This window comes from Lepidochelys kempii, chromosome 2 (assembly GCF_965140285.1).
Source record: "Lepidochelys kempii isolate rLepKem1 chromosome 2, rLepKem1.hap1, whole genome shotgun sequence".
Taxonomy (NCBI): Eukaryota; Metazoa; Chordata; order Testudines; family Cheloniidae; genus Lepidochelys; species Lepidochelys kempii.
The window spans coordinates 248,905,154-249,461,161 of record NC_136381.1 but is presented as its reverse complement, the minus strand read 5'-3'; the positions used below and the strand labels follow the sequence as shown (position 1 = coordinate 249,461,161).

Genomic DNA, 556,008 nt, shown 5'->3' with positions numbered 1-556,008 from the left:
CAGCTGTCCCACACCACCTGACACTGACTGCTTTGTTCACAATTGTTAACTCCAATGCCCACGGGTCATGTAGACTGGAAGCCCCCTCCTTTAACACCCCTTCAAATTTTTAAATGCCTTTTCTTGGTTGTCCAGCTTGGTGAGCACACCTATCTGCTCTCAGTTGTAGTGCACAACTGACCAGCTGCCTGTGGGGACTACACACTCCAGATGTGCTCCTGCCTGAAAGTAGACAGGAGATATTGGATCACCTGGGACTTGGGGGAGAAAAGGCTATACAGCCACAGCTCGGAACCAGCCATAGAAACCTTGACATCTATGGGAAGATTGCTCAGTGGATGCAGGAGAAGGGGTGCAAAGAGGTGTTACCCGGGATTCTTTCAACCCAAAGCTTTTGGTAACTTTGACTCTGTGCGAGGTGGTGTCAGGAAATAAATCAGGGGAGACACGGCTGTCCGACCGATAGATGGCTGGCACAAACAGGACAACGCAAGAGTGCTTTCACTTAAAGATAAACTTTACTTAGTCTCAAGCACTTATACACACGTCCGCAAGAAGTTAGTAAAACACCCCCAACCCTTGATAACTACCAAAGATGAGTGTGGCTCTCAAGTGGCACAGCGGCAGCCCATTGCCGCTGGGAAACACAAGATGCATCCAGAGAGAGAGAGAGTCCAGTCCTGAAGAGTCCCCCTACCTCAAACTTTTCTCCCTTATTTATACATGAGTAATAGAATGACATGTCCCTTAAAGCAAACTTGTTAAGTAAGCAGTTTCAGTTGTCAAGTGAGAGGTTCCTTCTGATTATCGATTAACCAGTTGTGGGTTTTTCCAGAGTTTGTAGCCTTGAGGCCCCAATAGACATTCCTGGGGCACATCCTGCTCTTCTAAGATGCATGTATCAGCAACTTCAACACAATTCTTATCAGGAAGGACGTGGGGTCAAGCTGCCTTTCTCTGGCACCCAACCCCCCTGCCCCTCCCCTCCTGCCTTGGTTAAGCAAAGCCTGCTGACTTGGCTAATTTACAGCCTGCTGACTTGGCTGCTTTTAGCAATAAGCCATAGTGGTTTCAGGCACTTTACTGGTTTGCCAAAGTCTCCCCGTACAGAGGGACCAAGAGCAGTGCCACATGTCAGTCAAGGAACTATGGCATGCATACAAGAAGGCTGTCAAGGTTCCTCCCTCACTCTGAACTGTAGGGTACAGATGTGGGGACCTGCATGAAAACCTCCTAAGCTTACTTTTACCAGCTTAGGTTAAAACTTCCCCAAGGTACAAATTAATTTTATCCTTTGTCCTTGGAATAACCACTGCCACCACCAAACTCTAACTGGGTTTACTGGGAAACGTAGTTTGGACATGTCTTTCCCCCCAGAATCCTCCCAACCCTTGCACCCCACTTCCTGGGAAAGGTTTGGTAAAAATCCTCACCAATTTGCATAGGTGACCACAGACCCAAACCCTTGGATCTGAGAACAATGAAAAAGCATTCAGTTTTCTTACAAGAAGACTTTTAATAGAAATAGAAGTAGATAGAAGTAAAGAAATTCCCTCTGTAAAATCAGGATGGTAGATACCTTACAGGGTAATTAGATTCAAAACATAGAGAATCCCTCTAGGCAAAACCTTAAGTTACAAAAAAGACACACAGACAGAAATAGTCATTCTATTCAGCATAATTCTTTTCTCAGCCATTTAAAGAAATCATAATCTAACGCATACCTAGCTAGATTACTTACTAAAAGTTCTAAGACTCCATTCCTGTTCTATCCCCCCGGCAAAGCAGCATACCAACAGACACAGACCCTTTGTTTCTCTCCCTCCTCCCAGCTTTTGAAAGTATCTTGTCTCCTCATTGGTCATTTTGGTCAGGTGCCAGTGAGGTTACCTTTAGCTTCTTAACCCTTTACAGGTGAGAGGATTTTACCTCTGGCCAGGAGGGATTTTAAAGGGGTTTACCCTTCCCTTTACATTTATGACAAAGGCCAACAACTGATCTGGTGTCAAGCTGAAGACCTGCTGCTTTTGCGAAGAGCTGCATGCCATATTTGGCAGAGATCTGACCACGATCCCACACACCACTGTGGATACCTCTGAGGAACCCCAGTTATGCCCCTGCTGTGAACAGTGAGGAGGAGGAAGTGGAGGACGATTATGGAGGATGGGTAACAGGGGGTCCAGCTGTGCAGCAAATTAAGACCTGTTTTTAACTCCATCACAGTCCAGTCCATCCCTGCAGTCAAGCACGGGGGGAAGGAAGTCAGGTAAGTGTGTAAATAAATTTCCCATTACAGCGATGGCACTCTCAATTTAGAAGGACACAGCTATTGACTTTTCACTAATTTACTCTTAGTGGAAATGGTACAACAAAGATCTGTGCTTTTCATTCCCCTTTAGAGTTAGATTTGGGGGGCAATAGCATGTGGAGTAGTTTATTTATGTGCATAGGGATCCCTTGAATCCTCCTGAGAGATCTTAATGAAACTTCCATGAAGGTACACTGCAATCCTCTCCTGAAGATTTCTAGGAATGGCAGCCTTATTTCTTCATGGTATTTCAGTCATGGTAGGACACTTTCCCACACCCATCAGCGATAACTTTGGCAGGTACCAATGCCAAAAAGAGGCTAAGCGCACACAGGCCTGAGAGACTTTGGGACACCAGCAGCAGTTGTGCTCTCTCTGTCTTTATTACCCTCACGAATGAGATATCAGCTAAAACCACCACCACTTGTGGAAAATGGTTCCAGTCTTCAGTGCCAGTGCCCTATATTCAGTTTTATGCAACTCCCTTCTCGTTTCCCCCACCACAGAGGGTCATACTCATCCTGGCTTGAGCTGATAGCTGAACCGGGCACAAGCACTCCAAAGCAGAAGTGTCAATAAGCGTTTCTTGTTTAACACTTTAGGGGAGCAAGGAAAGGGGGGCGGAGTTCTGAATCTTAAGTTTCACTTTCTGTTCCTACTATATTGACAATGGTGTTTTATTGCAGCCTTGAGGTATTCCCACTCTACACCAGCAGAATGACTGATCCAGATAAGGAGGAGGAAAAAGTAGAAGTAGAAGGACATGTTTTGCGAAATCCTGCAAGTCAGTGCTGTATCAAATCTTGAACATAGGGCCTGGAGGTTGAATATTACAGATTGTATGGAGAATGAAAGAGGAGGCAGGAAAAAGGTGCAGGAAAAGCAGAGGGAGTGGCTCCAGGATATAATGGAGCTTCTCCGTCAGCAAATTCAAAGGCTGCAGACTCTTGTGGATCTCCAGGCTCAACAATCCTGGGCTCAAGTCCCATTGTAGTCTGTGGAGAACTGCAGCATAGCATTTCCATACACCCATCCCGCCTCAGCATGCCACGTGACCTCAGGGTCCACACGCTTACCCCTACCACTCCACACTGTGGGAAAGCGTGGACAACCACAGTTTCACATACACTGACCTGTAAGAGCCACGGTTGGTATATATGTAGCTACAATGGACATCAGTGTTCCTTCCTCTTACTTATTTATTAAGGTTCATACAAAAAATTAAGTAAAAATGTATTTACGTTTAAATTCTTCAGATGGGGGAGGGGCTGTTTTCATAAGTGAATAAAACTCTTGGGTTTTAAAAGTTATTCATCTTTGTTAATTTACAGCACATGGTGTATAATGCCTGCTGGCAGTGAAAATAGTGGTCTTGTACAGTCACAACCCATAGGATCAGTGCCAAACAATGTAGTTATCAAAAATGTACAGCAAGCACTCTAAGATTAATAAATGCACTCTCAGTAATATATGCACAGCAAGTACCATGCACATCCTAGCAGGCCCCCAAACTGCAGTGTCAGGTTGAACACAGTACCCTACCACACATTACTGGAGCTCGTGAAGTGCTCTTTCAAAGCGTCCCTAAGCCATATAACTGTTCATTGAACTCACCTGATAGCCCTTGTGTCTGGCTGATCAAACTCAACTGACAGCCCCTCTACCACCACAGCAAGTTTTCCCTCTTTGCTTCACAAATATTATGCAGGACACAACAGGCAGCTATAACCATTGGTATATTTTTCACACTGAATGTGATGTCCCAGTTCTTGAACCCAGGCCTGGGAATCCCCAGGCAACTGCTGCATCCTGGCCTCCATTCAATGTCTGCTAAAATCTGGTGGGCTGAGAAACTAGGACTCAGCCAAGGCAGCACCCATGGGAGTCCTGATTGGAGGATTGCCCGGGGGTCCCTGATTGGTCCAACCTTGCTATTTAAGCCAGAAGGAGGCTGTCAAGGTTCCTTCCCCACTCTGAACTCTAGGGTACAGATGTGGGGACCTGCATGAAAACCTCCTAAGCTTACTTTTACCAGCTTAGGTTAAAACTTCCCCAAGGTACAAACTATTTTACCTTTTGCCCTTGGACTTTCGCTGCCACCACCAAACGTCTAACCAGTATTATATTAGGAAAGAGTCCGTTTGGAAACGTCTTCTCTCCCCCCCACCCCGCCAAATCTTCTCAAATGTTATCCCCTTTCCTGGGGAAGTTTTGATAAAAATCCTCACCAAGTTGCAGAGGTGACCACAGACACAAACCGTTGGATCTTAAGAACAATGAAAAAGCATTCAGTTTCTTAAAAGAAGAATTTTAATAGAAGAAAAAAGAATCACCTCTGTAAAATCAGGATGGTAAATACCTTACAGGGTAATTAGATTCAAAACACAGAGAATCCCTCTAGGCAAAACCTTAAGTTACAAAAAGACACAAAAACAGGAATATCCATTCCATTCAGCACAGCTTATTTTCTCAGCCATTTAAAGAAATCAGAATCTAATGCATATCTAGCTAGATTACTTACTAAATTCTAAGACTCCATTCCTGTTCTATCCCCGGCAAAGGCATCACACAGACAGAGAGAGAGAGAGCTTTGTTTTTCGCTCCCTCAAGCTTTTGAAAGTATCTTTTCTCCTCATTGGTCATTTTGGTCAGGTGCCAGCGAGGTTATCCTACCTTCTTAACCCTTTACAGGTGAAAGGGTTTTTCCTCTGGCCAGGAGGGATTTAAAGGTGTTTATCCTTCCCTTTATATTTATGACAGAGGCACAGAAAGTTGTCTGAGCAACAAGGTGATTTCCTGTTGTCCCTGCTTCCTGCACCCAACCCTGTTCCTGGCTCCTGCCTTGGTGCCTGTTTCCTCCGTGCTCGCTCCTTGCCTCTCCTCCAGTTCCTGCCCTTATCTTGCTTCTACCATTATTTGCCAGTCCTGGCTCCAACCCTGGCCTACAATTTCTGACTCTGACTTGACCCTTGACTCTGGCATTTGGTATCTGACCTGAGCTCCAACCCTCATAATCAATTCCAGACTTTGGTTTGACCCCTGGCTTCAGTAATTGGCAGTTTACTCTGGTGCTAACCCGAGGCTTTGTTCCCAAACCTAGATGCCTGGTCTGCCCACTAGACCTAACTTCTGCTCTGACTACTAGGCCAGATTGCCTGTATCCTGGGCCATGACACTAAGATCCAGTCTGATGAGTAAACTAAGCCAATGCCCTTTCATTCTACCAAAACCACATTCAACTGTCATTCTGCACCTGAGGAGCCTGTAGTTGAATCTTTCCTTGTTGCTGTTGAGGTGGTTAGTGTACAGATTCATGAGCTGGGGATTGAGGGGAATGCTGGATCCCCCAGAATCACTGTTGGCATTTCAACATCAACAGTGGTAATCCATGGGTCAGGAAAGAAAGTCCCTGCTTATAACTTTCTGAACAGTCCTGCCTTCTTAAGGATGTAAGCATCAGGCATCTTCCTTGACCAGACAACACTGATGTCAGTGAAGCATCCCCAGCAATCAGAAAACCGTGGAAAGGTAGTTTAGGGCCAAAGTAGGGTTGCGAGTGTTGTCTATTGCTGCACTACTGTTTGGGAACCCCATAGTTGCAGTGCCATCCACTATGTCCTGCACATTGGCAAGAGTCAAAGTCATGTGTATCTGCAGATGATTAATGGCCCTGCACACTTCCATGGTGGGGGCTGTTGTCATGGATTTTTCCACTCCAAAATGGCTTTCCACTGACTGGTAGCAATCCAGCATTAGAAGTTTTCACCTTGTGATCATCACTCACTTCACCACTGTCAGTGCAGCTCTCAGTTTGGTGTCCCTGCATTGGATGGCTGGGACAAGCTTTACACACAGATCTAGGAGTGTGGCTGTGTGAATACAAAAGTTCTGCAGCCACTGCTTGTCGTCCCAAACCTGCATTACGAGGTAATCCCACCACTCAATGCTCATTTCTTGGACCCAGAAACAGTACTGCTCCACTATCTGCAGCTGCTCCATGAACGCCACCAATAAGGTTGATTTGGTTCTCACTATGTCCCACAGCAAACTGACCACCAGGAAATCATTATGTTCCCTGTGGTTTTTCTTGTTGTTCTGCAGATACTGCACCCTGTGCTTGCAACACTCATGACAATAATGCAGAGCTGTGCAGGCTCCATGCTTCTGTCAGAGATGGAGGAGAGTGACAAGTCCCACATGGATTTGTGGGGAAATTGAAAATAGGCACAAAAATTGTGGACTAGAGATGGTGTTATGGGATGGAGAACATTGGATTATGGGAAGTTGACTCCTTGCTCCTAGTCACCCATGTATGATTTGTTTTTGCCCCACCATGCATTGCCAAAACTATCCAAAAAACAATGAGCTGAACATTGGCGGGTTTCACCTGGGGATACTTACTCATGGTCCATTGAACTGTGTATTGACACAAGCACTCCTGGTGAATATGTGCAGTACCAACTCAAGGAGACAAGTGTGCACATGCACAAGCAATACACTAACTGTGGTGGCTTTATGCCAATTAAATTGCGATGACACCGTGGCAAGCCTTGTAGCATAGACATGGCCTCAGTCTCCTCACTTGCAAAATGGTCACAGGTGCTTAGTGAGACTTAATTCATTTATGTTCATAATGTAGCTTGAGATTCATGGACAGAAGGCACTATAAAAGTCCCACTGTTATTAAGCTGATACTATTCATACATGCACCTTGTCTGTAGTTAGGATGAATGTTCCCTATGTGGTAGCAAAAACAATTACTATTTACTCACAAAGCTCTCCTCAGTCCAATGTATTACAGTGGCAAACTTTTCCCTCCCCAAGGGGCCTTGTTTTTAGGCTTCTAGTGTTGGCAGCTATGGAATTAATTGTAACCAAGGTGAACAGCAGGTACACTGCACACTCTTCATCCAAAAGTGGAAGAATGGACCAGACCTTGCAAGAAGGGAGCACCTTAGAATTTATAGGAAACTGTGTGGGCCAAATACAATTTGTTTGAAAAAAAAAATACTTTAAGACTTTCAGACTACAGTAGGTGGGAATATCTACTTTTTATTTATTATTTTTATATGCAATCCAGTATCAGTGAGCAAGAGATTCTGGACCCTAGTTCTTTAAAGTAAGTTTTCAATTTATATAGTATCCTCTTTATCATTTCTTTGAGCTCCTCCCAAAACTAATAGTAATTAATATGTCTTTCCAAGGCTTGCTCTATAATTTTGTTCTTGTATCACCAGCAGTGCTATATTTGTTCAATTTTTCTTTTACCTATGTTGATAGCATACTTAAGAGTGACTTGCTTGATTTAAATTATTTCCAATTTATTGTAGGAGGGCCACATGTGTCTGCTTGATCATACCAACAACAATTTTAAACTAACAGCTGTAGGAAAGTTACTAAATATGATTGAGATTTTCTGGACTTCAGCTTTTTCACTAAGGCCTGACTCAGAATAAATTTAATGAGGAATAGTGTGTAAAAATGCTTTCTTTTTAAAGCCAGGGCATTGTCTTATTCTGTAACATTGTTTTGACTGTAGTATCTTTTTATATCTCTCTGTTCTATAGTATCAAAGGGGTAGCAGTGTTAGTCTGTATCCACAAAAACAACAAGGAGTCTGGTGGCACCTTAAAGACTAACAGATTTATGCATCTAAAGAAGTGGGGTTTTTTACTCATGAAAGCTTATGCTCAAATAAATCTGTTAGTCTTTAAAGTGCCATCGGACTCCTCATTGTTTGTTTTATAGACTTTTTTTTGTTTATGTTAAAAACTCAACTGGAAACATTTTCTCCCATACCTGTATGCCAATTTATAGTTGCATAGAGTTTAAACCAGAAGGAACCATTCAGTCATCTGATCTGAATTCTTGTATGCTAAAGGCCATTACATTTAACTCAGATATCCCTATACTGAGCTCAGTAACTTTTAGTTGGAATAGACCAGGGGTCTCAAACACGTGGCCTGCGGGGTTCTTTTGTGCGGCCCGCCAAGCTCCCCGTGCCCCCCTACCCACCTCAGGCCAGGGGTGGGCAAACTACAGCCTGTGTATCGGATCCAGCCTGTGGGATTGCCCCCCTTGGCACCGCGAGTCCCACGCCGCTCCCTGAAGCAGCCGGAACCATGTCCCTGTGAACCCTGGGGGTGGGGGGAGGGCAGAGGGCTCTGTGCATTGCTCTCACTTCCAGGGTCCACCCCCCGCAGCTCCCATTGGCCAGGAATGGGGAAACGTGGCCAATGGGAGCTTTGGGGGAGGTACCTAGAGGAGCGGCAAGAGCAGCACATGGAGTCCTCCCCCCCCCCCCCATCCCAGGGACATGTTTCCAGCTGCTTCCTGGAGCGGAGCGGGGCCAGGGCAGGCAGAGAACCTGCCCTGGCCCCGATGCATGCCACTGCCACCCTGGAGCCGCTCTAGGTAGTTGGCACCAGGCCGGAGCCCACACCCTGAACCCCTCCTGCACCCTGCACTTCCCTCCTTCCCCTTTGTTTTGTAGATATTTCCAGCAGTCATTTTGGGTGGGGATTCAGTGAAGAATGAACTTAGATTAAATCACTCCCCAGTCTTAAATAGGATTTGCATATGGCAGGAATCTTTTGTTTCCCAGTTTGACCCCAACCCCGTCCTAGTGGAAAAATACCAGCAGGCCAAGATGGTGTCCAGTACCAGGTGACATGACCATATGACCCTGTAGTGTCAAAGCAGCATCCCAGGAAGCTTCTCAGGAAGGTGGGAAATTAGCATCTTCAAAGTCCAATTGTCCTTCCTAATGGCCCATCCAGGCCGTTTGCCTACTGTCTGGTGGGTGTTCCCCTTGTGAAAACACAGTTATAATTGTTACATAGTCAATATTCCTAACTTCAGATACAGAAGTTATATATGTATATAAATTGGATAATCACATTCAGTAAATCATAACCTTTCCAATGATACCTCACATGACCCATCTTGCATAAAATACATCTTAATTATGCCATATTCATCTAATAAGCATATCTCTATGAAGAATTTCAGAGTAACAGCCATGTTAGTCTGCATTTGCAAAAAGAAAAGGAGTACTTGTGGCACCTTAGAGACTAACCAATTTATTTGAGCATAAGCTTTTGTGAGCTACAGCTTATGCTCAAATAAATTGGTTAGTCTCTAAGGTGCCACAAGTACTCCTGTTCTTTCTATGAAGAATATGGGGCATAGTGTCACACCCTGCAATATCAGGGAATTGATTAGATGAGATATATCCAGATGGTCCTCGCAGGTGATTCATACCCCATGGTGCAGAGGAAGATGAAAATTCTTCCAGGTTCCTGCCAATCTGACATGGGGAAAAATCCACTCCCAATGCCAAATGTGATCAGTTAACCATGAGCATGTGAACAGGACACACCAATCAGGTATCTAAAAAAAGAGGATTCTCTGTAGCACCTCAGATGATGCTTTCCATCTATTGCCCCATCTCCAGCTGTGGCTAGTCCCTGATGCTTCAGAAGAAGGTAAAAAGAAAACCCCGAATACATCTAGGCAATTGTGCATTATGGAAAATAATTCCTTCCTGACCCCTACAGGTGACCGATTTGAAGTCCTGAAGCATGAGATGTGATTATAGTTATTGTCTTACTGCAGACCTGAAAGTATTGTGAACATGCTGAGGGCCATTCAGGCAGTGTTGTTCTTCCCATGGTCCATGAAAGAAAGGGATGAACAGGGTGACTCACAAAGTCAAAGATTCCAAGGTCAAAAGACACCACCAGGAAATATCCAGCCCAGCTGCATTCTCCTCCCCACACACACTGTAGAATTTCTCCCAGAAGTTGAATTAGAGCATATCTTTCAGAAAGGTATCTAAGCTCATCTTAAAGACTCCAAGTCTATTCAAGTCATTGGCCCAGAAAAAGAGACTCCGAATGATTTGACAGTCCAGTGGTTAGAGTACTTATCTAGGCAGAGAGACCCAAGTTCAAGTCCCTGCTCCAATGACTATTTATTTATATAAAGTGGAACAGCTTCAATAGGAGAGACTGAGAATAACCTACACCAGAATAGTCTATGGCCATGGGGTAGGGCACTAACATAAGAATGGCCATACTGGGTCAAACCCATGGTCCATCTAGCCCAGTATCCTGTCTTCCAACAGTGGCCAATGCCAGATGCTTCAGAGGGAATGAACAGAACAGGCAGTCGAGTGACCCATCCCATCATCCACTCCCAGCTTCTCACAGAGGCAAGGGACACTCAGCGAGCATGGGCTTGCACTAATAGCTATTGGTGAACCTATCCTCCATGAACTTATCTAGTTCTTTTTTGAACCCTATTATAGTTTTGTCACAACATCCCCTGGCAATGAGTTCCACAGGTTGACTATGTGTTGTGTGAAGAAGTACTTCCTTATGTTTGTTTTAAACCTTTTGTCTGTTTGCATTCTCCTGCAATGTGAGAGATGTAAATTCAAATCCCTTCTTCACTTGAGGCAAAGTGGGAAATTGAACCCAGGTCTTCTACCCACATCCCAAGTGGTGCCTTAATCATTGGATTAGAGTTTATAAGAGGATGGCACAATCTCCTCTGCCTGTTTTGTGACTCCAGCCCAAAAAATCAACATCTTTCAATAATGTCAAAATGAGCCATTTCATTTTGACATTGCCAAAAACATTTTGATTTTCTAGTTAGGTTGAAACTACTCAGGAAACTGCACAAATTCACTAATATTTTTGGGTCGACCCAAAACTGCATTTTTTTGGCAAATAAACTGTTAACTAAAAAAATTCAGCCTGCTCTAACTTTGAGATCTGTCAATCAGCCAGTTTAATTCATTTTATAAATTCCCTGCTCATTCCATATGATGCAAGTTTTTCAACAAAAATGTCATGTTGTATTAAGTCAAATGCCCTGGAGAAATCCAAGTATACTATGCCAACTAGTTGCATTTATTAACCAGACTTGTAATCTTGTCAAAAAAAAAAAAAGTCAGCTGGTTTGTCTGACAAGATCTACCTTCCATGAAATCATGCTACTTGGCATTATTTTATTTGTTAATAAAGTCCCAAATTAACCATTACATTATCTTACCTGAGACTGGTGTCAGGCTAACTTGTTTATTTTTCCCTTTTACCCATTTAAAATATTGGAACTATGTTGGGAGTCCTCTGATCCTTTGGAATTTCCCCAGTTTTCCAAGATTTGTTAAAATCTAACATTAGTGGTTCAGAGAGCTCCTCAGCTAGTTCGTTTAAGACTCTTGGGTGTAAGTTATCTAGATCTATTGATATTTATGTAACCCTTCTGCCCATCAGAGTTGGCAGCAACCAGGGCTAGGTTCAGTATCTAGGGGTTCCGTTCCAATAACGCAATGCAAAACCAGCTCGAGCCCCCACCCAGTGACCTGGGACAAATATATACCACCCTCCCCGGGTGCCTCTAGGAGGCAATACTTCTCCTCTCACAAGCACAGAGTCTGAGTGTAGCAAAAGCCTTTTAATAACAGAGAGAAACAATGTGGCATTATGTTGGGGAAACACCACCAACAGGATTCATAACACAAACCATGAGCAAAAACCCACCGCAAGCAAATTGGGCCATGTCCTTTCCCTTTGGTTCTTGAGTCCAGCAACCCAAAAGTCACCCAAAGTCCCCAAAGTCCAACAACCCAAAAGTCTCTGTCCCTGGTGAGTGCAGCCCCAGAGTTCAAAAGTTTATCTGCAGAGTTTCACCTCCTAGCCTGGGTGGAAATGGGGGGGGGCGGTTAAGGGGCACCTTACGTGGTCCAAAGCCGACTGCCCCACCACTCTGTGGGGCTCCGCTCCACTCTGCTCTGCCAGCCACTCAGCTCCGCTCCACCAGCTGTCCATGAGCTACTCCAGCAGTCCCATGACCTGCTCCGCTCCACCAGCCACTCCACTCTGCTCTGCTCCACCAGCCATCCCGTGAGCAGCTCCAACCATCCCACAATATATCTTCAGCTCCCCCCGCCCACTACTTAACACAGTGACTTCAGCTCTTCATAATTTTAGCTCTTTAGTGATTTCAGCTTGTAGAAGGGGAGCCTCAGTACTGGTGCACCACTGGCCCAAAGTGAATTCAGCTCAGCAACCTGTAACTAGACTCCTAATGGAATCAAAATTAGCTCTGATATTCCACAGTAAAAAGATGAAGAAGTGCAATTAGCACATAAGGCCCTTACCAGGGGGCCCATACCACCACATATTAATTCCTATCCCCAGCCTCTCTCAATTCACTGGGTTTTGGAACCCATGACCCTTGCCTAGCAAGTGCTGTGAAGTTGATGGCGAGTCCCTCCATCATAACAAAAGGCCAAGTAATGTTCCCTTGTCCTTGATTCACATAATCAGGATAACAACAGTTTATTCTTCCTGCCCCAATAACAGAGAAACTGGGGCTCCTACAGCAGCCAAAGTGACCATCTAGGCGGGGTGGGTGTGCCTATGCAAATGAGATCAGCCCCTGAAGTTCTTTTCCAGAACCTGCCACAACTCACCACCAGATGTCAGGGTAGAGCTCATCCTGACTTTGCTTACATTTAATTTTAGCAGATGTTGCTTCATATCTTCCTTTGTTACAGATGGTAAACTATCTATTCCATCCACATCATATGGTATGGATATATCATCCTGCTTCATTTCAAATGTCTGTTGAACATTTCTGCCTTTTCTGCATCACTATTTATAATTTTACTATTGCATGTAGCAATGGACCTATACCTGACCAATGGCGTTTTTGTTCCTAATGATTAAAATGCCTTCTTATTGTGCTTAGCCCTATTAACCATTGATATTTCACTTACTTATTCTCCTTCTTTCATTTTTTTAAATGTTGTAACTATATTCTTAAATTCTATAAAGGATTTAGTTTAAATGGAGAACAGAATGGAAAATAAAATTTATTGTATGTTTATGATGTATAATTAATGCTATTCTGTTCCAAAAGTTTCTGAGATCATTTGAAATTAGATACGATGAGTAAAATGCTTTAAAACAAAGATAAAATGTTTAAATTCTTAAATCATTAACAGAATATATGTGTAGACTTGGAAATAATTAATTTGAAAAGAAGATAAGGATATTGCATAGCACCGAATTCACTTGGGCATCAACAGGAGAATAAATTACAAATTACTTGTAATTTAAAAATTAAGATGGTAATGAGATACAAGAATTGATAGGACAGCAAAGGGGATTAGCAGCCTAGAGGCCACTCTTCTTTTCCCACACCACCCAACAGCACCAGTCTTCTCTGTCTGTCAGTATGTACTAGCAACCCTACTTTCAAGCACCATTAGAGTCCAGTGATCTGTCACCAACACTAGCATCTCTCTTTCAGCCAAGCACACATCCACACAGAAAATATCACCAGCTTTTCTCTTCCCAGGACAACTGTCTATCTCACCTTGAACATGCCAGCTGCAAGAGCAACACAGCCCTGTCTCAACCATCTCTCCATCATCCACCTAAAGGCAACCAGTAAGAATAGTTTGACAGTCACCCTGAAAAAGCCTGCTTGCACCACTGCCACCCATTCCCACCCTTCAGCAGCCAGCCAGAGTTGCCCCCACCCCCGCAAAATAGCCAGGTCAACCAAAAAAACAGGGGTGGGGGTGGAATGTCTGCTGCTATAGAGGGAAGAATGTTCAGGTCAGGGAAGTCTCAGGAACCGTGGATCAGATTTTTAAAGAAGTTAGGTACTCAGTTGAGTGCACAAAAACATTCAATAGTTTGACTAATTTGTGTGAACACTTATCATGGCTGTGAAAGTAAGAGTAAATAAATCAGCCTGCAAATTTGACTTTTAAATTATTTTGTATATGCTAATGTATATTCCTTTTTCATATATTAAATATTTTTGACATCTTAGACTGAACTCATGGATTTGCTTAACATGTCTCTTTTTGGATTGTACTAGAACTGAATGCGTCATTAATACCTTGATTAGTCTTGTAATTAGTTGTTATATTAGTCCTCTGGCCACTGTTCATTTAACCTGGCAGATATCCATTTAACAAGTTCATTAAAACATAGTTTTGCTTGGAATTTGTATTAGTGTTGCATAGAAACCACAAAGGGACTTTAAAAATATTATTGTAATTAAGAGTTGACACAGAAATAATAACAGACTGAATAATATCAAAAGATTGTTTTGAAGAGACACTCAGAAAAACCAGAGATATGGCATAGGATTTTGTCATTCTTAGAAGAATCACTTTTTGTACAGTACATTAATACCTAGCCAACCACCGCATTCTCACTTTCTCCAACATTCCCTCTTTCAAGAGCTACCAAATTGTATGCTTCTTTTCTCACGTCTTTTCAAAATAATCAATACCCTCTGATATTAATCTCACATCTATTTTCCTGTCACATCTAGTTAAGGCAATAGCAAAAAATGGCCCCTCCACACATGGTTGCTAAACAACAGCAAATACAGATTTCCTTTTGTGCTGTCACTTCATAGAGCACGCCTTTTTTTTCCTGGTTGGTGCCCTGCGTAAAAGATCCCTGTTACAAACATCTGAACCACCAAGCAGTTCAGAATGCCTGATGCAGTTCATTTTAATTATCACAGAATCATAGGACTGGAAGGGACCTCAAGAGGTCATCTAGTCCAGTCCCCAGTACCCATGGCAGGACTAAATATTATCTAGACCATCCCTGGCAGGTATTTGTCTAATCTGCTCTTAAAAATTTCCAATGATGGAGATTCCACAACATCCCTGGACAGTTTATTCCAGTGCTGAACCACCCTGACAGTTAGGAAGTTTTTCCTAATGTCCAACTTAAAACTCTCTTGCTGCAACTTAAGCCCATTGCTTCTTGTCCTATCCTCAGCAGTTAAGAAGAACATTTTTTCCCCCATCTCCTTGTAACAACCTTTTATGTACGATTCAACATCATTATAGTTATAAAAATAAGCAAAATATTCCTTGAATGTCAAGATGCTTATTTTACAGTGTGACAGATTATACCTGCGTTCACACTCTACACACTACTGTAATAATGTTGGTACAAGGTATGCCTCGTGAGATATCATTTAAAAACTCATAACTTTCTGATCAATAATGTCATGGCAAAATGCACATAGCAACATTACATGTAAAGTTATGAACATAAACAGAAATCATGACTGAAGTGTGTTTTCCAGATAAGTCTGGGGAGTGGCTAAACCAGTTCCTCAGAGACAAAGGGCAAGCTGACAGCTCAGCCAGATCAAAGCTGATGGACCATTACCTGCTAAGTGGCCATTCTCTGGCAAGGAAGGGGCAGTGACAAAAATCTACATCTAAGCAAAGAAATAGTGTGGAGTTTCCTTTCTTCACCACACTGTCTGTTGCCTTGCTCCCAGCTGGAAATGCTTCTCACAGGCCGGGCTATAAAAAGAAGGGGCAGATAGCCCTCTCTCCCTGCCCTCCTCTCTCTCCCTGCCTGTCTCTAACATTGCACCTAAAAAGACAAAGGAAAACAGCTGTTGGACTCTGATGGGGGTGTGGAGTAGGGTCCTGACCTGAGAGTTTGGTCAGTAATCTGCTGGAGCATGTGGTCAGAAAGTTTGCTTTGCAACTAAGATAGTTTCTTAAGTAGTAAATGCTTTATTTTTTCTTGTAACCATTTCTGACTTATGTGTCATTACTTATACTCACTTAAAATCTCTCTCGTTGTAGTGAATAAACTTGTTTTACTGTTTTATTTAGTTGTGTGTTTAAATTGGAGTGTCTGGGTACTCTATGTAAAATTATGAGCTGGCATATTATTCACTGAAAGGAATAACAGACTTAATACTGTATGTTTGTACTGTTCAGGAGAGGGCTGGGCAGCACACGACACACATTTCTGGGGAAAGAGCCGGGACTGGAAGTGTGTCAGGGTAACCCTACATCATAACTCAGGCTGGCAAGAGCCAAGATCTGACTGCACATACAGATGTGGTTAGGCGTGACTTACGTGATGGAGGCTGTGAGCAGTCCAGGTTGGAGGCTACAGCAGCAAGGCATTGCAAAGGGCACCCCAGGTTACAGGGCAGGGGTGACACATTTACTCATTATTCTGGATTATGCCCTACGATGTGACAAACAGCTAGAATCTTTGCTTCTGTCATATTTACAATGTTACATTACAACTTTATTTTCAATAAGTGATTTCTATTGGGATTATGCTACACATATCACTTCACTATCCATAGTTACCCCTATTTCTTTCTATTTGAAATATGAAATACATTGCTACAATTAGAGCATTAGGCACAAACTCTCCTAGTTCTCAGAGGTAGCATTTTAGTATTTTCACTTGTAATATATGTGTATTACATTTTTAATATTTCCAGCATCACACACTGATAAACAAGCTGGGGCATGTTGGGTGAGGTGGAGCCTTGCACCACTCCAGCTTCCCAAAGCTCTCCAATGTGCAGTGGGGAAGTGTGCCAACTGTGCCACCTTATATGAGGGTGCAGCTTGAGCTACCCTCTGCAGCTGGCCAGCTCCATGGACTGGTGTGGTGGTGCCATGGCATCACTTCCTTGTTTCACTTGCCAAACTTTCTGAGGTGGGTTACAACCCAGTGAATACTAACGAGTGACAACCCTTGAGCTTGAGAAATTCTAAATCCATATACAAGGAAAACTCCCATTTAATACAAAAGGCAGAATTGCACCCTTTATATCCTCAGTGTGCACAAGGGATGCAGAAATTGTTCAGACTGGCCTCTCCCCTGAGCAGCCCTCCTTATGGAACTTCACTGGTGCCAAAGTATATCTCACAGCCAGGGCCAGTCACACTAGGGTACATTTCAGTCATAAAGAACTAATTTAACTTGTTGCTGTTGTTGTTACTGATGGCAACTCTCCTTCCTCACAGGCAGAGTTACAAATCACAGTAATTTTACTCCAGTGACTATAAATGCTTCAAAAACCAAAAAGGGGCTTTGCAAGTTAATGTGAAATTATTACAAATAGCATTTATCATAAAATGAAACAATATTTACCTGGTTAAATTATTAATTTCATTCTGTTGTAAATATAATCTGTGCAAACTTGTCTCATATTTAAAAAATCTTAATGAGATTTTCTAAGCACTGGGTAGCTTTTAGTGTCACTATAGCTAGAGCAGGCATTTTACAAGCAACATGTAAAGTACTGAATATCTTCCAGGGGCATCATGTAGTGGTGAGGAAACTTGTAACTCTAGCCTGCAAACAATGTTCTTTTTGAACTTGTAAAAGACAACATAAATGCACACCCATATTTAGATTCACTTAAGTTCATATTAAAGATTAACATAATGTGAAATATCTTTTAATGCATTTCTAGTGAAATATTGTAAATAGTGTAGAGTATGCCTTAAATGGTAAAATTAAGATGTACTAGTTGACAAGTCCAGTTGTACAAAGCCATTGTTTGTTTCATTTTGAGTATAGCTTGTTGTACATAACATAAAATTAACTTTAGCCTTTAAAAATCAAGAATCAGCTCAGGTTACAGTGAATCTTCTCTGGAATCAATAAGTAGGGAGAGACCTGACTGGGATGTGAGTCCTACCCACCCTCCCAATTTTTTTATGCTCTAAATGGTGGAGGAAGGAGTAATGTTTATGTAAAAGAAAGTAGATCGTATTGTTATTAGTTTGTTTTGCAAAAGCACCTAGAGGCCTTATTATATTAGATACTGAACAACTATATATGACACAAAGTTCTTTGGAACAGGGACACAATGCACAAATGAGAGAGGAAACAGATGTAGAAAGATGGTTGATACACGTTTCATTATTTTATTTTGTGTTTGGGGAGGGTGGGTTATTTATATGGAAGGAGATGGAACTGTGATAGCTAAGATTTAATTATGCTGAATGAATAGAATTTAAAGCGGGCAACAGAGACAAACTAGCTAGAGAGGTCTGTCTGAATGGACCAATGGTAACACTTGTACATTTAACTATTTTAGTTTAATTGTAGCCTTCCATAATATACCAAATATGTATTTGTCCTCTTCTCTGGTTAATGTTAATTTTCCTGGTCTACAGACTGAACAGTCTTTGGGTCCAAGCGATACCCAGTGAAAACAGGATTAAACAAATGTTTACAGCTAATGCTTCTAGAAAAAAACTAATGTGCTGTTGGGTAAAATAATATATCCACTCTCATTATTTTCACTTTTAAAAAATTATTCTCCTAATTTGGTTATTGTGTTACACCATGACCATATTTCGGTACTAAAAAGCAATGTGAACTAGGGCCTCATTCTGTAAGTGCTTATTATTAACGATTATTATTAGTAGTATTAGTAAATATTTATATTATGGTGTAGCCCAAAGGCCCCCATTGGAATTGGGGCTCTATTGTACTGGGTACTATACAACCATAGAAAAGAGGCAACATTTGCCTCAGAGTCACTCAGGTGAGTAACTTTCCTCAGGTGAGTATATACTTCTACTGACTGGTCTTAACTTTTTGCACTTTACAACCTTATTTAGCGCACTCAGAGCCTTATGCCTCCATCCCTAAGAGATGTATATTATCAATTCCTTCATAGATGAGGTAACTGAGGTACAAAGGGGCTGACTTGTCCAAAGTCACATAGGAAGTTTCCTTGGAATAGAATCTTCATTTCTGCTGTGGAAGTCTGATGTCTTATCAATCAAATCATAGTACTTCTGAGGCAAGTGGCTTTAAATCCCCTGCCTCAGGTAACCCTATCTGGAAAATGATACACATTTTTGTAAAGCACTTTGAGATCTAGAAAGGCAACGCACTAAGGCGGTATAAAGGATTACTATTAACCTAATTATAAATTCTTTCAAGAAACTTGTGTTAGTTGAGCTTCAGAGCAAAGGGGTCAGGGCATGGTGGGTTGGAGAACTTACCACTGTGTTGATTTTCCCTGTCTTGTGCCACATTTAGTTATATCTAGTTATACCCAGTGAATGGTCTAGTTATTACGTAGTTCTTCCTTGAGTGCAGGGGACTGGACTAGAGGATGTCTCAAGGTCTCTTCCAGTCCTGCACTTCTATGAGGGAGAGGGAGGGGACGAGGGAGAAAAGACTGCAGGAGGCTCCAAGTTACTCCATGGCCACTCACTACATCAGCCCAGTGCCTGGCCTGGCTACTCAGACTGGCTGCTATACTGAAGATTTTAACCTTAGTAATTACTAGGTAAACTGTAGAGCAGCGTCTTCTCATTTTCACATAGTACAGCAACACCCAATCAATACTGCTTTCCAGATGTTTCAGTGTCTATTGGTTACATTAGCCATTCAATAAGTCTAACGCAAACAGCTATTTATGACCTCGGATATTTCTCAACAGGTCTACAGCACCATCTAGTGGGATTTAAGTGTCATCATTAGAGAAGGGAAAACAATCCACTGGAGAACATTAATCTAACCATTTACCAGAGAATAAAATATTTGAGTCTGCATGGAAGACAAGAAAGTCAAAACAAAAATTATAATACATAATAAATGTATGTAAAGCAAAATATTAAGAAATCATTATTTTGAAAGTCTAGATCCTAGGAGATTTGTGTTTCCACAACCTTTTCTATAATCTTAACAAGGAAAGGGAAATGAAATTCAATGTGACAACTGTTTTCTTAGAACAAAAGTATCTTAAACTGCCATACAATTATATTCACAAAATTCCTTTAAGCATGTTACAATCCTCATACCTATAAACAAGGTATTTACATGCTATTTAATTAACAGATTGATCTGTGTAATTTTGCCTATGCTTTGTATGAAAAGCATTAATATAATTGCAGTCCCATCAGATATCCAGGACCATTTTTTCAGAAATGACATGTATGAATGATAAATTCTTGGGACAAACGTGACATTTCCATTTTGATTGATGCAGTTGGCATAGTTGACATTTATTAAACTGGGTTTTGTGCTGAACTTTATCATGTGGATTATGCTCAGTGATTATCACAGTTACTGTAGCTCACATAGCATTGCATGTATCAATAAGAACCAGAAATAGGGTCTTATTAATTTTAAGTCAGATGACATCCTAATATCTTAACATTAACTAAAAGTCCAGATAGTAGCAGAAAATGTGCATGACTCTCCAGGTGTTTAAGCATATCTCTGGTAGCACTTTGCAAGTATGAAATCCACTGCAGAGCTGTAGGAAGGTCCTGCCAAAGGTTAATATGTTAATGAAATAACTAATATTTGTGAAATACTAGGCCAGGTCAAATGGTCAGTCTTTCAAAGTTTTCAGACTGAATAAATGAGTTTGAAATTCTTAATAAAAAATAAAACTGAGATCTAAAATTCATAGTATTCAATTTTTGTTTGTTTACACCAACTTATGTTCCCTTTAATTTTTTTCCCTTTAAATGTTCCCTTTAAATTTGTGAGTAGAACAAATGGTGACTCAAGCTTAAGTTTATTTCAAACCTGTGAATGCAGTCTATCCAACTCCCATTCCTTCCTCTCCTCCCTCAGTCTAACCTGTCATTCACTGCTTCCTTTTCCTTCCTCATTCCATTCTCAACATTCATTATTACTTCCTCTCCACTACTCTCACTCTCCTGCACTCTCCCTTTCACTTTCCCTCCTCTCTTCTCACTTCCTCCCCCAGTGCCACACGATCTGTCCTTCCAGTGTGTGCTGTGTGTGTGTAGATGGACAAAAGTCAGAAGGGAAAAAAGAAGGAAGGGAGGGAGAGCTCTGGGGGATCTTTTCTCCCCCCCCATCCTAGATTAGTAGAAGCGTTCAAAGGAAGGGAGATCCCTTGACCTTCTTTATCTCCCACCCAGTGCTAGGGCCCTTGCCTCTCTTCTTCTTTCTTGCCCAGCTGATGCCATCAGAAGCAGCAGAGGGAAGGGGGGAAATGAAAAGCCCAAGTAGGAAAGAGAGAATGAAAGACATAGAAGAGGGTGGTGGGAGAGAAAGGAGAGCTGTAGGACAGGACAGTGGAAGGATCTTGACAAATTTATTTACCAGTGAGTACATTTCTCCTGCTGATTACATCCCTCTTCTCCCATTCTACTGGAAGAATCAGAATTCAATAAAAGTAGCAAGTAGTATCCCCAGCAAGGAGGCAAGCATATTTAAGAGGTGTCTTGGAGTACCTTGCACTAGAAATCTGTCTCTGTGGAGGCCTTGAGCTGTACTAGATAATAGTTGATGAATGTGTGAGGTTAAGACCATCTGGTGACCTGCAGACTGTGAGGGTTATGGCCTCTGTCCTGTAGTAGGAAATCTTCTGGTGCAGTGTCCTGTTACCAATACTGGTGTTAAGTCATATTCATACTGGTCAATATTCAACATATTCAACTAGCCAGTTGCTTAAGGTGGTCTTAGAGACCACAACTATCTTTGAACCATAGAAGTAAAAAGTCTCAGTTGTGAGGGAAATAGCCTAAATGAGAGCTGGCTTGGTATAAACTAACTTTATCTTACATGGAATTTATTTTAACAAGATCTAAAACAACTCCCTTCAAGCTTAAAAGTTGCTATCAATAAGACATAGGCACAGACACTTAAAAAGTATTTAGGTGTTGATCCACTTCGCATTGCCAAGTGTAACCCCTAGAAGCCCTGATACCCAGAGGAATTTTCAGCCCCCAAGCTAGGTGCCCAGACTCCCCATATGAGACATGGGGAGAGACAGGTGCCTCAGGAAGGTATTTTCAGAAGCTGGTCCTCTGAGTGGAGAGCTGCCTAAGCTAGCCAGGAGTCAATGCTGAGGAGATGAAGGGCTTAAGGTGCTCAAGCAGTTTGACCTGGTGAACTTGACTGATGGCCAGCCATCACCCTTGGCTTGGGATCCTCAGGTGTGAACCTTTGCCTGGAATTAGGCACCTAAGCCAGGTCAGCTGCTTAGGTAGCCCACACCCTAGCAGCTGAAACCATCTCTCTCTCTCTGTAACCCCAGAACTAAACTAAACTAAACCACAGCCATTTTGGGTGCATTTAGCCACCATTGATTAAAAGCAGAACACCAGATAGCTAGGAATAATTGTCAGGGTTCTCATAGGCCAGGCCAAATTGCTGTGGTTGCAGCTTTGCTAATCAGAATGAGAGGAGGGGGAAAGAGTTAACAGACCATAAGAATAGAAGAGAGTAAGTGGATAGCGATGTTGGATTTGGGGATCCTTACATATAAATTTATTATGACTAGAAATACTTGGAATGTTTTGTTGAGAAGAGATAATGAGTAATTTGTTGAAGCTAGGAGAATTGGTGACCCAGTAGGGGTTAATATGGTAACTCCCTGGGGGTTACTATGAGTTATATGTTTTGTGAGAGCTGGTTATAAAAGATGAAGTAAGAGTAAACACCTTAGAGCAGTCCAAGGGAGCTTTTCTTTGGGCAAGGAGCTGACACCTAAACTCCCCATCAGGGGGAGAGGAGGGCCCTTGGAAGCTTGGCTGGTGATCACTGTTCAAAGGGGAACGGGCCATCTCTGCAGCACTGATTGGACTAGGAGGTCAAAGAAATAAGGTGTCTAAAGCACATCCACCTTATTTGATGTGAACCTACAAAGAATCTTGGGTAACAGAGGAATAATGAAGATGGAAAACAGATATCTAAACTCCTTCCCTCAATCCAGGAAATGCTCAGAGTCAAGGAAGTGCAGGCAAAGTGTGAGGGCCTGAGTGTCCCTGAAGGTGAACCAGGCCATTCTACAAACATGAGATGAAGGGGAACAATTACTAGTGAAAACTTCTCTCTCCCCTCGGGTTATGGGGTACCAAATAAAGCAATCCTTCTCATGTTTACTTCTTGAGACAAATGACCATAAAGGGGCTCAAGAACATAGGCATCACCATGAATTCTAAGTTGCCCCTGTTGGTTGATGTATGCCATTGCAATTACTGTAGGTTGTTGTGGTGGACCATCATAGGTCACAAGGCTTGTCTGATAGTCGTGACTGTCAGTAAAACAAAGACTGTCCCATGCTCTGCAGAGCTCCCAAAGACCTTGATTGGGATATTGTCTAAAACATGTTTACCATATATTCATATATGGTATATTACCAAGCAAAAGTGAGACTCTGAGCAAACACTTGTCTGGGATCTAATAGACTTCTTACCATTAAGCTATCCCCACATCCTCTAAACAGTGGATGGACTTATCTCTTTCCAGGTGGATCTCTACAATTTTTTCTCAGGCTACCAGAATTACTGTAGATAACATGTTCAACATTGAAAGAAAATGTAAGATATAATATATATGCCTTTTAGACAGTGTTTCCTTTTACCAATAAGCCCATCACTGGACCTAAGTATGAGCTCACTTACTTCATTTCCAAAGACACGCCTTTTTAAAACAAATATCTCTGCTTTATTATTGAGATGACAGCTTCCATTGATAGAGAGAGCAGAGAATGAAGATGAAAAATATTTCTAAAAATGTTTGTATGTCTTATTTTTAGAAAAGGATTATTTAGCTATCTACAATATTAAAACTAATCATTGACATCTTCATTTAAGAACAGTCCTAAATGAAACTAGAGAACTATTTTCTAATGTGCTGGCTTTGTTTGTGGCTTCTAGTTACCAAGAGTTACATGAACATATTTAAAACACCATATAAAACTTCAAGTACTTGTTTAAAGTTTACTATAGTGCTGCAAACTTCTACATGATATAAGAAAAATTACATTTAAAATTATATGACTGCAAAACTGTAAACCTCAACAATAGCTCAGTCTCATCTATTTTTATTGTTAGAAAATGTTGCATATCTCCCATTTATCTGAGTGTTTTTATTATTGCTTAATCTACAAAAGACTAATTTTAACAGTTAATCAAGAAACACTGACCTAGGAGAAAATAATTTCTTCAACTTGTGATATTACCACAGTCTTCCCAGCTTGGATCAATAAAAGATAGTTAACCAGTTATAGAAAAAAGAACTGGCACAATAAACTGTAAGGTTATCACTTATCATCACTGTAAAATAGAATGCTAGTGGTTGCTAGGCATTTAGTTTAGGTCTTCAACCCATCATAGACTACAGCTGACAGCTTTGATATCCATGATTGATTGATCTACTTGATCGATGTAATTGAATGTGACAGAGTGCTGCATTTTACAATGTCTTAAGTTTTTAAATGGAGCACTGAATTATATACCTTACATTTAGGAACAGTATTTCAACCAACTTAATAACCAGTGTTCACAATAGCATTTGAAAATACAGCCCAACTCTACTGCTCTATTATCTGCAACTCAGTGGTAAAATCCTTTGGAAACCATTTATCTATTATTCCCTTCTTCTCTGGAAGACAATTTTCTGCAGAGTAAATGCTAGCTAAGCGCTGAGACTTTGGTAAAAGAAACCTTTTTACTTGTGACAGCCACAAGCAAGTCTCCAGTTGAACTTCGGTGCACCCCCCACTTTCTCTCTCCCTGAGCAACACCACAGCAAAACCTGACATCACATTAGCAATATAATAGAGAAATAATATACATGGCACCAATTCATACAACTGCATTCTCTGCAGAGATTAGGCCAGCTGGATGGGATAGTGCGAATGGTCAGATATCTCTGTCACCTACAGATCACCAAGGATTGCTAATCACCATTTATTTCTACATCTGCATGTCTGACATGGACTGGCATCATCACAGCACAACCATAGGGGAGTATAGATGGATTAGGGCTGAAACAAAGTGATTTTTTTCCATCAGTCTTTACCACAGTGGATGTTGGGTAGATATCGCACCCAGACCTGCTCTTTTCTGGTAATAAAGAGGAGCTACTATCAGAGATCGAGGTGTCAGAAGAAGAGGTACTGGACCAAAAACGATAACTTAAAAAGCAATAAACTATCAGATGCAGATAGTACATCCAAGAATTATGAAGGAGCTGAGGTGTAAAGTGGAGAGCACCTAATCAAAATTGGCAATCTCATTAAATATTGTTTCCAGAGGATTGGAGGAGAGCAAGTGATGTACCTATTCTTGAGAGAGGACCTAGGGGTGATCCAAGTAATTGTAGACCAGTGACTCTTATATCTGTACCCAGCAAATTGTAGAAACAGTAACAAAACACCTGGAAGATCATGATATGATAGGGCCTTACCAGCACAATTTCTGCAAAGGAACATTGTGTCTCATCTCAGAAACCTCAATGAAGTAGTGGATAAGGAGAACCATTTGACAATTTTTTCTTAAGACTTTCAAAATGTCTTTGACAAGGTCCCTCATAAGAGACTACTACAGAAGTTTAATAGTCATGGTGGGAGAAGCAAAGGAGTGTCATGAATCAGAAAACAAAGAGTAGGATTACATGGTCAATGTTCATCATGGCAAAAGTTTAACAGTGAGGTGCCTCAACATTCTGTACCAGTGTTATTTAATATTAATAATCTGAAAAGGGGAACGAGTAGTGAAATAGTGAAATTTGCCAATCGCACAATTATTTAGGTTAGTCAAGACCAAAAACGTCTGTGAGGAACTTCAGAGAAACTTATGTAAGTTAACATTAACACAACATGATGACAAATTATTTTTAATGCTGATAAAAACAAAGTGATGCACACTGGAAAGAAAAGTTTAAACTACCCCTACACCTTACAGGTTCCTAAATTAACTGTCAGTTCAAGAAAGGAACCAGGCAGCATCATAGGCTGCTCAATGAAAACCTCTTTTCAATGTTCAGGTGCAGTCAAAAAAGCAAATAAGATGGCAGGATGCATAAAGAATGAGAGAATAATATGGAAAATACTATAATACCGTTACATAAATCAATGGCGTGTCCTCATCTGGAATACTTTGTGCAGTACTGGTCACCCTTCTCAAAAGAGCTATTGCAGAACTAGATGAGATTCAGAGAAGGGTGACAGAAATGATCAAAGGCTTGGGAAAAATCTTATATTATGAAAGATTGGGATTGTCTGTCTTAGAAAGGAGGCAACTGTACAACAGTGAATGGCAGCTTCCATTTTCCTAATTTCATAATATAAGAACTTGGTGACATTCAGTGAAATTAACTGGGAAATTCAAAAGTGATAAAAGGAAATACTTTTTCACACAACACATAATTAGACCACAGAACTCACTTCCACAGTAAGTTGTTCAAGCCAAGAACTTAGCAAGATTAATAAAAGGGACTGGAGATTTATATGGATGACACTATCATCCTGGGTTATCATAATTAATGATAAAATGTTGTAAGGAATATTAAATCTCATGATTCAGGGCTTAAGCCGTTCTCTAACCATTAGAGATCAAGATAAAACAATGTGTGGGCATGTTATCCTATATTTGCCTACTTTGAGGTTCTTACACCTTCCTCTGAAGCAGCTGGTACTGACCATTATCAGACAGGATACTGGACTAGATGGACCTTGGGTCTATTGCAATATGTCAGCACCAGTGTTCCTAACTATTGGTATTTAAACCTAGCCTAACTGTCCCATGCTAACCTGGTGAGAAATATTGTTATGTTATTGCTGTGATGTCATTCTCAGAGATACTGCTTTTGGAGTTGTACTTCCAGGCAGTAATGTAGCTAGACATTTGTAGACACATTTGTTGATGTGTTGTTGCCTCTCTTCAGTATACTCACAACCTCCCATAGATGACATGTCATCACAAACCATATGGTCTGTAGCACACAATGAGTCAGGGACATCCAACATTGTGTAGAGGGGTGGGGAAGAGGTGGACGCCTTCAAAACAGGATTTAAGGGGGGCTTACGTATTGCATGCACCTGCTATGTGCCCTGTGAACAGTGTATGGCATTTCATTCATAGAGAGGAAATTATACCTCTAAAGTAGGAGTGGCATTAATACATTCATCAAGATGAGAACAGATTCTGGCAGGTTTGCAAAAAAGCCAGGAGAATATTTTTGGTATGTGGTTAAAAAGACATCTTCATCTTGTCCAATCCTTTTTTAAAACCTCTTCTCAGCAGTGTGCGTCTCCACTCACAGCATCTTTCCAGAAAGTGAAGACTAACTGAAACATAAAATGTGTTTGAATTTTGACAACTTCTCTCCTTCAGCAAATAGTTTTGCGAGTCAGCATGAATTGAGGGGACTGAAAATGCAGGATCTAGAACCTACAAATTCCTGCTTGCTAATCCCAGTTCTGCACTAACAAACTGCGTGGCTTTGGGCATATCATGTAACCTCTCTCCTTCAATTTTCCAAGTAAAACTGGATACTTCTTACCTCTCTCCATCCCTCCTGGGAGTGCTGTGTTGATTACAGTAGCCAATGTATATACATCACACAACTCTGAAAATGGAAAGCATAGTATTTTCAGGTCTGCAAGATGCTATAGTTAGTCTCCTTGCAAGGGCCTGCAGGAAAGGGAACCGCAACACACTGACTTCCATATGAATTGTTTATTGAATAAATACATGCATCATAATGTAGAATTACATGAGCAAAAAAGGCAATCTGTACAAAATAGATCACACTTTGTTCTCATTTCAATTCTCATCAATTGCCCCATCTCTGCTAAAGAAGGATTCCAAACAAAAGATTCATCTCTTTTAATCCAAGTGACACACTGTGATTTGTGTTTGGATTATGCCAGCTCTGAATTTAAGAGTGCTGGTCTTCTTCCCAATGAAGCACAGCATTTCTAAAAAACGTTTCCATACCATAGAACATAAATGTTGGTAAATACAGCTAACAAAGCTCATTTTTGTTTTAAAACATATTTTAAACACCTTTATATGTTCATATGCTAAGGCACGGGATAAACAAACAAACCACATGGAAAGCTAATGAGCTGACATTCAAACCTTGACTTACTAACGAGACAGGTTTTTTTGGACCAAAAGGAAAAATAAACATCCTCACTTTTTTCTTTTCCCAAACAAAAGAACAAGCCAGGACTAACAGTTACTATGACACACAGATTTTTTTACGCACTACCTAGGGCAGAAAAAGACTCTCTTACTTGGACCAAATTGTTCGGATCCATTTTTTACGCAACACCAGATTTTCGTAAAGCACCCAGCAGTGAGTACTGAGAACAAACAGGAGCTGTTGGGTGCTCAATTATTTTGAAAATGTGGCCTCTTCATTTTAGGTATCTAAGTGGAGCTGGGCTATCTTGAAAATCTAGGCCCGACGGTGAGTGCTGAGCTATTTTGCAAATTGGTACTATAAATTCTACATTTACTTTCTCCTCCATTTTGTGTTACTACCACTTGTCTTGACCACAAACACCGCATTTTCCCCCTACGGACTAAAGAAGGAAAAACATGCAGTTATTTGTGATCCAGCACAAAGTCTAACTTCTTCCTCAAGTTAGCATTTAGAGCTGAACCATAGTGGGGCTGAAAATTTAGCCTTTAGATAGGGATTGAACTCCTTGATGTCACTGGTCATGGTGTTAACCACAGCTGTCAACTACATTTACACCAAAAATCCTTCCTCCTAGAAGCTGAACTGAGGCAAAAGGCAATGCCACTGAGCTACACCTCCCTTACTTACATCAGCTCGTACTTTCTGCACCTTCATTTGCATCTACATCAATTCTCTCTCTGTTCCTCCTCCCTACAGTGTAAAGGGATAAATGATTATTCCACAAGAAAAGTTATATTTCGTAATATATTCCATTGTGTGTGTAGATAATGAATGTGTGTACATATTTATACATACCCATTAATATAGAGTGGAACCTTTAGTGAACTTGAACAAGAGGCAGACTTGTTATATGAAGTGGGAAATTCTCCAGTTTTCTTATGGTTATAGGGTACAGCTCAGTCCTGTAGTCTAAATGCTTTCAAAACTCCCAGTGAGAGTTTTGTCTGCTGACGTTGTTTTGTGAAATAAAATGACCTCACTATAAAAGAGTTCCACTGTATATATAAGTATGTGTGTAATAGATAAATTGTGTGAAAACACAGACTGATATCAAACTAAAATGGGCTGATGCTTAATTTTGATGGAAACTACAGGCTATGTCTACGATAGGCACTTTGGTATATTTAGTAACGTAGGTATATTCTACATCTAGAATTAAGGTTCTGTCAGTAATTATATTATAAAGCTATTTTTTCAGGAGTTTATTCTGCCTTAAAAATTCTTTCTTGGCTAAGACTCAATTCCAGACTTAACTAAATACTACACTTCTATTGTCTAATTGCATATTTACCCAAGATCATGAGGCTAATGGCTCTGAAAGAGCTGCACTGGTCTCTTGCGTTCATAATGCACATTTTATAACAGTCTGAGAAAGCTTTCAAAAAGGAAAACAAATTGGATACAAAAACAGTGATTCATAGCAGGAAGGTTGTAGTGGCTTGTCCTCAACTCTCAATTGTCTACTTTCTTGCTGGTGTGTGTTATCTACATTGTTGTGGGTCCTGGTAGAAGAATACAGCAATGTTTCAAAAGAACCTACCTGGCACATGGTAGCAGTGGGGGTGCATTTTGCCTCATGTACTAGGTACATTAGGCAGCAATGAAGCAATTACGGAAAGAGTGTCAATTCTGGATTTCATGGGTTTTTTTTCCAGTTTGTGCTCCACTTTAATATTATACATATTCTGTATAATAAAAAGACTACTGTGTCTATTTGATGAGCCTGAATTATAAGATGCTTCATATACCTTATTTGTCAGTGTAATGACAATGCAATTGTTAGGACAGTCCACGAGTGGTTATTTATGAGACCTGGTTTCTAATATGGAAGTTGACTGTCCTCACCATTCTTTCAGAAGATCATAGGTACAGTGCTATAAATTATGGGGAATAAATTACACCAATAAGAAATAATAAGTCAATCTTCATAATAAAATATTGTAATGTTTATATGTCTTCATTGCTGCATCAAATGAAACCCCAGATTTATATGCGTAGATTCATGGACCATGACAATCCTTTCTTCATACGTTTCTAGAACTCTCAACTCTAAAACACATTTATTATATTCTCTAGAATGACTTTCCAATAATACATTTCTATATAAATATTAAAATATTAATGTTGTGTATGTTTTCTTTTACTAGCCTTACAGGGCCAGAATCACACTGTTAAATCTTAATAATGTCTTTCAATTAAAAAAAAAATCCACAAAATTAATCATTTTAAGACCATTTTGCTGCAAGGGCAAAACTAGATTTGTCCAAAGAATTTAACATGCATTTAGAAGAAAATATCTATATCCTTGATCTGTTTTCTTCTGACTTCAAACCAGGATGGAAAAATTATATAAAAAAAATAGTATATATTTACATGGTACAGTGTACCTCGTGATATATAAAACAAGGCAGGAAAACAGCAGAACAGCATCTTTTCACTTTCTAATAGGTACAACTGCCATAAAGTTCAATTTAAACACAAGAGGTTACTCTACCATACCATTGCACATTACAGTAACATCATGAAAAGTAGTTCAGCAAATTAAAATACAAAGTTTAAGAATAAGATTGGCTAAATCTACATATCATGTCCAAGTATTATAAAACTATTGGGGTGTGTCTAATAAGTAAATAAATGAAGCTATAAAAATAATATTGATACATCTGTGAGAACAATGCTTTTAAAATATATAAAGGCTAGCAGAAGTATGCTAGGGGGAACTCCTGGTGTCTAATGGTGCCTAGGTTACAACATGTGGCTTTGTACCATCTTCTGTTAAGTCATACCTAAAAAGGGACAGAGCAAAGAGGAATTATTATTTAAAGTAGAGTTATGTTATTGAAAACCCACCAAAACGTTACCATACTCACCACTGGGTCCAGCCTTTGGTGAGTTCTTCAGATGCCAGAGGTATCAATAACTGTGAGAGGGATGTTAAATAGACAATCAATGCACTGGGTGCATATTTAAGTCTAAACTTCTCTTTAAATGGTCAGAATTTGACACTGGGCTACACTGAAAGCAATATTGCCAGCAGAGGGCATTTTACACACATGCTGGCATATGTATTTGATACCGGTTGATTTCTAGAGGAGGTTTAAGTTGTTGATTTTGATCTATAAGTAGTTTGGGTCCAGGCCACTTGAAAGATCAACATTCGCTCCTGTGATATCATGGCAGCTCTGAGTGGCTGATATGCTCATGCTAAAAGCCCCCTAGTTTAAATGGGAGGAAGCTGGCAGCAGACAATTCATTGTGAAAGGTATGAAAGGTCCTCAGGTCTGGAATCCCTTACTCAGTCCATCAGAGCCCAGATCTGGTGACTTCCAGGACTGCAAGTCTTGCCTGTTTTTCCCCAAAACCTTTCCTGGGCATTGTGGAGATTAAATAGGTCTTGCAGGATGGTGAACTGGGTTGACAGATTAACTTGTTCAGGGGCATAGAAGGTCTTTGACAGAGGTTCTCTTCATGTCTTTGTACATTTTGTTATTTTAATTACTGTGTGTGAATTTCTTGTGTGTACTTTGAAAAGTTCAGTTCCACACCAAGTAAACATGCCCTTACAATGGCCCTACAATTACTTGCAGGAATAATAATTTAAAGTAAATCAAGTGGCTCAGATCCCATTTTCAGGATCTGCAATTCTGGGAGACCATTTTCTGGAATTTCATCCATGTTCTATTACCCCTTATCTGTCTGTACCATCACTAAGTTAGGCATTTAGAACACTTGTGTACATTTCTGCAGGAGCGTATTATCCTCCCACTTTCTGCCATCTCCTGGTCTGCCATTCTTCCCACCTCTTGTCATTTGTTCCTGTCCTCACTGAGGCTTGAGGTATAGAATGCCACTGATTTTGAAAAACAATAGATCTGAACCAGGCACTCACTCAATCAGGCTTAGGCCCAAGGGTTTTAGTCTTTATAGCTGTGACTTGCTACATGACATTTTTCAGCATGTTTTCAACTTACCTTGCCAAGCAGCCCTTTGTCTTTGGACAAGAAACCACCACTGTTCTTCACTGCTACATCTAGTGTCCTCTTCTGCACGTCAGGTAGAGAAACACTGAAATCAAAGCTAACATGGAAAAAATACCGTTTTAGTGAGGATTTCATGCCTGAAACATGTAATATGCTTTGAACTGTGCTAGTTTTGTTGCTGCTGCTAAACACCACAATTCTCATTGACCCATTTCTAGAGCATTTCTTTTACACCACAAAATAAAAGCATACAACAAATAAGGTATGGACTATAGAGGGAGAAAAAGAAGGAAGAGAGGAGGATAATCCCACTGTCCTGTCCAACATTTCCCTTCAATAAAGTGTTCAAGGCTTAAATCAAATGTTCAGAGCTATAGGGTTTGATCCTGTTCCTAGCACCTAGTGCTAATCAATGGGCTGATGATTGGTTATCTGGGGGAAATAGGAGGAGGAATCCTACTCTCCAGGCTGTAGTGCTGCTTCTCATTTTATAATCAAGATTCAAGGCTGCATCAGACTCCATGGCTCAATGTCCCCATTCTCCAGGGGGAAACAGCTGGTGGGTCTGTACAGCAGCAGAGCCACTGGCCCTCATGCCCTTCTGTCAGAGTCCCTTCCCAATTCTTCCCCACAACAACACACAAGGAACCAAGCAGATTCTGAAATCCTCCCCACTCACAGAGTGGAATGCATTTTGTTCCTTTACATCTGGGACCTCTGCACTTCTGGAGAGTGAGGGAAGCCTCTCTACCATAGTGACTCCAGCTGAGCATTCACATCTATTGTCACCTGACCCATTGCTCTGTAAAGCACTTTGTTTTGTCAAACAAAGAAACTCAAATCTGTCACCTGGATGGGGGAGGATGGAGATGTAGTCTTCGGGAAGCCTCCGTGGATTTTAACAACCGTCTTGTTTTTCTTGTCTATTTTTAAAGATCTAAAAACCAGGGCTCTGGTAGCAAAATGGACTGATGCTACTCCAACATTTGACTGACTGAAGATAGTCCCCTCCTTCCATTATACAAAAGACCAAATGTGCTGGTCTACTGACCTGGCTACAGGTAAACGCCAAGCACCCTAGCATTCCCTGCTACAGTCCCAAATCTTTGTAAGGACTGAGCAAGGGTTACTGTCAGAAGCTCATCTGTGTGGAGGGTGCACTTGGGACTGAGACACTTTGGCCATTCTACAAAGGGAAGATCTTGTTTCCAGACTGGCTTTGTAAGGGAGAAGTCTTGCAAGGCAGGCTAGGAAATAATCCTCACAGGAAACATGCCACTTTGAAAGGCCCTCTTCTGCCTCAGTATTGGCATGCTGGCAAATAGGCCTAGTTCCAGGCAGAATGATCACATAGAGGCAGGAAAAAGAGCCACTATTTAAAATCCTCAGCCTATGACTGCCCCATGTTGCTCAGGAGACTGGGAGTAACCTCAGCTTTCTTTTGTGTTTTTAGGCTTTGATTTATTATTTTTGTGCCTTGATTTTCTGTTTACAGGTTTAATGTATACATATGTTCCATCATTTATAATGTTGCTCTTTCTGTGGTGCCAAACGCCACCTGTGGATTACTATTTTTTGCCAGTAAACCTTGGTTTCTACAATACCAGAGGTCAAGCTAGTGCAGTGCACATACCCAATATCACACCTTGAATATGAAACGCGTTCTAGAAAACCAAATTCTGATCTTATTCCATAGCTTATTTTCAAAGCTCTGAAATACTGATTTAAACAGCAGAATTCTCTCTGATGTAGCCTAAATCTCTTATCTACATTGCAGTTCCGTGCTATGTATTCTTCACGTACAATGTCCATCAATGTCAGTGTGGACTGAAGAGGAAAATTTTGCCCCAAGTCCTCCCTACTCCCTGAAGCAGAAGCAAATCCATGTATTTTTTTAATTCATGAAACCAATCAACATGGAAAGCAGACTATTTATAATGCAATATATGGAAACAGAGACAACTCTGGCTTTTTAAACCTATCTTATGTTCACAAGAGATATATGTAAGTTTTAAACTTTTAATCATTTTAACACAAAAACCAATAAAAGTTAACTTGGTTATTTGTTGGTTCTCAAGAGTTAGAACACAGAGTGAAACTGTTGGTTACAATGAAGCTGTATACGAAATTTAATGTTTGAAAGCCTTACAAATTCATATAAAAATCTAATTTCACTCATACCAACATCATATTTACAAAGGGCATGGATGTTGCCCTGATACCTTTGTAAATTGGTCTTGATCTGAATCAGCCTCAAAATACAAACAATGCTTTTAGGTCCTACCTACATTAGGCAAATTTTTTCAGAAGTTTCCCACTGCTACTAACACCTGTTTGTCTCTAAAGGTATTACGAATGGTGAGAGCCATAATGTAGACACCTCACTAGCTGCTAACACGACTTGAATAAATGTGTTAATTAGAACTTCTCTGAGCAAGATTAGATGACATAGAGCTTAAAATGCCAGTCAGCTACCCATCTAGGGCTCTCAATGTTCCTAATATCAGTGGAGTCAAATCAGTTAGCAGCAGTGAGACATGTCTGAAAACTTTCAGCTCTGAAGAAATGTCTTTAGGCTGTGTTTGCACTAGCAAAAGTGGGACTTCTAATTCATCACCAGTGCTAACAACAGTGGAAGTTCTATAACAGATCAAGCTCAAGGATTAAATTATATGGCGATAAAGACAAGTGCCCTGTCTACACTACTGTTTCCACCAATTCCCATTGGTAGAAGAGACTGGTGTCAAATTTTTGTCAGACTAGACAAGGCCTTAATGAACTCAGTGGGAACAGAGAGTAAAACACAAAAACCTGACTAAGAATCTAAGGATGACTCTTTGTTTGAAAATTTCCAGCCTACCTCTAGTTCATGCAATAGAAGTTTAACAGCTTTGCCTATTACATAATGTAAAACTAGTAAACTGAAAATGCAACATACGTTTGATCGAACACTGGGTTTAATGTCTTCTTTGATACATGTGTTTTTCTTCTTCCTGATCTTCTCTTGTCAGGTAATAAATACATTCGGACATACGGGTCAGATCCCTCCTCTGAAAAGGCGATTAAATTTCTGTGATTAAAGAACCCAAAGAGAATCCCCACCCAAAGAGAAAAACAGGTTAGAAAATAGTTAGAGCTTGTTAAATACAACAAGGAGAAATGTGCTTGCTTCCTATTTGGCTGCACTTTTTTAGTCGACTTACACTTTCATCCTTTGTTAAATTAAGAACTGCTGATGATTGTTTGGCCAAACAGTGACTAAGTGGGGACATGAAGTGAACTACAAGTATTTGAGTCATGTAGACATTGCAGAGGGAGAAGAATTGCTTAGGGAGAACTAAAGGTGATAGACACCTGGGAAGGATGTGATGAATTGAACAGAACAATACCTGGAAAAAATTCCTAACAATTGAATACTTAACACTGTGGGAAAGTCTTCTAAAATAAGTGGAGAAAGCCCAAGTGCCTGCAAGATTTCAAACTAGGTTGGACAAAAAACTAACAAAACATACTCTAGGGAAAAATCCTGCCTTGCAAGCAAGATTGACTACATGGCTTAACAGTAAGGCTAAGATTTTGTCATGCATATTTTTAGTAAGAGTCATGGACAGGTCACAAAAAGAAAAGGAGTACTTGTGGCACCTTGGAGACTAACAGGTCACAGGCAATAAAGAAAAATTCACAGAAGCCCATGACCTGTCCATGACTTTTACTAAAAATATGCGTGACAAAATGGGGAGCTGCAAGGTCACCATACTGCCCACACAGGCCCCGGCTTGGAGCTGCAGGATCCCCCCCCACACACACACCTACTGTGGCCAGAAGCTGTGGGGCACCCATGCTCCCAGCCATTGCAGGTGGTGGGGGGACCCGCAGCTCCCAGCTTCCGTGGGCTGTAGTCACACGGGTCTCCGGAAGTCACGGATTCCGTGACAAAGTCATAGCCTTACTTAACAGCAATTTTCCACCTCTCTAACTTCTATAAAATTGTCACTGTAATTTAGAAGGTTCAGAGCATTCATTTAATCTCCTATATGTGTATCTATTATGTTTAATATATGAAAACCTGTTGTGCTTTGAGCACCAAGCCAAGTGGAAATAAGCCTTTTGAAATACATTAAGTTCTTTGACAGGTGAGTGTGAAGACAATAGTCAACTTTTTTGAGCTGTTTACTACCAGCATTGCATTTCTGCAGTGTTGGATGTTGTTAAACTAGCAATAATTGCTTGTTCGTGGGTACTATTAATTGTAATGCAGTAGTTCCCAGCAGCACCAATTGAGATCAGAGCCCTGTTGTGATAGGTGCTATATTAATACCTAGTAAGAGATAGTCCTGTTGTATTAATTTGGATAGATTATGTGGTCTAAAAGTATTACACATGACCCAGTCCAACATTACACAGTATTAAACAAGGTTTGGCATTTGGTATACAGAGACCTCAGCCTGCTTAGTACCATGGCAAACACAGCAGTAAAATCCTTTTAGCATTTTATTAGAGAAACAGAAAAAGGAAAAACAGTTAAAGCATTTGAGATACAAAGTATTAAATAAGGTTTTCATTTTAACAACATCCCTTTTTCCCTTTCCCTTTAGCTGAAGAAAACCTCCCTTTGTTTAACAGTCTCTTAGATGGTATCGAAGATGGTAATAACTGTTCTTTTGAGGAAAAGAGAAGAAGTTAGTTGAGCAGGGATAGTGCTGTTGTTGTGGCTGTTATTAAAGTCCGATTGTGTTGTCTAAGAAGACAAGACAAACGGAGAAAAAAGAACAGCAAAGATAGAAAATGCAGCTTCTGTCTCTGATGCTGACTTGCACTTGCAATCTCACTGCTGGAAAAACACAGGCACAACAGATGGTCTTGTCAGCTACTCTGAGACCTGCCAAACTTGTACAAGCATCAGGCTGTTTAGGGCATTGCTTTTAGCTGATTCTCTAGTCACAGGCTTTGAGCAGTGTTGCAAAATATGTATTCTTGGGCAGCTAAGCTAGACTCTCATTAGACAAAAGGAAACAAGAGAAAGATAGTAAAGAGACAAAATAAGATAGGAAAGGAAAAGGACACATGGAGGAGGAGAAGAAACAACAAAGTTTCATATCCCAGGTGGTGATTGGGATTTAGCTGAAGGTGGTGGAAGTGGCAATTTCATCTGGGTCCCTCTCTCTGGCCTGGCTTGGTCAGGACATTTCTCAGGATTAAGAAGGTGACTTGTGGCCACAAGAGATGGTGGGGAGCTGTTGAGGCTCACTTCAGTAGCCATTTTTTCTCCTACTTTCTTTAAGAACCCCAAAAGGGAATGCTGGATGGAATAGCCCATCCCCACATTATTTTGTCCACCAATTAGGCCTAGTTTTCAACACATCCATTTTGGTTCACTGATTTCTGGTTCCACAATTCTCTTGTTTAACATGCATGATCTTAACAAATTTGTAGGCCCAATTATCACAACAGTCCCTGCTACATATAGTTTACATTGCAGTATGAACAGATAAGACAGACAGGATGGGAAGGGAAAGGGGGCACAGAGAGGTGAAGTAACTTGCCCAAGGTCACAGACCAGATGAGTGCTGGGTACACAGCCCATGCCTTGACTTTCAGTCCATACCCCTATCCGCTAGACAATGCTGCCTCTCCAAATTGCACTGGGGTTTTGAATATCTTCTCACAGAGTGACAGCAGCTCCTACATGTGGCTTTCAGTTCCTGCTGATATAATCTGGATGTCACTGTTGAGAACTATCATCTAATGGCAGTAGTGGCGATTTTATGACTTAGTCTGTCTACCACTGATGAGTACAACAGTATATGATTTTGGCATTTGCATATTATCATACTCTAACATGTGGCCTTAAAAGAGCTCCAGCCAACCAGACCAGTCTAAGGATGGAAGAAGAGACTGGACATTGGTAGATATGCCAAGCGTCATGCAAAAATATACAGTTTGATATGCTGGCTTTACCTGCAGGAATGCACCACCACAATAAGTTTGTTTCTTTGTGAGCTGTGACGAATTGTCAACTGAATTTGCCCTAATGGAGACTGTCCCAGCGTTGTTCCACTGTGAAAAGAAATAGAACATTACACGCTATATAAATGGCATATAAAAGAACAGATCAGTTGAATTATATATGCAGAATAGAATGGTGGTTGTGCTTTTCCACACTATCTTTAGTGAGAAGCATGAAGATCCTTTGAGAACTCCAAATACAGAAGAAAAATAAAAGGAAATTTAAACAGCACTGAGGACTATTTGCTGCAATCCTCATTAGTCTAATAGAAACAGTGTGGTTATTAAACATACTAGATTTCACGTTAAGTCCTTTAGCAGTCAACCCTGCTTTCACCTACTCAAAGACCAGACTCAACATAACTAACTGACTTTGTTACATTAATATTAGTAGGATCCCATGGAAAAGTGGGCTGCAATTCACTAGTCCATAATGAACTAATATTATATGGGCATTCTTTAAAGTGTGGTTATGGTGTGAAAGATAAATGTAAAAATGGTACCTTCTTATTTGACCTATCTGCTTATTGTAGGTCTTCTCATTTGCATTCTTGCTTACTTTATTGACAAAAATAATGATTTCATTCCTCTTTGCACTGCACAGCCAATATCGCTATGGAGCATAAGCTGGAATTTATTCTACCTTGTACATTAACAAATTTAACAACTAAATTCTAATTGCAGAATCTTTCTTTCTGGGGAGTTAGGAAGCAGAAAGACCAGAGACTGATTTTCAAACACCAAGCTGACTGCAGTCCTGGCAGTTAGAAAAATCAAAATGAGTAGGCTCTTCCCTTTTGGTAGTGGTACTGACAGTGCTTTACAAGAGCAACTTAAGTGTATTGTAATGAACAAGTATTTAACACTCTACTTTTCAAGTTGTCGCAGTCTCTGACGTAGCTCCTGTGTGGCGATGGGCAGCGATATGTCTGAGGCTATACTTGGAGTTGGTTCTTTGACTGAGAGGTGGCTGGGAGAATAGGTGACGTTGGAGGCAAGGAGACTGGAGGAGCTTCGGTTGAGATCTGTTGGCCACTGAGGACTGGCATTAGGAGGATGACTTTTTTCAGCTAGATCAGTCTTTTTATCACTCTCGGTCACTGGGGAAGCTGGAACAGGTTTGTGTGAATCAGCTGGTGGTGAAACAGGGACCTGAGGCTTAAAAGAAGCTTTTCTTGAGTCTTTGGAAACAGACGGCCTCTTTACTTGAGCTGAGTGCTGATGATCTGGAGACCGCTCTGGCTTTTCAAGAGACAGTACCTAGAGGCAGTAAAAACATTAGTGGTCTGCATGATCATACATATTTATTTCTACCAGATTTTTGGTAAGGTAACACATTTTTGGCATGCTTTTGTGCCTTCATTTAGCATTAGTCTAACTTTTATTCATGCTTGCTGTCATGGGAATACTTCCGCACTGCAAAGCCCAACACCTGGTTCTCTGTACGGAAATTGCATATTAAAATTAATGAACTATTAAAACTACTCACTATTTTCCCCACTCATCTGGCATTTTCATCCTCATTATTCCTTCCCACAATATGGCGACTGCTGGTGCAAGAATCGTCTATTGTGCAGCTCTTGCCATCTGGAAAGCCTTCAAGTAGCTTTCTGCCTCATCTCTTTTCAAATTTCATCTTACATCAGATTTTTTTTTCCTTCTTGTCCATATCCCTTAATTTCACTCTCTTTAGATGTGCATTTCATGTATTCATCAATGTACAGTATATTTGCTCCAGAATAGTCTAATTTATCCCCAATTTTTTATATTTAACTCTGCAAAGTATTTTGGGGATACAATCTGTGTAAGAGATACTACCCAAAATAAAGTTGGATTTGAATGTATTGCAGCCTACTGTTAGTTATGCAATGTGCGGGGACAGAGCTTCCAATTCATCAGGACTCAAAACAGGGAGATCACCAATGTCCAACACAATGCACATCTACCTAGCTGTCTGCAACTTTATTTTGAAGTCACTTTTCTATGCCATTGACAAGCTGAGGACAACTCAGCACTGGACTAATGTTACAGAATACGCTTTTTGTAATTCTCAGTCTACATCGTCATCAACGTTAATCTCCACCCTTCCACAACTAAGAACAGCACACAGTACAATATGTTGTCCTTCCCTTAAAGCCAGAAAATACAGGCTACATGCTATCTCAACTCAAACATATCCTCGGTAAAAACTAGTGCTGCCATATATAAAGTGTAAAAAAGCTGAAAATGGCTGAGAACTTTAAATACTGGGCTATTACAGACTGCAAATCCCAGTGATGATTCAACCCAGAGATATGTAAAACAAAAGCAGCTCTCGACATGGTTGTAGTTGTTTCCATCACTTCACACTGACTCAGACATTCTAGGTTTCAGACGGACACACAGAAAGTCCTGGAATCTTATTATATACATGAATTAAAAAAGACCCTTATAATACCCTGAGTGCCATCTTCATGTTTATGGTGCTGTTTGGACCAGAATTGTTAAGCTGGAACCGCTGATGCATAGTTAGATCTTCACTTGCCAGCAGTTGGCTCAAAGGAAGCTTGAAATTTCCCAAAGAACACTGATGTTGTTCATCCTTGACCTAGAGCAATACAGAAGATAACATGCTCAGCTTTATGAAAACACTCAGAAAAAGAAAATAAAGTTATAATTTTAATGACAAGTTTTCATCATCAGATATAGTTTGCCCTTAACCCAGATTTGGTGGATCCTATATTTATAGGTGTGTCACTGCGGCAGGAAATATCAAAGAACCTTATGTGTTCAATATCCATTCACTCTCATCTTTACCTTCATTAGAAAGAAAACAGTCTAGCCTGAGCACTGATGCAAATAAGACAGAAGACCAATGATAATAGTTGTGTCCAGTTGGGCTGAAGACTAAATTTATAAAGCTAGAGTTTTCTGACAGTCAACTATATCAGACAAAAGTGAACTCAACAGTTAAGGAACAGCATTAACTCAACATTCCCCATCTTCTCTAGATCCCTGCAGCTGTCCACATGAGGCCTCAAAAGCATGAAGGGGTTTAATAGTTGGCCAAAGTAGGGAAGATCTCATGGAGAGAGCAACATGAAGGACCTGGGCATGATAAATAGAATAATATTGCTTCTGTAAATTAGTGTGTTATTGAAAGAGCTGCTTGTCACAGGATGATTAATTTAGTACATAAAAATGTGAGACATCACATTTGGTATATAGTTGGCAAGGGGAGGTTAGGTATAATTATTTTTTCTCCCTTTAACAAGCAAGCTCTCACAAAAGGTCATCTTTATGCTAGTTCTTAAATATTGTTAAAGTTTAAATTGTAGCGTTTGTTACAATATCTCCATGATGTCTGGCTCGTTAAGAGCTTGTGAACTATGGCTGCTAATCTGCAATGCTTTAGCAAAAAAGAATACATGAGGACAAAGAGATACCACACCTCAACTTCAAGGTCCTGCCGTTTGGGATTGTGAATGAAGAAAGTGAAGTGTTCCTCCCATACAGGTTCATTGGTCTTATAGCGAATCTGAAGGGGAAAAAAACCACGTTACATGTGGAGCATTTCTCTCAAACAAAGCTGGTGTTGATGATGTCCTCTGTTTATACAACAATCATGTTATGAACTTGATCTACCCATAGGGGTGGCAAATGGGGTTAGCTCAAAGCACATATAGTTCAGTATATGTGCATATAGTCTATTTAATAAAACTTATTCTTAGGGCTTCTCTTTTTTGGGGTTTGTTAAATTTTTTAAAATATTTTTGGTTTTTAGGTAGATGTCCAAAAATCGGGGAGGAGGGTGTTGAGGCTTGTATATACTTTGTATATGCTGTATTGAGTTATGTATAAAGTTATGTATAATTATGCATATTATGTAAATGTAGAAACGTTACTCATTAGAGTAGTACATACTGTAATGACTAATCTCTTTATAATGTTCCTAGTGCACGTTAATGTAGTGCTGTTTCAAACAGCATTAAAGTGCACTAGGGAACCTTTAGTGCGCATCAGCAGGGTCTACAAAGACCAATTAATGAGCAACACATTACTGCATTTTAAAAATCACACCCCTGAAGTTTGCATTACTGCTCAGTGTAGACAAGCCCTTATATACAATTAACATTTCTGGTGTTTTTCGACTCAACATTGGATTTTTATTTATTTACTTATTATTGGGGATGTTTTATCCGTGTATATCACTTAAGACCTAAAATCAGAAGCCCTACTTATTTTGTAAGTTACATGGACTGAGAGTTCCACATTATTTCAATGTACTATATTGTGCAAAGTGTAATTCCAGTTGATGAACCTCCACCCTAGGTGGTGTTGGTCTGTGAACAAAGTAACTTCACCATAAGGTTCCAACTTATCTTCAGACTGGTGATTGTTCTTTCCCAGTCTTCCTCAGTGTCAGTGGGTGCACCAAGACTGGATGACACAACAAAACCGAATATCACTACTTCCAGTGACTGGTGAAAACTGCCATGTCATTTCCAGAAAGCAGCATTTTTTTGGAAAGACATTAAAAAGGGCTGTTATGTGGAGTTCAGGTTAACAATGTACCCATGATCTGTTTGTTAATATTCTCCTCCAGTTCTGAAATCAGTATCTATATGAATGTTGCATGTACAACATGCTGTCGGTCTTCTGATAAAATTTTCAATAAGATATGTGAACATCGATATAAAAAGGCAACCACCACTGGTAATGTGATCTCCAGTTTGGCCCATTGCATCTTTTGCTTAAAAATAGTCAGTTCGTTGTATTTATCTCACTGCTGTGTTGCTAATATTTGTCATTAATTTATTTGTTTTTATTTAAAGAAATTTTAGCGCTTGGTCAATATTTGCGGAGACTGAAGTCCTATTTATCTATAGAACTAGTTTAGCACATCTTTACAATGCAAGCTTCTATACTTAGTTTTACCAATGTGCTCTAACCCCAACCTGGAGAGAACACTGTTAGTGACAAGAGAAGGTTACTCACCCTGTGCAGTAACTGAAGTTCTTCAAGATGTGTGATCCTGTGCGTGCTCCAGTTCAGGTGTTGGTGCGTCCCTGCGTCATTGATAGGAGAATTTCAGCAGCAGTGCCCTTCCGGGTATTGTGCTGTCCCCGTCTTTCGGCATCATTGACACCTTATCCAGCACGCATGACCTGACCCCTCACAGTTTCTTCTCTACCATAGAGTCCATAAATTGAACTCCGAAGTAGAAGGGCGGAAGGTGGGCAGTGGAGCACCCACAGGGACACACATCTCCAAGAACCTCAGTTACTGCACAGGGTGAGTAACCTTCTATTCTTTTCTGAGTGCTGTCCCTATGGGTGTTCCACTTCAGAGGACTGTAGAACAGTGCCTCACATTGAATAGAAGGGGCTTCGGAGTTGTCTGCATAATTGAAGAAAGCACTGTTAGACCTAGAAGTGTCACTGAGCCTGTGCTCTGGGCGATTGTGTAGTGTTTTATGAACCTATGTTCAGAGGCCCAGATGGCAGATCTACATATGTCTATGAGTGGTATATTGTTCAAAAAGGCTACTGAGGTTGCTATAGATCCGGTAGAATGAGGTCTGATCCCCGATAGGAGTTGTAAGTTGTTTTGCTGGTAACAGAGGTGAATGCACCCTGAGATCCATTTTGATAGCCTTTCTGGCAGATCCTTTAGAACATTCCATGATGGAAAGGAAAAGCCTTGGAGATTTTCTGAAAGGCTTAGTTCTGTCAAAGTAGAACGCTAGTGCGCGTCTGATGTCTAGAGTATGTAGTAGAGCGTTTTCTGCACTCTCATGAGATTTGGGAAAGAAAGCAGGGAAATGGATTGGATGGTTTATGTGGAAAGAGGATAATATTTTGGATGTGTCCAGCAGAACAGTGGGGTGGGCGGAGGTATTGTTTCATATTCTCTGTGTGTATATAAAGTCTGCTGCAGTTTCCACGGTATGCATCCGATGAAGTGAGCTGTAGCTCACGAAAGCTCATGCTCAAATAAACTGGTTAGTCTCTAAGGTGCCAAAAGTACTCCTTTTCTTCATGTCCTTATTGAATATGGTATACAGCGGACAAGCCACAAGAACCCCATATCTCACAGACATGACAGGCCGATGTAATAGCGACTAAGAATGCTATGTTCATTGATAGGTGTGTCAGTGAACATGTTGGTAAGGGTTCAAATGGAGACCCGCTGAGGCATCATAATATCAGATTCAAGTCCCAAGGTGGTGTGGGAGCGCATACTTTAGGGTAAACATTCTGAATGCCCATAAGGAAGCATTTGGTGATTGGATGTGCAAATAGTGATGCCTTGTCAATCTTATGATGCTGCAAGATGTACTTTGATCGAGCTAATAGATAACCCCGAGGGTTTTAGCTCCACGATATAGACCAGTATCAAGGGGAGAGATGTGGTAATTGTTGTAACATATTTGCCCTGACCCCACCATATGGAAAATCTCTTCCACTTCTGAAGGTAAGTCTTGCAGGTAAGTTACTGTTTAGTAACACATGCTTAACCTGTTCTGAGCAGGCTAATTCATCATGATCGAACCATGTAGGAGCCTTGTCTTCAGCTGAAGTCTCTCCAGGTTTTGGTGGTGAACCTGTCCAGTGTCTTGTGAGACAACTGCATCTGAAGTGGTAGAGTGCATGATGCACATACTGCCATCTGCAGCAGGTAAGAGTACCAAGTCTGTCTTGGTCATGTTGGGGCTAAAAGTATGACCTTTTAGTACATATTTAGTACATGGTACATATTTTGAGTATCACCCTTGATAGACCTATCAGTGGAAATGTGTAAAGAAGTGGTGCTTCCCATTTGAGGAGGAAGACCATCACCTAGCAATCAGGGTCCCAGACAGGCTCTTGAGCAGAATTGTGGGCATTTGAAATTTTGTGATGTCACAAAGAGGTTGATGGATGGGTGGCCCCAAAGTTGAAATATATTTTGGAGGACTACTTTGTTCAGTTCCCATTCATCATCGTGGGAGAATTCTCTGCTCAATATGGCTGCTATAGTGTTCTGACAGCCTGGAAGGTAGGAGGCTGGGATGCTGATATTGTGTTGAATGCACCTATTCCACAGTTTCATGGCCTCGATTCATAGGTACTGGGGAGCCTGCTGCAATGCCTTCTGTAGGTAGCCCAGGGGTCCCAGTGAGGCCATTACATGAGGAATGGCATGGTTGGGCCATCCATGTGTGCCCATACCATGGCTGCATGTCCTGCCTATATTGAGGCCTCAATCTTAGGGTATGTCTATACTACCCGCTGGATCGGCAGGCAGCGATCGATCCAGCGGGGGTTGATTTATCGCATCTAGTCTAGATGAGATAAATCAACCCCAAAGCGCTCTCCCGTCAACTCTGCTATTCCACCAGGGCGAGAGGCACAGGCGGAGTCGACAGGGCTACGGAGTTGACTGCAGTGAGTAGATCTAAGTACGTCAACTTCAGCTATGTTATTCATGTAGCTGAAGTTGCATAACTTAGATTGTTCCAGTCCCCAATGTAGACCAGGCCTTAGAGGTCCAGAGGTTGGCGTTTGTCGTTTGTGAGGAATGTTGCCAAGAAAAACACACCCTCTTCCTCATTATCTTCCTCCTCACTGGAGAATGGAGGTGCTATTGGTGATATAGGCTATTCTGGTACTGTGCGCACCAGCGAGCTGTCAGTGCCAAAAAGTGGTGATTCTGGCATGGAGGATACTAACATGTCCTTCTGATGGAGAAGGTGACGCAGTACTGGTGGTTTTGGCGCCGAAGTGGTTGATGCTGGTGGATTCAGCAGTGCAGTCGACAGTGCTGATGGATTTGGCGGCAATTTGGTCAGTGCCGATGGCATCACTATTGTCGCGGTGCTTGAAGCTGATGGGGCAGATGATGGTGGCATAGCCCGTGTTGGCAGTTTCGTCTCCTTAAGTGGTGTTGCTGCTGCTGCTACGGAGGATATAGGCTTACTCCTGCCTCTTGTCTCCATGCCTGGGTACTGGCGATTAGCAGAGACCACAGTGCAGGTGGTGCTGGAGGATCCCGGTGCCTGATAGGTGTTTACCTGCGGTGTGTTCAGTACTGAGGAGAGGGATCTGGCTGGATACTGCTTATTTTTGATAGGCTCTCTCGGAGGAGAAGTTGTTGCTCGTTTCCACATTGATTTTTTAGAGGAGTGAGTCTTCCTCTGAGCAAAAGGTGAGGTCTCCAGGGATCTTTGTCCGGAGAGGGTCTGCTGCCCAGGGTCGGGGGCCAGGCGCAAAGATGACCCCATAAAGATGAGTTTGAGGCGCATATCCCTGTCCCTCCTAGCTTGAGCCTTCAGTGAGTGCATTTCTGAGGGATATGTGACTCACCCACGTAGCGGAAGCTGCATAAGTGTTCGTCTGATATGGGCATGGCATCCCGGCATGACAGACAGCGCTTAAATCCTGGTAAACGAGGCATAACTGAAAAAGTGACGGTTTGTTCCAGGTATAGACACTAAAACAGTCTATGAAAAAGAAAACATTTTTTTTAAACTGAAGCAGAAGAGAAGAAAGGAGGAAAGTAACTGACTATTAACTATTTTAACACTAAAACAAGCTAATGTTGTGACACTGCTGGGAGCTCCGTCTCTGCCTGAAGACAGTTGAGAAGGAACTGAGGGATTCAGGTCGTGTGTGCTTGATGAGGTGCCAATGGTGCCATGAGACGGGAACAGTGCATATGTGACCCAGATGGCACTGCTGTTGGAATTCTCTAATCAACAGCGCAGGGACGCACCAACACCTAAAGTGGAGCACCCAGAGGGACATCACTTGAAAAAGAACAGGTAGTTCTGATGATTATTATTTATTTATATTACCACAGCGCTGAGGAGCCCTAGTCATGGACTAGGACTCCACTGTATTAGGTGCTGTACAAACACAGACCAAAAAGGCAATCTCTGCGACAAAGAGATTATAACCTATGTTCATGCTCATTCAGTCTTTGGCCTCTCTCTGAGATGCCAGTAAGGATGCTAATTAGTGCCAATTGTGGGGGTGGTTTTTGGTTAGTTGGATAACTGGACATTAGACTGAGTCCACCAGCTCATTTCAGATAGATAAGACTTGAAATTGATTTTTGGTTACAACTTGCACTAGGGGCTAAAGGCTTGGTAGTCCACTGCCAAGCACATATAGTTAAGGACCCAAATGTCTCTGAAAGAGCTAAGTGTTGAGGACAGTAGCTTACCTTACTTTCCTGTGCCTTGTGTCCAACTGACAATAAGACAAGAGGGTTGGGGTTGCTGTTTATCTTCTTTCCTGACTGATAAAGAGAAGAAAGTGTAAACTTCATCTTAAGAAAATGCTATTACATTTCCCTCTACTTCAATTTCACTCCAGTATTTAATACCCCTCAGTCTTTGAACCCAATCTGTTTTTTTAAATATAAAAATTGTATGCACTCTGCCATAAGCATTTTTACTATCCTCAGTATTTAACAGAAAGCATGATCTGCACACATTTACATGGTTGGTGGCTTCTTAGCTGCTTAACATACAGCAACAATACAGACTCACCCATCCATAGTAGACTAGTTTAAGAACAGTGCTACAAGCAAGTTGGGGTTTCAGAGTCCTTCCAACTGTTGTTCTCTCGCTACCCTTTGAATGAAACTGTTTGGAAAAGGGCAACCTCCCAACCTTGTAATGAGCATTACAACTGACAGAGTGTCATCAGAACAACAAAATGAACGTTGCGGTTTGCATGCTGATGGAAGATATGGAGAAAGTGCCAACTCAGGAAGCTTACTTTATGTACAATGCTATTGTATAATTAAACTGGATTTAACACCAGGTCATCAACATTTCTCCTTTTTGGGTGGGAAGAATGAAGGTGCACTGTAATGTACCCGATAGGTATTTCTATAGTTTACCAAATACTCTTTATTAGAGAATCATTCAACTCCCATCTCTGAGCCTAGCTCACAGCTGCATAGTATTAGCTCAAACTGTAAAAATAAACATTAATTTAGAATCAAACTATATAAAATAGAAATATTTCTAACCATGTATTTCCATAACACATTTTAGATTGGCCTATCAAATAAAAATTTAAGCCAGAGAGAAAAGTTAGACATAAAAGATAATCATCTCAAGAGGTTGTTAATGCAATTTAAGAAAACAGTATACAAGGTTAATTTATTTTAGATTTTACCCAAAAGAGATTAATGAGATTAGACATAAATTAAACAGAAAAGTTAGTTGAACCCTACTTAAAACATGCAAGGTCACAAAAATGTACTTTATGATTGAATCACTACTCTTGTTTTGAACTTAAGTATTAAGAATCAGTTCATGTCTCATATTAATCTTCTACGTCTCATACTTCCTATGATATGACATGATTCTTATCAGATACATTTTGCTTATTGTCAGAATTTCCTTTAAAGCACAATGTTAAAGGAGTATTCCTTTCATGGACAATGCTCAATTTCTGTTTTTAAACTTTAAATATTTAGTCCCACCCAAAATAGTTGGAATGTAAGTGTTCATGGAATACAATGAAAACAAGATTAAAATCCATCAACATAGTTAAAGAATGCTATCTGCAGACTTAAATAAGGAAGATTTATTTTGATTTTTTTTTTTGTTTCACAAAATGTTGCCTACAAATGTATTTTCTTTGTAGAAAGATGTAAACAACAATAGCGGCATTAGCAAAAATTCTTATAACTAATACTGACTATACAGTGGCTTTACGTAATCATTTTAGTCCTAATGAAATAAATGATATTGTGGGCATGCGTGCGCACCACCCTCCCACTTGCCTCCATAATAGATATCTTTGGCAGGTTGAATTTACTGTTCACAGGAATGTCAGCATCTAAACTTGCAAACTGCTATTTCAACAAGTTTTTCCAATTTCCACCTTATATTCATGCTGTTCTCAAATTATTCTCTAAATCTAATCTCTGGACTTTACATGCAATATGTCTGGACATAATATAATCTATGTGTGTTTATGTATTTATGACCCAAAGAATTTTTATAAAAATCAAATCAAGGAAAAGAACATTTTAAATGCATTATTTTTTAAACTTTCTTTCATGTAAGAAACAAATAAAATATAATGCAAGACAAGGATACATTCAGAATGTATTTAAAGTGTATTGACACGACATTAATTCAAAATTGACATGCAACTCCTCAATAGAGAAAATTAGTATTTAAAGTTCTCTATTTTTTAGAGCAGTCACTAAAGCAGAGATTCTTAAAGATTTCAGAAATTAACAATAGAGAGACTGTACTTTTCATATCATAGTGTCAATGAACACAGTTTTTAAGAACTTGTATATATAAGTCTTATAATGAGGTGGAGCTCAGTTTCTGATACATCTCCTTAAGGCTTTGATTCTCCAATCAGAATACTCATATGCTTACAGTTAAGCAAGTACTTTGTTGGGTTGGGACAAGAGTGCTCAACATCTTGCAGGACTGAGCCCTGAATGGAAACTGATAGCTTCTAGGGAAAACATCCAACTGAAAACGTACCTTAGAAATCCAACAGGACTAAAATATTGTGTTTATTACCTATTTCTGAATGAGTAACCAAGTCTTATTCGGCGTGTGGGAGGTGTCAGCTTTGTTGATGAAGTATTACTTTAAATCAGAATTCTAAAGCCAACTATGCATCATTTAGTTGATTTAGAGCCAAATTCTCACAGACCAAAATACTCTGTTTATGTCTTGACCATGTCATTTACTTCTTGGTGCTAGGAATTAAATATTCTGGCATTAAATGCATTGCTGACAATAGAACTTCCATCCACTTTTGGCAGAGACATGTTGCAGACATTTGTGCGTTTTCAATTAACTTTGTGACCTTAAATGGAAAACTGTATTAGTTTTACCTTTAGGGCTTTCTGAACAGCAGCCTTCTTCAAGCCATCAGGGTTAAAGTTTAATGGATTATTCTTTTAAGTCAGAAGAGAATATATGAAGGGTTAATAAGTTGTGCAATGAAGCGATTACACTAGGTTAATTAATTAATGACATGACACAAATAAAAAAAATTCCCCCCAAAACAATGAAGCAAGAATAACCAAGTAGAAGTTACTTCAAAATAGCTCAATAAAGTCTTTTGTTCTTCTCTCCTCTTCTACTACAAGTAGTCTGCTTTTAAAATACACTCATTTTCTTTCTATCCTTTTATATTCTCCTGTATCATTTCTGTTAATATGCAAAAAGGCACCCAGGTTTACTAAAAGGATTATATGAGGTGCTGCTTTTCCCAAAAGCTCTTTTATACATTGCTCTTTCCTATTATGGGAAAATATGTTTTTTGAAATACCACAACACAGAAGCTGACACAAAGAAAGATAAATCAAATGGGGATGCGAGAGAGAGTGCTTTTATGGGAAAATAAATATATAATTATTCCAAATATTAATAAGGCTTAGTTCATTGTAAATGTAAGCATTTTCATCTTCTTTTCTTGTTCTTCTTTTTCTTTGCCAATAGACCAATGCAAATATCTTACATGCTACTGGGAATGCAACATATTTTACTAGTTTGAACTGAGGATGTGCAAATCTATCAGCAATAGAAATCTGAGCAGATTTAAGGAATGACAATTCAGCCCTCTGACCATTTTCCACGAACTAAACAAGGTTTCTCATTTTACTTCATTAATAGTCATATTATCCTTGAAGTAATGCAAGCAAACTGTAAAACATAAAGGGAAATTTGCATTGCCACCAACTCAGGAGGGGGTAATTTTAGGAATTAAGTAAAGGGTTTTTAAATAAAGGAAACAAAAGCCTTCCAAGGTTTTGTACCATCCTATTCCTATTTTGTACCTATCCTATTCAAGCACAATATCCCACTGATTGCAATGGGGAGTTCTGCTTAAAAAGCTGGGGCATGTGGCAGCCCAGGAATTAGCACTAGCAGCTTTTCAAACATGCCACACTTAAGACAGGACGCAATGCTACCAGTAATTTGCCAAGGGAAAATCCGTCTAAAATTCAAATGCACTGCTGACTAAAATTAAGTGTCAGTTCTTTCTGAAAAGAAGAAAAAACAAATTCTTTAATATTCTTGTTGTGAAGTCATTGGCCATATCCTGGCTTAGGAGAGCATGTACTATAGTATTCCTGGCATTGAGTTTAGATGTTTGTGTTTCAGTATGAATAGAAATGATCAAGGAAATGACCAGAGATCAATAAATCATGATAAAAAGAAAAAAAGAATTGTGGTACTCTATAAAGACAAGATACTATATTCTTACTTAGTGGGATGATATTAAAGAATATCCAACTGTTTATGTGTAGATGTACTTCTCTGAAAATATTATACTTCATAGATCCTCAATTCTGACTTTTGGACACATCTGTTGTTTTTAGCAGCTCATGTAACTTGGCTTTCAGTGAAACAGTGAATATTTTCCTCTCCAACACTGTTCTGGGCAACAATGTAACAACTTTCTCATACATAGCTACACTGTAAATTATAAAGAGTGTGTGAGACAGAGAGGACTACTAATTGAGATGCCAACCTTGATCTGAGACTTGTAGGGATGTTTATGAAAAAAATTAGGGAGGCATTTGGGTGCTTGGACATCTCTCTCCCGCTCCCCTCCCTGCAGAAACTGGGACATCTCTCTCCTCCCTTCCTCTCTCCTCAGAGAAACCAGGACCTCTCTCCCTCCTCTTCCCTCTGGCAAAGGAGAGTGGACAAAGGACCCAGGCTTACCCCTGTTACGCCCTGACCTCCATCCCAAAACAGGGAGAAGGGAGGATTGGCCCTAGGAAAGCTGCAGTCCTGTGCCACCAAGGGCCCTTAACTACCTTGGCCAGTCCTGGGCCTGGACCTCCTTCCCAGGTTGGTCCTTCCTCCTCTTCCACCTTCTCTATTACATTCCCTCTCTTTTTAATCACTTCCTCCTCCACTAAAGACTATGCAGTGAGGGTTCATGGCAATCATCAGTGGTGCTTGGGGCACTGGATTCACTGCCCAAGCCACAGGCTGTGTGCTGAGCTCTAATTGACCCTCATGGACCCTGCTGGCATACTCTAGGTACCTAGAACATGTTAACGTACTCCAGCAGGGTCCACACAGGGCAGTGAAGAGTGCAATATGCAGCCTGTGGCTTGGGTGGTGAATCCACCCATTCCAAATCACTATGACTTGCCTACTATCAGACCCTCACTGTGTAGTCTCCCTCACCCTAGCTGGAGGTCAACTAATGCCTTGAAGCATAACGACTAATTACTTCTGTATCTCATAAATCCTTCCTGTGGTCTCAAGTGTGGTTCCAGAAACTTCTGAAGCTCTGAGAGCATCCTTTGGTGATCTATGGAAAATACTGACCTTGGCAACAGTTGTATTGAACTCGGGGTGTGACCTGTACAAGACCTGTACAAAATCAAAATCCAAAGGCAGACACATTTGCAACCCAGTACTCTGAGCGAAAAAGGACACTGCATGTCAATACTAATGAAAATTTTACCCACTAAGTGACTTATAAGCTGAGTCCCATTTTTGTAAGTGTCTTGGGCACCTAAGGCACTTTTGAAAAGGGATTTAGGCTCGTTAGTCACCTAGCTGCTTTTGTAGATTTTATCCAGTGACTAAAAGGGAGATATACCTGGAAGAGATGTCCTATGTGAAGTCACACACTAAAATCTAAAAAGAAGCAACAAAAATAGAAGCTTTCGACCAAAATTTAACATTAATATTTCCTTTACATCTTGTTTTCAGGTAGTAGAATAATTTTTATTGAAGAAAACACCAATTACCTTGAAATTTTAGTACCAAGAAAATATACTATAGTATATGTTTTTATGCTTAGGCCTTTTTATTTGTAAATTTAGATATTTAATTGTATTATAGATTTTATTAGATGAAGTGTAAATATTTATGTACAGTTCATATGATTTGGTATTTGAACCTTAAACAGAAGGATATTAATTGAAAGGACCAGGCAAACAGCTGTCTTTTGGTCCATCACCATTGTGTTTGGCTTAGATCAAATAAGAGACGACCAGCAATACTTTAATCTGCACATCCTCCTAGGCTTATTCAGCTCTCTCTGGCTCAGGAACTCTGAACCTGAATACACACATGGCTTCCAATCTCTAGTTGTTTATAGCAGTGTGTGTATTTAAAGAGTGTGTGTAGTGTAGCTATAGCCGTGTCCATCCCAGAATATTAGAGAGACAAAGTGGGTGAGTAATATCTTTTATTGGACCAACTTCTTTTGATCTTCTTCAAAAGAAGTTGATCCAATAAAAGATATTACCTCACCCACCTTGTCCGTTTAAAGATTCTGTTAAAATACAAGACTATTCAAATGCAAAGGCAGCCATCAGTTTTCCGTGAACCCTACAGCGTTCAATGCAATCACAAAGTACTTCTGTCTATACTGTCACCTATGTCAGTATAAGTTATCTCACTCAGGGGTGTGACTAAGCCACCCCTCTGAAGGACATAAGTTACACTAACCTAAGCGCCGGTGTGGACAGCTCTATGTCAATGGGAGAGCTTCTCCTGCCGACATAGCTGCCGTCGCTTGTTGAGGGTGGATTAATTAAGTCAATGGGAGAGCCCTCTCCTGTTGATTTAGAGTGGCTCCACTAAAGAGCTTACAATGGCACAGCTGCATCGGTGCAGTTGTGCTGCTATAAGCGCTCTAATGTAGCCATAGCCTTAGGTAGTGACGGTCCCCACTAAATGGGGCCATTGCTGGCTAACAAAGACTATTTGAAATAGAGAAAAGGAATTGGAATTGGCATAACAAAAAACATAATGGTGTGAAATAGAATTTACAATCGTCTTTGGAGTTTGGGGAGCACAAAGAGCTACAAAGAACTTTTTATCAAAACCTGAACCAGGTGAGGGGAGATTGCAAGTTCTCATAAATACTGCTATATCTCATTTTAAGACTGTGACAAAGGAGGTTGGCTGTGGATGGTTTATCATCGTTTCATTTCTCTGGTACTAAAAGTCAACATTTCGTTCACAGTATGCTGATACAGTATGTATTTTATTACTCCATGAATCTAACAATCTAAGTAAAAGCTCTTACTAGTTAATAACCTACACATCTTGGATTTCTTATCATAGAACATAATTTACTTACCAGATATGTTATAATAATAAATGAAATTTTAAATGTCTAAAATGCAATAAAAAGGTCGCACAAAAACAAACGCACACTGGTTGAAACCATGCAGCAAAACAAATTGCATGCTCTGTCATTCCACTATAGAGTCAGTGGCTTTAGTAGAACTAATCCACACTCTGGCAAGTAAACAAAATAAACATATATATAACACCAGAGAACTCACAAATAGTGCTCTATAGAGTGAGGTAGTGTTTTCACAAAAGACTAGTCCCGATGCTCTCCTTTCTTTTAAGTATCCACACCCAAAGTTTCCCTCGTAGATACTCTTAGGAAGATGGAAATGGAAGGAGAAAGAGAGTGATGGGATTGTGGCAGAATGAATGCACAAGCAGCTTTACTATATAGGAAAGTTAAGGAAAACAGTCAAAAGATTCCAGAATAACTGCAAGATGTAACATATAAGTAAATGTTTCCCATCATATATTTTTTCATCAAGTAATTCCACTTCTTTAGCACTGCAAGGCAGGTGTTTTCAAAGTTATTTGTGTATTTAAACTATATCAATACATTGTACTCGTACAGTACAGTAACCATGAGAGGATCCCTCAGTGATCTTCAAACATTCTCCTGGCTTACCCTGGATATTCCACATTTATGTTTTAACATGACAAGTCCTACTAAGTACGTGAAGAATGACAAGCCCTCTTCTATGCCATTTCCAGTGTAAGATAGAACACATCTAACATCAGTCTTTGTGGAGTCTGAAAAGTTTAAGATCTTTTTCCTCAAATGCAATGCTTTGTAATTCACAACGGGAAGGCAATACCATTAACAAGCCATCTTTGAACGCAAAAGCGACATTTCTTTATAGAGATAGCTATGGCTAGGGATTGAAAAAAATATTGTTAATGGAAAGCCTTCTGACTAAAACTAAATGCCTCTGACTGGGATTACCTACAAAAACATGTGGGTCTAACACCAATGCCTTAGATCTGAAATGTACTACTGATCAAGGATGGTATAAGTAAACTTTCCTTGTTCTGCATCACTAATAGCTGTCAATGCTGAAGAGATTCAGTTTCCAACTAACAATTACACAAAATTATTCCATTGAAAAATATTTGCACATTGAGAAGAGTCGGACGCCTTTCATGTTTTGTCTTGTAAATATTATTTCATACCAGAATTAGGGTGGACACATAGAAGACAATTTGCCACCTTTGGACAATTCCAGAGCAGAAAGACACTCTTGTTCTTTGCCTCTTCCTCATATAAGAAATATTCCTGCTAGAACTTTCAAGATTGTTATTATAGCAGAATAATTTGGCATCTATAACAATCTTTTCAGTCTCTCTTTAATGGAGGTCTTTCCATATCACTAATAATATTTTTCACCCATCTGTGAATTTTTTCAATTTTTGTTGTATCATTTTTGCGATAGGGTATCCAGGACTGAACATAGCACTGTAAAGGAGAGCGTACCATTGATTTATATAATGGCATTTTTAATATTTTCAATTCTATTTTCTATTCCACTCCTTATGATCCTAAAATTTTGTTTGCTTTTTTGGCAACACTGCAGAACAAGCTGAGGTTATCGCTGAACTGTTGGCAGCAACACTCAGGTCTTTTTCCTGAGTGGATAGCACTCCTCAAACTGCAATGCAGAAAGGGCAGTCATATGCTCTGGACAGGCAGTATATAGACAGTATCAGCCAGGGCCTATTTTCCTCATTAATGGAGTTAACTAAAGAGAAGGCAATCATGTTTGTACTTGGGACAAAAATTCACATTATTCTAGTACTGAGGAATCAGTGTTCCCTATCAGATTATGCCTTGAGGTTTTACTACCATATAAAGATGAATGCTACAAACTCCTACACTCTGAGCTAAAAATATTGTCTCAAAAAGCAGGCAAATCTCAAATTTATTCTGAGACATAATTTTTTTTAAAGACTCAAATTCTAATATGACCTTTTTGAGGGAAATAAGACTAAATTAGATGAAGCTATTGGATGTTTACAGGAAGCAGGAATATGAAGAAGTCAGAGTCAGAGTTGAGGCAGATTCCCCAACAAGTGCCTGGCTACCTGCTGGGGAAGCTGCACTAGTATGGAGAAGCAGAGCTTTAAGGAAAGGGGAAATAGAGAAGTAACAGATTTTGTTGTGTTTTACAATATTTTCTATACATACACACACTCAAAACTTGGCTCTAATTTGAGTAAAACCCAGTAGTTGAATAATTATTCACAATAGACAGTAGGGTACTATTTCTCAAAGACAAAAGTAGATGGTAGACAAATACTTTCCTAAGTGCTGGAGTACTATACAATAAAATTAAACTATATAGACAGATTCCAGAGACTTCCTGTTGAGTAACGGGTAAATTCTATGTGGATTTATGCCCCATTCATTTCTAATGAAGTAACAAGGTAGCCTCAGGGTGCAAATCCACACATGAAGTTTCCCTTTATAGTTTATACAAACTATCAACACAATTTCCAACCAATTGTTACTTTATAAAAAAATACAACCTATGCCAGAGTATATATGAACTGACTTGTGAAATGATGTTTGAGGAAGATAGGAATGGGGACGACTTGTTCAGCATGTTTAGAGTTATATTTTCCATCTTTCCATTTAAGCCATCTTTTAAGTGACACTAATTAAAAAAAGTATTACTTGTATAAATTTTCACACTTTTATCATACTTCCTTTTCTTGGTTTGAAAACCTTATGGGGTTAATGTTTTAGCCAACATCATAGCTACCAGTTCAACTGGAGGGAAAACCCAATGGTATCCTTCACACTCCAACTTAAGATATCGTTCATTCTGTTCCTGTTATCATTTATAAGTACGAAAACCACTTCAGTAATCTGTGGCCAACTACAAGATAACCAGCCCTTCCTACCCTTGGGCACCTTTATATATACAAGTATAATTGAAACTAGTGCTCACAAATTTATTCTTCACTATGGAACAGCTCCTAAGCCCAAACACATATAAGTCGGCTTGAACTCAAGGTAATGGGAGCTGCCCACTTCTCTTTTATAGGCTGGTCCATACTATTTTCTTTAGAAAAATATTACATAATAAAATATTATGCCAAATCCATCAAAGGAGCATTCTTTTAAAAATTACCTTGATTAAACAGCAGACTTTATGAAATACAGTTTACTACATTGTACTAATTTCTGAGAGACATGGACCATTACATTGTACACGGGAAAACATGAACAAGAGTGGAAAACATGGCATGTGTGTTAGTGAAGCAGTGCGGCATACTATTAAGCAAGAAGTGCTAGAAGGAAGTAACAGCCATCTAAGGCGTGGACTACTATCAGAATATGACTTACTGGTAGATTTCTTGCTGAATCCAAATAGAGAATAAGCAATGCAGAAGAAAGCCCATCATTGGCTTGGTCTTTATCAGCTTTAATGCTCGACAGCACCTAAAATTAAAGAATATATACTAAGCATGTTTCTATACATGCAAATAGTAATACATCCCTGATTAATTTTTTTCTTATGCACAAATACATCAAAACACTTGCTTATAAATAATAGTATTCATAATTAGCAAATCAAATAAAAATGTATATAGTGATAAAAGTTGTAATAAACAATATAGCTGATTTATAAGACAAATTACATCAGGTGTAAGATTAAATAGGAGTTCCATCTTCTTGAAGGTCTTCAGATGATTTTATAGTATTGCACACATTACTTATGAACTTCAAGCACTGCTTTTCCCATACGTTTTCTCTGATGTCTAATATAGCTCCTAATTAAATGCAATTAAATAAAACAAATAGCCAGCAATTTTTGCTAAATGTATCCTATTTCTTAATACTCTATATAAGCAATACACTGATAGTGAAACTGTCTCCACTGACAGGAGTTAGGAACTCATTTGTTTCTTACTTCCACATCAGAAGATGCACAAGTTCCTGCTGTTACCTTGGGAGGTAATTTTACATTTTGGCAGGTAGTTCTTTTAGTATGTTGTTAAACACTCAAAAGCTAAATTGAATGGATTTCATGCAGTTATACCAAACTAATTTGCTAGCATAGGCCTGAGTGCAATGTATTGGCAGTATTCCCATGATCATGCCTCTTTTACAGCAAACATAAGACACTTCGTATTAAGGATCCTGAAAAACAGAATTTTTGTGGATTCCCAACTCATGGGGCATGTCACAATGGAGATAAATTTATAGCTTCATTAGTAAAGACTTTAGCCTTGAGTCTAAACCACCTATTGTTCATTGTTAGTAATCATTCGGTACAAACGCCACATTAACTACTTGTTTGCAATGTTGTTGTAGCCATGTTGGTTCCAGGATATTAGAGAAAAAAGGTGGCTGAGATAATATCTTTTTAGACCAACTTCTATTGGTGAAACAGACAAGCTTCTGAGCCTCACAAAAGAGGAGCTCTGTGTAGTTCAAAAGCTTGACTCTTTCACCAACAGAACTTGGTCCAGTAAAAGATATTATCTCACCCACCTTGTCACATTAACTACTTAACTGTCTGTTATCAACCTAGTCCATTAACCTCCTAAATAGAAGAGCAATTCCTCCCTTAACAGAGGAAAGTTGATATGTGTTGATCCAGACAAAATACTATCTTCAGAGAATGCTATTTTTAGATAAATAAACCTGTCTTCTCTAAAGATTTTCTATAGATCCCGAAGTCTTTTCTTAATTTTGGGGGGATAAATTCTAAGCCTAAAATGATCTTGATTTTAAACCTGATTTGAGATCAGCTAATCAGCTCTCACTGTCAGTTTCAAGCATAAACACTAAGGAAAGTAGCCGAGAATTCTCAGTGGCGAGCACTACCTTTTATTTTTTCCTCCTTTTGGAGGTCCAGCAGAATTTGGTAAGTAGAAAGGTATAGTTTATTAAGATTAATTTTGTTTAGCATTTGGTTGACAATTTAGTATTGTTTTAGCTTTTGTTCCTTATGTAGTTTTATAATTATCATGGTTTTCTGGGGATTAACATTTGGCACAAGGTGAGACTGAACATAGTGGCTGTATGAAGGTTGGTCAATTGTATTTTAAAGCTTTTTGTATTCAATGTGCCTTGCTGCCATGGCAATAGACTCTACAGATAACATTTTCAAAAACACATTTAGACACCCATTTCCCATTGAAAGTCAGTGAAACTGAGGCACCTTTGAATATTTTACTCTGGATTAAATTAATAAACAAACATGAAAGTAAAAAGATGGCAGGAATGGTGAAAGCCAATCATAAGAAAGCTTGTCTACAGACCAAAAGGTAGATAACAGCTAACAGCTCTGCCAACAGGCTGGTCTTCCATAAACAAAAAAGATTTGAACATGATGTTGAAGATTCAAGTTAATGGGCATGATGCTCATCTTTACTTTACAGTCAGTAAGGACCAAGACAAGTTGTTTACTAGCTAATCATGATTAAACCACAAAGTTGTGGTGAGAATCAATTAACTCAATTCTTTGCAACCATGCTAATAAATGATAACATACTGTAGTAATATGATCCCAACAAAACTCAGCTTAATCTACAGCAGTCTTGTGTCTCCGCAACTCCAGTCCAGGCTGCCTCCTGATAAGAGACTGTCAGTTTTAAGATTTTTTTACGCTGTTTGGAGCCAGAAATAATGTATTTCCCCAGTGATTTTCTTCTTCTCTAGATGAAGATGTACCATTTCCCCCCTTTCTTTCTCATGTAGTAATAACAGACATTTTTATTTTTCTCTGTGCACCAGCATCAATGCCATATTTGGCAGGAGTCTGTGAATAGCTTTCAATAATATTGGTTGTAGTAATTCATTCCAGAAAGTAGTCATTGCTCAAACTTTTTTTAAAATTTAATTTAATCTAATTTAATTTTAGTGTGTCACAAAGTTCTGGCTCTTTTCTGGTGACGAATGGTAGATTAAAAAAAGTTACATACAGGACAGTCTTCATCATTTTTTAAGTATTTTAGTAATATCAGTTTATTCGCCTGAATAGAGTGTTAGTGTTTCTTTAATAATTACATACGTAAAAATAGAAAAACAAATAAAAAGTGACTTGTTAACTCTAAGTGTATATGATAATTTATTAAAGTATGCCAATGCAACCACAGATGGTTACATGAAACAGTGCAGGATATACAACACATCTGGAGACTTTGCCTTCAAGCTAGGCTCATTATTAACCAAGCTATGCCCATATGCTATGTAATTTAGGAACCAAGCACCATTAAGCATATTTATTGCATCTGTTAAGAATATTCACTGTGTCTAATAAATCAGGATACTGAGCACTCAAAATCCATAAATGTCTTTACATACTATATGCAGGGATACTGGTGCAATCTTTTTATCTGTTTTTAAAGATATGCTCTTTAAAAAAGCTGAACGTTCAGCCTTTAAGGATTATTAGGATCTTTGAAGCTGTTACTATGGGTAGCTCTTTTAAAACTGAATTCCATCAGTGAGAAGTTTCTAACTAGCAATGTGTATTTAAAGATGATCTCATATTTCCACAAAGCTTCAAAATATTTTTAATTCACAAAAAATAGTATAATTGCTACGTAAAAATAAATCCATAAAGAACTAAATTAGTTGCCTGGTGCTACAAGACAACTAAATCTCACAAAGCCATAGTTTTCCTTTAACCATTGTCCCATGATCTTTAGTAATTCTGCTACAACGTCACAGAAGCAGCTTGGGTCACAGACAAATCGGACTTGTCTGAAAGGTTCTAAAGCTGTATCTACAGGAGTAACACTACACGTCTCCCCAATCTTATTATATTTAGAGGACTGGCTCATTTAAAATTTTAACACAGAAAGAAAAGGCAGTGAAATTAGGATAAAGGACCTTGCTTCCGACTTTAATACCTTGTCAAGATTCTCAGCCGTTGGCATCAATGTAAGCCATTCCAGTTTTAAGTGCAATTTTCCTTTGGAGACTTCATCCAGAGTGAACCACTGCAAACAAAGCAAATTAAGCAAAATGATAATAAATAGCTAAGAGTTCACCATTTCATGAACAGCTATCATTACAATTGGCTAATTGACTTCTTTTTAATTGTAAACTAGAATAAATCAAGAAGAGCTCTAATCTGCAGAGTCTGAAAGGTGAAAGGATTCAGAGATGTTATGTGCTCCATTACATAAATGACTAAGATATAATAACACAACTGGTCAGCTCCATAACATAAATTAGCCAGTCATGCAGTCCCAATTTCTTGCAGCACCAAATGCTGTAAATCATTGGGATAATTCTTAAAAAAAAATTTAAAAGGTGTCTGGGAATTACAAACACAATACAATGTTACAGTAAATCCATAAGACTGCTGCTGTATGGCACAAAATTCCACTCCATGATCAAAACTGTGTAACAGGTGTTACTTTAATTAGTTTGACAGGTCTAATAGCACTTCATCTAGGCAAAAGAAACTATTCTACTGAGCTTTTGCTTTTTACAAAGACCAAATCACAAAAAACACATCAATCCTTCTGATGCTTAATCCCTGCTTGCATACGCTGGCATCCCTAGGCATGGTGTGACAAAAGTTGAAGGCCCTCGTCCTGCAACCTTCACTGATCCAAATCTCTCACTCCTTTGACTAATCCCAATGAAGTCTTTAACAACTATAATCCATGGGACAAGACCATGGGACATGCCACTAGAGTTCACTCATGTGTAAGGACTGCAAGACTGATTGCCATGGGGGAAAAAAAAGGGCAAACAAGTGAGTACACAGCAAGAGTTTTCTTATCAAACAGTGATAGACTTACCTCATCTAGGAGGCGTTCCTTCTCAACTTCAGTTAGATCTATCATTAGACTAGAAGAACAAAAACACTTTAGAGGGGAATCACAAAGCCTAGCATAGGACTTGAAAAACCCATTTATCCTGGCAAGCTTAATTTTGCAGCAGCATAGGCGCCGATTCTGTGGGTGTTCTAGAACTGGAGCACCCATGGAAAAAAATAGTGGGTGCTCAGCACCCACCAGCCACCTGCCGATCAGCTGTTTGGCGGTGTGTGGGAGGCACTTGGGGGAAGGGGAGGAGTGGGGGCAGGAAGAGGCAGAGTGAGGGTGGGGCTTTGGGGGAAGGGGCGTAATGGAGGTGGGGATGGGTCTTGGTGCAGAGCAGGTGTGGAGCACCCACCAAGAAAAATGAAAGTCAGCACCCGTGTGCAGCAAGTTCCTTCTCAAGAGAGGAGCTGGGAGAAAAGCAGCAGAATGGTCAAGCACTACTACTCCTTTAACATGGCAAAGGGAAGTCAGGGAGCCAAGTGGCTAGAACAAGATCAGAGGGGATGACAAGGGAACAGCATGACTGAGCTGCTGCTCTTTTTACAATATGGCGTGGGGAAAGTGAGCCGAGAAGCCTTTGAGCTGCTGCTTCTTTAAAAGTGCCAGGGCAAAGCAAGGAGTGTTGGCCCAGTTGTAGAGAAGGAACTAGAGGGAGGGAGGGTAGGGCAAGGAATTCATGTACATTGAAGAGACCAGCAGAGGCAGCACAGAAGCCTTGTAAGAGGTAAGATGGCAGAATTATTTGAAGGAGGAGGGATGGAATCTATTGTGGGACAAAAATGTTTTTTTCATGGGGAGGTGCAGTGGATGAGCATTTTGTTGGGGAAGATGTGGCAGTTCAGGTATTTTTCACACAGTCTATCAGGGTTAGTTCTTGGACAAGTAAAGTGTCAAGGTTTCTTTTCAAACTCTGCTTACAATGAAAAAAAGTGCAGTTATTTGGTTATTTGAAGCTATCTTTACTTTGTCTGCAAGGAAATACTTATATATTTATACACACACACACACACACCCATAGGTTTGACTTTGCAATGATATCTATTTCCATCAAGCATTTAATTTTTTCAGTCCAGAGTTAGACATTTTTAGAAAGAATATTCTGAAAACATGATTTTGGCAATCAATTGATCTTTAAATATTTATGGTAAATAGGCCCAATGGCCTGCGATGGGATGTTAGATGGCGTGGGATCTGAGTTACTACAGAAAATTCTTTCCTGGGTATCTGGCTGGTGAATCTTGCCCACGTGCTCAGGGTTTAGCTGATCGCCATATTTGGGGTCGGGAAGGAATTTTCCTCCAGGGCAGATTGGAAGAGGCCCTGGAGGTTTTTCGCCTTCTTCTGTAGCATGGGGCACGGGTCAGTTACTGGAGGATTCTCTGCTCCTTGAAGTCTTTAAACCACGATTTGAGGACTTGAATAGCTCAGACATAGGTGAGAGGTTTTTCGCAGGAGTGGGTGGGTGAGATTCTGTGGCCTACACTGTGCAGGAGGTCAGACTAGATGATCATAATGGTCCCTTCTGACCTTAATATCTATGAATCTATGAATAAACTTGTACAAAATGTTAGATTGCTTAAGAATTAATTCACTTCTTTTAAAGTGTTTTCATATGCAAATAGAGGTCAATTTTATCTATAGAATGGTACTCAATAGTCACATATATGTTTAGGATTCCAGAATACATATCCAGGGGATTAGGGAATTCTTATATTTACTTATTTACAATTTTTTAAAAAGATAAACGTTATTTTTAAATTTTATTTTACAACAAACCTCAATATATGCAAGAATTCCAACTGAGTATTTCAGAACATTTCATTTCTTTGGCCGTATTTAACAATAGATATTCCTGTTGTATTATTTACCTTCCCAGAAAGTCATCTTTGTCTGGATCTTCATCAAAGAGCTCAATCTCCAGCTCCTGTCCGGGATTTTCATACACTAAGGCCTAGGAGTATAGTAGTTATTAGCAGATAGACGGATGAGATTACCTAGTCATTATTACTATAGCAAAACATTTGTGAAACATTATGAATCATAGAATCATAGAATATCAGGGTTGGAAGGGACCTCAGAAGGTCATCTAGTCCAACCCCCTGCTCAAAGCAGGACCAATCCCCAATTAAATAAATGAACCACTGTGCATTTGTCACCACACAAAGCAATGATAATACATAAATAATAAATATTTAATCTGAATTTGGGGACCAAGTCAACTATTTTAAAGTGATTTTTAGCATCCAAATGCTGAAAACTAGATGCATTATAATGTATCAGTAGCATTATCTAGAGTTAACAGACTAGGATGAAGTTTTAGACTTAACACAGCACTTCCTGGCTTTAGAAAGACTCACTTATTTTAATTAACTGTATATCCATGTTCCTGTAGGTGGAAATATGTATGCTACTGCACTGTGATTTGATTTAATATTCTATTTTTCTGTTAAATGTGATAAAAATCTCTTGATTTGTGTGTGATGATGGCAAAATTTAATGACAGATCTTCCCTGAAAAGAATGGGATGGATCTAGCCCACTCTGACATTCATACTACACATGTTAATGTTTTGATAGCATGTCTAGAATTTATCTTCAGAAATACTGGGATTAATCCCAGACTAAAGAAAGCTACACCTTAAATCAATAGACCTTTATGTATCAGTAACTGGGATTTTAGCAGGAGACACATTCAGAAGTTTATCTGCGAAATCTCCCTAATATTTTCCACTGACCAGAACAAAGTGACTCATATTGGAAAACTATTTTAAACTGTGCAACGCAAACTCTGGCAGATTGTACCTCATACACTTCATTCCACTTTGGATTGAGATTTTCTTTGATGACCTTGCTTTGGAAGATTTGGTTGCCAACACGAATGATTCCATAAGGGTCTGACTTTCCCTTGACCATTCCCTTTAGGTAAGTATCTTTCCCTTCCAGATCCTGAGCTTCAATAAAGTGTATCCTTAGAACACCCTGAGAAAATGAAGAAGTGTTTACTTCATGATCTAGAAATATACATCATCAACAGTCTCAAAACCAGTTTCTGTAAATCCTTTAAAAACATTCCATCACTATTTTGAGACTATATTTGTATTTAATGTTGAGTACTACTAGTTTGTATTTCCAAACATTTTTATAGTAATAACTTTAATCTACAGTATCTGACTTTCTTCAGTTGAGGTCTTCAGAGACAAGGTAATTAAAATGCTAATGGCACTTTTTGTAAACACAGGTGTCACAGAGTTGCTGGCTCCTTTAAGGGGAAGAGGTGACCAAATCTATCTGTGATGGGCCTTTTTAAGGAGAACCCTCAGAAAGGAGGGAGGGGGCTGGAGGCGGAGTGGCTGTTTAATTAATTAAAACTGTGCTAAACTTAGTGACAACCTGTTGGGGGAAATTAAGGCAGAGCGTCCCTGCAGCACCACACCTGTCCACAAATGCTAACATCTAAAATTAAATAGTTAATTTTAATTTTTTAAATAAAAATACCCATCTGGGGCTTTGGTCTAAACCACTAACCATACTCTTTGGTTAGTGGAGGAAAAGGTTCTGCCAACGCAGACGGTAATGGATTTGGGGTCACACTTAACAGCTATCATTTATAAACACTTTATAAACTACTAATTAATGGAACGTCAATATAAACAATATGGCTGCATTCAGAGTAAGTTGTAATGTTGTATACACACACACACATATGTATATTTTGAAAAACATCAATACTATACTCAATTGATATATTAATACCAATTTACTTTATACTACAAAAAGTGCTTACCTTTGGTACAGGGAACCGCAATTGGGCAATCTGTACTTCACTCACAAGAGGAACTGTGATTCGATTTGGAAGCACCAAGTAGTTGGATATTATATCCAATATTATGGTATCTGATAAACCACTGTTGGATAAAAATATCAATTAATTAACAAGATAAAAGATCTTAAGGACATGTTCATGAGACATTAACGTACTGTAGTTGCTTGAGCATGACACCTTGCAATCTTCTTCATAATAGAAGTTCTTAGCAGATCTAGAATTATCCTTAAAGTACTAACATACTACAGGACAATAAGCAAAAATGCTGTAGTAAGACTACTTTAAGCCAGTAGGTTTTGAGTCATTACTGAAGTTTTCACATATATGGGCAAAATCCTCAGTGAGGAGGGAGTGGGCTTTACATCTTACAGCATAGAAATAACATGTCTGCGTATTCTGTGCAGAGGAGATAAGGACAGAGAGGTGTGGTTTTTCCTCTTTCTTGCATGGCACTGTACAGAAACTTTGTACCAATCAACATTTTGTTTACATTGTTCACCAATTAAGCTGCATGTGTATGTGCCAATTTTTTTTGGCTACAAGGCACATTTTCTTCTGTGGAAATTGTATAGATTTTTTTCCCTCTAATTTATTTGGATTTTAAGTAGGGCTTCATGTCTGTCACGGAGGTTGTAGAAGTCATGGATTCCATGACTTTCCACAACCTCTGTGACTTCTGCAGGGGTCAGTGTGGCTGATCCCAGGGCTACCCAAGCAGCTGACTCTGGGACGAGCTACTCAGGTGAACCCTGGGGACAGCCACACCAGCCGCAGCTCCAGTGGCCCCCGGCAGTGGTCCTGGGACAGCCGGCACAGCCGTGGTCCGTAGCTCCCGGCTGCAGACCCTGGGGGGCAGCCGGCGGAAGCAGCTGCGATCAGCAGCCCTGGCAGCTGTGGTCCATTGGCCCCGGCAGCGGTCCCCAGGCAACTGGTCAGACCAGCCGTGGACCAGTTACTGGTACTGCTGGCCCTGGGCACCTCCCCCTCCCTAGAAGTGCCCCCCCTCCGATTTAATCACAGGTATTTTTAATATAAGTCATGGACAGGTCTTAGCCATGAATTTTTGTTTATTGCCTGTGACCTGTCCATGACTTTTACTAAAAATACCCGTTACTAAATTGTAGCCTTAATTTTAAGCCACCCAGCATTTTCACCCCAAAAGGCCACCAGGTGGAAGCAGCAGATGTAAAATAATGGAAAGGCCTAGAATTCTCTTGCTGTACATTCTGCTTTTCCCTCAACAAGTGTAATTAATCCAGGGGTATGGAATGGCTTCCGTATGAGGAGAGATTAATAAGACTGGGACTTTTCAGCTTGGAAAAGAGATGGCTAAGGGGAGATATGATTGAGGTCCATAAAATCATGACTGCTATAGAGAAAGTAGATAAGGAAGTGTTGTTTACTACTTCTCATAACACAAGAACTAGGGGTCACCAAATGAAATTAATAAGCAGCAGGTTTAAAACAAATAAAAGGAAGTATTTCTTCACACAATGCACCTGTGGAACTCCTTAGAGGATGTTGTAAAGGCCAAGACCATAACAGGGTCCAAAAAAGAACCAGATAAATTCATGGAGGATAAGTCCATCAGTGGTGTCCCTGGCCTCTGTTTGCTAGAAGCTGGGAATGAGCGACTGGGGATGGATCACTTGATGATTACCTGTTCTGTTCATTCCCTCTGGAGCACCTGGCACTGGCCACTATCGGAAGACAGGATACTGAGCTAGATGGACCTTTGGTCTGACCCAGTAGGGCCTCTCACCGTCATCATTCAGAAAAAAAAGGCTACTGAATGAAGTATAAGGTCTGTTACCTCCATTATATATTGATGAAGCAGATGTTCACTGTTATGCATTTTAGTTTTTAAATGTAATTATTTTAATCATTCAACTCTGCTTTGGAAAGCTAGGCTGTGTTGTACTGTTACAAAACAAGCTATCTTTTTGCATGCATTCAAAGAAATTAGGAGGGTTTAAATTAAAAACAAAATGCACAAAGAAAAAACGTGTGCGGTGAGAGTGAAGTATAGCCTGCAGCGAACAGAGAATTAGTGTCACACTATGGAGAGGAGGACACTAAAATCATACTCGTTAGGAATCATTAACAAAATCTTATTTCTCCTGAGCAATGCCAATGAGAAAAATATTAAGATAGGGTCTAAACTGAGCTCTGAAACATTAGCACTTTTCTAGAGAAACAACACTGTTTGGTTGTACTGTCTACACTTGTAAAAATTGGACAGGTATTTCACTACTGGTACAGTGTGAGCGGTAGCAGCACCGTAGGGAGGTTTAGGAGTTAGTAACCACAGTTAGATAACATAGTGAAACATACCTAAGCCCTCTCTAAATAACAGCTTCAATTATTGCTAAAGCTGGTTCAGCTGTGCCAGTGATGAACTGCGGATTTGATTTTGCCAGTGAAGCCATACATTTTAAAGGTGCTATTTTGAAATTTCAGTGTAGACAGGACTTAGGATAATAAATAACAGCAAATGTTCTGGACTACTCACAACAGGACATACAGCATGGACAATTTGTTTAAGCTCTTTTCTGCACTCAGGTGTAACCCTGATTCAGCAATTGGTATAGCGGAACAAGTGCTGACTGCTAAGTGTCGACAAGGGCAAGCCAGCGTTTGCACTGATTGAACTAACTAATAGGTGAATTCTTGGTTCCCCCCTTGTCAGCACAAGAAGAGTACAGCCCAGACTCCACCAACTGCTGAACTGGGGCTACTCTCAAGTGTTGACAAGGCCCTAATCACAAGATATATTTTGTGCCCCAATTTGGGTCTCTACTAAAATATGCACCTTGCTGTAATAAAACAGCACTCACCTACTGCTCTCTGGATGCACACATACTACAGTGGTCAGCTTGGTCACCACTATCTTACATTGTTCTTGCCATCCTTCACTAGCACAAAACACACCTACTCCTACACATATATCCCTCAGAACTGCACAGAGTTTTGACGACACATTCAAATCCAAATGCAAGTTGCACTGTCAGAAAGTTTTATTTTATCAGAAGAGAGAAAACAGTACCTAGGTGTAACACCGATGACACTTGTTGGCGGGTGGGATAGAACCTGGGACCTCTGGAGCTAAATGCATGAGCTTCTACTGCATGAGCTAAAACCCACGTGCCTCTTAGCTACGGCTGTTTAATCTTTAAGCAGTCTCAGTGCCACTAGATGGGACACAGCAACACACCCGAGAGGTGTGTGGGTTACAAAGGCACTACAGTTCCTGGATATTTAAACTCCTTTTCATATTATCGTCTTTTCTTTGATTTTTGTTTGTTTGTTTGTTTTTTGTTTAAAACTGACTAAACCAGTTTTGAGTTAGCTGAAAGTTTAAAATGTTTTTAGGCAGTAAACCAACATTTTTAACACATGAATAAACACTTATGTAAAGAAACACGTAGGATGGAAATGTTGCATCGAAGCATATTAAAGTTTCATTTTGGGGAGAGTATTTGCTGGTATGTGATAAATCTCTGAAAACAGAGGCTGATAACAGAATCAACAAGTTACCTGTAGTTTGACCACTGGGTAACTAAAATAGGCATTGAACATGAATGCTACAAATTTGCTTTGAAGGCCTCCTCCTCCTGACTCCCATGCATCTCTGAACAAGCATGTTAGCTGAGGGAAACGTGCAACTGTCAGAAGGCACCACTCCCAAACCTTCCCTGAAACTCCACTTCCAAGCCCTAGAAGTTGGTCACTTAATGAAACTGGTAGTGTCAAATTTTTCTCACCAAAATACTCAGCTGATATTTTTGGGTCTTCAAAATATTTTAAAGTCCCAGGAAAATGTTTTTATCTTTAGTGGGTGCATGGAGTCAAATAGAGGAATCAAAATATGGCAAGTAAAAAGCCTAAAACTAGATATTTGTGACACATTAGCCAATAATGATAGGTTTTACAGCTCAAGTGAAAACCAGCAAAATAAACATATAATGAGACAGCAGCAGGAGCCTGTGGTTACAAAGCTTATTGGAATGGGTGGAGCTTTACCAGTTAACCTCAAATATTTACCATCCTGAGTTTGGGACTGCTGGACTGTGACAAAACTGGAATTGCTACATTTTTTCACTCCAAGACGAGCTGTGTCTAGTAAAGTGAAAATGCTACCAAGTCTTCTCTCAAGAAAGAACTATTTTCTTCTAAATGTTACATTGCTGCAGACTATAGAGAAAATACCACTGGTTTACTAAAACATTTTCAACTTTGTACAGAAGGCTGATGTACAGTAGTTGCTACTAAGTCAGTTATTTGTTAGCAGTCGGACACCACACACCATTTATATCTGTAATTCCTCAGTTTCCTCCTACACCTCAAATAAGAAATAACTCTGGTAACTATGGCACCCGTTAGAAAACAACTGACTTCTTAATGGCAAGCACTGCTATAGGAACATAAGAATTGAAAAATTGCATCAGACCAGTGATCCATCCAGCTCCCTACCAGATGCTTCAGGGTGGTGCAAGAAAACACATACTGGACAATTATGGAATATTTTGCCCAAAAGTGAAGTGTTCTCCTAATCCCTGCCAGTTAAATGGTTCACTAGTGCCCTGAAGTATAAATGTTTATGTCACATTACAAAGTTCTTACGATCCTATCTAACATAACTGTGGGTATTCTGTACCCATGTAAACATTGAATTCTACTAAGCTCATGGCTTCTGTGAGGTCTTGTGACCATTTTTATCATAAGTTAATTATATTCTGTAAAATCCGATATTTTTTTTATCCGTTTCAAATAAGTTTCCTTCCAGTTTCAAATAATACAAGTTTCCCCTTAAATTCAAGAAACTCTCAAGTAATGCACCCCTTACGTATTGCAGGAGAGGAGCATCAAAGTTAGTCCTAATCCCTGCTAGCATGTGACAAAAAATGTTGGGGCAATTTAGGGATAAAAAGCTAAAGTTATTACTTAAGACAAACACTTCAAATATTGTCTCAAAATAAAATTATTTTCTCTTCATTTAAACAAGAACGCTAAACAGCTGCTATAACTGCCAGAGCCACAAGCACGAATTAGATGATCAATGGGAGATTTTATGTCCTTCCTTGCAAGCAGCAACATCTTATTTACCACTGGTTACAATAGCTAAAATAGATCTGTTTTGAACGTCCATCTTCCCAAATCAAAGAAAATAAATGCCAATACAGCACTAAAGTGTTACCGGTGAAAGTAAACACAAGTCAAATCAGTTTTAGTTTCCACAGCAACTACACCTCGCCCACGTTGCACACATTATGTAGATGAGTGGCCAAATTGAGGGTGCTATGGTAACTGTTACTGAGTTTTTGACTTTGGCAAACTTACACAGCTTTATTTACATTTACATCCAAGCAAACAATATATATCTAGAGAGAGATAAGAATCTCTAAAGTCTAGTGGGCCTAAATGTTGCTGATATCTTAATCAGTTTTATTAGCTGACAACAGCAAAAGATTACTCAAAGGCTATATTCTAGAAGTACATAATTTTCTCTTTCACCAAGAGGACTTCTTTCCTCAAAGAGAGGTTTCAGAGTAGCAGCCGTGTTAGTCTGTATTCGCAAAAAGAAAAGGAGTACTTGTGGCACCTTAGAGACTAACAAATTTATTTGAGCATAAGCTTTTGTGAGCTATAGCTCACTTCATCGTAGCTCACGAAAGCTTACGCTCAAATAAATTTGTTAGTCTCTAAGGTGCCACAAGTACTCCTTTTCTTTTTCCTCAAAGAGTCAGTCTTAAGTGGGCCATACACAAAAGCAGTTAGGCAACCATTATCCTAATTTATTAATGCAATTCTAATTTCAATTTATTCAGTTGGGATTTCACACAACAACTTCAAATATCTTTAAGTGACGTTTTAGTCATACATTTTGAGTAATAAAGGATTTTCATCTCATTCCTTCATCCAAGGTTACCAAAACGATTCTGGAATCAAGTAACACTTGAGAGTTTAAGCATCTTATTTTCCGGTATCAGACTGAAGTTTGATAATTTTGGCTTTTGTGATTGGCCTGCCAGTCTTCTAATTTGATCCCAAATGTCTGAGTCAAACTCATTCTTCTCATTAGTCTTTGCTCCAATATTACAACAGTTTAAAGCGCTGACTAAACATGGATAACTTTAATGTGAAGGAATTCAAGGTATTATCCTAGTTAGTATCAAAGCCTTTATATCACAACATTTCCCCCCCTCTACCAATTCTTTATTTCATGAAGAATTTTTATCCATTAATATCACAAAGAGTCATGAAACCCAGGTCAACGTGTTTCTTCTGTTTTCAAATATAAAGCAATATTCCATCATCACTTCATTTCGTCACCACTTAATACAGTGCAGGGTCCCAAGAAAGTTTTGAAAGGAAGGAAATTGAACACTTCAAATTGAGGAAAAAATAATCATGAACACCGTTGAAACTAACTGCTATGAGAATACCCTTTCCCCCCATATTACTGAATTTTAAACAGGCAGACCATAATCATGGATTATTTTAAACCTCAGTAACTGAAATTCATATAAATACTTTTCTTTATTTTTTTTTAAAATTCTTTCTCCCACTGAAGTGAATGGGAGGTTTCAAGCCTTTGAAGGCATATTGCTGTTTCACACATATACACACAATAGTAGTAGCTTACTAGACACGAGAGCTTATAAGGAACAGAATTTTCCATTCTGCAAAAATTTTCAATCACAATTTTTCATAGGAAGGAAAGGCAAGAAAAATTCAATTTCAGGAATACCAAAATGGATTTTTTCAGTTTGCCAGCTGCCCTGGTTCCTGCCTCCTGGATCAGCTGCCCAGCTTCCCAGCAGCATTCCATGTGGGCAGTTCAGGATCCCAGTCCTGTGAATAAAGTGACTGAAAACTGTTTTGCTGGAAAATTTTCAACCAGCTATTCTAGACACGATCCTTTCTTATACTAATATATTTTTTATCATTAAATCCTCATTGTTATATAATTTCTACATACTCTAAATGGAATATTAAGTGGCAATGGGCCATAAGACATTTAACCTACATATTTAGTTGGTTTCAGATCTAACCAGGATATTTAGATTTTCTAACTTTCTGCCCCTTCCACACACACTCTTTTTTTTGAAGAGATGGACAAGGAGGCAAAACAGACATGATGACTTTTATTATGCTTACTTCAGTCCTGGAACATCCAGAAGATTGGTCAGTCCTGTCCAATTAATTTCCAGAAGCTGTAAACAGGAGAAAAAAAATAAAAAGTTGTTCCCAGTGCTGAAGAAACAAAGCTGACAATCCAGCATTTTGATGGGTGGAAAGCTGATGGCTAGCTTCCAGGAAGCTATTGTTTTTAAACTAAAAAACACACTGATCCTATCATTAATCTCTAAATATCAACTGTACACATACAGTATCAGGAGGGTTCTAGACATGCCAAACCAACAACATATTACTATAACCCAGGGTGCCCAACCTGCAGCCCACCAGAGCATTCCATAAGGCCCATGGCCCGCTTCAACACACTATAACAGCCAATTCATTAGCATTTTGTCGTCATGTTTACATCATTTTAGTGTACGCTTGTGTAAATAGACAACATTATACATAGGTTGCTTCTATCTAAATACATACAAAACAAGCTGAACTTAAAATATAAATCAATGCAGGTGACTTTAAATCTTATTAAAGTATGTAGAATCTGTTTGGCCCACATAAGGTTGTGCTTAGATTTCTGTGGCCCTCCTGTGAAATAAGGTTGGTCCTATAATCAGTGGTTTTCTCCTTTGGTCAAATATTCATACGTTCACTCTGCACATACTTCTTAACAAAGTGACTAATGAAAGACAACAGCATTGTGTCTACAAATAAAACAAGTTTCCTCAGTGGACTCAATATCAACTATAACCTATTACTGGAGTCAGGCGTCATTTTTTTATTTACCTCTAGATAATAAAAACCTACCCTTTATATTTTTACTTTACAGTAGAACCTCAGAGTTATGAATAACTAAACAACTCGGAAAGGGAGTTGTTCGTAACTCTGAACAAAACGTTATGGGTCATTCAAAAGTTTACAACCGAACACTGACTTAATACAGCTTTGAAACTTTACTATGCAGAAGAAAAATGCTGCTTTCCCTTTTTTTTAGTAGTTTAAGTTTAACACAATACTGTACTGTCTTTGCTTCCCCCCACCTCCTCTCTGCTGCTGCCTGATTGTGTATTTCTGGTTCCAAATGAGGTGTGTGGTCAACTGGTCAGTTCTTAACTCTGGTCTTCGTAACTCTGAGATTCTACTGTAATCCACTGGACATTATGAAAAAATCTCTCATAAACCTGAGGTTCTTGAAAACTATGTTCAGAAAGTGAATTCCACATCTCTTCAGGCTTTCTGCTCTATTTGTTAGTATCTCTCCTTCTCAGTTGGCTAGTGACATACTTGAACAATGTTTGTAAATGCACCACCTCAATTTACAAGGTGAACCTCTGTGATGGAGTTTGCAGATTGCATACTAAACCCGAGCACAGCATAGAACAGTACTGGGCTAGGGAGGAGGGAGGGATAATTAAAAGGACCCTGGTGCTCTAAATTGAGTGGGTAACAGCACCAGGAAGTGAGACTGTGAAGCTGTGAAAGGACTGGCTGCAGCATTCCCAAAGCTACTCTGGACGTGATGATCCAGATTCAGCTCTCTCTTCTTTGGGAGTTGTAAACTGAGTAGACTGTCTTGTCCCACTGACAGACTAACCTGATATTCCTGAGCCCATGACAATGCCCCAGAGGAGCCACAGCCTGGTAGGAAGTGACCGGGCGGGGAAGGCGGAGAGTATAACTTGGGGTGGACCAGCAAGTGGTCCAAACACTGTAATGCCCCTATAGGGCCCTAGGTTGGGAGGGACCCAGTAGAGCTTACTTCCTTACTCTGCAAAAAGAAAAGGAGGACTTGTGGCAACTTAGAGACTAACAAATTTTTTTGAGCATAAGCTTTTGTGAGCTACAGCTCACTTCATCGGATGCATTCAGTGGAAAATACAGTGGGGAGATTTATATACACAGAGAACATGAAACAATGGGTGTTACCATACACACTGTAATGAGAGTGATTAGGTAAGGTGAGTTATTACCAGCAGGAGAGTGGGGGGAAAAAACCTTTTGTAGTGATAATCAAGGTGGGCCATTTCCAGCGGTTGACAAGAACCTGTGAGGAACAGCGGAGGTGGGGGTGGAGGAATAAACATGGGGAAATAATCAGTTGGAGAACACTTCAATCTCTTTGGTTACTCGATTACAGACCTAAAAGTGGCAATATTACAACAAAAAAACTTCAAAAACAGACTTCAACAAGAGACTGCTGAACTGGAATTAATTTGCAAACTGGATACAATTGACTTAGGCTTGAATAAAGACTGGGAGTGGATGGGTCATTACACAAAGTAAAACTATTTCCCCATGTTTATTCCCCCCCCCCACCCCCGCTGTTCCTCAGACGTTCTTGTCAACTACTGGAAACGGCCCACCTTGATTAACACTACAAAAGGCTTCCCCCACCCCTCCCTCTCCTGCTGGTACTAGCTCACCTTTCCTGATCACTCTCATTACAGTGTGTATGGTAACACCCATTGTTTCATGTTCTCTGTGTATATAAATCTCCCTACTGTATTTTCCACTGAACGCATCCAATGAAATGAGCTGTAGCTCACGAAAGCTTATGCTCAAAAAAATTTGTTCGTCTCTAAGGTGCCACAAGTCCTCCTTTTCTTTTTGCAGATACAGACTAACACGGCTGCTACTCTGAAACCTACCTTACTCTGCTGTACCTCTATTGTGACAGAACCCTAAGGGGAATAGAAGAACTACTCAGAAGGAATTGAGGCCTGCCACACACGAATCAGCCAGAGCCCTGTCTAGAATGACCAGACCAGAAAGAACTGTGGAGCCACTGCCTGACCACTAGGCCAGGGACTCTCAAACTGGGGGTCGTGACCCCTTAAGAGGTCACAAGGTTATTACATGGGGGTCGCAGCTGTCAGGCTCCACCCCAAACCCCCCTTTACCTCCAGCATTTATAACAGTGTTAAATATTAAAAAAGTGTTTTTAATTTCTAAGTGGGGGGGTCACACTCAGAGGTTTGTTGTGTGAAAGGGGTCACCAATACAAAAGTTTGAGAACCACTGCACTAGGACAACTGGCTATCAGACTGACCTGCTACCCCCCCATGCATGGACCTCTTTGTGACATGCATTACCCCCATGGGAGAAGTTCTTCCCTAGATCTAGCTTGAGATTTACATGCCTTTTTATTTTTTACTATATAAATGTAGATGTTCTTATTGTTTATTTAAATACTTAACTCCTTTTGTGAATCTTACTAGGATCCTGACCTCAATGACGTTATGTGGCAGTGAGTTTAGGATTAATTGTGCCTTGTGTCAAAATATAATAATGGAAAGTAGTTATCTTTTCTTCTGTAGGTTCATGGGATACTGCATAAGTACATAGTCTTGTAAAACTCTTGCTTATATGAACCTAAAAATGCAAAGAGCTAAGCAGATGAGTAAAGGAATTCTTGTATGACAAGACGAAAAGAAAAATTTATAATGAATAATTGTAATTTTATATGTGGGAAAAACTAGGCAGAGAGAGTACATGACTTGTGCTGTGTTACACATTAAGTCTATGACAAGACAAATAACTAGAGCATATCCTGATTCCCACTCCTGTACTTTAACCACTAGAGTGTGCTTGCTATTGAAAGATATGGTAACTAAAATGAATAGTAGCCACAAGACTACAGTACAGTTATTCATCAATTACTACAGTGAGACTTTTTTCTCCAGTGCCTTATTATGACCATTACATGCACTTAGGCCACAATCCTGCAAACATGCACACAGGTGAGTAAATTTATGCACAAGTGGCCCCATAAAGTTCAGTGGGATTACTGGTCTGGGTAAAGCTACTCTGTTGTAAATGTCTGCAGGACTGGGGCCTAATTCTAAACATATTTTTCATTCAAATATCGTTCACTATCACATGAGCTCTGAATGTAATAAATATAGAATCAAAATCATGCTTAGGAGACTACTAGTATAACCCTAAGGGTTACTAAATGTGTATAGGTCATACTCTGAATCTATTAAATACGGCGCGACTAAGACTAATACAGCGTACAACTGCTGCATCTTAATGTTTAATATTAAAAGTCCACTTTATTACATGACTGGCATTCCTTAATTTTTAAAAGAATTAACCAATGGGTGGATTGCACTGGGACTAAACCCCAGAAAAATCTGAAAAAGGCAAGAGTCACTTACCCTAAGAAAAAATGTTCATAATGGCATCACACATTTAATAGAGGTTATAGGTCAAATGTTTATGCTAAATGATTTTAGAAGATTTTATTTTTATGCCATTTGGTGCTTTCTGTAGTGCTTATTTTCTATCCATATGAACTATGCCTTTTCTCCTACATATAATACTCCTCCTGGGGGAATTCTGCACCATTGCAGGCTGCAGAATTCAATGTTCCCTGCAGATTTCTTTGCTTCCCCGCAGAATAACAACTTTTTGACAGGGAAGCAAAGGGAAGCTGCAAGATCAGTCACGTGCCCCTCCCCCGCAGTGCAGGCACACCTTTTTGGGTGCCCGAAGCAGCTGTTGGAGAGGTAAATCACTGCAGCTTAGGGGGTCGGGGCTGGGGATGCCCCAGCCAGTGCTGGGTCAGACCCACCGCCCTGCATCCGGACCTGCCCCTGCACCCCCACCTCACCAAGCCCCCCAGCCTCTCCCTGCTGCATCTGAACCCCCATCCCTGCACCAAGACCAAACCCTACCCCCTGCACTTGAACCCCCAACCTGATGAGCCCCAACCCCTATACACCTGGACCATCCTGACAAGCCACCTGCATCTGGATCCCCACCCCACCAAGCCCTACTCACCCAGCACCTGGACCCCGCCCCTGAGTCCCCCACACCCAGACGCCCCCTCTCCTGCTGAGTTACAGACCCCCCACACCCAGACTCCCCCTGCTGAGACCCAACCACCTTCACCTGGACCCCCCTGCACAGTCCCATTGCCCCTGCACACAGAACCCAGCTGGGATGATTTAGTTGGGGATTGGTCCTGCTTTGAGCAGGGGGTTGGACTAGATGACCTCCTGAGGTCCCTTCCAACCCTGATATGCTATGATTCTATGAACCCTGCAAAATGAGCCACTGTGCATCCAGATCCCCAACCCAACACCTGAACCCCCACTAAGCTGCCTGCACCCAGATTGCCCCACACAGTACCTTCTCACCCACACTTGGATCCCCCCATACTAAGCCCCTCCACACTTGGGTCCTGCCAGGCTGAACCTGCCTGCCCACACCTGGTGCGCCTGGCATAGAGGGGCAAGGCCCCAGGGTGTTTCTGGGGCAGGCCCAGCCCTTGCACTGTGTCAGGGTAGGGTGCAGCCTCACCACTGAGTCCGTGTCCCGGGGTGGGGTGGGGAGGGGGGAGCTGCAGGGTGATCTCCCACCTCTGCGCAGCCAGTGGCCTGTGCTCCCCACTGCCACGCTGGAGCCTCCACATATATTTATTGACAAATTTTGCAGAATTTTAAAATATTGTGCACAGAATTTTAAACTTTTTAGCACAGAATTCCCTCAGGAATACCCATTCATGATTTTATAGACCTCTATCATATCTCCCTTTAGCCATCTCTTTTCTAAGATGAACAATCCCAGTCTTCTTAATTTCTCCTCATATGGAAGCTGCTCCATACTCCTAATAATTTTTGTTGCCCTTCTCTGCACTTTTCCCAATTCTAATATATCTTTTTGAGGTGTGGGCATAGCATGGATTTATATAGTGGCAATATGATCTTTTCTGTCTTATTATCTATCCCTTTCCTAATGGATGCTAACATTCTGTTAGTTTTTTTGACTGCTGCTGCACTTTAAGCAGATGTTTTCAGAGAACTATCCATGATGATTCCACAACCTCTTTCTTACATGGTAGCAGCTAATTTAAACCCCATCATTTTGTGTGTATCGTCAGTATTATCTTTTCCAACCTGCATTACTTTGCACTTATAAATACAGAATTTCATTTGCCATTTTGTTGCCCAGTCACCCAGTTATGTGAGATCCCTTTCTAGCTCTTCGTAGCCAGCTTTGGATTTAATTATCTTGAGTAATTTTGTATTGTCTGCAAACTTTTCCACCTCATTGTCTACCATTTTCCAGGTAATTTATGAATATATTTAACAGCACTGGTCCCACTACAGATCCTTTGGGAACCTCACTGTTTACCACTCTCTACTGTAAAAACTGACCATTTATTCCTACCAGTTACTGATCCATGAGAGGACCCTCCTTCTTATCCCATGGCTGCCTACTTTGCTTAAGAGCCTTTGGTGAGGGACCTTGTCAAAAGGTTTCTGGAAGTCCATGTACATTATATCCACTGGATCACACTCGTCCACATGTTTGTTGACCCTCTCATAGAAATCTAATATTTTGGTGAAGCAGGATTTCCCTTTACAAAGGCCATGTTGACTCATCCACAACATAACCTGTTCATCTACGTGTCTGATAATTCTGTTGTTTACTATAGTCAACCAATTTGCCAGATATTGAAGTTAGGTTTACTGGCCTGTGATTGCCAGGAGCGCCTCTGGATCCTTTTAAAACAATCAACATTACTTTAGCTATCCAACAGTCACCTAGTACAGAGGCTGATTTAAGCAATAGGTTACATATCACAGTTAATAGTTCTGCAGTTTCATATTTGAGTTCCTTCAGAACTCTTGCGTGAATACCATCTGGTCCTGGTGACTTATTACTGTTTAATTTATCAATTAGTTCCAAAACCTTCTCTTTTGACATCTCAGTCTGGGACTGTTCCTCAGATTTTTCACCTAAAAAGAATGGTTCAGTGAAGATCGATGCAAAGAACTCATTTAGCTTCTCCACACCAGCCATGTCTTTCTTGAATGCTCCTTTAGCACCTTGATTGTCCACTGGCCCCACTGATTGTTTGGCAGGCTTCCTGCTTCTGTTGTATTTTAAAAAAAAAAATTGCTGTCAGTTTCAGTATCTTTTGCTAGCTGCTCTTCAAATCCTTTTTTGGGCTGCCTAATTATATTTTTACACTTGACTTGCCAGATTCTATTTTCCTCTGTAGGGTGTGACTTTGAATTTTTAAAAGATGTCTTTTTGTCTCTAACCACCTCTTTTATTCTGTTGTTTAGCCATGGTGGCATGATTTTTGGTCCTCTTACTGGTTTGTTTGTTTTTAATTTGGGATATTTATATAGTTTGAGCCCCTATTATGGTGTTTTTTAAAAGTTTCCATGCATCTTGCAGGCTTTTCATTCTTGTGACTGTTCCTTTTAGTTTCCATTTAACTATCCTCTTTATTTTTACTCCTTTTTTAAGTGACATGCTACTGTGGTGGGTTTCTTTTGGTATTTTCCTCTATAAATTTCTCAAACTCAGGCACTCTTTAATGGAAAATGTAAGTATCAAAAGGACTCATTCTTTTAGTAGTCATGCCAAAAAATAATAAAGTACTGAATTTAGGAGATACCATTTTTAACCAACCAGCGTGGTGGGTCTAAAATTAGAAAGTATACAGTATCTTCAAAATTGCTCAGCAATGTAATTTCCTTCTCTGTCATCAGTTTATAAGACACACACAATTCCCTCTTTGTTTAGCTGAACTTAAGAGTACAAGCTGTTTCTCTGCAGCTAACATGACACTGAAAGGATCTTGTTCAGAATTTGTCACTCAGTGAAATGTTGCCAACAGCTGGAAGAAGGATGTAGCCTATCCACAACCCATTGCAACTGAGACAGGTGATACACTTTACAAACAAAAATTGGTACTCAGTCAATTTGCTGGCCTGCACAAGAATATTTCAGACATTGTAATAATTAGCTAGTGCACACTGCCACATCACATGTATTCCTATTTCAAACTCCCCGACCCTGCTGAAAAACCGATTTAACAATTTTTCCTTGAAAATAAATCAGATGTGAAATTTTACCTATATTCTGTAATGAAGGATAGCAAATAAAACATTAACTTACTCTAAAATGTAGTGAAAAAGCTTCATATAGCAAGATTTTTGAATGACCACTGACCTGCCCCTTGGTTAACATTTTAATACAAGTATAGGAAAAATAGTTATCTGGAAACTTAAGAAGCCAGGGACTGTTCTAGAGGATGTGTTGCGATGGACAAACTGTAAAGTATCTGAATCACATACTCTACAAACTTTTTGCTACAATAGATAACTAGTACACACAATAGAACAGGTTTAGTTATAAAATAAATTTAAAATGGATATACACTGATGGGATCTAGCAACAGAGGCAATTCCACAGTATTTGGAGGATCATGTTACAAGACAACAGCGCCTGGAACACATTACTCAGTTTGATCTTGTGCTCATAGACATGAGCATATAGTGTTATATTACAGAAGAGGTCTAGGGTGAAATCCTGCTCCCAAAGTCAATAGGCATTTTGCCATTTACTTTAATGGGGAAAGGATTTCACTCCTGGGCTGTAATGTGATTCTATAACATGTTTCTAATACCATTTAGTCTGCCTACAAAAGGAATACCAAACCATCTTACAACACATTTAGGACACTACGATGTCATAACAATTCCCCACCATGGTAGGTTTGTCTTGGGAGACATGAGACAATACATATTATGGGTAAAAAAAAATTAAAAAGTGCTTAAAGGATTCAGGAGCCTAAGTCCCTTTGACTTTCAATGGAAGCAAAATTAAAACATACTTTTAGAAATCTTTCTATTAGTTAAGCAATGGAGATAGTGTTTGGGCCCCAGTTGTGACTGACAAGCTTGTTCCAGCTAGCTAGCCTTCAACTAGCAAAACCTTTACATATGAAGCTTTCAATCCAACCTAGTAGTATAGTTTTTCTCCAAAGTCACCATATTCAGTTGTAGACCTATAACATTATGTGTCTCTGTTCTGATGCAAGACCTTCAGATATCCTTGGGTCAACACCAACTGTGAACTTTACCACGTGATTAGCAGCTAAGAGATTAATCTTCATGTTTTAAATATTATTTCTAAATGAGTACAGAAGTCTAACAGTAAACAGAAGACCACCGCTGTGCCCCTTGGCTTATTGTGTAAAAGTAAAAGATAAGGCAAAGTACACTGTGCTAACTGTTAAAACTTTAGAGTTCATTTTGTTTCTATTATTCACTCTAAATGAGAAAATCCATAGTTTTCCTCCCAGGTTCTACTTCATTTGTCACCTTAAATATTTGATATTTCTTATACTTATAGTATTCAGGTGTTGAAAAAACATACTTTTAAAAACCTGTATTTTGAACTTCAACTACTTAACATAGTGTGCCCTTTAAAGTCAGCCTAGCAAAATCATCATGGAAGTTGGCAAAGTTCCCAAGTTTTCTTCAGCCAAAGAGGTAGCCTTCAGAAAATGGAAATTACGTAGAGAAAGCTCCCAGTTTCCACATATACCTGGCATGATAGTATTAAACATATTTATCTATTATCTGAAAAAAGAGGTGCACAGATGAAGCAGAAAATTTGCAAATGATCAACCCAAATTTTCTCTTAAGAGAATGATTTTGATGAAAGTATGATGCATGTAGAAAAGTGAGGTGAATGGGTAGGGTGTTGACAGATGAAATTCACATATCTATTCAGGGGACACCATCATAGGGCCTAATCACATTAGCCACACTATCAGAGGCTCATTCACCTGCACATCTACCAATGTGATATATGCCATCATGTGCCAGCAATGCCCCTCTGCCATGTACATTGGTCAAACTGGACAGTCTCTACGTAAAAGAATAAATGGACACAAATCAGACGTCAAGAATTATAACATTCAAAAACCAGTTGAAGAACACTTCAATCTCTCTGGTCACTCGATTACAGACCTAAAAGTTGCAATTCTTCAACAAAAAAACTTCAAATCCAGACTCCAGCGAGAGATTGTTGAATTGGAATTCATTTGCAAATTGGATACAATTAACTTAGGCTTGAATAGAGACTGGGAGTGGATGGGTCATTATACAAAGTAAACTATTTCCCCATATTTATTCCATACCCCACACCATTCCTCAAACGTTCTTGTCAACTGCTGGAAATGGCCCACCTTGATTATCACTACAAAAGGTCTCTCTCCCCCCCTCCCCCTGCTGGTAATAGCTCACCTTTCCTGATCCCTCTCGTTACAGTGTGTATGGTAACACCCATTGTTTCATGTTCTCTATGTATATAAATCTCCCCATTGTATTTTCCACTGAATGCATCTGATGAAGTGAGCTGTAGCTCATGAAAGCTTATGCTCAAATAAATTTGTTAGTCTCTAAGGTGCCACAAGTACTCCTTTTCTTTTTATGAAATTCAGTGTAACAAATTAAAGATATTGTACATTGGAAGTAATTTAAGTAGTCACACACACTGCTGGATTCTAAATTAACTGTAACCATGCGGGGAGGGGGTCGGGGGAATAAAAAAAGACATAGGTGCCACTGCAGATAGCTCCAGGAACACTTCTGCTCTATCAAGTGCCACAGGTATGAATGGAGTATAAGACCTTGAATCGATCAGCATGTGCAACAGCAAAGAAAAAAAGCACACAGAAGGTTACAATATATACTGAGCACGACAGTAAGTAATTTTGAAGAGAAGTATAATGTTGTTATATCCGGGAGGAGTTGAAGGACCTATCTAGTGGGGACCCACATGGGTCAGCCTTGGTGTGACAGATACGGCAATTTCCTGTAGTAACTTTGTAAAACCTTACTGAATTAAGTTTAAATATCTTGAGGCTGTTATGAACTTATATCCACAGAAAAACTCTTGGATGGTGTCTGAAGGACTGTCTCCTATCATAGTCCTTTCTGCAGCTGGGGGAGGGGTGACTTCCGATAGGCTTATTAGCATGCCTGTAGGTTCATCTACTGTTCTAGAACGCTTCCACATTAAGAATAAATGTTCTTGCTTATGAAGAGCTGTGTGGGAACTTATAACTGCTGGCAACTACATTTGTTCATCGCCTCCAAAGAGAAAGCAAAGCACAGATGTTTGCTTATTTAGGCTTTCTGGCTTGCTGGGAATAGGCAGGGAACTGCAGCCTGGAAAACTCCCCATCAGTAGGGAGAGAGACAAGGGTCTCCACCAAAGAGAGATGATGACTGAGGAGCTGGATCCTAGAGCGGGTACCCTTGAGGGACCGGAGAAGGGGGAATACAGGTGCAGTTGCTGTAAACATCTGAGTCTGGTATTATTCAATATTTTAATGACTTGATGGAGTTGAAATAGGATTATAAAACCTGAGGATGACACCAACCTGGCAGGGGTTGCAACCACTTTGGAGGACTGGATTAGAATTTAGAAGGACCTTGATAAATTGAAGAACTGGTCTGAAACTAACAAGATGAAATTCAGCAAAGACAAGTGCAAGGTACAACATTTAGGAAGGAAAAATCAAAAGCACAAATACAAAATGGGAAATAATTGGCTAAGCAATAGTACTGCAGAACATGATCTGCGGATTACAGCAGACCACAAACTGAATATGAAGCACAATCTGATGCAGCTGCGAAAAAGGCAAGTATAATACTGGAGTATATTAATGGGAGTGTTGTATGTAAGACACAGGAGGTAAATTGTTCCACTCCACTTGGCATAGGTGAAGCCTCAGCTGGAGTAGCATATCCAGTTTCAGCACGACACTTTAAGAAAAAAGTGGACAAACTGGAAAGAGTCCAGAGGAAAGCAATAAAAACTATAAAAAATGTTAAGAAAATGAAGGTTACTTACCTGTAACCGAGCTTCATTAACACCGACTCTGCATATTCACACTCATGGGATGCTCCAGCCGGTGCACCCTGAACCATAAAATTCCAGTTAGCAGCAGCCATTGGAGTGCTCATGCGCCTCCTTTACCCCTCCCTTCAATGAACATTGAGTGTTCCAGAGCAAGGGTTTAAAAGGGGTGTGGGGCTCCAGCCATCTCAGTTCCTTCACCCACAACCCCAAGCCCTTTGGCACGTAGGACTCCAAGGTAGTGGGAAAGGCAGGCGGGGAGTGTGAATATGCAGAGTCCATCTCAAAGAACCTCCGTTACAGGTAAGTAACATTCATTTCTTCTTCAACAGTCCTCTACGTATTCCAACTCATGGGATAAATTAATAAGCAGTACTCTGACTCAGGATAGTGGGACCATGGAGTCCCAATTAAATAAGGACGGCAGGACTGTCTTGTCAAATTTTGAATCAGATCTAGATTCTAAATTGAAAGAACAGTGTTTAGTAAAGGTGTGAACAGAACTCTGTGTTGCTGCTCCATATATCTCTGTTAGAGAAAAGTGTCCAGAAGAAGAAGCCACAGAGGCTGCCTTTGATCTAGTAGAATTGTTCTAAATTCTTGAGGAAGGGGTAACCTTTTCAATTTATAAGCTTCAATAATACATAATATAGCCCATCCTGAAAACATTTGCACAGAAATAGCTTTTCCCTTGTTCTTCCTTTCATAAGCCATAAATATTTTTGGGACTGTCTAAATTGTTTTGTCTGGTCTAAATGAAAGGCTAAAGTGCTTCTAAAATCCAGAGTATGTAATTTAGCTCCACCATCCCGAGTATGATGTTTGGGGGGGAAAACACGGTAAAATTATAGACTGGTTTATGTGAAAATTGGAGGCCATTCTTGGTAATAACCTAGGGTGCATACAAAGAACTAAAAACTGGGAATGGTGGATCTGCCATAATGTATGTAATTCACTCATATGTCTTGCAGAAGTGACTGCTCTAAAAAATACTGTCTTTATAGACCACTGAAATAAAGAACAACTCTCCAAAGGTTCAAAAGGGCTAAGGAAGTTTCATCAATTGTAATAGCATTAAATTAAGACCCCAAGATGGCATATGACATCTTATTGAAGGGTTCAAGTTATTATGGTCTTTTAAGAACCTCTTAATGACATCATTTGTAAAAACTGATTAGCCCTCCGCAGGTACATGGTAGGCTGATATGGTTGAGAGATGAACCTTCACTGAAGACAATGAAAGAACTGCTTTCTTAAGATACAACAAATATTCTAATATATAATCAACTGGTGCTGTATACGGATATCATACACCGAAATCCATAATAAAAACCTTTTGCATTTACAACTATAACATTTCTACATAGACTTTTTCCTGGAATGTAAAACAACTTTTTTTCTAGCTGTCACAGAATCCTATTCCCCATGTTGTTAAATGAATAGACTGAAGATATGGATGATCCCAGGTTGTTGCAACAAGTCTGGTACCAGTGGCAGAGGCTCCATTAGTCCTCTAGACAGGCAAATTAATTCCAGATACCAGTGTTTTCTGGGCTTGCTGGTGCTGTTAAAACTACCTTGTCTGGTCTTAACTTGTTTATCACTCTCTGAATGAGGGAAAAGGGGGGAATTGCATACAGTAAGCGCTGACTAGTGTATTAAAAAGTCATCCGATATTAAGTCCCTTTCTCTGTCTGCTTTTGTGCAAAATTTCTGACACTTCCTGTTGCTACTGGATGTAAAAAGATAAATTATTGGATTCCCCATAATCTGATGAAATGTGTAACTATTTTGTCCTTCACAAACCACGCATGCATCTGTTATTTCAACCCACTCAGATAAATTGCAGGGGTGTTTTATTCCCCGGCTACATGGATTGCTATTGCACGAACATCGAGTTCTATACACTATTTCCAAAGATTATTTGCATCCATTTATAATTGTAGGGAATGAGCCTACCCTTGCTTGCTCAGATAACATAGTTCCATCTTATTGTCTGTTACCCCCCCTCCCCCGTCTGACCTGAGGTAGAAGTGACTTAAGAGACAGTCTGATTGCTCTCAGCTGTAATATCCCGATATGTAGGTTCTTTTCTTTTGGTGACCAATAAGATCAGGCTAACAAATTATTCCTCAAATGTGCTCTCCAGTGTAGATGCATCAGAGGTATTACTGACAGCACAGGCGAACTGAAAAATGTACTCTTAATTACTTTTTGAGTACACGTTAATGATGCCAACACCTGCTGTGGGATTACTATTTTGCAATGCATGCTGTCATAAATATAAAGGGAAGGGTAACCATCTTTCTGTATACAGAACTATAAAATCCCTCCTGGCCAGAGGCAAAACCCTTTTACCTGTAAAGGGTTAAGTAGCTAAGATAACCTCGCTGGCACCTGACCAAAATGACCAATGAGGAGACAAGTGGGGGGGGGGGAAGACGACACAAAGGGTCTGTCTGTCTGTGTGATGCTTTTTCCGGGAACAGATCAGAAATGCTCTTCAGAACTTCTGTTAAGTAATCTAGCTAGAAATGTGTTAGATTTCCTTTTGTTAAATGGCTGGTAAAATAGGTTGTGCTGAATGGAATGTATATTCCTGTTTTTGTGTCTTTTTTTTGCAAAGGTATAATGATGCCTCAACCTCTCCGGCAAAGCTCATGCAAGGCCACAGAATCGGAAATTACATTGGATTCACCAACAGGATGTTAAACTCAATGTAGTTCTCAATGTAGGCAGGGACTGTTGTACTTAACACAGCTTTAGATGGTCAGGGTTAACCCATGGTAATGCCTGTACTTTGGAAGTATTCACTTAGGCCATCCCAACTTTAACCTATCAAATGCATGAATTAAAAGATGTAAGTTATACTGCTAAAACATTACAAAGACCTCTTTTACTTTTCTAAATGATATAAATTAATGTAATTCTAAAGAATACTATTTATTGCAATGATTCTCAGACCGTGGAGCTCTTCCAGATATTCCATGGAGCACCTCTGTAACAAAAGGTGACATACTGTGTCCGTAAGTAATGTTGTAGCCCAGTACAATTTAAAAAAATGTTTCCAGAAGGTTTTTGTTGACCAATTCAAACATATCAAACAACCTACTAACCCCATCCCCCTGCATCCTGCATGAGAGTTTTATAGTCTTCTTTGTCAGACATCTCTTTGGTATGAATGTGACCCTGGATAAAATTTTCAAAAGTGACTAAATCACTTATGTCCAGATTTCAAAGGTATTTAGGTATTGCTACATTCAGCGTTCCAACGCTTAAGTCTCTTTTTCAAAAGGATTTTAGGCACTTAAGAGCCTAAATCCCACTGGCTGTCAAAAGAGATTTAGCCTCCTAAGTGTCTAAACCCCTTTTGAAAATGAGACTTAGGCATTGCAACACTGAGTACAGCAATGCCTAAATACCTTAAAAGTGTGAGCCTTAGGAACCTGAGTCCCATTCACATAGCCAATTTTGTAAATTCCACGCAAATTCAAATTTGCCACCACTACCAAAATTGAAGTGGTAGCAGACAGGAGGACAGGACCAAACTGCAAAGTGGACTATCTCTCCTGATAGTACTTGATTTAGTAAAAATACATGTAAAGCCCTATACCCAGAGGGAGGAAATAAACAGATAAAAATGGAAGGATGTTATCTATCAACTGCATCTTCTCTATTAAAAGCAAATGTATTTGTATTCGGTCTTCTTTCATTTTTTAAAAATATATATAACCTACTATTCTAGTTGCTGCAGAAAGGTGAGCGACTGGGAAAGGAATTTGAACTTAAGAAGCATGTCACTCTGTCATGAATTTACAGAATGACTATAAACAGACCTAATTAAAAAAAAATCAGGATAACTAACTGATTACACCATATTTTATTCTTCTACATTTGGTGTAGATGAGCTAAATTTAGCTTTTCAGGGAAAGGTGAAATATATAGTGTGACAGGGTCGGGCCAGATGGCTACAGAAGAGTAACAGAAGGCAGATATATTAGCCCCAGGTTAAGTAAGTCCCTTTTCCCTGGGTAAGGTAACAGGGAAGGTTCCAGAACAATCAGGAACTTTCTGGAGACAATTAAGACAGACAGGCTGATTGGCTGCAGGTGTTCTAATCAAGAAGCTGCTAGAATCAATTAAGGCAGGCCCTGAGGCACCCGGGTTTAAAAAAAAGAAAAGGAGTACTTGTGGCACCTTAGAGACTAACCAATTTATTTGAGCATAAGCTTTCGTGAGCTACAGCTCACTTCATCGGATGCATACTGTGGAAAGTATAGAAGATCTTTCTAAAGTGCCACAAGTACTCCTTTTCTTTTTGTGAATACAGACTAACACGGCTGTTACTCTGAAACCTGGGTTTAAAAAAGGAGCTCACTTCAGTTTGTTGTACGCGTATAAGGAACTAGGAGAAAGAGGCGCTAGGAGCTGAGAGTGAGAATGCATACTGTTGGAGGACTGAGGAGTACAGCATGATCAGACACCAGGAGGAAGGTTCTATAGTGAGGATAAAGAAGGTGTTGGGAGGAGGCCATGGGGAAGTAGCCCAGGGAGTTGTAGCTGTCACACAGCTGTTCTAGGAGGCATTCCACAGGGCCCTGGGCTGGAACCCGGAGTAAAGGGCGGGCTCGGGTTCCCCCCAAACCTCCCAACTCCTGGTCAGACACAGGAGGAGTTGACCTAGACTGTGGGTTCACGAAAATGGCCAAACTGAGGGCTGCCTTGAAGCTCCAAGGTGAGCAAATCTGCCAATAAGTGCAAGACCCACCAAGGTAGAGGAGGAACTTTGTCACAATAGTTAAATAAGCTCATTCATGAAGTGTACATTCAGTAACTCCTCACCTAATGTCCTCCCGCTTAACGTTGTTTTGAAGTTACGTCGCTGCTCCATTAGGGAACATGCTCGTTTAAAGTTGTGCAATGCTCCCTTATAACGTTGTTTGGCTGCCTGCTCTGTCCACTGCTTGTAAGATTCTGTGGAAGAGCAGCGACTTTACAAAGGAGCACTGAACAAGTTCCTCTTCTCCGTCTCCTCCCCCACCTTAGGACTTTCTGGGAGTGAGGGGGACCTGGAATGCTCTGGAGAGGAGGTGGTGGGGGTGGGAAGAGGTGGGCCTGGAGTGGAGCGGAGACAGGAAGAGGCAGGCCTGGAGCATCCCCCGGCAAAGTTGGTGCCTGTTCTTCTGGGGGGAAGCTGCTGCTGCGCAAGGTGCTTCCTAGTGTCCTTGCCTGCAGCAAGCTGTGCCTGTGTGGGGTAAGCCAGGGGTACCTCCCAACCACAGTACAGTACAGTATATAATGCTTTTGGTCTGCCCCCCCACCCCCCAAATTTCCTTGGAACCTAACTCCACGCATTTATATTAAATCTTATGGGAAATTTTGATTTGTTTAACATTGTTTCACTTAAAGTTGCATTTTTCAGGAACATAACTACAACATTAAGTGAGGAGTTACTGTAGTCATACAAAAAAACCCATTATGATTCCTGACTCACCTTTCTGCTCTATTACACAAGATTCCATTTTAATTTTTTTGGCATTAAGGCACATCAGATTTAAAAGAAAAAGCTAGGTTCAGAATATAAGAACATTTTAAAAGATTATTTTCTTTTTAAAAAGATGCATATGCAAACATATTTGAAATGCATATTAGCCTCACCAACAAATCTAGTTTTTAAAATATGTTTTATTAGAAAGTATGAAGTGGGAACTCCTTCAGCTGAAAAAACAAAAAACCCCCAAAAACTATGCATTGTTCAGGAAAGTGGTAGAAGACTCTGGCAAACTCATTAGATAAGTATGTTCAGAATTATTAATTTAGGCTGTGTGGCCTTATATAGTCATCAAGGCAGCAAAGAGATGATACAGAGTGAGTGGAACTATTGCCAGTTACTTTAGATTGGAAAATATGAGAACAAATCCATCGCTAGTTGCCAACTAATTCCTCCTCTGCTCCCCTAACAAATAAAGTGAAGGAAAACTTTTCTTGGCTACAGCCACTCCATTTCTAAATGGTGGAAAGGATTTTGTTATAGAACTTCACTACTATACTAAAAGTTATTTTAGATCCTGCTGCAGAAGATTAACACACAAATATTGAAGAAGATACAGTGGGAAAGAAATCTTGTAATAAAACAAAAAACATTACTACTTAGCAGTAATAAACCTGCTGTGTAAAAGTTATTTTATGAGTCGATTGCTTTTTGGACAAGTGCTATTCAGTAGGGGTAGGACTGACTCACTGGCAGAGTCTCAAGGTATTAGTAGGATCTGACATTTTCAGGAATGTTATGGTTATTCACAGTATTTCTGATTTTCATACTCTACTCCACCTGCAGTCCTAAGTCAATTAAATCTAGACTTTAAAATAAATTTCAAAATGTAGGGGACCAGTCTAGATTTGATTTTGACAAATAGGTAGGAATTGGCTGAGAATCTGAAAGTGGAAGGCAGCTTAGGTGAAAGAGATCATGAAATGGTAGAGTTAATGATTCTAAGGCATGGTAGGAGGGAAAACAGCACAATAAAGATAATGGATTTCAAGAAGGCAGACTTTAGCAAACTCAGGGAGTTGGTAGGTAAGATCTCATTGGAAGCAAGTCTAAGGGGGAAAACAGTTCAAAAGAGTTGGCAGTTTTTCAAAGAGACATTATTAAAGGGTCCAAGAACAAACTATCCCACTGTATAGGAAAGTTAGGGAAGTATGGCAAGAGACCATCCTGGCTTAACCAGGAGATCTTCAATGATCTGAAACTCAAAAAAGAGTCCTACAAAAAGTGGAAACTAAGTCAAATTACAAGGGATGAATATAAACAAATAACACAAGTATGAAGGGACAAAATCAGAAAGGCCAAGGCATAAAATGAGATTAAACTAGCTAGAGACATAAATGGTAACAAGAAAACATTCTACAAATACATTAGAAGCAAGAGAAAGACCAAGGACAGGATAGGTATATTACTCAACGTGGGAGGGAAATCAATAACGGAAATAGCACAAGTGTTAAATGACGTTTTTGTTTCAGTTTTTACCAAAAAGGGTCATAGAGATTGAACTTCTAACATAGTGAATGCCAGTGAAAATGACGTAGGATCAGAGGCTAAAAATTGAGGAAGAACAAGTTAAAAATTACTTAGACAAGTTAGATGTCTTCAAGTCATGAAGGCCTTATGAAATACATCCTAGAATACTCAAGGAGATGACTGAGGAGATATCTGAGCCATCAGCAATTATCTCTGAAAACTCATGGAAGATGGGAGAGATTCCAGAAGACTGGGAAAGGGCAAATATAGTGCCAATCTATAAAAAGGGAAATAAGGACAACCCATGGAATTACAAACAAGTCTGCTTAACTTCAGTATCTGGAAAGATAATGGAGCAAATAATTAAGCAATCAATCTGCAAACACCTAGAAGATAATAAGGTAATAAGTAACAGTTAGCATGGTTTTGTCAAGAACAAATCATGTCAAACCAACCTAACAGCTTTCTTTGACAGGGTAACAAGCCTTGTGGATAGGGGAAAAGCAGCAGATGTGGTAAATCTTGACTTTAGTAAGGTTTATGATACTGTCTCCCATGACCTTCTCGTAAACAAACTAGGGAAATACAACCTACATGGAACTACGATAAGGTGGGTGCATAACTGGTAGGAAAACCATTCCCAGAGAGTAGTTATCAATGGTTCACAGTCGAGCTGGAAGGGCATATCAAGTGGGATCCTGCAGGGATCAGTTCTGGGTCTGATTCTGTTCAATATTTTCATCAATGATTTAGATAATGGTATAGAATACATTTATAAAATTTGCAAATAATACCAAGCTGTGAGGGGTTGCAAGTGCTGGGAGGATAGGATTAAAATTCAAAATCATCTGGACAAAGTGGAGAAATGGTCTGAAGTATATAGGATGAAATTCAGTAAGGACAAATGCAAAAGTACTTCACTTAGGAAGAAACAATCAACTGAAAACATACATGGGAAATGACTGCCTAGGAAGGAGTACTACAGAAAGGGATCTGGGGGGTTATTGTGGATCTCAAGCTAAATATGAGTCAACAGTGTAACACTGTTGCAAAAAAAGCAAACATCATTCTGGGACGTATTAGCGGGAGTGTTGTAAACAAGATATGAGAAGTAATTCTGCTGTACTCCATGCTGATTAGGCCTCAACTGGCATTTTGTATCTAATTTTGGGCACCACACTTCAGGAAAGATGTGGACAAATTGGAGAAAGTGCAGGGAAGAGCAACAAAAATGATTAAACGTCTACAAAACATGACCTATGAGGGAAGATTGAAAACACTGGGTTTGTTTAGTCTGGAAAAGAGAAGACTGAGGGGGGACATGATAACAGTTTTCAGGTACATAAAAGGTTGCTATAAGGAGGAGGGAGAAAAACTGTTCTCCTTACCCTCTGAGGATAGAGCAAGAAGCAATGATCTTAAACCGAAGCAGGGGCAGTCTGGGTTGGACATTAGGAAAAATGTCCTAACTGTAAGAGGGGTTAAGCACTGGAATAAATTGCCTAGGGAAATTGTGGAATCTTCATCACTGGAGATTTTTAAGAGCAGGTTAGACAAACACCTGGCAGGGATGGTCTAGATAACACTCTTAATCCTGCCATGAGGGCAGCAGACTGGACTAGATGACCTCCTGAGGTCCCTTCCAGTCCTACAATTCTATGCCAGTTCTGTTTCCTATAATCAAGAGCACCGTTATTCTCATTCTAGCGCATAGGTGTCCACTATCTCTAAAACACTATAGTTCATCCCAAGTGGCAACTTTTTTTTTTTTTCAAATGAGACTTCAGCTAAGGCCCAGGGGAATGCAGAACGAACTACAATCTGAAGGAGATTTGTACCAGACTGTGCCTGTTCTGAGAATAGAGTGCTTCACTGTCTATCTGGCACCTTTTACAAGAACTAAATGGGCATGTACAGACACAGAATTTGGTGGGGGGATTTGGCCATGTGAATCTCAACTGCTAGATCTTGAGACTCTAAAAGATATGTACTACTCTGGCATCATGTCACTCATAAAGTGACCTACACCTTTTAGGAAGGGATTTTAATTGGGATTTGCATCTAATTTAAAATCTTAACTCAAAGGATTTGCATTTACATCACCTGTTAGACAAGTAGCCCTGAGCTAACATGAACAAAGGCTCCCATGTGACATCCCTTGTGATAAATTGGTATATAGTCATATAGAGCCAGAAGCAGGATATAGGCCATTCATGTCTGAACAACTCAATAACTCTTCCATTTCTATCCTCTACACTCTTACATTTTTCATGCCAAAGGATAAAAATGCTCCCAAAACCAACAGAACCCCCCTAAATCCCTACACTTTTACTCATTTTGGAGAGGGAGTTCATTGTGGGGAGAAATAGAAATAAATTTCCTGACCTCCCACAAAAAGGCAGTCAATTTCTTCCAAATACAAAACTAAAATTCTTTTAAATTCCAGTCATCCAATGTTGCCTACATGTAGCAATACTACGTGACTCCACCCCCTTATCTTATCAATTTATCCTTGAAATATTTCCTTAACATTTTTTACATATACCTCTGCAATTTTCACCCATATTCCCTTTTACTAGGCATTAATTGTTTGTCCCAGACGGATGAAACGATCTGTAAAGGATGACTTCGTAGCTATATGAGCTGTAAGTCTCCTCAAACAGAACATCTCTAACCAATCTAGGTGTAGTAGCATCAGTTGCTCTAAGGCTTTTCCTAGAATGAAAATGTACAAATGCTATCTGATTTGCAAACTTGCCCTGGAGGATATTTTAGCGTCCTGTGAACAAAGAATTCTAGAAAATGTTTATTGAGACAACGACAAACATTCAGATTCAGAATAGGATAGAAAAAACTATATTCTATTTATGTCAAAGGAAGAAATGGTGAAAAGGATAAATGGAGAGGCAGTTCTAAGCACAATTCCCAAACCTGAGCCATTCTTTTTAGGTGACAGATCTGAGGAACTGTCCCAGATTGAGGTACCATTAGAGAGTGTTCTGACAGGTTGGATCAGAGAAACCCCCTGGGAGCTGCCACCTGATGTGCCAAAACTACTTCTGCCCCTGCTTTCCCTGCCAGCTTAGGACTCCAGCACCCTGTCTTGCTGAGCAAGACACACCATTTTGCTCCAACACAGACCCAGGGTCTGAACCACTTACCCCAAAGCTGCAGACTTAACTGAAAGCAAGTTAAGAAGTGTTCCTGCCTTTAACACTCAGATGCCCAACTTCCAGTGGGGTCCAAACCCTAAATAAATCCGTTTTACCCTGTATAAAGTTTACCTTATACAGGGTAAACTCATAAATTGTTCACCCTCTATAACACTGATAGAGAGATATGCACAGCTGTTTGCACTCCCAAGTATTATTAATTAACCCGGAGTATGTATTAAGTAAAAAAGTGATTTGATTAAATACAGAAAGTAGGATTTAAGTGGTTCCAGTAGTAACAGACAAAACAAAGTGAATTACCAAGTGAAATAAAATAAAACATGCAAGTCTAAGTCTAGTACAGTAATAAAACTGAATACAGATAAAATTCTCACCCAGTAAGTTTCCTTTTACAGACTAATCTCCTTCTAGTCTGGGTACAGCAATCACTCACACCACCTGTAGCTACTATGCTTTGTTCCAGTTTCTTTCAGGTATCCTTGGGGGTGGAGAGGCTCTCTCTTTAGCCAGCTGAAGACAAAATGGAGGGGTCTCCGGGGGTTTAAATAGACTTTCTCTTGTCGGTGGAGACCCCCTCCTCTCTCCTATGCAAAGCCCAGCTACAAAATGGAGCTTTGGAGTCACCTGGGCAAGTCACATGTCCATGCATGACTGAGTTCCTTACCAGTCAGCCACATTCCTGGGAAAGCCCAGATGTGGACTGGCGTCTCCAAGTTCATTGTTGGCTTAAGGGCTTCTTGACTGGGCACTTACTGAGAATAGTCTTTTCTCAGGAAGCTGACCAACTGCTTCACTAAAACCTACTCAGAATCAAACAAGTATGCAGCCAATATTCATAACTTTGACTACAAAAATGATACATGCATACAAATAGGATTAATAGATTCAGTAGATCATAATCTTTACAGAGATATGTTACATGGCATATGTAGCATAAAACACATTCTAGTTATGTCAGATATATATTCATAAGTATATTTCCATAAAGCCTTATGGGGGGCACCATCACAGATGTTTTGGAACAAATTGATAAATTAAACAGCAATAAGTCACCAGGATCAGATGGTATTCACCCAAGAGTTCTGAAGGAACTCAAAAATGAAATTGCAAAACTACTAACTGTAGTTAAAGTCATCCCTGAATGTTAACAGATTTGAAACAACAACTTTACTCAATTTAAGGAAACATACCTGCTTTTGCAAAGATAGACTCCTGCTAGCTGTACATCTTTTTGATGTGTGAATACACAATATGAATTGGTTTTGGCTCAATAAAATCAAAAGAAGTGTCTATTTTCATTGTTGTTTGTATGGCACAGAGACATCTTGAATAGACAAGTGCCTGGAGAAATGGTAGATTTCTAAAATGTGATTGCACCAACAGTCTGATTTCGAATACAGAAATCAGATTTAAAAATATGTAAAAAAAAATCTGACTAACAGGAAAGGTGTTATGTAAATGTTATCGTTCTAAGACCTGTGAATCTAATTTCACTATGAATATAATTCCAAGGTTAAAAAAAAAAGTCTTGCCACTAAAGGCACTGCAACTTTTGCTAGGTTGATAGTCAAACCTTCTAGATAATGTCCTGTGATAAGGTAAGTCCAGGGAATTCTTGTGATGCATAAAGAGTCCTCATGCTTCAGTCTCTTTCCATCATAAAATCAGAAGACCTCATTCATTCTTACTATTCTTATTATACACTAGGCAAAAAGCAGAGCAATGATTCATAGCTAGATTTTTTTACTTACGGGTTTCCTAAGGAAAAAAATAGATAGCGCTCCAATTAAGGGCATGTCTCCAATCAGTGGTTCCAGGATAACCCTCATAGTACCATGAATCTGAAAAAGGGGAAAAAAAATAAAAGGATAATGTAATTCACTCCAACCAATATAGGTACTTTATGTAGATTAAGTGCACCCAGTAGAAAATACACACACAACTATGTTTTTGAAAGTCTTTCATTACGGGTGAGTTTATGCAAGTGCAGATGGCCCTATATGCCACTGAAGTCTAACTAAAGCCCTTAACAAGGGGGAGTTAAGTGGTACATAGGTCTTTGTGCAAGTCCTCTGTAAATGGACGCATTCACACTAAATTGTGTTAAGTCACACTAGCATACTTTTGATTTATATACAATTGATGCTAAACATTCATGGATGCTACTTTACTACAAATAAATAATAAATGTGGAAATATGTATTTACTCATATGCCACAAAGTGCTGCAACAGACATACATGTATAGCTGTGCAGCGGGGTGACTACCTCGCTCCTGTCCTGAAGGGATTAAAGCAGCCCGGGAGAGGACTGTGAATAGGAAAAGCAGGCTGATTGGGAAAGCAGCCACAGCTGTGGCCAGCTTAATCTAAGTCCACCTGGCCCTTATAAGAGGGCTGTGGGCCAGAAATGAAGACAGATACTCTTTCTAGCTTCCTAGAGAGAGAAGGACCTGGCTGCCTGGGAAGCTAAGAAGGGTACCTAGGGTGGAGCAGTGCTGGGGAAGGGCAGAGGGAGCTGGGGAGCTCCAGCCTATCAAAGCCCCAGGCTGCAGACATAGTGAAAGGCCTATGAAAGGGCACTGGGGCTGCAGAGGGGCAGCCCAGAGATAGGCAGAGGCAGCTGGTTCAAACCCTCTTGCCAATGATGAGTGGTTCATAGACTGCAGTCTGCCCCAGGCAGCGGGGGCTAGATGGTGACTGGCAGTGGCCACTAAGGCAAGGTGGGGGAAGAGGGTTGGGGGATCCCCTAGGTGGGAGACTTGGATTGTGGGTTACTGCTGGGAAGGAACCCTAACAAGGAGGCTACCAGGGTCCGGGAGGGACACCGGGGCCAGCGGCAGGCGAGATGCCAGCCTGCAGAGGGCACTCCTGGCTGGAAGAGCTAATTTCCAGGATGACCGACAGGAGGCACCGCACCGGTCAGTCGTCGCCCCACAACAGACACAAGTAAACGTGAATTCTTATAAATATACCTTATGAACTAATTCATTCTTAAAAACTTTTATTTCTGCCCCATGCTGTTCTCAGCAGAACATACCATATGTTTAACATTTATTTCCATATTTGAAAGAATAAATTAATTAGTATGTCAAGAGTATACTAATGCAATTTAAATTACTATATTGTAACAAAGACCAATGGTATGTAATTCAAAGGTAATAACAAAAGCAACAGAATTAGTAAATTATATTTTGTGTGTCAACTGGTAAATTGTGTCATGACAAATGTGAGAATTTTGTAAAACTGTGGTTATGGTGAAACAAGAGAAACTGAACTTCACCTGTATACTTTTTACACCAGCTCTGCAGAAGTATCTCTTGATCTCCAAATCAATTTCACAATTGCCAACAAAACTGAGGAAAAACAGAAAACCACAGTACTGTATAAATGTTTTACATTTCTAGACTCTAAAATTGTGACACATTTAATTGCTAACCCCAACATTCTTTTCCCAATCAAACGAAACATTTCATATGAAACAGTTCTGCTTTTCAGAAACTACTATATTCTATATAAAAATAACTATAATTTTAAAGCACTAAGACAATTCTATTCTGAAGACAGATTGTAAAATCAGATGGAAGAGGTGTACTCATCTTTAAAACTGAATGTAAAAGAGGAAAAAAGCAGAAAGTTATAGTCCTGGGAAATAATGGAAGTATTTATTATGAACACACCCTTCCTTTTAGGGGCACGTTATATGATTTTCTCATTCGTTGTATGGTGCCATGAGAAAACACTCAGACCTTGAGAAGTACCCTTGATTATTATAGGCAGAGCTAGTAGGGCCATCTCTTATTATAGTTGTCTGACACTTACAATTATAGGACCCTGTTTTCAGTTGCTTATAACTTTGCCAAATAAACTATTCGGGCTGAAGTTTTCTATGCTGTCTGAATTGTTTTGGAAAATTGTTCCGCCATTTTCATGAACAAGGTGGGAGGAGGGGGGCACAGTAATCTTGTTTTGCACATGTTAAATTTTTTGTTACCTTTAATTTAAAAAGCTCTAGCAGGATGCTGATAAATTAGAGAGGGTTCAGAGAAGAGCCACAATAATGATTAATGGATTAAAAACCATGCTTTTCATAGTGATAGACTCAAGGAGCTTAATCTATGTAGCTTAACAAAAGAAGATTAATAATGGGCTCTTCAATCTAGAGGAGAAATGTGTAACATGGTTCAATGGCTGGAAGATGAAGCTAGACAAATTCAGACTGGGAATAAGGTGCAAATTTTTAATGGTGAGAGTAATTAAGCATGGGAGCAACATACCAAGGATGTCCATCACAGACAATTTTTAAATCCAGCTTGGATGTTTTTCTAAAAGATATGCTCTATGAATTATTTTTGGGAAGTTCTAAAGCTTGTGCTATACAGGAAGTCAGATTAGATGATCACAATGATCTCTGTGGCCTTAACATTTGACTCCCTCATAATTTGCAACAAGGTATTGGATGTTGGGAGGAGGTATCTTTAGATTTCCCCCACCCACATGAAAATCCACCCATGTATGCTTTTGATTAAAAAAAAAAAAAAAAAAAAAAACATTCCACACATGCGCAGTAGAGACTTCAGGGATTTTAGCTGCTAAAATCGGTGAAGATTCTATCCCCACTGAAAGAAAAGGAGTACTTGTGGCACCTTAGAGACTAACCAATTTATTTGAGCATGAGCTTTCGTGAGCTACAGCTCACTTCATCGGATGCATGCCGTGGAAACTGCAGCAGGCTTTATTTAAACACAGAGAATATGAAAAAATACCTCCTCCCACCCCACTGTCCTGCTGGTAATAGCTTATCTAAAGTGATCATCAGGTGGGCCATTTCCAGCACAAATCCAGGTTTTCTCACCCTCCACCCCCCCACACAAATTCACTCTCCTGCTGGTGATAGCCCATCCAAAGTGACAACTCTTTACACAATGTGCATGATAATAAAGTTGGGCCATTTCCTGCACAAATCCGAACCTGGATTTGTGCAGGAAATGGCCCAACTTTATTATCATGCACATTGTGTAAAGAGTTGTCACTTTGGATGGGCTATCACCAGCAGGAGAGTGAATTTGTGTGTGGGGGGTGGAGGGTGAGAAAACCTGGATTTGTGCTGGAAATGGCCCACCTGATGATCACTTTAGATAAGCTATTACCAGCAGGACAGTGGGGTGGGAGGAGGTATTTTTTCATATTCTCTGTGTATAAATAAAGCCTGCTGCAGTTTCCACGGCATGCATCCGATGAAGTGAGCTGTAGCTCACAAAAGCTCATGCTCAAATAAATTGGTTAGTCTCTAAGGTGCCACAAGTACTCCTTTTCTTTTTGCGAATACAGACTAACACGGCTGTTACTCTGAAACCTATCCCCACTGAGTTTACTCCAGCCCGGGCCTGAGGACTTTCCCTGAAATTGCAGATGTTGTGGGCCATGACGAATCCTGAACTGACAGCAGGAAGCCTGTCTCTCCTGTCTTAATGACTTCTAGTAGGCACAGGCAGCATGGAGGACAAAGCTAACTGTTTCAAAAGCAGAGGGGTCAAGAACTGGATCTTGAGGGCAGGATGGATTGGGACAAGGAGCAGGTGTGAGGCAGGGGGAGAACTGAGTCTACAGCTGCAAGCCAAGGAAGAAGGCTACACCTGGGTGACAAAGAGACTAGACAGGGAGCCAGGAAAGGGGAAAAAAGCATAGGTTGGGGGACTGGGATTCAGTGTGAAGCTGCAATTGGGTGAGCAAAGAGAATGGAACAATGATGCAGGGCGGATGCTGAGACTGGACAAGGAGCTCAGGAAGAGAGGGATGTGGGTGGACGAGAAAAGCAGACTAGATGAAGACTTAGGGGAAGGAGTATGGACTGGCTGGGGAAGGAGACTGAGATGAGAAGCCTGAGGAATGGAGACAGGGACTGGGGCAAGGAGCTGGGGGTAAGGAAGTGACGTGACTGGAACAGGGACAGGTTGGAGGGTGTCAAGGCAGAAGGGGGTTACACTTAGGGGGAATGGGAAGAGGAGATTGTACCCACTAGATTACATTCCCCTCCAGAGCCAGGAATCTTGGATTCCGTTCTTGAGTCTCACCTTTCATCTTCTGTCAGCATATATCTGTGAAACCAACTGGCAAAGTATCCCATTCCTTTCTAGTGGTGGTCCACATAGAGGATGACAACTTACTTTTATTATCAATGACTCTGTTAAGTCAAGTGGAAAAGGTGGTGTGGTGGATCTAAAAGTTCCAGTATTGCCAAAGAACCATTTGAGCGCGCGCACACCCACCCCCGCCCCCCACAGTAAAAGAATGTTAAGCTTGAAAGTCAAGCAATCGAAAGTTAGGAAATGCCAGAATTAAGGTTGTATGTGCAACCTGAATTTGGCCACCTCATGCATATGCATTATAATACATTCTTTAATTACATAATCACTTATTATTTTTCCATAGAACCACTGCCTCATTCAGTGCAAAGAATGGATAGTGCTCATTTAGCTAGCTGTTCAATATTTTCTCTTCTTTGTTCAATGAAGGCCTTATTTATACTACACATTATTAAAACCTTGTTCTGAATACAGAATTATTAATTTCCTCATGGGCTTTTTGATGGCACTCCTCACTATAGTACTGGAGTGCTTCACATATTAATGAATTTATTTTCACTATACCCCTTTGAATATTACTATCCTCATTATGCAGATCAGAAGCTGAGAGACAGTAAGGTCAAAAATATCCACTAATTTTGGGTGCTCAATTTGACACACCTAGGACTTGATTTTTCACAGTACTTAGAATTATACAGCAATTTATAGTTTCAAAGCAGAGCTCCCACTGACTTCAGTTTTAGTTATGTGTTCTCAGCACTCTGAAATTAGATCTCAGAATCTGAAATCATGCATCCAGAAATGACAGAACACACAACTAGTGATCACCTGTGAAATATTTGGTTTAAGTGACTTGTCTAGCATCACATAGGAACTCTGTGGCACATCCAGGGATACCATTTCCCAGGGCTGCATTCAACTGTCTTAACCATCTCTTCCAGCAATCCCCTGGCTCATTCACTACACACCTCTCAGCTAGAGCAACAGATAAAGCAGGGGTCCTACAGATTACAGCTTCCTTTACTACACAACCCTGATTTATCCCTAGAGCAGGTCCAGTTTGTGCGCTGAGTGAAACAAGGGTCCTGTGGAAAAAATAGTACTGAATCACATAATTCATACAAAACATTGTATCATAATGCATATGCTAAAAAGAGATCAAATTAAGGTTGTATGGGCAACTTTAATTCAGCCTTTCCTAATTTTTCAGTGCATGACTTTGCCTTCTTAAATATGTTTTTAAATATTGTGTGTGTGTGTGTGTGTAATATATTAGTTTTTGTCTTTGTGTGTGTTAAGAGTTTATCAAAACAAACTGGCCACTAGAAGTAAACAGCACCAAACTGGAAAAAATCAGTAACAACCTTTAATCTTAGAATATATTAGAGAAAACTTTGCCCTTTAACACATTTTGCTGGGCCCATGTACATGCGACACTGTTAGGCTGTACCATCACCTACTATTTGGAGTCTCATTTAACAAGCACAGTTTATCTAATTGAGATCATAATGGTCCTGAAATATTTAAGACTACTTTAATTTGCAGATCACTAAAGTGACAGAGACATATCATAGTCTAGTGGGGAACACTTTAATCCACAGCCTTTTGATTTCTTAGATATTCATCCTCTCGGTGTGTTCCATAAAAGTGCCTTGGGGGTTACTCATAGTATGAAAGAGGAGAATTAATAGACCATGAAGTGTACAGTTGCTTTAGCTGGCAAGCCATAACAGTCGTCAGTGAGTCAGTATCAGACAAACAGAAGGATTACTGACCTAATGGATTAACATCTCATTTAGATTTTTTTTTTTTGTTGCTAACTTTTTCGTTACTTAAATGGCTCTCAAAGTTTGTGAGCCTTTCAAATAAATTTTAAAAAAACAATAATATTCTCCCTTCCACTTCCTTCTTTGCCACCAAGAAGCAGATTAAGAAAATGTAGCTGGGCTTACCTGAAAATTTCACTTTTTCAAATAATAAGGGCTTGTCTACTTGGGGAAGTTAGCATGCAGCAAGAGTGTCAATTTACAGCACACTATCTACTCTGCATTACATTTTCATATAAGAATATAAGAACTGTCATACTGGATCAGACCAAAGGTCCATCTAGCTCAGTATCCTGTCTTCCGACAGTGGCCAATGCCAGGTGCCCCAGAGGGAATGAACAGAACAGGTAACCATCAAGTGATCCATCCCGTTGCCCATTCCAAGATTCTAGCAAACAAAGGCTAGGGACATCATCCGTGTCCATCCTGGCTAATAGCCATTGATGGCCTATCCTCCATGAATGTATCTAGTTCTTTTTTGAACCCTGTTATAGTCTTGGCCTTCACAACATCCTCTGGCAAAATGCTCCACAGGTTGACTGTGCGTTATGTGAAGAAATACTTCCTTTTATTTGTTTTAAACCTGCTGCCCATTAATTTCATTTGGTGACCGCTAGTTCTTGTGTTATGAGGTGTAAATAACACTTCCTTATTCACTTTCTCCACATCCATCATGATTTTTTTAGACCTCTATCATATTCCCCCTTCTTCGGCTCTTTTCCAAGCTGAAAAGTACCAACCTTATTAATCTCTCCTCATACAGAAGCTGTTCCATATCCCCAATCCTTTTTGTTGCCCTTTCTGAACCATTTCCAATTCCAATATATATTTTTTGAGATGGGGTGACCACATCTACACTAATTATTCAAGATGTGGGCATACCAGGGATTTACATAGAGGCAATATGATATTTTCTGTCTTATTATGGACTCTTACAGGCACTAAAAGTGCCATTGGCCAATTTAGCTTAGTACATTTTTAGGGCTTGTTTCAAGAGCAAGTTACTGCACAGCAAGCCGGGTAAATAAAAATCAACGATAAAAAAAAATTGGATCTTTTTAAATTTAAATTGCTTTTTTCCTCAAAGCATTTTATCAAAAAAATCTGATCTAAGAGTTTTAATTAAGATACATTACAGCTCAAAGATATCTCATCATGGAATAGGGATTACAAATTCTAATTCTATAGTATGAGACAATATATTCATGTAATGTTTAAGAGAAGTTTTGTAAATGAGTTCCAATAGTTCATGGATTATGGACCCAATTTTATGGGGTTTCAGGGGCTTCTGTATAGATTTAGGTTAATCTTTCTATCTGCCCAATGGGACTCAGTGCTCAGTCTAGAAGATACCATCAGAGATGCTTAGTTTTCCAGTTCTCAAACTGTGGATTTGTGTCTCCAGAGATGACATGCTTGTTAAGAGTAAAAATGGTTTTATATAAATATATAGAAGTAAGAAATAACAGACCTCAACCCTATTATCCCTCTGCAAATTTGTGTACACAGAGTCAATCTCTTACCTCTCTAAAGGTACAAAGCTTCAAGAAATTAAATTAATAGAGGATGGTTTGGGGTGGAATAGATCTGGACAAGGGGAAGAAGTCTGGAGATAAATGTGAGAAGGGAGGGACAGGAAGTAGAAACAAAAGTGAAACTGTTTGAGCAGCATATTCCAGAAGTCTCGAGGTCTTCCTGAGTTTAGCCTCCATTGATTTGAGATTTACCATACCATTTGCTCACTAGAAGGGAAAACCTGTAACGGCAGCAGGCTGTAAGAGAGACCCAGTTTGGGAATAAGAACCATTCAAGAAATATGTTTGCTAATGATGTTTTAAAGAAAGTCACACCAGTAAACTAGTGGAAGTGACTTAAGCACTTGGATTCAGAGACTGTTGAAGTGATAATCGCACTTAACAGCAATAGTTTCTTCTGCCAGTGTAGAAAGAATATTTTCTTCCTTTGGACTAATTCATTCCAAATTGAGAAATTGTTTGGGACCTGGAAAAGCAGGAAAGCTTGTTTTTCTTTTCCAGATTATGAACAAACAGGAAAATGAAGGTGAAGACAACTGAGTTAGATGCAGAAGCCAATATTTTTTAAGTTTCTCATATTAACCTGGCTGACATAGTCGATTTGATTTTTAATATTAATATTTCATTTAACTATTTTAAACAATTTTAACAAAAACAAACCTGATTTTAAAAAACTTGAATGTTTAACTAAATTCAAAAAATCATATGCTTTTTTTGTTAAAATATTATGTTTGCTGTTAAAGAAATAAATCCAGAATACAAAATGTTGTTGTTTTAGTTAAATAAAACAATTTAAATGTCTGTCTGTCTGATGTTCTCCGAATACAGTATGGCAAGAAAATCCTCCAAATGTTAATGATTAACCTGTTGAACGGGAGATAGTGACTTCATAAATATCAGCTTCAGTTACCTTTGGTAAATAAAATAACCAAACAATCATTTTCTGATATACCTGTAAAACTAATCTGAAAAGTTTTCAAAATAAATCACTTTAAACAGGGCTGGCTCCAGGCACCAGCGTTCCAAGCAGGTGCTTGGGGCGACAGTTAGAAAGGGGTGGCAGTGTTTCCGCGGCGGTAGCAATTTGGCGGCAGCCCCTCTGTCCTGCCAGCCGCAGCAGCAATTCAGTGGCAGCTTCTCCGTCTTGCCGTCCGTGGCAGCAGTTTTTTTCACTGCTTGGGGCGGCAAAAACTGTAGAGCTGGTCCTGACTTTAAAAATGCATAGTGTGTACCTTCTAAAATGTGTACCTATGCTTCTATAATGTGTACCTACACCTATCTCTGAGTTGTGAAGAATACGTATTAAGGTTATAACAAGCAACAAGAATGTATTTTTATGTAGAAATCCAAGATTAGAGTCTTCCTGACTAGTGATTTAAATCAATTTGATTTAAATCAACCCACCCTGACAGCAAGCCAAGGTGTGACTCTACAGTCCCATGCAGACACTGCTACAGCACAGTGAAATCTGCAGAGCAGGGCTTAGCATGCTGCTACATCAAAATGTAATACTCCAAGCTGCACTCCAGGACTTTCATTGCATTGTACCACTGTTCATATGGAACTTCACTGTGCAGCAAGCTGGTGTGCAAAGATTTACTTCCTGGCTTGCAATACAGTAGTTTGCTGCACAGATAAGCCCGAGAGTGAATTAAGGTAAAGGTCACAAAGGCACTTTTAGTGTGCAGTAAGAATGTCTACACAGGGAGTTAGTGGAGAGTAGCCAGCGTACTGTAAATACACCCTCACTGGTTGAGCTCTAACTTTCCAGGTAGACAAGCCCCAAAGTCCACAGATCCATTACACTGGGTACTTCAGCCTGCTTGCACCTTGGGCAGAACCAGATTTGTCAATCACTGGCAACAGAGACGTGCCCCATCTCCTGATGCACCCTCCAGCTGAGGAAACTTCCACAGCCAGGATAATTCAAAGCTACTTTCCTAAATTCGACTCTGTTAAGTACATCTTATGGAAAACATTTCTCCTATTCCAGAGCACAGTGAATTCTACATAACAACAAACTCAAATCCTTGTATGTTAATTTTCATCTTTATACGGGATCATTTGTTTGTCCCAAGGTGAGCCAGATCCTACACAAAGAAAGAAAAATTTCAGATAAGCACAGATAAATTTTCCTATTCTTCATGCTAAGGTATACAGATATGTTTCCAGGATGGGAAACAGGATTATTCTTTAAATTTGGACAAACAAAATGAGGCAGATTACATATAAATCACTGCTCGCTTTGCCTGGGCACAAAGGCCTTAAGAAGACTTCTGCCAAAACAAAGGAAATTACATTGGCTAAGATTGTATGAGGAATATGCAGTATGTGTTTAACTAAAGGCCATCTATCAAATCTCAGTACAGGACACATGAATATCCTGCTCTGAGATTATTAGTGCTTGTAAAAGCCCTGGACTCTGATGCTAAACTAAAGGAGGAATATTTCTTTAAGTGAATGAATATTATGACAGTTCTGAGGACTATCAGACAGAATTATATTGGGGAAGTTCTATGGCCTGTGTTATACAGATGATCACAATGGTCCCTTTTGGCCTTGTAATCTATGGAAGGGTTCAATCTGTGCTGTAAAGAATGAGGTTCCAACGTCATGCTGTATGACCTTGGGGTTTTGGAATAAAGTTGCTGCCCTGAAGAAGTTTTTAAACTCGTAATTCATAAAAAACTTCCTTTACTGAACATGCTGAGAACATCAGACTACAGAGACCTGAACTTTTTGTCTGGACACTCTTACACTGCCATAATAAGGCCTCCTGGAGGAAATGAAGGCTATGTTCACTGATTTAATGTGGTAGCTAAACTATGGACTTTGCAACATCCAGTAGAATAAATTCTACTTGTTTTCTCTTTTAGGGTTCATGAGAGTAATAAACCCACTACATCTAAGTATTCATCTTAAGCCTGTTTGTTCCTGGATGAAGGAATAGTCTTGCAATAGCAGACATCCTCCGTGAGATACAGACATCTGAAAATTCATTGCTAGGTTAATCAAGATTGAAAGCCAGAAAGACAAATAGTATCACTATGGCTCTCTCACTTCTACAAAAACACAAGAATGGCCATACTGGGTCAGACTAATGGTCCATCTAGCCCAGTATCCTGTCTTCGGAATTGGCCGATGCCAGATGCTTCAGAGGGAATTAACAGAACAGGCTATCACTTAGTGATCCATCCCCTATCATCCACTCCCAACTTCTAGCAATCAGAGACTAAGGCAATGATCCCCAAAATTTTTACCTCTCATCTACCCTTACCTTGTCTATGGCCCCAGAATCAGGACCAGGAGTGGGGCTGTGTCTCCAGGAGTGGGGGATGCGGACGGGGTAAGAGGGCTAAGGCTGGGGGCGGGGCTGGGAGTGGAGCCCCAGGCACGGTGCCGGCAGCCAGGGAATTGGGATGACTTGTCATTTTAGAAAAATTCAAGTTATTTTTGAATTGTGTATTCATAAAGCAAAAACTTACAGACTGCTTTAGGTAATGACTATATGCACAATTATATTAAGATATTACATTTGCTTAAAGAACTGAGAATGACCTAACAAATTCAGTTCTAAAAACCCCAATAACAATAATGCAGAACCAAATAAACAAATCATAAATTCTAAAATATTTTTATAATGGACGTGCATGCTCTTATATGATAATAAATAAAAAGGATTACCTGATCTGAAGATCCAAAATGATCTGTCTTTTATCTACGTTTTCAGTGTACACTTTTACACCATTGATCCGAAGTGGCTGAAACAATAACAACAAGGTGTCCATTTAAAGACGTTAAACTTTCTTCAAAAATTTGTCATGTTTTGAACCTTATCTTTCACAGAAGGATTAGTATTGATTAACATAAGTAAAGTTGCAGCAGGAATTGCTTACATATTTATTATCTACATTATTTCACCAAAGCATTATTAAAAAATGCAATTTAAAACATTTGTCAATTTAACACAGTGAAGTAGGAGGGGAAATTTACTGGCCACCTATGCAGCTTAATCAAAGTGCTGCCATGCTGTATCTCGACAAACCTTGTAAGACCATTCCTGGAAACAGCATCCAGGGCGTAGGTTTCAGGCTTTACCCACATATTTTATGCTAAGCCTTTGTTCCGCTTAAAAATCTCTTTCCTGCTTGACAGGGGACATCACTAATTCTCTCCCCACGCCCCCAAAAAAGAAACGTCCCATCACTTCCTTTATCAGGCTTGTTAAAACAGCAGCACTGAATGGAAGCTGACAGGAATCATATGCAATTTAGAATACTACAACTCATTCATATCAACCAGTGTGGGGAAACTGTCACATAGGAGCCTCAAGAATATTTTTTTTTGCCCACAGAGTCTGCAAAGTTTTCAGCTCTTGCTGACCTCAGAAGTGAAAGAGAGATTCAAACTTTAATACCCTTGTATAGCAGAGTACTGCAATTGGGCCGGTCTACACCAGGTCTGAGAACAATTAAGAAATTAGACACACACTCTGATGAGGTTAAGCATATTGTTCTGTTTAATGTTCTTTAATGACTGTTTTTATAGATTTTTATCTTGGCTGTTTGTAAGTGAGGAAGAATCCTTCCTTACAACTCACAGCAAACTATATCATTAGAACTAGTTCACTAACCAATGTTTCCATTTTAGATTTTTCTAAAATAACTAAAGTACATCATGAAAAGACTCATTTATGGAAGTTTAAACTTCAACTTTTTTAGTAAAAAGAAAAGGAGTACTTGTGGCACCTTAGAAACTAACCAATTTATTTGAGCATAAGCTTTCATGAGCTCAAATAAATTGGTTAGCCTCTAAGGTGCCACAAGTACTCCTTTTCTTTTTGCGAATACAGACTAACAGCTGCTACTCTGAAACTTTTTTAGTGGAAAGGTAGGATTCCAAGACATTGAAGCTTGGGCTAATTTGAATTGATTTTATAGTTCTATATTGTATTAAAAGGATATGCAAGAATTAATTATGTAAAAATACATGTTCTGTATCTTTCTTTCTGAAGGTCTCTTACAATTCTTGAATGATACGTATTCTTATTAGAGAAGACAAAGAGCCATCTTGCTATAGCCTCTCTCGGTACAAGTAAGAATGTCAATTTTGCCCATGTGCAACTCCTGTGAGTGTGCACACTGAGGGTATGTCTACACTACGAAATTAGGTCGAATTTATAGAAGTCGGTTTTGTAGAAAGCGTTTTCATACAGTCAATTGTGTCTCCTCACACAAAAGCTCTAAGTGCATATAGTCAGCAGAGTGTGTCCACAGTACCGAGGCAACTGTCTACTTCCGGAGTGTTGCACTGTGGGTAGCTATCCCACAGTTCCCGCAGTCTCCGCCGCCCATTTGAATTCTGGGTAGAAATCCCAGTGCCTGATGGGGCTAAAACATTGTCACGGGTGGTTCTGGGTACATACAGTCAGGCCCCCCCTTCTCTCCCTCCTTCCGTGAAAGCAAGGGCAGACAATCGTTTTGCACCTTTTTTCTTGAGTTACCTGTGTAGACGCCATACCATGGCAAGCATGGAGCCCGCGCAGCTAACCATCACCGTATGTCTCCTGGATGCTGGCAGACGCGGTACTGCATTGCTACACAGCAGCAGTTTATTGCCTTTTGGCAGCAGACAGTGCAGTATGACTGGTAGCCATCGTTGACGTAGTCCTGTGTACTCTTTTAACTAACTCGATGAGGTCAGGGGCGCCTGGGCAAACATGGGAGTGACTCAGCCAGGTCATTTCCCTTTTAAGTTTTGTCTCATGGCGATTGAGTCCTACCGGCAGTGCACTGTCTTTTAATCAGCAGCCAGCAGAAGATGATGACCAGCAGTCATACTGCACCATCTTCTGCCAAGCACCCAGGAGATGACGATGGCTAGCGGTCGTACTGCACAGTCTGCTGCCAGCAAGATGTATAAAGATAGATGAAGTGGCTCAAAACAAGAAATAGACTAGATTTGTTTTGTATTCATTTTCTCCTCCCTCCCTCCGTGAAACCAATGGCCGGCTAAACCCAGTTTTGAGTTCTATCCTTGAGGGGCCATTCAGTTTCTTGAAAAGCCACCCCCTTTATTGATTTTAATTCCCTGTAAGCCAACCCTGTAAGCCATGTTGTCAGTCGCCCCTCCCTCCGTCAGGGCAATGGCAGACAATTGTTCCAAGCCTTTTTTCTGTGCAGACACCATACCACAGCAAGCATGGGAGCCGCTCAGATCACTTTGACAATTAGGAGCACATTAAACACCACGTGCATTATCCAGCAGTATATGCAGCACCAGAACCCGCCAAAGCGAAACCGGGCGAGTAGGCGACGTCAGCGCGGTGACGAGAGTGATGAGGACATGGACACAGACTTCTCTCAAAGCACGGGCCCTGGCAATGTGGGCATCATGGTGCTAATGGGGCAGGTTCATGCGGTGGAACGCCAATTCTGGGCTCGGGAAACAAGCACAGACTGGTGGGACCGCATAGCATTGCAGGTCTGGGACGATTCCCAGTGGCTCCGAAACTTTTGCACGCGTAAGGGCACTTCCATGGAACTTTGACTTGCTTTCCCCTGCCCTGAGGCGCAATACCACCAAGATGAGAGCAGCCCTCACAGTTGAGAAGTGAGTGGCAATAGCCCTGTGGAAGCTTGCAATGCCAGACAGCTACTCGTCAGTCAGGAATCAATTTGGAGTGGGCAAATCTACTGTGGGGGTTGCTGTGATGCAAGTAGCCAACGCAATCAAAGATCTGCTGATATCAAGGGTAGTGACCCTGGGAAATGTGCAGGTCATAGTGGATGGCTTTGCTGCAATGGGATTCCCTAACTGTAGTGGGGCCACAGACAGAACCCATATCCCTATCTTGGCACCGGAGCATCAAGCCGGCAAGTACATAAACCGCAAGGGGTCCTTTTCAATAGTGCTGCAAGCACTGGTGGATCACAAGGCACGTTTCACCAACATCAACATGGGATGGCCGGGAAAGGTACATGACGCTCGCATCTTCAGGAACTCTGGTCTGTTTCAAAAGCTGCAGGAAGGGACTTTATTCCCAGACCAGAAAATAACTGTTGGGGATGTTGAAATGCCTATAGTTATCCTTGGGGACCCAGCCTACCCCTTAATGCCATGGCTCATGAAGCCGTACACAGGTAGCCTGGACAGTAGTCAGGAGCCGTTCAACTACAGTTGAACTACAGCTGTTCAACTACAAGTGCAGAATGGCGGTAGAATGTGCATCTGGACGTTTAAAAGTGCGCTGGTGCAGTTTACCGACTCGCTTAGACCTCAGCGAAACCAATATTCCCATTGTTATTATTGCTTGCTGTGCACTCCACAATATCTGTGAGAGTAAGGGGGAGATGTTTATGGTGGGGTGGGAGGTTGAGGCAAATCGCCTGGCTGCTGGTTACGCGCAGCCAGACACCAGGGCGGTTAGAAGAGCACAGGAGGGCATGGTGCGCATCAGAGAAGCTTTGAAAAACAGTTTCATGACTGGCCAGGCTACGGTGTGAAAGTTCTGTTTGTTTCTCCTTGATGAAACCCCACCCCCTTGGTTCACTCTACTTCCCTGTAAGCTAACCACCCTCACCTCCCCCCTTCGATCACCGCTTGCAGAGGCAATAAAGTCATTGTTGCTTCACATTCATACATTCTTTATTAATTCATCACACAAATAGGGGGATAACTACCAAGGTAGCCCAGGAGAAGTGGTGGTGGAGAGAAGCACCAGGAGGGGTGGTGGAGGAGGGAAGGACAAGGCCACACAGCACTTTAAAACTTATTGAAGGCCAGCCTTCTGTTGCTTGGGCAATCCTCTGGGGTGGAGTGGCTGGGTGGCCGGAGGCCCCCCACCGCGTTCTTGGGCATCTGGGTGAGGAGGCTATGGAACTTGGGGAGGAGGGTGGTTGGTTACACAGGGGCTGTAGTGGCGGTCTGTGCTCCTGCTGCCTTTCCTGCAGCTCAACCCATACACTGGAGCATATTAGTTTGATCCTCCAGCAGCCTCAGCATCGAGTCCTGCCTCCTCTCATCATGCTGCCGCCACCTTTCAGCTTCAGCCCTCTCTTCAGCCCGCCACCTCTCCTCCTGGTCTTTTTGTGCTTTCCTGCACTCTGACATTGTCTGCCTCCAGGCATTTGTCTGTGCTCTGCAGTGTGTGAGGACAGCATGAGGTCAGAAAACATTTCATCGCGAGTGCGTTTTTTTCACCTTCTGATCTTCACTAGCCTCTGGGAAGGAGAAGATCCTGTGATCCTTGAAACACATGCAGCTGGTGGAGAAATAAAAGGGACAGTGGTATTTAAAAAGACACATTTTATGGAACAATGGGTACACTCTTTCAGGGTAAACCTTGCTGTTAGCATTACATACATAGCACATGTGCTTTCGTTCCAAGGTCGCATTTTGCCTCCCCCCAGCATGTGGCTAGCACCTCCCCACTCCCCGTGGCTAACAGCGAGGAACATTCCTGCTCAGCCACAGGCAAACAACCCAGCAGGAACGGGCACCTCTGAATGTCCCCTTAAGAAAAGCACCCTATTTAACCAGGTGACCATGAATGATATCACTCTCCTGAGGATAACACAGAGATAAAGAACGGATGTTGTTTGAACGCCAGCAAACATACACTGCCATGCTTTGTTCTACAATGATTCCCGAGTACGTGCTACTGGCCTGGAGTGGTAAAGTGTCCTACCATGGTGGATGGAATCATAGAATATCAGGGTTGGAAGGGACCCCAGAAGGTCATCTAGTCCAACCCCCTGCTCGAAGCTGGACCAATTCCCAGTTAAATCATCCCAGGCAGGGCTTTGTCAAGCCTGACCTTAAAAACCTCCAAGGAAGGCGATTCTACCACCTCCCTAGGTAACGCATTCCAGTGTTTCACCACCCTCTTAGTGAAAAAGTTTTTCCTAATATCCAATCTAAACCTCCCCCACTGCAACTTGAGACCATTACTCCTCGTTCTGTCATCTGCTACCATTGAGAACAGTCTAGAGCCATCTTCTTTGGAACCCCCTTTCAGGTAGTTGAAAGCAGCTATCAAATCCCCCCTCATTCTTCTCTTCTGCAGGCTAAACAATCCCAGTTCCCTCAGCCTCTCCTCATAAGTCATGTGTTCTAGACCCCTAATCATATTTGTTGCCCTTCGCTGGACTCTCTCCAATTTATCCACATCCTTCTTGTAGTGTGGGGCCCAAAACTGGACACAGTACTCCAGATGAGGCCTCACCAATGTCGAATAGAGGGGAACGATCACGTCCCTCGATCTGCTCGCTATGCCCCTACTTATACATCCCAAAATGCCATTGGCCTTCTTGGCAACAAGGGCACACTGCTGCCTCATATCCAGCTTCTCGTCCACTGTCACCCCTAGGTCCTTTTCCGCAGAACTGCTGCCTAGCCATTCGGTCCCTAGTCTGTAGCGGTGCATTGGATTCTTCCATCCTAAGTGCAGGACCCTGCACTTGTCCTTATTGAACCTCATCAGATTTCTTTTGGCCCAATCCTCCAATTTGTCTAGGTCCTTCTGTATCCTATCCCTCCCCTCCAGCGTATCTACCACTCCTCCCAGTTTAGTATCATCCGCAAATTTGCTGAGAGTGCAATCCACACCATCCTCCAGATCATTTATGAAGATATTGAACAAAACCGGCCCCAGGACCGACCCTTGGGGCACTCCACTTGATACCGGCTGCCAACTAGACATGGAGCCATTGATCACTACCCGTTGAGCCCGACAATCTAGCCAGCTTTCTACCCACCTTATAGTGCATTCATCCAGCCCATACTTCCTTAACTTGCTGACAAGAATACTGTGGGAGACCGTGTCAAAAGCTTTGCTAAAGTCAAGAAACAATACATCCATTGCTTTCCCTTCATCCACAGAACCAGTAATCTCATCATAAAAGGCGATTAGATAGGCATGACCTTCCCTTGGTGAATCCATGCTGGCTGTTCCTGATCACTTTCCTCTCATGCAAGTGCATCAGGAATAAGGCTGCCCTCCCCAGAAACCTTTAGCAAAGGCTTTGGGAGTACATCCAGGAGAGCCGCGAATGCCAGGGCAAATTAATCATTAAACATGCTTGCTTTTAAACCACGTATAGTATTTTAAGAAGGTACACTCACCTGAGGTCCCTTCTCCACCTGGCAGGTCCGGGAGGCAGGCTTGGGTGGGTTTGGGGGGTACTGGCTCCAGGTCCAGGGCGAGAAACAATTCCTGCCTGTTGGGAAAACCAGTTTCTCCACTTGCTTGCTGTGAGCTATCTACAACCTCATCATCATCTTCCTCATCCCCAAAACTTGCTTCCGTGTTGCCTCCACCTCCATTGAAGGAGTCAAACAGCACGGCTGGGGTAGTGGTGGCTGAACCCCCTAAAATGGCATGCAGCTCATCATAGAAGCGGCTTGTTTTGGGCTCTGACCCAGAGCGGCCGTTCGCCTCTCTGGTTTTCTGGTAGGCTTGCCTCAGCTTCTTAAGTTTCACGCGGCACTGCTTCAGGTCCTTGTTATGGCCTCTGTCCTTCATGCCCTGGGAGATTTTGACAAATGTTTTGGCATTTCGAAAACTGGAACGGAATTCTGATAGCACAGATTCCTCTCCCCATACAGCGATCAGATCCCGTACCTCCTGTTCGGTCCATGCTGGAGCTCTTTTGCAATTCTGGGACTCCACCATGGTCACCTCTGCTGATGAGCTCTGCATGGTCACCTCTGTTGATGAGCTCTGCATGGTCACCTGCAGCTTGCCTTGCTGGCCAAACAGGAAATTGAAATTCAAAAGTTCGCGGGCCTTTTCCTGTCTCCCTGGCCAGTGCATCTGAGTTGAGAGTGCTGTCCAGAGCGGTCAAAATGGAGCACTCTGGGATAGCTCACGGAGGCCAATGCCATCTAATTGTGTCCACAGTACCCCAAATTTGACCCAGCAAGGCCGATTTCAGCGCTAATCCCCTTGTCGGGAGTGGAGTAAGGAAATCGATTTTAAGAGCCCTTTAAGTCAAAAAAAAAGGGCTTCGTCGTGTGGATGGGTGCAGGGTTAAATCGATTTAACGCTGCTAAATTCGACCTCAACTCCTAGTTTAGACCAAGGCTGAGGGCACATATGCACAACTTAGTTGTCTGAATTGGAATTTAGCCAGAATGTAAGGGTTAACCTCCAGGATTCTTAGATATTACAATATCAGTCTTATCTTTATTCCATTCCTTATCAGAGCCTCAGTTTTGTGTCCCAAATGAAAGACAGCATATTCAACATCACAGGGTTCTGCTCCTGACCTTGCACCACTCACAACACCATGCTCAGACACTGATTCAGTACTGACACAGATGGAAGAGTCCCACCTATTAATTAACATCACTTCCTGGGGTTTTCCTTTCCTGGATCTCTTCAATCGAAGAGCTGACCTTGTTCAGCTTATACTTTATTATTTACTATTTATATTAGAAATGCACCTTAAGATACCAAGTGAGATCAGGGTTCACTGTGTTGTACAAGCACACAGTAAGATTCTCTGCCTCAAACTTTACAATCTAAAAAGACAAGACAGATAAAAGTTGGAGGAAAGAAAGCATTATCATCCCCATTTTACAGATGGGGAATGAAGTCAGAGAGTCTGATCGACATCACCAGGGAGACTGTAGCAGCACTGGAAGTTGAACTCAGATCTCCTGAGTCCCAGTGGGCAGGCTGGGAGAAAAGGAGAAGCAAGCACTTTGAAATCCCCATTGGAAACCATTCTTCACATTCATGATAGCTTGGAAGAACAATGTAGGACGTTTTCACACACAAAAAGTATATTCAAGTTAATGTTTAAAGTCAAATTTACACAAGTTAAGAAGGAAGGTACTGTACATCTGGGGTCAGGCTTGGGTTATGAGGGATTACAAGTGTTGGTTACAAGGTTAATAAGATATATACATAGTACATAACAGGCATAGACTCAGATTGGGGAGCAGGAGTTTTTTAAAAACGACAGTGGATAAGTGATCTCGGGTACGCCACCCATAGAATGTATTTAGACTCCAAGTCAATATTGGTGTAGTGAATAAGTACATGGGTGGGGTGCGTCCCTTGGTTTGTCAGGGAAAGAAGGAAGTGGGTTATTTCTCTGACCGGTGTTCTCAATTACTTGACCTGGTACTGACGGTGTCCAGTGATGTGCTCCGTGATACTACATCCTCAACTGCTCTACACCTCCACTTGACACAGATGAGCATAAGCATATTGGTTGCTCTAAGCCATCTTTGTATTTCCCTAAAGGCTACTGGAGGTCATTCTAGCCTTTGTTGTAATTCAAAGCAGTCTCAGAGCAGCTCAATTTCATTTGGCTGGAACAATCCCTAAGGGCTCCACAGCTGGGGACTGCTAGAAGGCAGCATGCTCTGGCCATGCCATGCCTTCTCTGCAAGCCAGAGATTCACCCTTACCAGAGGAATACCCAGCTGACTGTTAAGGAAGCTGTACAGACCATTTGTGTCACTGACATAGTGCAAAGTGGCCAGAGCAGTGGCCAGGATCTGATCCTTTTAATTATCAGCATTGAAGTTCTAAGAAATAGAAATACAAACAAACCAAAACTATCAAAGAAGCAACAGAAGTCTTCTGAAAAGCTCCTGACAGACCAGCAGAGAGAGGAATTTTGGTGTGTTCCGCAACTTTGAGTTAAAGTGGCAATATGAATCAGGATCATATCCTTAAAGTTCAATGAATACATAAGCAAGACTTCATTCTCTCTAAATTAGACTGGAAGTATGCTGTCAAATATTTTCCCTACATTGTTACCTCTATATCTGAGCTTCTCCTATGACTTACACTGGAGGCTGAGACCAAATTCATTCACTCATTTAAACTCATTGAAGTCAATAGAGGAATTCGAGGCATGAATTTGACTTTCAAACACTGTCAGATTCATGAAAAGGGGAAGGGTAATATTTGTTCAAGATAAGGGGGAAGAAAATGGTAAGCATCAATTTTTGAATGCTCAAAAAGCTTGCTACACAAGTTCTCATATATGCTTTACAATCTTTTTATTTTTTGTTTTTGCTTCACCATAGCTTCATTATACTAGCAATCAGCCACCTAACCAACCACAAGGAGACATTAATAGCCACACCATACAAGACTGGAATGAAGATTCTGCTGTGTAAGGAAACAAGGGTGAGGGTAATTCCTTCTTCAAGAACGTAACTCACAGTAGTGTAGTACTGTAACACAACAGTAGCATTATACATACTCAACCAACGTACTAGTGCTCCCCACTGAAATCATAGGCCTCACACTAGTCTTTTTTTCCCAAAATTTGTTACCAGTGGGATCAGCAGTGATTTTTTTTAATTAACAAAGCAAAAAAGATTCCTCCACCTAAAGTATCATTTAAGCCTACTGAGTTAATTTAAAAAGGTATTAGTGAGAGGCTTACATTTAATTATGTTAATATCGGAATCCTTTAAGATTAAGGATTACTGTCTTTGCCATTCTCCCACAAGTGGGATAATCTTTCCACAACGGTGATCCTAGATCAAAAGGCAGCATTAAATTTGCCTCCCAAGTCTCACACATTTGCATTTTATTATTTAATATTTATATTATATTATAGTAGCACCTAGAGGCCCTTAACAGGACCTCATTGTGCTGGGTGTTGCACAAACACATTCAAAGACATTCCCTGCCCCCAAGAATTTACAATCAAATGTCACCAAAAGGCCTTACTTGTGTAACTTTAATGTATCATGTTAAAAAAGCAAGAGAGAGACACATTTAAAAACTCATAAGTTAAAAGAAACTGACCTGGTGACCTATATCAATCTTTGTGAAACTGAAGGTACTAAGGTGGTTGTTTGCTCCTCTCACAGCTGGTTCTATTGTTTCTCTGAAAAGTTTCTCAATAAACTGGCAAATAAAAGGCCACAAGTGTTTTACAGTCTGAGGAGAAAGAAATAAAGATTATACTGAACAGTTAAAAACATACACATTTGTATTGTTTCAACACGCATCAGTGGAGAAAGTCTTCAAGGCAAAAGATTTTTTAAAATACAGTACAACTCTTCTCTCTGCCGTTTGCCAAGAGAGCCCTCCCTTCTGCATTTCCTACCACATGGAAGAGCCTTCTTGGACTAGCGTCTTAATTCTCCATCTATTTTCATATCTTGTTTGAGAACTTTTTTGCCCATTACTATACATATTAATTTCTCTATTCTAATATTTACTATTACTAAAATATTGCTCTGGGATACAGTTTGAATGAAAGACCCTACACCTACTGAAGGTGCATTGTTCTGTGTTTTATTTTATTTTATACACATGGAACTTCAAAGTTCTGTTCATTTATAAAACAAATACAAAACCGGTTTATTTGTATATGGTACATTAGGACACGAGCCAAGACCAAGGTAAATTTATGCTTAGAATCTGCAGTTGACTGTCAATAAGTGTGACTGAAATTATTTTAATGCAGATTGAAATGGATCACTCTGTTCAAGAATGGCTGATCATGATTTAGTACCATTACAATGGCGTCACAATTATCAACTGAAGAAAGATTGGCCCTTTGTTTACCCAAACTGTATTTAGTGTGAGGGGTAAAGATCTGTACTCTGATCAACTGCCAAGACATCAAATATAAAAAGATAATAGATATTTTATCCTCGAATCCCACAGCTATCTGGAAGAACATCCTACCTTATTTAGCCATTCTGCCCTTTCTGTATCTGGAAAATGAACCTAAGGAGAAAGGTGGGGGGGAGAAAGCAATTATTACAACCACACTTAATTAATGAAAATACAATGTATATAAGAATCAATTAATTTAATATCGGGAACTGGTACAAAGAACCAATAATTATCAAGGACCTGAGATTCATAATAAGAATGTATAAACGTGGTTAAATAGTTGAAGTAAATGCCAATTAAAAAATTGTAAACCAGGTAAATATACACTCATGTATACTCCATAGTACAGGTGTGTAGAAGTATTGTTTTAGCACAGTGTAAATGATAGTGTGAGACCAATAAATACAACAGTCAAGTCCACAGCGAGATTAGTCAATACAACGTACCTCTAAGTTTTAAGGACACTGTACAAGGGTAACTTCTCTTTTGGGTATTTTGTGAGAGACACCAGAATACTATCTGATGATTTTGAAAAATGACTTGTCTGGTGGTTATTAAGACTTCAAAAAACTGAAGAGAAAAAGAATGAGGTATGCTCATCAGGAGCAAAAACAATCGTACACAAATCTCAGTTTCTACTTTTGAAAAAGAATTAAGCAACTATGGGTGTTAAATACATGCCAGTCATGCTCTGCATTGCTTCCATGAAACAAGGATGGACTGATTTTTTTTAATTTAAGTGATTTTACAGCTATTTCAAGACATTTAAATAAGATTTTTATTTATACATTGCTAGTTCTTTACTTTGTTCTCACTTTACAGTCTAAAATTGCCTCCACTCCCTGTTCTTCCCCCCAGGCCTCAGCGGTAGGGAGGCTTTGTCTGGCCAGTAGGGGAAAGAAAAGCCTTGGCCCCTTTAAGAATTCACGCACACACACACACACCCCACCATCCTCGTGATGGGCGCTCAGCCTACTTGTGACGTGGAAGAGTTTTGTGACTGATTGTTTGGCTTGAAGGGTGAAGCTGTCATGCACCAAAGGGGAGGATTTATAAACCCTTTCCCCTGCCCCCACTTCCAGGTTACAGATTCCCAGGAACATCAGGGTGACCAGTAAGAATCCCCAATGGGGAGTGACTGGAAGTCACCCCAAGAAGTAGCAGAGGCAGCCAGTGCAGCAGAGCACATGGGTAAGCAGTGGCTCTGAGGTTGGGACACTTACGCACACTCAGGCCCAAAGTTTTCCCCTCTTTGTTGGGATGACATGAGCCCTGACGGGTTCTCCCTCCTTATGAGGTCCTATGGAAGGGTGTCCTGGTAGGTACCAATGCAGGATTAAGTACTGTTTATTCTGCTATAAAGTGAAGTTCAGCACTGTGGGTTCAAATTCCATGAGGAAGTTTTTCAAAGCACCTCCTGAATTTTTAAAAAGTTTGTAAGAAGCTACTGGGAGCCAGAAGAGTGAAGAAACACATGATGTTGAGTGGGGATGCCAAACACACCACACATACTGCAATTAAGTGGTGGCAGAAGAGATTGCTCTGATTGCCTCTCTTTTAACTATTGTTATGTGAATGTACATGCGTGGTTTTGATACAAAAAATTATGTAGTTCTGACATTTTAAAAGTTACAAATATTGACCCCCGCATCAAAGTTTTGGGAATTCCTGTTCTCCAGAAAAAGCAATTCTTTTTTTAATGCCTCACTGAAATTTGTCCAGTATAATCATTACAGTTAGCAGATATGTACCCTGGAATTACAAGTATAGGTAGATTTTTCTGCCTTTTTGTATAAAGAGGTTTGTTCTTTAAGTAAATCTCTGAACCCCCACAAGGCTTGCACTAAAAGGCTATGTGTTCAAAATAGATTTCCTACTTAAAGAGTTTAAGTGCATGAAAATATTAATAATGAATATTTGTGTTCCTCTGTACTAGACTATAATATTTTATTAATGTAGGATTTAATAGATGGGCTAACTTAGAGGCAGACAGCTGGGAAATCAAAACTTAAATGTCTCTACAAAGTATCTAGTAGGAATATTCATTTTTGAATTTGCAACAAAACAAAATAGTACATGTGTATGTTTCATGTTTACACTGAATCAGAACTTATAATTAAACATAGAACTTTCATTCAATATTGGTCTTGTGAGGGTTCTCAAAACCTATGCTCCTTCAGAAGGGTTGAAAGGTATAAGAAAAAGAAAAAAGAAAGGAGGAAGATTTAGGAAGTGGGGGTTAAGTAACTGGTTTTTGCCTTCCTTCAAAGCACCTGCTACTGATCACTGCTGATGAAAGATATCAGATTACTATCGATGGATAAGATAATGTACTGTATGTTGCTATCATTTATACAGTTTGTAAAAAGCTGAACAATTCTCCTTTCGACATATCTGCACTCATATTCCAGGTGCTGGAACCTTGAACTAGCAGTGCTGTGGGTGCTGCCACACGCTCTTGCTTGAAGTGGTTTCCATCATATACAGGGTTTACAGTTCGGTTCAACTGCACCCCCACTATAAAAATTGTTCCAGAACCCCGCTTCCTTCCTTCATGCTTCTATTTGTTTGAGATATTATGTGCTGTAATCTCCTATTAAAAATGCTTCCTCAAAACAAAGTTATTCTGATGTCTATCAGTAATAAACCACTGTACCAACTGTTTTATTTAATATCTAGGATTGGGGCAGGGTGTGTGTGAATAACCACACTACTATGTAGTAAATCAATTTTCTGTGATTTGTGTTAATTGTACAGTTTGTCCATTGAGACAAGATGTGTAAAATATCCTGGACAAAATTCTGTATTTTTTTGGCTCACACATTACCTATTCAGATTCTGTAGCATCTAAGCTATATATAAAGTTTTAAAAGTTTCTAGATCTCAAGGTTGCAGCCCTCACCTCTCAAATTGATGCAATGCTATCTTCCTGAGTCTGCAGACCCACTGACACAATGGCTCCAAGAATTCTCCCATTCCCTATTAGTTTCACTGATGTGGTACCTCTAAAACCGGATGTTGACATTTTAAATGGCAGTATTAGCTACTTAAGTACTGGTCATTTGAGCGGATGGAATAAGGATGAGGGTTTTCATAGAACAGGGATTTGGAGCTTCTGCAAGTAAGGGAGAACAAAAACAATGGGGAGTGGAAGGTAGAAGACTAGAAGTAGAAAAAAGAAAGATAGGGAAGGAAGAGGAACAATTGGCAAATAAAAGTGTTCCTAAAGATGAGCATAATTTTCCCAGTGAGTGCTGCTTGATATGACAGTAAGGCAGTAACCAAATAAATAGGCTAATCTAGATATTACATACATTTCATATTCCACCGTTGATCTTTGTGGAAGCATCCCATTGACATCCATTATGGATTGAGAGGTGTATGCAATCCTAAATATATACCTTGTCCACAAACCATAATGCAAAATGGAATTTGGCCTGCTCCACATATATGTTTGACATCCAGAATTTGGAGCATAAGCTCCTTAATGCATGGACCACGCCACCTCTGTGTTTTGAACAATGCTAAGCACACAGCTGACATTCAACTAAATTTGAATTTGATATTGCATGTAGCATTTCCATCTCCTTTCCTTCCAGGCTCTCTTCACATGCCTCTCCCACACCCACTTCCCTCCTGTGCATATTGCTTCTGAATTATGCAGGATAGCTTTAGATAGGTGGGAAAGATAAATAGGAGGGGGGAAAAGCCAAACAGACAAAAGATTAAACTAGTTTATAAATTCTCTTAAATTAAACTAAAATGTGTCTATTAAGCCTTGCTTAACAGAGTACAAATGTGTGTTCTGGCTCAGATTAATACTTACTTGCCTTATATTCACATTCCATACACCTTTGTATATGCCTTATAAAAAAGGGTCTCATTGTTTTTAATACTTGTACTAACCGTATACAATGTATGGAACTATATAATCCTTTAGATGTCCCTTTACTAATCATAAGAAGACACTAAAAGTTAAGCATAAAAAAGTATGTAATTTAATTCCATACCTGCACCCTTCAAGATCCTGATCTCTCTTTATTATTCTACCCTTAAGTCCTCAGAACATAAAAAATATACTTTTGTTCAAGCAGAGTGACATATGGCATACATATGGCGCACCTTCTGAATCAACGTTTTTTGCATTTTCCCCTATCCCCAGAGTATGAAGTCTATTAACTCTGAAGGGGTCCCAGCCCAAGCTGGCCAAGAGTTGACGTTTTGGTTGCATTTTAGATGTTCTGCAACTCTGTGTTGGAAGGTCTACAAACTAGACCCCATCACACTTTGACCACATCTACACTACAAACTTTGGTCAATGCAAGTTACATTGGCATAAAGCTACCATAGTTACTATATCACTTCTGCAGGTACATACCTGGCTCCTTGCACAAGCATTGCAAGTACTCACCAGGAGTGCTTACGCTGATGCACAGTGCAATGCACCATGGATACATAACCCAGTGTGCAACTCACCATCATCAGGAACACTGTCTTTGGGGAAATTTTAGCAAAGCATGGTAGGGCAAAATGAGTCAGGCAAGGGAGACTGGGAGCAAGGGGTCAAGTTTCCATCATGCAACTTCCTCCATCCCATAATGCCACCCATAATGTCCCATAATTTTTGCACCTTTTAAAAAAATCCCACACAGCACTTCTTGCTGTCTGCCATCTCTGACAGAAGATCTCAATAGTTACAGCTGCCTGTTGTGTCTTGCATAATACTTGTGAGGAAAAGAGGGAAAGTTTCCTCAAGTGTCAATGCGGAGTGGCTATTGGCTGACTTCCAACAATCAGACACAAGGGCTATTAGAAGAGCTCAATGTGGAGCTATGCCGCTGAGGGAGGCCTTGAAAGAGTGTAGATACATGCACAGCCAGGTCAACGCAAGGCAACTTACTTTGACCTAACGTTGTAGTGTAACCCAGGCTTTTATTTTTAGTTACTTTGGGGCTAAATGGCCCTGAAGCACCACTGTTCATAAATTGGTAAATAAAGACTTTGTTTGCTTGAGGCCCCCTTAAACATGAATCAGGTGGGCAGAGCTAATTTTTCCTTGATAAAAACTGCAGTGCTGTGCCCAATAAGAAGGCTTGCCCATTTTCAGTGATTATTTTCACACAGTGCCCCTTATACTGGCTATACAGAAATCCCTGTTCCATTCCACAGCCTGCATCTTTACAATACACACTAGCTCAACTTAAAACTAAGACTTTCTTTCTGCAACAGAAGAGGCACTAACACCAGCTTCTTGGACCTAGATTCTGGGTCTGGCAGCTTTGACAACACAGCATCCACAAAGCAACTCCACCGATGTTCTGTGTTGAGAGAGGGCAGCAGGTATCTGAGCCCTGCAGTTAACTCCTATTCAAAGCCTGCCTAGTCAGGCTTTGTGGATGAAGAAAGGGGATATTAAGGACTTTTAAATACAGAAACAGGAAATGTTTTCCACAATACCATATTTTTTATTGAACTGTTCATGCAAGTTTGATAAGTACAGTCACATTTGCCACTTGGAGACATTTTTAATTATTAAAAAGAGAGCAAGGAATAATATATGTAGAAATACTGTGGCAAATATTACCAACACCCTAAAGACAGTGTTGAACACTAAATCAAATTCAATGTTAAAAGTTTCAAGAATGTTTTATTCAAGCATTTTGAAAAGACACATCTTAATATGGAGTTACACAGTTCTGCACTTTTCAAAATATACGTAAGTCCACATTATCATACAGATACTTGTGCTTAGCCCTGAATAACTGTTGACTGTATTTTTCATTCTCAGTGTGCCCTGCACCCGAAACTGCCAGTTCCTGCCAAGTCCTGAATTTAGGATGAACTATTTTTTCTGCCATGACCAATTCAAAACTTGAAATCCCAGAGAAAGGAATGCAGCTCCCTGCTGCATATTTGCTGTTAACGTTGTCAAAGCTCACTTCACTATCACCCACAATTAGTAACCACTAGCATGTGGCAAATAACTAAGAATAATAGTCCCTCAAAAAGAGAGAGGAACATATATCCTCTCCTTTAACAATGGAGGTTTCACAAATCTGCACACGTGTCACTAAAAGAAAGCACAAGGCAAAGAAGCTTTGCAAGCAGTGAGGTGTAGCATTCCCCTGGAAACAGTTTTGCACAACTCAGCATAAGGGAGACATCTCAGATAAACTGCTTGATTTAAAACATAAGCTGCAGTGCGGTGACTGGTTGCCTGCTGATGCTCTATGTCATAAAAAACACCTGGTGCCTTATCTTTCTACCTTTGTCATCAGCCTTATTTAAAACTGTATATTAGCCAAAACATGTAGCATTACATAATTCTCCTACTTTATAAAACCCAATTATATTTTTCAAGTAGTTTAGACACAAGTATGGTTCTCAGCTATCAGGTCTATTCCATAAAATCAAAACTACTGTAAACCAAATATTTTTCAGTGATCTACATAACACTGCTGCTTATCACATCAAAGTAATGAAAGCATTACAAAAAAGCTACTAACATCATGGTACCATTTAACAATATTATTACAGTTAAATGAAGGAATTCTTTAAAGTCAGGATAATAAAAGGTTATAATTATGAAGCATATTCTCTTCTAGAACTTGAAAGATTTGAGAAACTATTCTACAAATTAACATAATTAAAGGCTGGACTGGTACACAAGCAGAATCTGAAAACACTTTTCTCTCTAGAAAAGCAAGGAAGTGTTTTCTACACAGGGTACTCACAGCTCAGTAAAACTAGGTGTTAGAAAATATTTATTATCATTAGTAGGGAGATCTCATCATCACATGAGATCAACTAAGTGGACCAAAACTTGAAAGGTTAGTATAGATTTCTTCAGGAAATAATGAACAGAATCAATATACATTGATGCTGATTTGTGTTAACACCCCTATTACAAAAATGCAAAAATTGAAGTTAGTTTCTCCCATTTATGCTGTTCATTTACTTTATGCTCAAAATGAAAGAAAAGAAATGAAACTAGATGGATATATTTAGTCTTTTGGTTCTCATGCACCAACACAATGCAATTGAACTTAGAATCACAATATTGCAAGGAACCGTTCTTAAACAGATTTTCAGTTCAGTTCACAAAAGTCTTTTCCTTCATATTAGATTTTGCATCTCTCCCATCCTAACCCATCCTGCTTTCTCTGAAAAACCTAAATTCTGAGATGAAACTAAGTGCTCCTTTAAACTATAACTGCCAAGCTAATTTGTTACAGTTTGCTTTAGCTCATGCAGCTTTCACTGTAAACTAATTAGGGGAACTTGAAAGGAAAATAATCCTGGTATGAATAAAGAGCTGGAAGCACAGTAAGTGGAGTTTAAATAGCAATATACCAACTGGTTACTGTAGAGCTAGCCAAAGTGGGAAGGAACGCTTTAGATTACAAGGGAAAATTCACAAGATATTTCCTGTTGCCAGGGGTGAAAGTAAGGTGGTACAGGCCGGAACGGCATACTGGTAAAAAGTGGCTGCTAGTACCGGACTGGACCCAACTGACTTTAAAGTGCTGACCCTACTTAAAGCGCTGCCGTGACAGCGCTTTAACGTCATTGCCCCTTTTGCCCCCTCCTCCACCCCGGGCCTCCAACCGGGGGAGGGGGGGGGCGGGCAAAAGGAGCAACTGCCCCGGGGCTGCGCTACCACAGCAGTGGCCGGTGCCTCAGTTCCTTTAAATCACCGCCGGAGCCCCAGGCAGCATGGGCCAGGCAATGCGGATGGGCTGGCTGGAGGATGCTGACCCCCAGCCCCGCCCTTTCCGCTTGAGCCCTGCCCTTTCCTGGGTGGCGGGGAAGCAGGGGAAGAGCTGGCACCTGTACCGGTAGGAGTTCAACTTTACTTTCACCCCTGCCTGTTGCCAACACTAAAACAGTATACTAGAGTGATAGGGTGAAATTGTTTTACATAATAATTAGGGCTCAAAAAAAAAATACTGCAAGGAAAATTATCCATACTGGCACCTGTTGGTAAAGTTAACATTCAACTAATTTTTCCATTACCACTTGGTTAATCTCACTATGCTTCTGTCTAGCCTCTTTTCTTCTGCATGGATTTGTCTGTACAGTAGTCCTAAACATGTCAAGTTATTAGCCTCTGCACAGCCATATCCAAACTGGGTATAAAACCCCGTGTGTGTTGTTAGGAAGGGAAGTAGACTAGCTAAGAACCCTTGAGATAGCTTTACTGGGTGCAACCATAATTGTCTTGTCCTGGCATTCATCAAAGGCATTCAAAAACAAAACAAAAAAAACCGGTACTGGCCACTTACATTGACTTTAGCAGCCCCCAAATCAGATTTAAGTCCAATACAGTTTAGAATAAGACAGCGATAGAATTAAGATACTGGAAAATGTCTAGTCTACCTATTACACTAAACTAGCTCACAGGAAGCAATGTAAATTGCTCATCAAAGGGACTAGTCCATTGTTATTCCTTCAGCATAGAAGCCACTCTACTAAGCAATCCATGTTTTTAGTGGCCTCTATGGAATAGTACCAAGGTATCAACAAATGATGTTCCATTTTTTAAAAGTTTGCAGCCTCTAGTCACATCAAAAGCAGCTTTCAGACACTGTCCAGGGAATTAATCATTGCACTCTCAGCAACAGGCCCACTTCATGCACCACTTCTCCCGGTTTTCCCACAATGAATGAAAATCTCTAAGTTCTCATATTGAACTTCAGGTCTGCAATATTATAAGTATGAGGTTTGTTTTGGCTTGCATGTCTCTGTGGGTATGTCATACCAAGTTGAGGTCATCTTCAAACTTCTACATGAAAGTCCACTGTATGACCCTTCTATGAAAGCCTTTGATACAACAGATAGAACAATTTTATTGAAGTTGCTACACCACTGTGGAATTGCTCAGAAATTTGTGATCATCATTCTGAGCTTCTATAAAAAAAATGTGAAATGCTTAGGAACACATAACAGTGAATTGACTAAGCCATTTAAAGTTAATACTGGCCTCAGACCAAATGTGTTATGTCTCCCATCATCTTTTTATTGGTGGTGGACTGCATAATGAGAAACACTACAGAACAACCAAGGGACATAAAATGGACTGTTACCCAATTGTCCTTAATATTTAGAGACAGAAGATACATGATATAAAATAATTATGCCTAAATAGAATTTCCCATATGAAGCATTAGAGACATTAAATAAAACTGTACACAAGCTTTTTATTAGAGCTGGATGGAAATCAGAACCTGCAATTTAATTCCCCCCCCCCCCCCACTTGAAAAAAAGGAACCAAAACAAAAATGCTGAAGTTTCCAGTGAAAAAGAATTCCAGAAAAACTTAGTTTGGGGATTATCAAAATGTTATGTCCTGATTTTGACTTTTCTATATTGTGTTGTATCACATAAAATTGAAACAAAAAGTCATTTCAAAATGGAAAATCAAAGGTTGAAATATTCTTATTAGAAGGCTCAGTTCCTTTTTAAAAATGAAATTTAATCAAAAACCCATTTCCATAAAATGTTTCTTTTTCAACAAATCTGCATTTTCTGATGTAAAAACATTCCATCAGATTTTCATCAACTCTGATTTTTATGAGGAAGTCTACAGAAAAACATCGTCCGATAAGAAAGAAAATAGAACTGCCCTGGAAAACAGTAAGATTGAAAATAAAAAAGTAAAATGACTTAGAGGTTGTCTATATAAGGCTGGTATCCAATTCAAGCAATTTTAGACTACTGCTTTCCAAGTCACAAAAAGTAGTCTCATATCTGAAACAGCCTCATGTGAGGCTACAGTCCAAGAGAATGTATCTATCTCAGAAGGAATTCTGGAGAAGAATTCATACAATAAATCATAGCAATAAGCATAATATAGAGTTTAACTACATTTGGCATGTTAATCCAAAACACAGTACTTTCAAAACTTAAGCCATTTAAAGTATGTCTAAAGCTGTTTTTATTTTACCCATTTTCAACTCTTCTGCACAGCATTTAATTGCTGCTAACGATACAGCATCTTAAAAACACAAAAGCTGAAAGAATATCTGGTCCTGTTTCCAAATGAAAGCATTGAAAAGCCGATCAATAGTTGTGACTCTCTGATCAACTATAAGCCCTATTAGTATAAAGTTCTAGTTTTATTAGGCAGTGCAAAAGTAACATGTTTCAAATTGGTTTTTTTTCAAGCCCAAATCAGAAATTAGAGATGAGACCAACTAGCGTAAGTAATTCAACCAGTGAATAACAGAGTCCCTCTAGTCTAGTGCTTTGTCCAGTCTAACTTTAAATTATTCTACGTTCACACACGTCTCAAGTGTATCACTTTGCAGGACAAGCATACATTTAAGAAATATTGCAAAAGTATGGCCTTGTCTACACTACACAGTGTACAGTGTCGACGTACAGACTACAATGTTACTTTTGGCGGCAAAACTCTCATGTTTATCAACAAAATAAAACCACCTTGACGAGATCCATAGGATGTGTGTGCGTGTGCGAGACTGCTGTGCTGTGCAGAGCTGGGGAGGAAGGCGGGGCTGATGTCAGGGAGTGTCCCCTGCCTCGGGACTGGTTACTTCCGACTGCTGTCTGAATTTAAAGAGACAACATTCCGACACGCTCATTCTCCCCCAGCACACACACTGTCTCTTTCACATACACACTCCCTCCCACACACTCCCCAACACAGTCTGTCTCTCCCCCGCCCCACACACACTCCCTATCACACACTCTCTCCCCCTCCCTACACTTCAGTTGAAAAGCGGCTGGCAATCTAGTAGGATACCCAGGGAACGATGGGATTGAGAAACCTGCATGATTTGGTGCTGTACCTGCCCCATGAGGCATTGCAAACCCTTCCCAAAGCTCCCTGCGGCCAGTTGCACAGTGGAATTGCTACCCACAGTGCACTGCTCTCTGTGTGGATGCGCTCTGCCAACACAAGGAGCATAGCGTGGGCATGCAACAGCGGTTTAATTGAAGCAGTGGCTGTAGGTCAGCATAACTTTTGTTGACAAAACTCCGTAGTGTAGACAAGGCCTATGTCCTACCTCACCCACATGCTGTCTTACATTCTCTCCTCCTGCACTAGCTCATAACCATCAAGACTCAAAGGGTCATAGCCCCTTGCAAATCGAGTACCAATGCAATCAATCTCTAGGTAGGTCATTAAGACAGTCTGGCTGAATGTTCAGTCTGCATGTGCAATTGGTGATCTTAGCTTTTGGCAGCCATCTGATCACCAACTGTGTAGCAGCATTCCTTGGTAACTTCCTAATTCACTGGTCTTCCATCCTAACAACAACAAGCCCATACTAAGAAGGCCAACAAAACCATACCAGTGCTGATACAGACAGTTGCTGGGTTCAGGTTGGAATATAGTCATTGCTGATCTTGTCTTGCCACTCACTATGATGCAGCTCACAACGACCATGAGAATCAAAAACGTCAATCTACTGCTTTTCAGACTTCCTCAGCATCCATGTTTCACTACTATACAACAGAGTAAGTAAAAAGAAAAGGAGTACTTGTGGCACCACAAGTACTCCTTTTCTTTTTGCGGATACAGACTAACACGGCTGCTACTCTGAAACAGAGTTAGTATAACTCAGGTACTTCAGACCCACAGCTCCATGATAAGCCTGATGTCACAATGTCTCCACCCGCTGAAGGGCCTGGGATATGGCAACAGTTGCTGCCTCGATATGAATGTACACATCTTTCGAGCATCCTCCAGCACTATCTATGAATCTTCCCAAACGTTTGACAGTTGCCATCTGCTCTATATTGGATCTGGATAGGTTCATACTGAGCTGTTTGTAATGTGAAGTTGGAGGCTACTTAATGGTAAGAGCCAGCAACTTAATTTCATCTGGATTAACAAACTGACTAATGCACTCAGACGATCTAGTTGGGCAAGAAGCAATCAGCTGCAGTGATTCACCAAACTGAGCCAGCAAGACAGTACCTTTGATGTACTTGAGATCTCAAAAGCAAAATCACTAACAGCTGCTTCTTCAAGCTTATCCATCCACCAGTCCATGCCGACATTGCACAACGGTGATGGGACGCACTCTTGACAAATTCCCAAGAAAACAGGAAACCATTCCATGTATTTATCATTAACTCAAACACAGTTTTCCATTCCATTATAGAGCTCTTCTATTGATGACACTATCATGGCAGGGGCACTGAGTTATTTCATCAGATCCCACAAACTTACTCAATGCAAGGCCTCATGTAAGTCTATAAAAAGTGCTGCACATTTATTAAATTCAGACATCTCCTTAAAAAACGGTTTCGAAGTAAAGATCCAGTTGATAGCAGAACAACTAGCTCTAAAGCCATACTGGGTATCCTGGCTTTTGCCACACTGGTTACTAGCAGCCAAATCCATACAATGGAAAGAAAGCATGCACACAGCCAGCTACACAGGTGCTGGTCTCAGACTGCATCCTCTCCCATCTTTCCTTGCTGCCTGGGTTGACCCTGCTTCCCCTTCCAATCAGTCTGAAAAGCTGGTTAAACTCAGGCAGTAGGTAATGTGTTTCTGCTTCTCCTATGCTCAGCCCAGAATATATGCATTTATAATCAGCATCATTAAAAGTCAACTAAAATTTGCTTGCTTTGGCAGTCTCAGGAGACACTAAAAATTGAATGAACATGGGGAATAAATTATCTTCCCATTTAGCGGTAGATCACTACATAGCAAGGTTGAGGTACACTGCTTGGGGAAGGTGAGGACGCTACTACTGCCACTAACCTGCTTCATCTGTTTTGTGGAGTCAGAGAGCACTGCTCTCTGCAGGGCTGACATTCTGGTACCTTTTGCCAATACAAAATTTGTGCCACTAATACACCTGGAATTTCAGTTTAGTTACCCAGAAAGGTTGGAATTATTTCCATCAATTTTATTGCATCCTTGGTCAAAAAGGTAATAATAGTCTGTCTATTTGTAAAAGTATTTGCAAAATGGTACAATCTAGAGCAAATTTCTTCTGCTTAATGAAGAATTTGATCAGGCTACATGACACCTTCCAGAGATCTTCTGATCAGAAATAGCACTTATTTCAAACTTTATCAGATCCCTTCCATAGACTGATGTTACTCAGACAATCTTAACTCAGGAAACAGTAACAGCAATTTCCTGTTCAGTCTATTACACGGAGGAAATGAGAGGATGAACTTATTTCCCCTCCTTCCCCCACTTCACAGCATGCCAACATTTCTGTGGAGTAGCCTAGAACTTAAGTCTTTGGTAATATTTTAATACTATGCCACTTTGTACACACACCCACAAACATATACACCATGTTAAAAGAACATTAAGGCGCCAAATCAACCACTCAAAAGTTAGTAAATTCCAGAATTAAGGTTGTCTGTGCAACCTTAATTAAGCCCCCTTTTCCATATACATTATGATAGTCTTTAATCACATACTATACTTCATTCAGTACACAGTATGGACAGTACTTAAAGATCAGCTATTCAATATTTTGTTTTCTCCTCACTGTTCAATGTGTGCCTGTAGGTCTTATTTACAGCACATTATTCAAATCCTGCTCTGAAGACAGAATTATTATTTCCTTATAGGCCTTTCTGTGATGCTTATCACTGTTGCATCTGAGTACTTCACAAACATTAATCTCACAACACCCCTCCAGAACAAGTGACTATCAGTATCCCCATTTTATGGATGAGGAACTGAGGCACAAAGAGATTAAAGTCAATTAATTATCCACTAATTTTAGGTGCCCAGTTTGAGACACCTAGGACTTGATTTTTCAGAGGACTAAGCACTTTATTAGTTCAAAGCATTAGCTGCCATTGACTTCAACTGCAGTTGTGAAAGCTTAGTACTTCTACAAATCAGAGTTCAAGGTCTTAAGTCAGGCACCCAGAAAATAAGGAACACACAACTAGTGACCACCTGTGAAAATTTTGGTTTAAGTGACTTGTCCAGCATCAGAGAGGAACTCTGTGGCACAGGCAGAGACAGAATCCAATTATTCAAGGCATCATTCAATAGTTTTAGCCATCAGATCCTCCTCACTCTTCCTGCAATTCCCTGCCTCATTTGCTATACATTTGTTGCAGAAGTTGGAAGGTGAAGCAACAACCTCCTTCACTACACAACCCTGATTCATCCCCAGAGCCCATCTTGTGCACTGAATGAACCAGCAATTCCTGTGAGGGCAGGGGGGAGTATGTGATCATGTAACTAAAGATTATAATAATGCATATGCACAAGGGGAATGAGTTATGGTACCCTCCTCTCAATCTACTTTTACCGCTTTAGGTCCAGCTCTTCTCCCCTCTACACTTGAATCAAGCAAATTCCTCTCTCCCAAACTTGGGACCCAGCAAGGGTGTATTGACAGCATAGGAGAGAGACTCCCTGCTCTTGGTTCAGGCACCCAGATACTGTACAGCACAAACCTCAACAGCCCAGGAAAAGTCCTGCTCAACTCTGGGCTTCAGCATGCCCAGTGCAAATGGAATCTTCAGGGAATTTAGCTGCTCAAATCTACATCTCTACTGAGTATGTGTGAATTATATTTTTTCAAAGGCTTATAACAGGCCAAAACTGGGCAGATTTTTACAGGGATAGCAAAAGGCACATCCTTGACACACAGGCCACCGCCACCCCCACCCACCCACCCACCTTCCAAATTTCAAGTACTTGCTCTAAAGCCCTAGAACTTTTCAAATAAAAAGTCAATACTTTTTAAAAACCATGAACAAAACAATGTGTTTTTCCCTAGCGTCATTCTAGGAAATTGCTGAACAATTTTGGCTGAGAGTTTCCAAAAAAAAGTAGGAAAGTATAAGCAAACTGAAAACAAGGTCACAGAATGGGAAGTGTCAGGCAAACTTAATAACAGGTAGTTATTATTAATCAAGCATTTTATTATAGTAGTGGCTAAGGACCAACCAAGAGCAGGGCCCCATTATGCCAGGCACTGTACAAATACAGACTAACAGACCAATCCTGCCCAAAAGAGCTTACAGTCTAAATAGACAAGAGTTGGGAAGGGGTATAATGCACAAGAAGAGTGCATGTGATGGCAGCAAACATCACATTACAGTTTTGTTTATTTGTCTGTTTTTGAATGGCAGAGGGAACTTAGAAGGGAAGGGAGGTATGGGGACAGAGCAAGGAAGAAGACGATAAGAGGGGAAGGTGTGGAGCGAAGCCCAGGGGAAACGATGGAGGGAGAAGGAAGGAGAAGAGGGCTGGAGCATAGGAGCTAACAAATTCAGGGCAAAGAAAATCCAGTCAAATTTGTAGAAATTCTCACACACACACACACGATTTGTAAAGAATGAAAATGGTGTTAGTTGCCAAACAGGATATGGTCTTCACTTTGAGATCTGAAGTGATTCATTTAGTGCTAACCAGCATGAGCTCAACCTTGCCACTCAAGTCTTCTCTCTATTTTGCCAGTGCAAGTGGAAGGAGGCAAACCTGTATATACATGTATGCTATTTTTGACAGACTTGTTTATTTGGCCCTTGGATTTATAATAAAAATACCTGGTACCCATTGGGCCTTATACACTGAGTTCATGGTCCGTTAACTGCTCTTTAAAAGATTCCCATGTTCACTGCCTGGTATAGTACTGATTATCCTCAAAGTGTTAATATATGGAAATGCACTTAAGCACCCAAACTCTATCCTGTAGTGGCACACTTAGGGGAAAAAAAAAAGATATGAAAAAGTCTAATGTATCTTTGAAAAATCAATGTAATCTAATCTGACTACAAACAGCTAGGTTAATTATAATGATATTGTTACTGCACAGAGCAGAGTTTGGGTGCCTTCCATTTCCATACCTTAATATATTTGGATTTCCTTGAGATTTGCCTTAACTCTGTGTTACCTGGATTTGTAATGTTTGGTTTTGAGATAACTGCAACATGCTTGTAATGTTTTATCTGTAATTTACAGATGTGTACTCAACCTTAATTCCAGTTTAATGTAGCTTTTAATGTAGGAATTAAAACAAATTTAACTGAATGAATTTAATTTCTACTCTAATGGAATTAATATAAAATGAGAAAACAGCAGTAGTAGGAAACAAGTTTAAAAATGAAGAGTCCTGCATTGATTTGTAAATTGCAACACAACCCAAGCATGATGGATGTTTGGATAACATTTTCCTTCAAAAATAATGCCTTTTAAAAAAGCGTCCTCTAAATCAGGTTTGTGCCTAAGAGACAAGGGACTTGTCTACATTTATAGTGTGGCAGAAGTGCAGCTTCACCACTGTAATGCTTAGCGAAGATGCTACCTAAGTTGGCAGGAGATCTTCTCCTATCAGCGTAGGTACTCCACCTCCCTGAGAGGCAGTAGCTATGTCAATGGGATAAGCCTTCCAGTCAATATAGCGCTGTCTACACTGGGAGTTCGGTCCATATAACCGAGTTGCTCAAGGGTGTGGATTTTGAATGACATAGTTATACCAACATAAGTTTGTAGTGTAGACCAGGGCAAGATGTGTGCGGGTGGAGACACATACTTAGTATTAAACCACACAAAAAGCCAAATACGTTCTACTAGCATTAATTTTAGTCATTATTCTATGTTATCTTCACTCTGTCAATCCAGCAAATCATAAGAGCAGCCACAAAACATCTCGCACAGATCTATACAAGGTAAATGCACATTTTTGATCCAGACAAACGAATGTGCTATTGTTTCATGCCTACACGAGCAACCTGCGTCAAAGTCAGTGCAAGCACTGGTGAAAGATCATGCTCTGAAATGTGTTCAGTAATTGGTCAACTCCATTTGACATTTTCTTAAGCTTGATATTTGGCTGCAACAGCTTTTGAAATTAGATCTATCCCTCTTTCCCCCTATCAGAAATGGACAACAGGTCTGAAGGCCTTGAAGTGGGTTTTAGCCCACGAAAGCTTACGCCCAAATAAATTTGTTAGTCTCTAAGGTGCCACAAGTACTCGTTGTTGTTTTTACTAAATTACTTAGGCACTTCTGAAATCCCACCTTCTATTTTTGTCTACTGTGCTAAGGTGAGGAAAAAAACCTCATGCTTTTAACACCATAAAAGGATAAGTTAATGGTGGCACTGGAACTAGTCTCCAAGTTTAGACAATAAGAAAGAGCCCAAGGATATGTATAAAAGAACAAGACAAACAAAACTTAAATGAATTCCAATTTCACTGCTATTCTTTTCCCTAAAATATGTGGTTTCACTCTATTCCCTAGTGATCTTGCAGATCGTATAACTCCAAGTCAGTCAGTTTTAAAAAAGGTTGACTTGTTTGCTAGAGTAATCAAACCAAAGAAGTCTGAACCACAAAAAATGTTTAGAAGAGTCGTTTTAAAATGCTTATAATTCAAATTTACAGATTTACTTCAAAGTCTATTCTGCATTCTTGAAGAGTGAGCACTGTAAAATTGTGGAAGGATACACTACACTCTTTATACTTAAGATATTTAGGCCCTGCTTTAAGAAGATCTCAACTCAACCTTCACTAATAATAGCAAAGGCGTCTCCAGCATACGTTGTTCTCACTGAAGAGTCACATCTTAAAACTTTCAGAAAGATACAAGAGAGTTTTCACCAATCATATAGTGACCCTTAATTTTTTAATTTAGAGATTTGCGGTTTTTTCACACTGATGGTACAATTCCAAGCAATTTGTTGAGAGGTACATTTTTTGCAATATAAAATTCTCATTTAAATAAAATTGGGGTAGAGGGCTTTTTGCCCACTCCCAAAAGGAAGACACATTTGTTTTAGATTTTTGTTACAGTATTGAGACAAGGTGCCCTTAAGACAAGACAACAACTACTGGAAAAAACAGTTTGGCCATTAACAGTCCCTACTTTTCCTGGGCTTGCAGCCAAGCAAGGACTGAGCCAGGCAGGCCAGGAAATGGTTTAGGTTTGTGGTGTCTTTGGAGTCACAGCCAATCACTCTTTTGCATAAAGTGGTACCATTACTAGCCTTATGCCAAGCATACGCTGCTTACTCAAGATAACACACCTAGATCTATGGAGAACAAGAAGAGCTCTGCTGAGTCTTGGTCCACAGGGAGATAAGGAGACTTTGGTTGGCAAGAACAGTCCTGCCATAGGCTAGCACTCTATGATATGGCCCAGGGGTCAGCACAGAAGTTGCATTTCCTAGGAGCTAGCCATGAAAGTCAGAACTAATGACAGTCCTAGAAATCAGGCATGAAGAAAAGCAGAAAGCCATCATTTTCTCTACCAATGTAAAACAGTTTCAAAACTATTTAACATTAATCCCATGATGGCACTCATGTACATCCTAAGAGTTGTATTAAACCTTCATATTTTTATTGGTCAAATAGGTGAGAACTGGATTAGAATTCTCTTTTCTTATACCCCGTAAATCAACACTTTCCCCCTTTCAAGTAAAAAGCAAAGCATGCAATAGTATAAAGTTAATCAGAAAATTCCATGTGGTTGCAATGTTCCCAAAGCATTATCTCCAGGGAAGGGAATGATTAGCAGCTGCACAGAGATGGAGTGTAGTCTCCAACTCAATGACCCTAAGAACTGAAGGAAGTTCTAGTCCCAACCATACAATTTCAATATATCCATGCTAATCTATAACCTTGACAATCCTACGTAATGAGCTGGGTTGCCTTTGAGACCTAGCAAGTCACTACTCTAACTATCATAACTTCCAGCAGAGATTCTGCCAGAAAAAAACTCTACCGGTTAGCAGATGCCCCTCACTTCACTACCACAGACTAGCCTCAGTGATTTCTTCCAAAGTCTGAAATCCAACTGCAATAGTAATAGGGTACTATAAAGAGTAGCCTGTGCCATATCTGGATTAATCCCCTACCAAACAGAAACAAACTATGATTGATTCTTGTTGAAATTAGACAAAGTCACAGGCCTTCTATTTCTCTAGGGAATTTCATAGGAATAGATTTTAGAAGTACTCATGAGTTCATTGGATGTAGTAATTCTAGAATGAAATAAAACATCAATATACACAGTACATTGGAGTTTTATGGCATTACAAGCCACTGGAATCTCACACTCATCTTCCTGCTATTGGCAGACCTGCCAAAATCCAAAACTATGATTACTCCATCTGGAGCCTGTCAAGAGAGTAAAAATGCACTAAGCTTAATCAGTCCTGTGGGTTTACAGGGAGTGGAAGATTCTGAATTTAAAAGTATTTTAAGTCAGCATTGTTCATCCAGATCTGGAAGTAAAGGCAAAAGATTCATTATTCTTTTAAGTGGTCAGTTACATCAGAAATTGTGTCAGGCATTTTTGAACTGAGCAACCTCGGAATTCAAATCTGTCATTTAAAATCTTTACCACCACCATGCACAGCTGATGAAAAGTGAGTAGACTAGGTTAAAAAACTCAACAACAATAATGGATATATTCCATGTCACCTCAAGGATCACCTGCAAAGCTCTACTCAGTATGGCATGCTAATCGCAGTTTTTTGGCTACGAGTTTTGTATCCAACCTCTGACATACAGGTAAAGCAAGAATTTTTGTTACTCATTTCTAATACCTGTATCAGATTATGAGCACATTCAGCAGAGGGCAAGGGGAGTGTGGGAAGAGAAACGTGTAGCATGGCATAAAGGTAACAAAAATTGGAATTAATACCTATAGAACTACAGGCTACGTGTCACAGTAGATTAATGAGCATGTGTTAGTCATCTTTGGCTCATCATCTTATCTAGTGCATCCAAAGTAAAATAGTGAATTGTGTGGTGCCTCTGTAGTTTATGCTGATCTACCTCTAGATCCTCCACAACTTGGCAACTAAAAGGAAAGCTACAGAACTTGAATACCAAGACTGTTGTTAATCAACAACACAGCACACTCTAGCTTTGATATTTGTCAAATACCTATTACTGTGGTATCTCAACACTGAAAATACACTGGCAGAGCTGGCTACATGAGGGAACTGGCAAAGCACTTAAAAGCAGCACGATAACCACTTGGTCTTTACTGTCATAGTCAATTGTCATTTCATTTTTCAAATAAAATCTTAAAACCTCTAAGTAGTCTGTCAGTTCCTGGCTCTTAGATGAGATTTATACAGGAATTAATTCAAAACAAACCACAAAAAACACCTTACAGAAATTCAAAGTAAGTTTTGTAAATTTGATGTTGTTATATTTGTAGAAGCCTTCCTGGATCTGTAGAACACAGATAAAAATTTTACTATTCATATTGCCCAAGAAAACATGCTTGACTTGTGAGAAGACAAGTTCATGCTTTGAGAATAGACAGAAGATAGAGGAGGATGCAGTGGCAAAAAAGGAGTGATTGTTTAGCATGCATATTTTAGTTCCACATTTTTTTTCTTTTCTAGAAGGAGTCAGAGTTGCGTGTGGCGTTTTTTCCCCCCCTGTTCCTGAATGTGTACAAATATAGGAATCTGCCATGTAAAAAACAACACACAGAACAATCTGGCTGTTTCAGTTCTTGTATTCAGATTGAATACAATTATGCAAGTCTGCACAACCATGTTTTTTGCCTGAACCAGATTAACAGTGCAGTTCTACAGTTTCACATGTTTACTCTGAGTGCTGTGCACTTCATCTGATATAAATCCAGATGTATTGTAACCATCTTAAAAGGATGTAGTCAGTGAATTTAGAGCTAATATTTGTGTTACAATATTTTACAAGACATACCAAAAACATTTTAATGAACTTTGGTTTAGTTCCTCTGAAACTTTTATGGAAACACTCTATGGTGTTGACAGCCCAGCAACATGGGTCTAACATAGGAGATCCAGAAAGTAATACTGAGTAGTCTATCATCATTCCTCGGGATGAAACAATGCACAAATAGTAAACCAACCAAAATAAACAATCAAAAGTGATATTTGGAACTCAGGTATGGATTATTTTCAATTTAATATTTTAATCTGCAAGGGTCACCATAAGTGAGACACCAAAAGAAAAAAGAAAAAAAAATGCTATAGCATATCATAAAGGCACTGTCCGTATGTATTACATCAAGAAAAACAATTCCAAGAATTTTATTGCACAAAAGCAAGTAAAGCACTGGTGCAGCCTACAGACAATTTACACCAATGCAGTGTGAAATTGTGTTTACATAATGGATAGGCATTGGTACAGCTACAGAGGTAGCTAAAAACAGTGTCAATGAGGTCTTAGTATTTAAACTGAGCCAAAGGTATGTTATACCCTTCACAGACATTCAAGAAGACTGGTTATTGTGCCAAAAAATAATAGGAAAACAGGCCTGGGGGAAAAGATATAAAAGAAGTCAATTTCTCTTACCTACCATCTCTATTTTGTGTTCTTAAAACATCTTACCTATATGGCTTACTTTGCGGTTTTAACTTTTTTACCCTTAGTACCTTACAAAAGTAAACAGGAATCATTGGAACACAATTTCCTTTTAAGTTAAACCTTCTTATTACATCTTCTGTGGACCAGAACACTGACAAAACTAAAGACACAAAATTTAATTATGATGGAATATACGGTGCAGTAGCCAAGCGCTAGGGAAACCTTGAGATGTTACAACAGAATAATCCATTGGAAACTGAGGTCAGTTCCAAACACCCCTATGCCCACTTCCCCAAAATTGGATAACCTAGAAGATACTGCTGCCAGTTTGGTTATCAAATCAAGCAGGTATATTGCAACTCATCATTGCTTGAAGAATAATTGGAGGAAGAGAACATCAAGGATCAAAAACTCAGTCCACGCAAATTCCAGTGCAATATTACTGGAGAAAAGGAAGGGTGATCATTGGGCCATTCAAGATATCTATGGCCAAACAATGGAGTTGAACAGCAAGACAGTAACTCTTGTGACCAGCCTTAAGAGTGGCCTACCAAGCAGTTTATATGTTGGTTTAATGTCGTATTTTGCGTATAAGATTTTTTTAAACACCTCATTGCTATTTCTAACATTAAAGCCCGTTTTTTATGCTCTTCATAAGCATATAAGAATGGCTATACTGGGTCAGACCAAAGGTCCATCTAGCCCACCATCCTGTCTTCTGACAGTGGCCAATGCCAGGTGCTCCAGAGGGAATGAACAGAACAGGTAATCATCAAGTGATCCGTCCCGTCGTCCATTCCCAGCTTCTGGCAAACAGAGGCTAGGGACACCATCCTTGCCCATCCTGGCTAATAGCCATTGATGGACCTATTCTCCATGAACTTATCTAGTTCTTTTTTGAACCCTGTTATAGACTTGGCCTTCACAACATCCTCTGGCAAGGAGTTCCACAGGTTGACTGTGCGTTGTGTGAAAAAATACTTCCTTTTGTTGGTTTTAAATCTGCTGCCTATTAATTTCATTTGGTGACCCCTAATTCTTGTAATAAGAAGGAGTAAATAACACTTCCTTATTTACTTTCTCCACACCAATCATGATTTTATAGATCTCTATCATATTCCCCCCAATCATCTCTTTTCCAAGCTGAAAAGTTGCAGTCTTATTAATCTCTCCTCATATGGCAGCCGTGCCATACATATAATCATTTTTGTTGCCCTTTTCCGAAACTTTTCCAATTCCAAGGTATCTTTTTAGAGATGGGGTGACCACATCTGCATGCAGTATTCAAGATGTGGGCATACTATAGATTTATATAGAGGCAATATGATATTTTCTGTCTTATTATCTATCCCTATTTTTGACTGCTGCCGCACATTGAGTGGATGTTTTCAGAGAACTATTCACGATGACTCCAAGATCTCTTTCTTGAGCGATAACGGCCAATTTTAGACCCCATCATTTTGTATGTATAGTTAGGATTATGTTTTCCAATGTGCATTACTTTGAATAGGTCAACATTCAACTTTGATTCCTGTTTTCTGAGTCAATAATTAGTAGGTCTGAAATTGACATTCATCTCCACTCAGTAAGGGACTGCTTATTTTCTAACCATAACAAGCCCTTGGTTTGTTGCAACAAACAAGTGTTTGTTTTGTGACCAAGCCCCTGTTACATTGAATAGACGGATCAGGAAGACCATTCTTTTCCCTAAGTAACTAATAAAACAGAAGCTTGGTCACAGAACAAACACTTGCTCCTTGTAACAAACCAAGGACTTGCTATGTTTAGAAAATAAGAAGTCATTTTACATTCTATAACACAATATGCTGAAGATTGTGGTCATGTCTGTACACCTCACACATTTACGGTGCTGAACTCACTACCTATATTTGGCATGTCAGAAAATAAGTTTTTAACATACGAACGCCTCTCTTGCGTCTTATTCTTAATATTTTAGAAACATAATACATAAAACACATTCAAGTTCCACAGACATACTGAGAAACATTGCTTCAGCCCAGACACATTACCTCATTACTATCTCTTCTCCTGGCTATTGGCTGAGAAGTTTTAAAAGTGTCTTCTGATGATCTTGCAAATAATCAACTCTGTTATGACTTCCAGAAAGCATTTGCTGATAGATGGCTGTTGATATTATAAGCTACAGCAATTTAAGAGTTCAGAGAGAATCTCTCAGTGACATAAAATCTTCATTTGGGACACCATGAAGTAAAAACACCTCAAGACCCTTATTAGGGGAAAAGGAAAGCCTACCATGATGGTTTCAAAAGCAGATGTTCCATTTCTTGCAAGACACCTCTTTCAGGTCTTTAAGGTCAGTACAGTACACCTCAAAATATGCCTAATGATGGAAGTTTTGCCTATTTAGACTAAAAATACCTCTACAGAGAAGCCTCGTGACATCCCTCCCATATATTTAGTGCCATAAATGGACACTAGGAATGCTAAATACTGAAAACAAGATTACAGAATTGTGTTTGTTAGAGAAACTAATCCAGTTTTCATCAAAACAAAGATCATTTGCATTTTCAGGCCTCAGCAAGTAACAGAAATCTTGACACACCTCCCTGCAATGTTTAATCTGATGATCATTTAACAAACTAAACACCCCTACTAATCATAGTGGCTTTATTCATTTAGAAGCAAGCCCAGCCATATATCTTCCAAAACAAGAATGGGACCATTCATTTAGAAGCTATCTTTCTATGGAGGAAAACCAACTAACTCAGGTTCAGTCACTATTAACCTATTATATATACACATTTGAATAAATATTATTTAAAACCACTGAACCAGTGTCAGACATAGGCCAGTCAACAACAGCTCATGATATAATCCAAAGAATAATTTGATACCATCTTCTGGCAGACATTCATTTATGTGAAGTGGACATTTTGATGTTGCTGAACTTTAATGTTTTACAATTAAATTAATTCTAGAGAAAATATTGTTGCTTTCTTTTTCTTCTGTCCAACAAACGGACATTTCCCAATGCCATACCAAGGTAGGCATTATATCTACACAATGCATGTCAGACCTCTAATTCTGTACTAGCGCTGTTGGCTGGTCCAATTAAAAGAAGCACATAGAACATCTTTCCCCAATTCACATGCAAAAGAAAGTTTATAGGACGCCAAGGCAGATTTCCATAAAGTATTAAGGAGATACACGAGGAAAGAATTTATCCCACTGAATTTATTACCTTTTATGGAGTTACATTTGGCTTGTTTTGAAGTCTGACTGATATATAATGAGAAAACGTCCTTCAACTCAAGCAAGTTGCCTACAACTTATTTGCCCCATTTCACTTCTTCCAGCGAAAATGATAGAGGCAAAGAATTCAGAATTTAAAGCACTGCTCCATCTACAGTTCCTTCCCATGTCTGTTTCACTACACAGCACCACTGTACCTTGAAGCTGTTTTTCTCAACTTGGAAATTTAAATGCTAGCAAAATAACAACAGGGGTGGGGGTGGGGGGTGTCAGTGTTCACTATTGGACTTGCAAGTTCAGTTTTATCTGAAGTATTGTCACAGTGCTACTGGTAACAAAGGCTTACACCTGTTGGAGATTTAAAATAAAATATATAGTACTTTCTAGCTGCAGCAGATAGCTTCATAATAAACTGCTATTATCCAATGGAGAGACTGGAACGGAACTGAACTCTGGATTGCCAATTTATAGGAATGCTTTTGCAGTCCCTCATCTTTCACTCAGCAAAATTCTATTTCTTATTCTTCTAAAAATAGCTGCTAACTAACTGAATTGGGGAACAAATTCCCAAACCTCCGTATTGATTTTCTCAAGCTCCATTACTAAAAAAACGTTAGCAATCAATTGCTTAAATGAAACAGGAGAAAAGAGTGCCTCATGTATGAAGTGAAGAATATATAATAATGTTATTATTCTTTAATATGCTTCAGAGAGGTCATGTGAGATCAGGGTAGATTAATTTAAATCACCAATTTCAATCATGATTTAAATCAACAAGCAGGAAACCTTGATTTAAATAATTAACTTTCATCATATTTGGCCTTTGTACTTTTTAGTTAATTTCCTTAAGAAAGGTTGATTCTCATTAGTTGGTAACTTAAAACACGTTGATTTGCAACTAGAGATAGATTTTACACTAAATTGGGTGCTTCTTTTTGCTATCCAGGAAGGATACACAACATTTATACACATTTATTTAAGCAATTTATATAGCTTAACTTATGTTTATTCAAATTCTTATAATTTAAATGTTTTATTGTGTTAGAAAATGGTGAATGATTAATTTCTTATTTAGTAGATTAATTTTTACTTGTCATTTGTTAAGCTCAATTTGGATGGAAAGTCAAATTCACTTAAAAATGTAAAAAAACCTTTTGGATTGCTTTTATTAAGTAAAACTCTAATATACTGGATATAGATAAGGTTTATCAAAAAGTTTATCAAAACATATCTTGCATTAAAACTTAAAAAGAAAAGGGGTACATGTGGCACCTGAGCGACTAACAAATTTATTAGAGCATAAGCTTTCGTGAGCTGCAGCTCACTTCATTGGATGCATACAGTGGAATGGAACCGATGAAGTGAGCTGTAGCTCACAAAAGCTTATGCACCAATAAAGTAGTTAGTCTCTAAGGTGCCACAAGTACTCCTTTTCTTTTTATGGATGCAGACTAACACAGCTGCTACTCTGAAACCTGTCATTAAAACTTAAGTAACATTTATTAAACACGAGGTATTTTCTTTACTTAGTTAATTGAACTGTTTCTGGTCACCATGTGTTCAAAATTTTAGAACTAGTAGACCTCATGCTCTCACACCTAGCTTTTATTAACAGATTGGAAGCAGAAAAAACAGGCTTTCCTGCTTTTTCAACTCCCAATTCGTTTCTTAATGTCCAATGAACTAGTCAATAATCTGAACTAGTTGAATAAACTGTAATGAAGAAAATATTCTCTCTGTCCCTGCAGAAGAGGCTACTGCTATCAAAAGTAATTTAACAAACTTTGGTTCCAGGTGTTTGGTCCATGACTTCCACCAGTTCAGTGGCCTTTGTTTAAAACTTGGCAGCAAATATGTACTACTTGTTTTTTGTATTTTAATAGGTAAGTTTAGGCCTTAACTTAATTTTAAAATAAACCTGTATTTAAACACAATATCCAAATTAAATTTTAAAAATCCATTTTTAAATTTTTTTTAAATAGTCAATTTTTATCCACCCTTTGAAAGACAGGATACAAATTTGAAAGGACACAGAAACTTCACAACAGACTACATTTTCAATGATGCTTAGATACAAAAGAGTACCAGTTGAAGGGCTTTATTTCCTCAAGTTTTCCTGTGTTATTTTATATCTAGAATGTTAGACATACAGATGTACTACAGCTACTGAATCAGCATCTGCAATTAAACAGTAATGAACTAAAAATTTACTCAGCTCCTTCAATTTTGTCAAAGAACTAAAGTAAACTCCTAACAGTTAAGGGCCCAGCTGATTAAGGCAGTAATAGAAAAGAAGCCCCTTGACTTTAATGAACAGTAGCAGTTTTGATAGGATTATATTAGTATATAACTATATTATATATACAGTTTTATATTAACATGGTATCAACTTTGCACAAATTACGTAGTCTCTAGAAAAAGGGCAAAACAGAAACCAAAGAAGATGAATTATTTTTAGAGTTTATTGAAATGTTTATTTTAAAGGAGAGATTGTCAAGGGTAGTCAGAGGCTTGGATGGATGCTGCTCTCTGTTTTAGTTATAACTCAAAGTAAAAAAATCACCAACTAGTGTCCCTTATAGCACATATGGTTCAATGATACACAGATCCACATGTATACAATACTACGTTATAGCTCCTGGTTGTCTGTGACATTTAAATGGGGGTGTTGTCTTTCAAGTTAAAGTATATAAAAGGGAAAAACACTGGGTGAGGATTATTATATGAGAGGTGAGTAACATATTGTAAATATCTCAACATACATCATTCAATAATTAATTAAACAAGGCTTATTAAACAAAGAATTCCTTTAGCACCATGTAAAAGAAAATCTGGTGCTTTAAATATATTTGTTAGTACAATACAGAACAAAACAGATCTTTAGACATCAGAACAAAAAGGGGTTTAGCATACATTTGTTCAAAAAGCAGATACATATATTGTGAACTAAAGAGGAAATGTTCATGTTCAGAGAGGGAAAAAATTCCCTTCTTCACATAATAGGTTCCTACAGCCGTTATAAATAATGTCAGTCTGCTTGAAGTTTGGGGGCAGAATTAGACCTGTTCGCCACCAGCAGGCGTGGAGAGTATCTCTTGCCACTCCCTATGAGCCTGCCAGTTGAGACAGCTTCTACAACCACAGTAAATTCATTTGACTACAAGGATACAATAGTAAAATATTTTATATTTCACATTTTGTCCACAGCAGGATGTGGCAAGAATTCTTGAAAAGTTTTTGCATACCAATTTGTATCCCTGTTTGACCACAGACCCAAACCATCTTGGGCAAAGGATCTGTAGATCTTAACACTTAAAGAAAGGAAATTCCGATAAGTATGGATACATTATTAGTCTTAGTACTGAGATATGCAGATATGATGAGATTTTAACAAGTGAAAGAATTTGTGTGTGATAAAGTAAAACGTGGATGTGATGAGAACCTTCCTTCAAATCCAAGTATGAGAAGTACCACCTATGCTGAAGTCTGCTAACTTGGATGTAAGCATTTCCATCTTGAACGGCTGTTTCTTCAGGAAACTTATTCTGTTTCAGATTGAGTACTGCTCCACTTCTTTAGATCTTTGACACTAAAAACAAGATGGATTATAACCCTTAACATGCTCCCTGGGCAGTGTGTGACTCCTATATTTGGGGAGGCTGGGCATGAGCACCAGAAGCTCCCTAGAAGGGGTGCGGGTGCCCAGACTGTGGCCCCATCCCCTGCTTCACCCTCAGCCTGCTCTTGCTTGGCTTTCTACACCCGAGGCCCTGCTCCTGCTCCACCCCCACTCCATCCCAAGCCCCCTCACTCACTGCTCGCACCTCTTCGCCAAGGCCCCTCCCACCCTTCATGGAACTTTGAGCAAGTACAAAAACTTGGGGGGCATTTGCTGCTCTCAGACACCCCTAATTGCCACCTGCTGCTTACCAGAACACTCCGAAGGGCTCTGGGCCAGGTGGAGGTGGCAGGGGATACTCCCGTCCTGGCCATTGCAGTTGGTATTGCTCAACCATCTGGCTTAACTGGCACCTGCCTCCAAGAGGAAGGCGGGGTGGGGGGGACCTTGTTGGAAGAGGTGGAGTGGGGTCGGGATGAAGTGGAGCAAAGGCAGGACATTGGGGGAAGAGTAGGATGCAGGAGCAGGGCCTTGGGGCGGAGCATGGGCAGGGCTATGGCTCAGGTGCCCTTTCGGAGGCGACACTCCAAAGGCAGCAGGCCAGCGGCGCACCTCCAAAGGGAGGTGTACCATAGCCTGTTTGGGGAGGCTGAGCCTCCCCTGGCCTCTTATACCCACCACCCATAACGTGCTCTCTTGGCACAGGACTGGTTCAATCACTCCCATCGGAAACATGTTTTACAGTTTCCTTCATGCACCACAGAAAGGAGTACCTGTGGCACCTTAGAGACTAACAAATTTATCAGAGCATAAGCTTTCGTGAGCTACAGCTCACTTCATCGGATGCATACAGTGAAAAATATAGTGGGGAGATTTTATATACACAGAGAACATGAAACAATGGGTGTTACCATACAGACTGTAACAAGAGTGATCAGGAAAGGTGAGCTATTATCAGCAGGAGAGCGGGGGTGTAGGGGACGGGGACCTTTTGTAGTGATAATCAAGGTGGGCCATTTCCAGCAGTTTACAAGAACAGCAGGAGGGGAAATAAACAAGGGGCCACAAGTACTCTTTTTCTTTTTACGGATACAGACTAACACAGCTGCTACTCTGAAACCTGTCTTCATGCACCAGTGTTTCTTTGGGTTGTTTTAAATTGGAAGTGGGATGAATCTGCATCTTGACAGAAATGTATCTGCTTTTTCTTTTAAAGACAGACACTTCGTGGACAGAGGGAAAGCAGCAGATACATTCAGAATTAAATGAAGCATTTGGTGCTATGTCTTACAAAATCTTAATTCAAATAGACTTCAGTAGGAACATTCATATAGACTGACAACTGGCTGAAGAAATGTAAACAAAGGTTATGAAAACAATAGTGTAATGAGATATTGCAGAGATGTGCATTCGGTCCTACCTTAGTTAATATCTTCATTAAGAAATATTAAATGTATGATGTAAACTGTATCAATAATCTGATTAAGATTTATGTTCTATTAGAAAGATATTTGATAAAATTATTTCTATTAATATAAAAAGAGGCTGTCTTTGAACTAACGGAAACATAAGCCATGCTGCTTCATGATAAGGACAGCCAAATGACAACATAATACTCATCACGTGATAGTTATTTTCAGCCAGAGTAAAACTACACTCACATTTCTAGTAACAACTTCGTGGCACATCATTCGAGACTGCTTCAGCTAATCGTGACCCTCTAACCCATTTTTCAAATCTTTGTTTAACTGTGGATGAGAATTTCAGTCATAGCAGCATACAGTGGAAAAACTTAATGCACTGACTCATTGCCGGGGAACGCTATTCTTCCAAATTCTTCTAAAGGTTATTTACGTGAGAAGGGTTCTATTAGATAAACTATGTTTTAACAGTTTGCTGCACAGAATTTTAATACTATATTTTTTGGCTGATAGGCACATATACAATTTTTTTTTTAAATTAGCCCCAGTACCTCCCACAAGTGATCTCTCCAAAATAAGCAGCCATTATTTATTCAATGTCTTCACTAGTGCATTTAAAGAACTAAGTAAATATTAAAAAATGTTATGCAAATTAAGTTTGTTATCTTTTATAGGCCAGTTTTTAATAACAGAAAGCTAAATTTAAAGATGGCTTGTGAACAGCCTAATTTTCAATGTTTTCTGAATTTTTTTTTGCAATGAAGTAGGTTAACAGGTCATCTGAAATGATGGAACACAAGAGACTGGATGGGCAGATTTGATAGCATAAAATTACAAGTTTAATTGTAAAGTTAACAGATCCCCTTCATACTCACAAACTGACATCTCAATGGGGCATCTGCTCACTCCATTCCAATAGTTTCTCTTCTTCACCAAGAAACTGTCATGCATGAAATATCTTTTCCAACACTAAATGGCCGAGCTAGTAGCACCTAATAACAATGCCTGCCACTTCCCATTATAGGGTCCTCTTTTCACTTGCTTATAACTTTGCCAAACAAATTATTTGGGCTGAAGACATGCCAGGTGTCTGCCTTAGGCTAAATATTTTGGAAAACTTCTTCAGTCAGACCAGTTCAGCCATTCTGGAGAACAAAAGTAGGCAAAAAATCTTACTTTACCCTCTGTTAAAACATCTGGGCAACCTCTTCTTTGACAGGCTCTAACATCCTCATCCTTTAGAACACACCTACCACATCGGGGCCCCTCAGGTGAGTTCACACAAAACAGATGTGGGGAGAGAGAAGGAAGGAGAACCTTCCTCACAACTTTTAGCCTAGTGGTTAGGGTACTCACCTGGGATGTGGGAGACCCTGATTCATGTCCCCCTTCTCCCTTGTGAGAAGAGATTATTTTAAAAACAGGAATCTGCCACCTCTCAAATGAGTGCCCTAGCCATTGGGCTATGGCATATTCTGATGTGGGACTCCCTCAGTCTCTCCCATTGAAGCAGTTCCACTATGGATAAATAATTAAAGAATCATTGGACCCGAGAAAGAGCGTGCACACAAGCATGAGAATGACTCTATAGCAGCGGTTCTCAACCAGCAGTCAGTGGACTGCACGCAGCCCAATTACCACAAAGCTGCAGCCCAGCATGGCGGGGGTCTGGGGTTGGCACGGCCGGCTGGCCCCCCGGCATCAGGGGCCCGGGGCTTCCAGCTGGCCCCGCAGTGTCCGGGGCTGCCACCTGACCCAGCAAGCTCCGGGGCTTCCAGCCAGCCCCGGGGGGTCCAGGGCTGCCACCTGGCCCAGCAAGCTCCAGGGCTTCCAGCCGGCCAGTCCAACAACTTTGGGCTCCTGGTTGACCCCACAAGCTCTGGGGGCCGAGGCAGCTGCGTGTCAAAGGTCCAGGGCGGGCAGCTGGCCGGCCCCACACAGCGGGAGTCTGGCCTGCCACTGCTCTGCCACCCATTCTCTGCGGCCCAGGTAACACAGTATGAGCCAAATAAGTTGAAAACCACTGCTCTATAACCTGGTGGTTAGAGATTTTGAGAGACCCAGTTTGCCTGCTCCAATGGCTTAAAAAAAAAAAAAAAAAAGTATTTATCCACAGTGCAACAGTTTCAACAGGAGAAACTGAGGGAGCCCCACATCAGAATATCCCATAGCCCAACAGTTACAGCACTCTCACCTGAAAGGCAGCAAAACACCATGTTCAAATCTCTTCTCCTCATCAGGTTGAGGGCAGGGACTTGAACTGGGGTCTCCCACCTCCTAGGTGAGTACCCTAACCACTGGAATAAAAGTTATGAGGGATATCTCCTCCTCCTCCTCCCCAGGCTTCTTGCAAAAATATCTTTGACTTCTAACTCCAAAGTGAGTTTACAGCTGAGATTCCCCAGCAGAGATAGGTGCTTAAATCCAGACTGCAGCCTATCTCCCTGAGGCTTTGGCTAGACTAGCCTTTTTGTTGGCAATTTTTTGTGTCAGTCAGGGGGAGAAAAAAATACCCCCTGACCAATATAAGTTTCACTGACAAAAGCGCCAGTGTGGACAGCACAACGTCAGCGGGCGTGGTTTAATTATGCCGGCAGGAGAGCTCTCTTCCACTGGCACAGAGCAGCTACACAGGAGACCTTACAGCGGTGCAGCTGCAGCGGTACAGTTGTAATGCTATAAAGCCCGTAGTGTAGACATAGCCTTAAAAGTGCAGGTCTAGCATGTACCCCTCTTGTTCGCATCTCCCAATGACTAGCTTAAGAAGCTCCTCGCCTAGCATGCTGCCTTTATGAATTGTAGTCTAAGGCTCCCATCTCTCCCCATTCATTGTATAGGAGCCCAGGCAGTTAACTCAGACTTCGTGGATTGCAGTGTGTTTCTGTGATTTTCTATGCACCTAAAAGTTAGGTGTTGTGATGCAGATGTCACGATGCCTAAGTATCTTCATGAATTGAGGCCTAAAATAAGAAAGGAAGCAAACAATGGGTGAGATATTATTTAGCACTGGCTTCAATTTACCTTTGTTACATTGCCTCTTTAAACAACTACACTCAAGCTGAACTAGAGCTTTATTAAAGCTAGTGCAGGTAAAATTTATTGTGTGGCTTCTCTCCTGTTTAAAAATGTAATACAAGCTGGAATTTAGCTCAAAAGTCAGCTCTGAAGGGGGTGGGGGGGACCAAAATATGTTGGCTAGAAGAAAACAAGTTAACTCTTAATTCTCTATTAATTCCCTTAACTTGCTACTCTGTTCTTGCTACTCTTTCATACTTCCCAGATGTAAACTTGATGTCTAGATAATTGTCTGCAATACTAGTCATACAAAATGATTAGCTGTAGCTAATTATTAGGCCAACCATAACTTCGTAGGCAAGTTCAATTTAATATGGTCACATTTTATACTTAGGTCTGACCAAAGAAACATACCATGACATTTATGACTCAGCCTCCAACTTTGAGTATTAGCATTTTAGAATAAGAAGTCTCCTGGACCTGCTATACCTTAGATAACAGCAACATCAAGCAGCCCTCTGTTTTCTGTCTTTTTATGTTGCTGGGTATAGGAAAATTTAACTGAAGTCTCTTTATACTCTGAAAAGTGACAAAAGTGGCACTGTGGGGTTCCATTTTTGTGTTTAACTTGTGTACGAGATTCATTGCATTCATAAGTAGAAAAGTGGTTTGTTCTGAGCTGCCAGCCTTAAAAGTGAACCTAAGATTCAGCTGGTAAGTTTGGTTCTTTTTAGTTCACATTTCATCACCAGTCAAAGATTCTGCAAGACAAATTCACGCAGGTTGCATCTCTGTCACCTCAGTCTTCAAATTCTATACTCTATAGACATAAACCAGGGCAGAATTTGACCCAGTAACTCAAAATTGAGCTATTTTTCCTTTTTGATATACTGGGTCTGTAGTGTTAATAGGAGTAAAGTAAAATTGTCTAATTTGTCAGAAATCCATCATCTTCTCTGTAGAATCATACTGAAGTGTTTGACAAAAACCCCAAGATATTATGTACATTTTATTCAAAAAAAAATAAAAATAAAAATGAAGGCTAAACACCTGTACACACCAAGAAAGTTTATGAAAATATGTGCTTTATATTTTCAGGTAGACATGCTCAGTTTATTCTTCAGCAGCATGATCCCTCACCTCCTCTTGCAAGGAACTAATGTTTATTGTTCATATATCAATATTTAAGATCAAACAGATATTTAAATATACATTCTGTGAAGTCAAGCCACACACTTTGCATCACTTCACCAATGCTTTACTGAATATAAACTAAATAAACTTTCTAAAAACATTATAGCTACACTCATTAGTTTAGGAACATCCTCGTAAAACTAATACATGTTGATAATTATATATTAGTGTCCTTTCCCTTTAACTGTTGTGGTGGCATAGTCTGATAGTAAGGCAACACTAAGTGCAGTCTCACTGAATCCTAAAAGCATCACTTTTGGCTTATTTATGCAAGAAAGCTGCATCAGTTTATTTTAACCTAATTTACTTAAACAGATGCAATCCAAACCCACTGTGTAGATACTTATTTTGGTTTAAACCAGGTCTTTAATTTTAATTAGATGAGGACACTGTTTACGGTAAACAACAATAAGCCATTCTTAAACAGAAATAAACACACAACTCCAGTTAAACTGTAAACTCTCATGCAGACAAAGACAGATTGCAAAACAGTTTCAGAAATTTGCAGTTAAGCTTTGCACATGTCATTAGCTTTCTTACATAGATCCAAAACATTTAAGCTTCAAAATCATTTCAAGTTGATCAGTTGAAAACACTGATAAAGTATTTGTGACTTAAATGTTTTCATGCTGAAATGGTTAATAATGCTAAAATTTCTTCATGTGCTTTTCTGTTGACTGCTACCAGAGACTGCATGGCTGCAATGCCTCTCTTCCCAGGCCACAAATGCTATTAATTTGGGAAAAATTTCTTAAGACAAAGTCATCCTGTTTCACTACTACGTCCTGAAGAAAGCAGCAAAGTTTCACTCATACAAATGCCTACATACGTGTCCCTAATGAAATCAGGGAGATAGTCACCTTAAAAAAAAAGATGAAACTTGGAATCACGTAAGGGTTTTTTTGTTTGCTTGTTTGGTTTTTGTAGGATGGTAGAAGGTAAAGGTTTTAACTTCTAAGAGTCTGAAATCCTGTCAACCTGATTGACAGTACAAAGCCCAGTGGGACATTGATCTTTTAAAACAAACTGGAGGAAAGTCCCACTTTCCATCTCTAAAGTGAAATTCTTCAACTGCTGCTTTTCTTTGTATTGAAGTTTGTAAACCCTTTCACAATGCTGGGTGAGAAGTGTTGTCCTTGCTTTTAAGAGCACTTTGAGGCCCAATCCTACTCCTATTTAAAACCAACAGCAGAACTAGTGACTTGGAAACAGTCACTTTATATGTGAATCACTGCCAACTTCCCAATAAAAACACATACCAAAGCTTTACCTTGATTTTAGTGTGTTTATTACTGTAGTGGAGCCTACTCTTTTTAAAGAAGTTATTCTATACTCCATTTCAGATTGTGTTCACAATGAGAATGCTGATGCACAAAAAAGTCATGCAAAACAATGAAAAAACGTGGTGCCCAAATATCGAAGGACAATAAAAAAATAGTATCAAAGAGTTTCTTTTAACAGTGTACATTTTTATTTAAAAATGGATCAGGGCTGCTTTGTCAAGTTATGCAACTCCTGATAATCTTCAATGAACTTATTTTTGTGTATTTAAAAAAAATGTATTCTCTCTGCCTGACCACCTGGTTACAGAAACAAAGTGAATTTTTACAATCACAAGATAGTATTAGTTGACCTTATCTAGAAAAGGTTTATTTCAGCAGAAGAGTAGCATTACTTTCAAATCACAGTTGACATAGCAGTTAATATCCTTGGCATACAACTGGAACTGCTTGCTTAAATTAACACAAAAAACTGTTACATTCCCTCAACACATAGTGCTAAAGCAGTATTCTTACTCAAGATTTAAATTTTAATTTTGCAGTGGTGTATACTAAAAATAGAACAAATGGAACTAAAGAAATGATTCAGATGTAGGATTATAAGTTATTTTTAATAGAAAGCGTATTCTATGCTCTCCCCGACTCTCATTTTCTGTCCCATAATAGTAGTAACCCTCAAATATTAAGAAAACATCCTCTCTCATTATTCCAGTGACCTGCAGACAGTGCAATGCCCTGCAGTACCTGATTCTGATTGAGTAGCAACTCCTTTGGATAGTTATACTGCAATGGATTCAGTGTCTTGTCCAAGTGTCCTCGTTTTGGAATAGCAGCTGCAATCAATGACCCTCAAAAGGTAAGTCTGTAAAGTGCAGAGAGAGATGAGGGAAAGAAAATCTTCTGGGATACATTACTTGAGGGAGGAAAAGACAGAATAAGAACTTCCATAAAGCTCATTTTTATTCACTGTGGTAGCAAGTGCTTTTGTCCATTTAAGGAACAGCTCTGACTTTAAAAATGTGGTCGCTGAACTCTCAGCAGGCCTTCTGTCTTCATAGATCAAATGTATCGTAATTACATCTATCTGGAATACAGAACACTAAAAGGTGAAAGAGGACCAAGATTTTTTACATTCAGGCCAGCCATCTGATTAGACAGGAAGAACAAATGCAGGTTTACTATTAAATATACTTCCCAAGGAAAAGGTCATGTTGGAGATATCTGTCAGATAGGAAAGCTGCTTTCTCATTGCACTGTAACATACTATGGAGAAGCTAACCAACAGGAGGATGCTATGCAGTAACTACTTGTATTAGCACTAGGAAAATTTGAGCACCATATAGGTATTCTTTCAGCTGGTCTTGCTGACAAAGCTCCCTGAAGTAGATATTCATGTACTGCATTAATACAGGCTGAAAGTCTTGGGTAACCAATCACTACAAAAGATAAGGGCTAAAAACAAGCCACTGATTTGCAATTAGGATGAAGAGTTCTATTTGATAATGAAAATTTTTATTTGAGAAAAAAATACTGCATTAAATCTAACAGTGTTCCTAATTCTATTTTTTCCAACATTAGCTGAGCTTCTGATGTCCACTAGAATTTCATCTCTCCAACAGCCTACAAAGTATAGTTTCAAACCTCTAAAGAACAGACATTATGTAGGCACACTTCCAAAGCTTTAGGTCTTTGGTCTACACACACGGGGAAATAAATGCCATTTTCTCTAATGTCTATACAAACCACATCATAATGCAAAAACTGAAATACAAAACATTAATCTTGGCTACAGAGGACTTACTGTCTGTATGTAATGCATCTTCCTATGCAGAATCTAGATATCAAATTAGGTTATGGAGATGAACCAGCCATGCTATGAAGTTAAAATTGAAACTTGCTTCTTGTAATTAACCAAGCTTCCAAATGCACACATCCCAAATTCAAAATCAGTCTACTGCTACCATTTAATCCTAAACTAGACTGTATAAAAAGTTTGGTGCAAGTCACACGGTTACAGTTATGGAGATTTAAAAATGTCCAACACTTGCCACCCTCCCCTCTCACTAGTCTTTTCTGAAACACCTACAAAATTCACTTCTACTGGAGTGTTTAACAAGTAGAAAGGTCTTTTACTAATTCTGAACAGATCAGATAGCAATTAGATTATTTAAAGATTTGATCAAGTGAAAGCAAAAAACACTACACATGTATATTTTAAGCTTATCCTCACACAACACTTGATTCACTCATTGCAATGTATGCATGGCTCAAATGTGGATGTCTGAGAGAGGGATGGAGAGAAGAGTAGTTATCAGAGGAATCACACAGAAGTAGATTTAATCTTTCCAGCCCAGAGGTGTGATGTGGAGACCGTGAAGACAGAAGTTAGGTGTAGAGAAGGCGTCCAGGAAGGAATGGGGATCTATCTTTGAGGGACCTGGAAGGTTCCTTGACATTGTTATGTGGCTTGCAGGTAGTCTAAGCAATTCTTAAAATAATTAAGATTTAAAGGAATTACTAGACACAAACCTTAGTCAACCTAAGGTTTGAAAGAATGTTACCTTCTGATGACAGCTATAGTTCTCAAAGTGCTCAAAAGGCTGCAAATTCCAAATTAAAGCTTCACTTACAAAAACACTAAAAGATCTTTTTAAAATAAATCAGTAAATACACTAAGGTCACCCAAACAGCCTTAGGTCAGTCCTCATGGCAGGACTCTCAGAACAGAGCCAGAAACAGAACCTCATCCAGTATTCAAGGTTCATTAAGAATCACTGGTAAGATTAAGCTGTGGGGGTGGTGTTGAAGTTTCATACTCCGGTTTTTAGAAAACGTACACTTGCAGGATTTGTCTGAAACATGAGATTTATACTTTAAAGATGGTTTATTTCCTCTGAGCTAATGTAAGAGGCTAAGATGCCTACACCAGTGTAGCCAGCTAAAACGCTGAGCTAAATTTTTTCTTTGCGAGAAACCCCAACCAGGAAAGGTTCAAACCCTACTCGTAAATGTAAATTACGAGTCAGCAGAAGGCAGTGACTGCTTCATGCTCAGCGCAGGTATTAACTGGATGGGGCATAAGTGTCCGAGAACTGACGCTAATAAAAAAGGTAGGCAGAGCAGGGGCTGCTCACACGGCACGCTGGGTGGGTGAGTGGGGGCCAGACAGTGAGTAGGCGGCGAAGGGGAAGAGCCAAGAGGTGCTATCGCCCGGCCTGGGGATGTGAGAGAAGCAGCACCCCTCCACCCGAAATGGGTGGAGTCGCGGATATTGGAGGAAGCGCTAGGGCAGGCACCCCAGGGGCGCTGGCAGGTGATGCGTGGCTCTGGCTCCTCACGCAAAAAAGCCCCAAGGAGGTCGGACTCCCCAGCGAAGGTCCTAACCTGGCCTGTCTCTCTTCCCCTGGGGAAGGTGCCAGATCCCAGCCCAGGGTGCATGTCACAGCCCCAGGCGGTCAGGTCCTGAGGCTGGCGACAGGCCCCGGCCCGGGGCGTCACTCACCCATGCAGGCAGCTCGGCCGAAGAGACGCTGAGCCGCACCACCCGCTCCTCGTCCTGCAGGAAGGCGAGGGCCCGACCCAGGCGGGAGCTCTTGCCGCCGCGGTGCCTGCGCAGCCAGAAGAGCCCGAGCAGGGCTATGAGGATCCAGCTGAAGCTCAGCCCCAGGTAGCCCAACACGTACACGGGGAAGATCAGCGCGAAGCTCCGCGCGAACTGCGACACCAGCCCCGACACGTCGACGCTCAGCATCGGGGGAGGCTCCGGCACCGGCTCCCCGGCCGCAGCCTTCCCCGCCGCGGCGGGGTCCGACCCCGCGCCGGGGGGCTGCTGGGCCCCGGACCCGCTCATGCTCTGCTGGCGGCGGCGGCTCCTCGGGCGCTGGCTCCGGGCGGGCAGTGGGCGGCGGCGCCTCGCATCCTGCGCTCAGCCCCGCTCGCAGTGCCACACACCAACGGCCGCCCGCCCGCTTCCGGGTGCCGAGCCGCGGCCCAGCCCGCCGAGGGAGGGGCGCAGCGCGCGGAGCTGCCCAACCGCGAACCCCGCCCCTGCCCCGCAGCAGCCGCCCTGTGTCGCCGTGCGCTCAGCCTCCTGCGTCAGTGGGCGCCGCGCTCCGGCTCAGGGAACCCGAGCGGCCCCCCCCGAGGCGGGCCCCGCGCGCCCGCCGCCGCCGCGCCAGGCTCGTCCCCAGGGACCCCCGTGAACAGCAATACAAGCCCCCTCCCCACCCCCGCCGGACACGCCGCACGCGGGACCCTTCGCGCCCTGCAGGGCCCCAGGACCAGGGCTGCCTCCCCTGGGTCTTCTGCACAGGGGCCCCACCCTGGGCAACTAGGCGGGTGCAGCAGCACCATTCCTGAAGCTGGCTCTGGGCCAGCCCGGCGGGCAGAGAAAGCCAAACAGTGCGCCTCTCTCTGCCCCCTCCTCCCCCCCGCTTCCTAGGTGGGAGCCAGGGGGCTGTCCAACTCCGGCCCCGCCCGCAATAACAGCATCCCAGCTTCCCTCCGTTGGTCCCAGTGTACTAATCACAGGATCAAAGCCTAACTGTGCATGGAAAAGGGGACTGGGACATGAGACGGAGAGAGGGGGAAATATAGGATGGCTGGTCAAAATCAGGGAGTAGGACCATGGATGGGAGACGTGAGACAAACCCACTTTTTAGGGCCATAGAATTAAGGTCTCCCCAAGTACAGATGTACATTGTATTCTCCACACACACCATCTCCTTACCCTACCCTACCCTCTTTTACCCTAATCCCATGTGACTGCTTTCCCCCTTCCCACTTTGTACTCGTCATGCTAGTAGTTGGCAAGAGGCTGCTACCTGTTACAGCCCAGGTAGGAAGCTGCTTTCCACATACTTTGCACCCATAACTAGCAGCAACAAGGGATAACCCAGAACAAACTGTTAAGAAGTGACAGGTTTCAGAGTAACAGCCGTGTTAGTCTGTATTCGCAAAAAGAAAAGGAGTACTTGTGGCACCTTAGAGACTAACCAATTTATTAGAGCATAAGCTTTAGTGAGCTACAGCTCACTTCCTCAGATGCATATCGTGGAAACTGCAGCAGGCTTTGCTGCAGTTTATATATATATATATAAACTATATATTTATATATATATAAAGCCTGCTGCAGTTTCCACGATATGCATCTGAGGAAGTGAGCTGTAGCTCACGAAAGCTTATGCTCTAATAAATTGGTTAGTCTCTAAGGTGCCACAAGTACTCCTTTTCTTTTTGTTAAGAAGTGAGTAGCTTCAAAAGGAGCCACCAGCTGCTTCCCCCACTTCTCAGCTACAGCAGGTTTACCTGTAGTTTTTCCCACCTCGACTCTACTATTGCTGTCTTTGACAGCCTAATGTTATAGTACAGTAATGCCTAACGGCTCCATTCAAGATCAGGGCTCCTTTGTGTTAAGTGCTATACAGATACATATTTAGCCCTGGTCTACACTTGAAACTAAGTGTACACTTGAAACTACACTTGGGGGAGGTTTAGATTGGATATTAGGAAAAACTTTTTCACTAAGAGGGTGGTGAAACACTGGAATGCGTTACCTAGGGAGGTGGTAGAATCTCCTTCCTTAGAGGTTTTTAAGGTCAGGCTTGACAAAGCCCTGGCTGGGATGATTTAACTGGGAATTGGTCCTGCTTCGAGCAGGGGGTTGGACTAGATGACCTTCAGGGGTCCCTTCCAACCCTGATATTCTATGATTCTAACATCGGTATAGCTAGGGCCCTACCAAATTCAGGGTCCATTTTGGTCAATTTCACAGTCATAGGATTTTTAAAATAATAAATTTCATGATTTCAGCTATTTAAATCTGAAATTTCACGGTGTTGTAAATTGTAGGGGTCCTGACCCAAAAAGGAGTTGTGAAGGGGTTGTGCTACTGCTACCCTGACTTCTGTGCTGGTGCTGCTGGCAGCAGCGCTGCCTTCAGAGCTGGGCAGCTGGAGAACAGCTGCTGCTGGCCAGGAGCCTAGCTCTGAAGGCAGAGCCATTGCCAGCAGCAGCACAGAAGTAAGGATGGCATGGTATGGTATTGACAGCCTTACTTCTGCACTGATACCTGCAGAGCTAGGCCCTCAGTCAGCAGCTGCCACTCTCCAGCCGCTCAGCTCTGAAGGCAGCAGCACAGAAGTAAGGGTGGCATGGTATGGTATTGCCACTCTTTACTTCTGCGCTGCTGCTGGTGGTGCACTGCCTTCAGAGCTGGGCGCCTGGCCAACAGCTGCTGCTCTCCGGCCGCCCAGCTCTGAAGGCAGCACAGAAGTGAGGGGGGCAATACTGCGACCCCTCTCAAATAACATTGTGACCTCCCCTGCAACTCCCATTTGGGCCAGGACCCCCAATTTGAGAAACACTGTTCTCCCTCATGAAATCTTTATAGTATAGGGTAAAAGCACACAAAAGACCAGATTTCACGGTGGAGACCAGATATCACAGTCTATGATGTGCTTTTTGTGATCGTGAATTTGGTAGGGCCCTAAGTATAGCTATGTCTCTCAGGCCAGGTCTACACTACAGACTAGCTTTGATATTACCACATCGCTCAGGGGTGTGAAAAATCCATATCCTGAGTGACGTAGTTATACTGACCTAGGGTCCCATGTAGAAAACACTATGTCAGCAGGAGAGCTTCTCCTGCTGACATAGCTACCACCTCTCACAGAAGTGGAGTTATTAAGCTGACAGGATGGTTCTGTCCTGCTGGCTTAGGCCTGATCGACATGACAGAGTTAGGTCAACACAAGGTGACTTAATTATGTCCGTGTGATGTGTCTATACTAGAATGCTGCTTCTGCCAAAGTAAGTCCTGTACTATGCTGACATAACTCCACCTCCATGAGAAGCATAGCACTTATGTCAATGTAGTTAGGGCGACACAGTGTCCACGTAGACACTGCATTACTTACATTGCCTGTTGGCTATCAGCCCCACGCTGACAGGGCCCTCCCCCAGCCCTCTGACTGCCGCTCCAGGGCTCCAGCTGTCAGTGTCCCACAATGCTCCACCTCAGTCAACGGAAGCAGGCCTGGTGAGGATGCACACCACCAACAGAAGGAGCAAGTATGGATGTGAACCACTGCTTTAATTACTGCGGTGGCTGAGCATCAACTTAAGTTGACTTAATTTTGTAGTGTAGACAAGCCCTTAGTGTTTTCACCAGAAGCACGATAGCTACACTACAGTTTGTAGTTTAGACCTGCCCTCATGTGTGTGGAAAATCCACACCCCTGAGAGATGAGCTAATTCCCAGTGTGGACAGTGCTAGGTGGATGGAAGAATTCTCCTCTGATGGGAGCTGCAGGGGTGGTGTCTGCGGATGCAGCAGTGTGCAGAACGCCTGGCTGCACCTCCATGGAGGAGCCAAACGAGGGACTTGCTTCCGGGAGCCGCTTGAGGTAAGCGCCGCTCGGAGCCTGCACCCCTCAGCCTCTTCCCACGCCCTAACCCCCTGCCCCAGCCCTGATCCCCCTTCCGCTCTCAAAACCCTTCGATCCCAGCCCAGATCACCCTCCTGTACCCCAAATCTCTCATCCCCAGGCCCACCTCAGAGCTCACACTCCCAACCGGAACCTGGACCCCTTCCCACACGTCTGCCCCAGCCCTCCAAACCCCTCAATCCCTGCCCAGAGCACCCTCCTACACCTCAAACTCCTCATCCCCAGCCCCACCCAAGAGCCCACACCCCATCCCACACCCCAACCCCAATTTTGTGAGCTTTCATGGCCTGCCATACAATTTCTATTCCCAGATGTGGCCCTCGGGCCAAAAAGTTTGCCCACCCCTGATCTAAGTAGTCAAGACCACTGGTACAGAGAAAGGAAAACTGCAGCAGGGAAACTGTACTCCAGGTTAGAATGTGCTCAGGTGGTCTGCTAAATTTCACTCCCCCCCTCCCCCCTCGTAATGTCTGTTAAGTTTCACCATTTCTGACCAATGGAAGATGCCAATGGCTGCAAGTTATTTCCAGACCATCTCAGAGCATGGTTTTATTCCAAGAAATGGCTGTGTAAAAATGGCAACTTGTTGGTGAACAGATCTGTCTGTCCTTCGGGTGTAATCAGAGACCTGATTACTAATGTTGGTAACAAACAAGTTTTTACTGTTACTGAATAAAAACAAACAAGTTTTTATTCTTGTTAGTCCTGAATAGCCAAAACTGCTATGAGAGGCAGCTGGATTCCACTCCTTAAGCAATGGCATTGTTCATTAACTTCCCCTCAGTTATACCTGTTTCAACCTTTGAAGACAATAAGGTTTACTCAGATGTCATTGATGTCCAGATTATGCCCTTGGCATCTTTATACATACGCTGGTGCAAAAGGAGGAAAGGATCTACTTTGACAGTCATAGACAGGTTTGAGCTTGTAGACTGACAGATAGAAAAACACATAACAAAATATCTGTATACTTGTTAACTGATCACATTTGTTTTAGAATTTGTCACAATAAATAAGGAACTCCAGAACGCTACTTTTGCAGAGTATTTGGGCACAGTACTACACTTTAATATCCTTAAAGTTCCAAATAATTTGTTTATACTCTTACCTATATCGGGGTCTCTAGCTGACAAACAGAAAACCCCTGTTACTGTTACAGCAGTATAGCTGGGGTGATAAAGGGCTGAATGCACAAAAGGCTTTAAGCATTGTGACACTGAGAATCACAAAGGCTACATTTTAGGCTCCTGGAAAAATCACTGAGATTAGCAAAGCTTGAGATAAGCACCTAGACTCCTATACAGTGACTGTGATTTATAAAATGTGACTTACAAAATCACAGAATGTTATTTACAAAAGTCAGCAGGTTAGGCAGGGAGCCACCTAAGCTAACCAATGGGAGGTGCCAACCAGAGGGATTGTGTGCTAAATTCCAGTCCCCTCTCAGAAGTAGGCACCCACATCCAGGCTGCAGGGAGGCACCTATCTTGGCTAGCAATTTTCAGCTGTAAATCTGCTGTGGAGTTAGGTGCATAAGATATTTTTGCTAGAAGGCTGTGTGGGTGGAGGATCTCCCTTATAACTTTTATCCCAGTGAATAAGGTGCTCACATGGGAGATGAATGGGTGGCCTGTGAACTCCTTGTTCTGGGAGGCTAGCCCTTTGCTCTGCTCTTCTGCCTGAGGCCCCACCATTACCCTGCCCCTTCCACCCAAGACCTTTCCCTGCCCCCCACTCTTACCCCGGGGCCAGAGGAGCCTCAAGCCCCCCACTGTGGCCAGAGGAGCCTCTGTCGGCCTGCCTGAGCAGCCCCGAGCCCCAGTCCACCTGCCTGAGCCACCTTGGCCCACCCGCCCAAGATGCCCCTGAGCCCTGCTGCAGCCTGGTCCTGGGGCAGGGAGCATTAGCAGAGGTTTGAGCCCCCAGCTTCCATTATGTGCTGCCCATGGGGAGATGGGTTACCCCTGGTTCAAGTCCCCCACCACCACCACCTATGAGAGAGAACAGATTTTAACAGGGATCTGCTACCTCTCATGTAAATGCTGTAACCACTGGGCTATGGAATATTCTGATGTAGGGTGTCCCTCAGTCTCTCCCGATGAAGCTGTTGCACTGCAACTATATAATAAAGACTCAGTGGAGCAGGCAGGGGGACTGGGTCCTGGGTCACCCACATCCTGGGTCTCCCACATCCTGGGTGAGTGTTCCAGCCACCAAGCTATAGTCATTCTCATGTTTGTTTGTTTTTCCTCTCTCTCTCTCTCTAGCACAAGCATGAGAATGACGCAATAGCCTGGCAGTTACATCATTCAGCTGAGTGATAGCAGATTCCTGTTCAAATCCACTTAGGTGGCGGTGGGATTTGAACTCGGGGATCTACATACCCACTAGGCTGAAAGGCTCCGCAGCTGTTTTGTGTAAGCTTGCCAATGGGATCCCAATCCAGTAGGCAGCCTCTGAGCATACCTACTGGATATGGCTCCTCAGGTGAGTAAGGCAGCTTAAACACTCTGGGACTTAGAGGTAGATAGGCATCTGGATGCCCACAAGGAGGCAACAATTGCATGCTCAGTGGAAGAAACACAGGGGACTTTTACTGCAAAAACATAGGCACCTACAGGGTTTCAGTGGGAGTTTTGTGCATTGCTGTGGTCCCAAAACTGGGCCTCAGGTGCCTAAAATGGAGACTTAAGCACTAAATGCTTTTTGAGAATTCAGACCCAAGTCCCCAACATCCTAGCCACTATGGATGTAGAAGCCCTCTACACCAACATTCCACACAAAGATGGACTACAAGCCGTCAGGAACAGTATCCCCAATTATGTCATGGCAAACCTGGTGGCTGAACTTTGTCCTCACCCATAACTATTTCACATTTGGGGACAATGTATACCTTCAAATCAGCGGCACTGCTATGGGTACCCGCATTTCCATCCCACCCTCACCTTCAGCCTGGACCAGTCCACACAAGAGATCCACTTCCTGGACACTACGGTGCTAATAAGCGATGGTCACATAAACACCACCCTATACCAGAAACCTGCTGACCGCTATACTTCCCTACATGCCTCTAGCTTTCATCCAGACCACACCACACGATCCACTATCTACAGCCAAGCTCTACGATATAACTGCATTTGCTCCAAACCCTCAGAGACAAACACCTACAAGATCTCTATCAAGCGTTCTTACAACTACAATACCCACCTGCTGAAGTGAAGAAACAGATTGACAGAGCCAGAAGAGTACCCAGAAGTCACCTACTACAGGACAGGCCCAACAAAGAAAATAACAGAACACCACTAGCCATCACCTTCAGCCCCCAACTAAAACCTCTCCAACGCATCATCAAGGATCTACAACCTATCCTGAAGGATAACCCATCACTCTCACAGATCTTGGGAGACAGGCCAGTCCTTGCTTACAGACAGCCCCCCAACCTGAAGCAAATACTCACCAGCAACCACACACCACACACCAAAAACAGTAACTCAGGAACTATCCTTGCAACAAAGCCCGTTGCCAACTGTGTTCACATATCTATTCAGGGGACACCATCATAGGGCCTAATCACATCAGCCACACTATCAGAGGCTCATTCACCTGTGCATCTACCAATGTGATATATGCCATTATTTGCCAGCAATGCCCCTCTGCCATGTACATTGGCCAAACTGGACAGTCTCTACGTAAAAGAATAAATGGACATAAATCAGACATCAAGAATTATAACATTCAAAAACCAGTCTGAGAACACTTCAATCTCTTTGGTCACTCGATTGCAGACCTAAAAGTGGCAATATTACAACAAAAAAACTTCAATAACAGACTCCAATGAGAGAATGCTGAATTGGAATTAATTTGCAAACTGGAATCAATTAATTTAGGCTTGAATAAAGACTGGGAGTGGATGTGTCATTACACAAAGTAAAACTATTTCCCCATGTTTAGTTCCCCCCTCCCCCCCAACCTTACTGTTCCTCACAGGTTCTTGTCAACTGCTGGAAATGGCCCACCTTGATTATCACTACAAAAGGTTCCCCTCTGCCCCCCTGGCTCTCCTGCTGATAATAGCTCACCTTTCCTGATCACTCTTGTTATAGTCTGTATGGTAACACCCATTGTTTCATGTTCTCTGTGTATATAAAATCTCCACACTATATTTTCCACTGTATGCATCCGATGAAGTGAGCTGTAGCTCACGAAAGCTTATGTTCTAATATATTTGTTAGTCTCTAAGGAGCCACAAGTACTCCTTTTCTTTTTGTGGATACAGACTAACATGGTTGCTACTCTGAAACAAGTCCCTGAAGATCTACTTCAGACAGCCTGAACCATACCCTTTTATTAGGGCTGACAAGATGAGGACCCTATATTTGACTCAGGGTACATGCAAATTGAGATGGGTTTATTAAAAAAGTGGAAGGCGATAGAGGATGTTGGGTAAAAATTCATTTTATGTGGATAAAGAAGAAACAGCTAAGGTGCTTTTAACCCCTTTGGGCTTCACACAAGTAAATCGTGTTTTGTGAGCATTTTTGAATTTCGTTTAATTCCTGCCTGCAGCCCTTGTGAATTTTTACTATTAAGTTACTTCTCTAAAGAATAAGATTTGATTTATGTTTTCTCCTTCCCCATATCACCCTTCCATACTGCATCTTGCTCACTTACCTGTTCACGGTGTCAAATCCTTTTAAAGCTACTGCCAGCCTGGAACAGAAACCTTCAGTCATCTAGCTGGGTAGGGCCGTCCTTACCTATAAGCAAAGTATGCAGCTGCTTAGGGCACAAGGAAATTTGGGGCACCAAATTTCCTGGTGCCCTGTGCAGCTGCATGCTGCTCCAGCTCTTCCCTGTCCTGCTCTGGTTCCTCCCCCACTCCCCTGAGGACTGAAGCAGGGCCGGGCCTGCGCTCACTGCTGCTGGTGAGTGCTGGGGGGGTGGTTCCTCCCTACCCCCCAAGCCAGCCCCTCCCTCCTTCGCGGAGGCCTGGGGCCTGCCCCCTCCTGTAGAGGCCTGGGCCCCCACCCACCCCCTCCCTGCCGGGGGGCTGCATAGGGCCCCAGAATAGCTAGGGGCGGCCCTGTAGCTGGGGCTGCTCACTACACATGAACATTTTTACTAATACCTAGAACTATTACTAGAAGCATCTAGAAAATGTATTTCATGTGCAGCCAACTCATTTTAAAATCATTTTTAGTTATGTCTACACTACAAGCGCTACAGCAGCGCAGCTGCAGCTATGCCACCGTAGTGTAGACGCTTACTACATGGAAGACAATAAAATCCACCCCCAGTTTTGGGGATTAGATCAATTTAACTATGTCATACAGGGTGCTAAGTGCTGAGCAATATAGTTAGCTGGACTAAGTCTTACTACAAGTACTGAGGCCAGGTATAGTTTACACCTGGCCTCAGTACTTGTAGTAAGACTTAGTACTTGTGCTGCTTTTCTCAAAGGACTAAAAAAATTTTAAGACAGGAATCTTCTCTGACATGTTTAATATAATCTGATAGATATGGCATAAACAAGGGTATTTCCTCTTAATTTGGAAAGGACAAAGCCTGCCATGAAACACACTGTACAACCCATATTGGCTTAGATATGAATGTACAGCATGAAAATTGGTTCAGGATTTGGGTGCTCATGTGTTTGTTCTTAGATGATTTAGTTGGGGATTGGTCCTGCTTTGAGAAGGGGGTTGGACTAGATGACCTCCTGAGGTCCCTTCCAACCCTGATATTCTATGATTCTATGATATACAGAAACATCACAATACTTTTCATTATATGTTATTTTATATATAGCACGTTCATGCAGGGAATCAAATGACTATTCAGTTCAGGTTCGTGTTGAGTTGCAGTCAGCATTTTTGGGTTCAGTTCCAGTTCAAGCCACCACCAAAAAAAAAAAGGACGGTTCAAATAAAATCACAGTCTTAGTGGAAGTAAATTTAAAAAAGAGGGTTGAAACTTAAGATTGAAACTATTTTGATTTTTGACCATTTATTCTTTAACTTTAATTTTGCATGATTTATCCTAGTGATTTTGTGTTGTCAAATAAACACATGTTTTTAAGAACAATTTGTTTGACCAAACTAAAACTAGATATTTTAATATTTGCTCTGTCATATTGGACTACTGTGGTGAAAGGATAAACCTCAGGCATGAAAATGTTCTTTCAACACTCACTTGTGTTGCTAGAACTGCCAGTACAATTTTTGCAAGTTGATACAGCTTGGTCACGACATTTTTATAACATTCCCAGTAGTTTAATATGTTTTCTTTCTTATTGAGATGTGGCTTATCTGCAAATAAATCAAGAATAGGTCCAGTCATTTTTTGGGGCTCTTCTTCAGCCGGATCTCTTTTCCTTTTTAGAGATCTCACAAGCTTTAAGATGTTCTACTTCATCATCTGATCTTTCAGGTACAGACATATCTGACATTGATTCTAGGACACCACTATTTTCAACTTCTGACTGAAGCATTTCCATTTTTGTCCACATTTTGCTCAAATGAAAATTTGTCTTGACTTTGTCCTCTTCTGACAGTAGGAGTTGATATCTAGCATCAAGGTTTATACATGAGAGAAAGATATCATTTTCAAACAGATTTTATTCTCATTTTTTCATTGAAGCCAGTAAGGATTCAGTAAAAGAAGAAGAGACTTTTTGTGTTTCCAGCACCATAAAAATCATCCATACTCAGTTCATATTGAAGAATCTTTGTTGTCACTTTAACAGGTTTCAGTGCAATTGTGATGCCTTCAATGGCACTCTATTCTGCTTTTATCAGGTGAAGCTTATGATCTGAGGTGGTCATGCCCTGGCAAAGTCCATGAGCTTCAAGAGGCACTCAAGCATGTCATAAATTGAGTGCCATCTGGTAAGACAATCTAAGATTGTACTTTCCGTCAATGAGTCTTCAACGGCAAGCTGCCGTGGATGGGCAGAACAGTGAACTCCCTTCAATATTACACCCTTGGCCTCAGCACATAAACTAAGCCCAGCTTCTTCAACCAAATCATTCTGATCTTGGTCTACATCTTCTTGAGCATCTTCCCTGAAGAGTAAATTCTTTGTTTCCCCTTCATTCTGAATTTGTTGTTCTGCTTCTTCAGTTTCCTGATCCTCAATCATTAACTTTACTGCTTTCACCATTTTTGTGGCATTATCTGTTATACTACTAAATATATGCCTTGGCGTGGTACCATACATATCAGTAACTAAGAATAATATATTTTAAATATTCAGAGGTGTATCTTTCCTTGACCTCTTTCAGTGCTAGAATCTGAAGAGCAATTTTCCCTGCAACAATATACTGAATGTTAATTCCTAAAAGGGATCGGTCGAATCATGTGACGCAATCTACTTTCAAATAAATTAGTCTTTCCCTGATTTTTTATTATCTTCTCCTGACTGGTAGCTGCTACAGTGGCAACTTTGTCTAGTATATTTTAGTGTAAGTTTCATTTGCAGGCCTCCCAGAATGGATTTTTTATGAAATCCTGAATCCTCCATTGTCTTAAATGGTCTTCCATTTACAGTGAGTAATCCTAGGCAAATGTCCAGTAACATAGCTTCATCAATTGTCCATGTAATTGCCTTAGTTGTGAACATGGAGTCCAAAGTAGCTTGTGTTGTGCTAGACGTCTTGGATGTGGGTTCATCAGGATTGTGTGCATGTTGTGGTAATTTATTATTTATAGCATTATTCTGCAATTCTTTTTTTTTCCCCCCTAAAGAAAGGGTATCTTACTCCTCATGCTGGTGCCTTTCCAGGTTGCTGGCATGGTTCCCTGACATGACTGAATGGCACTCTGCTTCCCCAATTTGACAAACAGATTTTTTTTTTTACATTGATATTTGAAAAACTTTCTTATGGGATTTTGTTGGTTTATCCCCATAATTAATTCTCAATTGCTGTAATAAATAAGAGAAATATAATTTTTATAAATAAACAATGCTAAATGGCATTTTATGTGTTTAGATTGCATATTTCCATAATCTAAACACATATGGCTGTGTTTTAGCAAAGTAGTGGCATGAAGTCTGAGAAGCAGTTCAGAGAAGGGTGATCTTTAGTCAAGAATCCTATTACTCTCAACTCATTAATTAGTATCAATTGGTAATACAATTATTATTAAAGCTTAAAAAGGATCAGGCAACAGTCCCAGAAGTTAACAACACTTCCAGCCCAAGGAAATGGTTCCCCAACACTTCTCCCCCTTAGCCGGGCCTCCTCCCACCCACCCCCAACTCCCAAGGCAGCTCCTCTCTCCAACTGCCCAGCTTGAGGCAGGGCCGCAAACTCACTTCTCTGCTGCAGCAAGCCTCAGGACCCATTACCAATCCCCCACCTTCTGGGGGCATAGGCATCCACTCAGGACCCACTCCCTACCCACCACCACACCACACCCAGAGCAGTTCTTTTTCTTCACCCATCTGGCTAGGGTTGCGAACTGTCTAATCGCACAAACCCAAACACCCTTGCCCTGCCCCACCCCTTCCCAAGGCCACACTTCTGCCCTGTCCCTTCTCGTAAGCCTCGCCCCTGCTCACTCCATCCCCCCTCCCTCCATCGCTTACTCTCCCCCTCCTCACTCACTTTCACCGGGCTGGGCTAGGGAGTTAGGGTGCGGGAAGGAGTGCAGGCTCTGGGTTGGGGCCAAGGGGTTCGGAGTGTGGGAGGGGCTCCAGCCAATGGAGCTGTGGAGTCGGTGTTCGAGGTGGGGCAGCACACAGAGACCCCCCCCAGCCACCCTTGAGCCTTGGAGCTGCAGGGACATCCTGGCTGCTTCCCGGGAGCCCTGCGAAGACAGGGTAGGTAGGGAGCCAGCCAGCCTGCCTGCCCCATTGTGCTGCCCACCAGACTTTTAGGGGCCTAAAATCTCCCTGATTGGCTTCAGTAGCCACCGGGAGATCGAGGCCCATTCCAGGAGACTCCTGGCCTATCTGGGAGGGTTGGCAATCCTACATTTGGCTACGGCAGGCTCCAATTAGAACCAAGTTCCAGGCAGGCTGGCCTGCAGCAGAGTATTTCCTTCCCAGACTGGTGGTGCTGCTGGCCCAGCCCTGCTGCCTCAGTAAGCACTGAGTGGCAGTAGCCTGGACCATAGCCTAGTGAGAGAGACAGCATGGGAGAGGGAGAGAGACCAGAGATGGTCTGTGCTAGTCCACAACACAGCTCAGACTCCTGACCCCATGTACTGTATATTATTCCAGTTTTTGTACAAAAGGAGAATTATCACTTTTTAAGTAAGATGTTTAGGGACATCATGTTCCCCATGTGGGCTTGTCTATGCAGGGAAATTTACTGTCATAATTATACCAATATAACTTCCCATGTGGACACTCATTTCAGTCAGGTCTACACTATAAACTTACATCAGTATAACGTTGCTCGGGGTACGAAAAATCCGCACCCCTGAGCAATGCAGTTGTACCAACCTAATCCCTGGTGAAGACAGCACTGTCGACAGGAGGGCTTCTCCTGTTGACATAGCTACCGCCTCTTGTGGAGGTGTATTAACTACGCCTATGGGAGAAGCTCTTTCACTGGCGTAGTAGAGTCTTCACTAAAACGCTGCAGCTGCATTGCTGCAGCGATTTAAGTGTAGACCTGTCCTGAGTATAACAGATCCTTTATCTGGTTTAATTTATGCTGCTTCCAAAGCATCTACGTGTCTCCAATACAGTCTTTGGTGTTGGTAGCACTATTTCTCTGACACCATCACAAAACTCCACTCCTGCAGCATTAATTTTGACCTTTGCTCTGTTCTCTTACATGCTCCATATTGGCAGATTGTGTTTCAAGTATGGATCAAAGGCAGTACTGTTTGTCTAAGCTTGTGGCATTAGCGGAAGATCAGGAGACAGCAAAGAGCACATTGCTACTGAATGCAAAAAGCTTAGCTATTTTATATTCTTGTTCATGTGGAGAAGAGCAGAGAGGGCCAAAGAAAGCCATGAAGACATAGGGACTCAAATCTTGTTAACAGTCCCAAGGCTACTGATGGCCCTGCTGCTACCTTTTCTTCCTAGGAGAATCTGGGCTATTCTTCTATACCCCCAAATTCTGAATGATAGTTCTTTGTATTCCATTGCCTATATGGAAAATGTTCTCAAATATGTTCTAGTGTTTAACATATTAAATTCTTTGCCCCCATTAGGCAGGTTAAAAATAAACTGTGCTAGTTTTTTATTGTGGCTAAAATGTAAAGGTTACAAAGAATTTTCAGTTCCACTAGATTTTAGTTCTACTATAAGTGGAAGCTTCAGACATGTATTCTGATTTATCAGTGACTTATCCTGATTAATTATCATGAGCCCTAGCTTTAGGTTTGGAACGGTCCTATGCTAAACTCCAAGAAGATGTCTCCTCACACCCCCAATTTCTCTCACATGCTGCTTTTTGCCTGCTTGAGGCTGCCATTGATTGGTACAGTGTACTGCTGTTACCTGTGGCTTTTTTCAAAGCTGAAGTATACTTGAGAGCTGTAATAGGTTAAGTATACATGCTTATTCTAAGTACAAAACTCTGTCTGATCACGAAACTGAGATACTTAAAAGTTAATATATTCTGTTTAAATTTTGGGTACTGGTGCTACCTACACACTTGCTATTTTAAAGTTGCATGTATTTGATACATTGGTGAATTGTTTAAAATAGATATTTAAAATAGGCTATGATGGAAGAAGGACAGAAGGCACTGAATGTGGTTTTAATTAGGCCACAACTTTATTCTTAAATATCTGAGTGTTCCCATCATATAAAATTGTACAGTGCAGGTAATTCCATACTCCTTTCCATATACTTGGGAAGCTGCCATCAGCCCTCCCCCACATCCCGATCCCAGACAACCCACTGCTGGGACTCTGCCACCCTTCCCTGCTCAGATGAGAGTTAAGGGGAGTGATAAAGGAGAGGGGTTGTCTTCCCATCATACCAGTCATAGCCTCAAGCCCTTTCTCTGCTTCTTTAGAGAATGCCTCCTTTAAATCCTTTACCAGTCCATTTTATCTGAACCATATGTCATGCTGTCTGGAGTGCCTCCCACCTCTGAGTGCCTACCTCAGGGCAGACTGTCGGAAAACAGGGCAAAGGCCCTAAAACTAGTGTCTATATTCTATAATTAGATTTCACCAAACCAGTAACAGATGTGAACTCCTGGGATCACTATACCAGTCTTACCATTGAGTCACAGACAGTCCCCTCAGACTCTCCAGTCTGTCCTACCACCCAGACAAATTGGACTTTGTGATAAAAGGTCACTTATACCCAACATCACATCACATCAGGTTGCACCCACTCCCAAGAGGCTAGCCACTTACCCCAGATTAACTGGTACTATAGATCTTACACCAAAGACAACGCTAGCAGCCAATTCTATAGTAAACTAATGGTTTGTTAGCTAAGAAAAGGAGAGTTATTGAAAGGTTAAAACAGGTAATATATATATATATATACACACACACACACGAGTCACAGTCTATAATTCTCAATGGTTGCAGAGACGTAGTAATCTGCCAGTTTCCCAAAAGTCTCTCAGGGATACCCAGAGTAACTGTGGGGATCTCCATCTTCTCATTCAGTTGTTCTGCACTATTAGAATCCAAACAGTCCAAAGATGAAGGCTCTTTTCTTGAATCAATTCTTATAGCTTCTTCTCACTGAAAACAAGCTGACAGTGTCACTACCCATGTGGGCTTTTCCTCTGATGGACAGCGAGGAATGCATTTAGTCTTTGACCTCCGATCATCAAACACAATGACCACTTGCTTTGAAATTAGCAGTTTTCTGTTAAAGTTCTTTATTTTCATTTCACAAAGCTTCTTTCTTCCACATTGGAGTGTTGCTCTTTTAAGACTTCTGAAAGCATGCTCTACCCCTCATCCCTCTCAGATTTTGGAAGGCACTTAGAATCTTAACACTTGGGCTGAGTGCTGCAGCTATCTTTAGAAATCTCACATTGGTACTTTCTTTGCATTTTGTCTACTCTGCAGTGAAAGTGTTCTTTAAACGAACAACATGTGCTGGGTCATCATCCGAGACTGCTAGAACATAAAATATATGGCAGAATGCGGGAAAACAGAGCAGGAGACATACAATTCTCCCCCAAAGAGTTCAGTCACAAATTTAATTAACGCTTTTTTTTTTTAAATCAGCATGGAAACATGTCCTCTGGAATGGTGGCCAAAGCATGAAGGGGCATATGAATGTTTAGCATATCTGGCACATAAATACTTTGCAATGCCAGCTACAAAAGTGCCATGTGAAAAGCCGGCTACAAAAGCGCCTGTTCTCACTTTCAGGTGACATTGTAAATAAGCAATGAGCAGCATTCTCTCCCCATAAATGTAAACAAACTTGTTTCTCTTAGTGATTGGCTGAACAAGGAGTAGGACTGAGTGGACTTGTAGGCTCTGAAGTTTTACATTATTTTGTTTTTGAGTGCAGTTATGTAACAAAAACAATCTACATTTGTAAGTTGCACTTTCACAGTAAAGAGATTGCACTACAGAACTTGTGTGAGGTGAATTGAAAAATACTATCTTTTGTTTATCATTTTTACGGTGCAAATATTTGTAATAAAAAATAATATTTTGTACCACTGTACACTTTGTATTCTGGGTTGTAATTGAAATCAACATATTTTATAATGTAGAAAAATATCCACAAATATTTACTACATTTCAATTGATATTCTATTGTTTAACAGCGCAATTAAAACTGCTTTGAAGTTAGCACTCTTCTTCATTTGTATTTCCCCAAGGCTTCATCTGCATTTAATGTGTTATTTAATTACAAGGATATACATAATAGATAAGTGAAAACAATACAAGTCACATTCCATTAGTTTTCATGAAGTTTTAACACCTGACAACAATCTTATATTAACACTCCTTTGATCTAGGTCTATTTAATTACCGGGTATACATAACATAGAAGTAATGTAATAGCAAACTACAGGATAGACAGATGAAATCACAATCAACATCTCCTTTGATCTTTATTAGCATAAAAGCGAATTAGTTTGAATGCATGCTAACACTTAACCCTTACCCGCATGGCCGCACAACATGCCAACATTTTTATTGTTGACTTAGAACAACGCTTCCTCAGCTCTCGTCCCCTAATGCCCCTACTCTACTTGTGCTACACTGATGACATCTTCATCATCTGGACCCATGGAAAAGAAGCCCTTGAGGAATTCCACCATGATTTCAACAATTCCCATTTCACCATCAACCTCAGCCTGGACCAGTCCACACAAGAGACCCATTTCCTGGACACTACAGTGCTAATAAGCGATGGTCACATAAACACCACCCTATACCAGAAACCTACTGACCACTATACTTCTCTACATGCCTCCAGCTTTCATCCAGACCACACCACATGATCCATTGTCTACAGCCAAGCTCTACGATACAACCGCATTTGCTCCAACCCCTCAGACAGAGACAAACACCTACAAGATCTCTATCAAGCGTTCTTACAACTACAGATGCGTGATTAATAACTAAGCGTGATTAGTCCAGCAGGCTGACAGGTAAAGCTCAGCGGGGGCTTTAAAGTGGCAACAAATGACCCTTTTCCTATCAGCCTGCTGGACTAATCAGGCTTGTGGCAACTCACTTTCTCCATTAAGCCAGACAAAGGCCGCACTGCTTAATATGCAGTGAGGGCATCTCCAGCTCTTGGAACACTCCAAAATATTTTTCCTCTCTCTGGCATCTGTGCAGAGAATACCATATTTGATAAATATACTCTACAGCAGAACAGAAATACAAACATCAAAATCTACTGTTTAGGATAGTCAACAAAGTGTCACTGGTCTTGACTCAGAAGTTCAGCAAGTTAATACAGGATTGCTTGTAAACAGCTTTTTATTTGCCTGGGTAGATTGCACAAAATATCTGTGGATTCTAAATTTTAAAATCTCTTGCAAAAAAGAGCAAGACTGAATTATTCATAAACTTGTTTATTTATAAAGAGATCATTTAGCACCAAAAGCAAATACTTCTCAGAGGACAGAATTTAGCTTTATAGATGTATGAATGTTCCTTATAAAACTCAGTTTTACTGCATTACTTATTCAGTTTTCCATTTGGGTTACTGCTGAATGATAAAAAGACACTCCATATTCCAGACACTGAGTCCAGTTTCTGTAGTACTTTTAATTTATGCTAAAACGAGGGAATGAGACACAGGTTGGGGATGGGAAAATCAGCCATTAATTATCACAGTGCATTGGCATTCATTTTTTGTATCAAGTTAGAGACTGGTCATCTGACTTCCGCAGATTAAACCATGAGGGCTAGATCCTACTTCACTGAGGACAACTGCAGAACACCCAATGGCTTTACAGAAAGCAGAACTGAATGTGACAACTCCCTACACCATCATTCCTTTATTGGTCAGTTCTCTAATAATGAGAAATAATGTGTTCACTGTTATTGAGCATTAGCACAAACATTTAATTCTCATCATGACCCAGTGAAGTATTCTCAGTTTTTACTCATAGTGGGGGTGGAGGGGAAAAGAAAGATAGTAATATGCCCTGAAGTTCCACACCCAATCCAACAGGCTGTTCAGCATGCTAGTATCCTGGAAGTAGAACAGGAGTACTCGTGGCACCTTAGAGACTAAAATTTATTTGAGCATAAGCTTTTGTGGACTACAGCCCACTTCATTGGATGTTCCATTCTATGCATCCGATGAAGTGGGCTGTAGCCCACGAAAATTTATGCTCAAATAAATTTGTTAGTCTCTAAGGTGCCACAAGTACTCCTATTCTTTTTGCAGATACAGACTAACACGGCTGATACTCTGAAACCTATCCTGGAAGTGTTGAACATGAGTAAGGCACACTCCTTTCCTTTAGGATAGGATCACTCACTTCTGCAATTAAGAGTGTTTCACCGATGTATCTGGTTAGCTGCTACATTTTCTGATGCTAACTCTGATAGTTGATATGATAAAATCACTAGCATTTTTATTTTTTCTCCATTTTTATAACATCTGGGCACATGCTAGATGAGCTGCAGCTAGAGATTAAATCAATCTGTCCACAATAAACTGTATAAACTATCCTTCTCTGCCTTAGTATTTTTTACTTACTACCTCATGATATAGATTTTCCTTTTATTAAAGAAAAGGATCAGTTACTAGAATGTGAAAATATCACTGTAAAAACAGAGTACAGCTGTTGTGGGTTTGAATAGGTTTTAAACTCTCTGCTTAAAACTGGGGGCCTAATTCTTCACTATTTTGCAGAGACTGCATTGCATTATGATGTGTAGCCTTTTACACCTGTGCAAAACAATTCTGAGATGCTACCAAATCAGAATTTGTTCCTACCCACTTTGCACAGGTGTAAATGACTATGCTGGCCAGTGTTGTACCAATAAAATAAAAACCAGCAGGATCTTATTAAAGGGAAAAAGGCAAAATACCACATTTATTGTGAATACAGAAAGGATCATAGTAAGCAGTTAGTTATAGTTATAACATTCCATTCAATCTCAAATTTATTCTCACATTCATTCATTCATACAAACATACACACACACACACACACAAGTTCTGCAAGGTTGTTATCATAGTTACCAGCCTTAGAGTTGCTCATGCCAAGTCACTGGCCAGGTGGCCTGGACATGAGGAGGGAGCAGGGCCTTGTCAGATGCTCATCTGATGCTCCTGGAAGTTGGTTTGCAGAATCAGACCCCAAAGTTCTCACTTTTTAGAGTCTATTTTTATAGGAATTTCTTCCTATGCCAGTCTATGGGAATTGCTTCATCATGCTGTTGCTGAATCAATCAGCAGATAGCACATTCCTGACGGCTCCAAGATGTTATCTTGTTCTTTGGTTCTCCCATTCTTGAGGCTGTTGGGTGGATTCCAGTCTGCCCTCCGGGTGGGGTCCTCTGGTTATTTCCACTTGACACCTTCTTCAGCCGATGAACACTGGATTCTTAGGCTGGCACCTCCCTGATCATTCAGTTATTATCCACACCAAGCATCCATCCACATACATCCTCTATCTCTATTTTAATCACAATGGTTAATACAACAAAAGGGTGGGGAGTCTCTGGGTGCTGTTTCTGTTGTTAGAGTATTGCTTTGAGTCTCTCTCTCTTGTGAATTGCTTTGAGAACAGACTCTGTCTTAGAATGTACTAACACAGTTAGCAGCTTGCAAGTTTCACACATAGAGGGAGAGAAACAGTACCAAAAACCAAGAGACCTCTTAATTAGTAATACCCTGGAATTTAAACTCTGGGGAATCAAACTCATTTGTGATTTTAATACAGAACTTCTTTAATATGATCCAACACCAGCAGGTAGCGGAGGTTAAGCAAACAATGGTTATGACCAACTATTTAAGCAGAATTTGAAGCATCAGAGAAAGGATGCAAACAGCAGAACATCCAAGCCAATGTCTTTTTACAAATGTCTTCTACGAAGCAAGTGTTGGGGTGGTTACACACACTCTTTTTGAAGTGCCACTGCTATGTTGTCTCCTGTTTCCCCAGACATAGTTTCCAAGTTTTGGATGGTTTGATGGATGTGTGCTTCCTGGGGCTCAGCAAGAGGTGATGTGGGGTGCCATGGTGAAGTTCACCATAGTGGCACTGAATGACACTGAATCTTAAGTTTCAGAGTAACAGCCCTGTTAGTCTGTCTTCACAAAAAGAAAAGGAGTACTTGTGGCACCTTAGAGACTAACAAATTTATCTGGGCATAAGCTTTCGTGAGCTATAGATCACTTCATCGGATGCACCTTAAAGCAGCCATGGCAAGTCTCTCCAGGCATTCAGTGAACTTTCCCAGGGCTGAGTGCCAGGCAGTGGGATGCAGTATTACCCACCTCAAGAGATCAAAAATCATGAGTTGGATCCCCCCAAAAACATGATTAGCCCCATACACTGGGAGATTTTGAAAACATCAAACCATGTTATTTTTGTGTGTCTTTTGACTTTTTAACTGCCTTTTACTGTTCTTCCAATGTGCCTGATAATTTCAGGTTGAAAAGTCAACCTTTAATGCACACAAAAATGCATGCCTCTTTCTAGCTGCTCAGATGGGAACGCCACTTACCTTCTTGCCACCCCTAAGATAAGCGAACTGCCATCTACTTCCCATCATTGTCTTGATTCTCTCTCCTCCCAGCCTCGCTGCATCCGATGAAGTGAGCTGTAGCTCACAAAAGCTTATGCTCAAATAAATTTGTTAGCCTCTAAAGTTCCACAAGTACTCCTTTTCTTTTTGCTCCCTAAAGCGTCTCTCCTCATCTGGACCTGGCAGCACAGTCTCCCTGACTCGTCCCAGAGGCAGAAAAGCATCAGGCTCCTTGGATCCAGCAGCAGTTCTTCCCCGCCTCCTCACTCCACTGCCTGTCCCAGGACCCTCTCTCTGCTATAAGGCTTCCCTTCCCCACAAGGCTGGGGGAGCTGCCATTCTATCCCCTCCAGCTCCCACCCCACATCACCAGGTGCAGCCCTACCCATTTTGCCAACCAGGGTGGAAAGCATTTTCAGCACCCACCCAGCAGCCAAACGCCCCCCACCCCCAAGAGGAGCACATGGGGTTTGGCACCTCCTGAAAGTTGGTGTCCAGCCCCTAGAACCTGCCCTGCCCACATCGCTCCCGTCAGTCGCCCCCTTCCCCACCCCGGCAACCTCTCAATTGGCCTCCTGCTCCCCGAGTCCCTCCCGCCCCCATTCTCCTTTCACGGCGTCTCTGCGGCTCACCACAGTCCCTGACTACCCAGGTCACCGCTTCAGTCTCACTGAAGCCAGCGCGAGCTGGCAGCCCATTTTAGTAAGGGCAGCCTCACCGCTCGCTGCCGCTAGACTATAGGAAAATGGCGGCCCCCACGCCAGCTTCAGCCCCTCCACAGTTACAGGGGACGGCGGCCATTTTGAGTAAGGGACAATCCCAGCGCCCTCAGCATTCAGCGGCTCTCCCGAGACAGGGACCAACCCCCCGTTCGAGTCGCCGTGAAAGCGCCCGCGGGCAGTAACGGGCACAATGCTGGACACGCGCGGGGGCACGGAACCCGCCACGGTCTCCCCGGCCCGCTGCCCCTCGGCCGCCGGGGAGAAGCTTGGGTCCCCACGCCCCACAGGCGCCCGTGGTCTCCCGTCTGCCACACCTCGCCCGCCGCCACCTCCCTCTGGCTGGGGCTGGGATCGGCCGATCGGCCGCCTGCCTGTTGCTAGGCAGAACCCCACGCAGTTGCCTTGGTTTCTTCGGCCCCGCCTTCCGCCCGGGGTCGGGAAACAGCGGCAGGGACCTGGAGAGCCCTCGGTGCAGCCCGTTGCCGCTCCGCCATGGAGCCCGAGAAGGTGAGGCGGGGGCGGGTCGGAGGTGGGGGGAGGCTGGCTGCACCCCGCGGCGTATCCATAGCGCCGACTGGGCGTTAGCGTGTGCGCCGGAGGCGCGCCGCCGCCTACCTACGTGGCCTACGGAGGGTTCCTCTGCTGCCGTGACCGTTGGCCCGTCCCCCCGCTTACTGTCATGCTTTGCTTTATCCCCCGAGTACTCCCCACTGCTGTGCCTCATCACCCCTACGGCCCACCCCCCGCAGTACCCCCCACGGATGCGTTCCCCCCCCCCGCACCCGTCCCCTCTGAATGCGCCGTACTGCTGTGACTCATGTCCCCCGAGTACCCTCACTGCTGTGACCCATCCTCCCACGGCCCATCCCCTCTTAGTGCCCCCCCGTTGTGACCCTGCCCCCCCCACAACCCATCCCCCCCCGCTGTGACCTGTCTCCCCACGGCCCATCCCCCACTGCTGTGACCTGTCCCCCCCCCGTACTCCATGCTGCTGTGCCCCCTACACTGAAGTGCCACAGCCTTGCTGCTGTGCCGCTGCAGCATTTTAAGTGTAGATAAGCCCTCAGAGTGGCACAGCTAAATACACGGTGGACCATATTGGTTAGCATAAGTAGTTAACACATATTTCAAGTTTCAGAGTAACAGCCCTGTTAGTCTGTCTTCGCAAAAAGAAAAGGAGTACTTGTGGCACCTTAGAGACTAACCAATTTATTTGAGCATAAGCTTTCATGAGCTACAGCTCACTTCATCGGATGCATACTGTGGAAATTGCAGAAGACATTATATACACACAGAGACCATGAAACAATACCTCCTCCCACCCCACTGTCCTGCTGGTAATAGCTTATCTAAAGTGATCATCAAGTTGGGCCATTTCCAGCACAAATCCAGGTTTTCTCACCCTCTGCCCCCCCCCCCCCCCACACACACACAAACTCACTCTCCTGCTGGTAATAGCCCATCCAAAGTGACCACTCTCTTCACAATGTGTGTGATAATCAAGTTGGGCCATTTCCTGCACAAATCCAGGTTCTCTCACTCACCCCCCTCCAAAAACCACACACACAAACTCTCTCCTGCTGGTAATAGCTTATCCAAACTGACCACTCTCCCTACAATGTGCATGATAATCAAGGTGGGCCATTTCCAGCACAGATCCAGGTTTTCTCAACCCCCCACCCGCATACACACACAAACTCACTCTCCTGCTGGTAATAGCCCATCCAAAGTGACCACTCTCTTCACAATGTGTATGATAATCAAGGTGGGCCATTCATGGTGAAGTAGCCCGTTAGTACTATTTCACACATCATGTGAGCAGTTGCTGCACACCAGTGGTCACCTATCCCAACTTAATTATGGGGAAAAACATGATTCTTAAGTTGGTGCCCCTTTAGTAGAAGACTGAGACCACATACAGTATAAAATTTATTGGGGAAAAATATTGTGATTCATTAAAATGTTGTAACCTTTTTCTGTCTTTGTAGATGTAGTATATTATAGTTAATATTTTCTATTTCACAACTACTGTTTACTGTTTATATTTCCGTAGGAGACTTTTCATTAGGTCTATGCTATTGTAAAATTTGGAATTGTGTTATTCAATAAAGAACCAGAGTGGAAATGCTTATTGGCATCTGCTATAACAAGCTCCCACTGCTACATATTATATGGTGCCAAAAGTGTCAAGTCATTTTGCCTTAATCTGTACTATCATACTTTGTGAATCTAGGTCTTTCAGTTAGTTTAACTATAGACAGGTTGCTTTAAATAGCATATGTAATGGCTAGGCTTGACAATCCTGTTACTCCTGGGGAAAGTCTGTACCACTGTGCACATGTAGAAGTCATATCCCCTAAGGATTTCTTTGCTTCCTTGCAGAAGAATGATTTTCTGATGGGGAAGCAAAGGGAAGCTGCAAGAGCAGTCATGCACTCCCTCCCCAGCAGCATGGGCATGTCGTTTCAGGCGTCCAGCACAGTTGGTGGAGAAGCATTGGTGCAAGTAGAAATTATTTCTTGCAGGTACTGCATGCATGGGAGGGACACAAGTGGGGGCATGTGACCACTGCACGTGACCCTCCATGTGACTCCTCCCCACCCAGCCCGGGGCCCCTGCCTTCTGCCAAGTGAAGGGAAATCTGTTCTCACTGTGAACACCCCCACCCATATTCTAGTTAGAATATTCATAGGAAAAGTCCATTAAGTGTAGACAGGTGTTTTCCAGGGTCCATTGTGAGATAAGGGTTCCTTAATGGGCCATTCAACTTGACTTGTCCCTTCATGTGCTGGCTAAATACCTTGTGGGTGTTACCACAGGAACAAACATGTAAACATAGCTAATATTTGTAACTTCAGATAGAAATAGCATAATCATATGAACCAGCTATTTCACATACATGACTATTCCCAAAAGAGATTCTGAAAAATCACAGCACGTACCTGAGACCCTATGTGCCAGCACCGTGCCCCACTGGGGTTTTGTAACCTGTTATGTAACAGCAGAGATAGAGTGACATGACTCTGTTCAGCCTAAAAGGGCAAGGTTAATTTTTAGCTGTTCAGGTGTGACTGCACCTTTGAGCCTAGTCAGTGAGGGTATACTGGCACACATTCAGTTTAATGCTTAAACACACTGAGGCCAGCTGTAAAATGCAACTGATTTTTCATCTGTTGGATCTTTTTCAAATCTCATTCTATTTCCACTATAAAAGGGGATATAATGCTTCCATATACAAAGAATAAAGCATACATTGTTTTCAACCTCAAATGGGTTTTATTTTTGACAAAGGAAAACAACAAAAAGAAAATCTTCATGAGAGAACAAAGTCTGTGTATGTCTCTTGGATTATGAGCACTGAGCAACTCTGGGAACAAAACAGGCAACAAGCTTTGCAGATGTGAAAAATTCCTAGAAATTGAAAGATACAGTACACACAAAATATAAAACCATAAAATCTACCACACACAAGGATACAGAAAAGGGAAGGAGCAGAGAGGGAAGGAAGATATGAATGGGGAGAAGGAGAGGAAATGTAAAGAGGAAAGAATCTTCCTTGATCTTTGAGTTCTCTCTTTCAGCCAGATATAGTGCACTGTTCCTAGACAAAAAGAAAAGGAGTACTTGTGGCACCTTAGAGACTAACCAATTTATTTGAGCATGGGCTTTCGTGAGCTACAGCTCACTTCATCGGATGCATACTGTGGAAACTGCAGAAGACATTATATACACAGAGACCATGAAACAATACCTCCTCCCACCCCACTCTCCTGCTGGTAATAGCTTATCTAAAGTGATCATCAAGTTGGGCCATTTCCAGCACAAATCCAGGTTTTCTCACCCTCCCACCCCCTCCAAAAAACCCCCCCACAATCTATTTACCAGCAGGAGAGTGAGTTTGTGTGTGGGGGGGTGGAGGGTGAGAAAACCTGGATTTGTGCTGGAAATGGCCCAACTTGATGATCACTTTAGATAAGCTATTACCAGTAGGAGAGTGGGGTGGGAGGAGGTATTGTTTCATGGTCTCTGTGTGTATATAATGTCTTCTGCAGTTTCCACAGTATGCATCCGATGAAGTGAGCTGTAGCTCACGAAAGCTCATGCTCAAATAAATTGGTTAGTCTCTAAGGTGCCAGAAGTACTCCTTTTCTTTTTGCGAATACAGACTAACACGGCTGTTACTCTGAAACCTGTTCCTAGACAGTGGCTTATATACAATAATAATTCCGCCAGTGTTTCAGTCCTATATTCACTACTGATTAGCTGAGTTTTCTTGTTGCATAATTAGATTGAACTCCCTTGTATATTATTCTAGACAAAGACCTACATCTTTTTCCTGTTTTATTGTTTGGTATTAGAGTTGTCTTGTAATGCCAGGTTCGTCATCAGACATTTTTCCAGAACATGAAGGTCATTTCTGGAAACAATAGCAGCAGAGGTGACAGATGCAGAATAGAAAACAATAAAACCCAATGGCATGTAGCCAGATATGGAGGGACAGAGGCTGCTCAGCCTGCAAAACCGCAAGAGCTGCTGCCCAAAAGTGCATCTTTCATTTATCCAGTCAACCAGGTCGCTTAGGTCCCTTAGTTCTGTGCCCATACTGATTTCAATCAGCTTCTTCATAGCATCGTTTGTGGGTGGAGGACACTAACCACCAACTCCTGTGCCTTTGATTTGATCCTGACCAACATAAAACAAAGCCTTTGTTTAAGTTTGTTAGCATAGGTATTGTGCTGTTAAGAATCACAGAATCATAGAATATCAGGGTTGGAAGGGACCTCAGGAGGTCATCTAGTCCAACCCCCTGCTCAAAGCAGGACCAATCCCCAATTAAATCATCCCAGCCAGGGCTTTGTCAAGCCTGACCTTAAAAACTTCTAAGGAAGGAGATTCTACCATCTCCTTAGGTAACGCATTCCAGTGTTTCACCACCCTCCTAGTGTTAGCTGATGGCCAAGGATGTTTGGTGAGGTGCCAGCTATGCCCGTTTATACCATCCGTGACTTTGACTGCTAGGACGCACTGTCCCTTCGCGGCGGGCAGCCCGGGCTAGGCTGACGGATGCCCCAAGGTCCTAAACACCCGTGACTTTAACTGCTAGAGCTCAGAGCTCCTTCGCAGTGGGCAGTCAACACTGACTGACAGGTGCCCCAATGGCAGCACTAAGAGCCTCTCCGCACCCGTGACTTTAACTGCTAGAGCTCAGAGCTCCTTCGCAGTGGGCAGTCAGGATTGACTGACAGGCGCCCCAAGAGTTTGCCCCGTGGAGGCGGCACAACTCAACGCTAGGCTCTTAGTACTCTCACCTAATGGCCAGGCTTTATAGCCAAAATGGCTGAGGTTCTTTAATTGTGTTGGCTGCTTTACAGTAAACCAGAGAAACAAGTCAGGCTTATGCACAAATGGTTACCAAAATTTATTAAACTAGATTCTAATCATGTGGTTACAAAATTGCTAGTGCCTACTTATTTAAATGTAGAGATGTTACACACACAAACAAGTTACAAAACTGAAGCCACAATCCCAAAGAAAGAAAACAAAGTATAGAGCTCTATTTCAAAATATGTGTACACTAAAGATAGGAGATCAGATGTGGGTGCTTCTTACCCTCCTTGCATCTCTCGATTCCAGCGGTGCCAAGCCAGGATCGGTCACTCAATTCCGCGGAAAGACGAATAAGGGACAAGGCTTAGGGACCCTCTTAGCTGCAGAAGCCTTGGGAGGCTGTCACTTATCTGACCAGCAGATAGATAGTGAAAAGCACTCAAAAATCATGATGCTGTAGGTCCCATACTTATACCTCTGTATTCCTTTATTCTCTTTCTCCTTTCTTATGCCAAATTGGGGCTGGTCTGTCTGGGTGACGCCAGCTCTCGCAAGAGTAGTTTACACTTGCAAGGGAGAGAAACAATAAGTTTCGACTACTGGACATTCCTTTTATTAGGGTAAATATTTTCCCACCTAGGATGTTGGGGTGTGTGCATCACGCTATTTAGTAGGGGCTAAGAGCCATGTCTGTCACAGCTTCTCTGTCTGCTGTGAGCCTAATCGTTGTATATGTTCCCAGAGGCACATTGTAGCAGCACACCTGTGCTTCTCACAGCTTCAAAGGCTGTGCTGGAATTGATGTTAAGTGCCCTGTTGTTTTGGCTCCCTTGTGTTCCCAGCAATGCTGGTCTGAGAGGGAGGGCTGGCTGTCTGGCTACACCTAGTGAAAAAGTTTTTCCCAATATCCAACCTAAACCTCCCCCACTGCAACTTGAGACTATTACTTTTTGTCCTGTCCTCTTCTACCACTGAGAATAGTCTAGAACCATCCTCTCTGGAACCACCTCTCAGGTAGTTGAAAGCAGCTATCAAATCCTCCCTCATTCTTCTCTTCTGCAGACTAAACAATCCCAGTTCCCTCAGCCTCTCCTCATAAGTCATGTGTTCCAGACCCCTAATCATTTTTGTTGCCCTTCGCTGGACTCTCTCCAATTTATCCATATCCTTCTTGTAGTGTGGGGCCCAAAACTGGACACAGTACTCCAGATGAGGTCTCACCAACGTCGAATAGAGGGGAATGATCACGTCCCTCGATCTGCTCGCTATGCCCCTAATTATACATCCCAAAATGCCATTGGCCTTCTTGGCAACATATCTGACTCATATCCAGCTTCTCATCCACTGTCACCCCTAGGTCCTTTTCCGCAGAACTGCTGCCTAGCCATTCGGTCCCTAGTCTGTAGCGGTGCATTGGATTCTTCCATCCTAAGTGCAGGACCCTGCTCTTATCCTTATTGAACCTCATCAAATTTCTTTTGGCCCAATCCTCCAATTTGTCTAGGTCCCTCTGTATCCTATCCCTGCCCTCCAGTGTATCTACCACTCCTCCCAGTTTAGTATCATCCGCAAATTTGCTGAGAGTGCAATCCACACCATCCTCCAGATCATTTATGAAGATATTGAACAAAACCGGCCCCAGGACCGACCCCTGGGGCACTCCACTTGACACCGGCTGCCAACTAGACATGGAGCCATTGATCACTACCCGTTGAGCCCGACAATCTAGTCAACTTTCTACCCACCTTATAGTGCATTCATCCAGCCCATACTTCCTTAACTTGCTGACAAGAATACCGTCGGAGAGGATGTCAAAAGCTTTGCTAAAGTCAAGAAACAATACATCCACTGCTTTCCCTTCATCCACAGAACCAGTAACCTCTTCATAGAAGGCGATTAGATTAGTCAGGCATGACCTTCCCTTGGTGAATCCATGCTGACTGTTCCTGATCAGTTTCCTCTCATGTAAGTGCTTCAGGATTGATTCCTTGAGGACCTGCTCCATGATTTTTCCGGGGACTGAGGTGAGGCTGACTGGCCTGTAGTTCCCAGGATCCTCCTTCTTTCCTTTTTTAAAGATTGGCACTACATTAGCCTTTTTCCAGTCATCCGGGACTTCCCCCGTTCGCCACGAGTTTTCAAAGATAATGGCCAATGGCTCTGCAATCACAGCCGCCAATTCCTTTAGCACTCTCAGATGCAACTCGTCCGGCCCCATGGACTTGTGCATGTCCAGCTTTCCTAATAGTCCCTAACCACCTCTTTCTCCACAGAGGGCTGGCCATCTACTCCCCATGTTGTGATGCCCAGCGCAGCAGTCTGGGAGCTGTCCTTGTTCGTGAAGACAGAGGCAAAAAAAGCATTGAGCACATTAGCTTTTTCCACATCTTCTGTCACTAGGTTGCCTCCCTCATTCAGTAAGGGGCCCACACTTTCCTTGGCTTTCTTCTTGTTGCCAACATAGCTGAAGAAACTCTTCTTGTTACTCTTGACATCTCTTGCTAGCTGCAGCTCCAGGTGCGATTTGGCCCTCCTGATTTCATTCCTACATGCCCGAGCAATATTTTTATTCTCTTCCCTGGTCATATGTCCAACCTGCCACTTCTTGTGAACTTCTTTTTTATGTTTAAGATCCCCTAGGATTTCACCATTAAGCCAAGCTGGTCGCCTGCCATATTTACTATTCTTTCGACTCATCGGGATGGTTTGTCCCTGTAACCTCAACAGGGATTCCTTGAAATACAGCCAGCTCTCCTGGACTCCTTTCCCCTTCATGTTAGTCCCCCAGGGGATTCTAGCCATCCGTTCCCTGAGGGAGTCGAAGTCTGCTTTCCTGAAGTCCAGGGTCCATATCCTGCTGTTTACCTTTCTTCCCTGTGTCAGGATCCTGAACTCAACCAACTCATGGTCACTGCCTCCCAGATTCCCGTCCACTTTTGCTTCCCCCACTAATTCTTCCCTGTTTGTGAGCAGCAGGTCAAGAAAAGCTCCCCCCCCAGTTGGCTCGTCTAGCACTTGCACCAGGAAATTGTCCCCTACGCTTTCCAAAAACTTCCTGGATTGTCTATGCACCGCTGTATTGCTCTCCCAGCAGATATCAGGAAAATTAAAGTCACCCATGAGAACCAGGGCATGCAATCTAGTAGCTTCTGCGAGTTGCCGGAAGAAAGCCTCATCCACCTCATCCCCCTGGTCCGGTGGTCTATAGCAGACTCCCACCACTACATCACTCTTGTTGCTCAAACTTCTAAACTTAATCCAGAGACACTCAGGTTTTTCTGCAGTTTCGTACCGGAGCTCTGAGCAGTCATACTGCTCCCTTACATACAGTGCTACTCCCCCACCTTTTCTGCCCTGCCTGTCCTTCCTGAACAGTTTATAACCATCCATGACAGTACTCCAGTCATGTGAGTTATCCCACCAAGTCTCTGTTATTCCAATCACGTCATAATTCCTTGACATCACCAGGACCTCCAGTTCTCCCTACTCGTTTCCAAGGCTTTGTGCATTCGTATATAAACACTTGAGATAACCTGCTGATCGCCCCTCATTCTCAGTATGAGGCAGGAGCCCTCCCCTCACAGACGTTCCTGCCTGTGCTTCCTCCCGGTATCCCGCTTTCCCACTTACCTCAGGGCTTTGGTCTCCTTCCCCCGGTGAACCTAGTTTAAAGCCCTCCTCACTAGGTTAGCCAGCCTGCTCGCAAAGATGCTCTTCCCTCTCTTCGCAAGATGGAGCCCGTCTCTGCCCAGCACTCCTCCTTCATGGAACACCATCCCATGGTCAAAGAATCCAAAGCCTTCTCTCCGACACCACCTGCGTAGCCATTCGTTGACTTTCACGAGTCGACGGTCCCTACCCAGGCCTTTTTCTTCCACGGGGAGGATGGACGAGAACACCACTTGCGCCTCAAACTCCTTTATCCTTCTTCCCAGAGCCACATAGTCCGCAGTGATCTGCTCAAGGTCATTCTTGGCAGTATCATTGGCGCCCACGTGGAGAAGCAGGAAGGGGTAGTGATCTGAGGGCTTGATGAGTCTCGGCAGTCTCTCCGTCACCTCGCGAATCTTAGCCCCTGGCAAGCAGCAGACTTCTCAGTTTTCCCGGTCAGGGCGGCAGATAGATGACTCAGTCCCGCAGGAGAGAGTCCCCGACCACCACCACCCGCCTCCTTCTCTTGGGAGTGGTGGTCGTGGAACCCCCCATCTCAGGACAGTGCATCTCATGCCTTCCAACCAGCGGAGTCTCCTTCTGCTTTCTCCCCCCAGACATATCATCTGGTCCACTCTCCGCAAAGGTACCTGCGGAGAGAACATGAAAGCGGTTAGTTACTTGTGTCCGCGTTGCTGGAACCCAGACATTCCCCCTTCTTCTTCTGGAGGTCACATGTTGCCAAGCTTCTTCACTGGCCTCTTGGCTCCGCTGTGCAAGAATGAATGCCCTAGCCAGGTTCTGCTCCTTTCCCCACTGTGGCAGAGGAAAAGGACCAGAGTGCAGCCCCACCCTCTCAGCCGTGTCCTCCAGCAGGGCTACGCAGCTCCGTGTGGGTGGGGAGAGGGAGCGGAGCTGCTGGAGTGGGGCTGTCCGGCGGCCCCACGTCTTTCCGGTACCCTGTACCAGCTAGAAATCTCTATGGGTACCGCCATACTTGCACTCCTGCAGAGAGGTAAATCACTGGGGGGGGGGCTGGGGATGCCCCAGCCAGTGGCTTCTACCCTGCGCCAGGCTCACCTGCTAGTCCTGGCTGGGCTGAGGGCAGGGGAGGACGAGACTTGCTCGTCCCGTGCAAGGAGCAGCCAGGGCGGGTCAGGCCCACCCCCAGAAACCTCCCCTGTCTGCAGGAGGTTCCGCACGCCCCCCACCGCTTCCTGCCCCCATTGCTCCTCAGCCGTTGGGGGTGGGGTCACTGTACAAGTAGCTGCTCCCCCATCCACCCAACCTCTGTGCGTCTGGACCTCCCCATACCCAGTCACCCCCCGCTGACCCTCACCCCCCTAAACCCAGAAACCACACCAAGCCCCCCACACCCGATCCCCACCCTGCTAAGCCTCACCCCTTGCATTCAGAGGCCCCGCACACCCAGACCCCCCCGCTGAGCTTGCCCCACCCAGATCCCCCCCGATGAGCCCCACCTTCACCCAGGCCAAAACCCCAATGAGCCCCAACCAGCTGCACCCAGACCCCCATCCCACTAAACCCCAGTCCCCCCCCAGCACCCAGACCCCCCTGCTGAGTCTCCCACACCCAGACCCTGCAATCTGCAAATGGGGAAAAAAAATTGTCTTGTTTCTTTTTGGGCATTGTTACGTTCTGCTCAGGAAACTCAAAACTGTCAGTGTGTCAGGCCTGATATGAGTTACAGTATAGTGAGCCCTCTGCCAGGTGGCATTAAGGGACTCCTAGGGTCACAGGTATATCTATGCTGAAAGTGTAATTTCCAGTTCAAATAGACATACCTGTACTAGCTCTAATTGAGCTAGTGTACTAATAATAGTATAGCTGTGGTGCATGAGCAGCAAGACAGACCTCCTTGCCAGAGGGTGTTGTGAAGGCCAATACTATAATGGGGTTCAAAAGGGAGCTAGATAGATTCATGGAAGATAGGTCCATCAATGGCTATTAGCCAGGATGGGCAGGAATGGTGTCCCTAGCCTCTGTTTGCCAGAACCTGGGATTGGGTGACAGGGCATGGATCATTTGTCTGTTCATTCCCTTTGGGGCACCTGCCATTGACCACTGTCAGAGGACAGGATACTGGGCTTGATGGACCTTTGGTCTGACCCAGTGTGGCCATTCTTATGTTCTTATGTTCTTAGCCAGCAAAGTGCAGTCCCATCTGATACCCTGGGTAGGTACTCGGGCAGCTAGACTGTCCTGCTGCTTACACCGCCATGGCTTCACTTCTGTTTTTAACATATTTGATCACAGCTAACATGGGTATGTTTACTTGAGCTGGAAATTATACTGTCCCGCTCCAGTGTAGACATTTGATCGATCTCTCTCTTGCCTGAAAGTTATAGGTTTCAGAATAACAGCCGTGTTTGTCTGTATTCGCAAAAAGAAAAGGAGTACTTGTGGCACCTTAGAGACTAACCAATTTATTTGAGCATAAGCTTTTGTGAGCTACAGCTCACTTCATCGGATGCATACTGTGGAAACTGCAGAAGACATTATATACACAGAGACCATGAAACAGTACCTCCTCCCACCCCACTCTCCTGCTGGTAATAGCTTATCTAAAGTGATCACTCTCCTTACAATGTGTACGATAATCAAGTTGGGCCATTTCCAGCACAAATCCAGGTTTTCTCACCAGCAGGAGAGTGAGTTTGTGGGGGCGGAGGGTGAGAAAACCTGGATTTGTGCTGGAAATGGCCCAACTTGATTATCGTACACATTGTAAGGAGAGTGATCACTTTAGATAAGCTATTACCAGCTGGAGAGTGGGGTGGGAGGAGGTATTGTTTCATGGTCTCTGTGTATATAATGTCTTCTGCAGTTTCCACAGTATGCATCCGATGAAGTGAGCTGTAGCTCATGAAAGCTTATGCTCAAATAAATTGGTTAGTTTCTAAGGTGCCACAAGTACTCCTTTTCTTTCTGAAAGTTATAGTTATTTTCTTTGAATTTTTTCTGCCTTTTTTAACTTTAGAAATGTTAGGAATTTCAATTCATGTTGTCCCTGTTTTTCCTAGCAGCCTCCTTGGAGGATCCAAAGTAGATTGGGATCTTTCTAGGCATATTGTTTAAGGGCTCGGTGTGTTGAATTATAACAAAATCATCTTTTTGTTAAAATTAGTTGATAGAACTAAAGAAAACAAAAACCTAAGTCTTAAAAATCACTTCCCCTCTCAGTTAACCAGGTTTAACTTCCTTGGTACATGTGATATCATCCTGCAGGTCACCAGTTCATAAAGTACTCTAGGAAAAATATTGGCTAGGCAAGACCTGAATTTCTACTGTAAAAAAAAAGGAAGAAAAAAAGAAGCAGAAAAACACTTTTAAAAATAATAACTCTTTCAAGGCTTGTTTGTACATAATATTTTTTTCTGTGCAGGTGACTATGAAAATATATAAATGGAAACATTTCTGTTGGACTTAGTGTTTATAACTTTTACAAAACCTAAATTTGAAACCAGACTTGTCCTGACATATCCATTTAAATGAAAATGGCACCCATTTTAAGTTGAGAAAATGCTTAATAAGATAGGTTTCAGAGGAACAGCCGTGTTAGTCTGTATTCGCAAAAAGAAAAGGAGTACTTGTGGCACCTTAGAGACTAACCAATTTATTTGAGCATGAGCTTTCGTGAGCTACAGCTCACTTCATCAGATGTTTACCGTGGAAACTGCAGCAGACTTTATATACACATAGAAATCATGAAACAATACCTCCTCCCACCCTAACATTCTAACATTCTAAATTCCTAACATTTCTAAAGTTAAAAAAGGCAGAAAAAATTCAAAGAAAATAACTATAACTTTCAGAAAGAAAAGGAGTACTTGTGGCACCTTAGAAACTAACCAATTTATTTGAGCATAAATAAGATAAACTTTCTTATATTCTGCAGTGCTATGTAGTAAGTGATGCCACAGACTGAGATTTAGTTTGTATGCAGCTTTCCAGTTAAGGAAAATAACTTTGAGAGCTATGACAAAAGGAATGTTGCTATCCTACTAAGAAAGGAGACCAGTGGAAGCCTGAATTTATACTGTGATTGTCTTTATACTCCTTTTTCACTTCAGTGCCAAATGCCAGTATTTCATATAACAGTCAATTGACATATATAACGTCAATTCCCATTATACCTTATGCAGTAGTAGGGATAGGATAATATTGTCAGCACCTTATGGAACATAATCACTTAACAAGAAGATTTCTTAGTCAGTTTAATTGGAGTATGCAGTAACTTATCTTTAATTTTGTTGTACTCCAGTGCTCAGAAATAAAACAAAAAGGACCCACTGTTGTGTGGAAAATCAACTTTCCCTTCTGGTGGTGGAAATAGTGGACTTGAGCTACTTTGAAATACCTAGGCACACTTAAGCAAGTTAATGGTGATGTAATTAAAATTTAATGGTACATACATATTTATAAATGGCTTAATTCCTCAGTTTAAAAATGTCCATTGATAATATGCAAAGTGGCTATTCTGCACCTGAACTCAATTATTCCATCTTTAGCATGTCTTTGTCATTCCTTTTCTAGAGAAGAACCAAAGAAGATACTTGGAAATCAGATGAACTTAAGAAACATCTTAGGGTAAACATCTTCTGTAAATTTATAGAATCAATTTAGCCATTTTCTGGACTGCTTTCTTTAGTAAAATTAATGTGACTAATGTTATATTTTAGGATGCAAAGACACTCCAGTCCTCCCAGCTCAGATTTAATTGGATTTGTAGGAGAATTTCAACAATCTTCTGATACTCAGGAAACAGTTAATGCATATTTTATTTAGTTATACAGAAACTACGCTGCAGGTCACATGTACAATACATGGGCCAGATCATTGATAATAACTGCTTTTTTGTTCAGAGCCTGAATCTTCATTTTTCATGAATGTGCAGAGTGTTAAAACTGATTAGTTCTGTTACACCAATGGAAGTGAATGATAGCCCTGCAGTGGGGATGGCTTAGTGGTCTGTGTACTAGACTTGAAAGGTTTTGATGTTAGCAGGAGTGACTGAGCCCTTTATCCCTATTAGGTAGATATATTAAGTTTTATTCAGTTTACTGTATGAATGCAACTTAAAAAGAAGTTCTTGTCTGCTCTGCGTAAATATGAAAGGTCTAGGCTGAAATCCTGACCCCACTGAAATCAATGGGAGTTTTGCTATGGGCATCAGTGGGACCAGGATTTCATCCCTCGTGACTTTTTAAAAATAGGACTTTAGGTTTTCCCTAAGTTCTTGGCCAAATTGTTTCTTTCCCAGCTCTCGTTATACGGTATGTTCTATGCCTGTTGTCAACTAACTGCCAATCTTCTGCCATAGAGGTGGCTGCATGATGCCCACATATATGTTGTTATAATTTATTATTTAATAATATTATTATTTATTAGTGGTGGTGTGTGATACATTTTCTAAACGAAGAAGGCATGATCACAACGTAAAGATATAGGGCTAAATTTTCAGACTAGCACAAAAAAGTATGCATATTTACATGTGTAATTTGTACACATGAACACCAAGTTGTGCAAGCAGTTCTGTTAAAGTATATGGAAATGATGAGTCATGCATCTGAGTTGCCCTTTGTATATCAATTTATTATGACAATTGCAAGCTTAATTGTAGTAACTGTATGCACAATCCAGGCATGTATACACGTGGGCATTTTCACAAATTTCTGGAAACTGGGTTCCATAAATCACTTATGGATTTTTGGGATAAAATACTATATGAAAATAAATTAGTGAATTTTAATTGTGCATCAGTTTATTTTTACTCTTTTTAGGTATCACAGTCAGATAGTCAATCTGAAGATAAGAAACAGAAGGAAAAGAAACTGCAAAGAGCTATAGAGACTCATGACATGGTTGATTACAAAGGATACATACACAAGGATCAAGACAAGGACAGAGGAAAGGCAAAAGAAAGGACAGGTGAACGAGAGAGATTTAAATCTAGTGAAAGAGACAGGGATAAGCTAAAAGAAAGAGAAAGGGGAAAAGATCATCACAGAGAACAAGAGAGAGAGAAATTTAAGGACAAGGACCAAGGAAAAGATGCAGAGAAGGAAAAACACATTAAAAGAAAAGATAAAGAGAAGGAGAGTGATAAAGAAAGAGACAGAAAATATAGGAGGGATGAGCTGAAGCAAATGCTTATACAGAATAACCTGAAAGCATATGGAGGAAGTGATAAAGAACAACGCAGAAGAAGAGAAAGCAAGGATCAATTGGGTAGGCTGGTTTGCTTTGCTGTGCATATTTTGAAGTATTTCACTTTATAGGTAGAAATGGACTGAAACCAAACTCCTGTCCTTGCAGGGAGCGTAATGTCAGTGGGCACTGGGTGCCTAGCTGCCATGTGTGCATTTGAAAATCGTACTCAATAACCCAGTTTCATTTTCAAGCTCCCAGGTTCTCAGCTGCCTCTTTTCCTTCCCAGTGAGTTACTGAGTATAGTAGTTTTTGGTGATTAATTAATTCTAACATAGTGGGTGACTTATAAGTCCCTGTATGAATACAGAGCTTCTCCTTTGGGTAATTCTGCTATCAGATGCCTGAACTCTGCATGAAATTGTAATGTAATTATAGATGAGCGATAGCAGGCGGTATCGTAGTTCCTACCATCATGCAAGAGGGAATGGAGTCTCTCTCAAGGGCTTCTCTTTAGGCAAAACCCCAGATACAGCCAATCTTGGGGGGGAAATTTAGGCTCAAGTTTATACTGTTTTATTATTTGTTACCAATAAATCTCTCCCACTCCTCCCCCCCAAAGAAGGTGGTAGGTTTGAATTTTATACAATGTGTGTATATATTCCATTGAGAGAAGGGTGGCTACTCTGTCTATTTGCATTAACATTGCTGGATTCAGGGTCCCTGTCACTGAAATGTGGAGTACGTGCCACATACTATCGGTGTAATGTGTCATGTACTACACTGAGGGTTTTTAGTGTAATAAAAAAAAATGTCTTCAGTAATTTTATATATATAATTTTTTTAGAGCAAGCAAACATAAGGGATGAAGTGAAAGAGAGAAGACATACAGAAAGAAAAGTAAAGGAAGGAAAAGTAAGGAAATGTTTCATAATAGCATAAGATAAGGTGAAATGTAATGAATAAATTTGATAAAACTCCAATGCCTGAGTAATCCCAAGAAGTGTATTTATAGCAAGCTTGCATGTAAATTGTTACAAAAAACCAAACAGTATTTGAACATAGTTCTTTAATTGTAATTTAATCTTATTAAAAGGGAAATGTCATCTAACTTTCAACATGAAAACATTTAAATGTTGTTTGTTTTTAACATTTCCATTAATAATCTTTAAGGAGATATGTTGTTCTTGTTTAAACATGTAGCTATCATTTATTTTTGTACAGCATCATCAAACAAATGTATTGCAAAATGTTTAACCTATTATTTATTAATGTACTTATTACTAATTTATTTATTTGGCATTGTAAGTGTAGATGGTGCTTTACCACAGATTATGTGTTAAAAAACAAAGAGCTACATCTCTGCTTGAAGAGTTCATACTCTAAAGGGGAGTATACCATTACAATGAGGTGTATAGTCCCCCAGAGGAAGTATTGGAAGCCCCACTGCCCCATTAGAAACTTCAGTAGACACAACACGTGACAATATATTGTATGGAGAAATCCTATACTGGCAAGGAGATGGACTAGATGACCTAATATGAGTATCCATTCCTGATTTCTAGAATCATAGAATTCTGTTACTTCTAACATTTTAATTAAAAATCTTTGGAGAAGTCTCTAACTTTTTTTGTATTATTTTTCCTTGTTCCAGAAAAGTGAGAGCAAAAATAGTCTTGGCGAGTTTTTAACAAAAAAAGATGAAGAAGGTGGACATAGACACAAGTCACACAGAGATCAAGAACTGAATAAAGACAGAGGGAGGAGTCATAGGGATAAAAGAGAACATGAACATTCAGTTAGGGGAGGAAAAGAGAGACCTTCAAAAGAAAGAAGCCATGAATTGTTTGTAAAGGATGGGGAAGAAAAATATGTGTTAAGGAGACCTAAAGAAGGATCTTCCATTGAAGACGGAGAAAGACAACTGAGCGAGAATAATGAAAAAAGACAGAGGGAAGAAAATGAAAGAAAGAAAAGAGACCTTAAGGTTAGATTTTGTAAAACTTAAAAGTTGTAGTTAACATTTTTCGGATACCTTCTTATTTCATCTAACACCCAGTCTGTCTTGAAAATGCTTTGTTAAAACATAATAAACAAATACTGATTTCTGGTGAAGTGAACATCCAGAGATATGGACTTGGAAGGCAAATATTGAATGAAGCTTTTCCTGAGGGGACAATAAATTTTGATATTTCCTGAAATGTACATACACACAAATGCATTCTGATTGTCTTCTTCATAAATGCAGTCTGGCAGTTTCTTCATTGGGACCCTGAATTTCTTGTTAAAATGCTGAAGAGGAGATTGTTAGATGCCCAGAAAAACAAATTGGCTGGGATTTCCAAAAGAGCCCAAGGGAGTTAGGTACCCAACTCCCATTTAATTTCACTGGTTTTTGGGCACATAAACTCCCTTAGGCTTCTTTGTAAATCCCACCTATTATTAACATGTTATGAGACTTTTGTTGCCTCCAGAGCTGTGATTGTCTTGTGGTGCCATGGGCAGTGGTTGGGGGAGCCCAGGCCCTCTTTCTTTCTGTGTCTGCTCAGGATTTGGGGGAGCTTCTGTCCCAAATGGTGCCTCTGGAATTGGGAATGGGGTAACTGGGCTACTGGTGCCAAGTGCTGGATTCCAAGGGTTATGGGGAGAGTACAGCCCAGTTCCCCAACCTCAGCCCTTCACTACTACTGCTCTAACATCTCCCTGGTGTTTCCAGTGTAGTATGTGATGCTGCTGCTGTTTTGACAGAAATGCAAGCCTAATGTTGGAGTGTTCTGTGATTTTTGGCATGCTGCCAACATTTTTCTGCATGAGTGAAAGAAAATGGCAATTTTTAATCTGATTGGAATGTCATGGGTCAAAAAATCACTTCTGTAGTACAAGGGGATTCCTCCTGCCGAATATCAAAGGCCTGCTGCAAACAGAAGGTGTGAAAGCTTCTCAAAATAAGTTGGAAAACTCCTTGGTAAAGGAGAATGTAAGCAACCTTAATATAGGAATTGCTACCAGCTCCCCGTGTAATTCCGTGTCTTTATTAGTGACATAAGTCAGATGACTGACTATCAGCAAATTTTTCAGGGTTTGTCTAGACTTGGAGATTTGCTGAAATACCTATTCCAGAATATATACACTCTTATGTGGACACTCTTGAGCTATTTCGGTAAATTTGCAAGTGTAGACAAGCCCTTTGTGTACAGAAATTAAGTGATAAATTCCACCCTGGCAGGTGCAGCATGGGAAGCAGAGAGAGTGGCAGAGCCTCTGCTCCAGGGATCCTAAAGTGGTTAGGACAGGATTCCTCAAGAAGAGCCAGAGGCACATGCAGTGTGTACTTTGCTGCTGCTCTGAACAAGAGGACTGTAAGCTTCCATCAAGTATGTACTGATGAAAGCAACATAGGTGCTAACCCATAGCCCGAGTAAGTCAGCCAGATTCCCCTCAGGTTCTTGAGCATTATGAGGTAATTCAGTCCTGCTGGTTGCACAAATGAAAGTTGTTCACAATCCCCTCTCCTCCCTTTGTGCACAAACACAGCATAGTGCAGGATGTTGCCCTTAAGGATCACTTGCAAATGTTCAGCATTTTCAAGAGAAGTTCTCTGTACATGTTTGGCATTTCTTTAATTGATGTTTCAGCTATCTATTTTCTTAGCTTAACATAATTACTTTCTCTTTGAGAGGCCTCATGCAGAGCTTCCTACAAGTAATGGAGCACAGAAATGGATAGCACATGATGACCCATGATTTGTTAATGGAATATAACTGTTTCTCAGCAACCTCTTATATTGCTGCTAATACTTTATTACAAGGTCATATACATTATTTCTCAGAAGATTTCTGACAATGTGAATACTATGAATTAATATGCAAACTCATTAACTTGAGTTTGAATAGAGACTGGGAGTGGCTGGGTCATTACACATATTGAATCTATTTCCCTAAGTTAAGTATCCTCACACCTTCTTGTCAACTGTCAAAATGGGCCATCTTGATTATCAGTACAAAAGTTTTTTTTCTCCTGATGATAATAGCTCATCTTAACTAATTAGCCTCTCACAGTTTGTATGGCAACTTCCAACTTCTCTGTATGTGTGTATATATATATATATCTTCTTACTATATGTTCCATTCTATGCATCCGATGAAGTGGGCTGTAGCCCACAAAAGCTTATGCTCTAATAAATTTGTTAGTCTCTAAGGTGCCACAAGTACTCATGTTCTTTTTGCCGATACAGACTAACACGGCTGCTACTCTGAAACCTGTCACTATGAATTATGCTAGTCTTTCAATTTTTTACAGAAGACTGAACACAAAAAACAAGGAAAGAGCTTAAGAGAAGAAGAAACCAGCCATCATCATGAAAGGTACACTCATATATTTAACGTTATTATATACTGTACGATATATGTTGTTTGTATGAAAGTCACAAAGGAAAGGTACAGTTCACTACCCAAATATTGTTAAGCGCATTGTTGTCACTCAATAATAAATATGTTTTTACTACAGATAATTTACAGTGTGCATCACAATCTTTTGGGAGGCAGTTTGTACATTAAAATTATTACAAAACCTACATATTCTGCCCTAAAAAAGATGATTTGTTAAAAAGCATATTCAGGCTTTCCTTCCTGTTGAATTCTTTTGATTTTTGGTTCAGAGCGGTGAGATGCAAAATATAGGTTAATTTGTTCCTTGTACTTAAATTGTGAGACAGTCCAGGAACCTTCAGAGCCAGACATCTGTTTGTCTGTCATCTGACAGTTTATCACATAGTCATATGGATACTCGGTAAACTGTGAAGCGCACCTTTTATTTTTTCTTTGAATTGTAGATGTCCTTCTTAGCTGCAAGTCTGGCATGGCATTTAAATGATTAATTAGATAGCAATTTCAGGGCTACACATACAGATTTCCAAGGAAAAGGTTCTTGACAAGGAGGGATAAAAGATCTGGGTGATATGCATAAATTATTTCCTTCAGTGATCATGGAGTTTACACTTACATACTAAAGATAGAATATAGTTCTTGTATTCTTTAGTGAATCAGCCATGTCAAATCTCTATACAGCCTTCTGGAATATAACTCTAGACATACTGGCAGGCAGAATTCTCATTGCTGAGTTTTAGCTTACCTCTTTAGTGAAAGACTGGTAGGATTTCCTGACTTCTGAGGGTAGTGAGGTAGTGCATGAGCCTTCACCTGACATCCCTGCAAGGTATAAATGTGGTGCCTAAACATTCTAGTCAGTTTCTCTTGATCTTGGCCAGTTTATCATCCTGGGAGTTTTGCCACCTGTACATCAAAGTTAATGACTGTAACATTGCCAGAGCAGTATTTATATCTATCGGGGTGGCACAAGATGGCCAGCAAACAGCCTGGCTTGCTCTCTACTCTGCCACCCCTATTCTCATAGACAAAATTACTTTAAGAATTGAGGGCGTTCAACACTATAGAGTTATGATCCAGGAATGAAGAAACTTGTTAGAATGTTATTTTCAGAGAAGTAGAATTATAGGCAAGTAATTTTTCTTTCTGACTTTAAATTCTCAAGCCTATGTAACTAAAGGGATTTTTTTCCCCAGGAATGTGGGAATCCATCCCACTTATATTTTATCTCCTCTCTTTCTTCATACCCGTAAGTCTGTTCCATAATATGTCTCAAGAACTGTCCTGTTACTTTGGCTGAAGGGGAGTGGACTTTCTTCATTTGAAATCCATAAACTGTGCATCCAGAATAATTGGAGGGACAGTTAAAGAGCAGCACAAATTATTGCTTTTCTTTCCTTCTTCAGGGGCTGACTGTGGTGCCTCCTCACTTCTATCCCCAAAATGAAGGACCAAGTTTGAATGTAAATCTCTTACCTCCAGCATAAAAGAACATTGCCAGGCTTGGCCCATTTTTGATTTACTGACAATGATGTCAGTAATACTCGGTAAATGTACAGGACTAACTCTTTCTTCTTAACTTTGTCTATAATTACCACTCAAGGATAGCAATAGGACATGTCAGGCAGTATATCTGGGCAGTGTGTGTGCAATTGTTTGCTGATTAATCACTTGGCTCTTGGCTCACATCATCATGGAGGCCTGCAGAAAGAAACTCAGAATACAATGGCTGTTAGGTTTTGTTTGCTGAAGTATTGAAGTTTATTGTAAGGCTTCAGTACTTTTTAATATAAAATAACTGTTTTCCCCCAACACAATATTTTCCTCTGACTTAATGCAGATTCATAGTGATATTCCGTTTATTTCTAGGAGTGCAACAGATAAAGGAAAGAGCATTGAAAGGGAAAAAAAAGAGGACACGAGCCAAAGGGTAAAACTATTTGTTTTGGAGTATTAGAATACAGGGATTTTGTTAGAATTAGTGATATAGTATAGTAGTTACTATATGTAATGCAACTAAAAATTATCACAACACAATGACATGATTAAAGTAGATATGGTAATTTGTATATATATTAAAGATTTCTTAAATAACTTTGATGTTTCAGGATGAAGTATAGGAAAATTGATTTATTCTTTATCAGTGTGCCCCTCTTACAGAGATAGGTGCCTAAGTGCAGGCCGCAGGGAGGTGCTTATTTCTGCTAGTGATACACAACCAGGAATTTGTTTCCTGGAGTTTGTTGGCTTAGGCACCTAAGGTGTTTCTTGTAAGAATGTCAGACAGGTTCCTAACTGAACACAAAACAGCTGGAGGAGGAGAAGGTGAAATTTATCTTATAACATTTAGGTCAGAGGTTAGAGCACTCACCTGGGACCTGGGAGGACCCAGGCTCAATTCCCCCCTCTTCCTGAGGGGGAGAAAGGATTTGAACAGGGATCTCCCACCTTTTAGGAGAGTGCGCTAACCATTGAGCTGTTGGGTAGTCTGATATGGTGCACCCTCAATTTCTCCTGTTGAAGCTACTCCACTGTGGATAAATAATTAAAGAATAAGTGGAGCAGGGGGCTGGACCCTTGGTCTGTCACAGCTCAGATGGGTGTCCTAACCATCAGGCTACAGAGTAATTCTTCCCCTCCCACCCCCTGCCACCTAATGATATGCCCAGAGGCAGAAATTTCGGTGTCAAGGGAACTTTTACCCTCAAAATTTAGGCACCTGCAGAGTTTGGTAGGCACTTTATGGATTGCAGTGGAGCCTAAAATGGGGACTTAAGTACCTATTCCCCAGGCCTAGCTGCTTAACTCTGGGGTGTAGGTTCCTAAGTGTCTTTGTGAATCCCACCTTTACTCAAAATTTTTTCAAAATCTTACACATTTGGGGAAAAAATCCCCCCAAAGGTGGGAGAAGTTTCTAACCATACATTACAAGAAAAACCCATTTACTTATATACAATATAAAAATTCCACTCTTCCTCTAAGCGGTTGTTATAAGCAGAGAAAATGTGATTTTAGCTAAATAGAAAGAAATTAACATCTTATTCTATCTGTCATGAGACCCTCAATGTAATTCATAACTATCCAGTAAAATAGTTGCCACAGGGATGATAAAAAAAAATGAAAGTATGCAAAGAATAGGATCAGGGCTCATGTGGATCAAAATAAATTAGAGGAATTTTCCAGAACGGATACCATAACAGTTATTTACTTATTTTGTTCAAGTTTGTGTACCAGTAACTCACCAAGACAGAACTTTTAACTATTGAGACATTTTTAGCATATTTCAAACAGCAAGATTACAGAGGATAGAATTCTGCAATGTTGAGATTATATCTCGGAAGCATCCAATAAATCTAAAATTCTGTTTTGGAATACTGTGCTGGCATCTACATATGTAGAATTATGGTCCCTACTTTTTGGCAAGTAGATCCTGTTCCAACACCTACTGAAGTCAATGGATAGACTTCCATTGATCAAAGTGTATCTGGTTCAGGCCAGAAGTAAAGAATGATGGTCAAGGATGTATTGTAAACTGATTAAAAAAGAAACATTTATGAACCAGAGCCATTTGTAAGTAATCTACATAATTTTAGTAAGTGGATTTTAATAGAATATTGAATGCAAACCTTTTTTTAATGCAACATTAAGATTACACTGTTTATTTTTTTAAAAGTCAGGTCATAAAACATTGAGGAAAGTATAAAGCTAAAGGTTCCTTCAGGAGTGTAAATGTTCTCACCTGGCACTTATGTAGTATTTTGTGAGATACACTTGACAAACAATAGAAATAGAACATATGTACAGTGTGGACAAGCCAATGTTGCTGTAGGTACTGTGGCCTTGAAGCTTGGATCTGATCAAACTGTGCTTGGTGCAGGATCTCTGGTCTCCTCCAATACTGGCTCCATGATGCCTGACTTGGTTCCAGATGTAACTTAGTGTGGCCTCATGGTTGCATTAAACTATACCAGTTGGTAATAAAGCCCAAGAGGCCAGGCAGGAATAGGAACTTTTTTGAGTATGTATCAGTGTAGAACTCACTCTAGGTGCATATGTGCTTCATGTATACCAGATCAGAGTCTTTTGAATAGCAGTGTCAGTCAGGGCTCTGGATGTGCCCTGTGTCTCCTCATGCTCCTATGCAAAGGCATAGAGGGTGGAGTGAACGCAGCCCTCCCACAGTTCCCTCTTGCCATCTGTGGCAGTGAGGTGGAGCCTGGCAAGTACCTGACCCACTGGTCTGTACCTCTGGCTGGAATTCTGAGTCCTCAGAAACTTGGGCTTCGAATTGTGAGGGAACTGAGGGAAGGTTGTGGCCACCCGCCCTTTATCCCACCATATGAAAGCATGACAAGGCACAGGGCATGAGCATGGCCCCAACAGGCACTGCTATTCACAAGACTCCAATCTCACATACAGTAGGCACACGTGCCCCTAAAGTGGAATCCATGCCGACTGCAACATTTAGAAGAACCACATATACTGTAGGGTAAGTAATTTATTTTTCTGGTCTTTTCCTTTGCCTCATGGAAAAGCAAGACATTACATACACAAAAATTGTGTTACTGTGCAGTCTTAACTTTACAGTAAGTACTCAGCAGTGAAAGATTAAGGCTGTAGTGTTAAGCTTAACACTGCCCCCTTGTGTGAGTGCATTATTACAGTTTTAAAATTTGTGATCACATACCTTTTGTCATTTTCTTTCAAGCTTTGTTTTCATAAACATTTTTATTTTTAGTTACTCCAAGCTAGGTTGTACCCTTAGACACAGCTTTGTGGGAGGAGAGGTGCATAATATACACTGCCCTAGGAACAGTCTTGGGAGGAATTTTGACTTAGCATCATGATTCCCCCCAAATTCTTCTTAGGCTTGGTCTAGAGCTTACTTCAGTATAATGTAAGTCACTCTGGGGTATGAATAATCCACACCCCTGAGTGACGTAAATTATACCGACCTAAGCACCAGTATAGACAGCACTATGTTGGCAGGAAAGTTTCTCTTGCTGACATAGCTACCACCTCTTGCAGAGGTGGATTTTTTATGAGAACGGCAGAGCTCTCTCCTGTTGGCATAGAGAGTCTTCACCAGACACGCTACTGCGGCTCAGCTGCATCAGGGCAGCTGTGCCACTGTAGCACTTCTAGTGTAGACTAGCTGTTACTCTGTGTGTGTGTGTGTGTGTGTGTAAGGTAATTATTAGCAGCTCTTAAATGAGTGTAGCTTTCTTTCCTTCATTTTCCGAGCCACTACCTTTGGGCAGTGTGAGTGTGTTCCCACACCTGTTTGCTCTCTGGAGAAGCAGCTGGTGTGCAGCCCCCTACTGCACAGATGTATCGGACCCAAAATCCAGACATCTTTAACAAAGCTGTAAAGGGGGCGGGGTTGGAATCTTACTACCGCTTATTACTCTGGATGGCTGTATTAGGTTTGACTCAGCCAGCCTTTCATGTCTATAAAATACATTGAAGATTGCAAGCATGATATAATGCTTAGTGTTAAGAATTATTAATACTAATATATTTACAATCGGTTCTTTCAGTTACTTAGTTCAGGGCCACATTTCATTTCTTTTCTCTTATTGTTTTTATATTTTGATTCATTAGCAACACCAAGGTGAACATGTGTCAGCATGGAAACCTATGCAGAGGCAAAAAAGTGAGGAAGAACTTGTAAGCACAATTGATATTTTTTATTTTCTCTTGATTTCTTGAGAGCATGGAAATATCAAATAGCCTTCCTTGTGAGTTAAATTCCATTTTTTGTTGTTTTTTTCAATACAATTCTGCATAGTATTTTTATGCAGTTTAATTAGTATGAGATTTTCAAAAACTGGCACAGCTATAGAGAGACCTAGGTTTTTGTTGCACTAAAAATACCTGATCCTACCCACTAACTTGTAGGCCACTGATGTGAATTATCAAAAGTGCTGGTGTTGTACATTTTTTCACAAATGCACAATTTTATTGTTTTGAAATCTTTTAAAATCCCTTTCATTCTGATAGTAAAAGTTATGAATAAATAAAACAGAATAGCAAGGGGGGGAGCATAGCTATAAAAAATTAATAAATTGGTCGCTCATTGCTTTTTTTAAAAGCAGACACGGGTATTTAGAGAAATGGTGGCTTTTGGAGGGCAATGGGTTAAGGACAGCAGGCACAGCTACTTCTTGTCAGTCATTTTAGTAAGAATAAACTATTCTCTCAGTAAATTCAGTATTGCTTTTAGCTGATATTGTAATGTTGTTAGATTAAGTTATTATCAAATGAAGATTTGTTGTTTGCCCACTAATCTGTGGCTCTCTTTTTCCTAGTTCAAATTTACAATTGGATTACTTTATTACTAATCAGCTTTGAACCCCATTATAATTAACATAGTGTATAAGGAATGTTCCGGTCTAGTTCTCTGAGAAATAAGGCAGTTTTATTCTGTTGTTATACCAATATAAAAGCTACAGTAACTTTGTGTGGGGCTTTGTTGAAACCAGCACATTTAATCTCCCCCCAAACAATCATAAGAAAAGAAGCTGTTATTCATAGAATGTGATTCAGTTGTGGTTTGTTTGTGTTGTTGTTATTGTAAATCAATCATCACCGCCTGTTACTACATATTTCTGTAATTCCATTTATGATCTGACTTCATAGTAATTAGTTTTATAAATATATTTTTCAATTTCATTAGAGAACATAACAATTAAGCCATTCACTATTTATGTTCTGGCAAATAAAAGATCAGTGTATTGTAAAGTTTTATATAATGGCTTAATTTATTATACTGTTATATTTCCCCTTCTAGGAAACCAGTGATAACTATTTGACAAATTATGAAGATGATTTTGAAGTATGTATAAGTTTATTCCTTTTGTAATCATTCATAAGTGTATCTTGTTGTTTGCTGTAATAACAAATATAACATGGTTTGTGTTTTATGCTTTTACTTTTTTGGTAACATTGTGGCCCTTTCAGACTTCTTGCCAGGCTTTTATCTTAATCAAGTCAAATTTCTGTGTCTGGGGGTAGGGAGAAAACAGGAGGGGCAACTTTGACTTTCCATTCAGAGTCTTCAAAGGATCATCATTCTGTCTTACTAGATTTCAGGTATTCAAACCTTTTTGAGTAAAAGTCTTGAATTTTGGCCTACTCACTTGTTACGGACTGCTGATTATAAGAAAAACTTAAATTCGACATGTATGTCTGACATGTCAGTAGGTCACCAAAATGTGTTCAGTGTAGCAATTTACAAAAATTATATTAATTTTTTTTATTGGACTTGCAGTTTGGTTTGAAGAATAAAATAAGGTTACCAGCTCTATTTACCAGAATTTAGCCAAGAAAGTTGTGTAAAGTAAAAAAGTGTACCTCAAGGACCTTTATTACTAGCTATGTCCAACCAAATTGTGGACTGTGGTCATCTAGGGTCTGTGTGTGAAATCTTGGCCCCATTGATTTCTGTCAAAACCATAATTTCAAGTTGTGTGTATATATGGTATATCTCCTTTGATTTCAGTGGGACAACTCTTGTGCTTGAAGTTAAATATGGGCCTAAGTCTTTGCAGGTTTGGGAATCTAGATTATTTTTTTTAAATGATGGCTGTTAGGAAGTGTTTAAAAAGTTTGGATTATCACAGTCCTAGCATATATAGATTAGTGGGAAAAGAGAAGATGAGGTGAAAGATGCAAAATAAGTACATTTTATTCATTGGTTGCAGAAATAGATATATTTATTCCATCATTAATATGACCATTTTATGCCATATTGTTATAGACTACATAATGGTGTGTGCTGGTATAAAGGTTTTATTGGCACGAGTTGGGGATGACTACTCATAGGTGCAAAGCCACAAAGAGTTATGCATCTCAGCTTAAACAAATGTCCATAAAACAGTTACAGCACCACACACCAGCACATACATTGTTATGATACGCACTTTAAAAGATTTAAAAAAAAAAAGGTACTGTTTTTCTGTTCCAAGACACTGGGTATGGCTAATCCAGATAAGCTTATCACAGCATTTAAGAGAACGTAATTTATTTAAATCAAAGAATTATTTTTTAAAATTACTCCTGATCAGAGGATTTATGGCCATTTTCATGCATCATTGCTCTTGAACTCTTTTTGCTCTTCATTGTATTGAGCTGTAGGATTTTTTTTTTAAATGCATCTTTAAAAAAAGACAAAAAGTATTTTGACACAGGCACCAGTAGTATGATTTAAATTTTTTGATTTCATTTCTGTTTAACATTTATTAAAAGTAGTGTTATTTTTAAAGGATTATGTAGATGATTTTGATGACGATGATGATGAAGACAATGATAGTGAGGCTAGAGACTCAGAAGAAAGACTAAGAGAGATCTCTGTTTCCAAAAAATCAGAAATAGAAGAAATTCAAAGAGCAATTAATGCAGAAAATGAGAGGATTGGTACCTTACTACCAAAGCAAATTCAAAAAGAACATGAAAAGGAACCAAACATAGGTATGTGATTGAGCTCATCTTCTAAGTGTTGTTTTTAAATGCATTGCAGCTTTTGTGCAAACAAGATACTTCTGCTTGCTCTAAAGATCTCCATTAAAGGCAAAAAACTAGTATTCTGAGTAAATCACTTAGCTTTGTGGCTAAGCAGCATAACTTTAAAATAGCTAACCAAAACTTCAGAGATATTACTAATGAATTCAAATGTGAAGTATAAAGGCCGAGACTTAATAACCCTGTTCCCTCATTTGGAGGGCTGGGAGAGCTGCAGATCATGTTTCAGCTTCCTATGATGTCGCCCTCCCAGTCTTTCAAAGGTCTTAACAAGTCCTCCAACAGAAGAAGAGAAGTCAGGACCTGATATTTTTTATGTTAAAAACAAGAGGAAAAAAAAATATTTTACTGGTGGAAAAAATAACCAAAATATAAAAGAACACAAACACGATTTTTTATTTTTGGTTTATAATTCATCTTTAAAGTATAGTTTTGCTGTGAAAAGTGACTATGTAAAATGACAACCTCTTCCTCGACAGATCTGCTTAGTTTATTGACTATGTCCGCCATAAGGCCCCGATTCACCTTCACACAGTCTAACCATGCAGATCACAATGCTGGATTGGGTCTATAAGAAGCGCTTTTATTATTTTTTACTCCTCTTGGTACTTCAGGGCAAATACAGCTATGGAAGAGTGACTGAGTTTCTCTCTAGATAATGCAACATCAACTGCATTTTTAACTAAAATCTGATTACAGAATCAGATTACAGGTTGAGTAAGTAGTAATTTGGCAGTTAGAAAAATCATCTTCTTATGTGTAAACTGAGCAGATTTGATCTAATTATTAAAAGGCAATAAATGTGGAAATATGGGTCCTAATTTTTAGTGCAGACACAGCTTAAAAGAGGGCAGGTTTTGTGAGAGCCTTCTGTATAAGAGTCAGTATATTGCAGTGCAGATTTCCTATATTTCTTGCAGAAGCTCACCATTCCTGCGTCAGCTTTTAATGTATGCTCTTGTATAGATCAGATTTGTAAGTTCCCTTATAATACTTGCTGCACAAATTTTGATTTATTGTAAATTGTACAGTATTCTGTGTATTTTGACAAATCATTCTGATTTAATGTAAACTACAGATCACTATAGCAGTGATACTTAGCACTCCTATAGCATCTTACATTTTAAAAGCACTATACAAACATTATCTAACAAATCTTAGCAATCTTCTTCTAAGATAGCTAAATATTGTCGACTCTGACATTGATTCAGACACGGAAGTCAATTGACTTTTCAAAGCCCACATAGTGAGTCATTGGCAGAGCTGGAACTAAAATTTAAGAGTTCATGGATTCTAGCTCTTTAGTTGGTTCATTGACTAGACTGGCTTTAGAGCAGCAGGTTTCAGCTTGTGCCTTATGTCCCCAAAGGGCTACAATGTCTCCTCTCAACCAGTGATTCCGCCTCAGCTGTAGAGGCCAACCTCCTATTGGGAAGTGGTTTATACCACCTTCTGCCAGCTTGGGTGAATCTGACCTAATAATCACTATTTGAACAGGGCCATCTTAAAGGCAGAGTATTGTCGCTGATCCTTGAACTCTTAATGTACATTGGGGAATTCTTCATGGTGAAAAGAAGGGACAGTTTTAAGAGAAATGAAAATCTGAATAGTAAAGGACCAGCAGTAAAGGAAAAAAGATTAGTTGCTTTATATTTGATAAAGTTTTGATACCCAGTGCACCACTCCTTTTCCTGCAAATATATCCTTACCTGCATAATTAATCTTTAGCATCTGCACATCATAACACATTTTGTTGATTGCTATAACTCCAGTTATCTGACATTTTAATGTTTTATTAGTTTCACTCACAAAATTTTGTAATATCATACAGAAAGGCAAGATTCTCCTGCCAGAGGATCTCTTTGTGGAATGTTCATGGATTTTGAAACAGCAAACCAGCGGCAAAGTAACCGAAATATGGCCAGTAAACAGAAGTAAGCAGCATTAAAAATTCACTGCATGTAGCTGTTTAGGCAGCTCACCATCTAAAATGTAAATTCTTTTCATAATGTTTGAAATACTCTTAGTAATATTTTATATGCAACAGGGTTGATTTGATTTAAATCATGATTTAAATCACTAGTCCGGAAGACTCGATTTAATTATGGCTTTCTACATAAAAGTGCATTCTTGTTGGTTGTTATAAACATATTCTTCACAACTCAGAGATAGATGTAGGTTTCATTTTTAGTAGGTATACACTATACATTTGTAAACAATTCTTTATTTTGAAAACTTTTCAGATTAGTTTTACAGCTATATCAGAAAATGAATGATTGGTTATTTCATTTACCAAAGGTAATTGAAGCAGATATTTATGAAGTCATTGGGAGGTGAACTATCTCCAATTCAACAGGTTAATCATTAATATTTGGAGGATTTTCTTGCCATGCTGTATTAGGAGGAGAACATCACCAGAGAGACATTTAAATTGTTTTATTTAACTAAAACAACGACATTAAGTATTCTGGATTTTTTTCTTCAACAGCAAACATATAATATTTTAACAAAACAAGCATATGTCCCTCTCTTCTCACATTTATCTCCAGCCTTCTTCTCCTTGTCCAGATCTATTCCACCCCCAACAATCTTCTATTCATTGTACTTCTTGAAACTTTGCACTTTTAGAGAGAGGTAAGGGATTGACTCTGTGTACACAAATTTGCAGAGGTACTATAGAGTTGAGGTCTCTTATTTCTCACCTCTCTATATATTATTTATTTATTTATTTATTTTAAAACATTTTTGCTGTTAATAATCATGTTACCTCTGGAGATGCAAATCCACAGTTTGAGAACTGCAAAACTAAGCATCTCTGATGGTGTCGTCTAGTCTGAGAACTGATTCCCATTGTGTATATAGAAAGATTAACCTAAATAATCCATACCGAAGCCTGTGGAACCCCATGAGATTGGGTGCCTAATCCATAAACTATTGGAACTCATTTACAAAACTTTTCTTAAACATTCCATGAATATATTGTCTCATGCTATAGAATTAGAATTTATAATCCCTATTCCTTGATGAGATATCTTTGAGCTATAATGTATCTTAATTAAAACTATCTTTAGATAGGCTTTTCCTCAAAAATCTTTAGATAGGCTTTTCCTGATTTTATCATAAAAATCCGATTTAAATTAAAAAAATCCGATTTTTAATTGAAAAAAAACATTGATTTTTATCCATCCTGATATATAATTACTTTATATATAAATAATATTTTATATAATATTTTATTTTACATGTGATGGATTGCTTTATCAACTTCAGTTATTTGGTTTAAATTAAATCCCTTTTGTATGCTTTGTTTTATATTAAAGAAATATTAAAATAATTTCTTTGAGTAAGTGTAACAAAGAACAATCAATTCTGTTCTATAGAATCTAAATAGTGTGGGTTTGTCTATACAGTCCGCAGCAGAGAGCTTCTCAGACAGGGTCAACAAATTCGGAATTGCACTGCTGCACTAAATATACCTGTGTGGACGTTGCGGGTCAGGATGGAACTCAGGCTCTGAAGCATAGGGAGGGGCATGGGCTTCAGAGCCTAAGCGCTAGCCAGGCTGGGAGTCTTGCTGTCACAGCTTGTGTAGATTACCCTGTGTGTACACAGAAAAAATTGTGAATATCATTAACATATTTGGCATGGCTTTAGGAGTACTTCCCACCATCCTAACTATTTGAAGAACGTAAAGTGCATCTGTTATATCACAGGAAGCGTAGTTTTTCATAGCTTTTCAGTAAGGTCTGTAACTTAACTTGTCACTTTGAATAGTTGGACACAAACACTCCCTAGGCTATAAAAAGCTTGGGTTTATGTATACCTGTAATTAGTAGTATAAGTTTCCCTAGATTTGCAGTCAGGTCTTGGAAGTCATATATGATCTTTACCTTAATGTCACAATAAACTAGATTCCTAATGTTGCCATTCCTTGTATGAGTATCTACACGGATAAACATTTTAATATCAATGGGCATTGATCTGGGACTCCATGCATTTGTTTGGAGGGGTGAATAGATTGCTAGATCTGTAGTACATTATTGTGTAATGCCATTTTCCTCTAAATTGCCATGGGTTCATATAGATTTTGCATCTTAACTCTTTTTCTGTTTTGTAATTCATTGTAAAGGAAGCGCAGTTCAGAACTGCTCCGACTAATTGACCTGGATTTCTCAGTCAGTTTTTCTTTACTGGATTTGCCTCCAGTGAATGAATATGACATGTACATCAGGAACTTTGGGAAAACAAACACTAAACAGGCAAGTACCTGACTTTTAAGACAATATAAATCCTGAAAACTGAGATTCTTATCCTGAAAAATTATTTTCCTTCCATTGGTTACATTAGCTAGGAGGGTGGTAAATGTCAACACTTTAATTACTTTTGACAAGAGAAAAACCATGTCAGGAATGAGCCTAAACAGTCAGTAGCGCTGTAGTTTTTAGAGGAATTTGTATATGAAGTGGGAGGATAGTGGGAAAAAAAGTACAATGGCAACAGGAAGCAAGGCAATACATAATACATTCATAAACATTTTTAGATGACTAGTGCTTATTAACATAAAGGACAGCTGCAAAACCACAGGAGTCCTCAGAATATTTGCAAGAGATTCAATATTTATCCTGAACTAAGTGTGTCAAAGCATTAAAATAGTTTGTCTGTTCTGTGTCTTCTGGAATGTTGTTGGTAGATGTGTTCAAAGATTTGATTTTAAACATGAATAATTAAAAATACATTAAAAGAAAAGGAGTACTAGTGGCACCTTAGAGACTAACCAATTTATTTGAGCATAAGCTTTCGTGAGCTACAGCTCACTTCATCGGATGCATTCCATGTATCTCACGAAAGCTTATGCTCAAATAAATTGGTTAGTCTCTAAGGTGCCACAAGTACTCCTTTTCTTTTTGCGAATACAGACTAACATGGCTGCTACTCTGAAACCTAAAAATACATTTACTCTCAATTTAATATGTAGCACATTATGTGTATGTATTTAGAAACTAACTGACAAACAGAAGACAGTAATACTGAATTTAATAGTTTTTAAAAATTACTGTTCAAGTTAAGTTTTAGCTATTTGGTGGCAGCAAGAAAGTGCTCAGAGTTGGCATCGTCATGTTCATAATTTTAACTTCGTATTTAGGCATATGTTCAGAGCAATGAGGATAATCTTGAGAGAGACGTTCAAACAGATGAAATAGAGACTCTAGAAAAATGGACACAACATCCAGGAGACAGTATCCTTGTATCTGGAGGTGAGTAACCCTTTGCTTTTGTTTATTTAGGGCCTTAAATGCTTAAACTTCCTCTCCTTCTTTTTCATTGCTGCTGTTAGATCATGAAATGAGACAGACTGCTTTATTTATTTATGTATTGATTGATTGATTGATCCCTGCTTCTGCTGGAAAGAGAAGTATTCCCCCAGCAGCGTCTCCAAACTCAGCATTGTTGCTGCTGAAGAGAAGTTGGCTGCTATCATCCCTTCTCTTTCTCAAATGTTTCATAGAACATGGAACTTCCTTGGTAGCTGATTTTGTATGTTGGTGCCTGTTTGTAACCTCATGTCTTTTTACAGGTCCCAGAAGCAGCAATGATGTGTCTATAGATATTGCTGTAACACCTAAGATTGATTCACAGAGATTAACAAACTTCCTCCGGTCTGCTTGTCAGGTACGTTTCTACCTCAGTGAATGTGCATATATAAAATGTGGGAGAGATGGATCACTTAAAACGCCTGTCCTTTCTAGGTACCCTTGAATAATATTAATTACGGGTGAGATTCAACCCTGTGCAGAGGGTTAGAAAAAAGTTGATCAACAGCTATTAAACTCATCAAAATAGTTTTGAAAGTTGCCGATAGCAAAGTTGAAATAGAAGAATGGTCTTTTTTATTTCTATAAATGTAATTAATTATGTTTGAAAGGTGATTGCTGTTTTGCTTGAGGAAGATCGAGTTGCAACACAACCCAGGTGGAACCTAAGATCTCGACAAACCAGTCTGTCTATTAGTGATAGCTGCTTCCAGTTAAATACTAATCTACCTTTTCTCCATGGTAAGAGAACTTTATTGCACACCTTTTAGTGAACAAATAGAACTCCTCTTCTTTACATGAAGTGCCAGCATTTGTGCTTGATTGATCTGTGGAGAGCACATGTCAGGATGTAAAGGTGCGGTAAAGCTCACTTTTGCATTCCTCTGATCCTGCTGTAATTCTATGTAGAGCAGTTCCCTATATGCTTGTTTAGAGGACTGCGGCTACAAATGACCACAAGAGGCCAAAAATGCAGCCAAGAGTCACACCTTCTTTTCTTTAATATACTGGCTTTCTGTCTCTGAAAGATCACCCTTGCATGGAGTGATCCTCCTCAGGTTAGTTATGTTGGGGTTAGAGCTCAATTAACTTTGACTACGTGGGGCAAAATAACCATGTTGCACTGCTAAAATATGGCTTGATATGTTTAGAACACAACACACTTGGAAGACAGTGTATTACCCTAAAGCTGTGTCTTTCTCCATGCAAACTACAAAAATTTAAATGAAAAAACTAAAACTGTCATAACTGGGTGAAGGAAAGACCTACTGCAACATGAAATGTTGCATTTTCTAACAGATATGCCAGAAAAATGAATCTTGTTCTGACAAATGCCTATGTTTCTACATCCTGCACCCTCCCCTCTATTGCCCATTCTCTGGTTGAGATGTTAGTGTCTCTTCCACCATGTACCATAGTCATTTAATGAGAATGCCAGGGCTTGGTTGTGCTCAAAATAATAGTTCTGCAGATTCTTTGCCTCCAGGCAGCTGAGCAGAGCAGTGGCTCAGTTTTCTCTCCATTCCTGTTCACTTTCCTCGTTTAAAGCCAGTTTTGGGACAGGAGAGAACAGTTTTCTTTCCCTCTCCCTATGCCCTCTTCTTTCATGCTCTGGCAGAAAATGCACTCTGCCAGCAATATTAAAATTTTCTTTGAAATTACTTGTTAATTTCTTAGGTTGTGGCTGTGGCAACTAATTATTCTCTCTCATGTTCAACAAGTTTTCCTTTTTTATTTTGACTTAGGCCGAAAGGTATCCTGTTTGCACGTCTCTCAGGTTCAGAGGCAGGCATTGCTTTCTGTTCACGGGTTACCTGAAAAGCCAGGTGCTATTCAATTGGACAGGAAGTACATCGTATGTGTATGGAATGTCTGGCAGCCTTCCAGTCCTCAGAAAGTTTTAGTTTGTGAAGCAGAGGTACAGTTCTTAGTCATTACACAATTGCCTATTGAATGAATGATTTTTGGATGCATATTGTGCTGTTCTGTCCTGGTACAGTGTATAAAATTTCTTTATAAATCATGTACAGTTGAATCCAGTGAGTGAGACAATAACCACACTCCACTCCACACTCTGATATTGGAGAGCTGAGAGAGGGTCTACGTTCACCCTGACTGCATTTTACAGATTTCTTCTTTTTTAATCTGGGCCAGAGGTTTCAAGGAGCCATCTGTCTCCCCAGCCATTACTATGCAATGGAATTATACCTATCAGCTTTGCAACTGTGGGTAGGGACAATACAGCAATGCTCTGGAGAGGAGATAGGCTGCAGAAAACCTCCTATGTTGGCATGCCATGGAGGCAGCATCTCTAGCTTTTATGTGGGTTGGAAGAACACAGATATATTGAGCTGGATCAAGCCTTTAGCTCCCTTTCAATTATAAACCTAGTATATTTGTTCCTACCTTATAGGTGTCATGCTGCTGCTTTAGTCCCAGTAAGGCAACTTTAGTATTTGCCGGAACAATGGATGGTTCATTGGTAGTGTGGGATCTCCGAGAAGACTCAAGGATGCATCACTGTATAAAGTTAAATGAAACTGACTGGATTTTTAGAGCTCCAACATTTTCTACTGGTTAGTATGATATGTGTCTTGAACAACTTTTCATATTCAATGAAGGTATCATAAATTAAGAAATGTTAAGTTCTTGCTAACCTAGTTCAGCCAGATCAGAGGTGATATATAAGATGGTAAAAGTTCCACGTCAGTAATGGGTGTAAAGGAATGTCAGTTTCTGTAATTTACACACTAGAGGATTGGAATAGAGAGGTGTATCAGGAGAGCAACTGAGCATATATCTACACTGTAGCTGGGTGCATGCATATCAGCATGGGTAGACAAACATGCACTAGCTGTGCTCTAGCTAGCACACTAGAAATAGCAGTGTGGCCACAGGCAGTGGTTTGGGCTAGCCACCCGAATATAATCATACTCAACCACCTGGGCACATACTTGGGTGGTTAGCCCAAGCCTCCACAGCCAAAGTGCTATTTTTAGTGTGTTAGAGCGTCTGTCTACCTGCTCTGGGAAGCACACTCCAGCTACAGCGTAGACATGCCTAATGGGGGAGTGTCAGTTAAAATAGGGTACTTCCCTGTTACTTTAAGTTGCATAACGAAGGACCAGCTGAGGTCATTAGCTAAATCAATTTAGCCTCCCTTACACTCACTTTGACTCCCTCATAATACCTTAGCATACACTTAGATTTCTCTTATACCTATTTATAACCCCACTTTATTGACATGAGCAGGATTTTCAGGAGCACCTAAGTGACATAAGAGCATAAGTCCCACTGACTCTCTGTGAGACTTGTGCTTCTAATACTTCTGAAAATCCCACCTATGTAACTTATATCACCTCAGAATTTTATCTGATTACTGTAATATTTGTAGTGGGATTATCTCCTCCATGATCATTTATTGCCCATGTATCTATCAGGCATTGTAGCAACACAAAGTCTTAGGGAATCGTAGTAAACTTCCACATAAGCCTGCATTGCTCATATCTGTGAGTTTAGCACTGTTCAAAATTTGAGTGTGACTTTTGACATGGGTTGATTGTCAGGTCGGGCTTTTTATGATAGCATCGATTCAAGGTAAATGCACAGCAAGGATCACATCACTGAAAAAAATATGTGTTTCTTAGGATCATCACTCCCACACCAGTGTCTTGGAGACACAGGCCCAAAGTCAGAGGTGCTGTGTAAGATGGAGTAAGGGGGACTCAGTTATATTCCTTTAGACTTACTTGCAGTCATTTGCTGATGTGTGATAGAGTCAAAGTTGGTGTTACTTACACATTGAGAAGCTAGAGGAAGGTGTAAGTTCAAGAGTGTGTGGGTGTGACCTACTTTGCTTAGATCTCCTTACCACCTTCTGTAGTGGGTTTTCTTCCTGTGTCCCCTCTTCCAACCCCTTGGCATGTGATTAAAAAAACTTAGATTTTCTTAGGCTTCCTTAAATGCAGTGGGCCAAATTCAGAGATTATAAAAGTTTTATATAAGGCATGTAAGTTACATATTTGTAAGCAGGTGTGGGGTCTAAGGATCAGCAATTGGATCAGCAGGGCCAGATCCTTACACTCGTATAAAGCCCAACTGAAGTCAGTGGGATTCCACACAAATGAAGAGTTTACTTGTGCAGATTTAATTTCAGGATCAGGTAGGTAAGTAACCATAGAGTGATTTTAAACTAGTATAGTTTATATGTTGAAAGTATATATTCTATCAATATTACCTGAGCCTCACATGAAAATTGGCCTACTTAGAATCATAGAATCATAGAATATCAGGGTTGGAAGGGACCTCAGGAGGTCATCTAGTCCAACCCCCTGCTCAAAAGCAGGACCAATCCCCAATTAAATCATCCCAGCCAGGGCTTTGTCAAGCCTGACCTTAAAAACTTCTAAGGAAGGAGATTCCACCACCTCCCTAGGCAACGCATTCCAGTGTTTCACCACCCTCCTAGTGAAAAAGTTTTTCCTAATATCCAACCTAAACCTCCCCCACTGCAACTTGAGACCATTACTCCTTGTGCTGTCCTCTTCTACCACTGAGAATAGTCTAGAACCATCCTCTCTGGAACCACCTCTCAGGTAGTTGAAAGTAGCTATCAAATCCCCCCTCATTCTTCTCTTCTGCAGACTAAACAATCCCAGTTCCCTCAGCCTCTCCTCATAAGTCATGTGTTCCAGACCCCTAATCACTTTTGTTGCCCTTCGCTGGACTCTTGTAGTGTGGAGCCCAAAACTGGACACAGTACTCCAGATGAGGCCTCACCAATGTCGAATAGAGGGGGACGATCACGTCCCTCGATCTGCTCGCTATGCCCCTACTTATACATCCCAAAATGCCATTGGCCTTCTTGGCAACAAGGGCACACTGCTGGCAACACTGCTTGGCAACAAGGGCACACTGCTGACTCATATCCAGCTTCTCGTCCACTGTCACCCCTAGGTCCTTTTCTGCAGAAAAGGAATCTTTATCTAGAGGTACAGTGCACCACAAAATGGGAGTCAGTCCAAAGTAACAGCCCACCTTTAATCTACTTAGGGCCTCTAATCATATTGCAAAGGGAGTCCCGCTACTATTTTTTTTAATGTAGGATTCATTTTTAAAAATTAGATGATTGTTAATGTTTCATACCCAACAGTAATAATCATGCTAGGATATACATTATTTGGCTGTTGATGGGATTGTTAAGTGATTAAAGATCTTTGGTGTTGTGCTGCACAATGCCCCAGTAGCCAAGTGTGTACATCCTGTTGTGGCTTATTGCTTTCATCAACACAGGGATTTTAGTACTGCATACTTATTGGAGCCAGATCCCTTTAATGTTAAAGGAAGACAATTTCGTTTTCAGCAGCAAATCTTTGGAAATCATAATCTCTGACAATGGGGTACATAATGAAATGACTCCTCTAAATATGTATTTGCTTCTAAAAGCTTATGAAATGGTAAATATTTTCTAATTAAAAATTATTCTTTTTGGTGTACTGCTTTCTTTTTCATAAACAAATTTGACCTATCTAGAAGAATTATTTTTCTACCAGTTTTGTCTTTCCCAATTAAAAAATTTCCTCCTCTGTTGATGCTGATGGGGCTTGCAATTATTATAGCTGTTTACTTTTTTTTTTTTTTTTTTTTTTTGAGTATCAGCAGCTTTAATAATGTCACCATTGTACAAAAAATAAGTGGAAGCTTGTGTGCCTGATACCGTTCTGGGAACAATGTGTATTACCTGCTGCTGTAGAGTTAACAAGGAAGTAATGTAAGTGCCAGGTTTTTGTTTTACTATGTTTTTGTAAAGTTTAAATTTTATTTTAAAGGGTTTTAAATCCAAATGGTTATAACATTTTAGAAACTTTACAAAATCAATAGTGTAATAAAAATGGCACTTCTACATGACCCTTCTGGAGGCCTGTATGGTCTGTATCAAGGACACCCACAGCTCTGGAGTCATTTTGTTTTAGATCTGATTCAAAACAAATAAATAAATGTTCCAACATGGTTGATGTATCACTATCAGCACAGCACAATCTAGAGCAAAACCTGGAATGAGGTTCAGTAAGCCTGGGCATCAAAAAGACAAAAGGCAAAGGTAAGTTTTAGTTAACCATATGCTGACTGCCCCTCTGTCTCTAGTTACTATTTGGCTCATTTACCATTAAACTTTAAGGCTGGTGGATTTTTTAAAAAAATAATTTTATTATTCAAACTTACATAAAATAAGATGAAAATAAATTTAAACATTCTTACATTATTTCCATTTTACGTTAATCAGTGTGATATTTTCTATTACAAAATGTTATATGGTCAGTCATAGCTAATTTACTCTTCCTTCACGTTGCTAGATGTTGTTTTGGTTATAGTCCTGGGATACAGTCTTAGTCCATTGTCTTGTTGCTTTTTCAAAAGAGAGTTCTCATGTATATCTCAACACTGTTGATGGTCCTTTTCACTGGAGATTTTCATAGTCAACATTATGTTTAATTCTGAAAAAAAAACATGAACTGTTTTGGGTTTACAGCTGGTGGAATATATCATATCTGAAGATTTAATAAAAGGAAGGCGTCTAAAGGCATTTTTATTTCAGAAGGCAGAGAAAGCTACTAGGGGGAGGCTGTTCTAGATTAGATTTTGACAAATAGGGAGGAACTGGTTGAGAATTTGAAAGTGGAAGGTAGCTTGGGTGAAAGTGATCATGAAATGATAGAGTTCATGATTCTAAGGAATGTTAGGAGGGAGAACAGCAAAATAAAGACAATGGATTTCAAGAAGGCAGACTTTAGCAAACTCAGGGAGTTGGTAAGTAAGATCCCATGGCAAGCAAGTCTAAGGGGAAAAACAATTGAAGACAGTTGGCAGTTTTTCAAAGAGACATTATTAAGGGCACAAGAGCAAACTATCCTTCTCATAAACACACTAGGGAAATGCAACTTAGATAGGGTTACTATAAGGTGGGTGCATAACCGGTTGGAAAACTGTTCCCAGAGAGGAGTTATAAGTGGTTCACAGTCATTCTGGAAGGGCATAACGAGTAGGGTCCTGCAGGGATCAGTTCTGGGTCCAGCTCTGTTCAATACCTTCATCAGTGATTTAGATAATGGCATAGAGAGTACATTTATAAAGTTTGTGGATGAAACCAAGCTGGGAGGGGTTGCAAGTGCTTTGGAGAATAGGATTATAATTCAAAATGATCTGGACAATCTGAAGAAATGGTTGGAAGTAAATAGGATGAAATTCAATAAGGACAAATGCAAAGTACTCCGTTAGGAAGAAACAATCAGTTGCACACATACAAAATGGGAAATGACTGCGGAAAGGGGTCTGGGAGCCATAGTGGACCACAAGCTAAATATGAGTCAACAGTGTAACCCTATTGCAAAAAAAGCAAACAGCATTCTGGGACGTATTAGTAAGAGTGTACAAGCAAGACATGAGAAGTAATTCTTCCGCTCTACTCCATTTATGGTTAAGCACTGGAATAAATTGCCTAGGGAAGTTGTGGAATCTCCATCATTGGAGATTTTTAAAAGCGAGTTAGACAAACACCTGTCAGGGATGGTCTAGATCAGTGCTACTCAAAGTGGTGGTCAGCGGACCTGTGCCGGACCACGAGCCATCGGCTGCCGGTCTGCGCGCACATTGGAAAAAAAAATGCCGGTCCCCCACATCAGATAGCTTGAAAAGCACGGGTCTAGATGAGTGCAAGGGACTGGACTAGATGAACTCTCGAGGTCCCTTCCAGTCCTGTGATTCTAAAGCCACAAAAACCATAAAATGTTCTAGATATTTATTCAGTTTTTGCTTTCCTCGTTGAGACTGTAACTTGTATGGATCCTTCTAGCTGTATGTATTCATTCCACGGGGACCTGTGTGCTCCCTTCAACCTTTTCTGCCACTGCTCAGATTAGATTAAGAACCATGTTGTAAGGTTTTTCAGCTTCTGCTTTATGTTGGGGTTGTCTGCAGCCCCCTGTTCTGCAGGATGCATGATCAAGGTCTAGCTACTAAACAACCAGCACTAAAAACACCTTAAAATGAAGCTCATCTTCTTTTTTGTCATGTAACTGCATAAATACGCAAACAGATTTTCTTCATATTTTTTCCATAAACTTTCATTCTCGACTGAGATCTACGTAAACTTTAACAGCAGAGTTACAAATCTGTGGAAAAGCAGGTTTTTATTAATGAAATGGCTGAAGGTGTGGTGCAAATGATGCTGCAACATTTTGTATTGTGAAAAATAAAAACAAGTAATAGAAGACAATTTACCACTACTATTTTGTTGACTTAAGAACTACATTTTGCAGAGTTGTGTTTTGAATTTTTGATGAAGTTCATTATTTGTCATTCCTGCTTAGTAATCACTAAATCCTAAAACAATAATCTGAAAATGTGTAGGGTTTATTGTTGTTGTTGAAAATAGTACAGTGATTGTTAATTTCTTAACTACAGATGGTGTTCTCTCCTCGTTAAACCACACATATCCTGTACTGGCAATAGAACCTGTCTCAACATCTGTCTATAAGGAACAGAATTATGGGCTCTCACACCTATCTTCTCAAGGAGGTATGTGAACTGCTCTCCAAAGGATCAATAAATCTGATATTTTCTTTAAGTAAATATCTGTTATACAAGGCATTTTACAAGGGTATTAATCCCTAATCCTAGCCAAATTCCAATTCATAGCTGTCTTCTGCCTTCTTAAAGTCCTCTGTATTCCATTTGGATACAGCATTATTCTTCATGTTCTGCCCTAAACTATTATGGATTGCTAGTGTATGCACTTTAGCCACAAATGTGAGTGCATTTCTATCATGCTCCCTATATGCAGGGCAGTATTGTATCTTCCCATGGTAAAATGCACAAGATGGGGAAAGATGGCCCAAGAAACTCCATAAGGTAAATCTTATGGCGTTTCTACCAAATATTCTCCCTTAGGTAAGAGGTGAGACAATCTGAATCTGTGGAAAGGTTTGTTTCTGATACCACATGCAATGTGCCACTGATCCCGGCATCTCTTTCTGTACCTGTCCCCTAAATTGCCTAATGACCCACCTCCCCTAGAAACACTGCTACCTCAGGAAACATGCTACTTTTGGTGCTGCCCCAAGCTCCACCAGGGTGTGTAGTAGAAGACATAGGTGGACTAAATGCAAATTATTATTCTAAAATAATAACAGGAGTCCAGAGAAGAGCATCTGCACAGTCCAGCTGTTATCTAATTTGGCCTAGTCCCAATTCTCGTTCTGCCCCCAAATCCCTGCAGAACCCAAACGTGTAGAGAGGTGCAGAAGGGCAGCTTGGACCTGGTGGTGAAAGAGAGAGTATCCAGATTGGCTCCGCTTCTTTCCTTTAATAGGATTAGGGCACTTTCCTCTCTGTTATGCAGCACAGAGAAGAGCCGCATAGGCTCATAGTTAATATAGCAGTTTGGTAAATATTTAAACACTTTGGTATCATTCAGGATGAAGGTACTATATAAATGTAAGTTGTTATTGATACTGTATTATTATACTTTTCCCCCCATAGAAATGTCAGGCCTGTCATTCCAGATAGCTTCAATGGATGAAAATGGGACTCTCAATCTGTGGGTGAGTAAATAAATATGTATGAAAAGCAGGAATATTGCACTTTTGAAATGAGAAATTTTTTCTTTAAAAATGCAGCATCCTTCGCATTTCCAAGATTTCAGGTAAGAGTTTCTTTTGAAAATTGTGGCAACATTAGCCATTTTATTGTCATACTTCCAGAAGTGCTATGACTTGGCTCCCTAAACACCACAAAGTTCCAATTAGGCAGAACTATGTGGTCAAATCAATCAGCAGTGCTGCCTTATGGGAACGTTGCTCACATTTATCTGTTTCTTGGGAAATCTCTGTTGAAGCACATTTGTCTACCCGCTTCATTCACTTTAGATCACTATGGGTGTGACAGTCAGTCACTGAAACTGAGGTGGGAAGCCACACTCATAACATGTTGGAGGCATCTTCAATCTTTTCGAAAATATTTTTCACACAAAGAATAGCCAAGGTGTGGTAAAGAATTGATTACCTAGTCAGAAAATATTATAGGCAGGTTAGTAACCCCACTTTGTGGATGATACGTATATTTGTCTTTCTGTTATCTTCTAATTAATGTGCTCTCTTTCTTGTCAATTTTTAAGCCTAATTCTGATAAACTAGAAATATTTCTACTTTATCCTAAGTATCAGCCTAATCCTATTGTTTGCTAGTTCCTGTTGTTGCAATCAGATTAATTTTGGGAAACAGGTGGATTAATAAGGGGACATACAGCGTTTCATCTCCGTATAACCAATTCAAACCCAGCAAAGCTCCTACTAATTTCATGGGGAACAGGATTGGGCCCAACAAGAGGAAAAAATATATAGGGCTAAATTATCTGCTACATCCAGTTTACCTTGGGCACAGCATGGGATTGAGGGGTAGGGTAGGGGCCATCCCTGATTCTCTGCCCACACATACCAGCTATAGGCCAGAGCAGCCCAAGGACTGCTCTGACTTGTCCAGCTGACAACTGTCTCCATCTATCAGCTGAGAATTATTGGAACATATCACGCTCCAGCGTCTCTTCCTCCTTGTCCTGACATGCTCCCTGTGCCAAGGTCTCTGGGGTGCATAGTATAGGAACTGGCTCTGCTAGCTACCTTCCCAGTGGTGACTGCATCACACCAGGGAATCCCCAGAAGAGGACTTGAAGCCTCTCTTCTACCCTCCATTTTTCTGTATGAGCAGTGCAGGGCAGAAAATCTGCATAGTGTCATTGTAATGTTAGGCTCAGTTCTGATATAGCTACTGTAACGCAGCCTGCAGTGACTCAAGTGCATGAATACCAACCTCAGTACAGACTATTAAAATCCAGGGCACAAACCCCAAATTGGTTGTGAGATCTATACTTAGAACCAATTATCAAATGTAAACTCTTGAGGCACTATAACAGCCTTAACATAGAGTCATAGACAGTCCCCTTGGTACTCGGGTCTGTCTTACTAATAAGGTGAGCTTACCTTTCTGACAGATGATCCCTTCTACAAAGAATCACAGCAATATTCAGATTTTTCTCCCAGTCCCAAAGGACCAGTCACTTTCCCCAGGTCACTTGCACCTTACATCTCAGACCAAAGACCATACTATATAAAGATGTATTAAATAGCAAAAGGAAACAAGGGAGTTATTTACAAGGTTAAAACAGGTAAACATATATACACGAGTTACAATCTTAAGTTTCAAAAGGTAATAGAAGCGTCTACAATCAGCAAGCTCCTTATGTCCTTTAGAGCTAACCCAGACTAAGCAGCTGAGGGTCTCTTGCTTATCCCAAGAAACACTTCCCCTCCCGTCCCCTCTCCCCAAGTCCAAACAGCATAGAAGTATCTTGTTCCTTTTGTTCGGGGTTTTTTAATCCCCCTCCTGCCAAGTGCTCTGAGCTGCAAATTGAGTTGATGCAAGGAATCAGCTTGCATAATTCATCTTCATGGGCAGGGTGGGAGAGAGCAGAACAACAAATGTTTTTTGTCCTCTTTAACATCCCACAATAGTCTGTCTGATACTGATGGACCTTTCCTGTTGGAAAGGATTTAACACCTTCTGTTGAAGAGCAGCCCTTCGCACTAATTAATGTCTCTCCCACGTCTGGTGATTTACACAGTCACAGATGCTCACAATACAACCTCTCAACTATTGGCTTACAGTATGGAATACAGATGTTATAAGTGAGATGAATGCATGCAGCAATTCACAAGTATTCAATAAAGTCTAAACATGTTCTTATAGTTCTATTACCTATACTAAGCCAGACTGATTCCAGTTACATATTTGACAGTGTTCAATTGAGACATAGGGACTTTCGCACGAGTTAGTACTAGGTCGACCAGCCTCAAGGATGCTCACATAGAGCAGTGACAGGGAACCTAGAATGTCAGTGTAGGTTTTGTTAATATTCAATATTTGCTTATTTTGAATCATTGTCCTTTTTTAGGTAGCAGTTGAATTACAAAAAGTGGATTTGGCTGGTTCACAAAGTGATTTAGGTAAGTACAGTACATGAGAGGAACAATTAATAAAGCAATCCATTTTTGAGTGGAAGGGAGAAAGAGGTCATTGGGAGGGCAGTGCAGTCAGTGTGGGAACACTCCGGGAATTTGTAGGAAGATGACAGTGCAACTGCCATTTTGCATTTATGGAGAATCTGGTCTGAATTTGGGTCTATATATTGTGTTTTGGGAGCTTTCTCATCACTGCTATCGGAATATCCCCTTACTGCTCTGCCAGCTCTTCCCTTCAGGGGCACCTCATTTTTTACACCTTTCACAAGCTCTCTGGCAGTTCTTCCTTCATCATCACTGGAATAGATACCCTTATCAATACACCCATGCTGTCTTTAGCTTTAGTCAAAGTTGTAACTTCCCTTCCAAAGCAGCCCCCATTTGCATCCTTATAACTGTCTCAAAAACTCTCCTTTTGGGCTGTAACTTACCATATTTGGTTTCAGAACAAAGATCACATTTTCCTCCCAGAATTGAATGAGATACATGCAGCCATTTTCAGGTTATCTGAAAATACACTTTCTTCACTTCGAACAAATTAGGACTTATGTTTGTCGATAGCTTTAAAAAGGCTGAATTTTTAAAACTGCATCATTCAAATGTCTCTTGTACTCAGTAAGGACTAATCATCAAACTAATCAACCTGTTTCAAAACACCACATTTAAAAATAAATTTATAACCTTTATAATAATAAAACTGTGCATCTGCACATCTGCAGTAAAAACGTGGATGAAATTTTTAGTTTCTTAAGCTCCTGTAGCACTGCGGATCCGCGTAATTTGCTAAATCTGAATATTTTGTGTATCTGTAGATATGTGCAGTTTAAAAGCTATGGAGTTTTGTCAGACACACTTGTGCTAGTTCAGCACGCTGGCCCCAGCATTTATTTTCCCTCTTCAGAATGTTCCTTTACAATAAGAAAAATTCAGTTGCCGGTACAGTTCTCTTTTTGAATTAATATAGTATGGTAGCAGTGTTCTTGGTAATATTATTACACGTTATCTTTTTACTGTGTACGGTGTATTTTATTACCGGGGGTCCCAATGATATCAATGTGTCATTTCTATTATTAGTCTTTGTATAGTAATATTATGCGATAGTGCATATTATCAAAGAGAGAAAACCTGTAGAACTAATACAGATGGTAATTCAGTTGAAGTTCTAGAGGTTATAATTTTAGAATTAAAATGTCCATTTCTCCCTTTTCCCTTCTTCCTCCCACTTCCAACAATAATTACAACTTTTTAGGATTTGAATTCTATAGCCAATAATTTTTCTAAACAACACATTTTAGCTTGTCTCATCTTTAAGGACAGTGTTTTAACTGTGAATTTCCCTGTATTTATTAATTGGGATCTTAATTCTATTTTAACATAGTTATTTTTATACGTTCTATTTAATTAAACAATGATATGTGATTCTTGATATTTTATTGACATTTGAGTCCCTGGTTTAAAGAATAATTATTTATCATTTCAGGTTTAATTCCTGGGGGGAAAGTAAAGTTAGTACATAGCTCTACTGTTCAGTTGAATAGTAGGTAAGAAAACACTATTTATCCATTAAATTGTGTATTTATAATTCATTGAGATAATTCTCCCCTAGAACTGGGCATATTATTGTTATCTAATATATATTGATCAGGATTTTCAATAGTTCATTACTGTTGAAAATATACACTTTTGCCAGACATGTCCATTAACATGTTAAATTTGGGAGACCTTCCAGTTTAAAATTTTTACATTCTGCCTCTTCCTGTGCATAGACAGATGAATGTGGCCCAGTGTTTCAAACAAATATTTAACACTCAGAACCAACAACATCTTCTAGTTATTGTTGTAGTCACAGGATGCAGTATATACTTGCATTGATTTGGGAGAACAGGTCCTGGTTATTTATATTATCTTTTTCATTTGCATTTCCCCAGCCTTTTCCCAAAAGATAACCTATGCCTGAGGACACCTCAAACACTGAATATTAAGTTTCTCCCTTCTAATCCTAATCATTTCATTGTTGGAACAGACATTGTGAGTAACGTTCTAAATTTCATTGCATTGTTCTCATCTCTCCTATTACTGTAATTATAAAAGCTATCTATTTTCTTTGGAATTATATGGGCACTATATATGTAAATATTTACTGTTGGATATTATTAAAAATAGTTTTATTCTAATTAGTACTGATCTTTAAGTGCAGCAGCTCGCTGTAAATTGCTATACATAGGTTTTTATTTAATATAAATGCTGATGATACAGATGATTTGTTTTTGTTTTGTTTATTTTATTAACAGGGTGTGGTAAGTCATGGTGCAAGACATGATTTAAGAGTACCTCCAAAGCTGTTCAAACCCCAGCAGGGTGGACCAAGACCAATAAGAGCTAATGCAGTTGATTTCTCCCCTTTTGGAAAGCCAATATTTTTGGTATGGAAGGCTTTTTCCTAACGTTAGTTTAATTTCAAATCATTTGGGGTGGGGGATTTCTAAGAGTTCTAACTCAACACATGTAATAACACTCAATTTACATTCCCAATTCAGAACCCTCTTGAGAGGTGGCAAACAAGTATTGTATATTAGTGATTGAACTCATCATATGCTGAGAGATGAAGCAGCTGGCTTGCAGAAACAGACTGACAATCCCAGTACAGCTGATTATCCTTAGAATGTATTGCCCACTCTCATTACAACGAGGACCATTTTTAGCTTGTAGTTGTATCATGAACTAGGTAACCCGTAACTCTTATCTTACTCTTATCTTATCCCATACCTCAGTCTGGGTTGTTTTCCTTTTGTAGATAGCATGGACACACGCACAAAAATTATCTGTCTCTCTTGTACAAGCTTACTGAACACTAGTTGAAAATGATTACAATAGGATTTAATTTCTATTTATCCAGATACTTAGTTATGTTTGAACTATTCTATGATAATGTCATATCTGCCCCAATTTACATCACTTCAGTGGGATTGCACAGATTGTAAATCAGGCTGATGTTTGGCCAGCAAACATACACATTCTGTACTGCCTCTACCCAGAACCAGAACTGACGTTCTTACTCTGTGGTATCTTCCACCTTTTTCTGGGATAAATTTGGTCAGATTCAGACTGTATTATCCAAATCTATAAATATAGAGTAATTTTGGATGAAAGCAAATGCAAAATGAAGCCTGCTTTAATTTTAGCCCATTTAGCTCATTGTGGTACTGGAAGTACTATGTGATCTTTAGCCTGTAACTTGTTGGATGGACCTGTGGCTAGTAAAAGCACATATAGGAGTGGGGAGAAAAAGGGGTTGGATCTTTATTGGGAGATATTAATATTACTTCCATAAAAATGCAGTTAATCCTTTTTTTTTTAGAAACCATTTCATGGACAATTACCATTCATACCTAACCTTCCTTGTTTGGCAAAGATTATTGTGGCCGTTGTGGCAAAGCAGCTGGAGTCGTTTGACTTCCTTCACACCGTTCAGACCAACATTAGGCTTGTATGTGGTCTGAGGACTATGCTGGACGCACTGGTCCATCTCATAAGAGTGGACAAGGATGGACACGCTGATTCTTTTTGATTTGTCAGTAACTTTAAATATACTGACCTGAGGTTCTCATGGACACTAGCAAGAACAGAGTTATATTTTATGATACCTGTTTCTCCCTGTTGGAGAAAACCCACAGTGAGAATCATCTGCTCTAAGGGCTTTATCCTCCAGAATACTGCACATTTCTATTCTTTCTCCCCTCTTCTACAATGTGTATGTGAGGAAATGAGGAAGATAGTAGATGGCTTGGGAGCATCAGACCTTATGAACCCAATTCATGCACACCTTCAGTAATGAGACAGATATCCCTCTCATCACTTCCTTCAGATACTTTGATCTATCCATCAGCATTACCATTGTCTTGTCTAGAATAAGCTTTAGCCAATTTGCTATAATCCAGACAACTAAGAAAGTGAAGGCATCAAATTACTCATGTTTAATGAAAGCAACAGAGCTGAATGTCACCCACGTATTTATGTTAAGACAGTCAGAGAAATCAATGGCCAAGCTCCTGTTGACTTCAGTGGTGCAGGATCAAGGCCTTAGTGAGATCTACAATCTGGGGGTCCATTTGAATCCTTGGCTACTCCTGTGGCTTAGTAGAAGTAGCCAGGAGAGTTATTTTGTCTGTATCTCTCTAGTAGGTTGCAGATTTTCCTATTGATGTAGATTTCATCCCAGTTAGTCTTTGTGACCTCCAGATTTGAGTTATTGCAGTATGCTTTGTATGGGGTTACCACTGAAACTTGAAACCATACCAAAAATTAAAAATTGGGAAATTCCTGATATCCACACACTGAAGTATAATAGTGACGCATAAATCAGATAACTGTGCTTTTATTAAAAAAGGAGTACTTGTGGCACCTTACAGACTAACAAATTTATTTGAAAATAAGCTTTCGTGAGCTACAGCTCACTTCATCGGATGCATGCAGTGGAAAATACAGTGGGGAGATTTTATATACACAGAGAACATGAAACAATGGGTGTTCGCCGACTGGTTTTTGAATGTTATAATTCTTGACGTCTGATTTGTGTCCATTTATTCTTTTACGTAGAGACTGTCCGGTTTGGCCAATGTATCTGGCAGAGGGGCATTGGTGGCGCATGATGGCATATATCACATTGGTAGATATATATATTGTGACATATGCCATCATGCGCCAGCAATGCCCCTCTGCCAGGTACATTGGCCAAACCGGACAGTCTCTACGTAAAAGAATAAATGGACACAAATCAGACGTCAAGAATTATAACATTCAAAAACCAGTCGGAGAACACTTCAGCCACTCTAGTCACTCGATTACAGACCTAAAAGTTGCAATTCTTGAACCAAAAAAACTTCAAGAACAGACTCCAACGAGAGACTGCTGAATTGGAATTAATTTGCAAACTGGACACCGTTACATTAGGCTTGAATAAAGACTGGGAGTGGATGTGTCATTACACAAAGTGAAACCATTTCCCCATGTTTATTTTCCCCCCGCCACTGTTCCTCACATGTTCTTGTCAACTGCTGGAAATGGCCCACCTTGATTATCACTACAAAAGGTTTTTTTTCTCTTCTGCTGGTAATAGCTCACCTTACCTGATCACTCTCATTACAGTGTGTATGGTAACACCCATTGTTTCATGTTCTCTGTGTATATAAAATCTCCCCACTGTATTTTCCACTGCATGCATCCGATGAAGTGAGCTGTAGCTCACGTAAACTTATGCTCAAATAACTTTGTTGTCTCTAAGGCGCCACAAGTACTCCTTTTCTTTTTGCAGATACAGACTAACACGGCTGCTACTCTGAAACCTGTGCTTTTATTGTAAAGACCAAAGCCAAATACAGTATAGCTGAATAACATAACTGATCTTTTCATCAATAGGTTTGTAACTTTAATTTTAATTAGTTTGTTTCTTTCCCAGATAAGATTTTTCTTTGTGTTGCTGTACAGGTTGGCTGTTCAGATGGAAGTATTAGATTGCACCAAATGACTTCAGAGCATCCCCTCATACAGTGGAATGACAGCACAAATGGCCAGCCAGTTATTGCCCTCCAGTGGGCTCTTACAAGACCTGCTGTGTTTTTTGTCCTGGATGCATCATCTTGTGTTTACATTTGGGATCTACTGGAAAACGACTTGTGTCCTGTAGCCAAACAAATTATCCAATCAGATAAGTAAGTAAATTAAATGACTTTTGCTTTTTCTTGCTGTTAGAAGATGGCAACATTGCACTGAATCTGCCTTTTTGTTAGTTTTTTTTTTTTTTGCTTAACTTTACACCTCCATTAGAGCATGAATTTGTGATTGCTGTCAGCAAGAAACTTGCATTATGCCTGATTTTTATTTACACAAACATTTTTTTTACCTGTTCTGGCAGTGTAAAGAGGCCTTACAGTGAGCGACTCCTTACAGTGGAGTGACCACTCCAAGGTCCTTTAACACTGTCAGAGAAGAGTAAAATGTTCTTAGTGTAAATCACAACAAAGCACAGTGTCATCTGTGGGAGTTCTGTGCATGGAGCCGCTGCAGCATCAAGCTGTTATAGATGGTCAAATTCTGTTCCCATTTAAGTCAACTGGATTACTCATATGCTTAAAATTAAGCTTATGCTTAAATGTTTTGCTGACTCAGGTCCAGAACAGTCAGCAGGATCAATCCCCAAGATGACAGGGAAAATATGAAGAGTTGAAGAGAGGGATACTATTAAAATGCATACATATATATATGCTTAAAATATATATAGAAATAAATTATGATTATTTTTCCTGAGTGGGAACAGGAAACTTTTATTTCTCTGTCCTTACTTTTAAATATTTACTTTGTACAGAGTAACCCAGCCTGATAAGAATCTGGCTAGGATCGCTGGCTCATGTAAGATTTTGGGGAAAATCAGTATAAAATAAACATAATTTTTAAAAGCTGCTACAATTATTTTTTAAGTTTTGTACAATAATAGCTATTTTACTTGAACTAATGTTTAAAGCATGATTAGACATTTGATCACATGGAGGCTGTGTACCAAGATAAAAATTTCCCCCTCAAATATATGTATGTGAATTATTGCAGCTGATTGGTCATTTTCTTGTTGCTTGTCATAGCATAATATGTTTCTCTATATTTCCATTTCTGGCATTTTACCTGTTTTTTGGCAGATAATTCAGTTAATTATAATTTCCTATTAGCAAGCTTTTGAAGTGCTCAGTACACATTGGGGGTTGATAAACAGGTACACATTGGGGGTTTCCATTTTCATTCATTTTGTCTCCATTTAAAAAACACCTCCTCTTTTGCTTTCAGGGTTATGACTATGGTTGTATTGGGTGAACCGGAAAAAACAAATGGTCTGTTGGGGATCGCATTGGCCAAACAATCTGGAATAATTGACATTCAGTATGTAAAGAAGAGGTGGGCATTACCTCAGTCAGAAGAGTCAGAAAAACTACTGTTGCTCTTGCAACAATCCTTATAAAGCAGAGAAATGGTCTTTTTCTGCGTGTACAAATATGGCTGGCTATATTTAGAATTTTTCATTTGATTACTGTAGTTAAAATTTATTATTTAAGAGCTTTTGCATTTGTATATATATTGTATATATTTTACAAGAATGTCAATACAGTATTTCAACAGAAGATACAATATTTTTGTTAATTATAAAAATGACAGAACAAAGCTTGGTAATATTGTACCTGAAGGAAGATAAATTGTGGATTTAAATGTAAATATATTTTACTGAAAAGTATCTATAAATGTTCACAATTCCAGATTGTGAATATTTATAGATACTTTTCAGTAAAAAAGTGAAATCATATTCCTATAAAATGTGATATGCTGCTTCTCAATGTTGCGCTTTGAAGCAAACTATATCCTATGTGTAAAGCTAAGTGTATGCTTTTCTATAACATAAAAGGCTGTAACCATGTTCAGGTTACCTTTGGAACTTTCTCAGCGTCTCCACAGCTGTCATTTGTGCATAGGCTAGATCATATCCCAATTATAAATACTTGTGTAAAGACCAGAAAACCACACAGGGTTACCTTTGTTGAGTGTCCTCTGCATTCTCTCATTCTGGATGGGGTTTGTCCTTAGCAGAAGAAATGAGGCATCCTTCCCTCAAACCCTGTGGAACCCCAATATCTGCTGGGTTTGCAAGATTATCCACAAGGAGGCCCTGTGCCTCTGCACTGATTCTGGGCATCCTTCATCTCTGTTCATACTCCCTGCCAGTGTGACTTTGTCAGGGACTCCTCAAGTGGCATGGGACCTTTGGATCCCTTGTTATAGATGTCCCAGCATGCATGGGGCTCTGCAGAAGAACTAATTCAGCCGCAGGTTGTATTAACTTGCCTATGGAATGTCTTCTGGGAGATATGGCCCTCCCCCAATCCGTCCCCTCTCATTCCCACCTCCTCCTTATTGGTGGATCCTTACGTCTGCATTGAGCCCTCCAAGAGATCCAGAATGGGGAGACTGCAACCATGGAGACATGGGGATTAAACGAGATGACCCTTGTGGTCCCTTCTAGTCCTTTCATTCTATGTCCATTTACACCAACTTAGAATCCTTTATACATCACTAAGTAGGTCTGAGGGAGTCAGAGAGTAAAATAATCTGATTTAAACTATCTCATCCATCTCTTCTGACTTTGACCCTAAGAATTTCCAAAAATAATTGCTAGTCATTAAATAGGTCCCTTAGCTAAGAGCCTCACATGCATATGCTTAGGACGTGCTGACTTTGTTTTCTGGTTTTTCCAAACTTTGCAAATAATCTGCTTATTCCATTTACAAAAAATCCAAATGTTCTTTGGACTAATGGAATATTCAAGGTTTTCCATCGTAAACTAAATGATATTTACCTGTTTATTACTGCATTTAAATAATTATAAAATAATTACCAAATTCTCTATGTAGAGAGGAGGATAGATTTGTCTTTAATAGCTGTTTTTATTGTCCTATTCTAATTTTGGGCTGGAGTTGCTGAACCTTTGGGGTGAGACTCGCTGTGGAAACCTTGAACGCAAAAGTAATATGTTTGGAAAAGTTATAAGCTACTGAAAAAATGAGGTTCGGATGGAAATTGTACCTCACTGTTGCTCAGAACTAATTGTCCCTACTTTTAAAATAATAGTAACACCTAGTCCTTATATAATGCTTTTCATCAGTAGATCTCAAAGCACTTAACAATATTTAATGTATTATCCTCATAACACCACTGTGAAGTAGGGAAGTGCTTTTATCTCCATTTTTACAGATGGAAAACTGAGGCACAAAGAGGCAAAGTGACTTGCCCAAGGTCATGCAGGATAGCTGTGGCAGAGCAGAGAATTGAACGCTGGTCTCTCAAGTCCTAGGCGAGTGCCCTAACCACTTATCTAATAGTAAGAATCCAGTACAGATTTTTAGTGTCTCCTTCTAACAGAGGCTGAAAAAGTTTTTAGATTCTAACTCATTTTTTATGGTTCGCAAGAGTGAAAAAAAAAGTGTTTACAATATCTTGTCACTTTAAATGAGTAACTCAGACTGGCCACGGGGTGGTGCCAAACCCTCATCAGTAAAAATGGGTATAAATGATACACAGTGGTATGAGAACAGATTTGTTTCTAGGCATCTAGATTTAATTAAATGTTTCACTTTCCTTGAAAATAGCAGCTGAAACCCAGAAAGACTGAAGAAATGCTGGAGTGCCATACTCATTAGAAAAATCATTGACACTTTGGTTCCCTGGTCAGTCACCTGTTCTCATCTGTTCTCATTTCCCACAATGGGGAAATTGGAAACCACAAGGTTTTCTTCTCTCCTGATCCACCCCTGGATTTCTCTCTACCATTTGAAAACAAAAATTGCATTAACAATATACGTGTTTCTGAGAAAAATGACATTAAAATGACATTCCTGATACCTGTGAGTACAAACAGTGGTGAGGATCAAGAAATAGTTTATTTGCACTCTTGTTTGGATAGGGCCTTCTTGTAAACCTAACTGTCATGGTTGAAGCATGCAGCTCCACCTGTGGCACTTTGAAAGTTCTGACATTTTTGGAAGCAATCTTGAGAGTCTGAGAAATCCTGCAAAATCCCAAGTTTCGGCCAAAAATCTGATGTTGGACAGGTACGTCTGTCCTGCTAGATACAGTAGCTCTGAAGATCAGTGACTGAAATCTTTTAACATCACCTTTCTCTAGTTTCAGGAATCAGGACAAAGAACAAATGATAGATGCTCCTTGTCTTGAGGTAGGAAACCATGACTTTCGAGTTGCAAGGCAAAAGAAATCACCTAAAGCCAAATTTTTCTACTGTAGGTGCCTAAATTCATATTTAAGCGCCTAAATAGAAACACCCTGATTTTTAGAGGAGCTGAACACTTTAATCCCTCAGTAACTTCTCCTACACCTGAGATCCCCCCTGGCCACTGCAAAACTACCACGTTTAAGCTTATTTGTGAAAAAATTGCCGTGGCTCGACAGTATTACGTGATTATTTTTCCCCCATGTATGAACAGAATAATACATGTTAGGAAATCTGGGTATTAAGGTGTGTAGATACCAACACTGCCAACCATTGTTGTTAACATCAAGCAAGAAGAAAAATGCATCACCACCATATTTCACAAATGTCCTTACTCTGTGGTGTTTAAAACTCTATTACGGTCATATTGCTCCTTATTTCTATTGTGGTAGTGCCCAACCACGACAGCAAGGGTCAGGGGCACAAAGTGCTGTACAAACGTGTTGCAGAACGTGATCCCTGCCACAAAGAGTTTACATTCTAAGGCCTTGATCCTGCACCAGTGCAATCACTGGAAGTTTGGCCATTGGCTTCACTGGCAGCAGGGGCAGCCCTTATTGTAAGATAATAAGTGAATTTGGGAAGCTGAGGGTAATAGTGACAAAATCACATTGTGATGTATGCCAGTTATGTCACAACTGGATTATTCTGAAAAATAAAACTATCACAATCTCCACTGGCCCTCTCTTTAGTCATTATCAGTTGATGACTCCCAGTAAACATAACAGTAGAACAAGGTCTTGAGAAGGGATATGAACAGAAGAGCATGAAGTATCTTAATGGTCTAATTCAGGGAGGGGTGTTCCATGCATAAGAACCTGCCATGCTATAGCAAACCAAAGGTCAATCTAATCCACCATCATGCTTCCAATGATTGTCAAAGGAGTTTTGTCATGGGCATCAGTGGAGCCAGGAGCTCACCCAGGATGTTCTAGAGGAAAGCAACAGTGCACCTGGCCATCTGTGAAATGCTGTATCTTGAGGGAAAGACTCCTTACCCCTTTCATTCTTTAATCAGATATTTCATGTCTCTTCTTATTTTTACTTGCTCCTTTAACAGATCTTGTGTACATATGGTCTTTACTCAAAAGCTAAAAATTGCTATTGTGCAACCTTTAAAACAGCCCAAGATGTATATTATTATATGTATGTTATTAATTTCACACTTGGGGAATTTTGTATCTTATTTTATATACGATTAATATCCTCTGTGATTAAAATAAATAAATTGCTTCATCTTTACTTAGTAGAAAACTATCATTTAAAAATGGTATCAAAGTCTGAACGCTATTCATCCATGTAAAACTTGCATAAAATGTTACATTCTACTTTCAAACCAGCAACTCCCAGCCAGCATATATGAAAATAAAAATATGCTAAATTGCCACAGATAGAGACAGAATTTACATTTTTGGACAGGGCCTCTGCTTTTATTTTTCTCGCTGAGAACACACTTAAAAGGCTCTCTGTATAACATAAACATTGATATTATTTCCACTGTATTATCTCATCCTAGAGATGGGAAACTGAAAGGGAGTTTTCAGAAGCTGGGAAAATAAGCTGATAAGAGGAAGAATAACTCTAAAATCATTCCAGATCTCTGGATGGTTCATGGCAGGTTTCTGAAAAATAGTTTGGAAACAGTTTTGTCAATTTATCATACTGTTTTTGGAGAAAGGATTGGGAGAACAAGAAAAGAATGGTACTCTCATTTTTATGTTGGAATAGAATACTGGGGTAAAGGTGACCCTCCTACCCTACTGTAAACTGCGTTTTCAGTGTAATTTATACATAGTTACTTCCAATATATATGTTTTAAATGGATTTTAAGTCTTTATGTAAAGTGCTAATTAGTAATGATAACTATCATAAAGATAAAACATGTTTAAAATTGTAGTGTTTTGTCTCTTCTGTAGCAATGAAGTAATTGTCTACTAATTAGCTAGTATCTGTTTATCAGAATAACTGTATTTAACATTTCTTTCTGAAGACTAATGATCTCTTTTTTGAGATGGGTCAAAAAGCAGAGTTTGTATCCAAGTTAGGTTTAGGGACTGGCTGAAATGTGGTCCTTTGACGTTGATTGAGGAAAAATTGTTCAAATCTGGAGCGGGACTAGGCTAGGGTTTATGTTAGAATATGGCCCTTAGTGATTATATTGCGTGCAATGGCATACTTTTTGGGGGAGATTATGAAAATACTGCAGTTGGGAGCAGTGAAGTAGCTTGTGTGCATACACATTTCTGATTGCTCGATCCACTCCTGCATTAGGCACATTGAAACATTATGCATAAACCAATTTGTTTTTTATTGGCCTTTGTGGGCATACCCAACTCAAGACATGGACCAGAACAACCCCATTTATAGCCCATTTTGAAAAAACAAGTATTTCCCCTTGTACCACTGGTTTCTGAAGTGTACAGAGATGACACAGACACAGCAATGAGCATTCTGTCCCCAACTTCCGAATGTAGGCATTTTAGTAGGCTCTTAATTTAGGATGCAGGTGCACAGGTGCTGATTTTATACATTAAGCGGTGGTTTAGGGGACCTCAGTGTAACATTTGTGTGCCCTGTTCAGGCACCTCTGTGTGAAAACTGAGCTGCATGTGAAGTTCAAATTGTTTCTTTCCCTTCATCGTGTTATGATGGGTGAAATAGCTCACGGGGGCCATTTAAATCTGGATACTTTTCCCATTTATGGTGGTTTATCAGTTTTTGGAGATCCCTGTGCCTCTCAACAGAGCGGCAGGTTTTTCTTTCTACCACTCATTCTCTTGTTGAATGTAATCCCAGAAGTTAGAGACGGAAGAGTGGAGAACTGCTCAAGGAAGGTAAGATGAATTTGCCCACCCTGTTCTGAGACAAGAAATATGAGCTCTACTTGTCACTGTAAATTGGCTCTGAGATCACCTTTACAATGTCACCAACCCCCTCTTGGGAAAGGAAAAAGAAAATGGTTATTAGGTAGTTTGTGTCTCTTAGTGTGGCATTGTTCCCTTTGCTACATTCTTCCATGTTTTGTATTATTTGGCATTCTTTACATAGTTACAACCAAAGTTGTGCTGTTCACACAGAATAATAATGATACTAATATCCCACAGGACGTTACTTATAGTAATGATAGTGACAATAAACACAAGCAAAAACCCCAAGTGTATAAATTATGGAAATTGTACTTCTGATTACCTTTTCAGAGAGCTGTGCCTGTGGGCAAGTGTCTACAAAAGCGCCGCAGTAATGAGAATAATCAAATAGTCCTTAAATAGATGCACAATATTAACTATTTGCTAAATAAATCAGGACAGAGTATTCATACACAAATACAGATGGGCTATGGCTGTGGGAGGGATGCTAGCTTGCCCAAGTTTTCCGTAAGCTTTCCCAGGCTGGGAATGGCAACCAATAGTGGGACACATACGATGCCTACCTTTTCTTCGTACTGCTAGCCTTCTTACCCACCCTGTAGTAGTAAGTAGGTGACATCTTTAGCTAATCAAATCACCTAGAATCTTGAACTATTTTAAGTGTTTTGATTGCTGGTACTGGAACGTGACGTTCTCTGTTTATCTTCAGAACAGGTACTGCATGGGCAGGGGCAATGCAAGATGCCAAACACCATCTTACCCATATATGATTGTAAATATACAAAGACATCTCAGTCCACAATGAAAACATCAGTACCTATCTCAGGGCCTGATGCAAACCTCACTGAAGTCAATGGAAGATTTTTCCATTATCTTCCATAGACTTAGGCATAGAACACAAATAGAAAATCATCTCTGCCTCAGCCCTTTGTTCCGATTCCCGCACTGTCTTTCACTTCCATAAACTATATTGTTTTTTTCTGGGCTAGCCAAGATGCATGCCTGGCTGATGCCAGCAATTTTAACTCACGTGGGATATAAAAGCACTCATTCCATTTTCAATCATTTAAGGCATTTTTGAACAGGAAAAAATTCCCATATTCGTGCTGAAGCAAATAATTTATAACCTAGTGAAAATACTCTAGATTCATTGAATTATACAAAATGAAATGTTAATCAGAGCACTCTTTTACACTCTGTGTAAAAGCAACTTCTAGCTGATGACAACAATGAACATCTGCCTTTTTGGCTCAGTCATCCAGGGTTCTGTGTATGGGTCATTAACGGCCCTCATTCTGAGGCTGCAGGCAGCGGTGTTCTTTTCTGGAGCTAGGAACCCAGCACGTGCCCATGAAGAAAAGTTGGTCTTATGGTTAGGTTAAGGCACTGGACTGTGGCCCAGATGATCTAGATTAAATTTCCAGATCTGCCACAGACTTCATGTGTGATCTTGGGCAAGTATTTCCTCTTAATGTCTCTGTACTTCAGTCCCGCATCTGTACATTGGGGATATTTCCTTTCACTCTTTTTGGCTGACTGATCTATTTAGATGGCAAACTCTTTGGACTAGGGGTCATCCTTTACTATGTCTATGTAGAGTGCCTAGCCTAGATCAGCTCCAGGGTCAACATTATATTTATGAAAGATCAAAGGGCCATGATCAGTGCTTTGAGGTGGATTCTAAGCCTTGTTCCATTTCCTGTGCACTTCTCAGTGAGCACAAAGGGCATGAAAACCATCTGCAATTCCGCTGCTGAGGATTCTCCAGCAGACGTGGCTGTGACATCACTGGCTCCTATACCTCCCTCCCTACAGCCCCTGGTACAAGAAGCATGTTGGCAGGTTATGGCAGGAGCAGATTGTGCTCTGGCTATCCCCAGCTGACATATGGCTTCCAGGGAATGGTTGCCAGATAGGACAGATTAGAGCAGGTCAGGGCAAACCTGGAGGAGAGAACTGTAACAGGTTATTGGTTTTTCCTTTTCACCTCTGCTGGGCTGCCCTTGGAGGCTGTATGAGGGATGGGAGCCATCCTTTGCTAGGAACTTCCCTTGGCTCAGGAGCCAGTCAAGCTCCTATCCTGCCCTCCCTGGGGTTTCCTTAGACCAGCAGGGAAACAGGGAACGGAGCAGCCAGAGATACTCTCTCCTGCTTTCCACACAATGTGGCTAAGCAGCTGTGGCAGGGAGGGGCAGGTGAAGAGGACTCCCAGGTCCCATCAGAGCTGCTTCAGGACTGCAGGGGAACTGTGGGACACAGTTGGGAAGGCATCTTCCTGCTCCTGCAGGGGACACATTTTCAATTCATAATGAGATACACATTTTCCTTTTAACACAAGGGCATTTTAGCGGTATCCGCAGGTTGGATACCAGTGAATCAGCACAATGGGGCCCAGATCTTGATTGGGGCCTTTAGATGTTAATACAATGCAAATAAATAACATTATATATCTGTTTGAGATTTTGGCTTCTCTAGGAGGGTGGGAAATTTTTTTAAGTGTGAGATAGAATTACCTGTCTCAGATCAAGCACATGTTTGTTTGATCTAGGGAAGGATTATGCAGAGGTAAAACGTACAATATATGACTTTTATAACACTGAGTGGCTTTTCTCTAGAGATGAAACCAGATATACACCTACATCTCCAATTTGACAGTGCATGCAGTGTCCATTAGAGAGTGTGAAAAAAGAGAAGCCTTATGGCATATGAGCCCCTGACACTTCAATACATTTAAAGACATCTGTTATTTTTGCACAGATGTGATTTGGTCTTTGTCCTACTTTTTCTTAGGAATATATGTACTGCCTCTATTTGCAAGCTTTGTTTTCTGGCCATGCAGTGACAATTTCCTGTCCAAGGGAATCATTGCAAAAAAGTTGCGCCTGTTTCACTGCTATGTGCAGAGATGAAGGAAGGAGGAGACACACATCAGGGCCCTAATTAAGCCCTAGGTGATTGCCACTTCCCACCACCCAATACAGATGTAATGAGGTTGAGTGGTGCCCATACAAGAGAAATTAAAACGACTAATTATTCCTCAAAAATGGTTTTTATTGATTTTTCAGCTATGAAGGCAACACAGACAAAATAAGAAAAGAAAGATTAAAGACCAGCACTGAATAAGGATTAATATAAATGGCAAATTACACTGAAGACAAGCACAAGTACATGTAAAGCTATCACACACCAGTCACTTACCACTGGTTCTACACTACGGTATCGATACAACTAAAATCAAATCAGCTCGAGCAACCAGACTTCTTTACTCCATAATCTTACCCTACATTTGCCTGAAAATACGTTACCCTTCAGTCGGTCGTTTTTCCACACTGGCCAGGTACATACAGTCGAGAAGTGCACATCCCTTTGGTTCAGGGGGTGTGGATCAGATATCTCTTATGACCAACAGCACACTCTGGTTCTGTGTCTTCATAATTTTTTTCTGGTCTGTCGGCCGTGTTTTAAAACAGATTGACCAATCAGGGTGGACCACATTATTAATGCGGTTAGTGTGGTCACCTTAATCATATAATTGATGCATACTTATCTCCTTGTAGCCAATTGTCAGTTAATCATATAATTTAGGCCTATTTATCTCCTGTAGCCAATTGGGTCTTAAATGTGGTTAATGCGGGTTTGATAAGTACATAGGAGTCAGCACAAAATGTTATCTGGTTGCAGCGCATCCTGACCACAAGTTTAAACTTAATTTTGCAAGGCTTGCTTTTTGAAGCATCCAGAAGTTTGAGGCCTAACATTGCTAATACCTTTGTTCATTGCAAGCTTGACATTACTTTAATCACATCCCTTCCGAGGCCTAAACTTCTGGCTTAGCAAAAACAACATTTATTTGTGTATATCCCATTATAACAGGGGGCAAATAGCGAATGCAGGCAAACATTAAGGCTCCAGCAATAACTATGGTAAAACAGATTAACAATCCCAGAAGAAAGTGTGGGCCTGGGAATGTTAGGTCCGGGACCTTGACTGAGGATAACAGCACTTTATATCCAAGCATAACAATTCTTTTCCAGTCTGTTGTTGTAGTTTGGCCCTTGTGGTACTGCAGATAGCAACCTACTTTTATTAGGGCAATTCAGTAACCATTTATATTATGATTAGTAACTGCTAGCTTCTCTGTTCCATGGATTGCATTGCCCTGAGATACACCAGTAGTTGACGTAGATCCAGTTGTTTTTATGGATGTTGTTTTTCAGAAAACCTACTGAATGGACAGTAACCAATTTCTCAAATATTGCTGTGTCAGGATTAGTATTGGTACCCAGACACTGAACAAAATTGATAGGGAAGACACTGAACATGTTGTTTTGAATAACATGTGCCTTAGTTAGGATGCAGTGTTAGTAACCCAAATTATGACTGGTCCTAACAGGGAATTTGTTTACCCAATTTGTAGTTGCTGTGTAACTTAACTTCTTTACTAATTTGTTTTTTCCCTGCCTTCATGTTGTTTGCTGCCATTCATTTGTTGTAAACAGTTTAGCAAGGTTATGCACATTGTAAATGTTGTACAGCAATGATACAGTTGTTTTTACAGAGTAACCAAGTTGCCTGGTTCAGCTAGTGGTTTTTAGCTGATTGTTATTTGACCAGTCTCTTATTTATAAAGCACTACAGGGGTTTTTTTTCACTGTATACCGATATCATTTGGTATTTTTGTGGTGTGATATCTTTTGGTGTCTTTAGTCTGTGGGATGCAACTTAAACAGCTAGTTAGTTAACATAATAAAGGTGGGATTTTGTTTGTTGTTTTTTACATTTCTTTTGGTTTTAGTAACCCAAATTTAATACACAGATTAATTTAGTGTGTTTACAATATAATAGGGAGCAAGTTTTTTATAACAGAAGCTATACTTTTTGCAATTGTTGTATAGGCATTCATTTTCATTTGAGATGCATACTAATATTTTATACTAAATGTAATGCTTAACAGCTAAAATAAATGCTCATAATCTTCCATGAGAAGGTGTATTGCTTTCCTTTGCTGAACACTTTGTTTCAGCAAAAGAGTTAGTAACATAATATTAACAAGCTTTTTAGAGTTAATTTGCTTGTGATACCAAATTCACTCTTGTTAACTGTTTCGAAGCACAAACTTTAACAACCATTGCTTCCCATTAACATAACATAACATAAAAGAGAAGCGTATAAAATTAAACCAACTATAAATTAAACCAAAATAAATTTTAAAGACAGGTCCATGCAAATACTTTGAGGGTATTAAACTTTCATGATGCTTTGCTATGTTTAGGAGCCCAAGGTGGAAACCTGTTGAAAATGTGAAAACCTGTTGAAATTATTTGGTTAGCTTTATGCATAAATTGGTATTTTTAAACATTTTTGCTATCACATTCTTATAGCTATATTCAAAAGTGAAAATAAGTTTATAAAAAGCCCACACAATAAATTGACATTTTGTTAATACTATCTTTACCTTAATGTTGAGATTGCTTACATTTTTTCTTTGAATAACAAATAAAAAAAATTAAAAAACAAAACAAAACTGTGATAGATAAAAGAGAATTCTTTTGTTTGCAGTTGCGTTATTTGTTGAGGCAGATATATATGGACATATATTTGTAACTGAAACCTTTTTGATCTTTGCACAAAAATTGGTGCTAATAATACTATGATTATACCCCAACCATGATCTTAAAATAGTGTGGTACCATATATACATATATTTTAAAAGGGTATAAAATTGACTTTTGTTGCAACAAAATAAAAATAATAAAAAATAGTCATGTGACACACACAATATACAACACACATGACGTACAGGACAACTTACAATTAAAAACAAATGGCACCAGAATTCTATTTATAACTATACAAAATAAGGCAAACAAAAATACAAAATAAACAAAAGGGTTAAACATTTAAATAAGCAAGTTATTACCTTGGTATTTAAAACTTTTAATAAAAATTGATAGAATTTATATAATTACTTGCAAAATTTGTTGTATTAATTTAGTAACTTAAGGCATTTTCCATTACTTCATATTTAACATTATTTTAAAGCTTTGCTAAATGGAAATAAGAAAAGAGTGTGCATTTTTGCTGCTTGGCAAGCATATCTTTAAGTAAGTTATGAATAATTCCAGCTGTTGCATTCCTGAAGGGTTAAAATAATTAATTTATTGGATTTATATAAAGTTTTTACCTTGTTTTCTCTTTGTTTGTTGTTTTGTTCTGTTTTCAATTGCTTTATCCTTTGGAGGTTTCTGTAAAAACTATAACTTTTCACTTTCAAAACAAAGAGAGAGAGCTAAAGTGAGGAGAGGCGGGGAAAATGTGGGGTGAAGAGCAACCTAGGAAGGTAGCGAGACCTGAGCCAAGAGAGATTAACTCTATCAAGGTGTATGAAAGTACAGGCAGCAGCAGCGAGTTTAGTAAACTGAGAAAGCATATAAAGGACAAAACTTAACCAGTATGTAAAAAGGTTATATTTTTAGATATGAGCACGGAGTGTGTTTCCATGGGTCAAAGCAGTTGGGAACTGCGCCCCCTGGTTTTTATCCTGTCTTTGAGAGGAAAGTGGGGGTAGTTACCTGCTCTTGTAAAACCTGAATTTGTTCCCCCAGTGTTTGTTGCTTTTGTGTGCATGCCAAATGGATGGCGAGAGTGCTCCTTTTTGCTGTAGTTAACTGTTTTTGGGCAACTCCATGTCTTAATGCATCAATTTTAGGTATTAACCTGCTTAATTTTGGTTTTTTACTTTGAAATTCTTTTTTATTCATTCCCCTGCGATCGAATCGCAGCTCCTGTATCCTAGTGTGCTCTGTGAACTATTCCATTTTTTCCTTCATTTGATTTACCAATTCAGGGAAAGTATTGTGTGCTACTTTTTTCATTTGTGCACTTACTTGTCCCGTTCTGACAGGCACCAGTCTAGGTCTCAGTTTAAGTTTAACCAGAACCTGGCTTTTATTATAAGGTGGTGATTGCAATGCAGTGGACCCAGTTTCATCTTTTAATTTTGTTAGGGCCACCTTTTTCCATTTCTGTCCCCATTCTTCAGGCACAGGGTAGCTACCTGAAGCCTGCTGTTCACCAAAAATATTTATAACAGGGGACAGCACATGTATTTTTTGTAGGTTCCTTGCAGCTGTTTCCAATGTTTTATTCTGTTCCTGTGCTGGCTGTCTTTGGGCTGCTTGCCACCCTGCAAGAGGGGTGGGAGCATTCCAGGGCTGTGTAGCTTCTTTTGATTTTTTTAACTCCTTCCTTGTTACTGTAACTCGCCCTACCAATTTTGTGGCATATTGTCTTAACCATTTAGCAGCTGTGGTTATAGTTTGCAATATTTTACATTTTAAGGCTACAGGCTCTGCCCCGCCTTACAAATTTCATTCCATGTCTCTTCCCCATTACATTTTTTTAAACTCTGTGGGGATTTGCAGGGAGGAGTTAAGGGGGTTCCCTAGCTCATGGTTTTCTGTCACGTTAGATCGCGATTCCTACAGTGGACAGCTTGCTTACTCAACCGATCAGCGATTGGGGTGACCAGTGTTGTCAGATGCCACCGGTGTGGTGCTCTGCTCTATCCAATGTTGATAACAGTTGGCTGCGTGTAGGTGCTCCCTCTGTGTGCTTCCGAGAGTGCTGAAGGAATTGGTGGCTGTGATTGCAGAGCCATTGGCCATTATCTTTGAAAACTCGTGGCGAACGGGGAAAGTCCCGGATGACTGGAAAAAGGCTAATGTAGTGCCAATCTTTAAAAAAGGGAAGAAGGAGGATCCAGGGAACTACAGGCCAGTCAGCCTCACCTCAGTCCCTGGAAAAATCATGGAGCAGGTTCTCAAAGAATCAATCCTGAAGCACTTGCATGAGAGGAAAGTGATCAGGAACAGCCAGCATGGATTCACCAAGGGAAGGTCATGCCTGACTAATCTAATTGCCTTTTATGATGAGATTACTGGTTCTGTGGATGAAGGGAAAGCAGTGGATGTATTGTATCTTGACTTTAGCAAAGCTTTTGACACGGTCTCCCACAGTATTCTTGTCAGCAAGTTAAGGAAGTATGGGCTGGATGAATGCACTATAAGGTGGGTAGAAAGCTGGCTAGATTGTCGGGCTCAACGGGTAGTGATCAATGGCTCCATGTCTAGTTGGCAGCCGGTATCAAGTGGAGTGCCCCAAGGGTCGGTCCTGGGGCCGGTTTTGTTCAATATCTTCATAAATGATCTGGAGGATGGTGTGGATTGCACTCTCAGCAAATTTGCGGATGATACTAAACTGGAAGGAGTGGTAGATACGCTGGAGGGGAGGGATAGGATACAGAAGGACCTAGACAAATTGGAGGATTGGGCCAAAAGAAATCTGATGAGGTTCAATAAGGATAAGTGCAGGGTCCTGCACTTAGGATGGAAGAATCCAATGCACCGCTACAGACTAGGGAGCGAATGGCTAGGCAGCAGTTCTGCGGAAAAGGACCTAGGGGTGACAGTGGACGAGAAGCTGGATATGAGTCAGCAGTGTGCCCTTGTTGCCAAGAAAGCCAATGGCATTTTGGGATGTATAAGTAGGGGCATAGCGAGCAGATCGAGGGACGTGATCGTTCCCCTCTATTCGACATTGGTGAGGCCTCATCTGGAGTACTGTGTCCAGTTTTGGGCCCCACACTACAAGAAGGATGTGGATAAATTGGAGAGAGTCCAGCGAAGGGCAACAAAAATGATGAGGGGTCTAGAACACATGACTTATGAGGAGAGGCTGAGGGAGCTGGGATTATATAGCCTGCAGAAGAGAAGAATGAGGGGGGATTTGATAGCTGCTTTCAACTACCTGAAAGGGGGTTCCAAAGAGGATGGCTCTAGACTGTTCTCAATGGTAGCAGATGACAGAACGAGGAGTAATGGTCTCAAGTTGCAGTGGGGGAGGTTTAGATTGGATATTAGGAAAAACTTTTTCACTAAGAGGGTGGTGAAACACTGGAATGTGTTACCTAGGGAGGTGGTAGAATCTCCTTCCTTAGAGGTTTTTAAGGTCAGGCTTGACAAAGCCCTGGCTGGGATGATTTAACTGGGAATTGGTCCTGCTTCGAGCAGGGGGTTGGACTAGATGACCTTCAGGGGTCCCTTCCAACCCTGATATTCTATGATTCTATGATTCCCCGGCTCTGCGCAGATAGCTGACACAGCAGACACTGAGAGAACCCCCAAAGACCACAGACTCTGATAAGGTATGAAGGCACCTGGCCAGGTTTATTGTCAAACGAAATACAGTCTCTAGCTCCCCAGATCAGAGGTCTACAGTTCTGCTATTACCTATGTGATTACACTGGCAGATGTAACCATGCGTCTGGAAACATTAACCGCAGAGTCTATGCGTGCCTTCAGTTTGCCATCTATTTTAGCTGTAGATATGCCTCTGTGTCTTGCACAGCTCTTTGGCTGTCAGGCTGAGTTTTAAGACTCAGACAGAGTCCCTGATCGAAACAGAAAAATTACGCCGGAGAGTCTTTTGGAACTAAGTTCCAAGGCTGATTTTTAAGAATCAGACTCCGTCCCTTAAACCACAAATATACCATGCCGCAGAGTCTTTAGAGGCTTATGGGTTTCAGGGCAGACAGCTTAAAGTGTCTGACTGCATCCCCTCATCCCAGTTTTTATCCGGAAACCCTGCCAACTACGCCATGCAGAGATGAAGGAAGAAGAAGACACACATCAGGGCCCTAATTAAGCCTTGGGTGATCACTACTTCCCACCACCCTACACAGATGTAATGAGGTTGAGTGGTGCCCGTACAAGAGATATTAAAACTACTAATTATTCCACAAAAAAAGGTTTTTATTGATTTTCAGCTATAAAGGCAACACAGACAAAATAAGAAAAGAAAGATTAAAGACCAGCACTGAATAAGGATTAATATAAATGGCAAGTTATACTGAAGACAAGCACAAGTACATGTAAAACTATCACACACCAGTCACTTACCACTGGTTTTACACTACAGTATCGATACAACTAAAATCAAATCAGCTCGAGCAACCAGACTTCTTTACTCCATAATCTTACCCTACATTTGCCCAAAAATACGTTATCCTTCGGTTGGTCGTTTTTCCACACTGGCCAGGTACAGACAGTCGAGAAGTGCACATCTCTTTGGTTCAGGGGGTGTGGATCAGATATCTCTTATGACCAACAACACACACTGGTTCTGTGTCTTCGTAATTTTTTTCTGGTTTGTCAGCCGTGTTTTAAAACAGATTGACCAATCAGGGTGGACCACATTGTTAATGCAGTTAGTGTGGTCGCCCTAATCATATAATTGATACATACTTATCTCCTTGTAGCCAATTGTCAGTTAATCGTATAATTTAGGCCTATTTATCTCCTGTAACCAATTGGGTCTTAAATGTGGTTAATGCAGGTTTGATAAGTACATAGGAGTCAGCACAAAATGTTATCTGCTTGCAGCGCATCCTGACCACAAGTTTAAACTTAATTTTGCAAGGCTTGCTTTTTGAAGCATCCAGAAATCTGAGGCCTAACGTTGGTAATACCTTTGTTCATTGCAGGCTTGACCTGACTTTAATCACACTATATTACTCCAGTTTTATGTTGCGTAACTGCATGGAAGTCAATGGATTTACACTGGTGTAAAACTGGAGTATCTTTGAGGTGAATCAGAACCATAGTGAGGAAATGCACAGAATTGTTCCTGCAGAGTCATAATGAGAACAAGTGTTGTAATACTAGCAAACTAAGAGTGCCGTACACTCTTTTTGGAAGACTGCACGCTTTATAGGTAGGTCAATCAATGCCATACTGCTCTTGCCCATATAAACTTTATTTCTCAAAGAATGGAATTATTTTTGGTACTTGTGAAACAGCTTAACTGCATTTCAGCTCTAAGTAAATCATTTCAGAGAGCTGATTCATGACTGAATTATTCCAATTTTACTCTGCTGTAACTCCACTGAAATCAGTGATGCTACACCAGTCTAAAATGGGAATAATGCAGTGCTGAATTTGGCCCAAGATGTCAAGTGGTCTTTGCTACCTTTCTGATTAATCAATTTTCACCTCTGGCTGAACTTCTGTTGGATTCACTAAATCTTTTAACAGATTTTGTGCATCTTTTCCCAACTGTCCTGAGATTGCTGTTTCCAGGAGTCTAACATACAATAGCTTCACTGGAACCTGAACCCACACTTGGATCTGACATCTGTGCCTTCTTTCCTCCAAAAGTATTCTACTACTGCTACAGGAATAAATCTAGTACTGTACATTATGTATCAGTAGAGTGTGTTCTTCATGGCAGGCATGGATATGGCCACAGAGGACTTTAAAGAGGTCTTTCCTCTTGGCCAGTAGTTTATGCTTCATTGGCTAACAACTGCACTGTTTTTTTTGTTTTGTTTTGTTGTATGTCATCTTCACTGTAGTTAGGCAAAATCATTCAACTCCATCTAAACCACATGTATTTCCATCATATATTTCGTAATGTGCCTGCAACCTCAATTTGCTATGTTTTTCCTCTCAGCTATAGCAAAAAAATCACAGCAATGCCACTTAGTTAGAAGCATATTTTAAAAACAGTGTGTGAACACTAAAAAATAAAAGCAATATATTTTATGACCCTCACAAAGGAATGTACACTTGTTAGAAAGGAGCCAGAGCATGGGTAGTTTGTAACCAGATGAATTTTCTCTGTGGTGTTTAAATAGGAGAGCCAAACAGTGAACATGTACTCTGAGTTATTTGAAGGTTTGGATTAGCTCTGATGGTAACTCCACAGAAGTTCAACTACCCGTATATTTAAATGGATTTAAAAATGGCTAAAAATGGCCCTTAAAAGGAAAGCTCGAGTGTACTATTATTGTTATTTTAAGTCAGTGGTGCAAGTAGGGCGGTATGCTGGACCAGTAAGATATTTATAGCTGGTACGGTGTACCAGAAAGACACAGGAGGAGCCTGCCCCAGCCCCGCCCCCAGCTCTTTCATGCCGCAGCTGTGTCTCCTGCATCCTCCTGCCTGGGATCTGTACAACAGCCCCACCAAAGGACAGGGCTGGGGGCAGTAAAGCTGCAAGAGCTCTCCCGGGAACTGCAGAGGTGAAAGGAGCAGAACGTGGGGCCGCCAGGCAGCCCCACACGCTGGCAGCTCCTCTGGTAGGGCTGCTATACAGACCCCAGCCCCAGCCCCTGTCCTCCGGCGGGGCTGCTGTACAGTCCCCAGCCCCTGTCCTCCGACGGGGCTGCTGTACAGACCCCAGGCAGAAGGACTCAGGAGACACAGCTGTGTGGAAGGGCTGGGGGTGGTAGAGCAGCCGCCCCGGAGGAGCTGCACATTCTGCTCCTTTCACTGGTGCAGTTCCTGGGATAGCCCTGTGGGTCAGGGCACTCCCAGGAACCACAGTGACGAAAGAAGCAGAACGTGGGGACACTGGGCAGCCCCATGCTAGCAGCTCCTCTGGCATGGCTTTACTGCCCCCAGCCCTTCCATGCAGCTGCATCTTCTGAGTCCTCCTGCCTGGGGTCTGTGCAGCGGGAGGAGGACGGAGCCCTCCCCCAGGTAATGCCAGATGGATGTGGATCATGGGGAGGGGACGGGGAGAGTGCGGGGGCCCTGGGCTGGGAATGGGGTGGGGAGGAGTCACGTGGGGAGGTCACATGCCGCCCCCCCCCCCTTTGTGCCTCTTCCATGAGTACAGCCTACTGGCAAGAAATGGTTTCTGCTTGCAACACTGTTTAAAGTATGATACCTCCCAGGAAGCCCAAGGATCAGGGTCCCATTGTTCTGGACAGACAAGTAACAGGATACAGTTATTGCCCTAGAGAGCTCACAGTCTAAGTGGAAGATATATTTGTCTAATCACTGTGTTTAATTACAAAGGCAAGTGTGGGAATTTTCATTAAATCCTGTAGGGCTGAGCCCAGTGTCACCAAAATGCAAACTGACTGACATCAGCAAAGTATACTGAAGTTAGAGATATAATGAAACTGAAATATTTGCAAAACGCATTTCTGATATTCACCCGCCTTTGAAATAAGAAGCTAATGATTAGTTAGGATACTCCAGATAACTAAGTAGATATTTATTATATTAGAAGGAAGTCAAGACTGGTTTCATAGCCAGGCTAAGTGGGCCAGAAGATGGTGTATGTTGCATTTAATGTAATGTGACATTCCTGCATGGGTTGTTGTTGGCGACTGAATCCAGAACCTAGCTACTTGAGGGTGACAAAGAGCCACTCTGTGAGTGCGGCTTACTTTAGGTTAACTTTGACTCACCTCCGAATTTGACCTGTTGTTTTCAGTATGCTTGGTAAATCTCTCTCTCTCTACACACACACAGTAGGCCAACATCAGCCATGGTACAATGCCATTGACTTCAGTAGATTTGTTAGCATCTACATCAGGATTGAATTTGGCCTACCTTGTATGTGGTAAACATACTGTGATGTAGATATTTTGTAAAGAGAATTAAGTATTGCTTTCCTGGTGTTACGGGGATTTAATTGAAAAACACCTTTTGTGTATTTTTTTTTAATGAGCACCAAATGTTTAAATTGGGTTTAAGGTAAGGTCTGTCGCTGCTCCATATTAAAAAATAACGGAGCTTCCTTAAATGATGGTTATACTACTCCATGTTTAGACTCTTTACAACTTGAAAAATGTATGGACCAGTTTATGTAAATCAGCTTAGCTCTACTGAAGTCAATGGAGCTGAGGATTTGATCTTTCATATTTGGTCTCCATTTTGTAAGGTGATTTTCTACTCTATTTAGCCTTCTGTTTAGTGGCATTTACCTTAACCATTAATCAGTCGTGTGGAACTTTGTCAAACACTTTTTGAAAAAAAAAATCTAAGCAAAGTATATGACATCCACTGTATTTCACATAGCTATTGCTCAGAAAAACTTCAAAAGACTCCAGCAAATCACTTAAGCATAGTCTCCACTGCCTGAATCCAGACTTGCTATCATTAATCAAACTTTGTTTTTCCTGGTCTTCTCCCACCTCACCCTCTGAGGCGGTTTCCAGGATTTTCCCTGTAATCCATATCCATATCCATATCTAAGGCTACAGTTTCTTGGTTTCTCCAGTTAAAGATGCCACTTTGCTATCCTCAGGAATCTCTTCTGAACCTAGCAAACTATTTTAAAAACTAATGTTCAAAAGTCATTTATTGGTTCAGATGAAGTGAGATGCTGGTGGATGGTAAAAGGGATGAAGCAGAGTAGAGGATGTGGTGGCTGAGGAGGATGCAGATGAAAGTGGGCACAGTTGGAAGCTACTCAGGATGAGTTGGAATCTGCAGTGAAAGCAGGGGTGAAAGTAACCTAAAGGACTTACCGGTACACCGGAGCCCTGAGCGGGGGTGTGGCCTCAACCAGAAGAGCGTGGCCTCAACCGGAAGGAGTGGACCTTTAAAGATTTAAAGGCCACAGGGCTCCCGACTGCGGCTGGGAGCCCCGGGGCCTTTAAATCACCCCTGGAGCTCCCAGCTGTGGAGGCAGCTAGGAGCCCCACGGCTCAGGGGTGATTTAAAGGGCTCGGGCTCCAGCCACCGCTACCGCAGCGGAGCTCCAGGCCCTTTAAATCTCTGCCAGAGCCTGGCTGCTAGAGCCCAGGGGTAGCAGCAGCAGGGAGGCATTTTAAAGGGCCCGGGGCTCCTGCCACTGAGGGGAGCCCTGGCCCTTTAAAACACTGAGCCCCGGGGTAGTGGCAGCAGGGCTCTGGTGGCGCTTTAAAGGGCCCGGGGCTCCTGCTGCTGCAGGGAGCCTGAGCCCTTTAAATCGCCAGCCTGGGGAAGCCGGTCCGGTCCAGTCCGGCATGGTGTGCCGGCTCTTGCCGGTATGCCATACCAGACCATACTGACTTACTTTCCCCTCTGAGTGGAAGATGTGCAAGCTTCACAGCTATGTGAAATGGGCAAGATTCATGTCTTGAATTTTTGTCCAACCCTGATTTTTTACTCTGACTCAATGCATATTTTGCCTGGGTAAGGAATGCAGGATTTGGTCATTGTGGGTATGCTACTTTTTCACATTGCTACAGTCTCATCCTCTCTGTTTCAAAATGTAGCTAATTGGTTGCATGCTGTTTCATGCAGTGCTTGACAGGTCCATGAACTTGCAAAGGTCTTGCATTAAAAATCTAGCCCTCAAGGTTTCTCCCTGCTATTCTTAGAAACATTAGTCCTGATCCTTCAGCTACTGATCGCTTGAGTGATCTCACTGATTCTAAAGACGGCACTAATGCGAATAACAGCTGCAGGAATGAGCCATGTGTTTTTTATTGGTAACACATCTTTGAGCATAGACAGTTCCCAACTATGTGTTTTCAATTAAAAACAAAGTTTAAAATGTTTCTAATGGCCTCAGAAATGCACTCCCTTTCAGAGGTGGAACCAAAGTGGTATCTCAAGATTTAGCTTGTTATAAGAGACGCAGTACAGCATTGCTGCTGAAATACTCTATGCAGTGCAGTGGAAACACTATAATTGTTTGGAAAGAAACAGATTATCTTTCTGTTTATATGAGTTGATAGTTCATGTTCTTTTAAACATACTGTAATAATGAATAACCTTTTATATATAAATGACATTTATTTTATCTGCAACATCAGCATTTTGAATCTTGCCAGGTGGAAATTAGATTCTCAGAGCGACTGAAAGTTTAATGCCTTCACATCTAACAGTTATTAGCTTGCACTGGGTTTTAACCTGAGAAAGCAACCATAGCAAAGCCGCACACAGAACAAATGTAATTTATTAAACAGCACTATAATATTTAAAGTTCAAGAACTACAGGTCAAAGAAAACAATGACACCATTCAACTCCTGAGAGAATATCAGAAATAAAACAAATGTATTGTATCTTAAAATCATACTTTCAAACATACTATTAAACAAAATTAAAAGTAAAAGAAAAGTGAGGATTTACAAGGTTCCCTGCACAGATTTATATACATACACTTACAGATTAAATACATACACACATCATGTATGTACAATGTGGTATATATATTTATCATCCACCTATAACTGTCTCACCTACTTTCTCTCCACTAGTCTATCTCCCTGTGACTTATTTTAACAGACGTACCCTCTAACCAACTTCAAATAGCTGCAATAATAATAAAAAAAAGAACTTGCCATAGAAATATTACAACTTTCTCCCCAAAATGTGAGATTTTCTTCCTAACTTATCCCTACCAAAGAAGAGTCAGGCCTGGACCAGTCACAGCTTTAGCACACATAAATATGTCATAAATGAACTTTTAGACCCTGCAGGTCAAGAAATAGGAGCTATATACCATGGGAATAGAAGCCAGTACTGGGATCCAGCACTCACTTCTAGCCCTAGAACGTCAGAGGAGAATGGACTTTAAAATGGCGATACATTTTTATGTAGAGAGAAATGCACTTTTATGGCATTTTTTACAGATTTTTTTAATGGCTTTCCCTGAGCTCTGTACAGCTGGACTGATGGTAAATAAGGCATCCAGCTTCACAACTAATGTAATAAGAAAAATGCCAATAAAATTCTGTTAAAGTTTCTAAAACATTCCTAATATAATTTTCTGCAACATATTTGTTATATGGAGAATCCATGCTGGTATGGTGTGGATTTACCCTCATTTAGAAAGAGCTACATAACATAGTCATGGTTTTACCATTCAGTAATTCAACCAATCCCAAACTCAGGCTTTGATACATATGTATTCTGTATGTGTGTGTGTATTGCTGTACAGTGTTCCATAGTTTTCAGAGTAACAGCCGTGTTAGTCTGTATTTGCAAAAAGGAAAGGAGTACTTGTGGCACCTTAGAGACTAACCAACTTATGTGAGCATGAGCTTTCGTGAGCTACAGCTCACTTCATCGGATGCATAGCGTGGAAACTGCAGCAGACTTTATATACACACAGAGATCATAAAACAATACCTCCTCCCACCCCACTGTCCTGCTGGTAATAGCTTATCTAAAGTGATCATCAAGTTGGGCCATTTCCAGCACAAATCCAGGTTTTCTCACCCTCCACCCCCCCGCCCCCACACACAAACTCACTCTCCTGCTGGTAATAGCCCATCCAAAGTGACAACTCTCTACACAATGTGCATGATAATCAAGGTGGGCCATTTCCAGCACAAATCCAGGTTTTCTCACCCTCCACCCCCCCCACCCCCACACACACAAACTCACTCTCCTGCTGGTAATAGCCCATCCAAAGTGACAACTCTCTTCACAATGTGTATGATAATCAAGGTGGGCCATTTCCTGCACAAATCCAGGTTCTCTCACCCCCTCACCCCCCTCCAAAAACCACACACACAAACTCACTATCCTGCTGGTAATAGCTCATCCAAAGTGACCACTCTCCCTACAATGTGCATGATAATCAAGGTGGGCCATTTCCAGCACAAATCCAGGCTTTCTTACCCCCCCACCCCCATACATACACAAACTCACTCTCCTGCTGGTAATAGCTCATCCAAAGTGACCACTCTCCCTACAATGTGCATGGTAATCAAGATGGGCCATGTCCAGCACAAATCCAGGCTTTCTCACCCACCCCCCTCCTTTTTTCCCGGGGACACACACACACACACAAACTCACTCTCCTGCTGGCAATAGCTCATCCAAACTGACCACTCTCCAAGTTTAAATCCAAGTTTAACCAGAACGTCTGGGGGGGGGGGGTAGGAAAAAACAAGGGGAAATAGGCTACCTTGCATAATGACTTAGCCACTCCCAGTCTCTATTTAAGCCTAAATTAATAGTATCCAATTTGCAAATGAATTCCAATTCAGCAGTTTCTCGCTGGAGTCTGGATTTGAAGTTTTTTTGTTTTAAGATAGCGACCTTCATGTCTGTGATTGCGTGACCAGAGAGATTGAAGTGTTCTCCGACTGGTTTATGAATGTTATAATTCTTGACATCTGATTTGTGTCCATTTATTCTTTTGCGTAGAGACTGTCCAGTTTGACCAATGTACATGGCAGAGGGGCATTGCTGGCACATGATGGCATATATCACATTGGTGGATGTGCAGGTGAACGAGCCTCTGATAGTGTGGCTGATGTTATTAGGCCCTGTGATGGTGTCCCCTGAATAGATATGTGGGCACAGTTGGCAACGGGCTTTGTTGCAAGGATAAGTTCCTGGGTTAGTGGCTCTGTTGTGTGGTATGTGGTTGTTGGTGAGTATTTGCTTCAGGTTGCGGGGCTGTCTGTAGGCAAGGACTGGCCTGTCTCCCAAGATTTGTGAGAGTGTTGGGTCATCCTTTAGGATAGGTTGTAGATCCTTAATAATGCATTGGAGGGGTTTTAGTTGGGGGCTGAAGGTGACGGCTAGTGGTGTTCTGTTATTTTCTTTGTTAGGCCTGTCCTGTAGTAGGTGACTTCTGGGAACTCTTATGGCTCTATCAATCTGTTTCTTCACTTCCGCAGGTGGGTATTGTAGTTGTAAGAAAGCTTGACAGAGATCTTGTAGGTGTTTGTCTCTGTCTGAGGGGTTGGAGCAAATGCGGTTGTATCGCAGAGCTTGGCTGTAGACGATGGATCGTGTGGTGTGGTCAGGGTGAAAGCTGGAGGCATGTAGGTAGGAATAGCGGTCAGTAGGTTTCCGGTATTGGGTGGTGTTTATGTGACCATTGTTTATTAGCACTGTCGTGTCCAGGAAGTGGATCTCTTGTGTGGACTGGACCAGGCTGAGGTTGATGGTGGGATGGAAGTTGTTGAAATCATGGTGGAATTCCTCAAGGGCTTCTTTTCCATGGGTCCAGATGATGAAGATGTCATCAATATAGCGCAAGTAGAGTAGGGGCTTTAGGGGATGAGAGCTGAGGAAGCGTTGTTCTAAATCAGCCATAAAAATGTTGGCATACTGTGGGGCCATGCGGGTACCCATAGCAGTGCCGCTGATCTGAAGGTATACATTGTCCCCAAATGTAAAATAGTTATGGGTAAGGACAAAGTCACAAAGTTCAGCCACCAGATTAGCCGTGACATTATCGGCGATAGTGTTCTTGACAGCTTGTAGTCCATCTTTGTGTGGAATGTTGGTGTAGAGGGCTTCTACATCCATAGTGGCCAGGATGGTGTTATCAGGAAGATCACCGATGGATTGAAGTTTCCTCAGGAAGTCGGTGGTGTCTCGAAGGTAGCTGGGAGTGCTGGTAGCGTAGGGCCTAAGGAGGGGGTCTGAAAGATCATATGTAACATTAAAAAGTAAATCTGTAAGTAGCTGCAATGGTTCAGCAGAACAAAATAGAAATGCAGTCAGCAGGGGCTTTTCCTCAATGAATGTTGATATTATTGTCAAGCTTGCACTACTTTAAAATATCCCTGTAACTCATATCACACACAAACTGAATGTGACTTACTGTGCGTTCCCCTGGGAAGTAATTAATGTTTGATGGCTTCCTCTGTGCTAACATGGACCTGAAGTCTATTCTGCCCTATCCCATCATTAGCCTGACAGATTAAGGGCTAGATTGCAAAAATGCAATATTTTTACCTTGGATAAGGGGCAGGGTATAGCTGCCCAGACACAGATTAGTGATTTTAAGTCACACTTTTCTCCCTGGTTTCTCTTTCTTGTTCCAGGGGCAAGCACCTGTGCCAGCCATTTACCAGGTGCAGATTACTTTTCTCTCCAGGCTGACTTTCCCACGCTGGTTTCAGAATAGCAGCCATGTTAGTCTGTATCGGCAAAAAGAAAAGGAGTACTTGTGGCACCTTAAGAGACTAACAAATTTATTTGAGCATATGCTTCGTGAGCTACAGCTCACTTCATCGGATGCATTTTCCACTGAATGCATCCGATGAAGTGAGCTGTAGCTCATGAAAGCTTATGCTCAAATAAATTGGTTAGTCTCTAAGGTGCCAAAAGTACTCCTTCTCTTCTCCCAGGCAGGTGCATTGCACAGTGTAGGCAAGGCTTTGCCCACTCCCTGCCCTTCCTCCTTGCTCACCTTTGTGGGAGGAGGAGTGGTCCCTTGGAGGCTGACCTCCCCCTATGCTGTGATTTGGATGCAGACAGCCTGCACTGTGGTGTAATGGGGTGCCTAACATTCCTGTATCCCACTGTTAGGAACAAGTGGCAACCTTACCCTGAGACACTAATCCTCTTAAATTTTCTTCGAGGAAGGGGCTCATCTGCATTCTTTGCAAACACCATGATTCACTCAATTTTCCACCTTCATTTTACACTCTCCCCTCTCACAGGCCCTGCATTGTGAAAGATACATAAATCTCCCCAAAACTTCAGCTTCATTCCTCAATAGGCGAATGTTCTCCAGCCCTTTCTGAGAAAGGAGAAATAAGGACACAAAGACAACATCAATCACACAGTTTAATGACTTGTTTTTTTACAACACCACTATGAGAGATGAAATAAAGAAAAGAATCATGTTAACTTGAAGTAAGGCCTCAGCATATTCTGACACAGGATCGCACCATCCTCCAGCAGTTGTATTTATTATAGTAGAGAAAAAAGTAAAACATAAAAGAAGATAGTAAATGTCTTTATTACATATCCTATGTGGGATGCTTTCTTGTATTAAGACACTAACATGGCTATTATTATAGGCAGTGCTGGTAACCAGGTATAATTAAGTATATTCTGTTATAATACCTTATATCCAGTTACTTATAACTTTGTAAAACTTAAACTGTTTGAGCTGAGTTTTTCCATGCTGTGTGTCTGCCTCATTCTGAATATACCAGGAAAATTAAAGCCAGAAGAGTTGATCTGTTTCTGAGAATGAAGCTCGGGAAAAATATATTATTTGTAAATGTTTTAGCTCTTTTACTTGAAATGTTCTAGTGCTTTACAGAAGGGATTCAGAATTGGGAAGGGGTGGGCTAAAGTGGTCTGAGTGGCAGGGATATGCTTCTTGTCATATCTGTGAAAATCCACCCAAATTTGGTCAAATTATGAGCCCATGTAAAATCATAGTTTATACATGCTCAGTAGATGCGTGTTAGAGTTTAACTGTGAAGAGTCCACCTGCACTGAGTATGCTTGACCCTCACATAGTAACTAGTGCTGACCAGACTGTACGTGTGCCATCCCCACAGAACAACGGAGTATGCTCCAGGCCAGGGTATAAGGCCTCAGAAATATTTCCCCTGTAATTTAGGGTTGTCAGGTATCCGGTTTTCGACCGGAACATCTGGTCAAAAAGGGACCCTGGTGGCTCCGGTCAGCACACTGGGCCATTTGAGAAATGATGTCAGACTTTTGCCAATGGCAAACAAACAAGATATTGTCCACAAAAAATATTTTTGGGCATGAAAGCAAATGGTGAGAAATACACTCGAGAATGGCTACTGTATTCACCATCAACAGGGTCTGTGTACTGTTCTGTTTGCAAACTTTTTGCATATAAACCTTCAACATCCCGGTTTGCTGAAGATGGATTTAGTGACTGGTGGAATACTGCTTTAATTGAACAACATGAAAATAGCACTACTCCCAGAGATTCAATGTTGACATATTTAAATCGAAGACAGGGCTTTGGATTGACACAAAATTGGAAGAACAAATTAAGGGGGAGCATGAATACTGGCAACATGTCTTGCAATGTGATATAGCTGTTATTCAAACATTAGCTGAATGTGGTCTGCCTTTCTGGGAATCAAATGACACATTTGGATTATTGCAGAATGGAAATTTCTTGGGATTGTTGGAGCTTGTGGCTCAGTTTGACCCATTTTTAGCAGGCCATATCTCAAAATATGGGTATGCTGGCAAAGATAACCCATCATACTTATCCAAGACAATATGCGATGAACTCATTGGTCTAATGAGTGACAAAGTTCGTTCAGCTATTGTGGATGAAGTAAGTACTGCTGGGTACTTCAGTTTATCTGTCGACTCTACACCTGATCTTTCACATAGTGATCAATTGAGTATTGCACTAAGATACGTGTCTCCCACAGATGGAAAACCAGTTGAACTATTTATAACATTCCTCAATTTGAAAAGCCACACTGGTGAAGAAATGGCAAACCAAGTACTGCATTATCTGTGCCAAGTATGCAACATAGATTTCTCAAAGTGCAGAGGTCAATCTTATGACAACACTGCCAACATGTCAGGACATTATCAAGGAATGCAGAAGAAGCTTTTAGAACAGAACAATATGTCATATTTATACCATATGCTGCACACTCTCTCAATTTTGTTGGCCGCAGAGCTGTTGAATGTTGTCCGGCGGCAGTACGTTTTTTCTCAACAGTTCAGTTACTTTATACATTTTTCTCTGCCTCAACACACCGATGGACAGTTCTTAAAACATATTTGGGCAATGATTGCATGTTGAAATCTCTTTCTAATACTCGCTGGGGGGGCACATGCAGTGGCAACAAGTGCAATTCTGGAGTCCTATTCAAAGATTGTGGATGCATTAGAAAGTATAGCTGAAGACTAATCATAAAAGGGAGAAACTATACAAGAGGCAGAAAACATTGCAAACAAGATGCAAGAACTAGAGTTTGTATTCATGTTGACCATGTGGAATGAAATTTTACAACACTTTTACCACACAAGTCAAGCTCTCCAAGAAAAAGAACTGGATTTGAAAACATGTGCAGACCTCTGTTAATCATTAGCAGACCACGTACACACTTTGAGGAATGATTTTGAAAGATTTGAAGACATATCAAAAGATATCTTGCCTGATACTAACTACAAAGAAGCTCAGTCCCACAAGTGAATCAGGAAAAAACAAGCAAATGATAGCAGTGCAACAGAAACAGCATTGAATCCTAGAGACAAATTTCACGTATCTACTTACTACGCTATAATTGATACACTTGAAGCTCATATGAAGAGGATAGTGAAGTGTACAAAGAAGTATCAAAAAGATTTTCTTTTCTAAATGATATGGACTTATCTGATGAACAATATTCACAAGGTTCCCAAAAGCTAGTTGACTCATACCCTGTTGACTTGAACATGAATCTCTGTGGAGAAGTACGGCAGTTCCACTGTTATATGTGCGCAAAGTTTAATGAAATTCAGTCACATTGATCTTCATGACACAATATTGAAAGACAGAATACAATGTGTATTTCCAAATGTAGAGATCGCACTACGTATTTTTCGAACATTGATGATTACTAATTGCTCTGCAGAATGCTCTTTTTCTCAGCTGAAAAGGATAAAAAACCCTCAGAGAACAACAACATGTCAGGACAGACTTGATTCACTTTCCCTGTTGTGTATGGAAGCGGACATGCTTTGTTGAGTCAGTTTTGATGAACTTATTCAGAATTCTGCAATCAGAAATCTAGAAAGAAGCTATTTTAATTTCAGCATACATGTAAGTTTTGTGTCATTTTGAAAAATAAAATTTTATTTTATGGTATAGTATTGTTTTTATTTTGAATTACATATGGGGGGGGCACCATAATCTTTTCAGTGCTTAGAGCCTCTAAAGGTCTTAATCCAACCCTGGCAAGAACACAGCCTTGTTTGACTTCATTTGAAATGGGAAAGGAGTCAGTGAGATCTCCATTAAAAAGTACCTGACCTTGCATCCCCTCAGGAGATAAATGAATGATCTTTACCAGTTTTGGTGGGCAGCCAAGTTTGCTGAGGATCATCCATAATCCTCCTCTATTGACTGTATTAAATGCTTTTGTCAGATCGATGATAACACTGAATAGATTCATGTTTTGTTCGATACATTTTTCTTGTATTTGCCTGATACTGAAAATCATATCTATGGTGCTACAACCAGGTCTGAATCCACACTGAGTGTCAGGTAGATTGGCTTCTGAGACAGATGAAATCAGTCAATTCAGGAGGACACGAGCAAAGATTTTTCCAGCAACAGAGCAGAGAGATATCCCATGGTAGTTATCACAGACCATTTTGCTGCCTTTATTTTTAAATAACGGAAAAAATTGTGGCATCTTTGAAATCTTGCGGCATTTCTTCATTGTCCCAGATGTCAGTAAGGATCTTCCTGAGTGTTGTTACCATTTTTGGACCCGCAGATTTATATATTTCTGCCGGTATTCCATCTTTGCCCGAGGACTTTCCTGAGCTCATCAAACTGATTGCCTTTTCTATTTCTTCAAGTGAGGGTGGAGAGTCAAGCTGGTGCTGAATGGGCTTTTGAGGTATGAGATTAATAGGACTTTTTTCAATTGAGGACGGTCTGTTCAGTAGTTGGCTGAAATGTTCAACCCATCTCTGTTCCATGCCATGTTTGTCTTTGATGACTGTCCTGCCATCAGCCATCATGAATGAACCTGTGCCCACCTTTGAACGTCCATAGACTAGCTTCAAGGAATCAAAGAACTTCTTTGTTTCATTTGTTTCTGCATACATTTGAGTGTCTTCTGCTACCTTCTCTCACCGTTTATCTTGTATCATGCGTGGTTGTCTTTGTGCCTTGTTTTGCAGGTATTTAAATCTGTCTCTCTTTGAGAAGGACTGAATATAATTTTGCCGGATTTGAAAAGCCTCATTTTTTTCTTTCAAGAGTACTCTGATTTCCTCATCATTTTTATCAAATCAGTAACAGTGAGCCCTTTTCTTCCATCAGTTGCAGTTTTTTGTACTGTCTCTCTAAATTCCTCCCATGAGACAGGGTTATCACCAAGGTTGGTTTCTAGTGCACTTTGTAGCTTGTCTTGATAGGATGCATAAATTAGTTTAACAGTATCAGGGGACATCTTGATTGTTTGGGGGCGTTTCAGGCATGTGGGCACAGTGTGTAGATTCAGTATTGACCTAATCATTCTATGATCCATCCAACATTCTGCTCCATGCATGGCTCTGGTGATCCTAACATCCCTTATTTGTAATTGTCAGGTTATGTTCTGCACACTTGCTTAGGAGTAGGAGACCATTTTTGTTCATTTTGCCAATGCCATTTTTCCCAATTACACCTTGCCAGTTGTTGTTATCTTTACCTACTCTTGCATTAAAATCTCCTAGGATGATTGGTTTTCACTTTGTGGTGTTGACTTGATGAAAGAGATCATCTCATCTGATGAGATCAGAGTAGAAACATTCCTTAGCATCGTCAGGGTTTGTTAAGGTGGACACATATGCATTAGTGATGGTAGCAAATCGTGACTTATTTAGTGGTAACCGGAGTTTCATGAGTCTTTCGTTAATGCCTATTGGAAAGTCTTCAAGATATTGCAAGAGTTTGGTTTTAATGGCAATTCCCACTCCATGGATTCTATCTTTGTGTGGTTCTTTTCCCTTCCAAAAGATGCTTTGTAACCCCCGAGCTGGTTCTGTAATAATGCCCTGGTCTGCCAATCTAGTTTCACTGAGCACTGCAATGTCAATGTCATACCAGGTAGCTCTTTTGAAAGGAGAGCTGCTGTTCTTTCAAATTGAGAGGTATTGTCTTTGTCTATCATAGTCCTGATGTTCCAAGCAGCAATCTTTAATGCTGTTTTAGTTATCTTTGTTTTTCGACTGTGTTGAGGATAATCAACCAGCCACTGTAAACTGGCCGGATATAATTTGGGCAGGCAATGTTTGAGACACCTTTTCTCCTAGCCCCTTCCCTTACAGAGAGGGAGCAGTGCAATCCTAAAAAGGCCTGCTCTGTCACCTGAGTGTTGCCGAGCTTCCCCGCTGCCCTTGGGTCAGTGATGGGTGACCAATATCCCAGGCCGCCAGTGTGCAGGCTTGTGGCTACGACTACCAGGAATCATCTTCACCTCTCGCTTTGCCATTCCCCCATCACCACAGGACTTTTGAAGAGAGATGTTCATGGCTGATGTGGGCATGAAGTTTATTAAAATGGGAGAGTTGTTGCACGGGGACAATCCCATTCTCTTGGCTTCTGAAGCTTGGCCCAGTGGCACAAAGGCTGTTACAACTGGTGGCTCTTTTAGCTGCAGTGGATAGCCAGGAGTTTTGTAGTACCTCATCATGCCTTTTGCCTTCCACAATGCATTGCTGCACTGCTTTTCAAGCCATTGGACCAAGATATGACCTCTTTCGCCTTGGCTACCAGAACAGTTCTCATATGCTTGGGAGGGTAATCCCTAAATCACCATCAGTTTCCGCACTTCCGGTTACCCTCACCTGGTTTAGCCCACCTGCTGAGGCAGTTTACCGGGATGTGGCCACTGCTGCATACTTACAGATACTTGGACCCACAGGTGAGAGCTGGGTGTACAGTGAGGACCAGAGAGGAAAAGAACCACTCAAGGAGTGCGGCAGTTCGGATCACTCAAAGGTACTACCTCTCTCATACACCCCAGACACCCCTTTGTGTGAGTAGAAAGTTGGCAACCCGACTGTAATTGCTGCACCAGGTGGAACAGGCAGAAGGGCTGAGAACAGGGAGCCTGTCCCTGTGCTTTTGATTCTCTCCCTGCTGCCACCCAGGCAGAATGGAGGAGGAAGAGGTCTGATTTGAATGTAGAGGATACAAGAGCCAGTCCGGGGGGCGGGGGAGAGAAAGGAGTCTGGAGAGACTGGAATGGAGGGAGGTGGAGAGAAACTGTGAGAGAGACTTGGAGGCGGGGAGACTGGGCCTGAGAGCAGAGTGGGGACTGGGACTGGCTGGGCAAGAGACCTGGGTACTGTGAGGGAGGGCAGGCTATGATTTTTTGGATACAAGGAGGCTGAGACTGGTTGGGCAAGGAGCCTGGGAGTGGGAGCCCTGGTGTGGGGAGTCTGGAACTAGGACTGGGAGCCAGGAAGGGCAACAGGGGGGCCTGGGAGCCAGTTAGCTGGGGAGAGGTTGGATATGGGTCTGGGTAGTGGTGGGAGGACTGGGACTAGCTGCACAAGGAGACTGAGATGAGGAACCAGTAGCGGGGAGGAGAGACACATTTGACAAGGAGTGGGACTGTGAGGGGAGAACTGGGACTGGCTGGGTAAAGAGCCCGTAACAAAGAACCATGGAGGGGTTTGGGAGAGAGTGAGATTGGATGAGTAGCCTGGGGAGGGAGTCTAGGACTGGGAGCCGGGGGTAGGGAGGAGACAGGTTGGAAAAGAAGCCAGGAGTGGGGAACTGGGAATGGCTGGGTAAAGGAACTGGGGACAGGGAGTTGGGGCAAGAAGGGAGGAACAGGGACTGGCTGTGCCAAGAGATTGGGACTGGTTGTGGGGAGGGGGAAAGACTTGGAATCAAAGGGGAAGATTTTGGCTTGTAAGGAAGCCTGGAGGGTGAGGCTAAGACTGGCTGGGCCAGGAGATTGGTACTGGGTAGGCAAGGAGAATGGAGCTGGGACAAGGAGCCAGGGGTAGGGAAGAGACAGGGCTAGAACAAGGACAGATTGGAGAGCAAGCAGCAGAATGGGTTGAGCTGGAGTGTAATGGGCAGGAGAGTCTGTGCCTACTAGAGCATGCTTGCCTCCAGGGCCTGGAATGGAACCCAAGATTCCTGAGTCTCACCATTCCTCTGCTATCAACAAATATCTCTGAAATCCACTGGCAAGGTGTGTGTCTGATCCCTCTCTAGTCTGGTCCGCATAGAAGCCAACAACTTACTATTGCTATTAGTCACTCTGTTAGCTCCTCTGCATGGTGGATCACAACATATATGGAGAAGGGGGCTACAGATAACCTTAATTCTGGCATGTCCTTACTTTTGAGTGCTTGCTTTGCAACCTTAATGTTGTTTTACAAAGTTTTCAGTGTAATTATTATTATCATTATTCCTATTATTGATAACTTGTCCTATGGTAGCACTTAGGAGCCCCAGTCATGGACAAAGACCCATTATGCTATGTGCTGTTCAGATGCACACCTCTCCCCCCCACAAAAAAAAACAACTTCTTTGTTTTCCTTCCTGCTACTTCTGTCAAATTTTTGTAATGGCTTCACTTATATCTTTTATTTTTAAGCATTACTGCTAACAGAGCTCCAGGCTGCCACTAGTATATTAAGCTTGGTGTTTTTAAACCCTGCTCAGAACAGGAGTAAAGGACATGGTGGAAAGAACACCTGAACACGGTCTACACTATAGCTAGCACTTTCTCCGCTGAAATGTTGGTAACAACACTGAAACGTTTTAGCAAAAGCTGTCTCGTGTAGGTAACACCTAAGTATTATTATCGCCAATTGACAGATAGGAAAGAGAAAGAACAGTTAAGGGCATGATTCCAAAGTTAGCAAAGACAATGAGAGTCTTTTTATTAACTTCAGTGGGCTTTGAATCAGGTCCTAAGTGATTTTTCATGTAGTCACAGAACCGATTTCTGATGTATGATTACAATTTAGGCTTTTCTAGTGCCCAGCCCTGTGCCTGATCACACATCTCTTTTATGAGAGGCAGTGTGAGCTACAGAAGATCATTAATAGCTACTTAAAGAGTTAAATAGATTTATACCAATTATTTTTGCCCCGGGGAAAGGTATCTATTTAATAGTTTTAAATTACTTCCTTAGGTTTATTATTTTTAACTAACGTTTTGTCAGTCTGGCACATTAGCTGAGCACAGAACATGGCTCTGTGTTTGTATCACTAACCCTTAGAAGCTCGGTTTACGGGCCATCTCCACCAGAAACTTGAAGGCTCACATGGGAAAGCATTGTAGCCAGCAAAACTGCCCATACCCTTAAGGGACTGTTAATTGCAGTGTGCATTTTTACAGTAATTTTATTTTCTAATTTATATTGCATCTTTGCAGTTTAATTTTTCATCCCTAATTATTATTTATGTTTTATCATTCATATGTTATGAATGGCTTGCTGCTACCTACAGTATAACTCCAAGAAGTACATATCACATGCATAATTTAAATAATGCATTTTAAAAATCTGGAGCATACACAGTGGCCTACTTACATTTTCTGTAGCTAGTTCACTTTATCATGAACTCAAAAACTGTTTGCTTACAGCATGTGCATGGATTTGCAATTGTAATAACAACAGATCAGTTTACATTTTTGGTTTGTTTTTTTATGTAGGGTAAAGCCCATAAGAGAGAGAGAAATCTTTTATGCAAAACACATCTAGGATAGCTGAGGGTATCTAAAATAAAAAACAGACACCTGAAGAGGGTTTTGTACTTGCAGGAAATACACCCTCCAGATATGCATATGCTAAATACTGCACTGGTGACTCATGCATGAAAACTAACGTGTCCATCTGCCTTGAAATGTTTGTATATAATCTGAATAAGAACCATTTTTTTCAAACTCCAGTTCCAGCTGGCTATGCAGCATTCTTAGACGGCACATATTGTGTGCATCTCTGCAAATCTTAATTACCGTGTTTTCTGCTTAGATACCATGGAGATAGATGCCCTACAAATACCATAGATTGAGAGAGACAGTCTGTTTCATAATTGCTCTCCAACAGCAAGCCTGTGAAAATAATTAACTGCAGGTGTCAAAGTAACATTGCAGGCCCCCTTCTCTGCTGCTTTGCATCCCATATAGTTATTACACCTGTGGAAAATGAGTGCAAAGTAAGCGTAAAATGCTGCCGATCTTTGCGTCCCCACTTTGCACAGGTGCCAAGGAGTGTACAAGCTGCAAGAGAGGGAGAAATCAGGCTCTGTGGTTCTGCTCTGACTCAAAAGCCTGATAATTCTGAGTTAGGGTAAGAAACCTGGGAGTGTGCTGGATTCAGTCTGAGAGGCAGCTAGGTAAGCAGAGCAACATGCATTCAGATATTTCAATGAACTCCCCTTGGCAGTGCTTGTGCCTCTTTTGTGTTCACTTTCTGGCAGCATTGGAGCCACTGAGTTTGACCTGAATGGTGGCAGAAAGGGACTTTTTCAAAGGCCAGTACATGTGAGATTGTTGCCCTCAGTTCATATGTTTTTGCACCAGCAGATAAAGAAGCTATATTTGTTGTGTAAATTATGTGTCTAATTCCAAACCACACTACTTCATGCTGGTACCTTGTCAAAATGCTGCACTTCAGCCAGGTGGTGAAGTTTTCCACATTCATCATCTGATCTACCTCACTATTCCTGACCTGTCTCCTTTCTGTCCAAATTAAAATCCCCTCAAACATCTTCTTGAGGATGTCTTGCCATCAACTCAAACCCAAAGGGGCTAAAACAGAGCTCTTAATCCTCCCCTCTTAAACTCTCCTCCTCACACCTCCTTTCACAGTCGCTCTGGGCAACACCATAATCCTGCTGGCCAGTCAATTTCATAACCTGAGTGTCATCTTCAACTTGGAACTCTCTCTAGGTCCTCACATCCAGTCTAGGTCTAAATCTTGTCAGTTCTCTCCGCATCATGTCTCTAAGATATGGCCTTCTCTAGCTAACCACAGAGCCAAAACTCTCATCATCTCATGTGTCGATGACTACAACAGCCTTCTCTCTGGCCCTGAGAAATGCAGTCTTCTCGTATATCCATTCAGAATGCTGCTGTAAAGATAAAAACAACAAGGAGTCCGGTGGGTAAAAACCCTTTACCTACGAAAGCTTATGCTCAAATAAATCTGTTAGTCTTTAAGGTGCCACCAGACTCCTTGCTGTTTTTATCTTTACAGACTAACATGGCTATCCCCGATAGCTGTAAAGATAATTTTTCCTAGCCCATCATATTAACCATGTTGCCCCTCTCTTTGGATCACTCTAGCGGCTCCCCCAGAAATATTGTAGCCAACATAAACTACTTGTCTTCACTTATAAGTCTCTTCGTGGCCTATCCCCACCCTGCCTATCATCTCTCATTTGCTGTTGCGATGTTGACTCCCACCTTTGATTGGTCCACGTTGTCAGCCTTCATTGACTACTTTTCACATTTTCAAACAAGCACCTTATGCTTTCTCCCATGCTGACCCTCACGCTTGAGACAAGCTCCCCATAACCATCTGCAAAGCTACCTCCTTACCCACCTTCAAATCCCTCCTCAAAACTCTCCTTTGCTGTGATTCCTACACAAAATTTGACTGTGGTTAGGCTGCTGGTGTGCAGAGCCCATGGCCTATTATGCCGGCCAATATTGTCATTGTTTCCTTGTCCTTGCCTGTCTGTGTCCATTAGTTGTCTCTTGTTTATACTTAAATGTAAGCTCTTTGGGACTGGGATAGTCTTTTTGTTTTGTGTTTGTACAGCCCCTAGCACACTGAGGTCCTCCTCCATGACCAGGGCTCTTAGGTGCTATGGTAATAATAAAATATTGCATTTGACTACATTTTCCTATACAGTATCTGATTCAGTCAGATGACTTTAGTCACCTCTGCACATTGTAAGGCCCTCTACCTGTCAAGGCCCAAATATGGGATACAATGTGTGACAAAGGCCTAAAATGAGAGGGACACACATTCATGCACCAAACTTTAGATACCATGGGATGCCTTCCTTTGGCATAAATAACTGTCTCAGCCTCAGCTTCATGATTCTGCAAGTCTGAGATAAACTTTGACAATATAAGTAAGGGCCACACTGATTTTATGTAGAACAGAGGTGACTTTGGGACTAGCTTAAGTGATTTACCTCAAAATGGTGACACTTGAGAGATCTGGTGGTCCCTTCAGCTCCTCAATGGCTAGCATTAAAAGGCACAGTATGGGCCACCATGTCAGTATGGTAACCTCCTCTTTAAATAGGATGCCAAGCTTTTTCAGAATGGCTGTGTCTGACTTGCAGCAACGCTGTGTCTGTTTATTAACACCAGTTCTGGCTCTCTGCTTTTCATGCCTTTCTGTGAACTGCTGTGTCCCATCTTTCATCCTCCATCACATAATCCTCCGGATCTGGAATGGGGCTTTCCATGTACATTTGTCATTCTAATTTGTCAGAGAAATGTGGAAAATATCCTCTCTCACTCAGATCAAAGTCTGTGACTTGTGGCCCACTGCCGAGTTTCACAAGGAGAAAAGTTCAGGGGAATTTATTCTTTTCATTTATAAAATCAGTAAAATGGATCATCAAGAGTGTTGTGAGGGCAAGTTAATTAATATCTGTGAGGTGCTGACAATGGAGCTGGAGGTCACATAAATATCTAGACTCTTTGTGTGTCTCCAGATTTCCTTTATTATAAATAACTATCATTACACTCACATTGTAGTAAAGTGGCCATGATCAGGTTAACTAGGTTACTCAGAGTATTATGGGATGGCACCCTGCTCGCCTCCTTCCTATTTAATCAGCAGGAGTCCCCCCCATCGTCCCCCCGCTCGCCCCATTGTGATGCAGTTAAATAAACAAGCAAGTTCCCAGCCTGCAGTCCTGTAAGCAGACATATTTTTGTTGCTCTGAGCTGTCCCTTTACAAAACATAGCATTTACCATTCAAGGGGCGGAAGAATGGATTTACAAACATTAATTAGCTCTCATAAGCTGTGAGGCAGGCAAGTGTTAATTTTATTACACTCATTTTAAAAATAGGTGAACTAAAGCACAGAGAGACTAAGACTAGATCTTTAATGGTATTTAGGTTCTTAAAGATTAGTCTAGGTGTAAATAGGACTTTCAGAAGCACCTTGGCTAGTCTAGCTTAGGTGAAGCATCCCCACTGCAAAGTACTACCCAAGCCAGACCCACATAACTGCTTCCACAACAGAGGCGTACTAGGTTGTGTGCTGGGATGGATTTCTGGAGGGATATCCCATGGTTCTTAGCAGTGTATTAAACTGGGCTGCTCTGTGAATTCATTTGCAGGGTGCTCTCTCCCTTCCATAGGGTCGCTGCCTGTGGCAGTGGCAGGAGAACAATACTTTATATAAATAACTTCCAAGAGGAATGTCTCATTATTAATGCAGACAGTTCTGAAGGCAAAAGTAAACAGCATTTGGCAGCAAGGTCTTCCAGTGAGATTGTCATTTGCAGGCTGAATTCCTCAATGACAAAGTGATTCATAGCACGCCCAACTGAGTTCTCTGCCAGTCCGTTCTCTTCTGTAAATAGAAAAGTATTATTTTGGGTGCATTTTCCAAATTATGGGTCTTACTGCTATCACAGCACAGCTTCACCCAAAGACTGGTGTTTCTCAGGATTCTGGGCAAAGGTAGACAGGACTAGTGGCAGGAGCTTGGTAGGCAGGAACAACTGCCAGGATTTGGAGTCCATATCAGGACTAATAGTCAGTCGGGCCAAGGGTCAGGCTGAAGGGCAGAGCCAGAGACAGGTTGGGGCTCAGGCCAAGGGTCAATAGCGGTTATCAGGGTCCATGTGGGTATTCCAGGGCTTGAGTAGCAGTCAAGGTCTAAGTCAGAGCTGAGGTCAATACCAGGAGATCAGGAATAGAGAATGCAGGGTGGTCATGGCAGCTAGCTAATGACCCATATTGTTGCCTGGACACTTCCTGGAATGCTCCTTGGGTTTATAAAGGACAGGGAGCCAATCAGGTGCTGTGAGGCTGCTGTCTGTTAAACTCCTTGAGGCGGGGCTTCCTGTGGTCTGTGCCCTCAGTGGGTTGTGAGTAGGGAAGCCCAATCTGGTTACAGCTGCTGCTGAGTGGCTGTGTGGAGACGTTCACTACCAACTCTGCAGGCCTGATTTCGAGACCTGATGAGCCTTACAGTGTCAGCTGCTGGCCAATTAGCAGCACAGAAGGAGGATTTCTTGCATGGCATCTCTGTCCAAATGCTCTGGAAGTCATCAGGCAAATGAGAGGTTAAAACACAGTGTGAAAGAAGAGAGGAGTTAGACAGGAAAGTACAGCCCTTTTGGGATAGGAGTGGAGGACTAACAGCACCCATGCTTGATTACCCTGTGGCCTCCCTGCGAAGTAAGTGGGTTGCCAACCTGGGATGAAGCAACACCTCAAGTCTATAACCTCAGCCATATCTGCTAACTGAGGCTTAAAGCACCCACAAGACCAGGTTAGAGGTTTTTCCACGTGAACAGACGGGGGGCTAGAGGCAATGCCTGGGCTAACTCTGCAGTGAAGACAAACCCTACGTGACTAGTTCAAGGTCACAAAGTGAGTGAGTGGCACAGCCAGCATTGTTGGAGCCTTGATGCCCAATCACTTCCTCTAATCATTCTGATTCTCAGCTCTGGGCAGCAGTCTCTTCCCCAAGCACATTGTCTTGCAATCTGTATAGTGCTGATCAAATGTACAGGCCCCTAACACGGAGCTAAGGAACAAATTCCATAGCCGTTTCCACCGCAGGGCCTGTGACACATAACTGAACACTCCTGATTCCGCCTAGCAGAGGACAGTGATACACAGACACAACCTTAAATTGGGAAATAAAATAAATGGGGGGGGGTATATTTTTTAAAAAATTGGTTACAAAATTAAATTTGGCTGAGACATTTTTATGCACAGCCCTGAGCAATTAAAAAAGGAGGTTTTTTGGTTTTGTTTTATAGCTCTGTTAGAAAGCCCTGGATACAGATGTTTATATTGAGAGCACTGACAAAAGCTTAGCAGAAGAATAATAGTGTCATAAAAGGCGACACTATAATAGTCTACTTGATACATTCAGTAGATATTTGGCAGTAGCTGGGAAAAGTAATGAAGATAAGGAAAAATGGTGTTAATCAGACTGACAATTGTTTATCCCAAACTAAGCAGTGATAATAAAAGAATCAGCACTTGGAGGCAATGCGTGTGTAATGGGCTGAATGAGAAAACAGACATGTTGGAGTGGAAATTGGGAGACCTTTTTTTGTTTTTGTTTTTTTACACTTCCAGGAAAACACACAGGATGTTCCAACGCTGGGGTTGCTCAACTAGGAACCTAATGTACAATTTGCAACTCACCTTTATGCCAACTTTTTCGATCTATTGTTTTCAGATGGAACCAATATATTGCTGAGCTTGTCTTATGTTTTGAAGCACGTTACCTCTATGAGCTTGAAATTAACCTTTCCAAGAAACCTCTATGCTGAATTATTGTTCCGGATCCCAAGAGGCAGACATGCTGCTTTTGGCATTCAGGAAGGGTTTAGTTAACAAAACATTATGCTAGTTTTGGGGGAGTTTAAGAACCAACCTGAAACTTGAGCCAAACTGGAATGTTATTTTGTTTTGAGGTTCAAAATATGTTCAGCTAATTTTCTCTTAAATAATGTTTCACTTTTGCACACCTTTGCACCTTCTGGGTTTGGGTATGGACTAGGACTGGCTGCCTCTTTACCATAGGAAAGGCTGTTCTCACAGCATTTCTAGCCTGAATGAAACTAGGAAACAGCAGAGATTTAATGCAAAAGGCTCCTCTTGTTTGATCTCCCGCTCAGTTCTACTTACACACAGTCTGGATAAAATGTGACTAAGTATCAATTATTTGAGGGAGCATAACTGGACTAGAGCTCAAACCTCAGGAGTGTCATAAATAAAGGGAAGGGTAACCACCTTTCTGTATACAGTGCTATAAAATTCCTCCTGGCCAGAGGCAACATCCTGTTACCTGTAAAGGGTTAAGAAGCTCAGCTAACCTGGCTGGCACCTTATCCAAAGGACCAATAAAAGAACAAGATACTTTCAAATCTTTGGGTGGGGGGAAGGCTTTTGTTTGTGCTCTTTGTTTACATGTTGTTCTCCCTTGGGACTGAGAGAGGCCAGACAGAAATCCATCTTCTCCAACCCATCCTAATCCAAGTCTCCAATATTGCAACTTGTATAGGTAAGCCAGGCAAGGCGGATTAGTTTATCTTTTGTTTGATGTGAATTTTCCCTGTGTTAAGAGGGAGGTTTATTCCTGTTTTCTGTAACTTTAAGGTTTTGCCCAGAGGAGGATCCTCTGTGTTTTGAATCTGAATACCCTGTAAAGTATTTTCCATCCTGATTTTACAGAGGTGATTCTTTTACCTTTTCTTTAATTAAAATTCTTCTTTTAAGAACCTGATTGATTTATCATTGTTCTTAAGATCCAAAGGTTTGGGTCTGTGTTCACCTGTACAAATTGGTGAGGATTATTACCAAGCCTTCTTCAGGAAAGGGAGTGTGTAGGGCTTGGGGGGATATTTTGGGGGAAGATGTCTCCAAGTGGTCTCTTTCCCTGTTCTTTGTTTAAAACGCTTGGTGGTGGCAGCATACTGTTCAAGGACAAGGCAAAGTTTGTACCTTGGGGAAGTTTTTAACCTAAGCTGGTAAGAATAAGCTTAGGGGGTCTTTCATGAGGGTCCCCACATCAGTACCCTAGAGTTCAGAGTGGGGAAGGAACCCTGACAGGAGAGTTTGGGGGTGTGAGACAGGTTTCAGTCAGTCCTCCGAGCCCCTAGGGGCGATGGAGAGCTATGGTCCCACTGGCAGGCCTCAGTCACACCTCTCAGGCGCTGAGGAATTAGCAGGGAAGGTGAGCCCCGGCCCGAGTCCGCAGCGCGCCCCTCTGGCAGGGGGAGCCCCGGCCCGAGTCCGCAGCGCGCCCCTCTGGCAGGGGGAGCCCCGGCCCGAGTCCGCAGCGCGCCCCTCTGGCAGGGGGAGCCCCGGCCCGAGTCCGCAGCGCGCCCCTCTGGCAGGGGGAGCGCCAGCACAGGTTTGTAGTGCACAGTTCTGCTACCCAAGGCAGGCTGGCCAGGGTAGGGGAACTCAGGCCCACCCAACTCCACTGCATTCCAGCCCAGGGCCCTGACAGTGGCGGGAGGTGAAGGTCCCGCCACTGGGTCAGCAGGGGGCCATCAGCGCCCGCTGACCAAACCCACCCCATGGTGCAGTTCTGCCCCTGGGCTACTTCCTACCCGGTCTCTCAAGCGGGTCTCTCCTGTCCCTCCAGCTCATCCGGGTATTCCACTGCTGGCAGCTCCAGCTCCCCCTCTGTGTCGGACTCACGCTGGCCTGGGCTACAGCCAGGCCCCTCCAGGTCCTCCGGGTACTCAGCAGCTGGCAGTCCTGGTCGCCACAGGCCTTCCTCCCAGTCAGGTTCCTCCTGGGTCGGCAGCAGGATGGCGAGGGAGCAGCCTGTGTCTGTCTCCCTCCCTGGTGCTCTCCTCATTGGGCAAAGGGCCCCGCCCTATGTACTTCCTGTCCCACCCCTCCCCTTCCGGGGATTGGCGGAAGCTTGGTCTGGCCCTGCCTACTCAGGCTGAGAGGGTGGCTCTTTACCCTCTGGTTCAGAGGGGAGCCACCCTGGCTCCCTACAGGGTGGGTTGGGTTAATACATCATTCATCAAGTCCCTTGATATGGGGGCATCTATTGAAGTACTCTTTACTTACACTCCAATCCTGCGATTAGTAGCATGGTGTGGACAGCTGCATCCATGCAGAGACTGATTAAAGCCAATGGGGCTCCATGTGGGTATAGCAGACCTCCCACACTGTCAGGATCAGGCTATTGTGATATTCAGGCAAAATCCCATTCATTTCAGTAGGAGTTTTACCTATCTAGCTCCAGTATATCTCTCTAGGCATTTGCAATGTACTGTGTACATCATGTTGGTATTTGAGAATATTTAGATAACAAGATTGAGAACTGACTAAGAACTTCAGGCTTTGATCTATGGATTTTAGCAATGCTCCACTGGGCAAAAAAATGATCATGATCTATAATTCACTTTATTTTAAAGAATTCTGGCATCTCTCCAATAATTTTACACAGACACAGTTCCAGGTGCCAAAACTAGAAAGAGTAGAAAACAAAATGCTTATAACCTTCAAGTTATTTCACAATTAAATTGATGATGCAGTATATAATTACAGCTCCCATTTGCTTTCCATTAAATTGTTTGAGATTGCAATTCATCTTCAGAAATTATTAATCAGTTTAAATTTGCATGTGAATATGTCCAAACAAGTACCTAAACATTCAAAACATTAATATTTACTTCTAATTAAGAGTTGGGATGCAAGTTTAACTGTGTTTCAGTAATAAATACACAGTAGCTCCTGCAACATTTTGAGAACTGGACAGTACATTATACCTAATAAAGGTCACAGTCAGCAGTGAGTGACTTTTATTGTCTCCAGTAGTGTACTTCTGTGACTTCCCTGTATTATCACAGCCTCAGTAGCCTGATAAGCAGTCCATACTATGCTTATTAATGCATAGTCTACTAGGGGCTTATATAATAGATATGTTTATGAGACCGTTATGAATAACAGACAGAACCTGCTGCTTGCAAATGACCATTTGCCCCAGCTGGCTGTACCTTTTCTGTTTGAAAGCTGAAGTCTGATGAGGTACTAAAGCTGATTCCAAGTCAGTACAGGATTTAAAGTTTCATTTATATATCTGTGGTAGCCACTGTGAAGAAAGATTGGGTCCCTCTCTTTTTGGAGAACAAAAGCCATCTCTCCTTATCAAAACAAGTTAAACAGAAAATATGCATCTTCATTTCTGTTGTTGTTTTTATTTGTCTCGCACGTAGAATCTCCAGCCAGCCCAAATTGCAGGAGGGGCTCTACAAACACACAAGGCTGGTTTGTGAATTCCTTGCTCTCCTTGTTGAGCAGTTACTCAAGAAGTCCAACCGACTCCAGTGGGAGTACTCACGTGACTTCCCAAAGTATGTTAAGGAATCAGAGCACAAGAAGGTGTTATCCATGAAGGGCCCTCAGCTCTGGAATTCACTGCCCCCAGTTTGTCCATCAGCATGTGAGTCCGTTGACGTACAGGCAGAGTGCTGGACTCATCCATTCTATTAAGGATTTGCCTGAGGGGGTGATTGGGGTGGAATTGCTAGGTCTTGGGAACTGACTTTTTTTTCTTTTCATTTCTTGGACAAGAGGCAAAACCTATGATATTTCTTATACTAATTTCCTGCTGTGTAACCCACCCCATCCTTTATGTCAGCATTGAATTTGTCCCTCTATATACTGTTTCCATTTGTTAAAACACCACATAGAAAAATGACAAAAAAGTTCAGCTAACGGTTACTGAGTTCTGACAGGGGTAGAAAACAGCACCAAATAAGCAAAATTCCGCTGGTGAGTCTGATGTGGGATGACACATTACCCTTTGGGTTCCATGGCTAGAGGCCTGGCAAGAAGCTCAGCATGCATCCCTCCGCTCTGTGCACGCGTCTGGGATGCTCCTTGGACAGGAAGAAGGGATATCTTTTGTTCCAACCTTGGCTTGTAGTTATCTCATAATTTAGGAAGCTGCCCTGTCATCAGTTTCTCTCTTACCTCTCTACTCTCTCTTACTTTTACATGTCCCCTTTGCATTGCTGAAGGACATGGGGGAGAGGGAACCAATGGAACCTTGCGTTCCCCTCCATGTAGAGGAGGAGCTGGCTGGCATGGCATTTCCTATTGCACTGCATATACTCCCCACTCCAGTGCTCAGCTCTGACCTACACTAGAAAACTGGTGTGATCTATTTTCTAAAACCCTGAAGTTAAAATGATACTGGCCACACTTTCTCATTGTCTGCACTTGCAGCTAAACCACGCTCAGCACCCACTGTCAGCAATGGGTCGTTCTTCTAGTGGGGCCTAGATTGTAGAATGGAAACAGTATGCTGAGAAACAGTCCAGGGAAGTGCTCCTCTTCAGTTCAACCTCCTGGGAACAAGATCCCTAAACATCCACCAGGGTGGCAGGAGGCAGGAACCACGAGTGGACGTTTCATGCCCTGATATGATGGCATCTACATTTCAAATGTGTGGTTTGTTTGATTTGTACTAGTCTCAAACAGGTGGTCAGTCTTTGTACTTCATTTTTCATGATGGCAGCTGCTCTGTGATTGCACTTGCCTACCTAATAAGCTGTAATTGAAAACCTTTTAATTCACAAAATTATGTCACTGGCTTGACTAACTGGAATGATGGAGAGCAATTTACTGAGCTAAAACAGTCACATCTAAATGGCTGAGTTAATGGAACATGTATTTATGGTTAAATTATTTACTGTAATTGTTTCAATGTTATGCAAATTGATTTTGGGTTGCAGTTGAGGAGAAACTTTTTTGCCAGTACTTATAAAGTAATATTTATTAAGTCTTTTTCAAATGCTTGGGAACTGAGGCCTCTTAAAAAGTAATGTTCTGGATTTGGAAGGGCTGGGGACCATGACAGCTTTTAGCAGTACAGAACTATTACATCCTGCCTGAGGAATAAACATCTTACAGTGCCTTTTGTGATGGGATTGGCTGGCATCTACTTCCAACATGTTAGCAAGATCTGTAAGTGAAACCCTGGAGCAGCAGCTGCCAGCAGGGCTGAGAGAAGAAGAGGTTTACACTTCAGGGTTCAGTGCAACCAGTTTTCATTCAATGACCTTGGTCAATGAAAAGAGTAGGTCTTTACTGCATAAGAATAAATGGGAAGCAAGGTACAAAAGTCATTTCCTTGAACGAAGTGGCTAGTAGAGAGTTATTATGGATAAAATTTTCAAAAGCACCTAAATGATTTAGGAGCTTATGGCCCATTTTCAAAAGTGACTTAATAGAGCTAGATTTTCAATGGTATTTAGGCACCTAAAAAAGCAGATAGGTGCCTAGTGGGATTTTTCAGACATACCTATGTGCTAACTCCCATTGATTTTTGCTCCTGGCTCATTTAGGGTATGTCTACATTACGGAATAAGGTCGAATTTATAGAAGTCGTTTTTTTAGAAATCGGTTTTATATATGCGAGTGTGTGTGTCCCCACAGAAAATGCTCTAAGTGCATTAAGTGCATTAACTAGGCGGAGCGCTTCCACAGTACCGAGGCTAGAGTCGACTTCCGGAGCGTTGCACTGTGGGTAGCTATCCCACAGTTCCCACAGTCTCCGCTGCCCATTGGAATTCTGGGTTGAGATCCCAATGCCTGATGGGGCTAAAACATTGTCGCGGGTGGTTCTGAGTACATATCGTCAGGCCCCCGTTCCCTCCCTCCCTGCGTGAAAGCAAGGGCAGACAATTGTTTCGCGCCTTTTTTCTGTGCGGATGCCATACCAAGGCAAGCATGGAGGCCGCTCAGCTCACTTTGGCAATTAGGAGCACATTAAACACCACACGCATTATCCAGCAGTATATGCAGCACCGGAACCTGGCAAAGCGATACCGGGCGAGGAGGCGACGTCAGCGCGGTCACGTGAGTGATCAGGACATGGACACAGATTTCTCTGAAAGCATGGGCCCTGCCAATGCATGCATCATGGTGCTAATGGGGCAGGTTCATGCTGTGGAACGCCGATTCTGGGCTCGGGAAACAAGCACAGACTGGTGGGACCGCATAGTGTTGCAGGTCTGGGACGATTCCCAGTGGCTGCGAAACTTTCGCATGCATAAGGGCACTTTCATGGAACTTTGTGACTTGCTTTCCCCTGCCCTGAAGCACGTGAATACCAAGATGAGAGCAGCCCTCACAGTTGAGAAGCGAGTGGCGATAGCCCTGTGGAAGCTTGCAACGCCAGACAGCTACCGGTCAGTTGGGAATCAATTTGGAGTGGGCAAATCTACTGTGGGGGCTGCTGTGATGCAAGTAGCCCACGCAATCAAAGATCTGCTGATATCAAGGGTAGTGACCCTGGGAAATGTGCAGGTCATAGTGGATGGCTTTGCTGCAATGGGATTCCCTAACTGTGGTGGGGCCATAGACGGAACCCATATCCCTATCTTGGCACCGGAGCACCAAGCCGCCAAGTACATAAACCGCAAGGGGTACTTTTCGATAGTGCTGCAAGCTCTGGTGGATCACAAGGGACGTTTCACCAACATCAACGTGGGATGGCCGGGAAAGGTGCATGGTGCTCGCATCTTCAGGAACTCTGGTCTGTTTCAAAAGCTGCAGGAAGGGACTTTATTCCCAGACCAGAAAATAACTGTTGGGGATGTTGAAATGCCTATATGTATCCTTGGGGACCCAGCCTACCCCTTAATGCCATGGCTCATGAAGCCGTACACAGGCAGCCTGGACTGTAGTCAGGAGCTGTTCAACTACAGGCTGAGCAAGTGCAGAATGGTGGTAGAATGTGCATTTGGACGTTTAAAGGCGCGCTGGCGCAGTTTACTGACTCGCTTAGACCTCAGCGAAACCAATATTCCCACTGTTATTACTGCTTGCTGTGTGCTCCACAATATCTGTGGGAGTAAGGGGGAGACGTTTATGGCAGGGTGGGAGGTTGAGGCAAATCGCCTGGCTGCTGGTTACGCGCAGCCAGACACCAGGGCGGTTAGAAGAGCACAGGAGGGCGCGGTACGCATCAGAGAAGCTTTGAAAACCAGTTTCATGACTGGCCAGGCTACGGTGTGAAAGTTCTGTTTGTTTCTCCTTGATGAAACCCCCCGCCCCTTGGTTCACTCTACTTCCCTGTAAGCTAACCACCTTCCCCTCCTCCCTTCAATCACCGCTTGCAGAGGCAATAAAGTCATTGTTGCTTCACATTTATGCATTCTTTATTCATTCATCACACAAATAGGGGGATGACTACCAAGGTAGCCCAGGAGGGGTGGTGGAGGAGGGAAGGAAAATGCCACACAGCACTTTAAGCACAGCACTTTAAAAGTTTACAACTTTAAAATTTATTGAATGACAGCCTTCTTTTTTGGGGGCAATCCTCTGTGGCGGAGTGGCTGGTTGGCCGGTGGCCCCCCCACCGCGTTCTTGGGCGTCTGGGTGTGGAGGCTATGGAACTTGGGGAGGAGGGCGGTTGGTTACAGAGGGGCTGCAGTGGCAGTCTGTGCTCCAGCTGCCTTTGCTGCAGCTCAACCATACACTGGAGCATACTGGTTTGGTCCTGCAGCAGCCTCAGCATTGAATCCTGCCTCCTCTCATCACACTGCCGCCACATTTGAGCTTCAGCCCTGTCTTCAGCCTGCCACTTACTACTCTCTTCAGCCCGCCACCTCTCCTCCTGGTCATTTTGTGCTTTCCTGCACTCTGACATTATTTGCCTCCACGCATTCATCTGTGCTCTGTCAATGTGGGAGGACAGCATGAGCTCGGAGAACATTTCATCGCGAGTGCGTTTTTTTTTCTTTCTAAGCTTCACTAGCCTCTGGGAAGGAGAAGATCCTGTGATCATTGAAACACATGCAGCTGGTGGAGAAAAAAAAAGGGACAGCGGTATTTAAAAAGACACATTTTATAAAACAGTGGCTACGCTCTTTCAGGGTAAACCTTGCTGTTAACATTACATACATAGCACATGTGCTTTCGTTACAAGGTCGCATTTTGCCTCCCCCCACCGCGTGACTACCCCCTCAACCTTCCCCCCTCCCTGTGGCTAACAGCGGGGAACATATCTGTTTAGCCACAGGCAAACAGCCCAGCAGGAATGGGCTCCTCTGAGTGTCCCCTGAAGAAAAGCACTCTATTTCAACCAGGTGACCATGAATTATATCTCACTCTCCTGAGGATAACACAGAGAGATAAAGAACGGATGTTGTTTGAATGCCAGCAAACATACACTGCAATGCTTTGTTCTACAATGATTCCCGAGTACGTGTTACTGGCCTGGAGTGGTAAAGTGTCCTACCATGAAGGACGCAATAAGGCTGCCCTCCCCAGAAACCTTTTGCAAAGGCTTTAGGACTACATCTAGGAGAACCGTGAATGCCAGGGCAAAGTAATCCTTTCACATGCTTGCTTTTAAACCATGTATAGTATTTTAAAAGGTACACTCACCAGAGGTCCCTTCTCCGCCTGCTGGGTCCAGGAGGCAGCCTTGGGTGGGTTCGGGGGGTACTGGCTCCAGGTCTAGGGTGAGAAACAGTTCCTGGCTGTCAGGAAAACCGGTTTCTCCGCTTGCTTGCTGTGAGCTATCTACAACCTCATCATCATCATCATCTTCTTTGTCCCCAAAACCTGCTTCCGTATTGCCTCCATCTCCATTGAAGGAGTCAAACTACACAGCTGGGGTAGTGGTGGCTGAACCCCCTAAAATGGTTCATCATAGAAGCGGCATGTTTGGGGCTCTGACCCGGAGCGGCCGTTCGCCTCTCTGATTTTCTGGTAGGCTTGCCTCAGCTCCTTCAGTTTCACGTGGCACTGCTTCAGGTCCCTGTTATGGCCTCTGTCCTTCATGCCCTGGGAGATTTTGACAAAGGTTTTGGCATTTCGAAAACTGGAACGGAGTTCTGATAGCACGGATTCCTCTCCCCAAACAGCGATCAGATCCCGTACCTCCCGTTCGGTCCATGCTGGAGCTCTTTTGCGATTCTGGGACTCCATCATGGTCACCTGTGCTGATGAGCTCTGCATGGTCACCTGCAGCTTGCCACGCTGGCCAAACAGGAAATGAGATTCAAAAGTTTGCGGTTCTTTTCCTGTCTACCTGGCCAGTGCATCTGAGTTGAGAGTGCTGTCCAGAGCGGTCACAATGGAGCACTCTGGGATAGCTCCCGGAGGCCAATACCATCGAATTGTGTCCACAGTACCCCAAATTCGAGCCGGCAACGTCGATTTAAGCGCTACTCCAGTTGTCAGGGGTGGAGTAAGGACATCGATTTTAAGAGCCCTTTAAGTCGAAATAAAGGGCTTCATTGTGTGGACGGGTGCAGGTTTACATCGATTTAACGCTGCTAAATTCGACCTAAAGTCCTAGTGTAGACCAGGGCTTAGACACTTTCAAAACTTTAACCTACAAGCCTAATCAAGATGTAAATGTGAAAATGGAATGTTTATGACCCCTCTTCTCTGACAAGGCTTGGACAACTTACATTTGTAACCCGTTTTCTGTCATGCTTTTCAGTGCTTGTGTGGGTTGAGACAGGTATCTAACAATATTTACCTATTTCACAGGGGTGTTGAACGGTAAACTTAATTGGTATTTATAAGGCATTTTGATGATGTAAAGGGTTCTATCAGTTCTAGAATAAGAACTGCTAAAGTACAATATTCTAGTGTTTATTCATTGGTATCATTTCTGAGGGCTGAGCTGTGGCAATTCTCCCTTACCTACCATTTCTGCAGGCAACATGCTGCCCTTTTTTACTTTAGCAACAAAGATTGAGGTGCACAGGGAATCCTCTGGGGCTTGTTGATCAACTGAGAGGAACGGTGGCCTGAGATGTAGTCTGAGGATTGAAGACCGTGATTAATCCCCAGGTAGGGCCCTGTGCCAGTAATTATTATAAAATGCTAGAAAAAACAGATACATCATTTTTAACGAGTAATAGTGTTCTAAACTATAGATAATTGACCTGCACATGAGCCATTCATATCGGCAAAATCTCGCACCATACTGTTCCTTTTCTAACTCACAAGACACAGGCTTTTCTGGTACATGACCGAATAAGGGAAAATATGGCATCTTTCACCAGTAATCTAGGATAGTGGAAGTGGCTGGAGCCTAGCATTTGAGGTAAGTAAATTATAAAAGTTTTGAAAATGCACAGCAAGAATAATTGCACTTAACTATTTTAGTTTTGTTTTCTTAACAGTGAGGTGCATACACAATATGTACCTTTTATTATTCATTGCCCTTTCTAAAAATAATTGAGCTTTGGCAAGTGTAGCCAGGTGTAATTTGGAGGACTGCTGTGTTTTCAGTCCTTACGAGGTGAAATTCCCAGAAGAGATGGGTGGACTGTGGCCAGGCTACTGTATGTTGTAGGTGAATAATGATGACTCCCTGTTCAGCATTGGCTTTTTCCAGCAATATCCCTGCTGCAAAGGACATATTTACATCTGTGTAAAAGATGGGCCTGAAGAGTGCAAGGCAGTAGCTTGGGATGCCTGGATGTCTGCTTCGTGGTTATGTTTGCACCGTTTGGTTTGAAAGACTCCTTTCTTTTGACAAATGTTGCTTGCAATGAATCTGTTGTCTCTGCCAGAGCCTAGTTACAAGTTTTGTGGAACAATTAAGTAAACTCCCATCCATATTATAAATTTGCAGGCCTGGCTTTGTTTTATTAGTTCCACAAATATTCATCTTTTAAAAATACAGCTGTGAAGAACATACATTGACTTCTGGGTTCTAACTTCTTCCCTCAGTGAGTGTATTCATTTCTTACTAGCATTGTGTTGCACAACACAATCCTTCTCTCACTTTCTTTCAGATGAATCCGTGCAATACATCAATGCAATAAAGTTTATTTACTGCAGACAAATCTTGGTCCCATTAATGTCAGTGTGGGTTATGCCATTGATGTCAAGGGGATCATGATTTGACTCTTCAAAAAGAGCACAATAGTTCAGCTAACATGTATACCTGCCCTGATTTGTGCTCAGAACTCAAACCAAATCTTTGGCGGTTCAAGAACATTTGGTTAGCCATTTAAAAGTTAGTTTACATTTTATTCTCCTTTGCATGTCCTGGTTATGGCTGGGATTGGAAACAGAAATGCCAAAATAGCACAAGAGAGACAAGGTGGTTGAGGTAATGTCTTTTACTGGACCAACTTCTATTGGTGGAAGAGGCCAGACCTGAAGAAGAGGTCTGTGTAAGCTCAAAAGCTTGACTTTCTCACCACCAGCAGTTGGTCCAATAAAGATATTACCTCAGCCATCTTGTCTCTCTGATATCCTGGGCCCAAAATGGCTACAACAACACTGCAAACAAAAATAGCAACAAACAAGAAAGACTGAGGATCCGGCCTTATATGTGACATGCCTTTAATCCTGAAGAGTCAAGACTGCTTTCCAAATATATTAAACTGACCTATATCTGGGCATATTTTCATTCACTTAAATGCAGCCATCTCTGAATGAAATATGTCAATGTCAATCATTTATCAGTGTTTAACAGCAATTCTGTGTAACAGTGCTAGGCATGGTGATGATAGCCTTAAGGTATGTCTTTACTGCAGAGTTAACCTGGGCCCATATGTGGGCATTTCCCCCACCCCTCTCTTGTCCCACAAAAACCCTCTCATTTGAGTTTGGTACTGTTTTCAATCCTGGTTAACTGGTTTTCAGTCTGGTAACTCACCCAACCTTGCAGTGAAGATACAGGTTAAAATACTCAAGTGCTTGATTGTCCTCCAGTGCCTTCCCACAATTCCCTCTGTGTGCCCAGAAGGGCAGGCAAGTTCTTCCACAATTCACTGGAAAAGAATTAGTAGCAGCTCAGGTTACAGCCCCATAAAGAATCATGGATACACCCCTAGACGTCCTAGCAACGCACATGGGTGAGAGCAGCACAAGTGAGGACACAGCAAGTTGTGGCTGGTCACTCTCAGACTAGGCCAGCCCAGGTGCTTAGTCCCGGATGCTGATCACTCAAGATAATGCTGCAGTGAAGATGCAGCCTCAAGGTCCCAGCTCCAGACACATGCTTTGAGCTTTCCTACATGCTGCTCTGAACATGTATCCAGTTGTGAGAGAGAGAGACCTCAATATTGATGCAAAAACTATAACCTAACTTTTAAAATTATTAGGTTGTTATAAACTTGTTTGTGTCTGTACTGAATATTAATATGGAGCTACAAGTGTGTTATAGTCAGGATTCTTGAAAAAATAACACACATGGTTATCTAGTTATATTACAAAATGTTTAAACAATTTTATTTCCTGTTGAATGCTAATAAAACTGAAAGAGTGACTCAGAAAATAGACTGAATAAAAAGAAAGAGTTAAAACTCTAACATGAGAAGTTCTGAGAATCTCTTGCCATAAAGACAAAGGAAATATAATTGTCAAGAAAGAATTACAACTCTCATACATACATGCATTAACAAACCATATTCATAAGATTAAGAGGCTCCTTAGGACAACCCACGAAGGTACTGAGCCAGTGAAAGGGTGTCAGAAACCAATTGTGAATCTAAACAAGCCTGGAAGAAGCGTGTTTTCCTATAATCTCATGGAAATAGAAAAGTATCTAAACCCCCGCAACTCTGAAGTGAGTGCTCCTCTCTCTCTCTCTCTCTCTCTCTCACACACACACACACGCACCTGCTTGCTTAAATAGCAAAACACTCAAAAACTCATGCTGGCCATCTCTACAAGCAAGCTACACAGGCAACTAAGACTAGAAAAGACTCAAACAGAAACCAACCCAAAGAAAACTTCCCTATAGAATAGTGTACTCACCTCCCACGGTGCCCCCTTGTATTAGGATTTGAGTCACAACGGGTCCTTGTCTCCAGAGCCTACTGCCGGCTAGCTGCCTCTCACTGAGTCGTCTGTGGCTCAGCCCTCTGAACACATAAAGTTCAGGTCCCTTCTGGGGTAACAAGAAGGCCCATCTGAAAGTTTGCAAACATCCCAACACAAAAGAGTCTTCAGACCCCCTCTTGGGCTATTCCTCAGTTTATCCTTTGCGGTCTGTCTTCAGCCCCACCCTGAGGTTGATATTCTTTCCATTGGGCTTGCATGTCCTTTCCTCAGGGGCTGGTAGGGAACCCAGCCCCCCCCCTACTCTGGGTTCCAGCATAGGACCCCTGTATTAAGCAACTAGGTCTGCTTCCTCAGACATGCTGCTCTTTCCCTGGGCTACCTCTTACTCTAATCCTGGCCCCTTGTGCTGTGTTCCCTCAGCTTGTATCCTTTTGTTCTCAAGCATCTGGCTTCTCTTTGCTGAACTGCTCTTCTGCCCCGCTTAGGCTCCACCGAAGTACTTTTAACTCAGGGCTTCCCTCACCCGACCTGCTCTCTGTGGGTTTCTCTAGACCGGAGAGTTCTTCTCCTCTGCAGTCTCCCTCCTCTTTCCCTCCCTTCTGCCATTTGCACCCTGCTGTTAGCTGCCTTAAACTCCTGGTGTTCCCGGAACTATACTGACAGAGAGCCGGAGATCCATGCTAACCTCGCCCTGACAAGTTAGCATGCTGAATTTAAAACAGGTTGCAATTTTGGTTGTGTGATTAATGCCATCTATCACATACTCTTTGTACATGGTAGGATGCAAGGTTGCTACCAGTGGGTCAGGCTTCTGTGCCAGATATGGACTGACTATAGAGCTTCCATCAATGGGGAGAGATACTAGAGATGTGTTCTCTTTAAGACATTTTACCAGCTAAAGTAAGGTATGCAATGTTGTAGCCCTGTTGATATTAGGATATTAGAGAGACAAGATGGAAGAAATAATAGCTTTTATTGATGAGGTGAGGTAAGGTAAATCACACCTGGCGCCACCTAGCAGCTGATTGTAATACAGTATTAACATTTCGTTTCATCACCTCCTTTAAGTTCGACATTCGTACTATTTACAAAATTTACACTATCTTTGAAGTTCAATATGTATCAGTCTGTTAAGTGTCTCTGAATTGTACTGGTTTTCTAATTACACAGCTTGAACATGTAACAGCTTGGTTGTCTGGCTATCCATTAGTTGCAACAACTGTCTCTGGTTGGTTTAGAATCTTTGAATCTTTTTCTACAAATGCAGAACAAGAAGAGTTTATTGTTCATTCTGAGGAACAAACTGAAGGTGCCAATGGTTTCTGCTGAACTCTCCACTGTCTCTCTCGATAACTTATGATCTGGGCAATGAATTATTTTTCTTTATGTCAGCTGAATTCTCCATCCAGTTTGACACATAAACAGTCACCAGGTTATAGACCTGGCAGTTCTCTGAGTTATAAAAGAGTTAAGCTATTTTTATCCAGTTTGGCTTCTCTCCACATGTCTGGCCACTTTGCAGATAGATTCTTTCCCAAAGTTGGAACAATAGTTCTGATTTGTCTTCCCATCAGGAGTTGTGCTGGACTATATCCAGAGCTGCTATTGGTGCTGATTTGTAGCTCAGAAGAGCAAGGACTGGATCTTCCTGATGAAGGATTTTCTTGGCTGTCCATATAACTCTCTCAGCCTCTCCCTTCGCTTGTGGGTAATGCAGGCTGCTACTAATATAATCAAAATCATATTTCATTTGGAATTACTTAAATTCCACTGCAGTGAATTGTGGCCATTGTCTGTCACTAGTTGTTTCAGAATATCAAAATGAGCAAAAGTGCACTTCAGTTTTCAATAACACTGTGTCATATTATGTCTTTCAAGTAAATTATTTCTATACACTTGGAAAAATATTCCACTATGACCAGGTAATTATGTCTTCTGAATTCACAATAATCTGCAGCCAGTCTCTTCCAAGGTAGAAGTGTTGTTGTTATTAAATGTGTGGCTCCACTAATTAGGTGCCTCCTGGGTCCTGGAGAGGATGTGGAAGATGAGGTGGTGGGGGAAATATGGGGCAGGTCGGGGTGGGGCCTAAATTTGGGGCATCCCAGTCCCAGCTGGGCTGCATGTGACTGCCGGGGAGAGACGTGGCTCTCCCAGTCTCTGCAGCTATCTCTCCGCAGCCCCAGCTGCGCTGCGGTGGCTGGAAGAGATGAGAGTCTGACTCTCAGTCTCTCCTACCCCCAGCTGCGCTGCAGTGGCCTGGAGAGACTTCTGGCTGGAGAATGACTCCAGTAACTGTGTTTTTTTAAAAAATAATCCAAATAATTCATCTCTTCTTCTCCTCCACAAAACTGTCATTAAAAATCACATTTAATAACTATTTTTATATTCACAAAAGTGACAATGTATTATTTATGCCTAGCTTTTGCATTGGATGGCATTTCAGAATTACTTAACTGGTACATAGGTTAATTAATCTAGTTCCTAAAATGAATGCTACCTCCACCAACTGCTTAAATTATTTGGATTTAGCTTTGTCTGGGAACATGTATTATGGCTTTAAAGTTTGATTTGCAGTATCACTCTTTTCAGAGTAACAGCTGTGTTAGTCTGTATTTGCAAAAAGAAAAGGAGTACTTGTGGCACCTTAGAGACTAACCAATTTATTTGAGCATAAGCTTTCGTGAGCTACAGCTCACTTCATCGGATGCATAAAGTGGATGAAGTGAGCTGTAGCTCACGAAAGCTTATGCTCAAATAAATTGGTTAGTCTCTAAGGTGCCACAAGTACTCCAGTATCACTCTTGTATTTTCTAACCTGTCATGTCCCAGTTCTGGGGCTACAGTGGCCAGGAGAGATGCCTCTTCCCAGACACATTCTAAAACTTAATGGAAATCACTTAGAAATCTGGACAAGTGATTTCAATTAAGTTTTAGAATGTGTTTGGGGAGAGGTATTGGAAACCATTAAGGCCAGATCTTTGCTATCTGGTACAGTTCTGGCTCTTCAGAGTACTTCCATCGACTTATAAGTAGCAAGTACTAGGTTTGGTGTTAGGTGCTTTGTAGGATGAAGACCTTATTTGCAAGCTCTTTGAAGCAGGGATCTGTCTGCAAACTCTGAAGCCATGTGTTAATGGGCTCCATTTACTTGAGGGGCTTGTAAAAATTTAATGAGCCTACTCTGAGTGTTTGAGTTGGTGACACACAGTGTGAAACCAGGAGAACTTTGCCTGTTTCTACAGGGCTCTCTTGCACTTGCACAGTGTGGGTCCTCAACACTCATTTAAAATACCCACAAACAACCTGTCAGGGTTTCCTCCTCACTTTGAACTCTGGGGTACAGTTGTGGGGACCCGCATGAAAGACCCCCTAAGCTTATTTCTACCAGCTTAGGTTAAGAACTTCCCAAGGCACAAATCCTTTCCTTGTCCCTGGATAGTAGTGCTGCCACCACCAAGTGATTTAGACAAAAATTCAGGAAAAGAGTCACTTGGAGTCCCTATTCCCTCAAAATATTCCCCCAAACCCCTTCAAGCCCTTTCCTGGGGAGGCTTGAGAATAATATACTAACCAATTGGTTACAATATGAGCACTGACCAAACCCCTTGGTTTTTAGGACACTGAAAATCAATCAGGTTCTTAAAAGAAGAATTTTATTTATAAAAAATAGTAAGAGAATCACACCTGCAAAATCAGGATGGAAGGTAACTTTACAGGGTAAATAAAAAGATTTAAAACACAGAGGATTCCCCTCTGACTCTCCTTCCCAGTTACAAAACAGGAATGAAATTATCTCTTAGCATAGGGAAAATTCACAAGCTAAAACAAAAGATAATCTAATGCATTTCCTTGCCCTTACTTACAGTTTTTGTAATCTTAGATGAATGATTTCAGGTATGTTTTCAGAAAATGTTTTTTACCTGCCTGGTCTCTCTCTCCATCCAGAGAGGGAACAAACAAAGAGAGCACAAACAAAACCTCCCCTCCTCCCCCCGATTTAAAAGTATCTTCTTTCCTTATTGGTCCTTTTGGTCAGGTGCCAACCAGGTTATTTGAGCTTCTTAACCCCTTACAGGTAAAGTGATTCAGTACATCTGGCCAGGAGGGATTTTATGTTACTGCATACATAAAGGTTGTTACCCTTCCCTTTATATTTATGACACCAACCATTTGATGTTTTACTTCCCTTTGTATTTTCAGTGTTGTCACTTGCTTGTTTGTGGTTTTGTTTGCTCTCTGTGTTGCTTTATTACTTATTTTTACTGTTCTCTGTGTGGGAAGTATTAAATTAAGAATTGACATCCCATAGAAATTGTATAAGCCTGAGTGAACGCCTTTTACTCTCCTTTCCAGTATCATAAATTATTGTATTAATATTTGTGATGAGCGCATAACTATTTCTAGTCGACTCATAGATTTGTTTAGCACCTCTGTATGCTAATATATAGTATCAGTCTAAACAGAAAGGCAATGCCAGGTATATAACATTTTAATCTGCCTTTTCAGGAATTGTGATAAGCGTGTCTCCACACAAATTCCACTGGGGTGAGGAAGAAAGCATGGATTTGTCTTCAGCTCTCTGACTAAGGTGACCATATTTTCCTATCCTGAATACAGGACACCTGGTAAAATTACTTGTATTCAAGCAAGTTCAATGGCAATCAATCAGAACTATGCAGTACAAACATTGACTGAGCCCCTGTTAAAAAGAAATACTGTGTACACCTCTCTCACATGGGGGGGTGACCAACCGATCTGACCTGACCCTCCCTGTCCAGTGCTCTCCACCCCCCATGCCTGAATGGGCCCTGGGAGGGACCAGGGCAATCATTAGGATTTATGGGGCCCTACGTGGTATTATTAAATTGGTGTCCCTATGCCTGATGGCAGCCCGGGTTCACAGCCCACGGGGGAGGGATGAGGCAGCAAAGGATACCGAGCCACCCGGCCCACCTCACGGTGGCGGAGAGTCACAATTCCCTACAGAGACCCCTGTACTCCTCTCCCTCACACAGAGTGTGTGGCGCTGGTGCATTCAGCTCTGTGAATAGGGCCCCTACCTAAGGACACTGCAGCGTGTGTTGGGTGTGCAGGAGCCAACCTGCTTTTACCTGCTGTCATGGGCGGTGGGTGAAGCTGCTGCCTGGGGAGGCTAGCTCCCCAGCCCACCTCTTCTGCCTGTGGCCCCTCCTGTACTCCACCCCTGCTCTGCCCCAAGCCCTGCCCCACCCTGTCCAGGCCCCACCCTCTCCCCACTGTCTTCCTCCTCTCTTCCCTCCACCTACCTGCTCACCCTCTTCCAGTCAAATCCCTGAACCCAAATAAAGCAAATGACATTAGAAAGAAATTGCCAAAGAGTGTTTTTTTTAAAAAGAAAATGGAGTATGTTTTCCACTGCATGCCAGATGGTGAAGAGTGGACATACACAAGGTACCTAATTAAAAGCACTAAACTTGAGAATAAAAATGTCAATCACAGGTATTTTGATATACCTTGAAGTTTGTCAGAGATTTATTTGCAAAAACTTTGTAGTAAAGGCAAGTCAGCTGTTCTGATGAATACAACATTAAATATTATGGAATACATGATGCAGCTCTTCTCTGTTTTACATTTTCTTAATCAGTATTTCTAAGATGGATTTTGTATTTTAAATGTACTCTTAAGCCTTCATGAAGTAATTATTCCAGATTATTACATATTTAACTCACTGAAACAAAGACATTATTTTAAATTAATCAGTCACAGAGGTTTAGTGTGTTCATAACAATATTAATTGCTTTTAGAAAAAGGAAACACTAATTTACTTTGTGTGATCTCTATAACAATAGACATGTTTATGAAATTTCACCAACTTTTAAAAATATCAGGTTTCAGAGTAACAGCCGTGTTAGTCTGTATTCGCAAAAAGAAAAGGAGTACTTGTGGCACCTTAGAGACTAACCAATTTATCTGAGCATAAGCTTTCGTGAGCTACAGCTCACTTCATCGGATGCATACTGTAGAAAGTGTAGAAGATCTTTTATACACACAAAGCATGAAAAAATACCTCCCCCCACCCCACTCTCCTGCTGGCAGTAGCTTATCTAAAGTGATCACTCTCCTTACAGTGTGTATGATAATCAAGTTGGGCCATTTCCAGCACAAATCCAGGGTTTAACAAGAACTTCTGAGGGGGGCGCTAGGAAAAAACAAGGGGAAATAGGTTACCTTGCATAATGACTTAGCCACTCCCAGTCTCTATTCAAGCCAAAGTTAATTGTATCCAATTTGCAAATGAATTCCAATTCAACAGTTTCTCGGTGGAGTCAACCTATCCTGAAGGATGACCCAACGCTCTCACAAATCTTGGGAGACAGGCCAGTCCTTGCCTACAGACAGCCCCCCAACCTGAAGCAAATATTCACCAGCAACCACATACCACACAACAGAACCACTAACCCAGGAACCTATCCTTGCAACAAAGCCCATTGCCAACTGTGCCCACATATCTATTCAGGGGACACATCACAGGGCCTAATAACATCAGCCACACTATCAGAGGCTCGTTCACCTGCACATCCACCAATGTGATATATGCCATCATATGCCAGCAATGCCCCTCTGCCATGTACATTGGTCAAACTGGACAGTCTCTATGTAAAAGAATAAATGCACACAAATCAGATGTCAAGAATTATAACATTCATAAACCAGTCGGAGAACACTTCAATCTCTCTGGTCACGCGATTACAGACATGAAAGTTGCAATTCTTCAAATCCAGACTCCAGCGAGAGATTGTTGAATTGGTATTCATTTGCAAATTGGATACAATTAACTTAGGCTTGAATAGAGACTGGCAGTGGCTAAGTCATTATGCAAGGTAACCTATTTCCCCTTGTTTTTTCCTAACCCCCCCCCCCAGACGTTCTTGTGGATTTGTGCTGGAAATGGCCCACCTTGATTATCACACACATTGTAAGGAGAGTGGTCACTTTAGATAAGCTATTACCAGCAGGAGAGTGGGTTTGGGTGTGTGTTGGGTGTGTGTGTGTGTGAGAAAACCTGGATTTGTGCTCGAAATAGCCCAACTTGATTATCATACAAACTGTAAGGAGAGTGATCACTTTAGATAAGCTATTGCCAGCAGGAGAGTGGGGTGGGGGAGAGGTATTTTTTCATGCTTTGTGTGTATAAAAGATCTTCTACACTTTCCACAGTATGCATCCAATGAAGTGAGCTGTAGCTCACGAAAGCTTATGCTCAAATAAATTGGTTAGTCTCTAAGGTGCCACAAGTACTCCTTTTCTTTTTTTAAAAAATATGTTTCCAAAGATTTTAGGTATAACAAAGGATTTTATATCTTACTAAAGTACTTATTTTGCTGGAGGGTTCTCTGAAAACTAGTTAATCAAATAGTCAGAAGTAAAGAAAGGGAACCTCGTTTGTCCAGCTATCTGGAAGGAAAGGGGTGTTGTCCCTTTAAGGGCTTTCCTCAATAGTGAGGTGAAGGGAGAAAAGGATGGACAGAAAGACAAGGAAGGCTTTCAAAGCAAGTTTTTTGTATGGTAGTAATTAAAATTAAAATGTGTATTTTAGATAAGGATGGTCTTTTGAAGGATTTATTTAAAAAACTATGTCTGAAGATCCAAGCATTTAGGGCTGAAGATGAATACTCAGTTTGTGCATCTAAAAATCTATGCAAGGATTTTTGAGACATGTGATTTTATAATCTTCAGCAACACCCTAATGAAATATTTTTAAAAGCAAATTTTAAACTAAGGTTCTGTAGCCTAACATGTTCTGAGTAAATATTACAGTAATGCACAACTGTTTTTGTCAGTAAATTCAGAAACTGACAGGATACACCAGGAGGTTGGCAAATGCCTGTTAAATGGCTTCATTGCCACTTGAATGGCTCTTTAACAGTTTCAGTGTTGTGCTAATCTGGCAGGCTCAAAGGCTTTTTCACTTTTAAGTTACTAGATCCCCTCTGGAGGAAGACTCACCAGGCTGCAGCAGCCAGCTGTGGGAGCCTGCAGGAAGGGTCAAAACAGAGATAGAAAGAGGCAGAAGGGTGGACACTAAGACCCAGGGGTGCCCCAAATTTTCAGGTGCCTTACGCAGCCTCCTATGCTGTGTATGCCTAAGGACGGCCCTGGGAGGGACCCACCTCTCCTGGTACCTGGTGCTGTGTTTTCCCAAGGCAACACGGGAGCATGCAGGGTCACAGCCCCGCCCCCCCAGACTTCTGCTAGGATTCACACCAGAATGTGGCCAGCAGCAGCCTTTTGGCACTGTGCGGGAGGAAAGGGGTGGGAGCTGCTTCCAGCCGCTGGGGAGGGAGGTGGGGAATGGATGACCTGGCCTGTGTCTTTGCAGACTTCATCTCTTCCTCCCCAGTGGCTGGAAGCAGCTTGTCCCTTCCTGCCCGCACACTGTTGAAAGGCAGCTAACAGCTCCAGGCTGCTGCTTGCCACTGCCATAACCCAGCCACCTCCTGTGCCCTGGCTACCGTGCAGGCAGGAAGGGGTTAAGCCCTAAGGATGCATTGTGCACCAGTGCCCAGGGAACCTGGCCGTAGAAGTGGCTCAGTAGGGGAGGGTGCTTAGAGGACAGAGTGGCCCTGCACTCCCTCGGGGCAGGATCTGGGGGCAGGGGGAGAAGAGGGTGCTAAGCCCCTGCCTGGAGGGGCTGCTGTGGAGCCTGCAGGGTCGGGGCTTGAACAGGTTGGAAATTGCTTTCCCCCCCACCACCACCACTCCAGAGCTTAGCTGAGGGGTGGAGAGGCTTCCCCGTGCCGGTGCTGTGTGGGGCTTTGGCACATGCAGGACTTGGTTTCCCCTGGCCAGCACCCCAGGCCAGAGGGTTTTGAGCTTTCCTGGGGCCCCGGCCCAGCCAGAGGCAGTGGGGGAAGGAAGGAGCCTGCCAACCAGGCTCTTGGTGAGCTGAGCGCTCCGACCAGGGGCTGGTTCTCTGCACAGCGCTGGGAGCAGGCCGTGCCCTGCCAGGGAAGATATGGCGGAGCAGTGGGGCTGGGTGGGGGGTGAAGGGGAAGAGCAGGGAGATGACAGTGAGAGGAGGAGCACAGAAAGGGCTGTGGGTGGGCAGCAGAGGCGACTTGTAACCAGCTGGAACCTGCCCACACTCACCAGCCACTGCAGCAAGCAGCCAGTGCTGGCCAGAAACGGGATGGGGGGCAGGGCCTTGCTGGCGGAGAGCTGGCACACACTGGGGACTGCACTAGTGGACCAGCAGGGGGAGTGGCTGGCCTTGCATGCTGCAGCTTTGCCCCACCACCAGCCTTGCACACCCATCCCCATTGTCAGCCACTGGACCCCCGCACTCATCGCTGGTGGGTGGGCGGCTGGCCAGCAACAGGACTCACCAGTACTGATGGGGGGAGACAGAAAATATGGGACAATTTGCCTGTTTTTAAGAAAAAGTTGGGACACTTGCAGGAGGGCTTAAATATGGGACGATCCCTTTAAAAACGGGACATCTGGTCACCCTATCTCTGACCCTTCACAAGAAGACTTTCTTCTTAAGGCCCTGATTCAGCAAAGCACTTAAAAGGTGTTTAATTTAAGCACATGCTTAAGATCCATTGAAGTCCTAATGAAATCAAGCTTGATGAATAGGAATGGATTTAAGCACAAAGTCAAGCATGGGCTTAAGTGCTGTGCTGAATTAGAGCCTATCCTCCATTTTCTGTGACCACCTCTGCAAGATCTGTTACAAGTAGCATCCGTCTTTTCTCTTCTGCAGGCAGTTCCACCTTTGTCATTGACAGTATCCTCTAGTAATTGCGCAGACTTATCTGCTCTAGTCTTTTTCAAACAATGTCCCATTGCTACATAAGAGCTGGATATTGTTATGATTACTACACTACTACTGGGAGTAGCAATGGTGGTGGCACTAGTGTAGATAGGGCTCAACCCTGTATCCAAAAGAAACAAAGCTCACACCATTCATAGCTGGACGGCAATAAGTATTCTGGTGACACAAACGTGGCAGTAATATTACAGGTCCCAGTGCAGCAAGGTACTTAAGCATAGGCCTTACTTTAAACACGTGAGAAGTCATACGGAACTAAATGGGACTATTCATATAGTTAAAGGTAGACACATGCTAAAGTGCCTTGCTGAAATGGGGCCTAACTGAGAAATTTCAAACTTGTGTATTTAAGTTTTGGACCAATAACTTTCTTTCCCAGATGTTTTTTCTTTTAAGTAAGTTGGAAAAGCTATCAGTCTTAACGTAAAGTTAACAAATCTTTTGGTTTGGGATATATATAGCTGACCTGGAACAGCCTGCATATTTTCTAGTCTTCACAGCCCTGGTCTACACTAGGACTTTAGGTCGAATTTAGCAGCGTTAAATCGATGTAAACCTGCACCCGTCCACACAATGAAGCCCTTTATTTCGACTTAAAGGGCTCTTAAAATCGATTTCCTTACTCCACCCCTGACAAGTGGATTAGCGCTTAAATCGATGTTGCCGGCTCGAATTTGGGGTACTGTGGACACAATTCGATGGTATTGGCCTCCGGGAGCTATCCCAGAGTGCTCCATTATGACCGCTCTGAACAGCACTCTCAACTCAGATGCACTGGCCAGGTAGACAGGAAAAGAACCGCGAACTTTTGAATCTCATTTCCTGTTTGGCCAGCGTGGCAAGCTGCAGGTGACCATGCAGAGCTCATCAGCACAGGTGACCATGATGGAGTCCCAGAATCGCAAAAGAGCTCCAGCATGGACTGAATGGGAGGTACGGGATCTGATCGCTGTTTGGGGAGAGGAATCCGTGCTATCAGAACTCCGTTCCAGTTTTCAAAATGCCAAAACCTTTGTGAAAATCTCCCAGGGCATGAAGGACAGAGGCCATAACAGGGACCCGAAGCAGTGCCGCGTGAAACTGAAGGAGCTGAGGCAAGCCTACCAGAAAACCAGAGAGGCGAACAGCCGCTCTGGGTCAGAGCCCCAAACATGCCGCTTCTATGATGAGCTGCATGCCATTTTAGGGGGTTCAGCCACCACTACCCCAGCCGTGTTGTTTGACTCCTTCAATGGAGATGGAGGCAATACAGAAGCAGGTTTTGGGGACAAAGAAGATGATGATGATGAGAAGGTTGTAGATAGCTCACAGCAAGCAAGCAGAGAAACCGGTTTTCCTGACAGCCAGGAACTGTTTCTCACCCTAGACCTGGAGCCAGTACCCCCCGAACCCACCCAAGGCTGCCTCCTGGACCCAGCAGGCGGAGAAGGGACCTCTGGTGAGTGTACCTTTTAAAATACTATACATGGTTTAAAAGCAAGCATGTGAAAGGATTACTTTGCCCTGGCATTCACGGTTCTCCTAGATGTAGTCCTAAAGCCTTTGCAAAAGGTTTCTGGGGAGGGCAGCCTTATTGCGTCCTTCATGGTAGGACACTTTACCACTCCAGGCCAGTAACACGTACTCGGGAAACATTGTAGAACACAGCATTGCAGTGTATGTTTGCTGGCATTCAAACAACATCCGTTCTTTATCTCTCTGTGTTATCCTCAGGAGAGTGAGATATAATTCATGGTCACCTGGTTGAAATAGAGTGCTTTTCTTCAGGGGACACTCAGAGGAGCCCATTCCTGCTGGGCTGTTTGCCTGTGGCTAAACAGAAATGTTCCCCGCTGTTAGCCACAGAGAGGGGGGAAGGTTGAGGGGGTAGTCACGCGGTGGGAGGAGGCAAAATGCGACCTTGTAACGAAAGCACATGTGCTATGTATGTAATGTTAACAGCAAGGTTTACCCTGAAAGAGTGTAGCCACTGTTTTATAAAATGTGTCTTTTTAAATACCGCTGTCCCTTTTTTTTTCTCCACCAGCTGCATGTGTTTCAATGATCACAGGATCTTCTCCTTCCCAGAGGCTAGTGAAGCTTAGAAAGAAAAAAAAAAACGCACTCGCGATGAAATGTTCTCCGAGCTCATGCTGTCCTCCCACACTGACAGAGCACAGACGAATGCGTGGAGGCAAATAATGTCAGAGTGCAGGAAAGCACAAAATGACCGGGAGGAGAGGTGGTGGGCTGAAGAGAGTAAGTGGCGGGCTGAAGAGAGTAAGTGGCGGGCTGAAGACAGGGCTGAAGCTCAAATGTGGCGGCAGCATGATGAGAGGAGGCAGGATTCAATGCTGAGGCTGCTGCAGGACCAAACCAGTATGCTCCAGTGTATGGTTGAGCTGCAGCAAAGGCAGCTGGAGCACAGACTGCCACTGCAGCCCCTCTGTAACCAACCGCCCTCCTCCCCAAGTTCCATAGCCTCCACACCCAGACGCCCAAGAACACGGTGGGGGGGCCTCCGGCCAACCAGCCACTCCACCACAGAGGATTGCCCCCAAAAAAGAAGGCTGTCATTCAATAAATTTTAAAGTTGGAAACTTTTAAAGTGCTGTGCTTAAAGTGCTGTGTGGCATTTTCCTTCCCTCCTCCACCACCCCTCCTGGGCTACCTTGGTAGTCATCCCCCTATTTGTGTGATGAATGAATAAAGAATGCATGAATGTGAAGCAAGAATGACTTTATTGCCTCTGCAAGCGGTGATTGAAGGGAGGAGGGGCGGGTGGTTAGCTTACAGGGAAGTAGAGTGAACCAAGGGGCGGGGGGTTTCATCAAGGAGAAACAAACAGAACTTTCACACCGTAGCCTGGCCAGTCATGAAACTGGTTTTCAAAGCTTCTCTGATGCGTACCGCGCCCTCCTGTGCTCTTCTAACCGCCCTAGTGTCTGGCTGCGCGTAACCAGCAGCCAGGCGATTTGCCTCAACCTCCCACCCCGCCATAAACGTCTCCCCCTTACTCTCACAGATATTGTGGAGCACACAGCAAGCAGTAATAACAGTGGGAATATTGGTTTCGCTGAGGTCTAAGCGAGTCAGTAAACTGCGCCAGCGCGCCTTTAAACGTCCAAATGCACATTCTACCACCATTCTGCACTTGCTCAGCCTGTAGTTGAACAGCTCCTGACTACTGTCCAGGCTGCCTGTGTACGGCTTCATGAGCCATGGCATTAAGGAGTAGGCTGGGTCCCCAAGGATACATATAGGCATTTCAACATCCCCAACAGTTATTTTCTGGTCTGGGAATAAAGTCCCTTCCTGCAGCTTTTGAAACAGACCAGAGTTCCTGAAGATGCGAGCATCATGCACCTTTCCCGGCCATCCCACGTTGATGTTGGTGAAACGTCCCTTGTGATCCACCAGAGCTTGCAGCACTATCGAAAAGTACCCCTTGTGGTTTATGTACTCGGTGGCTTGGTGCTCCGGTGCCAAGATAGGGATATGGGTTCCGTCTATGGCCCCACCACAGTTAGGGAATCCCATTGCAGCAAAGCCATCCACTATGACCTGCACATTTCCCAGGGTCACTACCCTTGATATCAGCAGATCTTTGATTGCGTGGGCTACTTGCATCACAGTAGATTTCCCCACAGTAGATTTGCCCACTCCAAATTGATTCCCAACTGACCGGTAGCTGTCTGGCGTTGCAAGCTTCCACAGGGCTATCGCCACTCGCTTCTCAACTGTGAGGGCTGCTCTCATCTTGGTATTCACGTGCTTCAGGGCAGGGGAAAGCAAGTCACAAAGTTCCATGAAAGTGCCCTTATGCATGCGAAAGTTTCGCAGCCACTGGGAATCGTCCCAGACCTGCAACACTATGCGGTCCCACCAGTCTGTGCTTGTTTCCCGAGCCCAGAATCGGCGTTCCACAGCATGAACCTGCCCCATTAGCACCATGATGCATGCATTGGCAGGGCCCATGCTTTCAGAGAAATCTGTGTCCATGTCCTGATCACTCACGTGACCGCGCTGACGTCGCCTCCTCACCCGGTATCGCTTTGCCAGGTTCTGGTGCTGCATATACTGCTGGATAATGCGTGTGGTGTTTAATGTGCTCCTAATTGCCAAAGTGAGCTGAGCGGCCTCCATGCTTGCCTTGGTATGGCGTCTGCACAGAAAAAAGGCGCGGAACGATTGTCTGCCGTTGCTCTGATGGAGGGAGGGGCGACTGACGACACGGCTTACAGGGTTGGCTTCAGGGAGCTAAAATCAACAAAGGGGGTGCCTGTACATCAAGGAGTATTTCAGGCAGGACTGCACGGAGGGTTCCAATAAGAAATGGTGCACCTAAGTTATCGTTCTTATTGGAACAAGGAGGTTAGCCTGGCCTCTGATTGATACATGGCTAGATTTACCTCGCTGCACCTTCTCTGTGAGTGACTGCAGTGTGATCTAGAGGAATGAGTCCCCTAGACAGGGGAGGAGGCAAATGAGTACAAAACAAATCTGGTCTATTTCTTGTTCTGAGCCACTCCATCTATCTTTTACATCTTTGGCTGGCAGCAGACAGTGCAGAAGGACTGCATGCCATCCACATCTCATGGCTGCTCGGCAGAAGATGGTACAGTACGACTGCTAGCCATCTTCATCTCTTGCCTGCCTGGCAGAAGATGGTACAATACGACTGCTAGCAATCCTCATCTCTTGCCTGCCTGGCAGAAGATGGTACAGTACGACTGCTAGCAGTCCGTATCGCCTGCCCGCTCACCATAAGACGGTTCAATAGGACTGACTGCAGGACTAAAGAGAATGACCTGGTCAAGTCACTCCAAATTTAGTCCCTGCGCCCATGTCTGCCCAGGCGCTCCCAGCCGACGTGGCCAGGAGCACCTCGGACACGACGAGGACGACTACCAGTCGTATTGCACCGTCTGCTGCCAGAAGGCAATGGGTTGCTGCTACTGTGCAACAAAGCCGTACCGCGTCTTTCAGCACCCAGGAGACATAGGGTGACGGTTACCTGAGCGGGCTCCATGCTTGCCGTGGTATGGCGTCTGCACAGGTAACTCAGGAAAAAAGGCGCGAAATGATTGTCTGCCCTTGCTTTCACCGAGGGAGGGAGGGAACGGGGGCCTGACGATACGTACCCAGAACCACCCGCGACAATGTTTTAGCCCCATCAGAGTGCTCCATTGTGACTGCTCTGGACAGCACTCTCAGATGCCCGATTGTTTGCCGTTGCTCTGACGCCGGGAGGGGCGCTTACAGGGTTGGCTTCAGGGAGCTAAAATCAACAAAGGGGGTGGCTTTACATCTAGGAGTATTTCAGGCAGGACTTCACGGAGGGTTCCAATAAGAAATGGTGCACCTAAGTTATTGTCCTTATTGGAACAAGAAGGTTAGCCTGGCCTCTGATTCATACATGGCTAGATTTACCTCGCTGCACCTTCTCTGTGAGTGACTGCAGTGTGATCTAGAAGAATGAGTCCCATAGACAGGGGAGGGGGGGAAGCAAATGAGTACAAAACAAATCTGGTCTATTTCTTGTTTTGATCCACTCCATCTATCTTTTACATCTTTGGCTGGCAGCAGACGGTGCAGAAGGACTGCATGCCATCCACATCTCATGGCTGCTCGGCAGAAGATGGTACAGTACGACTGCTAGCAGTCCGTATCGCCTGCCCGCTCACCATAAGACGGTTCAATAGGACTGACTGCAGGACTAAAGAGAATGACCTGGTCAAGTCACTCCAAATTTAGTCCCTGCACCCATGTCTGCCCAGGCGCTCCCAGCCGACGTGGCCAGGAGCACCTCAGACATGACGATGACGGCTACCAGTTGTACTGTACTGTCTGCTGCCACAAGGCAAGGGGTTGCTGCTACTGTGTAGCAATGCCGTACCGCGTCTGCCAGCACCCAGGAGACATAGGGTGACGGTTACCTGAGCGGGCTCCATGCTTGCAGTGGTATGGCGTCTGCACAGGTAACTCAGGAAAAAAGGCGCGAAATGATTGTCTGCCCTTGCTTTCACAGAGGGAGGGAGGGAACGGGGGCCTGACGATATGTACCCAGAACCACCCGCGACAATGTTTTAGCCCCATCAGGCATTGGGATCTCAACCCAGAATTCCAATGGGCAGCGGAGACTGCGGGAACTGTGGGATAGCTACCCACAGTGCAACGCTCCGGAAGTCGACTCTAGCCTCGGTACTGTGGAAGCGCTCCGCCGAGTTAATGCACTTAATGCACTTAGAGCATTTTCTGTGGGGACACACACACTCGAATATATAAAACCGATTTCTAAAAAACTGACTTCTATAAATTCGACCTTATTCCGTAGTGTAGACATACCCACAGTCTTTTGTTAAGGTCCAGATAACCTCATACTTCATATGCCTGCTCTTATGTATTACTCTAGGTTTTGTTCCTTTTATAGTTCACACTGTGATACTATGTGAAAAATTCTGCTTGAGGCCATGGTGTCTCACATGGTGAAAGACGAGGTAGCCCTATTTTTAAAAATACTAGGGTTCTGATATTTATTATTGCTCATCAGAAGTAACAGCACAATATTCCTATTGCTTTTCTGCATGGGAGGCCACAATTTATATACTTGCTGATTTGTGCTACTGCTACCCTGTGCACATCTATTATTGATTTATTTGTATCTGTCATGTTGCTGCTTCACGCCGTTCTTTTAAGTCACTTCTTTTGTCCTCAGTCAGTCCTGGATTGTTATTACAAGTTCCCATCACTTCAGATACTGTATTGTCAACCTGATCTTTGAAGAGTTGTTTATAAATTTAATTACAAAAGTAGAGCATTCCCCATTGCTAAGGAATTGTGGTGCCTCATATCATCAAAAACAAAACAATAATTTACAACGTATAAGGAGCCCAGTTGCCTAAGCGTTGTCAAATATTTTGTAGCATCACAACATCGAGGAGCGTTTAAGGAGAGATGTAAAGGTGGCTAACAGAGTGGGGTTTTGCAGATTTTTCCAGGGAGTTCTTCAAATGCATGAAGGGCATGAAGGTGTCTGTTGGAAAATTTGACTAATGGGCAGTTAAGGTTTGCATAGTTGATAGAGAGTAGGCAGAGGTCAAGAGCTCAATAGTATATAACTGATAAGAGACAGGGCAGGAATAGGCCACGAAGGGCCTTAGAAATGAAGACAAGAAGTAGCCAAAATGTGCTCAAGACTGCAGAAAATAAAATATGACAACAATCCATCTCCTGCAGATAGCCATAGGGGAGCCTAGAATAAGGAGTAACTTGTCAGATTTTATTTTCTTTCCCTTTTTTTTGGTGTGTTTGTGTGGGGTGTGGTTAGAGGTTCTGGAGGATAAGAAGAAACAGAGATGTGCTCTCATAAGGGCCAACCCTATACATGAAAACTTCAAGAGTGCCTGTTATTAGTATAAAGAAAAGGAGTACTTGTGGCACCTTAGAGACTAACCAATTTATTTGAGCATAAGCTTTCGTGAGCTACAGCTCACTTCATCGGATGCATAAAAGTGGAAAATGCAGTGAGTGAGCTGTAGCTCACGAAAGCTTATGCTCAAATAAATTGGTTAGTCTCTAAGGTGCCACAAGTACTCCTTTTCTTTTTGCGAATACAGACTAACACGGCTGCTACTCTGAAACCTGTTATTAGTATGAACATAACAGTGGGTTAATCCCAAAGCTCTTACTCAATTTTCACTCGCTCCTTACTTTGGCAACATATATATTGATGCCAATAGAAGTTTTGTCACAGGAAGGACTGAGTAAAAGCAAAGTAAAGACATCCTGAACTGGCCCAATACTAGTAACATAGAATTGCTAAATAGTATACTAATAAAAATTCATATTAATCTAATAATACTAATACTGCCAGTTTTTCTTCTGTCCTACTTTTCCTCCTGAGTGAAACAGCAAGAAACGTTTGTGGTGTGACTCAGGAGAAGTGCTGATACTCAAATCCTACTGAAGAAAAAGAGCTAGATGCTTAATCATTTTGACTATAGATTAATCCTGATTTACTTCCTACCCTCAGTACTGAAGGCATCTTTGAAATTTTCTAGTCTTATATGACTGGACTTAAATATAACTGGGAAGTCCACATTTTATTCTATTCAATTCAGGTTCTTATACCAACCTCATCACCATAGTAGCTGAATGCCTTCTAATAGCGTATTACGTGATGTAACTAATGTCTGTGCATAGCTTCATTGGATCAGCCAGTGACAACAAAGAAGGGTTACAATCTATCATTTTCACAAAATGATTGATGGGAGGACTGCTCAAAGCCAAACTGCTGCCCATATGGTATAGCAGGGTAAAGTACAATGTCGGTGCAAAGATGCAGCTGCTGCTGAAGATGATCGCTGATTTTCTCTTTGTTGGTAGGACAAGGATTTAGTTACCAATCTCACAATGTATTTTCGGGACAGTAGATATGTCTTTCCCTTTCGGCACCAATCATCATATTCTCAGTGGCTGACGAGTGGGACCAGGAGTAACATTCAGTTTGCTGATAGAAGTGGGGAATTTTTCTCTCTCCCTCTCAATATAGTATAGTGAACCTACAGTAGGACTGTGACTTTGATCCCTGAAGTGCACAGAGAAGGCTTATGTGCAAAGCCAGAGGGCTGCCATTTGTTTAGTGATGTGGAACTGGCTAAGGCAGCAATCATTTTAAAGTTTGTGAGACATTGTGTTGATTTGCACCATGAATTATGCACCTTACTCTGCCTGCGGGACTGCTATGCACATTTCCTGGCTGAACTCACAGTCCTTGGCCTCAGGGAAAACAGCCTTTCTGGATAGCAGAGGGAATGAAAAATTTGATGTCAGGCTGAACGCTTCTTGCTGAGTTGGTTGTTATTGTTAGGATATAGATATTCAGGCCTGTCTGTAAAGGCCTATACTTTAAGAATTTAGGTGTATTCTTATCACTTGGCTAGTTAGAGGTATAAAAGAAACAATCAAAATCACTGTCTGCCAGTCTAAGGGCCTTCTTTTACTGTGACAGTCTGAGGCCCTGTTCTTAGGCTAAGGCCTTTGGCTAAGCAGCAGAGGCAGCCATAAGCTAGAAAGTGACCGGTCACATCCTCACATTCCAAACTAGTCACATTGAAAGAAGGTGCTATTGGGCTGTTAGGAATACACTCCTGTCCTGATAGTGCCTATCACCTCCAGAGAAAGGGAAGTGCCTTGAAAACGTAAAAGGAAATTGAGGTTGATAGTTTTCTGTCTGGTAAGAACTCACTTATCTATAGACACAGCTGGGAAACTCTTATGTCTTTATAGATGTAGTTGTGAAATCCTCACTTCTGTATTGTTTTGTCATTATAGTTCCCACTTTACTATTGTTTATTGGCATGGTCTCTGTCTGGTTCTGTGATTGTTCCTGTCTGCTGTATAATTAATTTTGCTGGGTCTAAACTAATTCAGGTGGTGGGATATAATTGGTTAGCTAATCATGTTACAATATGTTAGGATTGGTTAGTTAAATTTCAGTATAATGATTGGTTAAGGTATAGCTAAGAATAATACTATATAAATTAGGGGCAAACAGGAAGTAAGTTGGGATTCGGAAATAAGGAAAAAGGAACTTGTATTGAAGCTTGCTGGAAGTTCACCCCAATAAACATCAAATTGTTGGCACCTTCGGACTTCGGGTATTGTTGCTCTCTGGTCATGCGAGAAGGACCAGGGAAGTGGGAGAGTGAGGGAATAAGCCCCCTAACAGTTATTAATGACACTGGAGCACAGGGCAGCTGGAACAATTTACATAGTGGGGGCGCTGAGAGCCATTGAACCAAACTGTAAACCCTGGATATGATGGAAGCCACTTTAAGCCGGGGGTGCGGCAGCATCCCCAGTACCCCTTGTCCGAGCACTTATGGTGGAGCATGTTGTGAATGGAGTGGATGTGTCTAAGCTTGTGTTTTGAGATCATCTTCCTTCCACAAGAGAAGATCTACTTCTGATGGCTCATCTTAATTAATTACTTCCTCTAACTAGAGGAGCAGCCAAATTAAAACTAAATAGGTATAGAATAGCTATAGATAGAGTATCTAAAGAAGATTTCTGCAGTCCTGGCTCCTTCACTTCTGAATCATTCCTGGAGGCACTGAGTTGTCACTTACTGGAACTCCCTGTTCTGCACACCCCGGAGCCTCCCAATGAGCTCTCAGAGACGCTTAGTACTGTACATGCAAACAGATAAATTCCACTTCGCTCCCTGGCCCTTTGAGTGAAGAATGTTACAACTTGTCATCAAAAGTTGGGAATTCTGTATTGTTTCTTTCTGTAAGTGAATAGCTGCAGGAGCAGAGGAAGGGAATGCACCTTCCTGCTGCAGAGAGTAATGCCAGGTTGCTTAATAAAATGAAATCCAGCCAGGCAACTCTTGACAAGATAGTATAATCTGTTAACTCAATAGAGAAATGTAATTCAATACAAGGCATAAGGGCCAGAATCTGGCTAGCCCCTGTACAAGAGTGGGAGAATGCAGGGAGTGTCTTTCTTACTTGTGTCCTTGCACAGAGGCTAGCCAGAAGTTTGTGGGGGAAGTATAGTCACTGCAGCTGGCTAGTGCCCTCATGGACGTTGGCTACCCAGTGGGTGGCAGGGTGAAATGGATGGCAGGGCTGGCTCTAGGCACCAGCAAAACAAGCAGGTACTTGGGGTGGCACATTTCTAGGGGCGGCATTCCGGCGCCGGCCATGCTGCCCCTAGAAATGTGCCCCCGCCGCCCCAGCTCGCCTCCACTCTGCCTCCGCCTGCTCCCCTGAATGCACCGCTGCCGCTTGGCTTCTCCCCACTAACTCCCAGGCTTGCCGCGCCCGAAACAGCTGTTTCGTGCTGCAAGCCTGAGAGGGAGGGAGGAGAAGTTGAGCAGCAGCGCGCTTTGGGGAGGTGGCGATGGTGGAGCGGAGGTGAGCTGGGGCGGGGAGCAGTTCCTCTACCTCCCCCATTACTTCCTGCGCTCCCCCCCCGCTCACTCTGCTCCCCTGAACGCGCTGCCTCTCCCTCGCCTGAGAGGGAGGGGGGAAAAGAGGAGTGGTGGCATGTTCAGGGGGGCAGGCGGAGCGGAGGTGAGCTAGGGCAGGGAGTTGCTGGGGAGGGAGAGGGGGGAACCGCAGGAAGCGGGGGGGGGGGAATGCGGCACGCCCGGGGAGGAGGCAGGGCAGGGGATTTGGGGAAGGGGTTGGGAAGCAGTGAGGCGGGCCAAACATTTTTTTGCTTGGGGCGGCAAAAATCCTAGAGTCGGCCCTGATAGGAGGTGTGACCATGTTACTCCTGACCCTACACACACATCGGTCAGCAGAGCTAGCCAGGTGCAAGCAGAAAGCACGCTGCGGCAGAGCTACTATGCCAGTGCGTGCTCTCTGGAGGCCCCCAGAAGGAATTCTGGGTGATTAGATACAACTCAACTCCTCCCAGGCTTCCTAAGCTGCCTGCATTCCCCCATCACCCCCAGTTTGAACGAAAAATGTCAACCAGCTCTTCTCAGTGCTTTAACTTATAGTGAGCACATGTCATTGGGAAACCACAATCAGCGCTGAGCTGATGGCAAGTGGCCCTGCCAATTTTAACGCAGAAGGAAAATCCTGGGAAACCAAAACAGAACAGGATCTTGGAACAGGATTCTGTACTCTGTGCTCTGAAAGACTTATTCACAATGGAAAGTGAGACACTGTACTTCTTATAAAGAAGGCAAGAAAGTATGTCTGTGTGACAGGGACTGGGCTTGCTGGTGGTGCTTCTTAATGGGTAGGTCACTGGGTCCCAGCTTCCCCTGTCCCCGGTTTCCCTTGCCAGCAATCACGCCAGTGCTGTGGCAGTCCAACTTTCGGCAGGTAGCGACTTGGCCCTCTGTCTGGATCACCAGCTGAGTTCACCCCCTTCCAGATATATACAGTTCAACATTCCCACAAAAGAAAGGGTCTTCAGCCCACCTCCAGGCCCCTGTGGGAGGTATGCCCATGACTCAGGGCTTACAATGTCTCTATCCTTTCCTTCTCTCCAAGGGAGAAAAAGGGGCTTATGCCCCTTCCATAAAAAGGGTGGTTGGTAGGGGAGCCCAGGCCCTCCCTCCCTACTGGGCCATATGAAAGGCAAAGATAGCAAAATGCCCAGGTGTGCTTCAAGGTTGTCTCCCTGGGCCACTTCCTAACATTTGCTTCCCCACAAGGCCTCAAAGTCTTTCACTGAAAGTCCAACAGAAAATAGCAAAAACAATTGAATTGTCAGCCCACCTGGGCTCAGCTGGTAACTTTTTTCTTTGCAGACTAGCTGCAGCTACCAACTGGCTCAAGTTCCTGGGTTTCACTCCCACCGCCTGAGGCTGTCAGTCCCACTCTCCCTCTATCCAGAGTTTCAGGCAGGTGGCAGTCCCTGATCAGCGCATCTCCAGTGAGGTTTCCAGATCAAGGCCAGGCTCCCAGGATTCTTTCAGCCCTGAGCTCAAGAGAGAAAGCTCCCAGCTACCTCTCACCTGGGTCTCTTCCCTGGCTCGTCCTCTAGGGCATGGGGTAGCTGCTGCTTGCAGGCCCCTCCCTTGCAGTAAAGACTTCTGCGGTGCCCATACTCAGGAGCTCTCAAGATAGGGCTCTTCTCCTCTACTGTCTCTCCCCTTCTTCTTCTTCTTCTTCTTCTTCTTCTTCAGTTTCGTGGTGTAGCAGACTCACTTCCTGAGTCTATGACTGCCATGCAATGTGCTTTGTATCTTTTTTATGATTTAGAGTCTTGCACTTTTCCTGGTATTCTTAAAGAATTGCAGAAGAGCTTTTTTATTGGGTCCCATTTTCCTTGTTTTCTTGATAGAGGTTGCAAGGAGAATGTTGTTACTTTAAGACCTCTGAGTTTTCTATATAAACATTTCCTTTCACAGGTACAGTTTTTATAGTCCCAAAGGATATGATCTATTGTTTCCTGGACCTTACATGTTATGAATAATCCATCCTTGTGCATGTTAATTAGAAATAGATTACTATTTAATCCACAATGCCCTGTTAGAATTCTAAATATAGCCACTTTGCTCTTCCGCTGAGGACCTCGTCAACTGTTGGGCATACTTCCTGAATTTTTTTTCCCTTTGTTTCATTTGCCCACAGTTCTTGCCATTCCTTCCTTATCTTATTTTTGATTAGGTGTGTGATGCTGTATTGAATATGTGGAACCCTTTGTCATATTATTGATACCAATATAATAAAATTGCAAGGAATCTGACCAGGTATGCCATGTGAGGTATCTGGGAAAATGATATGATTTGCCAACTATGATAATCTTGTTTATTTGTTTGTATCACCTTTCTATCATGAGTTATAGAGATGTATGGTATATCTGGATTTCAAACTTGTGCTGTGCATCTGGGTGACACCCCCAGATAGACTGGCATTAGCACTGCCTAGCCTTTTGATGGCACATGAAGGGTCATCAACTGTATAGTGAATCCATTGAAAGAAACCAGGGAAATAAACCTTATGAGTAGGGCCCTACCAATTTCACGGCCATGAAAAACATGTCATGGACCATGAAATAAGCCCTTTTCTGTGAAATCTGATCTCCCTGAAATCAGCCGGGCTGAGGAGGGACAGAACTTGTCCTTCCACTACATGGCTGTTATTGGAGGGAAATCAGACCCACCTCCACAGGCAGTGCAGAAGTGAGGGTGTACCGCCTAAGGCTCTTGCCAGGGCTTGGGGCGCCCAGGGTTGGGGCTACAGCCACCTCCAGGCTGCTGCTTCTCTTCCCGCCCACCCACAGCGGCTCCTGCTGGGGTTCGGGGTTCCTGCCCAGGCTCTGAGATCTGGGCTGGGTGCTGCCACCCACTGCAGCTCCAGCCCCCACAGCTCCTGCCTGACTCAGGGATGCCCACCCCCCCGCACTCCTGCCAGGGCTCAGGGACCTGGGCTGAGGGCTGCCACTCCCTGCCTCTCCAGGCACCATAGCTCCTGCCAGGCTCAGGGCTGCCCCCATGCCGTGGCTTTTGCCCGAGATCAGGGCTGCTGCCCCTCCCCTCCGCGGCTGCTGCCTGGGCTCAGGGATCTGGGCTGGGGGCTGCCACCCCCTGCAGCTCCAGCCAGGACTCGGCGTTTCGCTCCCCACAACCCCGCCTGAGCTGCAGGCTTCCGCCACCCCCACAGACAACACTGTCTGGCAGCTGGTGAAGAAGTTGATGTTTCTTTCCCAGAGGGCCAGCAATGAACTGATGTACATCTCGCACAGGTAGGGCAGTGTCAACATCCCTGGAATGGGTGATCTGTGCAATGTTGCCATGATGACTCACAATCTCCACCTTCTGACGTGCCTGGATGCCACGGTGAGGGATGCCACGGTGAGGGACATCACGCAGAGTGCTCTGCAGGATGCTGTCAAGAAGCGAATCGCCAGGACCCCTTCCAACCAAGATGTTGCCACCTACCTGAGTGGCTCACTGGAAGGTGAATTTGCAAGAGACGGGGGAGACTTTTTGCTTCACTCTGGACTCATGCTCGCAATGCTACGCAACGGCTGGAGAAACGTATTGGCTGCCGCCGGACGTGGTTCGAGGAACGCCAGGGAGCTGGGAGTCCTGGTGCCACAGGTGAATAACACAGAGTGCACCATTATCACTCCGAGAGCCAGAACCATGCTGGAGAGGATCCTGAAAGATGCCATCCACTGCCAATAATGGAAAACCTGAAGCGGAAGCTGGACCAGGACAAGGCCTTCGAGGTGATGTGCAAGTGGGACGCCAGCAGCCACTTCCTCTCCAGGGGCAACTTCACCCAATTTGCCGACTGGAGGTTCATCTACTTGGCCCAGCTCAGCTGCATCCCACTGAATGGAGCAGTCTGCCACTAGAATCAGGACAAGCAATGCAGGAAGTGCAGCTATGTCAACGAGACACTACCTCACATCCTGTGGAGCTGCAAGCCCCATTCCAGAGCCTGGCAGCTGCAATACAATGCCATCCAAGATTGCCTGGTCAGAGCCATCCGGCCACCTCTGGGGAAGGTAGCCATGAACTCCGCAATCCCTGGAACCAACAGCCAACTGTCATCACCAGTGAGGACCGGAAAAAGAGCATCATGGTGGACGTCACAGTGCACTTCAAAAACAGGACCCCCGCTTTCCACGATGCCTGATTTCAAAAGCTGGAGAAATACACCCCTCTGGCCAACACCCTGAGAGGTAGGGGCTATGAAGTCCAAACTCATGCGCTGATCGTTGGAGCCCTGGGCACATGGGACCCCAGTAACGAGTGAGTGCTGAGAGAATGCAGAATTGGTCAACACTGCGCTCGGCTGATTCGGCAACTCATGGTGTTGGACGCCATCAGGTGGTCGAGGGACATCTACATAGAACACATCACTGGACATCGACAATACCAGGAGGGATGAGCTGGAGTGCCGATGAGAAGTGCAGTTGGGAAAGCAACTCAAATGCTTTCCTGGTGGACTGTTTTTTTTTCTCTAAATGGACAACCTATTCTAAATTCTCAATTACTGAAGGCCAATCTTCACTCATTGATATATTTTGCTTTCCGCCACCAACTCTCTGTTTTGGTATCCTGCTGTTAATCAATTTATCTCGTTAGATTGACCTCACACTTGGTAAAGCATCTCACATCTTTTCATGTATTTATACCTGCTCTTGTATTTTCCACTCTATGCATCTGATGAAGTGGGTTTTAGCCCACAAAAGCTTATGCCCAAATAAATTTGTTAGTCTCTAAGGTGCCACAAGGACTCCTTGTTGTTTTAGCTTCAGTGTTACTCCCAAAACTGGTGGTTATCTGCTCTCCCTTTTGCAGCCTGCCCTGACCTTGACACTTTCAGTGAGCGCTATCCCAGGCACCCTGTGCCACAAGGTGTTTAAATTCCAGTTTGCTTAAGGGGTTTCGTAGGTCAACTTGTTCATGATTCATAGCATGTTTGTTTGTTTGTCTGCGATTTCATTGCCTGCTATCCCGACATGCACCAGGATCCATGCTATTACTATGGTTATAGCCCTTTGCACCAGTTTGGTTGTTAGCAGTAATATTTTATTAAGAATATCATTCATGCTGTCAGACTTACCACTATAAATTGCCTGAGGCTCTGATAAGGAATCAGACAGGATGGTCATGGCAGGTGGCTGCACATCTAAAGCCCAATTTAGCATAATCCTTGTTAGTTCAGCTGTAAAGACGGATACAAAGTTAGTATTCAGAGTAACAGCCGTGTTAGTCTGTATTCGCAAAAAGAAAAGGAGGACTTGTGGCACCTTAGAGACTAACCAATTTATTAGAGCATAAGCTTTCGTGAGCTACAGCTCACTTCTTCAGATGCATATCGTGGAAACTGCAGCAGGCTTTATATATACACAGAGAATATGAAACAATACCTATTCCCACCCCACTGTCCTGCTGGTAATAGCTTATCTAAAGTGATTTCCAGCACAAATCCAGGTTTTCTCACCCTCCACCCCCCCACACAAATTCACTCTCCTGCTGGTGATAGCCCATCCAAAGTGATAACTCTTTACACAATGTGCATGACAATTAAGCTGGGCTATTTCCTGCATAAATCCAGGTTCTCACATCCCCCCCACCCCCATACACACACAAACTCACTCTCCTGCTGGTAATAGCTCATCCAAACTGACCACTCTTCAAGTTAAAATCCAAGTTAAACCAGAACATCTGGGGGGGGGGGGGGTAGGAAAAAACAAGAGGAAACAGGCTACCTTGCATAATGACTTAGCCACTCCAAGTCTCTATTTAAGCCTAAATTAATAGTATCCAATTTGCAAATGAATTCCAATTCAGCAGTTTCTCGCTGGAGTCTGGATTTGAAGTTTTTTTGTTTTAAGATAGCGACCTTCATGTCTGTGATCGCGTGACCAGAGAGATTGAAGTGTTCTCCGACTGGTTTATGAATGTTATAATTCTTGACATCTGATTTGTGTCCATTTATTCTTTTACGTAGAGACTGTCCAGTTTGACCAATGTACATGGCAGAGGGGCATTGCTGGCACATGATGGCATATATCACATTGGTGGATGTGCAGGTGAACGAGCCTCTGATAGTGTGGCTGATGTTATTAGGCCCTGTGATGGTGTCCCCTGAATAGATATGTGGGCACAGTTGGCAACGGGCTTTGTTGCAAGGATAAGTTCCTGGGTTAGTGGTTCTGTTGTGTGGTATGTGGTTGTTGGTGAGTATTTGCTTCAGGTTGCGGGGCTGTCTGTAGGCAAGGACTGGCCTGTCTCCCAAGATTTGTGAGAGTGTTGGGTCATCCTTTAGGATAGGTTGCAGATCCTTAATAATGCGTTGGAGGGGTTTTAGTTGGGGGCTGAAGGTGACGGCTAGTGGCGTTCTGTTATTTTCTTTGTTAGGCCTGTCCTGTAGTAGGTAACTTCTGGGAACTCTTCTGGCTCTATCAATCTGTTTCTTTACTTCTGCAGGTGGGTATTGTAGTTGTAAGAAAGCTTGACAGAGATCTTGTAGGTGTTTGTCTCTGTCTGAGGGGTTGGAGCAAATGCGGTTGTATCGCAGAGCTTGGCTGTAGACGATGGATCGTGTGGTGTGGTCAGGGTGAAAGCTGGAGGCATGCAGGTAGGAATAGCGGTCAGTAGGTTTCCGGTATAGGGTGGTGTTTATGTGACCATTGTTTATTAGCACTGTAGTGTCCAGGAAGTGGATCTCTTGTGTGGACTGGACCAGGCTGAGGTTGGTGGTGGGATGGAAATTGTTGAAATCATGGTGGAATTCCTCAAGGGCTTCTTTTCCATGGGTCCAGATGATGAAGATGTCATCAATATAGCGCAAGTAGAGTAGGGGCTTTAGGGGACGAGAGCTGAGGAAGCGTTGTTCTAAATCAGCCATAAAAATGTTGGCATACTGTGGGGCCATGCGGGTACCCATAGCAGTGCCGCTGATCTGAAGGTATACATTGTCCCCAAATGTGAAGTAGTTATGGGTAAGGACAAAGTCACAAAGTTCAGCCACCAGGTTAGCCGTGACATTATCGGGGATAGTGTTCTTGACGGCTTGTAGTCCATCTTTGTGTGGAATGTTGGTGTAGAGGGCTTCTACATCCATAGTGGCCAGGATGGTGTTATCAGGAAGATCACCGATGGATTGTAGTTTCCTCAGGAAGTCAGTGGTGTCTCGAAGGTAGCTGGGAGTGCTGGTAGCGTAGGGCCTGAGGAGGGAGTCTACGTAGCCAGACAATCCTGCTCCCACGTTTCCTGTTCCTTCCTCTTTTGAGCCAACTGTATAAATCTGGCCATAGTGTCCCCACTTATCACAAATATATTGATTTGCTATATCGTGTATATTTATTGTTCCTCTTTTATTTATTTTATTATATAATTCCATGTCTCTCTCAGGGGAATGGTTTTCCAGTGTTGGTCATATAGATAAAACTTTACATCTTTTTGGATTTTCCTTGCTGTGAAGATAATTCCCTTAATTTTGTCTGTGGAGAATCTGAAGCCACCCCTCCACCCCCGTTTCCCCATTCTGCATTTTTCTTAAGTGCATCACTGGGTCTTTTGGAGTCACTTTCAAGGTTTTGCCTTTTGGTCCATATGGCACAGACATTAGCAAATAATGTGACCCCTATTCTTCTAATCATCTCTATAGGGAGATAATTTATCATGATGTTAATGAGCGTTGGGCTAATTACATTCCCTCGTGGAATTCCATTTGCAACTGAATATGCACTGGAAAAAGCTTTTCCCTATTTGGACTTGTAGAGTTCTTCTGCCTAAACATTCCCTTATCCAGCTGTACATTTTTCCTATAATGCCCATGGAGGCCACTTTATGAAGTAGTCCTTTTCTCCATAACACACTGCAGGCTTTTTCCATGTCCAGGAAGGTTACTATAATGAATTCTTTGGTTCTCATGCTTTTTTGTGCTCTTTTCCTTGGGCTGCAAGATAGGCTGGAGTCTGAGCTCTGGGACACTCCTGAGTGCAGAAGGCTACACAGCAATGAAACAGCCCAGCAGCCCGAGCCCTACAAGCCCAAGTCAGCTGGCACAGGCCAGCCGCAGGTGTCTGCTGTGCAGACATACCCAATGTTCATGGGCAGCATGTGAATCTCTGGCTCTGGGAGGCTAGCCCCCAGCCTCGCCCCTTCTTCCCGAGCCCTGCCCCCACCAGAGCTCAGACCCTCTTCACCGCGGCTGCCAGCCTATCTGCCCCAGCCCTGGGCCACCTGAGCGCCCCAGCTCCAGAGTGCCAGGTGCATGGCGCAGCCCCCAGTGTCTGGCAATGTGGCCCCAGCGCCCCTTGCTCTGGAGCGCTGGGCAGGAGGGCTGCCCGGCCCCCAGCCCCGGAGTGCCGGGTGGGCCCCCTTAGCTCCAGCCCTGCCATGGGGGGGAAGCAGGAGGGTCCCGGGGGCGGAGCTTGGGCGGGGCTTTATTTCCTCTGCTGACATTTCAGTTGGCAAACCATACACTACCCCTCTTGTTTCTGTGAGGAACTTGTGTAGCTGACAACTTATTTTTATTTTACCTACCACTTTTGTCTTAAGGAGCTTCCCTACTGGTTCTTTGTTTTTACATTCCTATAACAAGTCTCTGCCAGTCCTTAGCTCTTACTATATCTCCAGCTCTATTTTAACACACTCTTCAATCCTCAGGGGGTTGATATTTCCTATCTTTATGTCCTTGCCTTGGGATTTTACTAGTATGTAACTTTCCCCATTTCCCTTTCCTGCCTTCCTTTTTATTGGCTCTTCTTCTGGTTTCAGAGAATCTGCCCTTTTCTCTTTCCTTGTTTCCATCCAGTCTTCCTCAGTGCTTTCCCTACGCTCATTGTCTAACCTGGCTTCTGTTTCATTTGTTATCTCTTCCATCTCATTCCGCCTAGCCTGTCAGCCAAGGCTTCACCCAACCACAGCTCCAGCCCAGCCCAGCCTCCCCTCAGCAGCCCAGCCAGCCAGCCCATCTCCCCTTCCGAGCTGTCTGGCGCCTTTTGAAACTTCTCCTCCAGCTGGAGCTTGCTCTGCAGGTGTGGCAGGGTGGAGTCACCTGAGAACTGCTCCTTATCCCCTTCTGCCCCAGTGTGGGGTTTATACCATATCACAGTGGTTGCCGGATGGTACTATAGCAAAGATTCAGGATAAAGTCTCAATGATGAGTGTACATTTGGCCCTTTAAATGTAATAGTAAAAATGAGGACGGAAGAATGATCCACACTTCTGAACATAAAGTCTGGTCCTGTCTTTGGTTTGGTAGGCAATAATTTTCCCTGGCGCTATTAGTGTGACAGTCTTTGTATAATACAATATGACATTTATTGCTACTCTAAAATGCACCAAGAACTAGGACACATTAAGATGATATAAAAAGAAGGAAAAAGTAGCACTACAATCCTACAAAACCCATCCTCCTGTGGGTAGTCCTTCCTCATGCCTTTGGACCCTTTGAATTTGAAGAAGGCTTCTGTCAAGGTTCCTCCCCCACTCTGAACTCTAGGGTACAGATGTGGGGACCTGCATGAAAAACCTCCTAAGCTTATCTTTACCAGCTTAGGTCAAAACTTCCCCAAGGTACAAAATATTCCACCCGTTGTCCTTGGACTGGCCGCTACCACCACCAAACTAATACTGGTTACTGGGGAAGAGCTGTTTGGACGCGTCCTTCCCCCCAAAATACTTCCCAAAACCCTGCACCCCACTTCCTGGACAAGGTTTGGTAAAAAGCCTCACCAATTTGCCTAGGTGACTACAGACCCAGACCCTTGGATCTTAAGAACAATGAACAATCCTCCCAACACTTGCACCCCCCCTTTCCTGGGAAATGTTGGATAAAAAGCCTCACCAATTTGCATAGGTGACCACAGACCCAAACCCTTGGATCTGAGAACAATGAAAAAGCATTCAGTGTTTTACAAGAAGACTTTTAATAAAAAATAGAAGTAAATAGAAATAAAGAAATCCCCCCTGTAAAATCAGGATGGTAGATATCTTACAGGGTAATTAGATTCAAAAACATAGAGAACCCCTCTAGGCAAAACCTTAAGTTACAAAAAAGATACACAGACAGAAATAGTTATTCTATTCAGCACAATTCTTTTCTCAGCCATTTAAAGAAATCATAATCTAACACATACCTAGCTAGATTACTTACTAAAAGTTCTAAGGCTCCATTCCTGGTCTATCCCTGGAAGAAACCAGCATACAGACAGACACAGACCCTTTTTTTTCTCTCCCTCCTCCCAGCTTTTGAAAGTATCTTGTCTCCTTATTGGTCATTTTGGTCAGGTGCCAGCGAGGTTACCTTTAGCTTCTTAACCCTTTACAGGTGAGAGGAGCTTTCCCCTGGCCAGGAGGGATTTCAAAGGGGTTTACCCTTCCCTTTATATTTATGACAGCTTCTATGAGCATCACTAAAAACTACTCACCTGAATAAGAATCTGCAATATTGGGCCCTGAGATAGTAAGGCAATGGGAACTGCTATCTGTGTGATGAAGCCTGGCTTTCCTTTTGCATTTCTATCCTCTTTTTCATGTAGTCATGCCCTGTTTCCAAGGAAGTGATAAACAGCTTCAGCTTTTATTTAGCACAAGAGCCTCAGATGAAAAGAAACAACATGCTTTCTTCACACACTTTCCACTCCCTAAAGACCAGGTAGGCCATTTCCTTAACACTTTTCAGTCTCTTCTACATTCTTTCAAGTTATTGTTTGTATAATTCTTTGAACATGCGTGCTTAGTATTATTATTATTATTATTGGACTGGGCAAATACAAAAATGACTAAAGAGTGTGTGAATGTCTATAGTGATGGGGAAATGAAACTGGGTGGATAGCATCAGTATTAAAGACTCAGCCTTTTAAATTACAAGGGGCTACATCTGGCCTGCTTCCTCGCAAAGGTCCTCCTGTTGCATTCAGTTAGGATGATACACAGTCCCCAATTAGTTTGTAAAATAGGGGGTTCTACTGTTCAGATTTTATTGAAGAAAACAAATAATTCAGAAAATGTGTTACACGATGCATATTCACATTACATGATGGAAAATATCTATAAAACGTAAATTAAGGGCAACATTTTCAAAGGTTAAGTTAGGTACCTCTCTCTCCTGGGACTGCATTTAGAGATTAACTTTCACATTGATGAGATTTTGCTACCTTTATTTAAATGCACAAATAATTCAACAAACACAAACCTTATTAAGACGTCTAGTCATTATGAAGTAAATCCTGGGCCTTCCTCAATGGGTGCAGATGGCTCTGATGATGGAAATGGTGTGGTTCCATTTCACCTAGAGAGGGGGAGGGACTGGGGTTTGTGGTTCGTTCCCCAGCATATGCCCAATAAAATTCAGTGTAAGGCAATAATGACTGATACGTTGTTGCTCTAGTTTTCCTTCGGAGTTTTTAATAATTTTTTGTTATACTTCACTAGTAATTGTGTTCTTATTTGAAGGAATCTTATCGTATCAACATTATTTTTATAGATGGAAGTGTGATCTTCCCCCTGATTCTGCACTGGGATCTGGTAACTCAGATAGGTTTCAGAGGAACAGCCGTGTTAGTCTGTATTCGCAAAAAGAAAAGGAGGACTTGTGGCACCTTAGAGACTAACCAATTTATTTGAGCATGAGCTTTCGTGAGCTACAGCTCACTTCATCAGATGTTTACCGTGGAAACTGCAGCAGACTTTATATACACACAGAAATCATGAAACAATACCTCCTCCCACCCCACTGTCCTGCTGGTAATAGCTTATCTAAAGTGATCAACAGGTGGGCCATTTCCAGCACAAATCCAGGTTTTCTCACCCTCCACCCCCCCACACAAATTCACTCTCCTGCTGGTGCTAGCCCATCCAAAGTGACAACTCTTTACATAATCAAGTCGGGCTATTTCCTGCATAGATCAAGGTTTTCTCACATCCCCCCCACCCCCATACACACACAAACTCACTCTCCTGCTGGTAATAGCTCATCTAAACTGACCATTCTCCAGGTTTAAATCCAAGTTAAACCAGAACATCTGGGGGGGGGGGGGGTAGGAAAAAACAAGAGGAAACAGGCTACCTTGCATAATGACTTAGCCACTCCCAGTCTCTATTTAAGCCTAAATTAATAGTATCCAATTTGCAAATGAATTCCAATTCAGCAGTTTCTCGCTGGAGTCTGGATTTGAAGTTTTTTTGTTTTAAGATAGCGACCTTCATGTCTGTGATTGCGTGACCAGAGAGATTGAAGTGTTCTCCGACTGGTTTATGAATGTTATAATTCTTGACATCTGATTTGTGTCCATTTATTCTTTTACGTAGAGACTGTCCAGTTTGACCAATGTACATGGCAGAGGGGCATTGCTGGCACATGATGGCATAGATCACATTGGTGGATGTGCAGGTGAACGAGCCTCTGATAGTGTGGCTGATGTTATTAGGCCCTGTGATGGTGTCCCCTGAATAGATATGTGGGCACAATTGGCAACGGGCTTTGTTGCAAGGATAAGTTCCTGGGTTAGTGGTTCTGTTGTGTGGTATGTGGTTGTTGGTGAGTATTTGCTTCAGGTTGCGGGGCTGTCTGTAGGCAAGGACTGGCCTGTCTCCCAAGACTTGTGAGAGTGTTGGGTCATCCTTTAGGATAGGTTGTAGATCCTTAATAATGCGTTGGAGGGGTTTTAGTTGGGGGCTGAAGGTGACGGCTAGTGGTGTTCTGTTATTTTCTTTGTTAGGCCTGTCCTGTAGTAGGTAACTTCTGGGAACTCTTCTGGCTCTATCAATCTGTTTCTTTACTTCTGCAGGTGGGTATTGTAGTTGTAAGAAAGCTTGACAGAGATCTTGTAGGTGTTTGTCTCTGTCTGAGGGGTTGGAGCAAATGCGGTTGTATCGCAGAGCTTGGCTGTAGACGATGGATCGTGTGGTGTGGTCAGGGTGAAAGCTGGAGGCATGCAGGTAGGAATAGCGGTCAGTAGGTTTACGGTATAGGGTGGTGTTTATGTGGCCATTGTTTATTAGCACTGTAGTGTCCAGGAAGTGGATCTCTTGTGTGGACTGGACCAGGCTGAGGTTGGTGGTGGGATGGAAATTGTTGAAATCATGGTGGAATTCCTCAAGGGCTTCTTTTCCATGGGTCCAGATGATGAAGATGTCATCAATATAGCGCAAGTAGAGTAGGGGCTTTAGGGGACGAGAGCTGAGGAAGCGTTGTTCTAAATCAGCCATAAAAATGTTGGCATACTGTGGGGCCATGCGGGTACCCATAGCAGTGCCGCTGATCTGAAGGTATACATTGTCCCCAAATGTGAAATAGTTATGGGTAAGGACAAAGTCACAAAGTTCAGCCACCAGGTTAGCCGTGACATTATCGGGGATAGTGTTCTTGACGGCTTGTAGTCCATCTTTGTGTGGAATGTTGGTGTAGAGGGCTTCTACATCCATAGTAGCCAGGATGGTGTTATCAGGAAGATCACCGATGGATTGAAGTTTCCTCAGGAAGTCAGTGGTGTCTCGAAGGTAGCTGGGAGTGCTGGTAGCGTAGGGCCTGAGGAGGGAGTCTACATAGCCAGACAATCCTGCTGTCAGGGTGCCAATGCCTGAGATGATGGGGCGCCCAGGATTTCCAGGTTTATGGATCTTGGGTAGTAGATAGAATATCCCAGGTCGGGGTTCCAGGGGTGTGTCTGTGCGGATTTGATCTTGTGCTTTTTCAGGAAGTTTCTTGAGCAAATGCTGTAGTTGCTTTTGGTAACTCTCAGTGGGATCATAGGGTAATGGCTTGTAGAAACTCGTGTTGGAGAGCTGCCGAGCAGCCTCTTGTTCATATTCCGACCTATTCATGATGACAACAGCACCTCCTTTGTCAGCCTTTTTGATTATGATGTCAGAGTTGTTTCTGAGGCTGTGGATGGCATTGCGTTCCGCATGGCTGAGGTTATGGGGCAAGTGATGCTGCTTTTCCACAATTTCAGCCCGTGCACGTCGGCGGAAGCACTCTATGTAGAAGTCCAGTCTGCTGTTTCGACCTTCAGGAGGAGTCCATCTAGAATCCCTCTTTCTGTAGTGTTGGCAGGGAGACCTCTGTGGATTAGTATGTTGTTCAGAGGTATTTTGGAAATATTCCTTGAGACGGAGACGTCGAAAATAGGATTCTAGGTCACCACAGAACTGTATCATGTTCGTGGGGGTGGAGGGGCAGAAGGAGAGTCCCCGAGATAGAACAGCTGCTTCTGCTGGGCTGAGAGTATAGTTGGATAGGTTAACAATATTGCTAGGTGGGGTGAGGGAACCATTGCTGTGGCCCCTTGTAGCATGTAGTAGTTTAGAAAGTTTAGTGTCTTTTTTCTTTTGTAGAGAAGCAAAGTGTGCGTTGTAAATGGCTTGTCTAGTTTTAGTAAAATCCAGCCACGAGGAAGTTTGTGTGGAAGGTTGGTTCTTTATGAGAGTATCCATTTTTGAGAGCTCATTCTTAATCTTTCCCTGTTTGCTGTAGAGGATCTTGATCAGGTGATTCCGCAGTTTCTTTGAGAGCGTGAGGCACAAGCTGTCAGCATAGTCTGTGTGGTATGTAGATTGTAATGGATTTTTGACCTTCAGTCCTTTTGGTACGATGTCCATCTGTTTGCATTTGGAAAGGAAGATGATGTCTGTCTGTATCTGTACAAGTTTCTTCATGCAGTTGATAGATTTCCACTCCATACGGCTAAATGCAGTGCCTTGCATAATGACAGGTTTCAGAGGAACAGCCGTGTTAGTCTGTATTCGCAAAAAGAAAAGGAGGACTTGTGGCACCTTAGAGACTAACCAATTTATTTGAGCATGAGCTTCCGTGAGCTACAGCTCACTTCATCAGATGTTTACCGTGGAAACTGCAGCAGACTTTATATACACACAGAAATCATGAAACAATACCTCCTCCCACCCCACTGTCCTGCTGGTAATAGCTTATCTAAAGTGATCAACAGGTGGGCCATTTCCAGCACAAATCCAGGTTTTCTCACCCTCCACCCCCCCACACAAATTCACTCTCCTGCTGGTGCTAGCCCATCCAAAGTGACAACTCTTTACATAATCAAGTCGGGCTATTTCCTGCATAGATCAAGGTTTTCTCACATCCCCCCCACCCCCATACACACACAAACTCACTCTCCTGCTGGTAATAGCTCATCTAAACTGACCATTCTCCAGGTTTAAATCCAAGTTAAACCAGAACATCTGGGGGGGGGGGGGGTAGGAAAAAACAAGAGGAAACAGGCTACCTTGCATAATGACTTAGCCACTCCCAGTCTCTATTTAAGCCTAAATTAATAGTATCCAATTTGCAAATGATTTGCAATTTGCAATTTGCATAGTCATTCCTATGCGGAGTCCCAGTGCTGGATGGCTTGATAAATGGCTTGATTTTCAGCAGTGCTGAGCACCCACAGCATCCAGTGGAAGAAGTAGGATTTGCCTCCTAATGACTAAAAGCTGTGATAATGTTGCATTCATCAGATTTCTCATATCACAAGGATGTGTGCCATTTAAGACAAAAGGTGTAAAAATATAGTAATTTGAAAAACGGATCTTCATCTAGGCAGCCCCAGCAAGCCTGAATTTGGATAATTATTGTTTAAAACGAGGACACTGACAAGTGGCTGGAAGGAAGGTATATCTGCATGCAGCGACTCCCGATGCCGCACTATCCACTTATTTCAGTCCCATTCACTCATAATGGCTATTTACAGAGCTGCACTGTCACTCATCTGTACTACAAAGAAATATTTGCTTATTAAGCAGTGCTTCCTATTGATTACTCTCCCCGGCAGCCAATTATGCCTCCAACCTGAAATACTAAGCAGCGAGTAAGTATTCCTCCTGTAGATGGCTACTGAAGAGCGAGTGGGGGTGAAAGTTTGGTCAAAATCCCATTAAAGCAAAAGGGCTAGTTTGGAAGATCTAGGTGCACAGCAAGGAACAGGCACATAAAATATCACCTGCCATTCCCTGTTTACCTATTAAAAGTTTAGTGCAGAGCACTAATCTGATTTATTTCATACACAAAACAGTGAACAATTACAAATGTAAATCTTAGAAAGGAGACGGGGGGGGGGGGATGGGACAATTCAGAGGGCTAGGTTGTGATCTGTCCCAGTGCAGGTGTGTGGAAGGACTGCATATTTGAAACATCTATTCAAAGTGGCCAAATGCGGCTGTCAAGCCAGTGTGAAACCACCAAAACTCTGCTGACATCAGTAGAGTTATTATCAGTATTATCAGTAGAGTTACCACTGTCATAATAATTCAGTTAACTCCTCTGGTGATTCTGTAGATTTTAGAGCACATTTTGACCTGTGAGCTTTAGCTTCTAAAACTGATCTGAAGTAGCAGCTCAGTACATGCTAGAGCTTCTTGGAAATTTTGCAGTGGACCATTTTTCCATTAGAAAGTACCAATTTTTCAAAAATGAAATGTTTCCTAGAAAAATGTCCATCTTGGACAAAACTTCGTTTGAAAAAAAAACTTATAGAGACCATTTTGATAAGGTCTGTTTAGACCTTCTTAGAACAGAACTTTCTGTATTGAAATGACTTTTCATTTCAGTTGTTTAATATTATACAATAAAATTAAAAAGTCAGAATCAGAACAGAATGTTTTGATTTTGCTGAAATGAAACAGTTTGATCAACCCAAAATGAAATTTTTCTGGAATTTTGGTTTGTGGGAAATTTCAGTGTTTGGGGGCCATCATTCCATTCTGGAATACAAAAAATTTTGAAATGAAAAATCTGGTTCCTGCACAGCTGTATTTCAGTCTCCTTAGCACTCTCAAGTGTAAAATCATTTCTGCAAAGATACAAAAGCGGGAGCACAGAGCTCAAGGGCTGCTTGAGGATAGCACAGGCAGAAGCCCCAGACGGGATGCAGAGGGGCAATGGTCTTCATTCACCTCTGTATGGGCCAGCTACGCACAGAGGGGAATGCATACTGCACTTTGTAGAACAGGAAATGTTCTTGTCCTTGCTCTACAAAAACTTCAGAAAAATTGTGCTTGAAAAGCTTCATGCTCAAGGGCTTTGGGAATGAGCACTGGGGACTTGTCCCTCTGAATCCTTCAGTTCTATGGGACGGTCCCTCGCCTTCCATTTTCATCTGGAGCTGTCAAACAAACTATAAAGCCAAGAACAAAAGGTCTCCTTATCCATTATGCTCTGAGTAAATATTATGTGCTAATCTTAAAACTTTACATGTCGGATAAACAATAGTCAGATTAATTGCCTGCAACTTCATGCTGTTCTTTTAGGAATGTAATACTTTGAAGTGTTTTCCCAGAGACAACTGCAAAAGACATGCATGATCCTTTGTAAACACTGATGCTGCTCCAACTTGTTGCACACTTGATAAAAGCCATTATCAGTCTTCTGTTCCCAGCTGCATTGTTTACACTAGCCTCTCAAACATTTGTAAATAGTTCTTTGCACATTGCTTGCATGCACTAGAGAGTAGGAACCAGCCATCCCTGAACCCTTCCTGCGTCAGGGAATCGCAAACCCAATGTCCTTTGGGAAAGGAAGAGAATGGCACTCATTTTGACCATTCTATCCAACTTCTTCTTTTTGCTGGGTTTCAGAAACTCATTGGCTTTCTGGTAGTTAACACAAAAATCCACACAATGAAACTGCAGAGGGGAAAATTAGCCCAAGATGTATTGACAAATGTCAAACTCCATTTGGGACCCATTGCAGCAGCTTGTGAAGCAAAAGTAGATGGGGGTGAGATTAGTGCTTGAGAAATGATAATAGAAAAGGAATAGTACCATGGTAATTAGTACCAAAGAAACCCAAACGCCTCCTCATTCCCTTTCTATCGCTATCCAAGAAATGGCTCCTGAAGCATCAGGAAAGTGAATTATTTGGTGAGGAACAAAGGAGCATTACACAGCAATTGCTTTATTGGATAAGACCAGTAATCCATCTAGTGCACTGGTTCTTAAGCTGGGGTGCACGCACCCCTTGGGGTGCAAGATGCCCTTTCTGGGGGTGCGAGGCATGCCAGATTTTTTTAGAAGGTAAATAATTGAAAACACAAATTAAGCACAGGCACATAAGTACAACTACTTTGTTTCATCAAACCTATGTATTCATTAACATTATACATTTTTTAACGATTACTGTAATATAGAAACAAAAAATATATCTAGGTTTAAAGAACTGACCTACTTCCAATGATTTTTGATAAGGGGTGCAAGAACATATTTTGATTTTTGATAAGGGGTGCAAGAACATATTTTGAGAACCAAAGGGGTGGAGGTTGCAGTAAGGGTTAAGAACCATTGATCTAGTGCAAAAAGAAAAGGAGTACTAGTGGCACCTTAGAGACTAACCAATTTATTTGAGCATAAGCTTTCATGAGCTACAGCTCACTTCATCGGTGCAATAACCTGACACCAATAGAAACCAGTACCATGTGCTTCAGAGAATGGCACCAGGTAATGGTCCCCATAATGGAATAATCTGTTGTCACAGCTCTGATCAATGTGTAGACCTCATATCTGACACCCCTCATGGCAGTTGCCCCCGCCCCCCAGTTCAGCTGTCTTGGCTTGAAACCATTTCCCCAAAGTCTCCCAAACAGGTCTTGCATGTTCCCCAGAAGCCCACTGAAGGTGTGGTCTTCTGGTTTACAGTTTACTTCTTTAGGAGTATATGTCAGTGAAAGCCAGCACACACATAGAGACTTTGCACAGTATTCTAAAACACCATTACTGCTCACTTAGGTAGCACAAGAAATACACAGATCTATAAAAAGTAATAGACACACCTATACACATTTCCCTGACATAGGTTCCTCACCACCCTGGACAGTGCTTTGTGCACAGACCAGAGTCGTCAAAGAGTCCATGATCCTTCCTCTTCCCCTGCCCCTTTGAACATGGCTTCTTATCCAGAGTATGGAATCTCTAGTCTCTTCTCCCTTTCTCTCTCTTTTCCCATGACTGCGGAGAGGGCCTCTCCTTTATAATCTCCAGTCCCCTTTGTAAAATGACTCCCTGGTCAGTCTCAACAGAAGACAGACCCTTACCCAGTGACTTTGTTGTTAGGCAATCGCTCCCCTGACAAACCAGTTCTCCTGGGTAAGAACCAGCCTTTTGTCTGTAGTGCTTCTATATGAATAAAGTACCATGCAGATTTATTGACCCTCTATTATTAGCTCTGTACTACTACCCCTTGGAAATTCCAGCCCAATATGGAGTAAAAGTTCAACAGAAAAGGCAAATAAGCTGCACATTCACCACTGAGTTTGCAGCTTGATAAAGACACCTGCAGAGAGTTCATAATGCTAGCTAATCCTGCTGCTCAACTCCTGGACTCCATGATATCCTGTGGCAAATTCAATAGGCTAATTATGCCAACTTCCAAAGGAAGTGGAAGTACGAGAACACAGGAAAAAAGGCAAGAGTTAAAGAGCTACCTAAAAGTGAATCAAAGCATAGAATGACCAAGTTATTAATGGTTAAAAAAAACGAACAATAAAAGCAAAAGAGTTCAATATTTTTTAAATGGCTTGTGCTGCATTGATATTTGCTTCTTCCCCACCGCATTGTCATTCTTTAGATCACACCATCTTTCTACATTGTAAACTCTTGTCTAAACAGAGCAAACATGCTCTTGAGTATTCTACAATTAATCATAATTACGGCACCAAGGAGTTATTGGCCTATTTATTGAGTTAGATTCTCCACTATCAATACCTCCCCGATTTTGTGAAACCCTTTAGTCATGCTGGGAGTAGGCTGATCCTTCCAATGTGTGGCAGCTGTCATGATTCTTGTCACTAGCAAGAAGAAGTCCAGCATTATTTTATTATTAGCATTATTCTGATGGTGATGACATTTCAGTCGGGTTGTTTAGAACTTACTGTCTACTTCTGAGGGCCCCACTCAAAAATGTAGAGGAGATTAACTTATTCCTTTCTAGCCCTTTAATTATCCATCTTTGTGTGGGAGAAAAAGAAATCCCAAACAGTAGCAAGCACCGATACAGCCTGCGACTTCATTCATTTCATGCTAAAGCTTATGTTTCTTACAAAACTATAAACAAATCCCAGCACTTCTATACAAATCAGCTGGAGTGAAGAAAGTTATATTATGCCTCTTATGTCATAGAAAGAAGAATGGTATTGCCATAAGAAGGAAAAACAGTGGTCCACTTTACATGAGATATAAAAGCCTCTAGCCTGCTGCAGGACTCCAGCCCCACTACAGAGCTGTGTAATGCCCTGATCCTAGAGACTGAGGGCAGAGAGGAGCTGCTAGGACTGCCATCTGCAGTTTACCCAGAGGAGACTGAGAACTCACAGATGATGGAGACCTGCCAATAGACTGTGGTAGGAAGTAGCCCAGGGAAACCAGACATTAGCCTTATTGTCTATCACAACACGAGGCAGCATGTTGTGGTAGGATCCCCGCTGACCCAGTGGCTGGATTCCCTGCCACTATTAGAGCCTTGGACTGGGACCCAGTGGAGTCAGGTGGGCCCGTGTCCCCATACCACTGCTATCACCCCAATTCCTGGCGTGGTGGCCTACTCACCCTAGGCCTGAAAGCCTGTGCCTTCTGTGCTGTATGTCCGCCCTAGTCAGAATGCTGGTCTAAAGACTGCTCATTGCTCTGCCCTGCCCACACTGTGTTTGCTGTCTGCCCAAGGCAGAAGGCTGGGCTAAAGACTGTTCATTACTGTGCCATGCCCAGAGGGTCAGAAACTTGACTGTGTTTACTGTCTGTCATAGCCAGGAGGCTAGGCCAAAGACTGCTTGTTCCTGGCCCTGCACAGAGGTCCTGTGCACCAGGAACCTTGGGACCCCACTGATTCAATGGCCTTCGAGGGCAACCCCCTTGACACTGAGGATGAGCTGCATAAAGACTGCGACCCGGACGATCTGTCAGCCCTGGAGCTGGACCAGGACTTCCAGGATGGAGAGGTCCCAACCTCAGTGCCGACTGATGAGGGAGCCACCAGTGTAGGAGCTGACTTCAGTCAGGACCAGATGGAAGGCCCCTTGGTCAGCTGGGCGTATGTGGAATTTGCCTGCGTCAACAGGAAAGTGACAGAGCCCCAGTGAGCGACCAAGTGGCCCTGTTTTAAACTGACCAATGACCGCCTCTATCACATAGACTGAGACCCCCAGACTCAAGAGCCCCGGACCCAGTTGGTTCTGCCCCGATACCACCGAAGTGCCATCCTGAAGCTGGCCTGTGATGTCCCTGCAGCTGGACATCTTGGACATGAAAAGATCCTGGCTTGAGTCTTGGCCAGCTTTTTCTGGCTGGGGCTGCATCAGGATGTGAAAGACTATTGTAACTTGTGTCCCAAATGTTAGCTTGTGGCCCTATAAGGAATGCAGAAGGCTCCCTTTATCCCCTTGTCAGTAATTGGGATCCCCTTCAATAGGCTTGCTGTGAACCTGGTGGGGCTCCTTATGAAGAGCATTGCCGGATTCAAGTACATCCTGCTCATCTTGGATTATGCCATCTGGTTCCCACCCCTGTTGTTAACCATTCAGGAGGTACTACAGTCTACAACTAAATTTTCCCTCTTTCAGTTGCTCTATGGTCACCAGCCCCAAGGACTACTAGACCTGATGTGAAAAACCTGGAAATATACACCATCACTGGCCCAGGGTCTCTTGCAATATGTTCTACAATTGCAGAGGTGCTTGACCAGTGCTGGGGACCTAGTGAAGGAGAACTTTCAGGCTACTTAGGGGCTCAAAAGTGGACCTATAACAAAGGAGCTCAGGCTTGAGCCTTTGAACCTGGCAATAGGGGGGGTCCTCCTACTTCCCTCGGACAAGTCAAAGCTCTTGGCCTGTTTGCAAGAGCTGTATGAAGTGATCTACCAAGTAGGCTCCGTTACTTATGAAATATGGCAACCAGACTGATGGAAGAAACAGTAGCTCTACCATGTCAACCTCCTGAAACTGTGGCAAGAGCGTGAGGGGCTGTTGATTGCCCCATATCTCCCTGAAACAGACCTGGGTCCCCAAGTGCCTGTGGCAACAGACCCTAAAGATCTGCAGACTTAGGAGATACCCACACAGAAACAGGCCTGGAGCCGAAGGCTTTCCCGAAGACCTTCACCACCCTGTCAGGTCAGACCACGCTCATCCACCACACCATTCTGACAAGACTGGGGAAAGTTGTTTGAGAGAAGTAGCTCAGGGAAACTAGTATCAGAGGGGTAGCCATGTTAGTTTGTATCCACGAAAACAACAAGGAGTCCGGTGGCACCTTAAAGACTAACAGATTTATTTGGGCATAAGCTTTCGTGGGTAAAAAAACCCACTTCTTCAGATGCATGGAGTGAAAATTACAGATGCAGGCAGAAATATACTGGCACATGAAGAGAAGGGAGTTACCTTACAAGTGGAGAACCAGTGTTGACAGGGCCAATTCAGTCAGGGTGGATGTGGTCCACTCCAATAATTGATGAGGAGGTGTCAATACCATTTGGTAATCACCATCCCCACCCCTGGGGCAGTGGCCGACTCACTCTAGGCCTGAAGGCCTGTGTCTTGTGTCTGCCCAAGCCAGGAAGCTGGGCTAAAGACAGCTCATTGCTCAGAGGGTTAGAGCCCTGACTGTGTTTACTGCCTGCCACAGCTGGGAGGTGAGGCCAAAGACTGCTTGATTCCTGGCTCTGCCCAGAGAGCCAGGGCCTATAGACTACTAACTAATGGTGGTTTTGCTGCCTGATGCAGGAAGGAAGAGTGGCCTCCCTCCAAGTCTGACTGGGAGGGACTACTACTGACCGCTACACTAATGAATAGCTTTTTGAGCATAACAAAAATGAATCTTATTAATCTTTTGTTCTGTGGCTTATTCTTTGACCAATGTTGCTGTGATGCTGCACTCCACAATGTTTTATGGAAATATGCGTATGAGTGTAAATATAATGTAACTGGAATATGTTTTATGCAAAATGTCTCTTGTAAGGTATCATTACAAAGCTTATAATCTACTGAGTGTGTTCTTCCTATTTGTATGTATGTATCATACTTGTATCTGAAGCTAGAAATATAAAGTATAACTCTGAGGTCCTATTGTAATTATGCAAGGTGTGGGCCATTGATGGTGGTTTATAATCTTGATGGCTCCCATTTACTAGGACAATTGGTTGTAAATGCTCTGTTTACTTGCAAACCTTCCTGGGTGAGTGCCAGCCAGCCCTGGAAGAATGAAGGCTGGGGTCTCACAGGACATGTGACCATGTCACCTGATACTGGAATCCATCTTAAACCTGGTGCTTTTCCATTTAGAAGGAGGGGTGGGAACCCAGAGAGACAAAAGATTCCTATCTTGTGCCAAAGCTATAAAAGGGGGTGGAAGAGAACAAAGGGGGCTGTGAATCATGAGAAAGCCCCTGCTTTTCACCTAAGATGCCTGCTGGAACTAACAAGAACAAGGACTGTACCAGGACTGTGCCAGGGGAAATGATTGGGCCAAGACTAGGAAGGAGTCTAGTCTGTGAAAGAAGTTTATTGGAACATCTCTGAGGTTGAGATTTACCTGTAAACAGTTTCTTAATGTATTAGGCTCAGATTTGCGTGTTCTGTTTTATTTTGCTTGGTAACTTACTTTGTTCTGTCTGTTATTACTTGAAACCACTTAAATCCTACTTTTTTCCTTAATAAAATCACTTTTGCTTATTAATTAACCCAGAGTAAGTGATTAATACCTGGGGGAGCAAACAGCTGTGCATATCTCTCTATCGGTGTTATAGAGGGTGGACAATTTATGAGTTTACCCTGTATAAGCTTTATACAGAGTAAAACGGATTTATTTGCAGTTTGGATCCCATTGGGAACTGGGTGTCTGAAGACAAGTTACCTGCTGAGTAGTTTTTGTTTAAAGTCTGCAGCTTTGGGGGCATGGACCTGATCTGGATCTGTGTTGCAGCAGGCTAGCATGTCTGGCTCAACAAGGCAGGGTTCTGGAGTCGCAAGCTGGCAGGGAAAACGGGCTCAGAGGTAATTCCATCACGTCAGGTGACAGTCCCAAGGGAGTCTCTGTGACCAACCCTGTCACAGTCACTTCAACATTAGTGTTCCCAGCAGAGTTTATTGATCTAGAGGAACACCAGCAAAACCCATTCACTGCTGTTCCTCAACTATCTCAACCACCTGGATCTGTTTCCTATTTAAATCATTTGATGCTGGAAGAGGAAAGAGATATGACTTCCTTTATGCAAATTTGATGTACTGTGTCACTAATTTGTAATGTAATTTACAGCCAGGTACTGATCATTAGAAATGCATGTAACAAAAATAAATGTATAAGGTGAAATAAATGCTCCACACTTTAGTAATGAATACAATATAAATGCCTTCCTGGATTGATGGATAGTTTGATGTGCATTCTTTGGGGATGATGATATTCTAATCTGAGACTCTGGCATTAGTTTCTTTAAATAGTTTTTTTTCAGTTGTGTTGTCAATGTGTCTGCTTTCCTGGTCTGTTATGCATTTATTCTTCTTTGCAGCACTTGATGTACTCTCTTGTGCTGTTTTAATTCCTTTAATTTCCCTCCTCCCCCATTAGAAATATTTGATTCAGTGAAGTTTATAAAAAGAGAGAACATTCTCTCAATAAAAATGATAAACATTTGGGGTCAATCCTACATTCTTTGCTCACACAGACATTTAATGGAAGTCCATCAGAGTTTTGGGTTGCAAGGAATGCAAGATAGAGCTTTTAATTAATATTGGAAAAATGAGGAAATTGAATAACCCAGGGAGCTGGTCATGGGTTACAGACAATCTGGGGATTGATTCTGATTTCACATCAATTTTACAATGCTATAACTTCATAGGAGTTATGCCTGGCTTATATAGTATAAGCAAGATCTGAATCAGGCCTTAATGTCTCAAAGATTATCATTTCAAAGAAGAAAATTCTACATGAACTGAAATCAAGGCTACAGGTCTGAAAAGTCCCAAACGTTGAATAGATAAAAATCCAGATTTAGGTGGGATCAAACTCTGGCCCGTATGTCTGAAATGGTCAAAACAAAACCATGGATCAAAACAACCCATAACTTTGGAAAAGTTTATGTTGTAGCTTGGTTCCATCTCTAAGGAAAAAGTATTTTACTTTGAAAAGCAGATTTTTTCAGAGCGACTATATTCCCTATCTACTCCTCTTAGCAGGGCAGAGTACAGGAAGTCTTGGATATGGTAGATGCTCCATCATTTAGGATTTATCTACATAGGGACACCTAGGAAAATTAATTTGGATTAACTGAAGGTGTTAATTTGAAGTTGATTAGTTAAAACGCATTAAGCCCCTGTGTGAACACCTCTGTCATAAATATAAAGGGAAGGGTAAACCCCTTTGAAATCCCTCCTGGCCAGGGGAAAGCTCCTCTCACCTGTAAAGGGTTAAGAAGCTAAAGGTAACCTCGCTGGCACCTGACCAAAATGACCAATGAGGAGACAAGATACTTTCAAAAGCTGGGAGGAGGGAGAGAAACAAAGGGTCTGTGTGTCTGTTTATATTCTGTCTTTGCCGGGGATAGACCAGGAATGGAGTCTTAGAACTTTTAGTAAGTAATCTAGCTAGGTATGTGTTAGATTATGATTTCTTTAAATGGCTGAGAAAAGAATTGTGCTGAATAGAATAACTATTTCTGTCTGTGTATCTTTTTTGTAACTTAAGGTTTTGCCTAGAGGGGTTCTCTATGTTTTTGAATCTAATTACCCTGTAAGGTATCTACCATCCTGATTTTACAGGGGGGATTTCTTTATTTCTATTTACTTCTATTTTTATTAAAAGTCTTCTTGTAAGAAAACTGAATGCTTTTTAATTGTTCTCAGATCCAAGGGTTTGGGTCTGTGGTCACCTATGCAAATTGGTGAGGCTTTTTTATCCAACATTTCCCAGGAAAGGGGGGGGTGCAAGTTTTGGGAGGATTGTTCATTGTTCTTAAGATCCAAGGGTCTGGGTCTGTAGTCACCTAGGCAAATTGGTGAGGCTTTTTACCAAACCTTGTCCAGGAAGTGGGGTGCAGGTTTTGGGAAGTATTTTGGGTGGAAAGACGGGTCCAAACAGCTCTTCCCCAGTAACCAGTATTAGTTTGGTGATGGTAGCGGCCAATCCAAGGACAAAGGGTGGAATATTTTGTACCTTGGGGAAGTTTTGACCTAAGCTGGTAAAGATAAGTTTAGGAGGTTTTTCATGCAGGTCCCCACATCTGTACCCTAGAGTTCAGAGTGGGGGAGGAACCTTGACAACCTCATTCAGAATAGTAGTCTTAGTTAATTTTATCTTAGGGTATGTCTACACTATAAAATTAGGTCAAATTTATAGAAGTAGTTTTTTTAGAAATCGTTTTTATATAGTCGATTGTATGTGCCCCCACACAAAATGCTCTAAGTGCATTAAGTGCATTAACTCGGCGGAGTGCTTCCACAGTACCAAGGCTAGCATCGACTTCCGGAGTGTTGCACTGTGGGTAGCTATTCCACAGTTCCCGCAGTCTCCGCTGCCCATTGGAATTCTGGGTTGAGATCCCAATGCCTAATGGGGCAAAAACATTGTCGGGGGTGGTTCTGGGTACATGTTGTCAGGCCCTTCCTCCCTCCCTCCCTCCCTCCATGAAAGCAACGGCAGAGAATTGTTTCGGGCCTTTATTCCTGAGTTACCTGTGCAGACACCATACCACGGCAAACATGGAGCCCGCTCAGCTCACTATCACCGTATGTCTCCTGGGTCCTGGCAGACGTGGTACTGCATTGCTACACAGCAGCAGCTCATTGTCTTGTGTCAGCAGATGGTGCAATAGGCCTGATAACCATCGTCATCATGTCCAAGGTGCTCTTGGCCTCCTCAGTAACGTCGGTCAGGAGCGCCTGGGCAGACATGGCTGCAGGGACTAAAATAGGAGTGACTTGACCAGGTCATTCTCTTTAGTCCTGCCAGCAGTCATTGCACCATCTTCTGACGAGCAGCCAGGAGATGAGGATGGCTAGCAGTCCTACTGCACTGTCTGCTGCTAGCCAAAGATATAAAAGATAGATGGAGTGGATCAAAACAAGAAATAGACCAGATTTGTTTGGTATTCATTTGCTCCCCCTTCCATTCCTCCGTGAAATCAACGGCTGACAATTGTTTCGGTGAGGTCTGTCAGGGGCACCTTGAAAAGTTTAATGGGTTGAGCATTGGCCTGCTCAATTGGCCTCAATCCTCAAGGGATTTGTTTGTGTGACAGTTGTTTTTGTTTCTCCTTGATGTAAAGCCACCCCCTTTGTTGATTTTAATTCCCTGTAAGCCAACCCTGTAAGTCATGTCGTCAGTCGCCCCTCCCTCTGTCAGAACAATGGCAGACAATCGTTCCGTGCCTTTTTTCCATTCAGATGCCATACCACGGCAAGCATGGAGCCCGCTCAGATCACTTTGGCAATTAGGAGCACATTAAACACCACGTGCATTATCCAGCAGTATATACAGCACCAGAACCTGCCAAAGTGAAACCGGGCGAGTAGGCGACATCAGCGTGGTGACGAGAGCTATGAGAACATGGACACAGACTTCTCTCAAAGCACGGCTCCTGGCAATGTGGGCATCATGGTGTTAATGGAGCAGGTTCATGGCATGGAACACCAATTCTGGGCCCAGGAAACAAGAACAGACTGGTGGGACCACATAGCATTGCAGGTCTGGGACGATTCCCAGTGGCTACGAAACTTTCGCATGAGTAAGGGCATTTTCATGGAACTTTGTGACTTGCTTTCCCCTGCCCTGAAGTGCCAGAATACCAAGATGAGAGCAGCCCTCACAGTTGAGAAGCGAGTGGCAATAGCCCTGTGGAAGCTTGCAATGCCAGACAGCTACCGGTCAGTCGGGAATCAATTTGGAGTGGGCAAATCTACTGTGGGGAAATCTACTGTGATGCAAGTACCCAACGCAATCAAAGATCTACTGATATCAAGGGTAGTGACCCTGAGAAATGTGCAGGTCATAGTAGATGGCTTTGCTGAAATGGGATTCCCTAACTGTAGTGGGGCCATAGACGGAACCCATATCCCTATCTTGGCACTGGAGCACCAAGCCGGCAAGTACATAAACCGCAAGGGGTCCTTTTCAGTAGTGCTGCAAGCACTGGTGGATCACCAGGGACCTTTCACCAACATCAGCATGGGATGGCCAGGAAAGGTACATGACACTCGCATCTTCAGGAAATCTGGTCTGTTTCAAAAGCTGCAGGAAGGGACTTTCTTCCCAGACCAGAAAATAACCATTGGGGATGTTGAAATGCCTATAGTTATCCTTGGGGCCCAGCCTACCCGTTAATGCCATGGCTCATGAAGCCATACACAGGCAGCCTGGACAGGAGTCAGGAGCTGTTCAACTATAGGCTGAGCACATGCAGAATGGTGATAGAATGTGCGTTTGGACATTTAAAAGCGCGCTGGTGCAGTTTACTGACTCGCTTAGACCTCAGCAAAACCAATATTCCCATTGTTATTACTGCTTGCTGTGCGCTCCACAATATCTCTGAGAATAAGGGGGAGACGTTTATGATGGGGTGGGAGGTTGAGGCAAATCGCCTGGCTGCTGGTTACGCGCAGCCAGACACTAGGGTGGTTAGAAGAGCACAGGAGGGTGCGGTGCGCATCAGAGAAGCTTTGAAAACCAGTTTCATGACTGGCCAGGCTACGGTGTGAAAGTTCTGTTTGTTTCTCCTTGATGAAACCCCACCCCCTTGGTTCACTCTACTTCCCTGTAAGCTAACCACCCTCCTCTCCTCCCTTCGATCACCACTTGCAGAGGCAATAAGGTAATTGTTGCTTCACTTTCATGCATTCTTTATTAATTCATCACACAAATAGGGGGATAACTGCCAAGGTAGGCCCAGAGGGGTGGTGGAGGACGGAAGCACTGGGTTGGGTGGTGGAGGAGGGAAGGATAAGGCCACACAGCACTTTAAAACTTTAAAACTTATTGAATGTCAGCCTTCTGTTGCTTGGGGAATCCTCTGGGGTGGAGTGGCTGGGTGGCCGGAGGCCCCCCACCGCGTTCTTGGGCATCTGGGTGAGGAGGCTATGGAACTTGGGGAGGAGGGTGGTTGGTTACACAGGGACTGTAGCGGCGGTCTGTGCTCCTGCTGCCTTTCCTGCAGCTCAACCATACACTGGAGCATATTAGTTTGATCCTCCAGCAGCCTCAGCATTGAGTCCTGCCTCCTCTCATCATGCTGCCGCCACCTTTCAGCTTCAGCCCTCTCTTCAGCCCGCCACTTATTCTCTTCAGCCCGCCTCCTCTCTTCCTGGTCTTTTTGTGCTTTCCTGCACTCTGACATTGTCTGCCTCCACGCATTTGTCTGTGCTCTGTCAGTGTGGGAGGACAGCATGAGGTCAGAGAACATTTCATCGCAAGTGTGTTTTTTTCACCTTCTGATCTTCGCTAGCCTCTGGGAAGGAGAAGATCCTGTGATCCTTGAAACACATGCAGCTGGTGGAGGGAAAAAAAGGGACGGTGGTATTTAAAAAGACACATTTTATAGAACAATGGGTACACTCTTTCAGGGTAAACCTTGCTGTTAACATTACATACATAGCACATGTGCTTTCGTTCCAAGGTCGCATTTTGCCTCCCTCCACCACGTGGCTAGCCCCTCCCCACTCCCCGTGGCTAACAGTGGGGAACATTTCTGTTTAGCCACAGGCAAACAGCCCAGCAGGAACGGGCACCTCTGAATGTCCCCTTAAGAAAAGCACCCTATTTCAACCAGGTGACCATGAATGATATCACTCTCCTGAGGATAAAGAATGGATGTTGTTTGAACGCCAGCAAACATACGCTGCAATACTTTGTTCTGCAATGATTCCTGACTATGTGCTACTGGCCTGGTGTGGTAAAGTGTGGATGGAATAAGGCTGTCCTCCCCAGAAAACTTTGGCAAAGGCGTTAGGAATACATCCAGGAGAGCTTTATGGAGATGTTCCTGGAGGATTTCTGCTCTATCCCCAGACATGTTAACAGACTTTTCCAGTAGCTGTACTGGCAGCGAATGCCAGGGCAAATTAATCATTAAACACACTTGCTTTTAAACCATGTATACTATTTAAAAAGGTACATTCACCAGACATCCCTTCTCCGCTTGGCGGGTCCGGGAGGCAGCCTTGGGTGGGTTTGGGAGGGTACTGGCTCTAGGTCCAGGGTGAGAAACAGTTCCTGGCTGTTGGAAAAACTGGTTTCTCTGCTTGCTTGCTGTGAGCTATCTACAACCTCATCATCATCATCTTCCTTGTCCCCAGAACCTGCTTCCGTGTTGCCTCCCTCTCCATTGATGGAGTCAAAGCACACGGTTGGGGTAGTGGTGGCTGAACCCCCTAAAATGGCATGCAGCTCATCATAGAAGTGGCATGTTTGGGAGTCTGACCCGGAGCGGCCGTTTGCCTCTCTGGTTTTCTGGTAGGCTTGCCTCAGCTCCTTAAGTTTCACGTGGCACTGCTTCGGGTCCCTGTTATGGCCTCTGTCCTTCGTGCCCTGGGAGATTTTGACGAATGTTTTGGCATTTTTATTCTCCTCCTGACCCCCAATTCATTCTTCAATCCATTCTCCTTTCTGAGCTACAGAAGTTTCCCAGCACTTTTACTTTACAAACAACTCCTAATCTTAATAGACTCAAGTCATAACTCCTCTGAAAGCCCCCAAGGGTGGCTTTTTATAGTCTCTCCCTCATTTAGGACAGGTGTATGGAGATGCCCAGAAATGGAGCCAAGCCTCTAGCAAGGGAGTATCTGAAGGAAGGAATATTTCCAGCTTCCACGCTGGAATACAATAATAACCTTCCACTCCTTACTGCCTCTCCAGAACCAAACAACAACGAAAAGACCCACAACACTAGCTATCTGTCCCTGGGTATGAGGCTAAAGAGGAAGCCAATCCATTAGTCCTTATTCCTTTGCAATACAATTATTAAAACAATTAGGGTTAATTGACAGCCCTTGGGGTATCATCTGCCAAAAGATTTGATTGCTTAATTAGTTGCCTCTTCACATTCTTCTTTCTACTAGAAAGAGCAACATACTATTCCAGTTTGGAATCAGCTGCAGTATGGAAGCAAGAAATTATTTGCTTTACACTTTCTTACACTGGGACCCTTGTGGCTGAGGTTACATGCTGTACAATACTCTAGACACCACCAACAAAAGTCTAGAAATAAATACTGTAAATTGCAACACAAAATTATTTCCAAATATGTTTCAAGTTTTATTCATAAGGAGAAGTACTTCTTATTTTTGGAACTTTCAGATTGCTAGGGTGAGTAAAATGAGCAGAGTTTACATAGAATGGAATCATTCAGACACATAATGTACAGGTTAGCTCAGCCAAGCATATCTAAAAATGAAAAATATTCATTTGGTTTGGACATTATCAATGGTATGTTTTAGGAATGAGATGGCAGTAAAATAAATTGCATAACTGGAGGTAGTGTTGTCTAATGGTTAAATCCAGACTGTTGCGTACTCGCTCGATTTCTGAACATGGTGTACGCAATAACTAGTAAGCCCTCATGCATCAGCGCATGAACCAGCCACTATTTGTTTGGGGCAAGGAAAAAGCCTAGTGGCAGGTTATTCCATAATTGGGGTTTCTTATGGGGTTTCTTATACATTTCTCTGAAGCATTTGGTACCAGTGACTGTTTGAACGAGCACACTAGGTTAGTTGGATCATTGGTTTGATCAAATATAACAAGCCCTATGTTTTTTCAGGCATGAAAAAAAAAGCTCATTTACTGAGGCAGATGAATATATAATACAAGTAACCTCTTGAAATCCTGCAGACAGGGTGAGACTCACAAAATTTATTTAGGTTTCAGAATAGCAGCCGTGTTAATCTGTATCAGCAAAAAGAACGAGGAGTACTTGTGGCACCTTAGAGACTAACAAATTTATTTGAATAAGCTTTCGTGGGCTAAAACCCACTAAAACCCACATCGGATGCATGCAGTGGAAAATAGAGTAGGAAGATATATATACACACAGAGAACACGAAAAAATGGGTGTTGCCATACACACTATAACAAGAGTGATCAATTAAGGTGAGCTATTATTAGCTGGAGTAAAAAACCTTTTGTAATGATAATCAGGATGGCCCATTTCCAACAGTTGACAAGAAGGTGTGAGTAACAGTAGGGGGGAAAATAAGCATGGGAAAATAGTTTTACTTTGTGTAATGACCCATCCACTCCGAGTCTTTATTCAAGCCTAAATTAATGGTGTCCAGTTTGCAAATTAATTCATAGAATCATAGAATATCAGGGTTGGAATGGACCTCAGGAGGTCATCTAGTCCTACCCCCTGCTCAAAGCAGGACGAATCCCCAACTAAATCATCCCAGCCAGGGCTTTGTCAAGCCTGACCTTAAAAATATCTAAGGAAGGAGATTCCACCACCTCCCTAGGTAATGCATTCCAGTGTTTCACCACCCTCCTAGTGAAAAAGTTTTTCCTAATATCCAACCTAAACCTCCCCCACTGCAACTTGAGACCATTCTGTCATCTGCTACCACTGAGAACAGTTTAGATCCATCCTCTTTGGAACCCCCCTTTCAGGTAGTTGAAAGCAGCTATCAAATCCCGCCTCATTCTTCTCTTCCGCAGATGAAACAATCCCAGTTCCCTCAGCCTCTCCTCATAAGTCATGTGTTCCAGTCCCCTAATCATTTTTGTTGCCCTCCGCTGGACGTTTTCCAATTTTTCCACATCCTTCTTATAGTGTGGGGCCCAAAACTGGACACAGTACTCCAGATGAGGCCTCACCAGTGTCGAATAGAGGGGAACGATCACGTCCCTCGATCTGCTGGCAATGCCCCTACATATACGTCCCAAAATGCCATTGGCCTTCTTGGCAACAAGGGCATACTGTTGATTCATATCCAGCTTCTCGTCCACTGTAACCCCTAGGTCCTTTTCTGCCGAACTGCTGCCAAGCCATTCGGTCCCTACTCTGTAGCGGTGCATGGGATTCTTCCGTCCTAAGTGCAGGACTCTGCACTTGTCCTTGTTGAACCTCATCAGATTTCTTTTGGTCTCTAATTTGTCTAGGTCCCTCTGTATCCTATCCCTACCCTCCAGCATATCTACCTCTCCTCCCAGTTTAATGTCATCTGCAAACTTGCTGACGGCGCAATCCACACCATCCTTCAGATCATTAATGAAGATATTGAATAAAACTGGCCCAAGGACTGACCCTTGGGGCACTCCACTTGATACCAGGTGACAACTAGACATGGAGCCATTGATCACTACCCGTTGAGCCCGACAATCTAGCCAACTTTCTATCCACCTTATAGTCCATTCATCCAGCCCATACTTCCTTAACTTGCTGGCAAGAATACTGTGGGAGACCGTGTCTAAGCTTTGCTAAAGTCATGGAACAACATGTCCACCGCTTTCCCCTCATCCACAGAGCCAGTTATCTCATCATAGAAGGCAATTAGATTAGTCAGGCATGACTTGCCCTTGGTGAATCTATGCTGACTGTTCCTGATCACTTTCCTCTCCTCTAAGTACTTCAGAATTGATTCCTTGAGGACCTGCTCCCTGATTTTTCCAGGGACTGAGGTGAGGCTGACTGGCCTGTAGTTCCCAGGATCCCCCTTCTTCCTTTTTTTTAAAGATGGGCACTACATTAGGCTTTTTCCAGTCGTCCGGGACTTCCCCCAATCGCCATGAGTTTTCAAAGATAATGGCCAATGGCTCTGCAATCACATCCGCCAACTCGTTTAGCCCTCTTGGATGCAGCGCATCCGGCCCCATGGACTTGTGCTTGTCCAGCTTTTCTAAATAGTCCCGAACCACTTCTTTCTCCGCAGAGGGCTGGTCACCTCCTCCCCATGCTGTGCTGCCCAGTGTCTGGGAGCTGACCTTATTCGTGAAGTCAGAGGCAAAAAAAGCATTGAGTACATTAGCTTTTTCCACATCCTCTGTCAGTAGGTTGCCTCCCTCATTCAGTAAGGGGCCCACACTTTCCTTGACTTTCTTCTTGTTGCTAACATATCTGAAGAAACCCTTCTTGTTAATCTTAACATCTCTTGCTAGCTGCAATTCCAGGTGTGATTTGGCCTTCCTGATTTCGTTCCTGCATCCCCGAGCAATATTTTTATACTCTTCCCTCATCATTTGTCCAATCTTCCACTTCTCATAAGCTTCTTTTTTATGTTTAAGATCAGCAAGGATTTCACTGTTAAGCCAAGCTGGTCGCCTTACATATTTACTATTCTTTCAACACATCGGGATGGTTTGTCCCTTTAACCTCAATAAGGATTCTTTAAAATACAGCCAGCTCTCCTGGACTCCTTTCCCCTTCATGTTATTCTCCCAGGGGATCCTGCCCATCAGTTCCTTGAGGGAATCAAAGTCTGCTTTTCTGAAGTCCAGGGTCTGTATTCTGCTGCTCTCCTTTCTTCCCTGTGTCAGGATCCTGAACTCGACCATCTCATGGTCACTGCCTCCCAGGTTCCCATCCACTTTAGCTTCCCCTACTAATTCTTCCCGGTTTGTGAGCAGCAGGTCAAGAAGAGCTCTGCCCCTAGTTGGTTCCTCCAGCACTTGCACCAGGAAATTGTCCCCTACACTTTCCAAAAACTTCCTGGATTGTCTGTGCACCACTGTATTGCTCTCCCAGCAGATATCAGGGTGAAGTCTTCCATGAGAACCAGGGCCTGCGATCTAGTAACTTCTGTGAGTTGCCAGAAGAAAGCCTCGTCCACCTCATCCCCCTGGTCCGGTGGTCTACAGCAGACTCCCACCACGACATCACCCTTGTTGCTCTCACTTCTAAACTTAATCCAGAGACATTCAGGTTTTTCTGCAGTTTCAATTCCAATGCAGCAGTCTCTTGTTGGAGTCTGTCTTTGAAGTTTTTTTGTTGTAATATTGTGACTTTTAGGTCTGTAATCGAGTGACCAGAGAGATTGAAGTGTTCTCCAACTGGTTTTTCAATGTTATAATTCTTGACGTATGATTTGTGTCCATTTATTCTTTTAAGTAGAGACTGTCCGGTTTGGCCAATGTACCTGGCAGAGGGGCATTGCTGGCACATATCACATTGGTAGATGTGCAGGTAAATGAGCCTCTGATAGTGTGGCTGATGTGATTAGGCCCTATAATGGTGTCCCCTGAATAGATATGTGGACAGAGTTGGCAACGGGCTTTGTTGCAAGGATAGGTTCCTGGGTTAGTGTTTTCGCTGTGTGGTGTGTGGTTGCTGGTGAGTATTTGCTTCAGGTTGGGGGCTTTCTGTAAGCAAGGACTTGCCTGTCTCCCAAGATCTGTGAGAGTGATGGGTCATCCTCCAAGATAGGTTGTTATTTAGGCATCCAGCTCCCACTGATTTCACCTTTGTGACCCGCCCCCAGACTGTGAAGGATATGGGTCACAGCTAGTTGCAGATTCTGATACCCTTATTCCTACTGACCACTTCACTCTGCAAGGAATCCCCTAGAAGTCAATGGGGTGATTCATGGAGTAAGGTGCTATTCAAAGGGAGTAAGGGTTTTAGAATTTGGCCCTGAGTAAGCAAATGGGAAAGTCACCTGTCATTTTTCAGTTTACAATATTGACTATTCCATCTTAACAGAGGACTCCCGGTTTCATTGATTTGGCCATTGACTTGGGCAGATTACAACTGATGCTGTTACGTGACATTGCAATAACAAGAGTTACCTCTTGCAAGCACTGTGAGGCTTCATGAACACTTTTAATCAGAGACTGTGAAAGCACTTTACAAGTACTAATAAATTTTAAAGTATAATTATTAATTGCACCAAAACCTCTTCATTAGTTCAGTGTCAAATGTCAGTGATTTACATCTTTTATTTTTTTCCCGTACGAAGCCTCCCTCTATTGGGTTCATTAATTTTGGTACTAAAAAGGAAGCATACAGTAAACTGCAAAAATATTACTGTGCACATGGGAAAAACAAAGTGCTGAAGGGAGCAGGAGTCACTCTAAATGTAATTTAGAGTTACAGAGGAATACAAATACTGGCATAGACTACAGAGGGAACACCACTCTTTTTATCAGGAATGATACAACACCATTGTGAAACTAGGAGGAGATCTGAGAGTAGTAGTTCAATCCAATGGACCCAGTTCTCCTCTGCCTTGTACTTTATGTTATTAGACTACATCTCAGCTGACTGAGGCCCAGATTTGTAAAGGTGTTTAGCTTCCCAACTCCTATCTAGCCTCCATTGATATCAATGCACTTTACATTCACATCTTTAGTTAATTTGGCCTCTCTCTCCTGAGCATCCCTGTATAGAAAAGCACTAAAAGTACTTAAAACAGGTAGAGTGCTTGCTAATGCAGAACACTACTGCTGTTGACAGAATCAGAAATATGTAGCTACAGGGAAATAAAAGTCTCTGATATTCCTCTCAATCTGAAGTACATACAGTATATGGCCTCTATTACCAGGGCTGTCCCTAGACAGTGTGGTGCCCTCTGCAGCCCGCCCACACGGGGGACGGGCTGGCCCCAGGCCTCTGCTGGGGTGGAGGGCTGGCCCCAGGCCTCCACAGGGGGGCAGGAGCAGGCTTGGAGGGCAGGGTGGAAACCGCCCCGCAGCACGAGCCGGCGGAGTAGAGTGGGTTGGGGCCAGGTCGCTCCACTTCCTGCCGCCTGGTGATTGCAGGGTGGGCCCGACCCTGTACTCACGAGGCGGCGGGAAGTGGAGTGACCCAGCCGCAGCCTGCTCCACTCTGCTCCCATGGCTCCCAGCCTCGGGACTTGGGTGGCAGGGGGGAACCACAACCCAGCACTCACCAGCGGTGTGGAGTGGGCTGGGTCACTCCACTTCCACCACCCGCTGAGTGCGGGGTGCGCCCGACTCCTGCTGCAGTCCCCCAGGACATTGCTCAGGGGAAGGTGTGGAGTGTGGGCAGGGCGGGGGCAGAACAGGGGTGGGGTCCATGGAGAAGAGGTGGAGCGGTGAAGGGCAGCTTTTCTGGGTGGCTCAGCTGGCCGGGAGATTGGGCTAGCCACTGGAGCAGCACACAGCTGCGTAGGGGACCAAGAAATTTGGGGCAATTTCGTGCCCCAAATTTCCTGGTGGCCTATGCAGCTGCATACTTTGCGTAGGGGTAAGGATGGCCTTGTCCATTACCATAGTATTTGAGTGTCTCACAATCTTTTTAATGTCTTTATCCTCACAACACCCTTGTGAGGTAGGCCAGTATTACCTCCATTATACAGATGGGGAACTGAGGCACGGGGTGTTTGGTCACTGATTTCACTGGGGCCAGGATTTTACCCTAGCTGACTTTGCCACAGACTTCCTGTATGGCCTTGGGAGAGTAGAAAATTGACCCTAGGTCTGCCAAATCAGCACCCCAGCCACTGAATTATCCTTTCTCTCTGAAAACAGCTTCCCCTAATTGTGGGCTAGAGTCAGTCACCCTCGCTCATGATGAATAATATCTAATTTCTAAACTAGTCCTATTTATTTCACTGGCCCTACTTGTGGGGTGAAGCCCAGACATGTCGGTATTTAAGCATAGAAGTCCTATTAATTCCAGGGGAAGTCAGGCACCTAAATGCTTTTGAGTGTAACTTTAGCGCCCTTCTGGCCAAGATGGAGTCCACTCTGTAGGCAGCACTGGCCAAGAGAAGGCGTGTACAGGAACGCAGCAGGGAAAGTCCCTTCTACCCCCGGGGTACCTGTTCCAAACCCCCCTGGAGTGAACACCCTGCCCCCAAGAGTACGGTGAATATAGGAAAGGAAAATATTTATTCACTGGGGGATGAATGGAGAAAAACAACCTGGGGAAATATAGGGGGAGTGATAAAACAGGGTTACAATCAACACCAGGCCACACAGGCCCAGGGGTACCACTGTCTGAAAGGGCAGGCACCGAGCAATGTGTCTACACTCAGAGTTCAGGAGTTCTGGGCAGAGTTCCAGTCTGGTGGCGAGTCTTGGGTGCTCTTGGTCATCTTTGGAGCCAGTAAACTTTCCCAACACACCTCCCCGGTGCCCTCTTCTGCCATTCTCTGCAAACCCCCACAGAGCGATAACTTTGCCACTTAATGACAGGTTTCAGAGTAGCAACCGTGTTAGTCTGTATTTGCAAAAAGAAAAGGAGTACTTGTGGCACCTTAGAGACGAACAAATTTATTTGAGCATAAGCTTTCGTGAGTTACAGCTCACTTCATTGGATGCATTCAGTGGAAAATACAGTGGGGAGATTTATATACATAGAGAACATGAAACAATGGGTGTTACCATACACCATACTGTAACCCCCTTTAACTAGCTACAGCCTCCCTCCTTATTCCCAATTCAGAGTCACAAGCCCCAGTACCCATGCAGCGCTGGGCAGCAGTGGTACTGGGTCCAGCTCCGGTTTGTCCTTCTCGGGTGATTCCACCCTGGCACAGTGCTCCTCCTGGCTCCTGTCCTGGGGTGCCCCAGTCAGCTGCTCTGTCCCTCCCAGGCTTCGGGCAGGTTCTTGGCTGCTTCATTCTGGAAGGGCCTGAATCTGATTGCTGCAGCCTTTCTGTCTGGAGCTCCAGACACACACCCTGTCCCTCTCCCCTCTCTCCATGCCCTCTCACCCCCACAAGCACTTCCTCTTCCTGGAATAATCAGCACTTCCCTCCTCAGGACAAAGCTTTAAAGGGACCATGTTCTCCAACCCCCAAAGGGGTTACAGAGGATCAGGGGCTAAAATACTACTCAGTGTGAGTAAGGGTAGCAGAATGGCTTGGATCCACAAAGGGACTTGAGTGTTGCCACACCTAACTGTTAGATGACTAGAAAATCACTGGAACAACAGTGGGATCTACAAAGAGAAACTTCCTAAACTAGCTGAGATGATGCTGAGGAGAAGAGTGTGCTCACTTCACGGAGCTAGGTACCAAAGTGAGAGCTGCAGGGAGGCACCTCTCTCTGCTGGCAATCCACAGCCAGGAGTCCCTCTCCTGGGGTCAGGTGGCTTAGATGCCTAAACTGTTAGAAACATTAGAGGAGGATGTGGTGGCAGCTCCCTTATAGCTTTTAGTCCAGTGGTCAGAGCATTCAGCCAGGAGGTAGGATACCTGTGTTCAGTCTCCCCCCTCTGCCTGAGAGGGAATAAGGATTTGAACAGGGATTTCCCCGTTTCAAGGGAGGGTCCTAACCGCTGAGCTATGGAATAGTCTGGGGATGGCTGCCCTCAATATTTCCATTGGAAGCTATTCCACTTTGTACAAATAATTAAATTGTCACTGGAGGAGGGGGACTCGCTCCTGGGTGGGTTTCTCACCTTTCAGGTAGGTGCTCTAAATCACCAGACTATGGCCATTCTCACTTACTCGTTCTGGCCCACTGACTGTTCAAGTATTTACAGGGAGTCCCCCCCGTTCAAATCCTTTCTCCCTATCAGGCAGCCTGGAGGAGGGGAGAGGAATTGAACCTGGGCCTTATACGTTCTAGATGAGTGCTCTCACCACTGCACTGAATGGTATAAGGGAGGCAGTACCACCACCTTCTTCTCCTGCTGGATTCTGACTGGGGCCTGCTCCAGCAGGTGTGCCCTGAGCATCCTGTATACTTTACCCAACATCTTTTAAAATCTGAACTTGTTCTTAATCCACCCAAGCCTGTTCTAGGGTTGCCAGGTGTCTGGTTTTCGACCGGAATACCAGGTCGAAAAAGTACCCTGGTGGCTTCGGTCAACACTGCTGACTGGGATGTTAAAAGCCCAGTCAGTGGTGCTGTGGGGCTAAGGCAGGCTAGTCCCTACCTGTCCTGGCACTGCACTGCACCCTGGAAGTGTCCAGCAAGTCTAGCTCCTAGGCAGGGGTGGGGAGGGGGCACGGGGCTCCGCACGCTGCCCCCACCCTGAGCACCAGCTCCACATTCCCATTGGCCGAGAATGATGGTGTAATGAAGCAGCCTCTGGTGGGACACTACTGAAAGTATTAATTCAGGACAAATTGCTTAGAGCAGGGCAGTCACAGCCCAAGGCTTTACTACTAAGGCACACCAAACCAGCCAAACAGACAGGACTTCAGTTTTACCCCACTGGCTCACCAGAAGTCTTACAAGCAATTCCCTCAGACACTCCAGTTTCCCAGTATCACCACCAGCACCATTTCTTATGGGGGATGGATGGTTATGAAAACCAATACCCCAGTAAAAGAAAGAAGGTTCTCCCAATCCCAAAAGACCAAGCCCCAGACCCAGGTCAATATGCAAGTCAGATCTTACCCACAAATCACATTGTTGCCAATCCTTTAGAATCTAAAATCTAAAGGTTTATTCATAAAAAGAAAGAAATATAGATGAGAGCTAAAATTGGTTAAATGGAATCAATTACATACAGTAATGGCAAAGTTCTTGGTTCAGGCTTGTAGCAGTGGTGGAATAAGCTGCAGGTTCAAATCAAGTCTCTGGAGTACATCCACAGCTTAGATGGGTCATTCAGTCCGTTGTTCAGAGCTTCAGTTTGTAGCAAAGTTCCTCCAGAGGTCAGAAGCAGGATTGAAGACAAAATGGAGGGGTTTCCAGGACCTTTTATATCCTCTGCCATGTGGAAGGACACCCCTTTCTTTTTACTGTGAAAAACCACAGCAGCAAGATGGAGTTTGAAGTCACATGGGCAAGTCACATGTCCATGCATGACTCAGTTCTTTACAGGTAGAGCAGCCATTGCTTACATGCTAGCTTGACATTCCCAGGAAGAATCCTCATGTGTGGATTGGAGTCTCCCAAGGTCCATTGTCAGTTAAGTGTTTCTTGATTGGGCACTTAATTTGAAGGGTGCCTTCTCAGTAAGCTGGCCAAATGCTTCACTGGTGCTATTTAGAATCAAACACATTGAGATACAAGTACATAGCCAATATTTATAACTTCAAATACACAAATTATTCATGCATACAGATAGCATAATCATAACCAGCAAATCATAACCTTTTCATAGACACTTCACTCGACAACCTTGTACAATATTTGCTGCAAATATATAACAGTGGTTGCAACAATGATCTATACGGTTACAGTTCATGTCAGTAACATCTCAGATGGCCAATGGGAGCTGGGGGGACAGTGCTTGCGGGCGAGAGTAGTGCATGGAGCCTCCTGGCCCCCCTGCCTAGGAGCTGGACCTGCTGCTGGCTGCTTCTGGGGCACAGCGTGGAGCCAAGACAGGCAGGGAGCCTACCTTAGCCCTGCTGCACTGCTGACCAGGAGCTGCCCGAGGTAAGCCTGTGCCCCAACCCTGAGCCCCAAACTCCTCATCCCTGGCCCCACCCCAGAGCCTAGACCCCCAGCTGGAGCCTGCACCCCCCCTTCACCCTAACCCCTTGCCCCACCCTAGAGCCTGAACCCCTCTGCCCCACCCCTTAGCCTGGCGCCCCCTCCTGCACCCCAAACCCCTGGTCCCACTCCAGAGCCTGCACCCCCAGCCCAGAGTCCACACCCCCTCCCACACCCCAATCCCCTGTCTCAACCTGCAGCCCCCTGCCACATTCCAAATCCCTCGGCCCCACCCTCCACCCTGGAGCCCCCTCCAGAACCCCAAACTCCTCATCCCCACCCCAGAGCCCACATCCTCAGCTGGAGCTCTCACCCCCTCCCACACCCCAACTCCCTGCCCCAGCCCAGAGCCCCCTCCAGCACCCTGAACCCCTCATTTCTGGCTCCATCCTAGAGCCTGCACCCCCAGTTAGAGCCCTCACCCCCTCCCGCACCCCAACTCCCTGTCCCAACCCAGTTAAAGTGAGTGAGGGTGGTGGAGAGCGAGCCACCGAGGGAGGAGGAATGTAGTGAGGGGTAGCTGGGCCTCGGGGAAGGGGTGTGGCGGGGCCTCAGAGAATGGGCAGGGCTAGGATATTTGGTTTTGTGCAATTATAAAGTTGGCAACCCTAGCCCATTCCCTATATAGTAACATACTTTCTGACCTAGTAAATTGGATTTCTTGTGCTACTATATCGAAGTATTTCTGTGAAATACCTAGTCATAAAATGACTGAAATCTGTGATGAATTGTGAAACATTTTGATAGAGCAGCTGCCTTCATATTTTCAGGCCATACAGCAGATCTGGAATTAGTAGTTACATCAGCGTTGAGAACAAGATGTCAGCAGTTGAACAAACATTTGCAAGAAGATCTCAAATAATAAACAGAAATCTTGAGAAATCTCAGCCAGAACCTTTGATGTTTGGAGTCAGTAATGGGATTAGCATTCACTCTTGGAGGTGATTCAAGAAGTTAAATGTCTGCAGTAAAACAGTCCCAGCTCACACTGCTGCTGTCCTATGACTTTCTCCTCTAAGGACCTAAGGCAGTGCCTACTAAAAATCTATTGAAAGGCTGCCTCTGACATAAATGATCATTAGATCAGGTCCTAGCTGAACAGTAAACTAATAAAACTGTCATAGTGGATGCTTTGGAACTTTGGGACTGTCCAGTGGCCAGCACTTTGTAATGAAGCTCAGAAGGGCAAATTTATTTCAGGTCAGTGGAGTTAAATTATGGAACCCATGCAATTACAATGGGGATGAACTTGTCCCCAAGCTTCCACAACTGGGACAGACAGGCTTAGGGGGAGTAGTTGTAGCCGTGTCCCCGGATATTAGAGAGACAAGGTGGCTGAGGTAATATTTTTTATTGGACCAACTTTTGCCTGGTGCAATAAAAGATATTACCTCACCCACCTGGTTTCTCGGGCTTAGGAGCAGGCATTTCCCGAGATTACAGCTGTCAAAAAGGAATTTACTTTATGACAGATAATTATGTGCCCTAGAAGCATGTAGGGTAAAATTCACCCCTTATGCTTGTGCAGCGGACTAGTATAAGACCAACTAAAGCCACAAGGCTCTGCCCATGACATGGAGGCACCCCGTGCTAACGTCAGGGTCGAGGGAGTTCATGTCTGCCATTCAACCCTTGTGTGCATAGTAAATACTCACCCACTAAAGGGTCCACAACTGAGCCCTAGATGTACAAAAACACCTGACAGGAATTAGGGTGAGACAACTGAACTCTTTTCACACATGACCTAGGAGTTATGTGAATCTCTGTGTCCATAGATGAAAGATTAGTACACTAACTTCACCAGTTGGTCTAGGCCTCAACCTACCATAAATAATTTGAAAAATTAAATCCAGAGAAAGAAGGGCTGTGGGAAACAGTGCTGGCCAACAACAAACAAATGACAAATGAATCCCTAGGTCAATTAAAGGAAAATATGCACATCAATTTGAAAGAGAAGTCACAGCATTATAAAGGGAAAATGTAACAGATGAACAATAAAAGGGCAGACTATGAAACGTCTTAGTATTGGTAAAGGATTCTCAAGGTCACAGACAATTTATACAAATGCACTCATAAAAGAACTAACATGGGATGAACTGATGCTGTTGCGCTAGACTGTGTTTATACATACAAATTACAGCCCAAATTTAGCTAAACACTTAAACACGTCCTTAAAGATAAGCATCTTTAAGTCTATCCCTGTTCAGCAAAGCATCTGAGCATGGGCTCAGGTCCTATTGACTTCAGTGGGGCTTAGTCATGTGCTTAAAACTAAGTATGTATTTAAGTGCTTTCCTGAGTTGTGATGGACTTAAGCTCATGCTCTGCAGAATTGAGGTCAAAGCACAGTTCTCTGGGAAAAGGAAGCAGCCCTGGAATAAGAGGATGGATTGGTAACTGATTAAAAGATAGGAAACAAAGGGTAGGAATAAATGGTCAGTTTTCAGAATGGAGCGAGGTAAATAGTGGTGTCCCCCCAAGGTCTGTACTGGGACCAGTCCTATTCAAAATATTCATAAATGATCCGGAAAAAAGGGTAAACAGTGAGGTGGCAAAATTGGCAGATGATACAAAACTACTCAAGATTGTTAAGTCCCAGGCAGACTATGAAGAGCTACAAAAAGATCTCTCAAAACTGGGTGACTGGGCAAGAAAATGGCAGGTGAAATTCAATGTTGATAAATGTAAAGTAATGCACACTGGAAAACATAATCCTAACTATACATATGAAATGATGGGGTCTAAATTAGCTGTTACCACTCAAGAAAGAGATCTTGGAGTCATTGTGGATAGTTCTCTGAAAACATCCACTCAATGTGCAGCGGCAGTCAAAAAAGCGAACAGAACTTTGGGAATCATTAAGAAAGGGATAGACAATAAGACAGAAAATATCATATTACCTCTATATAAATCCATGACATGCCCACATCCATGACATGCCCACATCTTGAATACTGCATGCAGATGTGGTTGCCCCATCTGAAAAAAGATATATTGTAATTGGAAAAGGTTCAGGAAAGGGCAACAAAAATGATTAGGGGTATGGAACGGCTTCTGTATGAGACTGGGACTTTTCAGCTTGGAAAAGAGACGACTAAAGGGGGATATGATAGAGGTGTATAAAATCATGACTGGTGTGGAGAAAGTAAATAAGGAAATGGCTGTATTTTAAAGAATCCTTATGGAAGTTACAGGAACAAACCATCCCGATGTGTAGAAAGAATAGTAAATATGGCTGGCAACCAGCTTGGCTTAACAGTGAAATCCTTGCTGATCTTAAACACAAAAAAGAAGCTTACAAGAAGTGGAAGATTGGACAAATGACCAGGGAGGAATACAAAAATATTGCTCATGCATGCAGGAGTGAAATCAGGAACAAAATGCAACTAGCAAGAGATGTTAAGAGTAACAAGAAGGGTTTCTTCAGGTATGTTAGCAACAAGAAGAAAGTCAAGGAAAGTGTGGGCCCCTTACTGAATGAGGGAGGCAACCTAGTGACAGAGGATGTGGAAAAAGCTAATGTACTCTATGCTTTTTTTGCCTCTGTCTTCACAAAGAAGGTCAGCTCCCAGACTACTGCACTGGGCAGCACAGCATGGGAAGGAGGTGACCAGCCCTCTGTGGAGAAAGAAGTGGTTCGGGACTATTTAGAAAAGCTGGACGAGCACAAGTCCATGGGGCCGGATGCACTGCATCTGAGGTGCTAAAGGAGTTGGCAGATGTGATTGCAGAGCCATTGGCCATTATCTCTGAAAACTCATGGTGATCGGGGGAGGTCCCAGATGACTGAAAAAAGGCTAATGTAGTGCCCATCTTTAAAAAAGGGAAGAAGGGGGATCCTGGGAACTACAGGCCAGTCAGCCTCACCTCAGTCCCTGGAAAAATCATGGAGTAGGTCCTCAAGGAATCAATTCTGAAGTACTTAGAGGGGAGGAAAACGATCAGGAACAGTCAGCATGGAGTCACCAAGGGCAAGTCATGCCTGACTAATCTAATTGCCTTCTATGATGAGATAACTGGCTCTGTGGGTGAGGGGAAAACAGTGGACTTGTTATTCCTTGACTTTAGCAAAGCTTTTGATACAGTCTCCCACAGTATTCTTGCCAGTAAGTTAAGGAAGTATGGGCTGGATGAATGGACTATAAGATGGATAGAAAGCTGGCTAGATCGTCGGGCTCAACAGGTAGTGATCAATGGCTCCATGTCTAGTTGGCAGTTGATATCAAGTGGAGTGCCCCAAGGGTCAGACGCTTTTGTTCAATATCTTCATTAATGATCTGGAGGATGGCATGGACTGCACCCTCAGCAAGTTTGCAGATGACACTAAACTGGGAGGAGAAGTAGATACGCTGGAGGGTAGGGATAGGATACAGAGGGACCTAGACAAATTAGAGGGCCAAAAGAAATTGGGCCAAAAGAAATCTGATGAGGTTCAACAAAGACAAGTGCAGAGTCCTGCACTTAGGACGGAAGAATCCCATGCACTGCTACAGACTAGGGATCAAATGGCTAGACAGAAGTTCTGCAGAAAATGACCTAGGGGTTACAGTGGACGAGAAGCTGGATATGAGTCAACAGTATGCCCTTGTTGCCAAGAAGGCTAACGGCATTTTGGGCTGTATAAGTAGGGGCATTGCCAACAGATCAAGGGACATGATCATTCCCCTCTATTTGACACTGGTGAGCTCATCTGGAGTACTGTGTCCAGTTTGGGGCCCCACACTACAAGAAGGGTGTGGAAAAATTGGAAAACATTTAGCGGCGGGCAACAAAAATGGTTAGGGTACTGGAACACATGACTTATGAGGAGAGGCTGAGGGAACTGGATTATTTAGTCTGCAGAAGAGAAGAATGAGGGGGGATTTGAGAGCTGCTTTCAACTACCTGAAAGGGGGTTCCAAAGAGGATGGATCTAAACTGTTCTCAGTGGTAGCAGATGACAGAATGGTCTCAAGTTGCAGTGGGGGAGGTTTAGGTTGGATATTAGGAAAAACTTTTTCACTAGGAGGGTAGTGAAGCACAGGAATGCGTTACCTAGGGAGGTGGTGGAAACTCCTTCCTTTGAGGTTTTTAAGGTCAGGCTTGACAAATCCCTGACTGGGATGATTTAGTTGGGGATTGGTCCTGCTTTGAGAAGGGGGTTGGACTAGATGACCTCCTGAGGTCCCCACCAACCCTGATATTCTATGATATGTTAATTACTCCTTCTCATAACACAAGAACTAGGGGTCACCACATGAAATTAATAGGCAGCAGGTTTAAAACAAACAAAAGGAAGTATTTTTTCATACAACGCACAGTCAACCTGTGGAACTCTTTCCCAGCGGATGTTGTGAAGGACAAGACTATAACAGAGTTCACAAAAGAACTAGATAAGTTCATGGAGGATAGGTCCAACAATGGCTATTAGCCAGGATGGACAGGGATGGTGTCCCTAGCCTCTGTTTGCCAGAAGTTGGGAATGGGCGACAGGGGATGGATCACTTACCTGTTCTGTTCATTCCTTCTGAAACACCTGGAATTGGCCACTGTCGGAAGACAGGATACTGGGCTAGATGGACCTTTGGTCTGACCCAGTGTGGCCGTTCTTGTTTTCTTATATTCTTTTCCAGGGCCTAAGTATGTGTCCCCTTTTCCTAGTGAGTTTAGTAGTACTTAACTTGGCAGATCAAACTATAGGCAGGATTCATGATAAACACTGTGTTTAAATTTGGTAATGGGACCAGGTGTCATCGTTTGAAATTATAGGTGTTTCAAATAAATTGTCAGATTTGCGCATTGGTACTTTCTTGATCCTATAGCATGAGAGGTCTTTAGGTTTTTTTCTTGAGAAAGAAGTTTTTGTTTCTCAGACAGTTCATTATTCAGAAAAAAATGGGTTCAACCTTCTAGAGAACCAGCAAAGGCCTATGCATTTACTTAATTCATAGGTAATATTACCATTAATATTACCATCCTATTCAGAAATGTTATGGGTTACAGCATAACATCTGATACTGATATGTAGTCAGGATTCTGGCAAACATAACATGTGAGCATTGTGAGCCCAATGCTATCTTTTTTGTGCACCTGGAATTCCCACCAAAGCCTCAATTCTATTCAACATGCCCCAGATTTTCAAAAGAGACTAATGGTTATGGGTACTCAACTTAAAGGGATGCCCTTCCTTTGAAAATTAGGCCCCTCTATGGTGTCTCAATTTGGGTATCCAAATATTGAGGCATCCAAAATCATGTCATTTAAACAAAATCTTAGCCTTTGCCTCTATAGATTATAAAGAGACATGAAAGCTGTTCCCAGCTCTCTCATTAACTCAGCAGAATCAATATGAAGGGTAGCTAATTTTGTTAACTGGCATCAATAATGTCTCACAGATACCCTGCTGTGTGCATGATCAGTTAATGATCAGATTACCTTCTGCTCTATTAAAATGAATCAGGTTCCTCCCCAGATTCAGAAGAATCCCTGGAGAGAGAATCAACATAGAACCCAAGATGCCTTGGAGAAGTCTTAGAGGTGGGTCTAGAACTATAGATCAAGTGATTTTATAATTCCCTGCCAGAAATTTACCCTTGGTAAAAATTGGACCTAGGGGAGGCTCCCAGTGCACATTAAATTCACCCCTATGTAGCGGGCCAGTACAAAAGCCAATGCACTACTGTAGTCCCACCTAAACCCTCAAATTAGATGGTGCATAGGCCTCATGCTGGCCTTCTACAAAGGGGTGGATTTCAATGAATGAGTGAATAAGTACTTGAGATGTTATTTGAGAAAAGAAAAAACAATGATGTTTGTTTTGTTGTTTACATCTACCAAAAAGGGCAGATTAAAAAAGCCATGAAGCCACTTGGTCCAGTCCTCCATTATTTAAAGTCAGTGGGAATTTTGGGTTGCCAAGGAACCCAGTGTCAAGCCATTAATCCTCAATTTGCAGGAACTATTCCTGATTTACAAATGGTACCCTCTGGTTTGCAATCCATATGCCTCATGCCACATGCCTCCGCTACATATGTTTCTGTTTCATTTAACCACAACCATCAAGGGAATGGCAGAATACTGAGGAGATGTTTATGTCTGACTGATGCCTAAACTATCTTTAGCCTCTCTAAGAAAGGTGAGATAATCTCCTTCCCCTATCTAAAATTGTTCCTCAAATAGGGACTACCTAAATTTACCCACTTATTATATATATCTGTCTCCCTGGAATTAATTTCCTTGTTTGCATTTTGTAAACATATTCTGGCATAACATGTCTAAGTTGAGATGTTACTATCTCAAAGAGAGGACAGACAATTGATATATCTGGCATTTTCTTCTTCTCTATCACTTTGAATGAATCTGGATCTTTTAGAAAGCCAGGATGTCCAAACCATTCAACTTTAAATTAATCAGTGAGGCCAGAAGTTGCTTTCTACCCAGGAGCCAGCCAAATATTTCACAACTCACATAGTAAAAAAATAAAACAATTTTTCAAAACCTGATGACACATTGCATGCTGTGAGCTAAATGGTTCAAAATTTGTTGCCAAGGCCTGAGGTGGAATAGCCACAATTCATCCCAGACCCACTCTGAACATATTTACAAGAAAACACAATTGTGCTATTCATGGATCGGTTTTTGAATAGCTAATTGGAAGAGCTTTTCTCATCTCTCTGTTGACGAGGGACACATTGTACAGGCTTCAGAGTAGCAGCCGTGTTAGTCTGTATTCGCAAAAGAAAAGGAGTACTTGTGGCACCTTAGAAACTAACAAATTTATTTGAGCATAAGCTTTCGTGAGCTACAACTCACAGAAGAATTAGACTAACCACCTCGTTAGGCTAGGTTATATTTTCTCTTAAATTTCTTGTAGAGCAGCTAGGACCATAGCTGAATCTGATTATACCTGAAGATACACTGGAACCATGTAAAAGTGAGTCTACAATACACACAGGAGCATGCATGTAAAATAACTTAAGGCTGTAGCTGTGAGGGGAGGTTCAGGACCTGTTTTCCTGGCCTGCTCCCTATGCAAGTTCTTTTAGTTTGGGGCATGGCCCTGCTAGTCCAGTTGCCCTGCAGTTGGGGCTTCTCTGTAGGATCCCCTTGGCCAGGGAAGACTTACTTGCCTCCAGTGGCTGCACTGGTAGGCAGGTTGCTAGTCTGTGCCTTCAGGCAGGCATACAGAGAGCTCCTGCCTCTTTGCTAGTCAGCCCCTGACTGAGCCAGGCTCCCTTCTTTTCTCCCCGCTTCAGGCCTGGCATTGGCTGCAGGTATAACGGGGCCGGGTTAGCTGAACCCACAGGTGTTCTTTAACCCCTGCTGTGCCTGGCTGTAGTCTCTCTGCTCCTTCACACATTCCCACACCCCCCATGACTCCGTTTGGGGTCTGCCCCCCTCCAACTGCTTTCCTGTGAAAGGAAGTCTGCATTCAGATGGATTCTCCCGGTCCGATGCTGGATGCGGAAGGAGAAGAGCTGGAGGGAAAGGTGCCATCTCATGATTTAGGGATTTGTGTCCTTCATGGTGTGGAGCCAGCAGAGGGGGGCGTGGTCGGTAACTAGGGTGAAGTGCGTGCCCAGAAGATAAAAACAGAGTAAATCCATGGCCCATTTTACCGCCAGGGCTTCTTTCTCAATGACAGAATAGGTCTTCTCTCGAAGAAACAGCTTCCTGCTAATGTACAGGATGGGGTGTTCATCGCCCCCTATTACCTGCAATAGAACAGCTCCGAAGCCCGTGGCTGAGGCGTCTGTTTGTAACAAACTCTGTGGCGAAGTCAGGGCTGTACAAGGCGTTTGAAACACCTCCTGACAGGCTCTGGTCCACTAGATCCTTTTAGGACTCTGGTTCTTGAGGAGATTAGAAAGGAGGGGCCACAATGGAGGGGAACCCTGGGATAAAGAAGTGGTAATATCTGGCTAGTCCTAGGAATCGGCATACCTGCTTCTTTGGGGACGGTGTGGGGCACAGCTGGAGAGTCTGGACTTGGATAATCAAGGGTCGGATTGTGCCCTTTCCCAATGTGTACCTGAGGTCCGTGGTCTCATTCTTCCCAAGGTGACTTTGGCTGGGTTCTCTGTCAGGCTGGCCTCCTTGAGGGACTGTAGGTCTGCAGTCACATGTTTCAAATGGTGTTGCCAGTCGGGACTATAAAGCCATCTAGGTACGCGGCTGCATATCTGCTATGGGGATGGAGAATTTGGTCCATCAGTTGCTGAAATGTGGTCGGGACCCCATGCAAACCAAAGGGCATGGTCTGGAACTGGAAAAGCTCGAAGGGGGTAGAGAAAGCATTTTTCCCCCTGGACTTGGGTGTGAAGGGGATCTGCCAATAGCCCTTTGTTAAGTCTAAAGTGGTGATGTATTTCACCTTTCCCAGCAGGACAAGCAGTTCATCCACCCATGGCATTGGGTAGGCATCGAACTTCGATACTGCACTGACCTTGTGGAAATCAATGCAAAAGCGGGTGCTTCCATCAGGCTTAGGGACCAGTACCACGGAGCTTTTCCTGTTGCTAAACGACTCCTCAGGCCCATACACTTGCTCTCCTCTTTGATATCAGAGATGTCTTGTTAGGCATAACTTCTTTCCCACCATAGGGTGGAACCCTAGCCGCACCGAAGTCAATGGCAAAGTGCTCATTGACTACAGTCAGGCCAGAATGTCACTGTGTACAAACCCCACACACAGTTGTACACTCAGATGGGGTGTATAAACCCCACACTGGGCAACAAGGAGCTAAGGGATTATTTTGGGCTCAGCCAGCCCTGACCCGCCACACCTGCAGCAAATGCACCATCTGCTAGAGAAATTAAAAGGCAGGGAATTAGCGCATTGGGGTTGCAGAGCTGGAGATGAGCACCCCCCGCAGCCTACAGGTCCAGCAGTGCAGCGGAGAGCTGAGCCTAAGGCTCTGACTCAGCTGCCCAAGGGGGTCTTCCCTGAGGAAAAGGAGGATCCACCCCAGAGACAACCAGAGAGGGAAGAATCCTGTGGACCTTGGACATTAGTAACCCCCTCTTACTTATTGTGATTTGGATTTCCACACCAGGGGAAAGCCTTGGACTAAGCTGACTTGGGGACTAGAGGAAGAGGCCTGGGGAGGACAGCCTTAAGCAGCCTTGGCTGCCAGATCACTGCTAGCCCAAAGGTCCCTGGGTCAAAGCCTGGTGGAGTGGGAGGGCCTGAGCTCCCCTCCCCACAACCTCCTTGGCAGTCAGGAGTTGTAGCCATGACCACCAGGCCATGCTTCTCAACCAGACCCCAAGTGAGGACAATTACAGTCGCCCATGGAATCTGATTGCTGTACATCACACTGTAGTATGCAATGTTGATTTCCCTCTTCATCCTGAACACAGTTCTTGGTTCCCCTAATTGACAGTGTAGTTTCTCAATACAATCAGTCCTGACTGTGCAGGCAGTACATGGAACCAAGCAAGATAGACACCAAACCACACTGAGATTTTAGACTGCATTCATTACTGCACTGGCTGAGGGCCTGAGAACTGCTCCAGTGTCTGGTCAGGTAAAAAGGGGCAAGAACATATGGGCTAGACTGTGATTTGAGCTACACAGCTGTGTAGGTGAAAACGAACCCCTTATGCCCCACTGCAGGCTCCCCTGCCCTTCATCTGTGCAGATGGAAGCAAGCAGGGCTACCTTCTGCTTGGACCCTCCCTGGAGCTGGTAGGTAGGGAATGCACAGACTCTTGCTTCACCTTGGAGACTAACCAATTTATTTGAGCATAAGCTTTCGTGAGCTACAGCTCACTTCATCCGAAAGCTTATGCTCAAATAAATTGATCAGTCTCTAAGGTGCCACAAGTACTCCTTTTCTTTTTGCAAATACAGACTAACACGGCTGCTACTCTGAAACCTTGCTTCACCTTCATTACTTACCAGCAAGAGTATCTGTGCCACTGTGGGAGAGGGAGCAAAGAGGAAGCCAGGGAGGAATTGTGACTCAGGGTTGTCTGCTGTCACCCTGCATTCTGGTCCTGAGGTGGTGCAGTTTACACATGCTCCTGTGTTCAGGGCTGTGCCTATAGGCAGAGGGCGAGATTTCAAAAATACCTAAGGGAGTTAGTTGTCCAGTTCACAGTGAAAGTCAGTAACTTAGGCTCTGATCCTCAAAGATATTTAGGCATTTAACTCCCATTGATTTCAATGGAAGTTAGGAGCCAAAATACCTTTAAGAATCTGGGCCTTAACCGTATAGGCTCTTTGCAAATCTCACCCACTTGGCTGTAAATTAATACTTCTCCATCCGTGTAAAGTGGGAGAAGCCTCTTTGTTCCGATTGCTAGAAATGGCAATTCTGAGAGAAGACATGCTCGAGTTCCCTAACTTGGATCCTGCATGACAACAGATTTCTAAATCATTATGTGGCCTCCTCCCTTGGCTTCTTGTTCGATATGTTTGACTTTTATCTACTTTCACTCATTTTTTATACCTTATTTTTTCAGACTCTTATTATTTTGTTGCTAAAATTTCTTTCTTGATTTCCTGGCTGCTACTTGGGTAGGTTTACCATATTTGAACATTCAAAAAAGAGGACACTCCACGTTGGGGTGCTGTTGGCCGCGCCCACAGTCCACCCCCGCTCCTCCCACAGTCCGCCCCCACTCTGCCCCAGGTCCCGCTCCCTCCCCGCTTGGCCCAGCCACCGCACCCCTTCTTATTCCCTGGCCCGCCACTGGCTTGCTGCGTCCCTCCTCAGTCCCCCACCCACCACTTGCCTCCTGCCACTCACTCCCCTGCCAGAAACCCCCATGCCCGCCCCAAGAACCCCCGCCTGCCGCTGGCTCGCCGCTTGCCTTCTCACCCCCACCCACCGCTGGATCCCTCGCCACTCGCCTCTTAACCCCCCGCTGCCTGCCGCTGGTCTTCTCACCGCCCCTGCTGCCTGCCTCTGGCACGCCGCCTGCCTCCTTACCCTCCCGCCCACTGCTGGCTCCCTCGCTGCTCACCTCTTCACCCTCCCCGCCCTCCACTTGCCTCCTCACCCGCCTGCCAGCCACTGGCTCCCTCCCTGCTCGCCTCTTCACCACCACTCCCTGCTCGCCTACTCACCCCTCCTGCTGCAGGTCCCTCGGGTCCTAGGATCAGGGGCAGCTGAGGGGTCTCCATGTGCTGCGCCTGCCACAAGCGCAAGCTCTGTGGCTCCTATTGGCCGGGAAAGGTGCCAGTGGGAGCTGCCAGAGCTGCAGAGTGGGGCTTGCAGGTGCCGGCAGCACGCAGAGAGCCCTCCGCCACCCCGCCTCCGACCTGACCTTAAGAACAAGAGGGACCTGCCGGGGAATGAGGTGGGGAGTCCCAGCAGTGCTTACCTGGTGCGGCTCCTGGTCCGGCAGGTTACCTGGTGTGGCTTACCTGGTCCGGCAGGTCCCCCTGCCTCCTACGGTCGGGGTGGGAGGGCGGAGGGCTCTCTGCACGCTGCCGGCACCTGCAAGCCCCGCTCCATGGCTCCGGCAGCTCCCATCTAGGGTTACCAAACGTCCCTATTTCCGCGGACATTTTTAGATATTTAAAAATTCCTCCCGGACGGCGATATAACAACTAAAAAGCCGGACATGTCCGTGAAAATATGGACGTATGGTAACCCTAACTTGGGGATGGTGGAACTTGCTCAGCCTAACTTCAAACCTTCTTGAACAGGGTGGTTTCTAAAGTTCAACTTGAACAAAAACATCCAACAGGGGGAAAAAGCATGGTGAGAAATGGAGAAGATACTAAGCCAAGTGAAATACAGAAAGGCAGAGCAAAGGGGTCTTTTATAATAATAAGAAGTTGTATCTATGCACATACACAGACATCATGTATAGGACACCCACTTCTGGAAGTACAGTGTTAGTGGGCTTTTTTCTATTTCTATTCCGTACCATTCCTTATCTAGGCAAAGTTTAAAACCAACCAACAAACAACTGAATTATCCTTTAAAACAACAACATGGATTTAAATTACAGGGAAAAGAGTTTTTACTCCCCAACTAGTTTTGCAAACACAAAATTTACCAGAGTTTCCTACAACACTAGTTGCTTATTTTTCAGCACCTTTCCTTTTGCAGTGTAGTTTATTTCTTTGTCTCAGCTGTCCAGAATGGGAGGAGTTCCTTTCACCTGTCCAGTTACCTTTCATGAGAGGAGCAGAAGATAGCTGGTTCTTCTGACTGTCTCTCAGTTCCCACCTCCAGTCCCCTTCAACTTTACAAATTAACAGGCATCTGACAGCCCAACTGACAGCCCCTCAGAGATGATCTGATAAGTGGCAGCTTTCTTCACCATTCAAGATTGTGTCTGCTGTCCAACTGTTGGGCTTAAAGACACAAAACCGATATAAGTGTCTCTGGTTATTAGACACCATATAAGTGTCACTGGCTATTTTAAACCCTTGGAATTCATAATAAAATTCCATATTTCCCCAAACCACTTTTTGATTTCAAGGAAAAGGATGATGGCTCTGTTTTTATTTTAGTGATACTCATAGTTGCAGCTATACGAGTCCTTCAGCATTTTTAGTATTGTAACTACAGCTCGTTGGAAATGTTGTGATGGAACAAGTTTTCTGCTGGAAAATGCTGATTCAAGAAAATCAGCATATTCCACAGGAGTGTATTGATTCCATTGAAAATTTCCATGGAAACCTGCCTGGTTTTCTGCCAGCTCAACAATTTGCATCCCTGGCTCCTTCTAGACAACGCAGGTGATGGCTCCCTGGTGAGCCAGGCATCTATTCCCTAGCTGGTGGGCTCCCTATGCTGCCCACCTCATGGGCAGGTAGAGGGGCTGTCCAGCTCCCCAGATCAGAGTTCACACTAAAAATAGAAGAGTAGCTATGGCAGCACAAACAGCAGGAAGGACTTACTGCCCAAGTACTTTCCTAGGGTCTCAAAGAGGACCATACTGGGGTGAGGGGTTCTATCCCATCCTATTCCACCTCTCTTACCTCTGTGGCTACACTTTTAGTTTTAGCATGCTATCTCAATCAGTTAGCACAGGTATGTCTATTCCAGATGGAAATTCATAGAATATCAGGGTTGGAAGGGACCTCAGGAGGTCATCTAGTCCAACCCCCTGCTTGAAGCAGGACCAATCCCCAATTTTTGCCCCAGATCCCTAAATGGCCCCCTCAAGGATTGAACTCACAACCCTGGGTTTAGCAGGCCAATGCTCAAACCACTGAGCTATCCCTCCCCCTTTACACCATCCAGCTCCAGTGTAGACATACCATCATGATCAGGCAAACACTGAAGTGTGCATTTTAAAATCAGTTAAGCACAGAATACAACGGCGGACATCAAATTGTCAATATGCACCCACAGTTATCACTGAGTGGTGTTTGAGATTCTGCAGTATTTTTCCAGGCTTAAAATAGATGATAGCGTAGAACTGCACATCCTACCATGTGCTCACTGTGGAAAAATAAATTGAGGTTTCATAGACAGCCATCTTATTTACACACTAGCGCCATGATCCTGCAAACAGAAATACATGCACTTACCTTTATTCATGTGACAAGTATCAGGGGGTAGCCTGATGTTAGCGTGTTAGTCTGTATCCACAAAAACAACAGGGAGTCCGGTGGCACCTTAAAGACTAACAGATTTATTTGAGCATAAGCTTTCGTGGGTAAAAACCCCACTTCTTCAGATGCATGGAGTGGAAATTACAGATGCAAACATAAATATACTGACACATGAAGAGAAGGGAGGTATCAGTATATTTATGTCTGCATCTGAAGAAGTGGAGTTTTTACCCATGAAAGCTTATGCTCAAATAAATCTGTTAGTCTTTAAGGTGCCACTGGACACCTTGTTGTTTTTATTCATGTGAGAAATCCCAGTGATTTCAGTGGGTCTACCCATATGTCTGAAGTTAAGCATACATCTAACTGCAGGACTGGAGCCCCAGATGTAATATCACAGTTCGGTGATTACAGGCATGCACTTGCAAGAGGCTTAAGCCCTTCTGAAAATCATTACTGTTTTTTCAGTAGCCTTCTAAAACTCTGCAATAACAACATTGTTCACTATAATGTGCTGGTGAGTCATTATTGAAGCACATTAAATTTTTCTTTTAAATAAACAATGCTACTAACAAATATAATCCCAGTGATTGCTCTTGCAACCTCCGATTGGGCCCAGTACTATTGGTCCTATATAGGCAAAGCTCCCACTGGGAGCTGGGGTGGGTCGGGGAGCTGCCAGTGGGTGCAGAGCACCCACCAATTTTTCCCCGTGGGTGCTCCCGTCCCGGAGCACCCACAGAGTCAGCGCCTATGAGCACCAGTCCTGCAGATCTGGGACACAGTGATGGCCTTCAACTGGCATGAATGTGAATGCCATGTTGCTCTTGGAGAAATGTTCTTTCAGGTGGCACTGAAAACAGTAGTAAAGCAAAGATGGCCATATTCCCTTCCAAATGGGTTTGCTTAATGTTATCAAACTCATTAAGTTTTTATAATAGGACACACAGTTTCTGGAGCAATTTTTTTTCTTTTATGAGTTCCCTTCTGCTTCTCTTTCCCTCAAAGTCTCCAGCATCTAACTGAGCATTAGTCTAGACTCAAAATTTACTCTGACAGATTTGATACAACCCAAATGTTGTACCCAAATACGTTTTCAAATGTGATTGTTTTTCTGTGCTCACAAGTATTTTTGCTTCTCCTTTTTTCTCTCCCTAAATGACCTCTCTTTTCCTTCCCCATCAATGCCTACTCAGAGCATAGATTGCAATGCAGTGTCCCAATTTTGTTCAGCTGTGAGTTTTTTTTCGTCTCAGTAACTCCATTTGCTCCACCACTTATCTCTTTTAAAATTTCCTGCTGATTTCATAGTATAAATTTTAAGTGTCCCTTTCATGCTTGCTCTTCATCAAGTACCTGACAAATGTATTCATGCCTGCAATTCCCATCCAAAAAATTTGAAGGTTGTAAATTTGGGTCAATCATTTAGAAACTGTGTTAGTTTAAAAAAAATAAATACCATGTGTTTCTGAAAACTAGGAAATTCAGAATTAAAAATAAACTTAATTTAAAAAATTCAATATGCACTGAAAAAGCACAGTTAACAATCTTAACTCTGCCCTCATTTCCCTCATCAACTCTCCATCCTAAAAACTCAAGAAAACAGTATGCCTGCACATCATACAGCTTTATCATTGACAATATGAGCCGTGTATACTTAGGTATTTAAATAAGTATCAGGTGTGCTCTCTTTTTGTTTGGAGCTTCAGTGAGACAGACAAAATGTGAGACTGGCACCCAAAATGTTTTGCCATTCCTGTAATTACCATGAGTACGTCTATTATAGTGGAGCAGTAGCTCTGCTTTAGTTAAGGTTGAGAATTGCTTGCTGTTTAAAAGATAAGTTTTCTAAGTGCTCTACATTCAAAATGTTGATTCAGATTGTGTTGAAATTGGCTGTGCCTCATAAAAGCATGGCGTAAGATTAGTGGTCTAAATGTAGTGTCATTTGAGCAAGAGGTTCTTGAGATACAGCCCATGCCCCCCCGTCAAATCCAGCAGTTTACAAAATCCTGTGGTTCTTCCAATGTTTTTTTCCCACATACCTGTGTTCAAAATATGACTCTGATCCTCTCTAAACAGAGAGCAGCTGTTTGGGATTTACTTCAGCTAGTGCTTGAGACACACTATCCCTTTGCAGGGGCGGGGGTTATATTGACAAAGTTATTAAGGGTAAAGAAAAGGAGGACTTGTGGCACCTTAGAGACTAACAAATTTATTTGAGCTGTAGCTCATGAAAGCTTATGCTCAAATAAATTTGTTAATCTCTAAGGTGCCACAAGTTCTCTTTTTCTTTTTGCGAATACAGACTAACATGGCTGCTACTCTGAAAAGGGTAAAGTTTGTAACTCCAGAGTGGGAGGTGCCAAAATGATGCACTCAAAAGCGTGAAATGCGCATATGCAGCAAGCTCTGTTGAAGCAAGTTTTGCAGGCAGTCTATTGTCACAATAGGGAGTGGTTCAAAGTGACATGCTAAGGTCATTGAACTTAACCTACATTAACGCTGCATTATAAGCTTGGGCCCTACCCTTGGTGGTTTTCAGAGATTGCTCCTTGCTCTCTGCCTGCATTCTGCAAGGGCTCCTTTTGGAAGTTTTGCCCTGAGACCAAAATTTCTGGTTGAAGAGCAATATTTTAAAGCATTCTAAAAATCCACATACAGACTCCAGTTTTACTTGAGAAGTATTGAAAAGGAAATTAGTACTGATTAAATAGAGGGAAGAGGAAAGTAAGCCATTAAGGTAATCACGTTTCCTGAACAATGGAATTGTGATAAAAGAAAAGCAAGTTGCTAGGTCACTGGTCATGTGGTTCCTGATACACAGCCTCCTTAATATGAGCCACTCACAACATTTTCAACTTCTTATAGCTTTTTTTGGTGCAGAGCTAGAGAATATGGGGGATTGGAGCAGTAAGAGGGGCAGTGTGTGTGTGTGTGTGTGTGTGTGTGTGTGTGAGGGGGTGTTGGAGCCATCCTGGCAGTGTGGGATTTGGAAGGAGAGGGTGCATGGGGGGGGGGGCAAGGAGAGCATAGGAGGAGAGGGGTTTGGTGCTGTGGTGAGGGGGAATTAGGGAGAGTGGGATATATAGGAATGAGTAGTAGGCAAATGGATTAAGGGAAGGGGAGAAGGCTTGGTGGGGCTTGGGCCTGGGGAGGGGTGGGATTAGTGGGAGTGCTGGGGAGACATCAGGTGGATGGTAAGGGGCACAGGGTAGCTTAAAGGCATGGGGGCCTATTAGTCCTGCATTCTCCACCGAAAACAAAACCAGATTACTGTCATATAAAATTAAAAAGATTGTAGAGGATATTTTAAACTAAAGGCTGGGGGAAAGCAAACAGTTGCAGAGAAACACATGGTTGGACAGAGCCATCACTTAGGGGAGGATCTATTAATGAGGATACGCTATGGCCTAGTAAAAAGGAGAGGATAAAAGTTCATGAAATACAGGTGGGAGCTGAAGAGAAACAGTCAAATGAAAAAGAGTGCCATTCAATTACATCACAAGGGACAGACAATAAGCCAGTAAATGTCATAATGTGACTATATAAATGCATGGAATACTGTGTGTGCAGATCTGCTCACCACAGCTCAAAAAATATATATATATTAGAAATGGAAATGGTACAGAGAAGGGAAACAAAAATGATGAGGGATATGGAACAGCTTCCATCTGAGGAGAGATTGAGAAGACTGGGACTGTTCAGCTTGGAAAAGAGCTGACTAGGAATGGATACGACAGAGGTCTATAAAATCAGGGATGGTGTGGAGAAAGTGAACAGGGATATGTCATTTACCCCTTCACATATCACGAGAACCAGGGGACGCCCGATGAAATTAATAGGCAGAAAGTTTAAAACAAATAAAAGGAAGTACGTCTTTACACAATCAACCTGTGGAACTTGTTGCCTGGGGATGTTGTGAAATCTGAAACTATAATGGAGTTAAAAAAAAAATTAGATAAGTTCATGGAGGATCGGTCCATCAGTGGCTATTAGCTAAGATGATCAGGGATGCAACCCCATACTCTGGATGTTCCTAAGCCTCTGACTGCCAGAATCTGGGACTGGATGAAAGAGTACAGATTACTTAGTGATTGCCCTATTCTGTTTATTTCCTCTGAAGCATCTGGCAGTGGTCACCGTTGGAAGACAATATATTGGACCCATTGGTCTGATCCAGTATGGACGTTCTTATGTTCTCACCTCCCATTTGAAGACCCCATGGCTTCCTGGTTTATACAGGGAATGGCAGCCACTTAGGGAATCATGGAGCAGTGTGTGTGTGGGGGGGGAATTACATGGGGGGGGGTTATGTTTGGTGGGGGTTGGAGGAGTGCAGGGAAGAGGAATGGAAAGGAGGCGGGTCTGAGCTGTGCAGTGGGAGATGTTAGGGAGGTTTCGTCTCTGTCCTCCCAAAAGCCCCACATCCATGCCCCACCATGTCAGTCCCTGCAGTTAAAAACAGCCCCACAGACACCTGGGTAATCCAGGCACTGTTCCTGCTGCCTTGCTCCAGGTTCTCACCCTGCTGACACCTGCCTCTCTGTGTGCAGGAAGGAAACCAGGCTGTGCTGGCTGGGAAGAGAGATGGGAGACAAGGAGATGATGCAGGGGCGGCAAAGGGACTACCATGCAGCCAGTGCTTTCTATGTCCAGAGGAATCCTGGCCAAGGGTGCCAGCGGCCGTAGAGTGGGAGAGCTGTGCTGTACTATACAAGGATGCTGAGAAATTATTTTTTAAAATACACAAAGGAAATTAAATGCCCTCAGATGTTATGAACACAGAGTTAAGCGTGCCCAGTGATGCCTCATGCTCTTCCAGAATGTGGAGAGTGGCTAAACGTAAACCTCTGAAAGCTAAGAAATAGGAAGTTCAGGTGTACATCATCCCTGTGATGGAACCTGAACGCTGCCCTGTTTGCCTCAATATGTCAACCACACATACCAGCACTGTAGACTCAGAGATGCTACAGGGAACCTTGGAAACAGAACACATGAGCACTGCAGGACAAAGTCTAACACTCTGCAAAGGGTTAGGTTGGATGTAGCAAACAGGAACCACCAATCCCTGGCCTACATGCAAAGACTGTGCACGCCAACTCCACACAAACCAAAAATGGCCCCATCTCGTCACATGTACCCTGAGGAGTCCTTCTGAGATCTTGCCTTACTTCTCACTAAGCCCCGGAGACCTATGCCATGTATGCCACCAGCCTGCAGACAATCCCCAGGACAAGAGGACACCCTTATGCACCTCTACTGGCAACCAACAAAATTCAGCACTGAAATGAGGCATATTTGATCATTCAAGATACACATGTACCTCTCTTCATATCACAGTTCACTCTCCACCATTCCAACGGATACTTCCACCATTCAGTACAGCTGCCAAAATGAATGCAGCTGGAGTGCATGCAGATCCATCCTGGAATTCAACTCTGTGGAACACAATGCACACAATGGCACATTCTGAGTCCTTCCTCATAGCTATTTATTGCAGATTCATAGATTTTATGCCTCAAAAGGGCCATTAGATAATCTAATCTGACCTCCTGAATATCACAGCCCACAGAATTTCCTCCAGTTACTCCTGTATTGCGCCTAACAACTTGTGATTGACTAAAGCATTTTCCAGTAAGGCATCCGGTCTTGATTTGAAAACATCAAGAGATGGAGAATCCACCATCTCCCTTTGCACTGCACTTACTGAATCATTGCCAATGGTTACAGCCAGCTCCAAGGGGGCAGAGTTAAGGTTGCACTGTGGAGGGGCAGGGGGGGTGAAATGTGCCATAACATTGTGTTTCCTGGTTCTCAGAGGTTTAAGTGTAGCTGCTGTCCACATTCTGGAAGGGCATGAGATATCACTGGGCAAAACCTTTAACAAAGTTTGGGGGCAATTACTTTATTTTTGTCAGTATTCTGAAGCAGTGCAAGGCATTTCAGTGGAGACGGTGGCTAATGTAAAATATTGAAAATAAATACAATACACATCCTCATAAGGATTGTCATGAAAGACTTATTTAGTTATCTAGCTCATGTGACTGTGATCCCCCGCTTATGCCTCGTTACAGGTGTTGAACCCTAAACACCTGCCTCTTCATTCTTGATATTTACACCCTTTGAATATTTTCTCCCAGTAAATCTACTTCTTTTAGTCTGGGGTGGGCAAACTTTTTGGTCTGAGGGCCACATCTGGGTATGGAAATTGTATGGTGGTCCATGAATGCTTACAAAATTGGGGGTTGGGGTCCGAGAGGGGGTGAGGGCTCCAGCTGGGGGTGCAGGCTCTGCGGTGGGGCCAGAAATAAGGAGTTCAGGGTGTGGGAGGGGCCTTTGGGCTGGGGCAGGGGGTTGGGGTGGGGGGAGTGAGGGCTCCGGGGTGGGGCTGGGGATGAGGAGTTGGGGGTGCAGGAGGGTGATTCAGGCTGGGATGGAGGGGTTTGGAAGGTGGGAGGGGGATCAGGGTTGGGGTGCAAGAAGGGGTCAGGGTGCAGGCTCCGGGCAGTGCCAACCTCCAGCGGCTAGCTCTGCACACCACCCTGTCTGCAGGTGCCGCCCCTACAGCTCGCATTGGTTGTGGTTCCTGGCTAATGGGAGCTACGGGGGTGGTGCTTGGGGTATGGGCAGTGTGTGGAACCCCGTGGCTGCCCCTATGTGTAGGAGCCGGAGGGGGAACATGCCACTGCTTCTGGGACCCGCGCGGAACAGGGCAAGCCCCCAACCCTGCTCCCTGGGCGGAGCTCGAGGGTTGGATTAAAACGTCTGGAAGGCCGGATACAGCCCCCCCCAGAGCCGTAGTTTGCCCACCCGTCTTAGTCACTATTGAGCCCAGCTGTACTCACATAGGCATACTGGACCAAATTCAGGAGGAAGATGTAGGCCACACACCACAAAGTGCATGTAAATCTAGTTAAATTTAAAAGAGACTACGGTGGTGTAACTCACATGCTAAATAGCCAGAGGAGGCGGGAGTAGTAGAAATAGCAACTATCATAAGGGTATAAAAAGAGAGATACAGCTTATACTCTAAGGGGTCATATTATCATCATATATCACTTTACACCTCACTTCTGAAATGGACCTAATACGATCGAATGTCATTACATGAGTAACGAGTCATGAATGGAGAAATAGACAAGGTGCAGGGGATGAAGAGACGAGTGCCTTCAGCAAGTGAAATGTTGAGAATCTGGAGTAGGGGACAAGCACCCAAGTGTTGCTGGGAGGTGAAATGGGAGCTGTATCCGTGACTGAAAGAAGAGAAGGGCCAAGAGTAATAAGTGCTGGGAGTGTGGCTCCCTCGCAGTGGGAGTGCCATAGGGAATGAAGACACAGGCATGGGACACAGGCACCTTAATGCTGGCCACAAAACTGGTCAGTCCCTGCCCCAAGATAATTCTTGTATGTCACCTAACAATGGGCAACATTGATTTAACTATAATTCAGCCCGGGGCCACACAAACCACAAAATTTAAGGCTAGACGGGTCCACCATCTAGACTGACATCCTGGATATCACAGGCCACAAACACCTGCACCTTAAACCCAACCACCAAAATTAGACCACAGCCCACAGGAAATTAGACTAGAGCAGAGAAAAGGAAGGACTGAGGTGCACCAGTGCCTGAGGCTCCCGCAATTACAAGAAAATGATTACATGAAATATACCCAGATAATCCTGGCAAGTGACCACACCCACATGATGTAGGGGAAGGTGAAAAACTCCAAGGTCACTGCCAGTCTGAACTGGGGGAAAATTGCTTCCTGACTCCCACATATGGCGATTAGTTAGACCCTGAGCATGTGAGTAAGAACCACCAGCCAAGCACCTGAGAGAGAGAGAATGCTCGGTGCCACCTCAGAGTCCTGGCCCACGTCTCCAGCCATGGCATCCCTAATGCTTCAAAAGGAGAGAAAAAGACCTCTCAAACTCCAGAATATATTAGGGGTGGAGGGAATCTCTTTCTGCTCCCTGCAGGTGGCCAGCTGAAGCCCTGAAGCATGAGTTTTTAGGAACCAAAGCCATAAACCAGAAGTGAGCCCTAGGGCTGTTGAGCAATGCCCCCCTCATATCTCAAGCAACCTCATCATACAATCACACTCAGAAATGTGTCCAATGTGGATGCATGGTGGGCCCTCTGTGGAAGATAGAGTGTGCAACAGAGGGGCCTGCCTCCCAGCATCCACTGGACATCCACATATGGAAGGTTCTGTCTGTGAACAGATCTAGTGGGGATGATACAGGCCATTGACTTCCAAAGGAACAGTTGCAGAAGGTTAGGGCACCAGTTTAGGACTTGGGAAACCTGAGGTTCAATTTCACGTTCCCCCACAAACTTTCTGAGAGATGCTGGATGAGTCATTGTGTCTCCTGTGTCCCTCACATCCCACTTTGTAAAATGAGGATATTATTTCCATATCTTGCAGCGGTGCTCTACAATCCAGACTGTGAGGTACACAGCTTCTATGGTAATGGGGACCACAGAAATAAGAATGAATGAACGATAGCTAGTGCTCACAGTGAAATAACACGGGCAGAATCAGGCCCTGTATTAGCACATAAAAGCATTACATTATGAATGGAAAGAATGCCTGCAACTTAAACTCAAGGGTGGATGAAATTTAAAAAAAAGCTATGCTCCTTTGTTTTGGTAAACTGGCTGTTAGACACAATGACCTTGTCAAGTTAGTCAAGACACAAGTAGAGCTATCTGGCTCTCTTATCCTCAGGAGATATGCAAAATCTTTGATTAGACTGTAGAGAGCCCACTCCTTTAAATTAGGTCATAGCTTTCATCTGTGGTAGCTCTGCTATATCACAGACACTGGGAATATCTGGGCAAATGTATTAAGCAAGAGAGGCAAAGACTGAGAAACAGAGATCAAAATGCAAGCCCTGACATAGAGAAAATACTGAATCTTTTGGATCAATTGTGTATATATGTGTGCACGCATGTGTCTGCAGGCAACCGAGAGAATATTTTTATACCAACACAAATTCACTAGAGTTGAATAAAGATTACCTACTTCTCAAAAGGAAAATCTCAGGTAGGTGAGTTACTTTTTTACATGCAAGGATTAAAGTTGTTTACTAAAAACCAGAGCATTAACTTCAGACACATCTCTTGGACTATCTCTGGCCTGACATATCAATGAGAATATGGATCACGTCACCAGTTGGGAGGTTTAAGCAGTGCAGGTGTTGAACCAAACCATCCACAAATACTATTTTCTGACACTATTTTCAGTCTATTATGGCTAAAGTTTGCTACAGAACTGAGTAAACTGTTGTTAGAATAAAGCATGTGAATATCTGCTTTTTCACAGCCATTGCATGGAGCAAACCACAGAGAAATCTGTTAGCATTATGACATTATAAATCAGCAGGATAACAGAGACTACAGATGCTGTATTACAAGTATGAAAAGCAAATCTATTTACACACATTTATCTATACATCATCATAATCTGTACATTTTGTAAAAAATACCATTCATTTACATCAGGTTTAAAGTTTACTGTACTTGACACATAAAAACCACTACCAATACAGAGGACCAAAGAGAACGTGTTAAACAGTTTCTTATGCGAATGCACTAGGGAAAAGTTGCAGGATGTAAATAATCTTATTATAGTACATATGGAAATAAAGCAGTTTTATACATAGCAGCCTGGTATAAAGTAGTTTACAAAGTAGATGTACTTGGATTTTGTTTAATTACACTTTATTACAAGATGTATCAATGGCAAAATACATTTTTATACTGGATTATTAAAGCAGACTCTGGAATTCTCTGTGTTTAATGTTATGGTGATGTAGTCCTCATAACATACTTGTCAGAAAAAGTGTTTATCTTGATGTTTTATTTAAATCACAAAAATAGCACAGTGTACTAAATCATGCAGTTTGGTAATGGCAGTGCAGTATTCACTGCTCAGAGATTATCAAGGTGTATAGAGGCACAGTTGGTAATTTAAAAGTAGTCTTTTGTTGGTAAATGACACAGCTTGCTGTATCACTGCAGACACAGGGTTGTAGTCTAAGACTATGGAATGACAACCTATAAATACAGAGTAATTCTTTCTGCAGATTACTTGTCAGTTCTACCTGATATTGCCAGAAGAGTTTAATGTTTGATTGTCATTAGGGATGTGTGAAAAATTTTGCACGTAAAGTGGAGAAGGAGAATTTTGGCTTTTGTCATTTACACATTGTCACTTTCCTTGGATGTAATTTGGATGAGGTGGGGAGATGAGCTTGGGAGATGGCAGTTTACATATCTCTTCCCTCTCTCGCCCCCAAAAGTTGTGAAGGGCCAGATTGTGGTACTCTCACATTGAGAAGAGCCTTTCTCTGGTCTGCTAAGGCCACTTTGTACCTCACGTTTGTGCCAAATGCCTTCCCATCCCCAGCGTCAGAGGAGGGAGAGGGCATGCCTGCAGTGCTCTGGGGTGGGGAGAAGGGGTGCAATAGAGTTGAGCAGGCATACTCCCTATCTGCTACTGGAGTAAGGTCTTTGTGGAGCCTTACAGCAGTGGCATACGTTCGAGCTGTTCCAGAGCAGCTCCAACTTGTGCTAACATAGGGTAGCTCCAGATCAGGGAGCCACAAACAGTTATCTGTGCCCCACTCCCCAATCTCCACTCTGTCCAGATGAAGACGACAATGCACTGATGTCAGAGGGGCTATTTGTGGTGCGCAGTGTAATTCAGAATGAGTAAGAGAAACACAATCTGGCCATCTCCCCATGCCTTAGACACAGGATCAGCCACAACCTGTCCCAGTGTACGAGATGTAATGAAACTGAAAACCATGCAAAATCATCAGGTTTCAGGTTCTGCAAATGACTCCAAGATCTCTTTCTTGAGTGGTAACAGCTAATTGAAACCCCATCATTTTATATGTATAGTTGGGATTATGTTTTCCAATATGCATTACCTTGAATTTATCAACATTGAATTTCATCTGCCATTTTGTTGCCCAGTCACCCAGTTTTGAGAGATCCTTTTGTAGCTCTTCGCAGTCTGCCTGGGACTTAATGATCTTGTGTAGTTTTGTATCATCAGCAAATTTTGCCACCTCACTGTTTACCCCTTTTTCCAGATCATTTATGAATATGTTGAATAGGATTGGTCCCACTACAGACCCTTGGGAGACACCACTATTTACCTCTCTCCATTCTGAAAACTGACCATTTGTTCCTACCCTTTGTTTCCTATCTTTTAACCAGTTACCAATCCATGAGAGGACCTTCCCTCTTATCCCATGACTGCTTACTTTGCTTAAGAGCCCCTGGTGAAGGACCTTGTCAAAGGCTTTCTGAAAATCTAAATACACTATATCCACTGGATCCCCCTTGCCCACATGCTTGTTGACCCCCTCAATGAATTCTAGTAGATTGGTGAGGCATGATTTCTCTTTACAAAAACCATGTTGACTATTCCCCAACAAATTATGTTCATCTATGTGTCTGAAAATTCTGTTCTTTATTATAGTTTCAACCACTTTGCTTGGTACTGAAGTCAGGCTTACCGGCCTGTAATTGCCAGGGTCACCTCTGGAGCCCTTTTTAAAAACTGGCATCACATTAGCTACCCTCCAGTCATTTGGTACAGAAGCTGATTTAAATGATAGGTTACAGACTACAGTTAGTAGTCCTACAATTTCACATTTGAGTTCCTTAAGAACTCTTGGGTGAATACCATCTGGTCCTGGTGACTTATTACTGTTTAGTTTATCAGTTTGTTCCAAATATTTGAATATTTTGACCAATGTTAACACAAGTATCACTGAACAGTCAAATCTTTTTAACTTTTTAAGTTAACTTGAAAAGTGACTGTCTCTACAAAATATTCTGAGTGGCTTAAGGTATAAAAAGCTGGTATGAAAGTCCCTTGATTGTCAGATTATTTTTGTAGAACAGGAAAGGCCTCAGTTGTGCAACGGTGACCATTTACCTTTTGAACCAAGGCTATTGTTTGTGAATATGGCAATAAATAGATTGTTTTGTGTAACAATCTTATTTCTATTACTTATTGTTACTTAAAATGAACTACAATACAGGGTGTTTATTGGTAATACTAATTAGAAGATATGAATTAAGTGATTATTATTTAAATCATGGCAACTGTCATGTAATGTACAATTTGCTGTTTGAAATATTGTGGTAACACTTCAGTTTATGAGGCAAAAGTACTCATGCAAATGCACAGTATTCACACTTGTTATTTAGAGAGGACATGGTCAGTTGTGACATGAGAGGTAAACATAACAGTGCTTATGTCTTGTAAGACTCCAGTGTGTATTTATAAGCACTTGTCAGCGCTGTGTCTTTTATTTCACTGGGCTACATAAGGGGCTTGAGGTTACCAAAAAAATCCTTTCAATTTATGCCTTTTATGGTCATTTGAATGGGATTGTGTCTTTTTTTTTCTGGCCTTGCTGGTCAGGATTGCATTTTCAATCACCTCACAGATATAAAACGGCATTTTGTTGAAAGTATTTACATAGTTCATTAAACTCCAGTAATATTTATAATTTGATATACTTAATTTTAGCTGCCAAATGTGAAGTTCTAAAGATATATTTTAATAAAATCATTATGTATAAAAACATGTTTTCAGTGGGTGAGTGGGATGTCCATTCCTGTTTAGTTTTCACTAGGTTGTTCTATTAGGAAAATACCCCTTTAGAAAGTTAGATAGTAAGAGATTGAGGCGCCTAGTTTGTATTCTATGTATTCCTAACTTTTTTCTAACATCAGTGTGGGTTCCTTTCTGTCTGTTTATTTTATATGATGGATATCTATCATAAATGTAACCAAAATATTTTTTTCTTTTGAACCAAAGCAAAGAGGATACCATTTCTGAGAACTCATAGAACTTGATGGCTAGGGTATTAAGGTTCAGTCCCACCTTTCTGAAACAGATACATGTACTGTCAGGTAGGTAGAAAAAAATCAGATGGAGGAGAAGTCATTAAAAACATTAACATTTGCCAAATGTTACCACAGAGTTACCACAGATATCTTTGATTTTTAGTATGGGGTAAAACTCTAGTAAACTCAGATACCACTATTGGCAAATGCTGACTGTTTAATGACCACTACTGTGCAATGGACTTTTCTGTAAGGACTGCAGGGCTAGCCTCACATTCTGCATTAAGATATGTAGAAATGGGCACTCGTGCAGGAAAGCAGGATCAAGCCCTTAGGATCAAATATTGCAGTGAGGTAGCTCTGAATTGAATTAGGATTTATGTAAGGAGCTAAGAAGGACTAACATTTTCTTCTGTGCAAAATACGGACTCATAATGCCCTTCATCTGTATGCTAAATTCCCACTGTCATCAACTGGATTTCCATATGGGGATCAGGAACATACATATGGCCCTAAATATCTCTATTTCAATTTTCTTTGCTATAGTAGGGTCTAGCATCTGTGTGAAAGAAACAGTCTATTAAATATAGATGGTATATATGATATTCTCTCTCACCTCCCACCCTACCCCCGTAAACATGGACCAAAGCAACATACACTGGGCATGGTTCAGCATACATTACATATTAGAGAGAGAGATAAATAGAAATGGAGCATTACAATAAATTATATTTAGATAGTTACTGCTGGTACAAATGACAGGAGAACATCAGAATGTAATGTGAATACGACTAAATAAAAACACAAAGGCTCGAAAGGTATTTAAGCGCCTAACTCCTACTGCTTTCAGATCAATGGGGGTTAGGCAGCTAAATACCTTTGGGGATTTAGGCCAAAATGTCTGCAAAGCCGCCAGCCCATCTGTTACCTGATTTACTGCACCAAGCCATTCTCCAGACGTCAATATGTAGAAAAGCAAAGCATAAATGGTGCATTTTAGAAAATATTACATTGAGTTCCATACAGTGATATGTCCCATAATCTTTAGTTTGAGCTACATGGTTTATATCACTGTGGTCTCTGTCTGCATAGAAGACTGTGCCCCTGAATTCTGATGGAGCTGGGAGACACTTTCTGAGCCATTTCGAGAAATAGAACAGCTATTGGGTCTGTAGCCGCGGCCCACTGTCTGCCTCAAACATAAACTCCGCCATTTCCTTTTCAGCTCACCTTGTACCTATATTTAAAAAATGCATGTGAGTTAAAAACGCACTTTACATGGGAAACATTTGTGCTTTCATTAGTGTCACATGCAAACTACTAAAATAATCTCTATTTTACTTGAAAAGAAAATTGAGTTAAAGAGTCCGAGAAGAGTTATTAATAATACTTTGAACTCATATAATGTCTTCCATCCAAAGACCTGAAAATGTGCCATAACCCTTTGGCCTCCTGAGAAGTAGGAAGAAAAATAAAAGTAAACACAACTCTTCTAAATTCAGATAGGCAGCACAATCCTGAGATAAAAGCACAGGCATGAGAACCTGGGCTCTAAGTTTAGCTTTGCTATGGACTTATTGTGTGATCCCAAGAAAGTCACATAACATCTCTTTACCTCCACAACTTTAACCACAACTACCTCCCTAGGATGTAAAGCTTAGCTCCAAAATCCTCAGGTTGCAGGGGCTAACTATTATTATTAATAACAACAACTCAGAACTCTATTATTACTGAGAGCAGTTGACTAATATGTTTCCTATGCCCAGAATTTAAAAGTGTATTGACTTGGCTGAAAAATGAGAAGAGAACAATCAAAAAGGGTTTGTAAAAATGGTGGGTAGTTATTTATGATAAGTTTTTACCGATGAGTAAGCCGAGGCATAAATAATTCAGTGACTAGCCCAAGATAATGCAGCACATCAATGTCAGAGCCAGGAAAACTCAGGTGATCTGGCTCCTAATCCTTCACTCTAGCAAATGCACACACTCTTTCTGTGATATACTCTATTATTTAAAGTGTGGTTCTACTCTGAAAAGTGACTGTGCAAAAATGGCATCTTCTTATTCAGGGGATATGTCCTCGAATCTATTGGTCATCATATGAAATCAGATGACAACAACACCATGAAGGAGGGCCTAGATGTGCCAAGTTTTACAGTAAAGACTAAATTGTAGTAAGCGCTTAGCATCCAGAAGCTCCCATTTAGGGACCTTAGCAAGTTCTCAGATTTTTGAAAGAGCTCAGGCTCCTATTTAGGCACCTGAATGAAGTGGTCAGATTTTCAGAAGCACTCTGCACCCCATAGCTCCCATTGAGAATAATGTAAATCATCACCATCACCGGTGCACTTCAAGAACAATGGGAGCTGTTGGGTGCTGAGGATTTTTGAAAACCTGGCTCCAATTGTGCGAGCAGAAGTGTGTCCCAGAGAATTTCCAAAATTAACCTTTGAAAGTTTTGGGATGAAACCCCAAAAAAACAACAACCTCCCATTGACTGCCCTAGGGCCAGGACTTCACCTTTGGGATTTTCTTAGATTAATAAACAGTAAGGATAGAATTTAATAACACCTCCTGGTTTTAGGGTGATAGAGGTCCCAGACAGAGTTTAACCTCTCTTCTCCCCACAATTACGCCTTCGTATGGCGTTTTTTATATCTAATATAATCCCCTCTCATATAGAAATCACCATATTCTGTACAATAATAACTCACTGATACGATTTATGATTTATATACTAGAATACTAAGGCTGCTATTACACTTATTGCTACTACATTGAAAACATTATTCAATATCACTGGGGAGAAAAGGGAAACTTACTTCACTGTTCAAAAAGCAGTACAGGACTGCAACAACCAGCCCCTGTAAACAGACAACGTGTATCAGTTAGTACACAGCTCTGAACTCAATCAGTAAAAGAATTAACATTTGTAAAGGTTTAGAATTTACCTGAAAAGATCCCAAAGATAACTCAAAAATTATCTGATAGTGACTGGAAATGCGTATAGGAAATACAGCAAACACCATGTAGTGAACTCCAAATAACGGAATAAGCAGCAATGTTGATTTTGCAAGTCTCCTAAATAATCAGAGCAGAAGAATTGGAGCTTAATGGAGTATCCCAGTAAAGTCTTGTTTCAGTAACATACATATTTAGTGCACTTTTATTTTTTTAGATCAATCCTGTAAGCCCTCAGACAGTATGATCTGTAAATTAATATTCCTCATAAGGGCCATTCATACCTACTGAAAACTATATTTTCTCTTACATCTTTGCTATAGTAAGCCCACACTGGCCTTATAGTCACTGGGTGAGATTCTGTGTTATGGTTCAAAGAGCTATAGTGGCTTTAAGCTACCTTTGCACCCTCCTGATTTTGGGGCTGTTGCAGGGGCTAGAGAAGCCCCCGGCATAACTCAGACAGCCACTGGGGGGCTGTCTAAATTCAGGAGCCTCCTTGGGCTGTCCTGTAGACTGCACCAGGCTCCAGAACCTCCACAGCATGGTGTGCTGTAGCCCCATCCTTGACAAAGTCCTCTTGTCCACAGTGTGGCCCCTGTGTCCAGGTTTGTGAGGGGGTCCTTGGACAACAGCCTTATGGCTGCCTTCCACAATGCCTTCATCCAGGCAATCCTCCCCCAGCTGGACAAGAGGCTTATAGAGTGACTTACGCTGCCCTGGCCCTTTTTAGATTGTATGAAGTGTCAGAGCATAGTTGAAGATCTGACCCAAACAGTAGGGAATACTGGAGAGTTATCCAGACATCTCCATTTTCTTTAATTTGAATATTAAAATACATTTAAAATGTACAATGTGTAAACAGTGCCTGGAGAATGTGATCCCAGAGCAGTCCTTCAATCAAGGGATTTCTTGGGCAATTATATACTGATCCCAGAGTCCTAACACCTCATTTTATACTGATGGCATGAAGCATTTACCCTTCATTAATTAAAATTCCAACAGTTATGTAACAATAATTATTGAAGTACAAGAGAAAATTATATAAGTATCTGGAGATAGAACTTTAATTTGTTAAGCAGCATGATTTTGTCAAACTGACACTAAACCGTTGAAAAGGTGGGAAGCTAATTATCCTTTAGCTGTCATGCATTTTATTTTAATAACATAAACTTTACATGTTATATGGATTCAGTCAGGCATGCTTATGGATGCCTGATCTTAGATAAAATGCAAAAAGTTAACATGGAGAGTCCAGTGAGTCATCACTGTCTTGACCACAACTAGATTCAGCAATGAAACAGATAGGCTGCCTTGAGGCAACCATCTTAAACCCAAACTATCTATTTAAGAGACTACGCATCTAAAGAACCTTCTATTTGAAAGTGTCTGTGCCAGTCCTCAAAGTCCTCCATGGATCATGCTCAAAATATTTCAGAGGTTGCCTCTATCTATGTGACAGTGACCTTCTGGACAGCAAAGTTCCTCAGGAATCACAATATGTCTGGACCTGAAGGTGAAACCAATGACCGTGAAAGACAGGGCTTCCTCAGCAAAATATCCTAACCTTTGAAATTCTCTACTGGAGGAGAGGAGAATGACCACAAATCTCACTGCTTCGAGAGCAAAGTGAAAAACTCATGTCTTCAGCATAGCTTTCTGACCACCAAAACCAAACCAGCAGGAAAGCAGATGAAAGAGAGAAGAGGGAAAGGCAGCAGGTGGGGAAGAGGAAAAACAGAGAAGAGGAGTGAAGTGGAAAGTGGGAAGGGTAAAAAATAAAGAATAATAAAACCAAAATAATTAATCAAAACAGAACAAATTAGTGAATCAACATCTGCCCCTATGTGGCTTGTGGGGGAGTTAGAAAAGAAATAAGAATCTCGACAAATGGATAGAAGTCAAATTTCATTTACATCCATATATATATAAAATGACGGCCTGGGTAAAACACGTCTAACCTGTTCTCTTGTATGACTTTTTAAATTTCATGTTTCCTTGTAGTCACTTAAGAATCAGTGGTCCCAATTTTTACAATTATATCTGAATTTAGATTAAAATTTCTAATAAATATTAGCAATATTTTTCATCATCTATGGCCATATAACTTATATTAACCCGTCTCCCGTAATCGTGACGACTTCCTTCCCTAAAATAATATGAGTGCTATGAAAATTTATCTTTGACTTCTATTTGTGGGTATCAAATTAACCTCAGGGCAGAAAGCATACACATGATCCTACACCCTACTTAAGACCTACATTAAGGGATTATGAGTAGCGTAGGACCTGGCAGGGCCTTCTACAGTGGGATGAATTTCATCCCATGGATGGAGGCATGCTACTGATGTTGCAGAGGAAGATTAACTTTTCCAAAAGTGCCTAAATGATGTAAAAGCTGAAGCCCCAATTTCAGTGGAAGTTAGAAGCCTGAATACCTTTGAGGATCTGGTCCTTAGGAGTCCAAGTCTCACTGACTTTCAGTGTCACTTAGGCACTTTTGAAAATGTAACACAATATCTACTTTTCCCGGCAGACCCTGGTGTGACTCTTTCCAGAACGCATAATGATATGCCATGCAACCACTTTATCTTGTCATATGTCTCCAGAACTAACAGCCCGACTGTGAAACACTCACTCATGTTGGTGAGCAGCCACACTGAAATCAGTGGCGCTAAGGATATTAGTAAGTGCTTACCAGTATGAAAGAGGGTTGCGCAATCAAGTCCTAATTTAACAAAGAAAACCTCCCCATATCCACACCAAAAATTTCAGTACATTTAAGGTCAAAGCCTCCATGATAATCCTGACTTTTGCAAACCACACAAGTTATCAAATTCCAGACCATTTACACAAACTTTGTACCTTGTGATCTCATGCTCCACTTTCATTGTTTCTCAACTTTCACATTAGCATTTTTGCTTTAATAATTTTCGACTGACTGTGGAGCTAACTCTATATGACACTGACATTTTAATGGAGGAAACAGCCATACAAAAATAGTCTCATGCCCCTCTGCATTTTAGAAATTGCATTTGCATGTACATAAATGAGGCTTCTGGACCTTTAAATTGCTCTGCAATATTTCTCAGTGAGCTTGATCTACCATTCTCATGGATGTCTACTGAACACCAAAACACCATCCAAACCAAAATTAAAAACCAGGCAATCAGACTCTCAAGAGTTGAGTTCACACTGATGAACAGTGAAAAACAGGTCTGCTGCTAGTAAGCAGCCTACACTGTAAGACACTAAGATGCCCTATGGAGGACGCTTGGAGAAAAACAGAACACACAGGACTGAACAGAAGTATAAAAATGAAGATGGGAGGAAAAAAAGAATAGCTCTTGCACAGATGTCCTGCCCATCGTCTGGTCAGTTTTCTGAATAATAAATAAGAGACCCCAAAATCTCAAGTAGTGTGGTCCATAGATTGAGCAGGCCATACAGCGTGGTCCACTGGTTGAGACAACAAACATGCCACCTTCACAGAGAGCTCAAGTATCCGCAGCCCAACCTGCTGCAGTCTTTACTGGTGGGTTTCTTTGTCTTGAGACATCACAATCCCTAACCTCTCAATTACCAAAACAGGGAAGCAAGGTATCATCGCATATGTAGATCTATAAGTGAGCTGCTCCGAAGCCAGCTACATTAGGGGCTACAAGGGAGCAGGGAGGAAAAGCAGGTCACTTCAATGGAACACCTAGTGCAGATGTGGTAGCTTGTTTACGCTGCTGTCCTGAAGCTTTTAACCCACCTGGAAGCCCCTCCTCTGCCTTGTGCCCTGCTGAATAGTATGGCTGCCCTCTGGTTGGGGTGTAAAAATAAGCACTACACTTCAAGCCTAGTACCCCAGACAGAATACCTAGACATTACAACATCATATTCACTACATTGTTTTTTGTAGGACCTGTCACATCCTATTGAAATCAGTACAGAGCAAGTAAAACCAAGTTTGAGGCTTAAATGGACAGGCTGGTATATAGTGCCCATAAACTAAAGCCAATTCAAACAACATCAGGTGAAAAGTCCACATCTGTCCCCTGATGTGACTTAAGGGATGATCCTAGGAAGTTTGTGGAAAGTTTTTGTAGACTATGGCTGGATTCTTAAGTGACTTGTAGAAACTACAGGAGAATTTCCATATTTTTAAAAGAATCGTGATGCAACAGTAAGGTGCCAAACATGTCACACTGGTTACAGAAAAAATACCCAGGGTTTTATTGGGTATTTTTCATTTTGGTATTGTCAAAAAGTTTCTATCGCTTTTTAAATATGTACGGCAACAGCTTGTTTTGGTGAAGTGAACAGGTAATTAACAAGGAACCCTATTAAAAGGCCTACTGTGTGTGACTAGATGGCTTGGGGTTTTCAGTGCTCAAATTAGACTTAGGCATCAACATGCCATTTTTTGCTCTCAAGTGCCAATATCGCATCTACATTGGGATCTGGGCTTTTTTGGGCAGGGTCCGTCTTTTTATTATGTGTATAGAGCTTAGCACAATGGGGCCCTGATTCTGTACTGGGGCCTATAGTCACTAATAAATTATAATTAATAGTAGAAGTAACAATAATCAATACTAACCTTGTTAAAGACCTCTGTTCAGCAAAACACTTAAACACATGCTTAACTTTCAGCATATGCTTAAGTGTCATAACATTGTTGATTTCAATGTGCTTACAAGCTTTGCTGAATCAGGATTCTAGCCCCAGCTATCCATCCATTTGAAAATGGGTACCACTGTATCAAATAGTTATCACAGCATCACAACACTGGATGGTTGCTGGCAGTCTGCTCCAGCAGAGGAAATCTTTAAATAGATTACTTTGATATACTCTATGAATTTTCTAGAACACATTACTCACTTGTATTGTGACTGATCATTGCCTCCGACATCGGGTGATCTTAACTTTTGCAGTAAAATTCTTATAATACTAATGAAAAGTATAAAATTCACCTGCAAAAGAAAATATATATTTATACATATATATATATATTTAAGTGACTTCAAGCTCCTCACTTTAGTATGCAGTGTGCTGGTAAGAGGTAAACAAGCCAGATTAGTCAGTTCATTAGTGAGCCTGGAGTGTTTGCTGCCAGAACATGTTAAATTGCACTCCCTCAGATCTACTGCTGCTTCCCTGCCTCACTGACGGTTTGTCACATCCAACACACCTCTGCATGACTGTAAATGCCACTATGGAATCATCCTCTGAGATACTTAAAAGCTGACAAAATCCCTTTCCACCAGCAACCCCATTAAAGGGAATGTTCTCAAGCATGATGGGGCTTTGGTCAAGTCTCAGTACAGCCTAACGTTACCTTAAACCCTTTGGTGGATTTACCACTGGTGGCCAAGGGATAATGCACATCCTGTTTATAACTCTTCCCCACTCTTGGCCCTTAAATCCCTTGTCTGGAGTTGTGGATGGGAAGCTGTTGTAGAGGTGACATGTATTCATAAATCAACGATGAAAATGGCCTTCTTTGCATATCTATCTAAGGTACTGATATGGCCCCTCCATTTCCATAGTAAGTGTGCACCTCATAATCTTTAATGTATTTATCCTCACAACTCCCCTGTGACGTAGGGAAGTGCTATTGTCCATATTTTACAGATGGGGAACTGAAGTAACTGGATAAAAGGAAGTGTAATCTGACTCGGGGTGGGCTTGAACTCAGGACTGGAAATCAGAAATTGCTGCATCTGAATCCCATCTCCCATAATGTCTTCTTTGGTCTTTGGCAAGTCCCCAACCTTTCTGCCTCAGTTCCCAATCTATAGAACAGATGCCTTCGTGCCAGGCACGTAAGATGGTGCTGGATTGTGTAACATGGTCTATAAAATACTTTGAACATGAACAGTGATTTCTAAATGTTAGGTGTGGTATAACATCCTACATCCATATAACTTTCTTCATCGTGCGTAACAGCAGTAAAGTGAGCTAACTCAGATCAGGGATGCAGAAGCATCAAACACAAGAAAAAATGTTCTGGTATTGAGCCAGGGACCAATATCTTATTTTTTATATTTAAAAAACAAACAAAATAATCAACAGAATCACCAAGCTGTGCACCTAGCTAAACAGAACCTGTGTCTTGTATGGGTAGATCCCTAGTCTTTCCCAACCCTAGCTCTGCCCCTGGTTGTTCAGTCTAATATTTTGATTGAAAGCTCTTTGAGGCACCATGACTTTTGGTGTCTTCTGTGCAATGCCCAGTATAATTTTTAAGTGCAAATATATAATAAATGATTATAATAATTGCATGTCATTCTGTGCCTGTTATTTACTGCTAAAGGAAATGCTAGGGCTAAAGAAGGGATGGTGGAGGAAACTGACAGGACACAGGATCCTAATTATATAAAAAAAAGTTAGGAAGATTAGGTCTAAATTTTTTGTAAAAGAGAAAATTAGAAGGAGACCTCACTGAAGTAAAAGAAACAAAGAAAGAGGATAAATATACAGCCTGTCCATATGCAGAATTCCCAGTGAAGTCACTGTTAGTTCAGCAGAATTAGGCCTTCTCACTGTTGCCTTTGGGCCCACAGTTTTGTGTAATGAAGCATATTACAAAGGTCAGGGGATATACATTTTATAAGTATGTACGATAAAGGCAATATGATCTAATGGTTAGGACACTGTGGTGGCAGAAGGATTCTATTCCTGGCTTTGCTACTGACCTCCTGGGTGACCATAGTCAAGTCACTTCATCTCTGTTTCCCCTTTCCGTTTGCCTGTGTTTATTTAGATAATTGGGGCAGGGACTGTTTCTTACTGTGCATTTGTACAGTGCCTATCAAAATGGGGCCTAGTCTCAACTGAGGTCCCTAATTTCTCCTGTAATACAAAGTATTATCAATCATAAAACATTAGAAACTGTGGTCCTTTTTAAAAAGGCCAATAAAATAATTGGTTTTCACAGGGCATATCTTGGAGCACTATATTCAGGTGAACTACATATTCAAGTATTTGTATCTAGGTCTCTTTTGAGGCTAGTCAATTTTTTCTGTTGGTCTTTAGTGATATACTGTAAGCATTGTGTATGGCTAATGTTAACCAAGTATCTTTGTTTGCATGATGTGAGTATCACTTCAAAAGATAGAGCTACTGGAGCATTAAATCCAGCCAAAGGGGATTAGGCATTTAGATATCATGGTGTTAAGTATCCTAGAAATACTTTAGATAGTATGTGAGATTATAATTCAAATGATCATTTAGGACAGTTGTTAAAGACCCCAATGTATCCAAGTTAATCTTAAAAATATATATTTAGTTTAAAGTCTCATATAATTTCAGTATGTTTAGATAACAAAATTAGAAGAAAATGACAGAGTACGTTCACACTTTAGGAGATTTTGTCTTCAGTATTGTAGATTTAGTTCTATAATATTCTTTGGGGTGGAATTTCTTTATACAGAAAGCAGATGATACACAATGTTGAACGAACTGCTAAGGACAGCAAATTAAGCCAATAATATAAATGCAGGAAAGTGTCGGGGATGGGGTACAGCAGTGAAGGTAAATGACAAAGTAGAAAGTTAGGAAGGTAGTGGAATGACATGAGACCAGTGATCTTATCATTTTGGCTGCCTTAAACTGACAGTAACTTTTGAACCGATTACACTGCGAGTACATGTATCACTTAAAATGTTCTTTTTATTACTTCCTTCTTGTTATTTAGTCCTTTACAGAAGTTTTAACGTCACAACAAGAGGGACACAACTCTCTTATGTTGATACGATACATGACTGCTTCTGGTTTCTGAAAGCCTATTAATTCAGATTTGTGTCCACCTGAAAAGACACACAAATGAGAGCAGTCTGTATGGGAGAGGGGAAGGAAGAGGATTGCCGTGGCGGCATTTGCCAAATTGAAAACATGGGTGGTACTCCAAATGAACTGTTTGGCATAATACATCTCCAATTAAAGAAATCAGAGAGGCTCTGAAATGTGCACAGCATGACGCATGGAAGGCTGCCAAGGAACATTTCTCAGGCCAAAAATGTTCAGAGGAAAGACCAGGGGAAGGCCTCTGACATGCTGAATTGAATGTGAGGACTGACCCTGAAGAACTCACTTTGAGAATGCTGTTTTAGAGCAATCAACAGCTGATTAAATGCAATCCCCTAAACCAGCTAAAATAATTGGAAGTAACATTGAAACTAATGCCAACAAGGGGAATACTGAGTGAAGGTTGGTTTGTTATACCTATTAGAGGTAAATCCTGCTCGAGTCCCTTCACTTGCTTTGCTTTTCCTTCCGAAATACATGTATACTCTCATCCTCATATTCAGAATGCCACACAACTCTCATTTTGTCTCTATCTCTGCTCCCACTTCATCAAATACCCCTTCTTGCTCCATCTCTCACACTCCACTTTGGACCTACTTTCACGCTAGTCCATCTGGTGAGTACAGAACAGCCTCCCTTTTCAAATATTCCAATTACCTTCCTTTTGCTTCATGAAAGCCTTCCTCAAAAAAAACTTCTTTCACAGCTTTCCTACCTTAATCTCCTTACTGACAACTTGTCCATAATGTCTTGCTTCTAATGGTTGTCTCATGTATCCTATTTATTTGCGGCAGGCTGCACACTCTTTGGGGCAGCAGGACTTTGTTTTCTTATACAGTGTGTTTTGCAAAGCTCCATGAGCAGCTTGCTTTAAGGGCTGAGAACAACAAAACAGAGCCTAGTGCTTCTGCTACTTAACTTCTGGCAAACAAGTTTCAAACTTCAAACTTGTTTGCCAGAAGTTACATTTAGCCATCTAAAGAAAAGTGGCCTCACTTTAACACAGGCATCACCTTTAGATTTCAGTGGGAATTGTGGATACTCCGGCCAGTTCTTCTGGGTGCTTAATGTCAGGCACCTGGGTGTGAAAATTAGGGCATGTGTACACTTGCAGAGTTATCTAACTAATAATAAATGGCGAGATTTTAACCTACTCCTATATATCTGCACAGGGTGCATAAAATCACACAGCGCTTACCTGGATTAAGAATCCAGGCACAGGGAGTAGAGAAGGCTGCATAAAGCTGCTATTCCCCTAATGACAGGTGGGTGCGGTGGAGAGTAGATGGAACCTTGATCTTCCCCCACAGAGCTGAACAAGTTGCATCATGCGTACAACAATTTACTTTCCCCTTTGAGAAGTGGGGGAAACATGACACGATTTGTAACTCTGACAGCTTTCCAGGGCTATTCCTGTGCTGGCACAGGTAGGCTCTGCCTCTTATCAAACATTAGGTGGAAAGACAATCTAGACCAAAGTAACTATTGCACCTTAACTCATCTGTTGCACTGGGGGATTGAATGTCCATTCCTACTTCTTTTGGCAGTGCAGTTCAGCTCTCTGCAAATGGCCCAAATCCACTGTGAACTGCTCTTTCACAAATTAACACCACAGATACAGAATTAACATCTGGAATTAACATCTGAATCCGACAGGAGTGTGATTTTATTTACACCTTAAGTAGCAGAAGCACAAGCCTCTGTTTTGTTGTTCTCACCCCTTAAAGCATGTTGCTCAGGAGAGAAAACCGATCTGGAAAAAGACAGCCAATCCCAAATGTGTACACAACCTGAGCCAACACAGTCCATGTACATGGACATTTCCATACTTTATTACTATATCAATTCAATTACTGATTTAAAAAACAGAGGGCTGGTTGTACCTCAGTGTAACTCTAGAATCAAATTAAGATTTGGTCAGTTTAAGACTCATAAGAGTTTCATTAAGCATCCTCTCCTCCACCAAACAGGCTTCCCAGCCTTTGCAGGAATCCTAGAGCACCAACAAGTCTGTCAATATGCACTGTCTAACATAACTAGAGTTAGACAGCTCTAACTACTGTCTTCAGATATTGCAAGTTCTAGGACTTTTCAAGGGTCAGCTTGAAGCGTTATTTTCTGGGACACCGAACCACAGAGGGAGGGGGGATGGAATGAGTGGGGGTGGGGCCTCGGAGAAGGGTCGGGGCAGGGGTGTTTGGTTTTGTGCGATTAGAAAGCTGGCAACCCTAGCTGCATACAGAGTAGTTGTTTAAATCAAAAGTGCTCAGTAGGAGCTTTAATTTTGCACTTTTGAAATATTTTGTATGATTTATTTTGTTTTTATCATTCAGCGTGATCTCCTTACTTCTCCAACTCCTTTTGGACTTTTGCTTCCCTTCATGCTGTACATCTGCTGAGTGTCCACCCATTATGTAGAAAAACATTCATGTTGGTGAATCTTCATTTCATGTAAATTCACCCAGGAACCACCTTTTGCCCTGTCTTGTTTAAACAATGCAGAACTCACTCTTATGAAGGAGGAATAAGGTCCTTTGGATTAACACATAGATCATTCAAAAAGAATGAGGAATACTTGTGGCACCTTAGAGACTAGTAAATTTATCTGGACATAAGCTTCGTGGGATAAAACCCACTTCATCAGATGCATGCAATGGAAAATACAGGAGGAAGATATATATATACAGAGATCATGAGAAAATGGGGGTTGCCATATCAACTCTAACAAGACTAATCAATTAAGGCGGGCTATTATCAGCAGAAGAAAAAAAACTTCTGTAGTGATAATCAGGATGGCCCATTTCAAACAGTTGACAAGAAGGTCTGAGTAACAGAAGGGAAAAAATTAGCATGGGGAAATAGTGTTTAGTTTGTGTAATGACCCATCCACTCCCAGTTTTTATTCAAGCCTAATTTAATGGTGTCCAGTTTGCAAATTAATTCCAGTTCTGCAGTTTCTAGTTGGAGTCTGTTTTTGAAGTTTTTTTGTTGAAGAATTGCCCCTTTTAGGTCTGTAATTGAGTGTCCAGGGAGGTTGAAGTGTTCTCTGACTGGTTTTTGAATGTTATAATTCTTGACGTTTGATTTGTGTCCATTTATTCTTTTGCACAGAGACTGTTCAGTTTGGCCAATGTACATGGCAGAGGGGCATTGCTGGCACATATCACATTGGTAGATGTGCAGGTGAATGAGCCCCTGATGGTGTGGCTGGTGTGATTAATAATAGCCCACCTTAATTGATTAGTCTTGTTAGAGTTGGTATGACAACGCCCATTTTTTCATGTTCTCTGTATATATACATATATATCTCCTCCTACTGTATTTTCTACGCCATGCATCTGTTGAAGTTGGTTTTAGCCCACAAAAGCTTAAGCCCAAATAAATGTGTTAGTCTCTAAGGTGCCACAAGTCCTCCTCATTCTTTTTTCTGATACAGACTAAGAGGGCTACCACTCCGAAATAAATCATTCAGTGAGTAGACTGTCTATTTAGGCCCCGATTCAGCACCTCACTTAGGCATGCACTTTAAGTTAAGCTCATTCTTAAGTGCTTTGCTAAATTAGGCCCTTAATGAACACTAATTCAGAAGCCGCAAAATATTACCAAATGAGATGCTGAAGGCTACAGCTAATTTGTAAAAAATGCATGATTGCATTTGTGTTTGTATTTTGCACTGGAGGTAAAGCTATTGTTATGCACACTAATGAGTACATCTTCAGCACAATGAACAAGAATTTAACTGCACATGTTCAGTTAACATTAATGAACTCTATGCAGCACAATCCCTGTGCAGCATGCTAAAAATGTCCTTCTGTGTAAATGTCTAATGTATGTAATTCTAGGCTACTAGTTAAGAAAAGATATACACAGCTGTCAGTCTTTTCCACTGTAATAATATTTATAAACAAAAGTAAATCTATAATCCACATGAAAAGTTTAACTTGATGTTTTCTTCCCCCAAGGTTCTTGAACTGGCAAGAGTTTCAAACAAACAAACAAACAAACAAACAAACAAACAAACAAACCCAACCAGTCATTTAATAGGAGGCAGCTGAATTTTAAAGGCAATGAGTTTAAATAACCTGGGCATGTGTTTAAAATCTCCCCTACAAAGTAATTTATTTCATTACAATGGAGTTTTTGCCTATTCACTGCACAAGGCTGCAAACTTATATATAATTCATATTGCAAAATGTAGTTTACTTACTATAATAGAAACTAAAATTGGTAATCGTATAACCCACCAAGGACCACTGTGTTCATTCGTATCCCAGCAACTATAAAAAGAGTAAAAGGGAAAATTATGTTAATACTAATTTTATTTGGCACGTGAGGTATGTGAAGACAAGTGTTTTGGATTTACAAGTCAAAACAAAAATAGTCTGCTCTTGTGAATTCTAAGCAACATAATTTGATATTCTCCTGCTTTTATTTTTATTTTCACTGGGTTTTAATGTGCACATTCAAATCAATTAAAACAGAGATGTAACAGAGCAGTGTTAGAAGAAACCCAGGCAAATACTGTGGGGGACTCTCAAGTTTAGTTTCACTCTTTATGTCATGACACTTTTCCAATAAGAGTTTAGTTTAGTATCTGGGGCAGCAGAATGATCTGACATAACTGACAGATACAATTAAAAGGATATAATTTACTGCTGGACTATTTGGGTTACAGACGAGTGGAACTGGTGTGGGAAATATTAAGAATAAGCCTTCATCTGAAAAACTGGACTCTCATTTTTCCCTTTAAATAATTTGTTCAGTTTTCCACCCCAAGCCATTTTACCCTTCAATGACCATCTAACTTTACAGTCAGTCATTCTCAGTGCCCACAGCCCCTGTTGACTTCAGTATGTACTGAGCACTTCTGAAGAAGCAGAGCTTAAAACTTCTGAGAGAATAGAAGCTACAAGTGATAAACCTTAAATAGCAGAAACATTTAATAGTTTGTAAGCTTCTAGCTGTGATGACCATAGCAAGGTACCAATTCAGTTTATTTTTTTAGAGGTATTGCAAATAGGTTCCCTGAGAAATTAGGAATAATCCATCATCTGTACCAGCTATTGCAGATGCCACTTACAAGAGTTTCTAAGTCATCTAGAGCCTAATCCTGTGAGGTGCTCTGCACTCACAATTACCAGGGATGCTAGTCTAAATTCTGACTCCCTTACATAGAGACTTAGGGAGGCACACCATTATAAATGGAGATGCATATTAAAATCATGCCACAGTTTTATTCAGATATTACAGTTAGCAAAGTGGATGAGCTGATAGACCAGGGGTGGGCAAACTATGGCATGCGGGCCAGATCCGGCCCCTCAGGGCTTTGGATCCGGTCCATGGGATTGCCACCCCCGGGAAGCGGCCAGCACCAGGTCCTCCTAGCTACTTACCCTGTGTCCTCTAAAAAGATCCTTGTCACTGTCCACAAGATGATGAATACTGTAGGAATTCCTAAGAAATTATAGTTTGTTATAGTGAATGATTGTAAAAATCTATGAACAATCTATGGATTGTTACCCCTCTTGTAACAATCCACTACTAGAATACGCAAGCTCTGGCATGAAGCAAATGCAGCACATGGAATAATAAAGTGTAGCTGTAGCTGCAGGGTGGGGACCAGCGGCAGGTTGCAAACAATTTCTATCCATCTCCCAATGAAGACAAGCACAAGCAATTATTACAGGTGAGTGCATTTATTTCTTACAGAACATACAAAGGATGCACACCTTCAGGCTCCTGAGTGTGACCCTTAGGGATACAAATGCTATGTATCCCTGGACTAAATGAAGATGGATATTAGGAATGAAATGTAATGTGCAAATCATTTTACAAAAAAGCATTCACACAGACTGGTTCACTCCCATTTCCCAGTTACACCCAAGTATACTTTTATGATCAGTTTCTAAGGGCTTCACATCTATAAAACCTTCCTTTGGCTCTCGGGTATGAAAGGAATCAGTGTGTAAAAATGAAACAAAAATATGTACAGTATGTTGGAAAGTATATTAAAGATGAAGAATAAGGGACTGGCTGGCACAAAGAGTTACTGGGTCCAACTTTCACTGTTGGAAGTTGAATTCAAATCCCATTTTACAATTGAAAATTAATTTAGTGGCCTGATCTTATATTGTACCCATGCCCATCACATCATCACAGTGTTTGGCATTCTTTGCAGTTCAAGAGATTCCCATCAAAGACAGAGCCATTTCTCTGGCAAGCATCTAAGGTGAATTGGCAGCAATGTGAAGGATAGCTTCCATAGTGTTTTCCTGTACAATGGGGCATAAGCAAGTGCTTCTAACACCACATTTCACTGAAGGCATTAAAGTCACTCCTGACTTTTAAAGAATACAATGAACATGTGGGGCCTGATTCATCACTGAATCTGAGCTCCATTCAGACACAGGAACTGGACATGTGAGAGGGAAGGAGAATGGTGGCTTTGCACGTCCCTTATTCTGGGGTCAACCAGCCCGACACCGATTAGGATAACCTCAAGGCTGCCTTAGCTTGTGCCCAGCTGCTGATGGTTTCCAAGGGGCAGTCAGGTCTGTGGGAATACTTGAGAAAACAGAAGTGTTCTGGACATATCCACTTTTTCCTGGCAATACCCTCTACATAGTCACTGTGCAGTGGCCTGTGAGGGAGTGGCATGGAGCCTTTGTGCCAGCTCTACATCCTTTTATGCCAGAACAATTTTTTGGTGGCTAGATTTGCATTGGTGGAACAGAATAAAGGGGCTGTCTTAGCCTGTGGAATCAGGCCCATGGACGGTAGCTGTCTAATCGGAGATAATGTTATCTCAGTGGGAAACACTGAGCCTGACCAATCCATAGCTAAAAATAAGAATAAAATATGTATATATTTAAGTACTTACCCCAGCCAATCAGAAGATAGACTGTGAAATGTCTGTTAGGAGAGAATATTACCACAAGGAGGATGTGGAGGTAAAGTCCTTCAACTAAGAGCCAGTAAAAGTTTGCCATAACACAATATTGGAAAAATACCAAACTAGCCTTGCAGCCAACCTGAAGTGTTACAAACAAACAAGGATTAAACTTCTTGCAAAGAAAATGCAGTAATATTTTGTTACAAACATTTTTCTACAGACCCAAGCTCTCTATATATTATGTTCTCTTATCTCTCCTGTATGTCAATGTACAATATATAGAAAAGTTATTTTTCAATGGCCCCTAGAAATAAGGAGATGCATTTAAAGTATAAAGAATGCTTATACAAAGGAATTTAGTTAGCCAAAACTTTATTTCTATGGCTTCCTTGCAGCCAATTTACTCAGAAACCTTGAAATCATCATGACATAAACATTAAAAAAGGAAGATACCAAAGACCATCAATTAAGATAATAAACACATATAACTTTATAGGTTTTCCTAAAAGTTTCCTAGAGGTTTTAATTTGTTAGAAAAAACAACAAAAATTTGCCTTTGTGAATTTTCAAAGGTCAAAGTGAAAAATATAGAATTAGGTACCAAAAGCAGTCCCACTGGTCAGGATGTAAGGATATCTAGAAAATAAAAATTTGACTGTACCATCAAAAATATTTTTCCCGCACTGTGAAATTCTCTAGTGTTTCCCAATATGTTAAAGACAACCAGAATGCATCACTCCATTATGACCTCTGCAATTTATAGTCTGTGTGATGTTTTTCAGAATGTACCGTTCTAAGATATCTGATGCTACAAGGAAATGTGCAGAGGGTTTCACACAGGGGAAAATGTAACTTTTTAAACTGTAAATTAAAATGTGGTTTGATGCTTAATTCTCTTTACAACCTGATTGCGGCATGGCATTCAGGGTTAGAAGGCTTTATCTTGACTCAAAGTCATGATACACTTTGTGTCCATTTACTCCTCTTCGAAGTCTTTTGCCCTCCCTCTTGAAGTTAAACCTGTAGCTGAGGCAGTTCCCAGCCAATGAATAGATGCCACCAGCCAGCCAAATTGTGTAAAAAAAGTTATTCCGTTTGAGAAACTGTTCATTTTAAAAGAGCTGTGCCAAGAGCACAAATAGCTCTGTGGAATGCATAAACATGATGTGAGAGTCAAACTCTCCAAGCTGTTACATAACTAAACCAGGGTTCAAATAGTGTAAGAAGCAGTACCTATTCCAAGCAACATCAGATCATCTCAACAACAATGCAACAGAAATTAGAGAACAGCACATTGATCTGGACCAGTCCAACTGCAAGAATATCCAGCTGCAAACAAGAGTAACTGCAGGACAAAAACAGAAACGACTTGGGTGCAAATAGGCATGATCAGGGCCAAGAGCCTAATCCTGCAAGGCTTTGAGCATTCTTGACTCCCTGAGATGTCAATCCAAGTGACCTGTTTACAATGATTTTACAGTGCCAGTGTTAAGTATTTCTACAGTGAGAGTGTTTCAATTGACAGATTGTGTAAATATAGCTTAAGAGTCACTTGGAAAAGGTTTGCACAATGGAAGAATGTAGCTTTATCAATACAAAAATATTACACTGCATTTTTCTTCAGTTTTTTCTATACTCTAAATTTAGCCACAATGGGCAGGGGAAAAAACACTGTAAATTAAATTCTCTGAGGTCTTCAGCAGTGTCCGCAGATTTATTTTGCAGCAGTTCTGCTCCAAACCAAGGAGATGGGGATACTCTATGCCAGTGGTTTTCAAACTTTTTTTCTGGTGACCCAGTTGAAGAAAACTGGGGCCGGGGATGAGGGGGTTGGGGTGCAGGAAGGGGCCCCGGGTTTGGGGGGCTCAGGGCTGGAATTGGGGCGTGGGGTTGGGGCACGGGCTTACCTCCGGCGGCTCCCGGTCAGCGGTGCAGAGGTAGGCTTCCCGCCTGTCCTGGCATGGTGGACTGCACTGTGCCCCGGAAGAGGCCAGCAGCAGGTCTGGCTCCTTGGGTGAGGCGTGCAAGCGGCTCAGCGCAGCTCTTGCCTGCGGGCACCCCCCCCTCCAGCTCCCACTGGTTGTGCCCCGTGGCCCCCCTACATATGAGCTGGACGTGCTGCTGGCCGCTTCCAGGACGGTGTCAGAATGGGTAAGGACTACTAGTTTTTACTGGCCAGCCACCAGGGTCCCTGGGTGCTGAGCAAGGCCATCCAGTGCCTTGGATTCCGCGACCCAATACTGGGTCGTAACCCGAACTTTGAAAACCACTGCTCTGTACAATGTGATATACCATTTAACTGTGCAACCTTCTCAACCTCTGAGATTTTGCAACCCTGCATACTATGTTAATGCCTTATCCCTACTGTGCCACATGGTTTGCCATGAATGCAGATGACAGCCCTCCATCACCTTCTGGGGGTGTGGCTTGGTTGCTAGAGCCCTCTTTCTCTCCTACAAATACCCACTCAGTCTCTTATTGCTCTCCCTCCCTTAATGCCCCTCCTCTGACTCCAGATACAGCTGCAAGAGCCTTCTCAGAACATCTAGCCTTTCCCATTTCCCGGCTGATTTATCTTCCACTTCTAACCTCTACCCTGACTTACCCCACCTCCTTGCTGTCATAGTTATCCTGGGCCATGGCTGATTCTGTTTTTTTGATAACTGAAATTCCTCTGCTACCTGCCTGAATATCCAAAGCTGCATTAGCTCACCTCCCAGCTCTTCCGCTCCCTTTCTTCTCCTGCAGTTGCATCTCAGTTCTACCTGACACTAGTTCTCTCACAGCTCCCTCCACTGACAACTTAGTGTTCCCAAAAATTCACCAGGGATGCAGAGGTGGAGAGGGTTAAAAGGCAAAAATATTACACAGTGTAGCCAAAAAAGCTTCATTACCCATGACGACTGATCCTCTGAACAGTGAGCTGTGTTGGAATTGGAATAAAGAATATCATCCTTGACTAAAACAGAGATTGCTCTTAGAATGAAAGAGAGGAACAAGTTCAGATGGATGTAGTTCCGTGTGCAGTGAAGTTTTCTACATTAAAGAAGAGATTTTTTTGAAAAAAGCATTTTAGTTTCCAGGACAGAAAGGCTATCGTACAGTCTTTTAATTAGTCTTAAACTGTTTCTTAGTGAAATGAACCTGTAGTGAGTACCTGCCCTTTCTCTGTGTGTGACCCTGAGTAAGTCCCCTTTCAGGGTTTAAAAAAAAAAAATTCTGACCAGTGCATACAATTAAGGCATCTTTGACACCTTTTCAGTGTCACAGATTAAAAGGCCCTGCTGCCATTTTTTACCATGAAGAATATATAATAAAGGTGATTTTTCATTTTCTATTTTTGGTGTGCTCTAGCCTTTGTCTTCTAGATTCCCAGTGAAAAGCCTAGCTCTTCTGGCTAAATTTCTGAAATACCGCTTCCTAATGTTTTCTTGTTGGAGTTTTCTGTCTTTAATTCCAGTATTTTGATTCATAAAGTATGGACATCCTGGGATGCAGGTGAATGTATAAACAATTCAGAAATATTGTACATACAAAAATACAAATTGGACTGCACTTACTTAAAACCTTTACTCTTTGAAAGCTTGGAAACAGATGAGGTTTTCAGTGTGCCAGGAAAATCAAAAAACTCTAGTGGGAAGTAGGTTCCAGAGGCAAGGACCTATCTATCACCTGAAACACCCTTTCTCCAGCACCTTGTCTTTTAATGCAGCATTTATCCTAGCTGATCTCACTAAACAGCAGAGGAGAGAGGGAATCTATAAGGCAGACAGGAACCAAACCACTCAGGATTTTATCAGTAAAAAGCAACACCTTGAACTGCAGCTGAAAACTAGTACAGATTCGAGAATATTGTTGTTATTAAAGGAATGCAGACAGAATAGAATTTTATGGCAGATGACTGCATTCTGAAGCTTCTGAGTGGTCTTCCGGCATAGACTTATGCAAAGAACATTAAATAACCCATTCTGGAGGTGACAAAAGCATGGTCAATTGTGGTCAGCTCTGCATCTGAGAGAAGAAGTCATAACCTTCTAGCGTGGCAGAGATGCAAAATGAATTTTTGGCCTATTCAGCAAAGGACATAATCCCATGATTTACTTTAAACACTTGCTCAGCTTCCATTGACTTCAATGGCTGTGCATATGCTTAAGAGCTTTGATGATGCAGGGCCTGAGACATCCAAAAGCAGCTGAGGGTCCATTGCTATTATAGTACATGGCTTAATACATCCCTATGAAAGCCAAGGTCACATTCCAGGCATCTAATTATTTTCCTTGGATAATTAATAGGAACAACATGTTTCTCTCTCATGCTGGATTTGAAAGAATAAAAGTCTAATCCTGCAGGAGCTAGGTGCTCCTGAGAGATGCTGTACTCTTGCAGTTCAGTGAAAATGATAGGTGCTCAGGGCCCTTGCAGGTCAGGCCCTTACTGTACTGATAGTTGCTAGATTTCTGTATGTGTAGAAATCTGCATATATGCAAACAGCAGCAAAGTCAGATATACAAAAAGTTTTATACAAAGCAGAAATAGCAAATTTTGATATTTTCCACAATATGAAATTTTAAACAACATTTTGTTTTGGGTCAATTGAAATGTTTCATTTTGATTTTGACTGAATAAAAATTGTATAAGGGGCAGTGTGGCACAATGGACAGAGCACAGGACTGGGAGATGTAGATTCTATTCCCACTTCTGACACTGCCCTGCTGGGTGACCTTGTGTCACTTCTCCTCCCTGTGCCTCAGTTATCCCTCTGTAAAATGGGGCAATGATATTAACCTCAATTGTAAAGTGCTTTGAGATCAACTGATGAAAAGCACTGCATCAGAATGAGGTATTATTATTATTATACAATATAAAAAATTCAAAATGAAAAGCAGTTTTGAAATGAAAAGTTGCAATGTTTTGTTCCAATAAGGTCATTTGATTTTTTTTCTCATCAAAATTTCATCAAAATTGCAACATTCCTGTGGAGCATGTTTATTTTGACAACTCAGCATTTTCTGATGAAAAACTGTCAGAAAATTTTCAACCAATTCTAATCATAATGTTCATACAAAGTGTCACCTGGGATGAAAAAGCCTTGACATTTGAAAAATTGGTACAATTTTGAATAGCAAGAGAGTTTAGGAGCTCAGTATCTCTGGCTGGCAATTTAGGATTAACAAATCTATCAAAGAGATGCTAGAGTCATAATTCCTTCCCCTTAAAATACTTCAGAATCTGCCCTTTGGTAGGAAAACTAGTCAGAATCCAGATTGGATTTCTGCAATGACTGAAAACCCAGGGTTGAATTTATCCCCAACTCTGCAAGTACATAAAGAATTTTCAATTTTAGGAAGAGTGTACAAGAGAACCTTGCAAATGTGTGAAACTTTCTGAAACAAAATTTCCTTTTCTCATCTAATTGCCCTAATTTTAGCATGACTAGCCATAAATAGTATCCTGTACATTAAATAAAGATCAGAAAGCATTGAAGTTGTGTCAGTTCTGCTATTCATAACTCCTTAATATGTGCTAGACTAGGAAGCAAACAGAGCCAGCTAAATGAGAGGTTTTATATATTTGTTATACGTACATACAGGCACCCACAGTTAAATTGAATTCCTTCCACCCCAGAACTTTGTTTCAGAAAATAATGGTGCACGTGTTCAGGGATAAATGCTATAGATTTTGAGGAAAGCATGTCCAATTCCACCAATGTAGTTGTGTGCATCAATGCACAGTTTTAAAAATCCTATGTATTACTAACATCAAAAATTCAAACTTTAATCCTGTTGGATGAAGTTAGGATTTAGATTTTTTTTTTTTTGTTGCTTTAGTAACTTTTAATTTTTAACCCACTAGTGTAATTGCCAGAAATTCCTCCCAGGAGTTTAATTTGAAGAAGTTATTCTTTACTTCTCTTAAATACTATTGTATAGGCCGGATGGCTCCATCCCAAAGATGGATGTATTTCAGTGGATCCTTATATACAATACATTGGTACTTTCTGTAAAGCACCTTGTGATCCTGTCAGACAATAACTGCCTCTTCAATATAAATATAAAAAGCTAATAAAGGTGTTTTCAGCTACTCTGATCCTGGAGAATGGGAAATGGAGCCTTTCACTACCTATTATCCTTAGATCACCCCTTGCAAGATATTGGTTTTTAAAGGCATTTGCATCAGATTCTCAAGCCAATATTCCAAAGTGTGATTTATCACTGAGGATACATTAATTGGGTAGAAGGGAGGGGGACTGGAAATTCTAAAAATATCCCCACCTCCCAAAAAATGATCCCAATATATACAATGCCCCATTTTGTCGATACTGTGTGAATGAAGTGTACCTACACATATTGGTTTGTGCTCATTTCCATTGCTAGTGACAGACATTATCTCCCAGGGGACTAGCTTTCCTAAAGTAAGCATTTCTTTGTTGCATGGGAAACAAATTGATTCTCTTTAACCTGCCTTTTTTGGGTGACGGTTTTGAGGAGTCTGTGATAAGGCGTACATTGATGTCCTGTGGATTCTTCTTACTTTCCCAACCCCTCTTCAGTCTTGCTTCAGGCACGAAGGTGGTTTTCAGTCTCACCAACTGACTACCTTCTAGCGATGGACATAAGTCAGGAGTCTATGCGCGAGTCCTTCAAATGCACTAATAGCCATTGACAGTGTTGAACACAAGGTGGTGTTGATTTGCTTGCAGACCTTACCTAGGATAGAGGAGATTACTCCTGAAATTGCTCTGTTCGTTCTTTGCAGAAAGACCACAAAAGATCTCGTCCTTGTGGTAGATTGTGGCAGGGCTGGGGCTCTGGCGCCACCATGCTGCAGATAACATGCAGCTCGACATCTTTTTTTTGCTGAAGCTGGATGATGCCTTTTCTCAGCTCTCAGTACCTGGTGGAGATTGCAGGCATGGATGAAAGAAAGTTGGCTGAAGCTTAGTTTGAAGAAGATAAAGGTGATGCTAGTAGGCAGGAGGAGGTGAAACTCATAAGCAGGCATCTGAAGGTATCTGTTCCCATAATATATTCCTGCCCTTCTTTATTTGGTGAACCAATCTGAATTGTGGGTTACTCCCAGAATCTCAAGTAGTGTCAATGGCCAGAAGAGCATTTGTCCATCTCCATTTAACAAAAGCACTGTGACTATGGTATTTCTCTTCACTATCTCACCACCTTTTTGACTTTCAGGAATGATTACTGAAGACACTCGAAATTAGAACACACTTGGAGACCACCGAGAAGCTTCACCAGAACATGGCTGCTCACTTGGTTAGTATTGACTGGCTTTCCATTTATTTTCAGGTACAATTCAAGGTGTTGATTTTGATCAATAAAGCATTAAATCGTTTAGATCTGGTCTAATCTTGTGCATGTAGGTTGTACTATGTATGAATTTCTAAAGTTCTCTGGAATCCTCTGATATGAGAGGTGCAAACATAAATTCAAGTTACGAATGCAACTATTATTTGTTATTAAATTCTTCGAAGTGTAAAAATCATCAATTTTCTAAACATCTGAATAATCATAAAACAAACAAGGATTTTAAAATATTTTCCTATTTTCTTGCTTATTTTTGTTCATGTGAAGTACTTACTTGAAAAGACAAAGAATTATACTTCCTGTCGTTAGAGCAATCAGAGATGCACTATGTCCAAGGGTGTAGATTGCCTTCACTAGTATATAGAAATTAATCTATGAAGAAAAATATATATTCATAAACCATTAGTGATATGTGCAACCAAATGTGTAATAATGTGGCATTGCTTTAAATAGTTTTAAGAATAAAAACTGTATAATTTTGCTAACAATTTTTAGTCTGGCTACCAGCTACTGAATTCCTGTGCGAATGTTAAACATGCTGATTCCCTTACACTCATGTAATGCAACACCTCTAAAGAAGTCGTCTCTGATGAGGAAATCAAATGTGGGACTTCTTGATCTTCAAACATCCAACTACCTCAACCAAATAACCCTGCTCCATTAGTAGGCTCATAAGCCTCAATGTGGTTCAGTCACAAGAGAAAGAGAGAGTCACATTTTGTAAGCATGGGTTAGACTTGGAACAGTCTTCCACAACTTCTGCTCCAAAGCCCTGATTCAGTAGCCCAGCCTTGTTCAGCAACAGACATAAGAAAGCGCTTAAGTCCCATTGACTCCAAGTGAACATACGGAGTGCACATATTTGGTGCCCAAACAACCCTTCCTCTCTCTATTCAAATTCCTTCTTAAAAGCCTAAAAGCCACTTCTTCTACAAAGCAAAAGCAGCACAAAGGGGATGCACCACTGAACAGCCATCACTGTCCCTTAATTTACCACCTAAATATTACTACATGCAATGCTATCAGAAATGAAAAATTCGTAAGAGTTCTGCCAAAAAGTCAGAATTAATCTGCTACTTCTTTTGATGCCTACAATGAAATTTGATTTGTTTTACATTATTTTCCACTAAAGTACTATAAGGTATTAATACCATAGATGTGATTTATGAGAAACAAATTAATAAACCATTTCTTGTTATTTGATGGAATTAACTGGTAGTTTTTTAACATCAATGCAGCATGCTGTATCTTATGGAACCAATTTACAAAGGTAGGCACATGCATTTATGTGCATACACATTCTGGTGCCTGTGTTACTAAGAGGCACAAATTCACAGTATTTTAAGAATATCATATTTAAGATAATAGGCTAGACTCTCTGCTACTGTAAGTCAGCCTAGCACCATTTATTTCAATTGAGCTATGGCAGCTGAGATTCTGACATCATATTTCAAAAAGTAGAAGTATGCCTCTTACAACATTTTGTATGTGTCTAAATTTCAATTTGTACCAGATTCTTCATTTGGATTCAGCACTTGTTAAAAATTATACAATTTTAAACAGAACTATTGCTAAAACTCATCTGGTAGTTTTATACCCTTTTAAAATTGCTAGAAAGCAGTGATGAAAGAATAACATTAGGAAGCTGCAATTTTTCCAGAAGAATACCATTGAAAGGAGGTAATTTTAGTGATCCTGGTTTATGTCAAAATTAGCAGAACAACGTTTAAATCATTTAGCAATCACAGCATGCATTTGGGCAAATCTAAATTAAATGTTAAATGAAATGAAGTATCTTGTAAATGCGATATAATAGATATACTTAAAGGTAAAAACTGAGGGAAACAAATTACCTACATTTAGCAAATAGATCTTAAGGACATTCAAGGCAAATGGCACCAGTCCCTGTTAGCAGCTGCGTGAGGGAACATTCGCTCGTTATCCAAAAAGCATGGTCCAATTCCAACAGGCTACTTCAATAACTAATCCAACATCACCATTCTCCTAATTCCCAAATGGTACAATAGATACTACAAGGGAAATAGATGCCTACTTTTATTTTTGTACTAGGCAGTGCATAGAAGTGGATTGTCTTGACATTTTTGTAGAACTCCTGACATTTTAGTATTGAATTAGTTTGCTTTTAAAGTAGCAGTAAAACACTGGAGAGTGTGAAGGGTACACTCTCACTTTGTGGGAGAGGAGACTAGCGAGTGTTTTGGGGCTTGTTCAGCGCTAACGAGGTATACCTGTTAGGTTTGTTCTGACTGGAAAGAAGTGGGCGGGGGGAGAGGAGGACGGGATTTCTTAAAGAGAGAAAACCCGCCAAGGGTGGGTTGGGTTATGGTGAACAAGAAGAAGACTGCTACACCTCAGAGAGTAATCTGCCAAGAAAGAAACACTCAGAGGCCTCACTGCCCTGAAACATCATGGACCAGCTGCAAAGAAGGGTGCCCCAAGAGAAGGGGCTACAGGTAGACCCTAATTAAAGACAGTAGGCCAGCTGATAACCAAGTCCCAAAGAGCTGGTCCCAGAAAGCCTGCCTAAGAGACGGGCCACCTGAGTCATTCTCTTACTTTACTCTGATCATCCTCTCTCACAAAGTAGTTTTGCTTGTTTGTTTGGTGTAGAGAAGCCCTCACATGTTACGAACACGGGAAGCACATTACAGAAAACTTGAATTGGGAACTGGTGGAGATGCAGAGGAGCCCCAGCCCCCCATCCCCCAGACGCACCAGAGAAAACATGACCATGGAAATTAGTAAAGGTCCCAATGGAAGAGGAATGATATTAGGAAGCTTCCCCACTTAAAGGATCAAGGACTGATGATAAACTTTCATTTTAAATTGAAATCCTGAGCTTTCAATGATATAAAATAGATTATTCCTTTCATTGTATTTCATAGGGTCCCAGTCCTACAAATACACACCCTTGTGCATAACACCCTTATACTTCTGTGGAGTTCCACTGAATTCAGTGGGACTCTGTGGGTACAAGAGCCCAGATCTTCAAAGGTATGTAGGTGTTGCTCCACTTAGCTTTGCAACACCTAACCCCTAGATGGCCAGTCACCTAGTGGAATCCCCAACCCCAAGCTAGGTTCCTAGGCTCCCTAAAAAATGCGCAGGGAGAGACACGTGCCTAAAAGAAGGGGATACTTAGAAGCCTGCAAGCTGAGCAGGGAGCTAACTAAACTAGCCAGGAATGAAATGCCAGCCTAAGAGAGCTGACCTAGTATACCTGGCTGACTGGGCAGAGATAGGCACCTCCCTCTACTCAGGATTCTCTGCTGCAAAACTCTTCCTCAAGTTAGGCCCCCCTAAGCCAGATCAGCTACTCAGGTAGCCCATGCTGTAGGAGTTGAAACCATCATTGTTGCCCTATGTTTCCCTGTGTCCCTGGCTGTCTTCAATGTGGATGTGGTGCTGCCCCCTATTGGCAGCCTGTATCCTGCCCTCCAGTGTGGGGTCTGACAGGTATCAGATCTTAGACATACTCAAAGCATCCCTACAGGATTGGGCCCAGTTGCCAAATAGGTGTTTCCCTCTCTAGTTTGAGAATCCTGCTTGGAAGCCTCTCCCCTCCTTTTTGAAATCCATTTCTTTCACAAACCCTCCCATGCTGACCTTATCACTAATGATGTTATCAGGCTTTTCAAGGAAAGTTTGTTGAGTATTTCCTGTTCCACTGAGTTCAACTGTCATCTGTTCGGGTCAAGAACCTTGTGTTCTACACTTCTTGAAAAACACCCCGTGCACAGATGGTGCTCTATCAGTAACAGCAAGCAGGAGGTTCTAGGACAACTTTCCTTACGATTCAGAGTACTGTGCAACCAGCACAATCAGTCCAAAGCCATAAAAATATTTAAATTCCTACAATAATATTTAGCCTGCACTAAAAACACTAGCAATTTTATTAAATGTATTCCTGTTGCTGTGGTGACTACTTAGCCCATATTTTTAAGAGCGATCCAGCAGTTTCAGCAAGGATTAGATCTTGAATTTGGACATTTTCTTTCAAACAAATGAAAAGTAGTTATTCTTAAAAGAAACATGTTTGTCATCTCTGAGAACTCATTACTCAAGTGGTTAGCTTTAAGATGAAACTGAATATAGCATTAATTTATCAGTGAGCAATCATAAAATCCCGTCTTTTTAATTCACCAAATTGGTTCCAGTATTTACTGCTGATGGATGAGTTTCAATTGTCGTAATAAGTGTATATTTTCTTAATGTTTTCAGTGACTAAGTTGGGTTTTATTACATGTACACCTAGAATTATTGTCATGTGCTGTATTCTAGATAACACTCATTTAAGATATATTTAATACCATGCCTTTAAGAAATAGTGATTTAAATGAACTGTCAGTTGATTATGAACTTCCTATAGACCAGAAAACTATGCAGATTATCTCTGCCCTTTTAACAAAGCAGACCTATTACTCTGCTCTTACAGGAAATATCATGTTTCTCTGTTAAAAGGTAAGAAACTGTGAACTCTGTGGTGATATAATCATAACATGCTGTAGCACATCTTTATGCCTTGGTTTATTATGATCCTGGGATCTAAGGATTGCACTGTTCTGTAAATTATTTTATACAGAGGAGGTCACTGGCTCAAGCCAGAGTTATTAGTTTTTCTTGGAAATAAATTCACACAAATTAAAAAGGGACATAAAACTTAATATAAATTCAAAGCTATATCTTATATTGCATATATATTTTAAAATCCTTACCTCTGTTACTACCACCAATATAAATGGTTATTAAAATAGAAATAATATTAAGGGCTAAATGGTCCTGTCATGTGTATTGTGCAATTCAGAGAGGATGTGTGCTTGTTACGTTCTTGGCACAAGAAAATGAAAGGTCCAAGGTTGGGAATACCAGGGAAGTAAATTGCGTTATACTGAAAGTACAAGTGAGAATAGAAAAAGATGGTATCAGAAAGTAAAGAAAAGGAAACCAGGATGCTACAGTCATTATAGTGGTCCTTCACTGGCAAAAGTTTCTCTGTTACTAAAATATCTTCTCTTGTATGCTACAAATAATGTGAGGATGTTAATTAATTAACATCCTCACTAACTGTTAAAGTAGTGATCCATATGCTTTCTTCAGTGAGCAGCTAAACTCATTCTTATTGCCAGCACAAAAACCAAATAAACCACTGAACCTTTTAAACTCTGTATTTGGTAACTTTTTAAAGCTTTTCTGTTCAGTATATTGGGCTACTGAAAGTCTCTGAACAAGATCAAATAAGACTTTTGTACACCCAAAAGCCTTAGATCAGTAAAAACTACATTCACTAAACATGTTGTCTTGTGCTCATGTGACTGCATTATTGGCCATTTAGATATCAAACTAATGTTTAAGGTTCAGTTCCCCACTCTGTCACTGGCCTGATAAGTGACCTTGGGCATGTCACTTCACTTCTCTGTGCCTCACCTTCCTTACCTGTGAATCTGACCACTGCCCCTTTTGGTTGATGAAAGAGAATCAGGATCATTTGGTGCCCCTCATGACCACCACTTGAGTTATCATGAAATTCTTGTATTTCCAAAAATGTTAGTGACCCTTTGAGATGCGCCACCCAATCAAGAGAGATTATACATTCTTTTTAGTTTTGGTCTTGACGGGGAGGTATTTGTTTAGGAAAAATGTAAATGGTTGGTGCCAAGTATATCAAATTTATGTCATGTTTAGTCTACATTGCTTACCCTAACTTTTTTTCCATGTTTGCATATTCTCATTTCAGAATAAATTGCACTGATTCTACATTCTTTGCCTCCCCCAATCAAACAGGCACAGCATCAGCTGTACTTTTATAAACTTAGAACTAAGTAGAAACTGATTTCTGAAATTCAGAGGCTCATCACCCATGATTAGTCAGAATATGTGCACTAGGGGCTTGTATGAGAGAGAATGGCTACAAGTCATCATAGGGAAATTCACTGTCAGACCAGTCTGGCCTTCCTATGAGAGAGCCTGGGTACAGCAGACACCATCTGTATGACTTCATGTCAAGAACTGATGGGACTTAACATTTCTCATATTCTCCTTTTCCTCAGCACCCTGCAACACTACATTCCAATGAGTAACACTAAGAGATTTATGTGCATTACTCAATGCTATGGACTATTCTAAAACATGTGGGATTTTTTAACTTTTTATTTCCTAGAGAAGAATTTTTCGAAGTGCTATATAGATGTTATCTTCTGATAAGCACTTTCTTTCAGTCTTCCAAGGCCAAGACTCTGTAGGTTGAATTTCCTGTTTTGCCTACTCCTAGTAAATTAGAATAAAGTACAGGGCAGTAAATAAGAGCCTGATCTAACAGCCATTGAAATAATTGGTTTCAGAGTAACAGCCGTGTTAGTCTGTATTTGCAAAAAGAAAAGGAGTACTTGTGGCACCTTAGAGACTAACCAATTTATTTGAGCATAAGCTTTCGTGAGCTACAGCTCACTTCATCGGATGAATACTGAAATCATTGGAGTCTTTCCATTGACTTCAGTGGGCTTTGGACCAGGTCTTGCATGCACTACATTACTTTATTTTTAATAATTTATCAAGATTTTTTTCCTCCCCAGTCATCTTCATTATTTAAAAGAAAAACACACTGGCATTTGTGCTTTTTGTTTTTAGCTTCTCCCGTGCCAGTGATGACGTTTGATGATTAAATATGCCTGCTCTCCTTCAAACTGCGGCAAAAGACATTTTGTATGGGACTTCCAAAGGAGCCTTAGAGAGTTGGGTGCCCAAATCTCACCGGATTTCAGTTGCTAAAAGACAGTTGTCTTTGCAATGTTATTGTGGAAATAAAACATTCAAGATGAATATATTAAATTGTTTGAATGACAACTGCAGTTTCAACAATGTGAATAGGGCTCTGTTGTTTAACAAGTTAATGGGACTATAGGTTTTGTGTGCCAGCTTCATCCTTTCTGTTTAAAACAGACCCTACCATTTCCATTACAGCTTTAAGGATCTGGTCCATATACGAGGATTTCATTTCTTCTTTCCTAGCTCTTTCATTTTTGCTAGTTCTGTAATTTACATTTTTTCCCTCTAGTCCATGAATTTCAAAATCAGTGTAAGGTTAGGTTCTATGCCTACTGGAGTTGAAGTGGAATTAGAGCTGTGGAATTTCTCCCCTGTCCCTTTAACTATTTAAATGCTAAATAAACTGTGTTTCAAGATGTGTTGATAAATTGCAATGGCAGGGCCACATGCACTAATAAATATTACAAAATTTCCAAAGGTTTCTTAGACAAATTATTGTAACACATCCAGCTGATATAACTAGTGATTGTGTTATTAATTAGGTTATTAATTTCTAGTGACATAATTCTAAAATATTTCATACTTACTCATCTAAAAATAATCTCCGTTATGTAATTTCTCAGTACAATAACATTCATCCTACTAATACTTAGGCTGCATAATGTACTAAAGACAACATGTAACTCCATATGCATATTGCTTAAAGTTAATAAGAACTGTTGGAAAGAAAACACTGTTTGATGTACAGGAATGCAAAGGGGCAGTGGCTTGGACTGCTATTTTAAAGGGAAAATTCACTAAAATGTCAGGCCTTACAATCTGTTGGTTTAGTTGTGCTACAGCTCAGTTGTGTTTGGGTTTGGGGTTTTTTTGCATGTAAATTGATAAAGCTTACACATCTGAATTTTTTGTTACCCTAAAGCTCCTTTGCACCATTGCGGCAGTATAAAGGGGCCTCACAGTGCATGTACATTTAAGTCAGTAAGGAACTGACTTACATAAACCAAGTTTAAATCAAATAAAGAATTTTCAAAAAAGGTGTTTTTTGCCCCCACCCCCCAAACTATGCCCAGGTTAAAAAGTGGGGGCATGGCCCCCGTGGCCACACCAGTTCCACCATTGGATCAAGGGTATGGAATTGCTTCTATATGAGGACAGACTAAAAAGACTGGAATTGTTCAGCTTAGAAAAAAGAGACAATTAAGGTGGAATGTGATAGAGGTCTGTAAAATCATGAATGGTGTGGAAAAAGTGAATAGAGAAATGTTATTTAGCCTTTCCCACAATAGAAAAACTAGGGGTCACCTGATGAAATTAATAGGTAGCAGGTTTAATATAAACAAGAGGAAATATTTTTATACAGTGCACAATTAACCTGAGGAACTCATTGCCATGGGATGTTGTGATGGCCAAAAGTATAACTGGGTTTAAAAAAGAACTAGATAAGTTCATGGAGGATAGGTCTATCAATGGTGACCCTGAACCTCTGACTGCCAGAAGTCAGGAGCGGAATATGGGTGGATCTCTCCAAAATTACCCTGTGCTGTACACTCTTCCTCCCTACAGCTCTGGAACTAGTGGTGGTTGGATACAGGATAATGGGCTAGATGGAACATTGGTCTGATCCACTATGGCAGTTCTTATGTTCTCAACATAGTCACATACCAGTTTAAGTCAATTTAAATACACAACTTCCATTAAACTAGTGCAACTTTCTGTGTAGACTGAGCCTAAGAGCCTGATTCTCCTCTACCTTGCTTCTTTTGTTGCAATTTACATCTGTTCAAAGTGAATGTGTTTGCACAATGCCACAATTCTGAACTGATAAAATTTGCACCCACTTTTCACAGGAAGAACTGACTATATAAGGTGCAAGACAATGAGAATCAGTCCTTAGACATTTATTGCTTCTTACCCTAATAAAGAAAGTAATTTATGTATTTTCCACCATGAGAGTCACAGAAGAAAGTGCTAAATCAAACAGGCAAGAACTACACCAGTCAGGTCTAGCTTGCTCACCAAATCTTAAGAGAACTAGAGAAAATATAAAACAACTTAACAGGAATCAATAACACACAATATGGCAAAAGGCAGTGTAAGAGTCCTTAGTTCCTTAAGAAACACTACATGGGAGTACTGTACCAGTGGTCCATTTTGTTCAGTGTCCTCTTTCCCAATGCCAGATGCTTCAGAGGAAAATGTAAACCACACCCATAATATATGTAATTACATAATATTATATGGTAGAACATGTTTTCCTAACTTGCCTGCAGCTGACCAGCCCTGAAATTGCAGGGTCCCAATTGTATTCTAGCCGCTGTAACTGCAATGTTATTCCTAATTTAAATAAATGTTGAATCCTTGTTTAAAATGTACTATGCTATTTTCTTCAATATAGCAAGTGCTGCAGGTTAATTCTATGTTACATTATAACTCATGCTCTCCATTTCAAATGTTTAACTTTTGAGTTCCCTCCTTTGTTTTTGCCCCATAGAAAAAGGTAGAATAAATATTGTAAGAACACTCAATCCTTCTCTAAACTATTCTTTATTTTATATTCAGTCCCATAAACCACATCTCCTCTTACTCATCTTCTTTACTTTTTTATGTTTTGCTCTTTGCCTTTTCTGAGATGCTGACCAAAACTGAATGCGGTAGAACAAGACAACTGAATTACATATTTTCTGTATTATTTCTGTCTCATTAATGCAGCCTAATATCTTAATTGCTGTATTGTACACTGCACATGGATCGGGAATCTTCAGTGAGCTGTCCAAGATTATGATCTGCCATTTGTGTTGCCCAATTATCTAGTTTCAGAGGCTGGCAGTTTGCAATGGTGTCAAATTAAAAGATGAAAGCAAAAAAGCACTCATGTTCCAAACCAAGAATAAAAGGAGTTAGACGTGCATTTAAAAAAAGGGTTCAGGATCATTCAAAGTGAAGTAAACAAGCTGAAATGGATTTACAGACTGACAGTGTCAGCAGAGCACACAATGAAACTAGTTAGCAACAATTCAGAGTATGTTTTTTTAAGAGTTTAACTGCTAATGTTCCAGACTTGCAGTGCGGTATGAATATCTGCATATGAAAATGGTGGTTGGACCAGAACTCCCCTGAAGGATGCTCATGAGGCCTGCCAGGGACATCCTCTCCTCCAATCTGTCCTGGTCTGCCAGTTCCAAACATGCAGTCAAGAGGAACCCAATTCTTACAAAGCACCTGACAAACAGGTCCCATAGCATCAGTAGGAAAAGGGGAGCTTGCAATGAAATCAGCACTTCTACTCCCCTAAGGGCCACACCCAACAAGATACTGGGTATCGTCCGTCTGAGGAAGTTGAGGGGACTGTGAGCTGGATACTGTTTGAGCGCTCATTATCAATTTCTGAACAGATTATAGGGCCCAATTATCAAATAGCAATTCTAAAAAAAGTCATTCCTACAACTGGACGCTCAGGCTGGCACTTGAATATAAATGGCCATTTTATGGACTCAATTTAATTTAACTCCTACAGTACAGGATTTAACTGTCCTGTTAAAGTGTTCACATTACAAACCTGCTACCACTCATGCAGTCTTTACAAATCATACCTCATGAAAACAACAGTTTTTGTAACTAAAATTTTGTTTTTCCAGAGACTAATCTTTTAAGGAAGGATTGAGTCATTTAAATATTAAACTGAAATGTTACCAACATTAGCATTAGAAAATGTTTACAAACAATTTGATACAAAAATAGCAGAAGTACAGGACACAGGCTAAATTTCACCACACAATCATACTGCTTCTCTATCATGCCTTCTATCCTCTATTCTTTATCTGTATAGTGGGCCTAGAGTTTCTTTGGGAACACCATACAGTCGTTTGAGCAGAGCCACTGAAGACTCATTCTCACTCAGGCATTGAAGACAATGGGCTTCTTATGGTACTATCCTTGATAATAAGCATTTGCACAATCCGGCCTTTAGGTCCGATCCTGTACACAGTTACACATGTGCTTAACTTTACCCATGTGAGTAGTCAGTGCAAAACATGTGAGTAGTCAACCCAATGACCAGATGAGACCAGTTAAGCATGTGCCTAAGGCCAGGCCTACACTAAAAAGTTAGGTCAACCCAGCTATGTGACTGAGGGGGCATGAAAAATCCAAACCCCAAGCAACTTAGTCAAGCCAACCTAACTCCTGGTGTAGACAGTGCTAGATTGATGGAGGAATTCTTCCATTGACCTATTTACTGCCTCTCAGTTTGGTGAATTAGCTATAGCAATGAGAGAACTCCTCCCATTGCTTCAGTGAGTATCTACATTGAGGTGCTGCATCTGTAGAGGTTTAAGTGTAGACATAGCCTAAGTGTTTGCAGGGTCAGATCCTTAGACAGGAATTTGTCTCCTTGTTTGTTTGGGAAGTGCCTAGCATATTTTAGTTGCTATAATAATAAGTTATAGATTTGGGGGGTGTTTTCCACAGATTATATGGGAAAAAAATATTTCACCAGTATGAAATCCAAGTAGCATGGCAGGTGTCAATGGAGAAGAAATGTTTTCTGTAAATATTACTTTAAATATTCGAAAACCCTTGAGGTGTAGGATAGCAGTTAAACAGAATTACGTACAATATGCCATCAAGAAGGCAGCACTGGTCAAACCAATATCTGACTGAGTGAGCCAGACTCAACAAGGAAGGCAAGAAAAGAGAAAAAAAAAAATCTCTCTCATTCTGCACCATCCTGAACCCGCCCCCCGCATATTTTATATATATAAATTATTTTATTTACATCCTCAAATCAAAAAGACAACCAGACCAAAATTAATCTTAGTTTGAATCCTTCCAAAACGTGCTTGCTCTGGGTTGTATACAACATATATGTTTTCAGAATGCAATGAAAATATTTCCATCTAGAAACTAACTAACTAAAACCCAGAAGTGAAATTTCTAACAAAGGATTAGTTGTCCAGTCATGTTGAAGCAGCCGTGACCCCAATTTAGCCTTTGGCTACATACTCTAAGTTTGACAGTGACTGGCAGGGAGCCTGGATATGAAACAATTCCTGTCACTTCTAGTCATTAGAAGGAATACAAGTTGGATGTCTTCCTCCAGCAAAACACATCACTTAATATCTCAGCACCACTGCAAACTTCCAGGGCCTCCACAGCAAAATGGTTTAAGTAAAGAGGTGCATGTGCAGGCTGAATGACACTGCTAGCTAGAAATCTCTCATCAAAGGCTTGAGAGGGTCATGCTCACCTGAAGTGGAGCACCCTTAGGGACAGGACTTGAAGAAGAATGTTCATTCAAGGGCTACACGGAAGGGCAAATCAGATTCAAGCCATATTTCATTAGTCAGCCTACAGTACTCTGACGAAGTGTAACCTTAACATTGATCATGATCTCTTAGTTCAAACTAGGAACTTGAGTTTGTAAACAAACTAGCAATCATTACTCTTACTGGGATTAAATTAGTTTCTCTTACTACACACACACCACTGTATGCAAGTTTTTAAAATGAGTCTAGTCCATATTTAAAAATATAACCACCCTTTCTTTCCTCAGCCCTTGTATGATTTTATTTTATTTTCCCTCCATTATAACCAACACAGAGCATAGAGTCTAGCAGTTTTCCACTGAGAATCAACCATGCTTCTCAAAGGATAGCAAATACAATATATCAGATTGTCTTCAAAGGGAAAGAAAATCACTTTGAACTATACCTCCAATTGCATTTTCTGGCTTATAAATGCAGGTTATGACCTATTAAATTTAGGTGCCAACGTTTTCAATGTGACTAATGATTTTGGGGTAGTAATTTGCAACACTTTAAAAGGTCACATTTTCTTATGTGCACATTCGTCTGCTAAGAGAAGATGAACCTACGATACTTGCTAAATTTTATGTGTGATCTTAACTCCCAGTAGCCCAAATTTAAAAAAAACAACACAACGAGGAACGGTCTTCTCTGAAGCTTTAAAACTACCTCCTTATAAAACATTCAAACAGAAAAGGTCAGGGCCCAAATTCTGCTCTACTGGTTTAAATGCCACTGAATGAAGCTGCTTCAGACTTATATCAAATAAGGGAAGAGTGGAGTTTGGCTCAAGGCCAGCACACCACAAAGAAGATAATATTTTACAATTAATCTTTATCATAGATAATACCATTCATTTAGCAGACTTTATACTGCATAAGGGTAAAACAAATACACATAAACAACAACAAACAGTGCTTCACAGCCAGCAAGAATACAGGCAATTGTGAAAAGCAAAGTTAAAGAAGCAAGCTTTCATCAAGCCTTGAAAATGTTGGCACACTAATTTTAATGTGATTTGGAAGAGTTCCATATTGAGCCACGATTGCTGAAGTCCTTGTCCCTGTGAGTTTTTAGTTTCACCCTGATTTGTAATAAGTAGTTCATTGAATGGAAGCTGTTATGAGTAAACTGAGCACAGCAGACTAGAGTATATACTGCCCCAAACTAATTTTTAAAACAATGAAAACATTTTTAAAACAGATCTTAACACAGACATAGTGAAACTGAAGCTCTCCTAGATTTTCAAGTTTTATTTAAGACACAAACTGCTGCAATTCAGACATCTAAAGTTTTATGAACCTACTATTAACAAGTCATTATAGAACATTACAGTAGTTCATATTTGTGATAATAAAGGCATGAATAGAACACTTGGCCTCAAGAAAGTTCATATTGTCTAACATTACAGAAATATTGCTTCTGAGAGGTAAACTTTTAGACAAAGATTTTTTTCAAAGAGATGACAACGTTCTATTCATTACTGTATTTACTGAGGAAAATTTGCAATGCATAGCCACTAAATATAACCCAGCAGGTGGGTAGGGCACTGCAGGGTCAGCTGTTTTCAGTTTTCAGAGTAATTGTCATGGAAATGTTTATATTATGATGAATTTATACTAAAAGTTGCAGGACTTATCCTGTGACATTTTCTTTCTGTGTGGTTGCCTGATGTTAACAGGTTTTAAGAGGATAAAGGGTATAAAATAAACTGCGTGTAAAAATAAAATGTAATAGAATGTGGTTATGTAATTCGCATTTGCTAGACTACTAATCTATAAGGGCTCTTCATATGCAGAATTTTAATTTACTTTTTTTAAAAGGCACTATATTTTGGGCTAATATTTTAAGTGAATTTAGTGCTGTGTTAAAAAAATTCAGGAATCTGAAGTGTTCTGTATATCCATAGAATAGACATAGTACAGATAGCAGGAGTGCAAAACCTGGTTGTTCTTTCAACTTCAACCTTGGCTTGGAAGGACCTCTGGGGGAGAGGGTAGTTTGGTCCTTGGTTGTTCAGCTGACACTGACTGTAAGGATCCAAGTTTTGATAAAAATTTAGGGGTTGATCCTGCTTCCATGGATATCCATGGGAATATTGCTATTAAGATGACATGGGCACTTTTTGTTTTTGTGGAATGTTGGTCCACCTGTTATGATGAAAGGAGACTGTAGAGTTTGGATGGCCTCCATCTCAGTAGAAGGGGAACCAACAGGCAGGCTGGGGTGTGTGTGTTAAACTAAAAACAAAGGGGAGGGTAAAAAGAGGAAGATATGAACACTCAGCACAAAATCGAGATGTTGAGAACAAAATTAATCACGGAATCAAAGGCCACAAAGAGAAGAAATTCTTTAATTGGCTCTACACCAGTGCTACTAGACTGGATAACAAACAGGACTTGGTTCATTTATTAACATAAATTCGATCGAGTTGGTATGACTGAAACCTAGTAGGATGATTAACAACATTGGAAAATAAAACTCAGTGGTTATAAAACTTACCGGTACTTATGAAATATCAAGTAGGCAAAAGGGGACATTATGTGTTTGAGTCACAGAGAACTTGGAAAACAGTGATCTTGCATGCTTATGGATCAATGTCCTAACAGACAAATCACAAGATGAGGTATTAGTTGGTGTCTGCTACAGACCACCAAAATCACACTAGGGAACAGGATGAGTGGCTCCTTAAGCATCTATCTATTTGTAGGGAAAAAAACAGTTACTAATCTTTTCTCACGGTTGTTCTTCGAGATATGTTGTGTCCATTCCATTGTAGGTGTTTGTGCTCGCCACATGCATCGGTGCCGGAAGTTTTTCCCTCAGTGGTATCCGTATGGGACCAGCTCTGGCACCCTCTGGAGTGGCATGCATAAGCTCTGGTATAAGGGGCGCCACTGGCTCCCTCTTACCTCAGTTCCTTCTTGCCGGAACTCCGACAGAGGGGAAGGAGGGTGGGTCATGGAATGGTCATAAGCAACACATCTCGAAGAACAACAGTTATGAAAGATTAGTAACCATTTTTTCTTTTTTGAGTGCTTGCTCATGTTCATTCCATTGTTGGTGACTCCCAAGAAGTACCTCCAGAGGCAGGTAGGAGTTCATGGACATGTCGATTGCAACACAGCTCTGCCAAAGCATTGTGAACGTGTGTACTGAAGACCATGTTGTAGGCCTGCAGATGTCCTGGATAGGGACATGTGCCAGGAAGGCAGCCAAAGATGCCTGAGCCCTTGTTGAATGAGCCTTCGCTATTGGTAGAGCCACAGCCTGCGCCGACTCATAACAAGTACGGATGCAGGTGGTGATCTAAGATGAAATCCTCTGAGAAGACACAGGAAGGACTTTCATCCTGTCAGCTATCTCAATAAAGAGGTGAGTTGATCTGCGGAAGGGCTTGGTGTGCTCCAACTAGAAAGCCAGGGCATGCCCGACATCTAGAGTCTACAGATGCCTCTCCTCATTAGTGGAATAATGCTTTGGACAGAACACCAGGAAAAAAATATCCTGATTGACATGGAAGTGCAACACAACCTTTGGCAGGAAAGCTGGATGGGGCCACAGCTGAACCTTGTCCTTATAGAATACCGTGTACGGGGCTCCAAAATAAGGGCTTTAATCTCGGAGACTTGCCTTGTGGAGGTAATAGGTACAAGGAATGCAACCTTCCATGACAGGTGGGAAAGGAAACAAGAAGCCATAGGCTCAACGGATGAGTTGTGAACCTGGTGAGCACCACATTGAGGTCCTGTTTGGGGACCGGGTCCCAGACTGGCAGAAAGAATCTTTCAAGACCTTTTAGGAACCTGATCATTATCTCAGAGAATACTGATCTACCCTGGACGCGAGGATGGAAGACCGATATGGCCACCAGGTGAACCTTGATTTAAGAGAACGTGAGGCCCTAGTGCTTTAAGTGAAGGAGGTAATCTAAAATGGCCTGCAGTGACAACTGGGTGGGGGAGATATTCTGTTCTGATGCCCAGCAGGAGAATTGCTTCCACTTTCCCAGTAAGATGCTCTGGAGGGCTTTCTGCTCTCCAAGAGCACTTGCTGCACCTGATTATAGGTGACTCCCAAGCAATACTCCTCTGGATTCAGCCACACAGCATCCAATCTGTGAGGTGGAGAGGGGCAAGGCTCAGATGCAGCAACTGACTGTGATCCTGTGAGAGAAGGTCCGGGCGGCTGGGAAGTGCCCACGGGGCTGTTACGGTTAGGTCCATGAGCATGCCCAACCAATGTTGGTGAGGCCAAGCCGGGGCAATCATAATGACCTGTGCCTTTTCCTGCTTGATTTTCAAGAGGACCTTGCTGATGAGCAGAATGGGCGGGAAGGCGTACATCAGGTCTCCTGACCAGGACAGGAGAAAGGCATTGGAAAGCGAGCCCCTGCCGAGACTTTGCAGAGAGCAGAACTGATGACATTTTCTGTTCTGTCTGGTGGCGAACAGGTCCACTCAGGGAGCTCCCCACTTTTGGAACAGCATCCTGATGACCTCCGAGTGAAGAGTCCACTCATGGTGAGAGAAGAAGGGCCTGCTGAGGTGACCCGCTAGCGTGTTCCGGACACCAGGGAGGTGCAAGGCTTCCAGGTGGGTCACATGCTGAATGCAGAAGTCCCATAGACGAAGGGCTTCCTGGCACAGAGCCTACAAACAAGCTCTCCCTTGCCTGTTGACATAGAACATGGAGGCCGTGTTGTCAGTCAGCACCTGCATTACTCGACAGGATAGTTGGGAAAGGAACACTCTTCAAGCCAGATGGATGGCTCTGAGTTCCCTGACGTTTATATGGAATGCCAACTCCTCTCATAACAATAGTCTGTGAGTCCGCAGCATACCGAGATGTGCTCCCCAACTGAGGTTGGGCGCATCCGATATCAGGGAAACCATGGGTCGTAGGCTCGCAAACGGCACACCTTCCAACGCTAGCACCCGGCCAGACCCCCACTACAGGGAGGCAAGTACTCACAGTGGGATCATGAGGAGCTTGTCCAGGTGATGCCTGGCCAGGGAGACTGACGCCAGCCACATCTGGAGAGGACGTAGTCTGAGCCTTGCGTGCTGAACAACATATGTGCATGCAGCCATGTGCCCCAATAGTCTGAGATAGACCCGGGCAGTGGTGAGCGGATGGGCAGTGACACTGATGATCAGATCAGATATTGCCCTGAATCTGGCCTCTGGCAGAAAGACTCTGGCTCAGGTAGAGTAGACGACGTCTCCAATAAACTCTATCCTTTGAACTGGAACCAATGTTGATTTTTGTTCTTTTATCAACAGGCCCAGAGCTTGACAAGTGCATAAAAACATAAGAACGGCCATACTGGGTCAGACCAAAGGTCCATCCAGCCCAGTATCCTGTCTACCAACAGTGGCCAATGCCAGGTGCCCCAGAGAGAATGAACCTAACAGGTAATGATCAAGTGATCTCTCTCCTGCCATCCATCTCCACCCTCTGACAAACAGAGGCTAGGGACACCATTCCTTACCCATCCTGGCTAATAGCCATTAATGGCCTCCAGAATTTATCCAGTTCCAGCTACACCGGACATGGATTCTGAAGCGCCCCTTGATGAGCCAGTGGTTGAGGTACGGGTAGATTTTGATATCCCAATGTCTGAGGTAGACCGCCACTATTGACATGCATTTCATAGCACAATTGCTAGGACAAAAGGGAGCACTGCAAATTGGTAGTGGGCAGTCCTGACCACAAATCATAGGAACCTTCTGTATCTGTGAAATATCGATATGTGAAAGTAAGTATCTTTCAGATCAAGGGTGGCATACCAGTCTCCTGGATTCAGGGAAGGAATGATGGAGGCTAGGGAGACCATGCGGAACTTCAATTTCTTGAGATACCTGTTGAGGTTTCACAGGTCGAGAATGCAGTGTAGACCCCCCCCCCCCTTGGCCTTTGGAAACAAAAATAGTGGGAGTAAAACCCTTTCCCCACAGATGAAAAGGAACTTCCTCCATGGCTCCCACCCACAAGAGGCCTTGTTCCTCCTGAGTGACCAGATACATGTGAGAAGGGTCCCTGAAGAGGGAAGGTAGGGGGGAGAGATAGAAATAAACTGAGGGTATACCCCACTGCTACTGTGCTGAGGACCCACTGGTCTGATGTTAAGGGCCCAGGAAGGGTAGAAGGGGAACATGCGGTTGGAAAATAACGGGGTTCTGGATCCAGGACACAGGATGGAAGATCGCCCTCAAGCGCACCTTCAAAATGCCTGCTTATTACCCAATTTGTTGTGGATAGAGCTTGAGTAAGCTGAGGAGGCGAGCTGTTGGCCTTGCAGGCGCTTGTAGCCCTTGCCCTTCTTGAGGAAGGGCTCCGATTGGGAATGGCCTCCAAACCTGTGGGACTGCTGTGGCTTGAACCGCTTTCTTGCAGGCGCCGGTGTGTAAAGGCCCAGAGAGCGCAAGGTAGCCCTAGAGTCATTTGGGCCATGTAACTTGCTGTCTGTCTGTTCTAAAAACAGTGCCAGGCCATCGAATGGGAAGTCCTGGATGGACTGCTGAACCTCCACTGACAGGCCCAATAACTGTAGCCAGGATGCATGCCTCATGGAAATAGCCAAAGTCCATTTGCATCTGACTCCATTGCATCTGAGACTGCTTGGAGGGCTGCCCTGGCCACAGCCCTACCCTCGTGAAGGATAGCCAGGAACTTCTTCCTGGGTTCCTCCAGCAGCGAGTCCTCGAACTTGGCAATGGACTGCCAAATGTTAAAATCATAACAGCTGAGTAGGGCCTGATGGTTGGCCACTCTTAACTGGAGGCTGGCAGTAGAATACATTTTTCTGTCAAAGAGATTGAGGCTCCTAGGGGTTGATCCCGGTTGGCCCTGTCTATCGTGCTCATTGGCTGCTGATACAACTAGGGAGTCAAAGGATTCTGCCAAATCCTTGGCCTCCAGCCCCAGGTTAGATGCCTTCTCTTTAGAGCTCTTGGTGAGCCTTACATCATCCTGGGGAACTGTGTGGGAAGGTCCCGCTATCCTCATTGGGCGAAGAGGATGAGGAGGTGGATATAGGCAGGTTGGCCAACTCTGTTCCCTCTGCCATGGGAGCTTCCACCAAGGTAGGCTCCGACTCTGCTTCTGAGTCAGGGGATGAGTGGGAGACTGTCATCGACTGTTTTCCAGATGCCCCTGAGGCTGCGATGATTGAGGAAACTCCCATGGGTTCCATAGCTGCCAAAGAGCCGGCCACTGGCCTTGGGGCATGTGCCTGCTGGTGGCACTGAGGGGAATGCCAATGCCCTCAGTGGTTGGCCTTATCCCATAGGCAGTTTTTCGATCTCCCTCTCAGAGCCTGAGGAGGGGGACACTTGTCTGGGAGACCAGAATGGTATTGCTGCCATCTGTCTACCCCTGTCCCATCAGCCCTCTCCCCAGGTCTCCAATGGGGACCTGTACCAGGATCACAGCTCTTGGTGCCGCATCTCTGGTGACGGCATTTGGAGGATCCGTGACAATAACCTATCGATTGACACCTCATGCTTTGAGAGCGGGTCGCTCTGTTGACCGGGAATGAGAGCAGGAGCAAGAGGATTGACATCTCAGCTCAGGAGACTATTGGCATGCCTCTGGAGACCCGTACCAGCAATCCAGACACCAGTGATGACACTCCGGGGATCAGCGTCTTGACTCTGGAGTGGTGCCGCGAGATCAGAGAGCAACACCGACTGTCCGGGGACCAATGCCGGGACTCTGGGGACTGGCGATGTGCCTCCACGGGTCTGTGCTGGAGTGCTGGCAATTGGCACCAGGATCCCAGGGAACTCTGTCTAGAGTCCGGGGAATAACCCTGGGAACTCTGACAGGTAAGCTGACCCGTATCTGGGGGCTGGCACTGCTCAGGTGAGCACTGGCAGGGCACCCTCTGTGGCAGGGAGTGGTGCTACACAGATGGGGACCACTGAAAATTTACCCCCCGAATGGGGCACCTCGCTGGCTGGCGTGGGCAGCATTGTAAGGGACAATATGTCCTTAGCGGCCTGAAAGGCCTCCTCGTGGATGGCACTGCCAGGTGCCAAGTGTCTCTGCCACTTACCGGGGTGGCGGGAGAGTCTCACAGAAGGCTCGACAGCTCAATGGGCTCTGGAGCCTGGCCACCATCCTGAGGAGGAGGAGCTGCCCTGTGAGGGTCTTTGTTCTCCCCAGGCTCTCTCCTTCCCTTTATGGGATATAGGAGAATGTCAGTCGGAGGTCAGTGCCGGTGGCGACTCCGCACTGATGCTGCGGTGCTTGGAGTGGAGTCCGATCTAGCTTGCTCTGAGGCCGATGTGAGTGCCAACTCCATAAGGAGCTCTAAGTTGAATGTCGCGCTCCTTTTTGTTTCACGGCTTGAAGCTTTTACAAATGCGACACTTGTCGCTCACGTGGGTTTCCCCCAAGCACTTCAGACAGTATTGATGGGGATCACTGACTGGCATAGGTTTTTTACAGAGGTCACAAGGCTTTAAGCCTGGGGATCAGGGCATGCCCCGTCCCTAGGCTAAGTCCCATACGGGACTAACAAACTATTTTTAATTTAGCACTAAGGGAACTAATAAAACTATACAAACTTTCTATAAACTATCTACAAGACATTCACAGCTAGGTATAGTTGAGAAAGGTAAGCTTGCCGAGGCAAGGAGACATTCCAGCACCATCACCAGTGGTAAGAAGGAACTGAGGGAATCCTGATCATTGGGGACTTCAATCTAAGTGAATGCTGGAAGTCTCATGCTGCCAGTACCAAAATACCCTTGGATTTTCTAAATATTGCAGATGAAAATTTCCTAACTCAAGAAGTCATCCAGCATGAGGGAATTCTATATGAGATGTTGTCTTGATAGATAAAGAACTACTGATCACAGAACTAAAAATTAGTAGTAGCTTTGGTACAACAACTGATCATGTCACAACTGTCACATTTATTATGTGCAAACAGAATAAAGGCCAGACCAAAAAGTGTATATATGCTACTTTGAAGAGACCAATTTCACTAAGCTGAAAACAATTATGAGACAAATCAGCTGGGATGAAGAATTCAATTACAAACATGTGAATGATAATGGGGAATTGTCCCCAAAGCTACAATTCCAGTCTAGGAAGAAGGTTGTATGGGTTAAAAAAAAAAAAGACCTGGATTAGAGGGAAACTGAAGGCATCTATAAAAAAGTTAAAAAGGGGACAGTTGATAATCATGAATATAAATCAGAAGCTAGGAATTGTATAAAATTCATAAGGAAAGCAAAGGCACATAAGGAGAAAACAATGATCAGCAGCATTATGTTTTTAAGTATATTAAGACAAAAAGAGAATCCTAACAATGGATTACTAGATAATAACATTACTAGATGGAAATGGTAAAATTATCAATACAGAAAATGGAGAAATGTTCAATAAATATTTCTGTTCTGTATTTGGGAAAAAAGCCAGATGATGTAGTCATATCGTCTGATGATGATGACGATACTGTTTCCATTCCAACAGTAATTCATGAGGATGCTAAATAGCAGCTACTAATATTAGACATTTTAAAATCAGATAACTTGCATTCAAAAGTTTTAAAAGAGCTGGCTGAGGATCTTAGTGGACCTTTAATGTTGATTTTCAATAAGTCTTGGAATATAAGGAAAGTTCTAGAAGACTGGTAGAAAGTTAATATCATGCCAATACTTCAAAAAGGTAAATAAGATGACCTGGGTAAATATAAACTATAAGTCTGACACAGATCCTGGGAAAAATATGGATAAAAATAATGATAAAATAAAGGCTGAGAGCTTCCTAACAAGGCTCTAGCCTCCCATCCTTTGATCCCAAATTCCTATAGGTTCCCTTTATAGGGAGAACAAGGCTTTAAAAAGCAGGATCCTAAGCGACCAGAGAAGCCAGCAAACAGGAGTAGCAAAAAGAGGATTTTTGTGAGGGAGTTTAGAGAATGTTTGTTAAGTGTACCTGGCTCTCACACGCCCTCTCTAAACTTAACCCACTTCAAGATGGAATGCAGAGATAAGATTTCTAGATAACGTAAATGGCTGCTTCTTGGAGCAGCTAGTCTTGCAACTCACAGGAGTAGAGGCAATTCATGCTTTAGTCCTAAGTGGAGCACAGGATCTGGTCCAAGAGGTAGATATAGCTGAACTGCTCAGTAATAGCAACCATAATGTAGTTAAATTTAACTTCCTGGGAAACATTTGGATGAATGGGCTAGAAAACTGGCTAGATTTTTGGCTCGATCAATGGCTCGATGTCCAGTTGGCAGCCGGTATCAAGCGGAGTGCCCCAGGGATTGGTCCTAGGGCTGGTTTTGTTTAACATCTTCATTAATGATCTGGATGATTGGGATTGATTGCATCCTCAGCAAGTTCGCAGATGACACTAAGCTGGGGCGAGAGGTAGATATGCTAGAGGGTAGGGATAGGGTCCACAGGGACAAATTGGAGGATTGGGCCAAAAAATGTCTCATGAGATTCAACAAGGACAAATGCAGAGTCTTTCACTTAGGACAGAAGAATCCCATGCACTGCTACAGGCTGGGGACCAACTGGCTAAGCAGCAGTTCTGCAGAAAAGGACCTGGAGATTACAGTGGATGAGAAGCTGGATATGAGTCAACAGTGTTCCCTTATTGCCAAGAAAACTAATGGCATATTGGGCAGTATTAGTAGGAGCACTGCCAGCAGATCGAGGGAAGTGATTATTCCCTTCTATTTGGCACTGATGAGGCCACATCTGGAGTACTGCATCCAGTTTTGGACTCCCCACTACAGAAAGGATATGGACAAACTGGAGAAAGTCCAGTGGAGGGCAACAAAAATGATTAGGGGGCTGGGGCACATGGTTTATGAAGAGAGGCTGAGGGAACTGGGCTTATTTAGTCTGCAGAAGAAAAGAGTGAGGGGGGGATTTGATAGCAGCCTTCAACTACCTGAAGCTGGTTTTCAAAGAGGATGGAGCTCGGTTGTTCTCAGTGGTGGCAGATGACAGAACAAGGAACAATGGTCTCAAGTTGCAGTGGGGGAGGTTTAGGTTGGATATTAGGAAAAACTATTTCACGAGGAGGGTGGTGAAACACTCAAATGGGTTACCTAGGGAGGAGAATCTTCATCCTTAGAGGTTTTTAAGGCCCAGCTTGACAAAGTCCTGGCTGGGATGATTTAGTTGGGGTTGGTCCTGCTTTAAGCAGAAGATTGGACTAAATGGCCTCCTGAGGTCTCTTCCAACCCTAATATTCTATAATTTGAGAAAATACCAAAGAAACCCACCACAGTAGCATTTAACTTCAAAAGGGAAACTACGTAACACTGAGGAAGCTAGTTACATGGAAATCAAAAGGAACAGTTACAAAAATGAAATGCCTGAAAGCTGCATGGAAACTTAAGAAAACGTACACCATAACTGAGGCTTAAACTAAACCTATATCCCAAATAAATTAAACTGCAAAAGGATCAAAAATGTGGCACCATGGCTAAACAGAGTAAAAGAGGTGATGAGAAACAAAAAGGCATCCTTTAAAAATTTGAAATCAAATCCTTGTGAGGAAAACAAAAAGGAGCATAGTCAAGTGTAAAAGTATAATTAGACAGGCCAAAAAAGAATTTGAAGAAAAGCTAGCAAAAACCACAAAAGCTAACAGCAAAAACATTTAAGTATATCAAAAGCAGGAAGCTTTCCAAACAAAGTGGGGCACTGGACGATTCAGGTGTTAAAAGTGCACTTAAGGACGACAAGGCCATTTGCATCCATCTTCACTGACGAGGATGTGAGGTCCCGTGCTGCCCCCTGCCAGCAGCGGCGGTCCTGTGCCCCCTCCCCCCTCCAGCACCAGAGGGCACCCTGGAGCCCCCTCCCAGCACGAGCAGGCACCCCAAGGCCCCCTCCCCAGCACCAGCAGGTGCCCCAAAGCCCCTCTCCAGATCGGCAGCTGTGTCCCCGGAGTCCTCCAGAACACCAAAAAATTAGTCAGGGGTATAGAGTACAAGTCATGGACAGGTCACGGGGCCGTCAATTTTTGTCTATTGCCTGTGACTTGGCCATGACTTTTACTAAAAATGCCCATGACTAAATCTTAGCCTTAGTTATAAGTCTTTGAAAAACTGCAGTTTGCACATGTGCAGTACAGACTGGCTACAGTTTAACAGCTAAGCTATCTGAAGATTTCATCCTCCATGAGCATGCTCAAGCCTCTCAGAGCTTCTGGTGCTGACCAGACTGTGCATGCACTGTCCCCCAGAGTAATTGAGTAAGCTCACCCAAGCAGGGCTACACTAGCCAAGATGGACTTTCCCTGTACTAGTTGTTCCCACCTCCTTTTGACAAGGGCAGAGCTGGGCATTGGAGCTGAAAGCAAGGGGCCTTTATCTCCTGGGCTCTCAGTGACTCCCTTCTGGCTCTCAGGCAGTGTGGAGGAGGAGGATGTCGGATTCAAATGCATAGAGGACAAAAGCCAGACCAGGTGGAGAGGGAAGGAGTAGATTGGGGCAAGGAGTCTGGTGAGACTGGATGTGAAGAGGGAGAGAAACTGTGACCGGCTGAGTAAGGCGATTTGGACTGACAGGGCAAGGAGACTAGGACAGGGAGTGAGGGGAGTGGTGGCAAGTGCTGAAGCTGGGCCTGGGATCCCAGGGGCGGGAGAGATGCTGGAACTGGTTGGGCAAGCAGAATTGGACTGGAAGCTAGTGAGGGAAATGTGGGGGATGACTGGGAGCCAGTTCGTTGGTGAGACTGCGCAGATGATGACACGGGGGAGGGAGGGAGGGAGACTGGACAAGGAGATTGGGGACTAGGAACCAGTGTGGGTGAACAAGGATATGGGAGAGGATAGACACATCTGACAGGAGGCTGAAGTGTGGGAGGAGAACTGGGACTGTATATGTGTGTATTGTAAAATCATCTCTCTACATACAGTAATATACTGTATATGTGTATATTGTAAAATCAACTATTTTCTATGGTGTGTGCGAGAATTTGCAATTTGTAAGTTACATTTCCACTTTGCTTTGCAAGACAGAATAACAGTTTTTATTAAGGGTTCAGTGTGGCAGAGAGATGGGGACAAGGACCCACGGAGAGGGTGGTGAGGAAGACTGAATTTGGATGAGGAGCCCAGGGAGGGGGGACTAGCTGGATGAGGAGCTGGGAATGGGGAACTGCGCCGGGCTATGAAGGAGGGTGGGACTGGAATGAGAAACCTGTGAGGAGACTGGGACTGGGCAGACAAAGAGGAAGTGACTGAAATCAGGAGCCAGGGTGGGAAAGAGACAGGACTGAGACAGGTTGAAGTGGACGGGGCAGAAGAGTTGAGCTTCGGAGCAAATGGACAGAGCATGGAATGGACCCCAAAGTTCCTGAGTTTCACCATTCACTCTGAGGCCAGCAAATGTGTGTGATATCCACGAGCAAACTGTGTTTTATCCCCCTCTCATACTTGTCGTCATAGAGGATGACAACTTACTATTGCTATTAGTTATTTTGTTAGCTCAAGAAGTCTATATGGTGAATTGAAAGTTTCCAACTCCACTGATGAACCATGTGGATGTCAATATGATGCCACACAGTGGGATTTTTGTTATTTTCAGTTTGCTTTCCTAAAAAGCTAGGAAATTACACAAAAAAGTAAGTTAAACTAATATTACTAAGGTCACAAAGTTAAGCACTCAAAACTTAATTAATTCCATACAATGCATATTTTTAAATCAGAATTTCATGTAGTATTAGGTCAAATGCCTTGGAAATCCAAGTATACTATATCAACAGTTAACTTTATCAACAAGACTTGCAATCCTGTCAAAAAAAAAGGACAACGGTATGATTGACAAGAGCTAACTTCCAGGAAACCAAGCTCACAGGCATGAATTATATTTTTAGTCTCCAACCTGTCACTGAGAGTCCCAAGTTAACTGATCTATTATTTCCCGCAGGATTAACATGAAGCTAACCAGTCTATACATCCTTGGGTCATCCCTTTTAAAATATTGGAATTACACTGGCAGTCCTCCAGGTCTTGGAAATTTCCTGTTTTCCAAGATATATTAAAAATTAGCATTATTGGTCCAGCGATCTCTTTAGCTAGTTCCTTTAAGATGCTTGGGTGTAAGTTATCCAGGACTGTTGATTTGAAAATATTTAATTTTAGCAGATACTGCCTCACAGCCTCCTTTGTTACAGATGGTAAATCCTCTGCTTCATTCCACATACAGAACAGAAATATCTATTGAACTTTTTGCCTTTTCTACATTACTATTTACAATTTACCATCCACATCTAGCAATGAACCTATTCCATCTGTAGGTATTTTTAAAATTCCTAATAGGTTTAAAAAATGTCTTCTTACTGTCTTTAATCCCATTGGCCATTGATTCCTTTGGCCTTAACAGTCACCTACATTTTTTAACCTGTGACTTCTATTCATTACCATTTACGTTCCCACTTTTCCATCCTTTATATATTGATTTTGTTATGCTTTATCTCTACTCCTACTTCTTGGGTGTTCCTCATTTTCTGGGTTCCCAACTTGATTTACTAGGGCCTAGTTTGCTGAAGTGCAGAGCATTACAACTACAAATGAAGTCAAGGAGAGCTGTGCTTGAATATGTAAAAATATATATACAATGTTAAGTTCTCCGGAAAAAACAGGTTGTAGGCATCTCATATTGGCTCCCAAAATTAATGGATACTTTTGACCTTAATATATCTGTGCCTCAGCTCCCCATATTTAAAACTGGGATAATAATGCCCTCTCACTTCACAAGGGTGTTGGGAAGATAAATGAATTAATCCTTGTGAAGCATATGGATACTAGAGTGATGAGTGCAATAGGAAAGTCAAGAGGACATTAATAATTCTGTTTTCAAAGCAGGTCTGAACAGGTTGCAGTAAATAAGGTGTGGGCCACACATTGAACAACAAAGAGAAAACAAAATCTTCAATAGTGAGTCATTAACTGAGCTGGGTCCATCCTGTGCACTGAAAGAGGCAGCAGTCTTGTGGAAATAATATGTGAAAACATAATTAAAGACTGTATTATAATGCACATGCACAAGGGGGCTGAATTAAGGTTTGTCATAAATATAAAGGGAAGGGTAAACCCCTTTGAAATCCCTCCTGGCCAGGGGAAAGCTCCTCTCACCTGTAAAGGGTTAAGAAGCTAAAGGTAACCTTGCTGGCACCTGACCAAAATGACCAATGAGGAGACAAGATACTTTCAAAAGCTGGGAGGAGGGAGAGAAACAAAGGGTCTGTGTCTGTCTGTATGCTGGTTTCTGCCAGGGATAGACCAGGAATGGAGCCTTAGAACTTTTAGTAAGTAATCTAGCTAGGTATGTGTTAGATTTTGATTTCGACATCCAACACATCTCAGGAGCTTCTAACAAAGTGGCTGATGCACTCTCCCGTGAAAGTTTCCCAGAATCAACTGGTTAAAATCGTCCTTAAGATGTGGAAAATATTGTTAGTCTTTATGTACTTGGTAGTATATTTAGAGATGCATGTGTCTTATTAACTCTGTTTTTCCTAGAGCTCCAGGAAGAAATCCCAGCCAGTGTCTCACCCTAGCTGAGATTTGGGGGGCGTGTCAAATATAAAGGGAAGGGTAAACCCCTTTGAAATCCCTCCTGGCCAGGGGAAAGCTCCCCTCACCTGTAAAGGGTTAAGAAGCTAAAGGTAACCTTGCTGGCACCTGACCAAAATGACCAATGAGGAGACAAGATACTTTCAAAAGCTGGGAGGAGGGAGAGAAACAAAGGGTCTGTGTCTGTCTGTATGCTGGTTTCTGCCAGGGATAGACCAGGAATGGAGCCTCAGAACTTTTAGTAAGTAATCTAGCTAGGTATGTGTTAGATTATGATTTCTTTAAATGGCTGAGAAAAGAATTGTGCTGAATAGAATAACTATTTCTGTCTGTGTATCTTTTTTGTAACTTAAGGTTTTGCCTAGAGGGGTTCTCTATGTTTTTGAATCTAATTACCCTGTAAGATATCTACCATCCTGATTTTACAGGGGGGATTTCTTTATTTCTATTTACTTCTATTTTTTATTAAAAGTCTTCTTGTAAAAAACTGAATGCTTTTTCATTGTTCTCAGATCCAAGGATTTGGGTCTGTGGTCACCTATGCAAATTGGTGAGGCTTTTTATCCAACATTTCCCAGGAAAGGGGGGGTACAAGTGTTGGGAGGATTGTTCATTGTTCTTAAGATCCAAGGGTCTGGGTCTGTAGTCACCTAGGCAAATTGGTGAGGCTTTTTACCAAACCTTGTCCAGGAAGTGGGGTGCAAGGTTTTGGGAAGTATTTTGGGGGGAAGGACGCGTCCAAACAGCTCTTCCCCAGTAACCAGTATTAGTTTGGTGGTGGTAGCGGCCAGTCCAAGGACAACGGGTGTAATATTTTGTACCTTGGGGAAGTTTTGACCTAAGCTGGTAAAGATAAGCTTAGGAGGTTTTACATGCAGGTCCCCACATCTGTACCCTAGAGTTCAGAGTGGGGGAGGAACCTTGACAAGGTTGCTTAGACAACCTTAATTCTGGCATTTCTTAACTTTGAGTGCTTGGCTTTGCAATGTAAGTAGTGTTCTTTTAATGTAGTTTTGTGTGTGTAATATACTGTATATGTGTGTATTGTAAAATCAACTATTTTCTATGGTGTGTGGGAGAATTTGCAATTTGTAAGTTACATTTCCACTTTGCTTTGCAAGACAGAATAACAGTTTTTATTAAGGGTCCAGTCCTGCTCCATTCCAAGTCAATAAGCGTTTTTATATTTACTTTAATGAGTACATGAGAAAGCCCTTAATCACTTCTCATGGAAAAAGTAATGAAAAAAAATGTAGAGTGTGGTGTAAATAAATACAGTATGACGCACAATGATTCAAATCATAAAGAGCATCGGTAGAAGTGAGTCCTGCATTATATTTTCTTGAGGAGGAAGGATCCAATTTAGACTCTTGAGACAAACAGTCCATTAGTCCACAGCAATGATACATTTCAGAGATAACAGTGCTGTACATGTGTTCTGAATGCACTTCGTGACATTAAGGAACTGTTTGAACAAGTCACGCTCAGCCGGATTTCCTTACTTTGATAGGATCTGTGGGTGCTCAGCCTCTCTGAAAATTCAGAATAGCTATGTCAGGTTTTCTGCTGCTTATGTAACTCAGTCATAACCAAAGAGCATGGGAAATGGAAAAATACATTGTAAGTTACCGTGGTACCAAGCATTCACATTACTTCAAATGTGTGTTATGTCTTGCATTAATTTCCTAGCTATGTGTGGGTACCTGCTTATGGCCTACAAACACACATCAAACCCCGCTCCACATAATTCGTATGTACTGCTCTGTTTTATCTTAGGGTCAATCTACACTGCACACTCCCTTTACAGTAGTGTGTAGCGTACATACACAGCATGCCCCCCAGCAGCAGTATAAATAGCAGCATAGATGGCACTGCTCAGGCGAGAAGAGTAAAGACATGCTCAGACGAGAAGAGTAAAGGGTATGTACCTGACACAGTTCTCTCCACACCCAAGCAGGGCCTCCCCCATCCACACTGCTATTTCTAGCAGTGCAGTGTCCCGCTGTCTCCCCACCGCTGGAGTTTTTTACTACCACAAGGAGCCCCGCCAGAGGCTTTCCCCGCTGTCGTGGAAGACTCTGGCAGTGGGGAAAGGCTCTGGCCATAGGAGGCAATAGGGAAAGGGTCCAGGGTAGCTCCCTGCTTACGGAGCCTTTCTCCGCTGCCGCCCCCTGCCAGAGCCTTTTACTGCCATGTGTAGCGGCACACTGCAGTGTGGATGCAACCTGCTTTTCACTGCAGCATGTAGCTACACATAGCCTACACGCCACACATGGTTTGCAGTGCAGACATTTCTTTAGGCACAGCAGACTTGCCCAGTCTAGAAAAATGGGTTGAGGTTAGCGTATGGTCGCTAGCTGGCTTTTTCATTCATGCGGATGAATTTCAATGCCTTTTACCTTGCCTGACCAGCTTGTGCTGTGCCCTGTGCAGGGTCTTGGCACTACGAAAAACACCATAAGAGGGAGCCAAGGATACACCTCGACCTATTAAATCTAGATGAAAGATACTGAAATCCATCCACACGACAAAAAAGGTGGTGACAAGGTTCAGATTAGTTAACACATCCCAATCTATCCTTGACCCATTTTTTAAGTATAGACAAGCCCAATTATTCCTATTGCTGTTATACCTACTAAAAATCCAATACAAATATCCAAAGGAGAAAAAAAAAAGGAATGAAAACTTGGATGGCCGAGGTGGCATCTGGAATTGAATCTCTGAGATTCTTGAAGGCTGATAGCTCACATACTGTATGGAGATTAGAAACTAAATACTGTAATAAAGATTTAAATTAAGCTCTTGACTGTTAGCAACATACATGGCCTGATTCTCCTGTCTCATAGCTGCCAATCAAGAGTAACTCTCCTCAACTCGAGAGTTACAGCAGTGTAAACCCAATGCAAATGAGAGGAGAATCAAGTTGAGAGTATTTTCTTCAAAGCTACTATTGCAGGTAGGTTAGGAGAGAACTATACTTTAGCAAACATTCTCCACAAAGCTTCTATTTCACGACTATGTGCACTCAGTATATTGCGTAATGAACATTTTTTAGATGTGCCTAACTTGATGGCTATTGATTTACATATATTCTAAATAAGTGAGATAAACTGCAATTGTTAAATTTGTTTAATATATTTTTAAAAAATGAACATGGAAACTTAAAATTGCATCTGTAGGGCCAAGTTCTGCCCTCAGATGCCAAAAACTTGCAACTGAAGTGAATGAAGTTGCTTTCATGCATCTGAGGGCCCTAAAGCATCAAGCTGTGCACACTGGCCAGCTATGTAACCACGTGATCGTTACTCCAATCTCTTTACAGAAGAGAAAGTATCATTGTAGCAAATAACTCATATTACAGATATAATCAAATGTCTTTGTTTCTCCTGAAAGAAAACTAATCCGACTCCTTGTACCCTTTCTATGTACTTTCATATTTAATTATTTTCCATGCATTCCATTGGTCATTTTATTTGGGATGTATGTGATAGAATAAAAGGGACAATCAACTTGAAAAAGCATATTCCTGTATTCCTGGATCAAAGATTTCTGTAACTGAAAGAAGTCAGCAATAAAATGTTATGTGATGTCTGGTACTGTGTGAATTTAACAGCGCTTTGTGGGTAGAAAGTCTGTTGTTTCCTCCGTAAGGCCAAGTTAGGCCACCATGCTGCAATCAGATTCATGGTGGCAGACCCCTGGCTCCGTGTGGAGCCCAACTGAAGCCAATGGGCTTTCACCTGGGTGCAGGGGATGAGCCAGCAGATCTAATGGCAAGATCAGGGCTTAACTCAGTTTATCCCTCACTAAGACAACCTTTATATGTAAAGACAGGAGAGCAGAAGAATCCTTGTTGATGTATTTAAAAAAAATTAAGGCCATGCTATTTCAGGCATGCTGAATCAGAAAAGTTTATTTTAATTAGTTTAAAAAAATTAAGTTGATAGTTTCCTGATTAAGTAAAATAACAATACGATGATAATTAATTCAAATGATACAGATTAGGACCTAAACTAATTCCCACTAAAGTCAATGCAAAAACTCCCAACGACTTCAGTGGGAACTGGATCAAACCACTCACCATTTTAGCAAGCTAAGTGAATTTGTTCTTTTTGGGAAATTGGCAATGAAATATAATGGAAGCATTAGGTGATTTATTATTAAATGAACTCCTTCTATTCCAGATCATTAATAACCTGAACAGTTTGTCACCTTCTTATTAAATACCTATTCAGTATATCTTTACTAATCCCTTCTCTCTCATTTAAGTTTTTAAAACAAATTCATAACCCTTCAAAGCAAACGTGCCTTTCCCCTTCTGGAGCATAAAAATAAGTTCTCACCCTAATTGAGAGTAACTGCTAAAGAAACTGAAATAAACAATCATAGAAGTGTAGAACTGGAAGGGACCTCGAGAGGTTATCTAATCCAGTCCCCTACACTCAAGGCAAGACTATGTAATAACTAGTCCTGACAGGTGTTTGTCTAATCTGTTCTTACAAACCTCCAGTGATGGTAAATCCAAAACTTCCTTCGGCAATTTTTTCCAGTGCTTAACTACCCTAACAGTTAGGAAGTTTTTCCTAATGTCCAACCTAAACCTCCCTTGCTGCAATTTAAGCCCATTGCTTCTTGTCCTATCCTCAGAGGTTAAGAACAACAATTTTTTTACCCCCTCCTGGTAATAACCTTTTATGTACTTGAAAACTGTTATGTTCCCTCCTCAGTCTTCTCTTGTCCAGACTAAACAAACACAATTTTTCCAATCTTTCCTTAATAGGTCATGTTTTCTAGACCTTTAATCATTTTTTTCTTGTCCTCTGGACTTTCTCCAATTTGTTAACATCTTTCCTGAAATACGGTACCCCAGAACTGGACACAATACTACAGCTGAGTCCTTATTAACATGGAGTAGAGCAGGCGAATTACTTCTTGTGTCTTGCTTACAACATCACAGAATGAAGTTTGCTTTTTTTTGCAACAGTGTTACACTGTTGACTCATATTTAGCTATAAACCCCAGATCCCTTTCCACAGTACTCCTTCCTAAGCAGTCATTTCCCTTTTGTATGTATGCAACTGATTGTTCCATCTTAAATAGAGTACTTTGCATTTGTCTTTATTGAATTTTATCATATTTACTTCATACCATTTCTACATTTGTTCAGATCATTTTGAATTTAATCCTATCCTCCAAAGCACTTGCAACCCCACCCAGCTTGGTATCATCCGCAAACCTTATAAGTGTACTCTCTATGCCATTATCTAAATCACTGATGAAAATATTGAACAGAACTAGACCCAGGACTGATCCCTGCGGAACCACACTCAATATGAACTGAATCTATGAGATAAACTCATTCAGCAGCAAAGATAAACTGCTATGTCAGTAGGTAACAAATTAAGAACCAGATTTCATTAGCCTGGCATATACTGAACAACACTTTCTTCAAGGGGACTGACTGCAGAAGAAATGGCTATTCAACATGAATGAGGGTAACAGAATCTGGTCTAAAACATTAAACCTCCTGTTTCCATAATCCCAGTGGTAATACCTCACTACACCACCATATATACCCTTAATAGACACCCAATGCAAACACAGTTCCTTTCTTTTTACACACTTCTGGTGTACAAAGAGAAAGAAATGTGAAGATTTCATCACTGAGCCCTGTGAAGGGGAACACTTTCTATCTGTGCTGCCTAGTGGTCAAGCTGCCTTCCCCCTGGGCATTCCCCTTTCTTCCCTACCGTTCTGCCCTGTAAAGGCGTGCCCTTTCAGTGACTCAGCCCTGAGCCAGGTCACGTTCTCAGGCTATATACAAAGAATCCAATAACAAGGAAGTCTCCAGGATTAAGCAAGGGATTCAGGGCTTCCCCCTTGTTTGGGGTCTCATGGTCCAGACTGTTGTGTCTTCCCCCAACTAGGGATTCCCCACCAATGGGTACAGTTCTCTAGCTGTCCCTCTTTAGGGACTGGTATGGGGGCCCAGGCCCGGACGCATCCTTTCCAGCAGGCTCCAGTCCAGGGCCCAATGGCAGGCAGCTAAGCCCTGCAGCCTATGATGCTATGCAGCTGCCTCCTTGGATCACTACCTATCAGTCCCCTCTCTCCCCACAAGATAAAGTACTAATGTACAATGATAAAGGCTCTAACCTTTAGAGAGTCACAGGTCCTTCTTTGTAGGCTTGGACATGTCGCTATAGTCAGGCCTCAAGCAGCAAGTGCTCCTTCCCAGGAGCTCAGAGGGCAGGTCAGCTTCTTCCCCCTGTCTGCCTAATACTGAGCTACTCTGCTCCTCTTTTTAAGCTCCTCCTCCAGCCAGTGCAGGCTTTGCAGGTAGAGTGGGGTGAGGTCGCCTGGGCCCAGAGTAGTTCTTTAACCCCTTCCTTTCCAGTGTGGGCTTTGTTACAACCCATCACAGGTCCTCTTTGGACTTTTTACCGAAATTTGGGCCCAGATCCAGCTAAACTATGCTGACTTCCACCAGCTAAGGATGTGACCCTTTGATAGTACTGTAACTCTGTACGGAGGCCTCACTTCAAGGAAGCATCCTGATTCAGGAAAGCACTTCAAACACATAGCTAAGTCTCACTGACTTCAGTGACACTGAAGTACATATTTAAGTGCTTTCCTGAACAGAGATGGATTTAAGCATGTGTTTTCCTGAAGTGGGCGCTAACATCGCAAAATTTCTAAGGAAAGCTTCAACAAAGAGACTTTCATATTTCTTCCTCTACTTTGAAACTATAAATAAAATAAAATGTTAAGAATTAAAAGAACTAACTATTCTTATTTGAATGTACTGTCTATTTGCAAAGGAAATAGCTACTTTCTACTGACCCAGAACTAGTGAATTTAACTTTATTTTTGATACTAGATAACACTGAACAGATTGTCCAATTTCTTGTCAGGAAGGAATTTTCTGTCGTGTCACATTAGTATGGTCAATTTATTTTCTGGCAATGAAGTGCCCAGAACTGAACTCAATATTGCAGGGTCAGCCATGACAGCGCTATGAGGAAAGAGGAATTGGTGCCTCCCTGCTATATGATATTATGGCACCTCAGATGCAGCCCAAACTTGCATTATCTCAGTTTCCATGATACACTATCCACTCGAGCCAGTTAGAAAGCGGTAACACCACAAAACATTTTGTAGTAACAGTGGGCAGCTAAGTATCTCCCCTCTACTTCCATCTTCTGGATTTTACCCTAGATGCTTTATTGTTGTTTGCCTTATTCCAGGTTGATTCATATTTGTTAATTCTGCCCACATTTCCAACCTCTCTAGTTTCTCCTGCACTATTATTTGCAAATTTAATTAACTTAAGTTTCACACTCTTCACTCCAGATCATTAGCAACAATGTTAAATAAGAACAGGTCTATTCAAATACTAATTCCTTCATCTGCCATCAGGACTGCTACAATGTATCCCTTTTTATTTATTGGCCTTTGGTTGGTTTTCAATCCAGGTGACAATGTTTGGGTACATGACAGTTTGGTGGTTGTAAAAATGGTTCTCTGAAACAGTAAAGCACTTTCAATTTTCCAAATATTCAGATGATTCCAATATCTCAGAATAACCATCTGCATACAAAATGGGAGAATAAAATGTTCCAGTCCATTTCTTTGTCAACTATTTTTTAGTTATTTATGTGTCTGGACTTTTTAATGCATTAATGAGCCACACTAATTCATGATATTTGCAAAACTCTTCATATACATAAACGAATAAAAAAAGTTCTTTAAAATGGAAAAAATTTAGAGACTACAGATTGCAGTTATGTGCATATATGAGATATGGAACTGTTACGTACTCACTGGCTTTTGACAGTCTTAACTGAGAAAGAGCAGAAGTGAACTAATTATAGTTTTCCAAACACGTTGTATTTTCATGGAGCACAGTGATTACTGTTAACACACATACGTATACGGAGTGGTATTGTTTTCTTTCTTTTAGTGTCTAAAAAGAATCTGGAATCCCTATATTATTTTGAAGGAAACTCAAGTTTTTCATATTTACAATAATTTTGGTTCTCTGTCCAGCATGTACTTGTTACAACACACGAAATGAGACAGGAAAAAGATCAGGAGGGAGTTTCTGGCAACCATTCTACCCTTGTGTGTGTGTGTGCTTGCACACACACAGTGATGGGGAGGAGGGAATGGGGGTAGGCTGGGATAATACGCCTGCTGCTCTGGACAGGGTCCTGAAAGAGGTCAGCTGGAAATTTCATGCACTCCTTTGGGGATCAGGCTCTTCACTGACTCCTCCAACCTATTTCACCCTGAATAGGTCTACCACTTAGACACTGACTATGACTTCTTTAGCTTGGATTTCATCAGATCTGGCAGACAAGGCAATGAGTCATAACAGGCATATCAGACATGTCTACAGCTGACTGCATCTGTTGCTGGCAATCCTGGCAGAAAGGAGCAAACTGCTGGCAATAACAGCTGAGTCAAGGTGGGTATCTATCTATCTGACAGATTTCTTTAGTGCCCACCACCGAAGTCATTAAGCACCTGGAAGAAGTAGGACATATTCCTTCTTGAAGAATAGGCATCAACTTTATCATTGCATGGGAGGTACATAGGAGGAGCCCATCTCTCCATGTGTGAATGGGAATTTGACTGATGGTGGAATCCTGCATTTGCAAGTGAAGTCTTGCTCTGGTGTGATACTACAGAACTACTAGAAAACCAGGAACATTTCTCACAAATAAACAAAGATTGTGAAAAACATATGCCCTTTTCTTGTTGAAAAATTTCAATGTTAGCTAAGTGTTCTAATCTGCAGGTGATGCAGGAAGACCTGGTAGCTCTCCTCAAAAGACATATAAGGGCAAGAAATGGTAGAGGCAAACTGAGAGGATTACATTTTAACACTTGCTAGGATCATTTGTTCTATATCTGACAGCCTTTGGTCCACATTCTGATGTACCTTATAAACTGATGTAAATCCAGAGTAATTCCCATGAAGACAATAGAGCTAAATGTTCATTCTACCTATTTACTGTATTTAAATGTACTGTACAGATTAAATGATATATACAATCATATTAAACTAAAGGAATACTAGTTTGTATTATAAATACACAAAATACTTAAAACATTAGTAGTATGCAACAGTAGCAGAAATTTTATAGTACAATGACTGATAATGGCATCACAGTGCCTAGCACACTGGGTTCCTGATCCACTACTGGGGCTACTAGGCATTACAGTAATCCAAATAATAAATAATAATGATGATAATAAATATAATCATTAGTTTTTTATCATTATAGTTTATGAACCCTACACCTCTGCTCTTAGGGTATGTCTACACTTCGAGCTGGAGATGTGATTCCCAGCTCAAGGAGACATTCTTGCCCTAGCTCCCATCAAGCTAGCATGCTAAAAGTAGAGTGTAGTCACAGTGGCGGGATAAGCCCTGACTACACGCTTAGGGTCTCATACGGGTATGTACCCAGGTGGCTAGCCCCTTCCATGGCTTGTGCTGTCATGGATACATTCTATTTTTCATTGAACGAGCACAAGTATGTTTCCTCAACCTGAGAATCAGACCCCCAGCTCAAAGTGTAGACATACCTTCAGCTTAGATGAGAATTTCAACTCAAATAAAAGATTTTCTATACTCTCAAACATGCGTACACAATTCCTGTAGATTTCAGAGTAATATGCATGTATTTGGGAGCAGAATTTGGCCCTATAGTTTCAAGCAGAGAAAGGTATCACACAGTCCAAAGGCTGGAAGTTGAAGCTAGGCAATTTCAGTACATAAGATGTACATTTTTAATGGTGAATGTAATTAACCATTGGAACAGTTTACCAAGGGTTGTGCTGGCTTCTCCATCACTGACAATTTTAAAATCAAGATTGGGATTTTTTTTAAAAGATATGCTTGAGGTATTATTTTGGGGAAGCTCTATGGTATGTGTTATAACAGGAGGTCAGACTAGATGATCACAATGGTCCCTTCTGGCCTTGGAATCTATGAAACTCTTTTGAACATCTGCATCTGAATGAACAGAATAATTATTTTTCTTACCTTACTGTCATCATCACTGTCATAATAACCACAAGCGCTTATGTAATCTGGAAATATCTCTGACCATCCGTCACTTGTACAATTTTTGCTAATATTTCCTGTAAAACAAAAGTCACATATTTTTCCACATAGATTTAAAAGCTTCCTAACCAACAGGCCTTAAAGCCAAGCTTCATAAAAACTGTGCCTTCTTGTGGAAACCACTCCATTAACATGCTTTATGCTCCAGCACTGTCATTAAGCAATCCCACATATTTCCATTCATGTGCACTTACTGTTTTAACATTTATTCTTGGCTCTGAGTCATACCAAATATCTTTGCTATGCTAAAGAAACATACATACAAAATTGCAATGCTATGCCTCCTACTTTCAATCATGGAGTGTTTGAACAGAAACAGCCTGAAAGATTTTGTAGTTTTGTTAAAATTACTCTGAAGGGAGTTTATTATCTTCCACTTTTAGAGAATTATTTGTAGTTAAAATAGTTTGCCGGACAAGTAATTTGAATGAAAATGGCTCTATACAAACCTTGATTACTCTAAACTATTATTTAAGATCTTCTGAGCAGGTGATATTAAGTGTTCTACTAAAAGAGTTATTGAAGTCCTTGGATACTACAGTGGTGAATTTCTACACAGACAGATGAACATGCATCTGGTTTATAGCAAATTCTGATTTAGCACGTAATGCATTTTAAAGGCCCTCTCAAATTATGCGCACAGAGGCAAGGAGCAGGGAAAATATCACAATACAGGCAAACTTCAGGGACTTCAATCTATCCTCCACACCCATAATTCAATGGGGGGACCAAAGGGGAATCTTTTTGTTTTAACTATGAGTCAGCAGTGTGCCCTTGTTGCTAAGAAGGTATGAGTCAACAATGTGCCCTTCTTGCCAAGAAGGCTAACAGCATATTGGGCTGCATTAGTAGGAGCATTGCTAGCAGATCAAGGGAAGTGATTATTCCCTTCTATTCGGCACTGGTGAGGCCACATCTGGAGTATTGCATCCAGTTTTGGGCCCCCTTCTACAGAAAGGATGTAGACAAATTGAAGAGTCCAGCAGAAGGCAATGAAAATTATTAGGGGGCTGGGGCACATGACTTATGAGGAGAGGCTTATTTAGTCTGGGCTTATTTAGTCTGCAGAAGAGAAGAGTGAGGTGGGATTTGATAGCAGCCTTCAACTACCTAAAGGGGGGTTCCAAAGAAGATGGAGCTAGGCTCTTCTCATTCTGTCATCTGCCATCACTGAGGAGCAATGGTCTCAAGCTGCAGTGGGAAAGGTCTAAAACTATTTCACTAGGAGAGTGGTGAAGCACTCAAATGTGTTACTTAGGGAGGTGGTGGAATCTCCATCCTTAGAGGTTTTTAAGGCCTGGCTTGACAAAGCCCTGGCTGGGATGATTTAGTTGGGGTTGGTCCTGCTTTGAGCAGGGGGTTGGACTAGATGAACTTCTGAGGTCTCTTCCAACCCTAATCTTCTATGATTCTATGAACTCAAGCATGAAAGGTCATCTGGCCTCTGTCAACTATAAATTGGTCAAAGTGGCCCTCTTATCTGTGATAAACTAGGAGCCCACACTTCGAAGCAATATGGTCAATAGCACATGGGGGAGACTTACCAACTAAGAAGATAAAAGTTATTCCTATGAGGTGTATGCACATTATTCATGATGCAATACGTTACATAGGTTCAGACAGGAGAGGTGAGGTTCAATTCAGATAAGCATACAGGCTTTTGGAAGCTTATCTCAACTTCTGAGTCTGCAACATTGGGCAGGAATTTTGTGAGGACAGGCTTTCTTTTACAACTCCGATCAGTTTTAGGAGGCCTTGTGTCATGTGAAGTGCCATCTTTTGGGAAAAAATTCAAAATAGAGGTTCAGAGCAATTTTAAAAAAAGGAGTACTTGTGGCACCTTAGAGACTAACCAATTTATTAGAGCATAAGCTTTCGTGAGCTACAGCTCACTTCCTCAGATGCATATTGTGGAAACTGCAGCAGGCTTTATATATACACAGAGAATATGAAACAATACCTACTCCCACCCCACTGTCCTGCTGGTAATAGCTTATCTAAAGTGATCATCAGGTGGGCCATTTCCAGCACAAATCCAGGTTTTCTCACCCTCCACCCCCCCACACAAATTCACTCTCCTGCTGGTGATAGCCCATCCAAAGTGACAACTCTTTACACAATGTGCATGACAATCAAGTTGGGCTATTTCCTGCACAAATCCAGGTTTTCTCACATCCCCCCCACCCCCATACACACACAAACTCACTCTCCTGCTGGTAATAGCTCATCCAAACTGACCACTCTTCAAGTTTAAATCCAAGTTAAACCAGAACATCTTGGGGGGGGGGGTAGGAAAAAACAAGAGGAAACAGGCTACCTTGCATAATGACTTAGCCACTCCCAGTCTCTATTTAAGCCTAAATTAATAGTATCCAATTTGCAAATGAATTCCAATTCAGCAGTTTCTCGCTGGAGTCTGGATTTGAAGTTTTTTTGTTTTAAGATAGCGACCTTCATGTCTGTGATTGCGTGACCAGAGAGATTGAAGTGTTCTCCGACTGGTTTATGAATGTTATAATTCTTGACATCTGATTTGTGTCCATTTATTCTTTTACGTAGAGACTGTCCAGTTTGACCAATGTACATGGCAGAGGGGCATTGCTGGCACTGTGTATATATAAAGCCTGCTGCAGTTTCCACGATATGCATCTGAGGAAGTGAGCTGTAGCTCACGAAAGCTTATGCTCTAATAAATTGGTTAGTCTCTAAGGTGCCACAAGTACTCCTTTTCTTTTTGCGAATACAGACTAACACGGCTGTTACTTTGAAACAGAGCAATTTTAGTGATTAAACATCTCATGGCACTTTTTGCAGAAGTAGAGGGCTTACAGTAACTTGTCCAAATTAATGTTTAGGAAATTACATTCTGACCCCTTAAATTCAGCCTCTAGTTTCAATTGTATACAGTATTATCTTTACTCAGTGTTGTTTTGTATAGTGTTGCTATGAGCTTTTGAGCAATAATCACTCAAAAAGAGGCTGCATTTCACGGATGGAGAAAAGAATTACTGTGTATATGCAAAAAGAAAAGGAGTACTTGTGGCACCTTAGAGACTAACCAATTAGTCTCTAAGGTGCCACAAGTACTCCTTTTCTTTTTGCGAATACAGACTAACACGGCTGTTACTCTGAAACCTGTGTATATGCAGTATACCAAATGATTTCCCATTTCCCGTCAACTGGATTTGTCTGAATGATAGATTTGAGCTAGAAGATCTTGATCACCTTTTACACATTCTAGAACTCTTTGTTTCCTTTTGTGAGTTTGGGTAAGGAACAATATTATAACTTTTGCTTATCACTATGAATGTAACTGTGCTAGGAGAAATTGCCTCCTTCTCAGAATTCTCAATTTATGCTTATTCTAATTTATACTTAATTTGTGCAACTGATGACCCATCTTTACTCCTCAATCCCATGAACAGGTGCCAGATAGATTAGGTTTTCCTACTACAAGTGTGTTTTTGGAAGAGCCACAACTGAAACCACTGAAAAGCTATTTTCAGAGTTGTGGAATTTTGGTACAATGGAAGTTCTTGGAAGTTCTTGATATCCAACAGAAAAGCTTAAAGTTACAGGGATATGCTGTATGAAAAGAATCTTTTCCACAGACCTATTTCCTTGCTGATTCTGCCATTCTCTAAAGCCTAATACTGGCTAATACGGTCCAATGACTAGAACACCAAATTAAGAACTAGGACCTGGGTTCGATTCCTGGTTCGGTGATTTACAATGTGAACCTGGGACAGTTATATAACTTCATGCCACAGCTTCCCTACCAGAAAAATGGGAAAATAATACTTACCCACCTTGAAAAACATTTTGAGATCTACATGTGACAATCTACTTGTAAGCATTATGTAATATTATAAATTGCACTGACCAGCTGTGCTGCAGAATTAAAGCACTCTGGATAGATGTGACACTGGATATTACCAGCTAAACTAGGCCCCCTAGCAACCTGGCTAAGAGATTAAGCTGAGTCTTTCAGGTTGTGGTAAAAAACAACATGAAGGTGATTATAATCCCATGTAATTCCCACCACTGTTAATTTATCTAAATTATGTAGTATTGTTGCATGCATTTTTAAGTGCCCATCACCAGAGGATAGGGGAGCTCTTCCCACAAACAAATGGGAAATGCCCATAGGCACAGAGACAGTGACTAGCTTCTAAAAGAGCTGCATCTGGGTGGCTGTCATAAATATAAAGGGAAGGGTAAACCCCTTTGAAATCCCTCCTGGCCAGGGGAAAGCTCCTCTCACCTGTAAAGGGTTAAGAAGCTAAAGGTAACCTCGCTGGCACCTGACCAAAATGACCAATGAGGAGACAAGATACTTTCAAAAGCTGGGAGGAGGGAGAGAAACAAAGGGTCTGTGTGTCTGTCTATAGTCTGTCTATATGCTGGGCTTTACCGGGGATAGACCAGGAATGGAGTCTTAGAACTTTTAGTAAGTAATCTAGCTAGGTATGTGTTAGATTATGATTTCTTTAAATGGCTGAGAAAAGAACTGTGCTGAATAGAATAACTATTTCTGTCTGTGTATCTTTTTTGTAACTTAAGGTTTTGCCTAGAGGGGTTCTCTATGTTTTGAATCTAATTACCCTGTAAGGTATCTACCATCCTGATTTTACAAGGGGAATTTCTTTATTTCTATTTACTTCTATTTTTATTAAAAGTCTTCTTGTAAGAAAACTGAATGCTTTTTCATTGTTCTCAGATCCAAGGATTTGGGTCTGTGGTCACCTATGCAAATTGGTGAGGCTTTTTTATCCAACATTTCCCAGGAAAGGGGGGGTGCAAGTGTTGGGAGGATTGTTCATTGTTCTTAAGATCCAAGGGTCTGGGTCTGTAGTCACCTAGGCAAATTGGTGAGGCTTTTTACCAAACCTTGTCCAGGAAGTGGGGTGCAAGGTTTTGGGAAGTATTTTGGGGGAAAAGACGTGTCCAAACAGCTCTTCCCCAGTAACCAGTATTAGTTTGGTGGTGGTAATGGCCAATCCAAGGACAACGGGTGGAATATTTTGTACCTTGGGGAAGTTTTGACCTAAGCTGGTAAAGATAAGCTTAGGAGGTTTTTCATGCAGGTCCCCACATCTGTATCCTAGAGTTCAGAGGCGGGGAGGAACCTTGACAGTGGCGATCATGACTGATGTAGTCAGGTCAAACACAGCAGGGCCCTCAAGCTTGATCAGTGTCAATGTATGAGAACATCGACTGAAATCTGAAGTTCTGGAAACAATAAATGCCATTTGGGTAATCAGTACAATTTGTTTAGTGCTGTCGTGATGCCATCTCATACTTTCTTATTGGCGCCATTGAGAAGGCTCATTCTTCTCTCTCTAAAAATAAGACAATATCCTAAACTCCAAATACATGCTTTTACAATTTACTGTACATAAGCAAATTTGCAATAGACATAGAGTAAATTTCACCCAACTGAATGGTTTCAGGTGAACCTTGCAGTGCGTGAGGTTATTCTTTAAAAAAAAAATAAGGCCATAAAATAAATACATAAAATAACTTAAAACAAAATACCTGGTTTGCTGAAAAAGTGGCTAAATACTTTTGGACAAGGGACAGTGATAGTCTCTCCAATTTCAGCAGGGCGCCAGCAAGTAAGGTTATCCCAAACTCCAACACATCCTGTGAATGATAATGAAAGTTGCAGTCCTGAATCCATCAAACTGAAATGAACATCTGGAAATAAATCTTGGTCATCTTATTCCTACTTAAGCCAATGGGAGTTTTGAAGGAGTAATTAAAGAAGGATTTGGCCCTTTAAGGAAAACTGCTAAGACAATATTTACTAGGAGAATGGTAAAAGGTTTTAAAATAAGAGCCCACTGATTAGCCAGTCACTTTGCAAATCAGTGCCCTTGTTCTGGAAATGCATTTGTTATGAAGTCTACCGCACAAATAATGTCATCTTGATGTGATCATCCTGAAGGAATCATCTGTAAGTAATGAAGATAACGAAGATTAATGAGTAATTTCTGGGGGTTCATATGCATTAGTAGCAACACTAAATTTTAGAATCCCATTAAAATGTGCTTAATTAAAGCTAAATAGGACAGGTGCTTCTATAGCAATACATACAACATCCAAAAAAGGAGTTCATTGCACTAAGCAATAGGATAATTAATTATTTGAGTCCATTCTGATTGATGTATTTTCAAAGCAGTGTTCAGGAGTTACAAAATCAACTTTCCTTACCGAAAAAAATTGGTTTTGGGCAAAGAACTCCTCCTCCCACAGATGCATTACCAGGGCATTTGATTCTAACTTTCAGAATGACAGATAAAGTACAAGGCCCTGATCCTGCAAAGACATATGGGTGTGCTGAACTTTATGGAACCTGGGCACAATCCAATGCCTTGTCCTTCCAATGACCATATTGGGCACTGGATCAAGCCCTGTGAATATTCAGTGGAACTAATCATAGTGCATAGTGCTAAACATGCACATAATTTCTTGCAGGATCAGGGCCCAAGTAAGCAGCCAAAATAATTAAACATTATTTTTATCAGGATTTATAAAAACATCCATTGGTGTATGTACAAGATTCTGGGCAGTTACATCAATAAAACATTTAAAAAAATGTATATTGTGTTGCCAACAACTGGCAGAAACAATAGACTACCTGCAAATTAAATGTACAGTAAATGTAATGGAGAGAGCATTCAAAAATACCCTATCCTACTCAATACTTCTTACATCTTTTGGTAAAGGATGATGGAAAATGTGTTCCTTTCAGCAGAGAGCATAAAAGGTCAAGCTGATTCAGAAACTGCTCAGATCTTAGGATTGCTCTGCTAAAACGTTGATGGTCTTAAATACACACTGTAGATTTAATGTGGGTCAGTGGTGTTACACTTTTTAAATTCTAGAAAAAATATCAAAAATAAAAATGGGATCAGTAGAAAATAAATTATTTTATCCATTTCATTTCACCATGACACAGCAAAGGCTAAGCGCCATCTTTTGTTAAACATGTCAGCTGTGCTACCTGTCACTGGTTTTACTCATTTGGAGATAACACCATCAACACAAGGTAACATCAGTGTTCCAGCACTGGTTATTTTTTAATTAATGAAGAGATTATGAGCAGATCTGTGGTACAAAAGAATACATTTAGTAATTTTCTATTTGATAAATCTACAGTACAAAATGACACAATGTACATTCCAACAGGGGTGGAATAGTGGGGGTCCTGAGAACCATTGAACCAAACTGTAAACCCTGGATATGATAAAAACCACTTCAAGCCAGAGGGTGCAGCAGCATCCCCAGCACTCCTAGTTCCAGCACCTATGCATTCCAAAATCTTCTGCTATAACCAACCTACATTGCTTCACATTGTAAGGCCAAGCCAGCATCGGAATGGAAAAACTTTACAAAAAATGGAAGAGCTTCAAAGTGATGTCTTGGCATTTCTTTAAAGAAGTAAAAGGAGCAGGTTGGGGTGGTGGCTCCCTAAAGCGATCTGCTGTCTAGAAACCACTAGATGGCACTTAACAATTGGATTATAGCAGAGAGTGCCAATTCAAACAAAGTCTTAAAGAACTCTGGGAGGAGGGGTGTTTAATACTTTTAGTAAAGGACTTGTGTACAATAAACAAGATAAAATGAAAGACATCTGAAAACGAGCCAATAGGTTGTCAGCTAGGCCATGGTTTGTTTTTAAAGTTTGGGAAGCAGTCAGATTTTGTACTTGATTTCCACTCACATGGTAATCAGACCATACATTGAAGAGGCCTCAGTGCCTATGGGCAATGTTTTTCCAGTCCAAGGCTCTGAATGCAATACTATGCAGTATAGCATTCATGGCAGTTTTCAAACATACGGACAGAAATTCTTTCTGCATCTTTTTATATGTAAATGAGAATGAAAGGAAAAGAAAGAAGGGCAAAGAAATTACAGGCTTAGGAACAAAGCAAGTTTAGAGTAAGCTCACTTAATGCTAATGACAAGAAGGTGACCACAGCCATAATAGCCAAAAAATCAATATTGAAGAGCCCATTCAGCAACACTACAGTGCATACAGTTCATAAACTAGTGAACTCCCAAATCAGATGTGTGCATACCACCAGAATGCCCATCTCAGAAGTATAGACACAGTTCTGGCAGGCATTTTAATGCCAAGGTGAGTGAATCATGTAACAAGCTGTAACATTTCTTACCTCAGCATAGAGCACACTATTGGTGCATAACAGATAATAAGAATGAGAATTTACCTACAGCTGAGCAGTGCTCAAAAAGGTGCAAAGTTATTTCCAGCTTTCCTGAACCTTTTTAGTCTGATCCTTACAACCAAAAGCCTTAACAAAAGCGAAGGGACAAATATATAACCAAAGATAGGAAATGCTTTTTGAGAAAGTAAGATCTGACCCATGCATCTGAATGATCCCTAAATATACCTCTATGGTATGTGTGTTCTGAATTGACACCTCAAAGAGATTTTACATGTTGCTCAGTTAGAAGGATGATGCTAGATTCTATAAAGGAATCAGTTAGGAACAAGAGTCAAAACCCCTCCCTCCTTTTCCAGCATAATTTAAACATAACTAGTCATGCATTTCTATTGACCTGCTTTTCTTCATGGCTATAGGCTGATGTCACATCCTCTTTTTTTCTACTAAAACTGCTCACTTATTGTTGCTCTTTCTTAATGACCTTTATGATCTGAGGTTTAGAGCAAGGCTGATGATGAGAGTTTCTTAATGTAGGAAGGCATTTCAGAGGACTTTTCATTTTCATTCCACCCTTCTTATATTACCACATTTACCTTAAATGCCGGTGAAAAAATGCCCCAGCAGTCTATTGTTTGAACTGTATATATGAAGTAAACTATTACAGAAGAAGAGGGCATAAAACAGGACTTTGGAAGTAGGAAAATCACAAGGAAGACAATGATAAAAATATAGCACAAGCCCCCTCCCAGATATAAAGGTGTCTGCACCCTTCAGCAGTCAAGGTCACAACTGATTAAGTCCTGGAAAATTCTAGCTCTGTTATAGAGGAGCACTTTCTTAGAGCTCCCTTTGAAAGTACTGGGGCCATATTGTGCTATTTGGTGTTAAGTGGAAATGTGATCAGTGGAAAAACCTGCTTAAAAATGGATAATGCAAGAGGTTTCCAACTGCTAATTTTCCATCAGTCAGCTTTCAGTTTAAGACTAAATTTCCCAAGATGCCTTTCACTTAAGTCTCATTTCCCACCAAAATCAGATGCAAGCCTCTTGAAAGGGTCCTATTTCGGATGTCCTATTCTGCCCTCAAACAACCATGCACAGCTCCCACAAAAGCTCTTACATATCGTGATGATGGGCAGAGCACGAGGAAGAAAACAGAATAAGACTAGCAGTGAATTAAGCCTCATAAAGAGACAAACTTTCTTGCCAGGTGAGTATACTCAGACCCACAATGATTAAATATTTTAAAAAAATGTTTAAAAATATTTTAAAAACACCTACAAGGTTTAGTGTGTGGTTTCCACAGCTGGAGAAAATACAGTTTGAATTATGCTCAAGCATAACTGCTTGTACACCTTTGTACTTCCCAGCCATATTAGATCCATTGTCATAGGCTTGACCAATGCAGCCTTGACAATCTAACTTAAAAACTTTTAGAATTGCTAGTACTCAAGCAGCAATTTCTCTTCCAGTTTTTCTCATGAAATTATCAAACAAAATAAACCTTTCTTCAACTGAAAATTTTGAGCTGTCTACAATCTTAACATATTGAACAATCATAGTAGTCTGTTCCTTGTGAGGACAATCTGGCGTGGCATCAACAATAATTGAAAAATACTTGGCATTTCAAATTTCACCAAGACTTGTTGTTTGTACGAATGACACACATAGCTCAATAAACTTGTTTTGTATGCATGTGGAGAGATAATGGACTTGCATGTGCTTTTGACTCTCTTGTGATTCTCAAACACGTTTAACATGCTCTGATAAAAGTGGGTCATATTTGCTGAGGAGCTCAACTATGCCTAGGAAGTTTCCATTTGCACGATCACCAGTACATTGACTGGAACCAAAGAAAGCCAATCCCCACTCAGAAAGAAAAAGGATGACATTCAGGAGGCGCTTAAGAAGTTTTTTCCAGTTATTAGCTTTTGTAGAGAGTTCAATCAAGAGTAAATTCTCAACTGAACTTTCAGCTGATGCTGCCCTACTGCCTGATTTCCATGAAACATAGTTTTCTTTGTGTGACGTAGAACTCTCATGTGATGGTATTCGGTCTTTCAACTTTCTCCAACCTCTGTTGATGCTCCATCCTGACTGATCAGAGAGAACTGATGCATTTACAGCACTTTTGTTCAAAATGTAGCAGAGTGCACAGTACAGAGATTGTTTTTCCGTACTCCAGCATAACCAGTCTTTTGTGTAGGTCTCACCATTTGGAAGAGTTTTTGTCAGCAGACGAGTAGGGAAAGCATGTATATCAGCATCTCATGGAATTTTACTTGGAATTTCAACACAACTAATTTGAAGAAAAGATTGCATTTAGGCAGCATTGCTCTTGCCACTAATTCCAATGTCAGTCACAGTCTGACCTGTAGTACTCATGACTTACTCTTGCTGTGTAAGATCTACATCTTCCTGTTGTTGCTGAGTTTTTTGTTCATACACAGGCTCTTCTGCTGTATCTGTTACTGTTGGCACATCTCCTTCTTGACTACTGTCCTCAAGTTCAAGTATTGGCACTGAAATATCACCTGTTGCAGTTGTGGAGTTTTCATTATCTGTAGCATCATTTGCTGGTTAAGGTGTGTTTTCCAGTGGTTTGAGAAATGAAGTTATTGGCTTTGAGCTCTTAGCTGCTGTTATTCACAGTTGAAATATTCTGCTGTAAATAAGTAGCTTATCTACACTTGAAATTTTCTACTGTAAACATGTATACAAATGCTGAAAAGACTTAAAACGAAGGAATACTAATTAAGAACACAACATGAAACAGTCAGACAGGTTATTATCCTTATCACTGAATCAAAACTCAAGCATTCAAAGTATAATATAACAGGCTGAGCTGAAGACAAAGGGATGACATATATATATATATATATATATATATATATATATATATATATATAGTAAACACAGACACGGATACAGAGGGATAATGTTAAAAATTTAAAATGTGTGTCCTCACAAAACTCACTATACAAGATCATCCTCACAAATTTTCACCTTGAATCTGGGCCTATAGACTACAAAAGCCTATGATGATGGCCAAGCTACCAAGCTAGAGTTCAACCAACCAACCAGTCACCTCTTTTAGCTACCATATGAAGATAATAATGAGGAATTCTCATACATAAATAATTCTTTAGTCAACTAGACATAAAACTATAAAGACACTAAAATGTAAGACTTCTCTACCTTTCAACATGCACTTGATCCAGCACCAGCCACTAGTAGTGGTTTGTCACTTCCACCCTGGGCCCCAACCACCCTAAGGATGGCCCTGGCCCTGGGGCCTGGAATTTCAGGCCTGCACGGGATCCTTGTTATTTGCATAAACTGTGGATTTGTTCAAAGGTAGCATTTATAGAATTTATACAGTGTTCGACTAAGAGAGGGCATGGTCCACAATATTGATTTGTTGATCCATGAAGACCACAGGATCTTCCTGGACTCCACAACCAAAGATTATGGGTATAACGCAAAAATTACTGGCAGGTGCTTTGTATGGCCTGTGTTATGCAGGCGGTCAGACTAGACAATTGTAATGGTCCTTTCTGACCTACCAAAAACAAAATCATGACTCTATATTTCTTCTCCCTTTCACTGTTGATACACTTCCAGGCAAAAGGAGAGGCTGCCTCTCCCAGAGGGAATGAAGGCCTACCCTAAGCAATCTCATCACTTGTATGGCAATCAGATTCTGGAGAATTGTGCCCAGGGACTCGGGGATCAATCCTATGCCCATTCATGTCAGTGGAAAAATTCCCACTGACTTCAGTAGTGCAGGGCTCAGTGAGTTTTTATTCCCCAAGTGGGAGTGAGTTCTTCCATTGCTGACTAAATTTCAGTCAACGGGGATAGGCGGTGTTGTTGGAGCCATGTCAGTCCCAGGATATTAGAGACAAGGTGGGTGAAGTAATAACTTTTATTGGACCAGCTTGTCTCTCTCACCAACAGAAGTTGGTCCAATAAAAGATATTATCTCACCCACCATGCCAGTCAATGGAGAAGAATTTTAACATTATTATGACCTTGGTGTGACAGGTAGCAGATACCAAGGTCAGTCAGAAAGACGAAGCAAGGGCCATGTAGCCAGCCCTCCTGTTCAAAATAAGAAAAATATTTTTATTAATTTATTTTAATTAAATAAACTTTAGAAGTTTGATTCAAATTTAAGGCAAAGGCTTCAGGCAGTTTGTATTTTAACAAAGCCGACTAGCCCATCTCTAATTAAAACCATTTGAATACATTAAGTATTTACTGTTAAGTAAATTGCAATAATTGGTGTGTCTGTGTGTTGCCTTCCTGTTTATTGCTTCCTGTACCTGTTTGTTTCTCGGCTTCTGATTCCTGAACTTTGCATGTGTGCGTGCGCATAGCATTGGGGGTGTGAACTTACTCAGGGCCTGCTGCTATATGCCTGCCATTTGGACTGTTACGTTTTGTTCATACTGTTGCTGACTTAACTTGTTCATGGTTATTACATGTTTTGATTAACAACCTGCATTGCTTCAATTTCCTGGTGTTTTGGGATTGCTGTTATGGAGTGCATCAGAGCGTAACACAAATGTAGTTCATTAACAAATCAAGGATTTATTTCAGTGAGGGAGCATCATTGTGAAGGGTATGTATGTCTGAGTATAGAAGATTCCTTAAACTAGGATATTTTGCTCATGAACAGAGACAGTTTATTGGTGCATCAAGGACACACATATAACAAATATTTCTAGATATGCAAGGGAGTATTATTAGCCTAGAGTGCCATTTGGCCAGTTTCTTGGTAGAAGTTATCTTTAATATCAGATGTAGACATAAATTATCCAAGGGTGTTAAGCATACACCCAGTAAATTGGTTTCGTTCCCCTGGATGTATTCTCCAGCTTAGCACTTAATTACATATGCAAGTCCTTCTTCTATCGCTGGGTCCCCTCTGCCCCGCTGCACTGAATCAGTACTGTCAGAAGTACTGCTTCCTTACAAGGCATGAGAAGAAGCATGCAGAGTCCTTTTGGGAAACCACCACTGTAAAATAGTAGGAGTATTGGAAGAACCTGTTGAAAGGAAACCCTGCAGAAAAGTCAAAGCATCACGTTAGCATTTCCTCTCCAAAAGCCAATGGCAGCTGAAATTCACAGCAGGGATCTCCTCCTTGGACCAGCCCAGCAACAATGAACAGCACAAGCGGACTTGGAAGTGAACTGAGCTGGGATTTTTAAATAGCTCATAGTGAATTTATTAATGTAAGATTAATTATTTAAGCAGGCCTAGTAATCATTTCACCATTTGGCTACGCACTAGTATTTTTCATGTAACAGGTTTCTTCCTTTAACACTTATTTCCATAAAACAATTTCACCATGAATACGGAATCTAGGAGTAGATGAATGGTTTCAGTGGGAATTTTCTTGGAACACATATCCATGACCATGAGAGTCACTGTTATTACAACTGCACTTCTTCTAATGCCTGAGCCAGATTAATCAAAAGGAGAAATGATAGAAAAATATATTGCTTTTGACTGTGTTACTGCAGGAAATGCATATTTGAATATGTACTCTAGGGGTCACACACTGAAATCTAAGAGACCTCCAGGGGATCATGAAATAGGAGTCACGGTAAAGGGATATTGCTGACACCTGGTAGCTTGGCAAGTTTTGTGGCATTGAATCCCAAAGACATTACACAGGGCAGAAGAAACTCATTACACACCACATGGCTCAATCAGAGGGAAATCCCCATACCATTATGGGAGATGTAGTCCTCGAGGGAGCACAGTCCATAAGAGGGAATTAGGGCCTCAGCCACAATTCCACAAGGCCATGTGCTGATAGTGAAATGCAGTTTCATGTTTTGTTGAACTGATTCAAAATGAAATGCATTGTATCAGATAAAAAATGAAATATTTCAATTCAGAATATTTAATTTCAATTTTCTCAACTGAAAATAAAAAAAATTCCACATGAAAATTTTTGATTTTGTGGAAACTGCAAAATTCCTAGCCAGCTCTAGAAATTAACTTTTTGCCACAAAGTAATAGCTCTTTTCCCTCTCCGAGCCTCCCTGGAGCCCACTGTCTTCTAAACTCCTAAATTCATCTCAAGCATCATGATCGGAATTGTGGATAGGCTGTCTGTTCAAAAAAGAGATTTTTATGGCAGCACGTTTCCCTTTTCATCAATAGAGGGAGTAGAGAGCTCTTTCCCTTCTGGAGCTTCTGGCCATAGGCCATTATACAAATATAATATAACACTAATAATTTTAATGAAAATATAAATATAATAAACATATTCTTCCAGCTGAGGAACACCTTACCTAAAATGACAATAAATTTTTTTTTAAACAAAGTTCTTACTCAGGGCTTCCCTTCTAGGTCCATGCTACAATCTGCTTTTCCTTTGCATCACTAGATTATTTATTGTTTTCACACTGAAAACACCAGGGTATATTTCTTACCTTCATACTGAAAAGTATGTTTGCTCTGTGAACTGGTGACCTTGTCAGAGGCCCCTACTTGCAAGGGAAATATCATACATTTTTATTTGTTTTCTGATTATCTTACCTTCCACTCACATTACAACTGCAGAGAAAATCCCTTAAAAGCTTAAAACAGAAGAAAAAAAATGGAACTGGTCTCCTCCTCACGAAATCTAATTATAGGTCACTTTCTTTCTCCTCTCTCCTCCACCTAGGTACAGTAAGCTGCATGTGTATATTTTAAACATTATTGTACCCAGAACATTGGGGTGGTGGTGTTTCTTTTAATAAAACTGTATGGTCCAAGTGCACCTGTGGCATAGCTCCATAGATTTCAACGGAGATACATCAAGGATGAATTCGATCCTGTATCTGAATTGCCTTGTGCATCAGAACATTAATTAGGTCTCTCATCCTTAGTTTTTACTTTCAATACGAAGTCAGCATGAATTATCCAATTCATAAAAAGTACAGTCACAGCACAAATAAATTCTGAAAATGTAATTTTAACTGTCAAAGAAGTTAATCAGTGCTGATGAATAAGGATTTTTTCTTTGCAAGCTGTCTGTGCATTGCAGCACATCTTTTTCTTACCTTTAAACGCCACTCTTTTGACACTCTTTAGAAGTTCCATACATCTTATTTCCTCCTTATGAATCTCCAGCTGAAATCTGCATTCTGGGTGGATGCCATTCACCTGTTTAAAATGAACAAACAGGCCTGGGTCTTAAAGTATTTTAATGAAAATATTCCATGATGGATGCAACTACCAATCAAAGAATCCACAATTTTTATTTGTTATTTTAAGCCCTTAAGCGTGTACTAGGTGCAGTCCTTTCTCAAAGTCTATGCATTTTGGCTTTTCAAAATGAAACATTAAAATAATGCTCTTCCATAAAAAGGAGTCCTCCTCAACTCCTTTCTGAAGCATTCCAAAACCAATAGTGTCATTTACAAAAAGAGTCCTTGACATCATAAATAGTGTATTTACCAACATTCTTCTGAGTAACTTCCCACCTCACCCCAATAGAAAGACAGTGTGTCAATCTGTACTCCAATATAACATCCTTAACTGGGAGACAAGTACATTTTTGATTTTTAAAAGAAAACTGCTTCATTTTTGAATTTGCTTTGGGTTTGGGTCACAATACTTCATTACAGATTCTTTGATTTAAGCAAGTAGTATGCAGTGGGAAACTCATTTTAAAACAGAGCTGCGTTGTTTTCATTATTTATCCTTTGCTTATAGTACTGCCCACAATATACCAGGCATTTTCAAGACAGTCAAGAAGGGAGGGTCCCTACCCATGAGCACAGACAGTTAGGTAGACTGAGGCTAGAGGAAGGGGAACAACAAATAGAGATTTTTTTTTATTCAAGTCAACAAGATTCACGACAGGCAGCACAGTAGCAGAACTGGAGGAATGAACTTTAGAAGCTCACACGATGCAGAAGAGAGTCAGCATGGAACAGGTGACTGTAAATTAACAAGCAGGAGGGTAAGGGTGGAAATGTTGGCAGAGTTGAGGGCGTAGGGACAACAGAAAATATTTAGGAATAATAATACATTTTAGTCTTTAGGAATATAGCAGTGAGATTAAGCAAATGAAACAAAATTATAAGGCAGTAAGACTTTGCTGAACTGTTCAATCAGCTGCACATTTTATAATTCACACACAAAGTGATGGTCTCTCTCTCCCCTCATCAGCAAAGATTTAATAATAGAGTCCTGTAATGAGGTCTAATTTACAAAACACCATTACTTTTACTATGAAGTATTATAAATAAGTGAGAGCCAGGATGGTCTTGGCTTTAAGGCAGTGGAGTAAGTCAGGAGATCTAGGTTCAAGTCCTTGTTGCGCTGCAGATTTCCTGTTTGACCTTGGGCAAGTCAATTAAAACCAGATGTTCAAGAGTCAGAGCATTGGATGTTCTATTCAATCTGGCCATACCATCACAGTGGAAGTTCATGAGTGTTAAGCACTTCTGAAAACTTGGCCCTTGTTCTTTGAGCACCTCATAGGCTTTGTCTACACAGCAATGTAAGCCTAGGGTTAGTGGGACTCGAGTCTGCTGACCCATGTCACAAAACCCTGGGCTTGAGCATCTACACTGCATTTTAACCCTAGGTTAAGGATTTTCTGACCCATACTGGAACCTAGAGCTCTGGCGTCCACACTGCAGTGCAAAGACCCAAGTCAAAGTAACCCTATCCCAGAGTGCCTTCCTCCCCCACAGTGTTGACACTCTAGCCCTATCAATATGTTGCACTGTGGGAAAACTCTCATGCCCATGTGCACCTGTTCTGAGGATAATTAGGACATCAGACTCTAGGGCTGTCAAACTATTAAAAGAAAACTGCGATTCTTAATTTTTTATATAATGGGATGTTCAGTGAAGGTGTTTTTGTTTGGTTGTTTTTTTATCTATTTATTTTTGTCTGTTTGTTTTGAAGTTTGACATAAAATGTAGGTTTCAGAGGAAAAACAGAGACACACCCCAGTCTGGCTGCTTCCGGCTGCAGAGCAATGAAGCGCATCCCCTGGGGTTGGGGTGCTCCAGCACGCTCAGAAATCTCTTATCCCTGCCCCTGCCGCACCCTGGGAGGCAGGGATAAGGGATCTCCAGGAGGCTGTGGGGAAGTTTTGGGGCCTGTTCCCACTCACCACCCTTTCAGTGCATTCTGCCAGGGCACCTCTGCACACACAGCCCCATGGTAGGTGGGGAAGAGGGACGGAGAGTGGAGTGGGGACCAAGTGGCTGCCCTGCATGGAGGGGGAGGAGCCAGCATCCTGGGGGTCTTTCTCCCCCAGCCATGCTGAGCCAGTAGCTCTACCACTCCCCCTCACTGCAAGGCAGCTGCTTAGTTCCTGCTCCGCACTCTGGCCTTTGCTCCCAGGCCCGCCTTGCCCTCCCTGGGGCTGTGTGTGCAAGAATGTCTGGGTGGTATGTACCAAAATCCGGCTGTATTCTTGTGACCAGCTGTCTTTGCAAAAATCTTCTTCTGATCAGTCTTCTTTGAAAACCCTGCAGGCTCTCTGATAGTGTGCTTGCAGACCGGTGTTCAGCAGAAAATGGGTTAACACTGACCTGAGCGGCTGCCTTTGTGAACAGGTTTGGCTTCTGTTTGCAATAGCATGCAACAGACTGGACCACAGATTGTCCACTTAGGGAGGACTAAGGAAGTTCCCCCAAGGAACTTGGATACATCCGGAGGACTTCCAGGACCCAAATCAAGCCTGGGCTGTATGCATACAGGAAAGCAATAGGGCTCGAACTCAAAGTCCCAGTTTAACATGGGCTCGGACCCTCAGCCCTGCAGGACCTTGGACCCTAGGTCTGAGTCCCAAGTTAACACAATTGGTATGCGGATACAAGGGTTAGACTTGAGCCCAGCCCGAGCCTGGGCTTACATTGCTGTGTAGACTACCCTTTAAGGCCAGAAGGGACCACCATGATCATTTAGTCTGATCTCCTGCACATTGCAGGCCACAGAACCTCGCCACACAGTCCTGTAATAGACCCCCTAACCTCTGGCTGAGTTAGTGGAGTCCTCAAATCATGATTCAGAGACTCCAAGTTACAGAAAATCCACCATCTACACGTGTTTAAACCTCCAAGTCCCCGTGCTCTATGCTACAGAGGAAGGTGAAAAACCCCCAGTGTCTCTGCCAATTTGACCTGGTGGAAAATTCCTTCCCAACCCCAAATATGGTGATCAGTTAGACCCTGAGCATGTGGGCAAGACTCACCCACCAGGCACCTGGGAAAGAATTCTCTGCAGTAATTCAGAGCCCTCTCCATCTAGTGTCCTATCACCAGCCATTGGAGATATTTGCTGCTAGCAGTCGCAGATCGGCTACATGCCATGGTAGGCAGTTTCATCATACCATCCCCTCCATAAACGTACCAAACTCAGTCTTGAAGCCCGTTAGGATTTTTGCCCCCACTACTCCCCTTGGAAGGCTGTTCTAGAACTTCATTCCTCTGATGGTTAGAAACCTTTGTCTAATTTCAAGATAAACTTATTGACAGTCAGTTTATAGCTATTTGTTCTTGTATCAACATTGGTGTTTAATTTAAATAACTCCTCCTGCTTCCTAGTATTTATCCCTCTGATGTATTTATAAAGAGAAATCATATCTCCCCTCAACTTCTTTTGGTTAGGCTAAACTAGCAAAGGTCTCTTTGCAGAAGGTAGGTTTTCCTGATCATCTTAGTAGCCCTTCCCTGCACCTGTTCTGGTTTGAATTCATCTGTCTTAAATATGGGAGATCAGAATTGCACATGGGATTCCAGATGAGCTCTCACCAGTGCCTTTATAATGGTACTAATACTTACCTGTCTCTACTGGAAATACCTCGCCTGATGCATCCTTGGACTGCATTAGCCTCAGTTTCCCATCTGTAAAATGGAAATATTACTTCCTTTCTCCCACCTTTCCTCTATATTTTCTATTAAAATCATAAGCTCTTCAGATCAGGCACTGTCTCTTACTCTGTATTTGCACAGTGCCAAGCACTATGGAGCCCTGATATACGTTAGGGTTTCTAAGTCTAATAATAAATAAAATAATAATAATAATAAAAACCTGCAAGTATTATTATTTTATTATTACTAATTATCTGCATTTTAGTAGCACTCAGATCCCCAATCAGGATTGGGGCCCTAATGTGCTAGGTGATGTATAAACCACTAGGAAGATACAGTCCCTGCCCCAATAGCCAAGAAACTGTCAAAATAAATGAAGTGTATTTTGTGATGTGTTATCCTGTTTTATAATGTGTTGATTTTCCACAACTGATGTGTTGAAAAAAATCAGTAATCTGCAATATGCTTCCTACTCCTTATTATTTATTATTAGTGCTAGTGTGAATTGCAAATAATTTACTGGAGAACCACTAATGCAGAGTGTAAATCATACTGTAAACATTTTGGCAAAGAAACTTATGAAAAAACAACTTCAATCACAGGATTGAAAGGATTCCACAAACTGAGATTTAATAGAGATGGTTACTCCTTTGAGAAAATACAATTATGTAGTACCTAAAGACTATAACTAATGCAATACTTTCTCAAATGTCCACTGCATGTCAGATATGTAATAACATCCATTTTCTAATACAGGAACCAGTTTAATTCAGATTTCAGAGTGGTAGCCGTGTTAGTCTGTATTCGCAAAAAGAAAAGGAGTACTTGTGGCACCTTAGAGACTAACAAATTTATTTGAGCATAAGCTTTCGTGGACTAAAACCCACTTCATCGGATGCATGCAGTGGAAAATACAGTATAAATTTGTTAGTCTCTAAGGTGCCACAAGTACTCCTTGTTCTTTTTTTTAAATTCAGATCTACTTTATCAGAGTTAAAAAGTTTAGTGCCCAATCCTGTGCAGTACTGTTGCTTGGTCTTTTAGGCTCTCTTTCCCCCTGTTCTACCAAAGAATGGTTTACATAAGTAGTCAATATAGACCTGTGTTGTGATACACACCTAGCTGGACTGCTATAGTTTAGTGTCTGTCAGCATTCCCATTAATAAATCAATTTTTCAGGCACCTGAGATACAATAATTTTACCACAAAAATTTACTTCTAGCAGCCATTTTACATTTACCATCAGTATGACTTATCAAGATTGGTGCACAATAGACTGTGTTTTTAAATTTACAATGCAGAGAAGGTAACTGTTCTCTGTTGTCAGATGCTTTTGTGTGTCTCCATTTAAGCCATGAAGTAGTTAATAAAACAGTCAATAAACAACATAATTTTGATTCAATTAAAACTAGGAAGGTTTTACAGCAACTAATTTCATAAGGATTTTTAATGAAATTATTATTACATGCACAGTACAGAAGTTAGTTAAACATCATTTTTTCAGCTAGACCATAATAGATCAACACACTCCAGTGAGTAAAACTCTTTAGCCATAAATAATAACCACTTCCTAACTGTCCTCTGCCAATACTCTAAGAACGTCTCAAACCGCTGCTGGGACCATTTCCCGTTTTCATTTGAATCAAAAAAAGAAAATAAAAATACATACAAATAATATAAAGTGCCAAATTATGCTCCCATTATATTGGTGTAAATAAAGGATAACTCCGTTTAAATACATTACATTATTCTGGATTTACTTTGGTGCAAATGAGAGCAGACTTTGACTCTGGGGCTTATTGAAACCCACAAGGGGAAGAGTGTTCAGATTACTACTGGTTTTCACTACTCCACTGCGCTAGATATTGTAGCACATAAATCCCAAATGTCACTCACTGCCGTCTCTCCCTTGGTGTGCACAAACCGGCCCGCTGAAGATAAAAGGCTAGTGACCTTGACGAGTAAATACTCCAGCGGTGTAATTAATGCAGCATCAGCCCGATGATGGATCACTCTACATTTGGCCCCACGCCACATGTTCGCTAAGAGCTCGAGTCTCCTTCTCTGGAGTTAAGTGGGAGCAGGATCGGGACCCAGGTCTGTTTAATTTAACTACTGAGTGGGTTAAGTCATTTGCTTCTCAGTGAATAGCTTGGACGTTGTCAGGAGGCACCCAAGCAAAGGGCTGCTGTAACGCCTGCCCCGGGGTGCACCTGGCTGGGATGGGCACAGCCCGCTCGATTATCACGGCGTTTACACTGGGCTCACACAGCCCGATCCTGTAAAAGCGGGCGAGCCCCTTCACTACACGAACCAGCGATGCCACACGCCTGCTCCTTTCAAGCTGAACCCAGGCTCTTGTTCCCCGCAAGTCGGGGGGGGGGTACAAGAGCCCCCCGCTCGCCCCCAGCAGCAGTTTGCCCGGCAGAGCCTGGGGTCCGCCCGCGCGGGTCACAGAGGACTCGCACCGCACCGCCTGGCGCGCGGGGAGCCCCCCGGGGACACGCGCGGCGCTGCGGACTGACTCTCCGCACGGGGATTGCGGGGCGAGGTCTCACTCCGGCCCCGCCGCAGCAGCCCCCCGCCGGGGAGCCCGGCTGCAGCAGCCTCCCTTTGCCGCTGGCAGGGCAGAGCCGCGCTGTGCCCTGAACCGGGCTCCTCTGCCCGCAGCCAGGAGCCCCGGGCGCCCGGAGGCGAGCGGCGGACTTACCGGCCCCACGCTGCAGCAGGCGGCGAGGAGAAGGAGCAGCAGCTTCCTCATCCCGAGGGCGCCCCGCGAAGCAGCACAGCGCGAGAGCGCTCCCGAGCCAGACACATAGGGTCCGCGGGAGAGCCGCCCGCAGGCCCGGGACCGAGCCTCCCGCACACGTGGGCAGCCGGCACCTGCCCCGGCTGCTGCCCCTCAGCCAGGCACTTCCCAGGTCCCGTCCGCTTGCTCCTGCGCGGCCAACTTCCAGCCCAGACTGACACCACCTGCCTGCCCCGCTGCTGCTCCGGGCGGCTCCGCCTCTAGGCTCTGGCTGGCTTCCCGCCTTCCCTCTCCGCCTCTGCCCGCCGCTTCCTTCCCTAGGAGGAGCAAGGTACCTGCCTCTATGGGGGGCATGGGCAACTACCTCCCCCGACAGCTCTGGCCACCTATGGGGGAGCATGGGCAACCCTCTGGCCCCAGAGAGCCCTGGGCTGCCTATGGGGGGCATGGGCAACACCCTTGCTTCCACAGAGCCCTGGGCCACCTATGGGGGGGGGGCACAGAACCATAGAAATGTAGGACTGGAAGGGACCTCAATAAGACATCTAGTCCAGTCCCCTGCTCTCAAGGCAGGACTAGGTAATTACTAGACCATTCCTGAAAGGTGTTTGTCAGCCTGTTCTTAAAAACCTTCACTGCTGGAGATTCCATAACATCTCTAGCTTAGGAAGTTTTTCCTAAGGTCCAATCTAAACCTCCCTTGCTGCAATTTAAACCCATTGCTTCTTGTCCTATCCTCAGAGGTTAAGAACAACAATTTTTTCACCCCTCCCTCCCGGTAAATAACCTTTTATGTACTTGAAAACTGTCAAGTCCACCCTCAATCTTCTCTTCTCCAGACTAAACAAACCCAATGTTTTCAATCTTTCCTCATAGGTCATGTTTTCTAGACCTTTAATTATTTTTGTTGCTTTTCTCTGGACTTTCTCCATTTGTCCACATCTTTATGAAATGTGGTGCCCAGAACTGGACACAATACTACAGCTGAGGCCTTACCAGGGTGAAAGAATTACTTCTCCTGTCTCGCTTACTACATTCCTGCTGATACATCCAGAATGATGTTTACTTTTTTTGCAACAGTGTTACACTGTTGACTCATATTTAGCTTGTGATCCACTATAACCTCCAGATCCCTTTCCACAGTACTCCTTCCTAGGCAGTCATTTCTCATTTTGTAGTGTGCAATTGATGGTTCCTTTAAGTGGAGTACTTTGCATCTGTCCTTATTGAATTTCAGCCCTTTACTTCTGAACACTTTTTCCAGATCATTTTGAATGTTAATCCTATCCTCCAACACTTGCAACTCCTCCCAGCTTTGCATCATCTGCAAACTTGATAAGTGTACTCTCTATGCCATTATCTAAATCATTGATGAAGATATTGAACAGAACTGGACTCTGGACTGATACCTGCAGGACCCCACTCAATATGGCCTTCCAGCTTGACTATGAACCACTGATAACAACTCTCTGTGAACATTTTTCCAGCCTGTTACGCACCCATCTTATATTAGCTCCATCTAGATTGTATTTCCCTAGTTTGTTTATGAGAAGGTCATGCAAGACAGTATCAAAACCCTTACTAAAGTCAAGATATACCACGTCTACCTTCCCCCCCGCCCCATTCAGAAGGTTTGTTATCCTCCGCGAGTCCTGCGCCACTGCTGGGATGCATGGGTGTGACATGATCCCTGGGGTACAACCTGGAAGGGTGGGACAGCTGTGTTCCCTGCGCTTTAGCCTGGGCTGTCGCTCAGAAAGCGATGCCAATGAGAAGCAGCAACCCCCCTCCAGGTGCTGTGATCACTCAGCCATCATCATGTGGAGCCCCACACCCAGCTGCATTACATGTATGCTCACTGAGCTACTCATGAATCATACACAGAGAGGCACCAGCCAATCACCCCAGCCTTGCACCCCAGCAATATAGCATCTTATACTGCTCAAGACTCCCTTGGGCAGTGCAAGCTCATTATTAGCTTGGCACTCCAATAAAAGGGTAGTGGACGTGCAACAGCTCTTGTTAACCTGAGCTGAGATTCCCCAACCACTTCAACCAAAACCCCAGTGTTTTAGGTAAAATATAAAACAGATTTATTGACTATGGAAAGATAAGATTTTAAGTGATTATAAGTAGCAGGCATAGAGATCTAAATTGGTTACCCTAAGAAATAAAAACAGAAACACAATCTAAATTCTAACTTCAACAGACTAAGCAAGATTTGAATCAAGCAGTCTCTCACCCTAATAGACGTTACAGGCAGCTCACAGTTCCAGACTGTACCCTGGGGATCCCATCACAATGAGCAATCCCCTTTCTTTCCAGGGGTCTGTGCAGAGCCATCCCGAGGAATTCTGGGGCCCTAAGCAATGCCCCCATGGGGCAGATGTGTGTGGGGCCCCAGGCCTCTGCTGGGGGGGAGCGGGTGGGCTGGCCCCAGGCCTCCGCGAGGGGGGGAGGGGTTGGCTTGGAGGGCAAGGAGGAACCACCCCCCAGCACTCACCGGCAGCACGGCTGAGGCTGGGTTGCTGCACTCCTGCTGCCAGTGAGTGCAGGCCCAGCCTGGCTGCAGAGCTCAGGGGAGTGGGGGAGGAGCAGGGGCAGGGCTGGGCCTGTACTCACCGGCAGCGGGAGTGCAGCAGCCACCGGTGAGTGCTGGGGGGGCAGGGATGGAGCGGGGTGGAGCAGGGGTGGAGGCCTGGGGAAGAGCCGGAGCAGGGGCTGGAGCAGCACGCAGCTGCACAGGGAACCAGGAAATTTGGTGCCCCAAATTTCCTGGTGCCCTATGCAGCTGCGTGCTTTGTGTATGGGTAAGGACGGTCCTGGGTCTGTGCTGCTACTGTGGTGAATGGGTTGCCTTCCCTCCCTCCATCGTAAGCAATCTAGGGAAACTCATAAAGCAAACTAGGGAAATGTGGTCTAGAGGAAATTACTATAAGGTGATTTCACATCTGGTTGAAAAGAGTAGTTACCAATGGTTCACTGTCTGACTGGAAGGATTTGTCAAGGAGGGTCTTGCAGGGGTTAGTCCTGGGTTCGGTACTAATCAATATTTTCATTAATAACTTGGATAATGGAGTTGTAGCCCAGTGGGCTAGCTTACCTGTATTATATTCATTGCTTTGTTATTTTGCTTTATTAGATTTAGTAGTAATGCAAGGAACCTACAGGCTTTTATCCTGTAAGATTTGGCTTTAGTAGATACTGTGAGGCTTGAGGCCTATAATCTTTGGTATGGATAAACTTAAGTAACTCGTAAGTTATAGGGAACTAAAAGGAGCATGCAAGGGGGAACTTTGTCCAGAATGCTGACATCAGCCACCCATAGAACACAGCTGACACCAGCACAAAACATAACTGACACCAGCATCCGGAAAGTTCCGGACAGGACCTCCGACCGCAAAGCTGCCATGACAGCAAATTGACATATATGCTAATAGGGTAACATCATACATATACTAACCTATAGAAAATGGACCCCTTGAGGGGAGGAAATACAAATAAGGACCTCTATTGAATATGCATTGGTCATGGCAGCATCAGCGTAACCTACTATAAAAGTAACATCCCAGGTTGGAGAAATTTAGCCTTGGGAGGGGCCAGAATGATGGCCACTGGGGAAGATGAGGACGATGATGGTGATGAGAAAGAAAATGGTTAAGTATGAAAGATAAGGGTGTAAGTATGGATGTCCAAATGTAGTTTCTGTATTATCTCTATCTACTTTGTTAAGTTTAAGTGTGTGTTTTATCTTTGCTAAATTATTAATAAATCATATATTTATATATTGAGAGAGTTTCTATAGTGTGAGTGTTATACCTGTGCACATCGGGGATCCCAAATTATATGATAACTTTATAATAATCTTACTGGGCCTGATCTTGTGACAAGAACCTGTTAATCCTCAAGTTACAGTTTTATTTACCCAACTTTGGGTCAGGCTACAGAGTGGAGAGTATGCAGATGACACCAAGATGGGAGAATTTGCTAGCACTTTGGGGAAAGGAACTGGATAAATTGGAGAATCGATCTGAAATGAACAAAATGAAATTTGATAAAGACAACTGCAAAGTACTACAGTTAGAAAGGAAAAATCAAATGCACAAATACAAAATGGGGAATAACTGGCCCAGGCAGTAGTATTGCTGAAAGGAAGCTGAGGGTTATAGTGGATCACAAATTGAATTTGAATCAACAATGTGATACAGTTGCAAAAAAGGCTAATACTATTCTGGGGTGTATTAACAGGAATGACATATGTAAGACACAGGGGGTACTAGTTCTGCTCTACTTGGCACTGATGAGGCTTCAATTGGAGTATTGTGTTCACTAAGGACAAACCTACATGACAAAATTAAGATTACGTCAATCAAAGTTATGTTGACGTTCAGCCGCCACAGTAATTGAATCAGTTTTACATGTCTACACTTGTGTTGGGAGTGTGTTTCCTCACCAGGAGGCCTTGCACCGATTTAACTGCCAGTGTGGGGTATTGTGGGACAGTTTCTGAAAGGCAGCAACAGTCATTGTAAGCAACAGAGTGTCTACACTGACACCGTGTCAACCTAACTACATCGACTTACGTGCTCAACCAGGGCAAACCGCAAAGAATGGGGCAGACGATCTCCAAAACTGGGGGTTATTCTAATAATTGAAGTCACCAAGCCAGCAACTTACCAGTTATGCAGAAGCCAAAAACACAGCTCCCTTAAAGCAATCCAGCTCTGGGCTCCCACCCAGACAGCCAAGTCAAATATGGTGAGGATTGCTTAAAATCTAGTTCACCATATATAAAATTCTACCAATCCTAAGGGATCGGACACACACTCACCAGGTGAACGAATATTTCCGATCTTAACGAAATACATGCTTACAACCAATTCTTATTAATTAAACTAAGATTTATTTAAAAAGAAAGAGAGATACTGTGGTTAAAATATCATTATAAATGCAGATATGAATAAAGTTCTTGAGTCAGTTTCATAGTAGAGATGGTGAGCTGCTGATTTGTAGAAAGTTTTTCCAGAATCAGTTCCATAGATTATAATCCAATAGGCAGTCCATGTGCAGAGTCTTTTTAAATTCTTCTATGAGAAATAGCAGGGTAATCCAGACTGGAGCTGGAGACCTGTCTTGCGACTCAAGCTTCCCTTGACCAAGCTTAAGCAGATCTGAGATGTAAAAAGGATCAGGTCCCATGTTCTTTTATAGCTCTCTGGCAGGTTACAATAGCCTCTTGGGGCAGGTCACAGGAGGTATGCCTTGGACAAAGAACAGGTAATATACATTGTGGCAATACAAACTTGCATTTCAAACACTCTGGCCTATCTAACATGGCTTTGATAACTATCTACAAGAAACGGCCCTGTTTACCATTTCAATACTTCTCTAATATGTTCTTAAAGGTTGATCTGGGTCACGTTAGCCTGCTGGTTGCTTAACCCTTTCTGACTCAGTGTCACACCTCTATACCCCTATCCCATCACCACTGATGTCTGTCCTACATGAATTGGTGGTCTCAGTCCAGTTCCTAGTGTATAGGTGTCTATATTACAAAATCACTCTTCCCCCAAATTGCACCTTTGTTAGACGTATCATTAGAGAAGCAACGGACTGGGCCAGATTTGGGGCTGACAATTTGAGCCAGGCCTGAGGATCTTGACTTGCCTTGATCTACATATAAAACTTATTGAGCTGTCATGAGATGCCATTGATTCTGACCCAAAAAATCTAGAATACCTATTAGTAAAGAGAAGTGGATGTTGTACTTTGGCTTTTGGTTGCAAGTTGGAAAGTAGAATAAATCATAAACCTCTTTTTGCTATTACTGTGCTGTAATTATGTGTTATGAATTAGTAACTAACTCAGACACTTCTCCTTGCTAATCTGGAGAAGTGTCTGAGTTAGTTACACAAAACTATTTCTCAAACAGTGCTATAGATTTGGAGACAATCAACCATAGACAAGTGATGGGCTAAAAAGGACAGCCTCTCTCTTTTTTGGAGAATGGGGAGGGTTGCACGGGAAGATTTTCTTTGTATTCAGCTTGCTCACAAAGTTGCACTAGACAGACACAGATGGCCCTGCAATGTAAATATTAAAAATAATTAATAATACAGCTGCTCAGATGTTGAGCAAATAAGAGAGAGGGGTGTGGTAAGAAAAGCAACTAACAGGAGGGTGTAAGAAGGAATAAATTAAGGTATCATAACCTTTGCTACAACCTGATCCAGTGCTCCTCTGAATAGACACCAGTCTATTATGAGTGGACCCACATGCTGGGTCCCATGTGCTTCTAAGCCAACTGGATCCAGATAGCATCTAATCACTGTTGCTAGCTCTGGGACTCTAGAGTGCACTCCCAGGCTCAAACCTCTTGTCTGAACCCTCGTGTCATTGAAGATTCTGCAGTCCAGCCTCTTTAGTCCTGGAAACCAGTGCCTCAGACCTCCTAGGCACCTAGTTGCTTACACATGCTCCCGCAGAGTTCCACCTGTAACAAGATCCAGAAACCCCAAGGGGAGAAAAGAAGAGTTAATGCACCCAAAATGTGCAGCTAAACAAACTGATTGCAAATTGTATTCTTGTTCTATAGAAATATATTAAGTAAGATCATTTATGAAAGCTTGTAAAGTTCTGAACTTGATGGTCATTATGAGATATCTGTACAGACTGTGGTTATGAATCTATGTATTTGTACAAAACCAGCTTCAGGTAACAATGCATTGCCCTGCCCAGGAAGAGACAGTGCTGGACCATTAGAGTTAATGGAAAGACATTGAGACATTAAGTCAAAAGGAAATACTTCCAATTTGAATAAACATGAGTCACCATGGTCTGAGAGGAAATAAAAGGAAAAAGCCTTTTTAAAGGATGCTTGGAACTGAGGGGTTTTTATCCAGAATGGAGAGACAACCTTGAGCGGGGAGATTGCCAGGACTGGAGGAGATGTTCGTGTCACCCTAAAAGAAGTAACTAGGCTAGCTAATACTTGTAGGCATGCTACTGGTCTCAGGGAATTGAACCATAGCTGTGCAGCATTAAGGCACCTCAAGGTTAGAAAGCAGGCAGTGACAGAACCCCTTACTGCTCAGGGTAGACCCCAAAACAGCACAGTGGCATAATCGCTGCAAGAGTTTCCAATAACAGCAAACTGAGGTGCACACTCCAAATACTTGCTAAACCGACCCTAACAAATTCAAAAGGGAAGGAACAAAGTGCAAGCTTACAGTTTGTTATTTTATTTGCTTCATCTCCTGAACCCAAAATAAACCAAAGAAACAGCAGAATGAATAAGAGTCATTAGACAAAATGAATAAAAAACAGCTTGGGATTTATGTTTGAAATACGATGTCCTATAAGGGGAAATCAAGGGAGGATCTGAAAACGTTGCTCATTCAATATTTTGAGAAGCAGAAGGAGACTGCAGTGGGAAAACTAGCCAGCCCTTAAACTGCTGCAGGTGGCGGTTGCTCAGGTAGAGCTGGCCAAATTGCAGCTTCTCAGGGAACAGGAGGAACACAAACACCATGACAGATGGCAGAGCTGAGAATCCAAGAGATGGTAGAAGAAACTGAATCACAAGAAAGAAAAGCAACAGTGGAAGCGGAAGCTCCCCTGTGGCTCATGGAGGCGATCCAGGCAGCCAAGGCCAAAGATGAGGCAGAGGAGCAAGCCCACCAATGATGGATTGAGGTGATTAAAGAAGAAGAGAGAGCACACGAGTGGCAAATGGATGCACAGGAAATGCAACTCTGAATACTGAAGCAACAAATAGGTATTCCCCACTCCAAGGGTAATTCCCTCCAGGACTCTACCAGCTGGGACAGGCGGGGAAAACTTTCAAAGACTCAGACTCGATAGAAGAATATTTGCTTTTGAAAGAATATGCCAGGCCATTGGCATCTCAAAGGACAAACAAATGTCTGTACTGGTCCCCAGAATTTTCAAGTAATTTCCAGGTCTTTACTGGCATGGCCCTGAGGGAAGGTGGGAACTATGATAAATGTAAGGAAGCTATGTTGCTAGAATCATGCTGTTTTAAGTTCAGAAACCTAAAGAAGCATGACAATATTGGTCATGAAGAGTTTGTGCACAAAATGAATGATTATATGAGAAAACAGGTAAAAGGAAAAGGGGCAAGAGGAAAAGGGATTATAGGAAATTGTTTTTGTTTCTTCAAGAACACTTCTTTCATGCTTGCTCAGATGAAATCAGAGCAGCCATGTGGGAGAAGTCTCCAGAAACAGTACATGTGGCCAGGGCCAGATTAAGGTTATGAGGGGCCTAAGGCTAATGGGAGGGAAGGGCCTAAGTATGAATTACATATTGCAAAAACAATTGTGAAATAATCAAACATTTCTCTACATACATATTTACATATTATTTATTTATGTAAAATTAACAAGTTTATTCTACTCTCATGACACTCAATTCTTCAAACAGATACTTCTGAGTAAGAAGTAGCATGAGGGATGCTACACTGTCCTTCTCTTAGGCCTCTTTCTCCGAGGTAGTGGAGTGTTCATCTGTATGAGGGTGATCACTGCAACATCCCCCATCCTCTTTCCACCTTATGCTTCTACCCTCAGCTCTCCACATGGCACAGGGCAAAGCCAAGCCCTGCAGGTGTTTCCCCCAAGCTATGGACTCTACACCACATACCCTATCTCACTCTGACTGTAATCTGGGAGGCAGCCAGCTTTTATTATGTAAAAGAAAACCACTCAGGTGTAAAATCTACTGAAATAGAGGAAGTAGTAGTGGGAAAATTACATGGGGTGGCATTGTATTTTAGGCTGTCTTGCTTTGAAAGCTGCCTCCTAGTGTTGCATTGGCTGAGGACAATGAATTACTGTTTTCACATTGAACTCAAATATTATTTGTGGGATGATACCCAGTTTGTGTAGTTAATCTCCAGTGATTCACCACAACAGGCCATTCTGTCACCAAGCTCTTCCACAATTAGAATCATAGAATAGAATCATAAGACTGGAAAGGACCACAAGAGGTCATCTAGTGCGGTCCTTGTGTGATGGGTTTGGGCCCTTTGGGGTGTCACCTGATATGCTGGGGTGTCACTGAGTCAGCTTATTCTGCGAGCCTGGGTCCTCTTTACTTGGCCTTGCACACAAGCCTCTTCCAGTCAAGCACACAGACAGGGCCACGCCCAGAGAGACAGAGAACTGCTCTGGAAAGATTCAGTCTTAGGGACTTGCCCCAACACCCTGGTTCCCACTCCCTTTCAGGGGTACAAACCCAAAGGTTTTATGAAATTCGCCCCCTCCCCCAATGTGGAGGGAGATATGCACAACTTCTCCCCCCCATTAGAAATTACATAAACTGGGTTATATTATAAACAAGAAATAAGTTTATTAACTACAAAAGGTGAATTTTAATTGAATATAAGAGATAACAAGAAAGAACAAAGCAGATCACTGATCAGATAAAGCAAAATACGCAAGCTAAGTTCAATATATTTAAGCAACTGGTTACAAAATGTAAATTCTCACCCAAAATGTTATTTTAGGCAGGTTGCAAAGTTTCTGTGGTTCAGAGTTCCAGTTATATTTCTTTTCAGACTGGACCCCTGTCATAAATATAAAGGGAAGGCTAACCACCTTTAAATCCCTTTTGGCCAGAGGAAAAACCCTTTCACCTGTAAAGGGTTAAGAAGCTAAAGATAACCTCGCTGGCACCTGACCAAAATGACCAATGAGGAGACAAGATACTTTCAAAGGGGGGGTGGGAGGAAACAAAGGGTCCTTTCTGTCTGTGTGTTGCTTTTGCCAGGACCAGAGCAGGAATGCAGGTCAGAACTCCTGTAAAGAGTTAATAAGCAATCTAGTTAGGTATGCGTTAGATTCTGTTTTGTTTAAATGGCTGATAAAATAAGTTGTGCTGAATGGAATGTATATTCCTGTTTTTGTGTCTTTTTGTAACTTAAGGTTTAGCCTAGAGGGATTCTCTATATTTTGAATCTGATTACCCTGTAAGGTATTTACCACCCTGATTTTACAGAGGTGATTCTTTTACTTTTTCTTTAATTAAAATTCTTCTTTTAAGAACCTGATTGCTTTTTCATTGTTCTTAAGATCCAAGGGTTTGGGTCTGTGTTAACCTATGCAAATTGGTGAGGATTTTTATCAAGCCTTCCCCAGGAAAGGGGGTGTAGGGCTTGGGGGGATTTTGGGGTGAGGGGGGGGAAGACGTTTCCAAGTAGGCTCTTTCCCATTATATTTGTTAGACGCTTGGTGGTGACAGCAATAAAGTCCAGGGACAAAAGGTAAAATAGTTTGTACCTTGGGGAAGTTTTAACCTAAGCTGGTAAAAATAAGCTTAGGGGGGGTTTCATGCAGGTCCCCTCATCTGTACCCTACAGTTCAGAGTGGGGAAGGAACCTTGACACCCTGTCTCAGTCTGGACTCTCCACCGCCTTCCTTTCAGGTGGCTTTTGCAGTCTTTCCTTTTGGGCAGACCATGGAGAGGAGGAGTCCTGTTTGCTTTCCTCCCCACCCTTAAATAGGATTTACATAAGGCGGGAATCCTTTGTTTCCCCAACTAGACCCCCCTCCCTTCCAGTGGAAAGTTACAAGAAGTCCCGACTCCCAAGTAATGTTAGTATCAGGTGACAAGACCACCTGACTCTGTAGTATCACAGTGTCCATGAGTCATTGGCAGTATGAAGCATCCCCAAGAAGGCCAAGCCTTTTCACAGTCCATTGTCCTCGCTGATGGGTCATCAGCCCTATCTGGCTTTTCCATTGTTGTACCTGAAGTGTTAGCAGTGGGCATCACCCAAAGTAGCATAGCTGAAACAGACACATAGTCAATATTCCTAACTTCAGATACAGAAATGATACAGGCATATAAATTGGATAATCACATTCAGTAAATTATAACCTTTCCAATGATATCTTACAAGACTCATCTTGCATGAAGTACATCTCAATTATGTCATATTCATATCATAAGCATATTTTCTTAAAGAATATGGAGTGAAACGTCACATCCCGCACTCATGGCAGGACTAAGTATTATCTATTCTAGAATGTGTGATCAATAGCTCTGACATGAGGTTTTTTAAGCATGACTTTTGTGTGCGCCAGCCCCCATAGGTTTGCATTTGTTTGTTTTAAGCTTTCTGTAAGAAAAAGGTAACAGCTAGAAGGGACACAGATCTTTAGATGGTTGCCCAGTCATAATATTAAGCACTTCTGTAATATGTTAGCTCTTCAGAATCACTGTACAAACATTAAACAAACTTAATCTAAAGCCTTTCAGCTTTTGAATGAGTAGGCTAATATAGTGCCCATCTTTTAAAAAAGGGAAGAAGGAGGATCCTGGGAACTGCAGGCCAGTCAGCCTCACCTCAGTCCTTGGAAAAATCAGGGAGCAGGTCCTCAAGGAATCAATTCTGAAGCACTTAGAGGAGAGGAAAGTGATCAGGAACTGTCAGCATGGATTCACCAAGGGCAAGTCATGCCTGACTAATCTAATGGCCTTCTATGACGAGATAACTGGCTCTGTGGATGAAGGGAAAGCAGTGGACGTGTTGTTCCTTGACTTTAGCAAAGCTTTTGACACGGTTTCCCACAGTATTCTTGCCAGCAAGTTAAAGAAGTATGGGCTGGATGAATGGACTATAAGATGGATAGAAAGCTGGCTAGATTGTCGGGCTCAACGGGTAGTGATCAATGGCTCCATGTCTAGTTGGCAGCCGGTATCAAGTGGAGTGCCCCAAGGGTCAGTTCTGGGGCCGGTTTTGTTAAATATCTTCATAAATGATCTGGAGGATGGTGTGGATTGCACCCTCAGAAAGTTTGCAGATGACACTAAACTGGAAGGAGAGGTAGATACGCTGGAGGGTAGGGATAGGATACAGAGGGACCTAGACAAATTGGAGGATTGGCCAAAAGAAATCTGATGAGGTTCAACAAGGACAAGTGCAGAGTCCTGCACTTAGGACGGAAGAACCCCATTCACTGCTACAGACTAGGGACCGAATGGCTCGGCAGCAGTTCTGCAGAAAAGGACCTAGGGGTTACAGTGGACGAGAAGCTGGATATAAGTCAACAGTGTGCCCTTGTTGCCAAGAAGGCCAATGGCATTTTGGGATGTATAAGTAGGGGCATTGCCAGCAGATCAAGGGACGTGATCGTTCCCCTCTATTCGACACTGGTGAGGCCTCATCTGGAGTACTGTGTCCAGTTTTGGGCCCCACACTACAAGAAGGATGTGGAAAAATTGGAAAGAGTCCAGCGGAGGGCAACAAAAATGATTAGGGGACTGGAACACATGAGTTATGAGGAGAGGCTGAGGGAACTGGGATTGTTTAGCCTGCAGAAGAGAAGAATGAGGGGGGATTTGATAGCTGCTTTCAACTACCTGAAAGGGGTTCCAAAGAGGATGGCTCTAGACTGTTCTCAGTGGGAGCAGATGACAGAACAAGGAGTAATGGTCTCAAGTTGCAGTGGGGGAGATTTAGGTTGGATATTAGGAAAAACTTTTTCACTAGGAGGATGGTGAAACACTGGAATGCGTTACCTGGGGAGGTGGTAGAATCTCCTTCCTTAGAAGTTTTTAAGGTCTGTCTTGAGAAAGCCCTGGCTGGGATGATTTAATTGGGGATCGGTCCTGCTCTGAGCTGGGGGTTGGACTAGATGACCTCCTGAGGTCCCTTCCAACCCTGATATTCTATGATTCTATGAGTTGACAAAACAGAGCTTTTCCCTGTTGTGTTCTCTGTCTGTGTCCTCCCCCGCCCCCAACAAAAAGACTTCACTGAAAATCAGCATCTTAAAAGACCATTAATGATCTTTCAAAAGAACAGTCCAACCAAGGCTGCTGTAGTGACACTCTTGTTACATCAGGTCTGGTGTTTGTTCAAGGCTGGTGTTCCTGTTTCACTTCCATGTGTAAATCAAGCAGACCTTGCTTATTTTTTCCCCCTCTAAGTGCTCATAGTTTAGGGGAGGAAAGTGAATGAGATTCTGGTTATATGAGGTGTGAAAAAGCAGAAGGGATCAAAACCTATTCTTGTGCAAAAATCTGTTCTCCCTGAAGTCAATAAGGCTACACAGGTGTAACTGTCAGCAGGAATTGGCCTGCGTTCTCATTCCCTTCTTGAATCACATCCCATGCTTACCCAACATTTTCCACTTGCAAAAGAAGTTACTTTGAGTTGGCGCAGAAAAATGAGGACTAACTTCAGGTTTATTTAGCTTTAAGTTTTTGGAATGAAACTCAAAAGAAATCAAATGTGAGGTACTTTTATGATGGATTGAACTGCTTGAGAACCAGCAAATGGACACAACCTGCCTTTAGTGCTGCTTTAGTGACTCCCTTGTTACGTCACGTCTGGTGTTTTTTAAGGCTGGTGATGCTGTTTCATTGGCATGTGTAAATCAAGTAGACCTTGCTTATTTTTATTCAGCCAGTCTTTCTATCATAGCCTGCTAAGAAGTTGATTTAAAATCCTTGAGGGAGAGGGGAGGGAGAAACCTACAACATTTTGTGTTGAGCTTCCTCCAGTACTTTTGCAGCCCCTTAAAAGTACAAAGATGCATTGGCCTGTGGAACTAGGCTGAGCATAAGGAAAGAACTTGGTGGCCTGTGCATCGCAGTACAGAAAAATACATCCAAGAAAAAAAATTGGATTTCTTTGATTTTTAGTACAGTTCAATACAGTATTGAAAACAGTGCATCATAAATCTGAAGCTCCTCAATGGAAGGTATTGTAAAAGTTAAAGTACTGGTATCCAGAATGGGATGTTTTGCTTTGTTTTTCTTACAAATGTGTGGGAATTCATTCCTTATACATGCAGGGTGTGTGTGGGGGGGGGGATAGTTCTGGCTGGAGCTGGATAGAGTGTGTGGAGGTTCTGTGCAATCTTCCCACCCTACCTCTTCCCCCCAACACCCCGTTGCCCTGCCCCCCTCACCAGTTGTCCAGAAACGGGACCCAACTCACATAGAAGATGATGGTGATGGGCACTAGGACCCGGGAGTCAGTGTCCTGGAGCTGCCTGCCAGCCTCAGTGGAGGAGAGGGTCAGAGGGAGCCTCTTCCCTCCCTGAGAGCTAAGCAGAGCTCCGGAAAAATTGGGGGTGGGGAGGAACAGAAGGGGACAATACTTGCTCAAACTACACCCATGGCTGGCATGGGTTCCTGTGGTAACAGGATTTTTAGTGTCCGGTCACCAGTGATAACCAGATACCTGTCAGTGTGTTCCTGCAGCACGGGGAGACGCAGACGGGAGGGAGCTGAAGCAGCAGGCTGCTGGCTGAGTTCCTTCCAAGCCACAGGGGCTGCTTTGCCTTTCCTGCTGGCAAGAGCTACGGGAGCAAGCTTGCTCCCCATCCCTCACCCTGCCCTGGCCATACCCCCTGCCTGACCAGTAGGGCCTAAAAAATAGGAGGGCCTAAGGGCATGGCTACACTTGCAGATGTAGAGCGCTTTGAGTTAAACCAGCCTTCGGAGAGAGCAGTAGGGAAAAGCGCTGCAGTCTGTCCACGCTGACAGCTTCAAGCACACTGGCGTGGCCACATTTGCGGTACTTGCAGCGGCATTGGGAGCAGTGCATTATGGGCAGCTATCCCAGCATGCAAGTGACTGCAACATGCTTTTCAAATGGGGGCGAGGGTGGAGTGTGACAGGGAGTGTGTTGTGAATATGTGGGGGGAGAGACAGTGGGTTTTGGGGGGGGCTGAGAGCATGTCAGCATGCTGTCTTGTAAGTTCAGACAGCAACAGACCCCCGCCCCTGCCTCTCTCTCACACACACAGCATTCCACACTAATGGTTGCTTTGTCTCGGAGCAGATGTCAAAGTTTGACTTAGACTCACAATTTATCAGACCACTCTGTTTTATTAGCAAAGCTGCTCTGCTAATACATTTAGAAGTGAGCCCCCCCGAGTGGGGCTTGTGTCTTTTAATTTATACAGTTTTTTGGAGAACAAGTTACAGAGAAGTTACAGACAAAAGAAGAAAAAGATTTTAGTCACCACCCTTCGAGATCCCTGAGACCAGTCACGTATCTTCAATTACCTGCCACCCTTAACAATCTCCTTTAACAGCTTCCAGTTAACTTAACTAATTACTCTTCACACCTTCCATTCTGATGCCTGCTTCTTAGACGTGCTGGCTCTATCTTAATTGCTTCTCCATTCAAAAGCTAACTGTCCCTACGTGTGCTCCCTCAGATACTTTGTAACATGTTTTGGCATGCCCTCTCATATACAATGTATCCAGCATGTCCCCTTATACAACGTTATACTTATACAATGTTATACTTCCACAATCCCCCCTTTTGGTCAAGGCTATGCCCATGACCAATGACTTACTGGATTCCATACATCAATCGTTCTTTTTCATTACTTTCACTGGTGACATTTAACAACATTAGATTAGCACTCTGGTTAGGGGTAACCTGATGGACGGTGTGTCTTGTGCAGTTTTGGATACAACAAGAAATCAATTGAAAACACCCAAAGATTATTAGAATTCCAAATAGGATAGTCAGGATTCCTTGAAACAACCAGTTTCCCAGACTAGAGAAATTGAATAAGTTACTTATCCATTTCCACAAGGAACTTGGTTCTTCGTGGGGAAGGTATGCAATTTGCTCCAGATGGCTAGCACGATTTATTACCTCATTAGTATTATCAGGTATGTATACACAGCATTCTGTTCCAATTAGAGCACAGGTCCCTCCTTTGGCTGCCAGTATTATATCTAATGCCCGACGGTTTTGGAGGGCCATTTGTCGGACCGCTCCTGCTTCTTTGGCTAGAGCTTTTAAGCTCTCTCCTGTTTCATTGGCCATGATCTCAACCACCACTTGTAACCTTAAAAGCCTTTTTGCATGATGGATTACCCCCCCTACTGGGACTAAAGAAATGCCAACAGCTTCTTCCCAAGTTAGGGGGCTTATGTTATCCACATACCATTTAGCATCTGGCAAGTCCCTCCTTTTTCGCCTGAAATTACGGAGGCGATTTCGTGGGAGGGATTGAAGCACCCGGAATTGTGGGAAAAGCTGAGCAGGATAACAGATACCTGACCAATTTGCTGGTAACACAGTGTAAGCATTTTCCCCACAAACCCAATGATGTCCCATTAAAGCTGGGAAGGGTTGACTGCAACCCTTTGACATGTAAGAATTTACGAAGGAGGAATAGTATCCCCCAAAGGGCACAGGATGATTTTCACTGGGAGAAGAGGTAGCATTCACATGACATTTGTAGATGGTGCTGTTTTTCTCAGGGAGGCTGTAGGGGGAGCAAGAGATTGAATCTTTGGTTTGATCCCAGGTTGAGAGGAAGTTTATCTTTCTATACCCGGTTCGCCATTCTCCAACCTTGTTTGAATAGTCCCATACACCATGGGACACGATGTATTGGAGACAGCTGCTCCTCCCTAGATTCGGCCCTGTCCCATTACACACCCAGCACCAGTGGCCCTTTCCTTTCACCACACTTATAAGTTTAGGAACATATGTTTTTCCCAGCCCCCAAGTGTCATTTTCCTTCCATGTCCTTTTAAGTGGATAAGGTTCTCCAGCAAGCTCTGAGGAATTCAAAGGGATTGCCATGGTGGGGATACTAGTTTGCAAGTGAGCTGGGATGTGGCTGCAGACCCAGCAATTAGCCCAGATCCTGAATATTTCTATCTGCACCTGTTGTTGGATGAAAGAATTGTCACTGTCACTCTGGATTCCCCAGGGCCTCAGGACACAGTAGCTGAGGATTAAGCATCTCAAAGGACACATGTTGGAAGCAGGACCCTTTCTGGTTCCGACAACCCATTTCGAGGGAACCGCAGTCACGGTTTTACGTTCACCAGGCAGCAGGCGCTAGGCTCACTACTGCTTCTTGTTTGTTGGGTCCTGCTGTCTGCTTACCCTCTGCTTCTGGCAACCCTTACGAGAGCGCAGATTGTAAGGTATTGCAGACTGTTCCTCTTTGTCTTCTGGGGTTGAAGCTGATTCTGCGTGGTCTTGCAGAGGTGCTTGGTCCCCTTGAGGTGGTGCTGGCTTACACTGTGAGGCGTGGATCCATGCAGCGATGCCGGATAATTTCACTGCTGTCTGGGTGGTGAGCAGTACCTGGTATGGACCCTTCCACCGGGGTTCCAAGGCGTGCTTCCGAAGGTGGTGCCGCAGGTAGACCCAATCACCAGGCTCAAGAGTGTGACAGGCAGCAGAGGTGGGTTCCATCGGCCAAGCTGCTCGCACCTGCAAATGGAAGGAGCTCACAGCTTGCATTAACCCTTTGCAGTACTGGAGGAGCATGCTGTGAGTTAGGTTTAGGTCTGGGGCTGGGGTAATAGTAGCCATTGTTCGCATAGGGCATCCCATGATGATTTCAAATGGACTCAATTTGTGTCTCTGGGATGGGGATGACCGAATTTCCATAAGGGCCAGTGGTAAAGCAGCTGGCCAGTTTAACCCTGTGGAACTACAGATTTTTGCCAGCTTATTTTTAAGCACACCATTTCGCCTTTCAACTGCCCCTGCACTCTGTGAATGGTAAGGGCAGTGCAACAGGTGGGTGACATGTAATACCTGGTTTAGATGTTGAACAATTTTTCCAGTAAAATGTGTTCCCCGGTCACTAGACAAAGTGGCAGGAATTCCCTTGGTAGGGATAATGTGGTTTAACAGACATTTTGCAACAGACAATGAATCAGCTTTGCGACAGGGAGAGGCTTCAATCCAACCCGAAAACAGACATATTATAACTAAAATGAATTCATATTTCTGACACTTTGGCATTTGTACAAAATCAAGTTGCCAGTGTAGGAAAGGTGCTTGAGGCAAACCCCGGAACCCTTGTGTTCCTTTTACAGATTTTCCTACATTGTGGCTTTGACAAGTAACACAAGTGGCACAGTGGCGGGTTGCAAAGGAGCTGAAATGGGGAGCCCACCACCCCGCCTTACTCATAGCAGAGACCATCCCCTCCTTGCCGACATGCGAAACACCATGTAGCAGGACGGCTAGAGACGGGTAGAGTGAGAGGGGGGCTACAAAAGTACCGGTGGGCGATCGCCAAAGGGAATCAAAATGCAAAGAGCAACTCAAAGCACTCCAGGAGTCTTTCTCTGTTTCTGGGGCAGAATCCTGGAGCTGAGCGAGATGAGACAGGGATGGTGGTGTTACAGAGACAGAGAGGGGACCAAGAAACGCTTCTGGTGAAGGTTTTATAGTGGCGGCATGTTTTGCAGCAGCATCAGCAAGTGCATTACCTTTTGCCACCTCAGTGTCTGCCGCTGAGTGGCCAGTACACGTAACAATTGCCAAGGCAAACGGTAGTAAAACTGTATACAGGAGGGTGGCAATGTAGGGGCCATTCTTGATAGGGGTACCAGTAGAGGTAAGAAAACCTCGAGCCTGCCAGAGGGTGCCAAAGTCATGCACAACCCCAAAGGCATACCGAGAATCAGTAAAAATAGTGGCAGAGAGCCCCTCGGCTAGAAAGCAGGCACGGGTTAGAGCAATCAGTTCAGCCACCTGGGCAGAGGTCACAGAGGGTAAGGGCGCAGCTTCTATAGTCTCAGAGAGAGAGACCACAGCGTACCCTGCAAGAAGGTGGCCTTGGTCATTTCTATAACAGGACCCATCAGTGAATAATACCAGGTCAGAGTTAGGGAGAGGTACATATGAAAGGTCGGGGCACGGGACAGTGATAGCGGAGACAATTGCAAGGCAGTCATGGGGTTCACCATCACTAGGTAAAGGAAGGAGGGTAGCAGGGTTTAACCGGGAGCAGCGCTTAATAGTGATATGTGAGGCTGAAAGCAGCAAAAGTTCATACCTAGTGAGGCAAGCAGAGGAGAGGTGAGCAGTGTTGCATTGCAGAAGGAGAGTTTCCACAGAATGGGGAACCATGAGAGTGAGAGGAGAGCGGAGGACAAGGGACTCAGACATCTCGACCAGGCACGCTACAGCGCGTAGGCAAGGGGGTAAACCCTGGGCTACAGGGTCCAAGGTTGCAGAAAAATAAGCCACCGGGCGATTTCTGTCACCGTGCTCCTGAGTACGAACCCCGAGGGCACAAGCAGATTGTTTGTGACAGAAAAGGGTAATAGTTAGGTAACCCTAAGGCAGGGGCAGAGGCTAAATTCTGCTTAAGGGAGATGAAAGCAGCATTTGCTTCAAGTGGCCATGGCATGGGTTTAGGTACAGAGGATCGAGTGAGTTCTTGGAGTGGTTTAGCCAGAGAAGCATATTGGGGAATCCATTGCCTACAGAACCCTGTCATGCCTAAGAATTTTCTGACCTGGTGTGGAGAGCAAGGCTGGGGAAAGCTAAGGATGGCTTGTACCCGGGCTGGATAGAGTGTACGGGAGCCCTGGGAGAGAAGGAAGCCTAGGTATGTGACAGAGGTTTGGCAGAGCTGCAATTTTGTGCGAGAAGCCTTATGACCCTTGTTTGCTGAAGCTGTGAGAAGTGTTAGTGAATCAGTTTCTGAGGCAGACAGAGAGGGGGAGCACAGGAGTAAGTCATCCACATATTGGATCAGTGTGGATCCTGATGGGAAAACCAGATCAGCGAGATCCCTGGCTAGGGCTTGAGAAAAATAGGATGGACTCTCTGTATACCCCTGGGGAAGGGTAGTCCATGTATATTGCTGACCCTTGTAGGAGAAGGCAAAGAGATACTGGGATTCAGAGTGAACTGGGACGGAGAAGAAAGTGGAGCACAAATCTACAACAGTAAAGTGGATTGCATTTGGAGGAATAGACGCTAGTATTGTAGCAGGGTTAGGAACCACTGGAAAAGAAGGTATCACAATAAGGTTAATAGCTCGAAGGTCTTGAACAAATCGCCACGATTTGCCATCAGCCTTTTGAACTGGGAGAATAGGGGTGTTACAGGGGCTGGAACAAGGGACAATAATTCCTTGTTTTTTTAATGCAGATATAACTGGAGCAATCCCAGCCTCTGCCTCAGGATTCAAAGGATACTGAGACAGGCGAGGCAGAGGTTTGGAATTGTCTACAGTAATCCAAACTGGGTCAGTATTTAATCGGCCCACTTCAGATGGGTGAGATGGCCATAGGGAGGAAGGAACCTGAGAGATTAGGTGCTCTAAGGACGGAGTTAAGGGACAGCAAGGGACCGGAGCGGAGAGGGAAGTTTCAGACAGCAGGGAGGCTACAGAATCACATAAGGAAGACTGAGGGATTTGCAGATAGACACCACCTGGGGAGCAGTAAATAGAACAGCCAAGTTTGCATAGCAAGTCCCGTCCCAGAACGTTTGCAGGGGTGGAATCAGAGAGGAGGAATGCATGCTCCTCAGAGAGGGGACCGACCTGAACAGACAAAGGTTTTGAGAGGGGAAAAGAGGTAGGGATCCCTGTAATGCCAACAGCAGACACAGATTTTCCAGATCGGGGAACCTCAGGCAAGTCAGTGGTGCGGATTGTAGAAAGAGAAGCTCCAGTATCAACAAGGAAAGGGAGAGAGAGATCATTTACAGTCAGGACACATTCTCCAGTAGGGGACAGAGGTAATAAGGGAGCTAAAACTTTGTGAGGTTCCCCAGCATCCCGTCATTGTTAGGGTGAAAAATAGGGTTGGGGATCAGCTGGAGAAACAAGCGGGGGGTTTGCTTGATTTCCCATACAATTATTAGGTCGTCTTGGACACTCTTTTTTCCAGTGTCCAGGCTGTTTACAGTAGTTACAAACCCCAGTTAATTCAGCCCCCCGCCCCCTTCCGCAACCCCGTCCCTGTCCCCGGTGTGGTCTGCTTAGTCCTGAATAATGCTGTATCTGCAGAGCCATTAACTTTTGGGAGGACTGTTCCTCCTTTCCTTTTAAAGTGCGGTGGCAATGCTCTGCTACTGCCAGCAATTTGTCCATGGTTTCAGTCTCCCATCCCACACTTATTCGTTTTAACATGCTGCCTGTGGCAGGGAGAAGACCATCAACAAATGCATGTGCCAAGGCCCCCTGCCCATTTACATCGGGCTCTTGTATTCCTGAATGTTGTAGGAAAATATCAGTTAGCCGGGACCTATAGTCGCCTGGACTTTCTCCTTGCCCTTGCTTACAGCAACGTATTGCTGTCCAGTTTGTTTTAGGAGACCACACTTTGGGAATGGCTTGATGCAGGCGCTTCCAAAGAGCCATACACCGGTCTCTGTATGCCGAATCTGGGCCAGTACTTTTTATGGTTGAGTGGTGTGCCTCAGCTGGCCAGTCTGCGGCAGCCAACCATTTTTCATAATAACTGGCAGGAGCTAACAATTTACACAGTTGGAGGAGATCTGTCTCAGAGGGTTCATAGGTTTCACAGATTAACAGAAACTCCTCAGCAAATTTGACAGAGTTTTCCTGTGGTTTGGGAAAACTTTTAACTATAGATAAAAGTTCCGTACGAGTCCAGGGCTTATAATCCCATATGGACTCACTTTCTCCCATCTTAAGGACTCATAAAGGTGCCACAACAGTTTGATCAGAGTCTCTCATTAACCTCCCATCAGGTTCTCTTTTCCAAGAAGAGATGTCAAGAGAATCTTTGCAGTCTGCTTTGGATTTCTTCTTCCTAATATTTTGCAGAGCTGCGAGGCCAATGAGGGTATCTTCTTCACTTTCATTATCTGTAGTCACTGAAGATTTTTCCTTTTCTGATTTCTTATTTGTGCAGGAGTATGGTGGGGGTCGGGTTTGATCCGGATCATTGCACAGGACTGGGCAAAGGGGAGCGCTCGGACTAGTGGTGGGAGAGATTGCATCCAATTGAACTGTTAGTTTTTTGATAGAATTTTTAAGAGAGGTGAGTTTTGACTCAGTCCATCTACGATTTGCCTCTTCCCACCACTGCATGAAGCAGTCTACTTCTCCTCTCTCCAATTTGGTTTTTGGGAGGACGAGTTTGCTTTTTAAAGCGTCCACTCGATCCTTGTCCCAAGAACCTAACAGTGGCCACTGTAATTTGGGGTTCTCTAGAGCTAATTTGGACCATTTTTCAAGAAACCTACAAGAGTCTGGACCCCTCCTAAAATACATAAAATAAGCTGGAGTTCCCTTAGGGAACTGTTCTACCTTAGACTTCTGATTACCCATCCAGGAGGACTTCACACAGCACTCACACAAGAAGGAAATTCGGGCTCAGCAGAGCGGTACCTGGTGCAACACACAGAAAGGAGCCCACAGGCTACTGCCTCAACTGCCCTTGCTTTCACACCAGGGGTTATACCCAAGGCGTGGTGCGGCTGCAGCTGTGCAGATTCCACTTATTCAGACCGTGGAGACGGGGATCTCTTGGTCAGCCAGTCTCCGGACAGAGATGGCTCCCAGATTCACACACACACCACGGGGAAGATGAATAGACACAAAGACAAGACAGTCCTCAAACCGGTAAAAGCACAAAAATAATAATTACCTGAGACGTCTGATTCCAGAAGCTGGATCCAAAGACCACTACCTGAACAGAGTGGGAACCAACAAATTCAATGGCGTAGACTGCGCTGCTGCTGTGTACCTTTCTGTCTTGTGGAGGATCGCTTGGACTAAGCGTCCAGGCGCCGGCTGCCACGATCGTCCTGCAAGGCAGTCAGGGATCACACAGCCTCAGTGAAGCCGCTTGCCATCTCGGTGGAACCTCCAAATTGTCAAAGTTTGACTCAGACTCACAATTTATCAGACCACTCTGTTTTATTAGCAAAGCTGCTCTGCTAATACATTTAGAAGTGAGCCCCCTGAGTGGCGCTTGTGTCTTTTAATTTATACAGTTTTTTGGAGAACAAGTTACAGAGAAGTTACAGACAAAAGAAGAAAAAGATTTTAGTCACCACCCTTCGAGATCCCTGAGACCAGTCACATATCTTCAATTACCTGCCACCCTTAACAATCTCCTTTAACAGCTTCCAGTTAACTTAACTAATTGCCCTTCACACCTTCCATTCTGATGCCTGCTTCTTAGACGTGCTGGCTCTATCTTAATTGCTTCTCCATTCAAAAGCTAACTGTCCCTACGTGTGCTCCCTCAGATACTTTGTAACATGTTTTGGCATGCCCTCTCATATACAATGTATCCAGCATGTCCCCTTATACAACGCTATACTTATACAATGTTATACTTCCACACAGATAAGCAACCGGTTGTCAGAGCTTTCAAGGGGCATATCCGCATTCCTGCAGTGATTCAAAAACAATGACAAGAATGGCCACTTGACTTAAGGGGATAATGGGACGTTTCCAGATGCTAATCAGAGCACAGTAATGCAACACCTCGTTCACACTGGCGCCGCGACGCTCCAGCGGGGGCACAGCAAACGTTATTCCACTTGCCTAGGCGGAGTACCAGCAGCGCAGTAGCCACAGAGTCAGAGCGCTCTACGTGCCTTGCCAGTGTGGACGGGTAGTGAGCTAGTGCGCCCGGGGCTCCTTTACTGCGCTGTAACTCGCAAGTGTAGCCCTAAGGCTATACCCTTATTAGCCTAATGGTTAATCCAGCCCTGCATGTGGCTGTTCAGGCTGCTGATTTGCATGTGCAGCAGACATGCCAAACCCACGAAAAAAAACACAGAAATTGGGCTTGTTTTTGGCTTAATTGGCTTGTGAGTTGCTTGTTGGCTAGTTTTTGGCTTGTAGCTTGTTTGGCTTGTAGCTTGTTGCTGCTTCTTTTTTTTAAATCAGCTTCTGGCAAGCAGGGGCAAGGGGGGAGAGAGTCAGGGATGCACAGCGGGCCCACCACAGTCCCAGGCTGCACACCGGGGGGGATCTAGTCACATAAAGTGTTGGGGAGGTCTTAGGGATTGGCTTGTTTTCAAATGGAATTAGCTTGATTTTTGGCTTATTGTGAAAGTTGGGGTACTTATTTATTGTGTGAAAGTTGCCAACTGTGATGTTCAGGCCAGAATGGGTATTGAATAAAAGCCCCAAAGGGAAGGCCAGAGTCCTGGTGTAAAAGTGGGTCCTAGATTTGTTCATGGAAGGAAGGAGGGAGGAGGCGAGGCCAAATATACCCCTAACAGGTACCCTGCATGTAACCCCAATTACAAACCTCCAGCCCAGGATGAGGGCCCACGAAAATGCTGTGTGTGTGATTCTACTGAACGCATAAAGAGATATTGCCCCAAACTCAAGCCCTGTCTTGCCCAGGTTAACAGAGCTTTGTGAGCGCAGGACACACAAAGGTCCCTGTGGGGGTGTTAATAAACTTGTAAGGTCTGAACCCATGGAGACAGAGAAGATGTTAATAAAAAATGCCAAGGTTAATGGCAGGGTATGCCAGGCATTGCAAGATACTGCCAAGCAGATTTCACTGGTTAAAAGGGAGATGGGCAGAGTCTGACATGCTCCTAGGGGAAAATGTAAAGCTTCTTGCTTTGGGAACTTTTGAAATCATAGCGCCCTTATCCCACATATTATTGGAGTGCACATGGGTGAACTGTGATCTGAAATTTGGAATATGAGACCATATTTTAGCAGACATTTTAGTTGGAAATATGAGCAGATATTTTAGTTGGAAATGATATAATAACTGTGTATAAAGTTATTAATGTGGTAACCCGTGGGGAGAAAGTGTGAACCCCAAAAAAGCCTTTGTCTGGTCCAGGGGAGAAAGAGACAGAGGGAAGACTACTTTCCCTGCATCATAGGGTGGGGACACACAGGTCAGGGAGTAGGGAAGGGGGTTAGCGCCTCTCAATGAGGCAGCCCCCCAAGTCAGCCAAGGGCAAGCAGCCCTGGTTAAGATTAAGGATGTTTCCCTGGAGAGCATTAGGGACGCGGTTCATAGTAATGCCTCTGTAGAGGATTATAGGGGGAGATTTTTTATGGAAGAGGGCAGGATATACAGGGAAGCCCCAATGGGAAAGAGCAAGGGCTCTGGGGAACCCCTTAAATAGTTCCTAGTGCCCAAAAAGCACAGGGCAGAATTGTTATGTTTAGCCCATGACTGTCCATTCACTGGACAAATACGAGTAGAGAGGACATTTAAAAGGCTTCAGAAAAATTACCAACATAGAAGAAAAGGATTACCGTAAATCCTGTGACTTGTACCAAAAGTGGGAAAAGACTATAGGTCTCCACAAAGCCCCCTTGCAACCACTGACTGTAATTGGAGAAGTATTCCACTGAGTTCTCATGGACATTACTGGTCCATTCCATAAGCCATCCAAAAATGGTGAAAAATATATATTGGCGGTAACAGACTTCACCATCAGATACCCAGAGACAATGGCCCTAGTTAATATAGAAGCAGAAACAGTGGCAACTGCACTCCTCTTCATATTTACAAGGGTACGTTTTCCCAAATGAATCATGTCAGATTCTGGGTCAAATTTCATATCCCACATATTCTTTAAATTGTGGAAAAGGTGCAAGGTAAAACAATTAAAGTCTGCCCCATATTATCAAGAAATATATGGGCTCATTGAAAGATTTAGTGTACACATAAATCCATGCTAACAATGCATGTAGGTAGGAAGGGAAGGCACTGGGATATGCTACTGTCTTTCCTATTGTTTGTTTACAAAGAGTTATCCCAAGAATCAGCAGGGTTTGCCCTGTTCGACCGCCTATCTGGAAGGAAGGCCAGATCCCCTTAGATCCAGTCAGACGTTTGTGGGAAGGTAACATTGACTCTGATGGGGAACTAGTGACTGAATGTGCATCTAAGTTCACAGGAAAGCTAAAATCCATTATAGAAATGGTACAGCATAATCTTAAGAAAAGGCAAGCTGTACAAAAAGCACGGTATGACAAAAAGTCATGTGAAAGAGCCTTTGATATAGGTGATTTTGTTATGTTATTAGCCCCCATAAAAAAAACATAAAATGCAAAACTCATGGGAGGCTCCCTTTGAAGTGATAGAGACTAAATGTTATCAATTACAGAAACCTTATGGTCAGGGCTTACACCATATTAATAGATTGAAGGTTTACCATAACAAGGATGCTATAGTAAATGTGATCTGCTACGCAAATGAGGACCTCAAAGTATCACCTCTCCTAGATTTGCTGTCTGAGAGTCAGGGAGAGGCCCCTTTAGAGAGCATTAATTTAAGTGAAGGGCTAACCCCATTAGAAAAGAAAGAAATCATGACTGTGTTACTGTGACATTCTATACCTTGGGGGAGTGTACTGTAACCCCCATATTCCTCATTTTCATATAATCATAATCTTACATATAAAGCATGTCTTGACGGTCATTATAAGATATGCATTCAGACAGTGGTTATGTTTGTGTATACAGAAAATTATGCTCATAATCTATACTACAAGTTCAGCTATACCTCACAACAGTGTGGCGAGCTAACTGTGAGAGGTACCTCCCAAGCTAGGTATTAGCAGCTTTAGGTAGCAATCCATTGTCCAGCCCAGTAAAAGACAATGATGGACTGTTAGAGTTAATGGAAAGACATTGAGGGCCAGTCTATACTACAAAATTAAGTCAACCTAAATTACATCACCATACAGCCATCCCAGTAATTGCATGTCCACACTATGCTCTTTGTGTCAGCAGTGCATATCTCACCAGAAGCGTTTGCACTAATTTAACTGTCAGTGTGAGATATTGTGGGATGGCTTCTGAAAGGCCATAACAGTCAATGTAATCAAGGCAGTGTCTACACTGACACTGCATCAACCTAACTACATCGACCTACGCACTACGCCTCTCATGGAGGTGGAGTTATTGTTGGTGTAGTGGGTGAGTTAGATCAGTGGGAGCTACATTTTAGTGTGGATGCTTACAGAATTAAGTTGAAAGAACGAGGCGTACTTGTGGCACCTTAGAGACTAACAAATGTATTTGAGCATAAGCTTTCATGGGCTAAAGCTCACTTCATCAGATGCATGCAGTGGAGATTATATATATATATATATATATAATACACACACACACACACACAGAACATAAAAAAATGGGGGTTGCCATACCAACCCTAACAAGACTAATCGATTAAAGTGGGCTATTATCAGCAGGAGAGAAAAACTTTTGTAGTGATAATCAGGATGGCCCATTTCAAACAGTTTACAAGAAGGTGTGAGTAACAGTAGGGGGGAAATTAGCATGGGGAAATAGTTTTTACTTTGTGTAATGACTCATCCACTCCCAGTCTTTATTCAAGCCTAATTTAATGGTGTTCAGTTTGCAAAGTAATTCCAGTTCTGCAGTTTCTCGTTGGAGTCTGTTTTTGAAGTTTTTTGTTGAAGAATTGAGACTTTTAGGTCTGTAATTGTGTGTCTGGAGGCATGTAGGTAAATATAGTGGTCAGTAGGTTTCCGGCTATGGGTACCCACATGGCCCCACAGTATGCCAACATTTTTATGGCTGACTTAGAACAACATTTCCTCAGCTCTCATCCCCTAACACCCCTACTCTACTTGTGCTACATTGATGACATCATCATCTGGACCCATGGAAAAGAAGCCCTTGAGGAATTCCACCATGATTTCAACAATTTCCATCCCACCATCAACCTCAGCCTGGACCAGTCCACACAAGAGATCCACTTCCTGGACCCAACAAAACAGCCTGGCTCCCGCCCCCTCTCCACCCTCCCTCACTTCCTGCCCCCTCACTGCCCCCCTCAGAACTGCTGACCCATCCAACCCTCCCTGCTCCCTGTCCCCTGACTGCCCTGATCCCTATTCACACCCTCGCCCCACGACAGGTCCCACAGGACTCCCACGCCGATCCAACCCCCCCGCTCCCTGTCCTCTGACTGCCCCCTGGGACCCTCTGCCCCTTATCCAACCCCCGCCCCGCCCTGATCTCCGCCCCCTTACCACGCCACTCAGAGCACGAGGACTGACAGCCGTGCCACCTGGCCAGAGCCAGCCATGCCACCACGCAATCTAGAGCACTGAGGCAGGCCGGCGGCTCCCACAGCCGCGCTGCCCAGCAGGAGCTCATAGTCCTGCCGCCCAGAGCACTGGCGGCACGGTGAGCTGAGGCTGCAGGGGAGGGAGGACAGAAGGGGAGGGGCCGGGGACTAGCCTCCCCAGCTGGGAGTTCAAGGGCCGGCAGGACAGTCCCATGGACCAGATGTGGACCGCGGGCCATAGTTTGCCCAACTCTGCTCTAAGGAGATATTCTCAGTGAAAACTCTGGTCTTGATACAAAGCAGAGCTGTGGCCAAGTTGTGAAATTTGGATCCCTGTCTTCACATTCCTAACTTCTGGGCATATTCACATCTGGAGTTTTGGTTTGGGTCCCATCTCAAAGAAAACAAACAAACATACACAAGTAATAACACTAAGCAGCAATATGAGAAAAGACAAAATGTCCTAATCCTAGCAGATGAGAAGGAGGGAGAAAGCGTCTTGGGATGTCATGATGTTAAGTACTAATATTTGCACAATTACGTACCTTTGAGTATATTAGCAGATACTATGTGTGAATATACAAAATGTATGTTTATCTACACCAGTGGTTTTCAACTGTTTTTAATTTGCGGACCTAAAAAATTTCATATGGGAGGTGCGGACCCCTTCAGAAATTCAACCGCCACCAGAGAAGTCTTAGAGTGAAAATTGACTGAACAGAATTCAACTATAAATATTACATGTGCTCGACCCATCATTTGATGCAGCGTGAGAAAGGGCACTAAACTGTGGTAGTTTAGTGTGTTCTATAGTAACACTTCCCGGTTTTGACCTGTAGGTGAGGGTATTCACATACTTTTGATTGATCAGAAAAACAGAATGCCTTTTCTGAGATCTGAAACTTTATTTTCATAGTCACCATTCATGGTCACCCTTAGACATAGTCTGTGGACCCCCAGGGGTCTGTGGACCATAGGTTGAAAACCACTGATCTACAGTATTTGCAATGTGATGCCATAATTTCTGAGGCTGTTATGTGCCAGCTATTTAACCATTAGGGTGGATTATTTCTAGCACTGGCTTTTATTTCAGCCATGTCAGGAAAGAAAGATAAGAGTAAAGGACATTATGGAGGTTCAATACATCATTTTCTCCAAATGTTCCCTACTTCAGAGGGCCCCTGAGGCAAGTAGTCCTGTGCGGAGGGCAAAGGACTTAGGGAGAAACCAGAGATATGAGATTTTACTGTAGCAGCCAAAATAAGTCTTGGTTTCTATTGTTTATCTCAAATCCACCTATGAGACTTCAAAGGATAATTTCACCCTCATTGTAATCAAAACTTTTAAACACCCTAATATTGCTGTCTCCTTTAAGAGAAAAATTCAACTGGCAAAAAAGTAGCAAATGGAGACTAAAGGTCTGTTTATACAGCATTTTGGAGCTCGTAGGAGTAAGCCTCCTAGCCTGGGTTGATGGACTTGGCCTGGAGCTAGTGCTCTAAAAACTAGCTGTGTAGACAGAGCTTTGAAGTTGTAGCTTGGGCTGGAGTCTGGGCTCTGAAGCCTAAGGAAGGGGATAGGTGTCAGAGCCCAAACTCCAACCTGAATACAATTTCTAAGTGCTGTCTACACAGCTATTTTTAAAGCACTAATATGAGCCCTGCTAGCCGGAGTCTGTAGACCCAAGCTGGGAGGTTCGCTTCTGCTTGCTCCAATATTCTGCATAGATCTACCCAAACAGTCCAGTGGAATAGGAACTGAAGGACACTGGAATCATGATATGGGCTCCATATTTGTAAGTTTGTACGAATAATTTTCTTAAGTAGTAAAAGGATAAAAAGAAGTACAGTTTGAAACAAACCAGCAGCAAAGTGGAATTTGTGAGAAAACTCTATGTTCCTTAGATTTTTACTTTATCCAGCGTTGAGCAAGCCTTTTGTGCTAAGAACTTAACCTAGAAGTCTTTGGGTCTGATTCTACAAGGTACTTGGAATACTACAGTATTACTGACTTCACTGGGCATTCAAGATGCTCAGCATCTAGAAAGATCAGACCCGAACTCAGGAATAACTAAATTCTTACTCAGGACTGCTGGATTTGGGGCCTGATACTATTCCATTGAACTCAATGGCAACATTCCCATTGGCTTCAATGGAAACAGGTTCAAGCACTTGGCTCTTAAACAAAATAAATATTGCTCAGACCTAAAATTTCATAAATCATGTTGCCCTTTTCAAGCTGAGCATGTAGCTGGCTGGATTTAATATTAGTCAAACAAATGGTGATGCAGTCACCTCCTAATTTAAATACCTTTTAGCAGCCACTAATATAATGCAGGGCACCTCATATATCAAGTAACGATGTGCACTAAATAAATATGCCAGCAATTAACTAACCAAATCTCCAGCACTTAAATGCCAATTCAGTTTTTCCCCTGACTTAATGCTATTTTGGGTTTGAAAGCTTAGAAAATTAATCTTAAGAGATGCTTTTCCCCTGGCTTTAATACACAGAGTTTTTAACTAAATCACATGACTGATGAGTGGGAGACAAGTGTCAGAACACCAGACAAACAGTGACTCATCAGCTTCAAGATTCAAAATGAAGACCAGGTTTATTTAAACATAAATGGTCTGGATTTTCCATTGCTTTGCCCCTAGGGTAGTATTTCCATCTGAGCAAACTGAGTGCAGCGTGGGTAAAATGCTCTACCTTTCTGCTTTGGTAGTGTTTTATACTTCTTTCACATAGGTACAAATGACTGTACTACGTGCAAGACAGCAGATAGAACAGGGCCAGAGTATCCTAACAGGTGACTTTGGACAATAGATTCTTTAAGGTGGGATTGAAATGCTACAGCTCTGCCCAAGTAAAGGGCAGAACATAGCTATGCTAACTCAGGAGCAGGACAGGAACCAGTCTGTGATTTCCTTTCCCATTCATTCCCTGCCTTTCCCATTTTTATTAATTTATTTGCATGCCACATTTGCTAAAAATGCCTTAATTATTAACATTTTCTCATTTGAAAGAATCTTTGATTCAAAAAAACTTGGCTTGCCTATGCAGCTCCATAACAATGTGACTCAAACAATATTACATTTGAACACATTGCATTCAAAGAGTAAAAGGAAATCAGTGCAGACTAGTGCAGGCAGAGGAACATTCGGAGATTAAATGATAACAGTGGTACTGAGGCAATGCTAAGGTTACAGATTCTAAATGTGCAAAATCAAGTGCTCAAAAATTAGAAAATTCCAACAGCTAAATTTTTACCTGTACCATTAACTTGCCCATCCTGGCCCATAATTCCTCTATGTTTATGTGGGCATATGTGCTAGGCCTAACTAAGCAAAATGTGAACAAAAAATTACAAATTTTAAAATTTAGTTGATGTTTCCCCCAATTTTTTCAGTAAAAATTCTAAATTTCAACAAGGAAATTTTCTAGTGCGCATGTTCAGTACTTTATTTAGAACAAAAATCTTGGGGTTTTTTATCCTAATCAAGCAAAGACTCTACTCCTCAATGAAGGCTACATCTAAACCATTTTTCAAACTTCAGCTGTCTTAAGCCTGGTTAAAATAAAGTGGTTAGATTTTTTTAAGTGAGAATTCTTTTCTTTTTTTTTTACCTTCATCAGACTTAAAATGGCTGACAGGGATTTGCTCCCTCTTTTTAAGTGGATTTCCTTTAACCTTTACCCAAATCTCCCCCCAATTTTTTTTTAAACCACCTCTGGCTGAATTGAAGCTTGACAAATTTCAACTCTAAAAGAAATGTTTGGAATGGCTGAAAAGAAGGATTCTTAGTGGAGAAAGGAGAATATATTTTGATAAAGTAAGGCCCAATCCTGGGAGATGCAGACTGCTTCCTGAAGAGTGCTGATGTACCTCATGTCCCAGTGCTGTGGCGACCCACAGCAGCTCTCAAGATTAGGTTCCTAAAACCCCCGTGGATACTGTTTTGTCATTTTAAGGTCTAATCCTGCAAGGTGTTGAGCACCTCTTTTGTGAAGCATTAAGCACCCTTAACAGGGGCTTAGGGGACTCCTCAGCATTTTGGAGGCAACACTCAGTGCCTTGCAGGACTGGGTCCCCAAAATGGAATGTTCAAGTGGTTTTGCTAACTCCAAATATTTATGCTTAGAAAATGTATTTCGGTAACAAGTTCTGTACCATTTCGTTATGTTTTCCCTAGAATGACTCAGAAACAGAAATATAAATTCATTTCCTGCAAGGTTTAGTGTTGCTAAATTAGATACATACCCTTGTTTATTATTTTTGCCCTAAACTGTTCCGGGGAGGGATAGCTCAGTGATTTGAGCATTAGCCTACTAAACCCAGGGTTGTGAGCTCAATCATTGAGAGAGCTATTTAGGGATCTGGGGGGGAAAAAAATTGGGGATTGGTCCTGCTTTGAGCAGGGGGTTGGACTAGATGATCTCCTGAGGTCCCTTCCAACTCTGATATTCTATGATTCCCTCTATAACAACCTTTTCAGACAGATAAATCTAATTTCCAGGTATTTCCTATCAAACTGTAAACAACCATAAACTAATTCAACCAACATACAGAAGATAAATCCCCTCTCTGCTAGATTTCAATATATATAAATGGACAGCTAGTCAAACAAAAAACAAATACATGCCCTGTCTTTCACCATAAGTCTCTATTTCCATTTCCCACTCTAGACCAAGGAAAATAACGCAGATGTCCTCCTCAAGTTTTTTGGACCTGCAAGTGACTACAGGCACAAATATGAAGGGTTGGATAACTGCCTCATTTGTGCCCATCTACTCACTTGCAACACAGACAGACCCCGGTCGTCGGTGGGCAGAATCGAACCCTGGGGCCTCTGGAGCTTAGTGAATGAGCCTCTACTGCATGAGCTAAAAGCTATATGCCTGTTAGCTAAGGCTGTAGAGCAGATTCATTAATCTCTCTCTCTAAGTGGTCTCGGTGCCACTAGATGGGACAGAACACCACACCCAGGAGATGTGTGGGTTACACACTCATTTGACTTCAATGGGAGTTATGAAGAAAGTATTGTAACATTTACCTCTTAGTGGTTACTTTTGTGGTGCTGCAACAATCCAACTTATAAACAAGGACAGATCCACTGAAACATTTAGTTTACTGAATCACAAGCCTGACAAATAGATAGCACAGGTTAAAGGTTTGGTTTTTTGCTCCCATACCCAGAATTTTTTGTACCACTGCTTAAGCCCCTTGACTCCAAATGAGCATGTCACAGAAGGTTTTCAACTCTATAAAACCACAAATTCCCTGTGTCAGGGCACCTATTAGAGAAGAAGGCAGCAGCTGCTTTCATTGAAAAATAGCCATACCATTTATTTTTCATTTATACCTATAATTGACCACTTCAACAGCCCCCTTGCTAGCCTCCTTGACTCTCGGTCTGCTCTTGCCCCAGTCCATACAAAATGCCACCAAGAAAGTCACCCTTCTTGGCCATCACAGTATCTGTGGTTCACAGTCATGCTGTATGTAATGCGTGGGGTCCCGAAAGGATCAGTTCTGGGTCTGGTTCTGTTCAATATCTTCATCAATGATTTAGATAATGGCATAGATAATACACTTATAAGGTTTGTGAATGATACCAAGCTGGGAGGGGTTGCAAGTGCTTTGGAGGATAGGATTAAATTTCAAAACGATCTGGGCAAACTGGAGAAATGGGCTGAAGTAAACACGATGAAATTCAATAAGGACAAATGTAAAGTACTCCACTTAGGAAAGAACAATCAGTTGCACACATACAAAATGGGAAATGATTGCCTAGGAAGAAGTACTGCAGAAAGGGATCTGAGGGTCACAGTGGACCACAAGCTAAATATGAATCAACAGTGTAACACTATTGCAAAAAAAGTGAACATCATTCTGGGATGTATTAGCAGTAGTGTTGTAAGCAAGATACAAGAAGTAATTCTTCTGCTCTACTCCACACTAATTAGGCCTGAACTGGAGTATTGTGTCCAGTTTTGCATGCCACATTTCAGGAAAGATGTGGACAAACTGGAGAAAGTCCAGAGAAGAGCAACAAAAATGATTAAAGGTCTAGAAAACAAGACATATGAGGGAAGATTGAAAACATTGGGTTTGTTTAGTCTGGAAAAGAGAAGGGGACATGATAACAGTTTTCAAGTACATAAAAGGTTGTTACAAGGAGGAGGGAGATAATTTGTTCTTCTTAACCTCTGAGGATAAGACAAGAAGTAATGAGCTTAAATTGCAGCAAGGGAGGTTCCCTTCCTAATTGTCAGGGTGGTTAAGCACTGGAATAAATTGCCTAGGGAGGCTGTGGAATCTCTATCATTGGAGATTTTTAAGAGCAGGTTTAACAAACACCTGTCAGGGATGATCTAGGTAACACTTAGTCCTGCCATGAGTGGAAGGAACTGGACTAGATGACCTCTCAAGGTCCCTTCCAGTCCTGTGATTCCCTCTTTGAATCCTTCCACTAGCTCTTCTTCCCCTATCACACCAAATGCAAACTTGTAACCACTGTCAAAATTCAATAAAACTCTATCTTTTTCTTGTCTTGCATCCATCCCTGCCTCTTATGCTGTGCCAAGATCCCCACCCACAATCACCCGTCTGTCAGCTTATCACATAAACACCTCTGTGCCTTCCTATGTGCTGACCCTAACTAACTAAGGTGCTTTTATGGCACCCATTACCATAGTAATGCCTCACTATATTTTATGTCCTCACACCACCTTGGTGAGATAGGGGAGTGCTGTCATTCCATTTTACAGATGAGGGACAGAGAGACTAAGTCCCTTGCACAAGGTCACCCATAAAGTCTGTCTGAGCAGGAAACTGACCCTCAGGTCACTTTGACAGGGCTAGCTGCACCTCTCTCCCTTTTCTGGTCTGAGTGAACTCTTCGAGTATTTGGCTATATACCTTTACCTATCCCGGGGTAAAGTTTTGCAATTCTCCCACTCAGGGTATGTCTATATTGCAATGAAACACCTGCAACTGGCCTGTGTCAGCTGACTCAGGCTCGTGGGGCTTAGGCTAAGGGGCTCTTTCACTGTGGTGTAGACATTCAGGATTAGTCTGCAGCCTGAGATCTGGGACACTCCGATGTGGCAGGGTACTAGAGCCCAAGCTCCAGCCTGAGCCAAGAAGTCTATACTGCAATTAAACAGCCCCACAGCCCAAGCCTCAGTTAGCTGGCATAGGCCAGCCCTGGGTATCTAACTGTAGTGTAGACATAGGGCCCTGGGCTGCAGGACCTGATGTGTCAACCATTCTGACTCTGTAGGTCTGACAGTGTTCAGACACCTGTGGTTCTTCCTTTTGGAGGGTGTGACCAGTAGTCTACAGTGACCAACAGTCTTCTTAAAACCAAGCTATTGTTATTTAGTAGTAGGAACAAAGCATTAGAGGAAAAATAACATTAAAATAATCTACACACATGCCTACCTGAAGGTTTACCAGCTAATGATGGCAGCCTACGGAGGCCTAACTTCTTCAGACACCCAGCAGGTGCCTTTGTCTCAGCCCCCATCTATCCATGAAGAGAAGTGTTCCTTTTTAAACCTGCTACAGTTGTTTTGATATCTGGTTCCCAGGCCTTTTCCTGTTCTGGCACTGCCTCTTAATGCCTTGCTGAGACATGGCTTAGCTTGAGCCCTTCTTTTCCCCTTCCTGGTTGTTTTTCCTTACAATCTCCTGTTAGATGAAACCCAGATATTAATATAGAAAAAATCTCAATAACCAGGTGTAATAGTCCTCTGATTGGGGAGCGTGGCCTACAACCCCAACCCCTGACTGCCAAGGGACCCTTGACCCTCCCACTCCACTGGGCTCTGACCCAGGGCCCTTTGGGCTACCAGCGGTCTGGCAGCCAAGGCTGCTTAAAGTTGTCCTCCCTGGGCCACTTCCTTTCATCCTCCCCGTTGAGTCAGCTTAGTCCAAGGCTTTCCCGTGCTAGGAAAATCCAAACCAAATAAGTAAGAAGGGCTTATCAATGTCCAGGGTCCACAGGCAGGGGAGAGGGGGATACTTCCCCCTCTGAGTGCTTTTGGGGTGGGCCTCAGGGAGGCCCTGTAGGCAGCTGTGTCAGAGCCACGCTGCTCTGCTCGGCTCAGCTCTGCTCTACCACCCAAATGAGCCCTTTCCCTCTCTTTTAATTCCTCCAGCAGATGGATCATTTGCTGTAGTTGTGGTGGGGCAGGGCTGGCTGAGCCCAAAATAATCCCTTAACCCCTTGTTGCCCAGGTCAAAACACAGTATAACTTATTGCAGAGCAGCTCCAATTCCATCACACCAAGGCCCCCCAGCTACCAAGCTAGAATCCTAGCCACTGGATCTAGCTCTCATATAGAACCTTTCATCTGTAGATCTCAAAGCACTTTACAAAGGTCAATATATCACCCGCATTTTACAAACAAGAAACTGAAGCACAGAGAGGTGAAGTGACTTGTCCAAAATTACACAGCAGGCCAGTTGCACAACTGGGACTAGAACCTAGGTCTCCTGAATGCTGCTAGGCTACAGACACAAGGGACTATCTGCTAGGCCAGGGGTGGGCAAACTATGGCCCGCAGGCCCCATCCAGCCTGCCAGCCATTTTGATCCAGCCCTCGAGTTCCCACTGGGGAGTGAGATCTGGGGCTTGCCCCGCTCCGGCACTCCAGCCAGGGAGCAGAGATGCAGGCTCTGGGCAGCATTTACCACAAATGGCTCCCGGAAGCAGCAATGTGTCCCCCCTCCAGCTCCTACGCATAGGGGCAGCCGGGCACTCCGCACACTGCCCCTGCCCCAAGCGCCACCCCTGCAGCTCTCATTGGCTGGGAACCATGGCCAATGAGAGCTGCAGGGGTGGCACCAGTGGACGGGGCAGTGCGCAGCAAAGCTGCCTGGCCGCACCTCCGCATAGAAGCTGGAGCGGGGATATGCTGCTGCTTCCAGGAACCCTTTGAGCCTGCACCCCTGAGCCACCCCCACACACCCCACCCCCCTTCTCCAGCCCTGATCCCCATGAACCCCTCGGTCCCAGCCTGCAGCACCTTCCTGCACCCCAAACCTCTCATCCCCAGCCCCACCCCAGAGCCTGCACCTGCAGCCAGGGCCCTCACTCCCCACCACACCCCACACCCCCTGCCCAAACCTGGAGCCCCCTCCTGCACCCTAAACTCCTAATTTCTGGCAGGACTGGCTCTAGGCACCAGCAAAGCAAGCAGGTGCTTGGGGCGGCACATATGCAGGGGCGGTATTCAGGCCATTTTTTTGTTTGTTTGTTGTTTTGTTTGTTGGCCGGCCCTGCAGGCACTCACCCAGGTAGACACTGTCCCGGCCCCAAGCTGACACCGAAGTCCAGGTGGAAGAGCCTCAGCAGGTGGCCAAAGCTGGCCCCGGGACTGCGGTCCAGCAGCAGCAGTGTGGGGAGCGCCCTGGGGCCGCTGTGGTTCGCACCGCCGGCTACGGCCAAGCCATCCGGCGGGCTCCAACACATGGAGCACGGGACACACAGGCTGGGGGCCGCCCCGTAGGACGCACGGAGCCGCCTGCAAGTGCCACAGGGCGGCTGCCCCCCAGTGCCGCAGCCAGGGCTGGGTGAAGCAGCCTGAGCCGCCCAGGGGCTGTGGCAGGGCGGTCAGGAGCAGGTCCCCCCTGCTCTGGCCTCCTGATTCCCGGCCAGTCCTCAAGACGGGAGCCCCGGCTGGAGGGACCCTGGGCTGAGGCGCACCCTGGGAGCCCCTCTGCTAACCCCAACCCTGCCAGCGCTGGACCGGCTGGAGGCGAGGGGGGAGACCCAGAGCTGGGGCGGCTGGGGGAGAGGGTGTAGGGGGAAGAGCCCAGGGCTGGGGCGGCAGAGGGGAGGGGAGAGCCCGGGGCTGGGGTGGGGGGCAGCCAATTGTTTTTTGCTTGGGGTGGCAAAAAACCTAGAGCTGGCCCTGATTTCTGGTCCCACATCCCCAGCCAGAGCCCTCATCCCCCACCCCCTGCACTCCAACCCCAATTTCGTGAGCATTCAAGGCCCGCCATACCATTTCCATACCCAGACGTGCCCCTCAGGCCAAAAAGTTTGTCCATCCTTGTACTAGGCTACAGAAAAAAAAAAGAAATAATGATCTCCTGAAAATTCTCTCCAAGATTAAACAGAGACCCCTGTCCAACATGCCGAACAAAACCCTGCCAGAGATAATTATTATATTTCAACAACAAATCTGTAGTGCAGGAAATATAACATTCTTATCTGGTATGTATGTTTCACTTGCTAATTTAAACAAGAAGCAAATCCTTTTTTGGGGCTGTTTTAACAGGAAGCAAAACTGCAGTATCTCCAGCTCCGTGCCAGTTACTTCATTATGAAGGTACATAAGTACCAAATGGATGAACTGGTTTGGAAAATATACTCCACACTCCATATCAAGTTATAAACCTGAGGTAAACTGAAAAGACTAGATTAAGCAGATGGCACAAGTCCATTAAAATATCATGTCAACCTGACCTTGTTTTAAGCAATTTCACTGTTTCACATGAACTTCTCTCCAAATAAAAAAAAGCATTAGTTTTCATTTTTCCATTTCCTTGGAGTTCCACTTATAAAATGTCATGTTTGATAGATATTTATATGAGCCACCTGAACTACAATGCCCATGAAACACTGAGGTGGGGCTTCCAAACCGAAGTATTTTGGTTTTAGGCTTTTTGGCAAAAAGTCCAATTTCCATGAGAAAGAAAAAAAATTGATCAGCTCTCGTAATTAAACATTGGAACAACTTACTTAAGGATGTGGTGAATTCTCTATCACTTGAAGTTTTTAAAATCAACATTAGATGTCTTTCTAAAATAAGTACTCTAGCTAAACTGGAATTTATGGATTTGGTGTAGGAATCAGTTAGTGAAATTCTATGGCCTGTGTTATGCAGGAGATCAGATTAGATAATCATAATGGTCCAGTCTAACCTTAAAATCTATGATTTTGGCTAATTCCATTTTGCTGTCAGTAACTTGTCTACACTCCCCACCCCACCCCCTCCGAATTGTTTTACAAGTCTAAGACCTAAGGAGAAGGAAGGTCTTATCTGTGGTTAAGGCACTGCACTGGGACTCAGAAAATCAGGGTTGAATTTCTGGCTTTGGCACAGACTTTCTGTATGCCCTGGGGTCAGCTAGGAGTTCAGCTCCCACTTAGGCACCTGGATAAAAGTAGCCACATTTTCAAAAGCGCTCAGCACCCAGCAGCTCCCACTGCATATGTGTACACTGCAATTAGATACCCGCAGCTGGCCCATGCCATCTGACTCAGGCTCGGGCTAAGGGACTGTTTAACTGCATCCGATGAAGTGAGCTGTAGCTCACGAAAGCTTATGCTCAAATAAATTGGTTAGTCTCTAAGGTGCCACAAGTACTCCTTTTCTTTAGGCTCCGGATGCAGCCTGAGCTCTGGGACCCTTCCATCTTGCAGGGTCCTAGAGCCCAGGCTCCAGCCCAAGCCTGAACATCTACATGCAATTAAACAGGCAATTAGCCTGAGCCCTAGTCAGCTGGCACGGGCCAGCCGTAGTGCCTAATTGCAGTGTAGACATACACACTGAGTGCAGTGTTTTACTCAAGGTGCCTTTAAATCACAAGGTAGCCTTAAATGTTTAGCAAGTATTACAGCTTATTTGTAAATGTTCCCAAATGTGTGTAGAAATTAGGGCTGTTGATTAAATTGCAGTTAACTCACGCGATTAACTCAAAAAAAAATGAATCGCAATTCACTGCAGTTTTAGTCGCACTGTTAAACAATAGAAAATCAATTGAAATTTATTAAATATTTTGGATGTTTTTCTACATTTTCATATATATTGTATTTTGTGTTGTAATTGAAATCAAAGTGTGTATTATTTTTACTACAAATATTTGCACTGTAAAAATGATAAAAGAAATAGTATTTTTCAATTTGCCTCATACAAGGACTGTAGTGCAATCTCTGTCATGAAAGTGTAACTTACAAATGTAGATTTTTTTGTTATGCAACTGCACTCAAAAACAAACCAGCGTAAAACTTCAGAGCCTACAAGTCCATTCAGTCCTACTTCTTGTTCAGCCAATTGCTAAGACAAACAAGTTTGTTTACATTTACAGGAGATAATCCTGCCCTCTTCTTATTTACAATGTCACCAGAAAGTGAGAACAGGCATTTACATGGCACTTTTATAGCCAGCATTGCAAGATATTTACGTGCCAGATATGCTAAACATTTGTATGCCCCTTCATGCTTCGGCCACCATTCGAGAGGACATGCTTCCATGCAGATGACGCTCATTAAAAAAATAATGTGTTAATTAAATTTGTGATTGAACCCTTGGGGGAGAATTGTATGTCCCCTGCTCTGTTTTACCTGCATTCTGCCATATATTTCATGTTATAGCAGTCTCAGATAATGACCCAGCACATGTTGTTCATTTTAACAACACTTTCACTGCAGATTTCACAAAATGCAAAGAAGGTACCAATGTGAGCTTTCTAAAGATAGCTACAGCACTCGACCCAAGGTTTAAGAATCTGACGTGCCTTCCAAAATCTGAGAGGGATGAGGTGTGGAGCATGCTTTCAGAAGTCTTAAAAGAGCAACACTCCAATGCGGAAACTACAGAACACAAACCACCAAAAAAGAAAATCAACTGTCTGCTGGTGGCATCTGACTCAGATAATGAAAATGAACATGTGTCAGTCTGCACTGCTTTGGATTGGTATCAAGCAGAACCCATCATCAACATGGACGCATGTCCCCTGGAATGGTGGTTGAAGCATGAAGAGACATATGAATTTTTAGCGCATCTGGAACGTTAATATCTTGTGATGCCGGCTACAACAGTGCCATGAGAATGCCTGTTCTCACTTTCAGGTGACATTGTAATTAAGAAGCGGGAGCATTATCTCCTGCAAATGTAAACAAACTTGTTTGTCTGAGCAATTGGCTGAACAAGAAGTAGGACTGAATGGACTTGCAGGCTCTAAAATTTTACATTGTTTTATTTTTCAATGCAGGGCTTTTTTGTGAATAATTCTACATTTGTAAGTTCAACTTTCATGATAAAGAGATTCCACTACAGTACTTGTATTATGTGAATTGAAAAATATTATTTATTTTGGTTTTTTACAGTGCAAATTCTTGTAATAAAAATAAATATAAAGTGAGTACTGTACACTTTGTATACTGTGTTGCAATTGAAATCAATATATTTGAAAATGTAGAAAACATCCAAAATATTTAAATGGTATTCTATTATTGTTTAACAGTGCGATTAATCGCGATTAATTTTTTTAATTGCTTGACAACCCTAGTAGAAGTCTTTCAGTGCTGTGATGCTAATGTGAAAGTTGTTGTTAATATTTATATTACGGTAGAACCTAGATTGGGGCTTCATTTTGCTAGGCATTGTGCAAACACAAACACCCCCTGCCCTGATGAGCAATGGATATAAAGCGGTATAGTGACATGGCCAAGGTTACACAGCAGATGAGTGACAGGGCCAGGAATAGAAAGCAGGTACCTTGACTCCCATGCCAGTGCCTCTGCCACTAGACCACACTGCCTCTCACAGTAGTACTATTGGTGGACATTAGACGCCGTCTGGAGAACAGGCATGAACTCCTAGTCTCATTTTTCAAATCAGCCTGTTCATGCAGCTGACACATCAGTGCCTAGATAATTCAGCGATGGTCACTGTTTAATATGATGAAGCCATTTATTAAAATAGCTTTACTAAACGTTTTCTAACACAGTAAACTTAGTAATGTAAATGGGGACCTCAAAGTATCGGCCACTTTCTTGTCCCTGTATGAAATTCACTGCTTTTTTAACATAAACCAGCAAACTTTTACTATAATTTTGGTTTGTTTTTGTCAAAGTCCATACTGCAAATCCTGTGTTGTTGGCCCTAAGTACCATTATAAGGATAGAAGTCATCTGGTTAGCACATGTTAGAACAAAAATGTCTGCATGTTTTGATTTTAAAATTTCACATTTTTAATACTCTGTGAAGATCTGGGTGTTGTCAAACTTCTAAAATCTGGGAGAAATCCAGATTTTTCTGGAATGTATTTGCTTTCTCAAAAGCTGTTAGTTGTGTGAGCAAAAAAAAGCACTCATTGTGATCATGTAAAAAGTATTAGATAAAAACTATGTTAAAAGAACATTAAGGCTGCAAAGTGAAGCACTCAAAAGGTTAGGAAATGCCAGAATTAAAGCAGAGTGAGCAATTTTAGTTCAGCCTCCCTGTGCTTATGTATTATGATACAGTCTTTAATTATATGATCACATTTTTCTTCACGGTACTGTGATTGTTGGACCCCTTGGGATGCCACCTGCTGTGCTGACATACCACTGAGTCTACCTGTTCTGCCAGTATGGGCCCCCTGTAACCTGTCTTGCTGAGCCAGGATATTAAAGCCTCCTCTAGTACACAGACAGGCAGGGCCACACCCAGCTGCAGTTCAGCTCTGAGAAGACTCAGCTTAAGTGACTTGCCCAAGCACACAGATGTCCATCTCCCTTGGAGTGCAGACCCAAAGATATATTATGAAACTGCCTCCTCCCTCAATCTGGAGGAAGGTATGCACAATTTCTTCCCCCCACCCCATTAGAAATTACAGAAACTGGGTTTAATAATAAACAAAACAAATTTTATTAACTACAAAAGGCAGATTTTAAGTGGTAAAATGGGTGGCACACAGAACAAGCAGATTACCTTAGTAAATAAACAAAAACCGCAGACAGAGCTTAACATACTAGATAGGTAGGATACAAATTAACAAATTCTCACCCTGTGATCTAAACAGGAAAAATCCCCTAGTTTGACAGTCTCTTACGTGGTATCACTGATGGTAATAACTGTCCTTTTGTGGGGAAGAGAAGAAATTAGTTGAGAAAACTGGAGCTATTGTTGTCGCTGTTGTTAAAGTCCAATCCCATTTCATCCCAGGTGGTGTTTAGGATTCAGCTGAAGCTGGTAGAGATGGCAATGTCATCTGAGTCCCTCTCTCTGCAACCTGGTTAGACATCTCTCAGGATTAGGATGACAAAGGCCCAAGGTCCCAGGAGATGATGGGGTTGAAAGCCATGATAGTGAAGCTTGCTTCAGTAGCCTCTGTCTGTTACTCCACTGTCTGCTCCCCCCCCCCCCCCCAAAGTCTCTTTCCTTAAAGGACACAAAAAAGGAAGTGATGGGTGAAATAGACCATCCCTCATTATTTTGTCCTCCATTTAGGCCTAATGTCTAACACACCAATTTTGGCTCATTAATTTCCAGTTCCACATCTTCTGTTTTTACCAAGTATGATTTTTAATATAGTCCTTGAGTTATATCAGTAGCCTTTCTTTGTTTAGACTAATTCATTTTTTTCCGTCTTCCTTTCATACCTTTTCCCATTAACATTATTATAGGTTATTGTGACATTTTATGAACTTTTACATATACTTCCCAAAAGTCCAACTCCACCTTCATATAGTGGGATGGTAGAAATGGGGCAAAAGGGGATTGCCCAGTAGGGTGAAGTATGATCATAAAATCATAGACAATTAGGGTTGGAAGAGACCTCAGGAGGTCATCTTGTCCAACCCCCTGCTCAAAGCAGGACCAACTCCAACTAAATCATCCCAGCCAGGGCTTTCTCAAGCCAGGCTTTAAAAACCTCTAAGGATGGAGATTCCTCCACCTCCCTAGGTAACGCATTCCAGTGCTTCACCACCCTCCTAGTGAAATAGTTTTTCCTAATATCCAACCCAGACCTTCCACATTGTAACTTGAGACCATTGCTCCTTGTTCTGTCATATGCCACCACTGAGAACAGCCGAGCTCCATCCACTTTAGAACCACCCCTTCAGATAGTTGAAGGTTGCTATCAAATCCCTCCTCACTCTTGTCTTCTGTGGACTAAATAAGCCCAGTTCCCTCAGCCTCTCCTCATAAGTGATATGCCCCAGCCCCCTAATCATTTTTGTTGCCCTCTGCTGGACTCTCTCCAATTTGTCCGTATCCTTTCTGTAGTGGGGGCCCCAAAACTGGATCCAATACTCCAGATGTAGCCTCACCAGTGCCGAATAAATGGGAATAATCACTTCCCTCAGTCTGCTGGCAATGCTCATACCAATGCAGCCCAATATACCATTAGCCTTCTTGGCAACAAGAGCACACTGTTGACTCATATCCAGCAATTCTTGTCCACTGTAATCCCCAGGTCCTTTTCTGCTGAACTGCCGCTTAGCTAGCCGGTTCTCAGCCTGTAGCAGTGCATGGGATTCTTCCGTTTTAAATGTAGGACTCTGCACTTGTCCTTGTTGAACCTCATCAGATTTCTTTTAGCCCAATCCTCCAATTTGTCTACGTCACTCTGGACCCTATCCCTACTCTCCAGTGTATCTACCTCTCCCCCCAGCTTAGTGTCATCTGCGAACTTGCTGAGGGTGCAATCCATCCCATCATCCAGATCATTAATGAAGATGTCGAACAAAATCAGCCCCAGGACAGACCCCTGGGATCTCTGCTTGATACTGGCTGCCAACTAGACATCAAGCCGTTGATCGCTAACTGTTGAGCCCGACGATGTAACCAGCTTTCTATCCACTTTATAGTCCATTCATCCAATCCATACTTTTTTAACTTGCTGGCAAAAATACTGTGGGAGACTGTATAAAAAGCTTTGGTTAAGTCAAGATATATCACGTCCACCGCTTTCCCCATATCCACAGAGCCAGTTATCTCATCATAGAAGGCAATCAGGTTGGTCAGGCATGACTTGCCCTTGGTGAATCCATGTTGACTGTTCCTGATCACCTTCCTCTCCTCCAAGTACTTCAAAATGGATTCCTTGAGGACCTGCTTCATGATTTTTCCAGGGACTGAGGTGTGGCTGACAGGTCTAGAATCTAGTTTCCCAGATCCTCCTTCTTCCCTTTTTTAAAGATGGGACCTATATTTGCCATTTTTCCAATCGCCCGGGACCTCCTCTGGTCACCACAAGTTTTCAAAGATAATGGCCAATGGGTCTGCAATCACATCAGCCAACTCCCTCAGCACTCTCAGATGCATTAGATCTGGCCCCATGAACTTGTGCATGTCCAGCTTTTCTAAATAGTCCTTAAACTGTTCTTTCACCATTGAGGGCTGCTTACCTCCTCCCCATAGTGTGCTGCCCAGTGCAGCAGTCTGGGAGCTGACCTTGTCTGTGAAGACCAAGGCAAAAAAAGCATTGAGTACTTCAGCTTTTTCCACATCATCTGTCACTAGGTTGCCTCCCTTATTCAGTAAGGGTCCCACACTTTCCCTGACCTTCTTATTGTTGCTAACATACCCGTTGAAACCCTTGTTGTTACCCTTCACATACCTTGCTAGCTGCAAGTCCAATTGTGCCTTGGCCTTCCTGATTACACCCCTGCATGCTCGAGCAGTGTTTTTATGCTCCTCCCTAGTTATCTGTCCAAAGTTTCTGCTTCTTGTAAGCTTCCATTTCTTAGCAAGTTTTGCTCTCTGGACTGCTATAGTAGCCATGAAAGTCTACAGAGATTCACTCCAAAACACCTGGCTAATAGGGCTCTGGCCCGGTGGAGCAGGCCAGGAAAATTTCAGTCCAAACCATTAAACTTTAGCAAAATTATAAGCAACTGTTAACAGGTTCTAAAATGGATAGCGTTAGTCATCCTTAACTATAGGCTACTCTAATAACTCTGCCTATAATGAGACTTGCTAAAACAGCTAGATAGATCAAAATCAATCAGCAGCACAATTTTCGCCTTAGCATGATTACACTGATGAGGCTTTTAACAAGTAATCTGGTAATTTACAATTTACTAGCATTGCTTACTAAATAGTTAGTAATTGTAGAAGTATATCACATCAAAAGTGCAGAAATTACTTTTCTTGATTTTTACAAAACAGTACAGGGATAGTTCAAGGTACTTTTCACATACGTTAATGTTTCAGCTGAGGCTGATACATTAGAAAGAACTGAAAGCAAGGAGTGTCTTGCTGAGGACGTGCAAAATGTGACAATATTAAATTACAATCTAGTTTTTAAAGGAAATTTTATGGAATCCTGAAAATTCACTTGTTAAAAGGGTTTTATTGAAAGGTATTCAGCTCCTTGTGCAGATTTTTGTCAGCAGCTTCATAAACTTGAGGGGAGAGGCCTATACAATGCAAAAACACAGGTTACAGCCCTCCTTTTGTTCTTAGTTAAGCCAATAGACAAAGTTATGTTTTCTTTAAAAAGAGCAAGATTAGGACTTCTCTGCAGAATCTGCAAATCCAACACTTCTGAAACCTCAGAGGCAGTTGGCATTTCCCTGACTATCTTAAGACAAAATACAATATTTTTCACGTACTAAACAGAGTTCAGCTCTCCCTTGCAAATAGATTTAGGCTATGTCTTAGGTACTGTACAATATACTCTCTTGCTTATACTCAATGGGCTAAGTTCAGTGTCAGTTATGCCCTATCCTGTGCCACTGAATGCAATAAGGATGCTCATGGTGCAAGAATTTTTACAAACAGTAAGAACTGAATAGAGAAGACTAATTTTTTTAAAGATATTTTTTAAACCGTTTAACAGAATTCTACAGTAGTGATAGAATTCTCTATTCAAACCTATAGGGTGATTAAAAGTTCTATAGAAAGAGTAGAGAGACAAAGTGGGCCAACTTCTGTTGGTGAGAGAGAGAAGCTTTCGAGTCACACAGAGCTCTTCTTCAGGTCTGGGACATGTACTCTGAGTGTCACAGCTAAATACAAGGTGGAACAGATTGCTTAGCATAAGTAGTTAACACATATTTCAAGGGATGAAGTGACTCATTAAAAAGCCTCTAGTCATCAGGGGGAAAGGAAGGAGGGAAGGCAACTGGGTCACAGTGTTTAGTGGGTTATAGATTGTTGTAATAAGCCACAAATCTAGTGTCTCTAACAGTCCGTGATTTTTAGTGTGTAGCGAAGTCATGAATTTAACTTCCCAGCCTCATCTTTTGAAAGTGTTGTGCAAGCTTCCTTTGAGGATGAGGACTGATAGGTCAGATATAGAGTGATCACTTTGTGAAAAGTGTTCACCCACAGGTGATAGGGTGTTTTTGTCATTTATAATTTTCCTACGTGAGTTCATTTGAGAGCATAGTGATTGTCTAGTTTCATCCACATAGTTGTTATTGGGGCATTTAGTGCACTGGATGAGGTACGCCACCTGTTGTGATAGGCATGTGTAGGGCCCATGGATCTTGAAAGGTGTGTTGTGGGGGGTGTTGATCATGATAGAGGAGATATGTCTGCAGATTTTGCATCTACAGGTTTTGTTCTGGCAAGGTCTGGTGCTGCTTTCAGTTGGTGCATCCTGGTCTGTGGGGTGCTTGCTTGTGACAATGAGTTTAGAGAGGTTGGGGGATTGTTTGAAGACCAGATGGGGGGGGGGGTTCAGGAAAGATTTCTTTCAGGATGGGGTCCCCATCAAGTATAAGTTGTAGCTGTTTCATGAGATCCCTTATGGGTTCCAGTGTGAGGTGGTAAGTAACAACTAGGAGTGTGTGCTTGGAGGGGGTTTTATTTCTGTATTGAAGCAGGTTCTCTCAGAGTATTTGGGTGGCCCATTCCATGATGCGATCTACTTTTCTGGCGGAGTGTCCTTGTTTGGTGAAGGCACTTTACAGTGTGTTAAGGTGTATATCTTGGATTTTTCCCTCAGAGCATATTCTGTGGTATCTGAGTGCTTGGCTGAAGATAACAGATTTCTTGGTGTGTTTGGGATGGTTACTGGATCTGTGAAGGTAGGTGCAGTGATCCATGGGTTTCTCGTATATAGTTGTCTGTAGGATTCCACTGTTGAAGCTGATCATGATGTTGAGGAAGCTGGTGCTAGCATGGGAGTGTTCTTGAGGGAGTTTAATGGGTGGGTGGTAGTTGTTGAAGTTGTGGTGGAAATCCACGAGGGAACTTAAGTCATCTGTCCAGAGGGTGAAAATATCATCAATGTAGCTCAGATATATCATTGGTTTTATGGTGCATTTGTCCATAAATTCTTCTTCAAGGTGACCCATGAAGAGATTGGTATATTGGGGAGCCATCCTAGTACCCATGGCTGTTCCCATGGTTTGGACATAGTGTGTGCTTAGAATGCAAAATTGTTATGAGTGAGGATAAAATGGATGAGTTTGGTGGTGTGTTTCAGGTGGATATCTAAGGGTTGTCCATTGTCTTATAATTATTTGAAGCAGGCAGCTATGGTGTCATTGTGAGGGATGTTGGTGTATACGGAAGTGACATCCATGGTGGCAAGGATAGTGTTCTGAGAAACGTTGTCAACTCTCCAACACAACCTACTATAAAGAACTCGGAGAAGACCCCCACACCACAATTTACCCAGGAATTTAAGGCTATCATCAAATTCTTCCCCAAACAGCAATCTCTCCCAAACAGCCAACATCAACACAGAAATTGAATACAGCATCTGATGTGCCAGCACATCTTTTGGAAGACTACTCAAATGAGTCTTCAATGATAGGGATCTGCAAACAGGCACCAAGATCTTGGTTTACAAGGCAGTTGTCATCCCCACCCTTCTCTATGGGTGTGAGACCTGGGTAACCTACAGATGACATCTCAAGCTTCTGGAGTGGTTCCAGCAGCGCAGTCTCAGGAGGATTCTCAGGATCAGCTGGGAAGACCAACGCAATATCATCAGTGTTCTCTCTGCAGCCAACATCAGCAGTATAGAAACGCGGGTCATGAAATACCAACTCCGCTGGGCTGGCCTCTGTGTACGTATGCCTGACACTCGCCTCCCAAAGCAAGTACTCTTCTCTCAGTTAAGTCGGGGAAGAAGGGCTCGCGGAAGGCAGTGGAAGTGTTTCAAAGACATACTGAAAGTACACCTTAAAAAGGGAGACATCAACCCAACAAACTGGGAGGACTCAGCACGGAACAGAACACAGTGATGCCACACCATACACCAAGCCACAGCTCACTTTGAGGAGAACAGATGTGCTCATGAGACAGAGAAGCAACAAAGGAGGAAAGAAAGGGTACAACACTCCAGCCAACAACTATGTCTCCTCCACGATTACACTTGTCACTTCTGTGGGAAAATCTGCAGGGCAAGAATTAGGCTCCTCAACCACTTAAAAACTCACCAATGAACCCCCTTGGCAGACATCATCCTTGTATTGAGGGATAGGAAAAGAAGAAGGAGAAGATCTTGTGCAGAAATTTTCTTGTTACAAATTCTTGACTCTATGGGTAAGGCACTGGCTCCTGTTCAAACACTGTTCTGTAATGACTATGTGCTACTGTCACAGGGTACTCACTCACTGCAGGCAGTGCCTCCCCCTGGCTGCTCTGGGGAATTGCTCTCTTCCAGGTCCAATGCCTCCCCTTGAGGTCTCTCAACCCATTGTCCTCCCTCTCACTCTGTGGCCCCACTCTCATTCCAAGAGCTGCAGCTTCCTAACTATGACTCAGCCCTCCGTCCAGGTCATTACATGGTTTCCCTTTCCAGGGTACAGAGTCTCAATGGACCTGCTGTCCAGGCATTGCCACTCCATCCATGGCTGACAGGGGAACCCAGGCCCACCCACTGCTCCAGGTTCCAGCCCAGGGACTCTATAACACCCAACCAAGGTCTGTTCAGTTCCCAACCTTGCTGCTCTCTCCCTGGGCTGCTTCCTACCCATCTCCCATAGAATTTCCCTCCACCCTTCTCCATTCTGGGTATGGCCTTCCCTCAGGGCCAGGCTCCTACTCTTTCCTTGGGTTCCCGCCTTTCTTCTCTAATGCACAAAGGGTGACTACAGACTTCCTCCAAGCCACCATTTCTGTTGCCAGCTGCCTGGCTTTATACTAAAGCAGCCCACACCTGCTCAGCTGAGCTTCATCTTCTAGTCAGGAGTTGCTTCTCAGCCTAAACCCTTCATGTGTGGCCTATCTCACTAATTGCCCCTTGTCAGCTTCCTTAACCCTTTTGGGGCTGGTGTGGGGTGAACACCATATCACACCTATATACAGATGAACACTGTGGTCATTAACTGAGCAGCACATAGGTAACATCAGTGATACAATCTAGGATTGCTGTGTCCTAAAACACAGACCTGTCAACCACTGGAGCTAAATGAGAATCCTGTTCATCTAAATTTTGTATTAGGGTTCATATCATTTTTGTGTGGGCCAGCCACTAAAAGGAGACTTGATCACCAAACAACTTGAGCAGGCCCATCCAGGGAAAGGTAGTGACTGATGTACACACTAGTCAATATATTAATATCAATCATTTAAGCGTGTGGATGTTATTATTTGTATTACAGTAGCATTCAAAGGACCCAGTCAAAAAAAGAGCCCCTGGTCTTGTGTTCTGTACAAATACATCTTAAGAACCAGACTCTGGCCTGTAGAACAAAAGAGTATAACAAATAAATGAAGGGAATGGGGAAGGGCAGCGGAAGGAAACAGTGATCGCAACACATGGTTATGTAGACTGACTGCATACACAACTGCAGCTTTAGAATCTCTATTTCATAAGATATCATAAATAAGAGATATTAATAATGTATAGCAATTAAAAGGGGAATGGAATTACCCTCTAAAGAGAATATTCCCACACCACGCTGAGCTGATCACCTGCTGAAGGTGGTTGGGAGTGAGTAGCTAAAAGAAATCTTCTGGGGCTTGCTCAGTAGCCTAATGAACTGCTAAGCAACCTGGCTGTGCTCTCGCTGGGTCAGCTGGTGCAAGGGCAGAGGAAGTATCTCCTATCACTCATGTATTCACCTTCAGCTACTTTAACACTGACAAGTTATGAGGGAATTTTGTCCCATCCCACGCGCCAGAAGAAAGGTGACCTGGAGGTCAGAGAGTGCAACATGCTTCTGTGTCATTAACTGTTTACCCTCATAATACTTCTGGCAGATGGATATTATCTCTCTTTTAAAGATGAGGAAAGACAGGGCCTTAAAGAATTTGTATTTTAATAATAAAAGGTTCTGTTTGTATCAGAATTAAATGCCTGCTTTTTTCACCCCCCCTGAAGCCTAATCCTGATTCAAAAGCCTAAAGTTGTTCATCTCTGCTTGAGGATTTGTCAACACTTCGCTGCCTTACTTCCCAGCTGGACCAGGTGCCATAGCTCTTGTTTTGTAAGGTACGTGGCTCACCGTGATATGCTGATGTCATCAGGATGGCTGTTGTATGCACAGTATGTAGAGTGATGTCTGGATATGGAGGTGATCTGTGCTGACTGACTCTACTATGATAACCCTTAAAAGGAAATACAGGCAGTCCTGAAAATTGCGTCGTAAGTCTAAATGTTGTAACTCGGAACCACAGTACACTCCATTGTGGGACCGAGCGTCGTAAAGTCGAAACCAATTGTCGTAAGTCAAATCAGGGTGTCAATTCAGAAACATCGTAAGAGCCGTTCGTCGTAAGTCGAACGTCATAAAGTCGAGGACGGCCTGTACATATGTGTAAAAAATTGTCCTTCTGTATATGGACAGTGAATGCCAATTCTGGACCATAATACCTGCCTTTTTCTGTGTTGATAAGTGGGACTGTTTCTAGGAGACTCAGTATGGGTAAAACCAATTCAGAGAAAATAAAGTGGCCCCATCTTCTGGCTTTGTCCCCCCCCGCACCTCTCCCTCCAACTGAACACACATTTTTTGGCTAATTTTTAAAATATCTGCTTTTGCTTTCATTTCTGCTTCATGCAAGTCAGGCCCCATATACACTAGGAAATTACCTGTTGTTGACAATGGTTGTCAGTAATGGGTTCTCCCTACTCCCGTCAGTAAACTGGTGTTGAAAATGTTTTGTATGGCGGTGAAGAAGGGCCAAACTATTTTCAACACCCATTACTGATAGCATGCTGGAACCCTATTCTTCTCCTGTCGCGTACAAGTAATTCCTACTGAAAGCAATGGGAGTGACTTATATCCTGTGAGGAGAGCAGAAAGCAAGTGTTCCACCCTGTGTCTAGCTCACTAGCTAATTTATTTTCCTGTTTTTTCAGGCAGAAAGGATGTGCAGCATCTCTTTGTCCTGCCTACCCAGTTGATAATCCATTGTTGTTATAGCCATCATCCCAGTTTCCTGTACTCAGTATGGGTAAAACCAATTCAGAGAAAATAAGGTGGCCCCATCTCCTGGCTTCATCCCCTCCACACCTCTCCCTCCAACTGAACACACATTTTTTGGCTAATTTTTAAAAATGATTTTAAGTTTTGTTTTTATGCTGCCTGGATCCTCTTGGGACCAGAATGGGAATACCCTAAATGCTGTGGGAAATGCTATTCTTTTGCTATTTACAACCTGTCCAGAAGCTGAAAGTACTGAAAATCTCACAACAAAGTCTGTTCTCACAAGACTGCCCAGCCCAATTTAGTGGGATAAATGTCCAGCCTTTTGGCTGCTTTTCTGTCCTGATCCTTTGACCCTTTTGTGGCTTACTTATCTTAGGTCTGTTCTGTCACTGCAAGGATGTCAGAATTCATTCCTTGCCCAGGCTCTCTCACAGGGTTAAATTTTACCCTCAGGGAGCATGCTGAGTTTTAGCCACTATAAATCAGGTGGAGTACCACTGAAAGTGGAAAGAGGCATATTAATGAAATATCCACCTAGTTTTGTGTTCCAGTGAAGAGGTGAAAATTACTTTCCTGGACACAACTGAGCTACACATCAGTAAAGTGACATAAGGCAAAAGTCTGTTGAGTGGCTTTCAGAAATACAGTAGAAAGGGCATGTTTGATGTGAACAGATTCTTAACTTTTATATATTGTTTGTATTATTTTGAAGACATTTGGTGGAGGGGAAGGGGAGCCAGGCAAGAATAGTTGCTTATTTTATCCTAATATCTTCTTGCGTGGAAAAGTCCTATAGAATTTAATAAGGATGAAACCAGTAGGGTTCTACAGAAACCTAAAACTCCTGAAATACAAGCCCTGTTGAAGTCAAAGGCAAAACTATTGACTTCAGTGGGGTCAGGATTTCATCCATTAAATTTTGTAAATAATTAAATTCTTTCTTTCATTGTTAAAATCTGTTATAGAATTCTATCGCAGGGACATGAATCCTGATGAAATTATAGGGGTTGGTCCAAAACTACAGAAAAGTTAGCATTTGCTATTAAATTCTACAGGAGTTTTCCATATGGCTTTCTGACTCAGATACTTTGATACTTTGGCAACTTTCTAAATAATCTCATGCGTAAGTGCAATCTGGAAGAAGAAAAGCTGACATCCTGGAGTGACTAGCTTTTGGTTCAACTTTGGTACTCGATAGCAGTGGTTTTCAACCTGTGGTCCGCAGACCCCTGGATGTTCACAGACTATGTGTAAGGGGTCTGTGAATGGTGACTATGAAAATGAAGTTTCAGATGTCAGAAAAGGCATTCCATTTTTCTAATTAATCAAAAGTATGTGAATAGCCCCACCTACAGGTCAGACCCTGGAAGTGTTGCCGTTACCATAGAAGCCCACAGTTTAGTGCCCTCTCTCACACTGCATCAGATGCTCTGCCCAGCATGTGTAACATTTATAGTTGAATTCTGTTCAGTCAGTTTTCAGTCTAAGACATCTATGGTAAGGGTCCACGGACCAGAGGTTGAATTTCCAAAGGGGTCCGCACCTCCATTCAAAATTTTTTAAGGGTCCTCAAATGAAAAAAGAATGAAAACCACTCCTCTATAGGCATGCAGCTCTCTCTGCTGATGCACAGGGACAGCCTCTGTATAACCAGCATAACACAATGAAATGGACACTAAAATCAGTCCAAGCGAAAGGGCAAACCAAGGGTTCTGCATGAGTCAGCTTGCCTGTACATGCTGAGACTGTTTCAGATTCAGGTCTCTAAGTAAACAAAGAAGTTACTCATTTGGCGTTGATCTTTGTTAAGAGTCCATCCATTACCAGAGTAGAAGAGGAGACTTTTAAAGTCCTAAAAGTTCGGGCGTTATGATGCTAAGCTACTTGTGGCTTGCAAGCCGCAGTCTGACTATCACTGATCTAAACAGACAAGACAAAGGATGGGCTAGGAGACAAAGGTGAGATGACTTGCCCAGTGTCAAATAACAGCCCAGTGATAGAGCCAGGAATAGAATCCAGGTTTCCCTGATTCCCAGTTCAATGCCCTCACTACAGGACTACACTGCCTCTCAGGCCTGTGGCTTAATTATTCACAGTAGCAACTACAATTGTCAGGGAAGCTACAGTTAATGGTCTTCCAGGTGCAATTTGGGTTGCTGGGGAGAATATTTTATGTAGAGAGCACCGTGGGATTCCTTACCACCAAAAATCAGGATTAGCCAGAATCTTGCTACTTTTAAGATATGATGCAAGACCCTCTCACCACACAAGTTTTTTTACTAATAATGCAGCTTCAGAATGGCTCAGTAGCATTCCCCTGCCAGACAATCACCCAGGGCCAGCCTTTAGCCCTTGCAATGCCTTTAGCCTCAGACTTGTGCTATTTAGGGGAACTAGAATGTATAGGAAACATAGCTTTTATTTTCTTTAAAAGTAGTAGTAAATGTTTAGTCCTCTTCCTTGCTAGGATTGCTTTACTGTAAAGCTATGCAAACCCGTTACTGGGGCTGAAAGGAAGAAACAGCTGAGCACTGGTTCTTTAGCAGTAGATCTGGGACAGTAAAGGTTCCTCTACTCAACTTGCATGTAAAATACATCCATTAAATGTAGAGTATATCCAGAGAGCTGTATTACTAACTCACCCAACACTCATTATCCTGACCTTTTACATATACTATGAACATATTGGGCAGGAATTATCTGTATCTGCACATGTAAAGGGAGACTGGTGGTGAAAAAAGAAACCATTTTGCAGGCCTGCTGAATAACATTAAGGCTGGTTCTGCAATGATCTTCCATGATCCCACTTAGGATATCAGCTAAAATGACTAAAGTTGAGTTAATCTTGATTTACAAGGATGTAAATGAGAGAAAATATGTCTGTCAAAGGATACCCATTTTAAACTTATATTTAAAAGGGATTTCTGTTTTTGAGACAGTAGGGCAGCCAGGATAGAAATTACCTTGCATTAAATTACAGCTGCATTAAACACTGACACTGGGATTTTCAAATGAAGCCTAAGGGAGTTGGGCGACCAACTTGCACTGAAATTCATTGAGATTTGGGCACCTAACTCCTTTAGCCTTTGAAAATCCCAATATGAGTTATTAAAGCCCCACCCTGAAGAGTAGGATCTAATGTAGTAAATGTATTATATTCATCTCCTTAACACTCTTTTTATAGTAGTCTGTGTAATAGTGTAGTTGGGGGCGTGGGGAGGTCACCTAAGGGGAGTAGTTTTACTACGAAAAGTGCCTTTTGCATGTTTTGTTATATATATTTTCACAAACAGAGGAATTTTTACTGCAGTTTTAGTAGAACAAAAAATAGAAACATTTTATAGCACAGCTTTGTTTTTACTAATAAACCATTACATGAACACCCAGAACAAAGGGCCTAATCCAAAGTCCATTGAAGTCATTGGAAAGATACCCACTGGTCACGATCCGTTTATGAGTCTCTCTCTCTCTCTCTAACTAGGACAAGTTTGGAAAACAAGCTGTGATTTATCAGGGAGCACATGCTGATGAGCCAGCCAAATCTGGAACTTGGTGCACACTCCAGCACTACATTCCCAAGGTTCTTATTTACAAAAAGGAAGTCTGAATTTGGCCTAGAAGAATTAGATGAAATGTCAGCCGGTAGATAGATTAAACACTCTTCCAGACTTGATAGTCATTGAATGTTCTGTGCTCAGACTGTTCAGAAAGTTTCAAACAAAAATGTAACCTTTGTTAGAGTCATGCCAAGAGACATCAATCTGGTCTTTTGCAACAGCAAAAAGTTATATTCTTTCATGGAGGGAAAAGAGACACATATTACAATAAAATTTTCAAAGAATTCACCCAATTACAAAACAGAACCAACTGAGAAAAAAGGGCCAAGTTTTAGTCTTGGGACTAGCAGTTAATTTGCTCTGCTTCTTAATGCACTTTTTACCAATGCAATGCAGCTAATGAATGGTATGATATGGGGAGGCAGAAGCCTCTGCCATAGTGAAGGCTAAGGGAGTCATTATAACGCTGATATTGATCCCTTTTTTGTAAATGGAAAAACTACCATCATGCTTTCAGTTTTTAGGGTTAAATCTCATTAACAACTACAGTGTTTTTTTAAAAGTTTTGAATAATTAAAGTAGTTAATTTTTCATATTAAAACTAAAAGGCTTTTAAATGGGTCCTTTCTACTTGATAAGAAAAATGAGGTAGAGTTTGTGTTGTAGACTTGACCCCAAGCCCATTGAAGTCAATGTGCAGTCGAGAAGGGATGAGGAGGGAAAGAGGTGGCTTTTAAACTATCTTTGCTCCTCCTGGGTTCTGATCACTTCTGGGACCAGCATAACCATTGGATAGCCAGCATAGCCAGCATAGCCCCTGAGCTATGTATACCAGCCCCACGCCACTTCGGTGCCAATGGAATTCATTTCAAGGCCATGGTGACTCCTTTACAGCTGCACTGCATTGCTGGAATGGTATAATTATCTGGGTGGTGTAACATTTATCTGTCCTTGCTATTCATTTCCTCAATGTTAAGTACTTGGGGTTTGTTACTGAGCTGATAGATATGTACACTGTCATTGAGCATACTTAATGGGTTTTTGAAACGAGGTTGTTTCACTTTTGGTATAAAATATTAATAATGTGGATAGTCTTTACTTCTGCATTCGTTTTTCTAGCATAACTTTCAGTTAGATAGCAATAAGAGGGTTTGTTTAATTTTCTTCTATCGTTATTACATTTGGATGCCAGCTTAATTATTTTAGCAACATTAATAATAATTCCCCTTGGGGAATATAGTAACTGAACCATTTCTATGCTCCCTGTGTCTAAATGTCATGATGTGTAGTTAAGTTAATAGCATAATGCATTGTGTGTTGCATAAGCAATTAGGCTCTTTTCAGTGCCAGCACATCTCGTCCCTTACATATAATTAATATATGAAATGCATTGCGTTTTAGTTAGAAATTGGTCTTCAATTAAATTTCTGAACACTCCCAGAATCTGGGAAGCTGGATTCATACCTGCAGTTGTGTCTTGGATCCAACTAGATCCAAAAACCCTGGAAGAGACTGATTTCTGCTTCATGGGCTTGGAAACCGCCTCATCCTCTTGTAGTTCCTTCCACATGGGGCCTCCTGTTTATTATTTATGTTATCTGGAAGGGGGGCCCCACGGCCTTTCATCCCCACCCTGTTTTTAGCCCACTTCATCCTTATCACCCACTCCCCATATTGTGTGTGTGTGTGAATGCTCTTTTGTTGAGGTTCTGCAGGGATGAGGCATTGCCTTGCTTTGGGGTGGGCCTGGGGACAGGAAGTGGCAAAGACACAAACTGGCTGCATTGTACACCACCATTGCATGAGAGCTGGCTGCATTCGTCTGCAAAAATTGGGCTCCCACCAATTTTCCAAGGGGCTTCTCCAAACCAACTGCAACGGGAACCCAACCAGTGAGGGGTGGAACCAGAGAAGCAGTATGGAGACAGAAGCTGCCTGTGAGGATGGGAGGCACTGCTTACCACAAACTGTGATTTTAAAAAAAGGCTAACAGTATGTTAGAAAAAATTAGGAAAGGGATAGAAAATAAGTCAGAAAATATCATAATAGAACTATATAAATCAAAGATGCGCCCACACCTTGAATACTGTGCCCAGTTCTGGTTGACCTATCTCCAAAAGGATATTGTGGAACTGGAAAAGGTTTAAAGAAGGGCAACAAAGATGATCAGGGGTATGGTATGGCTTCCATGTGAGGAAAGATTAAAAAGATTAGGGCTGTTCAGCTTAGAAAAGAGACAACAAAGGGAGAACATGATAGAGGGCTATAAAATCATGAATATTATGAAAAAAGCAAACAGAGAAGTATTATTTACCATTCACACAATACAAAAACCAGGGCTTACACCGTGAAATTAGGTGCAGGCAGCAGGTTTAATACAAACCAGAGGAAATACTTTTTCATACAACATACAACTAACCTGTGAAACTCATCGCCATGGGATCTTGTGATAGCCAAAAGTATAACTGGGTTTAAAAAAAAAAAGTGGATAAGTTCATGGAGGTATGTGTATCAATGGCTACTAGACAGGATGGCCAGGGATGTAACCCCAGGCTCCCACTACCCTGAACTTCTTACTATCAGAAGCTGGGAGTGGAAAACAGAGGTGGGTTACTCCATAATTGCCCTGCCTTGCATACTTCCCCTGAAGCTCTAACCCAGGCCATTGTCAGAAACAGGATGCTGGGCAAGATGAACCATGATCTGACCCAATATGGCAACTCTTAGGTTCTTAATCTCTACAGGGCCTCTTCTTCTGTGAGGATGCTTATGAAGAAATTCGGAGGCAGACTTGGGTATGAAACTGCACCACTGAAGTTAACAGCATTTTTTACATTGATTTCAGGAGAAGCAGGATCAGACTTTGTGGCCCTGATCCTGTATTTAAAACCATGCAGCCAAATCACTGCACACAGACAGAGCCCTGCTGACCACATTAGCACTCCACATGGGCACAGGGGTACACTTGCACAGTTCTGAACACAAGATCGTGGCCTGTATGAAGAAACGAATCTGGCAATCACTAGTCTGTCTATCTTTTTATGTTAATCACATGGTAGGAGTACCAATCTCAGCCCAGGCTATTAGTCCAGCAAGTCCAGTATCCTGTCATCAGTAGTGGCCAATGTATGAGAACATAAGAATGGCCATAGTGGATCATACCAATGGTCCATCTAGCCCAGTATTCTGTCTTCTGACAGTGGCCAATGTCAGAGTCTTCAGAGGGAATGAACAGACAGGGCAGTTATCAAATGATCTATCCCCTGGGGTCCAGTCCCAGCTTTTGGCAGTCAGAGGCATAAGACACCCACAGCATGCATAGGTGTCAACTTCTGCTCCCACTGGTGGGTGCTTGACCCCCCCCTTCCCCTGTCCCCGCCCCGACTCCACCCCTCCATGGGGCTCCACCCCTGTCCCCCCACACCCTTGCCCCAAAGTCTCCGTCCCAACTCCGCCCCCTCCCTACCCTATTCTGACTCCTTCCCCAAATGCCCGCCTCAGCCCCGCCTCCTCCCCTGAGCACACCAGGTTCCTGCTCCTCCCTCTCCCTCCCGGAGTGGCCAAACAGCTGTTTGGCGGCAGCTAGGCAGGAAGCACTAGGAGGTCGGTAGAGGAGTGGGGATGCGGTGCGCTGGGAGGTAGGTGGAGGAGGTTAGGGAGGAGGTGGGGAAGAGGGGAGCTTGGCTGCCGGTGGGTGCAGAGCACCCACTAATTTTTCCCCATGGGTGCTCCAGCCTCCCGGAGCACCCACAGAGTCGGTGCCTATGACAGCATGCGGTTGCATCCCTGACCATTTTGACTAATAGCCATTGATGAACCTATCCTCCATGTAATACTTCAGAGGACTGTCAAGAAACAAAACCAGACCCAAACCCATAATGCAGCTAATTATGCAATTCTATACATAGGAAAATTCCCCCTTTAACCTTGAAGATTATATATTTATACCCTGAGTATGCAAATATTCTCCAGCCCTCCTTAAAAATCCTGTTGTAATGTTTGACAAGTTTAACGTTTGACTGTGTTATTGAAGCTCTCTCCTCCACTTGTCTGAGCTTGCATTCTTGTCTTTAATTTTTGTATCTGTTGGACAGTTAGAGATAGATTCTATACATTCACTCATGCTACAGGTTACAACAACACCTCTCAGGGTTGTAGGTATATTTGATCCTGCCTTAGTGCAGTGGGCTGGACCAGATGACCTCTTGAAGTACCTTCCAGCCCTACATTTCTATGATGAATGACACCTTGCTCCACAAACGGTCTTGGTGAAAGCCATGGGACCACCTTATTGAAGATGAGCAAGAAAGGCTGAATCTAGCCTTCAGAAAACTAGTTCTCCATCCATATTTGCATATAGATATTCTACTTAAATAGCAGCAAGCATTAAATACCCAAACTCAAATGTAGCATTTAAACTGTGGCTTTCTTCAGAAACTGGTAAACAGAACTCATAACAGCCCCAAACTGTTATTTAAAATAAAGTAGAATTACAGGTAACTTTTGCTCAAAATTTAAATGATATAAATATGCAGAAATCCATATTGTGCAACATACAATAAAGAAGCATTTATATTCATCAACACTCCGACATTTACTGATGATTTGATATGATATGTTAGTAAAAAGACAACCAAGACGCAAATAAGTAGATATCAGTTAATAAGAATCAGCTTCTCTTGGCTAGCTCATGAAAGTGGAGCATAACTGACCATTAAACTCAATTTTGCCATCTGTGCAAATCATTAGTGTGATTAACAAGATGCTATTAGAAGCTTATTATAGCAGGTGTCTATTAGCAGTCACTATAGTTTAGGTTACATTAAAGACCTCTGTTTTCACATGCTTCTAATTTTCAGAAAAGTTTTCTTTTGGGGCTGAAATTTTCCATGTGTGTGTTGCAGGTTTGGGGAAGGCACAATGCTAACATCAGGTACCGTATTTCTTTCCCCTTCCTGTATCTCAGTTTACCTATCTGCTGTGGTACAGACCAGACAGAGTTTAGTCTTTTCAAGACATTATAAGATTACAAGTTCAAATGCAAAATTGCAAAATTATTATGTGAAAGCAAATACATGCACTCTGCTGCGCTACAGCTCTTCTCTGGGAGGGTTTACTCTTCTCTGTTGCATGGGAAACAGTTGATAGTCCCACGTTCTCCCTCAAATTCCCTTTGAGTCTCTGCAGCAGCCTACAATTTGTACAGTCGGTAGTAATTCTACTCGTCTTCTTCTCCAGTGGAGTGATGGTGCCTGCACTCTAAATCCAACAAAATGGTAAAGTCCCAGGAACATTATCCTTATAGAGGACTCTGTTGGTTCTTGTGCTGCTACCCTGCTGAATTTTACAGCCTGGGTCCCACTCCTTCTATTTATTAATTCCTCCTCCTTCCTTTGAGATCCCATTGGTTCCATTCTCAGAGAGTGCGTCTGAGACCATGTCCTGCCAGGCAGCTTGCCCACAATGGAAATCACCCAAGTAGCTTTAAACAGCCAGTGAGTATGCTTCATGCCTGCCACAATTTCTGGCTGATTCTAGCTCACTCAGCAGTCATCTCACCAGCTCCAGCAAGTTTGCAGTCACAGAGTCCCCTAAAACAATAACTATGTATGTATCCACCAGTTACACCACTAAATGTAGGAATGCAAGCATGTGGGTTACACATGGTTTATTCCTGAAGGAGATTTATTATTGGTGGAATGTGGAAAAGTTTAATGCTTACAGTCAACTGTGTGGTAGAGGGTAAAAACTTTTTCCTTATTGTAAGAAAATTTAAGATGCATGGCTCAAAAACAGAAGAAGTTTACATTTTATCGTTTCCAGCTCTCTAATTGTCACTGAGGACTACCCTCTTTCATTATTTTCAAAAAATAAAGGTAAACAAATAATGGATATACAAGTTTTTGAAAATTGGGTTGACACATTAGTGGTGTAGATATTAGTGGTGTTTCTTGGTTGCTTCTTGGTTGCATATATGCAAATTGACATTTGGAGGTTACTGAGGGATGCATCTGATTTTGATAGTACAATTGTGTAAGTTCATGAGACATTGTGGAAATAAACATTTTTCTGCCCCATTGAGCACACTGGCAGAGCCTGTCATAGGTGCTTAGAAGCCTAGCTTTGGCCTCGACCCCAGAAATCCTTGAGACCAAAAGTGTGAATAGAAATCTAAGGGTTTTTATAAAAGTAAATCTCTAGCCTTTCTCTTTGTAAAGATACCCTTGAAAAAGTAAACTGATGTTAACCCATGCAAACCACTTGTCAGTGTTTTTTCCTAAAATGCACAGGTTTTTCTTGTTTTCTCCCCACATCCCCATCCAGTTGCCAGTGAAGAGCAATCTATTTTGTTTTCCTATGTAATCAAAAATTCTTTGGAGACAAGATCAGCCGGCAAAGAATCTTAGAAGTAATATTGCAAAAAGTGCATAGAACAGTGCCTTAGAAATATGCAAAGAGAATTCCTAAATTCCCTCTTCAATTTTCTCCAATATATATAACAAAATACACAGGGAGGGGCCAAAATTGAAACCAAATATCCTACTCCATTCTGACACAAGCTTTGCAAATGTGCCCTGGGTTTCAGAACTGTAACATAACCTGAGGGTGGAGGTATGTCAGTCCAAAAATTGTTAGCATGTGAGGCAGTAAATCCGCATGCAAGGCTCTTCAATCTTCTCTCATCCCACTAAATGTCAAGAGGCAAGTCCATCCCAAGAGATAGTAGTGAGAGCAGAGTGAGATTGGCTGGCGTCAGGGTGGGACTGCTTCATCATAAAGTATCACGTTTCTTTCAATTTTGGGATGGCGGTTTTTTGTTTGTAAAACAGTTTTCATTATGGAGCATTCAGGATTTTCCAGAGCATAATGGACATGCTCCATTTTGAATTTCTTGCTGTAATCCACTCAGTGTGCTAAACATTTCACTTTAGTACAATTTCTTTTTTCTTTGTTGTAACTTGTTTTCCCTCACCTCTGATTCACTTCTGAGTGAGTGGTAACTAACTAGTTTTCTTTAGCAGAGCAATGGTCATACTACTGTCTCTTGCCTGTCATGCAGTGAAGTGGAAATACATATTTTGTGTGTGGAAACAGACACAAAGAAGTACCATCTGCATTACAGAATCCCTTTCCTGTTAGCATTGCTTTGAACCTAGTTATTTATTACATGCTTACAGACTACTTCACTTAGTCCTTGAAATCTAGAGCATATTTTGAACACTATCAAAATCACATATAACCTACATTTACAAAGAGGACTCAGACAAAGTTACTGTTTCATAAAGAAGCTCTTACAATTGAGAAAGCACACTTGGATTTTCACAACAAAATACTTCTATTAAACACAGAAAGGACTTCAAACTGTGAAAGGGCTCAGCAGTTGTTGCAGCCATGTTGATATGAGAGAGACAAGGTAGGTGAGATAATATCTGTTGGTGGACGAAACATGTTTTTAAGCTTCAGAGAGCTCTTCTTCTGGTCTGGAAAAGGTAACCACAGCTAAATAAAATAGGTGGAACAGATTGTACTTCATCCAGTGCATCAAATGCTTCAATAATTATGTGGGTGAAACCAGACAATCACTATGCTCCCAAATGAACTCACATAGAAAAACGATAAAAGAAAAAAAACACCCTATTACCAAAGGGCAAACAATTTTCACAAAGTGATCACTCCATTTCTGACCTACCAGTCCTCATCATCAAAGGAAACCTGCACAACACCTTCAAAAGACAAGCCTGGGAACTTAAATTCATAACTCAGCTAGACAGTAAAAATCTACTCAACAGACTCAACAGAGGACTCAACAGAAACACTGGTTTTATGGCTCATTGTAACAATTTGTAACCTACTAACCTTCTTTTGTCCTATGAATGCAGAGATGTTAATTGCCCACTTCATTTTAAATGATCTGCTGCAACATGTGTTAACCCCTTATGCTTAACAATCTGTCCCGTCTTGTATTTGACACTCTGGTTACCTTTTCCAGACCTGAAGAAGAGCTCTGTGAAGCTTGAAAGTATGTCTCTTCCATCAACAGAATTTGGTCCAGTATCTCACTCACCTTGTCTCTCTCAAAGAACTCAGTAGTAATTAAACCAGCATCTATAAATTCTCAAGCTGCTTCAAAATAAGTGAACAGACTGCAAGCACAAAACTAAATCTGAGTTCACCAGGTGCAAAATACTGATTGTAACAAAGTATCACTGTTAGACTGTTCCCAGGCTTTTTTAGCCAATAAGATCACACTATAACCTGATATTCTAATAAACCCATATGAACTAAATTCAGAGAATTAACCTTTAGTTGCTCTATTAAAAATGCCCTTAATGTAGAACAAGAATAATAACCATCTGTCTGCTAAAAGAAAAGGAGTACTTGTGGCACCTTGGAGACTAACAAATTTATTAGAGCATAAGCTTTCGTGAGTTACAGCTCACTTCATCGGATGCATTCAGTGGAAAATTCAGTATTTTCTACTGAATGCATCCGATGAAGTGAGCTGTAGCTCATGAAAGCTTATGCTCAAATAAATTTGTTAGTATTTTCCACTGAATGCATCCGATGAAGTGAGCTGTAGCTCACAAAAGCTTATGCTCAAATAAATTTGTTCGTCTCTAAGGTGCCACAAGCACTCCTTTTCTTTTTGCGAATACAGACTAACACGGTTGCTACTTTGAAACCTGTCATCTGTCTGCTGTATCTTGGATATTTTAAAGTGCCATCTCCCTGGTATAGGACTTAATTCTGTACCTGGCCCAAACATATGCAGGCAATGGAGTCAGTGAGAGCTGTGCATTAATATGGACAGAGATTTTTTTTCATTTATTTCAATTAAATGTAAAAAATGCCTATACAAAATTTATAGGTCTTCTGACAATAATTACATTCACACCTACATAGGGATATCTTCCCACTATGTTTAACACAACAACAAATAACATACCTGCTGATAAATGTAGCAGCAAAATGTACCTGGACTCCAATTCCACACCCTGAGCTCTCCCTTGAAGCCCTATAAAACAGATACCGTGTATCCTATATCTGAGTGCCAGAGCTGCTCAGAAAATTTCATAGACATATTTTCCAACTATACCCAGAAATTATTCCCATGAAAATTTTCTCAGAAAATTGACCCACTCTATTGAGGGCAGAACTGGGTCTCTAATATCTATTGAAAGAAAATTCCATATTCAAGATGATGTGCAGCATCAGGCATTTTGTCCAGCGTTACCGCATGACTTGCCATCTAAACAGAGGGCACATGTTAGATGGGGGGCGGGTGGTTTGATTGTTTTTTTCCTTTGTTGTTATAAAGAATGCTAATGAGTGGCATCTAAGAGGGGAAAAATCTCCCTTGCAATTGCAGAACAGTCATGGGATACACGTCTCACCCCACTGGCACAGGCTGATTACAAAATGCACTCCTACCCATGCACTAATGGGGGCAGGTGTCTGTGCCCTCAGGGAAGGAGCAGTTTTAATGTCTTGGACTCAATAATACCACTGACTAGCAGAGGCTCTTGAGAGATTTACTGATTCAAGTAAATCCTCCTGGTGCCCTGGCCATGCCTTCTTCCTCGCCGCTACCATTCGCTTTGTGGGACATGTTGTCTGGCTGTGGGCTGTCTACTAAGCTGGGCGGTTGTGGGCACCTTGCGCCACCACAAATCTGTCTAGGTGCACTTTCTCACATTAGGAGCCCTTTGCCCTGGGTTACACAATAGCTCTCATCAGGCAAAAAATGACATAATTCAGAGATAAAACTAGCCCCATGGCCCTTGTAGGAAGCACTAATGAATTCCGTGGATTTTCATTTCCCTTCAAGAGGGTGTTTAAAAAATGCTGGTGGCATTCATTATTGAAGAGGTAGAGAAGAACCTTGCTGAGTCTCTCTTTGCAAATCCTCGTGTGTTCACACCCCATATTTAATAGCAGAGGGATGTGTTAGTTTACAGTACTATAAAGCAGCAAAAGTAATCAGAAGTAGGCTACACTGCTCAAAATAAGTGAAGAGACTACAGATTGAATTCTGCTCTGAATTACACAGATGTAAGTAAAGAGCAACTCCTTTGACTCCATCTCTCGTTTACATGGGGGAAACTCAAAGTTTAATATATTGTGCTACATTTTGTAATGCAGAATGGGAATTTTGCCTGAGTAATTCTTATAAGAGGATGACATGATTAGGCTCAATAATAATTCAAATGGGGAAAGCCACATTGTTCTGGTCTGCATAGAAGACTGAAAAGAACCCACAAACCTCCAACCTTTTCCCAGATGTATATATTTCTTTCTCTTCCCATAACTCTCATTGGTATTGAAATAATCTCTCACAAAACACACATGAGACCAGGAATATAGTTTTGACTATCATCTGACATTCTTCAAGCAGTGCTTTAGGCAATGGTCAACCTCTAGTTGCCTGCGGCTAATTTTAGTTTGTTATAGCTGGTTTCTTTTGTTCACTTCACTAATTCATCATGGTGACTTCTCAGTGGTAGCTTTATAGCTGGCATCTCTGAAAGCTCCAGCTCTTCATTTCTTAGCTACCACTGTCACAGTTGCACTACACATGGGAGCTGTTCTGGTCTTCCCCTGTGAATTTTGAGATCAATATCAGAATTTTAAATGTACAATATCCATATTCAGCCATTTTAAAAATCAGTGATTTGCTAGGCTTAATTTTGTTTTGCTATAAGTAATATATACTTAATTGCCCATGATGGCCACACTGGACCCATCACAGCCCATATGGGAAAATCCTTATTTAAACACAAGCAGATCCCTGCACCCACATGAAGCAAAATGACTTTAATAGGGTGCCAACTGCATGGTTCTCCTTGCTGATCAGGGCCTTACAAATCTTTTTAATAGGCAAATTTGGGGCTATTTTAGTGGATCCAAACTTCCCCTGGCTGCCCTGTAAATGAACTAAAGTCTATACTCTAAAAATCCTTAAGAAAATATTTTAGTGCACATATGCAGGAAGCTGATTATTTTTTTTCTTTTGTTTTTAAGAAAAATACTATTCATTGTCAAAATATCCCAGAATATTAATTTTATATTATGAAATCTGTGTGCAAAGTTTTCACTTTAAAAAAAGAGGCCACATCTGATGTAGCTTATAGATGTGCTAAACCTGGGGTGATTTGGTTTCTGGTGTAAACCTAAAGCAGGACAGGCTCAAATCTGGTTCTTATCCTGTCTGAATTCCCAAAGTTTGAAGTCTAGTGCAGAAGATTTGGACAAATAGTTCCTGTATCAGTCAATCAGCCTTTTAAAAAAAATCCACTAATTTACAATTCAATCACAGTTGCACAAGCACCACACAATAGTGATTGCTCAACTCTGTGACTCAGCAAGGCCCACCAGGAAGACACACCTGGGCTAGTATTTTCAAGGCACATGGACTGAGGGTATAAAATAAGAGACAATGGCACCATGCAATTACGTTTCTCCTCCCCTTACTCAGACAGTAACAAGAACGCTGGGAAGACCCTGACTTGAACTGAGGAGACTGGTCCCAGGCTTAAAGGGAAAGCCTGTGTATTAAGGATTGTAACTTACCTGCAACATCCAGTGGGGTGAGAAAAGCTGCTTGATTGAAATACTGCTTAGACTGATAAGGTTTAGGATCTAGACTGCATGCTTACTTTTTATTTTCTTTGGTAACTTTCTCTGACCTTTTACACCAACCACTTATAATCACTTAAAATCTATCTTTCTCTAGTTAATAAACTTATTTTAATGTTTTATCTTAACCAGTGAGTTTGTCTGAAGTGCATGGAGAATCTGCTCAGGTTACAAAGGCTGGTGCATGTCCACTTTCCTTGGAAGAAGTGGTGAATTAGTTAATAAATTTGCCCTGCTCAAAAAAGGGGCTTAACCTGTGCAAGATGGTATATTCTTGGGGTGCAAGGCTGGGGGCTTGGAAGGTTTGCTGGTGTTTCCCTGTGTATAGTTCATGTACCTCTGCATGCTGGTGGCTGAGTGATAACAGTGCCTGGAGGGATTTGCTGCTTGTCATTGGCAAAGCATTGTGAGACACAGCCCAGGCTGGAGAGTTAAGGGATACAACGGTCCCACAGTTCCAGGTTGTATTCCGGGGGTCCTGCCACACAGTCCTATGACGTGAATCCAGAATAACTACTTTTAGAAGTCAGTACAGTCATTCCAGATTTACACTGCTTTGAGATCAAGATAGGCCTTAATACTGTGTATCTGAAACAACTAACTTACTGAATCTCCTTTTTTGTGCTATTCTAATTTAAAGCTACTAGAAATGTTTTCCCTTTAAATTTAAATGTGTTTCAAAAATTAAATTACAGATTTACTGTTATTGAATAATACTGACTGAGATTCAAAACCATTAAAATAAGGGTATGCCTGATAGAGCCTTGTTAGCCCCATGGTGTTACTATAATATTTTTGCTTGTTCACCCATGCATCATTTCATCTTCAACCATTTTTTTCCTTGTTAAAACAAGCTTATCATTAAAAAAAAATAGAAATAACAGAGTTCTCTCACTGAAACATAATACTTTAGAAGAGCTAACAACAGGATATCAAAAAGAAATATATGATGACCTCTGTTTTAAAATCAACATAATCACACCAAGGAACAGAAAGTGAATGATCACTTAAATAAAAAAGGTTCCTTCCACATAAAGAAGGAAAGAATGAGACAAATAATCCCTTTCTATTTGAACCATATGGTATAAAGTGAATAAGAGTGTAGGAATAGGCATCCAGACAGATTTATGTTTTAAATACACAGGGAAGCTCAGTGTTTTTGAGTGCTAATCAAATTCAAAAGGGACTCAGTCTTGGAAAAAGGAATATATATCCATAGATATTCCATTTACCATTCCAGTACTAAATGAGACAAGGCCTGGATTAACCAGTCTGTACTCAGTGCTCTCGCACAGAGTCTCCATCTCAGTGGGGCCTCTGACCACAAGAAAAAAAACAAACCTGAGTGCCACTGCTACCACATGCACTAGGTCACAGCTTCACTCACTCAGATTTGGCCTGGCTCCCCTATGTTGTGATGGAGAGATAGCTGGGCCAAAACAGAGCAGAACTGCGACCCTCGGTGCCAGGCTGCAACACCACTCTGGTAGTGGTGGGGCCCAATTTTCATGGTGCAAGGTTCCCCAAAATTCTTTAATCTGGCCATGAGTGAGACATATGTTCAAAGTTCATTCCTTATTAGACATGAAAGAACAGATTCACTTAATATTTGGTATCAATAACAGCAAGCTAGGAAGTCCCCCCCAAAGAAAGAAAACATGTTCACTAATGGTACTATTCACCTTATCTAAGTGATTCAAATCTATCTCTATGGACAAATGCTTCTCACAGCTACATAGGTAAAAATTCTGCATAACTCCTGTCTAGTCAATGGAGTTACCTGGGATTGATAACGGTGTAACTGAGAACAAATTTTGACTCTTCATATAATTTGTTTGGTCCCTTCCGGTCCTTTTCAGACACACTTAAGACAGATGGTTACTTGAGTTATTTTGTTTTGTGTACTTTTTTCCATTAGTAGGTTTTTTTGTTTTCTTTTTTCTTTTTGTGGGCGTTCATTTCTAAAATGGGCTGGCTTTAATCTGGTTCTCCAAAGCCATAATTTAAAGGGACCATCTCACCCTTATAACTTCTAAAAATCAGCTCCATACACTTTCTACAGAAAAATTTGTCAGCACCCCCATAGACTACAGAACTTCAAAGCCAACATCTTCAAGTCATCCAGCCACATATGGTTCTGCCTCACTTCTCGATATGCCAAGCCCCAAATGTGGGCTGCAATGTGTAACAAAGATCCAGTGTGATAGACACAAAATAATGGGAAAAAAATTAAAATGCTGTGGATTCATTCCTTCAGTGTTATTAACTTTTTCTATAAACTCAGTTTCATAATTACTTATATCTGGTGTAAATATTTCTCATAGATTCCAAGGCCAGAAGGGACCATTATGATCATCTAGTCTGACCTCCTGTATAACACAGACCATAGAACTTCCCCAAAATAATTCCTAGAGCAGATCTTTCAGAAAAACATTAAGAACATCTGACCATAAGAGTGGTCATACTGGGTCAGACCAATGGTCCATATAGCTCAGCAGTTTTCAAATTGTGTGTCAGGACCCCAAAGTGGGTCGCAACCCCATTTTAATGGGGCCACCAGGGCTGGCATTAGACTTGCCGGGGCCAAAGTCTAAGTCTGAACCCCACTGCCCAGGGTCCAAAACACAAGGGCTTCAACCCTGGGCAGCGGGCTCTGGTTACAGGTCCCCGCACTCGGGGCTGAAGCCCTTGGGCTTTGGCTTCCCCCCACCTTCCAGGCAGCAGGGCTTGGGCTTTAGCTTTGCTCCCCCATCCCCACCCCTGGTGGCGGGGCTTGGGTAGGCTCAGGCTTTGGTAGGCTCAGGCTTTGGTCTCCCCTCCTGGGATCATATAGTGATTTTTGTTGTCAGTGGGGGTCATGGTGCAATGAAGTTTTAGAACCCCTGATCTAGCTCAGTATCCTGTCTTCCAATGGTGGACAGTTGCTTCAGAGAATGAACAGAACATGGCAATTATTGAGTGTTCCATCCCCATATAGTCCAGTCCCAGCTTCTGGCAGTCGGAGGTTTAGGAAACCCAGAGCATGGGGTTGCATCCCTGAGCATCTTGGCTAATAGCCATTGAGGGACCTATTCTCCATAAACATATTTAATTCTTTTTGGAATCCAGTTACAGTTTTGACTTTCACGACATTCCCTGGCAGTGAGTTCCACAGGTTGAGTGTGAATTGTTGGAAATACTTCCTTTTGTTTTTTTAAACCTGCTGCCTATTAATTTTATTGGGTGAATCCTAGTTTTTGTGTTATATGAAGGGGTAAATAATACTTCCTCCATGCCATTCATAATTTAATTCTCAATCATAGAAGTGTAGGACTGGAAGGGAGCTCAATAGGTCATTTAGTCCAGTTCCCTGTACTCAATGCAGAATTTAGCAATAACTAGACCATTCCTGATAGGTGCTTGTCTAACCAATTCTTAAAATCCTCCAGTGATGGAGATTCCACAGCCTTCCCAGGCAATTTGTCTCAGTGTTTAAATATTCTGACAGGAAGTTTTTCCTAATGTCCAACGTTAACTGCCTTTACTGCAATTTAAGCCCATTGCTTCTTGTCCTATCGTCAGAGGATAAGGAGAACAATTTTTCACCCTGCTCCTTCTAACAACCTTTTATGTACTTGAAAACTGTTATGTTCCCCCTCAGTCTTCTCTTTTCCAGACTAAACAAACCCATTTTTTTCAATCTTTCCTCATAGGTCATGTTTTCTAGACCTTTAATCATTTTTGTTGCTCTCCTCTGGAATTTCTCCAATGTGTCCACATCTTTCCTGAAATGTGGCACCCAGAACTGGACACAGTACTCCAGTTCAGACTTTACCAGGGTGGAATAGAGTGGAAGAATTACTTCTCATGTCTTGCTTACAACGCTAATACAACCCAGAATGATATTTGCTTTTTTTGCAACTATGTGACACTGTTGACTCATATTTAGTTTGTGATACCCTATGATCCCCAGATCCCTTTTCACAGTACTCCTTCCGAGACAGTCATTTCCCATTTTGTATGTGTGCAATTGGTTTTCTTCTTCCTAAATGGAATACTTTGGATTTGTCCTTATTGTATTTCATCCTATTTATTTCAGATCATATTTCCAGTTTGTCAAGATGATTTCGAATTTTAATCTTATCCTCCAAAGCACTTGCAACTCCTCCCCCCCACCAGCTTGATACCATCCACAAACTTTATAAGTGTACTCTCTATGACATTATCTAAATCATTTATGAAGATATTGAACAGAACTGGATCCAGGACCAATCCCTGTGGGACCTCACTTGATATGCCCTTCCAGCTTGACCGTGAACCAGTGACATCTTTGTTCTGGGAGCAGTTTTCCGACCAGTTATGGATCCACTTTATAGTAGCTCCATCTAGTCTATAGTTCCCTAGTTTGTTTATGAGAAGGTCATGCAAGACAGGATCAAAAGCCTTACGAAAGTCAAGAAATACCACATCTACCACTTCCTCCTATCCACAAGGCTTGTTTACCATGTCAAAGAGAAAACTATTAGGTTGGCTGGACATGATTTGTTCTTGACAAATCCATGCTGACAGTTACTTATCACCTTGTTACCTTCTAGGTGTTTGCAAATGTATTGCTTGATTATTTGCTCTATTATCTTTCTGGGTAATGAAGTTAAGGTGACTGGTCTGTAATTCCCTGGGTTGTTCTTATTCCCCTCTTTATAGATTGGCACTATATTTGCCAGTCATATCTCTCCTTAGTTGTATCTTTTCTAAGATGAACTATTTAATTTCTATTGAGTCTATTTAATTTCTTCTTGTATGGAAGTTATTCCATACTCCTAGTAATTTTTGTTGCCCTTCTCTGTAGCTTTTCCAATTCTAATATATCTTTTTTGAGATGATGTGACCAGAATTGGACTCAGTAGTCAAGGTTTGGCCATACCATGGGTTTATATTGCTCCATTATGATATTTTCTGTCTTATTATCTATCCCTTTCCTAATGGTTCCTAACATTCCATTTGCTTTTTTGACTGCCACTTCACATTGACCTGATGTTTTCGGAGAACTATCCACAAGGACTCAAAGATCTCTTTTTTGAGTAGTAACAGCTAATTTAGACCCCATCATTTTGTATGTATAGTTGGGATTATATTTTTGAATGTTCATTATTATGCACTTGTCAACACTGAATTTCATCCGCCATTTTGTTGCCTAGTCACCCAGTTTTGTGAGATCTCTTTATAATTCTTCACAATGAGCTTTGGACTTAACTGTCTTGAGTAATATCGTATCATCTGCTAACTTTGTCACCTCACTGTTTATCCCCTTTTCCAGATCATTTATGAATATGTTGAACAGGCCAGGTTCCAGTAAAGATCTTTGGGGGACCCCACTATTTACCTCTCTCCCCTGTGAAAACTGACCATTTATTCCTTTATGTCATATCTTTTAACCAGTTACTTATCCATGAGAGGACCTTCCCTCTTATCCTATGACTGCTTAGTTTGCATAAGAGCCTTCAGTGTGGGACCTTGCCAAAGGCTTTCTGAAAGTCTAAGTATGCTATATTCACTGAATCACCCTTGTCCACATGCTGTTGACACTCTAATATATTGGTGAGATGATTTTCCTTTACAAAAGTTATGTTGACTCTTCCCCATGTATCTGACAATTCTGTTCTTTACTATAGTTTCAACCAATTTGCCTTGTAATAAAGTTAAATTTACCAGCCTATAATTGCCAGGATTTCCACTAGATCATTTTAAAAACATTAGCTATCCTCCACAACCCTCAGTAAATTATTCCAAAGGTAAAAAATTATGCCTTATTTCCAGTCTGAATTTGTCTGGTTTCAACTTCCAGCCATGGGAATGTGTTACTCTTTCTCTACTAGTTTGAAGAGCCCATTATCAAATATGTGTTCCCTGTGTAGGTACTTATAAACTGTAATCAAGTCACTCCTTAACCATCCCTTTCTTATGATAAATAGATTGAGCTCCTAGAGTCTATAACTATAAGGATTGTTTTCTAATCCTTTAATCATTCTCATAGCTCTTCTTTGAATCCTCTCTAATCTATTAACATCCTTCTTTAATTGTGGACACAAGAACTGGACACGGTACTCCAGCAGCAATCACACCAGTGCCAAATACAGAGATAAAATAATCTCTCTACTCCTGCTCAAGATTCCTCTGTTTATGCATCCAAGGATCACATTACTCCTTTTGGCCACAGCATCATACTAGAAGTTCATGTTCATCTGATTATCCACCATGACCCCAAAATCTTTTTCAGAGTCACTGTTTCTCAGGATAGTTATGACCTACATTCTTTATTTCTAGATATATACATTTACATCTAGCTGTATTACATTGCATATTATTTGCTTGCACCCAGTTTACCAAGAAAATCAAGATTGCTCTAGATCAGTGACCTGTGCTCTTCATTATTTACCACCCACCGACTTTTGAGGCATCTGCAAACTTGTCAGTGTGGATTATATTTTTTTTCAAGTTCATTTATATATTTCCCTATCTGGCCATACTGTTTTGCCATTTCTTAACTTCTTGAGCTACTTTTTACCTCTCTGTCCTTTATTTTTTGCTGTTTCTTTTTCAGAAGGTGTTTCTGATGAACTGATGTTTGCTTTATCTTATTTTCTTTCACACAGTACCACATATCCCCACTTTGGCAGATTTTAAGTTTGGTTTTCTAGAAACCAACTACAGTTAATGTAAAAAGAAAAGGAGTACTTGTGGCACCTTAGAGACTAACGAATTTGAGCATAAGCTTTCGTGAGCTACAGCTCACTTCATCGGATGCATCCGATGAAGTGAGCTGTAGCTCACGAAAGCTTATACTCAAATAAATTGGTTAGTCTCTAAGGTGCCACAAGTACTCCTTTTCTTTTTGCAAATACAGACTAACATGGCTGTTACTCTGAAATCTACAGTTAGTGTTGCATTTATGGTATGGTCACACAGAAAGAATCAGGATTTGCCAAATGTTAACTACTTGTGACAGATTAAAGTTTTGTACCATGCAAGATCTGTTTTTCAATTCAATTTGAAAATACTTCTGGAACGTCTTTATCTTCATGCAGGTTAGGTTTGTGTTTTTGTTAAATTTAATCTTCAGTCTTGCCACACCTAAATTAAAGTCACTTCTAATGTATGCTCTGATGTCCTGAAGAGTTGAGCTAAATTTCCATCCAGTGCATAGATAGTCAGTCTGATTCCACCTGACTCCCTCTTGGGAATTCCAAGTTACTTTGTGCATAACTTTGTGTAGGAATAGTGTTCCTCCAATTATGATCCCTGATATAAAGGCACAATTCTACCATTCTTTCATTGCTCTGATTTTGGGAACCAAGGCCATTTTTGCCCACTGCTTTTTCCTGTATGTTGTTGTCATCCCAAACCTTGGCACTGAAGCCCTCCTTCCTGTTTTTTTGTTTGTTTGTTTGTAGTTTTAGCTAAATTAAGTGAGATTAAAAATTATTTTAAAAGGGGGGAGCATATTTTTTTTACCCTCACTGAACTCAAAAAACTCCCAACTTAGCTAGATTTAGCTACTCTTCCATAAGTGTGGGGGAACACAGCTGACCTACGAGAATTTAGCAGGCATTGTTTTTAATTAATTATTTCTTTGATCACACATACAGCCTTTAACAGCACATGCTCATTTATGCAAGACATTTTGGAGGATACATAGAACTTGGAAAAATGGAGCATTGTGTAAACTGGGTGGGAGGGTTCTTGATTTTTTATGCACTGATAAAGGGTGGTGTGATTGGAGCAGCATTTAACCAGAGTTTTCTTTTAATACATTTTCACTTTATCTAAAAAGTGTTTTCCTTCTACAACTTTAAAAACACTTGCAAGAGAAATTCTGTTTACCACCACCTTAAAGCTGGCAGTTAACATCTGTTTTCTTCAGTGCATCTCATGTGAAACCATGAGGTGAAATTAATACACACAAAGAGAACTAGCCCAAGGCCTATACACCACACCACTTAAGTCCTATTTAAGCCCTCAGAATAAGAATGAATTTCACCCCTAGTTAGCAGGATTGTTCAACAGATGAAATGCAGCCTTCTGAGCTAAATTCAGAGGTAAATCTTATATCCCATTCCAGCTATCTTCCTCATGGGACCCTAAATATTTCCTTCTTTCAGAGGCACAAAATCACTTACCATTCCCATTCCACTGATCTCTAGTAAATAGCATATATGTAATTGACAACAGTACATATCAAGAATAACACCATTGTATTCAGGAGCATATTCAGTAGTATAACTGAAATTGGAGTGAAGTCTTATATACAGTGACGTTCACATACATTAGGGACTGTTACCATACAACTTACAAAGATAAAATATATTTTTAAGATACATTTTTTTTAGAAGTGCTAAATTACAGATCTAAATATTTTTAAACAGCCCATCCAGGTTCCTAATCCACAAAAGGCCTTTTGGGCTATTACAGAAGCCAACTTGGCTTTTCCCCTGCCACATTTTTCTTCACACTAATCCACAGTAACAGGCAAATAAATTATACATTAAAATTTATGAGTCAAGATTTTTCCTTCCTTTTAACTAATGTGTGTGATTTCCCCTGGAGAAATTCTCTTCTGCCTAAGACATTAAAGCTTTTAAGTAAAGAATAGTTCCACTGTCTGTAGGAAAAACAAATGCATTTCCAGGATGATATTTTCTAATATTCTTGCTTTAATATTATATTCAAATTAAAACTCTGCATTAATACAGCACATAACTATATTTAGATCTTGAACACTACGTCAAAATAATGTAATAGGAATAATAATACTTCATGAGTTTTTTTTTTCTTGATCGCAACAGGACTTTGGCTGGTTTATTCTCTTGTTTAAGCTCAAAAGAAACCAAAGGGCATAAACCTATTAAAACAGCAAATCTTTGAGCCTTGGCAGAAAAAGCAAACTCCTAGAATCAGCAGCCATTCTGGTTTTGAGTCTAGACAGCTAAACTAGTTTTAGGAAACTGTTGGACTTGATCTCTGTGGGGAACGGATTGATGACCCAGATGTGTCATAGTTTTCTAGAAGCTGTCTCTGATTTTGATCAAAAGTTTGATGCATATAGGAAAAGTCACCAAACCTGGAAATTAGGTTGGATCACAAGACTATGGTTACCAGCTTAGCCAAGAAAAATGCATTGCTTCAAGGCCATAATAGACCTTCTTAAAAATAAATGGAGAATGAAAATGTTATAATTGTGAGCTTGTACTTGCCTAATAAACTGCAAAGATAAGACAAGATAAGATATTGGAGGTTCCTGGAGCCTACTTGCTAACATTTTGTTTATAGTTTGGTGCCAGATAGTGTAGCTATGGTGAGAAGTATGGGGCACATAGGAACACTCTTTATAAATATGGTTTCCAAGAACACATGTTATATGGGATTAACCCTTCACCTCATTTTTAGCCAAGGAAAGTTTTAGAGCATAAGGATTTGGTATTGGTATTGTCTTCTTCTTCAGCTAAACAAGACTGTTAAGTACATCTCTCTGCAAAGACAACCAGGAGAAAAAATCTATTCAGTTTTATTACTACAAATATATGAGTCTCATTTTTATTACTGCTCTTGCTTCTGTTTGATACTTTCCTATGGTAGCCATGTTGGGTTGTTTTTTTTTTGTTAAATGTTGGCTGAAGCTGTGTAAACTGCGGCCTAGGTAACCATTTGTGGTTCATTATAATAACCACACACATTGTGCAAACAAGTCGTGAGTATTTCAGTTCTGGCTTACGTATAGTAGAAGATAACATGATGCTAATGTAACTTTCTAGTCATTGTATTACAGGGACAGGTCCAAACTCAAATTCAACCAAGGGTTTACACTAGCTTTTGCAAGCATAAACTGTGGTGAATGCGCCCAACAGTGGGAAGTCTGTCAGAAGTAGATTGTGATGGATTATTTTCTTCCTCTGTAATCAATGTGTTCTGTACATGTATATGTCTGTTGCTTTGACTGCTTTATTTTCCTGAACTGGCAGAAGTAGAGGGACCATATTTTAATTTGGAGTATCTGCAAAGCAATTTCACTGAGCTCAGTCTGGTATTATTCCTAACAGAGGAGAAACTGAGGGCAAAGGATTTTTTTTTCTTGTCACACAACAGATTTTGACTTGGATGTCCTGCTCTCCCTCTCCCACTGATAACAACAGAAGTTTGCAGATTCATAGGTTAGCAAGTTTCTGAGGTATTCACAGGGCACCAGTTACCAAACTATCTATAAGACACCCCCCTCCCCAGTCAATGGCAGGCAGATTCATTCTGTACAGAACAGGAACTGAAAATCTTAGATTCCTAAGAAAATAATTTTTTTCACTACTAAAATTCATCTCCTGTAGAAAAGGAAACTCCATAGTGTTTCACCGTTAGAAACAGAGCAAATTTGTGTATGGGGTGGGGAGTGTCTAGACAGTAAAATGTTACTCAGCTCTTCCAGTTTTGTAAACCAAGTGACAGTAAAATAAAGTGACTAGGGTGAAATTAGCAAGAAATTATTCAGTGTCTTTAAGAGCTATATTTGATATCCTCATGCCAGCTCTAACCAGAGGACTTGCTCCTTCTGCACTGGAAAAGCCACCACAACATCTAGACTGAACAAGAGGGTATGGCAAAACAACAAACTGACAGAATGCACAAAGATCTGTATGTATCATCCATGTGTTATCAGCACACTTTCGTATGGGAGTGAGACATGGACCTTATACTCTCATCAGGAAAAGAGGCTCAACAGGATTTCATATGCGTTGCCTTCGTCGAATCTTTGCAGTCTCCTGGAGGGACAGAGTCACCAACAATGAGGTGCTCAAACAGGCCAGCATACCCAGCATGTAAACACTACTCAAACAGAGACGACTCCTCTGGCTTGGCCATGTGTGCCGGATGAATGATGTGTGCATCCCAAAGGACATCCTCTATGGGGAATTGGCATCTGGAAAAAGACCCAAAGGATGCCCAAAATTGCATTTCAAGGATGTGTGCAAGTGAGACCTCAAAGAAATGGACATGGATGTGGACTTAATAAAGAGCTTAATAAAGGTCTCTGGAGTTACGAGAGGAAACAGTCCAGCTTAGCAGAGGAGAAAAGAGCTCACAGAAGGCAGGGCCCAAAGGGTAAAAACATCATCTTTAAATGTCACAAATGTGGCAGAGATTCTCTCTCTCTAGGGGGTCTCTTCAGTTCGCGTCTGCCATAAAACCAATTGAGTAAATTCTTTACCTCTCAGGGGCGCATAGCCATGATCTCTTGAGACTGAAGGATGCCTACTAAAGTAAAGGGTGAAATTAGCAAGAAATTGTTCAGTCTCTTTAAGAGCTATATTTGCTGTCCTCAAACTAGCTGTAACCAGAGGACTGCTCCTTTCCAAACCAAGAGACAGTACCAGGAATTAGTTGGGTGATCGGTTTCAGTAACTCCAGATCAGAACAAAATTCTGATGTACGGAAAATAAAATCCAGTTATAGTGTGTTAAAATCTACAGTTAAAGTCCCAGAGTGCACATACTTCATGCAGACACATTTGGTCCTGGCCACTCAGCTCAAAAATGTGTAATTCTCAAGATATATTTGATTTTCCTGTGTTCCACAATGGTCAAAACATGTAAAACTTCTGTTAATCAGAAACAGATATTATTGCTTCCATAGGTACAGTAAAAGCTGCACATAGGTTAGATGGATATGCTGGAAGAATGTAAAGGATGGGAAAGTGTGTGTCTTGGCTCAATTCCTGATTATTCTCCAAGGGAGAGATTTAATGGACCCAGATGCTGCTTCAAAGGTAGGAGGTTGACAAAGGGTAGACTTTTTATATCGGAAAAAGCCAACAGCCCAGCTGTGGATGCATCAATAGAGTGAGAGGAGGCTGACTGGAAAAAAGAAATCACCGCACATCTTGCTAGAAAAATTCCAAACTCCATTTTGGAGACTGAGGCCATTCAGAAAAGCCTCTGAGATTTTTGGATGCTTCATGTGAACTAAAATTAACTTTCAAAAGTTCCTGGGATCCTCTCATCACTAGTGTTGAAAACAAACGTTATCTCTGTCTTAAAGTGATACTAATATATCTCAGTTTAGAGGAAAATTAGAAGATTTTTTTTTGTTTGCTTCTTTGGGAACTTGTATATGGGAATTATCGGTGAGTGTGGGACTAGTCATTCATAATAGTGTTTTGTGGCTTAATCAGGGTGTCTGATTATAACACTTCTCTTAGCACAATATGTATTGTCTCCATTTCGGCACAACGGGTGTAATTTCACTGATTCAGACTAAATAATCATCATGGTAATTTTCTTGTCAGTATTTGTCCCCGAAGTGGTATTTTTGTATGTGTTTTACAATACATGTCTCCAAGCCATGGTTTTAAACTACTAGTCTGAAAGAGGTACTCTCAAATATAAGGTAAAAAAAGTCACCAAAAAAAAAAGAGATTTAATAACAGCAATCACTGATTTAGTAGCTCCAAATTAGGAGATGTTAATCAAAAGCTGAGTTAGAGGATAATAATGAGACAGTCTTTGAATGGCATCTAATGCAGGCGATTCATATAAGCATGTTATGCGTCTCAAATTCTCCTTAGGTTACTCAGCCCATCAAATACTTCATTTAGATATCGGACTATGGAACTTTTATGGTTGTTTCTGTGCCCTAGTGAAAGGTAGGAACTTTGATAGGATGCCTCTTTACCACAGTTGGGCAACTTCTGTACATTTTGGCACAGAGTAATGGGCTTCTCAGGCACACTGGTCCTTGGGGCAGCAGGTCATGCAAACAATTAAAGCTCATTAGAAACCAAAAGATTTACTGAAGGATTCTAATGGAATCTTCTGGAATAGATACCAAGGATGTAAAGTGTTGCTGTTTCATTGCTATCAAAACAAACATCCTTGCTGGAAAACATCATTGGTAAGAGCGCTAGCAGTTGCCCTGAGGAGGCTGCAGTCTTCCCAAGTATGAGAAGATGAAGTGGAACTGTGGAAATAAAAGGACATAAGAGTAAAATAATACAATAAGTCTTGGTGCATCCCTGTACCCATAGCTGCTGGGTGGCTCAGGCTGCGGGGCAGGGCTCAGCTCCGCCTCTCCCCAGATCTAAGCCACCCTGCTGCCTACATGCATACCCAGCCCGGCAGGCGAAGCTCTGCCTCTGGTGGCACCAAGGCCATCTTAGTGCTAAGCTGTCTAGCTGTCCAGTAGCAGAATAAGCAGGGAGAATCCCTGGAGCCCAGTGGCGGGTGGTGAGGTGAGTCCACAGGACTCCACATGGTGCTGCAGGCAGAGTCTATCCAAAGTGCACCCAGCACACTAGCTCCATCCCTGGGGCTGGGGCTAGCGGGATAGAGGGGAGTAGGGGACTAAAATGGGTGGTGGAAGAAGGCGCCAGGTACAGCCACAGCTGGCTGCTGCTAAGTAGCTCCCTAAGGCCCCTCCCACAGACTCCCTAAACCCCACAATAGCCTTCACACCCACCCCTTTCCCAGCCCCCAGATAATTCCCCTTCCTCAACTTCCAACCTGCCCCACCCGCATCTCCCCCATAGACCCCCAAATAACTCCCCTGTCCCTGCTTAAACCCATCCACCCCCTGCTGCCTCAGCCCCAAATAAACACCCCCCAGACTCCTCCTATCCCTTCAAAAAAACCTCAGCCCCTATCTCCCCAAATAAACCCAAACCACCACAAAATCTCCTCCTGCCACAGCCGTCCACCCCACCCAACTCCCCACTACACCAATCCCCCATCTTCCCAAAAATACCACCATAAAATATCACCCTGGTAAAATCCTACCCTAAATCCTTCCTCCACATCCCAAACCCTCCCTCACCACTGCTCACTATCCCCCCCAAGCCTCATTCCCTAATCAATTCACCCCTAAAACTCCCTATTCCCCCAATCTCAAACTATTTCCCTTCCCCCAACCTCCCTCTTCACTCCTGCCATCCCTCCCACAGTCTTTCTGCTGTCTGCAACACCCACGTCCATCTACCATATAGACCAGCCCAAATGCCCTCTGTTCCTGGCTGCACCAACCCCTCTCCCTTCAATTGCTCCAATCCGCTATGGCTCACCCAAGAATTCTCCACAGGGCCCCTCATTCCTTTAGCCCCGCATCAGCTTCCTATCTTTACTTTGGAGAGTTATGTGGAGCTGGTGATCTTTCCCCACCTCCTCTTCTCACCCTGTGTCTTTTTGGGGTGTACAGATGGCTAGCCTTCCCCTCATTTGGAGGAGCCCACCACAGCAAATCTATGAGGGGTGAGAGCCAACAGGCTGGGGTGGGGAGATGGGCCCATCTCCATGGCATAGGAGCTACTGCTGTGGTGTGAGTCAGTGGTGGGCTTGTTCTCCAACTCCCTTTCCTCCCAGGCCTATTTGGGCAACCCTGAGAGACTCATAGAAAACTAGCATAGTTAACATCCCTGCTATCATTTTGGACTGTACTTTATCTGCTTTAACCTTTTAGTAACTCATTTCCTTTTCTTAGTTAATAAATCTTTAGTTAGTTTACTAAAGGATTTACTACAGCATTGTCTTTGGTGTAACATCTTGAGCATCCATTGACCTAGGTAAGTGACTTGCCCTCTGTGTTTGGAAGAACCTAATGTATGGTGAATTTGGTTTTAAATAACCTTTCATCATAAGTCTAGTTTTTCTGGATGGTAAAGAGAAGGGGACGTCTGTGACTCCAGGGTAAAACTATTATAGTGGTCTAGGAGTACACTTCTGTTATTGGCTTGGTGAAATCTAAGGATAGAAGATACCACCAGTTTGGGGCATCTGCCGTATTTTCTGATAGTCTGTCCTGAGTTTGACATTCTTAGCTGTGAGCCACTCCAGGCAGCATGACAATCGAATATGTTCATCTATGAAGGTTCAGATGAACTTCAGAGTAACTCCATGAAAAGACAGTATTTATAGCTGGTAAAGTAGCTTTTTTATTTGGGCTGGTCGAAAATTTTTTCACATAAGATTTTTGATAGATTAATTTTTAAAAAATTTTTAAATTAAATGCAAATTTTCACTGAAATTATCTGGTTTCCATGAAAATTTTTTATTTTTCCTCGAAAAACTAAAAACTTTCTTCCAAAAAGGTAAAAAAATTTCCACTGAAAATGTCATTAAAAATGAACTCTCATAATTTTCTGTGGGGATATTGCCTCCCCCTTCCACCCCGCCCCCCCCCCCCCACACTCCCATCAATTCTATTCCTCATTAGCCTATTGTTAACTTCAATTTCCCTACTGTCTTTGTATTTGGGCTATATTCAGCATGACTTCCATGAGAGTTTTTAAAGAGTGCTGAACAGGGACCATAGATCTCCATTCTGTAGTCAATTCTGTTTAATATCAACATCTTTTGCTTTACACACTTTAGCCTGCAAGCAGTTCAGCACTTTGAATGCCCACTGAATTTAATAACAGTTAGGGCACTTAACCCTCAGTAGGATCCATTATCTAGAATGAAGTGAAGATTCCCCCCCTGGACTACACAATGAGTCTAATTTGGAAGATTATCACCAAGAGAGATTCTTCCCATTGCTCTCACCTTCCTCCATTTTTTAATTTTGGCTGCTGTTGCCTATCTGAGAAATAAAAACATCAGATATTGCTGAGGCGGTGCAGACAATATCAATGTGCCAGTCTTTGTTCCTGGGAAATGGCACACTCCAGTTACTTACCATTGATTTTTAACCTTCTAGTTTCTCTTGTTCTTGAGGACTACTTTCCTCCATTTTCTGGCTCTGTTGATGAGTATTAAAGAAACATTACATGGCCTGCCTTATAGCAGTATGTTTCTGGTATTTCGCAATAGTGAGAAGCAGATGAATATTTTCCCATAAACTGGCAGGTGTACACCACTTCCTTTACATTATTTTTGATTACAGATATTGGCACTGTAAAAATGATGAACAAAAGAAACAGTATTTTTCAATTCACCTCATACAAGTAATGTAGTGCACTCTCTTTATCGTGGAAGTGCAACTTACAAATGTAGATTTTTTTTGTTATATAACTGCACTCAAAAACAAAAAAATACAAAACTTTAGAGCCTACAAGGCCTCTCAGTCCTACTTCTCATCCAACCAGTCACTAAGACAAACAAGTTTGTTTACATTTACAGGAGATAATACTGACCACTTCTTATTTACAATGTTACCAGAACGTAAGAACAGGCATCCGCATGGGACTTTTGTAGCCGGCATTGCAAGGTATCTACATGCCAGATATGCTAAACATTCGTATGCTTCTATTACTGTTTAAAAGTGAGATTAATCAGGATTAATTTTTTAATCGCTTGATAGCCCTAGTTAATACGCAATGCTCTGTCATTCTGCCTCTGAAGGTTCAGTTTGTAGGACTACTTTCTATTGCATGTAGGCCACTGCGCCTTAGACTATGGGAGTAACATGATCTTTTTTCAATCCTTCAAGGTGGATTGCCAAAGCTAGTGTCAGAGTTTTGTGTGTGGAGTCCTTTGATTCCTGATTTAGACTTAGCCTTTTTTTTTGGCTTAGTTATGGATGACAGAAAAACACAGCCCAAATTGTGGGCATCAGTTTGCTGAAAGGAGCTCCTAATGATCCATTATATCTTGTATTTTAGTTGTTTGTGAATATTACTTTTATATTAAGCCTGCTTTCAATTTGTGTGTTTGACACTTTCAGTTGTTGGCTTGGGTAAAGGGATGATTGGATGAAGAGAGTAAGCAAACGTGGAGAATCAGTTACAGGCTGTAAAGGGGCTAGGCCAGGGCTCAACCCTCTCCGGGGCAACGGGGAGCCACACCGGCTCACTACACACAGTTGACTTTGGGGGAATTTGTCCAGCCACCGGAGTCTTCCTCAGTAGCCCTTGCGATAACTGGAACGAGCAGCGTAGGCCCAGGCCCTGAGTCAGGGCGGAGCACCAAACAGTCAGTAGCTCAGGCCCTCAGGCAGGGGCTGAGCAAACAGCCCAGTGTTAGCGGGCCAGCCCCCGGGTCAGGGCGGGGCCCCAAATAGTCAGTAGCTCAGGCCGTTGGGCAGGGGCTGAGCAAATAGCCCAGTGTTAGCAGGCCAGGCCCCGGGTCAGGGCGGGGCAACAAATAGTCAATCGCTCAGGCAGGGGCTGAGCAACACAGCATGTGTGAATTAGCCCAGGCCTCCAAGAACCCAGAGGAGGGGGAGACTGCCACCCACAAGTTGTGTGGCGGGGGGACACAGGCCCACCTACTCCACTGTGTCCCAGCCTGGGGCCCTAGCAGCGGCAAGCGACTGCCCCCGGGCTGCTTCCTAACTCCCCTCCTTCTGGTACCTGGGTTCCTCGGGGCAGCAGACAAGCGGCCAGCCTGGTAACTCCCCCGGATAGCTGGCGTGGACCTGGGGCTGCAGGGTTTTCCCAGTCGTGGACTAGGCTGGCTACATCTAGCCTCCCCAGCAGCTGGTCCTCTAGTGAGCTCTGAGGGCCCACCTTTATACTTCCGGGTCGCCACCTGTCCCTCTGAGGGGCGGGCTCAGAGCTTCCTGGCTCCGCCCACTCTGGTGTCTGGAGGGGCTTGACCCTCTCCGGGGTAGTAGGGAGCCACACCGCCTCACTACACAGGCATTTACCATAAATTAAACAACCAGCACAGAAAGTAGTAACATTACCCCATACCCATATGATGCACTCTTTGCTGAATCTCACCCGTGCAGTCTGCTTCTTTGTTAGAAAGGCTGGGCAGAAAAACTGAGTAGCATTTGGAATCGGGAAAAGGTCTGAATAAATGTTTAAAGTTACCTTATTCTAAACTAATAGCCAAGTCCCTATTTATTCTGTCTTATTATTATCACCCCATAGTGCTCTTGGAAACAAATGTTTTATTTAATCTTACAACTCAACTTCCACTGTAGTCATGCACCCCATTTCCGCTCACAGATCGCTTTCTCACAGGAGTTCCCTTTTGAGATGTAACATTCTTTCCTTTGTCTCAAAGGAAACATGAATTTTTTGAAAGAGTGAGTTAAAGTCAGCCATTTTTTAGTTTTGAAAATGGAAAAAATATTTGCATTTGTGAGAGGTACAGATGTCAAATATGCCTTGACTCTATATTATTAATAACTAAAGCTCCCTTGAGCCCTTAAATCAGGAAGCTATCAGCCTGTTCCCCATCTCCATGACAACCAAGATCATAGCTAATCACTTATATCTTTACACGCCCCAATGTAGGAGACACCTTGTCCCAGGAGTCCCAGGTGACAGAGGTTGGAGACTGTCTCCAAGAATGAGAAATGGGATGCTTAGGGAAACTCTTCAATCTGTTGCTGTTGCTCACTTACACAGGACCCTTTTGATTTGCTTGTGGCAAGAGCTTCCCATCTCAATGTCTGGCTACAGGGAACCCCAAGGATTGACAAAGAGTAACACCTTGCTTTCCTATCAATGGCATATTTTACTATGTGAGTGAATGCAGAGATTGTTTTGTTGTTGTTGTTTTGAGAGGGTGAGGTGAGAGGTGGGAAATGGGGACTGTAAATTAAATAAACTGTTTAGAAATACTGTGGTGGGCCCACTCACGTCTCATGAAGGCCCCTGCTGGCCTGGTGTTTGTCTGCCCCTGCACTCTCGCTTGCGATGACTGCTGCTGGCAGTTAACCTTCTCAGGCAGGGTTTTTTAGTGACTCAGCCTTCCCTCTGAGTCACACACAGTCCGTATGTGAAACAAACAGAAACCAGACCCGCTTCCTGGATAAACAGTCCAACAGGACTTATCATAGTGTAACACTGACAGACCCTGGTTGTCAGCGGGTGGGATTGAACCTGGGACCTCTAGAGCTAAATGCATGAGCCTCTGCTGCATGCGCTAAAAGCCACATGGCCCTTAGCTAAGACTGTATCAGACTCATTAATCTCTAAGTGGTCTCAGTCCCACTGAAGGGGACAGAGCACCACACCCAGGAGGTGTATGCATTACACCTGCAGCCCTCCCTGGGCTCAGTTCTAATCCAATAAGGCAGGGGTTCCCAAAGTATGGTACAGACATTTCTGGGGGGTACACAGGAGAAATTGTGTAATGGGGTATTTTACTTATTTATTTTATTTATTTCTGTATTCTTTGCATATTTTTCTTCTAATTTCATGCACACCGTCCTCGCCATCAGTCACAGTTTCCTTGCTGATCCTCTACTTTATTGCATGTTCATAATAGGCTACTCAGACTAAGCTTTAAAACTCTGTGGAAACTTGTTATATAAAATACAGTAATTAATTTACATCATGATGTACTAATGAGAACAGATTTACACAGAGATTCTGATGTACAGAACCCTCACCTCTAATCCCCGTACAACACGGGTTCAGTTGCCCAGCAATTATCCAGTTTAACTGAGCTCAGAACGTAGGAGGTTTTTTTTTTTCCGGTTGTATAGGTCACACTATAACTATATCAGCATGTTAGAGTGAAATATGGACAGATAGCTAAAGACAGGTAGCGTTAAGAAGAACACACTAAATATCAGTAGTGAGAAGAGTAGGGGTGCACAGGCAGCTGATAGATCTGAAAGGAATATGCAATAAGAACAATTTGGGAACCTCAGCAATAAAGCCTATCACAGTATCCTCTTTTAATGTGTCTGCCTGCAGCCCTGTCCCTGGGCTTAATCCTCAATCAGTCCAGCAGGGCCTATCACAGTACCCTGGTTATTGCCTCTCCTGGGCTAGCTTTCAAAGTGTCCCTTAGCCCCTCCTGGGCTCACTCAAGTATTCTTCCCTGCTCTGATATGGAGCAGTGCCCCCATGGCTTCCTCCCTGGAGACTCTTCATCTGGTGCCTCAGCTCTCCAGCTGTGACACTGTTTATAGGTCTACCCCCTTCAGGGGAGGTAACAAAGTTCAACAATTACTGATCCTCTTCTGGGTTTTCAGCCCCCTCTCTGGACTACTCCCTCTCTCAGGGTTTTAACTCCTCTGACTGTGGCTGTGGCAAGGGAGGGGGAACCCGGCCCACACACTACTCTGGGTCCCAACCCAGGGACTCTATAAGTATCAGCTGCCTGCTGCTTCCCTTTAACTATTTGCTACTTCATTTCCCAGAGCCACTTCCCTTCTTAGCCCCAGTACCTTCCTTGCAGCCTGGCTCCAGCCAGCACCGATCAGTCCAGTGCTGCAGCCAGCCAGGAACACTGTCCTTGATCCCCTGACTCCAGTCAGCAACTGCACAAGTCCATGGGGCCAGATCTAACTCATCTGAGGGTGCTGAGGGAGTTGGCTGATGTGATTGCAGACCCATTGGCCATTATCTTTGAAAACTCGTGCCGATCGAGGGAGGTCCTGAACGATTGGAAAAAGGTAAATATAGTGCCCATCTTTAAAAACGGGAAGAAGGAGAATCCAGGGAACTACAGACCGGTCATCCTCACCTCTGTCCCTGGAAAAATCATGGAGCGGATCCTCAAGGAATCCATTTTGCAGCACTTGGAGGAGAGGAAGGTGATCAGGAACAGTCAACACGGATTCACCAAGGGCAAGTTATGCCTGACCAACCTGATTGCCTTCTATGATGAGATAACTGGCTCTGTGGATATGGGGAAAGTGGTGGACATGATATATCTTGACTTAAGCAAAGCTTTTGATATAGTCTCCCACAGTATTCTTGCCAGCAAGTTAAAGTATGGATTGGATGAATGGACTGTAAGGTGAATAGAAAGCTGGCTAGATTGTCAGGCTCAAAAGGTAGTGATCAATGGCTCAATCTCTAGTTGGGTGCCAGTATCAAGTGGAGAGCCCCCGGGGTCTGTTCTGCGGCTGGTTTTGTTCAACATCTTCATTAATGATCTGGATGGATTGCACCTCAGCAAGTTTGTGGATGACATTAAGCTGGGGGGAGAGATAGATACACTGGAGGGTAGTGATAGGGTCCAAAGTGACCTAGACAAATTGGAGGATTGGGATAAAAGAAATCTGATGAGATTCAACAAGGACAAGTGCAGAGTCCTGCACTTAGGATGGAAGAATCCTATGTACTGCTACAGGCTGGGGACCGACTGGCTAAGCAGCAGTTCTGCAGAAAAGGACCTGGGGATTACAGTGGATGAGAAGCTGGATATGAGTCAAGAGTGTGCCCTTGTTGACAAGAAGGCTAACAGCATATTGGGCTGCATTAGTAGGAGTATTACCAGCAGATCAAGGGAAGTGATTATTCCCCTCTATTGGGCACTGGTGAGGCCACATCTGGAGTATTGCATCCAGTTTTGGGCCCCCCACTACAGAAAGGATGTGGACAAATTGGAGAGAGTCTAGCAGAGAGCAACAAAAATGATTATGGGGCTGGGGCACATGACTTATGAGGAGAGGCTGAGGGAACTGGGTTTATTTAGTCTGCAGAAGACAAGAGTGAGGGGGGATTTGATAGCAACCTTCAACTATCTGAAAGGTGGTTGCAAAGAGGATGGAACAATGGTCTCAAGTTGCAGTGCGGGAGGTCTAGGTTGGATATTAGGAAACACTATTTCACTAGGAGGGTGGTGAAGCACTGGAATGGGTTATCAAGAGAAGTGGTGGAATCTTCATCCTTAAGAGGTTTTTAAGGCTCAGCTTGACAAAGCTCTGGCTGGGATGATTTAGTTGGGGTTGGTCCTGCTCTGAGGAGGGGGTTGGACTAGATGACCTCCTGAGTTCTCTTCCAACCCTAATCTATGATTCTAACTGCTCTGTTCAGCAGCTCCTTTTTATGTGAGCCTGCTGGTCTCTGATTGGCTGCTTCCCTGCAACCTCTCTAGGCATCTTGGAGTATTCACCTCTACTGCCCTTTCCTGGGTGGAGTGTGGTAAGACTGCAAGGCCTTTAACCAGGCGTCTGGGCCTGGTACACCCCGTTACAATACCTTGTAGTGAGACACAGAACAATGAAGGTTCTAGATGTCAAACTTTCTGATACCACAAGAAATCCAGACCAAATAGCTTTTAGCCCAAATTAGAAGCTGTACGTTAGTGTGCCTCAACTTGTTGTTCAGAATAATGTCTCTTTTTCTGTTATAAACGCTGAAGGATGTGAAATGAAAGGCACAAGAAGGAAAAAGAATAGACAGATATAAGCATGTAACCAGTGTATAACTTTGAAATATTAAAAGAAATTGCCTAAAAAAGAAGAAGTTCTAATGGATAGTAGAGGTTAATAGAGAAATATAATGAATAAAATAAAGATCTGATAAGAAAAGAAATAGAAATTTGTTCTACACAGATGCTATTTGCTGGATATCAACAGAAGCAGCAGAGAAACTGAGAGCAGAAATCTGAGAGCCCATTTGGTAAGTGTTCAATAGAAAAAAGGGGGTTGCCCCCTCCAACAAACCCTGAAAACAAAGTGGAAAACTGAAGTCACCACATGTGACCAGTCAGAGTTGACAGAACCCACAAAAAAGAAGTTGTATAATCCAGAAGCAGAACAGGACACTTAGACCAGCATCATAGACAGTACTTGCCTCTCAGCCAGAGTTACCAGGATTAAGAAGTGGTGAGACTCCATTACAGAGACTCTTTGTGTTCCTTTCTTCTTTAATATGAGTAACTGAAAAGCTACCTTGTTGGGTCTATACTCTTTTCTGCTGGGACCTCAAAGAACCATATTTTGGAATTTTAACTAAGTAACACTGTCTGCATGTTTCTTCTTTGTAAGTTCAAGTAAATTGACCTAAGAAAGACAAATAGTAACTTTAAACAGTTGCTTCTGATGTTTTAAAATAGGTCTTATCAAGCCAAACTCTAGAAATAGTGGAGATTACATTTATAAGTGCCTTCAGACAAAGTACATCATCACTTGTTGGATGAATGCTTACAGGGTGATAAATGTATTAGAAATACTAAAGTATCAATAGCTGATTTTATAAGTAAATGGGAATAAGAAATCTTTGTGATTTGTATGGTTCTATGGTATAACTGCTTGACCTCAATGCTGTTTATGTCAACTGCTTGCAAGACAGTATGTTGTATTCAGTACCGTCCTAGAACCTCTGATATTGGAACTCAATCAAGTTTTGATTATACATGGAAGTGGTTCTTGATAAAGTTGTTGCTTGGTTAAGAATAACTAAGTGTCCTGATTTGAAAAGTACTGTCCAAGGTAAAAGTAGAACCGAGAAGAACCTAGTATTAAAATTAATGAGCTAATGCACCCTGGATTCAATGAAAAGGGGTTATCTTAATTAAATTCTATCAGTGTCTATACTTTGTGCCAAATCTAATTTGTTTGATTTCAGCTTTAAAATCTAACTGGCAGCTTGGCAAATTCATAAATTGCCCACCATACTTGCTTACAATTTTCTAAATGTATTTGCACTGATAAATCTCCATGTGACTACTCAGTGGTGCATAGTTACTCTAGGAGTATGAAAATAAAAATTAAAAAGTAAAGTTATAAATCAATTAAAAGTTTGTATAACATGTCATGTCTGCATGCAGAGACACTGTGAGGCTGTCATAAGCGTAGAACCGAGAACCTTCAGCAGTAAAATGCACAAATGCCTACCTTCTTTTTCTAATTCCATGCAAAGCATAAGGCCTTCACCACTGCCTTTCATCTTTGCTTGTCTCTTGCTGCAGTCTTAACTTCATGCCATGTAATTCTGATAGCTTTCAATTCAGTTTCCAGTGTACATTTCCATGCTATCTTTGGTCTAGCTTGTCGCCTCTTGCCCTGGAGGTTCCAGTCCAATGCCCGTCTTGTTATGTTATTCAGGTCTTTCCTCCACATGTGTCCTAGCCATCTCCATTTTTGTTCCATGATTTCCTGTCCTATCTGTTTCTGTTTCATCCTTTTCCAGAGTTTTTTGTTTGTGATTTTTTTTTGACCATCTGATATTGAGGATTTGTCTCAGTTGTCAGCTGCTGAGGCAGCTGTTTATGAAAAGCTGGAGATTAGATAGCAAAGTCTTAAGTCTCCATGTTTCAGTTTTCAGACTGACTTTACAATGGTGTTAAATATTCAAAGTTTAGTTTGGAGGAAAATATTTCTGTTTCTTCAGATCAGCTTTAGAGTTACAAAGGCATGTCTGGCTTTTACTATTCTGGTTTTAAAGTCTTCATTGGTTCCACCTGTTGTCTTTACAGTGCTGCCAAGATATGTGACATATCAGACCTCTTTCATGTCATTCCCAGAAAGTGTTATTGGTGTTTCCTGTTGTGTGTTTATTCTCATGGTTTTAGTTTTCTCGTTATTGATTTTCAACCCTACTAATTGTGCATAGGCCTGGAGATCATTTGTTTTGGCTTGTATGTCTCTATGGATATGGAAGAGCAAGTTGTTCTGTGGTCTCTCATTACCCAATCCACTACCAGTAAAAATATCATGAGTGACATAAGAATACTTTTTGATTGCCAACAAATCCCAACGGGGCCAAATTCTCTTCTTAGTTATATTAGTTCAACTGCACTGCAATCAGCACATTTTATAAACTTTTTCAAGCCTATAAAATAGCATAACCGGCTCTTAAAATCTCAGGCTACACAGCGTTTTGCCCATTCCTATCAAAGTTGCCATCTTTGATCTTTCAAAAGGCAATGGGAATGGGGTAACATAAGGGGATGAGGTTGAATAGTTGATTACTTTCTGAAATTACTTTCCAGCAACATTAACTATGGGCCAACTCCTGCTTCAACTGTTCAAGATTTTAAGGGATGCAATTAACTCCCTCTCACATATAAATCTGCTCTGCACCAGACTGAATGAAAATAGACGAAGAGGCATGGAAGAGACTTTTTCAGGCAGGAAGTTTCCCCTCACAAGCACCTAGCCCCAAACAGCCCCACTCCCACCCCCCACCCCCACTCATCAGGATCTACTTCTGCTCTCCTTTCATAAAGTAGCCTAGCAGATCTTCCTGCCTCTTATGACAGGACTTAATTTTTCTGTATTTGCGGCTCTACTAAAAAGGAAAATTGATGTAAAGGGCACTGCACTTTGAGGCTTGAACCCTTTAAGGTTTTTCGCCTTTGTACATATACCGTATTTCAGACACACCATGTTTTTCAGGTAAACCTTATTTAAATTAATATGAGCAACTGATTTTACTCCTGCATGACATACATACGCATATGTAATTTATTATTCCAATGGTGATAAATAACATGAGCAGATCACTAATTTAGGGCCTATCCTGCAATACCTAATTCATATGAGCACTGTAGTCCTTGAGTTAGGACTAGTCCCATGGCTAAGGGCTTCCAGGATTAGGCCCTTAATTTTCTGATGGACAATCAAAGTTCCTTGTTATGACAGCCAATCATACATTCACTAGGTTTCCTTTTAACTGTAACCGGTGTTAATTAGCAGCATAGCAGGTGACCTCCTGCTGCAGTTCCACGTTCTGGCAGTCCAGCTATGCATGAGGAGCAGACAAGATGTTTCTGCAGTGAAAGGCAGCTCAGTTACAGCAGCAAGTCTGCTGCAGACCATTATGCAGCCATGTGACCAGGCTTGGTCAAATGATCCAACCAGAAACAGTAAGTGCAAAAGAGATTAACCATTTTCTTTTTACCTTTTCTTTGCAGTGAACATGCTCTGTTTCCACAGTCTCCCACTGCCAACAAATGGCATTGTCAATCAAGCTAAGCACTGTGTATCTTAAATGAGGAAAGAAAAATAATGTTTTGGGGATCATTGTAATTATCCAGTCTCTTATCATAGTATCAGTTGTCTGAGCCATCCAACCCAAGCAAACAATAACATCTAATGAAGGCCATCTTTAAAATCAGCATTGGCATCCAAACTCAAAAATACTTGAAGCAATCAGGGCTTGTCTATTCTTGGAAATTTATCAAAATAGCTATGCCAAAAATATTTCACAATAAACCCCCATGTGGACATTCAGTCTGAAATGAGAGTGCCTTTTTCAGATTTATTTTAATCCACTTCCAAAATGTACAGGAATAAGCTATTACTTCCAGAATAATTATTCTGGGTTAGCTGTTTCAGTAAATATCCAAACATAGATGGAACTCTTGTGTATCTCCAGTGGACACATATATTTTACCAACCTGCAGCTGGAATCCTGTATCAAAACAGACATTTGTGACTAATCACAGGAGTAACTGAACCTGAATCCTCTGCTCTGTGACTAACCCTAATGTGTCTCTCTGGTACAGATAAACTATCAATCATGTTTATAAATCTTTGCTGTTTCCTGTGTCCTGCTAAAATTATTGTTCAGGATATTGCTGAAATGCACTAAATCCACACCTCTCCTGAGAAATAAAGCCACAGCACTTCTCATTAAAAGCAAAATTTTGATTTGTTATTTAAATACTGTCATCTTAATTAGAGTATCATTGGCATTATTATCCTGTTGCTCTATAATCTGTTCCCAGGAAATATTTTAAATGTAAACCAAAGCCTAATAATAAGAGAGTCCCCAGGGAACAACCAAATCAATGTAAGATGTAGGCATAATCCATCTATTTCTACAAATGTGAGTCTAGGTGTTGTTTATTAACTGCTTCCAGTTCTTTCTATGGTTAACTTTTTTCATATTTGAAAAATCAAATCATATCATCATCATCATTAAGTTAAAAGTGGAAGTATTGTACAACTAATGTGAGCAAAACCAGTTCAGAAAATTTCATCAAGAAATGTCTAACTGGCAATGTAATGTAACATGTGTCAACAAGATCAGTCTAGGAAGCATTTGCAGTTCCATGCAAAAAGCTTGTTTAATTGAAAAGTACACTTAAAAAACTCAGTTTTGTTTAAGACAGATATGGTTCTCATTTTAAAATGTGTAATGGATACTTGGGATTGGAGTTGTGTTAAATATTTTAACAAAGAATCTAGTCATTTTTGCTGCTCATGAAATATGCTTTTTATTAATTTGGTATTCAAAATTGCTCAGCCCTTTAAGCCAATACATTTCAGTCTATAATGGTTCATGTTATTTGCTTCCAATAGGTGTTTAGCTATTCACTATTCATATTGAAAGTTTGGGTAGAAATCACATGGTGCTCTTTCTGCTCTTTCATTACATATAGAAAGGAAGAGGTATGTCAGAGAGATTTTAAGATGATGGGATGAACTCTTTTGGAATGAACCTAAAATACACATTCACACACCTGATTATCAACAAGGCTTTTGCTTTCTGTGAACATTCTTCCTGCTGTCAAAAAAAATCACTTGTATGAATGTTCAAAGAAAACAAATGTCACAAAGTAAATTTGTGATTTCATTATTTTCTTTCAGAATGTGTTCAGCTATATTTTGGTTACCTAGCATGCTTGGGAACAGTGGATGGGACACAGCAAGGAGGAAAAAGAAATAAATGAAAGCTGCTTGACAAAGTAAGAAAAGCTGTGAGTGTCCAAGTTATAGGAAATTTGTGCTATGATTCTGTGTTCCAATAGGCAAAAAGTCAATATTTGGGTGTTAAGGCCAGGTATAACTTATTATTTACCGTATCATAATAATAGCATAACTACAGCCAAACCAAAAATCATTACTGCCTTAATCTTGTCTGTGCCTGGCCTTGTGATAAGATAATGGCCCTTATATCTATTAATATTCCACTGGAAGACTTTCCTCTGATCTTGCAATCAACCCTAGGTTAAAGATCACCCCCAAAATTAGTAAATTTATGCTGAAGTTTATGCCTGTAAGTTTACGTTGAAAAAGTCTTTCTGATAGAATTTACATTATGCTTCTCCCTTATTTTTGGTGCAAAGGGAAAATGAAAGGGACCAATGTTACACCCTTTTGGAATCCCTCTAGGTCCATCAAGTCAGAGTTATGTCTGCACTAAAACAACTTTGACCTACAGTACTCACCTTTTCCCACATGAACAATTTGGTGATCCATGTACCTTTCATAAACATTCTCACTTGCCCCAGGAGCCCTTCCATGTGCATTGAAAGGATCAAGCAATGAGAACTTCATATTTGCATGACTACCTTAAAATAAGGATTATTTATCCAGATGGGAAACATCTAATGTGAAAACCTAAAAGTTCACCTGAGTTTTGATTAGAAAGGTCTTCTGTTACTCTCTGGGAGAATGTATATAGCATTAGCGCCCAACTGTGGAGAATGGACAGCCTTAAAGCAATTTAACATGCTGTGATGGTCTATACTATTATGTTCACCTCTTTTACAAGACTATGATAAATTTTGTAAAAAGTATACCTTGTGAGGTATCATTTGAAATGTCATAACATGCTGAACATTATTGTCATGGTAAAATATGTGTATCAAGTTATAAGATTCTATTATGTATCATTGCTGTAACATGCTCCATGTTTAAGAAAAGCAGACCCAAAGCAGTTTCTCAGGAACAGAGGACAGACCAACCCAAGCAGGTGTTAAAGAGCTATCACCTGCTTAAGCAACCATTCTCCACTGTGGGCGGAGTGTAAATAACAAATGTGCATTCCCTCACAGGGACAGTTCAAATCTTATGTCCACAACAGACTGCGTGTCACCATGATTCAGCAAGGATGTTTCTAGCACAAGAATTTGAATAATAAAGAGGGGAGGAAAACACTTGACTTCACTCCTCTTTCCATCTCTCTACTCATGACATCAAAGAATACCTGAAGAACACTGAATTAAGCTGGAGGGGTCCCAGGCTGAAAGGAGACCCAGCCTATGAAATTTACTGCAGTGTATGGCGAAGAAAACCTTCACTTTGAATTCTGTTAGTTTGTTAAGTTTGCCATTAGCTTGCATTTTATCTTTTATTTCTTTTGTAACCAATCCTGACTTTTATGCATAATTACTTATAATCACTTAAAATCTATTTTTCTGTAGTTAATAAAATTTAGGACTTATACGAGCACATACACAGCTCCTGTCACTTTTGCTCTGCTCCTTCAGTTGTTACTAGACACTGAAAGTAACTATCAGAACTCAAGAGCACTGATATGTCTACCACTACCAATCTGTATTGAACTATGAAGAAGAATAAAAGCACTGGTTGGGCAAGAAAGAGGAATCCCATTTATACCACAGCTCATGGTAAGAAGAGGGGTCCATGATCTGGTCTCAGTATGGAACATCTGGAAGCAAAAACATTTTGACTTCTCAAATCTAAGGGATAAATCCTTTAGCAAATCAGAAGGAGAAAAAATGATTCATTAAAATGGATGTCAAGAAGATAAGTATTCTGATTGCCTCCTAGCCAACTCTATTCTGGGTACTGTCTTCACCTGGAGCTTTTGCCACATGTCCAAGCTGCTTGGCCAAAGTTGCCAGAGTCACTTGAAAAGATTTCAAAGTACAGCACTTTCTAAGTAGCATTTATATGCATGGAATCAGCATCCAACCCTTGGACATTTCCTTTTCCTCAGGCTATGATAATAAATCTTTCAATGCATTTCAGGTTGCTATCCAGTATAGAGGAATGTTATGATTTTTTAAACATTCTGGAACTGGATAATTGAGGTTGCATGCAGAACTTACATTTACTCTGCTTCCTTTGTTGTTGTTAAGGCAGGTGTAGGGGAAAATATGGGAGGGGATTGACAATGAGCACATGGGACAAAAATATATTCACTGAGTTAGGTATGAGAGTTGCTTGGACATACTGGCTAAATGCATCAGAGTTGCGGTGAATACTCAATACTAAAATAGAGCATGTAGGATTTAGAACACCAGAAGAAAGACTAGTGGTCCATCTTCGCTGGTAACCTGTTTCTAAGGGATTCCTGGGGCTTAGTTTAGATCCAGTTCTGCTTTCTAAGATGATCTGATTAAAAACATATTGCCAATATAAGAAAGGGGGGGGGGAGTTCTGCTGCAAAAAGCAGAATGATCTATAAAATCAGCCATGTTTCAAAAACAGCTAGCCACTTAAATGGCCATCTTAAACAGGACATGATGGGTCTCCCTCCACCCTGCAGTAACTGGGACAGATTGACCATCATGCTCTGGCTGTTTTGCACTGCTCCAGTTACAAGGCAGCCATAAACCTGGCTGAACTCACCAGTTAAGGTGGGATGCTTTGTGTCAACAGGCGCACACTCTGAATTTGGCCCATAAATTATAT

The 556,008-nt window shown here is 42.0% G+C and overlaps 4 protein-coding genes and 1 long non-coding RNA gene across 16 annotated transcripts; 2 read left to right on the top strand and 3 right to left on the bottom strand.

The window, feature by feature from the left end:
• Window positions 1-27,599: 27,599 nt before the first annotated feature.
• ESYT2 (extended synaptotagmin 2) lies at window positions 27,600-157,906 on the bottom strand. Of its 4 annotated transcripts, XM_073334535.2 has the most exons (27): window positions 157,383-157,464; window positions 154,625-154,742; window positions 149,267-151,351; window positions 148,632-148,718; window positions 118,902-118,943; window positions 118,011-118,145; window positions 107,912-107,988; window positions 98,064-98,136; window positions 96,534-96,623; window positions 72,931-72,986; window positions 65,731-65,851; window positions 64,749-64,925; window positions 63,816-63,898; window positions 61,924-61,972; window positions 61,021-61,110; window positions 57,500-57,595; window positions 54,366-54,467; window positions 49,926-49,988; window positions 47,265-47,339; window positions 41,506-41,592; window positions 40,513-40,662; window positions 38,947-39,335; window positions 38,028-38,126; window positions 35,008-35,139; window positions 32,061-32,166; window positions 30,960-31,009; window positions 27,600-30,875 (listed from the first exon to the last, which is right to left on the bottom strand). In XM_073334535.2, the coding sequence occupies exons 4-27, from the start codon at window positions 148,659-148,661 to the stop codon at window positions 30,830-30,832; spliced, it is 2,418 nt and encodes an 805-aa protein (XP_073190636.1). In that variant the 5' UTR covers window positions 148,662-148,718; window positions 149,267-151,351; window positions 154,625-154,742; window positions 157,383-157,464; the 3' UTR covers window positions 27,600-30,829. The 4 variants fall into 4 exon arrangements, with proteins under 4 accessions (XP_073190636.1, XP_073190633.1, XP_073190634.1 ...); XM_073334532.2 differs by lacking the exons at window positions 148,632-148,718; window positions 149,267-151,351; window positions 154,625-154,742 and having other exon boundaries at window positions 157,383-157,906; XM_073334533.2 differs by lacking the exons at window positions 54,366-54,467; window positions 148,632-148,718; window positions 149,267-151,351; window positions 154,625-154,742 and having other exon boundaries at window positions 157,383-157,906.
• On the bottom strand, window positions 111,863-117,987 carry LOC140907778 (uncharacterized). Its single transcript, XM_073334539.2, has 3 exons — window positions 114,852-117,987; window positions 114,353-114,755; window positions 111,863-112,490 (listed from the first exon to the last, which is right to left on the bottom strand). The coding sequence occupies exons 1-3, from the start codon at window positions 115,041-115,043 to the stop codon at window positions 112,426-112,428; spliced, it is 660 nt and encodes a 219-aa protein (XP_073190640.1). The 5' UTR covers window positions 115,044-117,987; the 3' UTR covers window positions 111,863-112,425.
• Window positions 157,907-179,350: 21,444 nt separating the features above from the next.
• DYNC2I1 (dynein 2 intermediate chain 1) lies at window positions 179,351-232,093 on the top strand. 8 transcript variants are annotated; one of them, XM_073334527.1, is made up of 26 exons: window positions 179,351-179,684; window positions 192,714-192,767; window positions 193,961-194,108; window positions 195,175-195,242; window positions 195,982-196,314; window positions 198,627-198,691; window positions 200,582-200,642; window positions 204,317-204,382; window positions 205,506-205,550; window positions 205,730-205,807; window positions 206,980-207,184; window positions 209,067-209,169; window positions 211,365-211,494; window positions 212,379-212,490; window positions 212,811-212,905; window positions 213,159-213,288; window positions 214,293-214,465; window positions 214,961-215,123; window positions 221,008-221,121; window positions 222,085-222,146; window positions 224,551-224,602; window positions 226,098-226,158; window positions 226,546-226,645; window positions 226,909-227,040; window positions 230,102-230,325; window positions 231,449-232,093. In XM_073334527.1, the coding sequence occupies exons 1-26, from the start codon at window positions 179,670-179,672 to the stop codon at window positions 231,618-231,620; spliced, it is 2,961 nt and encodes a 986-aa protein (XP_073190628.1). In that variant the 5' UTR covers window positions 179,351-179,669; the 3' UTR covers window positions 231,621-232,093. The 8 variants fall into 8 exon arrangements, with proteins under 8 accessions (XP_073190628.1, XP_073190624.1, XP_073190625.1 ...); XM_073334523.1 differs by having other exon boundaries at window positions 179,355-179,684; window positions 193,961-194,408; XM_073334524.2 differs by lacking the exon at window positions 204,317-204,382 and having other exon boundaries at window positions 179,356-179,684; window positions 193,961-194,408.
• An 84,258-nt stretch (window positions 232,094-316,351) lies between these two features.
• On the top strand, window positions 316,352-554,726 carry LOC140907779 (uncharacterized). The gene is made up of 4 exons (XR_012157620.2): window positions 316,352-316,405; window positions 399,251-399,331; window positions 553,213-553,310; window positions 554,403-554,726. It is a non-coding gene; the product is annotated as an uncharacterized LOC140907779 (long non-coding RNA).
• Window positions 370,983-459,136, bottom strand: VIPR2 (vasoactive intestinal peptide receptor 2). Of its 2 annotated transcripts, none has more exons than XM_073334537.2 (13): window positions 458,928-459,136; window positions 452,441-452,543; window positions 442,715-442,822; window positions 437,096-437,193; window positions 399,657-399,754; window positions 394,955-395,096; window positions 392,049-392,199; window positions 390,562-390,622; window positions 389,376-389,445; window positions 382,241-382,332; window positions 377,366-377,495; window positions 377,237-377,278; window positions 370,983-375,651 (listed from the first exon to the last, which is right to left on the bottom strand). In XM_073334537.2, the coding sequence occupies exons 1-13, from the start codon at window positions 458,976-458,978 to the stop codon at window positions 375,478-375,480; spliced, it is 1,320 nt and encodes a 439-aa protein (XP_073190638.1). In that variant the 5' UTR covers window positions 458,979-459,136; the 3' UTR covers window positions 370,983-375,477. The 2 variants fall into 2 exon arrangements, with proteins under 2 accessions (XP_073190638.1, XP_073190637.1); XM_073334536.2 differs by lacking the exon at window positions 458,928-459,136 and adding an exon at window positions 458,171-458,491.
• Window positions 554,727-556,008: the final 1,282 nt, after the last annotated feature.

Bases quoted from the DNA above. Each gene is read 5' to 3' on its own strand.
- ESYT2 (XM_073334532.2), bottom strand. From the start codon at position 157,730: ATGAGCGGGTCCGGGGCCCAGCAGCCCCCCGGCGCGGGGTCGGACCCC. The intron at 98,137-107,911 runs GTAATCCTTTTT...GTTTTTCCTCAG, and splicing joins ATTTTGGATCTTCAGATCAG to TTTTGTTGGCAATTGTGAAA. The intron at 72,987-96,533 runs GTAAGTAAAAAA...TCCTGTTTACAG, and splicing joins TTTTTTTCCTTAGGAAACCC to CTTCTGGAAATTAATTGGAC.
- LOC140907778 (XM_073334539.2), bottom strand. From the start codon at position 115,043: ATGCACTGGCCAGGGAGACAGGAAAAGGCCCGCGAACTTTTGAATTTC. The intron at 114,756-114,851 runs GTACGGGATCTG...AAAATCTCCCAG, and splicing joins CAGCATGGACCGAACAGGAG to GGCATGAAGGACAGAGGCCA. The intron at 112,491-114,352 runs GTGAGTGTACCT...TTTCTCCACCAG, and splicing joins AGGTGGAGAAGGGACCTCAG to CTGCATGTGTTTCAAGGATC.
- VIPR2 (XM_073334536.2), bottom strand. From the start codon at position 458,254: ATGTGGCGTGGGGCCAAATGTAGAGTGATCCATCATCGGGCTGATGCT. The intron at 442,823-452,440 runs GTAAGAAAAAGA...TATCATTCACAG, and splicing joins CAAAAGAGTGGCGTTTAAAG to GATGTGTTGGAGTTTGGGAT. The intron at 395,097-399,656 runs GTAAGTACTTCA...TCTTTAATGTAG, and splicing joins ATAATTCTTTGTCTTTTCAA to AAAACTTCACTGCACACGGA.
- DYNC2I1 (XM_073334523.1), top strand. The intron at 215,124-221,007 runs GTTAGTATGATA...TCTTAACTACAG, and splicing joins AGCTCCAACATTTTCTACTG to ATGGTGTTCTCTCCTCGTTA. The intron at 230,326-231,448 runs GTAAGTAAATTA...TTTTGCTTTCAG, and splicing joins CAAATTATCCAATCAGATAA to GGTTATGACTATGGTTGTAT.